Raw genomic sequence first — 576,716 nt, forward strand, 5'->3', positions numbered from 1 at the left:
CAAAAGTCGATTGGAAATTTATTACTGGATTTTCAGAGCAGGAATTCTCTCCAGCTGCAACTGGAGGTGTTTTGGTCGAGTTTCGTACTCTTTCTTTCCTGAAAATGTGGCGAGTTCCCTGTTTTCTTGCTTCTTTTCCTTCTTTCTCCATTCGTTCATTTACTACTATTTAATCTCCATCTCTCGGACTGGTTCTTCCATTGATATTTGAGCTTAAGCTGCAACTTCATCCCAATATGTATTCTGGATCGTTGTCACTGTCACATATTTCATCAACAAAGTCTGCATTGTCTTCAGCAGTATCATCTGAACTTTCATCCATAATTCGCATAACATTGTCAGGATCATCACCTAAGTTTTTATCCTTTGTTGCTGTGTTAGATAAAATACACTTACAAGAAAATAAATAAACTGCACTGAGAAAATATTTTCTCTTAATATAATTGATACTTAAATTTGACGTACACCTCCAAATACATCTTGTAATAACTTGGCTAAGTGTGTAAGTTGCAATCTGCAGTCACGACTGCTAGTCAGCAACTGACAGATGGGGGCATAGCTAGAAGCAGGAGGGGCTCGTTTGGTGTAAAATGTAGTGAGGATGAATTGATGACCCATTGATACGTCAAAATTACGTTGGATAACATTCTAGGGTTAATGTAGGTATATATTAAAGGAATTAAATAGTTACAAAATGCTTAACACGTGTCCTTTTACGAAATTGACCTCCATCAATATTCCTTTGCAAAGACATTATATAATTGGCAGATGAGATAACTGGTTTGAATAATATTTATAATATAATGTTATCTGAAGTCTATGCGGAAATAATATATGTTGAATAAAGCAGAAATTTTTGGACGTCAGAATCGGTGAGTGATCTTTATTGTATTGTATTTATTGCTCTCCTTGACATTCGTACATCATTTGAAAGCTAGAATATGGAACATGTCAAAAAATACAACTTAATAGTACTACAAAGTCTTAATTTTTAATCACAATCCAGTTGGAATATATACAGTAGGGTTTTACAGTATACCAGAACAGCACACGGGGTTAGTATTGATACTTATTGCAAGTAAATATCCATGCATAAAATGCATATACAGATTAGAAGACGTGAGAAATTAGACCTATGTACTCACTGATTCACTTTACAACTTTTTTGCAGTGTTATTTTTTAGGAAATTAGGCAGTCCTTTAATTTTGCACTACACAGAACACAGGAGGAGCAAAAAGTCTCACAAAGGAAGTTGAAAAAATTTAATTGGATACCGTTAGAATATCGCCTGAAGAAAGTGAATGCCTGGAGATGGATCGCATAAGGATGTCGTCAGAGGCAGAGCTCGGAAGACTTGCAGGTGAAGTGTAGAAGAGATGCGAGAGACTAGAAAATGTTAGACAGCTTAAACTTACTGGATAAAAATAGAGAAAAGTGGAGAAGATTTGTTGCGGCCTTTTACTCCAGTGGGATAAACGGTATTTAATAGATTAAAATTGGATTTTTTTTCATATTTCCATTATTTTAGCTATGATAAAGCAAATCTTTCGCATTATAAATTGTGAAGAGTATTGCGTATGGGGTACTGGTAACATAAAATCGAAACGAATAGTCAAGGTATAGGTTTATTCGGACATAAGGTGTGCCTCGCATACCGATATCTTTTGGTATATTTATTTTGTTGATAGCGTATTTTCATAATGTCGAGGATCAGTGACATGGTAGGTTTCTTTCGTTCAGGTTTCGCAATGCGTTGTACCAGTATATAGATAGGTAGATAGTGAGTTTTAATAATTCAAGGTCAGTGACATATTAGGTATGGTTTCTTCAGAATTTTCATATGATATAGTTTTCTATAGATACGTACAAATATTTACCATGGATTGAAAAAAGTATAGGTATGGTACCTACAAAGATTTACCCTAGATTGAAAAAAATAACGCTTTTCCACGTTGTGCAACATTCTGGCGGTCCCAATATGAAGCTTCGCCCCCGGTCTTAACCAATCAAAAATCAAAGTCAAAACACGTAATACACTGCTCGCTCCTTGTACGCGAAAGGTAGCTGAGCTATAATGGAAGAAAATAAACAAGTTATCTAAAAGAGAAAGTAAGACAGAAAATGGAGAAAAGATAAAAGCCATCAATGAAGAGTGAGGTAAACTAAATCTACAACGAAATATCAAGAATGGAAAGGAGGAAAGAAAAGAAAGTAATGTGCCGAAATCAAACGGCACAACAGTATTGAAGAAGTAGGCCTACCGGTACAGGGAAAATTTTTTACTTCCTAAATTTGAACCATATAAACAAATAAACTACTAAACAATCAATAACTTTTTTTATAACGAGTCATTCCTAAAAGCTCAAAATGCTTCCAACGACACTGGCATCTTTCGTGCGCATACTCGATATTTCGCAAGCAATTTCGGAATGAGGTGTGAGTTCTGGAACCAGTTTATTTGGACAATCTTGAATATTATAAGTTACACTGAGGAGAACACCGTGGTAAGCCAGTACAACTTATGTTACACAAGATTTTTTTTTACTTTGTTTATACAAAATTTGGACATCATATGAGACTGCCTGACATTTGTTAAACCACCAGTAGGCCTAATACTGTATTAGTTCTTCAAAGACAGCTTACATTGCGCGTTGTCCTTCATATCTTAAATTAATCTCTGTATATGGGTACATAACCTAAATTCGGCAATAGAGTCATTACTCATGTGAAGCCATTTTCTCCATTCTGTTAACCATTCATCTTGACCATTATATCTACCTAACTTCTTGTTACAAATTCCTGTCTGGTCAGAAAACGAAGGAAATGCCGGTCTAGCTGTCTTTGACATTGATATACAAGATTAGCTAGTAGTATCAAAGGAAGAGTAGCTGTTTTCCCGATCAATGAGTTGAATGACATAACAGGCTTAAGTTATATGTCGTTACGTATATCCTGAGATTACATTGCAGAACAAAAAACTGTTTTAGAGAAAATTGGCAATTTTACTTACTTCAATGAGATTAGATGAGTACTGAAGTGAGTAGGATAGTGTAGTGAATCGATTTAATATATGTATAGTGACAATTAGTAATGGATAAATATAGTAATGCCATCATATTTGTTCTTTGTGCAATATTAAGTTACCGGTAATTAATTAGTGATCAATTTGTCATATTAACTGTAATAAGTTTACCGGTAATATGAAACCTTGAATTCAGTTCTACTATATAATAATAATGTCATATGTTAAAACCTTTGGAAGTAATTGATGTTAATTGTGCGTAAATATAATGTTTAAGGGTTTGTTCATCTATGAATTCGTAGGGTAATGGCTATGATAGTGGTTCACTAAACGAAAGGTTGTAGGATCGAATCATGGCGTATTTAAAAGTACCGGTAAGTTAGATATTCCAATTTAACAGAAAGCTGATTCTTGGATGACCGATTAGCTATCATTAATTAGTATTAATAAGTAATATTAGAAGAAAATTAATAATGCTAAAAATAAATACAATGAGGAATACAACATTGAATTACAGCTTTCTGAACCTCATTCATCTCTCTGAACACGGCCGTCTTGAAAATATTTCGTAAAGGATTTAGTGAGCCCTGACCTTCCTTTTATCATAACGACGAGGGAGGTACTGCATGCAAAAATTTGACGACGGAGTTGCTATACATAGACCTACGCAAAGATGTCTTATTACTCCGAAGAATGTGTGGAGGAGGGACATGTTCTCACGTCTGAGGTGAAAGTACATGAAGATCCGATGCCAATTTCATTCCGTATGGTGAAACATGAACCAGAGGTGAGTGGAGCGCAAGGAATGCACTGGTGTTCTTCCAGAGTTTAGATTTTAAAAACATAAAATTTACTTTGTCATACGTTAAAAGTGTTAAAATTGTTAAAAAAAAAGATATTTACCTTCGACAGACGGCCCGTTTCGACGCTATGTGTCCTCTTCAGTGTCTCTTGAACCACTCTATTTAGATTTTATTTTAATTACCACAGACACAACCTCTATTTTGTTGCAGTGCTTTTTAGTGTATGTTAGATAACTATGTATTTATTATTTAGTTCATGTTGTAGCGAAGTCTAATGTTGAACTGTTATCTGGTTTTATACTGTAGATCAAATTTGAAAACGAAATTGTAGGTTACAGCTTATTCTTAATGGTTGCCCAGCTACACATTCCCGCAGTATAGGTATGTGATATTATGCTTAAGGATACGAATTCATTTTTTGGTCAATGTAGAGTATCCACCGCCCACTGATCGAATATTGGTTAAAGGAGCGTTGAGCGACTTCCGCCGATTTTGGAATAGACACCGACGCACTTAGGTTAGGTTTTTTTTTTTTTTTTTTTTTCCTTTTTGTCTGTGTAAAACTCTCTTCTCTATCATTGTGCGGTTTCAATTGACAAGTCAAACATAGAAAAGGAGAATAGGGGTATTAGAGCCAGGGAGGTAGCGATGTTTGAGATTATTTTCTTTAGTGGAGTACATCAATGAAAGAAACGTAGACAGTGGTGGTTTTTTCACAGTTTTCCATCATCATATACATAAAATTTCTAGCCAATGAATGCGTCAACCAAAATATATTATATGCTGACAACAGAACAATCGAGAGTCTTGTCATTTTGTATAGAAACTACGCAAATATTGTTGCTAATGAAGAATGTATGCTACAATATAATGCTGAGTAGTATATTGTATGCATTAATAACCAAAATATTAAAAAAAGTTAGCACAGTTAACTTTGCGTATTCATCATCACAGACATTAATAATATGTATAACAAATGTTTTTGCATGAAAATATGCATTTGCATATAAATCCTGACCTTATTCATCATAATGGAAAGCACATGCTGTGGGGTGTGATCAGGCTGTGACATACGGACACATACAGACCAACTTGTAAAGCTAAAAGTTGTCTTCCAACACCCTGTAATAAATTGCTCATTTATGACGTCTCTTTGTACTGCAGGAACAGAATGCCTTGGGTCAGCATGTGACTGGTATAAAAGAGGAATATGTGAACCACAGCCAAGATCTCATATCAGAGATAAAATTAGAGGAAGACCCGGTGCCAGTTTCGTTCCCTGTGGTGAAACGTGAACCAGAGGTGAGTGGAGCATTGTGTTCTACTTCCAATGTTTATGTTGTATTTTGATTGTCACAGACACTACCTCTTGACAACAGTGTCTGCAGTGCTTTTCACTTTATGATAGAGACAGAAACACTTCTCATTATTAATTGTTACAAGATATGTAATGTTACACAGAAGTAATGCTCGATTTCTTTTTTTCAGCTTTTTGTTTTAAGTATTTACGTATTTGCAATATATCTTTAGTAGAATATTATCTTATACATGAGGGAAGATATTTTGTAACTTCACTGTAAATTATATAGCTGATTTTGAGTGTATTGTAAAATCGTTTCTAAATTTTGCAAAATGTTGTGATATATACCTGCAGATGCGGGATGCATGAAAGTATTGTATATTTTTTTACTCTTATTCTGACAGTGAAGTGCATTTAATATTAATATAGTTAGAGAAACGTAAAATTAGAAACATCATTTTGCCAATTTTAAAATTAGTGGGAATAAATAATGTATTTGAATTTATATTAATTCTTATGACTAGACTCCAACTTAGTTAAAATTCTCGGGAGAGTTACGATGTTCACAAAATTGTTCAACTAATTATCTAACTAATTTTTTCTCTACGCTATAATGATCAATATTGTCATAGCAAAGGAATCCTTGTGTACTGGAGCTTTAGTATAATTGTATACTTAATGATTTTGGCTGACAAAAAGTATGGAGCTAAACTGGGAGAAAATATAATGAGCACAGAATTACTGTCGAAAGCAAACTCAACCGGATCATTATATGCCTGGTAATGTAAAAATCTGAGGTCATACAATGACTTAATATTAGACATTATCAGAAAAATAGGGATTGTACCAATTTCGTACAAAGTTGTGGAGTTACAATTAGTATGTCTGATAGTGAAATTAGCAAAACGGTGCTCAGATACTGGTTGGGACTAGTTACCTGTTTGAAGTTTTTCAGATGTTATCCCTTAACCCATTGACAGCAAATGCTGGTTAACTTTCGGTGCTGAAACATAGACACATTTTGCTGACTTCACTGGGACACTGAATAGCCATTGCAGTTGTTAAAATGTTGTAAGATAAATCACTTACAAAATCCACCAAATTCGTAACTAGAAATTGAATTATTCGTTCATAGATAATTTCTGCTATTATATGTAATTAATTAGTTACTTTGTAAATGCCATTTTCCATTGGTGTGCGGCAGAATATAAAACATGGCACAAGTCAACATTCAGTAAACAAAGTGTAAGGTTTGGGTCTATATGACTATAGGATATCGGTAATGTGTTTACGAGAATATATTGTGACAGCGACGTGAGATTCGAACTCACAACCAGCGTCCCGCGAGAGAGAGCATATCGCGCGGGCTTCATGAAGCATGAGGGACGGCGCGACGTGGGGAAAGGGAAAGACCCACGCGACGAGGGGAGAGTGCACGCGCAACTGCTGCATGCGGAGTAAGGGGGAATGGACCTTCCCGACCCTTCCAGAAATGCGTCGAAGTGGAGATATCCAGATAATTCTCTACACACCTGTAGAAGGTTCTCGCAACTATGATTTTGCTATAAAAGAAGAAGCGCCAGCGAACTCGAGCAGAGTTTTTCAGTTATTCAGTCAGTGAGTAAGCCAGAGCAAGCAAGCCAGCCGGAGTTCGACTCGAGTGTGCGTCCGCATCTGCGTCAGCATCCGAAGGCCTGAGTTCGAGTGCAGTGGACCGCAGTTGGAGGGACCTGAGTTCGAGTGCAGTGGCCGCAGTTGGAGGGACCCGAGTTCGAGTACAGTGAACTGTCTCTGAAGGTCTGTGGTTCGAGATACTGTGAACTCGAGTGACTGAGATAGAAGAACTGTGAACTGAGAACTGATAGTTCTGATTTGTAAATAGTGCTTTGTAAATATTAGTTAAGATTAACAGTTCATTGTTGTTCGTACTAGTCCAAGTAAATTGTCATTGTCGTCGGTGGAGTGCTATAACAAATACTGTGTTGAGTGAAAATCCAATTGTTGACGAGAGCGTTTAAGGCGAATTGTAGAAAGGAATTATTGTTGTGACGAATAAATTACATTGTTGTTACTAATAAAATTCACACTGGTGTCAGAATCGGGACATTATCGACAATGGAGAACCTACAGCAGATCCTGCAAGCCATCGCAGAAATGAAAGCAGAAATGAACATGCACATTAGTGAAGTAAAAGATAACATGAACAAGCACATCAGTGAGGTTAAGAACGACATAAGTGAAGTGAAAACGGAGATGAAAAGAGACATAAGTGGAGTGAAAGGCGACATAAGCGGAGTGAAAGATGACGTCACTACGCAAATTGAAAGCGTTTCAGCCCACGTAGATGGAATTGTCGCCATCGTGAAAGACGAACTCAAAGCCGATCTTGACAACCTAAACAAGAATTTTACAACTATAAACGAGACAGTAACCGAATTGAGTCAGGAGGTAGACCATTTCGACGGCAAAATCCGCGATCTCGAGCGTCGTCAAGAGCAGACGAGCGAGTTGCTGGACAAGACGAGTGAGGTGATGGACAGACATGCTGAAGAAAACAAGCACATACTCACGTTGATGGACCGACATGCTGAAGAAAACAAGCACATTCTCGCGTTGGTGGATCGCCAGGCTAGAGAACAAAAACAGATAGTTGCCGAGGAGGTTCGACGTGCCATGCAAGAAGCGGCCACAGAGTTGAGGACTCCATATAGTGGCCCTGCGGAATCATCGCCTTCAGCCAGACATCACAACGTCAAGACGCCGAAGTTCGACGGTACGACGTCTTGGGCGATATTCCGTCGCCAGTTCGAGGCCACCGCAGCACATAATGGGTGGACCCCAACGGAGAAGACTACTCAGCTGCTGACCGCGCTTCAGGGACAGGCGTCGGAGATTTTTCACAGCGTTCCAGAAGATGGGACAGCCGCTGAGATAATGGCGGCCTTGGAGGGACGTTATGGTGACCATCAACTTGCTGCAGCATTCAGGACCCAACTGAAAACGAGGGTCCAACAGTCAGGCGAGTCCCTGCAAGAATTCGTGATGGCGGTGGAACAACTGGCCCATAAGGCGCTCAGGGGCCTACCTAATGACTTCATCGCTGGAGAGGCGGCCTACACCTTCGGCAGCGGAGTTCGAGACCCGGAAATAAAGCAACAGCTACTCCTGGCAGAGCATCGCACCATCAATGCAGCTCTGGCGGCGGCCCTCAGGATGGAGGCAGCCAAGTTGACGGCGAACGTCTCGGCATCGCACCGGATTAGGAGCGTCGCGGCGGCCGACGTCGAGGAACGTCAACCGAAATCACCCGAGCGACGAAGACGAGGAGTGCCCACCTGCTGGTCCTGCGGCGAGCCTGGACACCTGAGGAGGGACTGTGACCGATCTGGTCACAAACAGGAAAACTAAAAGGGGCCGATGCGACGAGGGGCACGTCGGCGCCGTCATCACCATCCCCTCGGCTGATCTTGAAGACGGTTAACAGAAGATGCGACGATGGGCTGATTGCTGACGGATGGATAAGAGGCCGCCCATGCAGAGTACTGGTAGACACCGGGGCGTCGCTCACTATCGCCAGACCGGAAGTCGTGCGTGGCCTACCTGGGAGGACGCCGCTGCGCCGGTATTAGCTAAGTACTGCCTCAGGCGAGAACCTGCCCATCCAAAAGGAGGTTTTCCTGGATCTGACATTGGGAAAGAGGAGACTGGAGATGTGGGTGTTCGTCGCCAACATCACTGAAGACGTCATCCTGGGACTCGACGCCATGCGGATCTTCGATGAAACGGTGGACGTCAGGCGCCGTATCCTGCGTTTTGGTCAGGACGAAGTGTTCCTGAGGGACGTCGAAGACCAACCCATGGCCAGCAGACTCACCCTGGAGAATCATGTGACAATCCCGGCAGGCTGCGAGATGGTGGTGACGGCAAGACTGGACGGACAACCTAAGAGAAACCTGCTCCTCGATTCGCAAACAACTCCGATAGATGGGGTTTATGTGGCCAGATCCCTACTCCCGAATCAGAAGGTGGTACCGGTGAGGGTCCTGAATGTCACCAATCGGGACAAGGAGGTGCCTAGCGGAACTGTACTAGGTAACGTCGAGCCGGTGGTGTCTGTGACGTCTCTGGCAGATAACGAGGAGTGCCACCGACCACGTCCAGATCTACACCCATAACTGAAAGAGCTGGCTCGAGAATTGGCGGAGAATTTAAGCAAAAGAGAAAGAAGACAAGTCCACGATCTACTGACAGAATTTCAAGACGTGTTCAGTCTGTCTGAAAACGACTACGGGAGAACGGAGAAAGTTCAGCACCGCATCGACACCGGAAATGCTCGCCCAATCAGACAACCTCCTCGACGCGTCCCTCTAGCTAAACAGAGGGAGATTGACAACCAACTGGAGGGCATGAAAGCAAGAGGGATCATCGAGGAATCCGACAGCCCTTGGTCATCACCTGTAGTACTGGTAAAGAAGAAGAATGGGGACCTGCGTTTCTGCGTGGACTACAGAAGACTGAATGACGTCACTAAGAAGGACTGCTTTCCGCTTCCACGAATTGACGACACCTTGGACACCCTGGCCGGAGCAGAGTGGTTCTCGACGTTGGATCTCAAGTCAGGATACTGGCAGGTGGCGCTACGTCCTGAGGACAAGGAGAAAACGGCATTCTCTACAGGCCAGGGACTATGGCAGTTCACCGTTATGCCGTTCGGCCTCTGCAACGCCCCGGCTACATTCCAGAGACTAATGGAGTCCGTAATGAGAGGCCTCTCATACGACACCTGTTTGCTGTACCTTGATGACGTCATCGTGGTGGGCAAGACTTTCGGCGAACAGCTGTTGAATCTGAGGAAAGTGTTCGAAAGACTGCTACAAGCCAGACTGAAGTTGAACCCGAAGAAATGTCATCTATTCCAGAAGAAGGTCAACTACATGGGACACGTAGTAGGGACCAACGGAGTGGCCACGGACCCGGAGAAGCTACAAGCCGTCAGTGGATGGCCGAGACCGAGGGACAAGCAGGAGCTGCGCCGCTTTCTCGGCCTCTGCACTTATTACAGAAGGTTCGTAGCTGGGTACGCCAACATCGCTAAGCCTCTAACCCAGCTGACCGAGGAGAAACGACAATTCCAGTGGACAGACGAGGCGGAGTCATCCTTCCAGTCGCTGAAAGAGGCGCTCTGCACTGCTCCTGTACTGGGATATCCCATCCCTGGAAGGAAGTTCACGCTCGACACTGACGCTAGCAACGTAGGCATCGGCGGAGTACTCTCTCAGGAACAGGACGGACAAGAGAGGGTGATTGCCTACTTCAGCCGAACACTATCCAAGGCTGAGAGAAACTACTGTGTGACGCGTAGAGAACTTCTTGCCATTGTGGAAGCCCTGAAGCACCTCCACAAATATTTGTATGGCCAGGAATTCCATCTGAGGACAGACCATTCTGCACTCACCTGGCTATTGGGCTTCAAGAATCTGGAGGGGCAGACCGCCCGTTGGGTTCAACGTCTGCAGGAGTACAACTTCACCTCTGAACACCGACAAGGGAAGAAACATTCCTACGCTGATGCCCTGTCACGACGTCCGTGCCCGGATGGCTGCAAACACTGCCTGAAAGTAGAAGAGCGGGATGGCGCCCACGCAGTCCGAGCATTTGCCGCCCAGCCGAGCCCAGGATGGGATAACGCCGCCATAAGGAAGGAGCAGCTGGAGGACCCAAACATTGGACAGATACTACGTGATGTGGAGTCCGGCCAGAGACCAGTATGGGCCGATATCGCCAACCGTAGCACCAATTACAAGAGCTACTGGGCCCAGTGGGAATCCTTCACTGTCAAGGACGGTATCCTGAAGAGGATTTGGGAGTCGGCCGATGGAAGGACCCACATAGAACAACTTGTCCTGCCCAGGAGCAAGGTGAAGGAAGTGCTGGAGGAGACTCATGCTGGAGTGACTGGAGGCCACCTGGGAGCCAACAGGACGCTGGACAAGTTAAGGCAGAGGTTCTATTGGTTGCATCAGAGAACCGACACGGAACAATGGTGCCGAAGATGCGACACCTGTGCAGCCAGTCGCGGACCAAGGACCCGCAGCAGGGGAGCCATGCAGCAGTACAACGTGGGAGCTCCTTTTGAGAGGATCGCCATTGATGTTGCTGGACCGTTCCCGGTCACGGATCGCGGGAACCGCTACCTGCTAGTCGCCATGGATTACTTCACAAAATGGCCAGAGGTGTACGCGATTCCCAACCAAGAGGCTTCGACGGTGGCCGACGCGCTGCTTGACAACTTCATCTGCCGATTCGGGGTGCCCCGGGAATTGCATAGCGATCAGGGGCGCAACTTCGAATCCAACCTGATGGGAGAATTGTTCGAACGTCTGGGGGTGCATAAAACCAGGACCACTCCCCTCCACCCACAGTCCGACGGCATGGTGGAACGATACATCAAAACCGTGGAGGAGCACCTGCGGAAGGTGGTGTCCAACCATCAGCGAGACTGGGATGCCAGAGTTTCACTGTTCCTCTTGGCCTACAGAGCTTCGGTCCACGATACAACAGGGATGACACCGGCAAACATGGTCTTCGGGAGAGAGCTGCGCCTGCCCTGTGATCTGCTGTTTGGCACGCCACCCAGCGCCGACCAGCCAGCGACTGACTATGTGGCAGAACTCACCGAGAAGTTGAATGGAGTTCACCAACTGGCCAGAGAGCACCTCAAGATGGCCAGCGACAGGATGAAGGTGCGCTACGACAGATTAGCCAACTCTGCAGGATTCCAGGAGGGCGACCTGGTGTGGCTGTATCGACCTACCAGGACCAAAGGGAAATCACCAAAGCTGCAGCGTGCCTGGGATGGACCATACCGCGTGGTGACCCGGATCAACGACGTGGTGTACCGCATCCAGCGACAACCTCGAGGGAAGATGATGGTGGTGCATCTGGACCGATTAGCAGCCTACCAAGGTACTGCCCGGGACGTGCAGCCCTAAGGAGGGAGCAATGTGACAGCGACGTGAGATTCGAACTCACGACCAGCGTCCCGCGAGAGAGAGCATATCGCGCGGGCTTCATGAAGCATGAGGGACGGCGCGACGAGGGGAAAGGGAAAGGCCCACGCGACGAGGGGAGAGTGCACGCGCAACTGCTGCATGCGGAGTAAGGGGGAATGGACCTTCCCGACCCTTCCAGAAATGCGTCGAAGTGGAGATATCCAGATAATTCTCTACACACCTGTAGAAGGTTCTCGCAACTATGATTTTGCTATAAAAGAAGAAGCGCCAGCGAACTCGAGCAGAGTTTTTCAGTTATTCAGTCAGTGAGTAAGCCAGAGCAAGCAAGCCAGCCGGAGTTCGACTCGAGTGTGCGTCCGCATCTGCGTCAGCATCCGAAGGCCTGAGTTCGAGTGCAGTGGACCGCAGTTGGAGGGACCTGAGTTCGAGTGCAGTGGCCGCAGTTGGAGGGACCCGAGTTCGAGTACAGTGAACTGTCTCTGAAGGTCTGTGGTTCGAGATACTGTGAACTCGAGTGACTGCGATAGAAGAACTGTGAACTGAGAACTGATAGTTCTGATTTGTAAATAGTGCTTTGTAAATATTAGTTAAGATTAACAGTTCATTGTTGTTCGTACTAGTCCAAGTAAATTGTCATTGTCGTCGGTGGAGTGCTATAACAAATACTGTGTTGAGTGAAAATCCAATTGTTGACGAGAGCGTTTAAGGCGAATTGTAGAAAGGAATTATTGTTGTGACGAATAAATTACATTGTTGTTACTAATAAAATTCACAATATGTTGGCTAGATTGGAGAATGGGGTGTTGTCATGTAGTCTACGTATGTGAGAAGGTTAGTGGGGTAGTTGAGGTGATATCTCAGTGACATGAAGTCAACTTACGTGAGATGGTTAGTAAGTTAGTTGAGGTGATATCTCACAAGGAGAGGACACGCTCTGTATATCACCGAATTAAATGAGATTATGTGAGATGAAAGTACAAGACGTACTGTTTAAAGTCATACCTGGTATGGGTGGCCAGTGACCCCTCGTTTTGGAAATATTGGCAGAATATTCACTTCGGAACACTGTAATGAAGTAATGCGCTCTAGCGGTAAATTACAATACAATTTGATGATTCATTCGGTAATGCGGACAAGTGAGCGATACTATAATAAAAGTCCGAATGCAGCGACCAAATTATTTCCTGTAAGTGACCGCCTATCTTTATTGTCTGCTTCCCGTTAATTACACATTGAATTTTTCTTACCTATGATACAAATGCTACAAGTAATAACCAGGTATTGGCAATATGGAAGCAGAGTGCAACCAGTGAAAATTGAAATCCTATTCATAACTGCAAATAGGTATAAATACACATATTGTTATGTGTTTGCGACTTCCAGGAAGTTAATTTATTTGAACTACTCTTGAATGAGGTAATGATAGAATGCATTTTTATTTTTCTTTTCTAATGATGCAATGCTCTCTATGATTTCCCTCTATAAATAAGGATTTGTTTTTGTGTTGGAACTTCATTCCAGATTCTTCTCCTGTCTACTGATAGTAGTATGTATGATACACGTGGCCATAGGAATAAAACTAAGTTCCATTGGAAGATAAAATCGATCTGGGTTCATTTCCCCCACTATTAACGTTTCCTGACAACCAATTATATAAGAGAAGTGTAATATGTGAGGAATTAACAAATGCGAAACTGTTAATGTACATTCATGGAAAAAATATGCCCAGCTTAGCAATGCAGTACAGTGTATACCAAAATTTTGCATTATAACATTTTTATGATTCTGGATACTGATTTCTCTCTCACACGTCTAAATGCAACATAACCCTGTTGTGCCGTAGTCTGTTTCTAATTTAGATAGTGGTAAAATTCACGAATTTGGCAGTGAATAATTTCCATGTCCCACAATGTTCCCCACTCATACTTGTCCAAAGGACATTGCCAAAAACTTCTTGTCGAATTGTGTGGTAGCTCAATGGTATAATGTTTTGAGTACTTGTCGGTACGAAGCAAAATACCTCTAGTGTAACAACTCCGAGTAAGTGAAACATAGGAAAGGAGGGTAGAGGTGATAGAATCAGGGAGGTAGGGATATTTGAGAATTTTTCCTTTTCTGCAGCACTTCAATGGAACAAAAGTGGGCAGTGGTGGTTTTTCAACAGTTTCCCTTCTTACACAAGGAATTTATAGCCATCGTGTACTGTCGTCCAAAAAATATTATGTGCTGGCAACAGAGCAATCCAGTATTTGTATGGTTTTTACAAAACTATGGAAATATTGTTGTAAATCTAACACAGTGTTGAAGATATGGTACAATATAATGCACAGTAGTATATTATGTGGGATAATGGCCTAAATATTAAAAAACTGTGAACAGTTAGCTTTGCGTATTCATCATCACAGACGTTAATAGCATGTATAATAAATGTTTTTAATGAAAATATGCATTTGCGTATGAATCCTGGCCTTACTCATCATAATGTAAACCACTTGCTGTGGGTTGTGATCAGGCTGTGACATGCGGTCACATAGAGAACAACTTGTAAAGTTAGAAGTCGTCTTCTAACACTGTAATAAATTGCTCATTTTAGTCGTCTCTTTGTGTTGCAGGAACGAAATTTTTTGGATCATAATGTGGCTGGTATAAAGGAGGAATATGAGGACCACAGCCACGATCTCACAACTGAGATAAAATTTGAGGAAGATCCGGTGCCAATTTCGTTTCCTGTGGTGAAACGTGAACCTGAGGTGAGTGCAGAACAAAGAATGCATGTTCTTATTCATCAGGATAGATAGAGCTTACATCGAAGTATTGTATAGTTCACGTCCTTTTTTCTGTCAGTGAAGTTCATTCAGTTTTAATATAGGAGGAAATGAAGAATGGGAAAGCAACAGGTGTTGATGGAGTCCCCACAGAATTACTGAAATCCTCGGGTGAACATAAGAAGCAAATTCTGACATTATGCAACGAAATATATAAGAAAGGCGAGGGGCTTGAAGATTTTACGGAGACAGTGTTGATTCCAGTACCGAAGAAAATAATGCTAGCAAATGTAAGGGGTTCAAGGCTATAAGTCTAATATCGCACTCTGCGAAATTTCTCTTGTAAATACTTAGTAGACGTTTATATTACATTCTACCAAGGCAGAATAGTTGGAAGGAGAGCAGTTTGGCTTTGGGAAAGGAAAAGTTCCGAGAGATGCAATTGCACTGCTAAGAACAATCGGTCAATGATACCTGGAGAAGAATATAGAAGTGTTCATACTATTTGTAGACCTAGAAAATCCTCTTAACAGAATCAACTGATGGGGATCCTTAAGAAAATTGGCATGGATTAGAAAGAGAGATCTAAGATGTTGGTAAAGCGTCGTAAAATAACCTACTAAAAAGAAAGAGAGTTAAGACTGTTCAGTAATGTTTATATGAAGCGATTGATAGGAGAAGAAATGTCAGAAGGAAGTCAAATAGGGAGTGGAGTACGTTAAGGATGTCCTTACCACCTAACCTGTTCAGCATCTACTTAGCTCTACGTGATATCGTGTGTCTTCTGTTTACAAGCAGTTCTACAGAGTCCACTTTCACATCTTTTGTGATTCAGTCATTGAGCAGTACACGATGAGACAGACGATATCAGAGGACTGCAGATGTCGTCCTCAGCCCAGTTTGTTTGTGTACCGTGAAGAGGTAGATTTTAAATCGAATCGATCTTCAAACTTATTTTGCATCTAAACGATACATTTCTGGACATGGGTTCCCAATCAAAACTTTATCTACATAGCCCCTCTACAATCCCTAGAAGGTTGTAATAGGAATTCTGAAATACTCTTTATTGATGATCTGTGACAGTTTTGGAAATTAACCATTTGTTGTGAGCAAAGATGTAATATTTTAGTCTATTCTGGTAATTAATGTAGCCAATGTTCAAAATATTGAGCAACAACACATATTCAACGGTTTTTATATTTTTTTTCACGGGAAATAGATGTCGCATAGGATTGAAATTTACTGGAAATCTTAGACTTATTCTATTTAACCACGTATATTTATTACGGGTTCAAAGTATGAAGTAATAGTAGCTGTGGGTGTGTGCCAGCTAATCTATGGAGAATCCTCGGCCTCATCTCGCCAAATACCATCTTGCTATCATCCGTCTCAACGACGCTAAATAACCTCGTAGTTGATATAGCGTCGTTAAATAACCAACTAAAATAAAAAAAAAAAATAGTAGCTGTGTTGTTCCTGAAAGTTTACTTTCATGGACGTGTTGGGATTCTCAATATTCCCATTACGTTACACACTTACATTTAATTGTAATTATTTTGTATCAATAAATTTTACATTTCTATCATAAACCTCAATACAGATACAAAAATTCTGTTACTTCAACTAGTGAATAATATGTAATTTGTTTCTCTCCTCAATCTTCTTGCAACATGCGCCATTTCACCATTCATCAAGTTATCTTTCCCCCATTTGTTGACCAAATATAATGCACTTAAATTTTTTAATATTTTACTTTATATATTAATGCATATACATTAATTTCATTTTATTTGTATATTATAGTACTAGTTCCCTCCTAAAATATCCCGTGCTCTTTGGGAACTACACCTTTCGGTTATACGATTGTGTCGTTGTAGTTTAGATTACACTTTTATTTTGCCACATGTTGAAAAAAGCTTCAATAACGCTGTTATATAAGGAAAATAATTACCCCATGAAATATCTGCCCCAAGAATAGTTATCTGTTAACTAAACTTCTACTGGCCTAATTTGACTTACATGCACTTTTGTGGCATATAGATTGTTCGTACTTTTGCAAATGTAAATTGTGCTACCTTTCTGTTTTATTGGTTCTATATTAGGAAGAGCAGAGTGATTTGGACGCAGTGAATGAGGAGCCAAGGGCAGAAGGAACAGCAGAGGACAACGAGATTTTCACGGAACGGTGAGTGTGGTGTGCGAGTTTATGTAGATTGTTTATTGCGTTTGAAACTTATTTTTCGGTAACTGGCTAGAAGCACCTTCAGAAGGGCTGTATCTCTGAACTAGCACCAACACATAGCATGCGTGTACGTGCATCGATGCGCTTGGCGTGTGCATTTGTTTTCCAGTGTATAAACATTGAGGATTTACGTATTGTATTGGTATTTTAAATGCTCTTAAAATAGCTTTATGTGCCAAATTTTTCTTGTATTCGACTATGTAATAACTGGGGAAAGCTTTATGACTTTAATCAGTGTCCGAAAGATGCTTACAGCTAGCTCAAGCCTGGTGAGGTGTCAGTATTGTTGTGTAGTGCGATGTCTCTAGATGTCGCTATCGAACAGATGTTATCGACGGACCTTGGTGTAGTGCTTTGACAAAGTTATTGGTATTAGTAATAGAACCTTGCTGTCACATGTTCTTTTGTTCATTCTTCTCCACTACATTAAAAAATTAATCAAAATATTTAAACCATATTAATTAGAGCAATATGGAAATGTATCAATGAAACGTGTATAGGTATTCGAATTACATTATGCTCGTCTGGACTAAAAACTGCCGACGTTCCAGACTTCCAATCCATTGGTAGCAGTCAGTAATTTAATTCTTAAGTAATGGTGAATTTCTTTGTGCAATGTAACGATGTACATTCACAGTTCATGCGTGTTGTATAGTTTTGATATTACACAGTTTTTATTTGCTTCGCAGCATAGTTGTGTAGCAGGTTTCGTTGGTATCAGTGAATTATATTATCTCTGTTTGGGGACGTTTTATTATATACAAAGAGTGCAAAAGGACCATTAATTGGGGCCAGGAAACAGCGAGTTGAAAGAAAAACAAGAGAAATTTGCGAAAGTACCATAATTAGCACATATTTTCATTCTGGCTCTCAAAACTAGCAACATACTTTGAAGAACTGACGTCCACATCATCCGAAACTATCCGAAACTATCCGAAACTATCCGAAACTAATGTGTCGCCAGTGCAATCTAGTAAAAGAATTATCGAAGAGCAGGATAATATAAAACCGAAATGTCAAAACGAAGGGACAACGATATAAAAAGGCACATTCACAGATGATGAGTTCCGCGAGAATGGCTAGTGTATTCCGAAAGCAGCGCCTTGTAGGCTAGTCGGTGAAAACAATCCTCAGTTTTCAAATTCCGGGTTGTTTGAATGGAAGACTGCAAATGTGCGTGTTAATCAGCACGAAAACTCATCTCAACATAGAACTGCCCTAATTCCACTTATATCTAGAACGAATCCACACCTGTGGAGTAATGGTTAGCCCGTGTGGACCCGAAACCAGGTGGCCCGGGTTCGATTCCCGGTCGGAAGAAGTTACCTGGTTGAGTTTTTTTGAGATATCCCTTAACTCAATATGAGCAAATGATGGACAACTTTCGGTGCTGGACCTCGGATTCATTTCACCAGCATTATGACTTTTTACCTCATTCAGACCCTAAATAACCTAAGATGTTAATAAAGCGTCGTAAAATAACTTTCAAACAAAAAAAAATCTAGAGTGGAAACTGTAGAAACGGTGGAGAGCAAACTGCTTAAATATTTTCAGTCACGTAAAAATATTGGCGGTATATTCTTCAAAGAATTGTCGCCATAGTGCAATGTCGCGTAGTTCAAATAACTTTCACTGTGTGCGTCTGATGAAAAATTTCATTCAACAAATATTGGTAATGTCATACATTCTTTGGAAATAATTGCGGAGTTTGATGGTTTTTAGCTACACGTATTTTACTGCATGGCAACAATAGAAAAATTAACCTAATTTGAAAGTGAGAAAATAAACTAAATATTAACGTTTTATATAGAATAAGAATAACCGCAACAGAAGTTATACACCATTGAAATCCGAATTGGGAAGCAATTGCACAAACTAGCACATTCATGTCCGAAAACAATAAAGCACAGGTAAATGATTTTTCTTTGTAGGATACTATTCGATTAATGGCAATACTCATAACATACATACATACGTTTCAATTGAGAATGTAAGTGTAACATGAAACATAATTTCACTTGCTTTTAATGACATGGAAACATTTATTTCTTACGTTTAATTATATGTAGAGTAATATAGTGTAACACAGAGGGTTTGGAATTGAACGGGTTACATCAGCTTCTTGTCTATGCGGATGACGTGAATATGTTAGGAGAAAATACACAAACGATTAGGGAAAACACGGAAATTTTACATGAAGCAAGTAGAGCGATCGGTTTGGAAGTAAATCCCGAAAAGACAAAGTATATGATTATGTCTCGTGACCAGAATTTTGTACAAAATGGAAATATAAAAATTGGAGATTTTTCCTTCGAAGAGGTGGAAAAATTCAAATATCTTGGAGCAACAGTAACAAATATAAATGACAGTCGGGAGGAAATTAAACGCAGAATACATATGGGAAATGCGTGTTATTATTCGGTTGAGAAGCTCTTATCATCCAGTCTGCTGTCCAAAAATCTGAAAGTTAGAATTTATAAAACAGTTATATTACCGGTTCTTCTGTATGGTTGTGAAACTTGGACTCTCACTCTGAGAGAGGAACATAGGTTAAGGGTGTTTGAGAATAAGGTTCTTAGGAAAATATTTGGGGCTAAGCAGGATGAAGTTACAGGAGAATGGAGAAAGTTACACAACGCAGAACTGCACGCATTGTATTCTTCACCTGACATAATTAGGAACATTAAATCCAGACGTTTGAGTTGGGCAGGGCATGTAGCACGTATGGGCGAATCCAGAAATGCATATAGAGTGTTAGTTGGGAGACCGGAGGGAAAAAGACCTTTAGGGAGGCCGAGACGTAGATGGGAGGATAATATTAAAATGGATTTGAGGGAGGTGGGGTATGATGATAGAGACTGGATTAATCTTGCACAGGATAGGGACCGATGGCGGGCTTATGTGAGGGCGGCAATGAACCTTCGGGTTCCTTAAAAGCCATTTGTAAGTAATATAGTGTTTTAAAACAATAATTGAGGCACTCAGAAGCAAAGTGATAAAAGTGAAATTTTTATTAAAAGTGAGATAAGTGTATATTCTAAATCTTTAACGTCACTTCTGTTCAGAGAAAAAGTAATATAAGTGCAGCTCCAGTTAGTGCTGCTCCATGTTGGCCTTACTCTTGTATTACATTGCATACGGACTTTTGACTGAGAGGCAAACTAATACAAGTGCGTTGTTTACATAGTGTTGTTGCGTTTCTTCTGTTTATGGCTAATTCATTTGCCATAATGGCGAGAGGTAATATATTACATATGAATAGTTTGCGGGAAAAACGATGAATGTCACAGTTTTCTTAAGGTTGATGTCATTATCTAATTCAATGGATTACTGCGAAATTTAATGTTGTTCTTATGAATAATGGTAAAAAGGAGAATTATCACCACGAATACAGTAATTCTTTCCTTTATTTTCTATAGAAACAGTACTACATCTTGCAGTTATAGACTCAATTAGATCATTATGTAATCCTTAATAGAAATGTCACATTCATCGTTTTTCCCGCAAGCTCTTCATATTCGAAACATCTTTGTGGAAGGCCTCCACACATTGAGCTGGACCAACTAAACAATAGGGATAGCTTTTGCTACGTGGAGCAACTTCCAATAGCTAAAGAAATTCATCCCACCCATACACTACTCTTTATTTGATGACATGAAGCATGAGTATGGCCCTATAATAAGGACTGCAGGACGTGGGAGAGTGCATGGAAGAGAAAGTTCAAGGAATACTCGCGGTAGGCGTCCTACAGATGCACTTCATGACAGAAACATAGATGTTGCAGTAGAGAGAGTTGTGTGACTTCTTCAGATGAGGCTAGTGACGTAATGAACATCGACTAAGGATGAATTTAATTTAAAAATAAAAAGTTTTTTTAACCTTCTTCTTTCGGATTACTAAAAACCACATCAACTGTTGCCCTAGAAATTGAATGTAATATTCAACCATTCAGACACAATGTATTAAAAAGCATCTAAAGTACATTTAAAATTGCAAGCCTCATCCAGATCTCTGATGTTATTCAAACTTTCAGATAATATCCTGTGTAATTTGTACAAAATAAACAAAGAAGAAATATCAGTCTATATCGCAGACATACTCATTGTTAAAATTCCAGTTGTGAACGAAATTCCTCCATGGAAATGGGTAATTCCTTAACATAGCATACAAATTCCAGGAAATCATTCGAAAAATGATCCTCCATACATTCTTAATTAGATGCCATGTAACTAATCTGCAGCACATATATGGATCATCTTCATATTTATACAGATGGATCTCTAAATCCTGATGATGGGACATCAGGAGCAGGATATTATATTCCAAAATATCAAGAAAGTACTTCATACCATGTTCATCCTCCTCCAGTCTTGACACTGAACAGATAGCTATTGATGCTGCTCTTCAGTGTGTCACTCAAATTTCTGAAAAATCTATTTGCATACTTACCAACTCCAAGGGCTATCTATACTATTAATAAGTCTGTAGCCAAAATTATTCTGGTAATTTTCGATTTTCCAAAAATAATTGGTGTTAACATGTATAATTAACCATCCTAAAACAGTTTTCGCTTTTATGAAATCTTTGTTTGTTTGACTGTCTGTCTGTCTGGATGTATGTTTGTTACCTTTTCACGCGATAATGGCTGAACCGATTTATATGAGAATTGTAATATAAATTATGTTCGTTGTAACTTAGATTTTAGGCTATATGGCATTCAATATACTTTATTTAAAAGGGAGGTTATAAGAGGGCTTGAATTAAATCGAAATATCTCCCTTATTATTAATTTTCTTAAAAAATGTTATATAACAAAAGTTTTTTTTTAATGACTTCCGGTAAGTTTCAGTCTATGCAAAATTTTGATAGTACTGATATTTAAGAGATAAATGAGTTTTAAAATTTAAATAACGCCATCTAAGGCGCTACAATTAAATAAAAACAAATGACTTGGTCTAAAAGGGGTCTTGATAACAACAATCGAAAGCTATTAAACATTGCCTCCAGAGAATGTTTCTGTGTTTGTATAAAGTAATATCTTAAGCCAAATTATCCGATTTGTATAATTAATTATTATTTGACTAATGGAAAGTGTAGTTTCTCTAGATGGACACAATGCTATAATGTTATTACAGTAACTTCTGAGTGAATCGAGAACAGGTAAGATTAAAATATCTTCTTATGCACAGAAAACTTGATAGGCTATTCATTTCCTGTATTTCTTAAAATAATGTTCATGAAGACATTCATTTTCATCTCAGAGAATTGACGAACAACAAGAGTGTATTGATGGAGTATGCAGTAATAGTACGTTAGCTTAGCATTCCATTATTTTATAATTCAAATTTTAACAATGCTCAATTGAATCGTGTTAAAATACATAAAATACATATGCAATAAATGCAATGCAAAAAATTGGATAATGAGCCAAGCAGATTATGTTGCGCTGTTGTAAAAGTTGTTCGTCCTGAGATTCAAGAGCCCCCACAAAAAAATTAAAAACTTACTTATCGGAGTACATCTGTTATCAACACACTTTTTATATGATATGATATGATATGATATAATATAATATAATATAATTTAATAATAATATAATATAATATAATATAGTATAGTATAATGTAATATAATATATAAAAATGGTAAAGGTATCCCCGTAACATGCCATGAAGGCACTTGGGGGGCATGGAGGTAGAGCCCCATGCTTTCCATGACCTCGGCACTAGAATGCCATGACCTCGGCACTAGAATGAGGTGGTGTGGTCGGCACCACGCTCTGACCGCCTTTTATCCCCGGGAAAGACCCGGTACTCAATTTTATAGGAGGTTGAGTGAACCTCGGGGCCTTTCTATACTAATAAAGAATCTGTAATCGAAATTTTTGTGATAATTTTCGCTTTTCCAAAAATATTTGGTGTTAACATGTGTAATTATTCATCCTGAGACCGGAAATCGGTTTTTGAAATTTTTGTTTGAATATCTGTCTGTCTGTCTGGATGTTTTTACCTTTTCACGCGATAATTGCTGAACGGATTTCGATGAAAATTGGATATAAATTAAGTTCGTTGTAAGTTGGATTTTAGGCTATATGGCATTCAAAATACTTTATTTAAAAGGGGGGTTATAAGGCTACCTGAATTAAATAAACCGAAATATCTCGCTTATTATTGTTTTTTTTTGTGAAAAATGTTACATAACAAAAGTTTCTTTAAAAATGATTTCCGATAAGTTTCATTTCAAGCAAAATGTTGGTGGGATCAAATTGCACCAAAGACGGATGTTCTCTGAACCAAATGATCATATTTTAATTATTTGCATGTAATAACAATTAAGAAACATGCGAAAGGAATTATCATAGCACTAAATGAGTGGTCTCTGGACAAAAATGATCGCATTTTAATTATTTAAATACAATTTAAATTAAGTGACATATTAAACGATTTATCCTTCTATGAAACAGGAATTTTCCCTGGATCAGATGTCCTATATTAATTATGTAATTAGTATATATTTAATTCTAACAAGTGCAGCGGAGCGCACGGGTACAGCTAGTATTTAATATAATCAAATATGTACCAAACCTATACGCACATAGAATTATTCCAATTCAGAACTAAGTAAAACTAAAGAACTCCATAAAGAAATAACATTTCAATGGATACCTAGTAATTGTGGTATACCTGGAAACGAGAAAGTCAATAACGTTGTGAAATAGGCAACATATTTGCAACCAAGACCTCTTCAAGTGATACCTCTATCCAATGCCTTGTCGACCCGGTTGGCGAGTTGGTATAGCGCTGGCCTTCTATGCCCAAGGTTGCGGGTTCGATCCCGGGCCAGGTCGATGGCATTTAAGTGTGCTTAAATGCGACATGTTCATGTCAGTAGATTTACTGGCATGTAAAAGAACTCCTGCGGGACAAAATTCTGGCACATCCGGTGATGCTAATATAACCTCTGCAGTTGCGAGCGTCGTTAAATAAAACATAACATTTTTTTTAACATTCCAATGCCTTTGCTTCAGTAAAGTCTCATTTTATAAACTTATGGATCAACAACTTGTTTTCTTCTGAAACAAGAAAAATTTTACAGTCCGTTCAAAAGAAACCAAGTGACCTGGAAATGTACAAAAACTTGCACAGACATGTTCAAACATTTTTAACAAACAGGTCACATTGTCACACAATTGTACCTATACCGATTTGACCTTTCTGATAATCCTACTTGTCTGTGGTGTAATAATCATGATGAAGATCAGGAACACATTCTTGTATACTGTCCATACATAAACCACAAAAGGAGTAAATTAAAATCATCAGTATCAGTTGCAGAAGACACAGCCTTGCAGTATATATTGACTACACCCCAACTCTGGCTACTAGCAACAGGCATCTATAATGACCACCGTTCATAATACCCTCATTTCTCATGAAAAACAAAAATTGAATAGACAATAGTGGACTTTATGTTGTCATCAAACGGCTGGATACATTAAGAAGATTGTTTGGATGATTCTTTCTATTATACAGACGGATTTTGTGTTATAATATGATAATCAGAAAGCTGAAATGCTCTTACGACAGAAATATTTCAATGTAGTAAGCAATGTTCTTGTTCTTCTCTTAAATAATATACAAATACTGAAAACCGTTGCACTTATATTTCTTCTCCACAAAAATATTTTCGTGGAAAAATAATACAAGTGTCTTCAGGATCCTAATTTACTTAAACTCTTTAGAATAGATAATTTCTATTTAGAAGTTAAAAAATATAGGTACCAACATATACAACTGTAAATTTACAGCAAAATAGTCCTGTAACAGATTTTTTAATTTCCTTTTCAACTTCAAAGTCATTTATCTCGATACTTACTAAATGTCACTCGTATCACTTTGCTCCTGAGTGCCTAAATTGTGTCCAAAGTAACCCTAAGTAGCAGGCGAATTTCGATAGAGAGATTTCTCAATAGAAATGGCAACCAAGCAAGAGTTGGCAACCATAGCGTTTTCCACGTAAAATTTGTTGTATAGGTTAATACTAGAACGTTGAGACAATTCTGATATTTCCAACATAATTAATAATTTCTTTATAGCATTGTATCTCTAGTGGTAAAATAGGTTCGTTTAGATTTGAAGTTCATTACTTTAATGTATGTGTGTTGCGACTATTCTATTTACTTGTAGTATATTTTCGTCAGGATTCCAGCTGCCAAAAAGGTGTCTGTATCATCAGAATCCGACGGTATTGCACATGAAGATAACGAGACTGTGTGCGAGATATCCAAGAATCCAGATTCCTCACGAAAGTATACCCGAACTCGTGAAGATAAGAAGCATTTGCAATTCGAAATGTCTAAAGAATGTGTCTCCAATCCGGCAAAATCGACGATGCATATACGTGAGCGTGTAGTCAAGAATGCTTACAAATGCGATATTTGTGGTACAAGTTTTCCGAAGCCGAGTATTTTAAAAAGACATGAACTCCGGCACACAGGAGAGAAACCATTCGGATGTGATGTTTGCGGTAAGTGTTTCTCGCAGTCGGGCACTTTAAGAAGACATGAACTGCTGCACACAGGCGATAAAAATTTCAACTGTGGTGTTTGTGGCAAATGTTTCTCGGTGTCGAGTCATCTACGAAGCCATGAACGAGTTCACACGGGCGAGAAGACTTTGAAATGTGATGTTGCTGGTAAGTGTTTCTCGGCATCCAATTGTCTTAGAAGACATGATCGCTTGCATATTTGTGAGAAACCTTTCAGATGTAATGTCTGTGGCAAGTGTTTTTCGCAGTCGCGTTACCTAAAAAGCCATGAACGTTTTCACACATGTGAGAAAATTTTCAAATGTGATGTTTGTGGTAAGTGTTTCTCGATGTCGAGTAGTCTTATGAGGCATAAACTCGTGCACAATGGTGAGAAACCATTCAAATGCGATGTTTGTGGCAAGTGTTTTTCGCAGTCGAGTAATCTTAGAAGGCATGAACGTCTTCACAAAGGCGAGAAAACTTTCAAATGTGATGTATGTGGTAAGTGTTTCTCGGTGTCGAGTACTCTTAGGCGGCATAAACTCGTGCACAATGGTGAGAAACCATTCAAATGCGATGTTTGTGGCAAGTGTTTTTCGCAGTCGAGTAATCTAAGAAGCCATGAATATATTCACAAAGGCGAGAAAACTTTCAAATGTGATGTTTGTGGCATGTGTTTCTCGGTTTCGATGAGTCTTAGAAGGCATAAACTCGTGCACAATGGTGTGAAACCATTCAAATGCAATATTTGTGGCAAGTGTTTCTTGGTGTCGGGTAATCTAAGAAGCCATGAACGTCTTCACAAAGGCGACAAACCTTTCAAATGTGATATTTGTGGTAAGTGTTTCTCGGTGTCGAGTAGTCTTAGAAGGCATTCACTCGTTCACAATGGTGAGAAACCATTCAAATGCGATGTTTGTGGCAGGTGTTTTTCGCAGTCGACTCATCTAAGATGCCATGAACATCTTCACAAAGGCGAGAAATCTTTCAAATGTGATGTCTGTGGCAAGTGTTTCTCGGTGCCAAGGAGTCTTAGAAGGCATAAACTCTTGCACCTTTGTTAGAAACGATTCTAATGCAGTGTTTGTGGCAAGTGTTTTTCGCAGTCGAGTCATCTAAGAAGCCACGAACTTCTTCACACAGGCAAGAAAACTTTCTAATATGATGTATGTGCTAAGTGTTTTTCGCAGTCGAGTTACCTAAGCCGGCATGAACATATTCACAAAGGCGAGAAAACTTTCAAATGTGATGTATGTGGCAAGTGTTTTTCGCAGTCGAGTCACCTAAGACGCCATGAACATCTTCAAAAAGGCGAGAAATCTTTCAAATAAGATGTATGTGGCAAGTATTTTTCGTAGTCGATTCATCTAAGACTTCATGAACATCTTCACAAAGGCAAGAAAACTTTGTAATAAGATGTATGTGCTAAGTGTTTTTCGCAGTCGAGTCACCTAAGCCGGCATGAACATATTCTCAAAGGCGAGAAAACTTTCAAATGTGATGTATGTGGCAAGTGTTTTTCGCAGTCGAGTCACCTAAGACACCATGAACATCTTCACAAAAGCAAGAAAACTTTCAAATGTGATGTATGTGGCATGTGTTTTTCGCAGTCGGGTCACCTAAGACGCCATGAACATCTTCACAAAAGCAAGAAAACTTTCAAATGTGATGTATGTGGCATGTGTTTTTCGCAGTCGGGTCACCTAAGACGCCATGAACATCTTCACAAAGGCGAGAAAACTTCAAATGTGATGTTTGTGGCAAGTGTTTTCGCAGTCGAGTCATCTAAGAAGCCATGAACATCTTCACAAAGGCGAGAAATCTTTCAAATGTGATGTCTGTGGCAAGTGTTTCTCGGTGTCAAGGAGTCTTAGAAGGCATAAACTCATGCACCATTGTGACAAACGATTCTAATGGAATGTTTGTCGCAAGTGTGTTTCGCAGTCGAGTTATCTAAGACGCCATGAACATCTTCACTAAGGCGAGAAAGCTTTCAAATGTGATGTATGTGGGAAATGTTTTTCGCAGTCGATTCATCTAAGACTCCATGAACTCTTCACAAAGGCAAGTAAACTTTCTAATATGATGTATGTGCTAAGTGTTTTTCGCTTTCGAGTCACCTAAGACGGCATGAACATGTTCCCAAAGGCGAGAAAACTTTCAAATGTGATGTATGTGGCAAGTGTTTTTCGCAGTCGAGTCACCTAAGACGCCATGAACATGTTCACAAAGGCGAGAAATCTTTCAAATGTGATGTATGTGGCAAGTGTTTTTCGCAGTCGATTCATCTAAGACTCCATGAACATCTTCACAAAGGCAAGAAAACTTTCAAATGTCATGTATGTGGCATGTGTTTTTCGCAGTCGGGTCACCTAAGACGCCATGAACACATTCACAAAGGCGAGAAAACTTTCAAATGTGGCGTATGTGGCAAGTGTTTTTCGCAGTCGATTCATCTAAGACTCCATGAACATCTTCACAAAAGCAAGAAAACTTTCAAATGTGATGTATGTGGCATGTGTTTTTCGCAGTCGGGTCACCTAAGACGCCATGAACATCTTCACAAAGGCGAGAAAACTTCAAATGTGATGTTTGTGGCAAGTGTTTTCGCAGTCGAGTCATCTAAGAAGCCATGAACATCTTCACAAAGGCGTCGACGTGGTTGGCGAGTTGGTATAGCGCTGGTCTTCTATGCCCAAGGTTGCGGTTCGATCCCGGGCCAGGTCGATGGCATTTAAGTGTGCTTAAATGCGACAGGCTCATGTTAGTAGATTTACTGGCATGTAAAAGAACTCCTGCGGGACAAAATTTCGGCAAATCCGGCGACGCTGATACAACCTCTGCAGTTGCGAGCGTCGTTAAATAAATCATAGCATTCTTCACAAAGGCGAGAAAACTTTGAAATGTGATGTTTGTGGCAAGTGTTTTTCGCAGTCGATTCATCTAAAACTCCATGAACATCTTCACAAAGGCGAGAAAACTTTCAAATGGCATGTATGTGGCAAGTGTTTTTCGCAGTCGAGTCATCTAAGACGCCATGAACATCTTCACAAAGGCGAGGAAACGTTCATTTGTGATGTTTGTGGCAAATGTTTTCGCAATCGAGTCATCTAAGAAGTCATGAACATCTTCACAAAGGTCGCCCTGGTTGGCAAGTTGGTATAGCGCTGGCCTTCTATGCCCAAGGTTGCGGGTTCGATCCCGGGCCAGGTCGATGGCATTTAAGTGTGCTTAAATGTGACAGGCTCATGTCAGTAGATTTACTGGCATGTAAAAGAACTCCTGCGGGACAAAATTCCGGCACATCCGGCGACGCTGATATAACCTCTGCAGTTGCGAGCGTCGTTAAATAAAACATAACATTTTTTTTCTTCACAAATGCGAGAAAACTCTTAAATGTGATGTTTGTGGCAATTGTTTTTCGCAGTCGAGTCATCTAAGACGCCATGAACATCTCCACAAAGGCGAGAAAGCTTAACATGTGACGTTTGTGACAAATGTTTCTCGCAGTCGAGTCATCTAAGACGCCATGAACATCTTCACAAAGGCGAGAAAGCTTAACATGTGACGTTTGTGACAAATGTTTCTCGCAGTCGAGTCATCTAAGACGCCATGAACATCTTCACAAAGGCGAGAAAGCTTAACATGTGACGTTTGTGACAAATGTTTCTCGCAGTCGAGTCGAGTCATCTAAGACGCCATGAACATCTTCACAAAGGCAAGAAAACTTTCAAATGTGATGTTTGTGGCAAGTGTTTTTCTCAGTCAAGTCATCTAAGACGACATGAACATCTTCACAAAGGCGACAAAACTTTCAAATGTGATATTTATGGTAAGTGTTTCTCGGTGTCGAGTAGTCTTAGAAGGCATAAACTCGTGAACAAAGGTGAGAAAACATTCAAATGCCATTTTTATGGCATGTGTTTGTTGCTTTCGAGTAGTCTTAGAAGGCATAATCTCGTGCAAATTCGTGGGAAACGTTTCAAATGCGGTGATATTTATGTTTCTCAAAATCGAGTAGCCTAGAAAGACATGAAGAACCGGACACGGCCGCGAAACCATTTGAATTGCTGTGTATGTGGCAAATGATCTCAGATGCCAGATCCCTAAAATGCCTGAATCCTTCACACATGGGAAAATCCGAAGTCTGTTGGATTTGTTTCTCGCATTCGAATGGCGTCAGAGGGCACGAACTCGTGCTCAGAGGTGAGTTTCTCACCTTTGAAATCTGGTTACAGAAGCGAGAAAACTGTCATACATGAAGTGTTTCTTTCAATCGAGTGGCCTGAAAAACAAACCTCTGCACACATGAGTAACCTTTCTGATGTAATTATTCTGGTCTTTCTCGGCGATGGGTAACGTAAAGAGTCATCAACACCTGCACAAAATCGACGTATCTTTGAATTGTGATTACTATGGGAAGTGTTTCTCGATGTGAGCTATATAAGAAAGCGTGAACAACTCCACGCAGGCTGTCTAATTTATTTACTCGTATACAGAGCGGGATGAATTGAGACAAGATTAATTGCAGTTTCATCAATTATTTGTGAGTAATAGCCAAATGCACGATTTTTGTAGCAGTATTCTATTATCATTCGTTTCTTTTCTAAATTAACGACGATAATTTTTGTGAATTGAAGCCAAATTAATGCAGAGCAATGAACATCAATGCAGATCACTGCGGCCAGTGCTCAACTGTGACTGGATTACAGTTATTAATAGTATAACTTATTAGAAGTAAAGCTTTCATGAATGCAGCATTATTTTGCCATATTTGAAATAATGACTCGGGTAATTCATCATATATCGCAAGCCCACTTCTTTCCAGCTCGAAGTCTGTTGATGCCACTAAACGCTGCAGGAGGAAATATCGTTCAAGTTCACTTTCTTCAAGAAAACAGCACTCCTTGTCCAATATTCAAAATCGTCGATGGTTGTGAAAATCATTTCTACGGATTTATCCTTTGTTAGTCTGAAACACTGAGCTTTCGAGATCTGAAGTTCATTTGTTGCAAGAATGTCTTGAGAAGGAGTTTTACAGTTTTAGAACTGACATGAATCAGATACTTCCAACATTAGGATCGTCAGTTTTTTGTTAATTAATCATTACTTTTATTGCGAAACCAGATATTTTTGGTCATCTTCATCAGTAAATCCCATAGCTGTGAGGTAGAACTATAAGAACAGTAACATCCTATTTTTTTTATACATTTTGATTACTTATGTTTAATGTCACTAACGATTTGGTAAATTTCTTATATGAAAAATATCCTGTATTACATGAAATCACTATGGTATTGTATCTTATTTACTAGCATGTGTTATTCGAAATCTGAACGAAATTAATATTTTGTGTATTTTTTCATTGAACCACGTTTCTTTTTCCCGGCATACGTCATAAAATCTTTTCCTTTGTCTTTTTTTTTATTGCTTATGTACACTATGATTGGTGTTGTAAGGAAATCGTCCACACCTGTTAATTAACGGTCAGCACGTCTGCCGCGAAACCAGGTGGCCAGGGTTCGATTCCCTGTAGGGGAAAGTTACCTGGTTGAGGTTTTTCCGGTGTTTTCCCTCAACCCAATAGGAGCAAATGCTGGGTAACTTTCTGTGCTGGACTCCTGACTCATTCCACCGGCATTATCACCTTCATCTCATTCAGACGCTAAATAATCAAAGCTGTTGATAAAGCGTCGTAAAATAACGTACTGAAAAAAAAAAATTACAAAATCACGATACCGGTACAAAATAAGTTGTAATGGTTAGAATAATCGTGAAAGTGAATAAGATACTGTAAATAGTACAGACACTCACTGGTGTTAAAACTGAAAGCATTGCTTCCTAATAGCACTTTATTATATCTGAAAACATTGATGTTCCTAGCCATGTCTTTTGATACAATTCGGAAATAATCCCACGTCCCGTGTTACTTGGCCCATTGCCTATTTAAATAACGGTTGTTTCGTTTACTTACACTGACTCGTAAAATTGTTAATTATTAATAAATGTTGATATATTTTTTTTATATCTTTATTGTAAACTGTTTCCGTACTGTAAATTACTTGAAGTTTTGAAAGAAGTAAATATTACACACTTTATTTCTTGTGTAATCCTGCATTATTTTTTGTTATGCAAAATAGATGGCCGGACTTTATTGTTGACGTCTCGAATGTTTCTGTAATCTGTACGATGGTTATGTTTGATTAATGTAATGTAGTCCCCATTCCCTAAAGAAATTTTATGAAAACCACACTCTTTTTTTTCTGTCATGTATAGTTTTTTATATATGTTGTGATATATGATGTATGGAAGTTTTCTTGATTAAGTAATACTTTGGGACTTGGTGGGCCTAGCCCCCTAAAATAATGTAAATTTGTATTGATATATTATATCATTTGACTTCCATAAAATTTCTTACAAAAATTGCGATTTCATTTGGATTAGCTTAAAAAAACCGTCAATGACATCACGGTCCTAACAATGATTGTTTAAAATTAACTAACTTTCATTGCTATGTGTGTATCTCATTATTTCCATTATTATCAGTCAATAAGATACCGTAACAAATCTTCATATCAACCAGTCCTTTTATAAGGCATTTAAGATATAGAAAGGAGCAGAGGGCTATAGATTGCTATTAACTCCTCATTTGTACAAAATAAATACTTTGCTACTGCATACATATGTTAAACTCAGTGGTGTAAAGACCAATTCGAACACTTCTAAAGCAGCAAACGCTACCTTTCTGTCATAGTTCTTCTAGTTGTAATGGATGTGATGAGATGGAGTTCAGTTTGACTTATTAGCTATAGGCTATAATCATGTGGTAACGCTCACACAATGGAGGTAAGGCTTCCAACAGATGTAAGTATGGAGAGACCATCGGTCAGGTTCAGTATCAGCATATATGTTCCGTTTCATCTTTTATTTCTAGTGGGCAGTGGCTAAGTTATACTCTTTTCATACTAATACAATGTTAATGAATCTCTCGTATTTTGAAACCCACACTTCGTCTATAAAAAGCAACAAGACTCGTCTTCTTTGTACAGCAATTACTATAACATTGTTATCACTATCAGAGGTCAGCCTAGTAACTTTATTCATAATACAAGTCGTTGAATTCTGCTGTACTGTGTGCATCTTCTATATATGAATGTTTGTATATAGCGTATTATAGGTAAGAATACATATAGTTACAGACTCGTGTGGTAATTGTTTCTTCCCTCTTAAAGTATTTAATTCTCGCTTTATCTAGAATGAAACAACGACCAAGTACAGTACTGCTATGAGAAGTGATTTCTTCATGGTCACCCATGCAATGTAGAAGAAAATGATTGTTTTCTATATTGTGTACAAGAGGAATGTACGCATTGTAACTGCAGTAAGTATTCTTATTTCACTAAATTAAAATTGTAACAACTAAAAGCATTACCACTATACATCAAATGTTAAAAGAGCCGAAGTCCAGAAAGACAAATTTTACAGGAGAAACAAATAACTATTTCATGCTTATTCATTTAAGGTTATTAATATTCTGAATAATTGAAATTGAGAAGTTGCAGTATACTTAACTCACATTCGTGAGAAGTGTATTTGGAAATATAATCAATCATGCCCTTAGTAGGGGCACTAATATTAGCTGGACATATGCCTTTTTAACAAGTAATGTATTTTAACAGGGATTATATATAATAAAAACGACTTTTGTGTGAAAGACAAGATTTATTAAGTAATACTGTATACAAAACATTTTATCACAGTCTAGTATATAGAGTCACGAAGCTTGAGTTGTGAGGGTGCTAGAAACAATAGACTGTGATGGTACTATTTCGCATTGTCTGTAATTAGGTGATATTAGCGATCCTGATGGTTAGCAACTATCTATGGATGCATATTTACTACGTATTGAGCTTCGTGACTTATATACTAGACTGTGGTATCTTCACTATTTACTATTACAGGTTAAGTTTTGTTGCAGAGAAGTCTAATGTTGAACTATTATCTCACTTTATGTTTTTAATTTCCAAACAAAATTGCTTGCTAACTTCCCCTTAATGCTCCACATTCCCGCAGTTTGTTTGGTGGTATGTTGGCTTAAGGACACGACTTCTTTTTGCTGTCTCTGTGTCTTTTTCTAAAATTCTAAATACTTTTACTGTTTCACATAAGTAATTTTGTTTTATTTGTAGCTCTACATAAAGATATTAGCGCCATTACTTAAATAGCTTACTTTTGAACATTTTCATATATTACACTACCTAAAACAGCGACCTTAATAGAATGCTCAGAATATTTCATAATACGTACATGTTCCTATTAAATAATACTTTTCCTGTAAAACTCTTCATTAAGCTGAAGTACATAAGAAAATTAACGCAGAGGTTAACTCCAGATAACTGAAGTCATGGCTACAGATTCCTCGGGTAAGAAGGGGTTACTGTACATTACTGGTGAAAAAAAGAAAGCATCAATGATATTCCATTAGGCCTGCCGTGAATTGTATTTCTGTTACCATACATTGTAAAGCTGTTAGATAACTAAGAAATGTTAAAAAAAAAAATTCTTTGAAGCAGTAAATATCACTGTCAGTGTAACAATTCAAAATATGACATTTCTTTTACCCACCTAACATCAGTTGTTGACTCTAAATTGGGAACGAAATGTGTTTTAGATGAAAGAAATAGTGTTTCCATTTTACAAAGCTATAATTTGATAAAAGTTTAAGAAAATATACACACAAAATTTTATTATTGTGTGTTTTCTAAGGTATACCATAGTGAATACATTATCAACAAAGAGAATGGTTTTATTTTGTTGGTATTATAGGTAATAGCTACATTAATTGCTTACATTGTGTTTGTAAGAAGAACATTAACTTTGTAATATGATGTAATTTTTGTTTGAAAACGCAGGATAATTAAAACAAAATAAAAAAAAACAGAACTTTTATGCAAAACTACATGTTCTATATTCATAGACATTTTTAGCGCGGGTTTTCGGTGGATTATCAGCGTTTTTCGTATTGATAAACCAGTGTTAGCGATAGGATATGATTTGAATTCTGTACTAGTAACCAGTGGATAGCCGGGGCTAGCTTAGTACGCTCGTAGCGCGTGCTGCGAAATGTCAATGTGTATATGTTCAGGTTTAGCCTGGACTAAATTTATAACGAAAATAAAAATTGTAATTTTTCCTATGTTCGTTAACATTCTCATACCTACTGTGTATCAAAATAAAAGAACACGAATTTCAGAGGAACAATAAATTAATGAAAACGCTGATGTCCGATACAGAAACTTGCATTTTATGTTACAGTGAAACAATTTTGATATGTTCACCTCCAGTGCTATGGCAGATGTCCAACTTGTAATCAACCTCCTATCAGGGACCTGTTGTATAAAAGTTACTAGTCACAAGTGACAATTTACCAGTATATGGATGACAAACGACAGGTCTTAGTAATTTCTGTTGCATAACACAATTTTACTAATTTGTCGTGACTGGCATATTTTAGAAATGAATTGCAGCCATATTGACAAATGCTGTTTTAGAATATAGCGAAAAAAGTAGTGTCAAAAATAAATCATATATAAGTATAATTTAATTTCATTTATTTAATAAAGAAAGAAGAGAGACAATAGTACTCAGTGATGTAATGTTTCTTTTTGTGCAGCAGATCAATGGAAGAAAAGCAGGCAGTGGTGGTTTTTCCACAGTTCCCTTCATACGCCAGGAATTTCTAAGCATTGAGTACAGTCAACCAAAAAATATGTGATGACTACAGAACAATATAGTTTTTTATTGTTTTTTTTTACAAAACTACGCAAATATTGTTGTTAATCTAACAAAATGTTCAATATATGCTCAATATAATGCACAACAGTATATTATGTGCTGTAATGGCCGGAATATTAAAAAACTATAGCCAGTTAACTTCACATATTCATCATCACAGACGTTAATAACTTATATAACAAATGTTTTTGCATGAAAATATGCATTTGCATATGATTCCTGGCCTTACTCATCATAATGTAAAGCACATGCTGTGAGTTGTGATCAGACTGTGGCATACGGACACATAGAGAACAACTAGTGAAGTTAGAAGTTGTCTTCTAACACTGTAATAAATTGCTCATTTAAGATGTGTCTGTACTGCAGGAACGGAATTTTTCGGATCATCATGTGACTGGTATAAAGGAGGAATATGAGGACCATAGCCAAGATCTCACATCTCAGATAAAATTTGAGGAACATCCAGTGCCAATTTCATTCCCTGTAGAGAAACGTGAACCGGAGGTGAGTACAGCACAAAAAATGCACTGTTTGTTGTTCTTCTTTTTCTCCCACTGTTTATCTTGTATTTTCACTGTAATGGACATTGCCTCTTTACAACAGTACTTGGAGTGCCTTGCAGTGTGTGACAGCGGCAGAAAAATCTCATTCAGAATTGAATCAGATTCAGTAGAAAATGTTCACGATTCAATAGAAAAGGTTGAACGCAGGGCAGCAAAATATGTCAAAATGGGGAAGGGACATGGTGAAGAGATAGTAAAAGACTTAGGGTGGAAATTTCTCAAATCAAGGCGACGAAAAACCGGACTCACGGCATTGTTTAAGTTACAAGTGGGATACAAAGCATGGACCGACATCTATGCTAGATTAGCAACGCCATCATACTTAGGCAGGGCTGATCATATTCGGAAGTTCAAATGCAGAAAACAAAGAACGGACGTGGCAAAATTTTTCTTTGTTAACCACACAATAGTAGACTGGAACAGCTTGCCTGCGGCAGTCTTTCAGGGTGGTCCTCTCAAAAGCAATACATTTAAGGACACGTTGAGAAGATTGGACTGAAAATTTAATTGTAGGTGCAGTGTAATTATGTAAGTTTTCTCGTGTAATTAATTAAGTTGATATGTAATTAATTCAAAATTAATGTGATATGTAATTAATAAAGATGACATGTAATTAAGTTGAAATGTAATTAATTAAGGTGATATGTAATTACTTAAATTGGTAATAGTTGGATGAAATAGAAGTACTTATAAGTTAGGTTTACTTTTGCTTAGTGTAGGCATTATTATAGAATAGTTTTTATTTATAGTCGTAGGTTTATTGCATCCATTTATAGATAGAAATAAAATTATGTTTATTTTATTTTATATTTTTATTGCTTTATTATTGTATTATTGTAATGGTATAATTGTATATTATATATCACTGCCACCGGGTGTATACCCAATTGTAGTGTTAATAAATAAATACATACATACATACATCTGTATTCATTATTATGTATGTCTTGTTGCATTGTTATCTCGTTTTTGTTTTAAATTTGAAAACGAAATTGCTCGATATACTCACTTGTAATGGTTGCCATAGCTACACATTCCCACAGTGTATTATTTTGATAATGTGTTGTACTTGACTTTATTTCCTTTTGTTTTCTGTATGTCTTTGTCTAAAATTCTCGATGCCTTTTGCCGTTCGAAATGATTTTAGATTTTCCTTTAGACGTATGCAGAAATAGTATCACCTGTCTCTATTTCTTTTTCACACATTATTCAAAAAAATTTTATTTGCAATATGTTCTTTGCAGAACATTATGTTGTCCGTGGAGAAAAGATATGCCGTAACTTTACGATAAATTAAGGGACTTACTGTACTTTGAGTGGATTCCAGAAGAGTTTCCAAATTTTGAAAAATGTTCTGATTCATCTGGATAGATACGGCATACATCAAGGTATTCTACATTTTACTTACTTTTTTGCTGTCAGTGAAGTGCAGTCAATTTTAATATAGGTAGAGAAACGTAAAGTTGAGAACTTCATGCGGCAAGTCTTGAAATTATTAGAAATAGAAATAGAACTTTTGAATTTTCTTGAATTGATTGTGGGCGGATTCCAACTTAGTTACAAAACTCGGGAAACTTGACTAAATGTTTGAACAAAATTTCTAACCATTTTCTTGTGTGAGATATAGGTGTTATATTCATAGGAAAGGAAAACCTAAGCACTGAAAAATGATGAAATTATATCGAAAGTAGCTATGAAAATCGAGGGTATTAAAAATGATAATGCATTTTTCTTTCTCCTGCAAAATCTCTTTAAATGTGCACAGAGAATTTTGGAGGCGCATCGACGATATGTAACATTTTGTCACTGGCAAAAAAAAAAAAAAAAAGAGTCTTCAAATCGTTTTAGAACTAAACATTGTTTTTTTGATCTCCTCGTCACTAAGTTTGAATGAATCAGAAATATCTTGAAGTTCTTCTCCTACAAAGTGCAATAAAATAGCCACCTGTTTTTCCTTCAGCTCTTTTTTCATAATAAGTATCAATAAATGCACTAAATTGTTTCTTATATCTTTCCCAATTTAAGGTCATAGCGCAGTTGTGCAGATTATTTATGCATTTATGTTAATTCATATACATTTCCCTCCTAAATCCCCCAAATTCCCCTCCTGCTTGGGAACAACAGCTTTAGATTATGATTATCAAATAAATCAGTGTTTTGTTTGATAATTTTACAACACTTATCTGACATTCAATATGACCTTTAAATTTTTAGATTATGAGTCTGCCACAGGATTTGAAATTACACTTTTAGTGTGTCACATGTTGAAAAAGGTTGAAAAAGCTGCTCTATAAGGAAAAGAATCCCACGAAAAATCTAACCCACGAATTGTCTCCTATTAACTAAAAATTCTACTGCACCTAATACGATTTAAATGCAGTCCTGTGGAATCTGAAATCGATGTGCTTCTGTTTTATTTGTTCCGTATTTTTAGGAAGAGCAGAGTAACTTGGACACAGTGAATGAGGAGGCAAGGGTGGAAGTAGCGGCAGAGGGCAACGAGGTTTCTACCGAAAGGTGAGTGTGATGTGCGACTCTTCACGTAGAGAGTTCATTGTGTTTGAAGTTTCATTTCTCTTGACTGTCCAGAAGCAGCTTCAGAAGAACTGTCTGTCTGAATCATCCAGCAATAATCAGTCATCACAATGACATTCCACTTCCACTGGTTTCCTTAATATACTGTTAAAACTTTTCTTCATGTTCTTCACTAAAAGCACCTAGATTTTGAAGAAAATAATGTCGATGGTCATGCTAGAAGTGGACCTTTACACTCGTATTGCAGGCCAGAGTCGTGAAACTCCCCAACATAATTTCTACAGTTTCTTTATACTTCACTTTCTAATTCCCAAGGAAATAATGAACTTCCATTTTGAGGCCATTCCAAATGTTTTTCTGCAAACTGCTCCTCAGATTCTTAGATCGTTAAAAATACACTTTTAGGCACCTAAAATAGGCTCTACACATTGTCAATTAGGCACTAAATATATGCTTTTCGGCACCTAAAATAGGTTCTACAAATTGTGAATTAGGCACTAAATATACACTTTTCGGCACTAAAATTGCAAATTTGGGCACCTAAAATACAAATTAACACAACTCAGAATAGAGTTTTTTACACCTAAAATGTGTATCTACCTACTGAAAATGCAACAACAACTTTAATAATTAATATTAGGCATTGCGATGTATTAATTATAGTTACAAGAACAGAAAAATTATTTTGGTTGGTTTATGGTTTTATTAAAATCTAAAATAATTGTGTTTAATTATATCAGTAATTATTATGTATTTGTCTAGTTCTGCAGTAGTTATTAGTGGTATTAGTCTGGGCAGCTTTCGCTTTATCATCGGAGCCATTAACATGCTGACTGATGTGATTTTTTCTCTCGCGACACCTCAACACCAGAAAACAATAGTTATAATTACTGCATAATATTCATTATTGATATTAGAAGGTCAATTATTGAAATGCACATCACTGGTACCAATATTTTAAATTAAGTCTACCAGAAGAACAATTTCCTTATAAATCCGTCCATTTTATCTCTGGCTGTTATGTTAAAATCTTGGTTTCCCAAACTACTATTTCAAGTGTTTGAAGAAACTGATCAGAAAGAAGCCAAAACGAATTGAAGTCGGTCTAATATATTATGAGACAAGGTTGGGAAGTGCTTTTCACAAAATCGAACAAAAGTTTGAAAAACGATTACAGCGAGTTTTTCAATTTCAGAGATTGTGCAATCCACTTCACAAACGTGAATTGTACAACATTTTTAAAATTGCAAGTACAATGTATTTTGCATTGAAAATTCAGAGTAATATTATTCCAAAGCTTTCGCAAAACTGCACTTTAATAGTAATTTATTTAATCTGGCAGAGCTAAGGCTATTAGGACTTCTAACTAAGTAACAATAAGTGCACTGTAATGGGTCTATTTCAGTATAGTTTTATGTTATGAAGAATGGTTTCCAAAGCAACAAATTTCTGTGTGAGAATTCTAACTATCAAAGATTAACAACAGTAGCTGTAAATAAGGCAAAAAAATAGCTTTGCATATTGCAATTTCTAGTTTTGCAGGTATCGATGAAAGATAAGTAGTTGGGTGGTATCTACTGATTTTGAGTAAAATTATCCATATTCACGATCTTACAGGCATTTGTATTTTTCGAATGGGGTTAATTAGTGGTATGGTAATGGAGGGGTTGCTTAATATCTCACCCAAAAGTGAGAACCACTTCCTTAAGGAATGGAGTAGGCAGTTGCAATGACGAGAATTTGCAACGGTAAATGATGAAGGGTAACAGGAAGTGTTATGATGAGGTAAACTAAAAGTGCCGGTGATCTGAGATCGAGTATTTAGGGTATGGTTGGAACATAAATTCACAAGATGAGATAACAGATAAGTTGGCGTTGAGGTGTGCTGAATTTTAAATAGCAGAAAAGACAGTGTGAAGTCCTGTGGTCATAGCATTGTAATATGCAAAAAGAACATACGAAAATAGTGAAACAACCAGGTAGGTTGCTCATAGTTTATATTACTTATAAAACTGTTCAAAACCTACAACGATATAATATGTATTAACGGCAAATAACAACAATTTGATGATCAATTAGGAAACTAATATCCGAACGCACGAAAAAATTGTTTCTGGTCAGCGAGTGCCTACCCTCAGCTTAAGGCTGCGGTGCTTCCCTTTGAGTCGTCCACCGAAAAAAAATTCAACAATGTTTGCACAGTATCCATAATGCACAAATTGTCAATTGAAAATGTGGTGTAAATGAACAAACAGTACAACATAATCTGTCTACGTTCCCCTTAAATTATCTTGAAAGCTATTTTCGTGCCTAAACGAAAATAGTATTGAAAATTTCAAGCCGTTTATTATACCCTTTCCAATAACTACAATTGAGGGGTTTGCCGGAATATGGGTGTATACGTCGATATGGTGAAATGTGATACAGGCAATCTCAGATTTTAAAACGCACCTGAATAAAATGTTATACGGATAGTGAACAAAATTATAAATTAAATTTAAAATCCTAGTGAATATAAATGTTTTGTAGCACTTAAGCAATTTATATTATTAAATTTCCTTATATTTGTACCATATAAAACTTCGGTCTATACGCCCTTGTTCCATATAATGATTTGCTTAGGGGATTTAATGTAGATTTCAGATTTAAATTTCACACGGAATTGAAACAAAGATATATTTTATGACATTTATTATCTACTTCTAAAGTAATTCACATTATTTCAGATATACTGAGTAGACATTAAGTACGCAAAGCAAAATCTCTGAATATAGGCTAACAGAAAAAGAAAATCTCCATTTTGTGTGAACATAAATAAATAAAATTTACTGTTTGTATAATCCTGATAACAATAAGCCCAAAAATTTGAATATTGTAACAAATCTCTTTATATAACATAACATTTCCGTCTGAATCTACGAGTTTCATAAATTTGTTTACTCTTAAAGCAAGGACAATAATGAACATAAAACCTGTCAAACGAAACAACTGGAGTGAATAATTTGAACTATACAGGGTGTTTAAAAAATACGGGGCATAATTTCAGGTATGTATTTCCCACATGTAGACAATCAAAATAGTTCATTACAACATGTGTCCGGAAATGCTTTATTTCCGAGTTATGGCCTTCACAACATTGAAATTCACCGGAACCATACCTCATGTTTTAGAAGACACTCCACTGATCAATCGTCAACACATTCACTTCTTGCATGATGGCGCTCCTGCACACTTCAGTCGTACGGCTCGCCGGTACTTGGATCGAAGGTTTCCTGATCGATGGATAGATAGAGGTGGACCAATTGCTTGGCCTCCACGCTCACCTGATCTGAACCCTCTCGATTTATACTTGTGGGGCCATTTAAAATCATTGGTTTATTCGTCTCCGGTGCCTGATTTGGAATACCTTCGGAATCGAATTGTGGCATGTTCTGAGGACATACGCAATACTCCTGGGGTTTGGGATCGTGTTCGCAGGTCAATGAGACATCGATGTGAGGCCTGTATTCAAGCAGGAGGTGGACATTTTGAACATCTTCTGTAATGACAACGACTTGCTAAAAGAAAAACGTTCCGGTGAATTTCAATGTTGTGAAGGCCATAACTCGGAAATGAAGCATTTCCGGACACATGTTGTAATGAACTATTTTGATTGTCTACATGTGGGAAATACATACCTGAAATTATGCCCCGTATTTTTAAACACCCTGTATATATTTTCTTAGTCTCTACAAAGAGAAAACACACACAGTACATTATGCGGTAACGCACAGCACTAGCTCTACTTGTAGACTGACTGACTAAATCGCGCACGCACGCAGCCCTGTCCTGCAGGTATGTACAGTACAATCAGAACAAAATTTCGCTACTATAATTAGCGAATTATTCACTACAATTTAAACCGTTTTCCCGAAGAAGGGCGTAGAGGTCTATCCGCCTTTCTTCCAGCAAACCCCTCAATTACAATCACTTTCTGTCCTTCGTAGATAACGTAGTCTATTTCCCAATCTTTAATATTTTATTCTCTCTTTCCTACATAAATTATGTATGAGATGTGTTTTGTTTTATATTTTATAATTTGTTTTTGGCTGTATATTATAGTATAATGTTAATTTCAAAAGCGTCCATTGTCTCCTATAACTAAAATGATAATTCACGACGATCTATCTCCAACGCAGATGAACATCATGGTCAAGTGGGTTTCATCTCATTTGGGTATTTAATAATTAAAATATATATATATATATATAATTGTTGTAAATATTTTAAAGACTGATAGAATATTTTCTGCCTAGGATTGGAATGCCCACAAAGAGGAAATCATCAGAATCCGTCGGTATTGTACATGTAGAGAAGACGATTGTGTGTCAGATTTTAAATAGTTCAGGTTCCTCGGAAAAACCTGTGGGGATTCATGAAGATGAGAAGCAACTTGAAATCAAAGCATCTGAACCTTGTTTCTCGAAATCGTCAACTGAGATGTATTTCCAGAACGGCCTGAATATTGTGTGGCCTACTTCAGTTTCGATCTGCCATTCTGAACTGACAGTCCTGGAGCTACAGGCTACTTGTAAGTCTATGGAGACCATAACCCTAATGTTCTCTATGAGATGGCGCTAATGCTTGTAATCACAGGTGGAAATTAAAATCTCTCCGATTTCCTAAGTGCAGTAAATGAATAAGTCTGTCGCCTGCCATTGTAAGTGCTAGGGTAAGTTACCTACAAAGAATACAATTATATCTGAAAAATAAAAATGTATGCTGTGTAATCTACGAAATAGGTTATAATAATATTAGGATGTTGAAACAACATATGTATAATAAGAGTATTCCTTCAACTTCACGGAATTCACCTGGGGAGGAATATGATTAACTTTTATATTGCCTACATAAAAACATGTTACAGTAGAGTATCGATTAACCGGCCTTCTGTGTTACCCGGTTAGTTTTTTTTCTTTTACAGTAGTGTAGTACGTAAATTCAGTACTGAACAATAACAAAGTCTTTTTAAGTAAATTACATTAGGTACTATGCTGAATTATGAATAAAAAACAGTTTATTATGTACATGTGAGTATAGTGTGATTTACATTACTGGGTTCGACCTCTGAACCTTTAATTTTACAGGATCAAAAACCACATAGCGCTCTCAACCTCCGTATAATCCGGATTCTTTGTTATCCCGATTGCCCTTGGCTTACATAGTCCAAGATGCACTGGTGACATTAAAAAAGTTTAACAAGCAGTTCTCTAATGCTTACGTATGTTAAACATATACGATATACGTCCATTGTAATTGTAAATGTTACCTAGAATTAATATAATAAGTTCGTCCGAACCGGCCGAAAATCATCACTGCCAAGATGCATTTAACCATTTTACGATTTTTTCAGCTGTGTAGCTGTTGTAGTTCATATTCGATAACTGAAAATATTTCCATCGTTTTTACGACGGTTAAATACGCCGCAAATGTAAGTTTGAAAAAATTGTCCAAAAGTAGTCAAACTCAATAAATATCCCACACTGAAAGCCCTCATAATCCGGTACAATTTGCTCAGAACTCGCATCGTTTCTGATGAGTGGTTATCCTATTGAAATGTGGGCAGAAATTAGAATGGAATGCAGGCTTACATTCATTCAGTTATCATCTGTAAACATAATTTTGTTGTTCCAAATGATCCACAAATTCACACGCGAAATATTAAAAAATCTATGGATGCATGCAAAATGCAAGTTAAAACATAAATTTGAAACATCACGGCAATTGTTTCCGCCTTACAGGAATTCTGTGCGCGGACAAAAATGCAGGAATGTTTGAAACATTTGTTATTACATTGCATGCAAACTACGCTTTGTAGAAATCAAGTAAAATTGTAAGTACAAGCATTACTATCAATAAAGTGTCATTGTATTATCATTATAATTTAAAGTTCTTTATTCTCCTTTGAGAACAACTGAACAATAGAGATGGGTAAAAAATAACACAACAGTTATTTTGTAACTGTCCCGGTCTCGGAACTGTTGCAAACATGAACAGTAGGTCGGAACCTCCTGTTCCGAAATAACATTATTTCGACTCCGAGATGCTCACTTGTCCAGCTGTGGCGGACCCGCAGTATGCGTTGCGCAAGGCATGTTCCGACTCCGAGACAACAGAGAACAGTCGGAACACATTCCGTTGAACTGACAGCTCCGGCTACACTGTTCTCGTCGTTCTTTATGTTGTACTTGGAACAAGTTGGAACTTGAAACTCTCATGTGGATGGATGGGGAAGCATGGAAATTCAAATGCTTGGAGTGTGGTCATGATTAATGACACAGAGCGAGGTGCGATGCGAAGTTTAAATTCTTACATTGGTACAGATACGTTTCTAACATTTTACTAAGCCAGTGGGGAGGTTTCAGGTTTCACTACTGCAAATATATAAATATGTCTTTTTATTATTTATGAAATTATAATGTAATTATTATTATAACTAAGCATTAAGAAGAGTAAAAATAAGTATTAATGATTTGTTTTGTTTTTCTTTTACTACTTAACACGGAGAACAAAAATTACATGCTACACGTTTTACATATCATGTTAAATTTTTGAGTTGGCTACCGTGTCATTATGACTATGTACCAAAACCGTTGCTTACGAGATTACACAAGCTGGCGCATAGAGCTTGAAAAACGAGTCTGAAGTGGTTCCCTCGTAATGCCAATTCCGCCGCTCGGAGCGCTGTTCTGCCCTATATATTCATAGCAGAAGACTTAAAAGACATTGACATTTGGGACATTTAAAGGAGAAGACTTAAAAGACATTGACATTTGGGACATTTAAAGGACTCACCATTGCTTATTAAATGCTTCGTACAATATTTTATGGACAATAGACGTAATTTGCAAACTTCTACTCCTCAATTATATTACAATAAAAGGCTGTCATTCTTGATATTAAAACATATTACATATAAACTGAGGGACTGTCTGCTCTGTACTTCAGTTCATACACCAAACATTTCATGAAATAAATTAACTTGACATCTTACATATACGCACTATAGCCTACCCTTTTCACCTAATATTATTAATATTGTTATTAAATAAGATATTGCAACTAATTAAGGTACTGCATTATCTTTAATTTCCTTGAATTCATAATTAAGCATTTGCAAGAAGGCGTAACTTTTCCCTCTCTTTTAAAAAAATACGAACGTCACAATAATTGAGAAGTATAATTATTACGCGATTTTTTCTTGCAGTGGTGAAAACATTTCTATAGGCCTACTGATTAATCTATTGAGCAGAGTAATAGTAAACGCTGTAGTATTCTTTTCTGAAGCCAAGATTTTCGCAAGAACTGAAGTGCGACACATGTAAAGATGAGGAAATGTCCCTCTTTCTTTTGGGAAAACTTGTGAAGCCACTACTGGACAATATTGCCAAAGATATTTCCAGTAAATACGAAGTGATTAGGAAACTTAATCAGAAGCCCCTAAATATAAAAGTGCTGAAAGTGCAATAAACTGGGACATTTCTTAATTACATATAGAACACTGGAACTGACTATCTACAAGGACCCTCGTGTTATAAATATTATGATTATTTCAGATTGTGATACAGTTATAAGCGTACATTCCTAAAATTTAAAAGTAACAATGAGGATGCCCTATGTTATAGGAAAGTTTTAAACGTGTACATTTAACTTTTTTATGAATGATTTCCTGATCAAGATTTTCATTACCTATGTGCAAACTTTTGAAGTGAAGAGTGCAGTAAGAAACTGTTGGACATCTGATCAGTATTTTAATCATGTACTGGTTACAGTACATTAGATGTCTTCTTGAATATACCTGATGAGGTATATATATGAAGTTTGTATCGTCAGTAATCAAGTAGCCTACTTATGTATGTAATTTTTATTATCTGTACAGAAAAAAAAATAGCTTACGTGATAGTATGAAGTAATCTCTCACGAAATAATAAGGAAGAGAAAGGTGCTTAAATTTAAATATTGAAAACAGGATGATAAGAAGAAAATAATTTTTACTTCCTTTCAATTATTAATGAAACCTGGCCACTCACCATTCGCAGTTGATTTCTATGGTTACAGGTCTATTCTTCATATTCTGTAGCTTTCAAATAATTTCTAAAATAAATATTACGCCTACTTAGCTCTTGTAAAACGAAATTTTCACTTTTACTTTCAACGGAACACTCACTTATATTCAGTTCTTGTATCTTGCAGTAAATTATCCATTTGTGATCATCTTTCCAATATAACCTCCCATATAACCACTTAAAATCATGAGCTAGAATTTATTATTTTAAAAACATTTCCACGTACATACTGTTATAATTGTTATGAACCACAATACAAAAGACAACACTGTGAAATTGGATTAATTTACCAAGATCAACATCAATACTGGTAGTATAAAATCAATATAGGCCTAGGCTATATTATTTCATTATTTTATGGTATTAATTAGAAGAATTAATTTTGAAGAATTTACAAATATGCTGAAATAATTTATGACACCTCTTATAGAAATGTAAAAATATGTATGTACATTTTGAAACAATGGGTATAGCACCACTTGAAAATGTTGAGCACTTTAACAGTAACTTGTAAATTGTTCCATCACGTTGTCTATAGTGTTCATTTAATGTAGCACTTTTAGAATGAACGTGGTTCACATACATAAGAAGAAATGACGATGGAATGAGTCGAGACATACAGTTTTCTTTAATTTTTAGTAAATGATGAAGTTGAATATATACTGTTACTTCATATCCTAACATAAGTAGAGTTGCCACCATAGATGTAACACCTGAAATGAATATAAAATAAATTAATGTATTGGTAATGTACAAGAATAAAAAGAAATTAGGCTAGACATAACCTCACAAAATTACAAACACATGCTAAAACAAAAAAAAAAAAACTTTACGTATCCGTATATAATAAAACTAGATATTCTAGATATAATTTAATTCACACGATAACCACCTCAGCCTATTTCGCAGCAGCCATTAGTTACCAGTTTGAGGTGCATTACCTAATCTCATACTAACCTTGTTAAGTTCTCGTACCTAATTCACTGATAATTACGTAACAATACACAGGTCTAAAATACAGACAAATACACATTAATTACCGAATAAGTACAGCATGAAAATAATTAATTACTTTTGTCGGTATTTTCTAAAAGAGAAAGGGAAAACAGTAACAACATTATCTTCAACGTTTACATCACGTCGTTCACATTTTCATTAGGCCTATATCAGTAATGCTTGGTAAGTGAAACAATGCATGAAATTATTTTACATTTCGGGTCACATCATTCGAGAGTCGGAAAATGCAATTCGCCACTTTTAACATAGCATTGCTTGTTATATGAGAGAACTTTGACATTTACCTTAACCTATAAATATACGACCTGTTGGTACAGAGTTCTTCACATAGCAAAACACAGACAATTTTCGAATATAACTTAGCTGAACAAACTTCAAATAACATTGTAATATGCTTGGCATATTTGTAATATTCGTACTCAATGAGTAATGCACAGTTAATCGAACTATTTTCACGATGCACAATGCTTTGTAATGGTACTATTCATCATTTCATAGGGCAGAGAGGCGAACCTAGCGCCAGAAATTGTCATGACTCACAGAGACCTACTCTCGATCGTGCTATGCGCCAGCTTGTGTAATCACGTAAGCAACGACCAAAACTATAAGTGTTGCATTCTGACCTTGTATTCATCAGCTGTTTAGTTACTGAACATGAAGCTTCTGCTGGCATACACAGCAAGTTTCCAAAACCGATTCGAATGTGCATTGGAATGTCATCTTTTGAGAAGCATGTGTGCTATGTCATGCCGATAACGTATTTCAAAAGGAGTCCGAGCGATGAATGCTCCAACGCTATGTGGAAGCTGCTTGGTGAAGAGGGAGGGTAGTCTTTTGAACTCCTCAAAAGGAGCGAGAGTCGATAAACGATTCCGACTCATCTCTATAGACTACTTGTAAAGTTGTAACTGTTATTTCGGAACTGTTGTTTGGAACAGTATTTTCCGGAACCGGAACTGTTCCGAGAAAAGAACAACTTTGCCCATCTCTACTGAACAATGTATGTCTATCGTGTGTAATCTCGTAAGCAACGATGTCTATGCACCGCTTCCTTGTATGTATCACTGTCACTTAGATCTATGTGAACACGCAACTCGACTCAGCATCTTAATTTGGAATGCTGATATACATTTCTTGGAAGTGTATAATTATATTGTAAGTAAACATGGCTCTGATCATGAATATTTTATTATTATTATAGATTGATTATGATATATATATTACTTCAGTATAAGTGGTTTCTGATTACAGCGGTACATATTTTCCGCGAGAGTATCATTATTCATATGTGCACCATATTCGCCATATGCCTATACACTGTTTGCTTGATAGTGTCACTGCCCTTTAGATCTCAGTGATCACGCGAACTCGTCTCTGCATCATCCTTCATTTGGGACGTTGAAATACGACATTTCCTGGAAGTATATATTGTAAGTAAACATGAGCTTTAATCTTGAATATATTATCATTCTAGATTGATTACGGTCTATGTATTACTTCAGTATAAGTTATTTCTGATTGCAGCGCACATAATTTCCCCGTAAGTATCAATATTCATATGGATCATAACATAGTGCTCCATATTCGCCGTAAAAATCACAGTTTGTAACAACGAGTAAAGACGTTTTCCTAACAGCTTACGATCTGCAAATGGATGTCAGTTTCTTAATTCTTTCAGTAACTATGGATGTGATCAAGGCGGAACTCAAGGTCGACGCACTGTCTCCAGCAACAAGTGAATACACAGATGAGGATGAGAAGAAACCTATTTTAGAGGTATATTATAAGCTATTACTATCTCCCTGTTTTGTACATGCGACATTTATATAAATATAAATTTACATAGAACATAAAGTGTTCATCTCTGATATATTCATTGGGCTTATTGAAACAAAAAACTAAACAAATCTAGCAGATCCTCGTCTTTTTTTGTCACCATAGCACATCTTTTATATATTTTACACGTAAGCCATTTGGGAATTGATCCGAGCTCTTAAGGCTGGTTAACAATAAACCGGAAACGAGAATCGGAACGAAAACGGTAAAATTGTCAAAATGTAGAGGCTACATTTAAATGTGAGCATTCACAATAAACGAAAAAGCTTGCCGGAACCCGAGATCAGGAACGGAGATTTGGCCAAGTGTCAACTTTGGCGTTCACGTTTCCGATCACAGCCCACTAGATTCATTCTATTGCCATCTAAATGCTATTTTGTCGTCGTGTATTTTTGTAGCAAGAAGACTGTGACTTAACCTATACATCATTTTGTTCTGTGCTGTGCATCATGGAACAAGTTTTATATGTTGAGATTCTAATATTGAAATCCTCACATTTACGATAAGCGGCGCGCCTCGTACAAAGATGAGAAAATGAAGGAGAATATGTGGCTTACAATAGCTGCATCTTTGAACACCGATCGGCAAGGAATCATATTTTATTACTGTATTGGTTGTATTACACACTACATATTCACGGTTCAATTCAATAACTGCACTTGTGTTCATTTTTGTTCTATTACAAATGTTTCTCCTCTAATTATTTTACGTTATGGCAGACTTAAAATAGGTTGTGATAATAAAGATGCATGGGCATATTTATATTACCGTGCCTAATGAAATGTTTCAGTTGAAATTTCGAAGTTGGTTAACTTGTGTTTATGTTGACTGCCTTGTACTCATGAGAGAACGCCATTGGTCAGTTATACACAATAACATCAGAATGCTTAATATCGACTTTACATATCGTTATTGACATACATATCGATATGCATAGTCGTCTACGTTCTCGGTTTATTGTGAATAAAAAATTTTCATATTCACGTCCTGTGCTTCTCGTTTTCATTCTGGTTCTCGTTCCTGGTTTATTGTGAACCAACCTTTAATTTAGGATAAAGTTTACAGGAAGCTTTATTCAAATTTTCTTTCATTAGCCATTCTCACTTTTTAATATTTTACAACATGTCTAATGCAACACTTGTTATAAACTAAGCCATATTGACATCTGTAGCGTGACTATGGTGTAGCAGATATGCCTTCAACTTCTACTTGCGACCTCTTTAGTTACGTAACATACGAGCATGTATAATTTTTTTCCTTATGGTTGTTCTAAAATAAATCGTATGTTGTAAACTATGTACAGGATCGACACTTAATATGCTGGTTTGCAATGTAACTTATAAGATTTAGGGTCGTATTCATAGACGAGACTTTGGACCAAAGTTGACTTTGGAAAGTACAAAGTCACCATTTTCCTATTCACACTGGACACTTTGAGGAAAATAAACTTCAATCGTGACTTTACTTCGAAGTCGCCGAAAATCTAGACTTTGACTTCGATTTTTGTTCTTGGACAAAAGGAAAATGGCTGATATTTGGGAAATTGTTGAATTTACCGAGAATATTCAAGAAAACTAGGAGATTATTAAAGCTGCTCATGTTCCTTGGCGTATTATTATAGATTATAAATCCAAATCAAGGTACAGATTTGATAGTATTAAATATCCTTGTCATGTTTCAACTTTCATTGATGAACAATCAAAGAGGATAATCTGTTCCAACAGTAAATAATACAACTTATTTCATCGCGATTTTACGCTATAGGCAAGGATTAATTGCTTAATATACAGTTGGAAATGCAGTTAATTTATAATCCTTGCTTCGTCATAATGCTTTCTGCATATTCATTTCAGATAATTTTAAGTAGTTTCTGCAGACATGCAGGGAATAATTCTGCCAACTGTCATCAGGATAATATGTCTCTTTCATAGTCTGTCATTGGTGGAATCTTATCTTCCATGTCTTCACAACAAAATTATTTTACAATGAAATATTTTCAGGGCTTAATATGTAACTAACGTAACTGCAATTAATAGGTGTTTTATTCATAACAAAATTCTTAACAGACAATACTATTTCAGATAAACTATAACATCATGTTTTGTAGTTAGGAATTGTGTTATATATAAGACTGTTCGAACTGAGTTACGATTTTTTGTGGCCAAGTAGAAGAACAAATCATTATCGATTCGTATAAAGACCTAAAAGTGTCCATTTTTGTACTTATGTTATTTTTACAATAAGCCTCGAATAATATTATTCTTATGTAAAGCTTGAAGAACTGTTAACAATTCCTTAACACGTACCAATGTTCAATCATTTAATTCATTCGTCACTGAAAAGTTGGCTTTGATTGTGGCAATGCCAACTCTATTTCAACAATCTATTAATTTAATTCGTTTAGAAGGCAGTGATTTTGATTGCCAACATTAGAACAAGATCGTCAAATCTCGATTTACCAAAGTCGAAGTCAAAGTCTCAGAAGTATTGTCTATGAATAGAACTTTTAACAAAGTTAAACTTTACTACGAAAGTCGACTTTGAGAAGTCTTCATTCAAAGTCTTGTTTATGAATACGCCCTAAAATGTGATTACCAGGGTTGATCTTTGATTTTGCGGTTGATCATTTGCGATGCGTATGTAAAATATTGTGAATTTTATTTCCAACTCAACAATAGGATTTTATTCTTCCAACAATAATTCCTTTCTACAATTCACCTTAAACGCTCTCGTCAACAATAGGATTTTCACTCAACTCAGTATTCGTTATAGCACTCCACTGACGGCAATGACAATTTACTTGGACTATTACGAACAACAATGAACTGTTAATCTCAACTAATATTTACAAAGCACTATTTACAAATCAGAACTATCAGTTCACAGTTCACAGTTCTTCTAGCTCAGTCACTCGAGTTCACAGTATCTCGAACCACAGTCCTTCAGAGACAGTTCACTGTACTCGAACTCAGGTCCCTCCAACTGCGGTCCAATGCACTCGAACTCAGGTCCCTCCAACTGCGGTCCACTGCACTCGGACTCAGGCCTTCGGATGCTGTCACAGTTGCCGACGCACACTCGAGCCGAACTCCGGTACACAAGACTGGCTTGCTTGCTCTGGCTTACTCACTGACTGGCTGACTAATCAACTGAAACACTGCCCAAGTTCGCGCGCCTTTCTTCTTTTATAGCAAAATCATAGTTGCGAGAAATTTCTATGGCTGTGCAGAGATAGCTCTCTCGCATTATCTGGATATCCCCACTTCGACGGACTTCTGGAAGAGTCGGGATGGTCCGTCCCCCCTACTCCGCACGCAGCAGTTGCGCGCGCACTCTCTCCTCGTCGCATTGGCCCTTTCCCCTCTTCTCTCTGCCGCGCGCCGTACCTCAGTGCTCCGTGAAGCCTGTGTCGGCTCACGCGCGGTCCGCTCTCTTGCGGAACGCTGGTCGTGAGTTCGAATCTCACGTCGCTGTCACAATATAATTAAATGTTTCACCACGCATTTAGTTTTCTCAACTAGTTGCAGTAGGATAGATTAGATTAGATTAGATTAGATTAGATTTATTTATTTAACCTGGTAGATATAAGGCCGTCAGGCCTTCTCTGCCCCTCTACCAGGGGATTACAACTATAACATGAACAATAAGATTACAATTAATATTAAATTTACAATTACAATTACAATAAAAATTAAAGTACGACAAGAATACCTGATTAATGAAAGCTAGACATTTTATCATAGAAGTTAAGAACAAAGAATATTTTTGTATTTACTAAATTACAAATTAAACCTACAATAACAAAATTCTATAGTGATGAAATTACCGGATATTGAGATATTTTGTGGTAGATTAAAAGAACTATTTACAAGAAACCATGTCTGAACGAGTCTCAATTACTGACCAAGTGCCTAGTAAGTTGGCGTTTGAATTGAATTTTATTTCGACAGTCCCTGATGCTAGCAGGTAGCGAATTCCAGAGTCTTGGCAGGGCTATTGTGAAAGAGGATGAGTATGAGGAGGTGCGATGGGATGGTATTGTTAGTATTGTTTCATGGCGAGAGCGTGTGTTCAGTTTGTGCTGGGAAGAAAGGATAGTATAGAAGGTGCAGTAGCTTAGCAGTATATTAATTATTAGCTATTATTATTATTATTATTATTATTATTATTATTATTATTATTATTATTATTATTTCTTACCACCGTTTATTACTGTCTCACTAATATTACTTATCTAATTTTCATTATTTACTTTTACTTTCATTATTCACTTTCTTGTTTTTTGCGGTCTAAATATTAAAGTAATAACTATAACTATGTTATCCAGTTGTATTCAGTTATAATTAGAGTCTCGCTCGACGGAAAAAAAAGGCTACTGGCCTTACCTCTGCTAGATTAAATGAATTATTATTATTACTTATTTTATTATGTGTTTCTGTTGTCCGAGAACCATAACGTAATCCGTGTCGAGTCCTCTGCCTCATGTCGCCAAATCCCGTCTCTCTATCACCAATTCCATCGACGCTAACTAATCTACTAGTTGTTACACCGTCATCAAATAATCAAGTAAAATCTCTTAGTTTATTTAAACTGCACTTGGCTAGTGTTTTTGCATAGATAATATACGTTTTCATATGAATCGTGATCCTATTCGTCACAGTGTAAAGCAAGTTCTGTGCGTTGTGATCAGGCTGAGGCATATCAACAAATAGAGAGCAGCTGATACCAATGGAAGTCGTGTTCTAACCCCCTTTAATAAATTGTTCATTTAAGATATCTCTTTGTACTGCAGGAACGGAATCTTGTGGATCAGCTTGTGACTGGTATAAAGGAGGAATATGAGGACTACAGCCACGATCTCACAACTGAGACAAAATTTGAGGAACTTCCGGTGCCAATTTCGTTCCCTGTGGTGAAACGTGAACCTGAGGTGAGTGGAGCACAAGGAATGCATTGTGTGTTCTTCGTCGAGTGTTTATGTTGAATTTTGTTTATAACGGACACTACCTCTTTACAACAGTACTTGTAGTGCATCATATAAAATTGAAAATATATTTAATATATTTATGCATGTGCCTAATTTATTTGTATTTTTATTATACTTATTTGTTCACACTTGTGCAGTAAAGGTTAGCGCATGTGGCTGCGAGACCAGGTGGCCCAGGTTCGATTCGTGGCAATTTACGTGGTTGAGGTTTTTCCGTGGTTTACCTTCTACTAATATGAGCAATTGCTGGGTAACTTTCTTTGCTGACCCCGCATTGTTGTCACTGGTATTATCACCTTCATCTCATTGAGACCCTAAATAAACTGACATGTTGATAAAGTATCGTAAAATAGCCTATTTAAAAAAAAAACTGTAGTCATTTTCTCGTAAAACCGTCTTAACAACAGATTATAAGCGTGTGTCACAGCATTTTAAATTACTGGTACACCTTTAGTGTGCCACATGTTGAAAAAGGTTAAAAAAACTGTTCAACAAGAAAAAGATGTGCCGCCTGAAATATATGCCCCAAGAATTGTCTGTTATTAGCTAAGATTCTAGTACGTTTATTAAGACTTAAATGCGATTGTGTGGCAACTAAAATCGATGGACTTTTGTTCACGTAAATTTATGTTCTAATTGCTTTGTATTTGTAGCAAGAGGAGAGTGACTTCAATGAGGAGCCAAGGATGGGAGTGACGGAAGAGGGCAACGAGGTTTTTGTCGAAAGGTGAGTGTAGTGTACTAGTCTTCACGTAGGGATTTCATTGTGTTCGAAGTGACCGTTTTCGTCACTCTTCAGAAGCAGCTTCTGAAGAACTTCACATTCACACTCCACTTCTCTTGATATCTTGTTTTCATAAATACTGTTCAAGCCTTTCTTCATATTCTTTACTAAGAGTTCTATATTTTCAAGAAAATAATCTAGATGGACGTGCAATCACTTATATTGCATCCTAGGGTCTTGAAATCTTTAACTTAATTTCTACAGTTCTTTTATAATTGAAGTCTTTCTAATTCCCTAGTAAATGATAAACTACCATTTTGAGTCCATTCCAAGAGTTTTTCTCCGAACAGCTCATCACGTTTAGGAAGTCTAATTTCCCTATTTTATTTGTTTATCCATTTGTTTGTTTGTTCGTCTGTTAGTTCAAGCATTCTAATGCAGTTAAGGACGTCAATCTTTCACATCACTGGAATTACAACTGCAATAATATATACAGTGGTTTTAAAAATGTTCCACCAGGTGCTGATTTCTTTCTGTTTGGCCACTGTTTCCCCTTCCACTGCATATACCTAGCCCTACTGTCCGTCTCACACAAGACACTTGTCGGTGATGTCATTAATCCAGAGTTCTTACCAATAGAGCCATTATCTCTCTTATTCTTCAATACTTCTCACACATAGAGAATTTAGAGCATTGGTATCACGAAATCTTAACGGAAACTTATGATTTTGAAGTTAGGGGATAGCTACGTGCTTCTCTGTAAAAGACTGCATATAACTGTATGACTACTCAGTGTTCAGGCACCGATGTAGAAAATGTTGCAGCAAGTAATGTTTTGTGGTTGTAGTGAATTCATTATCATATAAATGCGACAATTTATATTATTCGACCTGAGATGCGTCATGCACAATAATAATCAGCAGTAAAAAAAGGTGAAATAAATTTAGAAAAATTTCACAAAACACGAACAAGAAAGACAAACGTTATTTGAAAATGGAGATATTTGTGATATATAATTATGATTCTATGACTTTTGTTATAAATTAACAATACTTCTCGTTAAATAATATATACTAAAAGCCAGGTTATGAACCGACTGTTGCTCTCTTTCTTAGCTCTGTTGCCACATAGTGGCGCGAGATTCAAAGCGTGTTCAGCATTTGTCACCGATATCTTTAAAATAACTGTCGTAGCTGTGGTTTCAATTATTAATTTAATAAAGAAGTGCAGTATATAACGAATTCAAACATTTCAATTAAACGAACGAACATCGATTCGATTCAAATACTTATGATTATGATAATAATAATGATAATAATATAGTGTTATCTAATTTATATCAACATGTATTATAGCAATTTTTTTTTTGAGTCGTCGTTATAAATCGAATTAACTATTTAGCTATTTTTGTACATCAATAATAATAATTTAATGGATACGATTCTAATTTTATATTTATACTGATTGAGTCACATATATTCAATTATCATCATGATGATGATTATTATTATTATTATTATTATTATTAATATTATTATTATTATTATTATTATTATTATTAGTCCACACCTGTAGAGTAACGGTCAGCGCGTCTGGCCGCGAAATCAGATGGCCCGGGTTCGAATCCCGGTCGGGGCAAGTTACCTGGTTGAGGTTTTTTCCGGGGTTTTCCCTCAACCCAATATGAGCAAATGCTGGGTAACTTTCGATGCTGGACCCCGGATTCATTTCACCAGCATTATCACCTTCATTTCATTCAGACGCTAAATAACCTGAGATGTTGATAAAGCGTCGTAAAATAACACAATAAAAAAATTATTATTATTATTATTATTATTATTATTTTTAATTTCCATAGTCCACACCTGTGGAGTAACGGTCAGCGCGTCCGGCTGCGAAACCAGGTGGCCCGGGTTCGAGTCCCGGTTGGGCAAGTTACCTGGTTGAGGTTTTTCCGGGGTTTTCCCTCAACCCAATACGAGCAAATGTTGGGTAGCTTTCGGAGCTCCCAGGACTCATTTCACTGGCATTATCACCTTCATCTCATACAAACGCTAAATAACTTGAGATGTTGATACAGCGTCGTAAAATAACCCAATAGAAAAAAAGAACCATATCTTGGTACGTAAAAACATGCACAAACTGAACAACAAAGAAAGATAGTTATTTCCTAAGCTTTTATGTCATTAATTATTGGTTGGAATTGCAATGTGTACTAACAATGTTGACATACATTTTCATATATCATAGGAGTTCATTCTTCACACTTCAAGGACACTTCTTGTTTAGATGTAACATTCTCTATATCGGTAATATTATGTTAGCAGGTGCAGTTCTCAAAACTGAACATAAATTATTGTCTGTCAGTCGACTCCTTAGATTAGGTTTGTTAATTTTCATGGAAGGGAAAAACTGGTTACACCTACTGTCGAACACTGATATTATTCTTATAACAAATTGTTATATTATTATTTAAAATAAAAAGTAAATACTAAAGTAATTGAGGATATTGTAATGATGCGTACAATGCTCTATACTGCAGGTAAGAGAGGTATATCAGGTGGTAAAGTTTGCATGAGAGATTAGCTGGAGCAAAGTGGGGTAGTATTCGGCAGACTTTGAACATAACGTACAAAACATTCATCAAGCCAATACTTCTCTACAATGCAGAGGTATTAATTACGGCAAATAATTTCAACCTGAATCGACTAGAAGTATGTCAAAATCAGGCCCTGTGACTAATAACTGGTGCAGCAAAATCAACCCCAATCACGACAATGCAAGCCCTAACCCAGAAACCTCCAATATATCTCACTCTAGAGGAGCAGGCACTAACACATCATGAAAAAATGCTACGGTTAACAACAACAAAATGGGAAAAAAGACTGTTACAACCAACCAAGTTGCAAACACAAACAAGTTTTCTGTCCAAAGTCACGGAAATAAAAACAGAATTGAATCTCCCTAAATCTAAAGACAACATTTTAAGCGAGAAAACCCTCTAACCTTCGAACCAATTAACATTAAACTAGATTTAGAACAACCAGTTACAAAATCTGAAAATTCCAAACGTCTACTAAAAGCACTGGCATTAGAAGCTGTGAATAATAGATACCGACCAGAAAAATGGTTACATATCTACACAGATGGGTCTACTATCGATAACAACTCAGGATCAGGAATTACGTGCGCGTTATTATCATTTTATCAACCAGCAGGACATCATACAACAAATTTTGGTGCGGAAATAATGGCTGTTCATATCTCACTCTAACACCTACTATACAGAATAGATAAATTTCAAAATCCTGTCATTCTCTCTGATTTTAAAGCAGCATTATATGCAATAAATTCATATAAAATGATGTCAATCCAATTTAAAGAATGTCACAAAATGATCCAACAACTTCAAAAACTACAGAAAAGATTTCAATTGCAATGGATACCTGCACATTGTGGAATTGCTGGAAATGAAACCGCAGACTTTCTTGGCAAAAAAGGATCCAATTTAACTCAGAATACAAGGAGAAGCCTACCTTCTACATCCATCAAAAGACTAATTAAAAATAAATATAAAATCAAGCAAAACCAAGCACTATGAACCAGAGCCAAAGATAAGAAATGGAGGATTTTAATAAAAAAAAAAAAACAGAAATTATTCCAGAAATCCCACGTAAATCTGCAGTAGCAAAATTCAGACTGCTTACAGAACACGATTATTTGGCTAAAAACTTTAATAAAATAGGAATTTACACAAATACAAATTGCCTCCTATGCAACAAAGAAGAAGAAATGACTGAAGATAAACTACAAACCTGTGAAGTTCTACCTGATGGATCCACCACAGAGAAATATTGGACAGCAAGAACGCTAATGGCTTCATTGCCAAAGCCCGGCATTAGGTAACAACAACAACAACAACAGTTTGCAGGCGTGCTGTGCTGGAACGAAATTGAGGAACAGCATGAGAGAGAATGGGATACCGACTTTGGTTTAGAGGAAAGGGCTTGACATTGCTGTAAATGATTCTGATGTACTTCTTCCTAAAGAATGCACATAGGAAAAAATGGTGAAGGAATAATTCCAATTTTGTTGAAGTGTTTCATACTATTTCTATACCACATACAAACATGAATGGAATTATCATTAAATATTTAGACTTTTTTGTTTATATATTTGTTTTTGTATCTTTATATTCGGTGTATTTCTCATTACTCTAGGAAGTGAAACAAATATTAATTTTGTTTGTAGAGGCCAGTTGTCATTTATTAATAGGCTACAGGTTATGTGCAATAATATATTACAAAACAAGCGTACCAAATTTTATTTACAAACGTCATTACCTTTTCAAATAAATTATCTTTAACTGGAATAAAGGATAATTTTACACTAATGGGAAGCCAAATCACAATTTATTGCACGAAGAGTGGACCTCTTATCTTTACGTCACATACACCACTTAAGTTTGACTACGTTGTAGACGGACGAGTTTCAGTGAACAAACAGAACTCCAATAGCTTCATATGCAGTTCTTTGTTATACAGGTGAAATCCTAATTGTTTAAAATTCTGATACCTTCAACTTTACTCATAAATTATTTACAAGATTGAATCTCCAATGATAATGTAGCTGCTGCTGAAATGGATTTGTTTTGATTTGAATATTCAATAATTGACTGTATATTTTTTGTGGCTATTTAATAGATTAATCGTATATTTACTTCAGGATTGCAGCTACTAATGACGAGATTGTGTCATCAAATTTCGACAGTCTTGCACCTGAAGAGAACGAGACTGTGTGTGAGATTCCCAAGATATCAGGTTCCTCGGGAAAACCTGCGCGGACTCGTGACGATGAAAAGCAATTGGAATTTGAATTGAGTAAAGTATGTTTCTGGAATTCGGCACAACTGCAGAAGAAACCTTTCACATGCGATATTTGTCGTAAGTCTTTTTCAAACACAAGTGACTTAAAAACTCATGAACGTGTGCACACAGACGAAAAACCTTTTAAATGCAATGTTTGTAGTAAGGGATTCTCTCAGTCGTCTAGCCTAAAAAGTCATGCACGTCTACACAAAGGTGACAAGGTTTTCAAATGTGATGTTTGCGGCAGGTGTTTCTCGCATTACAGATCTCTCTGTAACCATAAACTTATCCATACCGGCGAAAAATCTTTGAAGTGTGGTGTTTGCGGTAAGAGTTTCTGGGAGTCGCGCAGCCTAAGAAAACATGAACGTCAGCACATGGAGGGGAGACCATTAACGTGTGAAGTTTGTGGTAAGTCTTTCTCATATTCGAGTACCCTAAGAAAACATGATTGCGTGAACGCTTGTGAGAAGCCTTTCAAATGTGATATTTGTTGTAAGAGTTTCTTCGAGTCGTGTAAACTAAGACTGCATGAACGCGTGCACACGCGCGAGAAACCTTTCAAATGTGGTGATTGTGGTAAGTGTTTCTCGTATTCCAGTAGCCTGACAAAACATAAACTGGTTCACACAGGCGAGAAACGTTTTAAGTGTGATATTTGTGGTAAGTGTTTCTCGGTGTCGGGTAGCTTAAAAAAGCATGAACTCCGCCACGCAGGCGAGAAGCCTTACAAATGTAACGTTTGTGGTAAGTGTTTCTCGGATTCCGGTAGCCTGATAAAACATAAACTGGGTCACAGAGGCGAGAAACGTTTCAAGTGTGATGTTTGTGGTAAGTGTTTCTCGGCGTCGGGTAGCTTAAAAAAGCATGAACGCCGACACACAGGCGAGAAGCCGTACAAATGTAACGTTTGTGGTAAGTGTTTCTCGGATTCAAGTAATCTCAGAAAACATGAACGCGCGCACACTTGCGAGAAACCTTTCAAATGTCGTGATTGTGGTATGTGTTTCCCGTTTTCCAGTAGCTTGATAAAGCATAACCGGAGGCACACAGGCGAGAAGCGTTACAAGTGTGATGTTTGTGATGAGTGTTTCTTGTATTCCAGTAGCTTGAGAAAACATAAACAGGGCCACACAGGTGGCAAGCCTTTCATGTGTGATGTTTGCGGTAAGTGTTTCTCGGTGTCAGGTGGCTTAAAAAAGCATGAACGCCGACACACAGGCGAGAAGCCTTTCAAATGTAATTTTTGTGGTATGTGTTTTGCGGATTCGAGTAATCGGAGAAGACATCTACGCCGGCACACGGGCGAGGAACCTTTGAAATGCGCCTAAAATTCAGTGCTCTCCGACAAAGAGGTGGGGAAATTTTGAGTGACTTTCAGAGCCGAATAGTCTGACAAGCCATGATTTCTAGCACATAGCCGAGACACTTAAATCTGTTTCGGTGGTAGGTATAACTTAAGTACTCATATACTGCAGGATTAGAGCAACAAACCTTTGTAATGCGGATTTTGTGCTAAGTGTTCTCGCGGTCGTGTAGCTTAAAATCCCACGATCGCCTATACGCGAGGAGACTTCCAATGCTGATATCTATGATACGAGTTTCTTTTTAAAGACGATTTAAGATATGTTTTCAAAATTACTAACGAAAAAATTTAGTAATGTGATGAATTTGGGTTGTGTTTCTCTTACTCTTGTAACCTAAACCTTCATGTACGCAAGCACAGACTCGAAAACTTTTGGGCTAGGTCGACAATAAACCTGGAACGGAAACAAAAACGAGAAGGATTATACAGTTAAAATACATACATTAAAGTTGCGCATTCACAACTACGTGGAAGTTTGATTCAATCTGTAGCCATCATAAAACTATTTTGTGCGAGATCGTGCATATTTGCTACGTTTCCGCACAAAACCAATACGTGGAAAGTGTAAAATTCCACATTCAGTTTTCCCAACCTAACACACATAACAATTTCCCTCTTCCTACCGCTTAAGTAACATATTGATTTTACTGCTTTAGGCTTTTAACATATTATTTTTCGAGACATTCAATATAGTAATAATTATGAATAGGAAACTCACCACTGCAATATCACCTAAATTGCACTGTTAATTATTGTTTTTAAATATTTGCAAAAATTAAGTAAACTCTACAACTCCACTAAAGTTACTGCATTCGTGATGCAAGTAACATTAAGGAAGCCGTGAAAAAATCAACATAATTCCAGACTCATCATGGCGGCTACTTAGAACGAAGGAGATGTTATTACTGCAATATGTTATTTAAATAATATTGTTTAAATATTAAAATAAAAAATAAATCATTACATAACCTTGCCGTTTGTTTTAAGTTCGCATTTATAGACTGAAGAAAAAAAAAGACAGACGTATATCACGGCCTGCTGGAGTATATTAAACACAAAACGTTTTAAAGAAACAATGTTGAAGATAGATATTTTTGTTTTGCAAATTTGCCGTCACTGAACAGAAACCAAGAAATTCCTCTTTCTGGTATGTAATAAACGATCTTCGCACAAAAGAATGTACGATACACGAGCCGTAAGTTTTCTTTCAATTCTCGGAAATTAAAAAAGGTCAACTACGTTTCACTTTTTCAAACTTTTCCTCCAACATGAAAACTTCAACATACCGCTCTTGTAACGCATATTACTATTCTCACCGTATTTTTATGGCTTAGAGGCCGTAACATTTCTTGATCATATCCAACTAATTCAGTAGAATCACTTTCAGTATTAGTCTACGTGTATCTGAGTAGACTACCACGTGATTTGAATTCTTAAATATTCTGTGTCATAAATTGTTTAGTTGATTAACCAAACTTTGTTTATGTTAACTGGCTTGTACTCGTGACAGAACGCCATTATACACAAGTAACATCAGAATAGGTAGTACTGACTTTACTTATCGTTATTGACATGCATTGTATTTTCTGCTCTTAGTTTATTGTAAATAAAAATGGACTTTTGTAATCATACAATGTAGTTGTAAAAATTTTATTAAAGCAACCACAATTTTACATGTTTTTCATATTATTTCTTATATTGTGTACTAATTCATGACCACGAGGATTGTAACGAATTATCAGAGTGAAATGAGTTTTTGCACTACAAGACTACGAAATATAACGGGATTTGTGAAACATAGTGTACTAAATATGAGTGTAACAAAATTAATCAATATGAATATGGAAACATTTCCTTCATCTCTTACGTACAAAAATTAAGCCTATATTATTCAATGAATGTTTCGTATGATAATAAAAATTATAAATTCCTTATAGTAATATTTTTATGACAGTTATTCTGTCAAATGTCTCATGTTTGAAATAATATCGCATGATGTTTTTGTAAAAAGGTTTATTTTTATCCGTCAGATAAATAATCCCTCATATCTCAAAAATCCCTCTCTTTCCAGCTGCAAGATCTATTCGTACCTAGCAGTTGCACTTAAGCTTGGCATTTTCGTTTACTGCAAAATACGGTCGTGCCTTGAGAGATCTGAAACAAGGTATTTTTGGCCATCGTCATGAATAAATCTCATAGCTATGAGCTAAACCTATAAAAACAGTAGCAACCTATTTCTTATATCTTGATTATACATCAACTTTATTAACGATTTGTTAAATCTGTTAAATGTACAATTTCTTGTATGAAAGGAAACTATTCTGGAATAGTACCTTATTCTCTCGAGATTGTTAATTCTAACTTGACCGGAATGAATAATTTTTTGTATTATATAAGAAACATACTAATTTCTTTCCAAGGAGAGTGCATAGAACCTTGTCCTGTCTTCCTCTTTTTTCATTGCATTACAAGCATTATCACTCATGGTGTACCATTATCATGATACAAAGAAACTAATTTTTTACAAAATCATGAGACATTCGATGAAACCTTTGCTTTGTAATGGCACATATTCCATTATATCAGGAATCGATGATGTTCGTAGCTACGTCTTTGGATTCGTTTTAAGATTACTTTTAGTTCCCGTTTTATTTCGCCATTCTGTAATAAAATGACTTTTGTTTTATAAGCTAATTTAAGGCAAAAGAAGAAACCAATTTGTTTGTCACTTTGCATATTACCGGTATATATTTAGGCTCTTGAAGTGATCCTATTTGACAAGTCTTGTTTGTTAGACAATCATTTCCGATATTTTCTTTCAACTACAAGAAAATAGGCCACTGTACTCAAATAGGTCACTGTGGCAAATCATTCTTAATTGCAGTCTCTTCGACATTAGATAGGAATCAAGAGTTTATATATAATAGTTTCCTTCTAAGACAGCGTTAACGTATTGGAAAATATTTCCTATTAGCTCCCTATCGGTTTGGTGTTGTTTTTTTATTTTGTAAAGCATTTATAGATTCATATATTACTCGTACAGATTTGAATCCTGTAATAATCGGTTTCAAATATTCATGTAGCGAGATATTACATACGTTCCACACTTTATTTTCACTGAATCTTTAAATTGTTGAGATTCTTAATTTTCATATAACCTTATTTGTAATATATTTCGTATTATCAAATAAATTATTATTATTGTAAACCTCTTTTTGGGAAATAGACGTCAGTTTCCTTTCCAAATCATTTTCATTTATAACATACCGGTAATAAAATTTTAATGGTACAAATATCTTCATACAATCCATCAACATCAATGTTGAGATGAAGATCATTAACAAATATTTCAAAGAGCCGTCCAAGTAGGCGGAGTTTTCAAAGACAAAAAGGTCTTTTTTTTTCTTTTAAACTTAAAATTCAAAATTTGTCTTTTGTTTCCTTTGTATAGTATGAGTATGTCGTCTACCTATCTGTCCCAGTATATTATGTTATCTGCATATTTGTTGTGTTCATTGTTGAGTATGTATGTTTGTTCTATGTTGTGTAAAAATATCTCTGCTAGTATGCTGGATATGGGTGATCCCATCGGCAATCCTTCTGTTTCGGTGAAGTATTTGTTGTTATGTGTGAAATAGTTTTGCTTTGTTATGATGTCTGTGATTTCGATGATTTCTTCGATGTAACAAACACAAAAACACGCAAAACATAAGAACACAAGAAATACATCACACTAACATATGAAAACAAAAGCACACATAAGATCGCATCTTCATTCAGAAAGCAGAAATACAACATAGTATACAGAACACAAAACACACTACAAATAGATCTCCACACACAAGAAACACAAACAAATATATACGTTCACACAGGTGTATACAAACTCACATGTAATAGTTGCGACAAGTTCTACATTGGACAGACAGACAGATCATTTCAAACGCGCTACAAAGAACACATCAAAGCAATAACCAGAGGACACAATACATCTACATATGCCGATCACATAACCAATGCTAACCATACATACAATAACATAAATGCAGACATGGAAATCCTACACATATAACCCAAGAACCTAAAACTCAACACACTATAACAATACGAAATATACAAACACACTAAAACACACCCCGATCAAATTCTCAACACAAAGATCAATTTCAGTACACACACACAATTTGACTCCACTATTCAACAACTTTCAACAATCAAACGCACCCACACAACAGGCAGAGATATTCGAGATGACGCCGAGATCTAGTAGCCTCTGAGGATGGTGTGATAAGCACCGAAACAGCTGTAAGCCGCACAAACTTACATAATTAACACGAGTAGGTCCGCTGGTTAATTAATTACTTAGTGTTTTATACTTCATGTCAACAAAGTAAAAACATTTTTTAATTCGTTTGTTTTTGCAGAAGATGAAAATTCATTATATATCTTCATGATCTTCATGACAAATGCCTCCATGTAAAAACTGTGAAAACTGTTACAGCAGATATCAAACAATTATTTAAAATACGGCAGATGGAATTTGCCATTAGTATGTTCTGGTTCACTGCCAACAACTTCTGATACACAGAGACATTTTTTTTTCCATAATTAAATGCAGGAATAACAACTGTAATATATCCTGCGACTTGTGATAATTCTAAGCCCTTTGTATTTAAAATTGTTGAGATGTATTCGGTGATTACTTCACTGGACTCATTTTCGTCTTGATTGATGAATAAAACGCCAGGACTAACCCCAGTTTTGAGGTTACAGTAACAGGCACAGGTAAAATTATTTATTTCCTATATTTGAACTATATACTCTAATACTCTACTAAAAGAAACTATAACAGTTTCTTTTATATCTTAAATGAGTCATTCCTCAGTATGTGGCCCCAAAACACTCCCAACGACACTGACATCTTTCGTGCGCACATTCGATATTTCGCTAGGAATTTCGGAATGTGGTATGAGTTCAGGAATCATTTTATTTTCACAATCTTGAATATCATTGAGGAGAACACCATGGTAAGCCGGTACAACTTATGCTACACAAAATATATATATTTTTTTACTTGTTTTATACAAAATTTGGACATCAAATGAGATTCCTAACATTTGTTAAACCATCTGTAGACCTAACATTAGTTCTTCAAAGACAGTTGACACTGCACGTTGTCCTTCACATCTTACATTAATCTTCGTATATCGGTACATAACCTAAATTCGGCAATTGCGTCATCACTACTCTGAAGCCATTTTCTCCATTCTATTAACCATTCATCTTGAAAAACGCAGTATCTACCTAATAACTTCTCCTTGTTACAAGTTCCTGTCTGGTCAGCAAGCGAAGCTAATGCCGGTCTAGCTGGTTTTGACATTGATATAAATGATTAGATGGCATTATCCAAGGGAAATATCGCTGTTTTCCCCATCAATAATTTGGATGACATAACAGGGTTAAGTTTAATGACGTCACGTATAACCGCAGATTACATTGCAGAACAAAATACTGTTTTAAAGAAAATGTGGCAATTTGACTTACCTCAATGAGATTAAAAGAATAATAAAGAGAGTAGACTAGTGTAGTGAATCGATTTAATATATGTATAGTGACAACTAGTAGTGGATAAATATAGTAATGCCATCATATTTGTTTTTTGTGCAATATTAAGTTACCGGTACCGGTAATTAATTAATGATCAATTTGGCATATTAACTGTAATAAGGTTACCGGTAATATAAAACCAATGAATTCAATTCTACTATATAACAATAAAATCATATGTTTAATACCTTTAGAAGTATTTGATGTTAATTGTGCGTAAATTTAATTTTGAAGGGTTTATTCATCTATGAATTCGTAGGGTAATGGATATGATACTGGTTCACTAAACTGAAGGTTCTAGGATCGAATTATGGCCTATTTAAAGTTACCGGTAAGTTAGATATTCCACTTTAACATACGAGTATAGTAGTCAGTTGAATAAAGTAAGCAGAGGCAAATGAAAGAAGTAGGAATATGTGAGGACGAAAGAGCAGTGAAATTGTGTACAGTGGGAGAAAGGAAATATGCGGTATGTACCCGAAATTAAATTCATATTTAGACGTATTGCCATGGCACTGATTCTTGGATGTTACCGATTAGCTACCATTAATTAGTATTAATAAGTAATACTAGAAGAAAATTAATAATGGTAAGAATAATGACAATGAGGTATACAACATTGAATTACAGCGTTCTGAACCTCAAGCATCTGTCAGAACACGGCCGCCTTGAAAATATTTTGTAAAGGATTTAGTGAGCCCTGACTTTCCTTTTATCGTAACGAAGAAGGCGCTACTACATTGTAAAATATAACGACCTCTTTTTATCCTCTCAGATAACGACAGAGTTGCCATACGTAGGTCTATGCAAAGATGTCTTATTACTCCGAACAATGTGTAGACCAGGGACGTGCTCAAACGTCTGAAGTGAAACTTGGTGAAGTTCCGATTCCAATTTCATTCCGTATGGTGAAACATGAACCCGAGGTGAGTGGAGCGCAAGGAATGCGCTCATGTTTTTTTTTTTTTTCCGGAGTTTATATTTTATTTTTATTGACACAGGCACTATATCTTATGTGCTTTTACTGTATGTTGGAGATAGAAAAAATTGGGATAACTATGTATTCATTATATATATCCTGTTGTAGGGAAGACTACTTTTCAACTGTAACCTGGTTTTATAGGTCAGATTTTAAAAACGAAATTCTAGTTTACACCTTATTCTTAATGGTTGCCAAGCTACATATTCCGCAGTGTAGGTCTTTCATATTATGCCTAACGACAAGAATTCATTTTTTTTTCTTTTTGTCTGTCTGAAACTCTCAATCATTTTGCGGTTTCAATTGATAAGTCAAATACACAAAATGAGGATAGAGGTGTTAGAATCAGGGAAGTAGGGTTGTTTGGGATTATTTTCTTTTGTGCAGTTGATCAACGAAACAAAAGCGAGCAGTGGTGATTTTTTCACAGTTCCCCTTCATATACAAGGAATTTCTAGCCATTGAATGCAGTCTACCATAACATTTTATGTTCTGACAACACAACAATCCAGAGTATTGGTTTTTTATACAACTACGCAAATATTATTGCTAATTTAACACTATGCAAAAAAATATATGCTACAATATACTGCACAGTGGTACTTATGTACTGTTAACTTTGCGTATTCTTCATCAAGGAAGTTCATAACATGTATAAGAAACGTTTTTGCATGAAAATATGCATTTGTATATAAATCTGCCGTTATCCACCATAATGTAAAGTACAGGCTGTGGCATACAGACACATACAGAACAACTTGTAAAGTTAGAAGTTGTCTCCTAACCCCCTGTAATAAATTGCTCATTCAAGGCGTCTCTTTGTTCTGTAGGAATGGAATCCTGTGTATCAGCCTTTGACAGGTATAAAGGAGGAATATGAGGACCACAGCCACGATCTCACATCTGAAGTAAAATTTGAGAAGGATCCGGAGACAATATCGTTTCCTGTGCTGAAACGTGAACGAGAGGTGAGTGCAACACAAAGAATGTACTGTGTGTTCTTCTTCCAGTGTTTATCTTGTGTGTTCATCGTAACGGACACTGCCTTTTTACAACAGTACTTCAGCGCTTTAAAGTCTGTGATAGTGGCAGGATGAAATTGCTCGTTATACTTACTCGTAATGGTTGCCATAGCTACACATTCCCACAGTGTATTATCACAGTTTATTATATAGTCACGAATCTCAATATGTAATAAATATGCATCCATTGATTGTTTCTAACCACTAGGATCGCTACTATCGCCCCATTACAGGCAATGTGAGATATTACCTGCACAGTCTATTGTTCCTAGCATCGTCACAACTCAAGCTTCGTGATTGTATATACTAGACTGTGGGATTATTTTGATAATGTGTTGTACTTGAATTGATTTATTTTGTTTTCTCTATGTTTTTGTGTAAATTTTAGAATGCGTTTTATAGTTTTCAAATGGTTATTCATTATTCCGTACATATATGCATAAATATTATCACCCTCTCTTCATTTATCTTTTCTCCCATTGTTTTTAAATATTTACATGTCTGGGATATGTCTTATCTAGTACATTATGCTGCCAGTGTATATGGAAAAATATGTTGTAACTTTAGAGTAAATTGTGGGTCTTATTTGGTTGAATTGGAGAAGGTACTCTAAATTTTTCAAAATGTTCTGATGCATACAGACACGTACATATATATCAGTGTATTGTTTATTTTACGTACGTTTTTCTGGCAATGAAGTGCAATCAATTTTACTATAGATAGAGAAACTTAAAGTTAAAGACTTCAGTTGCCAAATCTTGAAACTATTAGAAATATAATTAGAGGTTTTTAATTTTCCCCACTCTTACATGTCGAAATGATATTGTGAAATGCTTGTTGTCGAAGTGTGTGGTAGCTCAGTGGTATAATGTTTGAGTACTTGCAGGTACGAAACAAAATGCAGCTAGTGTGCTAACTCAGAATCAGTGAAACTTATAAAAGGAAGGTAGACATGTTAGAAACATGGAGGTAGGGATGTTAGGGAATGTGTCTTAGTGTGCACCAGTTCAATGGACCAAAAGCAGGCAGTGATGTTTTATCATAGTTTCCCTTCTTAGATAAATATTTTCCATCCATCGAGTACAGTTAACAAAATTCCTATTGTTTTATTTTATTTTTCTGCAAAAGAATTCTAATTTTGGGTTTAATCCAACACAATGTTTAAAATATGCTACAATATATGCGCAATAGTATATTATATGTTGCAATGGCCGAAACATGCACGATTGGCTTTTTGTATTATTACAGATCTTCATAACAAGTCTAAAAAGTCTTTCAGCATCAAAAATTTGCATTTGTACATGAATTCTCGTCCCATTGCTTATACTGTTAACCTGTTTCATGCAGATATATAGAGAGTAAGCTTGTAATGTTAGTAGTCGTCTTCTAACGCCTAGTAATAAATTGCCCATTTGAGACTTCTTTTTATACTACAGGAACGGAATTCCTTGGATCAGCATGTGACTGGTATAAAAGAGGAATATGTGAACCAGAGCTCTATTCTCATATCAGAGATAAAATTTGAGGAAGATCCGGTGCCAATTTCTTTCCCTGAGTTGAAACGTGAATCAGAGGTTAGTGGAGCATAAGGAATGCACTGTATTCTACTTCCAATATTTGTCTCTTATTTTGATTGTCATAGACAATACCTCTTTGCAACATTATTTGCTGTGGCTTTTATTTTATGATAGAGAAAAAACACTTATCACTGTTAGTATTGCTAGATATATCATTTTGCAGAGAACTTATGCTCCCTTTCAGTTTTTCACCTATTTTTTTTAAGTATTTACGTATTTGCAATGTATCTTTTGTAGAATATTATGTTATGCATGAGAGAAGACATTTTGTAACTTTTATTATAAATTATAAAGCTGATTTTGAGTGTATTGTAGAATAGGTTCTAAATTTTGCAAAATGTGATATATACATGCAGGAAACTGTTGTTTATTTTATTTACTCTTAGTTTGTCAGAATAGTGCATTTAATTTTAATACAGGTATGGAAACGTAAAATTACAAAAATCATTTTGCCAATTTTAAAAACACTAGAAATATACAATGTATTTCAATTTCCTTTAGTTCTTATGACTAGACCCCAACTTAGATAAAAATCTCGGGATATTTATGAAGTTTACAAATTTGTTGAACGAATTTTCTAACCAATTTTTTCTGTACAATGCAATGATCAGTTTTGCCATAGCAAAGGATCTATGTGTACTGGATTGTACACTTCAAGATTTTGCATGACAAATATTATGGAGGAGATATGGAAAAAAATATAATGAGCACAGACGTACTATCAGAAGCGAATTGAACTGGATCAATATATACCTGGCAATGTAAAAGTTTGAGATCATATGTTGACTTAGTATTAGACATGGCCAGAGAAATGGGGATAGTACCAATTCGTTCAAAAGTGTGCAGTGACAATTACCATGACTGATAGTGAAAGTAGCAAATCGGTGTCGAGGCACTGGTTGGGACTAGCTACCTGTTTGAGGGTTTTTCAGGTTTTATCCCATAATCCATTCACAGAAAATGCTGGTTAACTTCCGGTGCTGAACCCTAGACACATTTTTCTCTCTTCACTGGGACACTGGATAACAATTGAAGTTGTTAAAATGTTGTGAGATAAACCACTAAAAAATTCACCAAATTCGTGACTAGATATTGAATTATTCGCTCATACATAATTTCTGCTATTATAAGTATTTAAATAGTTACTCTATAACAGCCATGTTCCACCAGTGTGCCATGGCATACTCAAACGACCCACTGGTGTGCGTCAGAATATGAAACATAAGGCATAAGTCAAAGTATAGGCAAAGAGTTGCGCTATGATAAATCTGCCCTCTGAATTGTCTTCTATTATGTAATTCTGCAAGGCCTAATACGAATTTCGGTGTGCTTTTGTTGATGTAGATTGTGCTATCTTTTTCTTTTGTTTCTTCTGTATTTTTAGGAAGAGCAGAGTCACTTGGACACAGTGAATGAGGAGCCAAGGATGGAACTAACGGCAGGGGGCAACGAGAGTTTAACAGAAACGTGAGTATGGTGATTATAACAGGAAAAAAGAACTCTAACGTGAAATCTATTACCGTACCATTGAGCAGATGTCGCAACATTTGGCATTTGTCATATCGATCGCTAAGCACGCGTGTGGGTGTCTGGTATGAGCGCGTGACTTAATACACTGCACGCGACATTGATCCTTAATGGCAACATTTGCAATTCTGCTGTATTTAATATTTTCCAAAGTATTAGAGATCCCATCATAAAATTTTTGTAAAATTTAAGACATTCTCTATCTCACCGTAAAAAAAGAGCATAGTAAAAAAAATAATCGATTTGAAAATATTAACATTTCTTTATTTTATTGTAAGTTTTAATACATGCTCCACGTAAAATTCCATAATAACTCAGAAGTAAGTTTAAATATATAGAGTCATCATTGTATTGACACAATTTTTACGTTGATAATAGAAGCATGCCATTTTACTAATATTTTTAACAATAGTCTACATTTCTACTCCCCAAGTATTTTACCCTTCATTACTTTTCAACCATTGGTGAGATGAATTTTATATTAGGCCATTTAATTAGTTATTTTATGACATTCATTTATTAGAATATTGAAAAAAATCCAGAACTTGGCGTTACAAATTTTAAAATTGGAATGACCCATAGATATTCAACTAATAATGGCCGTTCTGTTCAAATGTATTGGTGAAGCTAACATTAGTGAAATTGAATTTTAGGAATCTAATTAATATCTTGTTGTTAGTAGGGTACTTTATTGTTTCTAATATTTATATACTTTCTCCTAGACGTGTAATAGTCAATTAAATCCTACTCGAATTTTAAATTTCTCTAGACAAACCAAACCTCTCGTGAGATTACTGTTGATAATACTTACAACGAACTGGACTCAGAATCCTTCCAGTGCCAAATTTTGAAGTGACTAACTTAATAAAGTATAAACGTTTTATATGTCAGAATAATAATGGATAGACAAAGTTGTAGCTCATTTCCAAACCCAATTTCAAAATAATCGCAGAAATTAGTGCGCTTGTGTCGTAAAAAAAACTAAATGTAAAGCAGGTGACTTTGTGCACAGATGTTTGTTAAAAATAAATGCAACCCAAGATTTGACAAACGTGTAATCCTTATGATATTTGTTGTACAGATGAAGACCAAATTGTTGAGAATTTTTATACTTTGAACATTACTCATAAATTATTTTCAAGAATGAATCTGAAATGGTAATGTACCTACTCGTGAAATGGGTTTGTTTTGAATTGAATATTCAGTAATTGGATGTATATATATGTTGTGACTATTTAATAGACTGATAATGTATTTACTTCAGGATTGCAGCTACCAATGAGGGAACTGTGTCATCAGGATTCGACAGTGTTGCACTTCAAGAGAACGGGACTTCGTGTGAGATTCCTAAGAATTCAGGTTACCCGGGAAAGCCTGTGTGGACTGACGACGATGAAAACCAATTGGAATTTGAATTGCATAAAATATCTTCATCGAATTCGGCAAAACTGAAGAAGAACCCTTTCAAATGCGAATTTTGTGGTAAGTGTTTCACGGATTCGGTCAACCTAAGAATACATAATCTCGTGCACACAGGCGAGAAGCCTTTCAATTGCGATGATTGTGGAAAAAGTTTCTCGTATTCTCGGAATTTAAGAACACATATGCAACTGCACAATGATCGGAAACCTTTTAAATGTGAAGTTTGCGGTAAGTGTTTCTCGGTAACGGGGAGTCTGAAAAAGCATAAGCACCGACACACAGGCGAGAAGCTTCTCATGTGCGATTTTTGTGGAAAAAGTTTCTTCTATTCCAGTGAACTAACAAGACATGAACGCTCGCACACAAGCGAGAAACCGTTCAAATGTGATGTTTGCGGTAAGTGTTTCTCGGTATCGGGAAACCTGAAATACCATAAGCGTCAACACACAGGGGAGAAGCCGTTCAAATGTGATGTTTGCGGTAAGTCTTTCTCGGTATCGCGTTGCCTAAATATTCATAAACGCCGACATACAGGCGAGAAGCCTTTCATGTGCGATGTTTGTGGAAAAAGTTTCCCGTGTTTGAGTAACCTAACAAGACATGAACGCATGCACACGGGCGTGAAACCGTTCAAATGCGATGTTTGTGGTAAGTGTTTCACGACTTCGACTAGCCTAAGAAGACATGAACACGGGCACACAGGCGAGGAAACTTTCAAGTGCGATGTTTGTGGAAAAAGTTTCTTCTATTCCAATGACCTGACAAGACATGAACGCTTTCACACAAGCGAGAAACCATTCGAATGTGATGTTTGCGGTATGTGTTTCTCGGTATCGGGGGACCTGAAAAAGCATAAGCGTCGACACACAGGGGAGAAGCCGTTCAAATGTGATATTTGCGGTGAGTCTTTCTCGGTATCGTTTGCCCTTAATATGCATAAGCGTCGACATACAGGCGAGAAGCCTTTCATGTGCGATGTTTGTGGTAAGTGTTTCTCGGTTTCGAGTAGCCTAAGAAGACATGAACGCATGCACACAGCCGTGAAACCGTTGAAGTGCGATGTTTGTGGTAAGTGTTTCTCGGTTTCGAGTGGGCTAAGAAGACATGAACAACGGCACACTGGCGAGGAAACTTTCAAATGCGCGTAAAATTCAATCTTATCAGCCAAAAAAATTGGAAATGTTTTTAATGCCATGTTCATGTTGAGTGACTCTCTGAGGCGAATAGTCTGAGTAGCCATGATCTCTTGTACATAGCCGAGACACTTTCTAAATCTGTTTCGCTGGTAGGCATAACTTACGTATTCGTGTACTGGAGGAGGATAAACACCAGATCACGGAACGCTACTTTCCCCTCTACCCCACTGCTCCTACATTGCAACTTGCTTCTTTCCTTGCAGACTCCTCCCTCTCTCGCGTTCTGACGCTGCATTTCGCTCCATTCTAGACACGCGCAACCTGCAAACATCATGGCAGCCACTGACGATCTCCGTGAACATCGAGGACAAGTACATGATGTAAAAAAGAGGGGTATTGGGGCTTGTAGCCCCGATGATGATCCGACGTGTAGTACATGATGTAAAATGCGGGGTGTCGGTCACTGAGAAGTGCCTTTTCGAAAACATCATGATGGGCATTTGACAAATGCTGACTGCTCTTTTCTGATTATTTGTATGCACTGAGAAGTATCTTTCGGTGAGATACCGATTCTTGTTAGCAGGGGAATTTTTAGCAAATATCCTGGCTTGGTCCTGCCTGTTCGGAATTTACATCGACCACCACATTTAGGGCAAGTGTACGTACTTGCTAATAACCCTGTCTGTTGCAAAAACCGTATCAACTTACCGATATCATTCCTAAAGTTATGCGGGCGAATATATCGATAATAACAACATAGTCGCACATCCAACCCTATCGCACATCGGCACAAAACTGTCGGCAGGCCAACATGTGCAGCGTCACCTGTTAATTTCGCCACCCCTTCTTTCTCTGATTCGCCTGTCGTGGCTTAAGTACCGTTAACTCAACGCTCCTTCACACCCCCGCCACCTAGTCGCATGAATTTTCAATAATTTATGCACTTAAAATACAACATAAAATCGCTTTATTATAACATACAATACCTCAATATTATATGGAGACAAATGTTAATTTCACGATAATTTATCTCTAACACCATCACGTCTACACAGTAATTTCTTATTCATGATTGACAATTGCATTCCGGAAGTTGCCCTTTTTTTTTTCTACTGGGCAATATACCTGTATACGAGTACCAAAATTTTTAGCCAAGAACACGTCTTCTCCAGAGAGGCTGCTGAGGATTCAACAAAGAAAATGAACAATATGAAGACAGAAGACAAATAACAACATATACTACAAAGACATGGAAGAAAAGAATATCGCCACATGAAGAAATGAAGAGAGAAGGCAGGAGGGAATGGAAGCGGGAAATTTTTTTTCCCTCACATCGCCGTTCCCGCCACCCATATTACCCATAGTTCCAACCTACCCCTAGTGACTTAGGGTGGGGATGGCGAAGGGGAGTCCGTGTTCTAACATTTTCCCCTGCAGGATATGAGCAACAAACATTTCTAATACGGTTTTTGTGGTAAGTGTTCTCGAGGTCTTGTATGTTAAGAACCCATGAATGCGTGGTGTCTTTCAATTCCCATATCTGTGATACGAGTTTCTTTTTAAAGATTATTTAAAGAATGTTTTCTGAATAATTGACGAAAATATTTGGTAATGCGATGAATGTGGCATGTGTTCCTTTCACTCTTGTAACTTGAAACTTCATGGACGCTAGAACACAGTAGGGAAATTTTACGCGTGGACCACAATAGACCTGGAACGGAAACAAAAACGAGAATGTTTATACAGTTAAAATACATACATTGAAGTTGAGCATTCACCACAAAGGATTAAGTTGATTCATACGTTGAAATTGATTCTATCTGTAGCCATCCTGAAGCTATTTTCTCGTATTTATTGTGGCATATGGGGCCGTGACATTACATCTACTTCATCGTGTATGACTAATTCAGGAGGTCAGTAGAATCATTTTCATTATAATTCTACGTGTGTCAGACCAGACTACCACGTGATTTGAATTCTTAAGTATTCTGTGTCATAAATATTGTAGCTGATTAACAAACCTTTGTTTATGTTAACTGACTTGTATTCGAGAAAGAACGCCATTGGTGAATTATGCACATGTAACATCAAAATAGGTTATATCGACTTTACATATCGTTATTGATATGCATTGTCTTTTGTGTACTTCGTTTATGTTAAATGAACTAGCACTTTTGTAGTCATACACTGTAGTTGTAAAAATGTTATTAAGGTAACCAAAATTTTATATATTTTTAATGTTATTCCTTATGTGTACTCATTCATTATCATGTAAATTGTGAAGAAATATCAGTCAGGGTGAAATGAGGCTTTGTGCCAAAAGATTATGAAATGTCACTGGTTATGTAAACTATACTGTACTATGTGTAATGAATGGAAGAAAGTGAATAAACATCAATATGGAAACAGACTATTTCCATCAACGCTTACATACGAAAATTAATCCTACATTATTCTATGAATAATAAATGTTTCGTAAAATAATGAAAATTATAAATCACTTCTAACTTTTTATGACAATCAATATTCTGTCAAATGCCTTATGTTTGAAGTAATAATGTATCATTGTTTTGTAAAAGGTCCTATTTTCATCTTTTATATAAATAATCCACCATATCTAACAAGACCCTCTCTTTCCAGCTGCAGTTACACTTAAGCTTGCGGTTTTCGTTTTCTACAAAATACGGTCATGACTTAAGGAAGAAAGATCCCAAAGAAGGTAGTTTTGGCCATCTTTACCAATACATCTCTTAGCTGTGAGGTAAACCCATAAGAACAATAGCAACCTATTCCATATATTTTGATTAGACGCCAACTTTATTAACGATTTGTGAAATCTATCAAATGTACAATTTCCTGTTTCTAAGGAAACTGTTTTGGTATAGTACCTTATTCACTCGGCAGTCTTAATTTTAATATGAACGGAATGAATTTTTTGTTTGTATTCTTTAACTGACATACGACTTTATTTTCCGAGGAGACTCCATGGAAACTTCTCCTGTCTTCCTCTTTTTTCATTGCATTACAAGCAACTGTAATGTTTACAAAATCATGAGGCATTCAATGAAAGCATTGATTGGTAGCGGCATAATCCATTATATCTGGAAACAGTGATGTTTGTAGCTACGTCTTTGGATTAGATTTTAAGATTACTTTTAGTTGCTGTTTTATTTCGCCTTTCTGTATTACAAATAACTTGTTTTATAGCACTCGTTAAGACAGAAGGAGAAATCAATTTTTTTGTCATTTTGTGCATAACATACTTAAGCTATAGAAGTGTTCCTATCTGACAAGTCTTGTTATGTTAGGAAGCAATAAATTTACGATATTTTCTTCCAAATACACGAAAATAGGCCACTGTACTCAAATATGCCAATGTGACAAATCATTCTTAATTGCAGTCTCTTTGATATTAGATAGGAACCAGGAGTTTATGTATATTAGTACTGCTAATTGTGTTTTTAAGAATGCTATTACCTCCATATCGGTGTGGTGCTGGTTTGTTTTTTATTTTGTAAAGCATATATACATTAATGTATTACTCGTACTCATTTGAATCCAGTAATAAGCAGTTCCAAATGTTGATGTAGCCGAGATATTACATACATACCTTCGTTTATTTTCTCTGAAACTTTATATTGTTAAGGTTCTTAATTTTCATATTACTGTACCTGATTTTTAACAGAGTTCGTATTATAAATTTTCTAAGTTTTGAAAGAACCAAATATTATACAGTTTTATTGTAAACCTTTTTTCGAAAATAGACCTCAGTTTTGTTTCCAAATCATTTTCATTTAGGAACATAATAAAATTTTAATGGTACAAATCTCTTCATACAATCTATCAACATGAATGATGAGATGAAGATCAGCAACATTTATTTCAAAGAGCCGTCCAAGTGAACGGAGTTTCCAAACACAAAAGAGGCCTTAAATACTTTATTGGCTTCACTCCCATGAAATTTATCAACTAGCTCATTCTCAAGCTGAGATTTGAAGTTTTACATCACAGCATGCAACTCAGTCGATGTAAATGTCTTGTGTCCGAGCTTTTAAATAATTCTGTGATGCTCTTTGTAGATTGTGAAGGAACCAGAAAATGCACAAATGAACTGAATAATCGCCATCGCCATTTTTACTAAAATCACACCACAACAAACTGCTGCACTCTTCTTCCCTTTGATATAAGAAGTACGACTTCATAGCCTTTCAGTAGAAAAAGACGCGTTCATCAATCACGGGGTATAATTAAATACATGGCGTTGGTACCTGCCTGAAAAGTGTTTTATAAGTTACTTCATGTGAACAAAGTCGAAAAGATGTTTTAATTTGTTTGTTTTTGCAGAACATTGTTTTTATAGTAGGTTATTTTACGACGCTTTATCAACAGCTTTGGTTATTTAGCGTCTGAATGAGATGAAGGTGATAATGCAGGTGAAATGAGTCCGGGGTCCAACACCGTAAGTTACCCAGCATTTGCTCATATTGGATTGAGGGAAAACCCCGGAGAAAACCTCAACCAGGTAACTTGTCCCAACCGGGAATCGAACCCGGGCCAACTGGTTTCGCGGCTAGACGTGCTAACCGTTACTCCACAGGCGTGGACTTTGCAGAAGATGAAAATTCATTACATACCTTTATGACAAATTCCTCTGAATGAAAAAATGTGAAAACTGATACAGAAGGTATCAAACGATTATTTAAAATGCGGCAGATGAAATTTGCCATTAATATGTTCTGGTAAACTGGCAATAACTTCTGATACATAGAAACATTTTTTCCATAATTAAATGCATGATTAAGAACCGTATATACTGAGACTTGAGATAATTCTAAACCTTTTCTATTTAAAATTGTTGAGATGTATTTGGAGATTACTTCAATGGACTCATATTCGTCTTGACAGAAGAATAAAACACCGCGACTAATCCCAGTTTTGGGGTTACAGTATTGAATAGATACCGCTACGGGGAAAATGTCTTATTTCCTAAATTTGTTCATATAAACTAATAAACTACTAAAGGAACGATAACTGTTTTTTGTTTGCTGAATGATTCACTCCCAAATATGTGGTCCAAAACATTTTCAACGACACTGGCATATTTCTTGCGCACACTCGATATTTCCCAAGCAATTTTGCAATGAGGTGTGAGTTCTGGATTATTTGGACAATCTTGAGTATTGTATCTTACAATGAGGACAAGACCATGGTAAGCAGATACAACTTATTTTACACAAGATTTCTTTCGACTCTTTCTTTATACAAAATTTGAACGTCATATGAGACTGCCTAATATTTGTGAAACCACCTGTAGGCCTAATATTTTTTCTTCAACGACACCTTACATTGCGCGTTGTCCTTCGTATCTTACACTAATCTTTGTATATGGGTACATAACCTAAATTCGGCAATAGAATCATCACTCATCCGAAGCCATTTTCTCCATTCTGTTAACCACTCATCCTGAAAATCATAGTATATGCCTAACTTCTTCTTGTTACAAGTTCCTGTCTGGTCAGCTAGCGAAGCTAATGCTGGTCTAGCTGGCCTTGACATTGATATACATGATTAGCTGGTATTATCCAAGGAAGAGTCGCTGTTTTCCCGATCAATAAGTTGGATTGCATACTAGGCCTATATGACGTCACGTATAACCACAGTTTACACTGCAGTACAAAAAACTGTTTTAAAGAAACTTGAAAATTTGACTTATGTAATGAGATTTAAAGGAATACTAAAGGTGGGATGATGTAGTGAATCGATTTATTATGTGTGGGCTGTAGCGACATAATTAGTAATGGATAAATGTAGTAGTGCTATCATATTGGTTCCTTGTACAATATTAACATAATTAATTAGTGATCAATTTGGCATATTAACTGTAATAATAGAATTCCAATGAAATCAGTTTTACTATATAATAATAAAGTCATATGTTTAATACCTTTGGATGTATTTGATGTTAATTGTACGTAAATATAATTTTTAAGGGTTTGTTCGTCAACGAATTCGTAGGGTAAAGGCTATGATATTGGTTCACTAAACGAATGGTTATAGGATCGAATCATGGCGTATTTAAAGGTACCGGTAAGTTACATATTCTTATTTAACATAAAGTAGTCTGTAGAATTAAGTAATTGATGGGCAAAGTGAGTATTAGGAATATGTAAGGAAGAATGAGCAGTGAAATTGTGTACAGTGGGAGAAAGGAAATATCCGATACCCCAACTTAAATTCATAGATAGAAGAATTGCCATGGCACTGATTCTTGGATGACCGATTAGCTACCATTAATTAGTATTAATAAGTAATATTAGAAGAAAATTAATAATGCTAAGAATAATTACAATGAGGAATACAACATCAAATTACAGCGTTGTGAACCTCAATTATATCTCTGAACACGGCCGTCTTGAAAATATTTCGTAAAGGATTTAGTGAGCACTGACTTTCTTTGTATTGTAACGACGAAGGAGGTACTGCATACAAAAATTTAAGGACAGAGTTGCTATACGTAGGCCTACGCAAAGATGTCTTGTTACTCCGAACAATGTGTAGACCAGGGACATACTGTCACGTCTGAGTTGAAAGTTGATGAAGATCCGATGCCAATTTCATTCCGAATGGTGAAAGTGGAACCAGAGGTGAGTGAAGCACAAGGAAAGCACTCGTGTTCTTCCGGAGTTTATATTTTATTTTGATTACCATAGGCACTTCATCCTTTCAACATTTTTGTTGCAGTGCTTGTTACTGTATGTTAGAGATAGAAAAAAATCTCATAACTATGTATTTATTATATATGTCCTGTTGTACCGAAGTCTGTTGTTGAACTGTTACCTGGTTTTATAGGTCAGATTTTAAAAACAAAATTGTAGGCTACACCTTATTGTTAATGGTTGCCAAGCTACATATTCCGCAGTGGAGGTCTTTCATATTATTTTAAGCGACACGAATTCATTTTTTTTTCTTTTGTCTGTCTGAAACTCTCAATCATTTTGCGGATTCAATTGATGAGTCAAATACACAAAATGAGGATAGAGGTGTTAGAGTCAGGGAAGTAGGGTTTTTTTTTGGGATTTTTTTTTTCTTATGTGCAGTAGGTCAACGAAACAAAAGCGAGCAGTGGTGGATTTTTCACAGCTTCGCTTCATATACAAGGCATTTCTAGCCATTGAATGCAGTCTATCATAACATTTTATGTTCTGCCAACACAACAATCCAGAGTATTGTTTTTTTTAGATAAAACTACGCAAATAATGTTGCTAATCTTACACTGTGAAGAATATAGAGTATGCTACAATATAATGCACAGTAGTATAATATATGCATTAATGGCCGAAATATTAAAAAACTAATGCACAGTTAATTTTGCGTATTCATCATCACGGAAGTTAACAACATGCATAACAAACGGTTTTTAATGAAAATATGCATTTGGATATAAATCTGCCGTTATCCACTATAATGTAAAGCACAGGCTGTGGTATACGGACACATACAGAACAACTTGTAAAGTTGTCTTCTAACACCCTGTAATAAATTGCTCATTTAAGGCGTCTCTTTGTACTGTAGGAACGGAATCCTGTGCATCAGCTTTTGACAGGTATAAAGGAGGAATATGAGGACCTCAGCCACGTTCTCACATCTGAAGTAAAATTTGAGAAGGCTCCGGAGATAACTTCGTTTCCTGTGGTGAAACGTGAACGAGAGGTGAGTGCAACACAAGGAATGTACTGTCTGTGGTAGTGGCAGAATGAAATTGCTCTTTATACTTACTCGTAATGGTTGCCATAGGTACACATTCCCACATTGTATTATCACAGTCTATTATATAGTCACGAATCTCAATATGTAATAAATATGCATCCATAGATTGTTTCTAACCACTAGGATCGCTACTATCGTCTCATTACAGACAATGCGAAATATTACCTGCACAGTCTATTGTTCATAGCAACGTCACAACTCAAGCTTCGTGACTGTATATACTAGACTGTGGGATTATTTTGATGTGTTACACTTGAATTGATTTATTTTGTTGTCACTATGTTTTTGTGTAAAATTCTGGATGCGTTTTATGGTTTTCAAATGAGTATTCATTATTCTGTACATATATGCATGAATATTAACACCCGGTCTTCATTTATCTTTTCTCCCATTGCTTGTAAGTATTTACATGTCTGGGATATGTGTTATCTAGTACATTATGCTGCCAGAGTATGTGAAAAAATAAATTGTAACTTTAGAGTAAATTGTGGGGCTTATTTTGTTGAATTGCAGAAGGTACTCTAATTTTTTCAAAATGTTCTGATGCATACAGACACGTACATTTATCAGTGTATTATTTATTACGTTCGTTTTTCTGGAAATGAAGTGGATTCAGTTTTACTATAGATAGAGAAACTTAAAGTTAAAGACTTCAGTTGGCAAATCTTGAAACTATTAGAAATAGAATTAGAGGTTTTTTTTTTTTTTAATTTTGCCGCTCATACATGTCTAAAGGATAAGGCGAAATACTTGTTGTCGATGTGTGTGGTAGCTCAGTGGTATAATGTTTGAGTACTTGCAGGTAGGAAACAAAATGCTGCTAGTGTGCTAACTCTGAATAAGCGAACCTTATTAAAGGAGGTTAGGGGTGTTAGAGTCAGGTAGGTAGGGATGTTGGGGAATGTGTCTTTTTGTGCTGGACCAAATATGGACCAAAAGCAGGCAGTGATGTTTTATCATAGTTTTCCTTCATAGATAAGTATTTTCTATCTATCCAGTACATTTAACAAAATTCTTATTGTTTTATTTTATTTTTCTGCAAAAGAATACTAATTTTGGGTTTAATGCAACACAATCTTTAAAATATGCTATAATATATGCGCAATAGTATATTATATGTAGGAATGACCTATATATGCACGATTTGCTTTTTGTATTATTACGGACCTTCATCACATGTCTAAAAAATCTTTCAACATCAAAAATTTGCTTTTGTTCATGATTTTTTGCCCCATTGCTCATACTGTTAACCTGTTTCATGCAGATATATAGAGAGTAAGTTAAGCGTGTAATGTTAGTAGTCGTCTTCTAACGCCTAGTAATAAATTGCCCATTTGAGACTTCTTTTTATACTACAGGAACGGAATTCCTTGGATCAGCATGTGACTGGTATAAAAGAGGAATATGTGAACCAGAGCTCTAATCTCATATCAGAGATAAAATTTGAGGAAGATCCGGTGCCAATTTCTTTCCCTGAGTTGAAACGTGAATCAGAGGTTAGTGGAGCATAAGGAATGCACTGTATTCTACTTCCAATATTTGTCTCTTATTTTGATTGTCATAGACAATACCTCTTTGCAACATTATTTGCTGTGGCTTTTATTTTATGATAGAGAAAAAACACTTATCACTGTTAGTGTTGCAAGATATATCATTTTGCAGAGAACTAATGCTCCCTTTCAGTTTTTCATCTTTTTGTTTTTAAGTATTTACGTATTTGCAATGTACCTTTTGTAGAATATTATGTTATGCATGAGAGAAGACATTCTGTAAGTTTTATTATAAATTATATAGCTGATTTTGAGTATATTGTAGAATAGGTTCTAAATTTTGCAAAATGTTGTGATATATACATGCAGGTACAGCATGCTGGAAACTGTTGTTTATTTCATTTACTCTTATATTGTCAGAGTAGTGCATTTAATTTTAATATGGTTAGGGAAACATTAAATTACAAACTTCATTTTGCCAATTTTAAAATCAGTAGAAATAAACAATGTATTGAATTTCTTTTAGCTCTTATGACTAGACCCCAACTTAGTCAAAATTGTCGGGATATTTATGAAGTTTACAAAATTGTTCAGCGAATTTTCTAACCAATTTTTTCTGTACAATGTAATGATCAGTATTGTCATAGCGAAGGATCTTTGAGTACTGGATTGTATACTTCATGATTTTGCCTGTCAAATATTATGGAGCGAAAGTGGGAAAAAAATATAATGAGCACAGAAGTATTATCGAAAGCAAATTGAACTGGATCAATATATACCTGGAATGTAAAAGTTTAAGACATATATTGACTTAGTATTAGACATTGCCAGAGAAATGAGGATTGTACCAATTCGTTCAAAAGAGTGGAGTTACAATTACCATGCCTGATAGTGAAAGTAGCAAATCGGTGTCCAGGCACAGGTTGGGACTAGTTACCTGTTTGAAGGTTTTTCAGGTGTTATATTTTAATCCATAGAGAGAAAAATGCTTGTTAAGTTGCGGTGCTGAACCCTAGACACATTTTGCTGTCTTCACTGGGACACTGGATAACCATTGAAGTTGTTAAAATGTTGTCAGATAAACCACTTAAAAATTCACCAAATTCGTGACTAGATATTGAATTATTCGCTCATAGATAATTTCTGATATTATAAGTAATTAAATAGTTACTCTATAACAGCCATGTCCCATCAGTGTGCCATGGCATACTCAAATGACCCACTGGTGTGCGGCAGAATATGAAACATGGCATAAGTCGAAGTATAGGGAAAGAGTTACACCATGAAAAATCTGCCCTCAGAATTGTCTTCAATTATCTAATTCTACAAGGCCTAATACGAATTTCGAATCACGTAAATTGTGCTATCTTTTTCTTTTGTTTCTTCTGTATTTTTAGGAAGAGCAGAGTGACTTGAATACAGTGAATGAGGAGCCAAGGTTGGAACTAACGGCAGAGAACAACGAGAGTTTAACAGAAACGTGAGTATGGTGATTATAACATGAAAAAAAAAACAAACTCTCAAGTGAAATCTATTACTGTACCGTTGAGCGGATGTCGCAACATCTGTCATTTGTCATATCGAGCGCTAAGCACGCGTGTGAGTGTCTGGTATGAGCGCGTGACGTAATACACTGCACGCGACATTGATCCTTAATGGCAACATTTGCAATTCTGGTTTATTTAATATTTTCCAAAGTATTAGAGATCCCGTCATAAATTTTTTGTAATAGATGAAGACATTGTATATCTCACCGTAAAGAAAGAGCATAGTAAAAAAAAAATTAATCGATTTGAAAATATTAACATTTCTTTATTTTACTGTACGTTTTAATACATGCTTTAAGTAAAGATCTATAACTCAGAAGGAAGTTTAAATAAATGGAGTCATCATTGTATCGGCACAATTTTTACGTTGATATAATGAAGCATGCCATTTTAATAATATTTTTAACAATAGTCTACATTTCTACTCCCCGAGTATTTCACCCTTCATTACTTTTCAACAATTTGGTGAGATGAAGTTCATATCAGAGCATTTAAGTATTTATTATTATGACATTCATTTATTAGAAAATTGAAAAAAAATCCTGAATTTGGCGTTACAAATTTTAAAATTGGAATGACCCATAGATATTCAACTAATAATGGCGGTTCTGTTCAAATGTTTTGGTGAAGCTAATATCGTGCGTCGGCCTCCGTAGACGTCCCTCTGCTGAAGACTGCTGTCCCAGGTGTTGAGAGGGGAAGCGGGAGTGACGTGACAAGGGGAGCTGAAGTGTGTGGGGAAGGTTGACGTTACGGTATAGTTGTTGTGCTTCGATCTACTTTGACGTTCTACTGCTGTGGTCCCAGGTGATGATGGGGGAAACGGGAGTGAAGGACAGGTGGTGACGAACTTCGTGGGGGTGGGCGGTTATACGATGATGTAGGAAGAAAATACGTTGATACAAATATAGTAGTTTATTTGAAATAAGCAGTGTCCTCCTCCTCTTCGTGGACAGGGGAAACGAGAGTGTCGTTAAGAAACTCTAGAATATTGCCGTTTTTGTCCCTGTGAGTCTGGCTGAAGCTAACTTGAGGGCGTGCTGTTGTCATGACTGAGAATAGTGGAGATGAGTAACGGGAGTGCCTGGGGAGAGACGAAGACAAGATGAGGGAGAGAGAGTAGCGAGGAGCTGGTGTGAAGGGAACGGGCTAGCAACATAGAAAGGGGTAGAGAGCAGAAACGGGAGTGCCTGGGGAAAACTGAAGAGAGAGTTTGCTCGAAAAAGGGGCGCGAATACGGTGGGTATGAGAACCGAGAGACGGGAAGCAGGGGTGCTGGAGATTCTCGCCTATTCGAAGCTCTGCCCCCAAAGGGTCCGCGATTCGTCGACCGACGAGAGATGGAGGGGTTACTCTCTGCTAACGAGCTCCGCTGACAAATGGCCGGCGATGGGCGTCCACAGAGAGGGAAGTCAAAGACAGGAAAGACAGTGTTTTCTAAAAGGGTTAGAGCACGTGGAATCTAGACAAGGTGATAGAGGGGGGGATTAGTAGAGGAGAGCGATACTAGGATAGCTTGGTTAGGGAGATCGGAGCGGGGAGGCGGAGAAAGAGCCAGCGATGCGTTTCTGTTCCGTGGGTAAGTGCCGGCCGTGAAAACCCGGTCCGACGAAGTACAGCACGCTGGATCAGAGAAATGTTGTCGATGGCAGAGGGAGCATTGTGGCTGCCCCCCCAGCCGGCGACGAATGTCCCTATGCCATTTTGGGCCCGCCTTATATACACCTCGGGCTTCCCGCCATTTCTCTCCTTGTTGGCGTGGCTTGGAACGTTATGACGCTATGTGACGACACAAATTCCCGCCACAACATTGTGGCCTTTAGTGGGACTCTTCTCTCTCTTGGCTTGGTCACGTGGTCGGGGGGCCCCTCGGCGACGTGAGCAAGTTGCTAGAGGCAGGGGTGTGGGTGGACATCTGGCTCCTAATACGAGGGGAGAAAAAAATAGCGAGTCCCGTATTCTGAAGGACTGTGTCTTCCAGCGAGGCCATCTCTCACCGGGCCGGGCCGGGCCATGTGGTGAGGAGAGCTGTCGGCACCAGGAGGGAGTTGCTAGGGGCGGGGTGTGAGTGGACATCCGGCCCGTAATACAAGGGGAAAATCGCACCAGCTCTCGTCTTCTGAAGGAACACGCAGGCAGTTATGTGAACTTTACAACACTAACATTAATGAAATAGAATTTTAGGAAGTCAATTAATATCTTATTGTTATTAGGGTACTTTATTTTTTCTAATATTTATATACTTTCTCCTAGTGGTGTAATAGTCCCACTCGAATTTCAAATTTCTCTAGTCAATCCAAACCTCTCGTGAGATTAATGTTGGTAATACTTTAACGAACTGGACTCAGAATTCTTCCAGTGCCAAATTTTGAAGTGACTAACTTCACAAAGTATAAATAATTTATATATGAGAATAAAAATGTATAGACAGAGTTATAGCTAATTTCCAAACCCAATTTTAAAATAATCACAACAATTAGTACGCTTGTGTCGTAAAAAAAATAAACGTAAAGCAGGTAACTTTGTTAAAAATAAATGCTACCCAATATTTCACAAACGTTGTGTAATCCCTATGAAATTTGTTGTACAGATGAAGGCCAAATTGTTGGGAATTTTTATACTCATAAATTATTTACAAGAATGAATCTGAAATAGTAATGTACCTTCTGGTGAAATGGGTTTGTTTTGAATTGAATGTTCAGTAATTGGATGTATATTTGTTCTGACTATTTAATAGACTGATACTGTATTTACTTCAGGATTGCAGCTGCCAATGAGTGGACTGTGTCATCAGAATTCGACAGTGTTGCACTTCAAGAGAACGGGACAGTATGTGAGATTCGCAATAATTCAGGTTGCCCGGGAAAACCTGTGCGGACTCACGACGGTGTAAAGCAATTGGAATTTGAATTGCCTAAAGTATCTTACTCGAATTCGGCAAAACTGAAGAAGAAACCTTTCAAATGCGAATTTTGTGGTAAGTGCTTCTGGGATTCGAGCAGCCTAAGAATACATGATCGCGTGCACAGAGGCGGGAAGCCTTTCAAGTGTGATATTTGTTGTAAAAGTTTCTCGTATTCTAGAAACCTAAGAAGACATGAACACCTGCACAGAGGCGAGAAAGCTTTCAAATGTGGTAATTGTGGTAAGTGTTTCTTGCATTCAAGTAGCGTGACAAAGCTTAAACTCATGCACAGTGACGACATTTCTTTCAACTGTGATGTGTGCGGTAAGAGTTTCTCGGAATTTGGGCACCCGAAACAGCATATTCGCCGACACAGTGGCGAGAAGCCTTTCATTTGTGATGTTTGTGGGAAACGTTTCTCGTATTCCAGTGACCTAAGAAGACATGAACGCATGCACACAGGCGAGAAACCGTTCAAATGTGATGTGTGTGGTAAGTCTTTCTCATATTCGAGTGACCTAAGAAGACATGAACGCATGCACGCAGGCGAGAAAGCGTTCAAATGTGATGTCTGTGGTAAATGTTTCTCGTTTTCGAATAACCTAACAAGACATGAACGCATGCACACAAGCGAGAAACTGTTCAAATGTGATGTTTGCAGTAAGTGTTTCTCGATATCTGGGCACCTGAATAAGCATAAGCGCCGACACACAGGCGAAAAGCCTTTCATGTGTGATGTTTGTAGAAAAAGTTTCTCTTGTTCAAGTAAACTAACAAGACATGAACGCGTGCACACAGGCGAGAAACCGTTCAAATGTGATGTTTGTGGAAAGTGTTTCACGTGTTCGAGTAGCCGAAGAACTCATGAATACGTGCACTCAAGCAAGAAGCCGTTCAAATGTGGTGTGTGTGGTGAGTGTTTCTCCGCGGCGACGGACCTAAAAAGGCATGAACGCCAACACACAGCTGATGAGAAGCGTTTGAAGTGTGATGTTCGTGGTGTTTCTCGAGTGCGGGTAACCAAGAAATACTTGAACGCATGCACCCAGGTGAGAAACAATTGAAGTGTGATGTTTGTTATGTATCATTCGAGTCACCTAAGAAGACATGAACAGCGGCACATAGGCGAGAGAACCTTTCAAATGTGGTAATTGTGTTTCTTGCATTCGAGAAGCCTGACAAGCGACAAAATTCTTGCACACTGACGACATTTCTTTCAACTGTCATGTGTGTGGTGTTTCTATGTATTGGGGGACATGAACAAGAATAAGCACCGACACACACACAGGCGAGATGTGTGATATTTGTGGAAAAAGTTTTAGTGTTCGAGTAACCTAACAAGACATCAACGCATGCACACACGCGAGAAACCGTTCAAATGCGACTAAAATGCAATGATCTCCGCCAAAGGGACGGGAAACGTTTCTAATGCCATGATGTTGAGTGACTCGACGAGCCGAATAGTCTGAAAAGCCACGATCTCTTGCACATATACGAGACAGCTTCTAAATCTGTTTCGCTGGTAGGTATAAGTTAAGTTCTCTTGAAGTGCAGGATATGAGCAACAAACGTTTCTAATGCGGTTTTTGTGCTAACTTCTCAAGGTCTTGTAGGTTAAAAACCCGTGAACGCTTATACGCGAGATGACATTTATTTCTCAAAATTGTGATACGAGTTTCTTGTTAAAAACTATTCAAAGTATATTTTAAAAATACCAAAATATGTGGTAATCCGATGAATATGGGATGTGTTTCTCTCACTCTTGTAACTTAATTCTTCAAGGATGCTAGAAAACAGTAGGATACTTTTAGGCGTGCCCACAATGAACCTGGAACGGAAACAAAAGCGAGAAAGTTTATACAGTTAAAATACATACATTGAAGTTGAGAATTCACAACTAAGGATTAAGTTGCTTCATATGTTGAAGTTGATTCAATCTTTTGCTATCGTCAAACTTTTCTCGTATTTCTTGTGTCATATGGTGCCGTAACATTATATCTTCTTCATCGTGTCTAACTAATTAAGAAATTCAGTAGAATTAGTATAATAATTCTGCGTGTGTCTGACCAGACTACCAAGTGATTAGAATTCTTAAATATTCTGTGCCATACATTTTGTAGTTGATTAACCAACCTTTGTTTATGTTAACAGGCTTGAACTCGTGAAAGAACGCCGATGGTGGATAATGCACAATTAACATCAGAAGATGTAGTATCGACTTTACATATCGTTATTGACATGCATTGTCTTTTCTGCTGTTATTTTAATGTAAATCAAAAATTGCTTTTTAAATCATACAATATAGTTGTAAAAATTTTATTAAAGCAACCATAATTTTACATATTCTTCATGTTTTTTCTTATGTGTACTCATTAATGTCCATGAAAAGTATAACGAAATATCAAACAGAGTGAAATGAGGTTTTGCGCTACAAGACTACGAAATATAACGGGCTTTGTGAACTATAGTGTACTAAGTATAATGAGTGGAACAAAATGAATAAATATGAATATGGAAACATTATTTCCCTTAACTCTTACATACAAAAATTAATCCTATATTATTCAGTGAATAAATGTTTTGGTAAAATAATAAAAATTATAAAATCCTTGTACTAATCTTTTTATGACTGAACCATTATTCTGTCAAATGCTTATGTTTGAAGTAATATCGTATGATGATTTTGTAAAAAGGTTTATTTTTATCCACCAGATAAATAATCCATAAATAGTCCCTCTCTTTCCGCCTGCAAGACCTAGTGGTACCTCAGAATTGCACTTAAGCTTGTAGTTTTCGTTCTCTGCAAAATACGGCCAGGGCTTAAGAAATTAAGACCTGAAACAAGATATTTTTGGCCATCAACAATAAATCTCTTAGCAATGTGCTAAACATAACAAGGTTTTTTTTAAAAGCATTTATTGAGTCATTTATAAATCGTACATATTTCAATCCTGTAATAATCAGTTTTAAATATTCATGTAGCCGAGATATTACATGTACCTTTGTTTGCTTTCAAATAAATTATGGTTGCACAAATCAAAATATTACAGACTTTCATTGTACACCTTTTTGGAATTTCCTTTCCAAATTAATTTCATTTAGGAACATAATAAAATTTTAATGGTACAAATACCTACATACAATCTATCAACATCGATGTTGAGATGAAAATCACTGACATGTATTTCAAAGAGCCCTCCAAGTGAGCGGAGTTTCCAAACGCAAAAGAGGATCTTTTTTCTTTTAAACTGACTATTCCAGATCATTTCATTTACAAGAAATTGCAGAGCTTTGTCAAAGAAAACCGATGCACTATACTGAAACTTGTGTTTATCTCAATCACCCATGTGCTTCAATACTTTATTAGCTTCACTCCCATAAAATTTATCACCTCGCTCATTCTCAAGCTCAGATTTCAAGTTTTACATCACAGCATGCAACTCAGTCGCTGTCAATGTCTTGTGCTCGAGTTGTTAAATGATTTCTGTGGAACAGTTAGTACATTGTGAAGGAACCAGAAAATCCACAAATCAACTGAAAAATCGCTTTCGCCACCTTCACTAAAATGAGACCACAACAAACTGCTGCACTCTTCTTCCCTTTGAAATAAGAAGTATGACTTCACAGTCTTCCAGTTGAAAAACAGGCGTTCGTCAACCACAGGGTACAATGAAAGAATTTGCGTTGGTACCTGCTTCAAAAGTGTTTTATCCGTCATGTCAACAAAGACGAAAAGACGTTTTAATTCGTTTTGATTTTGCACAAGATGAAAATTCATTACATAACTTTATGACAAATGCCTCCGTATGAGGAAATGTGAGAAGTGTTGCTGCTGATATCAAACAATTATTTAAAATACGGCACTTGGAATTTGCCATTAGTATGTTCTGGTTCACTGCCAACAACTTTTGTGACAGAGAAACATTTTTTCCATAATTTAATGCAGCACTAATAGCTGCATATAGTGCGACGTGAGGTAATTCCGAACCTTTTCTGTTTAAAATTGTTGAGATGTATTCGGTGATTACTTCACTGGACTCAATTTGGTCTTGATAGAAGAATAAAACGTCCAGAATAACCCCTGTTTTGGGGTTACACTATTTAATAAATACTGGTACATTGAAAATTTTTTATTTCCTAAATTTGGACCATGTAAATTAATAATAAATCTTAAATGAGTCATTCCTGAGTAGCCTATGTGGCCCCAAAACAATCCCAACGACAGTGGCATCTTTCGTGCGCACGCTTGATATTTCGCAAGCTATCTCGGAATGAGGTGTGAGTTCTGGGACCAATTTATTTGCACAACCGTGAGTATTGTAACTTACTCTGAGGACAACACCTTGGTAAGCCAGTACAACTTATGCTGCACATTTTTTTTTTTTTTTTTTTTTACAAAATTTGGACATGATATGAGACTGCCTAACATTTGTCGAAGCGTACGATGAAAGAGTAATGGAACAGAGAAAAACTCTCTCTGGCACCGGGATTTAAATCCGGGCTTTCAGCTCTACGTGCTGATGCTTTATCCACTAAGCCACTCCGGATACCCATCCCGGCATCGGACAGAATCGTATCAGTGGATAAAGCATCAGCACATAGAGCTGAAAACCCGGGATCAAATCCCAGCGCCGGAGAGAATTTTTTCTCCATTCCATTACTCTTTCATCGTATGTTGACGCAGAATATCTGCGTGGAAATATCATATGTTCTTCGGTACATTAAAATAATATATATGATATGCGTAAATCACTTCGTGATTTAAGACGGCGTTTATTCCATCGGATCCTGGCCAACTAGTCACTCATAACGACTGCACCTCAGCACATGTGTGGACTTCAGGCCTACGTTGATAGACATCTATGACGTAGTGCAGAGGTCGGCCACTAGAGGGAACCCAAGAGTTGGAACTTAATCTGAGACGATTCTGACTGATGCCGGGGTGGGTATCCGGTGTGGCTTAGTGGATAAAGCATCAGCACGTAGAGCTGAAAACCCGGATTCAAATCCCGGTGCCAGAGAGAATTTTTCTCCGTTCCATTACTCTTTCATCGTATGATGACGCATAATATCTGCATGGAAATATCATAAGTACTTCGGTACATTAAAATAATATATTTGTCAAACCACATATAGGCCTAAAAGTTTTGCTTCATAAACAGCTTACACTGCCCGTTGTCCTTCATATCTTACATTAATCTTCGTATATTGGTACATAACCTAAATTAGGCAATAGAATCTTCACTCATCTGTTGCCATTTTCTCAATTCTGTTAATCACTCATCCTGAAGCACATAGTATCTGCCTAACTTCTTCTTGTTACAAGTTCCTGTCTGGTCAGAAAACGATGGTAATGCCGGTCTAGCTGGCTTTGACATTGTTATAAATGTTTAGCTGGTATTATCCAAGGAAGAGTCGCTGCTTACCCCATCATTATGTTGGATGACATACTAGGCGTATGTGACGTCACGTACAGTCTATCCGCAGGTTACATTGCAGGTACAAAAATCTGTTTTAATGAAAATGTGGCAATTTGACATACCTAAATGAGAATAAAAGAATGCTAAGGGGAGGGAGTACGCCAATGTAGTGACAAAATTAGTAGTGGATAAATGTAGTAAAGCTGTTATATTGTTTCCTTGTACAATTTAAGTTAATTAATCAATGATAAATTTGGCATATTAATTGTAATAAGGTTAATAGAAAACCAATTAATTCAGTTCTACATTATAATAATGTTTTAATATCTTCGGAAGTATTTGATGTTAATTGTGCGTAATTATAATTTTTAAGAGTTTGTTCATGAACGACTTCATAGCGTAATGGCTGTGAGAGTTGCCTACACTATAGCAAGCAACACTATGATAGTGCTTTACTAAACGTAAAGTTTTAGGATCCAATCATGGCGTATTTAAAGGTAGAGCTAAGTTAGATATTCCTATTTACAATAAAGTAGTCAGTAGAATCAACTAAGTAGAGGTAAAAGAGAGTTGTAGGAAAATATGTGGTAGAAAGAGCAGTAAAATTAAGTAAGCTGGGAGAAAGGAAAATTGCGGTATCCCAAATTAAATATATATATAGAAGTATCACCATCGCACTGATTCTTGGATGTCACCGATTAGCTACTACTAATTAGGGTTAATAAGTAATATTAGAAGAAAATTAATAATGGTAAAAATAATTACAATGAGGAATACAACATTGAATTACAGCGTTCTGAACCTCAATCATCTGACAGAACACGGCCGCCTTGAAAATATATCGTAATGGATTCAGTGAGCCCTGACCTTCCTTTTATCGCAACGTTGAAGGAGCTACTGCATGCAGAAATATAAGGACAGAGTTGCTATACGTAGGCCTACGCAACGATGTCACATTACTCCGAAGAATGTGTGGACCAGGGATATGCTCTCACGTCTGAGGTGAAAGTACATGAAGATCCGATGCCAATTTCAGTCCGAATGGTGAAAGTGGAACCAGAGGTGAGTGAAGCACAAGGAAAGCACTCGTGTTTTTCCGGAGTTTATATTTTATTTTGATTACCATAGGCACTTCATCCTTTCAACATTTTTGTTGCAGTGATTGTTACTTGTTTTTTAGAGATAGAAAAAATCGGATAACTATGTATTTATTAATTATGTTCCGTTGCAGGGAAGTCTAATTTTGAACTCTTATCTGGTTTTTATAGGTCAGATTTTAAAAACGAAATTGTAGGTTACACTTTATTCCTAATGGTTGCCAAGCTACATATTCCGAAGTGTAGGTCTTTGCTATTATGCTAAAGTACACGATTTCATTTTTTTTTCTTTTTGTCTGTGTAAAACTCTCAATCATCTTGCGGTTTCAATTGATAAGTCAACCACAGAATAGGAGAATAGGGGTGTTAGAGTCAGAGAGGTAGTGATGTTTGAGATTATTTTCTTTTTTGCGGTAGTTCAATGAAAGAAAAGTAGGCAGTGTTGGTTTTTTCACAGTTTCCTATCATATAGAACGAATTTATAGCAATCGAATGCTGTCAACTGAAGCATATCATGTGCTGACAAGCGAACAGTCCAGATTCTTGTATTTAAAAAAAAAAAACAATGCAAATATTTTTGCTAATATAACACTATGAAAATTATATGCTACAAAATAATGCACAGTAGTATCACAGTCTACTATATACAGTCACGAAGCTTGGGATGATTTTTTTTTTGCAAATCTCGCTATAGTTGCTAGCCGCTTGGAGCGTTTGAACCATATAAATAACAGAGTCCGTGGATATACAGAGTAGCGCAATCACCGAGTCGGCCGCCATTGTTAGTCCTTTTCAACACGCTAAGGATGGCAATATTTGAAGTAAAACTCAGATATTTTTTATTTGAAGGGCAAAAACGTCTAAAGGATCTTCTCACATTATAGAAAATTATTGTCAGTCAACATACTAATGTAAAAAAACTTCATTTGATAATTATAATAGTATAAATATACATTTAAGTGTTCAATACACTCCTTCATAAACGTCACAGTAGTAGATATTACAGCAACAAGAACTTAATAAATTATAAGTAACAAATTAAAACAACAATGTTTCAAATAAAATAACAATAAATCTAAACATTTGCAACTACATTCCTCGTGCGAACTCTCCGGCTTCCACATATAAGGGGACACTATACTGAAACTTCGCGAAGTTCATTAGTTTTAAGAGTTCACAACAGTGAAATCAGTAACTACCATACTTACGAAGCTAGATTCATCAAACTTTTATCACTGATATATCTGCTTAATAGTGACAAGTGTACAAAATTGCATCCGCCTACAATACGTGGTTTGCATTTTATTAATTATTTTATTAAAATATTGAACCGCTTTATATAAAAAGTCGCTTGCACTACAATTGACATTATTCTTAAGTGATTTTCACTTATATGGATCCTTACATACATGGAATCAAAGCTTACTATAAGGTTTTACTGTAAAATTAATCAGTAAATTACTAGAATTTTTTATTATAAAAAAATAAAAAATTAATAGCCATAAAATTCCCTAATAATTTAACCATTCGCTGTACAAAAAATTCCTATAGTAATGTTTGTTCCAATGTATATAAAGAATCATATAAGTGAATATCAATTAAAAATAATGTAAATTGTGACGCAAGGAACTTTTTATATAAAGCAATACAATATTATTCTATTAAGTTATTAATAAAATGCAAACCACTTATTAAAGAGAGACGAAATTTTGTACATGTGTTATTATCAACCAGATATAGTACTGATAAATATTTTGTGAATTTAGCTTTAAAAATATAGAAGTTAGTAATTTCAGTATAATAACTTGACGTGAGGTTTTGTCATTTTTGGTCAAAAAATCGTTTGTTTGTTTTTACCTTTAAAAATTCATTTTTGGTCTAAAGATGCCCTCTGCCAATTTTCATGACCATACGACCGGTCTATCAGCTATTTAGGATCACATTTTTAAAAGGCTGCGGGCTCTCACTGTTAATTTAAATGCTCCGTCCACGACCTCCACTCTGAATTCTGCGACCATTTTGGAAATTACGCTCTATATCATAAATTATTTATTATATTAGATTTCCGATTGAGCCAGTGTAGCTTCTCGACTTCTCGAAATATTTCTTCATAGAATCCAACAGGTGTTAGGCCTACTTTAAAGGCTGCTTTACTTTAAAAGATATTCAGTTACAAAGGAGAGCACAACTCTTGTCTAAAGGAAAATTCCGCTTGTTGCTAATAGCCATAACAACGTGTTTTCCATGCTTGGTTTTTGTTTGTGACACAAGAAATATTTGCAAGTTTCTAATAGTTTTATTGTTAGTGTTATAATAGTGTCTACAGTCTATAGTGATTTGTAAATAATATTTATCTATTATAGTGTTTTCATAAGGTTACATAGTTTTTTTAGTCACCTTTATTTACTAGTGTAGGTTAGGTGTGCACAGCGTGGTAGTGTATATAAGGGTAAGTTCTGTATATAATATACTAGGTCTATATGTTTCAAAATGCCTAGAAAATAAAAAAAGACAGAGACCTGGTTCATTATTATCATCCAAAACTTTGAAGTGAATTGTCTCCACTTTAATTTACTGTAAATTTTGCATTGCTAAAAATTCTACTCTTTCTACGGATTTTGTACTACGTGCATGATTTTTTGTAGAGTTTTTTTTTTTAATTTATTTAATTTATGTCGTCTTAGCTTAGGAAGTCATATCGCAAAAATACATAAACAATTCTTACAGTTACATAGAGTTTACTGTATTACAACAATCATTAGAGGAATTTTTGAACATGTTCTTAACAAAACTTACTATCAAGATTATACCTAACACTCATATTTTTTGTTGTTGCTGTTACTTAGTTAAATGTCCGAACTAAAACGTTAATTTTAAGAAGAATGGGAGGAACAATTATTCTTTCGTGTTGATGGCGAAAATATGACATCCTTAATTTGTTGTAAAATGTTCAATTGAGAATAAAAGAATGACGTACGATGTCATTATTCTTGTTATAAAGATTACCATCTGTAAGTTTAATATTTCTTATAAACAAACAATAAAAAGTATCAGCATAAATGTTTTGGACTTTTATTACGTCTATTATAGCGTAATTTGTAACTTCATGATTAGTCTGGTACATTTTTCTAAATCGAAATTATGTATGTATGTATGTATGTATGTATGTATGTATGTATGTATGTATGTATGTGTGTATGCATGCATGTATGTATGTATTTATTTATTCACACTGCAATGGGTATATACCCAGTGGCAGTGGTCACTAATTACACTCAATAATGACACTTATAAACTTGTTAATTAAAAATGCAGTTAATAATAATACCAATAATTAATACTAACAATAATTTATAATAAAAATAATAATAATAATAATAATAATAATAATAATAATAATAATAATAATAATAATAATAATAATAATAATAATAACAGGGAATATCCTAAATTAAATGAAGCACAATCACTTAAAATAACATTTAAAATAAATCTAATTTGTATCTTAAACCTAAGTTCGAACTACAACCCACGAGTATGATATGTTCATATCTGCACAAGTACCTTTCCACATTACACTCATTTCGCTGTCAACTCACTCACTGCACTGGAACTACGACACATTTCACTGATTCGATCCTCATTTCACTAACACTTCAAAAACATTTCACTGTTCAAATACTTTGCACTGCCACTATAAACTATAAAGCTTACCTGACAGGAACACATTTCACTGACACAACACACTTCACTGACACAACATAATTCTTCACTGATACAACACTTCAATAACAAAATATCATTTACATCCTTTACGTACTGTGTATAATTATCGTCTATTAGTAAAGTCCTTAAGCCTATTTTTAAATACGTTTTTGGTTGTTGGTAAAGCCTTTAGTAAGTCTGCAGGTAAAGCATACCAGTCCCTGATAGTACGATTGAGAAAAGAAAACTTTCCAGTGTCCGTCCTCTACCTTCTTTCCCTCAGTTTATATGACTGTCGTTCCTTGAAGAGTAATTTGGCGGCTGCAACCTATTTTTTATTTTCTGCTGTGTAAAGTACGTGTCTTGTGTCTTTGTGAATAAGAACGTAGATATATTTTTTTTTGTTAATAATACAATAATGATAAATAGTAGGGGAAAACTTAAAAGGAGTAAACTGTATCTGGCCAATAATTAGAAGAATATTTTTTTTCGGTCACAGCCGTCTCTGAACTGTCATTCACAGCACTACCTGAGGAAATACCCACTCCACCTTGCGATAGTGGTGTTGTGCGGGTTGCATTTCTGTTACGTCACGATTTTGTGGCGTTTGGCAACGATTGCCTTCAAGTTTAACATCAGGCTGTTGTGAGTTGTTTCTGTTATAGTCTACGATATTTCCCGCGTATTTAACAGTTATCATGTCGTAGCTTGGCCTGTTTGTTTAGTCAGTTGTCCGAAAACAGATCTGAACTTCACAAGTAAAGGTTCATTCACAATGAAAATTAAACATAACGTAAGCGTTAACTTAACGTTACAGTAAAATCAAGAAGTCATACCATCATTCACAATTGGAACATAAACATAACAGCAAACATACTTGGTAACCATGGAAACATAACGACGACGCCATTTCCTCATATTCTGTCGTATACTTCAGCGCTCCACGATTGTGTTCTGTTTGCAAATCACGTAAGCGTAAGCATGAAAGTTTGGAGTTTGCAAACTTTCATGTTAACGTCTTACGGTAATGTTTATGTCAATGCTTATGTGAATCATTCTGAATGATCCCATTTAGTAGCCTGCACGCAAACTTCTGTGTTTATGTTACGGTTATGTTTAATTTTCATTGTGAATGAGCCTTAATACCAAAAAGCACCACTTATAAGGCAACTAGACCAGGAGATAATGGGATAGGGTGGCCAGTTCCTTATACTTCGCCGATTAGCTACATATTACACTAATCAGACTTCAGATGCATATCGTCAAGTGATGTACTGCCTGATAATAGATGTACATATCAGCCAGAACCTCATTCAGAGGTAACGTGTTTGAATTCAGAGCTGAATAACCAAAGAAGGTACAGACAAAAATTCTAAATTAAAATCATTTTGAAAAGTAAGCAAAAACATACTGTCTGCGATGTATTCATAATAGACATCTAAACTTTCAAAAGTTGATGAATGGTAAATGTTTTCTATTTCAGGTTAGATGAGGGTCGAAAAATATTAAGAAACAATGGAAATTAGTTTTCAAAGTGGTCGCTGTTCAAAATCTTTTTGTCCACACCTGTGGAGTAACTGTGAGCCCGTCTGGCCGCGAAACCAGGCGGCCCGGGTTCGATTCTCCATCGGGGCAAGTTACCTGGTTGAGGTTTTTTCCGGGGTTTTCCCTCAACCCAGTATGAGCAAATGGTGGGTAACTTTCCGTGCCGGACTCATTTCACTGGCATTATCACCTTTGTCTCATTCAGACGCTAAATAACCAACGATGTTGAAAAGCGTCGTAAAATAACCTACTAAATTAAGAAATCAGAACGTTTACTGATTTTCGAGTTATGGCTAGTTAGAGTGGCACAATACTCAAGAATCATAATTTTTCTCAATTGGAATCTCAACGAAGAATAATCTTCTGAGCTTTTCTGTACTTCCACGTAATAATTTATCAATCTCGACCTGTTCTAAGTAGAGGAATATCGTCCATAGTGGCAAATCTCAAACGAGATGTCATGTTTTTACACCGAATTAGACCTACGGTAAATTTCATTCGCGTCGACGTTATTCAATTACAGATAGAGGGTTCCGCTATTGAAATAAAGTAAGGTGAATGGCTGTGATTGGTTCTTTCATCAATGACGTCAACATAGCGCTAACGTGCGAGGGTATGAAAACTAATAGCGAGTTTGTCACAGTGTGATTTTTGTGTTCGGATGACTCTTGGCGTTTTCAAATGTCTCTCGTCACGAGTCGATAGTTGTTTCTGTTTATCGCTTTCACCGAATTCAATTGTTACATCAACGCTGTAACTTGTATCAACAATAGTGATTAGCATGGTGACTATACTCAAAACAAAACACGCCCTTAGCCGTTTTGTTGCGTTGTGTGGGTCCTATATTTGCGCAAAAATGTTAATTAATGATTATGTGAATTATTCATGGAAGAATGTCGTAAGTGCATTTTAACTTTAGTATCAAGGATTTGTCGACGTTAACATGTTGACAGGGAAGAAAATTAGTTAAATCTCAGTTATGTTGTCTTCAAGTCAATCTTCCGACTTGCAGTTGCCTGGACTCTGGAGTCCTCTTATACCTGGTATTGCAGACCAACCGTATATGATACTAGTTGTTCATAATAGTACATTATGCAACGAGCCTATAATGATAGTATTTAAGAAGCGAGTATGGATGTTTATGAAACGAGCACAAGCGAGTTTCATAATTTTCATACGAGCTTCTTAATTACCGTTATAGGCGAGTTTCATACAACTTTTTATGCTCGACCATATTTCTAACTTTAAATTATTCAGATGTATACATTTTATTTGTATCTGACAAGATCGGAAGTGACCTTGTTCTAGGTCGTGAATTGTGAGATGTGCGCAGACGCGAAAGTATTGATTTTTTCCGAGGAACAATAATGTCATTGACCTTGATGTAATCCCGTTAAACTTGATATAACCTTGATTATTGAATTCGACATTGAAAAACGAGATGACAAATTGAATTTATTTGAATATTATTTACAATTAACGCTAGTTATTATAGTAACAGAACATAACCTTTTGCGACAGTATTGGATTTCCAGCCTGCGTGACTTTTCGCTAATTCTCTTTCGATTGCATATCCGAGAATAATCGATTCTTGCGGTTTTATAACGGTACAAAGTTGACTTGTCATTGGCTGAACACCTATAAGCTGAGTGTAGTCATTGGCTGAAAACCTGTACTTTAATGAGTAGGTGTACTTTAATGACATGCATTAAAGGACTACTACCAGGTGTATAATTACTACATTTCGGCATGGTCGAGCATAAAAAAATGTTCATAACCAAAACCTATGTGAAGAATCGATTGGAAGTACAGGTAATACCATTTCCCATAATAAACTGGAATTAGGGGTACCTGTGCTCAACTTGGAAATTTCAAATGATATCATGCGTCTTTTAAGCTACCATTGGAAAGTACTTTTAAAAAGAAGCAACTTGTACTCAAATTTTTTTTCTCTAAGTTTTATTGTTTTCTCACAAAGCAACAAAAATGATATCTCTTGAGAAATACTGTATGTTGTTTATGTACGTACACTCTTCATAGTAAGTGTTCAAAATGTACGCCAACCTGTGCTAAACAATGTTCTAATTACCTCCTAACTTTCGTGATTCCACTTCAGTACAGCTGAGAGACCCACAGGCTTCTCTAATTCTTTGTTTTCCCTGGTCTCTAGTTGTTGAACGCACCTGGTAGACCATGTCTTTAATTCTCCCCCACAAGAAGACTTGCCATTTGACTCAGGGTTGCACCATAATACGTACAGTGTTTACAATTCCGATGGACAAACTTCATTCATACCATATTCATCTCAATCAGGAACTCGGGGGACTTGACTTCCAGACTCGTGTTGATTTCTGGAACTGGTTTCTAAACACTGATCGTGATTTCGAGCTCAGAATGCTGTAGACTGATGAGGTAACTTTCAAAACTAATGGTCAGCTGAATCTCTATAATGTCCATTACTAATCTCCGGTTAATCCACACTGGCTACGTGAAGTGGATTACCAGCACGTGTGGAGCCTCAACACATGGTGTGATCTCCTCGAACACCGAGTCATAGGACCATACTTTTTTGAGGAGAACGCACGCTTCCTCCGAAACATGCACCAGTTGCTTCCTGACGTTCCCCTTCCGCTTCGGTTAAGGATGTGGCTTCAGCAGGACGGCTGTATGGCTCACTTTTCACGTAGCCATTTCCCTTACGATGGATTGGACGAGGAGGACCAGTAGCTTGGCCAGCCCGATCTCCTGACTTCGTACTTATGGGAGAGAATTAAAGACATGTGCTACCAGGTGCGTCAAACAACTAGAGAAGACATAAAACAAAGAATTAAAGAAGCTTGTGGGTCTCCCAGCTGTGCTGAAGTGGAATCACGGAAGTTAGGAAGTGATCACAACATTGGTTAGCACAAGGTGGCGTACATTTTGAACACTTACTATGAAGAGTGTACATATCGTAAAAGTGGGTAAAGTCAATCAGTGAGTGTAAAATCGATCATTTGCGATTTTTATTGAAAATTATATATTTTCTCATTTACATGTTAAAATGTTGTTATGCTGACTTCATTGCCTGACATTGCAAATGTAAGCGAGAGGGACAACAAAAAGCCTGCGAATGCCAACAATGGGAACACTGTGTAATTACCGTTGAAGTGGAAATTGTTATTCTCAACTTTTTCTCTTAAATGAAAACAAAGTCTTACAAACTCTAAATTATAGTCAGCAGTGAAAGGAGACAGGAAGTATACGTAAGTACTTTTCGTTGAGATTACATCCTGAAATAATAGTTTTGCAGTTCGTAAATGTTAGTATTGAAACTTATTATTTTAAGAAAACTTGTACCTTTGTAGGGTTAAGTCGATCATGCCATCGACCTACTCGAAGCAGATAGGACCAGCAGGAAGAATAAATTGTTCACCGAAATACCTCCAACTAACACTTATAAACAGAAAAGTGTCATAGTAGAGCTTATATTGATGGGATAGTGGGGAAAGAGGAAGACGAAATTATGGTGAATTTCTTGCGTAAGAGAAGCACTGCCAAAGGAACATATCTTGTACACCCCCTCTGTACCTGACTATGGAAACAACCTAGTTTCTAAAGTGACATGAGGAGGGGAAGATTTCAAATAACGTCATAAGTTGGCAGTCATAGTCACGATTGTACAGTGGAGACCTATAGGCCTAATTGTATCGAATAGTATGATCACAGTAACAAAATATACACTATATAATGCTATACGCATATATTGAAGATTATTATTGTTTTTACACCCCTTATAACAAATAAATATTTGTAATACACTGAATTTGTTTTTTAAAAACATAAACAGTGATCGACTTTACTCCGCAATATTTTAAAATGGATCTTAAATTAAAAATTCAACGGTGATCGACTTTACCCTGTTTAAGCAGGTAACTTCGATCACAAGTCAAATAAAAAAACAGTCTTTTATAGATTGTAATTCAGTTATTTAACGTGTCTTCATAAGTGAAAGATATGACGACAAAATGCTATTTTCTGAGGAACTTCGCTCTATTGCATAACCGCAATATGAATAAAAAATTGCAAAATTTTGATCGACTTTACCCTCTTCTACGGTACTTAAACAACTTACTGCTTTTCTCAGAAGATACCACTTTTGCTTTGCGAGTAAACAATAAAAGTTAGAAAAGAAAGTTTTTTCTTTTTAAAAGTAGTTTTCAATGATACCTTCAATGACCCATGTTCTCATTTGAAATTTCGAAGTTGACCACAGGTACCCCTACTTTCTGTCTGTTACGGTAAATGGTACTACCACAATCGATTCTTCACATAAGTTTTGGTTATCAAATTTTTTATGAACATAGTTTTCGAGAAAAAAGGCTGATAAGAGTGGTCTGAAACACCTGTTTTTTATTTTATTTTAGTAGGTTATTTTACGACGCTTTATCAACAGCTTAGGTTATTTAGCGTCTGAATGAGATGAAGGTGATAATGCCGGTGAAATGAGTACGGGGTCCAGCACCGAAAGTTACCCAGCATTTGCTCATATTGGGTTGAGGGAAAACCCCGGAAAGAACCTCAACCAGGTAACTTGCCCCGACCAGGAATCGAACCCGGGCCACCTGGTTTCGCGGCTAGACGCGCTGACCGTTACTCCACAGATGTAGACCGAAACAGCTGGTATACGCACATAAACAACCATCGTTTTCAATCACATATCGATCATAGAGCTGTGATTTTAGAACTATAAATATATATTGTTTCTGCATAACACCACACAGCCTATGCACGCAAGTTTAGAATCTCCTGTTTGGAAAAAGTCTATTTTTACAGCGCCACTACGGCTATTGCGCGCACTACAACATTACCACATCAAGTTCTGCTTCTCGTCTTTGCGGGATCATAGCTATACAATTTGAAATTTAAAACTTACAGGCTTTCAGACCGTTGTAGTCTCATTGTGCACAGGTTGTAGTTTAAATATCCCTGATTTATTATCTTTTATTAATTACTAGCCGTACCCGTGCGCTCCGCTGCACCCGTTAGAAATAAATATAAAGTAATTACATGATTAAAACAGAACGTTTGATCCAGGGAACATTCGTGTTTGACAGAAGGATAAATCGTTTAGTATGTTACTTAATTTTAATTGTATTTAAAATAATTAAAATGCGATCATTTTGGTCCAGAGACACTCATTTGGTGCCATGACAGTTCTCTAACATGTTTCTTAATTGTTATTACATGCAACCATAGTTTAATGAAGATTGACATATAATTTAGTTTTAATGTGTATACTTTATATTACTTGCTATATGTTTCCATTGAATTATGGTAATAACTTAATTTTAACCCTTGTTTTTTACGTCTTCAGTAAATGGCGCTTGGCCCACTATGGTTCTGAACCCTTCAAATAACTTAAATAGTGATACAGCATATATAGTGATATCTAACTATATTTCTTTCTTTCGAAAATGTAAGAATTCACGATCTCCTATGTACCATTGCTATGGAATGAATAAATGTGTTTTTTCATCGTACTCAAAATTTTTATATTTTGCACATAGGAGTTACCGCAGGAACAACAACGCTATAATCTGAGGTGGTGCTGAAAATGTGTTGTATTGTTATTTTAAAAGTCTTGTATATCCTTAAATATCAGTCTTATGAAAATTTTGCATAGAATATAACTTATCGGAAATCATTTTTAAAGAAACATTTTTTCTGTAATAGTTTACGATGAAAGTGTAATGGAACAGAGAAAAATTCTCTCCGGCGCCGGGATTTGAACCCGGGTTTTCAGCTCTACGTGCTGATGCTTTATCCACTAAGGCACACCGGATACCACCCCGGCGTCGGATAGAATCGTCTCAGATTAAGTTCCAACTCTTGGGTTCCCTCTAGTGGCCGCCCTCTGCACTACGTCATAGATGTCTATGAACGTAGGACCGAAGTCCACACATGTGCTGAGGTGGACTCGTTATGAGTGACTAGTTGGCCGGGATCCGACGGAATAAGTGCCGTCTTAAATCACGCATATCTTATATTATATTATTTTAATATACCGAAGTACATATGATATTTCCATGCAGATATTCTGCGTCATCTCCATTCCATTTCATTAAAATAATATATATGTAACATTTGTCACGAAACTCAATAATATGGCAGGTATTTCGATTTATTTAATTCAAGCCCCCTTATAACATCCCTTTTAAATAACGCATTTTGAATGTCATATAGCTTAAAATCTAAGTTGCAACGAACTTAATTTATATTACAATTTTCATATACATCGGACAGAGTTATTTCCTTGAAGGTATATGAGACGAGCACATAGAACAGAGATCCTACTGCTACTAATACTTTCGCATATACAAAGAAACACTATTCACTTCAATTTTTGCTTAACAATACCCTTGGAATTAGAAATTAACGCCAAAACCGCACCTGTTTAGCGGTTACTAGACCGACATAACAAACCAAATGGTTGCATACAGAGAGCAAGCTCGCACGCTCCATAAGCCAACTTCAGAGTTGTGGACGCCCTTTTGTGTTTAAGGCATGCTAGGACCCACAACTTTGAATTTTACTATCTGCGTAGAATTAGAAGTTGAGACGTAGGTAGCAATATTAACAACAATTAAATTGATCATAGAGTGTATACATGAATCTAGATGTCATGGAAAAAATCACACCTTTTCTTGTTTGGGACAATTCTTTCCACATCTAGTTCAATATTTGCTAATTTTAGCCTTAAATCAGATTCAACATCGAGCCAATTTCTATGTTTGTTTTTCAGGAAACAAAATATTGAAAATGTTTGTTCACAGAGATACAGTACGTGCTACAAAATGGAACTATGTGTTTCGATGTATTTTCACCTATTTTATTATACTCAGAAAATACCTTGACCTCAAGTGATCAAGTGTACATTCTTTGAAAAATATTTTAAATGAACCATTACAAGGAACATCAACAAGTTCATCTTGCTCCTCCTTAGACAAAGTTTTTAATTGCATTACACCATACTCGAAAGGATTTCTTATTCACGAGTTTTCAGAATGGATGGAAGCTAGTTGCTAAATCATTCAGATGGCATGTTTCCATGCTTTCACTATCAATGCAACTATTTTTTTAACGTTACGACAATACTATAGCTAAATACACAACAAACTGAGCATTATAGTCCCGTCGCTCTAATTTCCGGCAGCGAATCGCGTTCCAGGTCGGCTACATTTAAACGTGTGCGTCTTGTGATTAGCTGATTCATTTTTTCAGGCTCTATAAATACTTAATATAATCGCACGCCATTTTAGCTCTTTCGTTGGCGTTCGCAGAAATCACACGAAGATGTTATTTGCCACTCAATTATTTGCTTAATTACATTGCGTTTGATTTATTATCATAAGAACTACGACATGATAATGTTTAACGGTGTGGCAAATAGATTCCTCGTATGGTAGCTCGGCAACGTAAGAACAAAAATGGCTAACGATACTACCTACCTAGACTTAATAGAGCCTTCAGTTTCTAAGACTTAAGCAAAGAGGCGGACTCACGCCGGAAATAATAGCATCGGGACTATAACACTGCTTATCATTGTAACCTAAATGCATTGTTCCAATGTTACTATGGAAACAATTTTCAAAATGAAATAGAGCAACTACACGTTTCCAATATTCGTTGCATAGATGTGTTCTTCATAGGACTATATTTATTTCGCTGTTGCAATTTAAGTATTAATAAATTAAGAAGACTAATAATTAAGTAAACATAAATAAAAGCAATATCAAATAGACATATATAACCCAGAGCTTGCAAACACAATCCAGCAAATTACCAACACGCTCTGAAAAAAACAGACCGATGTTATTTGTAGGCCTATTTCTCTTACAGCTATATTGCTATGTATAGAAGAGTGAGAAAATAATCTTTGTGATTACTTTATATTGTATTATTTTTCTACCTGATAGTTTGTTTTTAGTGCGAACAACAACTTCAACAGCAAATTTGTTTTAGACTTCGCGTCCTGATTAGATTCACCTACCGGAAATATGTGAATCGCTTATGTAGATGTTGGTTGGGCATAAATTTCATAAGTATGCATAGGTGGAGACGGGTTACGGTTTGATTTACAGTGATCTGCTCTCTAAAGTGAAATATATTCTTAACACTCTGAATACAAGCCACTTTCTTGCGCACAACGAACTCAGGGATAAGTTACGCGTGTTCCTGACAAATGTTGTGATTCACTCAATTCGTTTCAACAAACTTGATCCATTCCGAATTTAATGTTTTTAGTATTAACCAAATATATAAATATTCCTAAATGAAATGTCTGTGATGGAAACCTAATTAATTTTGTAGCTCAAACCCATGACATAAAATTGTTACTTTAATTGAACCTTAAATCTACACATCGAATTGTTTACTACAGGGACATCATTTTATTTTTACTTCAATTTTTATTGCACCTGAGTTTTCGAATATACTTCACTCCCACCCCTTCTACTAATGAAGTTCAACCGTCCTCCACACAGTTCCAAGACCGCCTTATATAATTAATTATATGTTATATAATATCTTATATAAATTAAACAAACCGATATTTACCATTTATATTGTTATCGTTCTTTAGTGATCCTGTATAAATAATATTGAAGTTATCATTCATATTCTCTTATCGTTCTTAAGCGACATATATAACATACATTTAATATTAAGTTTGGAACAATACAGTTGCATAATACTGGTGTTAGTTTTTTTTCTTTTTATATTATTATATTATACTATCTTCAAACACAATAACATGAAAAGCATTGACGAGGAATTGAAACTCAGACGTTTACATCTAAATTCCGACGTTTTTCCGACTGAACTGCGAGGGCACAAGTAAAGAAACGTTTGCGGAAAAAGTGGCCCAATCCCCCTCCAAGATTTTCAGACGATTTGTACAAGTTCGTCCAGGATGGTGGGGACAAAGGCTAATTGGGATATCCCGGTTCTGATCAGGTGAAAAATCCTGATAGAACTAATATTTAACCCTTGCGGTGAATTTCGGTGAAGTCCGGAGGGCCCAATTAGTCAAATCCACTCTCTCACCGCCACGCTTGGGCCCCTGTGATCTGTTAAGATTCGAAAGAGACAGTGGTGTGCGGAAAGAAATGGGAAGTTAGCGCATTTATCCTTCCCAAGAAAAATCGCAAAGATGAGCAAAGGAAGCTTTTAACAGAAAAAGGAGCAACTTCTGGGGACCTCTGGAAAAAGAACTAAGGAATAGACTAGTGAAGTGTTTTGTGTGGAGTGTGGCACTGTGTGAGGAAAAAACGTGGACATTACGATGGAATGAAGAGAAACGAATAGAAGCATTTGAAGTGTGGATGTGGAGAAAAATGGAACGTGTGAAGTGAACAGACAGAATAAGAAATGCAGTTGTGTTGGAAAAAGTGGATGAAGAAAGAATGATGGTGAACCTGATTAGAAAGAGAAAAAGGAATTGGTTGGGTCACTGGTTGAGAAGAAACTGCCTACTGAGGGATGCACTGGAAGGAACGGTGAACGGGAGAAGGGTTCGGGCAGAAGAAATCAAATAATAGACGACATTAAGATATGTGGATTATGTGCGGAGACTAAGAGGAAGGCAGAAAATAGAAAATATTAGAGAATGCTGGGTTTGCATTGAAAGACCTGCCCATGGGCAGAACACTTATGTATGTCCCATGGTGGAAGAATACTTGCGAGGCGTTGCGCAGCCATCGTCCCCTCTCACCTGCACAGATGACGTCACGCTGGGACCAATATCCAACCTTGCCTTGAGTAAAGCATTACATTGAGGCGGTTCTGATCTTGATTATGTTACTCGAAGGCATCGTTGATGAAAATAAATATTTGTTACGGTACATTATAATTATGAACAATGATAATATGCTGACGATACAGCAACGACTCTGTGCACTTACTTCCTTACAAATGTCTTTTAAGGAACCCGGATGTTCATTGCCGCCCTCACATAAGCCTGCCATCGGTCCCTATCCTGAGCAAAATTAATCCAGTCTCTATCCTCATATCCCACCTCCCTCAAATCCATTTTAATATTATCCTCCCATCTACGTCTCGGCCTCCCCAAAAGTCTTTTTCCCTCCGGTCTCCCAACTAACACTCTATATGCATTTCTGGATTCGCCCATACGTGCTACATGCCCTGCCCATCTCAAACGTCTGGATTTAATGTTCCTAATTATGTCAGGTGCAGAATACAATGCGTGCAGTTCTGCGTTGTGTAACTTTCTCCATTCTCCTGTTACTTCATCCTGCTTAGCCCCAAATATTTTCCTAAGCATCTTATTCTCAAACACCCTTAACCTATGTTCCTATCTCAGAGTGAGAGTCCAAGTTTAACAACCATACAGAACAACCAGTAATATAACTGTTTTATAAATTCTAACTCTCAGATTTTTTGACAGCAGACTAGAAGATAGAAGGTTCTCAACCTAATAATAACACGCATTTTCCATATTTATTCTGCGTTTAATTTCCTCCCGAGTGTCATTTATATTTGTTACTGTTGCTCCAAGATATTTGAATTTTTCCACCTCTTCGAAGGATAAATCTCCAATTTGTATATTTCCATTTCGTACAATATTCTGGTCACGAGACATAATCATATACTTTGTCTTTTCGGGATTTACTTCTAAACCGATCGCTTTACTTGCTTCAAGTAAAATTTCCGTGTTTTCCCTAATCGTTTGTGGATTTTCTCCTAACATATTCACGTCATCCGCATAGACAAGAAGCTGATGTAACCCGTTCAATTCCAAACCCTGCCTGTAATCCTGAACTTTCCTAATGGCATATTCTAAAGCGAAGTTAAAAAGTAAAAGTGATAGTGCATCTCCCAGTTTTAGCCCACAGTGAATTGGAAAAGCATCAGATAGGAACTGACCTATACGGCCTCTGTGCACTGAAGGTGAAAATAAATTAATGGGCAAGCACAATAATAATAATAATAATAATAATAATAATAATAATAATAATAATAATAATAATAATATAATAATAATAATATTAATATAATAATCCATCTCCATTCTCAACATAATCTTTTCGTAATTCTGAAATTATTATATAACTTATCTCAAATTATAACATATATTTTTTTTCATCTTTATGTATCCTATTTGTTAAATATCTTATTATGGTGTTTAAATGTTAGTCTACAAAGTATGTATACTCGTATTGTGACTTTTCTATGTTTTTGTCTATCTATTCCTCGCTAGAATTTGATCCTGGTAATTACAATTTTCAATTTCATTTTACAAACAACAGAGACTTGTGTATGTGAATTATGTAAAATTAGTTTTTAATACCGGTACAATTTGAAAATACATACATACAAAATTATTGACGTTGTAGCATGTCTTTGCTGTGAAAAGTAACACCAGGTTTTTAGATTACCTACTTGAGCCGATACTTTGCAATGAATGGCTAAATTGTAGATACTCCAGTCGCAACATTGAATTCACCTTAAGTTTACTTATAGCCAAAATTTTGTTTTGCAATAAAAAACAAAGTAGGAAATGTAGGGTAAATGTGCGTACTGTCTTTGTCAGATGCTTATACTGCCTGCTCATTCAATGATGAAACATGTAACATGACCTATATACTTACTTACGGCTTTTAAGGAACCCGGAGGTTCATTGTCGCACTGAAATAAGCCCGCTATCTGTCCCTCTCCTGTGCGAGATTAATCCAGTCTCTGTTATATTCCACCTCCCTCAAATCAATTTTAATATTATCCTTCCATCTACGTCTCGGCATTCCCGAATGTCTTTTTCTCTGCGCCCTCCCACTAACACTCTATATGCATTTCTGGATTCGCCCATACGTGCTACATGACCTTTACTATGCCTAAAGCTGACATTAGAGACTATTTTCCAGTCTTTCTGCATCCTATCTCGAATAGGGATCACTTCAAACTACAGATTTTTATTTCTCAACTTGGAGTTTTAAAGCAGAACAAGCTTGCATTGAATGAGAGGACACTGGATAAAATCTACTGGTCGTTTCTCGTCACAATAGAAATGTGTATTAGAATAGTACCAACTAAATATAAATATCTCTAATATTTATATACGGAGAGCTATGAAAATGAGGACACACAAAGTAGAAGAGGGGATAAGCAAAGTGAAGTAGTCGGTGTGGATGGCGCAGTCGGTCGAGTGCTGTTCTCTTTATGACTCTTAATACACATAAAAAAATGTTACACTTTGAAAAATTTAAATTGTTTAATTAAACTCAATTTTTCAGTCTCATTGTAACTGTATACTCGTTACTACCGCTTGTTATATTGTAGCCTATGCAATGCAATTCCTCCCATGTGAAGTAGAGGAACATGTAATCTCCTATGTGAATATTAAGCATATATTTTTGAAGTTGTGAGACGCTGGCTTATTAAGCGTAGATTATTGTTATCAATTATGTAGTCTGACTGCACATAGATGTTATTTAATTTGTAGAGTAAATAAATGAACAAAATCCCACTAATAAATGTGTTTATTCTTCCTACTGAAAAAAAATATATATTGCACATAGGAGATATTGTAGGAACAACGACGATAATGTTTTTGTTACATTCATCTTAAGCCAGAGCACGGCGATTACAGGGTGTGAGGGCGATCTCCTCGTGACTGTCATCTGTGCTGCAGGGAAGAGTGTTGCCGTCTTTTGGCAACTGCTACTGAATTCACTGCGATATAGCGACCTTTCCTAGAAACAAAATCGATTTCTTACTAAATAAAAATAAAGAAATGGAGAAGGAAGCTTCTGTTATTTAATCTTAAGCATTTAGTGCGTGAACTTACTGTTATCGAACATCTTCCACCCTGTATGAATTTTTGTACCACCTTTCACAGTTGAGATGCAGCTCTTCGCTTGTTTCATTCCGTATGAACTGAAACAACCCAGAACTCACCACGTGGAGGTGGCTGCATGTCGAGTTCCGCCCTGCCCTTCCCAACCTCCCTACCATTGGGCAGTGCATAAAATTTTTGTGGTTTGCAATTTTTTAATTTTTTTATATTTTTTATTTATTTATTATTTTTTTTTTTGTTTTAGAAAATTTGGCTTTATTTAACGACGCTCGCAAAAGCAGGGGTTATATCAGCGTCGCCGGTGTGCCGGAATTTTGTCCCGCAGGAGTTCTTTTACATGCCAGTAAATCTACTGACATGAGCCTGTCGCATTTAAGCACACTTAAATGCCATCGACCTGGCCGGGGATCGAACCCGCAACCTTGGGCTTAGAAGGCCAGCGCTATACCAACTCGCCACCAGGTCGACTATATATAGGCCTAAATGTTATGTATTTTTATTTAACGACGCTCGCAAAAGCAGGGGATATCAGCGTCGCCGGTGTGCCGGAATTTTGTCCCGCAGGAGTTCTTTTACATGCCAGTAAATCTACTGAAATGAGCCTGTCGCATTTAAGCACACTTAAATGCCATCGACCTGGCCCGGGATCTAATCCGCAACCTTGGGCAGAGAAGGCCAGCGCTATACCAACTCGCCAACCAGGTCGACTGTATAAAATGTTATGTTTTTTATTTAGCGACTCTCGCAACTGCAGAGGTTATATCAGCGTCGCCGGTGTGCCGGAATTTTGTCCCGCAGGAGTTCTTTTACATGCCAGTAAATCTACTGACATGAGCCTGTCGCATTTAAGCACACTTAAATGCCATCGACCTGGCCCGGGATCGAACCCGCAAACTTGGGCAGAGAAGGCCAGCGCTATACCAACTCGCCAACCAGGTCGACCAGAATTTGGATCCAGGACCGCAGCCGCGGAAGTGTTCCCCTACTTCCGTCCAGATTGTTTTCTAACCGAGTCCAAAAATCTTTCCAAAGCTTCCTCAGCCGGGATAGGTTTCCAAAGTCGAAAGGGTTCAAAGGGTCTCTGTTCCTCCGACATCCTGCCTGAGTCAGAGTCCTCACTGTCCGTACTGGACTCATCCTGCCGACTTGACTGGGGAGGACTGTCGTCTGTATTGTGTGGGGGGGGGTAGTGTCAGTGCCTAGGCCGCCCGCTGTAGAAGGTCCCGCCATCGCTTCCCCCTGAGGTTCCTCAGGAGGAAGGTCAAACGTGACCCTCGGGCGCGGACGGTCGGCCCCCTGGTCTTTCTCAGTACCCCTGAGAATACCATGGGGGGTGGCGGGGGTAGTGGCGGTACTGGTGTAGGTGGCGAAGATGGCGGTGGGTGTGTGCGGCGTGAGCGGCGTGATCGTCGTCTCACTTGTTCTGGGTGTATTTCAGTGCGGGGGGGAGCATAAAAGTATTTGAATTTTGTACAGTACCGGGGGTGTGTTGGGGAAGGCTGAGGCGATGAAGGCGGAGGGACAGGCTCAGGGGGCGTGGAGGCACCCCTCGTGTCCCCTGGACTGCCACTACTCCAGAGGTAGTAGCCCCCCAACCCTATCGCCCCAACGATCCCCACAATTTAGACGAAATCGGGCTTACCGAACGAAAATCGGGGTCCGCCTTCCGCACCCGCAGGTCCTTCCTTCCGCGGTCCAACCGCATACGCAGGTCTTCCCGCCGTCTGGAAGGCTCCCGTACGAGAGCCCCCAGCAAATGCAGCTGCCGCCGTGAAGGGATAGCCTCCCTTCTTCATCAAAAGAAACGCAGTTCGCATTCCCGACATACCGAACTATTCTTCCGAGAAAAGCAAACCACAGTGTTTCCATGGAAACGATCCGTCTTGTCGTTTCTGTCGGCCATTGTTGATGACGCCGGCACGACAATACCCAGGCGCGTGAGTACGTTAAAATACCGATACAATAAAAGATGCGAACGTTTTCACATCTTCTATATTTAAGATATTATTATGCCTTATGTTTATATTAGAAAAGGAGATTAGGCCTATTATTTTATATCTTGACGAGTATTAAATACTGACAAATAGAAATTGAATAATATTTATTAGAATTCAGCTTGCTTACTAATACAGAAATAATATACCAAGATGTGTTGCTACTCTTTCTTCTCTTCATGCAGTGATACATGTAACAGGACTTCTGTCTTGTTTAAGCATTTCATGATCTAGCGTGTTATTTTGTTTATTTATTTACTCATTTTTGTTTTATTAATTATTTAACAACTTATTTTTATTTACTTAGTTATTAATTCGTTTTAATTATTTACTTATTTATTTATTCATTTATTCGCTAATTTATCTATTTAATTATTCATTTATTCACTCCTTCATTAATTTTTTGATTTATTTAATCTGGCGGATTAGCCATCAGGCCTTCTCTACCACTACATCTCAAGAATACAAATAGACATATACAAAAAACAAATGCAGAAAGATGAGGCAAATAAAAAATTGAAATAAAATTACAGATACTTATACAAAAAGCACAAGTGCAAGAAAAATGAGAGAAATATCACAATCTTCACAAAACGTACTAATGCAGTATATATTAGTGATTAAGAAAAATGATTAAATATCTAGAAGTAGTCGACGTAGCTGACTGTGCAAATGTAAATCGGAACAAAACGGTTACAATTTGCAGGAATTTAGAGTACTCAGTTCACTGCATTGCACTCTACACCGTGGGGTGATGGACAGCGAAATGAACGGATCCTGCGATGTTCATTTGCGATGTCTGTTGAAAACACTTGTCGCTAGTGGAGAATCTGAGAAGACATACGAACGTGCACACGGGCCAGAGGCCATTCAGTTGCGTTGTGTGTGGAAAAAAATTTTACGAATCGGGATATCTCGAAGAGCACACAAGAAGACATACAGGCGAGAAGCCATTCAATTGCAGTATTTGTTTAAAAAGCTTCTCTTTTTCGCAAAGCCTGAGAGGGCATAAATGCACGGAAGCCGTTGAAAAGCGATGCAGTTGTAGTGTGTGTGGAAAATACTATTCGAATTCCGTCCTTCTCAAAAGGCATGTTCACGCACACACGCCGTCGATAAAACGTTCAACTGTTATGTTTGTGGTAAACGTTATTCTTATTTGGAAAGTCTAAACGCCATGTTCTCTCACACACGGGGGAGAAGCCGTTCGTATGCCATGTTTGTGGAAAATCCTTCGTTGTCTCAGCGTCACTAAAAATACATTTGCACGTACATACAGGCGAGAAGCCATACAAGTGCAATTTATGTGGTAAGAGTTCCGGAACTCTGTCTAATCTTAAAAGGCATTTATGTTTGTGCGAGATCGTGCGTATTTGCTTGTTTTCCGCACAGAACCAATACGCGGTAAGTGTGAAATACCACATTCAGTATTCCCAACGTAACACACACAACAATTTCCCTCTTCTTACCGCTTAAGCGCGACATTCATTTTACTGCTTTAGGCTTTTAAATATTATTTTTAGAGACGTTTAACTTAGTAATAATTATAAATTGGAAACTTACCACTGCAATTTCACCTAAATTGCAATGTTAATTATTGTTTATAAATATTTGCAAAAATTAAGTAAAATCTACTATTCCACGAAACTTATTGCATTCCTGATACACATAACATTAAGGAAGCCGTGAAAAAAATCAAGATTCCAGATGCCGATGTTATTACTGCAATATGTTATATAAATAATATTGTTAAAATATTAAAATGAAAAATAAATCATTACATAACCTTACCGTTTGTTTTAAGTTCGCATTTATACACTGGGGAAAAAAAAGACAGACGTATATCACGGCCTGCTGGAGTATAGTTAATACAGAAAACATTTTATAGCAACAGTGTTGAAGATAGATATTTTGGTGTTCCGAAGTTGCCGTCATTAAACAGAAACCATGATGGAGATTTCATTGCAAATAATTAGAAATTCGTCTCTCAGGTATGTAATAAACTATCTTCGCACAAAATAATGTATGATACACGAACGGTATGTTTGTTTTCATGTTCTCGGAAATTAAAAAAGCTCAAGTACGTTTCGCTTTTTCAATCTTTTCCTCGACCATGAAAACGTCAACATACCGCTCTTGTAACGCATATTACTATTACGTACAGGTGAGAAGGCGATGTCGATGGGAAGTGATAATGTTCCCGAATAGGTTTAAGGTACGCTGCATACCACCATACATTTTTTTTTGTTTTATTGGGTTTTTTACGACGCTGTATCAACATCTAGGTTATTTAGCGTCTGAATGATATGAAGGTGATAATGCCGGTGAAATGAGTCCGGGGTCCAGCACCGAAAGTTACTCAGCATTTGCTCGTGTTTGGTTGAGGGAAAACCCCGGAAAAAGCCTCAACCAGGTAACTTGTCCCAACAGGGATTCGAACCCGGGCCACCTTGTTTCGCAGCCAAACGCGCTGACCGTTACTCCACGGGTGTGGACACCACCATACAGAAAACAAGAAATTCAAATGCGGTATGTCGACGATAAAATGTATGTCAGACATTGGGTCCCTATTTCACTAATTTACAAATTAGGTTCATAAGATCCGTAACTCACTACAGAGAGAGCTATGAACTGCGTAATGTGTGCACACAGCTTAGCTTAGCTTACAAGAGACTCTACTACTCAAGCAGAAGAACGTCCGTCCTTGGTACATCCATTACGCTGAATACCGAAGTTGTGTTACGCACTATAAATGAGTGAGTTAGAACATCTGTGCCACAAAGCAGCGGCAAGAAAACCATCTTTTAATACTAATCAACAGAGGTCAGAAACAACTCGAAACATTTTCTTGTACCAATCAGGGTCACACATAGCAGCACATAAGTCAAATTATGGGGGAGTGTTGCACCGATTCATTCAAATAAGCGTTAAATTTGTGGATACGTGTAAATGCTCTGAAATATAAGCGTTTATTGTTTGATGTGTGTTATTATTCATAGTACAGATGCAACGAGATACTGGAGGCGGTTGGAGAAGCTCCGCATTAACACTGCTTATCATTGTAACCTAAACGCATTGTTCTTATGTTACTATGGAAACAATTTTCGAAATAAAATAGACCAACTACACGTTTCCAATATTCGTTTCATAGATGTGTTCTTCATAGGACTATATTTATTTCGCTGTTGCATTTTAAGTATTAATAAAGTAAGAAGACTAATAATTAAGTAAACATAAATAAAAGCAATATCAAATAGACAATCCAGCAAATTACACACACGCTCTGAAAAATACAGACCGATGCTAGTTGTAGGCCTATTTCTCTTACAGCTATATTGCTATGTATAGGAGAGTGAGAGAATAATCTTTGTCATTACTTTACATTGTATTATTTTTCTACCTGATAGTTTCTTCTTAGTGCGAACAACAACTTCAACAGCAGATTTGTTTTAGACTTCGCGTCCTGATTAGATTCACCTACCCGGATATATGTGAATCGCTTATGTAGATGGTGGTTGGGCATAAATTTCATAAGTAGCGTAGGTGGAGACGGGTTACGGTTTGATTCACAGCGATCTGCTCTCTAAAGAGAAATAGATTCTTAACACTCTGAATACAAGCCACTTTCTTGCGCACAACCAACTCAGGAATAAGTTACGCGTGATCCTGATAAATGTTGTGATTCACTCAATTCGTTTCAACAAACTTGATCCATTAGTATTAACCAAATATATAAATATTCTTAAATGAAATATCTGTGATGAAAACCTAATTAATTTTGTAGCTCAAACCCATGAAATAAAATTGTTACTTTAATTGAACCTTAAATGTACACATCGAATGATTTACTACTGGGAGATCATTGTATTTTACTTCAATTTTTATTGCACCTGAGTTTTCGAATATACTTCACTCCCACCCCTTCTACTAATGAAGTTCAACCGTCCTCCACACAGATCCAAGATCGCCTTAAATAATTAATTATATATTGTATAATATCTTATATTAATTAAACAAACCGATATTTACCATTTATATTGTTATCGTTCTTTAGTGATCCTGTATAAATAGTATTGAAGTTATTTATATTCTGTTATCGTTGTTAGCCATATAAATAATATTCAAGTTATCATTTATATTCTGTTATTGTTCTTAAGCGACATAAATAATATAAATTTAATATTAGACTTGGAACAATACAGTTGCATATACTGGTGTTAGTTTTTTTTTCTTTTTATATTATTATATTATACTATCTTCAAACACAATAACATGAAAAGCAGTGACGAGGAAATGAAACTGAGACGTTTACTTCTAAATTCCGACGTTTTTCCGACTGAACTACGAGGGCACAATAAAGAAGCATTTGCAGAAAAAGTGGCCCAATCCCCCCCTCCAAGATTTTCTGACGATTTGTACAAGTTCGTCCAGGATGCGGGGGGCAAAGGCTAATTGGGATTTCCCGGTTCTGATCAGGTCAAAAATCCTGATAGAACTAATATTTAACCCTTGCGGTGAGTTTCGGTGAAGTCTGGAGGGCCCAATTAGTCAAATCCACTCTCTCACCGCCACGCTTGGGCCCCTGGGATCTACTAAGATTCAAAAGAGACAGTGGTGTGCGGAAAGCAATGGGAAGTTAGCGCATTTATCCTTCCCAAGAAAAATCGCAAAGATGAGTAAAGGAAGCTTTTAACAGGGAAAGGAGCAACTTCTGGGGACCTCTGGAAAAAGAACTAAGGAATAGACTAGTGAAGTGTTTTGTGTGGAGTGTGACACTGTGTGAGAGGAAAAAACGTGGACATTACGATGAAATGAAGAGAAACGAATAGAAGCATTTGAAATGTGGATGTGGAGAAAAATGGATCGTGTGAAGTGAACAGACAGAATAAGAAATTCAGTTGTGTTGGAAAAAGTGGATGAAGAAAGAATGATGGTGAAACTGATTAGAAAGAGAAAAAGGAATTGGTTGGGTCACTGGTTAAGAAGAAAGTGCCTACTGAGGGATGCACTGGAAGGAATGGTGAACGGAAGTAGGGTTCGTGCAGAAGAAGATATCAAATAATAGACGACATTAAGATATGTGGATTATGTGCGGAGACTAAGAGGAAGGCAGAAAATAGAAAAGATTGGAGAATGCTGGGTTTGCATTGAAAGACCTGACCATGGGCACAACACTTATGTATGTCCCATGGTGGAAGAATACTGGCGAGGCGGTGCGCAGCTATCGTCCCCTCTCACCTAAACAGATGACGTCACGCTGGGACCAATATCCAGCCTTGCCTTCAGTAAAGCATTACATTGAGGAGGTTCTGATCTTGATTGTGTTACTCGAAGGCATCGTTGATGAAAATAAATATTTGTTACGGGACATTATAATTATGAACAATGATAATATGCTGACGATACAGCAAGAAATCTGTGCACTTACTTACCTACAAATGGCTTTTAAGGAACCCGGAGGTTCATTGCCGCCCTCACATAAGCCCGCCATTGGTCCCTATCCTGAGCAAAATTAATCCAGTCTCTATCATCATATCCCACCTCCCTCAAATCCATTTTTAATATTATCCTCCCATCTACGTCTCGGTCTCCCCAAAGGTCTTTTTCCTTCCGGTCTCCCAACTAACACTCTATATGCATTTCTGGATTCGCCCATACGTGCTACATGCCCTGCCCATCTCAAACGTCTGGATTTAATGTTCCTAATTATGTCAGGTGCAGAATACAATGCGTGCAGTTCTGCGTTGTGTAACTTTCTCCATTCTCCTGTAACTTCATCTCTCTTAGCCCCAAATATTTTCCTAAGCACCTTATTCTCAAACACCCTTAACCTATGGCTCTATAAAGTCTAGATAGGTAGTATCGTTCGCCATTTTTGTTCTTTCGGTCCCGAGCTACCATACGAGGAATCTATTTGGTACACCGTTAAACATTATCATGTCGTAGCTCCTATGATAATAAATCAAACGCACTGTAATTGAGCAAATAATTGAGCGGCAAATAACGTCTTCCTGTGCTTTCCGCGAACGCCAACGAAAGAGCCAAAATGGCGGGCGATTATATTAAGTATTTATCGAGTCTTAAGAATTGAATAACGTCTTCATAAGCGAATCACAAGACGCACACGTTAAATGTAGCCGACCTGCAACGCGATTGGCTGCCGGAAATTAGAGCGACGAGACTATAGTGAATTATTGTGATTTTCTAGTTTGAAGGTTGAATTTTCTTTTGCCAACTTCGTTTCGAATTTCGATAATGAAACATACTACAACTGGTAGTGATTTTTAACAGTTATGTTGGCAGCAGGAACAGCTGTTGTCGGTAGTGCAAATTCTGAAAATTCAAATTGTTCTGGATTTCTGCGCTGATTGCTGGCAGCTAGTAACATTTGAGCACACTAATAATTAATTAATATCAGTATTATATTAATATACATTATTTCATGTGTTGCATTGCGTTGTGGTTATAAATCAAGATTGCAGTAAGATAACTGTAAATATAACATGGTGTGATACATGCACTTGGGTGATCGATAGAAAATGTGTACAGAGACAGCAATGATAACTAAATACAAAATTATTAGGCGATGTAAGTGTTCTTAAGTATACATATCAAAGTGGGATTCGGTTTTCGGACTTTGTACTAATCATTTCACATGATCAAACCATATATATCTATATATCTGTGGATCAAACAAAGTACATTTCTAGGTTAGGTCTCGTGAATCGTAAACTGTTTCGTCAAAGCAATGAATTGCATGTTGTCAGACAAAATACATTTTAATATTAAATCATACTAATCTACTAATTACCAACAAAATGTGCGAGAGGTCCAGGAGGAAAATAAGTGCCTACTCTTTCACAAATTATTGAATCATTTAGAAAACATCTCCCAACATGTGCCCAACATAAAGATGAGATGTAGTAAATAATAAATAAGATCGTTATTGTTAATTTTCGGTTACGTGAGGCACTCGTTCTGAAATAGTTTGTTTACTAGGATTGGAGACTGCAGAGTAGGATGTGAAATATAAACTGCTGTGACCTGCGTCACCTTATCATAATCGCTAAGGCGGCCAGTGGCGAATTATTAGGAAAGTGCTTGGTTAACGAGAGACTCGAAAACTTTTATTCAATTTGGAAAATTAATTCGGCAGCTTTAATCATAAACCTCTTTATTTTTTCTCCATCATTGAATTGATTTAAATCAGAGGCGAGAAAATGCGTTACTAGCCAATAATATTCCATAACGTTGTCTACGTTTGTTTTCTTGAATATTCTGGCGTTTATCAAGATTACTTAATAGATTTGCACGTTCTCGACCTAAAATAATTTGAGAAAATCATATTTCGTTTTCTACGCACATTTGATATATATTTTTTTATAAATTTCTTTTGGAACGTACAAACAACATTTAATTCCTCGTACCTTTTAATGCATCGTGTTTAAGGTATAATATCGTATTTAGTATACTATGCAAATGTTAAGATCATAAATGTTCTTCGGAATAGTACGAAAAATAACATTTAATTTGTCTTATCTTCTAATTCAGCATGTTCTTTATGACATAAGGAGTAATGTCGTTGTATATTAAATTTATTCGTGCCTAATAGGATTTTCGAGCATAACATACATCTTATGTTCTCCCCTTCTAAACAGAAAAAAACTCTTCCTCCCATTTCTCAAGAAATAATCGTTTTCTAACGCGTACACACTGCTTTGATAATGCCATTGTGCCACTACTGATATTGCTTATGAAACTGACATAGAACCTGCCCACGCCTAGGACCTGCGTGAGGGAGGAACGGGGACTGTGAAGATGATGCCACTCAGAGCGATAAGCTCTATGAAAGTCAGTGAGGCATTATTTTTGAATTGAGGCACGAGCCCATCTCTGCACTAGATTATAAAGGAAAGTTTTATTTTTATCGGTAGAAGTTGTTGAAAATCCCTACTTTAGCGACAGAAAAGTTTAAGCAAATTGCCACCGAAAATCTGTTAGAACCTGCAGAGTTCCAACGTTAACGACATGGAACGGTATAAAATTGTAAAATGTGTGAATCCAATGCCCACCCACTTCACTTGCGTGATTCGGGTTCCGCATATTGCGGATAGATGGCAGAATTGTGACCATTTTCTAGTTGTACACGCTGTACATGATGAGTATCTTTGGAGAGTTATGTCGTGTACTGGGGTGAGTGTATGTGGAAGTCTGGAGATGAGTGATGATGATGAAGGTGAGGAAGGGAGAAGGGGAAACCCATGCCGGCACGTAGCCTACTCCTGTCCAATAGCACCAAGGAGGCCGCCAGGCTTAACGTCCCCATCCGAGGGACGAATTGCTATCAACAGTGACATATGCCTTCCCTTCATATGCACTGCGAAGATTTTGGATTTAACCAGGTATATTGGTGCACAATAAGGTGATTAAAATTTCTGATCCCGCCGGGAATCGAATCCGGGCCGGCTAGTCTGGAGGCAGGCACGCTACCACAGAGCAAACTCTAAATTCTAAAATGGTTTGGAAGATTAGAACTGCATCGTTCTTATGTAATATATGTGCATCATGATGTAAGCAGTTGGCAGCAGTGTTGCCAACATACAAATTGTATCCCCGTCGTATAACACCTGGAAATTCGTCAGAATCCCTCAAAATAAAAAAAAAACAATAAGACCATATATATATATATATATATATATATATATATATATATATATATATATATATATATATACTGGCTTTTAAGGAACCTGGAGGTTCATTGCTGCCCTCACATAAGCCCGCTATCGGTCCCTTTTCTGAGCAAGATTATTCCAGTCTCTATCATCATATCCCACCTCCCCAAATCCATTTGAATATTATCTTCCCATCTACGTTTCGGCCTCCCTAAAGGTCTTTTCCTCTCTGGCCTCCCAACTAACACTCCATATGCATTTCTGGATTCGCCCATACGTGCTACATGCCCTGCCCATCTCAAACGTCTGGATTTAATGTTCCTAATTATGTCAGGTGAAGAATACAATGCGTGCAGTTCTGCGTTGTGTAACTTTCTCCATTCTCCTGTAACGTCATCCCTCTTAGCCCCAGATATTTTCCTAAGAACCTTATTCTCAAAAATCCTCAATCTCTGTTCCTCTCTCAAAGTGAGAGTCCAAGTTTCACAGCCATACAGAACAACCGGTAATATAACTGTTTTATAAATTCTAACTTTCAGATTTTTTGACAGCAGACTAGATGACAAAAGCTTCTCAACGGAATAATAACAGGCATTTCCCATATTTATTCTGCGTTTAATTTCCTCGCGAGTGTCATTTATATTTTACTGTTGCTCCAAGATATTTGAATTTTTCCACCCCTTCGAAGTATAAGTCTCCAATTTTTATATTTCCATTTCGTACAATATTCTGATCACGAGACCTAATCATATACTTAGTCTTTTCGGGATTTACTTCCAACCTATCTCTTTACTTGCTTCAAGTAGATTAATTTGTCAACATCTAACTTGATTACAAGGAAATTTGAAAAAAGGGATTCTTGAACATAGTTCGGATCAGGCAGGACTGTTCAAGTAAAAAGTAAAATCTCCCATCCATTAAACAATTAAAATTGATAGTAGCTAAAAATGCCTTAAGACGATGTAAATCGTAATTTCCGCCAGAAAATCCGTCACCCGTCAAAGCACTTTTTCCCGTCCGCTACGTTGAAAATCCGTCTGTTTTAACGGAATTCCCATCCAGTTGGCAACTCTGGTTGCAGCATAATCCAGAAAGCTGTGCGTCACACCGTCACGGTCTTCTACGTGAACTGAACAGTGATCACGGCAATACGGCATTCCTTATTATTGCTGAAAAATACATAAATTTGCTGGATTAAGTCTAATTATATTGTTTTATAATGGACACGAGTAAAGCTTAGGAGTGGCAGCAAAACAGGTATAAAAATATTATTTTTTCATTCACATACAGCAGCATATTCTAACTTTGCATTGCACAGAAATTTACGAGTAGGCTAACGAAACGGCATCCACACAGTTCTACGTGGCTTTCTATCCAACTCGCCATTGTGCTGTACATCGGCTTATACTGTAGTAAAGGAATTGATTTCACCCATTGCACATTTTTGTATAATGGCTTGGTACAGAACATATATTTAGGCCTACATTTAAGTAATACGAAATGTTTATTTTCAGTCAATGACTTTACTTTCTATATGTGTAAGGTACAAGTCCTTATATTACATAATTTAATACTGTATTAACGCTTTCGTCGGTCATCCCGACATCATCAGATCAACTTTTTATGCAGCAATATCATCCCTAATAGGTACGTATGTCTCTACAATCAAAATACAGTATACATTAATGAGCATAAAACATAATAAAAAACAACATAATTTGGGACATCAGTATCTCTTTTCTTGTGTAAATATATCCTTACTGTTGATTGATTAAAATAACACGTATGATTACAATGCATGTACATATATGGAAGTGCAAGTCTTCACTAATAAATTAATAAAATTGAAATCTATATGATATATAATGTGAAGAGATGGTGGTCAATGTTACTTATGTCCCGCCCACTATAGGGACATAGGCCAATTTTACACATATTTAGTATAACTTGTTGCTTTGACAGGTTAGGTTTGGTTAGTTTAGGTTTTTGTTATAGCCTACCTTGCATATACGATTACAGCGCAACATTGGGAATGATAAAAGTGAAATATTCGTTCAGTGGGCGTTGGATACTCTACATTCACCAAAGTTGTTGTGGTTGTCGTTTATGACATGATATGTTTCTATGTTAGGTTGTCTTTTGATGTTAATTAACGGCATAAGTTTGAACGTACATTATGACCGGTGATGCTCTTCAATCTAAGATAGAAGTAATAAAGTTAAATAATTAAATTAAATAGGCTAGAATCGAAAATTTATTGTGAAATACGTGTTTGTTAAAGATGAAAATCGTTACATTGTGACTATATTACATTAAGAAGATATGACATTAAATATGTGTATTATTAGATCAATTTAAGTATATATATATATATATATATATATATATATATATATATATATAATTAAGTTAATGACTTAACTTTAATGAAGAGATATTAAAGATTTTTATAAAATGAATTCAATTTCGTATGACGTGTTACGTGGATGGAAACTTACATTTAAGACTTCAATTATTGCATAAGATAAATAATTTTTATAATTTGCTCTTATTAATTTGTGTTTATTGCATGCTCGCCGGTTTGCAATTTCCATTTTATGGATGTTTTATTATTTTTTGTCTGAAAATCATTAAGAACGATGAACCTTCGTCTATTTCTTAAAATCTTCATTAGCCATATCGTTTTTCATTCTTTTATCTTTTTCTTACGTAACGACGATGCCCAGTGGGGGCAAAAGATATGTAGGCTTATAGCATATATTCGTATACAACTTACTCTCAATTTACATTGGTTTTTAATGATTTACTGAGTTATTCAGAAACATCTTAAACGCATATCCCTGTATGAAATTATCGTATATTTTAGTTATTTACATATACGACCAATTGAACAAGTTAAGGGAATTATGTTTGCACCAAAGTGTATGCATCCTGGACCAAAATTATTGGGTTTTCGTGATTTAAATACAGTTGCAATGAAGAAACGTATTCAACTAATTATGCTTGCGCCAAATATAGATGCTCCTGGACCAAATAATTTTATTTCAAGTTCTTAAATATTCTATTTAACTTAGTAGTTTCAACTGGTATTTTATGAGGTTATCATGACTAGGGTAACGGTACCTATTGTTAGTTGTTTTTATTTATATTATTAGAAAGTAAATGACGAAGTTAAACGACTAGCGCTCTAGCGACAAAGGATAGTATCTTGGAACGCCCCACAAGTTGTTCTGAAGATATTACTTCCAAAAGAAATCAATATTGATGGAGTGTTGTGTAGTAGGCTATACGAAACTGTTGGGTAACTCTCTGCACAAAATAACTTATACTATCATAATATATTGTAGGTTGTTAGATGTTTAGGCTACACATTTCTCGGCTAATGCCTAGTTCACGGACACCATTTTGAAATGATCACCTGATGTGATTCATGAAACTCCAGGGAACAATTCCCAGAATGGAGTAATTGACGTAATAATGAATATGCATTGGCAAAGATGCGATGAATTAAGCTATCTTTGGAACTATATAAAAACAGTGTATAGTATATAATCATAACAAAGCACATTTTTCTCAGAGATGTGCTACGTGTTCATGAAGTATTCAAATCGATTTCGATACATTTACCGTACCGGTATTGAATATGATTGTGCCATCCCTGTTTTCATGCAGTATTCGATACGCATTGAAAACGAATTGACTACGGAAGCTGAAGTTTCGAAAATAGTTATATTGGTTAACTAGCCGTATCCATGCACTCCGCTGCACCTGTTAGAAATAAATATAAAGTAATTGCATAATTAAAATAGTAGGTTTGATCCAGGGAACATTCGTGTTTGATAGAAGGATAAATCGTTTAATATCTTACTTAATTTAAATTGTATTTAAATAATTAAAGTGATACCACTTTGTTCCAGAGACCATTCATTTGGTGCAATGACAATTCCTTTAATATGTTTCTTAATTGTTATTACATGCAACCATAGTTTAATGAAGATTGACATATTTAGTTTTAATGTGTATACTTTATATTACTTGCTATATGTTTCCATTGAATTAAGGTAATTAACTTAATTTTAAGCATAGTTTTCTACGTCTTCAGTAAATGGCGCTTGGCCCGCTATGGTTCTGAACCCTTCAAATAACTTAAATGGTGATACAGCATATATAGTGATATGTAATTATATATATTTCTTTCGAAAATGTAAGAATTCACGACCTCCTTTGTACCATTGCCATGAAATGAATAAATGTGTTTTTTCTTCCTACTCAAAAATTTTATATTTTGCACATAGGAGTTACTGCAGGAACAACAATGCTATAATCTGAGGCAGCGGTGAAAATATATTCTATTGTAATTTTAAAACTCATTTATCTCATTAAATATCAGTGCTATCAAAATTTTGCAAAGAATAAAACTTATCGGAAATCATTTTTAAAGATACTTGTGTTATGTAACATATTTGACAAAAATCAATAATAAGCGAGGTATTTCGATTTATTTAATTCAGGCTCCCATATAACCCCCTTTTAAATAAAAAAGTTTGAATGTCATATAGCCTAAAATCTAAGTTACAATGAACTTAATTTATATTCCAATTTTCATCGAAATCCGTTCAGCTGTTATTGCGTGAAAAGGTAACAAAGATCCGACAGACAGACAGACAGACATAGAAACAAAAATTTCAAAAAAGCGATTTTCGGTTTCAGGATGGTTAATTATACATGTTAACACCAATTATTTTTGGAAAATCGAAAATTACCAGAAAAATTTTGGCTACTGATTTATTTTTAGCATAGATGACTTGTTAGGATGTTGGCCACTGCAGGCTTTAGCTATAAAGAATGTTGCGTTTTCTTAATGAGGCGCTTGAAAACTTAATATTCTGGCGTTAATGAAGAATGGGAATATTGGTTTTCAGGAAAAAACACAATATTATGTATTACAACATACCTTTTCAAGATACAAAATTTCTCTCTCTGTTTGTAAAACAGCTGACAGATCAAACAAATGACAAACGTTCACGCGTTTAACGTATTGAGATCGTATTGAATGCGATATCCGTTTTCATGCAACTCAATACGTATTGAATATCTACCGATCCCACGTTTTAGACGCGTCGACCTTGAGATTCAGATCGTTTCATGGATGTTCAATATGGTAACAAATATACGATTTGAATACTCCATGAAAACGTAGTATATCGCATTGCAACATTGCCTGTGATATTGTTATGGACCTGAGCAACTTGAAATGTCTGCCCAAAAGGAACTACATGTTTCCGCAAAAAAACTGGAAAGAGACGTCCATAAATTGCAATAGTGTAAGAATATAATAGAAATTTTCTGTTATGAGTAGTATACGTAAAGTAGACAATTACGCATTTATTTATTTAAATATTACATATTTTTTCCGGATTTTCAAATTTTTGTATAGTATTACCAATTATATTCTCTTCAATATAAACAGAACTTAGAGAAAAGAGATCAACACTTTTTTAAGTAAACTTAAAGGTTTATTTCTTGGCATAAATGATATTGGGGCATAGAATGGAAGCGATTATGAAGTTTCCTGTGGAATTGAAATGGGTAATTATGTGTAGAGTATCGCAAAAACTAGGTATAATAATTTCATCTGAGTAAGGTTATTGACGTTAACAAATTAAAAATTAAGGTAATTATGGAGTTCGATTATTTTTGACAATTTTTTTCCAAATTCCATTTTTGCCGTATTTTAGCGTCGTAAAAACGATAGAAATATTTTCATTTTTCGGAAATTTACTACAACCCAAACTACCTAACCTAAGAACACATTATTATAGGTGCTTACGACGGTAAAATAAGGCGAAAATGAAAGTTAAAAAAAATAGTCTAAAATCCATAATTACCAGCGAATATAATAAGCTCTGCAACTTACCAATTAGACGTGAAGTGGTGAATATAGAGTCTCCCAATCTGCTTTGAAAATGTCCACACTATTTTCACACGCACAACTATCACATGATTAATTAAGAACTCACGCATTTCTTAGTAGAACTTGGTTAATAAAAAACCTACTCTAACCAAATCGAACGTTCGTATCTGCGAGATGTACAACCACCACATCAGACGTCTATCCACTGCCATCCTAGATCAAAATAAAAAAAAAAGCAAATGACAGAGCCTCGAATATTGCAATCGATCGATCAATCGAACTCTACCATCCAGGAACCAATCACCCCATTGAAACCATTAATCAATGTTTGACACCTAAAACACTTTCTCTTCCAATCTGCTTTCAAAATATCCCCAACTACCAGATAACTCAGCATAATTAATTAAGTACTCGCACACAAGACACGATCCAGTTCGACTGAAGTCGAGACAAAAGACAGAACCTTCAATACTGCTGTCGATCGATCAATCGAACTCCTCCACCCACCAACCAATCACAACAACCCCCACTGAAAAACAGCCACCAATCTTCACAACGCCCGCCGAATTCAAACGTATAAATTATAATAAATTATCTAATTTTAATAAAAAAGCCACCCTAAATAAGGGTTCGAATAGATCGGCCTACTAATCAATTCATAAGGAATAATTATGAAAACCATTGTGTGACAATTTGAAAGGAAAAAGAAAACATTAAGATAAATGATACGAAAACGTAGGAAATCATTTACAATAAAAGTTTGTTGGGTACAAATGATTACTAATTATAGGTAACGATGAGATCCTATGGCATCAATCGTTGCATCAGAAAGTTGGAATTGTTTCAGTTGATTTAAAGTTTCTCGTGGGATCGCGCCACGGGCACCGAACATGAGCCCAGAAAATCTCCAATGTGTGATGAGGTATTGTGGTCCGAGATGCTGACAACACACCTCTTGTGGCTGTTGCTCATGCATCTCAAAACGGATTGTGGGATCAAGAATGACACCCTTATCCTTATGTCGATCAATTATGATGATATCAGCACGTCTAGTAGAGCCATCAGAAGACACGCAACCAACCTCCTCATAAACCTCATAGGAAGCATTCTGACAGATTGAAGATGCGATGAGAGAACGAACCGTATTATGTCTGTTGATTCGGAGCAATTCTCCATGTTTCCTTCACTTCCTACAAATAAAAAGCGAAGCACTGTGTTCTTATAAAACTACCCTATAACCAAGAGCCCTTATTTAAAAAACCGCGCTGTAGTCAAACTCCATAATTACTTACTTACGGCTTTTAACGGACCCGGAGGTTCATCCCCGCCCTCACATAAGCCTACCATTGGTCCCTGTCCTGAGCAAGATTAATCCAGTCTCTACCATCTTATCCCACCTCCCTCAAATCCATTTTAATATTATCCTCCCTTCTACGTCTCGGCATTCCCTAAGGTCTTTTTCCCTGCTGGTCTCCCAACTAACACTCTATATGCATTTCTGGATTCGCTCATACATGCTACATCCCCTGCCCATCTCAAACGTCTGGATTTAATATTCCTAATTATGTTATGTGAAGAATAAAATTAATAATAATAATAATAATAATAATAATAATAATAATAATAATAATAATAATAATGGCTTTATTTAACCTGGCAGAGTTAAGGCCGTAAGGCGTTCTCTTACACTCATTCAGGTTTAAAACCTGCTTACATAGTTGAAAATAAAACTGGATCAGAATTAAGTAATTACATACTGATACAATTTAGGTACATAATGAGATCAAAAGAGGTAGTTACATAAAAATTTACCTCATAAAGTAAAAATAAACATAGTCGAATACATATTAATGTTGTTGGGATCAAATACGAATCACATAAAAACAGAAGCCGATAATTCAATAAAAATAATGTACACAGTAAAAATAAAAATAAAGACATTAATATATATATATATATTAGATTACAATTAAGTAGGATTTACATAATTAAACCAGAAACCGACAATTGAATAAAATGTACACAAAAATAGATTAATAATAAAAAAACAACACAGTGGGATGCATATTGCCGTTAAGTGTGATAAATAAACACGATTTACATGATTACACAATAAAAATAACAAAAAAATGAATTAAAAAATAAAAATAAATACAGTTGAACACATTCCATTAAATATTTGCAACGTGTTAAGTCTGGCAACTTATCATAAGATATATTTATAATGTACATTTAAAGGAAATTAAAGTTCGGCAGTCCTTGACTTCAGGCGGCAGAGAATTCCAGTGACGAGAAGTAGCAACAGTGAAAGATGAAGAATAAAGAGATGATGTGTGGAGTGGTATTTCTAGCGTGTTATCATATTGTGACCGAGTAATGCAGTTCTGCATTGTGTAACTTTCTCCATTCTCCTGTACCTTCATCCCTCTTAGCCCCAAATATTTTCCTATGCACCTTATTCTCAAACATCCTTGGTGTGTGTTCGCACGTGCGCACAGAAATGCACATACAACGCAGATGCCGAATTATTTATCAAGCTAGTAAGTCTATCCAGATAGCTGGCATTCTGGATGTAAATTTAAGTTTCTTAATTTTCTTTTTCAGTCGTAATGGACGTGATCAAGATGGAACCTGAGTGCGACCCACTGGCTATACAGACAAGTGGTATCGCGGATGTAGAAGATAAGAAGCCTTCATCTGAGGTATATTGAGAGCAATTGTATTTATTTTCTTAATGGCTCGTTTTTAACAAAATAGCTTATGATGCAAAAACTATCGTATAACAATCCTGGGTGCCACTCTTTGCACAGAGCCAAAACCGACTAGACGATTGCTGTCCTCGCGTCACATGCCTCAACAGAGGTGCACGATTATCCTACCTGTACAGGGGTTTAGTATGGTTATCATTATCTCACTAGCCTTGATAGCTGATCCGTGGAAGCAGTTTTCACTACATATTGTATGTCCTCTAATTCCTCAGAATGTTGTGTATCGTACACTGGCCGATATGGTTTGAAATAATTTCTTCTCCCATCAAGACTCAAACCAGCTGTCATTAGATAAGACTAGTCGAGACATAATGGGTAGTGAAAGTAAAACTCAGGTACTTTCTCAAGTTTTGTACTTTGGAGTATGAGCGCTTTCTGTGACTATATAATCCTACCCGCTAGAACATAGTCATTTTTGTAAGAATAAAAGCATTCTACCTAACGCGAATATATACTCATTTCAACAGCCTTCTTAATCATTTAAACGTTAGTATATACTCGTGTTATATATCCCCTTTGACCACATTGCAATATTAAAGCTGCAAGTAATTGCATTTTGCAATTCATATTTTGCAAAATAAACTGTAATTGTTAATTATAATTAACAATGCAATCTAACCTTATCATTTCATAGTCATTCATATTTTTATAGATCTTTTTTTACGAAGAACATTTTCGTGTTTAACCAATTTACATTTCCTTTTGTGAAAAGTTAAAGGTTTATGAAGTTCTTTGGATCCACATGGTCACGTATTTTTCTATATTTTTCCATGAGGCACTACAACGTTAAAAAATTCTGAAATTTCTTCAGACTTAACTTTAAACTGAATAAAAATCAACAGATACTCAGAACTGAGCCTGCTACACACCATACTCATTATAGCACGAGAAAGAATTTATAAAATGTGAATATACTAGCTTTTATTCTTAACAAATATGAGTATGTATTCTGTACAAGATGGGCACTTGAGTATATTCTACGTATTCAAATGTTTTTATTCTTACTAACGAGAGTATTTACTAAATAAGTCTAATAGCCTGTATACTATATACTCATTTTTTTTATCACCCAATGGGTAGTAAGAATAAAACTAAAGTACTTTGTCAAGGTTTGTACTTATCAGTATAAGTTCTTCCTGTGACTATATAGTCATAACCACTAGAACATACTCATTTTCGTAAGAATAGAAACATTCTACTTAATTCTCATCTCTACAGCCTTCTTGATCCTTTAAAAGTCAGTATATCCTTAGTTATAGCTTTTAAGTAACCCGGAGGTTCATTGCTGCCTTCACATAAGCCCGCCATCGGTTCATGTCCTTAGCACGATCATTCTAATCTCTAGCATTATATCCCATCTCCCTCAAATCCATTTAATATTATCGTCCCATCTACGTCTCGGCCTCCCCAAAGGTCTTATTCCCTCCCGTCTCCCAACGAACACTGTATATTTAAATTCAGTGTCGGAATGTTGGTAAGAAACGATGTTATAGTTTTGAGTGGAGGCTGCTTAGAGTTGAAAGCGATTAATAGGAAAAAGATTGGATTGGATCGCTCTCGCCTGTTATAGCCCTCTGGACTGCATTCTGTGTTCTCAAAGTCTGCAGCGAAAAACTCAGTAGTCTGCTCAGAGGAAATTTATACTCTCAAATCTGCCGTAGAAATTCTCGAGTGTTTTCCTTTTCATTGGTTGAGTACTTCTTTGGAAAAGGGTTGGATGTAACATGTTGTGCAAGTGTTACATCCAACCTCATTGAACAGAGGTATTCAGTTGATTTATTTATATTTGAGTCCAATTGTTCCCACGAATATGGAGGGTTGAAACCTTCCACACTGACTGGATACTGTGAGAGGTCGTCCTATTTCTTGGAGTGCCTGTGAACATCTTTATATGATACATTCCCTAATTATTTTGCTCTCTATTTTGCAGGAAGGAAATTCATTACATTTGCACGTTAGTGCAATAAAGACAGAATGCATGGACGACAGGTACGAAGTGAAATCAGAGATGCCATTTGACTTGCCTATCGTGAAGAGTGAAGCTGAGGTGAGTGCAGTTTATGAAGTGTGTTGGTGGGTAGTTCTCTGTGTGTTATTTACTGGCTGATACGGCTGCTACATTCAGGGACCAGGGAATAGAATTGTTGCTCTCATTCTTTCAATTTCTTCATCCTGTAGTCATTCGTAAATCATTTCCACCGTGTTTATTGTCGTTGAGATTGCAGTCCTGAATGTTAACTAAATTATATTAACTTTAATTTTTACATCACCACTGATAATTTTTGCCTTATCATCTTTTAGTTCATTTTCTGCCCAACATAAATTGTTGTTACTATAATTTACTGCATAGTAAGTGCTTACACTTGTTAGATGCGTTGGCATAGAATTTACAGGCAAACAGTTATTTTAACTTAAATTATTTCTTTCTTTATTTACTTAAAGATTTATTGGTTTAAATGTGTACTTATTTAAATATTTATTTATTTAAATGTTTCTTTATTTAAATACTTACCTCTTTAAATAGTTACCTATTTACTTTCTTAATTAATGCTAGTTTATACTACGACACACTTGGCCAGTTTGTCCAAGTAATGTTTAATTTTGCTTAACGAATGTTAAATTAACAGTCTTTATTTTTAACGCTTTGCTAATGTTTTTTCCATTTGTTCAACATAATTTTGTTTAAGATAACCAACATTTAACTATAACGTCTGTTAGCACTATTTTAACTACTCAACAGCAGTTGGTAATGATTCTACACATGTTAGAGAATTTTTGATCGGCTAAAATTAATATTTAAATTCTATATTATAGAGTGAGTCATGAAACTTGCATAAAATGACAACCTGTTATAGTAGGCCATGCTCCATAAACAAACAGTTGACAAATGAAAGTTATAGGTGACGAGCTGAATAATAATTGACGGCTTTGCCAGAAGAAAGGCGGATAGACCTATATGCCCTTCTTCGGGAAAACGGTTTAAAATGTAGTGAATAATTCGTAGCGAAATTTTGTTTTGATTGTACTGTACATACCTGCAGGACAGGGCTGCGTGCGTGTATAACATTTTATTCTGGTGCGTTTTAAAGTCTTAGATTGCATGTATCTCAATTCGTCATATTGACGTATACGCCCTTTTTCCCGCAAACCCCTCAATTACATAGTAAGGTTATATTTCCTCATTCCTATTATGGATACGAAATACGAAAGAAATAAAATAACACTGAACAGTTCAAAGTATTTTTTAAATGTTATATTACCAGTCATATGCTAAACATTCCCTACAGAAAGACACAAAATATTAATTTCGCAACTTCTGTTCGAACAGCTGTGGAGACATCGGCCATATTTAACTAACTGTTCAACGAGTTAATTGCCCGAAATCCTATATTTAAAATTAACAAACTGTTATCAATCTGTTAAACCAAACTGTTGTTGAAAACATACAATTTTATTAATTAACAAACTGTTTAGAGTTTAACAGTCGTTAAATTTTCTAACAAAACTTGGAAAACCGGCCATAGGTTTTGTAACTTGTTCTTATTTGAATGCGGATGCGTGAATGTAATGGCGACACTGAGTTACAACACTGTAAAGTTTCAGCTGCTTGCAACTTTTCGTGAAATGAAACTGTAGTTTCGAGGTTAAACACGTCCTGATCTGTGGATTGATTTACGAAATGAAGTGAGTTATATATACGTAAACGTGTTTGTGGCATTTAAATGACACAGACTTTAAAAATAAGCAGAAAAATAGAACTGTTCCAAAGTCATTATTAAATGATTGTGATCACTTTTGGGATCTTCTGCAACTATCTCTTTCAGTAAGTTTGCAGAACATCCTAATTAATGCGATCTTCTCTTTAGCCATGCTGTAGTTTAGACTCCATATTTTCTATTTTCCTTCCTTTTTAAGGTCAGTAGTATGTATCTCTGCTACTGCTCTCGCATTTAGACAAATATCACTGAAGCAAAATACAAATGTTGTCATAAAACTACAGTACACACAAGTGTCTCCATATAAACAACTTTCCACTTCCGTGCTTTCATGAAATTAGTTGTGAGACTCAGTGTCGTCGTGTAAATTAGCCTTTACATACTTACTTAATTTCTAACTTATATAGTTACTATTTATTTATTTATATCTTTGTTTGTTTGTTTATTTATTTATTTATTCATTTGTTTATTTATTCATTCCTTTATTTATTCATTTATTTATATATTTATTTATTCATTTATTTATGTATTTATTTATTCATTTATTTATTCATTTATTTATTCATTCATTTATTCATTTACTTATTCATTCATTTGTTCATTTATTCACTTATTTATTTAGTCATTTATTTATTTATTCTTTTATTTATTTATTCATTTATTGATTTATTTATTAATTTATTTATTCGTTTATTTATTTATTTATTTATTCGTTTATTTATTTATTTATTCATTTATTTATTTATTCATTTATTTATCTATTGATTGATTGATTTATGTATTTATTTATTCATTTATTTATTAATTTATTTATTCATTTATTTAATAATTTATTGATTCATTCATTTATTTATTCATTCATTTATTCATTTATTTATATATTCATTCATTTATTCATTCAATTATTTATTTATTTATTCATTCATTTATTCATTTATTTATGTATGTATTTATTTATTCATTTATTTATTCATTCATTTATTCACTTATTCATTTATTTATTTATTCATTTATTTATTTATTCATTCATTCATTTATTCATTCAATTATTTATTTATTTTTTCATTTATTTATTTTTTCATTTATTTATTTATTCATTTATTTATCTATTGATTGATTGATTTATGTATTTATTTATTCATTTATTTAATAATTTATTGATTCATTCATTTATTTATTCATTCATTTATTTATATATTCATTCATTTATTCATTCAATTATTTATTCATTCAATTATTTATTTATTTATTCATTCATTTATTTATGTATGTATTTATTTATTCATTTATTTATTCATTCATTTATTCACTTATTCATTTATTTATTTATTCATTTATTTATTTATTCATTCATTTATTCATTCAATTATTTATTTATTTTTTCATTTATTTATTTATTCATTTATTCATTCATTTATTAATTAATTAATTAATTTATTTATTTATCTAGTTATTTGTTTATTTATTTATTCATTTATTTATTCTTTCATTTATTCATTTATTTATTCATTCATTTATTTATACATTTATTCATTCATTTATTCATTTATTTATTTATTTATTCATTTATTTATCTATTGATTTATTTATTTATTTATTCATTCATTCATTCATTCATTCATTTATTTATTCATTTATTTATTTATCATGCCAGAGAATCAGTCCCATTCCAAGGCTTATTGTATGGTTTCGTAACAAGCTGTTTTTAACGGTGATGGGTTGTTAGCCCTTATCTTAATAGATGTAATGATAGATATATCTAAAAATGGCCAACCTTCGCATCCTAAATGAGAGTTGAATGTTTTTATTTCTTTAGACATAAAGAATTTGATGAATGGCATAGTGCAAGTCATACATAACTACGTTATTCATGTTGTTAAACAATTTTAGTGACATAAGAATAACATTCAGCTTGCATCTCGACTGGCATTCTCGTAGGTGATAATTATAAAAAAAAAAAAGAACAAAGACAAAAAAGAAAAACCGTTGTCATTGGGTCACACATATTTCCTAGAGGTCATCAATTTCACTGAAGTGTAATGGAAAACTTATGAATTTGAAACATTTGAAATCAGTAGACATTCTGAATAAGAAACAATCCATAAGATATGGGACCACCAAACACAGAGTGGCCGATATCCATTTAAGGGGTTAGGTATAGGTTACAGCAGTAAAATTCTGAAAATATTGAACATTTTTTTGCTCCATTGCTGTAACTTGTACCATAATGAATATTAGTAGGTGTAAGACATTGTCGTTCTGCTATATGAACAAAATGTAGTATACAATTTTTTTCAAAAACAAAAATGATGACAATTCAGTGTGCAGTGATGAAGCATTTCCCTCATATCTCAGACACTGTTCAACTCTTTAATGCTCTCTCTCTCTTTTTTAATTTATTTCTGAAATGTTTGCAGATAATGCTCTTTCAACTACGTTCCTTAATAAACAATATTTTTATTTTATGTAAAGCAATATTTGACCATTTTTTGTAATGAACTTATTTTTTATCAGAGAATCTATGCAAATAGAGAAGTGATTTTGCATCATTTAATACTATGACATGAATATATACACAAATAATATCGTCACAGAGTGTTGGATAGTTTTTGAGTTATTAGGGAAACATTTCTTGCAAATGTAATTTACGGGAATTTAGCGTTAAAAAATCTTTTATGTATTTTGTACATGTCTTGAAACCAAAAATCACGTTCTTGTGTTTACAAAAAAAGCAACCATTATTAGGATTGCTACCAGTATGAGAAATTTGATCTCCAAACTCATGCTTATGAGCTGGTATGAGAAGTAACATTTCAAACAAAAAAACTTTTTTTTTTTTTTTTTCAGTAAATCATACTGGAATAATTTGTGCATTAAACAAAAAATATTTTGAACAATCAATTTTTTTTAAAGTCTTTAGTTAAAATCAGTACTGATGACAAAAGTCGTTTTACTTCGTTTAAAGATTTCAACATTGCTTTCCTTTAATCCGTTTTGTCAGTCTGTAAATCAGTACTCTAGACAAAAATCCTTTTACTTCATTTAAAGACACTCGTAGGAAGTTCAATATGGAACAGATTTCAATGTTACTCTCCATTAATGTGTTTTGTCAGACTGTAAATCAGTACTCTAGACGAAAATCGTTTTACTTCACTTAAAGACACTCATAGGAAGTTCAATATGGAACAGATTTCAACGTTACTTTCCTTTAATCTGTTTTGTCAGTCTGTAAATCAGTACTCAAGACAAAAATCCTTTTACTTCATTTAAAGACACTCATACGAAGTTCAATATGGAACAGATTTCAACGTTACTTCCCTTTAATCTGTTTTGTCAGACTGTAAATCAGTACTCAAGACGGAAATCGTTTTACTTCACTTAAAGACACTCATAGGAAGTTTAATATGGAACAGATTTCAACATTACTCTCTATTAATCTGTTTTGTCAGACTGTAAATCAGTACTCAAGACAAAAATCGTTTTACTTCATTTAAAGACACTCGTATCAAGTTTAATATGGAACAGATTTCAACGTTAATCTCCTTTGGTTTGTTCTGCGACTCTGTGACAATTAAATTAAACCTATTGAAGTTTGCTCAGCATCCACACTATTGGTAGGTGGCCAGATGCACAGAATAGCTGCATAGGCAAAGGATGGATATTTTAATTTCTATTATTAATAAGACTTGCAGGCAGTCAACCACTGATTTGTCACAAATGTAGGTTATTAAATATTTATAAAAATAATCATAGCCACATAAAAGTCTGAGTAATAGGGATATCTTATGCAAAGTTTTACCGTCAGTTGGCAGGAGTGTTCCACGCGGCGCAACATGTTGTAGGGCTATGCTTTGTCATATGCTACAGTTGATCATGTTTTTCCACTTGTTGGTTTTCTGTGCGTGTCAAAATTATATTTACAATTATTTTGCATAACCTAATATAATTTAATATAATTCAGTATTTTCTTACGTCATAATTTAATTTAATTTACAATAAATAATAACGTAAATCTGTATAATATTGAGCGATTTCCCGAGATGGGTGGGGAAATTGCAGTATGCAGAATATAAATACGAGTAAATTGAATGTTCATGAACATAAACGAGAACTTTGAGAACAATATGTACGAATAAAAAGATAGGGAATATGTCGAAAGTGTTATTGCCCTCTTTAATCATTAGTATTTAAGAACCGTACGCTAAAACAGGATACGCAGCCACCAATGTGTTTTTTTTTTATAGGGAAGAGATTGTCGATATTGAATTCCTTGTATTTTTTCTGTAGTTGCAGAAAGATCAAATGCAATTTAGTATAGGATGATATAAAATGATCGCAATAGTATCACGATTAGTAGTATGTTTTGTAGGTTAAGGATATGCAGTTTTGAATACTGTGTGGGATGATTTGAAAATTTGAAGTTAAAACATGGCTTTAATAATTAGGGTACAGTACATTAAAAACATTATTCACGAAATGGATTTCACTAGAGATCTTCCTGGATAATAAACATTCCAGTTTATCGAGAGTTCACTGCAGGCGTAAACTTCGGAGACTCCTACAACTACTGCTTATAATTTAAGCTGACATGGCTCGCTGTCGAGGTTGCGTATGTTTTTATTAATTTTTCTTTTTCCTCTTCCAAACTGAAACTATGGTCAACATTTCCTTACTTGAAGTAGTTACTTTTATTTAATAGCTAGCACTTTCGAGGCCCAATTTTATTACTTATATTTTTTAAGGTTTAAAGCATATATTCAGAATATTTCGGGACCTGACTGAAGACAAAAAGCTTTCCCTGGTTTTTACATATAGGAACATAGCAAAAATTTGTCATTTTTAGTTGTTTTAAGAGTGTTTAATATACTAATACACTACGTATATCCTCAATGTTCACATACCGAAAAACAAATGCACACGCAAAGTGCATCCCTCATAGTACACGTGCGCTATCTGTTGGTGCTAGTTCAGGATATCCCTACTAGTATCCTACATGTGTAGAAATTCGAAGCTCTCGTGACAGAATTGACTAATCTTTCCAACACTTTAAAGATTCCCAGGAATTTGAAATTCTTTTGTTTTATTAATGCTAGTGTGTTTAATTGAATCATATAAAGTACTTCCTGGTGATTCACAAATGTCTAAAATAGGTCCTCACATCCTTCATCAAATTTATCCATTAGTGACTTTACCATAAGGATTGGATCAGTTGCAAATTTATACTCCCTGACATGTCTGGTTCTCACTTGTGAGCATCTTAGAAAATGGTGCGAGAATCTTTGTTATTTTGTTTGAATTAACTCATTGTGGTACAAAATGTACTTAACGCACGATATTTGCTACAAAATTCCAGTATTTTTTAATTTCCTTTTTGTATTTAATTCCATATCATATTTTTGCCAACAATGCTTATATTTTCTACTGCTTTCGGTAAGATTTACATTCAAATCTGAGGTATATAAACTACAATCGATTGATAGTTCCTGTATTATTGTCCTGTGTGTCTATTTTACATAATCTTCTCCCACAGGAAGTGTTTTGTGGGTTGGATCAAGTGAAGGAGGAGGTCAAACTGGAAGTAACAGCAGAAGAGAATGAAATTTTAGCTGAGAGGTGAGTGAAATATATGAGTCTGTACTTTGTCGTTGGTTTCACTGCTTTATTTAAACCATAAATATATTTGTACTTTCAGCGTGATTATTGTTCGTATGAAAACTTCAGTATACCTTGCAGACATAAATGCCATGAATTATAAGATATCCTATCACTATCACGAAACCTGACCTACCATTACTAAAACTACTGGAGCTGATGTTGCTGGCGTCAAAGAAAATACCTATGCATAGACCTGCTTCACCTTATCACGTTTATTGCAGGACAATTTACTGATCTCTTTCATAGACCAATGGCATGTTCTCAGGAAATTTGGTTTCCATTTTTTTCTGACACTTGATCATGCATTTCTAATATACTTTTGTTTATAACGTTGAACGAAATGAGTTTTACTTCCTTCAGTCATTCTTCTCTGCTACAGAACCCACACTGATCCTAAGTTCAAACAAAGAAATTAATAAATCTGAAAGGATTTGAATTTTTGGATTTATTAAATGCATAATTTTCTTTTCTGTCTCCTCTTCCCATTAAACGTGGAGTTTGTTGCGTCCATTTATGAATGTGTGCAAACTAAATTTGGTTTCCAATCTCTCTTCACCAATCAGTTTTCCTCCATGTAATCGAGATGTTAATGCAATTTAATTTTCTCTATGCATTATCCAGTTATTCACAGGTTTAATTTTGCATTCATCCGTAATTATTTGACTTTTGATTATATGCCTTTGTGATATTTGTGTGCTTCTTAAAATCTTCATTTCTGTTCCTTCATTTAACTCTTTAGGTTTTTGTGATATATCTCCGGTTTTACATCAATAACTATGTACAAGTTTAACAAGTTTTGATGTCCTTAAAATTCTTATTACCTAATGTCGCAGTACTGGGGCAATTTCCAATTTTTGTTAGTATTTTCTTGCTGTGACGGATAGATGGATGGAAAGATAGAGGCAGGCAGGCAAACAGGCAAAAGCAGACAATGCTGGAAACATTAAAAGAGTGTATAACAACGTCAAAACGAAATATACTGCTAATTATTAATAAAATATTCCTCAAGATCATAAAGAGGATTTGCCTTCAATTTAGTTCTGAGCTACCTTTTAGAAGATTCGTTTAGACAGGGTGATTCAGACCACCCGTAAGTCATTTATTTCGGAAACTAGTGCATTAAAATTTTCGAGACTAAAATATTTATGACTAAAGCACATGTGAACTTTCACTTGAGCTTGATTTCATCAATCAATCTTAACAGGAAGTAGGGTCAGTGGCGTATCACTTTAAAATTTCAAATGGGAGTCGGGGTCAAATAGGGTACCATTTGATAGAGCTCTTCAAAACAAACAACTTTCATAGGAAACGTTTTTATTATTTCCTATACTTTCAATGAGAAAACGTACGAAAAGATAATGCCATTAATACTGAGAAATGTTACGAGACAAAAATGTATTTTAGTCACTGACAGTGTTAGAAGAAGAGTACGGGTGTGTGCTGCTCAGAACGGCAGACAGTTTGAACATTTGTAAACATTAATGACATTGTCCAGTTTCCAGTGACATCTGTCAACATTGTCTTGTTTACATTTTCGTATTGTAACATTTCTCAATATTGATGGCATTATCTTTTCGTACCTTTTCTCATTGAAAGATTAGGAATTAATAAAAACGTTTCCTGTGAAAGTTGTTTGTTTTGAAGTGCTCTATCAAATGGTATCATATTTGATCACTACTCCGATTTGAAATTTTAAAGGGATACGCCACTGACCCTACTTCCTGTTAAGATTGATTGATGAAATCAAGCTCAAGTGAAAGTTCACATGTGCTTTAGTTAAAAATATTTTTGTCTCGAAAATTTTAATGCTTTAGTGTCCGAAATAAACGACTTAACAGTGGTCCGAATCACCCATTGCTTTTTTGTACGTTTTCTCATTGAAAGATTAGGAATTAATAAAAACGTTTCCTGTGAAAGTTGTTTGTTTTGAAGAGCTCTATCAAATGGTATCATATTTGATCACTACTCCGATTTGAAATTTTAAAGTGATACGCCACTGACCCTACTTCCTGTTAAGATTGATTGATGAAATGAAGCTCAAGTGAAAGATCACATGTGCTTTAGTCATCAATATTTTTGTCTCGAAAATTTTAATGCACTAGTTTCCGGAATAAATTACTGTTACGGATGGTCTGAATCACTCTGTATAAGAAGGTAATCTACTTTAAAGTCTTATTGCTCCCGTATCAAAGCTGTTTTGAGTGATACTATATTTATTCTTATTAGGATAGCTATTATTTCTGTTATGGTTGGAACAATCATGAAGGTAACAATTTGCTGATGAATTTAGAATTTTTTTCGTCATATAAATGAGACAGGTCAACACATATATCAATGGCAAAGTAAATACTATACGCAACTTGATAAAAAGTGGTTTACAATGCGATCTTAATGATGTTACTTCTCATTTAATGTGTTCAGGTAAAGTCAATGCCTAGATATTTAAATTAGTTGCTCTGTTATGTTAAGATATTTCTAATTTTCGTGTTGTAGGTTATTTTCACGGTACTAACGCCTTAGTTCTATTTCCTGAAATTTCCATCGTATATTCGCTTGGTCTTTGTCAAAAATTGCAGGAGTAGTATTCGTAAATTATCTTCAGAATGTGCTAAAAGTGCTATGTCGTCTGCACACTTGAATTAAAATTGTTATTACTTATCTCAGTTCCATTTTTTACTAATTTATTTGACTTTACTGTATTGAGAAATGCTGTGGTCAGTAATTGTACAGTGATAAATAATTTAATTTTATAATAATGCATGAAATCAATAATGCTCTTGTATGATCACGATATATTAAAATTTATTAAGAGATTAAAAAGCAACAGATATGTTTAGGGGCTACTGCCACCCCATCTTCGGTGTTGAAAATAATTGTTTAATTTTCTTGTAATTTCAACTGTACCGAGATTGAACAAGGTACGTCATATGGACTATCCATGTCTGATTCCATTCTTGCCTAAAATTTCTTTAGATAAATTGTTTATTGCCTTACTTACTGTCATATTTGTATATATTTCTTTCATAACCTTTTTTTTTTTTCATTTCATTTATTCTATTTCATAGATCTTGAAGGTGTAAGATGTTGGAACAAGTTAATATTTATACAATTTTTAGCGAGTTGAAGTAATTTATTATTGTTATTATTATTATTATTATTTTTATTTTCCTCGCTGTTATTTATATTCGCTTTACCATCTTTGGTCATATCGCGACTTAATCTTTGTTTCAAATCCGAAGGCCTGTATACTATTGTTGAGATTAGTTCTATTGTTGTGATCTAGATGGCGACTGTATATATGTTACTGATTTATTATGAATATGATTTCGTCGGTGATGAATGTGGCCGGTGATTCCAGAGATGTGGCCCGAATTTCCTGGCACATGCCTAACGGTTGAGGAAAAACCCTGAAAAACCTCAACCAGGTAATTCAACCCGACCGGGAATCGAACCCGGGCCCTCTGCGTAAGAGACCAGCATGCTGGTTGTTATTATTACTGCATTATTTTTATTTTTTGTTATAAACATTGCTATTATTACTCTTTTTTGTTATTATTATAATGATTAATATTGTTATTACAATCATAATTATTAATAATTTTATTATTATTATTATTATTATTATCATTATTGTTGTTATTATTATTATTATTATTATTATTATTATTATTATTATTGTTGTTGTTATTATACTTCAGTAATGAGGTTATTGACAGTCCTGTTGAACCCTATCTCCAAACAAGAGTGTCTAGAGTGCTTTACAGACCTCCGGACTCGTGGCACTTTATTTCCACAACACATAAATTAGAACTGAGAAGAGAACTTGATTAAATTACATTGGTGGAATTCGAAATGGTATTGACAAAAATTACGTACAAATAAATCAGAAGAAGTTATACTAAATTTAGAACTTTGAAGTACAGAAGACAAAAATTCTCTCATAGATTTCTTTCATTACTCAACGAAATATGTTAATACAAAAAATGATTAATAAAGTCCTTCAATAACTGTCATAGTTTATTAGACTAATGAATTATACAAATAAAAACATTAGGTCATAGATATAATTGAAATGTGGCTAGTGCTTTCGCCGTGTATGGCATCATCAGGTGTAAAGGAATAACATATCAATATTATGAACATAATAGTACATTATGCAACGAGCCTATAATGATGGTAATTAAGATGCGAGGATGTTTATGAAACGAGCGCAAGCGTGTTTCATAATTTTCACACGAGCGTCTTAATTACCATTATAGGCAAGTTTCATACGCCTTTTTATACTCTACTATATTTCTAACTTGAAATTATTCATAAGTATTCATGTTATTCTTATGTGAATGGGAAGGGAACTGACCTTGTGCAATCTCGTAAATTGTGAGGTGTGCGCAGACGCGACAGTATTGATTTTTTCCCTGTAACGAATGTCGGCGACCTTGATATAATCTCGTTAAACTTGATATAACCTTGAAATTGAATTCGACATTGAAAAACGAGATGACAAATTGAATTTATTTGAATATTATTGACATTTAACGCTAATTATTATAGTAACAGAACATAACCTTCTCCGACAGTATTGGATTTCCAGCCTGCGTGACGTTTTGCTCGTTGTCTTTCGATTGCATATCCGACAATAATCGAAAACCTGAACTTTAATGATTAGGTGTACTTTAATGACATGCATTAAAGGACTGCTACCACGTGTATAATTACTACATTTCGGCATGGTCGAGCATAAAAACATTAACAGTGTGAAAATATATTATAGCCTTGCAAAATACATGAAGATTTATAAAATGATTGGTTAAAACAATGTCATATGGCTAACAGCGAAACACAGAATTGCGAGCAAAACCAAATATTTGCATGTGTAATTATTTACAAAATTAGTTTTCAATATTTTGAATGTAAGTAATGAATATTCTTAGAAAGTCAATGTATTAAAACTCAAATTAAAATATATAGTGTATCATAATGTCCATGTAGTATTCCTTGTGATTTAGACATTCCTTCCGCTAATGGCACATATAATTGTCAGCGTTGCAGCTGCCCATACAACAATCTGCGAAAATATTCCACAAGAGGATCTGCATACAGACGACAAGAAATACGATTGTGGCGTTTGCGGAAAGTGTTTTCCAGACTCTGCAAGTCTCAAAAGCCATGGCCTATTACACGCAGGGAACAAGCGATTCAGTTGCGATGTGTGTGGAAAGTGTTTTTCGCGCTCGGCAAATCTCAATATGCATTCACGCGTGCACACAGTGAAGAAAAGTTTTTAGTTGTGACATGTGTGGAAAGTGTTTTTCTCACTCGGGAGATTTCAAGAAGCATTTAAGCGTACACACAGGCGAGAAGCCATTCAGTTGTGATTTGTGTGGAAAGTTTTTTTCGCGCCTGACAAATCTGAATACGCATTCACGCGTACACACAGGCCTCAAGCCGTTCAGTTGTGATGTGTGCGGCAAATGTTTTTCGCACTCTGGTTGCCTCAAAAGGCATTCACGCTTACACACAGGTGAAAAACCCTTTAATTGTGACATTTGTGGCAGAAGTTTTTCGTATCCGGGGAGTCTGAAACTACATTTACGCATACACACGGGTGAGAGACCATACAAGTGCGATGTTTGTGGGAAGTGCTACACTGAATCGAGTCATTTAAAGACTCATGCACGCGTGCATACTGGTGAAAAACCATACAAGTGCAATGACTGTGGGAAGAACTTTACGGAGTCCGGTCATCTGAAAAGACACGCACGCTTGCACAAGCGACAAACCTTGCAAGAGGCATATCTTTGGCAACATTTACGTGGAATAGAGTCCCCTCTAAGCGCATGTGTGGAATATAGGAGCTGTGATTTCGGAACTAGTGACAAACCTGTCTCAGGGCTTCAAATCACGCCCCATCTGTGAAGTGTGTGGATCAGTGATACTGTGTGGAAATCTTTTGCCGTCAGAGCGTCCCAGAAATTGTTGACATATAATAGATGGTTTTGGAGTTCTTCTGGTACATTAAACTGTTAATGTTATGTTGACGCCAGTTCTGACCAACGAGCTAGATACTATAGAGAGGCTTAAGACTTCTGGAAGTTGAAGACAATTGAACATTTGTCCGCCATATTTTGGTTACTCAAAACAAAGGGGCGTGGCTTGGATGTTGTAGGAAATGACTGTGATGAGTATTGTGAATTGAGTTACATATTAAGACTATGTTAATAAGTAAAAAGTAAAATACACACAAAACTTTACGTTTTATAACGGCTGTAGGCTTATATTTTTTGTTACTTTCACTAAATATAGCCCAGATATTAAATGACAAGCTATACTCTATGTAACCAAAGCAAAGCACCTAAAGACGGATGAATGTATTCAGCAGAAGAAGAATAAATAATTTTTTGACTTCGTCACAAATTTAATGACCTTACAGCTAATCTAACCTAATATGAAACCATGTAATTCAGTGCTTACCAGGTGATTTCAAGAGAGACGACGTATGTAACTAATAGGAGTAAAATATACGAAACGTAGTGGCGAAAATTTAAAAAACAAAAATCCAATAATTAAGTTATTGAGAAAAATTCATTTGAAATTGGAATTAACACAGAGAACTTTTGAAAACTGAAATTATTAAAACTACAAATAACCTCTTAGCATGCAACATAATAATTAAAGAATGACACTAATAGAAAGTTACTCGTGATCATAACTCACCACATTTATTGAAACGATAAGATACTTACGATTAACATTGTTATCAGAAACAACAGGAGCCACAGCTAGCTACACTTCTTTTCGCGTGATGGAGACATCGTGTAGTCTAATATAATTTGAAACAAATATTGATCTCACACGTGTCTCGCAACTAAGCAGAGGCTTTTTCAGAATAAAACTGTTCGTACATTATTTTGAACAATAATGACAAATTGTGTGTGATGCAAGTGCTAACTTTCCTCTTTATTAACAAAAAGAGGACTACGCATTAATAAAAAGAAAATTGGAGTAGGTCCTATAAACACAATAAATACTAAACTCTTGATGGTACAAACTTATTAATACAGATATTTCCCTTATGCTCAGTCCGTCTTATCTTATAATTCTCTGCGGCAATGGTACTTGTATTGAGAGGGGTTAATTATCCAGCAACGAATATTATGATTTACGGTACATTTTATTTAAATCCGAGGGAATGAGACATTTTTGAAATTTTAAAGTCTTAATTATTACTCTTTCATTTATAAATCACCTTTTTACAAAACCTATAGCAAAATGTTTAAATTAAATATTGATGTAGCCGAAAAATATAATTTATTTTATTTTACCTGTGCAGAGTTAAAGCCTGCTCTTCCACTGACCCAAGTCTACAATTAATACAAATAATAATAATAATAATAATAATAATAATAATAATAATAATAATAATAATAGATATGTCGTGAAATATTATTATTGAAAGTATCATACAAGAATATGAAATAAAGCATTCATTGGAAACTACGGGACAAATTATTCAAAGAGGCAGTGTACCTTTGATAAGCACTCCTTGCGGAGGCTGGTGGTACTATAGACCGCCATGTTTTGTAGGGAACGAACCATAGTACTGTTGGCCTCTGCAGGGAGCGATTATCAGAGGTCTTCAGCCTCTCTATAGTATCTAACTCGTTGGTTCAGACATGTTAATGGTCGAAGAAGTTCGAAAACAATTGAAAGTTATCGGAGTATGTATTCCTTTAAGCAGTGATCGCCAAAACCCGTGTCACGACATATGATTTTCTCCTACAAACCAGAAATACACTAAAACGTTAATTTTAAGAAGAAAGGGAGGAACAATTATTCTTTCGTGTTGATGGCGAAAATATGACATCCTTAATTTGTTGTAAAATGTTCAATTGAGAATAAAAGAATGACGTACGGTGTCATTATTCTTGTTATAAAGATTGCCATCTGTAAGTTTAATATTTCTTATAAACAAACAATAAAAAGTATCAGCGTAAATGTTTTGGACTTTTATTACGTCTATTATAGTGTAATTTGTAACTTCATGATTAGTCTGGTACATTTTTCTAAATCGAAATTATGTATGTATGTATGTATGTATGTATGTATGTATGTATGTATGTATGTATGTATGTATGTATGTATGTATGTATGTGTGTGTGTGTGTGTGTGTGTGTATGCATGCATGTATGTATGTATTTATTTATTCACACTGCAATGGGTATATACCCAGTGGCAGTGGTCACTAATTACACTCAATAATGACACTTATAAACTTGTTAATTAAAAATGCAGTTAATAATAATACCAATAATTAATACTAACAATAATTTATAATAAAAATAGTAATAATAATAACAGGGAATATCCCTAAATTAAATGAAGCACAATCACTTAAAATAACATTTAAAATAAATCTAATTTGTATCTTAAACCTAAGTTCGAACTACAACCCACGAGTATGATAAGTTCATATCTGCACAAGTACCTTTCCACATTACACTCATTTCGCTGTCAACTCACTCACTGCACTGGAACTACGACACATTTCACTGATTCGATCCTCATTTCACTAACACTTCAAAAACATTTCACTGTTCAAATACTTTGCACTGCCACTATAAACTATAAAGCTTACCTGACAGGAACACATTTCACTGACACAACATAATTCTTCACTGATACAACACTTCAATAACAAAATATCATTTACATCCTTTACGTACTGTGTATAATTATCGTCTATTAGTAAAGTCCTTAAGCCTATTTTTAAATACGTTTTTGGTTGTTGGTAAAGCCTTTAGTAAGTCTGCAGGTAAAGCATTCTAGTCCCTGATAGTACGATTGAGAAAAGAAAACTTTCCAGTGTCCGTCCTCTGCCTTCTTTCCCTCAGTTTATATGAGTGTCGTTCCTTGAAGAGTAATTTGGCGGCTGCAACCTATTTTTTATTTTCTGCTGTGTAAAGTACGTGTCTTGTGTCTTTGTGAATAAGAACGTAGATATATTTTTTTTGTTAATAATACAATAATGATAAATAGTAGGGGAAAACTTAAAAGGAGTAAACTGTATCTGGCCAATAATTAGAAGAATATTTTTTTTCGGTCACAGCCGTCTCTGAACTGTCATTCACAGCACTACCTGAGGAAATACCCACTCCACCTTGCGATAGTGGTGTTGTGCGGGTTGCATTTCTGTTACGTCACGATTTTGTGGCGTTTGGCAACGATTGCCTTCAAGTTTAACATCAGGCTGATGTGAGTTGTTTCTGTTATAGTCTACGATATTTCCCGCGTATTTAACAGTTATCATGTCGTAGCTTGGCCTGTTTGTTTAGTCAGTTGTCCGAAAACAGATCTGAACTTCACAAGTAAAGGCTCATTCACAATGAAAATTAAACATAACGTAAGCGTTAACTTAACGTTACAGTAAAATCAAGAAGTCATACCATCATTCACAATTGGAACATAAACATAACAGCAAACATACTTGGTAACCATGGAAACATAACGACGACGCCATTTACTCATATTCTGTCCTATACTTCAGCGCTCCACGATTGTGTTCTGTTTGCAAATCACGTAAGCGTAAGCATGAAACTTTGGAGTTTGCAAACTTTCATGTTAACGTCTTACGGTAATGTTTATGTCAATGCTTATGTGAATCATTCTGAATGATCCCATTTAGTAGCCTGCACGCAAACTTCTGTGTTTATGTTGCGGTTATGTTTAATTTTCATTGTGAATGAGCCTTAATACCAAAAGCACCACTTATAAGGCAACTAGACCAGGAGATAATGGGGTAGGGTGGCCAGTTCCTTTCCCTCCCCATTGCATACTTCGCCGATTAGCTACATATAACACTAATCAGACTTCAGATGCATATCGTCACGTGATGTACTGCCTGATAATAGATGTACATATCAGCCAGAACCTCATTCAGAGGTAACGTGTTTGAATTCAGAGCTTAATAACCAGAGAAGGTATAGACAAAAATTCTAAATTAAAATCATTTTGAAAAGTAAGCAAAAACATTCTGTCTTCGATGTGATCTATTCAGAATAGACATCTAAACTTTCAAAAGTTGATGAACGGTAAATGTTTTCTTTTTCTGGTTAGATGAGGGTCCAAAAATATTAGGAAGCAATGGAAATTAGTTTTCAAAATGGTCGCTGTTGAAAAGCTTTTTGTCCACACCTGTGGAGTAACGGTCAGCGCGTCTGGCCGCGAAACCAGGCGGCCCGGGTTCGATTCCCGATCGGGGCAAGTTGCCTGGTTGAGGTTTTTTCCGGGGTTTTCCCTCAACCCAATATGAGCAAATGCTGGGTAACTTTCCGTGACGGACTCATTTCACCGGCATTATCACCTTCGTCTCATTCAGACGCTAAATAACCTACGATGTTGAAAAGCGTCGTAAAATAACCTACTAAATTAAGAAATCAGAACGTTTACTGATTTTCGAGTTATGGCTAGTTAAACAAAGGAGCACAATACTCACGAATCATAATTTGTCTCTGTTGGAATCTCAACGAAAAATAATCTTCTGAGCTTTTCTGTACTTCCACGTAATAATTTATCCATCTCGAGCTGTTGTAAGTAGAGGAATATCGTCCATAGTGGCAAATCTCAAACGAGATATCATGTTTTTACACGAAATTAGGCCTATGGTAAATTTAATTCGCGTCCACGTTATTCGACTAGATGCTATTGAAATACATAAGGTGAATGGCTGTGATTGGTTCTTTCATCAATGACTTCAACATACCGATGACATACGAGGAGGGTGAGAAAACTAATAGCGAGTTTGTCACAGTGTGATTTTTGTATTTGGATGACTCTTGGCGCTTTCAAATGTCTCTCGTCACGAGTCGGAAGATGTTTCTGTTTATCGCTTGTTCTGAATTCAATTGTTACATCAATGCTGTAACTTGTATCAATAATAGTGATTGTCCTGGCGACTATACTGAAAACACAAGACGCCCTTAGCCGTTTTATCGCGTTGTGTGGGTCCTATATTTGCGCAAAAAGTTAATTAATGATTATGTTAATTATTCATGGAAGAATGTCGTAAGTGCATTTTAACTTTAGTATCAAGGAGTTGTGGACGTTAACATGTTGACAGGGAAGAAAATTAGTTAAATCTCAGTTATGTTGTCTTCAAGTCAATCTTCCGACTTGCAGTTGCTGGACTCTGGAGTCCTCTTATACCAGGTATTGCAGACCACCCTTATCAGCCTTTTTTTCTCGAAAACTATATGATACTAGTTGTTCATAATGCAACGAGCCTATAATGATAGTAATTAAGAAGCGAGTATGGATGTTTATGAAACGAGCACAAGCGAGTTTCATAATTTTCATACGAGCTTCTTAATTACCGTTATAGGTGAGTTTCATACGACTTTTTATGCTCGTCCATATTTCTAACTTGAAATTATTCAGATGTATACATTTTATTTGTATCTGACAAGATCGGAAGTGACCTTGTTGACAGAGACGACAATTACTAGCAGTTGCCTGGCCTCCGGTGTTGCAGATCACCCGTATCAGCCTTTTTTCTCGAAAACTATATGATACTGGCTGTTCATAATAAATTTTGATAACTCAAACCTATGTGAAGAATCGATTGGTGGTACAGATAGTACCATTTCCCATAATAAGCCGGAGGTAGGGGTACCTGGGCTCAACTTCGAAATTTCAAGTGAGACCAAGGGTCATTGAAGGTACCATTGGAAACTGCTTTCAAAAAGAAACAACTTTAACTCAAACTTTTTTTTCTAACTTTTATTGCTTACCCGCAAAGCAACAAGAATGGTATCTTTTGAGAAATACTGTGTGTTGTTTATTTATTTTTTATTTTATTGGGTTATTTTACGACGCTGTATCAACATCTCTGGTTATTTAGCGTCTGAATAAGATGAAAGTGATAATGGCGGTGAAATGAGTCCGGGGTCCAGCACCGAAAGTTATCCAGCATTTGCTCATATTGGGTTGAGGAAAAACCCCGGAAAAAACCTAAACCAGGTAACTTTCCCCGACCGGGAATCGAACCCGGGCCACCTGGTTTCGCGGCCAGACGCGCTGACCGTTACTCCACAGGTGCGGACTATGTTGTTTATGTACGTACACTTTTCATAGTAAGTGTTCAAAATGTACGCCAATCTGTGCTGAGCAATGTTCTGATCACCTCCTAACATTCGTGATTCCACTTCAGTACAGCTGAGAGACCACAGGCTTATCTAATTCTTTGTTTTCCCTGGTCTCTAGATGTTGAACGCACCTGGTAGACCATGTCTTTAATTCTCCCCCACAAGAAGACTTGCAATTTGACTCAAGGTAGCACCATAATACGTACAGTGTTTACAATTCCAATAGACAAAACCTTATTCATACCATATTCATCTCAATCAGGAACTTGGGTGACAAGACTTCCAGACTCGTGTTGGTTTCTGCAACTGATTTCTAAACACTGATTGTGATTTCGAGCTCAGAATTCTGTGGACTGATGAGGTAACTTTCAAAAGTAATGGTCAGGTGAATCTCTACAAGGCCCATTACTAATCTCCGGTTAATCCACACTGGCTACGCGAAGTGGATTACCAGCACGTGTGGAGCCTCAACACATGGTGTGGTCTCCTCCAATAACGAGTCATAGGACCATACTTTTTTGAGGACAACGCACACTTCCTCCGAAACATGCACCAGTTGCTTCCTGACGTTCCTCTCGCGCTTCAGTTGAGGATGTGGCTTCAGCAGGACGGCTGTATAGCTCACTTTTCACGTAGTCATTTCCCTAACGATGGATTGGACGAGGAGGACCAGTAGCTTGGCCAGCCCGATCTCCTGACTTCGTACTTCTTACGGGAGAGAATTAAAGACATGTGCTACCAGGTGCGTCAAACAACTAGAGAAGACATAAAACAAAGAATTAAAGAAGCTTGTGGGTCTCCCAGCTTCGCTGAAGTGGAATCACGGAAGTTAGGAAGTGATCAGAACATTGATTAGCACAGGGTGGCGTTCATTTTGAACATTTACTGTGAAGAGTGTACATGCCGTAAAAGTGGGTAAAGTCATTCAGTGAGTGTAAAATCGATCATTTGCGATTTTTATTGAAAATTATATATTTTCTCATTTACTTGTTAAAATGTTGTTATGCTGACTTCATTGCCTGACATTGCAAATGTAAGCGAGAGGGACAACAAAAAGCCTGCGAATGCCAACAATGGGAACACTGTGTAATTACCGTTGAAGTGAAAATTGTTATTTTCAACTTTTTCTCTTAAATGAAAACAAAGTCTTACAAACTCTAAATTATCGTCAGCAGTGAAAGGAGACAGGAAGTATACGTAAGTACTTTTCATTGAAATTGTATCCTGCAATAATAGTTTTACAGTTAGTAAATGTTAGTATTGAAACTTATTATTTTAAGAAAACTTGTACCTTTGTAGGGTTAAGTCGATCATGCCATCGACCTACTCGAAACAGATAGGACCAGCAGGAAGAATAAATTGTTCACCGAAATACCTCCAACTAACACTTATAAACAGAAAAGTGTCATAGTATAGCTTATATTGATGGGATAGTGGGGAAAGAGGAAGACGAAATTATGGTGAATTTCTTGCGTAAGAGAAGCACTGCCAAAGGAACATATTTTGTACACCCCTCTGTACCTGACTATGCGAACAACGTAGTTTCTAAAGTGACATGAGGAGGGGAAGATTTCAAATAACATCTGATATAAACCTAAGCAACGTTGAATTGCATTTTAGGTTATAATTGAAGTGTGGTATTACAATGTAAATTTTGAATTCTTAAATCTTTGTTGGTATGTGAAGTATTATAATGTGTTGTAATGTAATGGCAATCATAGTCACGATTGTACAGTGGAGACCTATAGGCCTAATTGTATCGAATAGTATGATCACAGTAACAAAAGATACACTATATAAAGCTATAGACATATGTTGAAAATTATTATTGTTTTTTACACCCCTTATAACAAATAAAATATATGTAATACACTTAATTTGTTTTTTAAAAACATAATCAGTGAACGACTTTACTCCGCAATATTTTAAAATCGATCTTAAAATAAAAATTCAATGGTGATCGATTTTACCCTATTTAAGCAGGTAACTTCGATCACAAGTAAAAAAAAAAACAGTTTTTTATAGATTGTAATTCAATTCTTGTAACGTGTCTTCTTAAGTGAAAGATTTGAAGACAAAATGCTATTTTCTGAGGAACTTCGCTCCATTGCATAACCCCAATATCAATAAAATGTTGCAAAATTTTGATTGACTTCACCCTTTTCTACGGTACATAAACAACATACTGCGTTTCTCAGAAGAAATCACTTTTGTTGCTTTGCGAGTAAAGAATAAAAGTTAGAAGAGAAAGTTCTTTCTTTTTAAAAGTAGTTTCAATGACCCATGTTCTCATTTGAAATTTCGAAGTTGACCACAGGTACCCCTACTTTCTGTCTGTTACTGTAAATGGTACTACCACAATCGATTCTTCACATAAGTTTTGGTTATCAAATTTTTTATGAACGTAGTTTTCGAGAAAAAAGGCTGATAAGAGTGGTCTGAAACACCTGTTTTTTTATTTTATTTTAGTAGGTTATTTTACGACGCTTTATCAACAGCTTAGGTTATTAGCGTCTGAATGAGATGAAGGTGATAATGCCGGTGAAATGAGTCCGGTGTCCAGCACCGAAAGTTACCCAGCATTTGCTCATATTGGGTTGAGGGAAAACCCCGGAAAGAACCTGAACCAGGTAACTTGCCCCGACCAGGAATCGAACCCGGGCCACCTGGTTTCGCGGCTAGACGCGCTGACTGTTACTCCACAGGTGTAGACCGAAACAGCTGGTATACGCACATGAACAACCACCGTTTTCAATCACATATCGACCATAGAGCTGTGATTTTAGAACTATATATATTTTGTTTCTGCATAACACCACACAGCCTATGCACGCAAGTTTAGAATCTCCTTTGTAGAAACATTCTATTTTTGCAGCGCCACTACGGCTATTGCGCGCACTACAACTTTACTTTACTTTGTATTCTTGCAAATCTAGTCTTTCAGGTAAGGCTCCCTGTAAAGCAGATGTGAATAATTTCAAGGGAAAAATTGTTCCGGGGCCGGCTATCGATCCCGGGACCTCTGGTTGAACGTACCAGCGCTCTGCCAACTGGGCTACCCAGGATCTCCACTCGACACCGTCTCAACTTTTCCCTTTATATCCACGCAACTCACGTGGCCTGACGAAGCGCCAGAGACCCACATCGATATTTGCATAATATATACGTCACTGTGTACGTGAACAGAAAACCACAATTCCAAGTCACACAGAGTTGTGTGCATTCGATGTGGGTCTCTGGCGTCTCGTCAGCCCATTCGAGTTGTGTGGATATAAGTGCAAAATTGAGACGGTGTCGGGTGGAGTTCCTGGGTAGCTCAGTCGGTAGAGCGCTGGTACGTTCAATCAGAGATTACGGGATCGATACCCAGTCCCGGAACATTTTCCCCCTTGAAATTGTTCAAGTAGTACGTTGTTGGTTAAAAAGAGCTAGTTAATCTCCTTGGTTATTGTTCAACATTTATCAGAGCGGGCACGATTTTCAATCCTAGTCGGGATAAGTTGTCTGGTTGAGGTATTTTCCGGGGTTTTCCCTCAACTTGTGGAGGGAAAATGCTGGATAACCCTCAGCTTTGGACTCTGGACATCATTATTACCTTCATCTCATTCGGACGCTAGATAACCATAGCAGTTGTTAAAGCGTCGTAAAATAACCGATTAAGAACCAGTTTTATCATTCATAACTTATTTTAACCAAGGCTGAATTCCACGTAATGTGATAATGGCTATTTGCAATGTAAGTCCGCTTTCTGACAGATCTTACATGACGTGTTCTCTTATGCTACGTACAGTTGGGCTGCTTCAGGACTGCTGGCCATCATGCACTGCTTTTAGAGGAAGGGTTTATGGGAGAATAATATTGATATTTAGTGCATTCTTTTACTTGTGAAAAGACTCATTTTCAGAAAGAGAAACTTGAATTTGCTTTTCGCTATTCCATTCACGTGTACACAATGTTGACCGAATGCAAAAATAAAAATATCACGTGTTCGCAATATGGCTGCTATACTCTTTTAAAAAACTTTTTCCTTAACTTAATGTGTGCAATAAGGTGCTATGTACAAGGTGCAACGGAGTATACAGACACATGTGCTTACGGAAGAATATATAACAGACAGAGAACTTTTCAGAAAGAATATAAAACAATCTTAATAGACGTTACTTTCAAAATTTGTACTTTGTTTGAAAATTATTCTGTTTTCTTTTAATCGAAGAAAACCTCAGCAGTGAGGAAACTACCAAATAAATAAAAACTGTCAAATAATGCCAATATCCACGTTGCCAGAGATTTGTGTTCATCTCCGCTCCCAGCGCAGAGTTCAGCTCGTAGGGACATTTTCGACGTGCTGACACTGGCTCTTATTTGAATTTTACAAACTTTACAATCTGCTTTATTGCTGTAGTCCTTCACATCCTGAAGCCAGTTTGAGAATGAAATACGATTTAACCACTGCCTATTAAACGTTTCGGTATACTTCTCCCACTATCCCATTTTCAGCAATTACAAAACGAAATAATAAATATTTCCATTTTCAGTATAATCACAAAACAAAATAAATGTATAAAAAAGTTATTCACTATCACAATTTAAAAATGTTACTGTATATCACTTCTATAACAAACACAGATCTCTTAAAATTATTTCACTATAGGACTCAGAATTGAATAATTAACTTCCATTATAATTAGGGTACAAAAATGTCAAAAAATTAATTCTCTAATATAACTTAAAAATTGTATATCACTTTTACAAAAAATCCTAGTTCCTAATTTAAGATTAATGTAATAAACTACATCGGCATTCACGAAAATACTAACGCTTGAATTGGAGGAAAAACAGCAACTGATTTTTATCTTCGCCAATGCATTTCTGCTGACACTGGTCATGGTGAAACGAGAAAATCCCCTTACACGGACTAGGTCATGTGACATTGTGCAATATACTGTATATATATATATATATTTTTTTTTTTCGCATAGGTAGGCCTATTTCGTTTCTCGTAGTTAAAGTGGTGGTGGTGGTGGTGGTGGTGTAATAAGGTTTTTTTCACGGAGAGGAATACTATTACTACATCTATTGCTATTAATTTTCCACAATTTCAAATCAGAAAAAATACCCCAAAAATAGCCCCGAAAATTTTTCAGTAGCCCAAAATGTCGCAAGTAGCCCAATGGTAAAAGTCAATAGCCAATTCATATTTCAAGTAGCCCAATTGGCTACTTGTAGCCCAATCTGGCAACCCTGGCAAGATAACGAAACCAACGCTTCACACTATGTTCGCTTTCTAGTTGCCTGTTGGCTGCATGTCAGTTTTTTAATTTTTTAGCTTTGAAACTATAGCGACAATTTATTATGGATTCAGGAAGGGACTATAATCTACCACTTGCAAATTTATTTGTGAAGCCGCAGGCGTGGCTCGGGCAGAAGCGCGTTTGGCTGCTGATCCGGAGTTGTGCTCGGGCGTGGATTCGAGTCCCTGTTGCGCTGATTACCTGGTTGTGTTTTTTCCGAGGTTTTCTCGAACCGTAAGGAGAATGTCAGGTAATCTATTTCGAATCCTCGGTTTCATCACGCTTAATACCATCTATCACCAACACCATCGACGCTAAATGACCTAGTAGTTGATACATTCTCGTTAAATAACGAAGTACTCCCGTTGTCCCATAATAATTGTCCTGTACGCCGAAATGGTATTACAATAATTACATACGATGCACAGTGGTCTAAAATCCATATTTAGGAGGACAAATGCAGAAAAATGACATGTGAAAAAATGGAATTAAACCCTTAAATTATTTTTCCTATATAACTGAGTAACACTCAATTGATTATCTTAATCAGCGGAGGTGGCTGCATAGCGAGATAAGAAGCCGGTAACATGCCACATTTCGCCACCAAGCATTCTTACTCAGCAAGCGCCGCGAGGCTGCCGTTTTTCTTGTGCTGTAACTCTGTTGTAAGTGGTCGATTCCATTCATATTTGGTACCAACATGTCAAGTAGTTCTTTGGGTATGTAACACTGTTTGATTTTGTTACATTTAATGTTATTATAGCATGTCAAATTAGCATGAATGGACACGGGACAAAATATAAATATAACCATTGAGTGCAGACTTTGCTAAGGTAGAGAAAAAAAACCCTTTGGTTCTTCCAAAAATAATTTTTTTTTTTCACTTCCTCCACTGTTTACCTCTATTTTAAATCTAGTCTTAAGGTGCGCAGATTTGCAGAAATAATAATTTATGAGCACTATTCTTTCGAGGTGCAGTAGTGCAATTTTTCTCGGTTGCAGTTATTTCAATATCTGTGAACCGAATCTGCTTCCACAGTATAATTCAGGGAATTCAAGATGACAGCTTGTTAATTATGTACCAAATAAGCTTTCCGAGTGTCCAAAAGGTGTAATAGTAACTAAAATGTTACATTTCCCCCCCCCCATAAGATTTTGTCTAAATGCATCCCCCTGTAAGGTGCACTTCTGCTCATACCAACGTAAACAGAGTTTGTACACAAAACAAATGTACTAAGTGTAACTACTGTATAAAATTTCATAAAAATCTGTTAGATAGGACAAAAGTTACTAATTTTGTCTAATTGCGCCCCCCTATAAGGGGTAGTTACACTTAGACCAGCGTAATGAGAGCTTGTATATAAAACATGCATGCTACCTGTAACTACTTTGTAAAATTTCATAAAAATCTGTTAAATAGGAGAAAAGTCACTAATTTTGTCTAATTGCGCGCCCTATAAGGGGTAGTTCCCTATATACGAACGTAATCAGAGCTTGTATACAAAACATGTATGCTACTTGTAACTGCTTTGTAAAATTTCATAAAAATCTGTTAAATAGGAGAAAAGTTACTAACTTTGTCTAATTGCGCCCCCTATAAGGGGTAGTTCCCTATATACGAACGTAATCAGAGCTTGTATACAAAACATGTATGCTACTTGTAACTGCTTTGTAAAATTTCATAAAAATCTGTTAAATAGGAGAAAAGTTACTAATTTTGTCTAATTGCGTCCCCCCTATAAGGGGTAGTTCCCCTTATACCAACGTAATGAGAGCTTGTATACAAAACATACATGCTACCTGTAACTGCTGTGTAAAATTTCATAAAATGTGTTAAATAGGAGAAAAGTAACTAATTTTGTCTAATTGCGCCCCCCTATAAGGGGTAGTTCCCCTTATACCAACGTAATGAGAGCTTGTATACAAAACATGTATGCTACTTGTAACTGCTTTGTAAAATTTCATAAAAATCTGTTAAATAGGAGAAAAGTTACTAACTTTGTCTAATTGCGCCCCCTATAAGGGGTAGTTCCCTATATACGAACGTAATCAGAGCTTGTATACAAAACATGTATGCTACTTGTAACTGCTTTGTAAAATTTCATAAAAATCTGTTAAATAGGAGAAAAGTTACTAATTTTGTCTAATTGCGTCCCCCCTATAAGGGGTAGTTCCCCTTATATCAACGTAACGAGAGCTTGCATACAAAACATATATGCTACCTGTAACTACTGTGTAAAATTTCATGAGAATCTGTTAAGTAGTTGAAAAGATATTAATGTGTCCCGCAAATGAGAAGTGCACGCATGAGGAGAAGCGCAGTAGATCAGTGCGCAAGGTTATGCAGGGCAATGACGTGATCTTATGGAGACAAGCAACTCACACCACCCAGAAGATTACCGAAAGTGGGTATTGGTGTTCAACTCACCGGTGTGGCACTTATACAAACCAGTGTAGCAAAGCAAGCTGGAAATCGTTAGTGGAGCATACTCCTGCAGTGAATACGTACGTTTGAACAGACATGGACATCCTGGGAACACAACTGGCGGTAGTGAGTGTCAGAAGTAGCAAGAACCTTACAGACAGTGAACGGCAGGCGGTATAGGAGTTTTTGTTGAAAAACACTACGGCTGACGTAGTGAAGAAAGGTGCATAACAGGTGCGGCCGAGAAATTTCATGTCAGTAAAAGAATAGCACGCTGCATTTGGCAATGGGGGCTGCAATCTTTGGAAAGTGGATCCATGCTCATCACCAAATTAATCCCAGCAATAAATACAAAATGGTCTTCAGGTGTCGTTGAGCAGGACAATGCGCGTCCGCATATCGCTCCAATGACCGCACCTGGATGGACGCTGCAGCAGCCAGTGGAATCACTTTGGAACTCGTGTGCCAACCGCCAAACAGTCCGGATATGAATGTTTTAGATCCGGGTTACTTCCGGGCAATTCAGTCTCAGGCAGCTCCAGAAACTATCGATGAGTTGATCGCCGCCATTGAAACAGTTTCTCTCAGCTGACACGCGACAAGCTCAACAACGTCTTCCTCACTTTGTAGTTCAATTTTATTGAAATAATGAAAGTCAATGACGGGAAGAACAACAAGATTCCCCATATGCAGAAGGGGCACCTGGACCTCCTCAACGTCCTGCCATCTCGCTAGGAGTGTCCTCGGAACATTTACGACGAGGCTACATTTGCACTGCAGCAGTAGATCTGTGGCAAGCTGTTAGAATGACAACCTTCCAGGTCTAACAGGCAGTTCTTTCGTCTTTACTCGTAGGAGAATGTTTTTCTTTGTTTCACTTCTTGGTCAATGTGTACTATTCCTGGAGTTAATAAAGTTGCACTCCTAGGAGTATTTATTTCGGCTCAGTGACTAGCCAATTTGTACTGATCCTGGATTCATAAAGTTGTGCAAGTAGTATTCATGTTCTTTATTTGGCTCAATGATAGGCCAATTTATACAGATCCCGGACTAATAATTTTTTTCTTTTGCTAATTGTGTGACAATTTTGTACGGATTCTGGAGTAATACAGTTGTATTACTCATTCATGTGTTTTATTTTGCTCCTATGTAAACGTCAGTGTAAAATTATGGATATCGGACAATTATTATGGGACAAGATATAAAAGCGTACCGGACAATTATTATGGGACAGAGGGAGTAAAAAGTATTTATGATAAATAATTTCATGTGAGGTACGCACTAAAATCGAGGTTCAGTGCTGTGATGCAAGCTGGAAGACTGCAGGTTCGACTACAGTTATGGAGTTTCACCATTAATCTAATTCTAATCCACCTGGTGACACCAGAGTTATTTGCTTGAAGGTATATGAGACGAGCACATAGAACAGAGATCCTACTGCTATTAATACTTTCGCATATATATAGTCGGAGGCACCGATTTTGGCAGATGACCTCGATGACATTTCCAGTAGGCGAGTCAATATTGTTTGTGTAAGCTGCGAGAATGAGATGCGATAACATTCTGAGTCGTTCATATTTTCATAACAGCAGCTCATATCAATTATCCTTATTATGAAACACACCACGGTACAGTCCTACTCAAAGAATACCTTTAATAAATGTGAATGACTTCTGCTCGCAATGATTTTACAATACGTCTCCTACATTTTCTAAATTAAATTAATTCTTAATTAAAAGGAAAAAGCATTGCATTGCGCATACACACACACACACACACACACACACACACACACACATATATATATATATATATATATATATATATATATATATATAATCCTACCGTTAGCAGATCAATATACAAAATTTGTCCAGTAATAATCTAGGGATCGTCTGCTGGTGGTGCGACAATTCAAGTTAATAAAATTACGATTCACCCTAATAATCAAAATATAATTTGGTTAATTGGGTAAAATTGCATGCTGCGGAAGTTAGATTTATATAAGTGTATAATAAATAGGATTGTGTTGGATATTACACGGGCAATAATTTCTTCACACGCACATTGTGAATAGAACAGAGAAGAAAGCATTTTAAAATATTCGAAATCGTACAAAATATCGGAGAAACCATTTTCCCTGCACAAATTGCACCAATTGAAAAATATAATTACCATTCACAATAAATACTGTATTTTATGGATTCTAAAAAGTTGTTTATTATTCTAGAGGTATTGGCTGATGACTATGTTAAATTCCAGCACAACATTCATTCAGAATATGTAGAAATTACACTTTGGATTTTACTAAATGTATAGGCCTACTATCAAAAGGTGTTACATACCCCCTTAAATACTGTACATGTGTTACCTGTGCGATATCCGATGTTTAATTTTTTAAAATATAATTCATAGTACTGAGACTGCCATATTGAATTCGCACAAATTGTATTATTCTTAATTTTCGTCTCGAAAACCCCTAAGATATCTAATTTAATTTTTCACCTATATTTGTCCCACTCCACCACTTTAGGGACAAAGTCGGACTAAATAATACCTTATTCGTATTCTGTGATCGCAAAGATCCCCAGATATCGACTTTCATCGAGATCGGATGACATGAGATTTCTCACTCCCTTCTGCCTTTTCATCAGTACCTTAGCATATGGTATTTAAAAAAAATCTAAGAATGTTTAACCAATATTGTAGAGAGTAACCTTCATTTTAAATTTTACGTCTCTAGTTAAATATAGTTTAGTGAATTTTTAAAATCGTCGACTTCTTTCTCTCTCCTCTCTGCTCGGAAGTGAAGTAAAAAAAAAAAAACTGAAGTTATTTCAAGGGAGTAGCCTACATGAAATTGAATTTTTTTTTTACTTTCCTTATACATTTTAGAAACAATTCTGAGAGATGAGATGAATAGTCTAACCCAATTTTATGAGTGAATCTTTGTTTTAAATTTAAAGACTGCACGTCTGCTGGTTAAAAAAATAAATTGGTATAATTATTTTGATCATTACTGCCTCCCATTTCCATCCCTTAATGTTCGTAATTCGTAAAACTCAGTCTTATCTATTGACTAAGGATTAACTTATTTCCATATATATATATATATATATATATATATATATATATATATATATATATATATATATATATATATATATATATATAACAGATTATATTTCCATTTCGTACAATATTCTGGTCACGAGACATAATCATATACTTTGTCTTTTCGGGATTTACTGCCAAACCTATCGCTTTATTTGCTTCAAGTAAAATTTCCGTGTTTTCCCTAATCGTTTGTGGAGTTTTTCCTAACATATTCACGTCATCCGCATAGACAAAAAGCTGATGTAACCCGTTCCATTCCAAACCCTGCCTGTTATCCTGAACTTTCCTAATGGCATATTCTAGAGCGAAGTTAAAAAGTAAAGGTGATAGTGCATCTCCCTGCTTTAGCCCGCAGTGAATTGGAAAAGCGTCAGATAGAAACTGACCTATACGGACTGTGCTGTAAGTTTCATTGAGACACATTTTAATTAATCGAACAAGTTTCTTGGGAATACCAAAGACACATATAGACTACTGTAATATTTGTTTAGTTTTTGGAGGTGACTGTCCAGAGTGCACAAATACTCGGGCTTGCATGTTTACTCTTATGTCCTACCCATTCCACTGCGACAGATATAACAGCCCATCTTGCAGCGGTGAGAACTCGCTCTCTAGTTCGCATTAAGAAAATCCATCTGCCAAATTCCCTGGCGCGACCTATACAAAGAAACACTATTCACTTCTATTTTTGCGTACCAATACTCTTGGAATTAGAAATTAACGCCAAAAACGCACCTGTTTAGCGGTTACTAGACCGACATAACAAACCAAATGGTTGCATACAGAGAGCAAGCCCGCACGCTCCATAAGCCAACTTCAGAGTTGTGGACCCCCTTTTGTGTTTAAGGCATGCTAGGACCCACAACTTTAAATTCTAGTACCTGCGTATAATTAGAAGTTGAGACGTAGGTAGCAATATTAACAACAATTTAATTGAACTAGAGTAAATACCTGAATCTAGATGTCATGGAAAAAATCACATCTTTTCTTATTTGGGACAATTCTTTCCACATCTGAAATCTGATTCAACATCGAGCCAATTTCTATGTTTGTTTTTCAGGAAACAAAATATTGAAAATGTTTGTTCACAGAGATACAGTATGTGTTACAAAATGGAACTAGGCGTTCAATGTATTTTCGCATATTTTATTATACTAAGAAAATACCTTGACCACAAGTGAACAAGTGTACATTCTTTGAAAAATATTTTAAATGAACCATTACAGGAACATCAACAAGTTCATCTTGCTCCTCCTTAGAAAAAGTTTTTAATTGCATTGCACCATACTCGAAAGGATTTCTTATCCACGAGTTTTCAGAATGGATGGAATCTAGTCGCTAAATCATTCAGATGACATGTTTCCATGCTTCCACTAACAATGCAACTATTTTTTTAACGTTACGACAATTCTATAGCTAAATACACAACAAACTGAGCATTATAGTCCCGTCGCTCTAATTTCCGGCAGCGTATCGCGTTGCAGGTCGGCTACATTTAAACGTGTGCGTCTTGTGATTAGCTGATTCATTTCTTGAGGCTCTATAAATACTTAATATAATCGCATGCCATTTTAGCTCTTTCGTTGGCGTTCGCAGAAAGCACACGAAGACGTTATTTGCCGATCATTTATTTGCTGAATTACATTGCGTTTGATTTATTATCATAGGAGCTACGACATGATAATGTTTAACGGTGTACCAAATAGATTACTCGTATGGTAGCTCGGCAACGTAAGAACAAAAATGGCTAACGATACTACCTACCTAGACTTTATAGAGCCTTCACTTTCTAAGACGTAAGCAAAGAGGCGGAGTCACGCCGGAAATAACAGCGTCGGGACTATAACACTGCTTATCATTGTAACCTAAACGCATTGTTCTGATGTTACTATGGAAACAATTTTCGAAATGAAATAGAGCAACTACGCGTTTCCAATATTCCTTGCATAGATGTGTTCTTCATAGGAGTATATTTATTTCGCTGTTGCAATTTAAGTATTAATAAAGTAAGAAGACTAATAATTAAATAAACATAAATAAAAGCAATATCAAATAGACGTATATAACCCACCGCTTGCGAACACAATTCAGCAAATTACCAACACGCTCGGAAAAAAAACAGACCGATGTTAGTTGTAGGCCTATTTCTCTTACAGCTATATTGCTATGTATAGAAGAGTGAGAAAATAATCTTTGTCATTACTTTACATTGTATTATTTTTCTACCTGATAGTTTGCTCTTAGTGCGAACAACATCTTCAACAGCAAATTTGTTTTTAGACTTCGCGTCCTGATTAGATTCACCTACCCGGATATATGTGAATCGCTTATGTAGTTGGTGGTTGGGCATAAATTTCATAAGTAGCGTAGGTGGAGACGGGTTACGGTTTGATTGACAGCGATCTGCTCTCTAAAGAGAAATAGATTCTTAACACTCTGAATACAAGCCACTTTCTTGCGCACAACGAACTCAGGAATAAGTTACGCGTGTTCCTGATAAATTTTGTGATTCAATTCGTTTCAACAAACTTGATCCATTAGTATTAACCAAATATATAAATATTCTTAAATGAAATATCTGTGATGAAAACCTAATTAATTTTGTAGCTCAAACCCATGAAATAAAATTGTTACTTTAATTGAACCTTAAATGTACACATCGAATGATTTACTACTGGGTGATCATTTTATTTTACTTCAATTTTTATTGCACCTGAGTTTTCGAATATACTTCACTCCCACCCCTTCTACTAATGAAGTTCAACCGTCCTCCACACAGATCCAAGAACGCCTTAAATAATTAATTATATATTGTATAATATCTTATATTAATTAAACAAACCGATATTTACCATTTATATTGTTATCGTTCTTTAGTGATCCTGTATAAATAGTATTGAAGTTATTTATATTCTGTTATCGTTGTTAGCCATATAAATAATATTCAAGTTATCATTTATATTCTGTTATCGTTCTTAAGCGACATAAATAATATAAATTTAATATTAGACTTGGAACAATACAGTTGCATAATACTGGTGTTAGTTTTTTTTTCTTTTTATATTATTATATAATACTATCTTCAAACACAATAACATGAAAAGCAGTGACGAGGAAATGAAACTGAGACGTTTACTTCTAAATTCCGACGTTTTTCCGACTGAACTACGAGGGCACAATAAAGAAGCATTTGCAGAAAAAGTGGCCCAATCCCCCCCTCCAAGATTTTCTGACGATTTGTACAAGTTCGTCCAGGATGCGGGGGGCAAAGGCTAATTGGGATTTCCCGGTTCTGATCAGGTCAAAAATCCTGATAGAACTAATATTTAACCCTTGCGGTGAGTTTCGGTGAAGTCTGGAGGGCCCAATTAGTCAAATCCACTCTCTCACCGCCACGCTTGGGCCCCTGGGATCTATTAAGATTCAAAAGAGACAGTGGTGTGCGGAAAGCAATGGGAAGTTAGCGCATTTATCCTTCCCAAGAAAAATCGCAAAGATGAGTAAAGGAAGCCTTTAACAGAGAAAGGAGCAACTTCTGGGGACCTCTGGAAAAAGAACTAAGGAATAGACTAGTGAAGTGTTTTGTGTTGAGTGTGGCACTGTGTGAGGAAAAAACGTGGACATTACGATGAAATGAAGAGAAACGAATAGAAGCATTTGAAATGTGGATGTGGAGAAAAATGGAACGTGTGAAGTGAACAGACAGAATAAGAAATTCAGTTGTGTTGGAAAAAGTGGATGAAGAAAGAAAGATGGTGAAACTGATTAGAAAGAGAAAAATGAATTGGTTGGGTCACTGGTTAAGAAGAAAGTGCCTACTGAGGGATGCACTGGAAGGAATGGTGAACGGGAGTAGGGTTCGTGCAGAAGAAGATATCAAATAATAGACGACATTAAGATATGTGGATTATGTGCGGAGACTAAGAGGAAGGCAGAAAATAGAAAAGATTGGAGAATGCTGGGTTTGCATTGAAAGACCTGACCATGGGCAGAACACTTATGTATGTCCCATGGTGGAAGAATACTGGCGAGGCGGTGCGCAGCTATCGTCCCCTCTCACCTAAACAGATGACGTCACGCTGGGACCAATATCCAGCCTTGCCTTCAGTAAAGCATTACATTGAGGAGGTTCTGATCTTGATTATGTTACTCGAAGGCATCGTTGATGAAAATAAATATTTATTACGGGACATTATAATTATGAACAATGATAATATGCTGACGATACAGCAAGAAATCTGTGCACTTACTTACCTACAAATGGCTTTTAAGGAACCCGGAGGTTCATTGCCGCCCTCACATAAGCCCGCCATTGGTCCCTATCCTGAGCAAAATTAATCCAGTCTCTATCATCATATCCCACCTCCCTCAAATCAATTTTTAATATTATCCTCCCATCTACGTCTCGGTCTCCCCAAAGGTCTTTTTCCTTCCGGTCTCCCAACTAACACTCTATGTGCATTTCTGGATTCGCCCATACGTGCTACATGCCCTGCCCATTTCAAACCTCTGGATTTAATGTTCCTAATTATTTCAGGTGAAGAATACAATGCGTGCTGTTCTGCGTTGTGTAACTTTCTCCATTCTCCTGTAACTTCATCTCTCTTAGCCCCAAATATTTTCCTAAGCACCTTATTCTCAAACACCCTTAACCTATGGTTCTCTCTCAGAGTGAGAGTCCAATTTTCACAACCATACAGAACAACCGGTAATATAACTGTGTTATAAATTCTAACTTTCTGATTTTTTGACAGCAGACTAGATGATAAAAGCTTCTCAACCGAATAATAACACGCATTTCCCATATTTATTCTGCGTTTAATTTGCTCCCGAGTGTCATTTATATTTGTTACTGTTGCTCCAAGATATTTGAATTTTTCCACCCCTTCGAAGGATAAATCTCCAATTTGTATATTTCCATTTCGTACAATATTCTGTTCACGAGACATAATCATATACTTTGTCTTTTCGGGAAATTACTTCTAAACCGATCGCTTTACTTGCTTCAAGTAAAATTTCCGTGTTTTCCCTAATCGTTTGTGGATTTTCTCCTAACATATTCACGTCATACGCAAAGACAAGAAGCTGATGTAACCCGTTCAATTCCAAACCCTGCCTGTAATCCTGAACTTTCCTAATGGCATATTCTAAAGCGAAGTTAGCCCGCAATAAATTGGAAAAGCATCAGATAGAAACTGACCAATACGGACTCTGTGCACTGAAGGTGAAAATAAATTAATGACCAAGCACAACAAAATATCATTCTAATAATAATAATAATAATAATAATAATAATAATAATTATTATTATTATTATTATTATTATTATTATTATTAATTCCACATCCATAATATGCAATATATTTGTAAGTGCTTACATTCAAATGTTTCTACTGCCGTGAGAAAAACTTTAACAAGTGTGTTACTTTTATGAAGTTATTGTAATGTCACAACAAACATCCTTGTTTTAAAAATCGTAATTTAGCGTCTTATAAATTGAACTTGTCCGCCCTTCGACAGTGATCCACGAGTTCGCTAGTCGCTACGTCCTTGTCCTTCGGAAATCCGTAGTATCTTATGTTGGTTCATTTCGTTTTCTTCGAGTGGCTGTTGTAGCCATACATAACACAGCCCGGCATTCTATTGCATATTTCTTTCCCGTAGATTAAAAAAATTCGCGCAATCTTTGCCACCAAAACTAAGTTTAAAGCGACTGCTGTGCTCGATTGCCAGCTCTGACCTCCCTGTGTGACGTCACATTTGCAGCCATAATGTCATAATAAATAATGATAAAGTCATGACATAACACATTCATGAACCTGATGTTAATTACTAAAATAATCATAAAACAGAAAGGAGCAATTAAGTATGTTTTGTATCTCTGTCTTAAAAACAATAGAAAAAAGAACATAAAAAGCACTTGGTTGTATTCGAACGCAGGACCTCACGGATAAGAGGCAGGAACGCTACCATTACGCTATTAAGTAGGTAACACAAAGAATACTTGAATTATAACTGTAGATATCAGGTAACGTGGTACAACAACATGTAACATCGCCTGTCTCCGAATTGTAGCGAAGATACCCGAAGGGAAATTTGCTTCTGGAGAGCGGCCACTTTTTCTTTTGACAACAGTACATGCCTGTAGTGCAAATAATGGCCCATGTCTAAATAATTCGATAATAAAAACTTCAGCTAGAATTGCCGTCTTGTAGTAATGAAATTTTCGATTCCAGATTCAAATAGTCATAGGACAGAGTTCCCTAGTTTATATTATGTATAATTAATTTCAAACAAATTTATTTGTTCTCTAAGTACATTATATCATTTCTGTCAATGTTATATTTTCGTTAATATATCTATATGATTTGCTGCTAATGACACTAATAATAATAATAATAATAATAATAATAATAATAATAATAATAATAATAAATTTAAAGGTATCCCCGTAACATGACATGAAAGCACTTGGGGGGGCATGGAGGTAGATCCACATGCTTTCCATGACCTTGGCACTAGAATGAGGTGGTGTGGTCGGCACCACGCTCTGACCGCCTTTTACTCCCGGCAAAGACCCGGTACTCTATTTTATAGGAGGCAGAGTGAACCTCGGGGACGCTCTGAAAGTTTGGCAACGAGAAAAAATCCTGTCACCACCTGGGATCGAACCCCGGACCTTTCAGTCCGTAGCCAGCTGCTCTACCAACGGAGCTAATAATAATAATAATAATAATAATAATAATAATAATAATAATAAAAATAATAATAATAATAATCCATCTCCATTCTCAACATAATCTTTTCTTAATTCTGAAATTATTATATAACTTATCTTAAATTATAACATATTATTTTTTTCATCTTTATATATCCTATTTGTTAAATATCTTATTATGGTGTTTAAATGTTAGTCTACAAAGTATGTATATTGTGAGTTTTCTATGTTTTTGTCTGTCTATTCCTCGCTAGAATTTGATCCAGGTATTACAATTTTTAATTTCATTTTATAAACAACAGAGAGATTTGTGTGTATGCGAATTATGTAAAATTAGTTTTTAATACCGGTATAATTTGAAAATACATACATACAAAATTATTGGCGTTGTAGCATGTCTTTGCTGTGAAAAATAACACCAGGTTTTTAGATTACCTACTTGAGCCGATAATTTGCAATGAATGGCTAATTTGTAGATACTCCAGTCGCAACATTGAATTCACCTTAAGTTTACTTATAGCCAAAATTTTGTTTTGCAATAAAAAAACAAAGTACGAAATGTAGGGTAAATGTGCGAACTGTCTTTGTCAGATGCTTGTACTGCCTGCTCATTCAATGATCAAACATGTAACATCACCTATACACTTACTTACGGCTTCTAAGGAACCCGGAGGTTCATTGTCGCCCTCAAATAAGCCCGCTATCTGTCCCTCTCCTGTGCGAGATTAATCCAGTCTCTGTTATATTCCACCTCCCTCAAATCCATTTTAATATTATCCTTCCATCTACGTTTCGGCATTCCCGAATGTCTTTTTCTCTGCGCCCTCCCACTAACACTCTATATGCATTTCTGGATTCGCCCATACGTGCTACATGCCTTTTACTATGCCTAAAGCCGACATTAGAGACTATTTTCCAGTCTTTCTGCACCCTACCTCGAATGGGGATCACTTCAAAGTACAGATTTTAATTTCTCAACTAGGAGTTTTAAAGCAGAACAAGCTTACATTGAATGAGAGGACACTGGATAAAATCTACTGGTCGTTTCTCGTCACAATAGAAATGTGTATTAGAATAGTACCAACTAAATATAAATATCTCTAATATTTATATACGGAGAGCTATGAAAATGAGGACACAAGTAGAAGAGGGGATAAGCAAAGTGAAGTAGTCGGTGTGGATGGCGCAGTCGGTCGAGTGCTGTTCTCTTTATGACTCTTAATACACATCAAAAAATGTTACACTTTGCAAAATTTAAATTGTTTAATTAAACTCAATTTGTGAGTCTCATTGTAACTGTATACTCGTTACTACCGCTTGTTATATTGTAGCCTATGGAATGCAATTCCTCCCATGTGAAGTAGAGGAACATGTAATCTCCTATGTGAATATTAAGCATATATTTTTGAAGTTGTGAGACGCTGGCTTATTAAGCGTAGATTATTTTTTTATCAATTATGTAGTCTGACTGCACATAGATGTTATTTAATTTGTAGAGTAAATAAATGAACAAAATCCCACTAATAAATGTGTTTATTCTTCCTACTGAAAAAAATTATATTTTGCACATAGGAGATATTGTAGGAACAAAGACGATAATGTTTTTGTTACATTCATCTTAAGCCAGAGCACGGCGAGTACAGGGTGTGAGGGCGATCTCCTCGTGACTGCCATCTGTGCTGCAGGGAAGAGTGTTGCCGTCTGTTGGCAACTGCTACTGAATTCACTGCGATATATCGACCTTTCCTAGAAACAAAATCGATTTCTTACTAAATAAAAATAAAGAAATGGAGAAGGAAGCTTCTGTTATTTAATCTTAAGCATTTAGTGCGTGAACTTACTGTTATCGAACATCTTCCACCCTGTATGAATTTTTGTACCACCTTTCACAGTTGAGATGCAGCTCTTCGCTTGTTTCATTCCGTATGAACTGAAACAACCCAGAACTCACCACGTGGAGGTGGCTGCATGTCGAGTTCCGCCCTGCCCTTCCCAACCTCCCTACCATTGGGCAGTGCATTAAGTTTTTGTGGTTTGCAATTTTTTAATTTTTTTTTATATTTTATTCATTTATTATTTTTTTTTTTTGTTTTAGAAAATTTGGTTTTATTTAACGACGCTCGCAAAAGCAGGGGTTATATCAGCGTCGCCGGTGTGCCGGAATTTTGTCCCGCAGGAGTTCTTTTACATGCCAGTAAATGTACTGAAATGAGCCTGTCGCATTTAAGCACACTTAAATGCCATCGACCTGGCCCGGGATCGAATCCGCAACTTTGGGCAGAGAAGGCCAGCGCTATACCAACTCGCCAACCAGGTCGACTGTATAAAATGTTATGTTTTTTATTTAACGACGCTCGCAACTGCAGAGGTTATATCAGCGTCGCCGGTGTGCCGGAATTTTGTCCCGCAGGAGTTCTTTTACATGCCAGTAAACGTACTGACATGAGGCTGTCGCATTTAAGCACACTTAAATGCCATCGACCTGGCCCGGGATCGAACCCGCAACCTTGGGCAGAGAAGGCCAGCGCTATACCAACTCGCCAACCAGGTCGACCAGAATTTGGATCCAGGACCGCAGCCGCGGAAGTGTTCCCCTACTTCCGTCCAGATTGTTTTCTAACCGAGTCCAAAAATCTTTCCAAAGCTTCCTCAGCCGGGATAGGTTTCCTAAGTCGAAAGGGTTCAAAGGGTCTCTGTTCCTCCGACATCCTGCCTGAGTCAGAGTCCTCATTGTCCGTACTGGACTCATCCTGCCGACTTGACTGGGGAGGACTGTCGTCTGTATTGTGTGGGGGGGTAGTGTCAGTGCCTAGGCCGCCCGCTGTAGAAGGTCCCGCCATCGCTTCCCCCTGAGGTTCCTCAGGAGGAAGGTCAAACGTGACCCTCGGGCGCGGACGGTCGGCCCCCTGGTCTTTCTCAGTACCCCTGAGAATACCATGGGGGGGAGGCGGGGGTAGTGGCGGTACTGGTGTAGGTGGCGAAGATGGCGGTGGGTGTGCTCGGCGTGAGCGGCGTGATCGTCGTCTCACTTGTTGTGGGTGTATTTCAGTGCAGGGGGGAGCATAAAAGTATTTGAATTTTGTACAGTACCGGGGGTGTGTTGGGGAAGGCTGAGGCGATGAAGGCGGAGGGACAGGCTCAGGGGGCGTGGAGGCACCCCTCGTGTCCCCTGGACTGCCACTACTCCAGAGGTAGTAGCCCCCCAACCCTATCGCCCCAAAGATCCCCACAATTTTGAAGAAATCGGGCTTACCGAACGAAAATCGGGGCCCCCCTTCCGCACCCGCAGGTCCTTCTTTCCGCGGTCCAACCGCATACGCAGGTCTTCCCGCCGTCTGGAAGGCTCCCGTACGAGAGCCCCCAGCAAATGCAGCTGCCCCCGTGAAGGGATAGCCTCCCTTCTTCAGCAAAAGAAACGCCGTTCGCATTCCAGACATACCGAACTATTCTTCCGAGAAAAGCAAACCACAGTGTTTCCATGGAAACGATCCGTCTTGTCGTTTCTGTCGGCCATTGTTGATGACGTCGGCACGACAATACCCAGGCGCGTGAGTACATTGAAATACCGATACAATAAAAGATGCGAACGTTTTCACATGTTCTATCTTTAAGATATTATTATTCCTTACATTTATATTAGAAAAGGAGATTAGGCCTATTATTTTATATCTTGACGAGTATTAAATACTGACAAATAAAAATTGAATAATATTTATTATAATGCAGTTAGCTTACTTATAAATAAATAGTATACCAAGATGTGCTGCTACTCTTTCTTTACTTCAGACAGTGATACATGTAACAGGACTTCTGTCTTGTTTAAGCATTTCATGTTCTAGCGCGTTATTTTGTTTATTTATTTACTTATTTATGTGTTTATTAATTATTTAACAACTTATTTTTGTTTACTTAGTTATTTCTTCGTTTTAATTATTTACTTATTTATTTATTCATTTATTCACTAATTTATCTATTTACTTATTCATTTATTCATTCCTTCATTTACTTTTTGATTTATTTAATCTGCGGATTTGCCATCAGGCCATCTCTACCACTACATCTCAAGAATACAAATAGACATATACAAGAAACAAATGCAGAAAGAAGAGGCAAATAAAAAATTGAAGCAGTATATATTAATGATTAAGAAAAAAGATTAAATATCTAGAAGTAGTCTACGTAGCTGACTGTGCAAATGTAAAGCGGAACAAAACGGTTACAATTTGCAGGAAGTTAGAGTACTCAGTTCACTGCATTGCACTCTACACCGTGGGGTGACGGACAGCGTAATGAACGGATCCTGGTTCAAATCCTGGTTGGGCATTTTCCAGGGTCTTCCCTCAGTCATAAGAAGCAGAATTCAGCGTAGGACCTCGAACTCCTTTGGCCAAATTGTTGGGTCACGCCTGCTATATCAATAAAGATATGCCGTTGATTTTCAAGTTCATTGTAAACATCTGTTTTGCGATCCCGTAAATGATTCAGTTACATTGAAGATTCGGAATGTCTGCTACAGTATAATTTGTACGTGCATACACTCACCTTGTTGGTTTTCAATTTTTGTTTATTAATATTATTTCATTTGTAATAAATTAGTTATAAACATGTTTCTTTTCACTTCGTATGTACAGGATTTAAAGTTTACTGAGTTAGGCTGATTGGCACATATTTAATGGATAATGATGTGTTTTGTTACGTATTATGTTGAAGGTATGTTTCTGCATTTTTCATAGAGTTACTGTATGAACAACAACGCTATAATCTGAGGCGTTGGTGAAAATGTGTTGCATTGATATTTTAAAAGTCTTGTACAGGGACATTATTTCATTTTTACTAACATTTTTAATATTAACCTGTCTATACCTTTGGATCAAGATTGAGAACCGCAAATACCGTTTGCCTACCCACTTCCACAACTAGAGTTCGATGATACTGGCGTAAAATACAAACATATCACTTTACAAGGTATAGGAGGGAAGAAAAGTAGTTCATCCATTTACCTAAACTAGGAAATATCACGCTTTTGACTTTGATAATTTTCATTAAGTTTTTATTTAATCAAAATACAGTACAGTATTAACAATGAGTGTTTTTACTCATGAACTGAGCTAGCCATGTGGATGTATTCATTATGCATCGTATATTATACTGTCTAGAGCACATTAGCGTACACTATAGAGAATGAAGTTAAATTGAAAAATATTCATAATATGGATATTTAAGCACATTTTTTTAATTGGTGGCTGTTCATTTCGATACAGGCTTCAGTTCTAATGTGCATATTATCGCACTATAGACTATTGTACCTAATTCCAATTACCAGTTTCGTCCTTCGTACTAGTAACTCATGTTGAAATAATTCTGTACCAACTCTATAAAAGAGTACTTTACGTACTGTAAATTCAATCTTAATTTCTGGCCGATCCGAAAAGTTAAAATTACTCAAACATGCTATCTACTGTCCGTCCCAAGTGGTTGTATCGCAGGGTCGTAGAACAGGAGGAAATCACGTGACATTTAATTACTTAACGAGGCTCTTTTATTTAAGTTATTTTAAACAATTGTATGGGTATAATATTACGTAGACGTCCAATTCCTAACAGAAATTAATGTTCTCAGAAAAGAGCTAAGATAGCCCAGCCACTAGCCTTTACAGAAAGGCGAATAGAAGCAGGTAGGGGAAACCGGGATGCGACGTAGTAAATTGGACGACAGTACCTGTGCGAAAATGATTCAATATTGAAAGCTCTTTCGTCACTGGAAAACGCGAACATATGTTTGGAACATACTGTTTACTCTGAACGTAAAGCTACTATGAGTGTATATGCGGTCTTGGATCTGTGTGGAGGGTGATTGAACTTGATTAGTAGAAGGGGTGGGAGTGAAGTACATTAAAAAACACAGGTACAATAAAAATTGAAGTAAAAATAAAATGATGTCCCTGTATATCCTTAAATATCAGTCCTATCAAAATTTTGCCTGGAATAAAACTTATCGGAAATCATTTTTAAAGAAATTTTTGTGATGTAATAGTTTTCACAAAAATCAATAATAAGCGAGATATTTCGGTTTATTTAATTCAGGCCCCCTTATAAACCCCCTTTTAAATAAGTATTTTGAATGCCATATAGCCTAAAATCTAAGTTACGACGAACTTAATTTATGTTCTAATTTTCATCGAAATCCGTTCAGCCGTTATCACGTGAAAAGGTAACAAACATACAGACAGACAGAAAAACAAAAATTAAAAAAGGAAGCGATTTTCTGTTTCAGGATGATTAATTATACATGTTAACACCAATTATTTTTAGAAAAGCGAAAATTACCAGAAATATTTCGCTTACAGATTTATTATTAGTATAGATAGTAGCGTGTACCTGTCTAAGACATTAACACATTATTATTAGGTACTGTAAACGCTAAGTTAAACTGGTTTGCCACACACCACTGCTTCGATCAGGTCAGGACTTGAGAGTCTATCTGGATTGCTACGGAGAACGCCATGACGTCACAGAGCATTGAGTTGGAAGTGACTGCTGTAATAATTAAAGTACTGATATTGCTACTACTGTCTCTACCACAATTAAATTTGAACCGTATTCTATCAGGGAGTAAAAAGGGATATTTGTAAAAGCCTGGTGATCTTATAGAAACGTTGAGGTTTTATATTGGTTGAAGATCTTATACCGATACTTTAACTTTGAAACAAAATATTATGCAATATTTACGTTGAGTGTTACAAATTAATGGAATCATATCAATGCATTACTTCAGATTTACGCAGAGCGTCTTGAGATAGTTTCTTAATTTTTGTTTCGGGCTGTAGTTGCCTGAAGTGCAAATACATCTCTGGCTTACTTTTGTAGGCCTGTATGAATGTTGATTCTATTGCAAGTGACAAATTTATCCGAGTTCGGTAACTTAAAACCAATATTAATATTTTCGCAAATATTTGCCGGAATTCTCTTGTGGTTTCACTTTCCTTCACACCACTTACGACAGTGCCCCGGGAAGAGGACATTAATGGTAACATCACAATCTAAATATAACGTATGTGCCTACTTTATTGGCTTTGATATTTATGGTAGTTGATCTATCAAAGGTTCTGCAGATTCTGTTCAATATTTGTTGTATCTCTTGCCGCGTTGGTCACTACGCGAAGCTGTGCCGCCATCTTTAATCTGCTTCCGGATAGTCTACATTCCGTTACAGCTGGGATGTAGTCTTTGAAGAAGCGAACATGCGTTTTCATACGTTTGTTTGACTCCTTTTACTTTCACCGTATGCATAAAGAACACAATTCGTCGCGATTTCCTTTTCTTCACGTACTTGTATTGGAAGATACAATAGTAATATGCGTTACAACAGCGGTATGTTGACGTTTTCATGGTCGAGGAAAAGATTGAAAAAGCGAAACGTAGTTGATCTTTTTTAATTTCCGAGAACATGAAAACAAACATACCGCTCGTGTATCGTACATTATTTTGTGCGAAGATCGTTTATTACATACCTGAAAGAGGAATTTCAAATTAGTTGCAATGAAATCTCCATGTTGGTTTCTGTTTAATGACGGCAAATTCGGAAAACCAAAATAATTTTCTTCAGCATTGTTGCTATAAAATTTTTTTCTGTGTTTACTGTATTCCAGCAGGCTATGATATACGACTGTCTTTTTTTTCCCCAGTCTGTAAATGCGAACTTAAAACAAACGGTAATGTTATGTAATTATTTTTTTTTCATTTTAATATTTTAACAATATTATTTATATAACATATTGCAGTAATAACATCCGCATCTGGAATCTTGCTGATTTTTTCACGGCTTCCTTAATGTTACTTGTTTCAGGAATGCAATAATTTTCGTGGAGTAGTAGACTTTGCTTAATTTTTACAAATATTGAAAAACAATAATTAACACTGTAATTTAGGTCAAATTGCAGTGGTAAGTTTCCAATTTATAATTATTACTATGTTAAACGTCTCTAAAACTAATATGTTAAAAGCCTAAAGCAGTAAAATGAATGTCGCGCTTAAGCGGTAAGAAGAGGGAAATTGTTGTGTGTGTTACGTTGGGAATATTGAATGTGGAATTTCACACTTACCGCGTATTGGTTCTGTGCGGAAACAAACAAATATGCACGATCTCGCACAAAAATAATAGAATAGTCATAGAAATTTCTAAGACCACAGTATTAGAACTAACCCTACACGTAAGTCTCTACAATGTTTGCTTACGATTTGTTTTTGCTTACATTTTTATTGCCTGAAACAAGTATGTGTTGTGGACAAGATGGCTTTCCATATCCCAAAAAAAATTCAGCCTCTGATTTAACGTATTCCAGTACTGGTTTTTTTGACTCGCATGGTGGCCGAAGTTGCGCATTTTCTCTGTGAGCTCTCTTATGTTGAAGGCCTAAATTCACTTTTCAGTTTCTTTTATTTCTATTATTTTCATTTCTTTCTTTCTCTCTCTCTCTCTCTCTCTCTCTCTCTCTCTCTCTCTCTCTCTCTCGTCTCCTGTCTCGTTTTTCAGGCTAGAGTTCCACTCCTCTTGAAAGACTTAATCCTGAAATCTGAAAGAGAGGAGGCTTATGTGTTTCTACTTTATGCACACACATTCCATGATGCACAACACACGATGTTTACTAATCACATACTAATTAAAACATACCTGTCCATCGCCGTTCGTAACTTCCACACCAGTGGAGTATTTGTTGGCGCGTCTGGCCGCGAAACCAGGTTGCCCGGGTTCGATTTCCGGTCGGGGTAAGTTACCTGGTTGAGGTTTTTCCGGCGTTTTCCCTCAACCCAATATGAGCAAATGCTGGGTAACTATCGGTGCTGGACCCCGAATCATTTCACCGGCTTTATCGTCATCTCATTCAGACGCTAAATAACCTAAGATGTTGATAAAGCTAATAAAACATAGCCTGTATCTGGGTCATGATCAGGGTCATCTATAGAGCCGTTCGGGAACATATAAATAAAATTTCGAAATCTCACCACGAGACTTTACTATTTAAGCAGAAGAACGTCATCCTTGGTACATCCATTAATCTGAATACCGAAGTTGTGTTACGCACTATAAATGAGTGAGTTAGAACATCTGTGCCACAAAGCAGCGGCAAGAAAACCATCTTTATAATACTAACCAACGGAGATCAGAAACAACTCGAAACATATTTTCTTGCAACCAATCAGGGTCACACGTAGCAGCACATAAATCAAATTATGGGCGAGTGTTGCACCGATTCATTCAAATAAGCGTTAAATTTGTGGATACGTGTAAATGCTCTGAGATATAAGCCTTTATTGTTTGATGTGTGTTATTATTCTTACTACAGATGCAGCGAGACAGTGGTCTAAAATCCATATTTAGGAGGACAAATGGAGAAATATGACATGTAAAAAAATCAAATTAAACCCTTAAATTATTTTTCCTATACAACTGAGTAACACTAAATTGATAATCTTAATCAGCGGAGGTGGCTGCATAGCGAGATAAGAAGCCGGTAACATGCCACATTTCGCCACCAAGCATTCTTACTCAGCAAGCGCCGCGAGGCTGCCGTTTTCCTTGTGCTGTAACTCTGTTGTAAGTGGTAGATTCCATTCATATTTGGTACCAACATGTCAAGTAGTTCTTTAGGTATGTAACACTGTTTGTGTTACATTTAATGGTATTATAGCATGTCAAATTAGCATGAATGGACACGGGATAAATATAAATATAACAATTGAGTGCAGACTTTGCTAAGGTGGAGGAAAAAAAAAACCCTTTGGTTCGTCCAAAAAAAAATATATTTTTTTTCACTTCCTCCACTGTTTACCTCTATTTTAAATCTAGTCTTAAGGTGCGCAGATTTGCAGAAGTAATAATTTATGAGCACTATTCTTTCGAGGTGCAGTAGTGCAATTTTTCTCGGTTGCAGTTATTTCAATATCTGTGAACCGAATGCACTTCCGCAGTATAATTCAGGGAATTCAAGGTGAGAGCTTGTTAATTATGTACCAAATAAGCTTTCCGAGTGTCCAAAATGTGGCTATAGTACCTAAAATGTTATATTTCCCTCCCCCATAAGATTTTGTCTAAATGCATCCCCTGTAAGGCGCACTTCCGTTCATACCAACGTAACCAGAGTTTGTACACAAAACAAATGTACTAAGTGTAACTACTGTATAAAATTTCATAAAAATCTGTTAGATAGGACAAAAGTTACTAATTTTGTCTAATTGCGCCCCCCTATAAGGGGTAGTTACACTTAGACCAACGTAATGCGAGCTTGTATACAAAACATACATGCTACCTGTAACTACTTTGTAAAATTTCATAAAAATCTGTAAATTAGGAGAAAAGTTACTAATTTTGTCTAATTGTGCCCCCTAAAAGGGGTAGATCACCTTATACGAACGTAATCAGAGCTTGTATACAAACATATATGTTCCTTGTAACTGTTTTGTAAAATCTCATACAAATCTATCACACAGGAGAGAAGTTACTAATTGTGTTTAATTGCGCCCCCCTATAAGTGGTAGTTCCCCTTATACCAACGTAACGAGAGGTTGTATACAAAACATACATGCTACCTGTAACTACTTTGTAAAATTTCATAGATATCTGTTAAATAGGAGAAAAGTTACTAATTTTGTCTAATTGCGCCCTCTATAAGGGGTAGTTCCCCTTATAAGAACGTAATCAGAGCTTCTATACAAAACATATATGTTCCTTGTAACTGTTTTGTAAAATCTCATACAAATCTATGAAATAGGAGAGAAGTTACTAATTTTGTCTAAATGCGCCCCCCTATAAGGGGTGGTTCCCCTTATATCAACGTAACGAGTGCTTGTATACAAAACATATATGCTACTTGTAACTGCTGTGTAAAATTTTATAAAAATCTGTTAAATATGAGAAAAGTTACTAATTTTGTCTAATTGCGCCCCCTATAAGGGGTAGTTCCCCTTATACGAACGTAATGAGAGCTTGTATACAAAACATATATGCTACTTGTAACTGCTCTGTAAAATTTCATAAACATCTGTTAAATATGAGAAAAGTTACTAATTTTGTCTAATTGCGCCCCCTATAAGGCGTAGTTCCCCTTATACGAACGTAATGAGAGCTTGTATACAAAACATATATGCTACTTGTAACTGCTGTGTAAAATTTTATAAAAATCTGTTAAATATGAGAAAAGTTACTAATTTTGTCTAATTGCGCCCCCTATAAGGGGTAGTTCCCCTTATACGAACGTAATGAGAGCTTGTATACAAAACATATATGCTACTTGTAACTGCTCTGTAAAATTTTCATAAAAATCTGTTAAATATGAGAAAAGTTACTAATTTTGTCTAATTGCGCCCCCTATAAGGGGTAGTTCCCCTTATACGAACGTAATGAGAGCTTGTATACAAAACATATATGCTACTTGTAACTTCTCTGTAAAATTTCATAAAAATCTGATAAATATGAGAAAAGTTACTAATTTTGTCTAATTGCGCCCCCTATAAGGCGTAGTTCCCCTTATACGAACGTAACGAGAGCTTGTATACAAAACATATATGCTACTTGTAACTTCTCTGTAAAATTTCATAAAAATCTGATAAATATGAGAAAAGTTACTAATTTTGTCTAATTGCGCCCCCTAAAATGGGTAGTTCCCCTTATACGAATGTAATCAGAGCTTGTGTACAAAACATATATGCTACTTGTAACTGCTTTGTAAAATTTCATAAAAATATGTCAGATAGGAGAAAAGTTTCTAATTTTGTCTAAATGCGCCACCCTATAAGGGGTAGTTCCCCTTATACCAATTAACGAGAGCTTGCATAGAAAACATATATTCTACCAGTAACTACTGTGTAAAATTTCATAAAAATCTGTTAGGTTGCTGAATAATTATTAACATGTCCCACTAAATTTGCATTCTAGACCAATGTGGGGCCGTTGGAGAAGCTCCGCATTAACACTGCTTATCATTGTAACCTAAACGCATTGTTCTGATGTTACTATGGAAACAATTTTCGAAATGAAATAGACCAACTATACTTTTCCAATATACATTGCATAGATGTGTTCTTCATAGGAGTATATTTATTTCGCTGTTGCAATTTAAGTATTAATAAAGTAAGAAGACTAATAATTAAGTAAACATAAATAAAAGCAATATCAAATAGACGTATATAACCCAGCGCTTGCAAACACAATGCAGCAAATTACCAACACTCTCTGAAAAAAAAAACAGACCGATGCTAGTTGTAGGCCTATTTCTCTTACAGCTATATTGCTATGTATAGAAGAGTGAGAAAATAATCTTTGTCATTACTTTACATTGCATTATTTTTCTACCTGATAGTTTGTTCTTAGTGCCAACAACAACTTCAACAGCAGATTTGTTTTTAGACTTCGCGTCCTGATTAGATTCACCTACCCGGAAATATGTGAATCGCTTGTGTAGATGGTGGTTGGGCATAAATTTCATAAGTAGCGTAGGTGGAGACGGGTTACGGTTTGATTCACAGTAATCTGCTCTCTAAAGAGAAATAGATTCTGAACACTCTGAATACAAGCCACTTTCTTGCGCACAACGAACTCAGGAATAAGGTACGCGTGTTCCTGATGAATTTTGTGATTTACTCAATTCGTTTCAACAAACTTGATCTATTCCGAATTTAATGTTTTTAGTATTAACCAAATATATAAATATTCTTAAATGAAATGTCTTTGATGAAAACCTAATTAATTTTGTAGCTCAAACCCATGAAATAAAATTGTTACATTAATTGAACCTTAAATCTACACATCGAATGGTTTGCTACAGGGACATCATTTTATTTTTACTTCAATTTTTATTGCACCTGAGTTTTCGAATATACTTCACTCCCACCCCTTCTACTAATGAAGTTCAACCGTCCTACACACAGATCCAAGACCGCCTTAAATAATTAGTTATATATTGTATAATATCTTATATTAATTAAACAAACCGATATTTACCATTTGTATTGTTATCGTTCTTTAGTGATCCTGTATAAATAATATTGAAGTTATTTATATACTGTTATCGTTGTTAGCGATATAAATAATATTCAAGTTATCATTTATATTCTGTTATTGTTCTTAAGCGACATAAATAAGATACATTCAATATTAGGTTTGGAACAATACAGTTGCATAATACTGGTGTTAGTTTTTTCTATTTATATTATTATATTATACTATCTTCAAACACAATAACATGAAAAGCAGTGACGAGGAATTGAAACTCAGACGTTTACATGTAAATGCCGACGTTTTTCCCCCTGAACTACGAGGGCACAAGTAAAGAAACATTTTCTGACGATTTGTACAAGTTCATCCAGGATGCAGGGGGCAAAGGCTAATTGGGATTTCCCTGTTCTGATCAGGGCAAAAATCCTGATAGAACTAATTTTTAACCCTTGCGGTGAATTTCGGTGAATTCCGGAGGGCCCAATTAGTCAAATGCACTCTCTCACCGCCACGCTTGGGCCCCTGGGCTCTATTAAGATTCGAAGGAGACAGTGGTGTGCGGAAAGCAACGGGAAGTTAGCGCATTTATCCTTCGCAAGAAAAATCGCAAAGATGAGCAAAGGAAGCTTTTAACAGAAAAAGGAGCAACTTCCGGGGACTTCTGGAAAAAGAACTAAGGAATAGACTAGTCAAGTGTTTTGTGTGGAGTGTGGCACTGTATGAGGAAAAAACGTGGACATTAAGATGAAATGAAGAGAAACGAATAGAAGCATTTGAAATGTGGATGTGGAGATAAATGAAACGTGTGAAGTGAACAGACAGAATAAGAAATGCAGCTGTGTTGGAAAAAGTGGATGAAGAAAGAATGATGGTGAAACTGGTTAGAAAGAGAAAAAGGAATTGGTTGGGTCACTGGTTGAGAAGAAACTGCCTACTGAGGGATGCACTGGAAGGAATGGTGAACGGGAGAAGGGTTCGGGCAGAAGAAGATATCAAATAATAGACGACATTAAGATATGTGGATTATGTGCGGAGACTAAGAGGAAGGCAGAAAATAGAAAAGATTGGAGAATGCTGGGTTTGCATTGAAAGACCTGCCCATGGGCAGAACACTTATGTGTGTCCCATGGTGGAAGAATACTGGCGAGGCGGTGCGCTGCTGTCCCCCTCCCCTCTCACCTAAACAGATGACGTCACGCTGGGACCAATATCCAGCCTTGCCTTCAGTAAAGCATTACATTGACGCGGTTCTGATCTTGAATATGTTACTCGAAGGCATCGTTGATGAAAATAAATATTTGTTATAGGACATTATAATTATGAACAATGATAATATGCTGACGATACAGCAAGAACTCTGTGCACTTACTGACTTACAAATGGCTTTTAAGGAACCCGGAGGTTCATTGCAGCCCTCACACAAGCCTGCCATTGGTCCCTATCCTGAGCAAAATTAATCCAGTCTCTATCATCATATCCCACCTCCCTCAAATCCATTTTTAATATTATCCTCCCACATACGTCTTGGTCTCCCCAAAGGTCTTTTTCCTTCCGGTCTCCCAACTAACACTCTATATGCATTTCTGGATTTGCCCATACGTGCTACATGCCCTGCCCATCTCAAACGTCTGGATTTAATGTTCCTAATTATGTCAGGTGAAGAATACAATGCGTGCAGTTCTGCGTTGTGTAACTTTCTCCATTCTCCTGTAACTTCATCCCTCTTAGCCCCAAATATTTTCCTAAGCACCTTATTCTCAAACACCCTTAATCTATGGTTCTCTCTGTCAGAGTGAGAGTCCAATTTTCACAACCATACAGAACAACCGGTAATATAACTGTTTTATAAATTCTAACTTTCTGATTTTTTGACAGCAGACTAGATGATAAAAGCTTCTCAACCGAATAATAACACGCATTTCCCATATTTATTCTGCGTTTAATTTCCTCCCGAGTGTCATTTATATTTGTTACTCTTGCTCCAAGATATTTGAATTTTTCCACCCCTTCGAAGGATAAATCTCCAATTGTTATATTTCCATTTCGTACAATATTCTGGTCACGAGACATAATCATATACATTGTTGTTTCGAGATTTACTTCCCAACCGATCGCTTTACTTGCTTCAAGTAAAATTTCCGTGTTTTCCTCAAACGTTTGTTTTATTTTCTCCTATCATATTCACGTCATCCGCATAGACAAGAAGCTGATGTAACCCGTTCAATTCCAAACCCTTACTGTAATCCTGAACTTTCCTAATGGCATATTCTAAAGCGAAGTTAAACAGTAAAGCTGATGGTGCATCTCCCTGTTTTAGCCCGCAGTGAATTGGAAAAGCATCAGATAGAAACTGACCTACACGGACTCTGTGCACTGAATGTGAAAATAAATTAATGGACAAGCACAAAAAAAATAAAATAATAATAATAATAGGAGTTCTTTTACATGCCAGTAAATCTACTGACATGAGCCTGTCGCATTTAAGCACACTTAAATGCCATCGACCTGGCCGGGGATCGAACCCGCAACCTTGGGCGTAGAAGGCCAGCGCTATACCAACTCGCCACCAAGTCGACTATATATAGGCCTAAATGTTATGTTGTTTTTATTTAACGACGCTCGCAAAAGCAGGGGATATCAGCGTCGCCGGTGTGCCGGAATTTTGTCCCGCAGGAGTTCTTTTACATGCCAGTAAATCTACTGACATGAGGCTGTCGCATTTAAGCACACTTAAATGCCATCGACCTGGCCCGGGATCGAATCCGCAACCTTGGGCAGAGAAGGCCAGCGCTATACCAACTCGCCAACCAGGTCGACTGTATAAAATGTTATGTTTTTTATTTAACGACGCTCGCAACTGCAGAGGTTATATCAGCGTCGCCGGTGTGCCGGAATTTTGTCCCGCAGGAGTTCTTTTACATGCCAGTAAATCTACTGACATGAGGCTGTCGCATTTAAGCACACTTAAATGCCATCGACCTGGCCCGGGATCGAACCCGCAAACTTGGGCAGAGAAGGCCAGCGCTATACCAACTCGCCAACCAGGTCGACCAGAATTTGGATCCAGGACCGCAGCGGCGGAAGTGTTCCCCTACTTCCGTCCAGATTGTTTTCTAACCGAGTCCAAAAATCTTTCCAAAGCTTCCTCAGCCGGGATAGGTTTCCAAAGTCGAAAGGGTTCAAAGGGTCTCTGTTCCTCCGACATCCTGCCTGAGTCAGAGTCCTCACTGTCCGTACTGGACTCATCCTGCCGACTTGACTGGGGAGGACTGTCGTCTGTATTGTGTGGGGGGGTAGTGTCAGTGCCTAGGCCGCCCGCTGTAGAAGGTCCCGCCATCGCTTCCCCCTGAGGTTCCTCAGGAGGAAGGTCAAATGTGACCCTCGGGCGCGGACGGTCGGCTTCCTGGTCTTTCTCAGTACCCCTGAGAATACCATGGGGGGGAGGCGGGGGTAGTGGCGGTACTGGTGTAGGTGGCGAAGATGGCGGTGGGTGTGTGCGGCGTGAGCGGCGTGATCGTCGTCTCACTTGTTGTGGGTGTATTTCAGTGCAGGGGGGAGCATAAAAGTATTTGAATTTTGTACAGTACCGGGGGTGTGTTGGGGAAGGCTGAGGCGATGAAGGCGGAGGGACAGGCTCAGGGGGCGTGGAGGCACCCCTCGTGTCCCCTGGACTGCCACTACTCCAGAGGTAGTAGCCCCCCAACCCTATCGCCCCAACGATCCCCACAATTTTGACGAAATCGGGCTTACCGAACGAAAATCGGGGTCCGCCTTCCGCACCCGCAGGTCCTTCCTTCCGCGGTCCAACCGCATACGCAGGTCTTCCCGCCGTCTGGAAGGCTCCCGTACGAGAGCCCCCAACAAATGCAGCTGCCGCCGTGAAGGGATAGCCTCCCTTCTTCATCAAAAGAAACGCAGTTCGCATTCCCGACATACCGAACTATTCTTCCGAGAAAAGCAAACCACAGTGTTTCCATGGAAACGATCCGTCTTGTCGTTTCTGTCGGCCATTCTTGATGACGTCGGCACGACAATACCCAGGCGCGTGAGTACGTTAAAATACCGATACAATAAAAGATGCGAACGTTTTCACATCTTCTATCTTTAAGATATTATTATTCCTTACGTTTACATTAGAAAAGGAGATTAGGCCTATTATTTTATATCTTGACGAGTATTAAATACTGACAAATAGAAATTGAATAATATTTATTAGAATTCAGTTTGCTTACTAATACATAAATAGTATACCAAGATGTGTTGCTACTCTTTCTTCACTTCAGACAGTGATACATGTAACAGGACTTCTGTCTTGTTTAAGCATTTCATGTTCTAGCGCGTTATTTTGTTTATTTATTTACTTATTTATGTGTTTATTAATTATTTAACAACTTATTTTTATTTACTTAGTTATTAATTCGTTTTAATTATTTACTTATTTATTTATTCATTTATTCGCTAATTTATCTATTTAATTATTCATATATTGACTCCTTCATTTACTTTTTGATTTATTTAATCTGGCGGATTAGCTATCAGGCCTTCTCTACCACTACATCTCAAGAATACAAATAGGCATATACAAAAAACAAATGTAGAAAGAAGAGGCAAATAAAAAATTGAAATAAAATTACAGATACTTATACAAAAAGCACAAGTGCAAGAAGAATGAGAGAAATATCACAATCTTCACAAAACGTACTAATGCAGTATATATTAGTGATTAAGAAAAATGATTAAATATCTAGAAGTAGTCGACGTAGCTGACTGTGCAAATGTAAAACGGAACAAAACGGTTACAATTTGCAGGAATTTAGAGTACTCAGTTCACTGCATTGCACTCTACACCGTGGGGTGATGGACAGCGTAATGAACGGATCCTGGTTCAAATCCTGGTTGGGCTTTTTCCGTGATTTTCCCTCAGCCATAAGAAGCAGAATTCAGCATAGGATCTCGAACTCCTTTGGCCAAATTGTTGGTCTCGCCTGCTATATCAATAAAGATATGCCGTTGATTTTCAAGTTCATTGTAAACAGCTGTTTTGCGATCTCATAAATGTTGCAGTTCCGTTGAAGATTCGGAATGTCTGCTACAGTATAATTTGTACGTGCATACACTCACCTTGTTGGTTTTCAAGGTTTATTTATTAATATTACTTATTTTGTAATAAATTAGTTATAAACAGGTTTATTTCACTTCGTATTTACAGAATTTGAAGTTTACTGAATTTAGGCTGATTGGCACATATTTAATGGGTAAAGATGTGTTTTGTTACGTATTATGTTGAAGGTATGTTTCTGCTTTTTTGATAGAGTTACTGTATGAACAACAACGCTATAATCTGAGGCGTTGGTGAAAATGTGTTGCATTGTAATTTTAAAAGTCTTGTATATCCTTATATATCAGTCCTATCAAAATTTTGCATGGAATAAAACTTATCGGAAATCATTTTTAAAGAAACTTTTGTGATGTAACATTTTTCACAAAAATCAATAATAAGCGAGATATTTCGATTTATTTAATTCAGGCCCACATATAACCCCACTTTTAAATAAAGTTCTTTGATTGCCATATAGCCTAAAATCTAAGCTACAACGTACTTAATTTATATATGAATTTTCATCGAAATCCGTTCAGCCATTATCACGTGAAAAGGTAACAAACATCCAGAGAGACAGATAGACAAACAAAAATTCCAAAAAATCGATTTTCGGTTTCAGGATGGTTTATTACACGTGTTAGGTGCAATTATTTTTGGTAAAGCGTAAATTATCAGAAAAATTTCGGTTACAGATTTATTATTGGTATAGAATAGATAGCTTATATTAAAACCTCGTCTTATGCACAGCATTGCAGTTATTGGTGAGAATCTAGTGCCGGGTTGCTGCGACAATATCGCGCAAGATGAGCAGCAGCCTGCTGACATGGAGCTGCACAGATGCGATGATTTTGGAAAGTGTTTCTCAGGACCAGTGCAGCTCAAAAGGCACGCAAGTGTTCACACGGGCGAAAGGCCTTTCATTTGCGATGTCTGTGGAAAACACTTCTCGCTAGTGGAGAATCTGAGAAGGCATACAAACGTGCACACGGGCCAGAGGCCATTCAGTTGCGTTGTGTGTGGAAAAAAATTTAACGAATCGGGATATATCAAAGAGCATACAAGGAGACATACAGGCGAGAAGCCATTCAATTGCAATTTTTGTTTAAAAAGCTTATCTTTTTCGCAAAGTCTGAGAGGGCATTAATGCACGGAAACCGTTGAAAAGCGATGCAGTTGTAATGTGTGTGGAAAATACTACTCGAGTTCCGTCCCTCTCAAAAGGTATGTTTCACGCACACACACCGTCGATAAAACGTTCAGTTGTTATGTTTGTGGTAAACATTCTTATTTGGAAAGTCTAAACGCCATGTTCGCTCACACACGGGGGAGAAGCCGTCCGTATGCCATGTTTGTGGAAAATCCTTCGTTGTATCAACGTCACTAAAAATACATTTACACGTACATGTAGGCGAGAAGCCATACAAGTGCAATCTCTGTGGTAAGAGTTCCGGAACTCTGTCTAATCTTAAAAGGCATTTTTGTTTGTGCGAGATCGTGCGTATTTGTTTGTTTTCCGCACAGAACCAATACGCGGTAAGTGTGAAATACCACATTCAGTATTCCCAACGTAACACACACAACAATTTCCCTCTTCTTACCGCTTAAGCGCGACATTCATTTTACTGCTTTAGGCTTTTAACATATTATTTTTAGAGACGTTTAACTTAGTAATAATTATAAATTGGAAACTTACCACTGCAATTTCACCTAAATTGCAACGTTAATTATTGTTTTTAAATATTTGCAAAAATTAAGTGAAATCTACTATTCCACGAAACTTATTGCATTCCTGATACACATAACATTAAGGAAGCCGTGAAAAAATCAAGATTCCAGATGCCGATGTTATTACTGCAATATGTTATATAAATAATATTGTTAAAATGAGAAATAAATCATTACATAACCTTACCGTTTGTTTTAAGTTCGCATTTATACACTGGGTGGTCCAGACCTGTGGAGTAACGGTTAGCACATCTAGCCGCGAAACCAGGTGGCCCGGGTTCGATACCCGGTCGGGGCAAGTTACCTGGTTGAGGTTTTTTCCGGTATTTTCCCTCAACCCTATATGATCTAATGCTGGGTAACTTTCGGTGTTGGACCCCGGACTCATTTCACCGGCATTATCTCCTTCATCTCATTCAGACTCTAAATAACCTAAGCTGTTGATAAAGCGTCGTAAAATAACCTACTAAAAAAATACACTGGGGAAAAAAAAGACTGACGTATATCACGGCCTGCTGGAGTATAGTAAATACAGAAAACATTTTATAGCAACAGTGTTGAAGATAGATATTTTGGTGTTCCGAAGTTGCCGTCATTAAACAGAAACCATCATAGAGATTTCATTGCAACTAATTAGAAATTCGTCTTTCAGGTATGTAATAAACGATCTTCGCACAAATTAATGTATCATACACGAACTTTATGTTTGTTTTCATGTTCTCGGAAATTAAAAAAACTCAACTACGTTTCGCTTTTTCAATCTTTCCCTCGACCATGAAAACATCAACATACCGCTCTTGTAACGTATATTACTATTACGTAAAGGTGAGAAGGCGATGACGATGGGAAGTGATAATGTTCCCGAATAGGTTTAAGGCACGATGCATACCACCATACATTTTTTTTTGTTTTATTGGGTTATTTTACGACGCTGTATCAACATCTAGGTTATTTAGCGTCTGAATGATATGAAGGTGATAATGCCGGTGAAATGAGTACGGGGTCCAGCACCGAAAGTTACCCAGCATTTGCTTGTATTTGGTAGAGGGAAAACCCCGGAAAAAGCCTCAACCAGGTAACTTGCGCCAACAGGGATTCGAACCCGGGCCACTTTGTTTCGCAGCCAGACGCGCTCACCGTTACTCCACAGGTGTGGACACCACCATACAGAAAACAAGAAATTCAAATGCGGTATGTCGACAATAAAATGTATGGCAGACATTGGGTCCCTATTTCACTAATTTACAAAGTAGGTCCATAAGATCCGTAACTCACTACAGCGAGAGCTACGAACTGCGTAATGTGTGCACACAGCTTGGCTTACAAGGAGAGGACACGCTCTGTATATCACCGAATGAAATAAGATTGTGTGAGGTGAAATTACAAGAAGTACTGTTTAAAGTCATACCTGGTATGGGTGGCCAATGACCCCTCGTTAGGAAATATTGGCTATTGTTTGTAACATACTTCCGTTAGGTGCCTAATAGGGAAGCGTTAGACTCTGTGAAAGCGTACCTCATGTGGTTGGGTGATGAGTGGTTATCCAGGTAACCTAATTTCGAATCTTACCTGGACCTATATTTTTCTTCTTTTAATAACGTTTAATAGTGTGATCACAGTTATCTATTTACATATATCATATTTCTCAATGTATTGAACGCTTCATCATGTTTTAAACAAATTACTAATTAACTAACATTGTGTTGTAAAGGATAAACAAGGAATTATTGCTCACGTAGGCAGATCACTGGTGTCTGCTCTGTTTCTATTCCACTTCATTTTGTACATGATTTGTTATTATAAATGTCATAAAAACACAAAACATACATATTTCCTGCACCATGCACAGCAAATGAAAGAAGGTTGTCCAGTCACACGAAACAGATATCCTTCACATTCACAAACACTTCTCGTTCGTTTATTAATTTTGATGCATACCACGCATATTTCAACATGGCTTTGAATATAGGAGCTGACACTGAAAGTGAATTAAGGAGTGAATTTTGAGGGCATCCTGCCTTGAAGCAATTTGTCGTCCAGTTTATAAAACGAAAGAGCTATTTCGCAAATATTTGATAAAAAATCTTCACCTGTCTAAAAGAATAAACATCGCAGGACTGGCATAATGCAGTATATTTGGGTGAAATCACTTTAAGGTTGCACGTTACTCCATTTTCTTCATTTGTAAATATTTCATCATACAAAGAAGGCGTTACTTGCCCTTTCCACGAGTCCAGATTTAGAAGAAATGGCTGCTCTTTCACATATGTCTTTATTAGTTTCTCCAGGTATTGCTTATGGTGTTGAGATGTCAGCTTGCCTGATGAAGAACGTGTTAAAAATAAGTCTACATGAACTTAGGTACATTAAATATATCAGAAAGATACCAAAATTATTTAAGTACTAGCTGTACCCGTGCACTTCACTGCACTTATTAGAAATAAATATGAAGTAATTACATATTTAAATTTGAACATTGGGTCCAGGGAACATTCGTGTTTTCACAGAAGAATAAATCCTCTAATCTCCTACTTAATTTAAATTCTGTTTAAATAAATAAAATGCTATCATTTTGGTCCAGAGACCACTCATTTAGTGTAAATATAATTCGTTTAACATTTTTCTAAATCAGTCTTGTATGCATCCTTTAATAAATCACTCCAAAGTAATAGAGTTGATTCTGTACGAAGATAATTTTATGTTAACCAAACTGTGCATCTTTTTTTCTTGTTGTTAAGATTATTTAATTCACGCCTTAACATCTGTGGTCATGTCGCGTGTTTAGAATGTGTGGGTATATCAGCAGACCGCGTTTACTCTTGTTGAGTTCCTGTTTCTATTGTGTGTTGGGATGGCTTGTGTTCATGTAACTGATTATAGACTTTGATAAATGTTTTTTGTATTGGTAATTGAGGCGGTGATGAATAATGGCATGTATCTTTCCAGTCCGGCATTTGGCTTTATCTACTAAGGGAAATCATGAAAAACCCCAGTCAGATTGATCGGCCACGTTGTTTGAACTTGGGACTCCCGAATGTGTGTCTCAAATGCTACCATCTGAGCCAACTCGCTTTGTTGTATATCATTGTTTATGCAAATAAAAAAATTAGATACCCCACATAAATATTATTTTAAGAAACACAGGAAACAAATATGGGTAAATTATGAGCGCAGGAACGCCATTTCATGACATCTTTTAAAATAATTCAGTTCCAGTGATCTCTATGGTAAAATGAATGTATAAAATTAGAGTATTTTATGTGGATAAAATTAGAGTATTTTATGAGGACCAAATAAAATTGCAATGATCAAGTTGCACAATATTTCGACAGAATATCAAGTTTTCTGTGCGTACAGATTTCTTTGCATCTTACCTCAGTCCTCATTTGTAGCATTACAGCCATCTAGAGAAACTACAAATTTCGAATAGTGAATGTTAAATAGATTCCGAGTTTACTTCATACAAACACAAAATATTCTCTATATATTAATATTGATAAACGTCAAGGCCGCCTTAAATAGACGCAGTCATTTGTTTTGATTTCATTGTATCCATTGTCGTCGTTCCTGCAATAACTCCTATGTCACATATCGATTTTCATTAACTTAAATAGTGATGCAGCAAATAATGCAATCTACTATATATAACTTAATTATATTTCTTTCTTTCGAAAATATAAGAATTCACGATCTCCTATGCACTACTGCCATAGAATGAATAAATTTGTTTTTCTTCCTACTAAAAAATATAATATTTTGCACATAGAAGTTACGGAACAACGACACTATAATCTGAGGCGGCGGTGGAAATGTATTGTATTGTTATTTTAAAACTCTTGTATATCCTTAAATATCAGACCTATCAAAATTTTGCCTTGCATAACACTTATCGAAAATCATTTTTAAAGAAACTTTTTTTATGTAACATTTTTCACAAAAATCAATAATAAGCGAGATATTTCAGTTTATTTAATTCATTCCCCCATATAATTCCCCTTTTAAATAAAGTATTTTGAATGCCATATAGCCTAAAATCTAAGTTACGACGAACTTAATTTATGTTCCAATTTTCATCGAAATCCGTTCAGCCGTTATCACGTGAAAAGGTAACAAACAGACAGACAGACAGACAAAAATTAAAAAAAAAGCGATTTTCGGTTTCAGGATGATTAATTATACATGTTAACACCAATTATTTTTAGAAAAGCGAAAATTACCAGAAATATTTCGCTTACAGATTTATTATTAGTATAGATAGTAGCGTGTACCTGTCTAAGACATTAACACATTATTATTAGGTACTGTAAACGCTAAGTTAAACTGGTTTGCCACACACCACTGCTTCGATCAGGTCAGGACTTGAGAGTCTATCTGGATTGCTACGGAGAACGCCATGACGTCACAGAGCATTGAGTTGGAAGTGACTGCTGTAATAATTAAAGTACTGATATTGCTACTACTGTCTCTACCACTATTAAATTTGAACCGTATTCTATCAGGGAGTAAAAAGGGATATTTGTAAAAGCCTGGTGATCTTATAGAAACGTTGAGGTTTTATATTGGTTGAAGATCTTATACCGATACTTTTACTTTGAAACAAAATATTATGCAATATTTACGTTGAGTGTTACAAATTAATGGAATCATATCAATGCATTATTTCAGATTTACGCAGAGCGTCTTGAGATAGTTTCTTAATTTTTGTTTCGGGCTGTAGTTGCCTTTTATAGATGTACTTGTCTGTGTGTCTGAAGTGCAAATACATCTCTGGCTTACTTTTTGTAGGCCTGTATGAATGTTGATTCTATTGCAAGTGACAAATTTATCTGAGTTCGGTAACTTAAAACCAATATTAAAATTTTCGCAAATATTTGCCGGAATTCTCTTGTGGTTTCACTTTCCTTCACACCACTTACGACAGTGCCCCGGGAAGAGGGCCTTAATGGTAACATCACAATCTAAATATAATGTATGTGCCTACTTTAGTGGCTTTGATATTTATGATAGTTGATCTATCAAAGGTTCTGCAGATTCTGTTCAATATTTGTTGTATCTCTTGCCGCGTTGGTCACTACGCGAAGCTGTGCTGCCATCTTTAATCTGCTTCCGGATAGTCTACATTCCGTTACAGCTGGGATGTAGTCTTTGAAGTAGCGAACATGCGTTTTCTTACGTTTTTTTGACTCCTTTTACTTTCACCGTATGCATAAAGAACACAATTCGTCGCGATTTCCTTTTCTTCACGTACTTGTATTGGAAGATACAATAGTAATATACGTTACAACAGCGGTATGTTGACGTTTTCATGGTCGAGGAAAAGATTGAAAAAGCGAAACGTACTTGAGCTTTTTTAATTTCCGAGAACATGAAAACAAACATACCGCTCGTGTATCGTACATTATTTTGTGCGAAGATGGTTTATTACATACCTGAAAGAGGAATTTCAAATTAGTTGCAATGAAATCTCCATGTTGGTTTCTGTTTAATGACGGCAACTTCGGAAAACCAAAATAATTTTCTTCAGCATTGTTGCTATAAAATTTTTTTCTGTGTTTACTTTATTCCAGCAGGCTATGATATACGACTGTCTTTTTTTTCCCCAGTCTGTAAATGCGAACTTAAAACAAACGGTAAGGTTATGTAATTATTTATTTTTCATTTTAATATTTTAACAATATTATTTATATAACATATTGCAGTAATAACATCCGCATCTGGAATCTTGTTGATTTTTTCACGGCTTCCTTAATGTTACTTGTTTCAGGAATGCAATAATTTTCGTGGAGTAGTAGACTTTGCTTAATTTTTAATTTAGGTGAAATTGCAGTGGTAAGTTTCCAATTTATAATTATTACTATGTTAAACGTCTCTAAAACTAATATGTTAAAAGCCTAAAGCAGTAAAATGAATGTCGCGCTTAAGCGGTAAGAAGAGGGAAATTGTTGTGTGTGTTACGTTGGGAATATTGAATGTGGAATTTCACACTTACCGCGTATTGGTTCTGTGCGGAAACAAACAAATATGCACGATCTCGCACAAAAATAATAGAATAGTCATAGAAATTTCTAAGACCACAGTATTAGAACTAACCCTACACGTAAGTCACTACAATGTTTGCTTACGATTTGTTTTTGCTTACATTTTTATTGCCTGATACAAGTATGTGTTGTTGACAAGATGGCTTTCCATATCCCAAAAAAAATTCTGCCTCTGATTTAACGTATTCCAGTACTGGTTTAGGGACTCGCATGGTGGCCGAAGTTGTATTCTTGGAATCGCATTTTCTCTGTGAGCTCTCTTATGTTGAAGGCCTAAATTCACTTTTCAGTTTCTTTTATTTCTATTATTTTCATTTCTTTCTTTCTCTCTCTCTCACTCTCTCTCTCTCTCTCTCTCTCTCTTTCGACTCCTGTCTCGTTTTTCAGGCTAGAGTTCCACTCCTCTTGAAAGACTTAATCCAGAAATCTGAAAGAGAGGAAGCTTATGTGTTTCTACTTTATGCACACACATTCCATGATGCACAACACACGATGTTTCCTAATCACATACTAATTAAAACATACCTGTCCATCGCCGTTCGTAACATCCACACCAGTGGAGTATTTGTTGGCGCGTCTGGCCGCGAAACCAGGTGGCCCGGGTTCGATTTCCGGTCGGGGTAAGTTACCTGGTTGAGGTTTTTCCGGCGTTTTCCCTCAACCCAATATGAGCAAATGCTGGGTAACTATCGGTGCTGGACCCCGAATCATTTCACCGGCATTATCATCGTCATCTCATTCAGACGCTAAATAACCTAAGATGTTGATAAAGCTAATAAAACATAGCCTGTATCTGGGTCATGATCAGGGTCATCTATAGAGCCGTTCGGGAACATATAAATAAAATTTCGAAATCTCACCACGAGACTTTACTACTTAAGCAGAAGAACGTCATCCTTGGTACATCCATTAATCTGAATACCGAAGTTGTGTTACGCACTATAAATGAGTGAGTTAGAACATCTGTGCCACAAAGCAGCGGCAAGAAAACCATCTTTATAATACTAACCAACGGAGATCAGAAACAACTCGAAACATATTTTCTTGCAACCAATCAGGGTCACACGTAGCAGCACATAAATCAAATTATGGGCGAGTGTTGCACCGATTCATTCAAATAAGCGTTAAATTTGTGGATACGTGTAAATGCTCTGAGATATAAGCCTTTATTGTTTGATGTGTGTTATTATTCTTACTACAGATGCAGCGAGACAGTGGTCTAAAATCCATATTTAGGAGGACAAATGGAGAAATATGACATGTAAAAAAATCAAATTAAACCCTTAAATTATTTTTCCTATACAACCGAGTAACACTAAATTGATAATCTTAATCAGCGGAGGTGGCTGCATAGCGAGATAAGAAGCCGGTAACATGCCACATTTCGCCACCAAGCATTCTTACTCAGCAAGCGCCGCGAGGCTGCCGTTTTCCTTGTGCTGTAACTCTGTTGTAAGTGGTAGATTCCATTCATATTTGGTACCAACATGTCAAGTAGTTCTTTAGGTATGTAACACTGTTTGTGTTACATTTAATGGTATTATAGCATGTCAAATTAGCATGAATGGACACGGGATAAATATAAATATAACAATTGAGTGCAGACTTTGCTAAGGTGGAGGAAAAAAAAAACCCTTTGGTTCGTCCAAAAAAATATATATTTTTTTTTCACTTCCTCCACTGTTTACCTCTATTTTAAATCTAGTCTTAAGGTGCGCAGATTTGCAGAAGTAATAATTTATGAGCACTATTCTTTCGAGGTGCAGTAGTGCAATTTTTCTCGGTTGCAGTTATTTCAATATCTGTGAACCGAATGCACTTCCGCAGTATAATTCAGGGAATTCAAGGTGAGAGCTTGTTAATTATGTACCAAATAAGCTTTCCGAGTGTCCAAAATGTGGCTATAGTACCTAAAATGTTATATTTCCCTCCTCCATAAGATTTTGTCTAAATGCATCCCCTGTAAGGCGCACTTCCGTTCATACCAACGTAACCAGAGTTTGTACACAAAACAAATGTACTAAGTGTAACTACTGTATAAAATTTCATAAAAATCTGTTAGATAGGACAAAAGTTACTAATTTTGTCTAATTGCGCCCCCCTATAAGGGGTAGTTACACTTAGACCAACGTAATGCGAGCTTGTATACAAAACATACATGCTACCTGTAACTACTTTGTAAAATTTCATAAAAATCTGTAAATTAGGAGAAAAGTTACTAATTTTGTCTAATTGTGCCCCCTAAAAGGGGTAGATCACCTTATACGAACGTAATCAGACCTTGTATACAAAACATATATGTTCCTTGTAACTGTTTTGTAAAATCTCATACAAATCTATCACACAGGAGAGAAGTTACTAATTGTGTTTAATTGCGCCCCCCTATAAGTGGTAGTTCCCCTTATACCAACGTAACGAGAGGTTGTATACAAAACATACATGCTACCTGTAACTACTTTGTAAAATTTCATAGATATCTGTTAAATAGGAGAAAAGTTACTAATTTTGTCTAATTGCGCCCTCTATAAGGGGTAGTTCCCCTTATAAGAACGTAATCAGAGCTTCTATACAAAACATATATGTTCCTTGTAACTGTTTTGTAAAATCTCATACAAATCTATCAAATAGGAGAGAAGTTACTAATTTTGTCTAAATGCGCCCCCCTATAAGGGGTGGTTCCCCTTATATCAACGTAACGAGTGCTTGTATACAAAACATATATGCTACTTGTAACTGCTGTGTAAAATTTTATAAAAATCTGTTAAATATGAGAAAAGTTACTAATTTTGTCTAATTGCGCCCCCTATAAGGGGTAGTTCCCCTTATACGAACGTAATGAGAGCTTGTATACAAAACATATATGCTACTTGTAACTGCTCTGTAAAATTTCATAAACATCTGTTAAATATGAGAAAAGTTACTAATTTTGTCTAATTGCGCCCCCTATAAGGCGTAGTTCCCCTTATACGAACGTAATGAGAGCTTGTATACAAAACATATATGCTACTTGTAACTGCTGTGTAAAATTTTATAAAAATCTGTTAAATATGAGAAAAGTTACTAATTTTGTCTAATTGCGCCCCCTATAAGGGGTAGTTCCCCTTATACGAACGTAATGAAAGCTTGTATACAAAACATATATGCTACTTGTAACTGCTCTGTAAAATTTTCATAAAAATCTGTTAAATATGAGAAAAGTTACTAATTTTGTCTAATTGCGCCCCCTATAAGGGGTAGTTCCCCTTATACGAACGTAATGAGAGCTTGTATACAAAACATATATGCTACTTGTAACTTCTCTGTAAAATTTCATAAAAATCTGATAAATATGAGAAAAGTTACTAATTTTGTCTAATTGCGCCCCCTATAAGGCGTAGTTCCCCTTATACGAACGTAACGAGAGCTTGTATACAAAACATATATGCTACTTGTAACTTCTCTGTAAAATTTCATAAAAATCTGATAAATATGAGAAAAGTTACTAATTTTGTCTAATTGCGCCCCCTAAAATGGGTAGTTCCCCTTATACGAATGTAATCAGAGCTTGTGTACAAAACATATATGCTACTTGTAACTGCTTTGTAAAATTTCATAAAAATATGTCAGATAGGAGAAAAGTTTCTAATTTTGTCTAAATGCGCCACCCTATAAGGGGTAGTTCCCCTTATACCAATTAACGAGAGCTTGCATAGAAAACATATATTCTACCAGTAACTACTGTGTAAAATTTCATAAAAATCTGTTAGGTTGCTGAATAATTATTAACATGTCCCACTAAATTTGCATTCTAGACCAATGTGGGGCCGTTGGAGAAGCTCCGCATTAACACTGCTTATCATTGTAACCTAAACGCATTGTTCTGATGTTACTATGGAAACAATTTTCGAAATGAAATAGACCAACTATACTTTTCCAATATACATTGCATAGATGTGTTCTTCATAGGAGTATATTTATTTCGCTGTTGCAATTTAAGTATTAATAAAGTAAGAAGACTAATAATTAAGTAAACATAAATAAAAGCAATATCAAATAGACGTATATAACCCAGCGCTTGCAAACACAATGCAGCAAATTACCAACACTCTCTGAAAAAAAAAAACAGACCGATGCTAGTTGTAGGCCTATTTCTCTTACAGCTATATTGCTATGTATAGAAGAGTGAGAAAATAATCTTTGTCATTACTTAACATTGCATTATTTTTCTACCTGATAGTTTGTTCTTAGTGCCAACAACAACTTCAACAGCAGATTTGTTTTTAGACTTCGCGTCCTGATTAGATTCACCTACCCGGAAATATGTGAATCGCTTGTGTAGATGGTGGTTGGGCATAAATTTCATAAGTAGCGTAGGTGGAGACGGGTTACGGTTTGATTCACAGTAATCTGCTCTCTAAAGAGAAATAGATTCTGAACACTCTGAATACAAGCCACTTTCTTGCGCACAACGAACTCAGGAATAAGGTACGCGTGTTCCTGATGAATTTTGTGATTTACTCAATTCGTTTCAACAAACTTGATCTATTCCGAATTTAATGTTTTTAGTATTAACCAAATATATAAATATTCTTAAATGAAATGTCTTTGATGAAAACCTAATTAATTTTGTAGCTCAAACCCATGAAATAAAATTGTTACATTAATTGAACCTTAAATCTACACATCTAATGGTTTGCTACAGGGACATCATTTTATTTTTACTTCAATTTTTATTGCACCTGAGTTTTCGAATATACTTCACTCCCACCCCTTCTACTAATGAAGTTCAACCGTCCTACACACAGATCCAAGACCGCCTTAAATAATTAGTTATATATTGTATAATATCTTATATTAATTAAACAAACCGATATTTACCATTTGTATTGTTATCGTTCTTTAGTGATCCTGTATAAATAATATTGAAGTTATTTATATTCTGTTATCGTTGTTAGCGATATAAATAATATTCAAGTTATCATTTATATTCTGTTATTGTTCTTAAGCGACATAAATAAGATACATTCAATATTAGGTTTGGAACAATACAGTTGCATAATACTGGTGTTAGTTTTTTCTATTTATATTATTATATTATACTATCTTCAAACACAATAACATGAAAAGCAGTGACGATGAATTGAAACTCAGACGTTTACATGTAAATGCCGACGTTTTTCCCCCTGAACTACGAGGGCACAAGTAAAGAAACATTTTCTGACGATTTGTACAAGTTCATCCAGGATGCAGGGGGCAAAGGCTAATTGGGATTTCCCTGTTCTGATCAGGGCAAAAATCCTGATAGAACTAATTTTTAACCCTTGCGGTGAATTTCGGTGAATTCCGGAGGGCCCAATTAGTCAAATGCACTCTCTCACCGCCACGCTTGGGCCCCTGGGCTCTATTAAGATTCGAAAGAGACAGTGGTGTGCGGAAAGCAACGGGAAGTTAGCGCATTTATCCTTCGCAAGAAAAATCGCAAAGATGAGCAAAGGAAGCTTTTAACAGAAAAAGGAGCAACTTCCGGGGACTTCTGGAAAAAGAACTAAGGAATAGACTAGTCAAGTGTTTTGTGTGGAGTGTGGCACTGTATGAGGAAAAAACGTGGACATTACGATGAAATGAAGAGAAACGAATAGAAGCATTTGAAATGTGGATGTGGAGATAAATGAAACGTGTGAAGTGAACAGACAGAATAAGAAATGCAGCTGTGTTGGAAAAAGTGGATGAAGAAAGAATGATGGTGAAACTGATTAGAAAGAGAAAAAGGAATTGGTTGGTTCACTGGTTGAGAAGAAACTGCCCACTGAGGGATGCACTGGAAGGAATGGTGAACGGGAGAAGGGTTCGGGCAGAAGAAGATATCAAATAATAGACGACATTAAGATATGTGGATTATGTGCGGAGACTAAGAGGAAGGCAGAAAATAGAAAAGATTGGAGAATGCTGGGTTTGCATTGAAAGACCTGCCCATGGGCAGAACACTTATGTGTGTCCCATGGTGGAAGAATACTGGCGAGGCGGTGCGCTGCTGTCCCCCCCCTCTCACCTAAACAGATGACGTCACGCTGGGACCAATATCCAGCCTTGCCTTCAGTAAAGCATTACATTGACGCGGTTCTGATCTTGAATATGTTACTCGAAGGCATCGTTGATGAAAATAAATATTTGTTACAGGACATTATAATTATGAACAATGATAATATGCTGACGATACAGCAAGAACTCTGTGCACTTACTGACTTACAAATGGCTTTTAAGGAACCCGGAGGTTCATTGCAGCCCTCACACAAGCCTGCCATTGGTCCCTATCCTGAGCAAAATTAATCCAGTCTCTATCATCATATCCCACCTCCCTCAAATCCATTTTTAATATTATCCTCCCACATACGTCTTGGTCTCCCCAAAGGTCTTTTTCCTTCCGGTCTCCCAACTAACACTCTATATGCATTTCTGGATTTGCCCATACGTGCTACATGCCCTGCCCATCTCAAACGTCTGGATTTAATGTTCCTAATTATGTCAGGTGAAGAATACAATGCGTGCAGTTCTGCGTTGTGTAACTTTCTCCATTCTCCTGTAACTTCATCCCTCTTAGCCCCAAATATTTTCCTAAGCACCTTATTCTCAAACACCCTTAATCTATGGTTCTCTCTGTCAGAGTGAGAGTCCAATTTTCACAACCATACAGAACAACCGGTAATATAACTGTTTTATAAATTCTAACTTTCTGATTTTTTGACAGCAGACTAGATGATAAAAGCTTCTCAACCGAATAATAACACGCATTTCCCATATTTATTCTGCGTTTAATTTCCTCCCGAGTGTCATTTATATTTGTTACTGTTGCTCCAAGATATTTGAATTTTTCCACCCCTTCGAAGGATAAATCTCCAATTGTTATATTTCCATTTCGTACAATATTCTGGTCACGAGACATAATCATATACATTGTTGTTTCGAGATTTACTTCCCAACCGATCGCTTTACTTGCTTCAAGTAAAATTTCCGTGTTTTCCTCAAACGTTTGTGTATTTTCTCCTATCATATTCACGTCATCCGCATAGACAAGAAGCTGATGTAACCCGTTCAATTCCAAACCCTTACTGTAATCCTGAACTTTCCTAATGGCATATTCTAAAGCGAAGTTAAACAGTAAAGCTGATGGTGCATCTCCCTGTTTTAGCCCGCAGTGAATTGGAAAAGCATCAGATAGAAACTGACCTACACGGACTCTGTGCACTGAATGTGAAAATAAATTAATGGACAAGCACAAAAAAAAATAAAATAATAATAATAATAATAATAATAATAATAATAATTATTATTATTATTATTATTACTATTATTATTATTATTTCCACATCAATAATATTTAATATATTTGTAAATGCATACATTCAAATGGTTCTACTGCCGTGAGAAAGACTTTAACAAGTGTATTACTTTTATGAAGTTATTGTAATGTCAGAACAAACATCCGTGTTTTAAAAATCGTAATTTAGCGTCTTATAAATTGAACTTGTCCGCCCTTTCGACAGTGATCCACGAGCTCGCTAGTCGCTACGTCTTTGTCCTTCGGAAATCCGTAGTATCTTATGTTGGTTCATTTCGTTTTCTTCGAGTGGCTGTTGTAGCCATACATAACAGAGCCCGGCATTCTATTGCATATTTCTTTCCCGTAGATTTAAAAAATTCGCGCAATCTTTGTCACCATAACTAAGTTTAAAGCGACTGCTGTGCTCGATTGCCAGCTCAGACCTCCCTGTGTGACGTCACATTTGCAGCCATAATGTCATAATAAATAATGATAAAGTCATGACATAACACATTCTTGAACCTGATGTTAATTACTAAAATAATCATAAAAGAAAAAGGAGCAATTATGTATGTTTTGTATCTCTGTCTTAAAAACAATAGAAAAAAGAACATAAAAAGCACTTGGTTGTATTCGAACGCAGGACCTCGCGGATAAGAGGCAGGAACGCTACCATTACGCTATTAAGTAACACAAATAATACTTGAATTATAACTGTAGATGTCAGGTAACGTGGTACAACAAAATGTAACATCGCCTGTCTCCGAATTGTAGCGAAGATACCCGAAGGGAACTTTGCTTCTGGAGAGCGGCCACTTTTTCTTTTGACAACAGTACATACCTGTAGTGCAAATAATGGCCCATGTCTATATTATTCGATAATAAAACTTCAGCTAGAATTGCCGTCTTGTAGTAATGAAATTTTCGATTCCAGATTCAAATAGTCATAGGACAGAGTTCCCTAGTTTATATTATGTATCATGTATTTTAAAACAAGTTTATTTCTTCTCTAAGTACATTATATCATTTCTGTCAATTTTATATTTTCGTTAAAATATCTATATGATTTGCTGCTAATGACGCTAATAATAAATAATAATAATAATAATAATAATAATAATAATAATACAGGTAAAGGAATGCCCCTAATATGCCATGAAGGCAATTGGGGGGCATGGAGGTAGAGCCCCATGCTTTCCATGACCTCGACACTAGAATGAGGTGGTGTGGTCGGCACCACGCTCTGACCGCCTTTTACCCCCGGGAAAGATCCGGTACTCTATTTTATAGGAGGCAGAGTGAACCTCGGGGCCGTTCTGAAAGTTTGGCAACGAGAAAAACTCCTGTCACCACCTGGGATCGAACCACGGACCTTTCAGTCCGTAGCCTGCTGCTCTACCAACTGAGCTAATAATAATAATAATAATAATAATAATAATAATAATAATATAATCCATCTTCATTCTCAACATAATCTTTTCTTCATTCTGAAAGTATTATATAAGTTATCTCAAATTATAACATATATTATTTTTTTCAACTTTATGTATCCTACTTTATAAATATCTTATAATGGTGTTTAAATGTTAGTCTACAAAGGATGTATATTGTGACTTTTCTATGTTTTTGTCTATCTTTTCCTCGCTAGAATTTGATCCAGGTATTAAAATTTTTAATTTCATTTTATAAACAACAGAGATATTTGTGTATGCGAATTATGTAAAATTCGTTTTTAATACCGGTATAATTTGAAAATACATACATACAAAATTATTGACGTTGTAGCATGTCTTTGCTGTGAAAAATAACACCAGGTTTTTAGATTACCTACTTGAGCCGATACTTTGCAATGAATGGCTAAATTGTAGATACTCCAGTCGCAACATTGAATTCACCTTAAGTTTACTTATAGCCAAAATTTTGTTTTGCAATGAAAAACAAAGTAGGAAATGTAGGGTAAATGTGCGTACTGTCTTTGTCAGATGCTTGTACTGCCTGCTCATTCAATGATCAAACATGTAACATCACCTATATACTTACTTACGGCTTTTAAGGAACCCGGAGGCTCATTGTCGCACTGAAATAAGCCCGCTATCTGTCCCTCTCCTGTGCGAGATTAATCCAGTCTCTGTTATATTCCACCTCCCTCAAATCAATTTTAATATTATCCTTCCCTCTACGTCTCGGCATTCCCGAATGTCTTTTTCTCTGCGCCCTCCCACTAACACTCTATATGCATTTCTGGATTCGCCCATACGTGCTACATGACCTTTACTATGCCTAAAGCTGACATTAGAGAATATTTTCCAGTCTTTCTGCACCCTACCTCGAATGGGGATCACTTCAAAGTACAGATTTTAATTTCTCAACTAGGAGTTTTAAAGCAGAACAAGCTTACATTGAATGAGAGGACACTGGATAAAATCTACTGGTCGTTTCTCGTCACAATAGAAATGTGTATTAGAATAGTACCAACTAAATATAAATATCTCTAATATTTATATACGGAGAGCTATGAAAATGAGGACACACAAAGTAGAAGAGGGGATAAGCAGAGTGAAGTAGTCGGTGTGGATGGCGCAGTCGGTCGAGTGCTGTTTCACTTTATGACTCTTAATACACATCAAACAATGTTACACTTTGAAAAATTTAAATTGTTTAATTAAACTCAATTTTTCAGTCTCATTGTAACTGTATACTCGTTACTACCGCTTGTTATATTGTAGCCTATGCAATGCAATTCCTCCCATGTGAAGTAGAGGAACATGTAATCTCCTATGTGAATATTAAGCATATAATTTTGTAGTTGTGAGACGCTGGCTTATTAAGCGTAGATTATTGTTATCAATTATGTAGTCTGACTGCACATAGATGTTATTTAATTTGTAGAGTAAATAAATGAACAAAATCCCACTAATAAATGTGTTTATTCTTCCTACTGAAAAAAAATATATTTTGCACATAGGAGATATTGTAGGAACAACGACGATAATGTTTTTGTTACATTCATCTTAAGCCTGAGCACGGCGAGTACAGGGTGTGAGGGCGATCTCCTCGTGACTGTCATCTGTGCTGCAGGGAAGAGTGTTGCCGTCTGTTGGCAACTGCTACTGAATTCACTGCGATATAGCGACCTTTCCTAGAAACAAAATCGATTTCTTACTAAATAAAAATAAAGAAATGGAGAAGGAAGCTTCTGTTATTTAATCTTAAGCATTTAGTGCGTGAACTTACTGTTATCGAACATCTTCCACCCTGTATGAATTTTTGTACCACCTTTCACAGTTGAGATGCAGCTCTTCGCTTGTTTCATTCCGTATGAACTGAAACAACCCAGAACTCACCACGTGGAGGTGGCTGCATGTCGAGTTCCGCCCTGCCCTTCCCAACCTCCCTACCATTGGGCAGTGCATAAAATTTTTGTGGTTTGCAATTTTTTAATTTTTTTTATATTTTTTATTTATTTATTATTTTTTTTTTGTTTTAGAAAATTTGGCTTTATTTAACGACGCTCGCAAAAGCAGGGGTTATATCAGCGTCGCCGGTGTGCCGGAATTTTGTCCCGCAGGAGTTCTTTTACATGCCAGTAAATCTACTGACATGAGCCTGTCGCATTTAAGCACACTTAAATGCCATCGACCTGGCCGGGGATCGAACCCGCAACCTTGGGCGTAGAAAGCCAGCGCTATACCAACTCGCCACCAGGTCGACTATATATATGCCTAAATGTTATGTTTTTATTTAACGACGCTCGCAAAAGCAGGGGATATCAGCGTCGCCGGTGTGCCGGAATTTTGTCCCGCAGGAGTTCTTTTACATGCCAGTAAATCTACTGAAATGAGCCTGTCGCATTTAAGCACACTTAAATGCCATCGACCTGGCCCGGGATCTAATCCGCAACCTTGGGCAGAGAAGGCCAGCGCTATACCAACTCGCCAACCAGGTCGACTGTAAAAAATGTTATGTTTTTTAATTAACGACGCTCGCAACTGCAGAGGTTATATCAGCGTCGCCGGTGTGCCGGAATTTTGTCCCGCAGGAGTTCTTTTACATGCCAGTAAATCTACTGACATGAGGCTGTCGCATTTAAGCACACTTAAATGCCATCGACCTGGCCCGGGATCGAACCCGCAAACTTGGGCAGAGAAGGCCAGCGCTATACCAACTCGCCAACCAGAATTTGGATCCAGGACCGCAGCGGCGGAAGTGTTCCCCTACTTCCGTCCAGATTGTTTTCTAACCGAGTCCAAAAATCTTTCCAAAGCTTCCTCAGCCGGGATAGGTTTCCAAAGTCGAAAGGGTTCAAATGGTCTCTGTTCCTCCGACATCCTGCCTGAGTCAGAGTCCTCACTGTCCGTATTGGACTCATCCTGCCGACTTGACTGGGGAGGACTGTCGTCTGTATTGTGTGGGGGGGTAGTGTCAGTGCCTAGGCCGCCCGCTGTAGAAGGTCCCGCCATCGCTTCCCCCTGAGGTTCCTCAGGAGGAAGGTCAAATGTGACCCTCGGGCGCGGACGGTCGGCTTCCTGGTCTTTCTCAGTACCCCTGAGAATACCATGGGGGGGAGGCGGGGGTAGTGGCGGTACTGGTGTAGGTGGCGAAGATGGCGGTGGGTGTGTGCGGCGTGAGCGGCGTGATCGTCGTCTCACTTGTTGTGGGTGTATTTCAGTGCAGGGGGGAGCATAAAAGTATTTGAATTTTGTACAGTACCGGGGGTGTGTTGGGGAAGGCTGAGGCGATGAAGGCGGAGGGACAGGCTCAGGGGGCGTGGAGGCACCCCTCGTGTCCCCTGGACTGCCACTACTCCAGAGGTAGTAGCCCCCCAACCCTATCGCCCCAACGATCCCCACAATTTTGACGAAAACGGGCTTACCGAACGAAAATCGGGGTCCGCCTTCCGCACCCGCAGGTCCTTCCTTCCGCGGTCCAACCGCATACGCAGGTCTTCCCGCCGTCTGGAAGGCTCCCGTACGAGAGCCCCCAGCAAATGCAGCTGCCGCCGTGAAGGGATAGCCTCCCTTCTTCATCAAAAGAAACGCAGTTCGCATTCCCGACATACCGAACTATTCTTCCGAGAAAAGCAAACCACAGTGTTTCCATGGAAACGATCCGTCTTGTCGTTTCTGTCGGCCATTGTTGATGACGTCGGCACGACAATACCCAGGCGCGTGAGTACGTTAAAATACCGATACAATAAAAGATGCGAACGTTTTCACATCTTCTATCTTTAAGATATTATTATTCCTTACGTTTACATTAGAAAAGGAGATTAGGCCTATTATTTTATATCTTGACGAGTATTAAATACTGACAAATAGAAATTGAATAATATTTATTAGAATTCAGTTTGCTTACTAATACATAAATAGTATACCAAGATGTGTTGCTACTCTTTCTTCACTTCAGACAGTGATACATGTAACAGGACTTCTGTCTTGTTTAAGCATTTCATGTTCTAGCGCGTTATTTTGTTTATTTATTTACTTATTTATGTGTTTATTAATTATTTAACAACTTATTTTTATTTACTTAGTTATTAATTCGTTTTAATTATTTACTTATTTATTTATTCATTTATTCGCTAATTTATCTATTTAATTATTCATTTATTGACTCCTTCATTTACTTTTTGATTTATTTAATCTGGCGGATTAGCTATCAGGCCTTCTCTACCACTACATCTCAAGAATACAAATAGACATATACAAAAAACAAATGTAGAAAGAAGAGGCAAATAAAAAATTGAAATAAAATTACAGATACTTATACAAAAAGCACAAGTGCAAGAAGAATGAGAGAAATATCACAATCTTCACAAAACGTACTAATGCAGTATATATTAGTGATTAAGAAAAATGATTAAATATCTAGAAGTAGTCGACGTAGCTGACTGTGCAAATGTAAAACGGAACAAAACGGTTACAATTTGCAGGAATTTAGAGTACTCAGTTCACTGCATTGCACTCTACACCGTGGGGTGATGGACAGCGTAATGAACGGATCCTGGTTCAAAACCTGGTTGGGCTTTTTTCGTGATTTTCCCTCAGCCATAAGAAGCAGAATTCAGCATAGGATCTCGAACTCCTTTGGCCAAATTGTTGGTCTCGCCTGCTATATCAATAAAGATATGCCGTTGATTTTCAAGTTCATTGTAAACAGCTGTTTTGCGATCTCATAAATGTTGCAGTTCCGTTGAAGATTCGGAATGTCTGCTACAGTATAATTTGTACGTGCATACACTCACCTTGTTGGTTTTCAAGGTTTATTTATTAATATTACTTATTTTGTAATAAATTAGTTATAAACAGGTTTATTTCACTTCGTATTTACAGAATTTGAAGTTTACTGAATTTAGGCTGATTGGCACATATTTAATGGGTAAAGATGTGTTTTGTTACGTATTATGTTGAAGGTATGTTTCTGCTTTTTTGATAGAGTTACTGTATGAACAACAACGCTATAATCTGAGGCGTTGGTGAAAATGTGTTGCATTGTAATTTTAAAAGTCTTGTATATCCTTATATATCAGTCCTCTCAAAATTTTGCATGGAATAAAACTTATCGGAAATCATTTTTAAAGAAACTTTTGTGATGTAACATTTTTCACAAAAATCAATAATAAGCGACATATTTCGATTTATTTAATTCAGGCCCACTTATAACCCCACTTTTAAATAAAGTTCTTTGATTGCCATATAGCCTAAAATCTAAGCTACAACGTACTTAATTTATATATGAATTTTCATCGAAATCCGTTCAGCCATTATCACGTGAAAAGGTAACAAACATCCAGAGAGACAGATAGACAAACAAAAATTCCAAAAAATCGATTTTCGGTTTCAGGATGGTTTATTACACGTGTTAGGTGCAATTATTTTTGGTAAAGCGTAAATTATCAGAAAAATTTCGGTTACAGATTTATTATTGGTATAGAATAGATAGCTTATATTAAAACCTCGTCTTATGCACAGCATTGCAGTTATTGGTGAGAATCTAGTGCCGGGTTGCTGCGACAATATCGCGCAAGATGAGCAGCAGCCTGCTGACATGGAGCTGCACAGATGCGATGATTTTGGAAAGTGTTTCTCAGGACCAGTGCAGCTCAAAAGGCACGCAAGTGTTCACACGGGCGAAAGGCCTTTCATTTGCGATGTCTGTGGAAAACACTTCTCGCTAGTGGAGAATCTGAGAAGACATACGAACGTGCACACGGGCCAGAGGCCATTCAGTTGCGTTGTGTGTGGAAAAAAATTTTACGAATCGGGATATCTCAAAGAGCATACAAGGAGACATACAGGCGAGAAGCCATTCAATTGCAATTTTTGTTTAAAAAGCTTATCTTTTTCGCAAAGTCTGAGAGGGCATTAATGCACGGAAACCGTTGAAAAGCGATGCAGTAGTAATGTGTGTGGAAAATACTACTCGAGTTCCGTCCCTCTCAAAAGGTATGTTTCACGCACACACACCGTCGATAAAACGTTCAGTTGTTATGTTTGTGGTAAACATTCTTATTTGGAAAGTCTAAACGCCATGTTCGCTCACACACGGGGGAGAAGCCGTCCGTATGCCATGTTTGTGGAAAATCCTTCGTTGTATCAACGTCACTAAAAATACATTTACACGTACATGTAGGCGAGAAGCCATACAAGTGCAATCTCTGTGGTAAGAGTTCCGGAACTCTGTCTAATCTTAAAAGGCATTTTTGTTTGTGCGAGATCGTGCGTATTTGTTTGTTTTCCGCACAGAACCAATACGCGGTAAGTGTGAAATACCACATTCAGTATTCCCAACGTAACACACACAACAATTTCCCTCTTCTTACCGCTTAAGCGCGACATTCATTTTACTGCTTTAGGCTTTTAACATATTATTTTTAGAGACGTTTAACTTAGTAATAATTATAAATTGGAAACTTACCACTGCAATTTCACCTAAATTGCAATGTTAATTATTGTTTTTAAATATTTGCAAAAATTAAGTGAAATCTACTATTCCACGAAACTTATTGCATTCCTGATACACATAACATTAAGGAAGCCGTGAAAAAATCAAGATTCCAGATGCCGATGTTATTACTGCAATATGTTATATAAATAATATTGTTAAAATGAGAAATAAATCATTACATAACCTTACCGTTTGTTTTAAGTTCGCATTTATACACTGGGTGGTCCAGACCTGTGGAGTAACGGTTAGCACATCTAGCCGCGAAACCAGGTGGCCCGGGTTCGATTCCCGGTCGGGGCAAGTTACCTGGTTGAGGTTTTTTCCGGTATTTTCCCTCAACCCTATATGATCTAATGCTGGGTAACTTTCGGTGTTGGACCCCGGACTCATTTCACCGGCATTATCTCCTTCATCTCATTCAGACGCTAAATAACCTAAGCTGTTGATAAAGCGTCGTAAAATAACCTACTAAAAAAATACACTGGGGAAAAAAAAAGACTGACGTATATCACGGCCTGCTGGAGTATAGTAAATACAGAAAACATTTTATAGCAACAGTGTTGAAGATAGATATTTTGGTGTTCCGAAGTTGCCGTCATTAAACAGAAACCATCATAGAGATTTCATTGCAACTAATTAGAAATTCGTCTTTCAGGTATGTAATAAACGATCTTCGCACAAATTAATGTATCATACACGAACTTTATGTTTGTTTTCATGTTCTCGGAAATTAAAAAAACTCAACTACGTTTCGCTTTTTCAATCTTTCCCTCGACCATGAAAACATCAACATACCGCTCTTGTAACGTATATTACTATTACGTAAAGGTGAGAAGGCGATGACGATGGGAAGTGATAATGTTCCCGAATAGGTTTAAGGAACGATGCATACCACCATACATTTTTTTTGTTTTATTGGGTTATTTTACGACGCTGTATCAACATCTAGGTTATTTAGCGTCTGAATGATATGAAGGTGATAATGCCGGTGAAATGAGTACGGGGTCCAGCACCGAAAGTTACCCAGCATTTGCTCGTATTTGGTTGAGGGAAAACCCCGGAAAAATCCTCAACCAGGTAACTTGCGCCAACAGGGATTCGAACCCGGGCCACCTTGTTTCGCAGCCAGACGCGCTCACCGTTACTCCACAGGTGTGGACACCACCATACAGAAAACAAGACATTCAAATGCGGTATGTCGAAGATAAAATGTATGGCAGACATTGGGTCCCTATTTCACTAATTTACAAAGTAGGTCCATAAGATCCGTAACTCACTACAGCGAGAGCTACGAACAGCGTAATGTGTGCACACAGCTTAGCTTACAAGGACAGGACACGCTCTGTATATCACCGAATGAAATAAGATTGTGTGAGGTGAAATTACAAGAAGTACTGTTTAAAGTCATACCTGGTATGGGTGGCCAATGACCCCTCGTTAGGAAATATTGGCTATTGTTTGTAACGTACTTCCGTTAGGTGCCTAATAGGGAAACGTTAGACTCTGTGAAAGCGTACCTCATGTGGTTGGGTGATGAGTGGTTATCCAGGTAACCTAATTTCGAATCTTACCTGGACCTATATTTTTCTTCTTTTAATAACGATTAATAGTGTGATCACAGTTATCTATTTACATATATCATATTTCTCAATGTATTGAACGCTTCATCATGTTTTAAACAAATTACTAATTAACTAACATTGTATTGTAAAGGATAAACAAGGAATTATTGCTCACGTAGGCAGATCACTGGTGTCTGCTCTGTTTCTATTCCACTTCATTTTTTACATGATTTGTTATTATCAGGGAACGGATTTATATGGACTAAAAATATATGAAATATGTAAATATATATGTAGTTATTTTTACCAAAATATGGAATTAAATATGGATTTTTACCAAAATATGGAATTAAATATGGACTTAAAATTATAAAAAAATGACTATGTACGTTAAATATTGGTACATTTTAATCAAACTAAACAAAAAATATAATGGACGTACCTTATCTTCCAATGTAGTTTCAACAAAACACAATTTTTATTGTCTGTTACCATAACAATAGGTTACAAACATTTCTTTCAAGTGCTGAAAAGTGAATCTTCTTCTATTGTCTCTGAGGATAGATTTATACTGACTAAAAGAGCGTTCGACGTCACAAGAAGTAACTGGTACATAATTCAATTTCACAATGTCTGCTGGGGATAAGTCCAAGTTAATCTTCACTGTTGATTCACCACTCATCACAGCAACAACCTTTTGTAGTTCTTCATATCCAGGGTTTTTTGAAAGTACAGTGTCCACCTTAGCTCTTACTGCATCTGCAACTTTACCTCTACCACGATTCAGTTGTTCCACAGTACTATTTATAATTTCAAAACTTTCAGATAGTGAAAGGTGCCTATTTTGGAGACTTTTGAGCGTTTTTATGATGCATGAAAATGTATGCTGAATGTGAGCTAAGTCATTCTTCACACTTATGTCACAGGTAACTGTTTTCGCAGTATCAATTGAGACTGCATCTTCAGAGTCCAATGCAAGGAGAACATTGTTAATAGAGTCTATATGTTCGGCATAATATTCAACTGCTTCTAGCCATGTACCCCATCTAGTTAAAATTGGCTTTGGTGGCAATGGAATTTCAGGGTACATTTCTTTCAACACGTTAACTCTACTGGGAGCTTTGAGAAATACTTTTTTCACTGATGAAATCAACAAATCTACTTTAGGGAAATTGTCTCTGACCACTTCTGCCACACGATGAAATGCATGCGCCACACAAGTAAAATGAGTCAATTTAGGATATACAACAGATAATGCTTGTCCAGCTTTGACCATATAAGGGGCAGCATCGCTAATAAAGAATAACACATTATCGTACATAATACCCTTTGGCCACAGGATACCCATAGCTTCGTTGAACAGTTTAACTATAGTTTTGTTATTGCACTTTTCTAGAACATCACAATGTAAAAGAATTCGTTCAGAATATTGTTCACTTAACAAACCGATAACTACATTACCAACAAGTCTACCTTCTTTGTCGGGAGTCTCATCAATGGAAACCCAAATTGAACTATCTTTAATTTCATCTCTTATCTTCTGTATTGTCTCATCGTAGATGGATGGAGCATACGTCTTCCTAAGTGTTGACTCATCCGGGATTGTATGTTGAGTATATTTTTCAAGGAATTCCCTGAAGACCTTATTCTTTAGTTTGTAGAGAGGAATATCAGCAGAGATGAGAGAACGGCACAGGTCGATGTTAAACTCAGATCTTACATTCGATGTTGTTGGTTGTGTTAAAAACAATTGTCTCTGCTTGGAATTTAGTTGTTTGTTGGCCTGATGTTTACTAGTTGTAATGTGTTGTTGCACCAGGAACTTTTGTGTAGATGATACTGCACACTGACACAAATTACAAAATAATATTTTATTGTCAGTTGATAAACCATCTTCTTTAAATTCTGAAATGTAACTTGTTAGTTTTGATTTTAAATTGACTGAATGACGTACTTTTGGCATATTTACCGTCTTTATAGTATGATTTACAAAACTGAACCTATGTGTACTCTGACTGGCATTTAACTGTTGAGCTGCACAACTGAAGTCTGTTAAAAATTTTAAATTAAATTAATACAGTTTTGTAACTTACTTTCCCATTGTTGATAGGACTGCTAATTTTCAAATAACTCTGATGTTAAAGGGATTACTGAACATGTGTTTAAATCTCTATTGTTGAAATGTATTTTTAAAAGTTAATGGAATTTTGTTTTGTTTTATTGTTAAACCTAATATAATATGGACTGTTTTATATGAAATATGGAAAATATATGGAAATTAACGAAAATATGTACTAAACTCTAAAATATGGAAAAATATGGAAAATAAAAGTAGGATTTTTCAACCCTACACATTGCGAAACATAAAGATAATGCAAAATATAAATTATATTAGCTTTATAAGTAAATATGTATTTACATATAAATCCTTTCCCTGGTTATTATAAATGTCATAAAAACACAAAACATACATATTTCCTTCACCATGCACAGCAAATGAAAGAAGGTTGTCCAGTCACACGAAACAGATATCCTTCACATTCACAAACACTTCTCGTTCGTTTATTAATTTTGATGCATACCACGCATATTTCAACATGGCTTTGAATATAGGAGCTGACACTGAAAGTGAATTAAGGAGTGAATTTTGAGGGCATCCTGCCTTGAAGCAATTTGTCGTCCAGTTTATAAAACGAAAGAGCTATTTCGCAAATATTTGATAAAAAATCTTCACCTGTCTAAAAGAATAAACATCGCAGGACTGGCATAATGCAGTATATTTGGGTGAAATCACTTTAAGGTTGCACGGTACTCCATTTTCTTCATTTGTAAATATTTCATCATACAAAGAAGGCGTTACTTGCCCTTTCCACGAGTCCAGATTTAGAAAAAATGGCTGCTCTTTCACATATGTCTTTATTAGTTTCTCCAGGTATTGCTTATGGAGTTGAGATGTCAGCTTTCCTGATGAAGAACGTGTTAAAAATAAGTCTACATTAACTTGGGTACATTAAATATATCAGAAAGATACCAAAATTATTTAAGTACTAGCTGTACCCGTGCGCTGCACTGCACTTACTAGAAATAAATATGAAGTAATTACATAATTAAAATTGAACATTGGGTCCAGGGAACTTTCGTGTTTTCACAGAAGAATAAATCCTCTAATCTGCTACTTAATTTAAATTCTGTTTAAATAAATAAAATGCTATCATTTTGGTCCAGAGACCACTCATTTAGTGCAAATATAATTCGTTTAACATTTTTCTAAATTAGTCTTGAATGCATCCTTTAATAAATCACTCCAAAGTAATAGAGTTGATTGTGTACGAAGATAATTTTTATGTTAACCTTACTGTGCATCTTTTTTTCTTGTTGTTAAGATTATTTAATTCACGCCTTAACATCTGCGGTCATGTCGCATGTTTAGAATGTGTGGGTATATCATCAGACCGTGTTTACTCTTGATGAGTTCCTGTTTCTATTGTGTGTTGGGATGGCTTGTGTTCATGTAACTGATTATAGACTTTGATAAATGTTTTTGGTATTGGTAATTGAGGCGGTGATGAATAATGGCATGTATCTTTCCAGTCCGGCATTTGGCTTTATCTACTAAGGGAAATCATGAAAAACCCCAGTCAGATTGATCGGCCACGGGGTTTGAACTTGGGACTCCCGAATGTGTGTCTCAAATGCTACCATCTGAGCCAAATCGCTCGGTTGTATATCATTGTTTATGCAAATAAAAAAGTTAGATACCCTGCATAAATATTATTTTAAGAAACACAGGAAACGAATATGGGTAAATTATGAGCGCAGGAACGCCATTTCATGACATCTTTTAAAATAATTCAGTTCCAGTGATCTCTATGGTAAAATGAATGTATAAAATTAGAGTATTTTATGTGGATAAAATTAGAGTATTTTATGTGGACCAAATAAAATTGCAATGATCAAGTTGCACAATATTTCGACAGAATATCAAGTTTTCTGTGCGTACAGATTTCTTTTCATCTTACCTCAGTCCTCATTTGTAGCATTACATCCATCTAGAGAAACTACAAATTTCAAATAGTGAATGTTAAATAGATTCCGAGTTTACTTCATACAAACACAAAATATTCTCTATATATTAATATTGATAAACGTCAAGGCCGCCTTAAATAGACGCAGTCATTTGTTTTGATTTCATTGTATCCATTGTCGTCGTTCCTGCAATAACTCCTATGTCACATATCGATTTTCATTAACTTAAATAGTGATGCAGCAAATAATGCAATCTACTATATATAATTTAATTATATTTCTTTCTTTCGAAAATGTAAGAATTCACGATCTCCTATGCACTACTGCCATAGAATGAATAAATTTGTTTTTCTTCCTACTAAAAAATATAATATTTTGCACATAGAAGTTACGGAACAACGACACTATAATCTGAGGCGGCGGTAGAAATGTATTGTATTGTTATTTTAAAACTCTTGTATATCCTTAAATATCAGCCCTATCAAAATTTTGCCGTGCATAACACTTATCGGAAATCATTTTTAAAGAAACTTTTGTTATGTGACTATTTTCACAAAAATCAATAATAAGCGAGATATTTCGGTTTATTTAATTCATTCCCCCATATAATCCCCCGTTTAAATAAAGTATTTTGAATGCCATATAGCCTAAAATCTAAGTTACGACGAACTTAATTTATGTTCTAATTTTCATCGAAATCCGTTCAGCCGTTATCACGTGAAAAGGTAACAAACAGACAGACAGACAAACAAAAATTAAAAAAAAGCGATTTTCGGTTTCAGGATGATTAATTATACATGTTAACACCAATTATTTTTAGAAAAGCGAAAATTACCAGAAATATTTCGCTTACAGATTTATTATTAGTATAGATAGTAGCGTGTACCTGTCTAAGACATTAACACATTATTATTAGGTACTGTAAACGCTAAGTTAAACTGGTTTGCCACACACCACTGCTTCGATCAGGTCAGGACTTGAGAGTCTATCTGGATTGCTACGGAGAACGCCATGACGTCACAGAGCATTGAGTTGGAAGTGACTGCTGTAATAATTAAAGTACTGATATTGCTACTACTGTCTCTACCACTATTAAATTTGAACCGTATTCTATCAGGGAGTAAAAAGGGATATTTGTAAAAGCCTGGTGATCTTATAGAAACGTTGAGGTTTTATATTGGTTGAAGATCTTATACCGATACTTTTACTTTGAAACAAAATATTATGCAATATTTACATTGAGTGTTACAAATAAATGGGATCATATCAATGCATTACTTCAGATTTACGCAGAGCGTCTTGAGATAGTTTCTTAATTTTTGTTTCGGGCTGTAGTTGCCTTTTATAGATGTACTTGTCTGTGTGTCTGAAGTGCAAATACATTTCTGGCTTACATTTTTGTAGGCCTGTATGAATGTTGATTCTATTGCAAGTGACAAATTTATCTGAGTTCGGTAACTTAAAACCAATATTAATATTTTCGCAAATATTTGCCGGAATTCTCTTGTGGTTTCACTTTCCTTCACACCACTTACGACAGTGCCCCTGGAAGAGGACCTTGATGGTAACATCACAATCTAAATATAATGTATGTGCCTACTTTAGTGGCTTTGATATTTATGATAGTTGATCTATCAAAGGTTCTGCAGATTCTGTTCAATATTTGTTGTATCTCTTGCCGCGTTGGTCACTACGCGAAGCTGTGCTGCCATCTTTAATCTGCTTCCGGCTAGTCTACATTCCGTTACAGCTGGGATGTAGTCTTTGAAGAAGCGAACATGCGTTTTCATACGTTTGTTTGACTCCTTTTACTTTCACCGTATGCATAAAGAACACAATTCGTCGCGATTTCCTTTTCTTCACGTACTTGTATTGGAAGATACAATAGTAATATACGTTACAACAGCGGTATGTTGACGTTTTCATGGTCGAGGAAAAGATTGAAAAAGCGAAACGTAGTTGATCTTTTTTAATTTCCGAGAACATGAAAACAAACATACCGCTCGTGTATCGTACATTATTTTGTGCGAAGATCGTTTATTACATACCTGAAAGAGGAATTTCAAATTAGTTGCAATGAAATCTCCATGTTGGTTTCTGTTTAATGACGGCAACTTCGGAAAACCTAAATATCTATCTTCAACATTGTTGCTATAAAATGTTTTCTGTGTTTACTATACTCCAGCAGGCCGTGATATACGTCTGTCTTCCCCCCCCCCCCCGTCTATAAATGCGAACTTAAAACAAACGGTAAGGTTATGTAATGATTTATTTTTCATTTTAATATTTTAAGAATATTATTTATATAACATATTGCAGTAATAACATCCGCGTCAGGAATCTTGTTGATTTTTTCACGGCTTCCTTAATGTTACTTGTATCAGGAATGCAGTAAATTTCGTGGTGTAGTAGACTTTACATAATTTTTGCAAATATTTAAAAGCAATAATTAACATTGCAATTTAGGTGAAATTGCAGTGGTAAGTTTCCAATTTATAATTATTACTATGTTAAACGTCTCTAAAAATAATAAAAGCCTAAAGCAGTAAAATGAAAGTTGCGCTTAAGCGGTAAGAAGAGGGAAATTGTTATGTGTGTTACGTTGGGGATACTGAATGTGGTATTTCACACTTACCGCGTATTGGTTCTGTGCGGAAAACAAGCAAATACGCACGATCTCGCACAAAAATAATAGAATAGTCATATAAATTTCTAAGACCACTGTATTAGAACTAACCCTACACGTAAGTCTGTACAATGTTTGCTTACGATTTCTTTATTGCTTACATTTTTATTGCCCGAAACAAGTACGTGTGGTGGACAAGATGGCTTCCCATATCCCAGAAAGAATTCAGCCTCAGATTTAACGTATTCCAGTACTGGTTTTGGGACTCGCATGGTGGCCGAAGTTGTATTCTTGGAATCGCATTTTCTCTGTGAGCTCCCTTATGTTCAAGGCCTAAATTCACTTTTCAGTTTCTTTTATTTCTATTATTTTCATTTCTTTCTTTCTCTCTCTCTCTCTCTCTCTCTCTCTCTCTCTCGACTCCTGTCCTTTTTTCAGGCGAGAGTTCCACTCCTCGTGAAAGACTTAATCCTGAAAACTGAAAGAGAGGAGGCTTATGTGTTTCTACTTTATGCACACACATTCCATGATGCACAACACACGATGTTTCCTAATCACATACTAATTAAAACATACCTGTCGATCGCCGTTCGTAACATCCACACCTGTGGAGTATTTGTTAGCGCGTCTGGCCGCGAAACCAGGTGGCCCGGGTTCGATTTCCGGTCGGGGTAAGTTACCTGGTTGAGGTTTTTCCGGCGTTTTCCCTCAACCCAATATGAGCAAATGCTGGGTAACTATCGGTGCTGGACCCCGAATCATTTCACCGGCATTATCATCGTCATCTCATTCAGACGCTAAATAACCTAAGATGTTGATAAAGCTAATAAAACATAGCCTGTATCTGGGCTATGATCAGGGTCATCTATAGAGCCGTTCGGGAACATATAAATAAAATTTCCAAATCACACCACGAGACTTTACTACTTAAGCAGAAGAACGTCAGTCCTTGGTACATCCATTACGCTGAATACCGAAGTTGTGTTACGCACTATAAATGAGTGAGTTAGAACATCTGTGCCACAAAGCAGCGACAAGATAACCATCTTTTAATACTAACCAACAGAGGTCAGAAACAACTCGAAACATATTTTCTTGCACTAATCAGGGTCACACGTAGCAGCACATAAATCAAATTATGGGGGAGTGTTGCACCGGTTCATTCAAGTAAGCGTTAAATTTGTGGATACGTGTAAATGGTCTCAAATATAAGCGTTTATTGTTTGATGAGTGTAATTATTCTTAGTACAGATGCAGCGAGACAGTGGTCTAAAATGCATAATTAGGAGGACAAATGGAGAAATATGACATGTAAAAAATGAAATTAAACCCTTAAATTATTTTTCCTATACAACTGAGTAACACTGAATTGATAATCTTAATCAGCGGAGGTGGCTGCATAGCGAGATAAGAAGCCGGTAACATGCCACATTTCGCCACCCAGCATTCTTACTCAGCAAGCGCCGCGAGTCTGCCGTTTTCCTTGTGCTGTAACTCTGTTGTAAGTGGTCGATTCCATTCATATTTGGTACCAACATGTCAAGTAGTTCTTTGGGTATGTAACACTGTTTGTGTTACATTTAATGGTATTATAGCATGTCAAATTAGCATGAATGGACACGGGACAAAATATAAATATAACCATTGAGTGCAGACTTTGCTAAGGTGGAGAAAAAAAAAACCCTTTGGTTCGTCCAAAAATATTTTTTTTTTTCACTTCCTCCACTGTTTACCTCTATTTTAAATCTAGTCTTAAGGTGCGCAGATTTGCAGAAGTAATAATTTATGAGCACTATTCTTTCGAGGTGCAGTAGTGCAATTTTTCTCGGTTGCAGTTATTTCAATATCTGTAAACCGAATGTACTTCCGCAGTACAATTCAGGGAATTCAAGGTGACAGCTTGTTAATTATGTACCAAATAAGCTTCCCGAGTGTCCAAAAGGTGCAATAGTACCTAAAATGTTATATTTCCCCCCCCCCATAAGATTTTGTTTAAATGCATCCCCCTGTAAGGGGCAGTTCTGCTCATACCAACGCAAACAGAGTTTCTACATAAAACAAATGTACTAAGTGTAACTACTGTATAAAATTTCAGAAAAATTTGTTAGATAGGACAAAAGTTACTAATTTTGTCTAATTGCGCACCCCTATAAGGTGTAGTTACACTTAGACCAACGTAATGCGAGCTTGTATACAAAACATACATGCTACCTGTAACTACTTTGTAAAATTTCATAAAACTCTGTTAAGTAGGAGTAAAGTCACTAATTTTGTCTAATTGTGCCCCCTAAAAGGGGTAGTTCTCCTTATTCCAACGTAATCAGAGCTTGTATACAAAACATATATGTTCCTTGTAACTGTTTTGTAAAATCTCATACAAATCTATCAACTAGGAGAGAAGTTACTAATTGAGTTTAATTGCGCCCCCCTATAAGGGGTAGTTCCCCTTATACCAACGTGACGAGAGGTTGTATAGAAAACTTACATCCTACCTGTAACTACTTTGTAAAATTACATAAAAATCTGTTAAATGGGAGAAAAGTCACTAATTTTGTCTAATTGCGCGCCCTATAAGGGGTAGTTCTCCTTATTCCAACGTAATCAGAGCTTGTATACAAAACATATATGTTCCTTGTAACTGTTTTGTAAAATCTCATACAAATCTATCAACTAGGAGAGAAGTTACTAATTGAGTTTAATTGCGCCCCCCTATAAGGGGTAGTTCCCCTTATACCAACGTGACGAGAGGTTGTATAGAAAACTTACATCCTACCTGTAACTACTTTGTAAAATTACATAAAAATCTGTTAAATGGGAGAAAAGTCACTAATTTTGTCTAATTGCGCGCCCTATAAGGGGTAGTTCCCCTTATACCAACGTGACGAGAGGTTGTATACGAAACATACATGCTCCCTGTAACTACTTTGGAAAATTTCATAAAAATCTGTTAAATGGGAGAAAAGTCACTAATTTTGTCTAATTGCGCCCCCCTATAAGGGGTAGTTCCCCTTATACCAACGTGACGAGAGGTTGTATACAAAACATACATGCTACCTGTAACTACTTTGTAAAATTTCATGAAAATCTGTTAAATGGGAGAAAAGTCACTAATTTTGTCTAATTGCGCGCCCTATAAGGGGTAGTTCCCCTTATACCAACGTAACGAGAGGTTGTATACAAAACATACATGCAACCTGTAACTACTTTGTAAAATTTCGTAAAAATCTGTTAAATGGGAGAAAAGTCACTAATTTTGTCTAATTGAGCCACCCTATAAGGGGTAGTTCCCCTTATACCAACGTGACAAGAGGTTGTATACAAAACATACATGCTACCTGTAACTACTTTGTAAAATTTCATAAAAATCTATTAAATGGGAGAAAAGTCACTAATTTTGTCTCATTGCGCCCCCCTATAAGGGGTAGTTCCCCTTATACCAACGTGACGAGAGGTTGTATACAAAACATACATCCTACCTGTAACTACTTTGTAAAATTTCATAAAAATCTGTTAAATGGGAGAAAAGTCACTAATTTTGTCTAATTGCGAGCCCTATAAGGGGTAGTTCCCCTTAAACCAACGTGACGAGAGCTTGTATACAAAACATACATGCTACCTGTAACTACTTTGTAAAATTTCATAAAAATCTGTTAAATGGGAGAAGAGTCACTAATTTTGTCTAATTGCGCGCCCTATAAGGGGTAGTTCCCCTTATACCAACGTGACAAGAGGTTGTATACAAAACATACATGCTACCTGTAACTACTTTGTAAAATTTCATAAAAATCTGTTAAATGGGAGAAAAGTCACTAATTTTGTCTAATTGCGCCCCCCTATAAGGGGTAGTTCCCCTTATACCAACGTGGCAAGAGGTTGTATACAAAACATACATGCTACCTGTAACTACTTTGTAAAATTTCATAAAAATCTGTTAAATGGGAGAAAAGTCAATAATTTTGTCTATTGCGCCCCCCTATAAGGGGTAGTTCCCCTTATACCAACGTGACGAGAGGTTGTATACAAAACATACATACTACCTGTAACTACTTTGTAAATTTTCATAAAAATCTGTTAAATGGGAGAAAAGTCACTAAATTTGTCTAATTGCGCGCCCTATAAGGGGTAGTTCCCCTTATACCAACGTAACGAGAGGTTGTATACAAAACATACATGCTACCTGTAACTACTTTGTAAAATTTCATAAAAATCTGTTAAATGGGAGAAAAGTCACTAATTTTGTCTAATTGCTCGCCCTATAAGGGGTAGTTCCCCTTATACCAACGTAACGAGAGGTTGTATACAAAACATACATGCTACCTGTAACTACTTTGTAAAATTTCATAAAAATCTGTTAAATGGGAGAAAAGTCAATAATTTTGTCTATTGCGCCCCCCTATAAGGGGTAGTTCCCCTTATACCAACGTGACGAGAGGTTGTATACAAAACATACATACAACCTGTAACTACTTTGTAAATTTTCATAAAAATCTGTTAAATGGGAGAAAAGTCACTAAATTTGTCTAATTGCGCGCCCTATAAGGGGTAGTTCCCCTTATTCCAACGTAACGAGAGGTTGTATACAAAACATACATGCTACCTGTAACTACTTTGTAAAATTTCATAAAAATCTGTTAAATGGGAGAAAAGTCACTAATTTTGTCTAATTGCGCGCCCTATAAGAGGTAGTTCCCCTTATACCAATGTGACGAGAGGTTGTATACAAAACATACATGCTACCTGTAACTACTTTGTAAAATTTCATGAAAATCTGTTAAATGGGAGAAAAGTCACTAATTTTGTCTAATTGCGCGCCCTATAAGTGGTAGTTCCCCTTATACCAACGTAACGAGAGGTTGTATACAAAACATACATGCTACCTGTAACTACTTTGTAAAATTTCGTAAAAATCTGTTAAATGGGAGAAAAGTTACTCATTTTGTCAAATTGCGCCCCCTATAAGGGGTAGTTCCCCTTATACCAACGTAACGAGAGGTTGTATACAAAACATATATGCTACCTGTAACAACTTTGTAAAATTTCATAAAAATCTGTTAAATGGGAGAAAAGTCACTAATTTTGTCTAATTGCGCGCCGTATAAGGGGTAGTTCCCCTTATACCAACGTGACAAGAGGTTGTATACGAAACATACATGCTACCTGTAAGTACATTGTAAAATTTCATAAAAATCTGTTAAATGGGAGAAAAGTCACTAATTTTGTTTAATTGCGCGCCCTATAAGTGGTAGTTTCCCCTTATATCAACGTAATCAGAGCTTGTATACAAAACATATCTGCTGCCTGTAACTACTTTGTAAAATTTCATAAAAATCTGTTAAATGGGAGAAAAGTCACTAATTTTGTCTAATTGCGCCCCCCTATAAGGGGTAGTTGCCCTTATACCAACGTGAAGAGAGGTTGTATTCAAAACATACATGCTACCTGTAACTACTTTGTAAAATTTCATGAAAATCTGTTAAATGGGAGAAAAGTCACTAATTTTGTCTAACTGCGCGCCCTATAAGGGGTAGTTCCCCTTATACCAACGTAACGAGAGGTTGTATACAAAACATACATGCAACCTGTAACTACTTTGTAAAATTTCGTAAAAATCTGTTAAATGGGAGAAAAGTCACTAATTTTGTCTAATTGCGCCCCCCTATAAGGGGTAGTTCCCCTTAAACCAACGTGACAAGAGGTTGTATGCAATACATACATGCTACCTGTAACTACTTTGTAAAATTTCATAAAAATCTGTTAAATGGGAGAAAAGTCACTAATTTTGGCTAATTGCGCCCCCCTATAAGGGGTAGTTCCCCTTATACCAACGTGACGAGAGGTTGTATACAAAACATACATGCTACCTGTAACTACTTTGTAAAATTTCATAAAAATCTGTTAAATGGGAGAAAAGTCACTAATTTTGTCTAATTGCGCGCCCTATAAGGGGTAGTTCCCCTTATACCAACGTGACGAGAGCTTGTATACAAAACATACATGCTACCTGTAACTACTTTGTAAAATTTCATAAAAATCTGTTAAATGGGAGAAAAGTCACTAATTTTGTCTAATTCCGCGCCCTATAAGGGGTAGTTCCCCTTATACCAACGTAACGAGAGGTTGTATACAAAACACACATGCTACCTGTAACTACTTTGTAAAATTTCATAAAAATCTGTTAAATGGGAGAAAAGTCACTAATTTTGTCTAATTGCGCGCCCTATAAGGGGTAGTTCCCCTTATACCAACGTAACGAGAGGTTGTATACAAAACATACATGCTACCTGTAACTACTTTGTAAAATTTCATAAAAATCTGTTAAATGGGAGAAAAGTCACTAATTTTGTCTAATTGCGCCCCCCTATAAGGGGTAGTTCCCCTTATACCAACGTGACAAGAGGTTGTATACAAAACATACATGCTACCTGTAACTACTTTGTAAAATTTCATAAAAATCTGTTAAATGGGAGAAAAGTCACTAATTTTGTCTAATTGCGCCCCCCTATAAGGGGTAGTTCCCCTTATACCAACGTGGCAAGAGGTTGTATACAAAACATACATGCTACCTGTAACTACTTTGTAAAATTTCATAAAAATCTGTTAAATGGGAGAAAAGTCAATAATTTTGTCTATTGCGCCCCCCTATAAGGGGTAGTTCCCCTTATACCAACGTGACGAGAGGTTGTATACAAAACATACATACTACCTGTAACTACTTTGTAAAATTTCATAAAAATCTGTTAAATGGGAGAAAAGTCACTAATTTTGTTTAATTGCGCGCCCTATAAGGGGTAGTTCCCTTATACCAACGTAACGAGTGGTTGTATACAAAACATACTTGCTACCTGTAACTACTTTGTAAAATATCATAAAAATCTTTTAAATGGGAGAAAAGTCACTAATTTTGTCTAATTGCGCGCCCTATAAGGGGTAGTTCCCCTTATACCAACGTAACGAGAGGTTGTATACAAAACATACATGCTACCTGTAACTACTTTGTAAAATTTCATAAAAATCTGTTAAATGGGAGAAAAGTCACTAATTTTGTCTAATTGCGCGCCCTATAAGGGGTAGTTCCCCTTATACCAACGTGACAAGAGGTTGTATACAAAACATACATGCTACCTGTAACTACTTTGTAAAATTTCATAAAAACCTGTTAAATGGGAGAAAAGTCACTAATTTTGTCTAATTGCGCGCCCTATAAGGGGTAGTTCCCCTTATACCAACGTAACGAGAGGTTGTATACAAAACATACATGCTACCTGTAACTACTTTGTAAAATTTCATAAAAATCTGTTAAATGGGAGAAAAGTCACTAATTTTGTCTAATTGCGCCCCCCTATAAGGGGTAGTTCCCCTTATACCAACGTGACAAGAGGTTGTATACAAAACATACATGCTACCTGTAACTACTTTGTAAAATTTCATAAAAATCTGTTAAATGGGAGAAAAGTCACTAATTTTGTCTAATTGCGCCCCCCTATAAGGGGTAGTTCCCCTTATACCAATGTGGCAAGAGGTTGTATACAAAACATACATGCTACCTGTAACTACTTTGTAAAATTTCATAAAAATCTGTTAAATGGGAGAAAAGTCAATAATTTTGTCTATTGCGCCCCCCTATAAGGGGTAGTTCCCCTTATACCAACGTGACGAGAGGTTGTATACAAAACATACATACTACCTTGTAACTACTTTGTAAAATTTCATAAAAATCTGTTAAATGGGAGAAAAGTCACTAATTTTGTTTAATTGCGCGCCCTATAAGGGGTAGTTCCCCTTATACCAACGTAACGAGTGGTTGTATACAAAACATACTTGCTACCTGTAACTACTTTGTAAAATATCATAAAAATCTTTTAAATGGGAGAAAAGTCACTAATTTTGTCTAATTGCGCGCCCTATAAGGGGTAGTTCCCCTTATACCAACGTAACGAGAGGTTGTATACAAAACATACATGCTACCTGTAACTACTTTGTAAAATTTCATAAAAATCTGTTAAATGGGAGAAAAGTCACTAATTTTGTCTAATTGCGCGCCCTATAAGGGGTAGTTCCCCTTATACCAACGTGACAAGAGGTTGTATACAAAACATACATGCTACCTGTAACTACTTTGTAAAATTTCATAAAAACCTGTTAAATGGGAGAAAAGTCACTAATTTTGTCTAATTGCGCGCCCTATAAGGGGTAGTTCCCCTTATACCAACGTGACAAGAGGTTGTATACGAAACATACATGCTACCTGTAACTACTTTGTAAAATTTCATAAAAACCTGTTAAATGGGAGAAAAGTCACTAATTTTGTCTAATTGCGCGCCCTATAAGGGGTAGTTCCCCTTATACCAACGTAACGAGAGGTTGTATACAAAACATACATGCTACCTGTAACTACTTTGTAAAATTTCATAAAAATCTGTTAAATGGGAGAAAAGTCACTAATTTTGTCTAATTGCGCGCCCTATAAGGGGTAGTTCCCCTTATACCAACGTGACAAGAGGTTGTATACAAAACATACATGCTACCTGTAACTACTTTGTAAAATTTCATAAAAACCTGTTAAATGGGAGAAAAGTCACTAATTTTGTCTAATTGCGCGCCCTATAAGGGGTAGTTCCCCTTATACCAACGTGACAAGAGGTTGTATACGAAACATACATGCTACCTGTAACTACTTTGTAAAATTTCATAAAAACCTGTTAAATGGGAGAAAAGTCACTAATTTTGTCTAATTGCGCGCCCTATAAGGGGTAGTTCCCCTTATACCAACGTGACGAGAGGTTGTATTCAAAACATACATGCTACCTGTAACTACTTTGTAAAATTTCATAAAAATCTGTTAAATGGGAGAAAAGTCACTAATTTTGTCTAATTGCGCGCCCTATAAGGGGTAGTTCCCCTTATACCAACGTGACAAGAGGTTGTATACGAAACATACATGCTACCTGTAACTACTTTGTAAAATTTCATAAAAACCTGTTAAATGGGAGAAAAGTCACTAATTTTGTCTAATTGCGCGCCCTATAAGGGGTAGTTCCCCTTATACCAACGTGACGAGAGGTTGTATTCAAAACATACATGCTACCTGTAACTACTTTGTAAAATTTCATAAAAATCTGTTAAATGGGAGAAAAGTCACTAATTTTGTCTAATTGCGCGCCCTATAAGGGGTAGTTCCCCTTATACCAACGTGACAAGAGGTTGTATACGAAACATACATGCTACCTGTAACTACTTTGTAAAATTTCATAAAAACCTGTTAAATGGGAGAAAAGTCACTAATTTTGTCTAATTGCGCGCCCTATAAGGGGTAGTTCCCCTTATACCAACGTGACGAGAGGTTGTATTCAAAACATACATGCTACCTGTAACTACTTTGTAAAATTTCATAAAAATCTGTTAAATGGGAGAAAAGTCACTAATTTTGTTTAATTGCGTCCCCCTATAAGGGGTAGTTCCCCTTATACCAACGTGACGAGAGGTTGTATTCAAAACATACATGCTACCTGTAACTACTTTGTAAAATTTCATAAAAATCCGTTAAATGGGAGAAAAGTCACTAATTTTGTTTAATTGCGCGCCCTATAAGTGGTAGTTCCCCTTTTATCAACGTAATCAGAGCTTGTATACAAAACATATATGCTGCCTGTAACTGCTCTGTAAAATTTCATAAAAATCTGTTAAATAGGAGAAAAGTTACTCATTTTGTCTAATTGCGCCCCCTATAAGGGGTAGTTCCCCTTATGCCAACGTAACGAGAGGTTGTATACAAAACATACATGCTACCTGTAACTACTTTGTAAAATTTCATAAAAATCTGTTAAATGGAGAAAAGTCACTAATTTTGTCTAATTGCGCGCCCTATAAGGGGTAGTTCCCCTTATACCAATGTGACGATAGGTTGTATACAAAACATACATGCTACCTGTAACTACTTTGTAAAATTTCATGAAAATCTGTTAAATGGGAGAAAAGTCACTAATTTTGTCTAATTGCGCGCCCTATAAGTGGTATTTCCCCTTATACCAACGTAACGAGAGGTTGTATACAAAACATACATGCTACCTGTAACTACTTTGTAAAATTTCGTAAAAATCTGTTAAATGGGAGAAAAGTCACTAATTTTGTCTAATTGCGCCCCCCCTATAAGGGGTAGTTCCCCTTATACCAACGTGACAAGAGGTTGTATACAAAACATACATGCTACCTGTAACTACTTTGTAAAATTTCATAAAAATCTGTTAAATGGGAGAAAAGTCACTAATTTTGTCTAATTGCGCCCCCCTATAAGGGGTAGTTCCCCTTATACCAACGTGACGATAGGTTGTATACAAAACATACATGCTACCTGTAACTACTTTGTAAAATTTCATAAAAATCTGTTAAATGGGAGAAAAGTCACTAATTTTGTCTAATTGCGCGCCCTATAAAGGGTAGTTCCCCTTATACCAACGTGACGAGAGGTTGTATACAAAACATACATGCTACCTGTAACTACTTTGTAAAATTTCATAAAAATCTGTTAAATGGGAGAAAAGTCACTAATTTTGTCTAATTGCGCGCCCTATAAGGGGTAGTTCCCCTTATACCAACGTAACGAGAGGTTGTATACAAAACATACATGCTACCTGTAACTACTTTGTAAAATTTCATAAAAATCTGTTAAATAGGAGAAAAGTCACTAATTTTGTCTAATTGCGCGCCCTATAAGGGGTAGTTCCCCTTATACGAAAGTAATCAGAACATGTATATAAAACATATATGCTACTTGTAACTGCTCTGTAAAATTTCATAAAAATCTGTTAAATACGAGAAAAGTTACTAATTTTGTCTAATTGTGCCCCCTAAAAGGGGTAGTTCTCCTTATACCAACGTAATCAGAGCTTGTATACAAAACATATATGTTCCTTGTAACTGTTTTGTAAAATCTCATACAAATCTATCAAATAGGAGAGAAGTTACTAATTGAGTTTAATTGCCCCCCCCCCTATAAGGGGTAGTTCCCCTTATACCAACCACACAGATCCAAGACCGCCTTAAATAATTAATTATATATTGTATAATATCTTATATTAATTAAACAAACCGATATTTACCATTTATATTGTTATCGTTCTTTAGTGATCATGTATAAATAATATTGAAATTATTTATATTCTGTTATCGTTGTTAGCGATATAAATAATATTCAAGTTATCATTTGTATTCTGTTATCGTTCTTAAGCGACATAAATAAGATACATTTAATATTAGGTTTGGAACAATACACATGCATAATACTGGTGTTAGTTTTTTCTTTTTATATTATTATATTATACTATCTTCAAACACAATAACGTGAAAAGCAGTGACGAGGAATTGAAACTCAGACGTTCACATGTAAATGCCGACGTTTTTCCGCCTGAACTACGAGGGCACAAGTAAAGAAACATTTGCAGAAAAAGTGGCCCAATCCCCCTCCAAGATTTTCCGACGATTTGTACAAGTTCGTCCAGGATGCGGGGGGCAAAGGCTAATTGGGATTTCCCGGTTCTGATCAGGTCAGAAATCCTGATAGAACCAATATATAACCCTTGCGGTGAATTTCGGTGAAGTCCGGAGGGCGCAATTAGTCAAATCCACTCTCTCACCGCCACGCTTGGGCCCCTGGGATCTATTAAGATTCGAAAGAGACAGTGGTGTGCGGAAAGCAACGGAAAGTTAGCGCATTTATCCTTCCCAAGAAAAATCGCAAAGATGAGCAAAGGAAGCTTTTAACAGAAAAAGGAGCAACTTCTGGGAACCGCAGGAAAAAGAACTAAGGAATAGACTAGTGAAGTGTGTTGTGTGGAGTGTGGCACTGAATGAGGAAAAAAGTGGACATTACGATGAAATGAAGAGAAACGAATTGAAGCATTTGAAATGTGGATGTGGGGAAAATGGAACGTGTGAAGTGAACAGCCAGAATAAGAAATGCAGCTGTGTTGAAAAAGTGGATGAAGAAAGAATGATGGTGAAACTGATTAGAAAGAGAAAAGGAATTGGTTGGGTCACTGGTTGAGAAGAAACTGCCTACTGAGGGATGCACTGGAAGGAATGGTGAACGGGAGAAGAGTTCGGGGCAGAAGAAGATATCAAATAATAGACGACATTAAGATATGTGGATTATGTGCGGAGACTAAGAGGAAGGCAGAAAATAGAAAGGATTGGAGAATGTTGGGTTTGCATTGAAGGACCTGCCCATTTATGTATGTCCCATGGCGGAAGAATACTGGCGAGGCGGTGCGCAGCTATCGTTCCCTCTCACTTGCACAGATGACGTCACGCTGGGACCTATATCCAGCCTTGCCTTCAGTAAAGCATTACATTTAGGCGATTCTTATCGTGATTGTTACTCGAAGGCATCGTTGATGAAAACAAATATTTGTTGCGGGACATTATAATTATGAACAATGATAATATGCTGAGGATATAGCAATAACTCTGTGCACTGGAGGTGAAAATGAATTAATGGACAATCGCAAAAAAGAATAATAATAATAATAATAATTATTATTATTATTATTATTATTATTATTATTATTATTATTTCCACATCAATAATATTTAATATATTTGTAAATGCATACATTCAAATGTTTCTACTGCCGTGAGAAAGACTATAACAATTACATTACTTTTATGAAGATATTGTAATGTCAGAACAAACATTCTTGTTTTAAAAGTCGTAATTTAGCGTCTTATAAATTGAACTTGTCCGCCCTTGGACAGTGATCCACGAGCTCGCTAGTCGCTACGTCTTTGTCCTTCGGAGATCCGTAGTATCTTATGTTGGTTCATTTCGTTTTCTTCGAGTGGCTGTTGTAGCCATGCATATCACAGCCCGGCATTCTATTGCATATTTTTTTCGCATAGATTAAAAAAATTCGCGCAATCTTTGTCACCATAACTAAGTTTAAAGCGACTGCTGTGCTCGATCCCCAGATCTGACCTCCCAGTGTGACGTCACATTTGCAGCCATAATGTCATTATAAATAATGATAAAGTCATGACATAATATATTTATGAACCTGATGTTAATTACTAAAATAATCATTAAAAGAAAAAGGAGCAATTATCTATGTTATGTATCTCTGTCTTAAAAACAATGCAAAAAAGAACACGAAAAGCACTTGGTTGAATTCGAACGCAGGACCTCACGCATAAGAGGCAGGAACGCTACCATTTCGCTATTATGTAGGTAACACAAAGAATAATTGAATTATAACTGTAGATATCAGGTAACGTGGTACAACAACATGTAACATCGCCTGTCTCCGAATTGTTGCGAAGATACCCGAAGGGAACTTTGCTTCTGGAGAGCGGCCACTTTTTCTTTTCACAACTGTACATACCTGTAGTGCAAATAATGGCCCATGTCTATATAATTCGATAATAAAACTTCAGCTAGAATTGCCGTCTTGTAGTAATGAAATTTTCGATTCCAGATACAAATAGTCATAGGACAGAGTTCCCTAGTTTATGTTATGTATAATGTATTTTAAAACAAGTTTATTTGTTCTCTAAGTACATTGTATCATTTCTGTCAATTTTACATTTTCGTTAATATGTCTAGGCCTATATGATTTGCTGCTAATGACACTATTAATAATAATAATAATAATAATAATAATAATAATAATAATAATAAAGGTAAAGGTATCCCCGTAACATGTCATGAAGGCACTTAGGGGCATTGAGCTAGAGCCCCATGCTTTCCATGACCTCGGCACTAGAATGAGGTGGTGTGGTCGGCACCACGCTCTGACCGCCTTTTACCCCCGGGAAAGACCCGGTACTCAATTTTATAGGAGGCTGAGTGAACGTCGGGGCCGTTCTGAAAGTTTGGCAACGAAAAATATCCTGTCACCACCTGGGATCAAATCCCGGACCTTTCAGTCCGCAGCCAGCAGCTCTACCAACTGAGCTAATAATAATAATAATAATAATAATAATAATAATAATAATAATAATATAATAATCCATCTTCATTCTCAACATAATCTTTTCTTCATTCTGAAATTATTATATAAGTTATCTCAAATTATAACATATATTATTCTTATCAACTTTATAATAATCATCTTTATGTATCCTACTTGTTAAATATCTTATTATGGTGTTTAAATGTTAGTCTACAAAGTATGTATATTGTGACTTTTCTATGTTTTTGTCTGTCTATTCCTGGCTAGAATTTGATCCTGGTATTACAATTTTTAATTTCATTTTATAAACAACAGAGAGATTTGTGTATGCGAATTATGTAAAATTAGTTTTTAATACCGGTATAATTTGAAAATACATACATACAAAATTATTGACGTTGTAGCATGTCTTTGCTGTGAAAAATAACACCAGGTTTTTGGATTACCTACTTGAGCCGATACTTTGCAATGAATGGCTAAATTGTAGATACTCCAGTCGCAACATTGAATTCACCTTAAGTTTACTTATAGCCAAAATTTTGTTTTGCAATAAAAAAACAAAGTACGAAATGTAGGGTAAATGTGCGTACTGTCTTTGTCAGATGCTTGTACTGCCTGCTCATTCAATGATCAAACATGTAACATCACCTATATACTTACTTATGGCTTCTAAGGAACCCGGAGGTTCATTGTCGCCCTCAAATAAGCCCGCTATCTGTCCCTCTCCTGTGCGAGATTAATCCAGTCTCTGTTATATTCCACCTCCCTCAAGTCCATTTTAATATTATCCTTCCATCTACGTTTCGGCATTCCCGAATGTCTTTTTCTCTGCGCCCTCCCACTAACACTCTATATGCATTTCTGGATTCGCCCATACGTGCTACATGCCCTTTACTATGCCTAAAGCCGACATTAGAGACTATTTTCCAGTCTTTCTGCACCCTACCTCGAATGGGGATCACTTCAAACTACAGATTTTAATTTCTCAACTAGGAGTTTTAAAGCAGAACAAGCTTACATTGAATGAGAGGACACTGGATAAAATCTACTGGTCGTTTCTCGTCACAATAGAAATGTGTATTAGAATAGTACCAGCTAAATATAAATATCTCTAATATTTATATACGGAGAGCTATGAAAATGAGGACACACAAAGTAGAAGAGGGGATAAGCAAAGTGAAGTAGTCGGTGTGGATGGCGCAGTCGGTCGAGTGCTGTTCTCTTTATGACTCTTAATACACATCAAAAAATGTTACACTTTGCAAAATTTAAATTGTTTAATTAAACTCATTTTTTCAGTCTCATTGTAACTGTATACTCGTTACTACCGCTTGTTATATTGTAGCCTATGCAATGCAATTCCTCCCATGTGAAGTAGAGGAACATGTAATCTCCTATGTGAATATTAAGCATATATTTTTGAAGTTGTGAGACGCTGGCTTATTAAGCGTAGATTATTGTTATCAATTATGTAGTCTGACTGCACATAGATGTTATTTAATTTGTAGAGTAAATAAATGAACAAAATCCCACTAATAAATGTGTTTATTCTTCCTACTGAAAAAAATTATATTTTGCACATAGGAGATATTGTAGGAACAACGACGATAATGTTTTTGTTACATTCATCTTAAGCCAGAGCACGGCGAGTACAGGGTGTGAGGGCGATCTCCTTGTGACTGCCATCTGTGCTGCAGGGAAGAGTGTTGCCGTCTGTTGGCAACTGCTACTGAATTCACTGCGATATATCGACCTTTCCTAGAAACAAAATCGATTTCTTACTAAATAAAAATAAAGAAATGGAGAAGGAAGCTTCTGTTATTTAATCTTAAGCATTTAGTGCGTGAACTTACTGTTATCGAACATCTTCCACCCTGTATGAATTTTTGTACCACCTTTCACAGTTGAGATGCAGCTCTTCGCTTGTTTCATTCCGTATGAACTGAAACAACCCAGAACTCACCACGTGGAGGTGGCTGCATGTCGAGTTCCGCCCTGCCCTTCCCAACCTCCCTACCATTGGGCAGTGCATTAGGTTTTTGTGGTTTGCAATTTTTTAATTTTTTTTTATTTTTTATTCATTTATTAATTTTTTTTTTGTTTTAGAAAATTTGGTTTTATTTAACGACGCTCGCAAAAGCAGGGGTTATATCAGCGTCGCCGGTGTGCCGGAATTTTGTCCCGCAGGAGTTCTTTTACATGCCAGTAAATCTACTGACATGAGCCTGTCGCATTTAAGCACACTTAAATGCCATCGACCTGGCCCGGGATCGAATCCGCAACCTTGGGCAGAGAAGGCCAGCGCTATACCAACTCGCCAACCAGGTCGACTGTATAAAATGTTATGTTTTTTATTTAACGACGCTCGCAACTGCAGAGGTTATATCAGCGTCGCCGGTGTGCCGGAATTTTGTCCCGCAGGAGTTCTTTTACATGCCAGTAAATCTACTGACATGAGGCTGTCGCATTTAAGCACACTTATGTGCCATCGACCTGGCCCGGGATCGAACCCGCAACCTTGGGCAGAGAAGGCCAGCGCTATACCAACTCGCCAACCCGGTCGACCAGAATTTGGATCCAGGACCGCAGCCGCGGAAGTGTTCCCCTACTTCCGTCCAGATTGTTTTCTAACCGAGTCCAAAAATCTTTCCAAAGCTTCCTCAGCCGGGATAGGTTTCCAAAGTCGAAAGGGTTCAAAGGGTCTCTGTTCCTCCGACATCCTGCCTGAGTCAGAGTCCTCACTGTCCGTACTGGACTCATCCTGCCGACTTGACTGGGGAGGACTGTCGTCTGTATTGTGTGGGGGGGTAGTGTCAGTGCCTAGGCCGCCCGCTGTAGAAGGTCCCGCCATCGCTTCCCCCTGAGGTTCCTCAGGAGGAAGGTCAAACGTGACCCTCGGGCGCGGACGGTCGGCCCCCTGGTCTTTCTCAGTACCCCTGAGAATACCATGGGGGGGAGGCAGGGGTAGTGGCGGTACTGGTGTAGGTGGCGAAGATGGCGGTGGGTGTGTGCGGCGTGAGCGGCGTGATCGTCGTCTCACTTGTTGTGGGTGTATTTCAGTGCAGGGGGGAGCATAAAAGTATTTGAATTTTGTACAGTACCGGGGGTGTGTTGGGGAAGGCTGAGGCGATGAAGGCGGAGGGACAGGCTCAGGGGGCGTGGAGGCACCCCTCGTGTCCCCTGGACTGCCACTACTCCAGAGGTAGTAGCCCCCCAACCCTATCGCCCCAACGATCCCCACAATTTTGAAGAAATCGGGCTTACCGAACGAAAATCGGGGCCCGCCTTCCGCACCCGCAGGTCCTTCCTTCCGCGGTCCAACCGCATACGCAGGTCTTCCCGCCGTCTGGAAGGCTCCCGTACGAGAGCCCCCAGCAAATGCAGCTGCCCCCGCGAAGGGATAGCCTCCCTTCTTCAGCAAAAGAAACGCAGTTCGCATTCCAGACATACCGAACTATTCTTCAGAGAAAAGCAAACCACAGTGTTTCCATGGAAACGATCCGTCTTGTCGTTTCTGTCGGCCATTGTTGATGACGTCGGCACGACAATACCCAGGCGCGTGAGTACGTTGAAATACCGATACAATAAAAGATGCGAACGTTTTGACATCTTCTATTTTTAAGATATTATTATTCCTTACATTTATATCAGAAAAGGAGATTAGGCCCATTATTTTATATCTTGACGAGTATTAAATACTGACAAATAGAAATTGAATAATATGTATTATAATTCAGTTTGCTTACTTATACATAAATAATATACCAAGATGTGTTGCTACTCTTTCTTCACTTCAGACAGTGAAACATGTAACAGGACTGTCTTGTTTAAGCATTTCATGTTCTAGCGCGTTATTTTGTATATTTATTTACTTATTTATATGTTTATTAATTATTTAACAACTTATTTTTGTTTACTTAGTTATTTCTTCGTTTTAATTATTTACTTATTTATTTATTCGTTTATTCACTAATTTATCTATTTATTTATTCATTTATTCATTCCTTCATTTACATTTTGATTTATTTAATCTGGCGGATTTGCCATCAGGCCTTCTCTACCACTACATCTCAAGAATACAAATAGACATATACAAGAAACAAATGCAGAAAGAAGAGGCAAATAAAAAATTGAAGCAGTATATATATATATATATATTTTACTCCTTTTTCTGTTTCTCTTTTTCTGTTTTCTGTTTTTTCGTTTCTTAAAGTAGTACGTGCATAACACCCATGCCCAAGGCGGGACTCGAACCCACAACCTTTCGGGCCAAGCGATAGAGACATGCCGTGCCTCTACCGCTTGAGCCATCCAGGTCGGCAAGTATTAGTGATTAAGAAAAATGATTAAATATCTAGAAGTAGTCTACGTAGCTGACTGTGCAAATGTAAAGCGGAACTAAACGGTTACAATTTGCAGGAAGTTAGAGTACTCGGTTCACTTCAATGCACTCTACACCGTGGGGTGACGGACAGCGTAATGAACGAATCCTGGTTCAAATCGTGGTTGGGCTTTTTCCGGGGTTTCCCTCAGCCATAAGAAGCAGAATTCAGCGTAGGACCTCGAACTCCTTTGGCCAAATTGTTGGGTCACGCCTGCTATATCAATAAAGATATGCCGTTGATTTTCAAGTTCATTGTAAACATCTGTTTTGCGATCCCGTAAATGATTCAGTTACATCGAAGATTCGGAATGTCTGCTACAGTATAATTTGTACGTGCATACACTCACCTTGTTGGTTTTCAATTTTTGTTTATTAATATTATTTCATTTGTAATAAATTAGTTATAAACATGTTTCTTTTCACTTCGTATGTACAGGATTTAAAGTTCACTGAGTTTAGGCTGATTGGCACATATTTAATGGGTAATGATGTGTTTTGTTACGTATTATGTTGATGGTATGTTTCTGCATTTTTCATAGAGTTACTGTATGAACAACAACGCTATAATCTCAGGCGTTGGTGAAAATGTGTTGCATTGATATTTTAAAAGTCTTGTACAGGGACATCATTTCATTTTTACTAACATTTTTAATATTAACATGTCTATACCTTTGGATCAAGATTGAGAACCGCAAATACCGTTTGCCTACCCCCTTCCACAACTAGATTCCGATGATACTGGCGTAAAATACAAACATATCACTTTACAAGGTATAGGAGGGAAGAAAAGTAGTTCATCCATTTACCAAAACTAGGAAATATCACGCTTTTATTTAATCAAAATTCAGTACAGTATTACCAATGAGTGTTTTTACTCACGAACTGAGCTAGCCATGTGGATGTATTCATTATGCAACGTATATTATACTGTCTAGAGCACATTAGCGTACACTATAGAGAATGAAGTTAAATTGAAAAATAATCATAATATGGATATTTAAGCACATTTTTTAAATTGGTGGCCGTTCATTTCGATACAGGCTTCAGTTCTAATGTGCATATTATCGCACTATAGACTATTGTACCTAATTCCAATTACCAGTTTCGTCCTTCGTACTAGTAACTCATGTTGAAATAATTCTGTACCTACTCTATAAAAGAGTACTTTACGTACTGTAAATTCAATCTTAATTTCTGGCCGATCCGAAAAGTTAAAATTACTCAAACATGCTATCTACTGTCCGTCCAAGTGGTTGTATCGCAGGGTCGTAGAAAAAGGAGGAAATCACGTGACATTTAATTACTTAACGAGGCTCTTTTATTTAAGTTATTTTAAACAATTGTATGGGTATAATATTACGTAGACGTCCAATTCCTAACAGTAATTAATGTTCTCAGAAAAGAGCTAAGATAGCCCAGCCACTAGCCTTTACAGAAAGGCGAATAGAAGCAGGTAGGGGAAACCGGGATGCGACGTAGTAAATTGGACGACAGTACCTGTGCGAAAATGATTCAATATTGAAAGCTCTTTCGTCAGTGGAAAACGCGAACATATTTTTGGAACATACTGTTTACTCTGAACGTAAAGCTACTATGAGTGTATATGCGGTCTTGGATCTGTGTGGAGGGTGATTGAACTTGATTAGTGGAAGGGGTGGGAGTGAAGTACATTAAAAAACACAGGTACAATAAAAATTGAAGTAAAAATAAAATGATGTCCCTGTATATCCTTAAATATCAGTCCTATCAAAATTTTGCCTTTAATAAAACTTATCGGAAATCATTTTTAAAGAAATTTTTTGTGATGTAATAGTTTTGACAAAAATCAATAATAAGCGAGATATTTCGGTTTATTTAATTCAGGCCCCCTTGTAAACCCCCTTTTAAATAAAGTATTTTGAATGCCATATAGCCTAAAATCTAAGCTACAACGAACTTAATTTATATTTGAATTTTCATCGAAATCCGTTCAGCCATTATCACGTGAAAAGGTAACAAACATCCAGACAGACAGACATACAAACAAAAATAAAAAAAGCGATTTTCGGTTTCAGGATGGTTAATTACACGTGTTAGGGCCAATTATTTTTGGTAAAGCGTAAATTACCAGAAAAATTTCGGTTACAGATTTATTATTTGTATAGAATAGATCGGTTATTTTAAGACCTCGTCTTCTGCACAGCATTGCAGTTAGTGGTGAGAATCTAGTGCCGGGTTGCTGCGACAATATCGCACAACATGAGCAGCAGCCTGCTGACAAGGAGCTGCACAGATGCGTTGTTTGTGGAAAGTGTTTCTCAGGACCAGTGCAGCTCAAAAGGCACGCAAGTGTTCACACGGGCGAAGCGCCTTTCATTTGTGATGCCTGTGGAAAACAATTCTCTCTAGTGGAGAATCTAAGAAGACATACGAACGTTCACACGGGCCAGAGGCCATTCTGTTGCATCGTGTGTGGAAAAAATTTTACGAATTGGGATATCTCAAAGAGCATACATGAAGACATACCGGCGAGAAGCCATTCAATTGCAACATTTGTTCAAAAAGTTTCTCTTTTTCGCAAAGTCTGAGAAGGCATAAATGCACTGAAGCCGTTGAAAAGCAATGCAGTCGTAGTGTGTGTGTGTGTGGAAAATACTATTCGAATTCCGTTCTCCTCAAAAGGCATGTTGCACGCACACACGCCGTCGATAAAACGTTCAATTGTTATGTTTGTGGTAAACTTTATTCTTAATTGTAAAGTCTAATACGCCATGTTCGCTCACACACGGGGGAGGAGCCGTTCGTATGCGATGTTTGTGCGTCACTAAAAATACATTTGCTGGTACACACAGGCGAGAAGCCATACAAGTGCAATCTCTGTGGTAAGAGTTCCGGAACTCTGTCTAATCTCCAAAGGCATGTATGTCTACGTACAGGTGAGAAGGCGATGTCGATGGGCAGTGATAATGTTCCCGAATAGGTTTAAGGTACGATGCATACCACCATACTTTTTTTTGTTTTATTGGGTTATTTTACGACGCTGTATCAACATCTAGGTTATTTAGCGTCTGAATGATATGAAGGTGATAATGCCGGTGAAATGAGTCCGGGGTCCAGCACCGAAAGTTACTCAGCATTTGCTCGTGTTTGGTTGAGGGAAAACCCCTGAAAAAGCCTCAACCAGGTAACTTGTCCCAACAGGGATTCGAACCCGGGCCACCTTGTTTCGCAGCCAAACGCGCTGACCGTTACTCCACGGGTGTGGACACCACCATACAGAAAACAAGAAATTCAAATGCGGTATGTCGACGATAAAATGTATGTCAGACATTGGGTTCCTATTTCACTAATTTACAAATTAGGTTCATAAGATCCGTAACTCACTACAGAGAGAGCTATGAACTGCGTAATGTGTGCACACAGCTTAGCTTAGCTTACAAGAGACTCTACTACTCAAGCAGAAGAACGTCCGTCCTTGGTACATCCATTACGCTGAATACCGAAGTTGTGTTACGCACTATAAATGAGTGAGTTAGAACATCTGTGCCACAAAGCGGCGGCAAGAAAACCATCTTTTAATACTAACCAACAGAGGTCAGAAACAACTCGAAACATATTTTCTTGCACTAATCAGGGTCACACGTAGCAGCACATAAATCAAATTATGGGGAGTGTTGCACCGGTTCATTCAAATAAGCGTTAAATTTGTGGATACGTGTAAATGGTCTCAAATATAAGCGTTTATTGTTTGATGAGTGTAATTATTCTTAGTACAGATGCAGCGAGACAGTGGTCTAAAATGCATATTTAGGAGGACAAATGGAGAAATATGACATGTAAAAGAATGAAGTTAAACCCTTAAATTATTTTTCCTATATAACTGAGTAACACTGAATTGATAATCTTAATCAGCGGAGGTGGCTGCATAGGGAGATAAGAAGCCGGTAACATACCACATTTCGCCACCCAGCATTGTTACTCAGTAAGCGCCGCGAGTCTGCCGTTTTCCTTGTGCAGTATCTCTGTTGTAAGTGGTCGATTCCATTCATATTTGGTACCAACATGTCAATTAGTTCTTTGGGTATGTTACTAATTTTGTCTAATTGCGCCCCCCTATTAGGGGTAGTTCTCCTTATACGAACGTAATCAGAGCTTTTATACAAAACATATATGTTCCTTGTAACTGTTTTGTAAAATCTCATACAAATCTATCAAATAGGAGAGAAGTTACTAATTGTGTTTAATTGCGCCCCCCTGTAATGGCTAGTTCCCCTTATACCAACGTAACGAGAGGTTGTATACAAAACATACATGCTACCTGTAACTACTTTGTAAAATTTCATAAAAATCTGTTAAATAGGAGAAAAGTTACTAATTTTGTCTAATTGCGCCCCCTATAAGGGGTAGTTCCCCTTATACCAACGTAACGAGAGCTTGCATACAAAACATATATGCGACCAGTAACTACTGTGTAAAATTTCATAAAAATCTGTTAGGTAGCTGAAAAGTTATTAACATATCCCGCTAAATTTGCATTCTAGACCACTTTGGCGGTTGGAGAAGCTCCGCTTTAACACTGCTTATCATTGTAACCTAAACGCATTGTTCTCATGTTACTATGGAAACAATTTTCGAAATGAAATAGAGCAACTACACGTTTCCAATATTCGTTGCATAGATGTGTTCTTCATAGGAGTATATTTATTTCGCTGTAGCAATTTAAGTATTAAACAATTAAGAAGACTAATAATTAAGTAAACATAAATAAAAGCAATATCAAATAGACGTATATAACCCAGCGCTTGCAAACACAATCCAGCAAATTACCAACACGCTCTGAAAAAAAAAAGAAAAAAAAAACAGACCGATGCTAGTTGTAGGCCTATTTCTCTTACAGCTATATTGCTATGTATAGGAGAGTGAGAAAATAATCTTTGTCATTACTTTACATTGTACTATTTTTCTAGTGATAGTTTCTTCATATTGCGAACAATGACTTCAAATGCAGATTTGTTTTTAGACTTCGCGTCCTGATTAGATTCACCTAACGGATATATGTGAATCGCTTATGTAGATGATGGTTGGGCATAAATTTCGTAAGTAGCGTAGGTGGAGACGGGTTACGGTTTGATTTACAGCGATCTGCTCTCTAAAGAGAAATAGATTCTTAACACTCTGAATACAAGCCAGTTTCTTGCGCACAACGAACTCAGGAATAAGTTACGCGTGTTCCAGATAAATGTTGTGATTCACTCAATTCGTTTCAACAAACTTGATCCATTCCGAATTTAATGTTTTTAGTATTAACCAAATATATAAATATTCTTAAATGAAATGTCTTTGATGAAAACCTAATTAATTTTGTAGCTCAAACCCTTGAAATAAAATTGTTACATTAATTGAACCTTAAATCTACACATCGAATGGTTTACTACAGGGACATCATTTTATTTTTACTTCAATTTTTATTGCACCTGAGTTTTCGAATATACTTCACTCCCACCCCTTCTACTAATGAAGTTCAACCATCCTCCACACAGATCCAAGACCGCCTTAAATAATTAATTATATATTTTATAATATCTTATATTAATTAAACAAACCTATATTTACCATTTATATCGTTATCGTTCTTTAGTGATCCTGTATAAATAATATTGAAGTTATTTATATTCTGTTATCGTTGTTAGCGATATAAATAATATTCAAGTTATCATTTATATTCTTTTATCGTTCTTAAGCGACATAAATAAGATACATTTAATATTAGGTTTGGAACAATACAGTTGCATAATACTGGTGTTAGTTTTATCTATTTATATTATTATATTATACTATCTTCAAACACAATAACATGACGAGGAATTGAAACTCAGACGTTTACATGTAAATGCCGACGTTTTTCCGCCTGAACTACGAGGGCACAAGTAAAGAAACATTTTCTGACGATTTGTACAAGTTCGTCCAGGATGCGGGGGGCAAAGGCTAATTGGGATTTCCCGGTTCTGATCAGGTCAAAAATCCTGGATGTGTTGTGTATGTATATAATGTTGTTGTTGTGGGTTTTCTGTATACTTTGAATGTGTGTTTGTTGTCTACTTTTGTTATTGTGATTTCTAGAAAATTTATGGATTTTTTGTTTTCAATTTCTAATGTGTAGTGTAGTTTTGGGTGTATTTTGTTTATGTGTTGATATATGATAAGAACTTTCTTGTGTTAAATTTTTAACTTACCTTTTATCTATACAACTATATGAAATACTTTAATACTATCACAATGGTACAATTTATGTACAGTAATGGTAATATTTCAGTATTGCTTCTCATGTAATATTTGAACGTCTATTCACTCCAAATCATAATTTACTTTTTATCTTCCTTTCCAGAGCACTTTCTTTATTTTTCTGTGCTCATAGTCACTACTTAACATTATTATTAATATTATTATTATTATTATTATTATTATTATTATTATTATTATTATTATTATTATTTGTTTCAGTAGTAAATTTAGTTTAGTCACTGTCACTATTTACAATAGTAAATAGTGTTTGAGACACTCCACAACACAATCCATTATTATTGCGAATATGCGAATTCTGATTTGAAACATGTTTTTTGTATTGTATTTATTAACATTCCATGGTATTCATACATTGCTTCACAGTTATGATATCGAAAAAGTAAAAAGACTTAATACTACTATCAAGTCTTAATTTATAGTCACATGTAGTTTAAATATATACAGAAGAGATTTACAATATAGTTTACTAGTACAACACAAAGTTTTAGTATCAATTTCATGAAGCGTTGTTGAATGTCATGAATTCACCTACAGAATAGAAGGCGTGAGAAATTAGGTACCGGTACCGGTACTTCTTCAATTTGGCCCTAAATAATCTTATCTTTTGAGTTTCATTTTTTATATCTCTATAAAGGCTATTAAAAATTTTTACTGGCATATAACGCACTCCTTTTTGATAGTACAATAGACTTTCTGATGGAGTATGAAAGTCAATTTTGACGTGTATTTATGCTGTGAACTGTTGAATTAATTACAAAGTTTTTACGATTACATACGAGGAAGATTATTAATGAAAAGATATACTGACAAGCCTTGGGCATTATTTGTAATTTTTTAAAAATAGTCCTACACGATTCCCTAGATTTGACACCTACTGTTATTCTAATTACTCTTTTTTTGTAGTAGGAATATACTGTTTCTATCTGTGGAATTTCCCCAGAAAATTATTCCAAAACACATTACTGAGTGGAGGTATGCAAAGTTTATTTTAAATTGATTTATTTAATGTACAAGGTTTACACTACATTAGCCATTGCACCCCGAAATAAATAAATAAAAATTAAAAATGACATATTAGAAAAAATATATATATTTTAGGAAAGCTTATAATCTGTTTAATAATAGTTTCAAAGTCGCCAGATTGTATAGAGGAAGTTTCATTGTTGTTGCTAGGGTAAAGGAAAAGTCGCTAAATCTCTTCTTTAGGAGGGATTAAAGTTTTAAAGAAATTTTCACCGGAAAAAGATAGAAGCCTTACGATTTAGAGCTAAAATCTCTGCATTGGCAACACTGCTACGTTTTCAGTTTTATATTAAATGTTCAGACAACCGGAATAAAGTTCTACAATGGGTTAGGCCTAGTTCAACCAGAAATCGTTCTTTTTTTTTTTTTTTTTTTTTTTTTAAGTAAGACGTAAAGTGCTGCACCAAGACCGTTCCTTTATTACCTTTGCTTCACCGTGCAGCAAATCAAAACACCGCTTTACGAGGTTGCTGCACGATCCATGATGACGGAATGCATGTTTTGGTCTTTTGCAACGTTTATTATTGTTAAAATCGTCTAGTAATAATAATTCTATGTCATTATCATGGAAGTCGAAACTATTTAACATGTTCGGTTCTTTTAAGGTTAAATTTATTACTGCTGTAATAGATGTCAATATTAATTGTCCACCATTTTGACCTAATTGCGTTTTTCTTCGACCCTCATTTTGCTGCGCATAGGCAAGAAGCGTTGCAAAAAAAACGCACGGCAACCCGTGTGTCACGGCCTTCTATGTGAACAGATATCAAGATCTCTTAACTGCACTGTATGTTGAAAATACACTTATATAAATTTGGTCTCCGTTATTTATCCCGTAAGATACCGGTACGTATATTTTTTCATTATTTATTGCACGCTCACCATTTTGTGATTTATATTTTATGTAGGTTTTATTGATATTGCGATCATTAAGAACATGCAGTATTAGGCCTGTTCATGTTTCCTGATTGTTTTGTTAAAATAATGTAATGAGCCGTGTTGATTGTCATTTGGGTAATTCTACAAAACTGTACCAAAGGAGGCGTCATTTTTCCCTTCAGGAATATTGCATTCTACGAAGAGTACACTGTAGAATACAAAGCATGTACTTTCCACAGAACAACCTGAAACTATTGTTACATTGTACTTTAGGTAATTCTGAAGGATGACCACTCCACGATTTTCGAACTTTTTTTTTTAATTAATTTCAGAACACGTATTCCTTCCTTTCCCTCTCACTTCAAAATTCAAAATGCACACAAAATAAATTATTGCCACTGACAGTGCCTTTTCGTAAGCATGATGATGCGCTTTCGACATACACAGACAAATCTGTTCTTTTTATTATTTCAAGATATAATTGTCAATGAGGAATCTGTATACTGAAACTATTATAAAATAAACTAACCTGATTTGACCTTAACTAACGCTAACTAACCCAATGAAACTAAGCTAACGTGTTAACGTTTTGTTACCTTTATTGTAACGAAGAAACTTGAACTCTACCAAGGTGAGTCACATGATAGATTCTGATTAACATAATAGTTGATAACCCTTTTGAGTTTGTTTGAGACAAGGATTCAATCGTCAAGTTTAATTTCAGTTCCAAGCTGACTCTTTTCATGAACACTTATCTCATGCTAAACCATGTTTCAATCTTTTTAAATAGTGGACCAGGAATTCATCATCTTTGGAGTAATTGGATATTAACCAATGTATGGCGCAACACATTTTAGGCCCGTAACACACTTGAAGAGTTTTTCGCTAGCGAGAAATCTGTTGCGCGAAAGAGGCGAAGAGCCTTTCTCCACATACTTGGCGAGTTCTCGCTATCACAGACCACACCTGGCTAAGATCATCTATGCACTGCCTTCATGCAGAAAGCATTTTTCTGAATATAGTAATGACTCGTTGGGGGAAATATTATAGGTTTTGTATTTACGTATATTGTCGTACTTAAATATATAACCTGTAAGTATATTGTCCTATTACAAATTACGTACGAATGCTATGTTGAATCTGAGTATTCAGATGATGAGGAAATGCAGTTACATGAACATATTTTGTTCATGAAAAGAAGTAGGCCTAAAATTCAAGCCAGAAATATCTGAAAATCACATTGTATCTTACGAAAATAAGGGCGAGTTTTGGACACTGGTTTCGATTTGAATAATTATACGTTTAGGCGTTATTTCAGGTTGAATGGATGGACCTCAGTTTTTTTTTTTTTATTTATTTATTTTTTTTTTTTTTGCCATTCATGTTATGATAGAGAATTCTTTGCTATATTCTGGTTAAAATTACGTAAACTGTTAAGACATATAGATACATTATTTCAAATGTTTAATCAATACTATTAAATCTCATCAAAATAAAATATAGCCCTATTGATTTTCAGATAATCTGATATTTGTCTCCAGATTTCTTCTTTAAATTTCGTGTTTTTATAGTTTTCATCCTGTGTATCATATAAATAGGCCTACGGGTGACATCGTACAAGTTCGATAAGTTTCTGACTGCAATTATCAGCCATCTTTCCTCATTTTCGAATAAAAACAATACAATTCATCGCCACCTGTGATATCTTTTTCTACATTCAATCATCATAAATAGTATAAATGTCAAACATCTTTGATAAATGTATCAAGATAATTCGCTGAGCTACCGATTCCAGCGAGAAACTCGCACGAGGTTTTTGCACATACCATACTCGTGGGTTTTAGTTCGATCTTACTTTTAAGACGCTAATTAGAATATTTCAAATGTTATTTTAAGTGATCGTTTCATTTAATTTAGTATATTCCCTGTTGTTGTTCTTCTTCTTCTTATTATTATTATTATTATTATTATTATTATTATTATTATTATTATTATTATTATTATTAATTATTGTTAGTATTAATTATTAGTATTATTATTCATTTATTTTTAATTAATAAGTTTATTATTGTCATTATTGAGTGTAATTAGTTACCACTGCCACCGAGTATATACCCATTGCAGTGTAAATAAATACATACATACATACATACATACATACATACATACATACATACATACATACAAGACAAACTTTGTCGAAATTTGTAAGCAGAAATGCCACATTGATTTACACTCTCGAGTAACTATTGTGAGACTTTCTAATCTACTCTGTCACATTCTAATTCTGTTTTGTATTTTTATTTGTTCTGTTCTAGATTTTGGAAGCTTTCTTTCGATCTGCTTTTCGTCTTTCTTTGTCCAGTATTTGGACTTGGTTCATGCTTACTCTGCTTCGATGTAATCAGGTTATCTCTGCTCATGAGTTTGCATACCAGCACTGTATAGGCAGTAATGAAGCCGTTTTAAGCCCGTAACACACCTGAAGAGTTTTCGCCAGCGAGAAATGTGTTGCGAGAAAGAGGCGAAGAGCCTTCCTCCACACACTTGGCGAGTTCTCGCTATCAGAGATCACACCTCGCTATGATCATCTATGCACTGCCTTCATGCAGAAAGCATTTATCTTATTATAGTAATGACTGATTGGGGGAAATATTATAGGTTATGTATTTATGAATATTGTCGTACTTAAATATATAACCTGTAAGTATATTGTCGTACTTTACAAATTACGTACGAACGCTATGTTGAATCTGAGTATTCAGATGATGAGGAAATTGAGTTACTTACTTACAAATGGCTTTTAAGGAACCCGAAGGTTCATTGCCGCCCTCACATAAGCCCGCCAGCGGTCCCTATCCTGTGCAAGATTAATCCAGTCTCTATCATCATACCCCACCTCCCTCAAATCCATTTTAATATTATCCTCCCATCTACGTCTCGGCCTCCCTAAAGGTCTTTTTCCCTCCGGTCTCCCAACTAACACTCTATATGCATTTCTGGATTCGCCCATGCGTGCTACATGCCCTGCCCATCTCAAATGTCTGGATTTAATGTTCCTAATTATGTCAGGTGAAGAATACATTGCGTGTAGTTCTGTGTTGTGTAACTTTCTCCATTGTCCTGTAACTTCATCCTGCTTAGCCCCAAATATTTTCCTAAGAACCTTATTCTCAAACACCCTTAACGTATGTTCCTCTCTCAGAGTGAGAGTCCAAGTTTCACAACCATACAGAAGAACGGGTAATATAACTGTTTTATAAATTCTATCTTTCAGATTTTTGGACAGCAGACTGGATGATAAGAGCTTCTCAACCGAATAATAACACGCATTTCCCATAGAAAATTGAGTTACATGAACATATTTTGTTCATGAAAAGAAGTAGGCATAAAATTAAAGCCAGAAATATCTGAAAATCAAATTGTATCTTATGAAAGTAAGGGCGAGTTTTGGACACTGGTTTCGATTTGAATGATGATACGTTTAGGCGTTATTTCAGGTTCAGTGGACCACATTTTTATTTTGCCATTCATGATATGTTAGAGAATTCTTTGCTATATTCTGATTAAAATTACGTAAACTGTTAAGAGATATAGATACATTATTTCAAATTTTAATCAATACTATTAAATCTCATCAAAATAAAATATAGCCCTATTTATTTTCAGAAAATCTGATATTTGTCTCCAGATATCTTCGTTAAGTTTCGTGTTTTTATAATTTTCATCCTGTGTATCATATAAATAGGCCTACGGGTGACATCGTACAAGTTTGATAAGTTTCTTACTGCAATTTTCATCCATCTTTCCACATTTTCGAATAAAAAGATACAATTTTATTCACCGTCACCTGTGATATCTTTTTCTACATTCAGTCGTTATAAAGAATATATATGTCAAACATCTTTGATAAATGTGAGCTACCGATTACAGCTAGAAACTCGCGCGAGGTTTTTACCTCGAACGAGAATGTCTTCCAGTGTGTGGACGTCCATTTGAATCCATGTTATCAGTTTTTTACTTTTCTCGCAACACATTTCTCGCTGGCGAAAACTGTGCAAGTGTGTTCCGGGCCTTAGTGACGCTAACAAGTGCGTGTCTGTGACGGCTATAGAATAAATTGTATTTCATTTAATTGAGTTACAATCGCGACGTTTAAAGACTCATGTATAGACATTTTTCACGATAGAAATATAATTGTAACTACTGAGAGAAACTCCAGGATATTCATGCATTAATGATATCCAATAGGTTGTTATATCGGAGTGTAAAAATTTAATTTTAATGTCAGAATCACAGATGATATCACACAGCTGTTCTCTTAGTTTCACTGACAACAAATGCAAAATGAATGTCATCAGAATGTGCCGTTTGTTGTGGTGCCCTATTCATCTTGTGCATTAACTTTCACAAAACGAAAGACGACTGATGTCCGTACACGTCGTGTGTTGTGTGCTTGCTGCTTTAACATGTAAACAAACCACAACAACTGTCGATGCCACAATTCACGTACAGTGACCTGTACGTTCTCCGGACCTGTCGCCACTCGACTTCTTCCTGTGGGGAACTGTAGAGGACAGTGTGTACCAGAACATTCTGACAACACCAGACGACATGCAACAACGCATTGGACAGGCTTGTGTGTCCATTCAGCCAGCAACATGCCGGGCAGTCATAGAGTCTTTCGGGGAATGCCTTCGAATGTGCATTAATGTGAATGGTTACCCTTTGAAATATCTTCTGTGACTCTCAAAGCATAACGTTATGACATTGGGAGTACATTTTTGTTTCGTTTTGTTGTTATTAATTAGGAAGGTGACATTGTGATACATTTTGAACTCGTCTTAATATGTGTAATCAATGTAGCATGATTAAAGTATGTAGTGCTATTTGAAAAATTGAAGACGTCACGTGTATCTTGTACCATAATATAGTTACATGCACCAAATCTCCACAATCATGTTAGCCCCTCGTTCTTACATAACGCTAAAAAACAAAAATTCCAATACTTATCCAAACAAAAAAGTTATAATAGCTACATCTTGATTACACATCTTGATTACACAACGTTTAAGGCTGTATCACTTCGGAATATGTATGATAAGACTTTCTTGTGTTAGATTTTAACGTACCTTGTTAACATGTTTTGACCTATTTTCGGTCATCTTCGGAACTGATCGTTGTTGCTCTTGGCGCCTCTTGTTTCCCGTGTGGGTGTGTTCGTAGTGTAGAGTCAGAGAGTGTATGTGTTTTGAAATTGAGTTGTGTGTTGAGAATATCGTTGGGATTTGTTTATTTCATATTGTTCTAGTGTGTTGAGTTTTCTGACTTTTTGGTTGGATGTGTAATATTTCCATGTCTGGGTTGATGTCTCTGTAGGTGTGGTTGGCATTTGTGATGTGTTCTGCATATGTGGAGGTGTTTTGTAATTTTGTTATGGCTGTGATGTGTACTTCGTAACGTGTTTGAAATGATCTGCTTGTCTGTCCTATGTAGAAGTTGTTGCAAGTGTTACATTTGAGTTTGTATACGCCTGTGTGGTTGTATTTGTTTGTGTGTTCAGATGTTTTTGTAGAGTGTTATTTGTTCTGTATGCGATGTTGTAGTTTAATTTCTTGAATGAGGTTGCAATTTTATGGGTGTTTTTGTTTTCGTATGTTAGTGTGATGTATTTTTTGTGTTCTTGTGTTTGTGTTGTATTCTTCTGTTTTTTGTGGTTTTGTTTTGTCTTACGTATTATGTTGTCTATTATGTTGGGGTTGTATCCGTTTTCTTGTGCTATGTATTTGATTGTGTTTAGCTCTTTGTTGTAATCCTGTTGGTTCATTGGTATGTTGAGTATTGTTCGGAATGCAGCTTGTTTGTGTTGTGTGGGGTGGTTGGATGTGTTGTGTATGTGTGTTGTTGTTGTTGTGGGTTTTCTGTATACTTCGAATGTGTGTTTGTTGTGTACTGTTGTTATTGTGATGTCTAGAAAATTTATGGATTTGTTGTTTTCAATTTCTAATCTGTAGTGTAGCTTTGGGTGTATTTTGTTTATGTGTTGATATAGTTTTAGGATCTGTTTTTTCTTTCCTTTGTATAATATTATAATAGTTGTACAAGATAAATCAGACAGCCTGTATATTATTCCAGGGATATGTTATCCTCCTATACATATACCCAGATATATTAACCCCACTGTCCACACCTAAGGAATAACGGTTAGCGCGTTTAACCGCGAAACCAGGTGCCCAGGCTGGAATCCCTGTCGAGGCAAGTTACCTGGTTGAGGATTTTTCCGGGATTTTCCCTCTACCCAATATGAGCAAATGCTGGGTAACTTTCGGTGATGGACCTCGAACTCATTTCACCAGTATTATTACCTTCTCAATCAGACGCTAAATAACCTGAGATGTTGATGAAGCGTCAGAAAATAACCTATAAAAATTAACCCAACTAGCATCTAGAATTACATGCTCAGCTGTCCCCGTGTACACATTGGTTTGTATTTGTGGTAATTGTTTGTTTTCTGGCGCATCCCCACAGAAATATACACACTACACAGATATCCAGTTATTATTGCGAAGCTAGTAAGTCTATCTGAATATCTCACTTTCTGCATATTAATATAATATTCTTTATTTCCTTTTTCAGTCGTAATGGACGTGATCAAGATGGAACCTGAGTGTGACCCATTGGCTGTACAAACAAGTAACGCAGATATAGAAGAGAAGAAGCCTTTATCTGAGGCACTATATTGAGAGCAATTACTTCTTATTCTCTAAATGTATCATTTAAAGCCAGGGCGCAGATACATTTGTAATTAAATATTTTTCTTGCACGTGATGAAACACAATAAGAAAAGTTAAAAATTTTGAATGTGACGTTTCAAGCGTAAAAGCAAAATTTTATATCAGATAAAACATATTCTTACAAAACATATAACTACGTATTTTCTGCAAATCTATATATATAATTTGAACTGGTAATGGAAATTACGGGAAAACGGCTGAACGCATTTTAATAAATGACCCTTCATTTTGAAGCCTGGAACTCAGAGTTTTTTATCAGAAAAATATAGTAGTTTTCAGTGAAATGTCACTTTTCCTACATCACTTTCCTATTTTCCAAAATCCATCTGTCGTCAGTTTTGAGAACTAACTGCATTTTAGAATAAAACAAAACACACACTTCAATAAATAATATTACTCGTAGGCTATGATCTACAAGAATGCTGACATATTTAGAGCTCAAATTCAATTGGTTATTAAAAACTTCAGAAGTTACTAAAAATAATTTACAGGCTGATTCTGTGATGTATCTTTTCTGAGTACAGCTGTGTATTGGATATAAAAAACTACAAAACTTGAGGTGGTTTGATGACATTATTACCCTTAGAAATGAAATATTATTATAGCTAGTGCCATGCTGTGACTATTTTTCATTAATTATACATATTAGTGCTATATTGATGACATGAAAGTGAAACGTTTTGGGGTTATATAAGTACATGTAGAGAATATCTTAAATTAGATCTTGATTTCTATAATTTACTGAGTTGCGGCTATTTATTATAATAGTTCATATTACTGAAAACTATAAAACTTACGTAAGATTGTAATATTTTTATTAAAAATCAAATATTTATATAGTTATTAATCAAGTGGGGTTGGATCTTTTTCATATATTCAATGGCGGTGTGGCGTAGGTATTTATATGCGTGATTATCGTCAGGATTGGTAGAGAGAGCGCAAAAAGTAGAGTTCCTAAGGAAAGACCAAAAGTATTACTTACTGATAAAATAAGAGGCCTACAAGATTTCGTAGTCTCCCGATCATTTCAGCAAGATCTCTCAGCAAGATAAAATGATTTTACCCTCTAGATTTCAAGGTAGTTCATGAAACGTGCAGCATCTATACCAAAATGCTATGTCTATTGTTCGAAAGCATAACAAACCTGACATTTTTTTAGCTTTCACCTACAATCCACACTGACCTGAAATAGCTATTGCTTTACTCCTACATGAAAAACCCACTGATCGTCCTCCTGGCATTGATACTTGCGTTTTCGCGTTAAAACTCAAAAACTGAAGGTGTATAGGTTCAAGAAAAAGTATTTGGCATAAAAAACCTTTCAGAGGGATTATGTTTCATTATTATGGAAGCAAGTAACTTTCCGAATGTCTGGCATTCTTCATTGAAAATAAATCTGGAAAATGGTTATTTGAACGTCTAATGAACATAGTTTGCAGCATTTGCTGCACAAGCCACTAGTCTATTATAAACATAAATCTTGGACTTTTTCTTACTTGCATTGATTTTTAGGTGAACTATCAAATAATTTAAAACTGAATCAGTAATAACCTATTTAGAATAACATTAACCTTTATGTTGTATTTTGAATCCTAGTCATCATTCCGCCAACGAAATATCATGCAATAAATCTATTCTTTTACTCTTATGTACTGTGTTACGACGTTTTTCATATGTAGTATGGGTTTTGGAATAGGCACACGTGCTTTCGTTGACATCACTATTAATAATAGTGTGGACGGGCTTTATAAATAGTCTCGGGATTTTCGAGTGCAACTTTGTGTGATGTATTGTTTAATTATTTTCCTTTTTATTTGCAGGAAGGGAATTTATTAGATTTGGACGTCACTAAAATAAAAACTGAAAGTATAGACCACAGATATGACGTGAAATCACAGATACAATTTGAGGAAACTTCAGCGTCAGTTGACTTTCCCATGCTGAAGAGTGAAGCTGAGGTGAGTGGGGTGCATGAAGTGTGTTGGTCGGTAGTTCTCTCTCTCATTTAGAAACAACAACAACCAAATTTCTTGGCTTAAAAATCGATAATGTGTTAAATTGGAAAAATCATATTAAAGAAATTACCCCCAAACTAAATGCAGCTTGTTTTGCGATCAGATCTATGCGAAAGATAGTAAATATCAATACCTTAAAAACAGTATACTTTGCATACTTCCACTCGGTAATGAGTTTTGGAATAATATTCTGGGGAAATTCCACAGATAGTAACAATATATTTCTATTACAAAAAAGATTAATTAGAATAATGGTAAGTGCCAAATCTAGGGAATCGAGTAGGACTATTTTAAAAAAACTACAAATAACGCCCATGACTTGTCAGTATATCATTTCATTAATTATCTTCCTCGTATGTAATCGTGAAAACTTTGTAACTAATTCAACAGTTCATAGCATAGATACTCGTCAAAAAATGACTCTCATACCCCATTGGGAAGTGTATCGTGCTATCAAAAAGGAGTGCGTTATATGGCAGTAAAGTTTTTTAATAGCCTCCCTATCGATATAAAAATGAAACTCAAAACATTAGGTTATGGCCAAATTAAAGAAGTACCTAATTTCTCACGCCTTCTATTCTGTAGGTGAATTCATGACATTCAATAACACTTCATGAAATTGATACTAAAACTTTGTGTTGTACTAGTAGACTATATTGTAAATCTCGTTTGTATATATTTCATCTACACTGTGACTATAAACTGAGACTTTATAATAGTATTAAGTTTTTTGACTTGTTCCATATTCTAGCTGTAAGCAATGTATGAATACCATGGAATGTTAATAAATACAATACAATACAGGTTGCTACAGTCAGGTGATCAGCGAATGTATTGGTTGCTCTCATTCAATTTCTTCGTCCTGTTGTCACTCGTGATTCCTTTTTCACCTCACTTTTGTCATAGAGACTGCTATGCTGAGTGTTCTTTAAATCATGTTAATTATCTTGTTTGCATCGAAAGAGATGTCCAATTTTGAACTTAATTATTTTACTAATCCTGTTAGTTTATTTGAATCATATGCTGTACGTGCTGGTAATTCACTAGTATCTGATATGTCCTCATATCCTTCACAGAATGTTTCCATTACTGACTTTACGCTAAAGATTGGATGAGTTGTATATTTTTACTCTCTGACAGCAGTTCACTCAGTGTGGCGCAAAATGTACCAGATTCACAATATTTAGTACAAAATGTAATGACTTCTGTTTTTAATTTTTTGTACTTATTTCCATATCATATTTTTGGTAATAATTCTAATAATTATAGAATTTATATTCAAATCTGTGAATTGTATAAACTACCATGCATTGTTGTTGATTTAGTATTGTGTCTGTTTTACTTATTCTTCTCCTACAGGAAGAGTTTTGTGAAAGGGATCAAGCGAAGGAGGAGATCAAACTGGAAGTAACAACAGAAGAAAATGACGTTTTACCCGACAGGTTAGTGAAATATATCAAGCTTATTTCGGTTTTCGTTTCATTGCTTGTTTAAAACATGACAAAGTGAATATATTTGCAATTTCAGCGTGATAATTGTTTATATCAAAATTTGAGTACACCTTTCAGACATAAACAGTATGAATTATAAAATTTCCTATCACTATCACGAATAAGTGACCTACCACTAGTATACAATTACTACAACTACTGGAGCTGATGTTGCTCTGTCAAAGAAAATACCAAGGTGCTAGATCTACCTTCAGCTTATCACATGTAATTGAAAATACTTCACAGACATTTTTCCTTTGACTAATGGTATGTATGTATGTATGTATGTATGTATGTATGTATGTATGTATGTATGTATCTGTCTATGTATGTATGTATGTATGCATGCATGCATGCATGCATGTATGTATCTGTCTATGTATGTATTTATTCACACTGCAAATGGGTATATACCCTGTGGCAGTGGTAACTAATTACACTCAATAATAACAATTAATAATAAACACAGCTAATAAAAAATAATTAATAATAATGATAATATAATAATAATAACAAGGAGCATCCTAAATAAAATGAAGCACGATCACTTAAAATAACATTTGAAGTAAATCAAATTTGTATCTTAAATCTAAGTTCGAACTAAGACCCACGAGTGTGACAGGTTCATACCTGCACAAGTACCTTTCGGCACTACACTTATTTCGCTGTCAACTCACTCACTGCACTGATTCTACCTGATTTCACTAACGCTTCTAACCATTTCACTGTTCGAGTACTGTGCACAGCCACTTCACTGACACCAACACACTTCACTTACAAAATAGACTTCACTGACACTTCACACTTCTCTGATACAACACACTTCCTCACTGATAGAACACTTCAAATAACAAGATATCAATTACACCCTTTAAATAGTGTGTATAATATACTACCGTCTATTAGTAAAGTCCTTAAGCCTATTTTTAAATACGTTTTTGGTTGTTGGTAAAGCCTTTAGTAAGTCTGCAGGTAAAGCATTCCAGTCCCTGATAGTACGATTGAGAAAAGAAAACTTTCCAGTGTCCGTCCTCTGTCAATTTATATGAGTGGTCGTTCCTTGAAGAGTAATTTGTCGGCTGCAACCTATTTTTTATTTCTCTCCAGGCAGGCTCACCTCTGTATGTTTTGAACATTGCGCATAATCGAATTCGCGTTCTCCTGTCCGTGAGTGTGTCCCATTTTAATTTTGAATTATTACGGCAATACTTGAGAGCCCGTTTTTGAATCTTTTGCCATGTCTTTATATGTTCTGATCTGTAAGGATCCCAACATGCAGCACCATATTCCATTACTGTATGTACTCAGGAAATATGTTTCTTAATGTTTTCTTCGGTCTTATCCAACAGTTCTAATAGTCTTTGAAGGGAGTGAGTCCTGATCCTCTGCAGCAGGACCAACACAGATCCTGATTCCTAACAAAGAAATTAATAAATATTTCAGATTTTGAATTTTTTCGATTTACTGATTTCTTAATATAATTATTATTATAATGAATATTGTTATTAATAGAGCCTGGATGTTAAGTAAAATGCCTTTTTTTAAACTGAGTGTATTTATGAAAGGCATATAAGAGATAAACACGCTTCCACACATTTGGGGACGATAGGCCCAATTTTTATTTTGCCTTTTTTTCCTATTTATCTCCCATTGCCTATTTTAAGGTTAAATATTTTTTTAGCATTTTTGCGTCTTTATTGTACATTTTCAATATTTTTAATGCATTTAAAATAAACCACACATAAGTTATAAAAAAAAAGAACAATTGTATAAATTAAAATTAAAATGGAACTCTCTGCATCATAATCCACAGTTGATTCCCGATTTACCACGAAAATCGTCTGTAGCTGCATTTAGATTGGCAACAGGCCATGACTGTTTGGCCAAACACCTGCATAGAATTGGAATATATCAGTCCCCTAACTGCCCATTGTGCAACTGAAACCAAGAAATGGATTCGGAACACCTCAAAATCTGTGCTTCAGTGGCTGACCATGATAATATCTTTGAAAAATATTGGAGTGCAAGAGGTCAAATGACTTTATTGTCAAACGCCTGCCATTAGAAAACAACAACAAATTAAGATTATATATTCACTTCAAAAACATATTTGCTGAGAATCTTGCAATACATGCATTTCCAAGAAGTCGTAAAGTTTTCTCCCCTACCGATTCAATCTTTTATGTCACGTAAAAAAGATGTTTGAACAGTATTACCATAGTCTAGTGAATAGTCACGAAGCTCAGTACGTAGTAAATAAGCATCCATAGATAGTTGCTAACCACTAGTATCACTAATATCGCCTCGTTACAGACAATGTAAAATAGTAATGGCACAGTCTATTGTTCCTAGCACCCTCTCAACTCAAACTTCGTGACTATATACTAGACTATGGAATGAAAGGGGGTGAAGGAAGTATTAAAGCAAGTCTCCAGGTCCCATTACTGTTGTTGCTTGCACGCTCAAGTCACGCATTTAATGAAGTTTCTAATCTTTTCTCACACTACTCTTTTTGAGGCAACGCACAGTCAATATATCCTGACCTCTGATAGAAAGTAGAGACAGTCCTTCTGAAATAAGTTGTTTTAAGTTTGTTCCAATCACTTTAGGAGAAGCAGAAGATCTTTTTCCACCATGAACAACGTTCTCTCTCACAGGCGGCTCACTATGACAGTTGACAACTTAAAAAAGGATCTTGTTGTGACATACAACCAAGGAAAGTGAGTTCCGTATGGGATAGTTTATCAAGTGTATATCTAGTGTTTGTCTGTTTCCATGAATAATAAATGCCTATTTCACTACCTAGAAGAAGAAAAAAGAAGAAAGTTAGCTTCCCTTATCAAAAGGTTGCCAGATTTGACAAAGTGTGTCACATATAATTTGGAAACACACCTTAAAGGTAAAATGATATGCATTTGAAACAATGAGGAAATCGAATATACAAAATGTCAGAAAAATTTACACCTAAGTAGCGTTTGTGCCATTTACAGTTAAGAAAAGGGGGGGGGGGGAATATCATCAGATAGGTTAGAATGATATGAATGCCATATACATCGAGAAAAATAATAGTACGGATTTATTGGCATTGATATCTAAACGAATCAAGAGCCCTCGGTTAAGATAACTTGAAATTTCCATTATCGCTCCCATACAAATGATTTCTCAATATCTGAACCGATCCTTTGAGGGCACTAATGGCTATTTCCTTCACAATGCTGTGTGTTAGCCCCAGCTTTTTACATTTGTTGGCAAAGAAGGAAGGTATGGTACCTCGTACTCCCACCATCAGACCTATTACATCAATGTGGGACAGGCTATATTTATCTTTATAGAACGGGATTGTTGGTTCATAGATCCGTTTCTTTTCACTGTTTTTAGTGCCTATATGCCTGCCTATTATAATCATAATAAATGCCTAATCATCCGGGCTCTTGATTATATATTAATTATTACATTTTTTTAAGGTTATCGTTATACAATTAAACCCACCAATAATGTCGCCTATTTCGGTTTGCTTATGACATACAGGGTGTAACAACTTTAATGTTTAGAATTTCTGGAACATGTTCCCTGACACGTTCTACGTTGATTAAACCTAACATATCTATATCCGAAATTGAGAGGTTACAGAGATAACAGAGCTGGAAGAAATAGAACTTCTTGCAGCTCCAAGCATTATACCGTTTATACAAGGCCTATTTTATGGCATTACTAAGTAGAGATACATAAGAAACATTTGAAAAGCAGTGAATGAAGGAAATTTTACTTTTAAGAGAAATGAAATTAAAATTGTTTAGGTTGCTAAGGAAACGAAACAGACAACAGTTTAAAATAACAGTTGTGAGAAAAATAAACCGTATTGTGACTAGTCTTTTTATTGAGTTTGGACCATTAAAACATGCCTTTTGTGTACACACATCAGGAATACGCCGACATAGTTCATGTGTATGGACTGTGTGATGGCAATGCAACAGCAGCTGTTTTGGCATATGAAGCTCGGTTCCCAAATCGTAGGATTCCTAGTGCACAGGCATTTTCACGTGCCTATTGGCAAATTTCAAGAAGTACAGTGTTTGGAATCTTAAGGACATTTTTTTCAACTTTGCACTGCTTCTTTCATACTCTCAAGTAGTTGATATTAAAATGTAATATGGTAATAGTAAAAATAATCACATAGACATGTCACTTTCGGAAATTGGTGTTACTTCTTTCAGTATTCAGCGATAAAATTAAACTCAGATATTTAACTTTGGGGTACAAATACTCCAAACCTATAGAGCTTTGGATATAGGTATGTTAGGTTTAATCGACATAGAATGTGTCAGCGAACATGTTCCAGAAATTCTAAACATTAAAGTTGTTACACCCTGTATAATGTCCATATTGCTGATTTGTTGTGATTTAGACATCTTTCCACTAATGGAACATACAATTGTTAGTGTTGCAGTTACCTCTAATCCTGGAGTTGCAACATTCAGCGAAGATGAAGATCTGCATACCGACGAGAAGAGAAGCCTGGGCGTGGTTCACAAAGTCGACAAGCTAATGAGCTGCGATGTGTGTGGAAAGTGTTTTTCCCACAAGGGAAACTTCAATAAGCATTTACGCGTACATACAGGAGAAAAACCATTCAGTTGTGACGTGTGTGGAAAGTGTTTTTCTAATTTAGGCGACTTAAAAATACATGTACGTATACACACAGGCGAGAAGCCATTCAGTTGTGATGTGTGTGAAAAGAACTTTTCCTGTTTGGGTTATTTAAATAGGCATTTACGCGTACACACCGGCGAAAAACCATTCAGTTGTGACGTGTGTGGAAAATGTTTTCCAGACACTTTGCATCTCAATAGGCATTTACGCGTGCATACAGGCGAAAAGCCGTTCTGTTGTGATGTGTGTGTGGAAAGGCGTTTTCGTGCTCTGCACATCTAGCTAGGCATTCACCTCTGCATACAGGCGAGAAGCCATTCTGCTGTGACGTTTGTGGAAGGCGTTTTCCCGGTATGGAATATCTGAAGAGGCATTCACGCTTACACACCGGGGAAAACCCTTTGAATTGTAAAGTTTGCGGCAAACGTTTCTCGTTTGAGGGAAGTCTCAAAAGTCATATACGTGATATTTGTGGGAAGACTTCCGCTGAACCAAGTAGGTTAAAGACAGAAGAAAGCTTACACACAGGCAAAAAACCTTAGTAGTGCAATGACTGGCGAAACCTTTGCTGTTTACAGTCATTTCAAAAGTTTCGCAGGCGAACCGACGCGAGAAATCTTTCACGACCCATATCTGGCGGAATACGGTACTCTATTAAGGCCCGTTACACACTTGCAGAGTTTTCGCTAGCGAGAAAGAGGCGAAGAGCCTTCCTCCACACACTTGGCGAGTTCTCGCTATCACAGATCACACCTCGCTATGATCATCTATGCACTGCCTTCATGCAGAAAGCATTTTTCTGATTATACTAATGCATCGTTGGGGGAAATATTATAGGTTATGTATTTACGTATATTCTCGTACTTAAATATATAACCTGTAAACTTTACAAATTACGCACGAACGCTATGTTGAATCTGAGTATTCAGATGATGAGGAAATGGAGTTACATGAACATATTTTGTTAATGAAAAGAAGTAGGCCTAAAATTAAAGCCAGAAATATCAGAAATCCACATTCTGTCTTACGAACATATTGGCGAGTTTTGGACACTCGTTTCGATTTGAATGATGATACGTTTAGGCGTTATTTCAGGTTCAATGGACCACAGTTTTTTTGCCATTCATGATATGATAGAGAATTCTTTACTATATCCTGATTAAAATTACGTAAACTGTTAAGACATAAGCTATACATACATTATTTCAAATGTGTAATTAGTACTATTAAATCTCATCAAATAAAATATAGCCCTATTTATTTTCAGATAATCTGATATTTGTCTCCAGAATTCTTCTTTAAGTTTCGTGTTTTTATAGTTTTCATCCCGTGTATCATATAAATACGCCTACGGGTGACATCGTACAAGTTCGATAAGTTTCTGGCTGCAATTATCAGCCATCTTTCCTCATTTTCAATTAAAAACAATACAATTCATCGCCACCTGTGATATCTTTTTCTACATTCAATCGTCATAAAGAGTATAAATGTCAAACATCTTTGAGAAATGTGTCAAGAAAATTCGCTGAGCTACAGATTCCAGCGAGAAACTCGCGCGAGATTTTTGCCTCAAGCGAGAATCTCTTCCAGTGTGTGGACGTCCATTTGAATCAATGTTATCAATTTTTTTTATTTTCTCGCAACACATTTCTCGCTCGCGAAAAATCTGCAAGTGTGTTACGGGCCTAATGCATGCACGTGTACACATCCAGAAGCCATTCAATTGTGACGTGTGACTAGCAGGCCTGGAGTATATGAGCGTTTTGATGTCAGATTTCTGAACTGTGATAGTTCCGTGAAATCACTGTGGCTCCTGCTATCGATTTTGTCCCTAAGTTATTTTCTGTGTTCGTTGCCTCTTAGGTATTGCAAATGTTTCTGATCACATTCCGAAACTTTTCTTTGTTTATTTCCCTTTTGAAAATAGAATTTATACACCAGCGCCATGTTTTATACCAACAATACTGAAAACTACATGGCATGACCTCTGTTCTCGCGATGTATGAGACAGTATATTCGTCCAATTTTATTTGCGAATGATCAGGGAAATCATTCGTCGAATATATCAATTGCTTGCCTATTAAAGACATGCTAACAATTACCATTTAATTAGGACGAAAATGAATTAGGTACCAGTTATTTTGTCGCCCTGGTTGGCTCAGTTGGTAATGCGCTGGCCTTCTATGCCCGAGGTTGCGTGTTCGATCCCGGGCCAGGTCGATAGTATACTACAGGCTCATGTCTGTGGATAGACTGGCGTGTAAAAGAGCTGCGGGACAAAAATTCCGGCTCATCGACGACGCTGATATAACCTCGGCAGTTGCGAGAGTCGTTAAATAAAACGTAACGTTCAAGTATTGACTTGAAATTGTCTAGACTCTGGAACTGTCACGTACGTAGATAAGTCACCATCGCTACGAATTTCATATCACTCAGACATGCGCAGCTGTGATTTTGGAACGATAGTCACAACCTGTCAGAAGTGACAAAACTTTCATTCCAACAAATTCGCAAGTCTTCATATCACAATCCAGCAGTAGTGTGTAACTTTTCTGTTGATCGAGGTCACTTTAAAAAGCACGCAAGTTTACATATCGTAGAGAAGCTCTTCACTACAAGCACGTCGTTATCAAAACTTTCCTATTTTATCCCTGTCCACACCTGTGGAGTAACGGTCAGCCCGTCTGGCCGCGAAACAGGTGGCCCGGGTTCGAATCCCGGTCGGGGCGAGTTACCTGGTTCAGGTTTTTTTTCCGGGGTTTTCCCTCAACCCAATACGAGCAAATGCTGTGTAACTTTCGGTGCTGGACCCCGGACTCATTTCACTGGCATTATCACCTTGATTTCATTCAGACGCTAAATAACGTAGATGTTGATACAGCGTTGTAAAATAACCCAATAAAATAAAAAAATAAAATAAAAAATTGTCTACCTTCCTCTTAGTATCTGCATCTGATACAAATTCTAGATTGCGTTGTGATCCGGAGAAATTCCGAACCAAGGCAAAACAGGGATGATTTTCTGACAGGAAGGTTTTTTTTTTTTTTTTTTTTTTCCGCGAGACAGATTCAATTCAACTTCTTATTTGCAAATGTAAATATTTGTCTTAATATAGTTTATATAATATAGTTGTACATGTATATTTACAATTGCAGTAAATTTACAATTGCAGTAAATTTACAATTAATATCAAGAATTTGAATGTAGTTGGTCAATCTGTTATTGTAGTGATATTTTGTAATTAGTCTATTTTGATTTGTAAGCTGTGTATTTTGTAATTATTTTCGAAGTTGTATTTAAAACAATGTAACTGTTGTTACAACCTGTAGTTTCTGCAGTTGTCCCGTCGATTCTATTTTCGAAAGTGGTACTGTATGAGACCTAACAGACAATAGGTCAGTATCTGAAGCAAAATATATTTGTAAGTACAGAGAGTGGTTAGCCTCAACTTTAAGAAGATTTTAATTAAATTATAAGCCTCTTCTTGTACTTTAAGTGGTAGCATATTTTGCATATATAGTGAGTTATTCTGGACTATTTCAATCTATTGGATATGGACTGCGAATTCTGTAAACATCGACATAAACCTCATAAACGGAATTAACTATGTAATATGCTCTACATTACTTCTAAATTAAAAATACGTGTCAATATACTTACATATTGGCTTTTAAGGAATCCGGAGGTTCATTGCCGCCCTCACATAAGCCCGCCATTGTTCCTTATCCTGAACAAGATTAATCCATTCTCTATCATCATATCCCACCTCTCTCAAATCCATTTTAATATTATCTTCCCATCTACGTCTCAGCCTCCCCAAAGGTCTTTTCCCCTCCGGCCTCCCAACCAACACTCTATATGCATTTCTGGACTCGCCCATACGTGCTACATGCCCTGTCCATCTCAAACGTCTGGATTTAATGTTCCTAATTATGTCAGGTGAAGAATACAATGCGTGCAGTTCTGTGTTGTGTAACTTTCTCCATTCTCCTGTAACGTCAACCCTCGTAGCCCCAAATATTTTCCCAAGAACCTTATTCTCAAAAACCCTTAATCTCTGTTCCTCTCAATGTGAGAGTCCAAGTTTCACAACCATACAGAACAACCGGTAATATAACTTTTATAAATTCTAACCTTCAGATTTTTCGACAGCAGACTGGATGATAAAAGTTTCTGAACCGAATAATAACAGGCATATCCCATATTTATTCTGTGTTTAATTTCCTCTTGAGTATCAATTATATTTGTTACTGTTTCTCCCAGATATTTGAACTTCTCCACCTCTTCAAAAGATAAATTTCCAATTTTTATATTTCCATTTCGTACAATATTCTGGTCACGAGACATAATCATATACTTTGTCTTTTCGGGATTTACTTCCAAACCTATCTCTGTAGTTACTTCCAGTAAATTTCCCGTGTTTTCCCTAATCGTTTGTGGATTTTCTCCTAACACATTCACGTCATTTGCATAGACAAGCAGTTGGTGTAACCCATTCCATTCCAAACCCGCTCTGTTATCCTGGACTTTCCTAATGGCATACTCTAGAGCAAAGTTAAAAATTAAAGGTGATAGTGCATCTCCTTGCTTTAGCCCACAGTGAATTGGAAACGCATCTGACAGAAACTGACCCATACGGACTCTGCTGTACATTTCACTGAGACACATTTTAATTAATCAAACTAGTTTCTTGGGAATACCAAATACGTATCAATATAAACATATGAAAATAAAAGACAGATGTAAGTAAGAAATGCCTTACCTATTCTAAGACACGTATTTACATGCACTAACCCCGATCATATGGATAAATATGTGTTGGGAATGGTAAAGATTATGTTAATATGAAAGTTAAGTACTGTTCAAGAGAAAAACAACTTTATCCACACAATTCGTATTATACCAGGTCTGTAGAGATTAATCGAACGTTATATATTGAATTATAAAGAATTATTCGCCATTGAAATTTATAATATTTGCCTTCGTCAGAATTTAATTCCTTTACGTGTAATTTAAAAAATATATATATATATATACTTTCTTACAATACGGCACTAAAAACTTATATTTAATTGTATCTGGTATAAGAGGTGAGTTTGATCTATTGTTCACAAAAGCACATTAGGAAGAAAAAGCCAGATAAAAAAGTAATATATAGTAAATTATGGTATGCAAACACAAGAAGAAGAAAAAAATTATATATATTGCACTCAAAGGTCAATAGTTAAATAAACTTCAACAATATGAAACATAGAAATATATGAGGAAAAAATGAAGTGGTCCTACTTAATAACCTGAATATAGTCACTTGTTTGTTTTGTCAGTCACTAAGAAACTGTCAGGAACAGTTGGGTTGTACTACTTAAAAGTATGTAGAGTTTCTTTGGATTAAAATCTGAATTATTAATGTGTTATATATTTTCATTACAACTTAACCATCAAAATAACTGTATTCATTCTGGATAAATATCCTAGGCCAAACCTCACTTCATCTCGCCAAAAAATTGTAATCTCGAAAAATTTTGACTAGTTCCACACCTTGAGCTTGAGCGCTAATGTAAAATCTATGGAATACAATAAATGCAATAAAAAATCTCAGATCAGATGCTGATCCTCGTTCTGATTCAATTAGCAAAGAGTGGACTCATTGGCTGAAGAATTTTGATAATTTTTTTTATCTGCACTTTCATTAGGCTTAAAGATTCAAATCATTTAAATCTGATTAATTATGTGTCTCATTCTGTTTATGATTTCTTAAGTGAAACTTATACATAATTATGAAATTGCTCTGCATATAGCAACGTATTGATATATATACTAGATATTTACCTGCTGTTAGAAGACATGAATGTGGAAAATCTGTAGGTAATATAGGCAGGGGAGGTATTTATGGAGATTAATTTTATCATTTGTTTTTCTTTATATTGGTTTCGGCAGAGATTGTTGGTGATTGTTTTGTACTCTTGGCAGAGATTAATGGACATTTTCGAAAATACAGTTATTTTGGAATTTAAGTATTGCCTCAGTATGATATTACTTTTCAAATAATTAACATTTATGGTTCGTTGGATTCTGGTAAAGGTGTGGCATGGCCAATACACAATATTAGTTGGATGGAGACTTTATTGTATTGTATTGTATTTATTAACATTCCATGGTATTCATACATTACCTACAGCTAGAATATGGAACAAGTCAAAAAACTTAATACTGTTATAAAGTCCTAATTTATAGTAACAGCCTAAATGAAATATATACAGACGAGATTTACAATATAGTCAACTAGTACAACATAAAAGTTTTAGTATCAATTTCATGAAGTGTTATTGAATGTCATGAATTCACCTACAGAATAGAAGGCGTGAGAAATTAGGTACTTCTTTAATTTGGCCCTAAATAATTTTATGTTTTGATTTTAATTTTTTACATCGATGGGGAGGCTATTAAAAATATTTACTGCCATATAACGCAATCATTTTTGACAGCAAGATAGACCTGCCAATGGAGTATGAAAGTCATTTTTTACGGGTATTTATGCTATGAACTGTTGCATTAGTTACAAAGTTTTCACGATTACATACGAGGAAGATTATTAATGAAAAGATATACTGACAAGCCATGGCCATTATTTGTAGTTTTTTGAAAATAGTCCTACACGATTCCCTAGATTTGGCACCTACTATTATTCTAATTACTCTTTTTTGTAATAGAAATATATTGTTACTATCTGTGGAATTTTCCCCAGAATATTATACCAAAACTCATTACCGAGTAGAAGTATGCAAAGTATATTGTTTTTAAGGTATTGATATTTACTATCTTTTGCACAGATCTAATTGCAAAACAAGCTGAATTTAGTTTGGGGGTAATTTCTTTAATGTGATTTTTCCAATTTAACACATTGTCGAATTTTAAGCCAAGAAATTTGATTGTTGTTGTTTCTAATAGGAATCTATTTTTAATTATTGCGCTAGAAATTTGCGACGTTGAATTTGGACAGGAGTTAAATTGCATTGTATCAGTTTTGTTACAATTTAATATCAATTTATTGACTGAGAATCAGTCAGATACTTTGAAGAGAATTTCCGCTGTTGAAGATTGGAAAGTGTTTGAGTTATTGGCTGTAATTACTATACTTGTGCCATCTGCAAATAATATGTGATGACCTTCTGTATTTAAAACACATTCATTAAAAAGGGAAAATATTTGCAGCCCTCAAATTAACACTATGAAAAAGTTAGTGAAATGTTGAATTCTACGTCTTTTGAGTTCACTAATGTAATCAGAACACGTGAAATACCATGTAATGTAGCCTAATTGGATATATATAACAAAATTCAAGTGAAAAAACTCAGAATATGAAATTCGCTATAAAACGACGCAATAGAAATAATTCGTGAATGTGTTCACATTTATCTATTTCGCGATTGTTTTTTCCGCATGTTACTAATCAGAATCACTTAATTCGTAAATATTAGTCAAAATCTATTGTATATCTATTATGTCGTGATTTTCGCGATTTCCCTAATTACCCGGCCCTTCACTATAGCCCTATTCAGACACTTGTAACACTCACCAGAAAGTGATTTGAAGTCATAGATCTGCCTCAAAATCATTATGTTGGTGATATTTTTTCTTGGACTGTCTTCTGAAATATGTCAGAGGCATTTAGAAAATAATACTCCGACATTACAGCAAGCTATGCAGCAAGTTTAAACGATGGAGCTTGCTAAAAAGAAAAACACAAACTGTCAAATTCGTACCGCAATGCACTATTCTCTGCTTCCACAGTTAATGATAAATCTAAACTTGCAGTCAGAAGAAACTCCTTCAGTATTTGCGCCCGCTTTCGCTTTACAGCCTTATGCAGTACAGAATTCCACCATGATAACGGTAAAATTAACAATACATTGTAAAAATAAAAGTTCTTTCTCCTAACCATCTATTTGCCTTGTGATTTAGAAAGAGAGAGATGAGATTCAAGTGCGGCAAAATTACGGAACTATCACGTCAAGTTTCCTGTAGCATTTGTATACAGGCGTGGAACAATTGAATTCAAAGAGAAGGAAATGGGAGATAAATTTTGTAAGGTACCTACGCCAAAACCAGTACTTGCAAAGGAATTTGCGCCCTAGAAAAACTGAATGTGTGAGCTCCAAACCTGGTAGACACGTGTATCACTGTGGCTTGCGCTTCGCCCTGGAAGGCGTTCTGGAAAATTTTGAAGAGGAAAAAGCCCAAAATGGACGAAACGTAACAGCTACCATATAAAAGTGTTAGAGAAGCCGACTTAAGGATAAGAAGAAGAAACACCGGAAGGTGTATGTCTGCAAATTGAAAGTTGCTTTGTCCTTTTGCAATGCGAGTGGAATCTAGTAAAATCTATCATGTAATAGGGTAATGTATGAAGGTAAGCCAGGCATCTATTTACGTTTGACAAATTAGCGGAATTTCATGGGTAAGAAGATGTCGGTCCATGGACCATTTCATTTAGGTGTCATCCAGAGTTCTGTCTTACCGCCATTGGAAAACCACAAAAAAAAACTTAGCATGAATTTAATACATGAATGGTGTATCCAGTTTATAATGTTTAGATCACTGAGCCTAACAATCCAGAAACCTATGTTTCACGGCCTTCTATGTGAATTACTATCAAGCTTTCTAAATTATACTTTATGCTGAAATCTGAGTAAAATAAATTCGCTATATTGCGTCTTATATTTCTGTGCTGCTTTTGGGTTTGACCAATGCTTAAGAGTGACAGCTGAAAACAGGTATGTAGTAAATCTAATTTTTTCAACGAACATTGGGCAATATACTGTTCCTTTGTAATCCACAAAATGGTAGGAGTAAAACTCTCCAGCATGGCTTTCATTCGATTGCCGCTTATAATAGCGGCATGTACCTCATTCTTTGTATATTAGTATATAAAATTTGGGTACATTTAAAAGTTGTAATTAATTATTTCTTAATGTAATGCACATGTTTTAATTCGCATAGGATTTTCTTTATATTACACGCTCTCCTGTTAGTAATTTTTATTTTATGTTGGTGTTGTTGTATTTTCTATCTTTCACTAAGAACCATGAGTGTTCATGTTTTTTCCTCTATTCTTAAGATTATGGTTATGAACCATGTCGATATTTACCTGTGTAATCCTACAACACTAGACTAAAGGATGCACCATTTTCTTTAACATTTGTGTACTGTGATTAGTATGCTATAAGTGCTTTTAGTAGCTATTAGAATAATGAAAGTTCTGCGTTATTCAAATTATATCGCATCGTACGTTCCATATCCCTACGTTCGTTTTTTTTAGTAAAAACCACATCGATTCCACTTGCATTACGACGGACGTCTCATTTCACAGGTAATTTACTAGAGATTTGTACAATTTTATTCACTTAAAATAATTACCAATAGATTCCTTAACTTTTAAAACACAACTCTAAAAAAAAAAAAAAAAAAAAAAAAAAAGAGAGAAGAAAGAAAAAAAATTCTTAGAAATTCGAACAATTTGACTTCCAGAATCACTGGCAGTAGCTCAACCCTCGTTCCCCCTCCCCCAAAATCCACTCTTTATTCACAGAGCTTTGGAGTTATTTGTTGAATCCTAATGTGGATGCCATAATAAATGTTATGTTTTATTTAACGACGCTCGCAACTGCAGAGGTTATATCAGTGTCGCCTGCCATAATAAGTAAACATGTTAGAAGAATAATGTTTACACGAAACTGAATACTCTCTGGACTATAAAATATGTAAATACACTCGCTAATTACAAACTTATTATTACATGAATCATCCAGAAAATGGATGCTCCCTGGACTAAATGATTGTATTTTACTTTTTCATTTAGTCCACATATTCATCTGGTAATGTTATAGCTAAGATAGGCCTATCTGGTTCAATACCCGGCCCTGGAACAATTTTTCCCTCGAAATTATTCAAATCAACTTTACAGGGAGTTATACCTGAAAGCTTGATTTGCATAATACACGTCACTGTTCGTAAACAGAAAACCACAATTTAAGTCACACAGTGTTAGTGTGCACTCACTGTTGGTTGCTTGACGGTTGTCAGCCCACTTTGAGGTCTGTGGATGTAGAGGGAAAAATTGTATCAGTGTCTGGTAGAGTTCCCTGGTAGCTCAGTTGGTAGAGCGTTGGTACATTTAACCAAAGGTCCCGGGTTCGATACCCGGCCCCGGAACAATTTTTCCCTCGAAATTATTCAAATCAACTTTACAGGGAGTTACACCTGAAAGCTTGATTTGCATAATACACGTCATTGTTCGTAAACAGAAAACCACAATTTAAGTCACACAGAGTTAGTGTGCACTCAGTGTTGGTTGCTTGACGGTTGTCAGCCCACTTTGAGGTCTGTGGATGTAGAGGGAAAAATTGGACCGGTGTCTGGTAGAGTTCCCTGGTAGCTCAGTTGGTAGAGCGTTGGTACGTTTAACCAAAGGTCCCGTGTTCGATATCCGGCCCCGGAAAAATTTTTCCCTCGAAATTATTCAAATCAACTTTACAGGGAATTATATCTGAAAGCTTGATTTGCAAAAATCTAAGGATTAGGTATTGTAGATGTGAGAGTATTTGGAATCAAGATGATAATCATGATTTACGGATAACTGTAATTTAAGGAATATAATAGATAAGAATTCTTACTAACTCACGACCCACGGCGATGTAAAATTGAATATCAAATTTGTCGTCAATTCTCTAGCTTTGTAAAACAACTGCTGTAACTAATCCCTAGAATCACATGCTCGTGTATGGTCATGCACACCTTCGTTTGTATTTGTGTTCATTAGTAAGTGTTCGCGCTCGCATATGCACAGAAATTCTCACTCTATGCGGATGTCGATTTGTTATTTTATTTACCAAGCTAGTAGTCTATCTGTATCGCTCATGTTCTCCATGTTAGGATTCTTAATTTCTTTTTCAGTCGTAATGGATGACGTGATCAAGATGGAACCTGAGGTCGACCCACTTTCTATACAAACAAGTGATGACGCAGATATAGAAGAGAAGAAGCCTTTATCTGAGGTATAATGAGAGTAATTTCTTTTCTTTGCTAAATATATCATAGCCAGAGAGCATATACCTGTGTAATTAAATATTTTTCTTGAACTCAATGCAACACGATTAAGAAAGTTAAAACTTGTGATTGCATTGTACCAATCGTGAAAACCTAATTTTATATCACATAAGAACACGTATTTCACAACAAATATTGTTAATGTATTTTGGAGTATTTTCGGGGGCATGTTTCTTACAAAGTTACATCCATAATGGCTATTCATATCTCACTCCAACACCTACTGTACAGAATAGATAAATTTCAAAATGCTGTCATTCTCTCTGATTCTAAAGCAGCATTATATGCAATAAATTCAATAAAATGATGTCAATCCAAATTAAAGAATGTCACAAAATGATCCAACAACTTCAAAAACTACAGAAAAGAATTCAATTGCAATGGATACCTGCACATTGCGGAATTGCTGGAAATGAAACTGCTGACTTTGTTGCCAAAAAAGGATGCAATTTAATTCAGAATACAAATACAAGCCTACCTTTTACATCCATCAAAAGACTAATTAAAAATAAATATAAAATCAAGCAAAACCAAGCACTATGTACCAAAGCCAAAGATAAAAAATTGAGCATTTTAATAAAAAAAAAAAAAAAAACAAATTATTCCAGAAATCCCACGTAAATCTGCAGTAGCAAAATTCAGACTGCTTACAGAACACGATTATTTGGCCAAACATTTGGAAACAATAGGAATTTACACAAATCCTAATTGCCCTCTATGCAACAAAGAAGAAGAACTGACTGAAGATCATCTCATAACCTTTGAAGTTCTACGTGATGGATCCACCTCAGAGAAATATTGGAGAGAAAGAATGCTAATGGCTTCGTTGCCAAAGCCCGACATTAGATAACAACAACAACAACATGTTACATCCATATCCGCGATGTTTCGGATCGAGTTGTATAGGGCTCAACTGTAGGTCTACTACAAATTATAATATGGACTAACTTAAATCAATCTCCCTATTTTTCTCTCTTGTACAGTAACACATGCATACATCAATAAAACAAGATAACCATACTAACAGAAACTTTTTTATATTAAGCTTTCCTGAAGATATCATATGAAATGTAAACTCTAATTATTTTATTTAATCTCGTCTTGCAGTTTACACATTATACCGGGATCACTTCTTTTTTGTGCATTGTTGTGCAGTATGTGATCGGTTTCGAAGTAAATCCCGAAAAGACAAAGTATATGATTATGTCTCGTGACCAGAATATTGTACGAAATGGAAATATAAAAATTGGAGATTTATCCTTCGAAGAAGTGGGAAAATTCAAATATCTTGGAGCAACAGTAACAAATATAAATGACACCCGGGAGGAAATTATACACAGAATAAATATGGGAAATGCGTGCTATTATTCGGTTGAGAAGCTCTTATCATCCAGTCTGCTGTCAAAAAATCTGAAAGTTAGAATTTATAAAACAATTATATTACTGGTTCTTCTTTATGGTTGTGAAACTTGGACTCTCACTCTGAGAGAGGAACATAGGTTAAGGGTGTTTGAGAACAAGGCGCTTAGGAAAATATTTGGAGGTAAGAGGGATGAAGTTACAGGAGAATGGAGAAAGTTACACAACACAGAACTGCACGCATTGTATTCTTCACCTGACATAATTAGTAACATTAAATCCAGATGTTTGAGATGGGCAAGACATGTAGTACATATGGGCGAATCCAGAAATGCATATAGAGTGTTAATTGGGAGACCAGAGGGAAAAAGACCTTTAGGGAGACCGAGACGTAGATGGAAGGATAATATTAAAATGGATTTGAGTGAGGTGGGATGTGATGATAGAGACTGGATTAATCTTGCACAGGATAGGGACCGATGGCGGGCTTATGTGAGGGTGGCAATGAACCTTCGTGTTCCTTAAAATCCAAGTGGCTGCCTGAACACCTGCAGACTTCTAACACATGAGTACAGGCTGTTACAAAAGAAACATTACAGTGCTTCCAATCCTCAAATGAGGTATAGAAACTCATATATTCAGAAAATTAAAATAAATATTATAATCCAGACACATTATATGAAGACATTAATTCGTCAATTTATGCACAGAAACTTAAACATAAACAAAAGCGAAAAGTATGTGTTGAATTCAATATTCCCTAACGTTAATAGAAGAAAAAAAGTTCAGACAAGTTTGGGGGGGGGGGGGCAGTTACTCTACGAATTTAGTGTGCAAAGTTCTGTAATTGTATCTACCGTTACGTGTAATTTCTACAACATTTCAACGCACAGCAACTAGATAAGTGTTTGTGGTTTTTGTTGAAATTGCCGATGTCCCCTGTTGGACCATAAAAAACGTGGTCATGCTAAGTATTGGTCCCTGGCAATCCACCATCTCCCGACATGTCTTGTACCTGCTAAAGATTGGACCTTCAGTGCTTTGTGTATCTTTTATTAACATCATGTCAGGCACCCGTCAGCCCAGCAACAAAATATCAGACAATAAATGTATACATGTATATGCTGTGTTGCAAGGTTTCTCACGGAAATTATTTTACTGATGGTTTTGGAATAGGTACACGTGCATTCGTTGACATCTGTATTAATAATGCCGTCTACAGAGATTATAAATAGTCACACGACTTTCGTGAACAACCTTATATCATATTTTACCCTGTTACTTTTTTCTTTATCTTGCAGGAAGGAAATTTATTAGATTTGCACGTCACCGAAATAAAAACAGAATTTATTGACCACAAGTGCGACCTGAAATCAGAGATGACATATGAGGAAGCTGCAGTGTCAGTAGACTTTCCCATGCGGAAGAGTGAAGCTGAGGTGAGAGGAGTCTATGAAGTGTGTTGGTCGGTAGTTCTGTCTCTGTTACTTTCTGGTTGATATGGCTGCTATAGGCAGGTGACCAGGGGATACAATGTTTGCTCTCATTCTTTCAGTTTCTTCATCGTGTAATTCCTGAATCATTTGCATCTCATTTTTCTCGTGGACACTAAAATTTTCAGTGTTCAGTAAATCATATTAAGTTTTATGTTTGCATCGCCGCTGATAATTTTTTTAGTTGGTTATTTAACGACGCTGTATCATCTACGAGGTTATGTAGCGTTGATGAATTTGGTGATAGCAAGATGGTATTTGGCGAGATGAGGCCGAAGATTCGCCATAGATATCCGGTGTTCACCTTACGGTTGGAGGAAACCTCGTAAAAAGCCCAATTAGGTAATCAGCCCAAGCAGGGATCGAACCCGCCCCTGATGGCAACTTCTCGATCGGCCGGCAAGCGCCTTAACCGACTGAGCCATGCCGATGGCGCCACTGATGATATTTACCCCGACCACATTTAGTTCAATTTCATACACAGATGTCTAAATAAAAGGCAAGTCGAAATGATGGATCCAATTTAAGTAATTTATTGTGTGAAATCCAAAGAACATATCGTATTCACAAACTCCACATGAAGAAATCACATGGGGTCAAATCGGGAGAACGTGGTGGCCAACGAAATAGATTCGCATCTCTCACACTTACACGGCCTATCCATCGTTGTTGTAGTGACCCATTGAGAATCGTGCTGAATGCTGTCACGGTAATGGGGAAAGGCACCATCCAGTTGAAGAATGAAGTCTGCATTGTCCTCTTCAAGCTGTGGGAGGAGCCATCCATGCATCATATCAAGAAAAACATATTCTGTCACATTTCGTTTATCTGATACTTAATTTGGATATGCCACTGGACACCTATCACAGAGTTGTTTACGTGATAATCAAGCACGCAGAAAGATTTATGTTCTCCAGTCAACGTCATTATCCTTCATTGCCCTGCTGCTTATTCCTAGCGAGCGAAAGTGGAAACAATGCCGGGAAACTAAACTTTAAAAATTTCGGTATATGTATGATAAGAATTATCTTGTGTTCAATTTTAACGTACCTTGTTAACATGTTTCGACCTATATTGGACCATCTTCAGAACTGGTCGTTGTTGGTCTTGGCGCCTCGTTTCCTGTGAGGGTGCGTTCGTAGTGTAGAGTCAAAGAGTGTTTGTGTTTTGAAATTGAGTTGTGTGTTGAGAATATCGTTGGGGTGTGTTTTCGTGTGTCTGTATATTTCATATTGTTCTAGTGTGTTTTGTTTCTGGCTTTTTGGTTGGATGTTTAGTATTTCCATGTCTGTGTTGATGTCTCTGTAGGTGTGGTTAGCATTTGTGATGTGTTCTGCATATGTGGAGGTGTTTTGTAATTTTTTATGGCTGTGATGTGTTCTTTTTTAACGTGTTTGAAATGATCTGCCTGTCTGACCTATGTAGAAGTTGTTGCAGGTGTTACATTTGAGTCTGTATATGGCTGTGTGGTTGTATTTGTTTCTTTGTGTTGTTTGTGTGTTGAGATGTTTTTGTAGAGTGTTATTTGTTCTGTATGCGATGTTGTAATTTAATTTCTTGAATGTTAAAAAATTTACCTTTCGAAGCACTCAGCTCACAAAACAATGCGTTCGTTAGATTTCACACAATAAGTTACTGAAATCAGTCCCATCATTTTGAGTTGTCCTACAGCTCCTCACAATTTTCTAAACATTTTTCCATTACTGACTTTACTGTAAACTGTTACTTCCACATGGCTGTCTGGTTCTGACTTGTGAGCATCTCAGAATGTGGTGCGAGATTCATTGTCATTTCCACTTTCAATTAACTCTGTGTTTGTGCAAAATTTACGTAATACAGGTCCGTATCTCTGGAGTACGGTTAGCGCGTCTGGCCGCGAAACCAGGTAGCATCGGTTCGATTCCCGGTTCGGGTAAGTTAACTGGTTGATGTTCTTTCCGGAGTTTTTCCTGAACCCAATATGAGCAAATGCTAGGTAACTATTGGTGCTGGACCCCGGACTCATTTCACTGGCATTATCATCTTCACCACATTCAGACGATAAATATCCTAAGATCTTGATAAATCGTCGTAAAAAACCTAGTAAATAAAAACGTAATACAAGATATTTCCTACAAAATGCACTAATCTTTTGCATTTAATTGTATATGTATATGTTTCTATATCATTTTTTATTTTATTGGGTTATTTTACGACGCTGTATCAACATCTAGCTTATTTAGCGTCTGAATGAAATGAAGGTGATAATGCCAGTGAAATGAGTCCGGTGTCCGAAATATACCCAGCATTTGCTCATATTGGGTTGAGGTAAAACCCCGGAAAAAACCTCAACCAGGTAACTTTCCCCTACCGGGATTCGAACCCGGGCCTCCTGGTTTCTATATAATGTTTTGCCAACAATGCTTATATTGTATACTGCATTGGATAGAATTTATATTCAAATGTGTTTGATTATATGAACTACATTACATTGACTGTTCATCTGTTGTTGTCCCATGTGTCTGTTTTACATAATCCTGATTTACAGAACAATTCACGTGAAGTAGATGGAGTGAAGGAGGAGGTCAAACTGGAAGTAACATCAGAAGAGAATGAAGTCTTAACTGAGAGGTGAGTGAAATGTGTAAGTCTGTTACTTGGTCGTTGGTTTCACTGCTTTATTTACATCATAACAAAGTAAATATATTTGTAGTTTCAACATGATTATTGTTCAGATTAAAATTTCTGTATAGTTTATGTAATCAAATAGCATAAATTATAATATTTCGTATTACTATCACCAATACATGTCGTAGCACTACTAAACATTACTACTATGCTAATGTTGCGGCTGTGCAAGAAAATACCTAGACATTCACCTGTTTTCATGTTATCACATTTAATACAGGCGAAATATTTGAATTCTTTCATTTTCCAATTGTATGTACCCAGGAAAAATGACTTCGATTTTTTTTCTCTGGTTTGATGTCGAATTTCTAATACGCATTTGTTTATAACGTAGAAGGAACTGAGTCCTACTGCTTTCAGATCTGCTTCTCTCCTAGCGATCCTGTGTCCAAAGAAGGAAATTAGTCAATCTGGATTGATTTGAATGTCTGTATTTACAAGTTTCATAATTTTATTATTATTATTATTATTATTATTATTATTATTATTATTATTATTACTTATTGGCTTTTAACGAACCAGGAGGTTCATTGTTCCGTCACATAAGCCCAACATAGGTCCTTATCCTGAGGAAGATTAATCTTGTCTCTATTGCCATATCCCACCTCCCTCAAATCCATTTTAATCTTATCTTCCCATCTACGTCTCGGCCTCACCAAAGGTCTTTTTCCCTCCGGCCTCCCAACTAACACTCTATATGCATTTCTAGATTCGCCCATACATGCTACATGGCCTGCCCATCTCAAACGTCTGGATTTAATGTTCCTAATTAGGTGAGATGAAGAATACAATGCGTGCAGTTCTGTGTTGTATTAGTTTCCCCATTCTCCTGTAACTTCATTCCTCTTAGCCCCAAATATTTTCCTAAGCATCTTATTGTCAAACACCCTTAACCTATGTTCCTCTCTCAAAGTGAGAGTCCAAGTTTCACAACCATAAAGAACAACTGGTAATATAACTGTTTCATAAATTCTAACTTTCAGATATTTTGACAGCAAACTAGATGATAAAAGCTTCTCAACCGAATAATAACAGGCATTTCCCATATTTATTCTGTGTTTAATTTCCTTCCGAGTATCTTTTATATTTGTTATTGTTGCTCCCAGGTATTTGAATTTTTCCGCCTCTTCAAAGGATAAATTTCCAATTTTTATATTTCCATTTCGTACAAAATATCCGTCACGACACATAATCATATAGTTTATCTTTTCTGGATATACTTCTAAACTTATCTATTTACTTGCTTCAAGTAAAATTCCCGTGTTTTCCCTAATCGTTTGTGTATGTTCTCCTAACATATTCACGTCATCCGCATAGACAAGCAGCTGATGTAACCCGTTCAATTCCAAACCCTCTCTGTTATCGTGGACTTTCCTAACGGTAGACTCTAGAGCAAAGTTAAAAAGTAAAGGTGATAGTGCATCTCTTTGCAATATTATTATTATTATTATTATTATTATTATTATTTTTTTTTTATTACTATTATTATTTTTATTATTATTACTGTTACTTCTATTGCTAATACCACTCTTATTACTACAGTTATTAATAATTTTATGACGATTATTATTATTATTATTATTATTATTATTATTTTTATTATTATTATTATTATTATTATTATTATTATTATTATTATTTATTTTTTTAAGATCATCGGTAGAGAGTAACTTTCCACATTGCTGAATTAGGCATTCTTTCAGCTAATGGCACTTATAATATTGTCAGTGTTGCAGTTAGCCATAGTAGTGGAGTTGCAACATTCAGCGAAAATATTCCACAAGAAGAAGACGTGTATACCGATGACAAGAAATATGATTGTGACTCAAGACTCAAATGCCATGGCCTCGAACACAATGGCGACACGGGATTCAGTTGTGACGTATGTGGAAAAAGTTTGTCGTGCTTGGCAAATCTCAAGAGGCATTTACTCGTGCACACAGGCGCGAAACCATTCAGATGTCACGAGTGTGGGAAATGTTTTTCATGTTCTTCACAACTTATGAGACATTCACGCGTGCATACATTCGAAAAGCCATTCAGTTGTGACGTATGTGGAAAGTGTTTTTCGCGCTTGGAATATCTCAACACTCATTCACGCGTTCACACAGGCGTGAAGTCATTCAGTTGTGACGTATGCGGAAAGTGTTTTTTGCGTTCGGGTAATCTAAAGATGCATTCACTCGTACACACCGCCGTCAAACCATTCACTTGCGATGTGTGTGGACAATGTTTTTCTGATTTGGAAGACTTTACTAAGCATTCTCGCGTACACACAGGGGCGATGCCATTTTGTTGTGATATCTGTGGAAAAGGTTTTGCACGGGCATATAATCTCAATATGCATTCACTTGTTCACACAGGCGAGAAGCCACTCACTTGTGACGTGTGTGGAAAGTGTTTTTCTCGCTCTGACAATCTTAAGAGGCATTCACGCGTGCACTCAGGTGAGAAACCGTTCAGTTGCAACGTGTGTGGAAGTCGTTTTACCGCTATGAGAAGTCTCAAATGGCATTCACGCTTACATACTGGCGAGAAGTGATGGAATTGTCAAGTTTGCGGCGTAATTTTTGTGCGAAATGTACGCGATGGTTTAGGGAGGATCTACATAGTTTTAAGTACTCTAAAACTTCGAGAATGCATATTCATAAGCAAAAAGCGGTGCTAGTGCAATGCCTGGAAAGAACGTTTCGCACTGCAGTCATTTCAAAAGACGTACACGCTGACACAAGCGAGAAAGCTTTCAAGAGCCATATCTGGCAACACTACGACGAATTCGAAATGAATTCACGCGTGCAAATACTCGAGAGTGATGTGTGTGGAACAGAGGTTGAGTATGGCTTCGTTTTGTAGCTATATCAGAACTTACCAGTTCTGGAAAAGTCTCTCTGACTATTAATAGCGATTTGGTCTGTTAATTTGTATCGCGATCTGTGGATGAATGTTTCCTTTCAATAATATTTACGGACGATAAGGGTAATCAATCTTGAAAGAATATAGTGATGTAGCTAATGGAGCTTTAGAATCAAAGACTTAACCTTATGACTGGCACGTGAACTTATTAGATACCGCTGTTGTTTTGCAAGTTAGTCTTTCGACTTTAGTCGTTTCGGCCCTAGGGTTGAAATTTGTTGTTTTGATGTTGGACATTGTAACTTGAAAATGGCGGCAAGTACGATCTCGTTTATTAAAGATCATTGCAAACATTAGTTCTCATTTAATTGAAAAATGAAAGCATACACGATTGAAAAGGAATTAGAAAATAAGTATGCCTTAGACACCAAACACGGACATATTTAAAGGTTTAGGCCTACAATACACTGTTTCCTTAAGGAGTACGTAAAGTCTGTTTATTTTAAAGCTACAATATCATATGGTCTGATCTCACTATTAGCGAAATTTGAGTGCAAATTTTGTTAATTAAAATTATTGCATTTTCTCTTCCTTCCATACTTATCTTCTCTCTTCATCTCCTGTCTTTCTTTTGCCTCGTTTTCTCTTTCTTGTCATCCATATTTTTCATATCAACAACTACACTCCCTATGTTACATTTCATTTACTCGTCACTTCGAACATCTGTATTCGAACCAAAATCTCTTACATCTTCCCAGATCTCCGATACATTAAACATTAAACCAAGGAGACGAGTTACAAATCCACCGTCAAACTCATCTAACTGTAGAATTATATCGACTATTTCGTTTATATGACGTCATTCCATTTTCGACCAATGAAGTTTAATGAAATTTTGAATTCCAACCAATCACAGTCAGACTTTGCGATAATTTCTGCAGCTAGATTTATCGCTATCAATTTATCGCATGGTCGTTGTTTTGTTTAGTCGTTGTCGCCAACTGTTTCCCCGTAAATTGATGATCATGGATACATTAAGATGCACCTACACGGTTAAACTATTCTTTCAACTTTAAAGCAATTAATGCAAGATTGTTATTTAATATTAATTAATATATTTACGCAGTGAAGACCACGTTCAAAACGGCGCACCATGTAGACACAAAATATTTATGCATTTTAATTGAATGTACCTTTTAAACTTTATTCTATTCTTCCCAGATTGCACGCATACGCGATTGGAATATTGAACTGTGTAGATGCAGCGTTAGTTCCCTTACACACTACAGCGAGAATGCGTTTGTCGAGCTATAAAAAATTCTTTCGTGTAGCACTCATTGTAAGTAACGGTCGAAACAAGGCACAGCTGACATTGGTCCTGCTTCCACAGGTAACGTAACCTATAAAATTGTAGCCTATAACATTTGTATTGGAATTAAACAATTAATAGACGTTCAAATTTATGTAACATCATCGCATATCAAACTCAAATACCTTGCATAGTAATAATGTCTTCCATCAAACTGCCTTTCGTATGGCGTAATAAAATTCGTGTTTTAATTAGGCCTATCTATACAGGGATAGCTTCACTGTGTGGCAACATGTCTCGCTGTGGATACGTAAGCATTGGTATATAGCTGTCCCCACTGTTACTGTTAAATTAAATTATGATTTCAGCAGATAATGAAAATGTATTTGTTATAATAATAAGAGAAAAGTGCAGTACATGTAATTGACAATGTTAAACCTGTATTTCGCTTTTCGCAATTGGCATTACTGAATAATAACATCGAATTTCTTTATTGCTATAATCGATATTCATCTACGAGTATTTCAACTTCACAATGTCTGAATAGGTTAAGTACTCGTTAATATACAATTATTAATATTTTGTGATCGAATTTTAGGGATATATTATTTAAATTTTTATTTTATTCACGAAATAGTCCTAATAAATGTCACTCGAGGTCTGAGATTTCCCAGATAAATCCACTCGCTTCGCTCGTGGATTTATCGGCAGATCTCAGACCTCTCGTGACATTACTACACATTATTTCTAGGTAGTATTCCATAAACGAAAGAATAGATGGCAGTATTCGAACTATGAAATAGGCGTACAAATTTCTATTATAGTATCGCTCATTGCCCGTATTTCGGAATGAATAATCAAATAGTGTTGTACTTTACCGCTAGAGCACATTATTTCATTGTAGTTTTCTGAACTGAATCTGGAAATAAATTGAACAGCTCTGTAACCTAAATAAACTATGAAGGACCATACCTGGTTAATTTAGTATTTTCCCAATCCCTTCGAATGTGTTCTTTCACCATATTACATTGCTTTAATTCTAATTTTATACTGTTGAACTTATTAAAATAATATTAACTTCAATATTACCGCGATTGGAGGCCTTGTAATCGATTTAATTTGCCATAACATTCAATATTTCGATTTTGAACCGTACGAAAATCAGTTTTAATTCCCTGGCAAGTATTTTGATCGGAATCATCCCGTGTGGACAAACGCAGTACGCCCAACTGGGCAATGCTCCATTTAAAATAATACATAGGAAAAAAAATCCGGACACGGCATTCAGATTAATTCCCGTAAGTGAGAAGTTACGTTTAATATATTATAACTATGTACCGAAGTATATATTTACCGGTTAGTGTTATACATCCACATTATTAACATCTCAATTTTACTTACTTATAATTTTTGTGTTATTATTATTCTGAATTTTAATTCTGTTCAAATTTTAATTCCATAATATTCTTGTATAAAGTGTGCTGAGCTATTATTGGTCCATGTCTTTTTTACGAGCACAATAATATTACAAGAAAAAGAATAGGAGTAGCCTGTTATGTCCCATAAAGGCGAATCCTTCCCGAGGGTGTAGATCTTTAGTAACTCATGGGGTGAGATATTCTGCATAGGGGTACGTCTAAGAATATGGCAGTTGCTTCGCCACAATTCGTAAAGTTTTTGTACACTCATAAATTTTCTTCCTAATGTCTGCGCACGCACACTCATAGACCTATATAGGCCTATTTTGGTTTAGTATTGCTATTTTGTGAATCACCTGACCAGCACACTGGATGCTTTTATGCATATTTACGATGCTTGGACACTGATTGTATAATTAATATTTAGTTCATAAAAATGGAAATAAATACACTATTTTATTATTATTATTATTATTATTATTATTATTATTATTATTATTATTAGTACTACCTATTATTATTATTATTATTATTATTATTATTATTATTATTATTATTGAAATTATTAGTACTCTGTTCCAAAATATGGTGTAGAAAGATGTAATTAATTCTCTTCCAGAACATGATATATGTGAGTTAGGTTCTCAGTGATATAATGTAACTTTATGCTCGACCATGCCGAAATGTACTAATTATACACCCGGTAGCAGTCTTTTAATGCATGTCATTAAAGTACACCTACTCATTAAAGTACAGGTCTTCAGCCAATGATTACTCAGCTTACATGTGTTCAGCCAATGACAAGTCAGCTTTGTACCGTTATAAAACCGCAAGTATAGATTATTCTCGGTTATGCAATCGAAAGAGAATTAGCGAAAAATCACGGAGGCTGGAAATCCAATACTGTCGCAGAAGGTTATGTTCTGTTACTATAATAATTAGCGTTAATTGTAAATAATATTCAAATAAATTCAATTTGTCATCTCGTTTTTCAATGTCGAGTTCAATAATCTAGGTTATAATATTATAATATTATCAAGTTTAACGGGACTACGTCAAGGGCAATGAGATTATTGTTCCTCGGAAAAAATCAATACTTTCGCGTCTGCGCACATCTCACAATTCACGACCTAGAACAAGGTCACTTCCGATCTTGTCAGATACCTACAAATAAAATGTATACATCTGAATACCGGTAATTTCAAGTTAGAAATATGGTCGAGCATAAAAAGTCGTATGAAACTCGCCTATAACAGTAATTAAGAAGCTCGTATGAAAATTATGAAACTCGCTTGCGCTCGTTTCATAAATATCCATACTCGATTCTTAATTACCTTCATTATAGGCTCATTGCATAATGTACTATTAATACATCTTCCAGGCACTTATTTCATTGATAAATTAACATAAGAAAAGCATAAAAATTAGGTACATTTCATTCTGTGTGATGTAAAATGAATTTAAGGAGAAACAAAAATTGTTTTGAGTGAAGCAAATTATCATAAAACCAGCAATGAATTACAACCCGTTTTTGTAGGACTGTTGAGCCTTAGATATTCTCTTCAAAACTCACTGTGTTAGTGTTACGTTTTCTGCATCAGGAACACCTCAGCATGTGTCCATTTGATTTCTGTTCATAATGAACTGTTTAAATGTTGTAGTTTGATGCTCTACAGAAGATTAGAAACATTCAAAACTGCTCTGTCTGATAATTCTTCCACTATTGTACAGAATACCACACCGCGAAACATTTCATCCACGCATGCACAATAATCATACTTCTTTTCTTTGGTATGCAGGGAGTATTATTATTTTTATTATTATAACAAATATTATTATTATTATTATTATTAAACTCTTAATATTATTATTATTGTTATTATTATTATTATTATTATTATTATTATTATTATTATTATTATTATTATTACTATTATTATTGCTACCATCATTATTATTACTATTATTATTATTATTATTATTATTATTATTATTATTATTATTATTGTGTTATTATTCAATTGAGAAGCTTTTATCATCTAGTATGCTGTCAAAAAATCTGAAAGTTTGAATTCATAAAAGAGTTATATTTCCGGTTGTTCTTTATGGTTGTGAAACTTGGACTCTCATTTTGAAAGAGGAACATAGGTTAAGGGTGTTAGAGAGTAAGGTGCTGAGGAAAATATTTGGGGATAAGTGGGATGAAGTTACAGGAGAATGGAGAAAGTTACACAACACAGAACTGCACGCATTGTATTCTTCACCTGACATAATTAGGAACATTAAATCCAGACGTTTGAGATGGGCAGGGCATGTAGCACGTATGGGCGAATCCAGAAATGCATATAGAGTGTTAGTTGGGAGGCCGGAGGGAAAAAGACCTTTAGGGAGGCCGAGACGTATTTGGGAAGATAATATTAAAATGGATTTGAGGGAGGTGGGATATGATGGTAGAGAATGGATTAATCCTGCTCAGGATAGGGACAAATGGCGGGCTTATGTGAGGGCGGCAATGAACCTCCGGGTTTCTTAAAAGCCAGCAAGTATTATTATTATTATTATTATTATTATTATTATTATTACTATATTATTATTATTACTAGCATTATTATTGTTGTTATTATGACTTATTATTTTATTATTATTATTACTATTATTTTATTATTATTATTATTTTATTAGTATTTTATTATTGTTATTATTATTATTATTATTATTATTATTATTATTATTATTATTATTATAGTGGCGAGGACATTCAATAGGAGTCAGTCTGGATTTAATGTTCCTAATTATGTCAGGTGAAGAATACAATTCATGCAGTTCTGCGCTGTGTAACTTTCTCCATTCTCCTCTAACTTCATCCGTTTATCCCAAAATGTTTTTCTAAGAACCTTATTCTCAATCATACTTAATCTCTGTTCCTCTCTCAAAGTGAGTGTCCAAGTTTCACAACCATACACAACAACCGGTAATATAATTGTTTTATATATTCTAACTTCTAGATTTATTCGCAGCAGACTAGATAGCGAAAGCTTCTCTACCGAATAATAACCACTATTACTTTGACTATGATGATGATTATTAATATTATTACCTTAATTTTTTAAGACTATCCTTGCAGAAGTAACTGAAGTTGGAAATCCACTATTAATTCCTTCTATATTACTTTGCTTAAGAAGCATATATTTCCATATTACTTCGACATATTCTTTTCACTAATGGAAAATATAATTATCAGTGTTCCAGTTAGCCATAATAGTGGAATTTCAACATTGAGTGAAAATCTTCCACAAGGAGAGGAAGTGCATACCGTTGAGAAGAAATACGATTGTGACGTTTGCGGAAGGTTCTTTCCTGACTCTGCAAGACTCAAAAGACATGGCCTCGTACACAAATATGAGAAGAAATTCAGTTGCGAGGTGTGTGGAAAGTGCTTTTTCCAATCGGAAGTTTTCGAAAAGCATTCAATCAAACACAAAAGCGAGAAGCGTTTTATTTGTCGCGCGTGTGGAATGTGTTTTTCAAAGTCGAAATATCTCAAGAGCCATTTACGCGTTCATACAGACGAGAAAACATTCAGTTGTGACGTTTGTGGAAAGGGTTTTTCGTTCTCGGCTAACCTCGAGAGGCATTCACGCGTGCACAGAGACTCGAAACCATTCAGATGTGACGTGTGTGGCAAGTGTTTTGCGTGGTCAAACAATCTTGCGAGGCATTCAAGCTTGCACAGAGACGAGAAGAAGTCCTTCAGTTGTGACGGTTGTGGAATATTTCGATATGCAGTCACGCGTACATACAGACGAGAAGCCATTCAGTTGTGACGAATGTGGAAAGTGTTTTTCGCGTTCGGTTCATCTGAGTATGATTTCACCCAAATACAAGGACGTGAAGCCCTTCCGTTGTGATGTGTGTGGAAAGATTTTTGTACGCCAGGATAATCTCGATGTCCATTCACGCGTTCACACAGGTGAGAAGCCATTCACTTGTGGTGAGTGTGGAAAGGGTTTTTCACAGCGTGATCATCTTACTGCGCATATACGTGTTCACACTGGCGAGAAGCCGTTCAGTTGTGAAGTGTGTGGAAAGAGTTTTTCGCGCTTGGATAATTTCAATGTCCATTCACGTATTCACCAGTAAGAAGCCATTCAGTTCAAGTGTGTTTGTTTTTTTATTCCTCCCTCCCCATTTGGGAAACTTTAACACAGTATAATATATACAGTCACGAAGCTCAATACTTACTAAATATACAAACATAGTTGCTCACACCAGGATCGCTACTATCGCCTCATCACAGACCCCTTCCCCAGCAGACTTCAGATTTCGTATTCTTTTGAAAAAATTAACACCTTCCTACCATATTGACATGTGAAATGCTAAGGTTTATATATATTGTTTTCATAAAGTATATATATTATATTTTATAAACTCACCTTCCTGGATCTTTCGGAAGAAGGATAACTCTGACTTCTTTTTCTTACAATATTTATAGTACCACGAACGTCTCCTTGTCCCATATTATATTCAAATTATTGTATTTTAGCCATTTACAGTTGCTACAACCGATAACGAACATTTCACAGTTTACACAACTTTTCACAACAAAGCGAAATACGGCACAGTCAAGCCTTTTCGATCTAGACGACGCCGTAATGTATGTTCGGGTTTTCTATTTCAGTGTGTGGAGCTCAGTGAAATATTATAACTTTATTGCGTATCATTGCTAAGTTTTATTTTGTGCAATTTGTCCATAAGTTCCGTTTACTTCTTCTTGCATAATATGTTGTAGAAATAATTACAGAACTGTGTTATTTTAATGTGAAGAGAATTTTACGTGTTAACATAATCTGTTCGCATCAACATTTTAAGTTTAGAATGGAAGCTATTTTGATGTTCAATAAAACGAATTTATATTGTGATCTTAATTTAGCACATCTACGTTCCTTAATTGTAGACAGAAAATTTACCATTCCACTCCTATGAAATTAGTGTACGTACCATTGTTACTTCGTCTCTTATCTAGTAGATAAATATACTAATTCAGTACTCAATTGTAGTATTGAAATACAGACAAACAGAATGTGACGGATGACATACATAACATTATGTTTAATTATAATGTATAATTGCGAATATAGGAATATAAGTTAAATACAGTAATCATAACCTATAATATCCATATGACATAACATACATATGTAGTGGCAGGGCATTGGAGACCACTAAAATTAGAGAGTAAGGGGCAACTGGTACAGTAAACATAACCTATAATTTCAACATACCTAAATATTCGTGCGGTGCAACTGAAAATTATTGAATCGTGTATAAATGAGTGTACAAGTATTTCGCAATATTTAAACGAAATAAAGGCAGGTATTACACATACGAACAACGAAATTTTCACACCTAAAATAATATCACACCTTAACTCGCAAGGAATTTTGTCTGAAGTGTTCCCTACTCATTGTTTTAAATTTTAATAATGTAATTATACTACATTTTAGAGAAATATATGTTATCTTTATGCATTCCTATTAATTTATATGTTGAAACGCCGCCGTTTGTGATCGGGTTAAGCGAGTCACATGGTCAGCCTTACGGCCTGTATTGGATCACGATAGCAGTGACACAGTATATTGTTCCTAGTACTCGCAGCGCTCCAAGCGGCTAGCAAATATCGCGAGAAATGCAACTCATAGCAAAAATCATCCCAAGCTTCGTTACTGTATATAGTAGACTGTGACTTTAACGAGTATTTATATGTACACACAGACATGAACCCATTCTGATGTGATCTCTGTGGAAAGGATTTTGCATGCGCGCCTAACTCAAATTGCATTTCTGTGTTCATATAGGCAAGAAACCTTTGAGCTATTACGTGTTTCGAATGGCTTTCGGCGCTAGGAAAATCTTAATATGCAGTTTTGGTCTAATTGGAATCCATTTTTTATGGTCTGCACATCTCTGTATACATTCATGCGTGTAAATAGGTGAGATGCCATTCAGTTTCAGGGGGAGATGGGTTTTGGCTGTTAGAAATCTCAAAAGGGTGTACACGCTTCCTGGCGTGAAGCCAAGTTTGTGGGTTACGTTTCTTGAATGAGGGAGGGAAGTCAGAAATGCTACGTTTGTGGGAAGAACTATAAAGAATAATTATTGTGTATTCTAAGAACTCAGGAATTCATTCACACAAGCAAAAAACCGTACTAGTGCAACGACTGGAAAAAAAAAATATCTTGACTATAGACATTTGAAACACGCCAGAAACCATTCCATTCTGATACGTGTAGAACTGAGGTAGGTTATGACTTTATTTTGTACTCAAAGCTCTGAACTGTGAGAGATCCGAAAAATCATGGTGATTGGTAATAGCGATTTTATCTGAGAATTTTTACTCGTTCAATAATATTTACCAAAGATAAGGCGATTTATTCTTGGAAGAATACAATGAGTGCATTGCAGCTTTAGTATCAAACGCTAACAAAAACCTTGTGATAGGCAAGGAAATCCTTAGATCCCCGTTTTGTTGTCCTTCAAGTTAATCTTCCGTTCTGCACTCCTTTCCACTCCACAGCTGTCACATATACGTACCTACGTCACATCCGCTATTAATCACGTATCGGTCAGAGATGGCGCTTTCTCGGTCCTCGACTTTGGAACTATTGAGAGTTGGAACCAGTGACAAACATCTGACGGTAACAAGATCACAGGTTTATAAATTACACCTCAGCGCTATTATGGAAAGAATTGTCTGAATCTCGATTACCTAAAATGGCATGCACGCATACATACTGAAAAGAAATAATTTATTTGCTATGATTATTATTATTATTATTATTATTATTATTATTATTATTATTATTACTATTACTATTACACTGATGTTAATTAAAAAAATATTCTCCAACAATTACTGATTCTAGTTAATTAAAGTGCCCTGAATCCGAATTTGTGTTCATGTGTTCATAATCATGTTAGATTTTTCTGTAGTTTTGAAAAGAAAAAAGTAAAAAAAATGTGAAAATTGACAAATTTCATGATTAAAAAATAAATTTAATACTATAATCTAAGTTGTATTATTGCTTTTAAGTACTGAAGATTGCTGATTCTAGGCCTCTATTCTGTTTTTCTTTGTCACGCCAGGATTTTCTGTAAATTTTGGAAATAATGACGAAAAAATTCAAAATTTAAATAAGAGTATCAAAAAAATCATATAACGTACTGTATACAATTTTAAAATATATTTTATCGCCGTATATAGGCGTAAAATTGGAGATTATAAAATAAAATTTCATTGTGGAAAACGTTTTACCTGCGTGTTTCTTAATTTCCTTTACTATGGTTGTTTCTGTGTGCATAACTAGTGCTGTGGTAGGCTACCTTGATTGTTTCTCTTATGAGTCTTAATATATTATTTTGTGTTTGATCTAATTTTGTTACTCTCTTTTTGTTAGCTGTAACAATTTCATCACTCCCATATCTGTTGTAAACAATGCAGAAATTTTGAATTTATATTTCTTAAATAAAGTAAAATTCTCGTACAAATCTCTGCTGTCAAGTTTCTATATTTCTAGTGAATATGTAAATGTCCTATTTATGTATATTGTATTTCGGTGAATCTTGAATTTGGTATTGCCAATGTAGGGAATTAAAAACAAACACTGAATATCTCTTTGTCGTTGATTGGTGGCTCACTTCACCGGCGCAGAACTTAAACGTATCGGAGTCTTGTTGCTACAGAAACCATAGGAGGCGAAATAGAAAGTCGCATTGCAAGAAGTGGATTCACCTACGCTATGTTTGTTAATTCCTCAGCCCGGCGCGATTTTTGAACGTACATAAATATAAATACCATAAAATCAGCCACACTGTGATGTATAGTAAAAGTAAAGTGAATTTTTCAACAGTAATCTCACTAGACGTTTTGATTTATCTAGAGAAAATCAAAACTCGAGTGGGATTTAATTGACTATTACACGATTAGAAGAAAGTATATAACGATTAGAAGTAACGAAGCACTCCAATACAATAAAATATTAATTTTCTTACGAAAATACAACTGTCTTCAAATGTATTATTGTACCATCTCAACATTACAAATATTACGCTAGATGCATGCTAGATGGCAGTAGTGAGCAATGCCTTCTCGTCGAGAAGTTCTCGATCTATTATACACGATGGCAATGTTACTAGTCAAGAAGGCTTTGTTGATTCAGTTTCATTTTTTATTAAAATGCAACATTCCACTTCAATTATCCGAATCCCAGTAATCAACGTCACTTGACAGATGATTTTCAATAAATCTTAATATTAAACAATCTCTGATACGGGACTATCCATAATATCATATAGCAGAAGCTATAACATAACCTAACTAATATGCTGTACACAAGTGTTAGAAAAGTTTTAATTAACGACGATGACATAAAAAATAAACATGAATAATTTTAAAAGGAATAATTATTGAATGTACAATTTTCAAATTTGAATGTGGTTGGTGGTTCAATTGATGTTATATTGGACGTGTGCGTAATAGAAGTGGAACTCGTTGATTTAGGCCTACATGGTGTATTCCAGTTATTCAGGATTTCCGAATGGTGCTCTTCATTTATTTGTAAATCTGATTTCAGAAGATGCATAGGTATGATAAGTGATTTTTTTTTTCAATTCTTGTTCTTGAATGCCAATGCGAGTCATATTTGAAACTGCTGTGCATCGACTGGAGTGGTTTGTAATTATATATATATATATATATATTTTTTTTTTTTTTTTTTTTTTTTTTGACGTTCAGACCAGCGCAGTTTCAAATGTTGGCAAACAAAGAAACAAATGCTAGGGACGCGATAAAATTGTGCGATAAGCAGCCATGATTGGTTGAAATACGTCCTTTCGTACCGTTTTATTGGTCAAAAGTAGTATGACGTAGTTAGAGTGTAATAGTCAATTAAAAAAAAAATACTATGGTGAAGTTGTGCTTCACATGGTTCACCTGAAAAGCCGCCTCTGGTTGATTGTCCAGACTCACTAACTATTACTGTCACATGTAACTCTTACCACAATTTGCAACTACTTCACGGCTGTCAGTTTCTGATGTATTGATGTTTTTAATCGGTTGTTTTTGTGTCGCTTTGTCAACTACTATGCATATCTAGCGTCCGAATGAGATGAAAGTGATAACATCAGCGAATTGAGTCCAGGGTCCAGCGCTGAAAGTTAGGCCTACCCAGCATTTGCTCTTACTGGATTGAGGGAAACTTATGGAGAAACCTAAACCAAATAACTTGTACAACCAGGATTTGAACCCGGCTCGCTCGTCACATGGTCAAGCATGCCGTTACTCCACAGAATTGGACGCGTATTGATTTCACTGACATTGGAATCAGCCCTTAAAGACACGCTTCCTTTCTCTGTCTGGCAGCACGTGGAGAGGAAGATATAGGAAGGGAATACAGTGGGAACAGCTCCTTCTCTCAGTCTCGTGGTATGTCCCATATAATCCATGTTTTCGGGATGGAAATATTGAGAATAGCCCACACTCTCGAAACTGTAGTGGGCTGCCAATTTTCCCTGTTGATTGTCGTTACCCACGCTCCTCGTATGTATGCCTTCTTGAAAATTCTATAACGAACATATATAGGCCTACTGTGTTTGAAATATACAAGCGGATACGTAAAGTAATTCATTAGACACATTGGACATTATACATATTTTCCACCATAGGGTCGACCTGGTTGGCAAGTTGGTATAGCGCTGGCTATAGTGTGCTTAAATGCGACAGTCTCAGGTCTGCAGATTTACTGGCATGTAAAAGAACTCCTGCGGGACAAAATTCCGGCACATCCGGCGACGCTGATATAACCTCTGCAGTTACGAGCGTCGTTAAATAAAACATAATATTTTTTTTTATTCACCATAGGCTACAGATACTTTTGACCTAAAACTACTTATGAAAGTATTGAAATGTCTTATTTTCCTTGTTTTTTCTGTTACAGTAAGAAAAATTATACCCGAATACCACGCAGAAATTCATCATTTCAAAAAATAATAATAATCCAGACTCCAGTTAGAATTAGACTTTAAATATATATATATATATATATATATATAAAACAGTAAATAGTAGAGTTGGGCAACACGATTCATTTTCAGAAGTCGATTCCAACGATTCAATCGTACATTACGAATCGATTCTAACGATTCGTTCACGATTCTTCTCAGTCTGCGATTCCAACTATTCTTTTGAATCGTCGCAAGACACTTTCCTTTGCAAACCACGCGTAGAACAAAAACGTTCTACATCTCTCGCATAGATGGCATAAGAGGCGAGACATTGGATTGTCTCTTTCTCATTGGCTGGAACCATTCAGCACAACGAGTTAGAAAGAGAGTTCTATCTCGTTGATTCAGCATAACCTCCATTAGTCTACAAAATTACCCAAGATAATGTTTCTAAATTATAATTTATCAACTGAACCTTATTACGAAGTACATTTTTTGTAAATTTCAGGTTTGTGTTCATTATTTTTCACATTTAATCAAATGCAGTATTTAGATTTCACTCTCGCTCGGGAGTATTCGGCACGGTTCGGAAATGTCCGCTGACAGGTTACATCAAACAAGTAAATAGAATCGTGGGTTACGATCAACGAGCACAGAATACAATAGAGTAGACACTAGCATCTTAATACCATTGGACGGAGTGAAGCCGGTTTGATGGACCTGACGCCATCTTGTTGCTACCAAAACATTGCAAAATAGCTATTACGTTATAGAAGATCTTATGATAATAAGAATTCCATATGTCCCTAATTTCTTGTAGGACTCACACTTTCTTGTTTGTTTCGTAATACAGAATCGCTATGCACGTATTTTTAGCAAAAATTACGAAACTGTCATCGATAAATCACATATATACAGGTTATTTAAATTGGCAGCTCTTCAAATTGCAGTATGGTATTTAATAGATAATCTGGAAGGTTAAACAAACAATAATGATAAAAAAGGAAAATAACAGTTTGACCTTATTTTGCTACTAGTCCAATAAAAATGCTACCCTATAATAATTACTTTTATAGGTTGATCCATTTGCTTCGATTTAATAATGAAACTTGCTTCTTAACGCAAATTATCATTCTCTTCCTTTTGCCAGTATTTCGTATAGATGTCCCGATTTTGTTTAGAGAAAAAATGGAATGCTCTTAACCATATAATATTTGATAGGCTCTTCGTTTATAGTATATAATTAGATTATAACGGCGAACAAAAGTGAAGTTTTATCACCAAATGGGTCAAGTCAGTTCACGACCGAGTTAATGAAGCTACTAAGTCTGTAAAGCATAAGTCTGATTTCGTGATTATAAAAATTAATTACAATAATATTAATACACTATTTCTTTTTCTTCATCAAACGAATACGTGCATTCGGTTTAAGATAAATCCTTTCTCTTAATCAAACAAATACGTGAACAATACGAATCTAACCGACTAACTTAGGCTAAATCATTCATTACCGTATCTAGCCTACCGGTGATAAGTACATTTCACACATGCATATTTACCCGTGAAAAGTTATTCCAGGAATTTTTTTTGGAAACCTGTTTGTGCAGCCATACGCAGAACATGTAGGCATATTGAAATTAGTTAATTCATTAATTAAAACAACGATGCAACATCACAATCAACTGCCCATGTGCTAACCGGGAGCGCAATGTTTTGGTAGCATCATAATGGCGACTGTCCACAAAAGCGGCTTCACCTCCAAGCTGTTTATATCTACTCTATGCATTCTGTGCTCGTTGGTTACGATACCATGTCAATTCGTTACTATTCTTTTGAACGACGATTCGTTGATGCCACGAATCGATTCTTACGATTCTTTATTATTAAGACGTTCGAATGAACGTTTCGTTCACGAATCGACCCAACTCTAGTAAATAGTATCTGTTCACATGAACTAGCATAGTGAAGCAATATGGCTGACCGCGCATCAACACTGCAATTACTCGCCTTCACGATAGACAATGATGTTACATAGAGCACTGCTGTCCTATTCTATTATAATTACATCTGTGGTATGAAGCTAAACCAGGGCAACGAGGTCGAAAATTTGTTTGCAAAAGTTAACGGAATCTTTATGGGGAAAGGAATGTAGCTCCGTGACCCATTTCTTTTAGGGCTCATACAGATATCTGCCTTAGAATTTTAGGAAAATATTAGGCAGAATGAATTTGTATACTGAAATTGTGTATCCGTTTATTATGCTGGAATCATTAGCATACCTAATCCAGAAACCTTTTTGTCACGGCCTTCTATGTTAGTAGCTATTCAACTATCTTAATTATACTTTCCAGAAAATTAATTTATATAAATTTGCTGTATAGAGCTAATTATTCTGTGCTAAGTTAGGCCTTAACTAGTGCTTCAGATTTACGGCCCAAAGCAGGTACGTAAATGTAAATATTTCAATGCACAATGGGCACTATACTGTTGCATTGTATTGCTCACAGAAATACACATACTAGGCAGATGTGGACTTACTATTGCCAAGCTAGTTAGTATATCCGAATAATTCACATTCTGCGTATTAACTTATGTTACTTAATTTCCATTTTCAGTCGTAATGGACGCGATCAAGATGGAACCTGGGTCCGACCCAATGGGTATACACACAAGTGGTATCGCAGATATAGAAGAGAAGAAGCCTTTATCTGAGGTATATTGAGAGCAGTGACTATTTATTATCTAAATGCGTCATTTATAACTAGGAAGTGCATTCCTTTGTAATTAATTCTTCTTTTTCCACGAGATGAAACACAACTGAAAAAGTTGAAATTTGTGAATGTGAAGTTCCAAACGGAATTTTATTTCACATAAAACACACATACTCAAAATTGTGTGAATAGTTGCTTTCAGGAAATATATATTAAAACCACAAAAATGTTGAAGTTTTTCTTGCTTCCATGGATTTTTAGAAGAACTTTTAAATAATTTAAAACTGAATCAACACCGGTAATAACTTATTTAGAATAACATTAACCTTTATGTTTTACTATGGGTCTTTCTGATCATATTGCAACAAAATATCATACACTAAATATATTCTATTACACGTATGTGTATCGTTACAACGTTTCTTAGATAAATTAATTTACTATTGGTTTTGGAATAGGTACATATACATTTGTTGACATCAGTATTAATAATAATGTGGAGGGTCTTTATAAATAGTTACGGGTTTTCGTGAACAACTTTTATGCTGTTTTGTCTAATTATTTTGTTCTTTATGTTGCAGGAAGGAAATTTATTAGATTTGGACATCACTAAAATAAAAACTGAATGTATAGAACACAGGTATCACATGAAACCGGAGATAGTATTTGAGGAATCTGCAGTGCCAATTGACTTTCCCATGCTGAAGAGTGAAGCTGAGGTGAGTGCAGTCTATGAAGTGTGTTGGGCTGTAGTTCCCTCCCTGTTACTTTCTGGCTGATGTAGCTGCTACAGTCATCCCAGTGATAACTTTTACCCTATCCAATTTTTGAGTTAATTGTGTTACTAGCACTGTTTAGATTATTTCAATCATATACCGTACTTGCTGGTAATCCATTTGTGGCACAATGGATGCCCACATCCTTCACAAAATATTTCCATTACTGACTTTACTTTAAAGATTGGATGAGTTGCACATTTTTACTGCCTGATTTTCATGTATTATTGTGCTCTCTATCTGTTTTACGTAATCTTCTGCTACAGGAAGAGTTTTGTGAGTTGGATCAAGTGAAGGAGGTCAAACTGGAAGTAACAGCAGAGGAGAATGAAGTCTTGACTGAGAGGTGAGTGTAATATACGAGTGCCTAGTTTGCTGTTGGTTTTACTGCTTTATTTAAATAATGACAACATAAACATATTTATAATCTCAAACTGGTTATTGTTTATATGAAAACTCCAGTACCACCATTAGTACTACATTTATTATTATTATTATTGTTATTATTATTATTATTAATTATTATTATTATTATTATTGTTATTATTATTATTAATTATTATTATTATTATTATTATAATTATTGTTATTATTATTAATTATTATTATTATTATTATTATTGTTATTATTATTATTAATTATTATTATTATTATTATTATTATTATTATTATTATTATTATTATTATTATTATTATTATTATTAAATTTGTACCATAGTTGTTTATTTCATCGTATCACTGTCTTGGACTTCTATTGTCCAATGTCTGTTGTCCAGCACATAAACATTAATAATTAAATGAATAATTGAGGGGTTTGCGAATTGAGATACACATAATCTAAGATTTTAAAACGCAGCTGAATAAAATGTTATACACGCACGCAGCCCTGTCCTGCAGATATGTAAATACAGTCCAAATAAAATTTCGCTACTATAATTATTCACTACATTTTAAACCGTTTTCCCGAAGAAGGGCGTATAGGTCTGTACGCCTTTCTTCCGGCAAAGCCCTCATTTATTGTTATTACTATCAATATTGCTGTTATGATTATTATAATTACTATTATTACTTAATTTTTTAATATGGTCTGTACAGAAGTAACTGAAGATGAAAGACCATTGTCAGTTTCTCCTATATTACTTTGCTTATGGTGGATATATCTCTTCATTGAAAGTCTAGACATTCTTTCCACTAATGACACTTATAATTGTTAGTGTTGCAGTTAGCCATAATAGTGGAGTTCCAAATTTCTGCGAAAATATTCCAGAAGAGTACGACGGCAAGAAATACGTTTCTGATATTAGCGGAATGTCTTTTCCCAACTTTTCAAAACTCAAATCGGGGGATTTCGAAAAGCATTCACGCGTGCTCACAGGCGGGAAACCGTTCAGTTGTGATGTGTGTGGAAAGAGTTTTTCCCAATTGGCACATCTCAGGGCGCATTCACTCGTGCACTTGGGAGTGAAACCATTCTGTTGCGGCGTGTGTGAGAAGTGTTTCTTAAGGTCTGGACATCTTAAAGCGCATTCAATGGTACACAGTGGCGACAAGCCATTCAGCTGTGACGTCTGTGGAAAGAACTTTTCTAAGTCCTACGACCTCAAGAGGCATTCACTCGTGCACTCAAACGACAAGCCATTCAGTTGTGACGTGTGAGGAAAGTGCTTTTCAAACTCGGACTATCTCAAGAAGCATTCACGCGTGCACACAAACGAGAGCCCATTCAGTTGTGATGTGTGTGGAAGGAGATTTTTGCAATTGGCACAGCTTGAGAGGCATTCTCGCACGCACAAAAACGAGAGACCATTCAGTTGTGATGTGTGTGGAAAAAGTTTTTCGCAATTGGCACGTCTCGAGACGCATTCATACGTCCAATCAGGCGTGAAACCATTCAGTTGTGACGTATGTGGGAAGTGCTTTTCAAGGTCCTACGATCTCAAGAGGCATTCAGTCGTGCACACAAACGTGAAGCCATTCATTTGTGATGAGTGTGGAAAGAGTTTTTCAAACTCGGATTATCTCAAGAAGCATTCACGCGTGCATACGAGCGAGAGCCTATTCTGTTGTGATGTGTGTGGAAAGAGTTTTTCGCAGTTGGCACACCTTGAGAGACATTCACGCTCTCACATTGGCGCGAAACCATTCTGTTGTGATGTGTGTGAGAAGTGTTTAACAAGTTCTTCAAACCTTAAAACACATTTAATTATGCATACCGGCGAGAAACCATTCATTTGTGACGTTTGTGGAAAGTGTTTTTCGCTCTCGAAATACCGCGATATGCATTCACGCGTTCACTCGGGCGTGAAACCATTCTCTTGTGACGTCTGTGGAATGAGTTTCTCGCGCTCCATACGTTTGAAAAAGCATTCGCGTGTTCATACAGGTGAAAAGCCATACAGTTGTGACGTATGTGGAAAAAGTTTTTCGCAATTCGCACATCTCAAGATGCATTCACGCGTGCACACAGGCGCGAAACCATTTTGTTGTGATGTGTGTGGGAAGTGTTTTGCAAGATCTTCAAACCTTAAAAGACATTTAATGTTGCACACTGGGTAGAAGCCATTGGGACATATTAATAAAAGTGAGAAACTCCTAGTAAGGCCTGATGAGCACTAGCATATCCTCGCTAGTTTGTATTAATAAAAACATCCTCAAATGGCGGAGCAAAAGATCAGCGACATGAGCATTTGCTCTGTATTTGTTCATCTTTTGTTTTTGCTTTATTTACTTCCTTCCACACTTACGACTCTATTTCATATCACAGGGTTGACAATAGTAGATAGGCTATCTTAACAAACACAACGTGTTCGGTCTGAGGTGTGGATTAAAAATTTAATTAACGTTCCGCAATGGAGGAAAGCACAAAAGCGTTTTGAGCAAATTATTGAAGTCCATAAGAAAGTGCTTCAGAAATCACAACTCCCTGACAGCAAGGGCATAAAACATGTAGGGAACGTCCATGGAATTTGGACCACTTGACTTAAATAGCATATAACTTCATCCACTGCAATGATATCTCTATGATTTTTATAAACAAAAATTAGTGTAGTGCAGTGACTGCTTTGGTGAAACTAAACAATAATACCGGTATAATTTACATAAATTGTTTAAAAACAATGTTTATCAGAAAATGTGTTTCCATGTAATTTGGACCGGGAATTCGTGTAATTTGGACTGGTATACTGTATATCTCCAGTACTTACTTAAGTTATTCTAAACAATAAAATGGAACATTATGATACATTGTACGTACCTTTGCACACGTGGAATAATAATAATAATAATAATAATAATAATAATAATAATAATAATACAGTTCATCCCGAATTTCGGCACAGTCTTCATGGGCTTGCCTTTCGCAACTACTGCACTGCTAAGTCCACAGCCAGACTTTCAAAACAAATTAAAAGTGGGCGAAAGTTTTATACATTCGTGTTTATTAGAGGCTATTTCAATATAAGAAACTTACTGTAGCTAAGTTTGTGAATATAAACCAGAATTATGGGGTTATTGTATATGTCTTTATGTAATATTTATCTCTCTGTCAAATTTCAAAAGCTTTTATTCAATATCGTCCTTAGAATCACAGGTAAAACCACCCACAAGCGCAGAAATTAAAATATTGCTTCAGTGGTCCAAATTACACATTCATGGTCAGTTCAAATTATACACCGTGCAAATATTTCATATATAAACAAATATTACAAAAAATATTGTAAATAGACGAATGCAACTATGGTATAAGTTATCTTTATATTTTTGCAATACTTGAACAAGCAAAACATCCAAATAGTAACTACACAGCACTCAATCTCGACAGAGTGCAAGGTTTTAAGGATTGAGAGTAAAAAACTTATTTTCTTCTCACCCCTCACCTTTGAATGTAACAGCAAAATAACTTGCATATACCAAAATTGAAATCAATTCAAATTACACGCCGGTCCAAGTTACACGGCCTTCCCCTAGCTGTCGAATCCATCAGGAAGCAATAAAGCAGGAATTTGGCATGGAAATGATAGTAAACAAGATTATGAAAAATATTAATAATATGAGAAGCCGATTGAAATCAAAAACAGACCTAAAAGGACTGGAAACAAGCAAATCATTTTAAAGAATTTCTTCATATACGGGAATAATGCACGGAACCAGGCCACTTGACGTTAACGCTAGTTTAATCTCTCATGTCCATTGCACGTAGCCTGCACGTTAATACTGGGGACTGCTTTTCTATTTATATATTCATCCCCATGTATAGTTTTTTTTATTAACACGTGGGTACAGTCCACTGCCCCTGTAATATCAGGGAATGTGTCGACCTCGGTAGCGCACTGGGTATAGTGCTGGCCTTCTGCGCTCGAGGTTGCGGGTTCGATCCCGGCCCAGGTGTGCTTAAATGCGACAGGCTTATGTCTGTAGATTTACTGGCACGTAAAAGAACTTCTGAGGGACAAAATTCCGGCACACCGGCGACGCTGAAACAACCTCTGCAGTTGTGAGCGTCGTTAAAGAAACCATAATTTAAAAAATTATCAGGGAATGTACACTTGTTTGACCGTTAAATTTTAGCTGCCTCAAGAGCAGCATTGGTAATTGTATCCAGTTGTCTACTTTTTCCTTAATTGCACAGATAATTTCCCAGAATGCTGAGGACACAGTCCCTTGTGAAATACCAATATCTTCTACTACACCAACCTGAAAACTAAGGGCTCCTACGCACCTTAGAAATATTCTCTTTTTTTCTTCATTGCTTGGTGTTCCATCCCTTGTTTCGTTCGATTCGGGTAAGAAATGTTCCGTAAGCCACTACACGTCATTTTCCCGTTCAAATCTGTACAAATCTTAGTAACTATACACATTAGACACCCTATGTATTTTATAAATCTTTCTTCTTCGATCAGGAATCACATTCATGAATGCTGCCATCATGTTTATAAACCTCTCTCGAGTACGTTGAGTCTCCTAATAAGCTACCTCAGGATATCGTAATCATTTGCTCGTAACAATGAGCATGACCTCTGCTTTATTTATATCAAAACGTGAGCACTTGCTCTGCGGCAGAGGTGATTGAGCACGACCTCGGCGAGTAACATGAGCAAGATCTTATTATTAATATCAAACAGAGACAATGCTCAGATTCTTAAGTAACTTCCTTTTATTAATATCTCCTATTGAGTTGTCATGTTTGTTGAAAGTGTTTTTCGCTCTCAAAATATCTCGATAGGCATTCACGCGTACACTAAGGTGTAAAACTATTACCACAGCGTACTATATACAGTCACGAAGCTTGAGTTTTGAGGGTGCTAGAAACAATAGACTGTGACGGTATTATTTTGCACTTCCTGTAATGAGGCGATATTAGCGATCCTAGTGGTGAGCAACTACCTAATGTTTGCATAATTACTACATATTCAGCTTCGCGACTGTGTATACTAGACTTTGCTATTACGCTGTGACGTCTTTGGGAAGACCTTTTTCGCTCTCCGTACATTTGAATAATCATTCACGCGTACGCACTAGTCAGAAACCATTCGTTTGTGAAGTGACTGGGAACTCTTATAGAAGCTCTTCAAATCTATATAAGGCATTCTTTCGTCCTTACTGTCATAGAGCCATTCAATACAGACGTCAATGCAAAGTGTTCTTCTCGCGCGGAATCTCTCTCTTTGCATTCACGTGTTCATACAGATCTCAATGTGCATTCACGTATCCACAATTGAGTAGCCATTCAGTTGTGATGTGTGTGGGAATCTCCAGATGCCTTTTCGTGAAAAACCGTTCGGTTGTGATGTGTTTGGACTGGATTTTTCACGCTCGAAAGACCTTAATCTGTATTCACGTATGCATACGTAAGAGAAAGTCTTCAGCTGCGTGTGTGTGAAATGCGTTTTTATGGCCCGCACATCTTAATATACATACATGCGTGTACATAATTATATTTTATAATAAATGTTTAAATATCCTGTACTTTAATCACTATATGGTTTTATTATGTTAGCTTTAATTTGTACTTCGGCAAGATAATCTTTCTTTGTTATTAACGTCTATAATAAATTGTCTAGGATTTTTAATCAGGTAATGTTTTATTCCTTTGACTTTTATTCTAATTGTAACTTTAACACTAATTGTAATTATAATTTTATTTTTATTCATAATACTGTAGTTATAATTCTCAGCTAGGGGTTAAGATTAGGCTTGATGGGATTAGTTCTACCAGGTTAAATAAATCAATATATAGTATACTATACTGTTCATATGCCAAAAGCCATATGATGGATCTTGCGTGGAAGGTCTTTTTGTGCTAAGAGGTACCTCAAATGGTGTTTACACTTACTTCCTGGCGAGAAATGACTGAATTGCCTAGTTTTGGCTTAACTTTGTTCAATAGGGGAAATATGAAATGCGAAGCTGCAGAAGCTCGACATCTTCCTCACTTATGGAATCAGTTCGAAGCAGCTAGGTCAAGTGAACCACGCACATTAACACAGAAGCATGGCACAATCGCTTCCAGAACATTGCTTGTAAGAATCATCCCACTGTTTACGAACTCACACGTTATTTAAAGAATGAGCAATCCGATGTAGACAGAATGATCCAGGGCTTGGAACTGGGACGAAGAGTGAAAAAAGCACTAAAACGAAAATATAAGGCTGCAAAATATTTCACAAAGGTATGATGAATTCAAAGACAAAGGACGTGTAGTTGAATATTTACGTGCATTCAATTTTTGCGTTACAACATTCAAATCTGAATAAATCCATACAAAACTCGGTTTCTGCAATAAAATTGGACCAAAGTTTTTCAGGAAATATGTAAACATTTCAAAACTTCGTTCCAACTAATTATTGCAATATCATTTTAAAAAATATATAAAATAATAAATACTGTATATGTGAATTTGGTTTGTTCTAATTTTCTCTTGGGTCAATTCGTTTGGGTGAATTCTCCTTTGCGTCAATCATCCATGCGTCAAATTTCATTTCAGTGAATATTTTCGTGTGAACTAGCACCGATATAAATATACTTGAACAATACGAAATGTACAAACATGTATGGGAAAAATGAGCAGCAGTATACTGATTATATGCAATTGTTCATTACTCCGTTATTAAGATACTCTTTGGAAAGTTTGGTTAAACTATTTCAAATGTATGTACGCCTAAAGTGTTTGTTGACCAGCGTTTCAACAAATATATTACGTATTTTCATTACAATGTAATCAACAAAATAACTATATTCGTTATAGATAAATATTTCAGACCAGCTGCTGCTCCTCATTTTGATTTGGCTCACAAAATATGGACTCATTCGCTTTAGATTTTTGATTTTGATGTTGACTACTCTTTCAGATTCAAACAAGTTAAATCTCATCAATTATATATCTCATTCTGTTTATGGATGTATATGTGAAATTAGTAGCCTACATAATTATGAGTTTGCTTCAGCTATTCTCAATGCCCCACATATAGCCCTGCAGGAACGTAATGAAATATATACTAGACATCTACCTGCCACTAGGAGACAGGATTGCGGTCCTATTCAGACACTCCTAGCTCTATGTAATACAGGAAACTATTTTAAAGTCGTAAATCGACCTGATAATTATATTCGTGACTTTTTTTTTCCCTAGACTCTCTTCTTCTCAAATACGTCAGAAGGTTTTGGAAGGTAATACTCTCACACAGGCTTTAAACTAGAAAATAAATAATTGTCGCAGAAATCCACAAATGAAAAATTATATTTGTTTTAAAATACGAAAATCTTGTAAAATATTCTAAATAATTGTGCAAAAAAGGATTAAATTAATAAGGTTTGTAGAAACAAAAAGATAAGTAATTTTTTCTTGGAGTTTTATTGCTTTAAGTCCATCTACCACAATCTAGATGAGATTATGCATGTAAATCGTTAGACGTATCCAGTAGAGATGGGTAAAAAATAACACAACAGTTATTTTGGAACTGTTCCGGTCTCGGAACTGTTGCAAAAATGAACAGTAGGTCGGAACCTCCTGTTCCGAAATAACAGTGTTCCGACTCCGAGCTGCTCACTTGCCCAGCTGTTGCGGGCTCGCAGTACCGCGTTGCACAGGGTATGTTCCGACTCTCTCGGAACTGTTGCAAAAATGAACAGTAGGTCGGGACCTCCTGTTCCGAAATAACAGTGTTCCGACTCCGAGCTGCTCACTTGCCCAGCTGTTGCGGGCTCGCAGTACCGCGTTGCACAAGGTATGTTCCGACTCCGAGATAACAGTCGGAACGTCGGAGCTTGTTCCGATGAACCGACAGCTGCAGTTACACTGTTCTCGTTGTTCTTTATGTTATACTTGGAACTTCGTTGGATGAAGTTGGTACTTGAAACTCTCACGTGGTTGGAGGGGGGCGCATGGAAATTGAAATCCTTGCGGTGGCGCGAACTTTAATATCAACATTTGTAAGACTGGCCAATCATCTGTAATGTTATAGTAAGTATTTAATAATCTGTAATATTCATTCCCGCTTTATGGTTTATTTCACCATTAGTTGACTAATTCTGTTTTATAAACATTCTACAAAGTCATAAAGTACGCATACTATTATTAATTCATTGATCAGCTGATTCTATACAAAGGTTAAAGTCGTAAATGGTAATGAGTGGTTTAGTTACAATGCGTGTATGTCGTTTGTTGAGGTTAAGTCTGACAAGCACAAGTTTTTGTGCTATCTTCTCTGTTATCAAAGAACGACAAAAATATTGTAGCATTATTTGTTGGAAACTACCCATATAAGCACTGATTTGGAGAGCGAGGTTTAATGCGAAGTTTAAATTACACTTTGGTAAAGATGCGATTCCAACATTTTACTAACCCACTGCGGGGTTTCCAGGTTTCAGTACTGCCAATATATATCTTTTTTATTTATGAAATTGTAATATTTATTATTATTATTATTATTATTATTATTATTATTATTATAACTGCATTAAGAAAAGTAAAAATAAAAATTAATGATTTGTTTTTTTTTATTATGTAATAGAGAGAAGAGAAATTACATACCATATGTTTTAAATGTTATGTTATTTTTTTTAGTTGGCTACCATGTCTTTATAACTTTATGTACGAAAACAAAGTGTTGTATTCTGTCCTTGTAGTCAACAGCTGTTTAATTACTAACATTAAGCTTTTGAGTTCTGCCCGTATGCACAGCAATTTTCCAAAATCGATTCGAATGTGCATTGCAGTGCCATCTATAGATAAGAATGTGTACTATGTCATGCCTATGAGTGCTCCAGTGTGAGCAGCATGGTAAAGAGGGAGGGTACTGTACCGTTCGTTTGAACGACTCAACGACTCCGACTCATCACCACTGGTGACTGTTATTTCGGAACTGTTATTTGGAACATAGTATTTTTTCGGAACCGGAACAGTCGGAACTGTTCCGGGAAAAGAACAACTTCGCCCATCACTAGTATCCAGTTTATAACGTTCACATTACTGGGCATGTGTAATCCAGAAACCTACGTCTCACGGTCTTCTATGTGAATTGCTATGCAGCTAGAATAGTTATCCTTTCTAGAAGTTTCTTTTAGGTCTGTGTATATTTGCTGTATAGAGTCAATTATTCTGCGCTAATTTTGGTCTTACCTAGTGCTTAAGATTTACGGCACAAACAGGTATGTAAATGTAAATATTTCAGTGCACAGTGGACAATTTACTGTTGCATTGTATTCCGCAAAAGATTGGAGTAAACGACATCTACAAACTTTCTTCATGACTTTCAATCCGTTGTGCTTTATATCGGCTTGTACTACAGACAAGTATTTCTTTCTTTGCGTGGTAATATGTATAATGTGTTTCGGCAAATGTTTTCACTTCTCTCGTATGACATACAGTTGATTCTTGCTTACCGATTGTACGTTGTATTGTCACATTATTTCTACAATATTTGTATATGGAACTTGGGTCTTGTGAATACTATTCTCCACATTAATAATTATACGCAGTATATGAATATTGATATAGAATGTTTTACTCTGATTACGCAGGAAGGAACAATTGCACAATACCGAAGGAGCGAATATTTCGTATACCGCTACTCATGACGTCATCCTATTTTCTCGAAAATAAAAACGAAATTACACTCCTGATATCCTTATTCGAACCTATTTTGTCTACTCATACCTTTTTTACTATTTATTCTCTCTCTACTTTTATGATACATTCTTTTCATTACCGTTACTATCTCTTATTTGTTATACTTACCGTACCCGTGCGCTCCGTTTCACCTGTTAGAATTAAATATAAAGTAATTACATAATTAAAATAGGACGTTTGAGCCAGGGAACAACTTTTACAACAGCGCAACATAATCTGCTTCGCTCTTTACCCAATTTTCTTTATTTGCATTTATTGCATATATATTTTATGTATTTTAACACGATTCAACTGAGCATAGTTAAAATTTGAATTATAAAATAATGGATTGCTAAGCTAACGTACTATTACTGCATACTAAATCAATACACTCTCGTTGTTCGTTAATGCTCTGAGATTAAAATGAGTGTACATCAATATTATTTTAAGAAATACAGAAAACGAATGTACAAAATAGCCTATCAAACTTTCTGTGCATAAGAAGCTATTTTAATCTTACCTGTCCTCGATTTACTCAGACGTTACTGTAATAACATTATAGCATTATGTCCATCTAGAGAAACTACACTTTCCAATGGTGAAATAATAATTAATTATACAAATCGGTTAATTTAGCTTCTGATATTACTTCATACAAACACAGAAACATTCTCTGTAGGCTATGTTTAATAGCTTTCGATTGTTGATGTCCAAGGCCCCTGTTTCGATTGTTATTGTCCAAGGCACCTTATAGACGAAGTCATTCGTTCTTAATTCTTTGCACTATCTTAGATGGCTTTATTTTAATTTTAAAACTCATTTATCTCATTAAATATCAGTCCTATCAAAGTTTTGTGATGGATTAAACTTATCGGAAATCATTTTTAAAGAAACTCTTCATATGTAACATTTTTCACAAAAATCAATAATAAGCGAGATATTTCGATTTATTTAATTCAGCCCCCCTTACAACCCCCCTTTTAAATAAAGTATTTTGAATGCCATATAGCCTAAAATCTAAGTTACAACGAACTTAATTTATATTCCAATTTTCATATAAATCGGTTCAGCCATTATCGCGTGAAAAGGTAACAAACATACAGACAGACATAGAAACAAAAATTTCAAAAATGCGATTTTCGGTTTCAGGGTGGTTAATTATATATGTTAGGACCAATTATTTTTGGAAAATCGAAAATTACCAGAAAAATTTCGGCTACAGATTTATTATTAGTATAGATATATCCTAATCTCTATCCCACCTGATGCTATATTCCTAACTCTCCTAATTCTTAGTCCTTATTGACATGTAAGATGACTAATTCATACACCTCTCTCACTTTGCTATTTACATCACTTCACTATTTAATTTAATACCTTTACACTATAATCTGACACTTTACATAATTTAAGCGACTCATACACTTATCTTCCATTGTTCTACACTGTGTCTTTCATGTCTTTTGTTTTCTTTTTTCACTTCGTCTATTTCCTACTTTACTCGTCCGACACTATTTAGTAGACATCTGCATTTTGTTGAAAATGCCCGATCGAATCCAGTGGAACAAATCATATGTAGAACATTGAGAGAAATAATATCGTGAAATAATCGAACTTATTTTTTAGACAACGACTGTATCATGTCCCTAGTATCACCAGCGAATAGGGATTGTAAAGAATGGACACTGAGCGAATTGTCCTGTGTTTTGTTTCTCTGTGCGCCAGCGGCTAGTTCCACTTTCAAGCGCTAGAGGTAGTGTAATCGAGCATACGCTAAGATAATAATTGAGAATAGTATTAAGGCACAGGATCCAAACATCGCCTACCTTATTGCATATTCCAGTAACGCTTTGCTTCAAATAAATTCAAGTTAGCAGCTTTTCCTCATTTCTCAGTGACAAACTAGTTGTAATAATAATATTTTATATTTCAGATATAATACATTACCGGTATATTATAAAATAATATAGTACATTATAAAATTAAGTATCGAATTCGTTTAATATTTGTATATAATATAATATAGGTATATGGTTTTACTTCTCGTAAGAGTTTTGTTTTTCCATTTTGAGCGCTATCAAATCATTACATATTTTAATTGTTGTTGGGGTCAACGTCTCAACTCTCATTATAAAGGAAGTCCAGACATTGCATTTAATGGAGGATTTATTATTTTATGGATCCAATTTATTTTATTTGAGTACATAATGTACCTAGATGTATTAATTGTATGTGTTATATTTCCGCTGTGTCGACTGCTAGCTGGTGTGATGTCAGCGCCAACTCTAGGCAGAAAGCAGAATGTCTCGTTCTAGCTGGCTTGAAGGTCATTGAAATCAGTCCGGCTACATCAAAGGTACCGACGCGAAGTGTCCATTCTTTATAATCCCTATTCGCTGGTATCACATGCTCATCTGTGCTGATGTACACATTCGTTTGTATTTTTTTGGTAACTTTTGTGTGTTGTGGCGTGCACAGAAATACACACACTGCGCAGATGTGGACTTATTATTAAAAGCTAGTAAGTCTGTCTGAGTATTTCACATTCTGCATATTAACTTATGTCACTTAATTTCATTTTTCAGTCGTAATGGACGTGATCAAGATGGAACCTGGGTCCGACCCAATGGGTATACAGACAAGTGGTATCGCAGATGTAGAAGAGAAGAAGCCTTTATCTGAGGTATATTGAGAGCAATTACTTTTCTTTTCATTTTCTAAATGCGTCATTTATAACTAGGAAACGCATTCCTTTGTAATTAACTGTTTTTTCTTCCGCGACATGAAACACAACTAAAAAAAGTTGAATATTGTGAATGTGAAGTTCCAAACGGAAATTTCTTTCACATTAAACAAACATACTCACAAAATGGTGTGAATATTTAAATTCAGATTATATATTTCAAACAAACAAACCTTTTTTTTTTTATTCCATAAATTTTTAGAAGAGCATTTATGTAATTTAAAGCTGAATCAATAATAGGTTATTTAGAATAATATTAACCTTTATATTTCATGCTGGATCCTTCTGATCATACTATCAGCATATTATCATCCAATAAATATATTCTTTTACTCGTATATGCTGTGCTAGGACGCTTTTCACATAAATTATTTCACTCTTGGTTTTGGAATAGCCAGATGTGCATTTGTTGACATCGGTATTAATAAAAATGTGGACGGACTTTATAAATAGTCACGGGTTTTCTTGAACAAATTTTATGCTGTTTTGTCTAATTATTTTGTAATTTTTGTTACAGGAAGGAAATTTATTAGATGTCGACGTCACTAAAATAAAAACTGAATGTATAGACCACAGGTATGACATTAAATCGGAGATAGTATTTGAGGAATCTGCAGTGCCAATTGACTTTCCCATGCTGAAGAGTGAAGCTGAGGTGAGTGCAGTCTATGAAGTGTGCTGGTCGCTAGTTCTCTCTCTGTTATTTACTAGCTGATGTAGCTGCTACAGTCATCCCTGTGATAACTTTTACTGTCCAATTTTTAAGTTTTACTAGCACTGTTTAGTTTATTTGAATCATATACCGTACTTGCTGGTAATCCATTAGTGACAAAATGGATGCTCACAATCTTCACAATATGTTTATGTTACTGACTTTGCTTTAAAGATTGGATGAGTTGTACAATTTTGCTGTCTGATTTTCTTTTATTATTGTGCTCTGTGTCTGTTTTGCGTAATCTTCTGCTACAGGAAGAGTTTTGTGAGTTGGATCAAGTGAAGGAAGTCAAACTGGAAGTAACAGCAGAGGAGAATGAAGTCTTGACTGAGAGGTGAGTGTAATATACGAGCCACTATTTTGTTGTTGGTCTTACTGCTTTATTTAAATAATGACAACATAAACATATTTGTAATTTGAACGTGAATATTTTATATATGAATATTCCAGTTTATCGTGCGGACATAAATGACATGATTGATATAATATCCTATCTCTATCACGAACACCTGCCCTACCACTACTTTACCACTCCTACAACTGCCAACTAGTGGAGCTGATGTTGCTGCTGTCGGAAAAAATACCAAGGCATAGACCTGCCTTCAACTTTTCCCATTTAATGCAGAACAGTTCACCAACCATTTTCATTGACTAATGGAATGTAGCCAGGATATATAGTTCCTGTTGTTTTCTCAGGTCTGATCCGGCAGTTGTAGTAGGTTTTGTGTATAGCTTTGAAGGAAGTGGGTCCTACTTCTCTGCAGCATATCTTTCACAGATCCTGAGTTCTAACATATAAATTAGAAAATCTGTGTCCATTTCAATTTTTGGATATAGTATTATTATTATTATTATTATTATTATTATTATTATTATTATTATTATTATTATTTAATTTGTACCATAGTTATTTATTTAATTGTATTAATTGTATGACCGCGTTAGACTTCTATTGTCCAGTGTCTGTTGTCGAGCACATAAATATTAATAATTAAATAAATAATTATTATTATTACTATCATTATTGCTGTTATGATTATTATAATTACTATTATTAATTTTTGAAAGATAATCTATACAGAAGTAACTCAAGCTCATTGTCAATTGCTAATGGCATATGGGGTTCCAAATCTAGTAGTGGACACAATTAACCATTTTTTTTATTTAAATAAATTGTGAGTGGTTGATGTTTTAAGTGATTTATTTTTAAAAATATTCATCATATATTTAAACACATGTACATTCACTTAGGTATGTTTGATTATGGATGAATTTTTTGGCAAAATTGTATATCACTTTTTGTATAGTGAAGACAAATCTTAGTATTGGACACTCAAATTTTAGTAGTGGACATAAAAAAATTCAGTAGTGGACACCCAGTTAAAAATAACAAATGATCTGGAAAAAATGTAGTTCACCAGTAAACAACAAATAGACTGCCTTGTATTATACAGGGTGTATCAAAAATACGTGTACAAACTTCAGGCATGGGTTCCTTACACCAAAAGAAGGAAAAAAGTTCATATGAACATATGTCCCATAATCCTTTGTTTCCCCGTTATTCATTTATTACTAAAAGTTTGCGTTCAACGGCCTTCGAGGTCCAACCTCAAAACTTCATTTCTTTATGCACTCATTCATACAAGGCTGTGACTCGTTGTATCAGAAATGGACTGCAGATGGCGAAGTGTTGCCATGGAGACTTGTTTACATTTGTCATTTGTCATTAGTCTGTCTTCAACGTTGCAATTGTGAACGTGGAGTGAGTTAACGTGTTTCGTTCAACCATGGCAGGACGATATTCATTTCGTGAGCAGGCTGACATCATTTTTATGTATGGTCGCGCGAATGGTAATGGACGCGAGGCTGTACGGCTGTATCAGATGGCGTTTCCAGACCGAAGACAACCGAATCATCAAACCTTTGTTGCTGTGTATCGTCGCGTTGCTGAGACAGGAACCGTTGCACCACAGACTGGTGATCGAGGAAGACCAAGAATTGTTCGTATGCCGAATCTCGAAGAAGACATTTTACACTGTGCTGAAGACGATCCAGGTATCAGTACAAGACAATTGGCTGTGACAACTGGTACATCACACAGTACAGCATGGAGGGTACTTCACGAGCAGCTCTTGTATCCGTATCATATGCAACGTGTGCAGGACCTTTCGCCTGCCGATTATCCACCACGGGAGAACTTTTGTCGATGGTTTCTAGCACAAATAGCCAAGCCATTGTTTGTCTCATCAGTTTTGTTTACAGATGAGGCAACGTTTGGGAGAGATGGAATTACCAATTTCCACAATGAACACGTATGGGCAGATCGTAATCCTCGTGCTGTATTTCAGGCTAGACATCAGCAACAATTTAGGATTAATGTGTGGGCTAGAATTGTAGGTGACTGTCTGGTAGGTCCATACGTTCTACCAGCACGTCTTACAAGTGCTATCTACAGGGACTTTATCCAAAACACTCTTCCAGAATTACTGCACGAAGATGTGCCTCTGAACATAAGACAAAACATGTGGTTCATGCATGATGGGGCTCCAGCACATTTTAGTCGCCTCGTTCGAGATACACTGACTGGTGTCTACCATGACAGATGGATAGGCAGAGGAGGACCAGTTCAATGGCCAGCACGTTCTCCCGACCTCAATCCTTTGGATTTTTATCTTTGGGAGCACCTTAAACAATTGGTTTATGGAGCAGACATCCCGGATCAAGAAACTCTTCATCGACATGTCATGGAAGCCTGTGAAACCATTCGACATCATCCCGGAGTATTTGAAAGGGTGCGACAGTCCATTATTCGACGAGTGCATGCATGTCTAGAAGCAAGAGGAAGACATTTCAAGCATTGGTTATGAGTTTTGTGTGTTGGCACATTATGAGTGTACCAATGTGTTGAACAGTTCTAAACGGGGAAACAATGGATTATGGGACATATGTTCATATGAACTTTTTTCCTTCTTTTGGTGTAAGGAACCCATGCCTGAAGTTTGTACACGTATTTTTGATACACCCTGTATATATGAAGGAAATAATGTGGTAGATAATTAAGATTGTTTAACCACTAGCCTTAAATCTAGAAAAACATAACTTGAAATTTTACAAAAATAACATTCAGACAAGAAAAAATCACACTAGGCCTAGGCCATAGTTTCACTTATATTAATTTAATAGTCATTATGCATCGAGCCTATAATGGTAGTAATTAAGACGCGAGTATGTTTATGAAACGAGCGCAAGCGAGTTTCGTAGTTTTCATACAAGCGTCTTAATTACCGTTATAGGCAAGTTTCATACGACTTTTTATGCTCGACCATATTTCTAACTTGAAGTTATTCATAAGTATTCATGTTATCGTTATCTGACTGGGGAGCGGAACTGACCTTGTGCAATATCTCATAAATTGTGAGATGTGCGCAGACGCGAAAGTATTGATTTTTTTCGTAGAAACAAATGTCATTGACCTTGATATAATTTAGTGAGTAAAATATAGATTAATCTTGATATAACCTTGAAATTGATTTAGACATTGAAAAACGAGATGACAAATTGAATTTATTTGTATATTAGTTACAATTAACGCTAATTAATATAGTAACAGAACATAACCATCTGCGACAGTATTGGATTTCCAGCCTCCGCGATGTTTCGCTATTTGTCTGTCGATTGCATATCCGAGAATAATCGATACTTGCGCTCTCAAATTGCTACAATGATGTTTTCTGATTGGTGGAACACCTGAACTCTAATGGATAAGTGTACTTTAATGAGGTCCAGTAAAGGGCTGCTACCAGGTGTATAATTACTACATTTCGGCATGGTCGAGCATAAAAAAAGTTCTACAAGGTATGAAAACGACTCCCCCAGCAGGCCTATGTACTTAGAAAAACTATCTTGATCTTCACTGAGTGTAGCACAGTTGTGACAGTGAAAGATGACGCAGTCTTCCTCCATATCCTCTTCATCCAAGCCAAGTGTATTTACACGTGACTTTGGGATGCATTTAATGTGATGTGTATCTTTGCATTTGTCATATTCAACCCATGGTCGCTTCAGTTTCTTCAGGTTTAAACTCTTACCACATTTCTTGCAAAGCCAATCGTTCGGATCTTCGATTAATCTTCTTCTGCTCTTTGGCATTTTTTTTTCTTCTGTCAAAATGGGCCACTTTTTTTTTCTGGGATCTTTGGATAAAAGAGGGATCTTTTAAAGGGGCTGCTAACAGTACCCCCTTTCTTTGAGGGATAGGATGGTGATGAACATGTTTTAACTTCAAATGTTCAAAATCATCCTACATATTATTCAAAACTGCATGTTCTTAAGCTACAAAACGCACGACTAATCGTGATACTATTGCGATCATATTATACCATCCTATTATAAATTGCGTTTGATCTTTCTGCAACTACAGAAAAAAATACAAGGAATTCAATATCGATAATCCCTTCCCTATAAAAAAACACATTAGTGGCTGCATATCCTGTTTTTAGCGTATGGTACTTAAATACAAATGATTAAAGAGGGCAATATTCACCTTCGACATAGTTCCTATTTTTTTATTCGTGCATATTGTTCTCAAAGTTCTCGTTTAGGTTCATGAACATTCAATTTACTCGTATCTATATTCTGCATACTGCAGATTTCTCCACCCATCTCGGGGAATCGCTATTATACAGGTTTACGTTATTATTTATTGTAAATTAAATTAAGTTATGATGTAAGAAAATATTGAATTATATTAAATTATACTAGGTTATACAAAATAATTTTGAATATAATTTTGACACTCACAGAAAACCAACAAGAGGAAAAACGTAATCAACTGTAGCATATGACATAACATAGCCCTACAACATGTTGCACTGTATGGAACGCTCCTGCCATCTAGCGGTAAAACTTCCCATAACATATCCCTACTGAGTTCACCACCTCCCCTATCTTGCAGTCACGCCAAATCCTTAGGAGATTCTTCAGGTGACCACTGCTCACCATCTCGAACCTCCTTGAACCTGCCAAAGTGACAGGATTAATTTTGTCCTCCTGCATTTCAATGAAGGTCTTGGTCTGGGATACGGAAGCTCCTCTGCCAGAGGATCAATCGGCTCTCTACTCTGGATACATTTGTCAAAATTGACAATTTGACTTTTGAATGTATTAAGCCCAGTGCGTAGAAACCCATTCTTTATTACCTCTTCAATAGCTTTGGTTGCAAAGACAGATTGCAAAAGACCACAAAATGTTTTCTTCGTTACATCCTTTGCGTAGTTCTCAAATTTCCACTGTCGTACAACATCCTTCCAGCCAACCTTGAAAAACTGACATCAGCTGGCTGCAAGAGATGTGTGCAATTAGTACAGGGCTGGGCACATTACGTGATTCTGAGAAATGAGCGCTGTGTGCTTTAAAGAGCGTGTCTTGCGAGCATTGTGACGTATGCATACTGTACGTCATTCAGTGTCGGTGCAGTGGTGACTCTGCAGTATGATGGCGAACTTTGAAGACTGAGTTTCCGCTCATACACTAAAGCGTCCCGCTATTCCCAATGTTTTTAATGTATCATGGGAGGAGGAGTTCTTTTTGGTAGAGAGTAGTGGATTAGCAAAGTGTTTAATTTGGTATAAAACACTCCAACTGGTTAACAAGTTCAATATCCAACGACAATATTCTTTACAGCATGCTACTGAATATGACAAATATGTTGGTAATGAACGCCATAAATTAATACAACAACTTAAAGGAAATGTTTCTCTGGTACATTATATTAGAGTATCTGTTTCATATTTATATTGCATTATAAGTTATTATACATTTAGTAATATATAATTTTATATTATACAAGTAAGTATCATGATATATCATAGTATAGTATATTACAGTTCATGATATATCATATATCATATTATGTACATGAACTGTAATATATTACACTATGATGTATCATAATACTTGTATAATTTAAAATTATATATTACTAAATGTATAATAACTTATAATGCAATATAAATATCGAATGGATACTCTAATATAATGTACCTGAGAAACATTTTATGCACGTTGTATTAATTTATGGTCATATCATATCATATCATATATTACATTACATCATATTTTATTACATTACATTACATTACATTATATTATATTATATTATTATATATTATTCTACATTACATTATATTATATTATATTATATTACATTACATTACAATACAATACATTACATTACATTATATTATATTATATTACATTTTATTATATTATATGACATTATATTATATTACATTACATTATATTATATGACATTACATTATATTATATTATATTACATTACATTATATTATATTATATTACATTACATTATATTATATTATATTACATTACATTTTATATTATATTACATTACATTATATTATATTATATTACATTATATTATATTACATTATATTATATTATATTATATTACATTACATTATATTATATTACATTATATTATATTACATTACATTATATTATATTACATTACATTACATATATTATATTATATTATGTGACATTACATTACATTATATTATATTATATTACATTGCATTATATTATATTATATTATATTATATGACATTACATTACATTATATTATATTATATTATATTACATTACATTATATTATATCATATTATATTACATTATATTATATTATGTTATATTATATTACAGTACATTACATTACATTATATTATATTATATTATATTAAATTACATTATATTATATGATATTACATTATTTTATATTATATGACATTACATTACATTATATTATATTATATTATATTATATTATATTATATTACATTACATTACATTATATTATATTATATTACATTATATTATATTACATTACATTACATTACATTACATTACATTATATTATATTATATTACATTATATTATATTATATTATATGACATTACATTACATTATATTGTATTATATTATATTATATTATATGACATTACATTACATTATATTGTATTATATTATATTATATTATATTACATTTTTTTTCTTTATTGTGCTAAAACAGCAAGTTCCATTGCATACAATATTTGCAATTCTACATGCTATGTTTATGCTACATATTTTTCAGTTCATAGTTGATATTCATATAGCAGTACATTATTGCAATACTCGTATACAGAGTCGGTTAAAATAGATATTACAATCCAAAAATTAAAATAAATAAAAATTATCTACTCTACACAATATATGATCAACTAGCAATTATAAATCTTATGCTTAATTAATACATAACAAATACGCATTACACATCCACAATTAAATTATCTATGTACTATATACAATCAATCCGCTCGCCAGTTACAAAGCTTATGCCTAAATGCATTATACGTAAATTTTGTACAAGTGTTGCAATATTACATGCTATGTTTATATTATCAATCGAATTGATATATGTAGAATAGTTCACAGTTCATAGTTATTTAGCAATACACTATTGTAATAGATATAGTCAAATTAAATTATACCTTACAAATCCAAAGTTTAAAATATGTATTACAAATCCACAATTATATTGTACCTTACAAATTCACAATTTAAAATATTATACATTATAAATCCGAAATTTAAAATATGCATTACAAATCCACAATTTAAATTGTATCTTACAATTCACAATTTAAAATATTATACATTATAAATCCGAAATTTAAAATATGCATTACAAATCCGCAATTTAAATTGTATCTTACAATTCACAATTTAAAATATTATACATTACAAATGCACAATTTAAATTGCAGCTTACAAATTTACAATTAAAATATTATACATTACAAGTTCACAAATTTAAATAAAATTTTCTACTCTATACAATGGATGATAAGCTAGCCAATTATAAAGCTTATGCTTAAATACATTATAAGACAACGTTGTACAAGTGTTTGAATATTATATGCTATTTTTACATTTCATACATGTTCACAGTCATTTAACAATACACTATTGCAATAGACTGAGTCATATTTGAATTGTACATCACAGATCCACAGTTTAAAATCTTATAATTGTATGCTTATTTGGATTCATGTTTACAATGCGTTGTACTTATTTTTATTCATGTTTATAATGTGTTAAAGTCTATTGATTGTATGAATGTTTTGAATTGTTTGTAGTGTTTCAAAATGAGTTGATCTTGAGCAACTGGCCACTTTCCATGATTCGTTACTATTTGATGTCTAAAGATGTCCCTCTGCTGCTGAAGTTTTCTAAACCTGTATTTTAGATGATCCACAATTTTTTATATTATATTACATTATATTATATTATATTATATTACATTACATTACATTACATTATATTATATTATATTACATTACATTACATTACATTACATTATATTATATTACATTATATTATATTATATTATATTATATTATATTATATTATATTATATTATATTATATTATATTATATTATATATTAACAGGATGACAATAATGCACTTCGTGAATCGGCTATGAGAATTAGCTACAAAATTTGCCACGAAATTGCAAAGGAATTGAAAACATTCAACGGAGGTGAATTCATCAAGCGATGTTTAATTACATTGGCAGATGAACTCTGTCCAAAGCAAGTAGGGAAGTGGAAGCCATACGCCTTCTCGTAGAACCGTGGTGAGGAGATTGCAGTCTGTGCGTATGGGTTATGTAAATAAGCCTAATGATTTGTGTGTGTGCATAGAGCGAAGTTTATTTCATTAAATTAATAAGAGTGTTATAAAGTCTGTACAGTACAATGGATTGATGTAATATCCTTATAAACTATTATATACTGACAGACTGAATGACTAGAACAACCATGGCTCTTGTTACATTAATGCAGGGAAGGTAGCTGTAATGCGAGTCTGCCACTGCGTGAGCGTTCTGCTCTGGCTTGGAATCGAAGTAGCTTTCGGAGCGAGAGGAGCTCTGGCACGATGTCATTTGAGCGGTGGCCATCTACAAACATTATCACAGGTCGTGCAATGTTTTCATTCTTCAAAAATTCCATGTAATGATTCGAAATGTATTCGAAGAACACTTCGCTGTTCATCCAGCCACTCTCCAATAGACCAATTGCCCATAAATCTGGCACAGAATCTGCAACATCTCGTGGCAATCTCTTGTACGGAAAAATGACGATAGGTGGCACAGTTTCTCTTCCTGCCGAGAAGCAACCCATTACTATTAACTGTTCCTTCTCATTGTTGATAAAAGTCCCCTCCACCCCGTGGTCCAAGGACTTTACCACTTTTTGGGCACAACATGAAGCCAGACTCGTCTGCGTTAAATACCCGCCTTGGATGGTTTAGAACGTTCCTGAAGCCATCTGCAGTTAAAGTTAATTCAACTTCTTGAAACCACTTCTCGATAATCTTCTTTGACACTGATGCACGTGATCGATTTAAACTCTCTGCATGTTTCTCGGTAATTACAGGATTGCCTTTCATAAATGCATGAAACCACGTCATTCCCGGGACGTTATTCGTGAAGGGATTGTGTCGTTTATCTGCATCAAGCACCCTCTTCACCTCATTGCATAACAAGTGCCTGGCAATTGGAAAACCCTTCCTAGCCAATGCTAAAACCCATTGTGCAAGGAGGTTTTCTTCAGCTGCTGTCAACGTACGTGCTGGGCCCATTCTTCTTTCTCCAGGAATAGTGCCACTACGCTTCCTGATTAGTGTTGATCTAGGGACACCGAAAGTGCTCGCAGCTTCCTTCTTTGTCATACCACTTCGTAATCCTGCTACAACGTCATTCATCTTCTACTCAGGATACTGGAGTGTAGGACGTTTAAGCCCTTGCAACTAATGTAGGTCGCAGTCTTGTATTTGAAAAACCAAATCTATAAGAATATACAGAACCTTATTTAGTCCTACACAGTAAGAAGCATCTCTAACAGAAATGAAAACACCCAAGAAGTGGGTTAAATCAACTAATAGTATTGGAAAATATTAAGCTGTCCATCATTAATTACTGTGTCCCCACCATTAAGACCGCTATTTTAATAGAGGACCCCCATGTGTCCAGTACTTACTTACGTACTTGCTGGCTTTTAAGGAACCCGGAGGTTCATTGCCGCCCTCACATAAGCTCGCCATTGGTCCCTATCCTGAGCAAGATTAATCCAGTCTCTACCATCATATCCCACCTCCCTCAAATCCATTTTAATATTATCCTCCCCTCTACGTCTCGACCTCCCCAAAGGTCCTTTCCCCTCTAGCCTCCCAACTAACACTCTATATGCATTTCTGGATTCGCCATACGTGCTAAATGTCCTGCCCATCTCAAACGTCTGGATTTTATGTTCCTAATTATGTCAGGTGAAGAATACAATGCGTGCAGCTCTGCGTTATGTAACTTTCTCCATTCTCCTGTAACTTCATACCTCTTAGCCCCAAATATTTTCCTAAGCACCTTATTCTCAAACATCCTTAATCTCTGTTCGTCTCTCAAAGTGAGAGTCCAAGTTTCACAACCATACAGAACAACCGGTACTATAACTGTTTTATAAATTCTAACTTTCAGATTTTTTGACAGAAGACTAGATGACAAAAGCTTCTCAACCGAATAATAACAGGCATTTCCCATATTTATTCTGCGTTTAATTTCCTCCCGAGTGTCATTTATATTTGTTACTGTTGCTCCAAGATATTTGAATTTTTCCACCTCTTCGAAAGATACCCGATCGCTTTACTTGCTTCAACTAGAATTTCCGCGTTTTCCCTAATCGTTTGTGCATTTTCTCCTAACATATTCACGTCATCCGCATAGACAAGAAGCTGATGTAACCCATTCAACTCCAATCCTGTCTATCATCCTGAACTTAGCTAATGGCATATTCTTGAGCGAAGTTAAAAAGTAGAGGTGATAGTGCATCTCCCTGCTTTAGCCCACAGTGAATTGGAAAAGCATCAGATAGAAACTGGCCTATACGGACTCTGCTGTAAGTTTCACTAAGACACATTTTGATTAATCGAACTAGTGTCTTGGGAATACCAAATTCAATAAGAATATTATATAAAACTTCTCTCTTAACGGAGTCATACGCCTTTCTGAAATCTATGAATAGCTGATGTACTGTACCCTTATATTCCCATTTTTTCTCCAATATGTGTCGAATACAATAAATCTGATCAATAGTCGATCTATTACGCCTAATTCCACTCTGATGATTCCCAATAATTTCATATGGAGTAAATCTTCTCAAAAGAGTATTCGACAAAATTTTGTACGACGTCAACAAAAGTGATATTCATCGAAAGTTACTACAGTTAGTCTTATCCCCCTTCTTAAAAATAGGTACGATTATGGAGTTCTTCCATTGTTCTGGTACAATTTCCTTTTCCCAAATTGCAAGTAAAAGTTTATAAATTTCGCTAGATAATGCACTTCCACCCTCTTGTATTAATTCTGCTGGAATTTGATCAATAACTGGAGACTTGTACTTTTTCAGATTTTCTATCGCAATTTCGACTTCAGAAAGTGTGGGTTCGGTATGAATGGCTCAGCAGTTTGTATTTGAATTTCGTCCCGTACTAAAATATATAACAAAAGCATGCTTCAGTATTGGACACCCCTACTGTACATATTAAATATTTTTAGATAACTTTTATTGTTGTTTTAAATGAAAGCTTACTATAAAACATGATACATTATATGTATTTAACTTAATATAATCACATAAATTACCAGATGCTTACCGATTCAAAACCATGCATCCACTATTTACAAGCAGCAGGAACTGAAACTATTTCCGGCTATCTCTGACTCCATGATTGGCCCAAACTAAGAGCCAATAGCAATCCACCTTACAAAAAATGACCAGTTTAAAAGCCTGAATGCAACTGTAAATAGATATACCATTGGTTGTGAGTGTTCTTAATAAAATATGTTCGGAACGTGTACACTACTAAATTATGTTCATTACTAGAATTGGTAGCCTGTGTTACCTTATTGGAAATTTAGACATTCTTTCCACTAATGACACTTATAATTGTCAGTGTTGCAGTTAGCCATAATAGTGGAGTTGCAACATTCTGCGAGAATATTCCTGAAGAGGAGGACGGCAAGAAATACGATTGTGACATTTGCGGAATGTCTTTTCTCGACCTTGCAAGACTCGAAGGCCATTACCTCGAAGACAAATGTCACAAGGAATTCAATTGCGATGTGTGTGGAAAGTGTTTTTCCCGATCGGGGGATTTCGAAAAGCATTCACGTGTTCACTCAAGCGAGAAACAATTCAGCTGTGACGTTTGTGGAAAGAGTTTTTCTCGCTTGGCTCATCTACAGAGGCATTCACTCGTGCACACAGGCGCGAAACCATTCAGTTGTAACGAGTGTGGGAAGTGCTTTTCAAATTCCGACAATCTCAAGACACATTCACGCGTGCACACAGGCGCTAAACCTTTCAGTTGTAACGTGTGTGGGAAGTGCTTTTCAAAGTCCGACTCTCTCAGGAATCATTCACATGTGCACACGGGCGCGAAACCATTCTGTTGTAACGAGTGTGGGAAGTGCTTTTCAAACTCCAACAATCTCAAGCGACATTCACGCGTGCACACAGGCGCGAAACCTTTCAGGTGTGACGTCTGTGGGAAGTGTTTATCAAGCTCTTCAATTCTTAAAAGGCATTCAGTGCTTCACACCAGCAAGAAGCCATTGAGTTGTGACGTTTGTGGAAAGTGTTTTTCCCGATTGTGGGATTTCGAAAATCATTCACGCGTTCACTCGAGCGACAATCAATTCCGTTGTGACGTTTGTGGAAAGTGCTTTACAAGGTCCATAAATTTCAAGAAACATTCACGCGTGCACGCAGACGCAAAAACATTCAGTTGTGATGTGTGTGGAAAGAGATTTTCGCGCTTGGCTCATCTAGAGAGGCATTCACTCGTGCACACAGGCGCGAAACCATTCAGTTGTAACGTGTGTGGGAAGTGCTTTTCAAACTCCGACAGTCTCAAGAGGCATTCACTCGTGCACACAGGCGCGAAACCTTTCAAGTGTGACGTGTGTGGGAAGTGTGTATCAAGCTCTTCAGATCTGAAAAACCATTCAGTGGTTCACACCAGCGAGAAGCCATTCGTTTGTGACGTTTGTGGAAAGTGTTTTTCGCACTCGAACTATCTCTATAAGCATAAATTTCTACACTCAGGCGTGAAACCATTCAGTTGTGACGTGTGCGGAATGAGTTTTTCGCGCTCCGCATATTTGAATACGCATTCACTCGTACACACAGGGGAGAAGCCATTCGTTTGTGACGTGTGTGGCAAATGCTATAAGACGTCTTCACAACTGAAGAAGCATTCCCGCCTGCACATTCTATGAAGTCATTCAACTGTGACGTCTGTGCGAAGTGTTCTTCTCGCGCGGAATATCTCTTAATGGATTCATGTGTTCACACAAGCGAGAAGCCTTTCATTTGTGAAGTTTGTGGAATGGAAGCATGCTGTTGAAATATATCCAGCGAATAGAGAATATAAAGAATGGACACTGAGCGAATTTTCCTGTGTTTTGTTTCTCTTTGCGCCAGCATTTAGCTAGAGGTTAATGTAACCGAGCATACGCTAAGATAATAATTGAGAATAGAGTTGAGACACAGGATTCCAACATCGCCTACCTTATTGCATAATCAAGTAACGCTTTGCTTCAAATAAATTCAAGTTAACAGCTTTTCCTTATTTCTCAGTGGCGAACTAGTTCTCATAATATTTTTTTATATTTCAGATATAATAAATTATATCATTAAATAATTTAATACATTATAAAATTATGTATCAGATTCGTTTAATATTTGTATATAATATAATATAATATAATATAGGTATATGGTTTTACTTCTCATAAGGGTTTTGTTTTTCAATTTTCAGCGCTATCAAATCATTACATATTTTAATTGTTGGGGTCAACGTCTCAACTCTTCATTATAAAGGAACTCTAGAATCTAGACATTGCAGTTAATGACAGATTTATTATTTTATGGATCCAGTTTTTTTTATTTGAGTACATAATGTACCTATATGTATAAATTATATGTGTTATATTTCCGCTGTGTCGACTGCTAGCTGGTGTGATGTCAGCGCCAACTATAGGGAGAAAGCAGAATTTCACGCTCTAGCTGGCTTGAAGGTAATTGGAATCAGTCCGGCTACATCAAAGGTACCGACTCGAAGTGTCCATTCTTTATAATCCCTATTCGCTGAGATATCAATGTGAATTCACGTATATACAGTTGAGAAGCCATTCAGTTGTGATATGAGTGTTAAGTGTTTTGCAATTCCGGTTAATCTCCAGATGCTCTTTTCTGTAAAACCGTTCTGTTGTGGTTTGTTTGGAATGGATTTTTCGCGCTCGGAAAATCTTAATGTGTATTTACGTTTCTACACATAACAGAAACTGTTCAGTTGTGATATCTGTGGAATGCGTTCATTATGACTCAAACATCTTTATATACAATCTTTCGTGTACATAATTATACGTGGTGTGTCTAAAAAGTTCGGTGAATGATGTCATATCTGAACGGCAACTTGGCGCACGTGCTTGCGCATGCGTATGGTTCTTCAGAGACTTGGAGAGAATCGATACACAGCATGCAATGCATGTGACTGGCAGTGTAAACAGACTGCGACCAGTTGAACATAGTGTGAGAGGAAGTGTCACAGCGCAATGGAGCAACGTGTAAACATCAAGTTCTGCTACAAATTGGGTAAGACTGCAACGGAGACACACGGAATGTTGGTGCAGGTGTACAGGAGGGAAGCCGTGAGCAGTAAATGTGTTTACGAATGGTTTAAACGCTTCCGTGAAGGGAAGGAAACAATTGAGGATGAGCCACGTTCAGGTCGGCCATCGACATGCAGAACCCCAGAAATGATCGAGAAAGTGCGACAAATGCTGGCACAAGATCGGCGACTGACTCTAAGATCGATTGCGTAGGAATTGGACATTAGCAAGGACACGGTGCACACCATCGTCCGCGATGATTTGGGTAAGCAGAAGATCTGCTCCCGATTTGTGCCGCACAAGCTCACAGACGAGCAGAAAGCAAAACAAATGGAAACTTCTGGTGATTTCATTTCCATGTGTGATCAGGATCCATTGCTTCTGAAAATCATCGTCACGGGAGATGAGATCTTGTGCTACCATTTCGATCCGGAATCAAAACGGCATTCGATGTCATGGTGTTCACCGACTTCCCCGCGACCAAAAAAAAAAAGCCGTCTGCAAAAATCCAAGGTGAAAACACTGTGATCGCCGTCTTCGACAACAACGGCATCATCCACAAGGAATTTGTTCCTACAGGTCAAACCATTAATGCTGCATTTTACCAGTCCCTTTTGAACCGATTGCTACAGCGTATCCGGCGGGTTCGGCCAGAGTTCCACAAGACTGGAAAATGGCTGCTGCTCCATGACAATGCCCCTGCACACTGAGCGATCCGTGTTCGCCAATTCCTGGCTCAGAAGATGGTAACTGTTCTTGAACACTCTCCATACTCCTCTGATCTCGCCGCCTTCAAGCGGGGAAACAGTAAAAAGTCCGCAGGAGCCAGATCAGGGGAGTACGGAGGATGTTCAAGAACAGTTATCTTCTGAGCCAGGAATTGGAAAAGTTCGGTGAATGGTATCAGAAAGCAAAAAAAACAAAGTTACAAACAAATTTTCTTTATTGCCCTTCAAAATAGTCGCCACCCGCTACAACACACTTTTGACAACGTTCGTACAACTTCTGGAAACTATCAGCAAAAGCCTCCTGTGGAATCGATCGCAGAACGGCTGTCACACGATCTTTGATGGCATTCACATCCGCAAAACGTTCACCTTTCATGGCCGCCTTCAAGCGGGGAAACAGGAAGAAGTCCGCAGGAGCCAGATCAGGGGAGTACGGAGGGTCATTGTCATGGAGCAGCATCCATTTGCCAGTCCTGTGCAACTCAGGCCGAACCCGCCGGGTACGCTGTAGCTTTTATTTTATTTTTAGTAGGTTATTTTACGACGCTTTATCAACAGCTTTGGTTATTTAGCGTCTGAATGATATGAAGGTGATAATGCCGGTGAAATGAGTCCGGGCTCCAACACCGAAAGTTACCCAGCATTTGCTCATATTGGATTCAGGGAAAACCCCAGAAAAACCTCAACCAGGTAACTTGCCCCGACCGCGAATCGAACCCGGTCCACCTTTTTTGGCGGCTAGACGTGCTGTTACTCCACAGGCGTGGACTGTACGCTGTAGCAATCGGTTCTAAACGGACTGGTAAAATGCAGCATTAATGGTTTGACCTGCAGGAACAAGTTCCTTGTGGATGATACCGTTGTTGTCGAAGAAGGCGATCAACAGTGTTTTCACCTTGGATTTTTGCATACGGCTTTTTTTTTTTTGGTCGCGGGGAAGTCGGTGAACACCATGACATCGATTGCCGTTACAAATATAGAAATGAAGTGACTTTTATTTTCTCAGTTTTTCCTGGTACCGGTAATATTAAACAGAAAAAGTAAAATTTAGCTTTTCTTTTTTCATTACTTTCAATTATATTGTTTAATAACGTTTTACTGATTCTATTATGTCTAAATTACCAGCTTTAACGTAGTCATAATAATAATAATAATAATAATAATAATAATAATAATATAATAATAATATTAATAATATTAATAATAATAATAATAACCTACAGAAATACATACAAAATCGGAGGTCACATGTCATCAGAATGACTCGTTCTAGAATTCCACGCCAAATTTAATTTTAAATTACCATCGTGTGGGCAACAGATTCTTTGGCAGTCTGTTCAACCATTGGCAAGAGACCGTAACAGGCCACTACGCCCAATATATGCAAGGATGATGATGATGATGATGATGATGATTATGATGATAATATTTTGACATTTTTATAAGTTTCGAAAAATGAATGTATATTTAGTAAATTGGACTTGATGAATCGAAACCACTTATGGTCTTTGTAAATATCCATTGTGTGAAACTAAGAACTATAAACAGATTCTCTGTAGCAAAATAGTTGCACTCCAGCGTTATTTTTCTTGTACTCCAACCTAGCTAGTCCACACAATTGAAGTTGCCCAAAATATTGATCCAGGAATATTCGCCCAAATTGATTTCACCCAACTATTTTCATTCTCACCCTCACTCACGGGAAATTCACCCACTGCGATGAAGTTTAGTTCATTTCATAGTTAATACATTTTAGAGCAATTCGCTTCCGTGGTAAATTTTGTATTCAGAAATGTTTAAATGTATATATTAATATTTTGAAGTTCTTTCTTAACAATTCAAAATTTCTTTCCCTGGTTGTACTTGTATTACAGATTTCTTAAATCTAGATTACTGTTTTGAATGTTTACATTTTCAATTGATATCCACGGAGAAATTATTCCAAGTGTATTACTGATTCATAAAGTTTATATGTACAACCTTCACTCCAGAAATGCCAATCGAACCAAGGGATATGGGTTTGCAGAAGGAAACCTCATAGCGCAAAATGTGCGACCACAGGAGCACCAAATGGATCCTATGTAGAAGTGCAGTATATAAAGTAGAAGAAGATGTCCGTCCTCCACCACATGAAGAGGTGGAAACAGTGCGTCGATGTACGGCACTAAATCAAGCAGCTCCAGCTCAGATTATTGAACGTGAATGCAGCGGGTGCCATCAGACATGCTTCAGGTTTTCCTCTGAGGAAATCCTTAAAAAGAAGTATAAACCAAAGGCCAAAGGAACTTTTCTGTCAACCCAATATCTATCCGAGATCTTCGAGTTATACCACCAGAATTGCTGTCTTAGCATTTGTTTCTGTTGAAGATGTACCAGCGTGGTTTCATACAGTTCCCGAGACCATGCCCAAAATGATGACATTTCGTCAAATATGTCAAGGCCACCTGCGTTGGGATTACTGCAGGAGGGCGTCGGTCTGCTACAGAAGCTCGATATCCTCCTCACTTGTGGAATCAGTTCGAAGCAGCTAGGTCAAGTGAACCACGCACATTAACACAGAAGCATGGCACAACCACTTCCAGAACATTGCTTGTAAGAACCATCCCAATGTATACAAACTCATACATTATTTAAAAAATGAGCAATCCGATGTAGACAGGATGATCCAGGAGTTGGATCTAGGACGAAGAGTACAATAAACACAAAAAAGAAAATATAAAAGCTTAAATATAAGGCTGCAAAATATTTCACAAAAGTATGATGAATTCAAAGACGAAGGACGTGTAGTTGAATATTTGCGTGCCTGTGGTTACAACATTCAAATCTGAATAAATCCAGCGGAGACTCTGTTTCTGCAATAAAATAGGCCTGAATTTTTTCAGGAGATATGTAAACCATTCAAAACTTCGTTCCACCTAAATTATTGCAATATCAATTTTTAAAATATTATAAAAAAATAAATGCTTTATATATGAATTTGTTTTTGTTCTAAATTTCTCTTGAGTTAATTTGTTTTGTCGTATTCACCGGTGCGTCAATTGTGCTTGGGTCAAGTTTTATTTGGGTGAATATTCTTTGTGTGAACTAGCACCGATATAATATACTTTAACAATACGAAATGTAAAATCATGTGGGAAAAATGATATCTTACTTAGGAACCTGCTTATGTTCACTTGTTTGTTACTCGGTTACTATCATACTGTTAGGAACAGTTTGGTTATACTGCTTAAAACGTATGTAGGCCTAGAGCTCTTGTTGACCAAATCATGAACAAATATTTTACAGTACAGTATGTATTTTCATTCAGTGGCGGTTCCTCGGGGGAGGGAAGGGAGGAACGTCCTCCTCACATTTTCTTCTTTTGAAAGTAAATACCAAATAAAATATGTGCCTTGAAATTCGAGGAAGATTCGATAATTTTTAAGTTCACAGCTATAAGAAAACCTCGGTTGATCGAGTTTTAAACGACGCGCGCTCATGTGGTGCTAGAAAACTGTGAGAAAGATGCGAGATTGTTTGTGTAGAGGAAAGGCACTCCATTCCTCCTTTACTGTAGTTAACACACATAGACAACAGCGCACTAGCGGCCAGAGAAAGAAGCAGAGTTTTAAAGCGAGTAAATGAACGGAGAGGGAGGAGATCCTCCCCTGAATTAGTTATGGGCGGGAAATAGAAACTGACTGGTCGTGCAGCAAGCTCGCTACCGCTGCCACCTAACGATGCTGCATTCAACCAGACTATAACACATCTAGGAGGAGACACAACAAAAACAGTTTTAACGCAACGCTATGAAAGACACCATGTAAACTTTTTTTAAAATTATAAATCAAAAATATTATTCATTGCACTTTATATAGGCTACTATTCATGGTATGAAACTTTCGTGGATATTTGAAAGTTAAAGTCAGGTTTATGTAAAACAAAGAGGAAGTAGTTTTACGTAGTTGGCTCCTGAAATTCACTTCTATTCATTGTTTACTAGACAGGGCAACAGCCAAGTAGTCAGTTTTGTACAAATATATTTGAAACTGAAAGTAGGTACTCCAAACTACATCATTTTTAACATAAAAAAAATTAATCGGCCACCGGCAGTTTTGAACAATAATAAAAGTAGCCTATGACTTTACAAGAACTGACATTCTTCAAAAGTATGTGATACTCAACTTGTAAAATGTACATGTGGCAATACAGACCACGTGGGTGGGTGCAGTGTTCTCGCTTTCCTCAGATTATTTCCCATTCCCATTTCAATTTTTCCGTAAAACGGTTCCGGTTACGAGTTAGTAGCTAGACTCTTCCAACACGTGTGATGCTGTAGTGTGCTCGAAAAATGCTACGAGGTTGTGAATTTCCTTGTAATTGTTAATTTGCGCAATTATTCAACAATGAATGGAAGTGAAATCATAATATATTTTGGACAATTTAGGAAACTCAGTTTACAAGAACAGATTATTGCTATACAGAAGGGAAGGCCAACCCCAACTCTACCTGGTCTTACATGTATGCATGTAGGCTAATTTGTAGCATGTTTCATTCAAGAAGGTGTCATTTAGTGCTGTTAATTTCTTTCCTCCTCTTAAGAAATATGCAGGAGCCGCCACTGTTTTCATTACAATTTAAACTATAAATAACTACATTCATTATGGATAAATATTTCACACCAGATGACGCTGATCCTCTTTCTAATTCACCTAATGAAGTATGGATACATGGGCTGAAGACTTTTGATAATTTCTTATCAACACTGTTATTTACTCTTCGAGATTCAAAAAGTTAAATCTGATTAATTATTTGTCTCATTCTGTTTGTAGTTTTATAATTGTAATTGACACGTGATAAGAAATTGCTTTAGAATATGTATGATAAGTACTTTCTTGTGTTAAATTTTAACGTACCTCGTTAACATTTTTCGACCTATTTTCGGTCGTTCCGACCAGTTCCGAAGATGACCGCAAATAGGTCGGAACATGCTAACAAGGTACGTTAAAATTTAACACCATTAAGTACTTTTCATACGTATTCCGAAGTGATATAGTGTTAAAAGTTGTGAAATAAAAGATGTATAAATTGCTTTATCTATTGTCAATGCTCTCCATATAGCCCTAGAGCAACGTAATCGAATATATACCAGACATTTACCTGCCGCTACAAGACGGCAATGTGGAGGATTTGTAGCTCATCATAGGCGTATTCAGACACTCCTATCTCTAAGTAATAATTGTTATTTTAAAGTCTTATACCGACCTCAAAATGATTATATTCGTTACCATTTTTTTTCCTGGACTCTCTTCTTCTGAAATACGTCAAAAGATTTTAGAAAATGATACTGTGAACTTACAGTCAGAAGAATTTCCTTCTTCAGAAGTTGCATTCACTCCTGATTTACAGCCGATTGCAGCACACTATTTCGCCATAATAAAAGTAAATTTAACAGAATTTTTATTAAAGGAAGGTTTTCTTTCGTGTAAACGTCCATTTGCCATGTTAATTACAAGAGAGAGATGCGATTCATGAGTGGGAATACTATGGAAGTAACACGTCACGTTTCTTTCTTTCTTTTTTTTTTTAATATATAGCTGTGGACGAAAGAGAGAGACAGGTGGAAAAACTTAAAAAATCAAGGGAGTTTGGGGCTGAGAAAAACTGAATATGTGAACTCCAAGCCTGTTCGCCACTTGTCTCAGTGTGGTTTCGCTGCTCCACTGAAAAAAAAATATTGAAGGGGAAACAGTCGAAAATACACGTGACGCAATAGCTACCACATAACAGCAGTGTTGCCAACTGGACGGAAATTCCGTCAAAACTGACGGATTTTCAATGTAGCGGAAGGGAAAAAAATGGCTCTGACGGGTGACGGATTTTCTGGCGGAAATTACGATTTACATCGTCTTATAACATTTTTTTTGCTGCTGTCAGTTATAATTGTTTAATTGTTGGGATATTTTACTTTTTATTTGAATTGTCCTGCCTGTTCCGTACTATGTTTAAGATTCCCCTTTTTCAAATTTCCTCGTACTCAAGTTAGATGTTGACGAATTATTATTTTAAACAGGATTGGTAAGTAAGTTGTGTTAAAATGTATTTTATATTTATTTATATACTTATTTATTTACTTATTTATTTATTTATTTGGTCTTATTTTTTTATCTTGACGGATTTTGGCGGATTTCCAGGTGTTACACAGACGGGGATACAATTTATGTGTTGGCAACAATGGTCGTTAGAGGAGCTGACTTAGGGATCACAAAAAGAAACGCCGGCAGATGTAAGTCTGCACATTGGAAAGGTACTTTGTCCCTTCATAGTGCCAGTGGAGTCCAGTAAACTCGCTCATATGACAAGTGTGAAGTTCGAAGACTGAGCGAAGACCGCCAGAAAGAACACCTGGATTTGTAAGACTGAACTGTAAAAGTCCCCTGTGCGAATAAAGTCGAGGAACTCGTCCAAGTAGCAGGGTAATATATGAAGCTAAGCCAGTCCATCTATGTCGAAATTTGTTTGCAAAATCAACGGAATATTTAGGGTTAAAGGAATGTAGGTTCGTGGCCCATTTCTTTTAAGGTTCGTCCCGATATTTGTTTTAGAGGTTTAGGAAAACCTTAGGCGGGATGAATTTGTATAGAGGTATTGTGTATCCAGTTTACAATGTTGACGTGTACTTACTTACTTACAAATGGCTTTTAAGGAACCCGAAGGTTCATTGCCGCCCTCACATAAGCCCGCCATCGGTCCCTATTCTGTGCAAGATTAATCCAGTCTCTATCATCATATCCCACCTCCCTCAAATCCATTTTAATAGTATCCTCCCATCTACGTCTCGGCCTCCCCAAAGGTCTTTTTCCCTCCGGTCTCCCAACTAACACTCTGTATGCATTTCTGGATTCGCCCATACCTGCTACATGCCCTGCCCATCTCAAACGTCTGGATTTAATGTTCCTAATTATGTCAGGTGAAGAATACAATGCGTGCTGTTCTGCGTTGTGTAACTTTCTCCATTCTCCTGTAACTTCATCCCGCTTAGCCCCAAATATTTTCCTAAGCACCTTATTCTCAAACACCCTTAACCTATGTTCCTCTCTCAGAGTGAGAGTCCAAGTTTCACAACCATAAAGAACAACCGGTAATATAACTGTTTTATAAATTCTAACTTTCAGATTTTTTGACAGCAGACTAGATGATAAAAGCTTCTCAACCCAATAATAACACGCATGTCCCATATTTATTCTGTGTTTAATTTCCTCCCGAGTGTCATTTATATTTGTTACTGTTGCTCCAAGATATTTGAATTTTTGCACCCCTTCGAAGGATAAATCTCCAATTTGTAATTTCCATTTCGTACTATATTCTGGTCACGAAACATAAACATATACTTTGTCTTTTCGGGATTTACTTCCAAACCGATCGCTTTACTTGCTTCAAGTAAAATTTCCGTGTTTTCCCTAATTGCTTGTGGATTTTCTCCTAACACATTCACGTCATCCGCATAGACAAGAAGCTGATGTAACCCGTTCAATTCTAAACCCTGCCTGTTATCCTGAACTTTCCTAATGGCATATTCTAAAGCGAAGTTAAAAAGTAAAGGTGATAGTGTATCTCCCTGCTTTAGCCCGCATTGAATTGGAAAAGCATCAGATAGAAACTGACTTATACGGACTCTGCTGTATGTTTCACTGAGACACATTTTAATTAATCGAACTAGTTTCTTGGGAACACCATATTCAATAAGAATATCATATATTACTTCCCTCTTAACCGAGTCATATGCCTTTTTACAATGTTGACATTACTGGACATAAGTAATCCAGAAACTTATGTGTCACGGTCTTCTATGTGGATTGCCGTCAAGCTAGCTTAATCACTTTTTGTGAGAAAATATACTAATATAAATTTGCTGTATAGATCTGGTCTTATGTTTCTATACTAATCGTCTCCTTCTCCAGTCACAGCTGAAAACAGGTATATAAATGTGATTGTTTCAATGAGCAGTGGGCAATATACTGCATTTTTTTTTTCACAAAAATGTAGGAGAAAACGACCAATTTTATCGAATGCGTGATCGTCCACGGAACAATTCGCTGAAGTTGAGAAACTGACGTAATAATGAATGTACGATTGGAAAGATAGAATGTAGGTTATTATTTTCTAATGTTCTGATGGATTATAGTCGAACAGAATAGTGGGAGAAAAGTATAACCAATGTTTCGCAACGAATTGGCTCTTAATTAAGATGTATTTACATCTATACACCTGTCCAAATAGATAGATATACATCACAAAGAATATTTTGCTCAGTTATCCTATTTTACTGCATGTGGTGTGGTTATGAGCCTACGTATATGGCTAGAATTGTCTACTTTAAACTTCCGCCCACATTTTCCGAGCACCTGGTCAAACTGGAAATGGATCTCCACAAAATGTAATAGCCAAAATAATCATCTCTGTAGAAAAAAATATCAGTTACGATTAGTGTAACTAATTTAGACAATTACGCATTTCTGTTTTTAAATATTAAATTTTGTGCCCGCAAATTGAAATTCCTAATCTAACTATTAATATTTGTGTTATTCTTTAGTATAAACAGAATTTTGAGAAAGGGAATTGACACTTTTTTTTAAATAAATTGAAGGGCAAGATTTGATTTCTTCTCGTAGATGGTAATATGGAGGCACAGTATGTAAGAGATTTCAAGTTCCCTGTGTAATCGAAATCGGTAATCACTTATATTGTATCTCAATAACTATGTAGAGCGATCGGTAATTTCATAGAAACTATATTATCTTCACTTCAGTTATTTTCTACTATCGATATGCGAAGTCCACTTAGTTTTTGGTTCGTAAGATGAATCGATAAATCGAATTGCTATTAGACTATTTTGATATTTTGACGTTTTAGAGAATTGTACGTCGAGCATTTTGCTGGTTTAAATTTGGATATAAATTGTGAATTATAAACTTATTGGATGACCCATGTACTTTTCTTTCTTTATTCAATGCTATGTCTTTCGTGTCCAATCTTTTAGTTATTACTACCTCTGTTTCGTACTTTAGTCATCTGACAATATATATCGTTCTAAAGCCTTTCCGAAACTAATTTGTCTATTCCTACCTTTTTTTTTGTTACTTTTTATTGTCTCTATTTTCGCGACACATACTTTTCATTGCCACTTCTATCTCTTACTTCTTATACTCATATCACATATATATATTTTTTTTTTCGTAATATCTATCCCACCTGATGCTATATTCCTTACTAATTCTTAGTCCTTACTGATATGTAACATGGCTGACATACTTCTCGATGATTTTGCCAACATGTAACATGGCTAACATACTTCTCGATCATTTTGCTAATTACCTCACTTCACTAATTAATTTACCAACTTTACATTATATTATTACACTTTACATAATTTAAGCGACTCATACACTTATCTTCCATTATTCTATACTGTGTCTTTTCATGTCTTTTGTTTTCTCTTTTCACTTCGTCTATTTCGTACTTTACTCGTCCGAAACTACGTAATATAGACATCTGCATTTTGTTGAAAATGGCGGAACGAATCCATTTGACTAAATCATATACAGAACTTAGTGACAAAAACTATCGTGAAATCATTGATTTTTTTTGTTAGGCAACTACTGTAACTTATTCCTAGTATCACATGCTCATAATTATGTACTGTCGTACACATTCGTTTGTATTTTTGTGGTAACTTTTGTGTGTTGTGGCGCGTACACAGAAATACGCACACTACGCAGATGTGGACTTATCATTGCCAAGCTAGTAAGTCTATCTGCGTATTTCACATACTTCATATTAACTTATGTTACTTAATTTTCTTTTTCAGTCGTAATGGACGTGATCAAGATGGAACCTGCGTCCGACCCACTGGATATACAGACAAGTGGTATCGCAGATATAGAAGAGAAGAAGCCTTTATCTGAGGTATATTGAGAGCAATTACTATTTATTATCTAAATGCGTCATTTATAACTAGGGAGCGCATTCCTTTGTAATTACTTCTTCTTTTTTCCACCACACGAAAGTTGAAAATTGTGAATGTGAAGTTACAAACGGAATTTTATTTCACATAAAACACACATACTCACAAAATGGTGTGAATACATAAATTCACGACACAAAAAACTTGAAGTCTTCCTCATTTGCATGGATTTTTAGAACAACATTTAAATAATTTAAAACTGAATCAATAATAGGTTATTTTGAATAACATTAACCTTTATATTTTGTTGTGGATCCTTCTGATCATACCGGTAACAAATATACAATAAATATATTCTTTTACTCGTATATGCTGCACTACAACACTTTTCAGATAAATTATTTTACTATTTATTTTGCAATAGATACATGCGCGTTTGTTGACATCAGTATTAATAAAAATGTGGACGGACTTTATAAATAGTCACGATTTTTCGTGAACAACTTTTATACTGTTTTGTCTAATTATTTTGTTCTTTATGTTGCAGGAAGAAAATTTATTAGATTTGGACGTCACAAAAATAAAAACAGAATGTATTGACCACAGATATGACATGAAATCGGAGATAGTATTTGAGGAATCTGCAGTGCCAATTGACTTTCCCATGCTGAAGAGTGAAGCTGAGGTGAGTGCAGTCTATGAAGTGTGCTGGTCGGTAGTTCTCTCTCTGATACTTTCTGGCTGACGTAGCTGCTACAGTCATCCCAGTGGTAACTTTTACCCTATTCAATTTTTTAGTTAATTGTTTTACTAGCACTGTTTAGATTATTTGAATCATGTACCGTACTTGCTGGTAATCCGTTAGCGTCAAAATGGATGCCCACATCTTTCACAACATGTTTCCATTACTGACTTTACGTTAAAGATTGGATGAGTTGTACATTTTTACTGCCTGATCTTCATGTATTATTGTGCTCTGTGTCTGTTTTGCGTAATCTTCTGCTACAGGAAGAGTTTTGTGAGTTGGATCAAGTGAAGGAGGTCAAAGTGGAAGTAACAGCAGAGGAGAATGAAGTCTTGACTGAGAGGTGAGTGTAATATACGAGTCCCTAGTTTGTTGTTGGTTTTACTGCTTTATTTAAATAATGACGACATAAACATATTTTTAATTTCAACGTGATTATTTTATATATGAAAACTCCAGTTCACGTTGCGTATATAAATGGCATGAATGGTAATATATTCTATAACTATCACGAACACCTGCCCTACCGCGACGGTCAGCGTGTCTGGCCGCGAAACCAGGTGGCCCGGGTTCGAATCCCGGTCGGGGCAAGTTACCTGGTTGAGGTTTTTTCCGGGGTGTTCCCTTAACCCAATACGAGCAAATGCTGGGTAACTTTCGGTGCTGGACCCCAGACTCATTTCACCGGCATTATCGCCTTCATTTCATTCAGACGCTAAATAAACTAGATGTTGATACAGCGTCGTAAAATAACCCAGTAAAATAATAAAAATAAAAATAATCCATCACAGATCCCGAGTTTTAACAAAGAAATTAGAAAATCTACGTGGATTTCAATTTTTGTATTTAGAAATTTCATATTATTATTATTACTGCTACTATTATTATTTTTATATTATTATTATTATTATTACTATTATTATTTTTATATTATTATTACTACTAATATTATTATTCTTATTTTTATTATTATTATTATTATTATTACTGCTAAAATTATTATTATTATTATTTTTATATTAATATTATTATTATTATTACTACTACTACTACTACTACTACTACTACTACTACTACTACTACTACTACTACTACTAAAACTGGTACTATTATTATTATTACTATTTCAATTCTCATTGTACTAATTTTATAATTTTATAATTATTATTTGATCAATGATTGATGTAGACCATTATATTGTTTGTATTTCATCTCATTGCCATTTTCTATCATTCATTCTCATCATCATTTGTTGTTTTGTTCTGTTTTGTATCGTGCAAAACTGTAATTGGCCTTGTGCTGTTGTTTTTGCACGTTAATATTCTAAATAAATAAATAAATAAATAAATAAATAAATAAATAAATAAAATTACTATTATTTTTATTATTATTATTAATATTATTATTATTTCTTATTTTAATATTTTTATTATTACTATTATTATTTTTATATTATTATTATTACTAATACTACTATTATTGCTAATACTATTAGTATTATAATGATATTATTATTATTGTTATTATTCTTATTATTATTATTATTATTATTATTATTATTATTATTATTATTATTACTGCTACTATTATTATTTTATATTAATATTATTTTATATTAATATTATTATTATTACTATTATTATTTTTATATTATTATTATTATTATTCTTACTACTATTATTATTATTATTATTATTATTGCTACTATTATTATTTTTATATTGATATTATTATTACTATTATTTTTTATATTATTATTATTATTATTACTACTATTATTGCTAATACTATTAGTATTATAAGGATAGTATTATTATTGTTATTATTATTATTATTATTATTACTATTATTAGTATTATTATAATAATAATAATAATAATAATAACTATTAGTGTTACAATTATATTATTAGTATTATTATTATTATTATTATTATTATTCTTGTAAATTTTAATTCTATTCAATTTCTAATTCCGTAATACTCTCGTGTGTATTGTGCTGGGCTATGATTGGTCCGTGACTCTTGATGAGCACATTAAAGTAATAAGAATAAGAATAGCCTGTTACGTCCTGTTAAAAGCAGAGTTCTTCCCTATGAGTTAGGTCTTTAGTAACTCATGTTGTGAGTTATTCCGTGTAAGGGATAAATAAATGCTGTAATTGACATTTGAAACAGAAAAAATGTAGCAAAATGTTCCAAGGATGTATTATTAATATCGTGTATTGTATAAACTAAAATAATAGCAGGAAATGAAACCCTTAAGCAGAAATCTGTAAGTTGATCTTCGTATCATATTTCCAGTAGCTCCATCTATCTGACAGCATGCTCTTCGCCATGTGATAACTCTTACGTGTTTTCTCCCGGCTCAATGACTGGACCAAGACTTCCTTACCAAGTTTATATTCAATCTACTTCCCAAGAATTTGGCAGTGGTTATGGATCAGTTGCAAAGGGGTTATTTTTGCCGTGTGATTTGTCCTGATGGAGGTTGTGTTCATAGATATATATTTCTATAGAAGCAGGACGAATAGTATTAGTGATTGAGTGGATAGCGGTTTCTGGGTCTGAGATGCCTACAGAATTTCTGAATTAATTTTGTTAAATGTGCTTCCCCCTTTGGAAATGTAAAACGTCAAGCATCTGTACTATTATTATTATTATTATTATTATTATTATTATTATTATTATTATTATTATTATTATTATTATTTAATTTGTACGATACTGTCGGTAGATGTTTATTTTATTGTATTAATTTTATCTCTCTCTTGGATTTCTATTGTCCAGTGTCTGTTGTCCAGCACATAATTATTAATAAATAAATGAATAATTATTGTTATTACTATCATTATTGCCCTTATGATTATTATAATTACTATTACTACTTAATTTTTTTTTAAATAATCTGTACAAAAAGTAACTGAAGGTGAAAGTCCATTATCAATTTCTCCTATATTACTCTGCTTATGGGGCATATATTTCATCGTTTGAAGTCTAGACATTCTAACCACTAATGACACTTATAATTGTTAGTGTTGCAGTCAGCCATAATAGTGGTGTTGCAAAATTCTACGGAAATAGTCGTGAAGAGGACGACGGCAAGAAATACGATTGTGACATTTGCGGAATGTCTTTTCTCGACTCTGCAAGACTCAAAAGCCATTACCTCGTAAACAAATGTCACAAGGAATTCAATGGAGATGTGCGTGGAAAGTGTTTTTCACGATCGGGGGATTTCGAAGAGCATTCACGCGTTGACTCAAGCGAGAAACCATTCAGCTGTGGCGTGTGTGGCAGGTTGTTTTCTAAATCCCACCATCGCAACCAGCATTCACGCGTGCACACAGACGAGAGACCATTCAGTTGTGATGTGTGTGGAAAGAGTTTTTTGCAATCGTCACATCTGCAGACCCATTCACGCGTGCACACTGGCGTGAAACAATTGAGTTGTGACATGTGTGGAAAGTGTTTTTCAAAGTCCTACGATCTCAAGAGGCATTCACTTGTGCACACAAACGAGAGGTCATTCAGTTGTGATGTGTGTAGCAAGAGATTTTCGCTTTTGGATTATCTCAAGAGGCATTCAAGCGTGCACACAGGCGGGAAACCATTCTGTTGTGATGTCTGTGGAAAGTGCTTTTCAAAGTCCTACGATCTCAAGAGGCATTCACTTTTGCACACAAACGAGAGGTCATTCAATTGTGATGTGTGTGGCAAGAGATTTTCGCGTTTGGATTATCTCAAGAGGCATTCACGCGTGCACACAGGCGCGTAACCATTCTGTTGTGACGTATGTGGAAAGTGCTTTTCAAACTCCGGCTATCTCAAGAATCATTCACTCGTGCACACGGCCGCAAAAACATTCAGTTGTGAAGTGTGTAGAAAGAATTTTTCGCGCTTGGCTAATCTCGAGAGGCATTCACTCGTGCACTCAGGCGCGAAACCATTCTGTTGTGACGTATGTGGGAAGTGCTTTTCAAAGTCCGAGTCTCTCAAGAGGCATTCACTTGTGCACACAGGCGCGAAACCTTTCAAGTGTGACGTGTGTGAGAAGTGTTTTTCAACGTCTTCAATTCTTAAAACTCATTCAGTGGTTCACACCAGTGAGAAGCCATTCAGTTGTGACCTTTGTGGAAAGTGTTTTTCGCACTGGAACTATCTTTATAAGCATACAATTCTACACTCTGGCGTGAAACCATTCAGTTGTGACGTCTGCGGAATGAGTTTTTCGCGCTCCGCATATTTGAATATCCATTCACGCGTCCACACAGGGGAGAAGCCATTCGTTTCTGACGTGTGTGGAAAGTATTTTTCAAAGTCGAGTGATCTGAAGAGGCATTCACTTGTGCACACAAACGAGGGGTCATTCAGTTGTGATGTGTGTGGCAAGAGATTTTCGCGTTTGGATTATCTCAAGAGGCATTCACGCGTGCACACAGGCTCGTAACCATTCTGTTGTGACGTATGTGGAAAGTGCTTTTCAAACTCCGACTACCTCAAGAATCATTCACTCGTGCACACGGCCGCAAAAACATTCATTTGTGAAGTGTGTAGAAAGAATTTTTCGCGCTTGGCTAATCTCGAGAGGCATTCACTCGTGCACTCAGGCGCGAAACCATTCTGTTGTGACGTATGTGGGAAGTGCTTTTCAAAGTCCGAGTCTCTCAAGAGGCATTCACTTGTGCACACAGGCGCGAAACCTTTCAAGTGTGACGTGTGTGAGAAGTGTTTTTCAACGTCTTCAATTCTTAAAACTCATTCAGTGGTTCACACCAGCGAGAAGCCATTCAGTTGTGACGATTGTGGAAAGTGTTTTTCGCACTCGAACTATCTCTATAAGCATACAATTCTACACTCTGGCGTGAAACCATTCAGTTGTGACGTCTGCGGAATGAGTTTTTCGCGCTCCGCATATTTGAATATGCATTCACGCGTCCACACAGGGGAGAACCCATTCGTTTGTGACGTGTGTGGAAAGAGTTTTTTGCAATCGGCACATCTCCAGACCCATTCACGCGTGCACACAGACGTGAAACAATTGAGTTGTGACGTGTGTGGAAAGTGTTTTGCAAAGTCCTACGATCTGAAGAGGCATTCACTTGTGCACACAAACGAGAGGTCATTCAGTTGTGATGTGTGTGGCAAGAGATTTTCGCGTTTGGATGATCTCAAGAGGCATTCACGCGTGCACACAGGCGGGAAACCATTCTGTTGAGACGTCTTTGGAAAGAGTATTTCGCTCTTCGTACATTTACATGAGCATTCACGTGTTCACACAGGCGAGAAGCTCTTTTGCTTTGATGTGTGTAGGAAGGATTTGCACTCCCGAATAATCTCTGTCTGCATTCTCGTGTTCACGCAAGCGGGAAGCCGTTTAGTTCTAAAGCTTGTGGAAAGGGATTTTTGCGTTAAAAATATCTCGATGTGCATTCACGTATATACAGCTGAGAAGCCATTCAGTTGTGATGTGTGTGGGAAGTGTTCTGGAGGTCCGGTTAATCTCCAGATGCTTTTTCGTGAAGAACCTGTCGTGAACTGCACATCTTACTATTCATCCATGCGTGTACATAGTTATATTTCATAATCCTCTGCTTTAATCACTGTATGGGTTTATTATGTTAGCTTTAATTTGTACTTCTGCAAAATAATCTTTGTTTGTTCTTAGCCTCTATAATAAATGGCTTTTTTTTAATTAAGCTGGTAATCTTTCATTACTTTGACTTTTATTGTAATTGTAAATTGAAGATTAATTTTAATTATAATTATTAATGTATTGTTAATATTGTAGTTGTAATTCCCTGGTAGGGGGGAAGAGTAGGCCCCATTCCATTATCTCTACCAGGTTAAATAAATATATAGTATAGTATACTTTTCGTAAGCCTGAAGCCATATAGTTCGATCTTGTGTGGAAAGTTTTTTTCTGCTAAGGGGTACCTCAAATGGTGTTTACGCTTACTTCCTCGCGAGAAGTGATTGAATTGCCAAGTTTTGGCTTAACTTTGTTGAATAGGGGAAGTTTGAAATGTGATGCTTGTGGGAAAACCTGTACACAGTTGAGTAGTCTAGAAACTCAGCAATCCATTCTCATAAGGAATAAACCGTACTAGTGGAATGACTGGTAAAACTTGCGTACTATAATCTTTTCACAATGTGGGTAGTAGTATTAGTATTTATTTATTTAACCTGGTAGAGATAAGGCCGTCAGGCCTTCTCTGCCCCTCTACCAGGGGGTACGTTTACACAAGCGAGAAACATTTCAATAGCTTTGCAAACGCTTGCTCTGTTACAAGCACTCCAGAATCCATTTCGTATGAAGGATATGGCATTTTTCTTCTACTCACAGGTATGAACTGTTACAATTCCGGAAATTCACTGTAACTGGTAGTAGCGATTTTATCAGAGAATTTTTGCGCGTTCAATAATATTTACGTATGATAAGGACAAAAAAAAAACTACAGTGGCTTCATTGCAGCTTTAGTATCAAAGACTTATGGACGATAACCTTTTGATAGACACGAAAATCTTCAGATCACCGTTTTGTTGTCCTTCAAGTTAATCTTCTGATCTGCAGCCATTCCACTCCAGAGCTGTCACATGTACGTACCTACGTCACATCCGCTATGAATCACGTATCGGTCAGAGATGGCGCTTTCTCGCAGCTTCGACTTTGGAACTATTGAGAGTTGGATCCAGTGACAAAAATCTGACGGTAACAAGATCACAGGTTTATAAGTGACACCTCAGCGCTATTGTGGAAAGAATTGTCTGGATCCAGGTTACTTACAATGACATGCATGCATACATACCGGGGAGTTGTAATCCATTGGAGATATTATTGTTATTATTATTACACTGATTTGCATTTAATAAACATTTCTGCTACAGTTACTTGTTCTAGTTAACTGAAGTGCCCTGAATCCGAATCTGTATTCATATTTTCATTACCACACTATATTTATCTGTAATTTTGAAAATGAAAGTTAAAAAATGTGGAAGTTGATAAATATCATGAGTAAAAAATAAATTCAATACGTTAATTTAAGTTGTATGATTGCGTTTAGGTACTGATGGTTGTTGGTTCCGGTCCTATATTCAGATTTTCTTTGTCACGCCAGGATTTTCTGTAAATTTTGGAAATAAGGAAAAACAATGCAAGATATAAACAAGGATATCAAAAGAGTCAAATAATATTTTTAAAACATATTGTAATGCCATAATATAACATTGCAGATTATAAAATTATTTATGAACCCCTAGATTATTAATAAAAATAGTTTCCAGTAATAAAAATTATTTTATATATTTAATGTAATAATATGTTATATTAAGTCCTATATATTATTATTAATAATTCTATGGTAAAAAAATGAATTTTTCAAAAGTTATTTTTTTTTTTTTTTTTACTTTACTCTTAACTAAATATAAGTATTAGAATGAAATTCATCTATGTTGATCAAAGTAATACCATTTTCGATGTAACATACAAGAAAATTTATCATTTCAAATATTATAAAAAATTCTTGATTTATGTTATCAGGTGCTTTTTTAACGTAGGTGGTTTATCCTGACGACCAAAGAATTTTATACCCATTCAGACGTTCAAAATATCCGTCGAAACGCACCGTTTTGATGCCCTTCGGGGAATCCCTCTTTATGCATCAGCAATAATTCGCCAATATTTCTTCATTTCATTTGCCCTGGTACCATATTTCCATGTTTATCAAATCCTGATGAAAGCAGAATGCATTAATGAGGTAATCAATACACCTCTGTGATTGAATCCCGGATTCATTATATACTTTTGGAAATCTTCTTGGTGGTCACTTCAACAGGAAATCATTATATTGCACACATTTAGGGCTTATACCTACCAGTTTCAGGAAGTTCCACACTAATAAATATAGAAAAGTAGTGACTTTTTTTTTTTTTTTCAATTTTTCGTAGTAATATTAAACAAAAAAGTGAAAATTTAGGTTTTTCTTTGTTCATAACTTTTAATTTATATTCTTTTGTAACATTTTAGTGATGCCATTATGTCTAAATTATCAGCTTTAACTTAATAATAATTATAATAATCATAATAATATAATTTATCTAAGGGTATATACTAATTTCAGTATTTAGACGGTTTTATGAGCACGAAGAATATATTAATTAACTACTTTGCCCTGTATTTTACAGAATGTTTACTTTAACCCTTATTACCCATTTTTAACTTGCACCACTTCCACTTCTAACAGCTGAATTATGAAATTGCTTTAGCTACGGTACTGTCAATGCTCTGGATATAGCAACGTAATCAAATATGAAGGGTACAAAGAAAAAAGAACAGAGTCACAATTCTCATAAGGTTGACGACATCATTTAATTTAGTATATTATTGCAAAATTTATGTGTTTTTCTTATCAAAACTGGTGAAGGAGAATTATCACTACGTATGCAATCATCCTTTCCTACTTTTTCATTAGACACAGCAATTAATTTTGCAGTAATATACTGAATTAGATGATATCACCCTTAAGAAAATTTTGACTTTGTTCGTTTTTTCTCTGTGCCCTTCATATATACTAGACATTTACCTGCCGCTACAAGACAGCAATGTGGAGCATCTGTAGCTCTTCATAGGCGTATTCTGACACTCCTAACTCTAAGTAAATCGACCTCAAAATGATTTATTGCGTACCTTTTTTTTTTCCTTTTTTCGTCTGATATACGTCAAAGGATTTTAGAAAGTAACACTGTGAACTTTCCTATCAGAATTGGCAGAAACTGTGTATTTCGTCCCCCAATGCACTATGCTTTGCTCCTCCTTGAAGTCAGAAGAAATTCCTTCCTCAGAAGTTGCATCCACTCCTGATTTACAGCCGAATGCAGCACACTGTTTCGCTGTAATAACGGTAAAATTAAACAGACATTTTATTAAAAGAAGGTTTTCTCTCGCCTAAACGCCCAATTGCAATGTTAACTAGAAGATAGAGAAATGCGATTCATGAGTGGAAGTAAAACGTCACTTTTTTTTTTGCAAGATTTGTATATAGCCGTGGACGAATTGGGTTAAAAGAGAGAGAAAGGGAGGAAAAACTTATAACAGCCGAAAATAGACGTGACGCAATAGCTACCACATAACAGAGGGTGAGGGAGTCGTTACAGAAGCTGACGTAAGGATCACAAGAAGACACGACGGAAGATTGTCTGCACATTGAAAAGGTACTTAGTCCCTTCACAGTGCCAGTGGAGGACAGTAAACTCGCTCATATGACAAGTGTGATGTTCGATGACTGAGCGAAGACCGCCAGAAGAAACACCTGGATTTGTAAGTCTGAACTGTAAAAGTCCCCTGTGCGAATAAAGTGGGGTAACGTCGCTCATATAACAGGGTAATGTACGAATCTAACGCAGTGCATCTTTGTCGAAAATTTGTTTGCAAAATTAACGGAATCTCAATGGGCAAAGGAATGTAGGTCCGTGGCCCATTTCTTTCAGGGCTCATCCCGATAAGCGTCTTAGAGGCTTAGGAAGTCGTTTGGCAGGATGAATTCTGTGGTGTTTGGGTAAAGGGAGATAAGTCATAAAAATGAGTTCGGAGATAAATGAAAATTAAACTTGGAACCCTTATTACAAATAATTTTCTACACAAAAAAAAAAACACACATCAACTGCTTGTATGCTTTGATTTTTTCACACCCACTTGTATAATTTAACTTATGTGTTCATCTCGGGAACAAAATTCCACCTGGACAAAAAAATGACTTATACCCCTTTACCCGAACACCACAGAATTTATATACAGGTATTGTGTGTCCGGTTTATAATGTTCACACATACTGGGCATAGGTAATCCAGAAACCTTCGTGTCACGGTCTTCTATGTGAATTGCTATCGAGCTAGAATAGTTATCCTTTCTAGAACATTATTTTAGGTCTCTATAATTATATTTGCTGTGTAGAGTTAATTATTCTGTGCTACTTTTGGTTTTATCTAGTGCTTAAGATTTACGGGCCAAGGCAGGTATGTAAATGTAAATATTTCAGTGCACAGTGGACAATATACTGTTGCATTATATTCCGCAAAAGACAGGAGTAAACGACATCCACAAACTTTCTTCATGTCTTTCTATATCGGCTTGCACTAGAGACATGTATTTCTTTCTTTGCGTGGTATTATGTATAATGTATTTCGGCAAATGTTTTCACTTATCTCGTATGACATACAGTTGATTCTTGCTTACCGATTGTATGTTGTATTGTCATATTATTTTTACAGTATTTATATATGGAACTTGGGTCTTATGAATACTACTCTCCTCATTAATAAATATAAGCAGTATTTTAATGTTGATAGAGAATGTTTTACTCTGATTACAAAGGAAGGAACAAGTGCACAATACCGGAGGAGCGAATATTTCTTATACCGGTACTCATGACGTCATCTTATTTACTCGGAAATTAAAACGAAATCGCACTCCTGATCTCCTGACCTCCAACTCTCCTTCACTTCCTCTTCTAACTGTCTCATCTTATATATTTTATAGTTTATATGACTCAAAATATCACTTATTTCACTCATTACTTACATTTTATCAACATTAAATCGACTGCAATGCATATTATATGTTCAAATTACTTACTCAGGTAGGCCTAAATTGTTTTCGTGAATTATTGTCCCAGTCACATGTTGCTAAGGTGTGTGATTTGAGTGGAAGCTGTGGTGCGTGTCGTAGGAGAGTTGGTCAGGGAGTATTTTGTGACAGTTGTAAAATGTGATTTAATTATGGAAGTAGTAACACTGCTAGTGATGAGGTTAGTCTATGTGATAACTGGTCATGTGAACTCTCTCACTATAAAACATTAGTTGTGAAACAGGAGGAAACCATCACCAATCTACAATATGAGCGGAAACTTTTTAAAATTCAATTGGGAAATTACACATTGTATATCGTTCTGAAACTTATCCGAAACTAATTTGTCTGCTCCTACCATGTTTTTTTACTAGTTATTCTCTCTCTGTCTTCATGATACATTCTTTTCATTACATTTCTATCTCTTACTTGTTCTCTGTCCCTCCTGATGCTATATTTTCCTAACTCTCCTAATTCTCAGTCCTTACTGTCATGTAACATGACTAATTCATACACCTCGCTCTCTTTGCTATTTACATCACTTGACTAATTAATATAATACCTTTACACTCTAATCTTACACTTTACATAATTTAAGCGACTCATAGACTTATCTTCCATTGCTCCACACTGTGTCTTTCATGTCTTTTGTTTTCTTTTTTCACTTCGTCTATTTCCTACTCCACTCGTCCGATACTATTTAGTAGGCATCTCCATTTTGTTGAAAACGCCCGAACGAATCCAGTGGAACGAATCATTTATAGAACTTAGAGACAAACACTACCATGAAATAATCGACTTTATTTGTTAGACAACTACTGTATCTTATCCCTAGTATCACATGCTCATCTGTGCTGATGTACACATTCGTTTGTATTTTTGTGGTAACTTTTGTGTGTTGTGGCGTGCACAGAAATACACACACCGCGCAGATGTGGACTTATTATTGCCAAGCTAGTAAGTCTGTCTGAGTATTTCACATTCTGCATATTAACTTATGTTACTTAATGTTCTCCTTCAGTCGTAATGGACGTGATCAAGATGGAACCTGGGTCCGACCCAATGGGTATACATTCAAGTGGTATCGCAGATGTAGAAGAGAAGAAGCCTTTATCTGAGGTATATTGAGAGCATTTACTATTTATTATCTAAATGCCCCATTTATAACTATGGAGCACATTCCTTTGTAATTAATTGTTTTTCTTGCACGAGGTGAAGCACAACTGAAAAAAATGTTGCTGAAAAATGTTCAAAATTATGTACGTGAAGTTCCAAACGGAATTTTATATCAAATTAAACATGTATTGTCACAAATTCATATGAGTACTTACATTCAGGAAATATATTACAAACACAAAAGTCTTGAAGTTTTCTTACTCGCATTGATTTTTGGAAGAGCTTTTAATTAATTCAAAACTAAATCAATATTAGCTTACTTAAAATAACATTAACCTTTATATTGCATTGTGGTTGCTTATGATCATACAGACAACATAATATCACACAGTAAAATATATTCTTTTACTAGTATCTGCTGTGTTACGAGAGTTTTCAGATAAACTGTTTTACTTCTTTTTTTTCGAATAGGTACACGTGAGTTCGAAGACATCAGTGCCAATGAAAATGTGGACGGACGTTATAAAAATTCACGGAGTTTTTGTGAACAAATTTTATACTATTTTGTTTAATTATTTTGTTCTTTATTTGCAGGAAGGGAATTTATTAGATTTGGACGTCACGAAAATAAAAACTGAATGTATAGACCACGGATATGACGTGAAATCAGAGGTGACATTTGAGGAAACTGCAGTGCCAATTGTCTTTCCGGTGCTGAAGAGTGAAGCTGAGGTGAGAGCAGTCTATGAAGTGTGTTGGTCGCTAGTTCTCTCTATCTTATTTACTGGCTGGTGTGGCTGTGCAGTAAAGTGACCAGCGAATGTATTAGTTGCTCTCATTCTTTGAATTTCTTCATGCTGTAGACATTACTAAATCTTTTCCGCCTCATTTTTGGCGTAGTGCCTGCGAACTGAGTGTTCGGTGATTCATATTAATCTTCATGTTTTCATGGCCAGTGATAATTTTTACCTTGCCAATTTGTGACTTAATAATTTTACTAATCCTGTTTAGTTTATTTGAATCATATACGTATTTGCTGGTAATACACTAGAGTGAAAATGGAAGCTCACCTCCTTCATAAAATGTACCCACTACTGACTTCACTCTAAAGTTTGGATGAGTTGTGGTAATTTTTACTCCCTGACAGCTGTGAGCATCTCAGAACATCGTGCGAGACTCGTCATTTGCACTTTCACTTGTCACAGTTTAGTGCAAATGTATTAAGTACGCGATATATCATACAAAATGCAATCAATTCCGTTTTTAATATTTTGCACTTATTTCCAAATCAAGTTTCTGCCAACAATTCTTATATTGTATACTGCATTGGTAGAATCTATATTCTAATCTCTGGAGTATATAAACTGCCACGCATTTATTTTCATGTATTACTGTTGTCCTATGTGTCTGTTTTACATAATCTTCTGCTACAGGAAGAGTTTTGTGAGTTGGATCAAGTGAAAGAGGTCAAACTGGAAGTGACAGCAGAAGAGAATGAAGTCTTGACTGAGAGGTGAGTATAATATACGAGGCCCTGGTTTGTTGTTGGTTTTACTGCTTTATTTAAATAATGACAACATAAAAAATATTTATAGTTTCTTCGTGACTATTACACTCTTACTACGTCATACTACTTTTGACCAATGAAACGGTACGAAAGGACGTATTTCAACCAATCATGGCTGCTTATCGCACAATTTTATCGCGTCCCTAGCATTTGTTTAATTTTATCGCGTCCCTAGCATTTGTTTCTTTGTTTGCCAACATTTGAAACTGCGCTGGTCTGGACGTCAAAAATATATATAAAATTACAAACCACTCCAGTCAATGCACAGCAGTTTCAAATATGACTCGCATTGGCATTCAAGAACAAGAATTAATAAAAATCACTTATCATACCTATGCATCTTCTGAAATCCGATTTACAAATAAATGAAGAGCACCATTCGGAAATCCTGAATAGGTTGAATACACCATGTAGGCCTAAATCAACGAGTTCCACTTCTATTATGCACACTTCCAATATAACATCAATTGAACCACCAACCACAATCAAATTTGAAAATTGTACATTCAGTAATTATTCCTTTTAAAATTATTCATTCGGAAATTCTGAATAAGTTGTATACACCATGTAGGCTTAAATCAACGAGTTGCACTTCTATTACGCACACGTCCAATATAACATCAATTGAACCACCAACCACATTCACATTTGAAAATTGTACATTCAATAATTATTCCTTTTAAAATTATTCATTCGGAAATTCTGAATAAGTTGAATACACCATGTAGGCTTAAATCAACGAGTTCCACTTCTATTACGCACACGTCCAATATAACATCAATTGAACCACCAACCACATTCACATTTGAAAATTGTACATTCAATAATTATTCCTTTTAAAATTATTCATGTTTATTTTTTATGTCATCGTCGTTAATTAAAACTTTTCTAACGCTTGTGTATATTAGTTAGGTTATGTTATAGCTTCTGCTCTGAGAGAATAAAAATTACTTCTGCTATATGATATTATGGATAGTCATGTATCAGAGATTGTTTAATATTAAGATTTATTGAATAGTAATCATTACAGTGTCTGCATAAAGACACTACTGCCATCTAGCATGCATCTAGCGTAATATTTGTAATGTTGAGATGGTACAATAATACATTTGAAGGCCGTTGTATTTTCGTAAGTCAATTAATATTTTATAGTATTGGAGTACTTCGTTACTTCTAATCTTTATATACTTTCTTCTAATCGTGTAATAGTCAATTAAATCCCACTCGAGTTTTGATTTTCTCTAGATAAATCAAAAGTCTAGTGAGATTACTGTTGATTATTTTTTATATGAAAACTTCAGTTTACGTTGCAGGTATAAATGGCATGAATGATATCATATTCTGTCACTATCACGAACATGTTTATTAAATTATATCATAAATTTTTTGTTTCTCGATTTTGAAGGACATAATTAATTATTTTACTGTCCTACCGCTACATTGCCACTCCTACAACTGCCAACTAGTGGAGCTGATGTTGCTGCTGTCAGAGAAAATATCAAGGCATAGACCTGCCTTCAACTTTTCACCTTTAATGGAGAACAGTTCACTGACCATTTTCATTGACTAATGGAATGTACTCAGGAAACAAGTTCCCGTTGTTTTCTCTGGTTTGATCTGGCAGTTCTAGTAGGCTTTTCTGTATAGCTTTGAAGGAAGTGAGTCCTACTTCTCTGCAGGATGTCCATCACAGATCCTGAATTCTAAAAAAAGTAAAAATAAAATCTACGTGGATTTCAAATTTTGGATTTAGAAAATTAATATTATTACTATTATTATTATTATTATTATTATTATTATTATGTTCAATTTTTAATTCCGTAATACTTTTGTGTGTATAGTGCTCTACTATTATTGGTCCGTGTCTGTTGATGAGGTTATTAACATAATAAGAATAAGAATAGCCTATTACATCCTATTAAAAGTAAGGTCTTCCCTAGGGGGTAAGTCTTTAGTAACTCATGTGGTGAGTTATTCCGTGTAAGGGATATGTCTCAGAATACGGCAGTTGCTTCACCTCAATCCTTAAGTTTTGCTTCACCAACAAACTGTCTTCGTAATACCTGCACACGCAGAATGGTAGGCCTAAATATTTTGTTTTAGTTTTGACACTTTGTGAATCATTTCACCAACACATGGACGCTTCTATGACTTAATGTCTTAATAAGTACAAAAATGAAGATAAATACGTTATTATTATTATTATTATTATTATTATTATTATTATTATTATTATTATTATTATTTTTATTACTGCTACTGGTACAATTATTTTTATTGTTATTATAATTACGATCTTTTTATTATTACCATTAATCTGATGGCGAGAACATTGCTTAGGATTCATTGTCCCATTGCACCCATCATCTTTTTAATCATCTCTTTCTAGTATGTCAGCTCCTTTGTTGGTCTTGGCATGTATGCAGATGTAGATGTTGTCTGTCCATGTCTTCTTTGGAATTGCATAAGATGCAGGTTGGTGCTGGCAGTATTCCAAAGTGGTGAAGATATTTCCCGATTCAAAGATGATCAGTGTTGAGGCAGAAAGTTGCAACTCATGTTCTCTCTGAAAACTCCGCTGTGTTCAGGACTACAGTCGTCCGACGGTTATGCTGCATTCCTTGTTCCTCTACGTTATTATTTGTGTTTACTGTTTCTTTTTTTGAACAATGTGGTGTTTTTTTAATGATTAAACCAGAGAAGGTGCATAGCAGGGAAAAGACCGCACTTTGTTTTAAATCTGCACGACTTTAACGGCATAATTAGTGCCTTGTTTGTGCACCTGAAATAATCAAAGTTGTGCTTTATTTCCAACAGATGCTTGTTCGTTTTTTAGCGCCGTGTTTTTTACCTCGAGCATTCTGTATGTTTCTGCATGAATATACATTCCCCTGTATCCCAGTAAGGCGTGCGTTGCACTAAGCTGCCAACTTTGTGATGTGTGACTTCCCCACTCGATCATAACCTTAAATAGAGCATTGTTGACATTTTGTGTGCTTGCAACACTCACAGCTGTACACGTGTGTGGGAAATGCTTTTCATACTCCGGCAATCTCAAGGAACATTCACGCGTACACACAAACGAGAGGCCATTCGGTTGTGACGTGTGTGGAAAGAGTTTTTCGCAATTGGGAAGTCTCGAGACACATTCACGCGTGCACACGGGCGCGAAACCATTCAGGTGTGATGTGTGTGGTAAGTGCTTTTCAAACCCATACTCTCTCAAGAGGCATTCACTCGTGCACACAAACGAGAGGTCATGACGTGTGTGGAAAGTGTTTCTCAACTTCATCAAACTTGAAAACACATTTAGTGATACACAGTTGAGAAGCAATTCAGTTGTGATTTGTTTGGGAAGTGTTTTGGACGTCCGGTTAATCTCCAGATGCTTTGTCGTGAAAAACCGTTCAGATGTGATGTGTTTGCAATGGATTTTTCCGGGCTCGGGAAACCTTAATGTGTATTCACGTATACATACATAAGAGATACTCTTCAACTCTCGTTTGTGTTGAATGCGTTTTTATGGCCCGCACATCTTAATATACTCTCATTTGTGTACTTAATTATATTTTATAATAAATATTTAATCTGCTTTATTCACTGTATTGTTTTATTATGTTAGCTTTGATTTCTACTTCAGCAAGATAATCTTTCTTTGTTCTTAACGTTCATAATAGATTGTCTAGGTTTTTTAATCAGGTAATCTTTTATTACTTTGACTTATATAGTAATTGTAAATTTAACATAAATTGTAATTATAATTTTAATTGTATTGTTAATACTATAGTTGTAATCCTCAGGTAGTGGTGAAGATTAGGCTTGATGGCATTATTACTACCAGGTAAATAAAGCATTATATAGTATACTATACTGTTCATAAGCCAAAAGCCTTATGTTGGATCTTGTGTGGAAGGTCTTTTTATGCTAAGTCGTATCTCAAATGGTGTTTACGCTTACTGCCTGGCGAGAAGTGATTGAATTGCCAAGTTTTGGCTTAACTTTGTTGAATAGGGGAAGTGTGAAATGCTAAGTTGCAGAAGCTCGATATCCTCCTCACTTATGGAATCAGTTCGAAGCAGCTAGGTCAAGTGAACCACGCACATTAACACAGAAGCATGGCACAACCCCTTCCAGAATTTAGCTTGTAATAGACATCGCACTGTATACAGACGGGTTGGGGACAACTCGCCTCAGAAAATTGGCCACAGAGGAAACTAGCCACATAAATGAAATCTGTATCAAAGACAATTACCCTAACATTAAAATTCGTAACAACGGGAATTGGCCATATGCTAAAATTCGCTACAACTTGTAATATATGAAGACAATACTCAAATTCGCAACAATTTATCTGTAGTAATGTCACGAGAGGTCTGAGATCAGACCTCGAGTGACATTTATTAGGACTATTTCGTGAATAAAATAAAAATTTAAATAATATATCCCTAAAATTCGATCACAAAATGTTAATAATTGTATATTAACAAATACTTAACCTATTCAGACATTGTAAAGTTGAAACACTCGTAGATGAATATCGATTATTGCAAAAAAGAAATTCGATGTTATTATTCAGTTATGCCAATTGCGAAAAGCGAAATACTGGTTTAACAATGTTAATTACATGTACTGCACTTTTCTGTTATTATTATAGCAAATATATTTTCTTTATCTGCTGAAATCATAATTTAATTTAACAGTAACAGTGGGGACAGCTATATACCAATGCTTATGCATTCACAGCGAGACATGTTGCTACACATTGAACCCATGTCTGTATAGATAGGCCTAATTAAAACACGAATTTTATTACGCCATACGAATGGCAGTTTGATCAAAGACATTATTACTATGCAAGTTCTTTGGGTTTGATATGCGATGATGTTACATAAATTTGAACGTCTATTAATTGTTTAATTTCAATACAAATGTTATAGGCTACAATTTAATAGGTTACGTTACGCCTACCTGTGGAAGCAGGACCAATATCATCTGTGCCTTGTTTCGACCGTTACTTACAATCAGTGCTACACGAAAGCATTTTTATAGCTCGACAAACGCATTTTCGCTGTAGCGTGTAATGGAACTAAAGCTGCATCTACACAGTTCAATATTCCAATCGCGTATGCGTGCAATCTGGGAAGAATATTGAAAGAATCAAGTTTGAAAGATATGTTCAATTAAGATGCATAAAGATTTTGTATATCTACATGGTGCGCCGTTTTGAAAGTGGTCTTCACTGCGTAAATATATTAATTAATATTAAATACCAATCTTGCATTCATTGCTTCAAAGTTGAAAGAAAAGTTTAACCGTGTAGTTGCAGCTTAATGTATTTATGATCATCAATTTAAGGCTAAACAGTTGGCGACAACGACTAAACAAAAGAACGACCATGCGATAAATTGATAGCGATAAATCTAGCTGCAGAAATTATCGCAAAGTCTGACCTTGATTGGTTGGAATTCAAAATTTCACTTCATTGATCGAAAATGCAATGACGTCATATAAACGAAATAGTCATATATATTTCTGTGGTAACACAAGACAAATCTAGAAGCTGTAAACTAATTCTGAATTATGCCGAAAGAAATTCGCTTCATAAAATTTGAAATAGGTTCTGACGAATTAATATATCTTGGCTACATGTACATGAGACTTAGAGAAACTAAGAATGGAGTTGTTTGGTGCTGTGACATACGTGGCGGGTGTAATGCAACAGTCGTTATCAGAAGATGGAAGCAGTGTCGTCAAAGAACCGTCTGAACACAAGAATCATTCTGCAGACTGTGGAAGGATTGAGGCAAAGGAATGTGTAGAGTACATGAAGGCAAGGGCGGGGACTTCCCGAGAATCAAACCATCTATTAGAAAAACTGTGCGCCGTGTCAGGAAGCTGTACCTACCACCTGAACCAAGGATTATTGGCGAACTGAACGTTATAGCCGACACATACACTAAGACCGTACAAGGTGGTTGTTGTATTTAGAACCGGGGAACAACGTGAAAATGATCATATTTGCCACTAATTCACATTTAGATAAATTGTTACGGTCGCATTTTTGATTAATGAACGGACCTTTATGTCCGCTCCTTCAATCATGCTGCAAACTTTACACTATACATGTCAATGTACAAGAGGAATGGATGCCTGTAGTAATGACGCTGATGGAACGGAAAACCGGGGAGGCGTATGACACACTCTTTCGAGTATTGAAATGAGAATTAGGGCGACGTTTTCAAAATCAATTAAACCCAACATTCATATCTATTGATTACCAAGTAACTGTTATAAACGTAATCAAAAGTGAATTTGACGGAGTTCCGTTAGCCGGTTGTCTTTTTCACTTAGTCCAGTTTTTCTGGAGACGGCTTCAGCCCGAAGGATTGGTGCAGCAATATAATGTGAAGAAAATTTAGAATTGAGGCACAGTTGCACTCTCTCATGGCGAATTGTCTATTTGTGGCGAATTGTCCCTATTACCAATTTTCTATGGCCAATTTGGTATACACCAAATTATCTAGTTCAGTGAATGGTTGAACAAATTTTCTGAACCAGACCAATATATGCCTGGTAATGTAAAAATTTCAAGCCATACAATGACATAGTTTAGTCAGTGTTACAAAAAGAGGAAGTGTACGAATTTTTGTCCAAAAATGTGGTCTTATAATTACGATGTCTGACCATAAAATTGTTGCACTGATGTCCGTATACTGGTGGGGACGATTTACCTGTTTGAAGTTTTTTTTCTGGGATTATTTCTTACACCATTCAAAGCAAATGCTGGGTATCTTTTGGCACTGGACACTGAAATTATAGTGGTGGCATTATCACCTTCACTGCACTAAGATATTAGATAGCCATTGCAGTTGGTAAAGTGTCGTAACATAAACAATTTACCAAATCCACCAAATTCGTCACTTAAAATTGAATTATTCGTCCATAAATAATTTCTGCTATTATACAGTAGTTAAATAGTTGTTCTTTTGCAATCATTTTCCTCCAGTTTGCCATGGCACACTTGAAAGATCCGCTGGTGTACGGAAGAATACCGATTGCAGCTCAACTCATCCTTCAGTAAACACAGTGTAGGTGTTCGAGCAGCAGAGAAGAGAACGAGTGACTCGCGTCTAGGGTAGCCAGATCAGTAAATTAGGATATCGTGCAAACTTGAAAATCATCTTATTTTACGTAGCTTTATGAAACAAAATATTCCTTGCATTATATGCTATTAGAAACACATGTAATGATATTGTATGTTTTCAAATTTCCTAAATATCAAGTTAATTATCACACTAATATTACATTTTAATATTTTTCTGTTATTAAATTTTGTGTTTCTATTATAAGATTTCAAAAAGGCATATGACTCGGTTAAGAGTCAAGTTTTATATGATATTCTTATTGCATTTTGTATTCCCAAGAAACTAATTCGATTAATTAAAATGTGTCTCAGTGAAACATACAGCAGAGTTCGTATAGGTCAGTTTCTATCAGATGCGTTCCCAATTCACTGCGGGCTAAAGAAGGAGATGCACTATCACCTTTACTTTTTAACTTTGCTCTAGAGTATGCCATTAGGAAAGTCCAGGACAACAGAGAGGGCTTGGAATTGAACTGGTTACATCAGCTGCTTGTCTATGCGGATGATGTGAATATGTTAGGAGAAAATCCACAAACAATTAGGGAAAACACGGGAATTTTAGTGGAAGCAAGTAAAGACATAGGTTTGGAACTAAATCCCGAAAAGACAAAGTTTATGATTATGTCTCGTGACCAGAATATTGTACGAAATGGAAATATAAAAATTGGAAATTTATCTTTTGAAGAAGTGGAGAAGTTCAAATATCTTGGAGCAACAGTAACAAATATTAATGATATTCGGGAGGAAATTAAACACAGAATAAATATGGGAAATGCCTGTTATTATTCGGTTGAGAAGCTTTTATCAACCAGTCTGCTGTCAAAAAATCAGAAAGTTAGAATTCATAAAACACTTATATTACCGGTTGTCCTTTATGGTTGTAAACTCACTTTCAGAGAGAAACATAGGTTAAGGGTGTTTGAAAATGCGGTGCTTAGGAAAATATTTGGGGCTAAGAGGGATGAAGTTACAGGAGAATGGAGAAAGTTACATGTCACAGAACTGCACGCATTGTATTCTTCACCTGACATAATTAGGAACATTAAATCCAGATGTTTGAGATGGGCAGGGCATGTAGCACGTATTGGCGAATCCAGAAATGCATATAGAGTGTTAGTTGGAAGATCGGAGGGAAAAAGACCTTTGGGGAGGCCGAGACGTAGGTGGAAGGATAATATTAAAATGGATATGAGGGACGTGGGATATGATGATACAGAATGGATTAATCTTTGCTCAGGATAGGGACCGATGGCGGGCTTATGTGAGGGCGGCAATGAACCTCCTGGTTCCTTAAAAGCCAGTAAGTAAGTAAGTAAGTAAATGAGTATTATAAACATTAAATAAAAATACAAACATTGTGTTGTTTCTCTTTGTGAATAATATGTATTTTCTCAATGTGCTTCGCATCATGTGCCTTTTTACCATACATCATATTATCATTCCCCGGTATGTTGACTCGTAAATCATTCATATAAAATTCAAGATATTATATTTAATATATTAAGGCATATACATACCTCATTTATTTGTATTTTATAGTACACTCATTTATTCACACTTGTGCAATAACGGTTAGCACGTCTGGCTGCGATCACAGGTTGTCCGGGTTCGATTCCCGTTTGGGGCAAGTTACGTGGTTGAGGTCTTTCCGTGGTTTTCCCTCAACCCAATATGAGGAAATGCTGGGTAACTTTCAGTGCTGGACCCCGGACTCATTTCACTGGCATTATCACCTTCATCTCATTCAGACCCTAAATAACCTGACATTTTGATAAAGCATCGTAAATTAAACTACTTAAAAAAAATGTAGGCTGCGCATTTTCTCGTAAAACCGTCTTAACAACAGATTATGAGATTGTGTCACAGCATTTTAAATTGCTGGTACACCTTTAGTGTGCCACATGTTGAAAAAGGTTACAGAAACTGTTCTACAAGAAAAAGATGTGCCGCCTGAAATATATGCCCCCAAGAATTGTTTTTTATTACCTCAGATTGTACACGCTTATTAAGACTTAAATGCAGTTGTGTGGCAACTAAAATCGATGCGTTTTGTTCACGTAAATTGAGCTAACGTTTTGTTCTATTTGCTCTGTATTTGTAGGAAGAGCAGAGTGACTTCAATGAGGAGCCAAGGGTGGAAGTAACGGCAGAGGACAACGAGGTTTTTGCCGAAAGGTGAGTGTAGTATACTAGTCTTGACGTAGAGAGAGTTCATTGTGTTTGAAGTGACCGTTTTCTTGACTATTCAGAAGCAGCTTCAGAAGAACTTCACATTCACATTCCACTTCTCTTGATATCTGGTTTTTATAAGTACCTTTCAAACCTTTCTTCATTTTCTTCACTAAAAGTGCCTAGATTTTCAAGAAAATAATCTAGATGGACATGCAATCACTTATATTGTATCCTAGGGTCTTGAAATCTTTAACTTATTTCTACAGATTCTTTATAATTGAAGTTTTTCTAATTCCCTAGTAAATAATAAACTAGCATTTTGAGTCCATTCCAACAGTTTTCTGCGATGTGCTGATCAAATTTAAGAAGTCTAATTTCCCTAATTTATTTGTTTATTCATTAATTTGTTTGTTCGTCCTTTAGTTCATGCATTTTAATGCAGTTATGGACATCAATCTTTCACATCACTGGAATTACAACTGCATTAATACATACAATGGTTTTAAAAATGTTCCACCAGGTTCTGATTTCTTTCTGTTTGGCCAGTGTTTCCCCTTCCACTGCATAGACCTAGCCCTACTGTCCCACACACACGCAAGACACTTTTTCGGTGATGTTATTAATCCAGAGTTCTCAGAAAAAAAACTATTATCTCTCTCGTTCTTCAACACCGTCATTTCCAATAGATATGGTCCAAGCGCCCAACTATGGTCCAAAACGCATTTTGTATTACTTAGTCCCTCAAGAGTTCGGTGTTTGCCATTTGAGGCGCCACTGTGATGGAATTATATTCCCCATAGTGTGCTTCCATCTACCATTACACAAGGCAATGATATGGAAGCTTACCAAAGTCAATGTGCATCGTTGTATTGAATGTGTCAAGACGCGAAATCAATCTGTTTGTATTTGTCTGTTTTGTTAAGCTCTCCTCTGTAGAATTGGTAAGTTATAGATATATGATTCTTTGTACAATTAAACCTGGATATGTAGTGTTTACTTTCACGTAATAATTAGACTGGCAGAGGTTAAGGACTCTGCGTGAAAAATGTTTAACCTCATGGATAGAAATCTGCCCTGAACTACATACCACAATTGTTCGTGGACCACAGTTGTATTTCATTTTGAAATATTTGTTTCAATAAAATTTGATCAATGTGATTATTTACTTCTGCAAATACGGTATCTCAGTATATCTAAAACACCATTTTGTCCACACCTGTGGAGTAACGGTCAGCGCGTCTAGCCGCGAAACCAGGTGGCCCGGGTTCGAATCCCGGATCGGGGCAAGATACCTGGTTGAGGTTTTTTCCGGGGTTTTGCCTCAACCCAATACGAGCAAATGCTGGGTAACTTTCGGCATTATCACCTTCACTTCATTCAGACGCTAAATAACCTAGATGTTGATACAGCGTCGTAAAATAACCCAATAAAATTTAAAAAAATAAAAAAACACCATTTAACATTATACTCCAGTAAATAGTGAAACAGGCTGTTCTAGCATCAATGGTAGTAGCATGAATGATGTTCCGGTAAAACGAAAACTTCAGGGTAGAAGGAAAACAACCTTCCCTGCAAGTGGCTATGAGAGCGATGAAATTGAATTGAGTACAATTCGTGATGTTTCCAGTGTTGTCTTCATATTTACAGACAGTGAGGCAGATGTGTTAAATTAATACTAAAGGCACATAGTTATGTGGTGGTTACTTATGAGAAGGAATTGTTGCCAAGGAAAGTTCTGAAAGTGAAGACTAATGGAGCTGTTGTTCCATGTATGGTAAGAAGCGGCAATTACTCAGGTGGCGAGCAGTGGAAGACGTTTTAACGTTCGCAAAGCAACAAATACCAAGCTAGAGATAATACAAATACAAATTCTCTCTTGACTATTACACTCTTACTACGTCATAATCCTTTTGACCTATAAAACGATACAAAAGGACGTCTTTGAACCAATCATGTCTGGTTATCGCTACAACCTTATCACTTCCCTAGGATTTGTTTCTCTTTTATCAGTTACCTAGAATTCGTTTCTTTGTGTGCCGACATTTCAAACTGCAGATTCTTTAGCTACTGCACTATAAATTATGTTTTGCGATCGATACCCGCATAGATAGTCAACTGAAAATGGCGCCTCTATTCAAACGTTTTAGTGAAAGTAACATTAGTGAAATAGAATTTTACTAAGTCAATTAATGCCTGTTTAATTTTATTCGAGGTCTTTATTTCTTCTAATCTTTATACACTTTCTTCTGATTTTATCACTGCTCTACCATTTGTTCTTTGTTTTGCAACATTTCAAACTGTAAATTCTTTACAGTCAAGAAAACATGTTTTGCGATGGTCATTTTTTACCGCATAGATAGTCAACTAGAAATGGTGGCTCTGTTCAAAACTTTTCCTCAATCTAACATTAGTGAAATAGATTTTTCCTAAATCAGTTAATATCTTATTGTTATTAGAGTACTTTATTTTTCCTAATCTTTATATACTTTCTCCTAATCGTGTAATAGTCAATTAAATCCCACTCAAGTATTAATATTCTCTACAGAAATCAAAACCTCTCGTGAGATTACTGTTGACAGTACTTACTACGAACTGGATTTTATTGCTCCACTGCCAAATTTTGAAGTGACTAACTTAACATGGTATAAACAATTTATATATCGCAATAATAATGGCTAGACAAAGTTATAGCTCATTTCGAATCCTCAATTTCAAAATAATCGCAGAAAATATCACATTTGTGCCGTAAAAAATATATTGCGACTTTTAATTCAACAATAATGTTACTTCTATTCACAACGATAATGGCTTTCTATTTCAGAATTTAAACATTCCCGTCAACAATGGATATTCTACTCCACACAGCAACACAGTATTCGTTATTCCACTCCACAGACGACAATGACAATTCACTAGGGTTATTGAGAACACCAATCTACTCCTAATCTCAACTAATGTTCACAAAGCACTATTTACAAATCAAAACTCTCAGTTCACAGTTCGTTTGCCTTGGCTAGTTGTCGAGCTCATGCACTTGAATTCACAGTATATCGAACCCAAGACTTCCAGAGACAGTCAACTGCACTTCGAACTCAAGAATTTCGGATGCGTTGCTTCCACCTGAGCGTTTCCACAAGGTACCCAAGTTCGCTGCGTGTCGAACCCGAGACTCCGGGACGCGTTGCTTCTGCCTGGGCGCTGCCACAGTCACTCAAGTTGACTCACGTCGAACCCCGGTCACGAAAGCTGGCTTCCTTGCTCGCTCACGGCTTCTTCACAAAAACTGACTTTGTTCGGAAGTGCTCGTGCTTTACTTGTGTTAGGTCACACATTCTCGTACCTTCGATTTTCTGGATGTTTCGTTGCAACAATCTGTCTCGAGAAGTTTCTTCACTCTCCACCGCAGTTGGACTCCTTCCTTTCTCGGAATCCAGACTTTCCCCTTACGTCCGTCCCTTCCAATCCGGCCGGCTTCAGTGTTCTTTCCCTTCACCGCGCCGCGCCCCAGGTCCCTCTGACTTGAGTTTTCCCTCTCTGCCGCCTTCCTTCCGCGCGCACTCCCTTCTGCCGGACGCGTGTTCGACTCCATAGGCAGCGAGAACTTTCCAGCATGGTTGCACAATATAAACGAAAAGCACATGATTTTGAGAAGGGATGTTTGATAAAAATAAATGCTACTTAAGACTTGACAAATGTTGTGTATTCCTTATGAAATTTGTTATAGAGGTGAAGACCAAATTGTTGAGAATTTTGATACTTTCAACATTACTCATGAATTATTTACGAGAATGAATCTCTAATGGCACTGTACGTCCTGGTGAAATGGATTGTTTTGATTTAAATATTAAGTAATTGAATGTGCATTACAATAGTTTTGACTTTTTAATAGACTGATAGTATATTTTATTTAGGATTGCAGCTACCATTGAGGGAACTGTGTCATCAGAATTCGACAGTCTTGAACTTGAATTGAACGGGACTTCGTGTGAGATTCCTAAGAAGTCAGGTTGCCCGGGAAAACCTGTGCGGACTCACGACGATGAAAAGCAATTGGAATTTGAATTGCCTAAAATATGTTCCTCGAATTCGGCGAAACTGAAGAAGAAACCTTTCAAATGCCAATTTTGTTGTAAGTGTTTCACGGATTCGGTCAACCTAAGTATACATGACTGCGTGCACACAGGCGAGAAACTTTTCTAGTGTGATATTTGTTGTAAGAGTTTCTGGTATTCTGGTAACGTAGGAAGACATAAACACCTGCTCAGTGGTGAGAAAGCTTTCAAATGTGAGAGTTGTGATAAGTTTTTCTTGAATTCCAGTAGCCTGACAAAGCATAAACTCTTGCACACTGACATTTCTTACAACTGTGATGTGTGCGGTATGTGTTTCTCGGTATCAGGGGCCCTGAAGAAGCATAATCGCCGACACACTGGCGACAAGTCTTTCATATGTGATGTTTGTGGAAAAAGTTTCTCGTGTTCGAGTAACCTAACAAAACATGAACGCATGCACACAGGCGAGAAACCGTTCAAATGTGATGTTTGTGGTAAGTGTCTCTCGTCTTCGAGTAACCTAAGAACTCATGAATACTTGCACACAAACGAGAAACCGTTGAAATGTGATGTTTGTGGTAAGTGTTTTTCGGTATCGAGGGCCCTGAAAAAGCATAATCGCCGGCACACAGGCGAGAAGCCTTTCATGTGTGATGTTTGTGGAAAAAGTTTCTCGTGTTCGAGTAATCTAGGAAGACATGAACGCATGCACACAAGCGACAAACCGTTCAAATGTGATGTTTGTGGAAAGTGTTTCGCGAGTAGGGGTGACCAAAGAAGACATAAACGTCTGCACACAGGCGAGAAACCATTCAAGTGCGATGTTTGTGGTAAGTGTTTCTCGGATTCGAGTGACCTAAGAAGACATAAACGTCGGCACACAGGCGAGAAACCGTTCAAGTGCGATGTTTGTAGTAAGTGTTTCTCGGATTCGAGTGACCTAAGAAAACATAAACGCCGGCACACAGGCGAGGAACCTTTCAAATGCGCCTAAAATTCAATGATTACCGCCAAATGCCGTGTCCGTGTTGAGTGACTTTGAACCGAATACTCTGAATAGCCACGATCTCTTGCACATAGCCCAGACTCTTTCTAGATCTGTTTCGCTGGTAGGCATAACTTAAGTACTCTTGTACTGCAGGATATTAACAACAAACATTTCTAATGCGGTTTTTGTGGTAAGTGTTCTCGAGGTCTTGTAGGTTAACAACTTATGAACGCGAAGTAACGTTCAATTCCGATATCTGTGATACGAGTTTCTTTTTAAAGACTATTTAAAGAATGTTTTCGAAAATATTGACGAAAATATGTGGTAATGCGATGAATGTGGCATGTGTTCCTCTCACTCTCGTAACTTGAAACTTCATGGACGCTAGAACACAGTAGGAAACTTTTTGTCCTGGTCCACAATAAACCTGGTACGGAAACAAAAACGAGAAAGTTTATACAGTTAAAATACATATCTTGAAGTTGAGCATTCACAACTAAGGATTAAGTTGAATCATACGTTGAAATTGATTCTATCTGTTGCCATCCTAAAACTATATTCTCGTATTTCTTGTCGCATATGGGGCCGTGACATATCTTTTTCATCGTGCCTAACTTTCTCAGGAGTTCATTAGAATCACTTTCATTATTGTTGTACGTGTGTCAGAGCAGACTATCACGTGATTTGAATTCTTAAGTATTCTGTGTGATTAATTTTGTAGCTGATTAACCAACCTTTGTTTATGTTAACTGTCTTGTATTGGTGGAAGAACGCCATTGGTGAATTATGAACAAGTAACATCACAATAGGTTATATCGACTTTACATATCGTTATTGATATGCATTGTCTTTTGTGTGCTTGGTTTATGTTTAAATGAACTAGCACTTTTGTAGTCATACACTGTAGTTGTAAAAATGTTATTAAGGTACTCATAATTTTACATATTTTTAATGTTATTCCTTATGTGTACTCATTCATGACCATGTAAATTGTGATGAAATATCAAACGGTTAAATGAGGCTTTGTGCCATAAGATTAGGAAATTTCACAGGTTATGCAAACTATACTGTACTATGTGTAATGAATGGAAGAATATGATTAAACATCAATATGGAAACAGATTATTTCCTTCAACGCTTACATACAAAATTTAATCGTACATTATTCTATGAAGAATAAATTTTTCGTAAAATAATGAAAATTATAAATCACTTCTAAATTTTCATGACAATCATTATTCTGTCAAATGCCTTATGTTTGAAATAATAATGTATCATTGTTTTGTAAAAAGTCCTATTTTCATCTTTTATATAAATAATCCATCATATCTAACAAGACCCTGTGTTTCCAGCTGCAGTTACACTTAAGCTTGTGGTTTTCGTTTTCTAAAAATACGGTTATGACTTAGGGAAGAAATATCCGAAAGAAGGTAGTTTTGGCCATCTTTACCAATAAATCTCTTAGCTATGAGGTAAACCCATACGAACAATAGCTACCTATTCCGTATATTTTGATTACACATCAACTTTATTAACGATTTGTGAAATCTATCAAATGTACAATTTCCTGTTTCAAAGGAAACTGTTTTGGTATAGTACCTTAGTCACTCGGCAGTCTTAATTTTAATATGAACGGAATGAATAATTTGTTTGTATTCTTTAACTGACATACGAATTTATTTTCCGAGGAGACTCCTTGGATACTTCTCCTGTCTTGCTCTTTTTTCATTGCATTACAAGCATTATCGCTCATGGTGTCACATTATCACGAGACAAAGAAACCGTAATGTTTACAAAATCATGAGGCATTCAATGAAAGCATTGATTGGTAATGGTATAATCCATTATATCTGAAAACAGTCATGTTTGTAGCTACGTCTTTGGACTAGATATTAAGATTACTTTTAGTTGCTGTTTTATTTCGCCTTTCTGTATTAAACTCGTTTTATAGCACTCGTTATGGCAAAAGGAGAAATCAATTTTTTTGTCACATTGTGCATTACATACTTAAGCTATTCAAGTGATCCTATTTGACAAGACTTGTTATGTTAGGCAAGCAACATATTTACGATATTTTCTTCCAAATACACGAAAATAGGCCACTGTACTCAAATATGCCAGTGTGACAAATCATTCTTAATTGCAGTCTCTTTGATATTAGATAGGAACCAAGAGTTTATGTATATTAGGTTCCTAGTGAGATGGGGTTAAACGTACTGCAAATTGTATTTTTAAGAATGCTATTACCTCCATATCGGCGTGGTGCTGCTTTATTTTATTTTATTTTTTTTTTTTTGTTTGTAAAGCATATATACATTAATTTATTACTCGTACACATTTGAATCCTACAATAAGCAGTTCCAAATGTTGATGTAGCCGAGATATGTCATACATACCTTCGTTTATTTTCTCTGAAACTTTAAATTGTTAAGGTTCTTAAATTTCATATAATCTTATTTTTAACAGATTTCGTATTATAAATTTTTTAAGGTTTGAAAGAACCAAATATTATACACTTTTATTGTAAACCTTTTTTCGAAAATAGACCTCAGTTTTGTTTCCAAATCATTTTCATTTAGGAACATAATAAAATTTTAATGGTACAAATCTCTTCATACAATCTATCAACATGAATGATGAGATGAAGATCAGCAACAATTATTTCAAAGAGCCGTCCAAGTGAACGCAATTTCCAAACACAAAAAAGGCCTATTTTTAAACTGGCAATTCAAGATCATATCATTTTCAAGATATTGCAGAGCTTTGTCAAAGAAAAGCGATGCACTACACTGAAACTTGTGTTTATCTCAATCACCCATGTGCTTAAATACTTTATTGGCTTCACTCCCATAAAATTTATCAACTTGCTCATTCTCAAGCTCAGATTTCAAGTTTTACATCACAGCATGCAACTCAGTCGATGTAAATGTCTTGTGTTCGAGCTTTTAAATAATTCTGTGATGCACTTTGTAGATTGTGAAGGAACCAGAAAATGCACAAATGAACTGAATAATCGCCATCGCCATTTTCACTAAAATCACTCCCCAACAAACTGCTGCACTCTTCTTCCTTTTGAGATAAGAAGTACGACTTCATAGCCTTTCAGTTGAAAAAGACGCGTTCATCAATCACAGGGTTCAATTAAAGACGTCGCATTGGTACCTGCCCCACAAGTGTTTTATTACTTACTTCATGTGAACAAAGTCGAAAATATGTTTTAATTCGTTTGTTTTTGCAGAAGATGAAAATTCATTACATACCTTTATGACAAATGCCTCTGAATGAAAATATGTGACAACTGTTACAGAAGATATCAAACAATTATTTAAAATACGGCAGATGGAAATTGCCATTAATATGTTCTGGTTAACTGGCAACAACTTCTGATATACAGAAACATTTTATCCATAATTAAATGCAGGATTAAGAACCGTATATATTGCGACTTAAGGTAATTCTAAAGCTTTACTATTTAAAATTGTTGAGATGTATTTTCGTCGATTACTTCGCTGGACTCATTTTCGTCTTGGTAGAAGAATAAAACGCCGCGACTTATCCCAGTTTTGGGGTTACAGTATTGAATACATAACGATACAGTGAAAATGTTTTATTTCCTAAATTTGTTCATATAAACTAATAACTACTAAAGGAACGTTAACTGTTTTTTGTTTCCTGAATGAGTCATTCTCAAATATGTGTCCCCAACACAGTCCCAACGACACTGGCATCTTTCTTACGCACACTCGATATTTTCCAAGCAATATTAGAATGAGGTATGATTTCTGGAAGCAGTTTATTTGGACATTCTTGAGTAATGTAACTTACACTGAGGACAAGACCATGGCAAGCCAATACATCTTATGTTACAGAAGATTTCTTTCGACCCTTTCTTTATACAAAATTTGAACATCATATGAGACTGCCTAATATTTGTGAAACCACCTGTAGGCCTAATATTTTTTCTTCAACGACACCTTAAACTGCCCGTTGTCCTTTGTAACTTACATTAATCTTTGTATATCGGTACATAACTTAAATTCGGCAGTAGAGTCATCACTCATCTGAAGCCATTTTCTCCATTCTGTTAACCATTCATCTTGAAAAACATGGTATCTGACTAATTTCTTCGTGTTACAAGTTCCTGTCTGGTCAGAGAACGAAGCTAATGCCGGTCTAGCTGGCTTTGACATTGATATACATGATTAGCTGGTATTATCCAAGAAAGAGTCGCTGTTTTCCCGATCTATAAGTTGGATGACATACTAGGCCTATATGACGTCACGTATAACCACAGATTACATTGCTGTACAGAAAACTGTTTTAAAGAAACTTGAAAATTTGACTCATCTCGATGAGATTAAAAGAATACTAAAGGTAGGCTAGTGCAGTGAATCGATTTATTATTTTAGCTATAGTTACACATTTAGTAGCGGATAAATGTAGTAGTGCTATCATTTGTTTCCTTGTACAATATTAAGACAATTAATTAGTCAGCAATTTGGCATATTAACTGTAATAATAGAAATCCAATGAAATCAGTTTTACTATATAATAATAAAGTCATATATTTAATACCTTTGGAAGTATTTGATGTTAATTGTACGTAAATATAATTTTTAAGGGTTTGTTCGTCAACGAATTCGTAGGGTAAAGGCTATGATATTGGTTCACTAGACGAATGGTTATAGGATCGAATCATGGCGTATTTAAAGGTACCGGTAAGTTACATATTCTTATTTTACATAAAGTAGTCTGTAGAATTAAGGGTTAGAAGAGCGTTGAGCGGATTGCGCCAATTTTGCAATTGACACCGACGCACTTAGGTTAGGTTAATTTAGGCTTTTATTATCCCGTCGAGATGAAGGTAAAAGCGATTGAGTGTGATTTTTTTGTTTTCTATGTTGGCAGTACAAGTATGTCGGTGTATATTCCAAAATCGGCGGAATCACTGCCATCGTTATCTAGATCACGATGGCAGTGGCGGAATCCGCCCAACGCTCGATTAGAGAGTAGTAGGAATATGTGAGGAAGAAAGAGCAGTGAAATTCTGTATAGTGGGAGAAAAGAAATACGCGATACCCCAAATTAAATTCATATTTAGACATATTGCCATGGCACTCATTCTTGAATGTTACTAATTAGCTACAATTAATTATTATTATTAATAAGTAATATTAGAAGAAAGTTAATAATGCTAAGAATAATTACAATGGGAAATACAACATTGAATTAAGCGTTGTGAACCTCAATTATGTCTCTGAACACGGCCGTCTTGAAAATATTTCGTAAAGGATTTAGTGAGCCCTGACTTTCTTTGTATCGTATAGACGAAGGCTACTGCATGCATAAATTTGTGGACAGAGTTGCTATACGTAGGCCTATGCAAAGATGTCTTATTACTCCGAAGAATGTGTGGACCAGGCACGTGCTATCATGCCTGAGGTTAAAGTTGAAGATCCGATACCAATTTCAGACCGTATGGTGAAAGAGGAACCAGAGGTGAGTTAAGCACAAGGAAAGGACTCGTGTTTTTCCGGAGTTTATAATTTATTTTGATTACCACAGGCTCTACATCCTTTCAAAATTTTTGTTTCATTGCTTGTTACTCTATGTTAGAGATAGAAAAAATCGGATAACCATGTATTTATTATTTATGTCCTGTTGTAACGGAGTTTAATTTTGAACTCTTATCTGGTTTTATAGGTCAGATTTTAAAAACGAAATTGTAGGTTACACCTTATTCCTAATGGTTGCCAAGCTACATATTCCGAAGCGTAGGTCTTTGATATTATGATTAAGTACACGATTTCATTTTTTTTTTTTTTTTTTGTCAGTGTAAAACTCTCAATCATCCTGCGGTTTCAATTGATAAGTCAAACACAGAATAGGAAAATGGGGGTGTTAGAATCAGGGAGGTAGTGATGTTTGAGATTATTTTCTTTTGTGCGGTAGTTCATTGAAAGAAAAGTAGGCAGTTTGGTTTTTTCACAGTTTCCCATCATATAGAACGAATGCAGTCAACTAAAACATATTATGTGCTGACAAGCGAACAGTCCAGATTCTTGTATTTTTAAAAATAAACAATGCAAATATTTTTGCTAATATAACACTATGAAAATTATATGCTACTAAATAATGCACAGTAGTATCACAGTCTACTATATACAGTCACGAAGCTTGGGATGATTTTTTTTGCAAATCTCGCTATAGTTGCTAGCCGCTTGGAGAGTTGTAAGTACTAGGAACAATAGACTGTCCCACAGCCATCGTGATCTAATGCAGGCCGTAAGACAGACCATGTAACTCGCTTAACCCGATCACGAAGGGCGGCGTATCAACCATATAAATTAGTTGGAATGCATAAACAGTAACATATGTTTCTCTAAAATGTAGTGTAATTCCATTAATAAAATTTAAAACAATGATTATGAGACACTTCAGTCATAATTTACTTGCGAGTTAAGATGTAATATTATTTATGGTGTGAAAATTACGTTGTTCGTTTGTGTAATGCGTGCCTTTATTTCGATTAAATATTGCGAAATTCTTGTATATTCATTTATGCACAATTCAATAATTTTCAATTGCACCGTACGGATATTTAGATAAGTTAAAATTACAGGTTATGTTTACTGTACCAGGTGCCCCTTTAGTGATCTCCAGTGCCTTGCCATTCATGTGAAAATTATATGTTATATTTGCTATATTTAACTTATATTCCTAAATTCGCATTCATACTTTATAATTAATAATAATATCATGTATGATACCCCGTACATTCAATTTGTCTGCATTTCAATACTAAAATTGAGTACTGAATTATTGTATTTATATATGTAACACAATTATATGTACACTAATTTCATAGGAATGGTATGGTAAATGTTTTGTCTAAAATTAAGGAAGGTTGATGTGCTAAATTGAAATCACAATATAAATTCTTTTTTATTCAACCTCAAAATAGCTTCCATTCTAAACTTGAAATTTTGACGCGAATGGATTATGTTAACATGTAAAATTCTCTTCACATTAAAATAACACAGTTTTGTAATTATTTCTGCAACATATATTTTGCAACGTAACTTATGGACACAGTACACTAAATAAAACTTAGCAATGATAAGCAATAAAGTTATAATATAATATATCACTGAGCTCCATACACTGAAATAGAAAACCCGAACAAATATTGCGGCCTGGTCTAGATCGAAAAGGCATTGACTGTGCCGTATTTCGCAGTTTTGTGAAAAGCTATGTAAACTGTGAAATGTTCGTTATCGGTTTTGATAACTGTAAATGGCTAAAATACAATAATTTGAATAATACCATATGGGACAAGGAGACGTTTGCAGTACGATAAATTGTAAGAAAAATAGGTTAGAGTTATCCTTCTTCTGAAAGATCCAGGAAGGTGAGTATATAGAATGGCCTAATTTCTATTTTATGAAAATGATATATAAACCTTATGTATTTCATATATCAATAGCGGAAGGAAAGTTTTAATTTTTTCAAAAGAACACCATATCGAAATTACAATACATTTCATCATATGCTAGGGAAAGAGTCTGTGATTAGGCGATAGTAGCGATCCTGGTGGTGAGCAACTATCTATGGATGCATATTTCAACTGTCTATGTTTGCATATTTATTAAGTATTAAGCTTCGTGACTGTATATACTAGACTGTGGTAGTATATTATATGCATTAATGGCCGAAATATTCAAAATCTTATGCACAGTTAACTCTGGGTATTCATCATCACAGAAGTTAATAACATGAATAACAAACTTTTTGCATGAAAATATGCATTTGCATATGAATTCTGACCTTAATTCATAATAATGGAAATCACATGCTGTGGGTTGTGATCAGGCTGTGGCATACAGACACATAGAGAGCAACTTGTAAAGTTAGAAGTTGTCTTGTAACACCCTGTAATAAATTTCTCATTTAAGATGTCTCTTCGTACTGCAGGCACGGGATGTTTTGGATCACGATGTGACTGATAAAAAGGAGGAATATGAGGACCAGAGCCAAGATCTCACTTCTGAGATAAAATTTGAGGAAGATCCTGTGCTGAAACGTGAACCAGAGGTGAGTGCAACACAAAGAATGCACTGTGTGTTCTTCTTCCTGTGTTTATATTGTGTTCATTGTAACGAACTCTGCCTCTTTACAACTACTTGCAGCGCCTTTTAGTTTGTGATACTGGCAGAACAATCTTAACTAGTTTTTTTTGTTTATATCTTGTTGCATTGTTATCTCGTTTTTGTTTTAAATTTGAAAAGAAATTGGTTGTTATAGTTACTTGTAATGACTGCCATAGCTGCACATTTCCACAGTGTATTATCACAGTTTAGTATATACAGTAACGAAACGAAATATGTAATAAATATGATTCCATAGATAGTTGCTAATCACTAGGATCGCTACTATCACCTCATTACAGACAATGCAAAATAGTACTTGTACAGTCTATTGTTCCTAGCAACATCACTACTCAAGCTTCGTGACTGTATTTACTAGAATGTGGGATTATTTGGTAATGTGTTGACCTTGACTTCATTTCTTTTTGTTTGTCTATGTTTTTGTGTAAAATCCTGGATGCGATTTACGGTTTTCAAACGATTATTTATTATGCGGTACATATATGCATAAATATTATTACCCTCTCTTCATTTGTCATTTCACCCATTGTTTTTAAGTATTTACATGTCTGGGATATTTCTTTTCTAGTACACTATGCTGCCAGTATATATAGAAAAAATATTTTGCAACTGTAGTGTAAATTGTGGGGCCTATTTGGTTGAATTCCGGAAGGTTCTCTAAATTTTTCAAAATGTTCTGATGCATATAGACACGTACATATATCAGTGTATTGTTTATTTTACTTTCGTTTTTCTGGCAATGAAGTGCATTCAATTTTACTATAGATAGAGAAACTTAAAGACTTCAATTGGAAATTCTTGAAACTATTAGAAATAGAATTAGAAGTTTTTAATTTTCCCCCACTCATACATGTCGAAAGGATATTGTGAAATGCTTGTTGTCGAAGTGTGTGGTAGCTCAGTGGTATAATGTTTGAGTACTTGCAGGTACGAAACAAAATGCAGCTAGTGTGCTAACTCAGAATAAGTGAACCTTATTAAAGCAGGGTAAGGGTGTTAGAGTCAGGTAGGTAGGGATGTTTGGGAATGTGTGTTTTTGTATACCAGTTCAATGGACCAAAAGCAGGCATTGATGTTTTATCATAGTTTCCCTTCATAGATAAGTATTTTCTATCCAACGAGTACAGTTAACAAAATTCTTGTTGTTTTATTTTATTTTTCTGCAAATGAATTCTAATTTAGGGTTTAATCCAACACAATATTGAAATTATGCTAAGATATATGCGCAATAGTATATTATATGCAGGAATGGCCAATATATGCACGATATTCTTTTCATAATATGTCTAAAAAATCTTTCAGCATGAAAAATTTGCATTTGTGTATGAATCCTTACCCCATTCCTCATAATGTCAAGCTGTTTGATGTAGATATATAGAGAGCAGCTTGTAATGTTAGTAGTCGTCTTCTAACACCGTGTAATAAATTGCTCATTTGAAACTTCTCTTTGTACTGCAGGAACGGAATTTCTTGGATCACCATGTGAGTGATATAAAAGAGGAATATATGAACCAGAGCCCTGATCTCATATCAGAGATAAAATTTGAGGAAGATCCGGTTCCTATTTCATTCCCTGTGGTGAAGTGTAAACCAGAGGTGAGTGGAACATAAGCAATGCACTGTGTTCTACTTGCAATGTTTATCTTGTATTGTTATTGCCACAGACTGTACCTCTTTGCAACATTTTTTGCAGTACCTTTTATTTTATGATAGAGAAAAAACACTTATCACTGTTTAGTGTTGCAAGATATGTCATTTTGCAGAGATCTAATGTTGCCTTTCATTTCTTCACCTTTTTGTTTTTTAATTTTTACGTATTTGCAATGTATCTTTTGTCGAATATTATCTTATCCATGAGGGAAGATATTTTGTAACTTTTACTATAAATTATATAGCTGTTTTTGGGTGTACTGTAGAATAGGTTCTAAATTTTGCAAAATGTTGTGATATATACATGCAGGTACAGCATGCATGAAACTGTTGTTTCTTTTATTTACTCTTATTTTGTCAGTAGAGTGCATTTAGTTTTAATACAGGTACAGAAACGTGAAATTACAAACTTCATTTTGCCAATTTTAAAGTCACTAGAAATAAACAATATATTTGAATTTCCTTTAGTTCTTATGACTAGACCCCAACTTAGTTGAAATGCTCGGGATATTTATGAAGTTTTCAAAATTGTTCAACGAATTTTCTAATCTATTTTTTTTGTACAATGTAATCATCAGATTTCCCGTAGCAAAGGATCTTCGAGTACTGGATTGTATACTTCATGATTTTGCCTGACAAATATAATGGAGCGAAAGTGGGGAAAAAATATAATCACAGAAGTACTATCGAAAGCAATTTGAACTGGATCAATATATACCTGGTAATGTAAAATTTTAAGACATATATTGACTTAGTATTAGACATAGCCAGAGAAATGAGGATTGTACCAATTCGTTCAAAAGTGTGGAGTTACAATTACCATGCGTGATAGTGAAAGTAACAAATCGGTGTCGAAGCACTGCTTGGGACTAGTTACCTGTTTGAAGTTCTTTTTTCAGTTTTTATCCCTTACTCCATTGAGAGAAAATGCTGGTTAAGTTTCGGTGCTGAACCCTAGACACATTTTTCTCTCTTCACTGGGACACTGGATAACCATTGAAGTTCTTAAAATATTGTAAAATAAACCACTTAAAAATTTCAACAAATTCGTGACTACATATTGAATTATTCGCTCATACATAATTCCTGCTATTATAAGTAATTAAATAGTTACTCTATAACAGCCATGTTCCACCAGTGTGCCATGGCATACTCAAACGACCCACTGGTGTGCGTCAGAATATGAAACACGGCACAAGCCAAAGTATAGGCAATGAGTTACACCATGAAAATCTGCCCTCAGAATTGTCTTCTTTTATGTAATTCCACAAGGCCTGATACGAATTTCGGTGTGCTTTTGTTGATGTAAATTGTGGTATCTTTTTCCTCTGTTTTTTCTGTATTTGTAGGAAGAGCAGAGTGACTTGGACACAGTGAATGAGGACCCAAGAATGGATCTAACGGCAGAGAACAACGAGAGTTTAACAGAAACGTGAGTATGGTGATTATAAGAGGAAAAAAAAACTTTGACGTGAAATGTATTAGCATTCCGTTGAGCGGATGTCGCAACATCTGTCATTTGTCATATCGATCGCTAAGCATGCGTGTGGGTGTCTGGTATGAGCGCGTGACTTAATACACTGCACGCGACATTGATCCTTAATGGCAACATTTGCAATTCTGCTTTATTTAATATTTTCCAAAGTATTAGATATCCCATCTTAAATTTTTTGTAAAAATTAAGATATTGTATATCTCACCGTAAAAAACGAGCATAGTAAAAAAATAATCGATTTGAAAATATTAACATTTCCTTATTTTATTCTAAGTTTTAATACATGCTCCACGTAAAATTCCATAATAACTCAGAAGTAAGTTTAAATATATAGTGTCATCAATGTATTGACACAATTTTTACGTTCATATAATGAAGCAAGCCATTTTAATAATATTTTTAACAATAGTCTACATTTCTACTCCCCAAGTATTTTACCCTTCATTACTTATCAACCATTGGTGAGATGAATTTCATATTAGGCCATTTAATTATTTATTTTATGACATTCATTTATTAGAATATTGAAAAAAATCTAGAACTTGGCGTTACAAATTTTAAAATTGGAATGACCCATAGATATTCAACTTTTAATGGCCGTTCTGTTCAAATGTTTTGGTGAAGCTAACATTAGTTAATAGAATTTTAGGATTCCAATTAATATCTTATTGTTACTAGGGTACTTTATTTTTTCTACTATTTATATACCTTCTCCTAGTCGTGTAATAGTCAATTAAATCCCACTCGAATTTTAAATTTCTCTAGACAAACCAAACCTCTCGTGAGATTACTGTTGATAATACTTACGACGAACTGGACTCAGAATTCTTTCAGTGCCAAATTTTGAAGTGACTAACTTAATAAAGTATAAACATTTTATATGAGAATAATAATGGATAGACAAAGCTGTAGCTCATTTCGAAACCCAATTTCAAAATAATCGCAGAAATTAGTACGCTTGTGTCGTAAAAAAAATAAACGTAAAGCATGTGACTTTGAGCACAGATGTTTGTTAAAAATAAATGCTCCCAAGATTTGACAAACGTAGTGTAATCCTTACGAAATTTGTTGTACAGTTGAAGACCAAATTGTTGGGAATTTTTATACTTTGAAAATTTCTCATAAATTATTTACAAGAATGAATATGAAATCGTAATGTACCTACTGGTGAAATAGGTTTCTTTTGAATTGAATATTCAATAATTGGATGTTTATATATGTTGTGACTATTTAATAGACTGATACTGTATTTACTTCAGGATTGCAGCTACCAATGAGGGAAATGTGTCATCAGAATTCGACAGTGTTGCACTTCAAGAAAACGGGACTTCGTGTGAGATTCCTAAGAATTCAGGTTGCCCGGGAAAACCTGTGTGGACTGACGACGATGAAAAGCAATTGGAATTTGAATTGCATAAAATATCTTCATCGAATTCGGCAAAACTGAAGAAGAAACCTTTCAAATGCGAATTTTGTGGTAAGTGTTTCACGGATTCGGTCAACTTCAGAATCCATAATCTCATGCACACAGGCGAGAAGCCTTTCAAGTGCGATGATTGTGGAAAACTTTTCTCAAATTCTAAGAATTTAAGATCACATATGCACCTGCACAATGGTCAGAAAGCTTTTAAATGTGATGTTTGCGGTGTTTCTCGGTATCGGGGAGCCTGAAAAAGCATAAGCACCGACACACTGGCGAGAAACCTTTCATGTGCAAAGTTTGTGGAAAAAGTTTCTTCAAATCCAGTGACTTAACAAGACATGAACGCTTGCACACAAGCGAGAAACCGTTCAAATGTGATGTTTGCGGTAAGTGTTTCTCGGCATCGGGAAACCTGAAAGACCATAAGCGTCGACACGCAGGGGAGAAGCCGTTCAAATGTGATGTTTGCGGTAAATCTTTTTCGGTATCGCGTGGCCTGAATATACATAAGCGCCGACATACAGGCCAAAAGCCTTTCATGTGTGATGTTTGTGGTAAGTGTTTCACGGATTCGAGTAGCCTAAGAAGACATGAACGCATGCACACTGGCGTGAAACCGTTCAAATGCGATGTTTGTGGTAAGTTTTTCACGGATTCGAGCAGCCTAAGAAGACATGAACACCAGCACACAGGCGAGGAAACTTTCAAGTGCGATGTTTGTGGAAAAAGTTTCTTGTATTCCAGTGACCTAACAAGACATGAACGCTTTCACACAAGCGAGAAACCATTCAAATGTGATTCTTGCGGTAAGTGTTTCTCGGTATCGGGGGCCCTGAAAAATCATAAGCGTCGACACACAGGGGAGAAGCCGTTCAAATGTGATGTTTGTGGTGAGTCTTTCTCGGTATCGTTTGCCCTTAATATGCATAAGCGCCGACATACAGGCGAGAAGCCTTTCATGTGCGATGTTTGTGGTAAGTGTTTCTCGGTTTCGAGTAGCCTAAGAAGACATGAAAGCATACACACAGGCGTGAAACCGTTCAAGTGCGATGTTTGTGGTAAGTGTTTCTCGGTTTCGAGTAAACTAAGAAGACATGAACACGTTCACACAGGCGAGGAATCTTTGAAATGCGCCTAAAATTCAAAGTTATCGGCCAAAGAGATGGAAATGTTTTTAATGCCATGTTCATGGTGAGTGACTCTATGAGGTGAATAGTCTGAGTATCCATGATCTCTTGTACATAGCCGAGACACTTTCTAAATCTGTTTCGCTGGTGGGCATAACTTAAGAACTCTTGTACTGGAGGAGGATAAACTCCAGATCACGGAACGCTACTTTCCCCTCTAACCCACTGCTCCTACATTGCAACTTTCTTCTTTCCTTGCAGACTCCTCCCTCTCTCGCGTTCTGACGCTGTATTTCGCTCCATTCTAGACACGCGCAACCTCCAAACATCATGGCGGCCACTGACGATCTCCGTGAACATCGAGGACAAGTACATGATGTAAAAAAGAGGGGTATCGGGGCTTGTAGCCCCGATGAAGATCCGACTTGCGACGTGTAGTACATGATGTCAAGCACGGGGTGTCGGGGCTGCAAGCCCTGACGAGGGGTGTCGGTCACTGAAAAGTGCCTTTTCGAAAATTCCATGATGCGCATTTGACAAATGCTGACTCTGCTCTTTTCTGACTATCTGTATGCACTGAGAAGTATCTTTCGGTGAGATACCGATTCTTGTTAGCAGGGGAATTATTATCAAGTATCGTCGCTTGGTCCTGCCTGTTCGGAAATTACATCGATCACCACATATAGGGCAAGTGTACGTACTTGCTAATAACCCTGTCTGTTGCAAAAACCGTATCAACTTATCGATATTACTCCTAAAGTTATGCGGGCGTATATATCGATAATAACAGCATAGTCGCACATCCAACTCTATCGCACATTGGCACAAAACTGTCGGCAGGCCAACATGTGCAGCGTCACCTGTTAATTTCGCCACCCCTTCTTCCCCTGATTCGTCTGTCGTGGCTTAAGTTCCGTAAACTCAACGCTCATTCACACCCCCGCCACCTAGTCGCATGAATTTTCAATAATTTATGCACTTAAAATACAACATAAAATCGCTTAATTATAACATACAATAGCTCAATATTATATGGAGACAAAAGTTAATTTCACGATAATTTATCTCTAACACCATCACGTCTACACAGTAATTTCTTATTCATGATTGACAATTGCATTCCGCAAGTTGCCCTTTTTTTTCTACTGGGTAATACACCTATATACGAGTACCAAAATTTTTAGTCAAGAACACGTCTTCTCCAGAGAGGCTGCTGAGGATTCAACAAAGAACATGAACAATATGAAGACAGAAGACAAATAACTACGTATACAACAAAGACATAGAAGAACAGAATATCACCACATGAAGAAATGAAGAGAGAAGGCAGGAGGGAATGGAAGCGGGAAATTTTTTTTCCCTCACATCACCGTTCCCCCCACCCATATTACCCATAGTTCCAACCTACCCCTAGTGACTTAGGGTGGGGATGGCGAAGGGGAGTCCGTGTTCTAACATTTTCCCCTGCAGGATATGAGCAACAAACATTTCTAATACGGTTTTTGTGGTAAGTGTTCTCGAGGTCTTGTATGTTAAGAACCCATGAATGGTAGGTGTCTTTCAATTGCCATATCTGTGATACGAGTTTCTTTTTAAAGATTATTTAAAGAATGTTTTCTAAAATATTGACGAAAATATTTGGTAATGCGATGAATGTGGCATGTGTTCCTTTCACTCTTGTAACTTGAATCTTCATGGACGCTAGAATACACTAGGAAAATTTTACGCGTGGTCCACAATAGACCTTGGAACGGAAACAAAAACGAGAATTCTTATAGAGTTAAAATACATACATTGAAGTTGAGCATTCACCACAAAGGATTAAATTGATTCATACGTTGAAATTGATTCTATGTGTAGCCATACTAAAGCTATTTTCTCGCATTCCTTGTGGCATATGGGGCCGTGACATTACATCTACTTCATCGTGTATAACTAATTCAGGAGGTTAGCAGAATCACTTTCATTATAATTCTACGTGTGTCAGACCAGATTACCACCTGATTTGAATTCTTAAGTATTCTGTGTCGTAAATTTTGTAGCTGATTAACCAACCTTTGTTTATGTTAACTGACTTGTATTCGTGAGAGAACGCCATTGGTGAAGTATACACAAGTAAATCAGAATAGGTTATATCGACTTTACATATCGTTATTGATATCCATTGTCTTTTGTGCGCTTGGTTTATGGTAAATGAACTAGCAGTTTTGTAGTCATACAGTGTAGTTGTAAATATGTTATTAAGGTAACCATAATTTTACATATTTTTAATGTTATTCCTTATGTGTACTCAATCATGACCATTAAGGGGAGTTGGTCATCGCATGCAAAGTAATTTTAAAATTAGCCTATCTTATGGCAGTCATAAATATAATAGTCTACTATTTATCAGTGGTTTTTCATTTTTGTTAGCTATGTGTGTATACATATTAAGCTTTAAAATGAAAAAGAATGGTGACTCTAGAGTAAATCTGTATCCTTAAATTAATTTTTTTAATTAAGCACAACTTTTTTTTATAAATTCACTACATGTCTGTGATTAGGTACACTCTATTCACTTATTATAGTACATATTGAATTGAAAATTTGACCACTTTTTGCTAATAGATACTAAAACATACGCTACTAAATTTATTCATATATCTCTGTAATATTATGGGTGTAGGGCTTACAGTAATCATCACCGTCAATAAATTTAAAAAAAATTGATTATTATAAGCCCTATGCCTATAATATTACAGATATTTTAATAATTTTAGTAGGGTATGTTTTAGTATCTATTAGCAGTAAGTGGCCAAAATCTTAATTAAATGTGTGCTATGATAAGTGAATAGAGTGTACCTAATCACAGGTATGTAGTGAATTTATATAAAAAATATGTTTAAATTCAAAAATTAATTTAAGGGTAAGATTTACACTAGATTAACCATTCTTTTTTCATTTTAAAGTTTAATGTGTATACATATATCCCTAAAAAATTGAAATAGCTGTGATAAATAGTATTATGTTTATGACTGCTTGAAGATAGGCTATTTTTAAAATTACTTTGCATGCGATAACGTCCAATTCCCCTTAAAATTGTGATGAAATATCAAACAGGGTGAAATGAGGCTCTGTGCCATTAGATTACGAAATGTCACTGGTTATGTAAACTATACTGTACTAAGTGTAATGAATGGAAGAAAATGAATAAACATCAATATGGAAACAGATTATTTCCTTCAACACTTACATACATAAATTAAACGTACATTATTCTATGAAGAATAAATTTTTCGTAAAATAATGTAAATTATAAATCACTTCTAACTTTTTATGAAAAATCATTATTCTGTCAAATGCCTTATGTTTGAAATAATAATGTATCATTCTTTTGTAAATAGTCCTATTTTCATCTTTTATATAAATAATCCATCATATCTAACAAGACCCTCTCTTTACAGCTGCAGTTACACTTAAGCTTGCGGTTTTCGTTTTCTACAAAATACGGTCATGGCTTAAGAAAGAAAGATCTGAAAGAAGGTATTTTTGGCCATATTCACCAATAAATCTCTTACCTGTGAGGTAAACCCATACGAACAATAGCAACCTATTCCATACATTTAGATTAAACACCAACATTATTAACGATTTCTGAAATTTATCATATGTACAATTTCCTGTTTTAAAAGAAACCTTATTTATTCGGGATTGTTAATTATAATATGAACGGAATGAATAATTTGTTTGTAGTCTTTAACTGACATACGAATTTATTTTCCGAGGAGACTCCATAGAAACTTCTTCTGTCTCCCTATTTTGTTCGTTCACTACAAGCATTAACACTCATGGTGTAACATCATCATGATACAAAGAAACTTTTATGTTTACAAAATCATCAGGTATTCAATGAAAGCATTGATTGGTAATGGCATAATCCATTATATCTGGAAACAGTGATGTTTGTAGCTACGTTTTTGGATTACATTTAAGATAACTTTTAGTTGCTGTTTTATTTCGCCATTCTTGTATTAAACTAACTTGTTTTATAGCACTCGTTAAGGCAAAAGGAGAAATCAATTTTTTTTTGTCATTTTGTGCATTACATACTTTAGCTATTGAAGCGATACTATTTGACAAGTCTTGTTATGTTAGGGAAAGAAACAAATTTACGATATTTTCTTTCAAATACACGAAAATAGGCCACTGTACTCAAATAAGCCAGTGTGACAAATCATTCTTAATTGCAGTTTCTTTGACATTAGATAGGAATCAAGAGTTTATGTATATTAGTTTCCTAGTAAGACGGGGTTAAACGTACTGGAAATTGTGTTTTTAAGAATGCTATTACCTCCATATCGGTGTGGTGCTGGTTTTTTTTTTTATTTTGTAAAGCATATATACATTAATTTATTACTCGTACACGTTTGAATCCTGTAATAAGCAGTTCCAAATGTTGATGTAGCCGAGTTATTACATACGTACCCTCGTTTATTTTCACCAAATCTTTAAATTGTTGAGGTTTGTTTTTTTTATATAACCTTATTTTTCACAGATTTCGTATTATCAAATAAATTAAGGTTTGAAAGAACAAAATAATATACACTTTTATTGTAAACCTTTTTTGGAAAGTGGACCTCAGTTTTGTTTCCAAATCATTTTCATTTAGGAGCATAATAAAATTTTAATGGTACAAATCTCTTCATACAATCCATCAACATCAATGATGAGATGAAGATCATTAACAAATATTTCAAAGAGCCGTCCGAGTGAACGGAGTTTCCAAATACAAAAGAGTCCTATTTCTAAACTGACAATTCAAAATCATATCATTTACAAGATATTGCAAAGCTTTGTCAAAGAAAAGCGATGCACTACACTGAAACTTGTGTTTATCTCAATCACCCATGTGCTTAAATACTTTATTGGCTTCACTCCCATAAAATTTATCACCTTGCTCATTCTCAAGCTCAGATTTCAAGTTTTACATCACAGCATGCAACTCAGTCGATGTAAATGTCTTGTGTTCGATCTTTTAAATAATTCTGTGATGCACTTTGTAGCAGGGGCGTATTTTGCGGGCTACCGGGGCTACCGGTGGTAGCCCAAGGAAATTACAAAAGAAAAAGTTTATAATATAACATAATGTAATAATTTTGTATTATTAGTTTTACCATAGTAATTAAAATTAAAGTAACTGTTAGATATATTTTGTGTAATAATAGGTTCAGCGGTAGCCCAAACCCTTTAACCAGTATACGCCACTTATTTGTAGATTGTGAAGGAACTAGAAAATGCACAAATGAACTGAATAATCGCCATCGCCATTTTTACTATAATCACACCATAACAAACTGCTGCACTCTTCTACCGTTTGAGATAAGAAGTACGACTTCATAGCCTTTAAGTTGAAAAAGACGCGTTCATCAATCACAGGGTACAATTAAATACATGGCGTTGGTACCTGCCTCAAAAGTGATTTATAACTTACTTCATGTGAACAAAGTCGAAAAGATGTTTTAATTTGTTTGTTTTTGCAGAAGATGAAAATTCATTACATAACTTAATGACAAATGCTTCAGAATGAGAAAATGTGAAACTGTTACAGAAAATATCAAACAATTATTTAAAATACGGCAGATGGAATTTGCCATTAGTATGTTCTGGTTAACTGGCAATAACTTCTGATATACAGAAACATTTTTTCCATAATTAAGTGCAGGATTAAGAACCGTATATACTGCGACTTGAGATAATTCTAAACCTTTTCTATTTAAAATTGTTGAGATGTATTTGGAGATTACTTCACTGGACTCATTTTCGTCTTGACAGTAGAATAAAACGCCGCGACTAACGCCAGCTTTGTGGTTACAGTATTGAATAGATACCGCTACACGGAAAATGTTTTATTTCCTAAATTTGTTCATATAAACTAATATACTATTAAAGGAACGATAACTGTTTTTTGTTTCCAGAAAGAATCATTCCAAAGTATGTGGCCCCAAAACAGTCCCAACAACACTGCCATCTTTCTTGCACACACTCGATATTTTCCAAGCAATTTTGGAATGAGGTGTGAGTTCTGGATTATTTTGACAGTCTTGAGTATTGTAACTTACACATGATAAGCCGATACAACTTATGCTACACAAGATTTCTTTCGATTCTTTCTTTGTACAACATTTGAACATCATATGAGACTGCCTAATATTTGTGAAACCACCTGTAGGCCTAATATATTTTCTTGAACGACACCTTACACTGCGCGTTGTCCTTCGTACCTTACATTAATCTTTGTACATCGGTACATAACCTAAATTCGGCAATTGAGTCATAAAGCCATTTTCTCCATTCTGTTAACCATTCATCTTGAAAACCGTAGTATCTACGTAATAACTTCTTCTTGTTACAAGTTCCTGTCTGGTCAGAAAGCGAAGCTAATGCCGGACTAGCTGGCTTTGACATTGATATAAATGATTAGCTGGAAGTATCCAAGGAAGAGTCGCTGTTTTCCCCATCAATAAGTTGGATGACATAACAGGCTTAAGTTTAATGACGTCACGTATAACTACAGATTACATTGTAGAACAAAATACTGTTTTAAAGAAAATGTGGCAATATGGCTCAAAGAGATTAAAAGAATACTAAAGGGAGTAGACTAGTGTAGTGAATCGATTTAATATATGTATAGTGACAACCAGTAGTGGATAAATATAGTAATGCCATCATATTGGTTCTTTGTGCAATATTAAGTTACCGGTACCGGTAATTAATTAGTGATCAATTTGGCATGTTAACTGTAATAAAGTTACCGGTAATATAGAACCAATGAATTCAGTTCTACTTTATAATAATAAAGCCATATATTTAATACCTTTAGAAGTATTTGATGTTAATTGTGCGTATATATAATTTTAAGGGTTTGTTCATCTATGAATTCATAGGGTAATAATGGCTGTGATACTGGATCACTAAACGGAAGGTTCTAGGATCGAATTATGGCGTATTTAAAGGTACCAGTAAGTTAGATATACCGCTTTAACATAAAGTAGTCAGTTCAATAAAGTAAGTAAAGGCAAATGAGAGAAGTCTGGTGTCTGAGAAGTCTGAGAAATCTGGAGTTTAGTTGCTGCGAGTGTCTTGTGAAGCACTTTTGAAGTCATAGAGCTCAGATGAGTGAGATATTTGCATGATATGTAATATCTAATTTTTGTGAAACACTAATTACATTCATTAGATCTAATGGTGCTTGACACTTGCACATAATCGTGAGATTTTCATTTTGTGCAAAATTAGGTCAAGACTTAATGAAGTGGCATCTGCAACAAGATATATTTGGCCATTTTCATTAATAAATCCCTTATCTATGAGGTAAAACCATAAGTAGCCTACATTAACATCCTATTTTTTATACATACTGATTGTAGAACTTGAGCTGTACTAACGATTTGCCAACTCCGCTAAATGTACAATTTCCTGTATTAAAGAAAATTTTTATGGTATGTATTCATTTACTGACACATGAATTTCTTTCCGACGAGACTGCAAAGGACCTTATTCTTTCTTCCTATTTTTTTATTGCATTACAGCACTATAACTCATTTTATAACATTACTTACTTACTTACTGGCTTACAAGGAACCCGGAGGTTCATTGCCGCCCTCACATAAGCCCGCCATTGGTCCCTATCCTGAGCAAGATTAATCCATTCTCCATCATCATATCCCACCTCCCTCAAATCCATTTTAATATTATCTTCCCATCTACGTCTCGGACTCCCTAAAGGTCTTTTTCCCTCCGGCCTCCCAACTAACACTTTAAATGCATTAATGGAGTCGCCCATACGTGCTACATGCCCTATCCATCTCAAACGTCTGGATTTAATGTTCCTAATTATGTCAGGTGAAGAATACAATGCGTGCAGTTCTGTGTTGCGTAACTTTCTCCATTCTCCTGTAACTTCATCACTCTTAGCCCCAAATATTTTCCTAAACACCCTTAACCTATGTTCCTCTCTCAAAGTGAGAGACCAAGTTTCACAACCATAAATAACAACCGGTAATATAACTGTTTTATAAATTCTAACTTTCTGATTTTTTGACAGCAGACTGGATGATAAAAGCTTGTCAACCGAATAATAACAGGCATTTCCCATATTTATTCTGTGTTTTATTACCTTCCGAGTGTCGTTTATATTTGTTACCGTTGCTCCAAGGTATGTGAATTTTTCCATCTCTTTAAAAGATAAATTTCCAATTTTTATATTTCCATTTCGTACAATATTCTCGTCATGGGACATAATGATACACTTTGTCTTTGCGGGATTTACTTCCAAACCTATCTCTTTACTTGCTTCCAGTAAAATTCCTGTGTTTTCCCTAATCGTTTGTGGATTTTCTCCTAACATATTCACGTCATCCGCATAGACAAGCAGCTCATGTAACCTGTTTAGTTCCAAACCATCTCTGTTATCCTGGACTTTCCTAATGGCATACTCCAGAGCAAAGTTAAAAAGTAAAGGTGATAGTGCATCTCCTTGCTTTAGCCCACAGTGAATTGGAAACGCATCTGACAGAAACTGACCTCATATTATGACATTATCACGATGAAAATCAAATTATTTTACAAAAATCCTGAGACATTCAATGAAGCATTCTTTGGTAACAGCACATAATCAATTGTATGTGGAAACAGTGATGATCCTAGCTACGTCTCTGGATGCGATTCAGGATTGAAACAAGCAGCAACTTGAGTGGCGATAGAAAACAACACAGGTATGTGTCAAAAATTCACAACTTATCTCTGTGGATGTCCGATAAAAATTTGTATTATAATTTTTGAAAACTCATGTAATTGAATTAATGTGAAGTCTGCGCTTTGTGGATTGTTGTTATGAGGTGTATGTTGTTTTGTAAATAAAACATTAAATATCTTGTTGTTTGCAAGAGAATCCATGATCACCTCAGCAACGGATTCTTACCTGCCTGCTGCAATGTACAGCAGACACCAGGGATATTTAAGAGAGTGGAGCAAAATGTCATGCATTGTTCTGGATGCATCAAAGCTGGTGATCATCACTTTGAACATTTGCTCTGAGATGTAAGTTCTTTATGTCTGTAAAATATTGAAGCACCTTGCAAAAATGTTCTTCAAACATATTACTTGTTCAAGACCTTATAGCTCCTGAAATATGCATTTTCAATCACTGGTTCCTGATGTTGAAATACTCAGTTTAGAGTCCTCTACCATCTGTATATTTTAACCGTATTGGTTGGAGACACTCTGTATATAAAATGACATTTTTCTGGAATGATTTTTCCAAGTGCTTGTGGAGAGATTACTGCAGAAAATTCAAATCTTCAAATGATCATCCAGTTGTTAAATATCTTAAAGTCACTACTAATCCTTCACGCACACTCATTGCACTTCTTATTATTGTATTTTTTCTCTGAATATAAGAATTGATTATTTTCTATAATTTTTCGAAACATTATTCATCCATTCTGAAATAATCTTTTTCAAATATTCACTGCTAGTATTTTGCAGACATTTCAGAAACTTCAATTGTGATTAATTTTCACACTTTAACAACCGCTCTTTCCTCCGCAGCCATTTTCGATATTCTTTTGACCTTAAGGGCAGCACCATTACAAACAATGCAGTTTTCATTCTGTTTTCTTTTTGTGATCGTACGCACCATTTTCTCAATGGATATTGAACTCGAACTTTTCAAGTAGAAATCTGATTGCTAGAGTGTGTGCGTGCGTGCGTGTGTGAACAGACTGCTGAACTGCAGTCCTGGGAATGTTCGATCAGATCGTCAGTTCACACTTTCAGCACGGACTGAATAATGTGTGGCCTGCTACAGTTTTGCTGAACTGAGAGTCCCTGAACTGCAGGCGGATTGCAAGAGTATGGAGACCATAACTCTAATGTTCTCTGAGAGATGGCGCTAATGCTTTAATTACAGGTGGAAGTTAAAATCTCACAGCTTTCTCACCTGCAGTAAAGAAAATAAATTGTTGCCTGCCATTGTAACTGCTATTGTACATAATAAGAATATAATTATATCTCAAAAATAAAAACGTATGGTTTGAAACCTACAAAATAGGTTAGAATAATATTAGGATGTCGAACCAACATTTATGTATGATAAGATAGGCTATTCCTTCAACTTCACAGGAATCACCTGGGGAGGAATATGATTATCTTTTATATTGCCTACATAAAAACATGTTACAGTAGAGCATCGATTATCCGGCATTCCGTGTTACATGGTTAGTTTTTTCTTTTATGAATTACTGTAATGTAGTACGTATATACAGTATTGAACAATAACAAAGTTTTTTAAGTATATTACATTAGGTACTATACTGAATTATGAATAAAAAACAGTTTATTATATAGAGTACATGTGAGTATAGCGTCTTTATACATTACTGGATTCGACCTCTGTCCCTCAAATTTTACAGGATCAAAAACCACATAGCGCTCTCAACCTCCGTATTATCCGTATTTATTCCTATCCCGATTGTCCTTGGCTCACATAGTCCAAGATACATTTGTGACATTAAAAAAGTTTAACAACCAGTTCTCTCATGTTTACATGTGTTAAACATATACGATATACGTCCATGGTAATTGCAAATGTTACCTAGAATTAATATAAAAACAGGTTCGTCCGAACTTGTGCGAACCGGCCGAATATCACCACTGCCAAGATGCATAACCGTATTACGATTTTTTCAGCTTAGTAGCTGTTGTAGTTCATTTCCGAGAAATGAAAATATTTCCATCGTTTTTACGACGGTTAAATACGCCGCAAATGTAAGTTTGAAAAAATTTGTCCAAAAGTGTCAAACACCATAACTCTCCCACATTGGAAGCTCTCATAATGCGGAACAATTTGCCCAGAACTCGCATCGTTCCTGATGGGTGGCTATCCTGTTGAAATGTGGACAGAAATTAGAATGGAATGTAGGCTTACATTCATTCAGTTATCATCCATGAACATAATTTTGTTGTTCCAAGTGATCCACAAATTCACACGAGAAATATTGAAAATCTATGGATGCATGCAAAATGCAAGTTAAAACGTAAATTTGGAACATCACGACAATTGTTTCCGTCTTACAGGAATTATGTGCGCGGACAAAATGCAGGCATGATTGAAACATTTCTTATTACATTGCATGCAAACTACCCTTTGTAGAAACCAAGTAAATTTGTAAGTACAAGAATTACTATCAATAAAATGGCATTATACTAGCATTATTAATTAAACTTATTTTATTCTCCTTTGTGGACATAATGTATGCCTATACCGTTGCTTATACACTGTTTGCTTGATAGTGTCACTGCCCTTTACATCTCAGTGATCACGCGAACTCGTCTCTGCATCTTACTTCATTTGGGACGCTGAAATACGACATTTCATGGAAGTATATATTGTAAGTAAACATGAGCTTTAATCTTGAATATATTATCATTCTAGATTGATTACGGTCTTTGTATTACTTCAATATAAATTGTTTCTGATTGCAGCGCACATAATTTCCCCGTAAGTATCAATATTCATATGGATCATAACATAATGCTCCATATTCGCCGTAAAAATCACAGTTTGTAACAACGAGTAAAGACGTTTTCCCAACAGCTTACGAGCTGCAAACGGATGTCTTTTGCTTAATTCTTTCAGTTACCATGGATGTGATAAAGGCGGAACTCGAGGTCGACCCACTGTCTCTAGAAACAAGTGACGACACAGATGAGGATGAGAAGAAACCTATATTTGAGGTATATTATAAGCGATTACTATCTGTTTTGTATATGTGACATTTATATAAATCTGTGGCCGGGAGGAAAAAGATCTTAAGTCATTTTTCGTAAAAATGAGATTTTTATATATTCTGACAGCGAAAAGAATTCTCTACAGTCTGGTAAAACGGCTAAAGGCAAATAAGACTCCTGACTGGATTTATAGAGCGTTACCAAATGTCCTAAGTACTTTTTGAATCCAGCACACACAGAATAAAGGACTTAAGAATATTTAATACTTTATTTCTTACAAACCATCACATGTTTTCTTTCCTTGCTTCCCTATTAAAAAGGTCTAACTTGTATTTTAGCCATTTATCACATACTGATGCCCTTTCCTTTTAAAACTTCAAGCACCAGGGTAAACAGTCCTATAATTGCTTTAGAACCATTTTAGATTCCTAATAATTTATATGTCTCATTTACTTTGACATGAAAAAGGTCTTATGTTTAATAATCCGTTCTAGTCAGTTTGGCTTCTAGTCTTAAAAGGGCTTAAGTTTGGAAATAATAAAGAAATTTGTTAAATGAGCAAAATTACCTATTTTAGAAGAAATATAAACAAATAATATCCAGGAAAAACCTCTTAATTTAAAAAAAAACTCTATAATTGACACGAATTTAAATTTTTCTACTACTCTCCTGAAAAATATAAAATTTTTACTAAAGACCTTTTTCCTTCCGGTCACAGCAATATAAATTTACCTTACGACATAAAGTGTTCAGCTCTCAAATTATATTCACTGGACTTAATGAAACAAAAAACAATCTTGCACGTCCTCGTCTTATTTGTCACCGTAACACATTATGTACATAAATTATCTACCATGGAAAACCATTTTCAAGTTGATCAGAGTTCTTAATTTAATATATAGTGTACAGGAAGCTTTATTGGAACTTCCTTTCATAAACGATTCTCACTTTTTAATATTTTACAATATGTCTAATGCTACACTTGTTATAAATTAAGCCATATTGATATCCATACCATGCATATGGTGCAGCAAATATGCCTTCAACTACAACTTGCGACCTCTTTAGTTACCTAACATGTGTGTAATTTTTTTTCTTTGTAATTTTTCTAAATTAAAACGTATTTTGTAAACTATGTACAGGATCGACACTTAATACGCTGGCTTGCAATGTAACTTATGAGATTAAATTGTGATTACCAAGGTTGATCTATGATGTGGTTCATCATTTCTGATGCGTATATAAAATATAATTACATGTTTTACCACACATTTATTTGCAGTAGGATAGTATAGGAGGTCGAGCAGCTTAACAGTTTATTAATTATTAGCGATTATTATTAATTTTCAAGCCAACTGAATTGTCTGTTATGTTTATTATTTTTTTTCTGTGTTAATACTAAACGATGTTTAAGACGATATCATCAAAACATGTCGTTGTTGTTGTTTTTTAAGATATTTCATACAAGTTTCTCTCATGCTCTGATTGTTTTATTTTATCCTAATTGTTTTCTATGCAAAATCATGTTCGCCTTCTATTCGGGCCCTTATAAAATTAACAGTAGTGCTCCTGACTTTATGAAGCCAAGCATTGACTCTTCTAAAAGAAACCTCATTATTAACAAGCATTTTAATGGATATACAGAACAAACAATTTAATGCTCATATCTGCATACAGGCCTACTGTCTAAAGCAGGTTTTATCATGTTTATAAGAAATCCACTCAAAATAATCATAAGAAGCTTTTATAAAATATACTAGTTTTTTTTTTCTTCTGGAAGCTTAGCTTAAAATTTCAAAATGAGAAACTGAGCTTTAAAAGAAAAAGCTCAACACACAGAATATCAATTTTTTTCTGTTGTACCACTGGGTCATTAAAAAAACAGAGATAAAACTATTTTCATATTTATTGTACGTCCTTTGTAATGTGTTGTTTTAGAAGATGACTCCAATCACGCGCGTATATAATGAAAAGGCAGGTAATTCATAATTTCGAGGGAAAAATTGGGTGAAACGAGCGTTGAGCGGATTCCGCCGATTTTGGAATAGACACCGACGTACTTGAACTGCCAACATAGAAAACAAAAAAATCACACTCAATCGCTTTCACCTTCATCTTGACGGGATAATAAAAGCCTAAACTAACCTAACCTAACCTAAGTGCGTCGGTGACTATTCCAAAATCGGCAGAATCCGCTCAACGCTCGTTTAACCAAAAATTGTTCCGGGGCCAGGCATCGGACCCGGGACCTTTGGTTTAACCTATACCAACGCTCTACCAAATGAGCTACCCGGGAACTCAACCATACACTGATCCAATTTTCCCCTCTATATTCACAGACCTCTAAGTGGACTGACATCAGTCAAGCAACCAACGTTGGGTGCACACTAACTCTGTGTGACTTAAATTGTGGTTTTGTGTTAACGAACAGTGACGTGTATTATGCAAATCAAGCTTTCAGGTATAACTCCCTGTAAAGTTGATTTGAATAATTTCGAGGCCAGGCATCGAACCCGGGACCATTGGTTTAACATACCAACGCTCTACCAACTGGTACGTTCACGCTTTGGCTGATTCCTTGGTTGGGTTTTTCCGAGATTTTTCCGAACCATAATGTGAATGTTACGTAATCTGTTTCGAATCCTCGGCCTCATGTCCCCAAATACCATCTCTCTACCACAAATCCCATCGACGCTAAATAATCTAGTAGTTGTTGCACCGTCATTAACTAATCAAGTAAAATCTCATAATTTATTAAAACTGCACTTGAAAAATGTTTTTGCACAGATAATGTACATTTTCATATGAATCCTGAACCTGTTTGTCATAGTGCAAAGCACGTGCTGTGGGTTGTGATCAGGCTGAGGCATGTCAACTAATAGAGAGGAGCTGATAACAATAGAAGTCGTCTTCTAACACTGTGTAATAAATTGTTGATTTAAGATATCTGTTTGTACTGCAGGAACGGAATCTTGTGGATCAGCTTGTGACTGGTATAAAGGAGGAATATGAGGACCAGAGCCATGATCTAACATCTGAGATAAAATTTGAGGAAGGTCCAGTGCCTATTTCGTTCCCTGTGGTGAAACTTGAACCAGAGGTGAGTGGAGCACAAGGAATGCACTGTGTGTTCTTCCATTGTTTGTCTTGCATTTTGATTGTAACGGACACTACCTCTTAACAACAGTACTTGTAGTGCCTTTTCCTCTATGATCGAGTCAAGGAACTTACCACTATTTTTATTGCAAGTAATGTCATGTTGTAGAGACTAGTGTTGGAATTTTGTCACAAATTATGTTTTAAATACGAAAGGAAATTCCTTGTTACGCTCACTCTTAATTGTTACCAAGCAGCACCTTTCCACAGCGGGTTTGAAAAAATTTTCTTAAGGACACGACTTTTTGTGTCTTCTCTGTGTCTTTGTCTGAAATTCGTAATACTTCTTACAGTTTCCGGATAATTGAGTTTGCTTTAGATTTATGTATAAACATTATCTCCTGGCTTCGTCTCTTTATCACCTTCTGTTTTTAAATATTTACGTATTTGCAATTTATCCTTTGTAAAACATTATCTTACCTGTAAAGAAAATATATTTGATAATTTTACGATAAAATATGTAGCTGATTTTGAGTGAAAACAGAAAGAGCGTCATAAATCATTTGAGTAAAGTAGCAATATTCGCACAGTGTAACACCCGTTACAAGTCATGTAACACCCGTTACAGAAGTTTTTCTTGAAAAAAATTAAATCTTTTAAGCAGAAAGAAAAACTGAGAACATATTTGATTTTGTCAATGTTTAATAGATATCCATACAAAAGGATGTTCATTTGTGTTCATTAAACTCGCAGAATTTTACAACTACCAATAACCATGCAAAGGTTCATGTCTGAATTCTGTAACACCGGTTACACCATGTTTTTTACTTGTTATTCAATTTTGTTAAAATAAACTTTGGATTATATTATATCAAAACGTTCAGAAAATGTAGGGGAAATAGTTTTACTAAATAAATTTTGATTCTATTAAGACTGCATTGAAAGTGTTCAGTTTTTAGCTTTGTGGATGTAACACCCATTACAATGGAACGACCCCTATTTAAACTGTGAAATGTCCGTTATCGGTTTTAATAACTGTAAATGGCTAAAATACAATAATTTGAATAATAATATTGGACAAGGAGACGTTTACATTACGATAAATTGTAAGAAAAATAGGTTAGAGTAATCCTTCTTCTGAAAATCCAGGAAGGTGAGTATATAGAATGGCCTAATTTATATTTTATGAAAATAATATATAAACCTTATGTATTTCATATATCAATAGTGGAAGGAAAGTGTTAATTTTTTCAAAAGAAACGATATCGAAATTACAATACATTTTATCGTATGCTAGGGAAAGAGTCTGTGATTAGATGATAGTAGCGATCCTGGTGGTGAGCAACTATCTATGGATGCATATTTCAACTGTCTATGTTTGCATATTTACTAAGTATTAAGCTTAGTGACTGTATATACTAGACTGTGGTAGTATATTATATGCATTAATGGCCGAAATATTCAAGAGCTTATGCACAGTTAACTCTGGGTATTCATCATCACAGAAGTTAATAACTTGAATAACAAACGTTTTTGCATGAAAATATGCATTTGCATATAAATTCTGACCTTAATTCATAATAATGGAAATCACATGCTGTGGGTTGTGATCAGGCTGTGGCATACAGACACATAGAGAGCAACTTGTAAAGTTAGAAGTTGTCTTGTAACACCCTGTAATAAATTTCTCATTTAAGATGTCTCTTCGTACTGCAGGCACGGGATGTTTTGGATCACGATGTGACTGATACAAAGGAGGAATATGAGGACCAGAGCCAAGATCTCACTTCTGAGATAAAATTTGAGGAAGATCCTGTGCTGAAACGTGAACCAGAGGTGAGTGCAACACAAAGCATGCACTGTGTGTTCTTCTCCCAGTGTTTATCTTGTGTGTTCATTGTAACGGACTCTGCCTCTTAACAACAGTTCTTGCAGCGCCTTTTAGTTTGTGATACTAGCAGAACAATCTTAACTAGTTTTTTTTGTTTATATCTTGTTGCATTGTTATCTCGTTTTTGTTTTAAATTTGAAAAGAAATTGGTTGTTATAGTTACTTGTAATGACTGCCATAGCTGCACATTCCCACAGTGTATTATCACAGTTTAGTATATACAGTAATGAAACGAAATATGTAATAATTATGATTCCATAGATAGTTGCTAACCACTAGGATCGCTACTATCGCCTCATTACAGACAATGCAAAATAGTACCTGTACAGTCTATTGTTCCTAGCAACATCACTACTCAAGCTTCGTGACTGTATTTACTAGAATGTGGGATTATTTGGTAATGTGTTGACCTTGACTTCATTTCTTTTTGTTTGTCTATGTTTTTGTGTAAAATTCTGGATGCGTTTTACGGTTTTCAAACGATTATTTATTATGCGGTACATATATGCATAAATATTATCACCCTCTCTTCATTTGTCTTTTCACCCATTGTCTTTAAGTATTTACATGTCTGGGATATTTCTTTTCTAGTACACTATGCTGCCAGTATATATAGAAAAAATATTTTGCAACTGTAGTGTAAATTGTGGGGCTTATTTGGCTCTAAATTTTGCAAAGATGTTCTGATGCATACAGACACGTACATATATCAATGTATTATTTATTTTACGTACGTTATTCTGTCAATGAAGTGCGTTCAATTTTGTTATAGATAGAGAAACATAAAGTTAAAATCTTCAATAGGCAAATCTTGAAATTATTATAAATAGAAATAGAGGTTTTTAATTTTCCCCACTCATACGTGTCGAAAGGATATTTCGAAATGCTTGTTGTCGAAGTGTGTGGTAGTTCCGTGGTGGATGGCCGAGACCAACAGAGTGGCAACGGACCCGGAGAAGCTACAAGCCGTCAGAGGATGGCCGAGACTGAAAGATAAGCAGGGGTTGCGCCGCTTTCTCGGCCTCTGCACTCATTACAGAACGTTCGTAGCTGGGTATGCCAACATAGCTAAGTATCTAACCCAGCTGACCGAGGGGAAACGACAATGCCAGTGGACGGACGAGACGGAATCATCCTTCCAATCGCTGAAAGAGGCTCTCTGCACACTCCTGTACTGGGATATCCCATCTCTGGAAGGAAGTTCACGCTCGACACGGACGCTAGCAACGTAGGCGTCGGCGGAGTACTCTCTCAGGAACAGGACGGGCAAGAGAGGGTGATTGCCTACTTCAGCCGAACATTATCCAAGGCTGAGAGAAACTACTGTGTGACACGTAGAGAACTTCTTGTCATTGTGGAAGCCCTGAAGCATATCCACAAATATTTGTATGGCCAGGAATTCCATCTGAGGACAGACTATTCTGCACTCACCTGGATATTGGGCTTCAAGAATCTGGAGGGGCAGACCTCCCGTTGGGTTCAACGTCTGCAGGAGTACAACTTCACATCTTAAATCCGACAAGGGAAGAAACATTCCAATGCTGATGCCCTATCACGACGCCCGTGCCCGGATGGCTGCAAACACTGCCTGAAAGTTGAAGAACGAGACGGCGCCCACGCAATCAGAGCAATTGCCGCCCAGCCGAGCCCAGGATGGGATAACGCCGTCATAAGGAGGGAGCATCTGGAGGACCCAAACATAGGACAGCTTCTTCGTGATGTGGAGTCCGGCCAGAGACCAGTATGGGCCGATATTGCCAACCGTAGCACCACTTACAAGAGCTACTGGGCCCAGTGGGAATCCTTCACTGTCAAGGACGGTATCCTGAAGAGGATTTTGGAGACGGCCGATGGAAGGACCCGCATAGAACAACTTGTCATGCCCAGGAGCAAGGTGAAGGCAGTGCTGGAGGAGACTCATGCTGGAGTGACTGGAGGCCACCTGGGAGCCAACAAGACATTGGACAAGTTAAGGCAGAGGTTCTACTGGTTGCATCAGAGAATCGACACGGAACAATGGTGCCGAAGATGCGACACCTCTGCAGCCAATCGCGGACCTAGGACACGCAGCAGGGGAGCCATGCAGCAGTACAACGTGGGAGCTCCTTTTGAGAGGATCGCCATCGACGTTGCTGGACCGTTCCCGGTCACGGATCGCGGGAACCGCTACCTTCTAGTCGCCATAGATTACTTCACAAAATGGCCAGCAGTGTACGCGATTCCCAACCAAGAGGCTTCGACGGTGGCCGACGCGCTGCTTGACAACTTCATCTGCCGATTCGGGATGCCCCGGGAATTGCATAGCGATCAGAGGCGCAACTTCGAATCCAACCTGGTGGGAGAATTGCTCGAGCGTCTGAGGGTGCATAAAACCAAGACCACTCCCCTCCACCCACAGTCCGACGGCATGGTGGAATGCTACATCAAAACCGTGGAAGAGCACCTGCGGAAGGTGGTGTCCAACCATCAACGAGACTGGGATGCCAGAGTCCCACTGTTCCTCTTGGCCTACAGAGCTTCGGTCCACGATACAATATGGATGACACCGGCCAACATGGTCTTCGGGAGAGAGCTGCGCCTGCCCTGTGATCTGCTGTTTGGCACGCCACCCAGCGCCGACTAGCCAGCGACTATGTGGCGGAATTGACCGAGAAGTTGAATGGAGTCCACCAACTGGCTAGAGAGCACCTCAAGATGGCCAGAGACAGGATGAAAGTGCGCTATGACAGATTAGCCAACTCTGCAGGATTCCAGGAGGGCGACCTGGTGTGGCTGTATCGACCTACCAGGACCAAAGGAAAATCACCGAAGCTGCAGCTTGCCTGAGATGGATCATACCGCGTGGTGACTCGGATCAACGACGTGGTGTACCGCATCCAGCGACAACCCCGAGGGTGGTGGTGCATATGGACCGAATAGCAGCCTACCAAGGGACTGCCCGAGACGAGCAGTCCTAAGGAGGGAGCAATGTGACGGCCACGTGAGATTCGATCTCACGACCGACGGAGAAGAGGCATCTGCTTCCTGGGACATGTACTATGGCGGAGAGAAGAGAGGGGAAAGGGCGACGCGGCGAGGGGAGGTTGCGCGCGCATCTTCTGCTTGCCTAGAGAGGCCGAGAAGTCCGTCGAAGTGGAAAAATCGCGAACTCGAACTTTCTCGGTTACGTCGCTGTGGTTATAAATTACGGACGCGAATGAACGACAGATTCATTCATGATTAGTTCAGTCAGTAAGCCAGTGAACAGAGCAAGCCAGCCAGTCTTGTGTACCGGAGCATTAGAAGGCCTGAGTTCGAGTGCAGTGGACCGCAGTTGGAGGGACCTGAGTTCGAGATACTGTGAACTTGAGTGACTGAGCTAGAAGAACTGAGAACTGACAGTTCTGTGTTGTAAATAGTGCTTTGTGAATATTAGTTAAGATTAACAGTTCATTGTTGTTCGTAATAGTCCAAGTAAATTGACATTGTCGTTTGTGGAGTGCAATAACGAACGCTGTGTTGCTGTGCGGAGAGCAAATCCCATTGTTGAGATAATAAAATTACATTGTTTCTAGTAATAAAATTTACAATATAATAATAACGTCATATGTTTAATACCTTTGGAAGTATTTGATGTTACTTGTGCGTAAATATAATTTTTAAGGGTTTGTTCGTCAACGAATTCGTAGGGTAATGGCTATGATAGTTGTTCACTAAACGTAAGGTTCTAGGATCGAATCATTGCGTATTTAAAGGTACCGGTAAGTTAGATATTCCTATTTAACATAAAGTAGTCAGTGGAATAAAGTAATTAGAAGGAAAATAGAGAAATAGTAATATGTAGGGAAGAAAACGCAGTGAAATGGTATAGGATGGGAGATGGGAAAAATGTGGTATCCCAATTAAATTCATATGTAGAAGTATTGCCATCGCACTGATTCTTGGATGTTATCGATTAGTTACTATTAATTAGTATTAATAAGTAATATTAGAAGAATATTAATAATGCTAAAAATAATTACAATGAGGATTAATCTTTGAATTGCAATCGTTCTTAACCTCAATCTATCTGAACACGGCCGCCTTGAAAATAGTTCGTAAAGGATTCTGTGAGCCCTGACTTTCCTTTTATCGTTATGATGAAGGACGTACCGGTACTGCATGCAAAAATATAACGACAGAGTTGCTACACATAGGGCTACACAGAGATGTCTTATTACGCCGAAAAATATGTGGACCAGGGACATGCTCTCGCGTCAGAGGTGAAAGTTGATGAAGATCCGATGCCAATTTCATTCAGTATGGTGAAAAATGAACCAGAGGTGAGTGGAGCGCAAGAGATGCACTGATGTTCTTCCAGAGTTTATATTTTATTTTGATTACCACAGGCACTATATCCGATCAACATTTTAGTTGCAGTGCTTTTTACTGTATGTTAGAGATAGAAGAAATTAGATAACTATGTATTTATAATTTATGTCATGTTGTAGCGAAGTCTAATGTTGAACTTACCTGGTTTTATAGGTCACAATTTAAAACGAAATTGCAGATTACGCCTTATTCTTGATGGTTGCCAAGCTACACATTCCCGCAGTGTAGGTCTTTGATATTATGCTTAAGTACATGAATTCATTTGTTTTTCTTTTTGTCTGTGTAAAACTCTCAGTCATTTTGCGGTTTCAATTCATAAGTCAAATATAGAAGAGGAGAATAGGGGTGTTAGAACCAGGGAGGTAGCGATGTTTGAGATTATTTTCTTTTGTACAGTAGTTCAATGAAAGAAAAGTTAGCAGTGTTGGTTTTTTTTACAGTTTCCCATCTTATAGAAGGAATTTGTAGCCATCGAATGCAGTCAACCAAAACATATGTGCTGACAAGAGAACAGTCCAGATTCTTGTATTTTTTAAATAAACAATGCATATATGTTTGCTAATATAACACTATGAAAAATATATGCTACAATATAATGCACAGTAGTATATTATATGCATTAATGACCGAAATATTCAAAAGCTTATGCACAGTTAACTTTGCGTATTCATAATCACAGAAGTTAATAACATGAATAACAAATATTTTTGCATGAAAATATGCATTTGCATATAAATCTGCCGTTATCGACCATAATGTAAATCACATGCTGTTGGGTGTGATCAGGCTGCGGCCTACGGACACATACAGAAGAACTTGTAAAGTTAAAAGTTGTCTTCTAACACCCTGTAATAAATTGCTCATTTAAGACGTGTCTTTTACTGCAGGACTGCAGTCTTGTGTATCAGCCTGTGACAGGTATAAAGGAGGACTATGAGGACCACAGCCAAGATGTCACATCTGAGGTGAAATTTGAGAAGGATCCGGAGACAATATCGTTTCCTGTGGTGAAACGTGAACCAGAGGTGAGTGCAACACAAAGAATACACTATGTCTTCTTCCTCCTGTGTTTATCTTGTGTGTTCATCATAACGGACACTGCCTTTTTACAATAGTACTTCAGCGCCTTAAAGTCTGTGATAGTGGCAGAACGAAATTGCTCGTTATACTTGCTCGTAATCGTTGCCATAGTTACACATTCCCACAGTATATTGTCACAGTCTAGTATATACAGTCACGAAGTTCAATATGTAATAAATATGCATCCATAGATAGTTCCTAACCACTAGGATCGCTACTATCGCCTCATTACATACAATGCAAAATATCACCTGCACAGTCTAGTGTTCCTAGCAACCTCACAACTCAAGCTTCGTGAGTGTATATACAAGACTGTGGTATTATTTTGATAATGTGTTGTACTTGACTTGATTTATTTTTGTTTGTCTAGGTTTTTGTGTAAAATTCTGGATGCAATTTACGGTTTTCAAATGATTATTTATTATGCGGTACATATATGCATAACTATTATCACCCTGTCTTCATTTGTCTTTTCACCCATTGTCTTTAAGTATTTACAAGTCTGGGATATCTCTTTTCTAGTACATTATGCTGCCAGTATATGTATAGAAAAAATATTTTGTAACCGTAGTGTAAATTGTGGGGATTATTTGGTTGAATTCCAGAAGGTACTCTAAATTTTTCAAAATGTTCTGATGCATACAGACACGTACATATATCAGTGTATTCGTTGTTTTACGTACGTTTTTCTGGCAATGAAGTGCATTCAATTTTACCTTAGATAGAGAAACTTAAAGTTAAGGACTGCAGTTGGAAAATCTTGAAACTATTAGAAATAGAATTAGAGGTTTTTAATTTTGCCCACTCTTACATGTCGAAATGATATTGTGAAATGCTTGTTGTCGAAGTGTGTGGTAGCTCAGTGGTATAATGTTTGAGTACTTGCAGGTACGAAACAAAATGCAGCTAGTGTGATAACTCAGAATAAGCGAACCTTATAAAAGGAGGTTATGGGTGTTAGAGTCAGGAAGGTAGGGATGTTTGGGAATGTGTCTTTTTGTGCACCAGTACAATGGACCAAAAACAGGCAGTGATGTTTTATCATAGTTTCCCTTCATAGATAAGTATGTTCTATCCATCCAGTACAGTTAACAAATTTCTTATTGTTCTATTTTATTTTTCTGCAAAAGAATTCTAATTTTGGTTTTAATCCAACACAATCTTTAAAATATGCTACAATATATGCGCAATAGTATATCATATGGAGGAATGGCCGAAATATCCACGATTTGCTTTTTGTATTATTAGAGACCTTCATAACAAGTCTAAAAAATCTTTCAGCATAAAAAATTTGCATTTGTACATGAATTCTCGCCCCATTGCTCATACTGTTAACCTGTTTCATGCAGATATATAGAGAGAAAGCGTGTAATGTTAGTAATCGTCTTCTAATGCCTTGTAATAAATTTCTCATTTGAGACTTCTTTTTATACTACAGGAACGGAATTCCTTGGATCAGGATGTGACTGGTATAAAAGAGGAATATATGAACCAGAGCCCTGATCTCATATCCGAGATAAAATTTGAGGAAGATCCGGTGCCAATTCTTTTCCCTGTGGTGAAACGTGAATCAGAGGTGAGTGGAGCATAAGGAATGCGCTGTGTTCTTCCAATGTTTATTGTGTATTTTCATTGTCACAGACACTGCCTCTTTACAACAGTTTTTGCAGTGCCTTTCACTTTATGATAGAGACAAAACACACTTCTCATTATTTATTGTTACCAGATATGTAATGTTGCTGAGAACTAATGCTGGACTTCATATTTTCTAGATTTGTTTATAAGTATTTACGTATTTTCTCTCCATAGAGAGAAGATGTTTTTTAACTTTTGAATAAATTATATTGCTGATTTTCAGTTTATTGCAGAATAGGTTCTAAATTTTGCAAAATGTTGTGATACATACGTGGAGATACAGCATGTAGGAAACTATTATCTATTTTATTTACTCTTATTCTGTCAGTGAAGTGCATTTAATTTTAATACAGGTAGAGAAACGTAAATTAGAAACTTCATTTTGCCAATTATAAAATTACTAGAAATAAATCATATATTTGAATTTCCATTACTTCTTTTGACTAGACTCCAATTTAGTTACAATTCTCGGGAGAGTTATGATGTTCACAAAATATGTTCAAGGAATTTTCTAACCAATTTTCGCTCACAAAGAAATCTTTGTGTACTGGAGGTTTAGTATAATTGTATACTTCATGAGTTTGCCTGACAGAAATTATGTAGCTAAACTGAAAGAATATTTAATGAACACAGAAGTACTATCGAAAGCAAACTGAACCGGATCATTATGTATCTGGTAATGAAAAAATTTGAGGCCATACAATGACTTCGTATTAGACATTGTCAGCAAAATGAGGATTGTACCAATTTCGTTCAAAGATGTAGACTTACAATTAGCATGTCTGGCCATAAAAATAGCAAATCGGTGTCCAGATACTGGTTGGGACAAAAATACCAGTTTGAAATTTTTTCAGTTGTAATCTATTAACCCATTGAGAGTGAATGCTGGTTTAACTTTTGGTGCTGAACCGTAGAATATTTTTCTGACTTCACTGGGACACTGTTGTATGATAAACTACTTACAAAGTTCACCAAATTCGTGACTAGAAATTGAATTATTCGTTGATAGATAATTTCTGTTATTATAAGTAATGAAATAGTTACTCTATAGCAGCCATTTTCCATCAGTGTGCCATGGCATACTCAAACGACCTACTAGTATGCGGCAGAATATGAAAAATGGCACAAGTAAAAGTGTAGGTGTGCGAGCAGCAGAGAAGAGAATGACTGATGCCCATCTAGAGTAACCAGATTAGGGAAGTGACAACCTCAAAAAATATCGTATTTTACTTGCTTTTCTGAAATAAAATGTTTCCTGCATTAGATATCTTATCAAAACATGTAATACTATTGTATCTTTTCGTATTCCCTAAATATAAAATTAAGAAAACATGCATAATACCCTATGTTTGACACTGGTATTGCATTGGAATAATTTCTGTCATTAAATTTTGGATTTCTATGATAAACGTCAAATAATAATACAAAAGTTGGTCCGCACCTGTGGAGTAAAGGTTAGCGCGTCTGGCCTTGAAACCAGGTGGCTCGGGTTCGAATCCTGGTCGGGGAAAGTTACTTGGTTGAGGTTTTTTTCTGGGGTTTTCCCTCAACCCAATTTTAGCAAATGATGTGTAACTTTCGTTGCTGGACCCTGGACTGATTTCACCAGCATTATCATCTTCACCTCATTCAGATGCTAAATAACCTAAGATGTGAATACAGCGTCGTAAAATAACGTACTTAAATAAAAAATAACAAAAGTTGTGTTAGTTTAGTTTCTGATTAACATATATTTTGTTTTTGTTCTCAACGTCTTTTGTACCATGTGCCTTTTCACCATTCAGCAAATTATCATTCCTCGTATGTTACTAAAAATAAGTCATATAAAGTTTAAAATATTTTATCTTATATATAAAAGTCAATGTTTCTATGTATGTATGTATGTATGTATGTATGTATGTATTTATGTACTCAATACAAATCTACACGCTTTCACCGATATTTGCCAAAGTTTGCACATTTAACCTTCATAACCCGGAGAAGATCATAGGCTACATTAAAATTGGATAGATGGACGTTAAATAATTGAAAACAATAAAAATTAGAAAGAAATAAGGCATATTGTATGATATTGAAATGGCCTCCTATTCTACAGTCAACTGTCTTTTATTGACGTCATCCAATCATGTCTTCTTCCGTTGTGAAAGCGGCCATATTGCTATTGAAATATGAAATAAAATAACATTAAATTAATATTACAAAAATTGAGGGACAATTTCTTGATTGAATGTGCCATGGGCAATAATATACAATACAAAATGACATAAAATACATATTTGTTTAGTTTTTATAAATTCAAAATCAAATATATTAGACAGCAAATGTGAAACATTCATAATAATTAAATTCAAGCACTTAAATACGTAGCTCTCTGTAGCGTTGTGGTAAGATGAATGACTTAGATGTATGGGAACCCAAGTTCGAACCTGAGCTTAAGTCCTCTTTTTTTTTATTATTTTGTTAATTTATTTACATTATTTTAGATACGTTATTTTATTTTAACCCGCCATAAAGAGAGTTTCACTACAAAAATAATATATCCGTAGTATTTTATTTATGCTATCTCAGACAAAGTTACCGTACAATAATTATACTGAAGTCTTTATATATAAAAGTGAATGTGAGTATGTATTTTCTCTATACAAATCTACACGTTTTGACCTATATGTGCCAAGTTTGCACATTTAACCTTTATAACCAGGAGAAAAACATAGGCTACATTAAAATTGTACGAATGGACGTTAAATTAATTAAAGAATAGAAATAAATACGATCAAACATTCATGTGTAATATAAAAATGCTGTCTTCTATAGTCAATTGTTTTTTATTATTGTCATTTGTATTCAACTTCGACTTTCACGAGGCCATGGATATTATAACATTGTTGGTACACATCATGAAGGCTAAAACCAGATAATTCGTACAATAAATATCTTTACGCAGTCCAGGACCGTATTATGAATTTCTCGATGCGGTTGTAGATAGTGAGCGGGCTGTTTTTTATCAACTGAATTCTAGAATTCTTTCAAACTACAAGGATTGCTACCACATACTTTACTTAATATTGAATAACCAGAAGTAGTATTACGAAATATTAACCCACCAAAATTATGCACCAACATGAATTGGTGTGAAGAACTCATGCGAAATGTAATAGAAGTCGCAATATTAACTGGAAAACAAAAGGAGAAGATGTTTTTATCTCACGTATTGCTATGATACCCATTCTATTTAATGCAATTGCTCATTTCAGTGCTACTAGCATTTGTAATGACCATAGTAAAATGAAGCTCAAGGACAGAACCTCAAAGTTGCAGACTTTGACTTAAAAACTGCGTGTTTTTCACACCCTCGACTCGACTATATTTTGTACAAAGGAGTGGGGGGGGGGGAAATTTACACATATCAAAAAGCAATTCAATGATACTTCTGTCATGTTGCTAATGTAGTACGTGCATGTACGTAAGGTGACTGAAAATAGCATTGTATTAATTCTAAAATATATGTCTCTCAAAATATTGAAATATTGTTGTTCACGTCCGAAAATATGTTGCTGCGAAATTCTATGTTTATAATCACGTTGCAAATGTAGTATGTTATGCGTTGTGGAAATAACAATCTCTTAATTTCTAAAATACCGTTAAGCCTATAAGTCTCTCAGAATATTAGTCTTTATGTCAAAAAATGACTTATTGCAAGTTTATATTGTATCTGTATTCTGTGTATGAAATAAGAATTAATATATGTTCCGATTTTGTAAGATATAGTTTTCCAAGTCATATTTAGAAAAAACTGCGTATGATATAAGTGGATGTACAGTGGTCGAGGGGTAAAAAAATCTTCCAATATAAATTAAATGATATATGTACATATTGATGCGATGCTGAAACTGATCAGAAAGAGGAAAAGAAGCCATATTTTCGTAGGGTTTTACTTTGTTCGTAGTTTGATTTTTCTATTATTTTATTTGTATTTCTGGCAGTGTGGAAGAGACGGCCTAATGGCCTTAACTACCCAGAATAGATAAATAAAAACAAATAAATATATAAATTAAAAAAAGAAACCATGAACGTCAGGCACATGATGACATGTTTTCTTTTCGGTGCCTGATTTACAACTGTTTTAAATTGAGTTTTCGTTTCGGTGCCTGATTTACATCTGTTTTAAATTGAGTTAAAGCTGGCAGGCATTTCAGTAAGGAGTTCATCAATTCATGTAAATGACGTTAAGTAAAGATTAATCTTAGCTTAGCAAAGACATTTCGTTTTGTTTGTCTATAGTTAGGTTTCCGAGATTTCCGAAAATGTAATATGCGGTTTAATTAAAAAACAGAAGCAGGAAGGAACACCCGTGCAACACCGGGTGCTTTTAGCTAGTTTTATATATTAATGCATATACATTTATCTGATTTAATTGTATTTTATAGTACTTTTTTTTCCTTCCAAAACTGTCAAAATTGCCCTGCTGTTTCGGAACAACAGATTTAGATTACATGAATGTGCTGCTGGATTTTAAATAACACCTTTGTGTATCACATATTGGAAAAGGTTCAAAATCGCAGATCTATAAGGAAAAGAGTTACGCCACGAAAAATCTGCCCCAAGAATTGCGTTCTATTATCTAATTCTACTAGGCCTAATACGAATTTCTGTGTGCTTTTGTTAATGTAAATTGTGCTATCTTTTTCTTTTGATTCTTCTGTATTTTTAGGAAGAGCAGAGTGACTTGGACACAGTGAATGAGGAGCCAAAGATGGAACTAACGGCAGAGGACAACGAAAATTTATCCGACAGGTCAGTGTGGTGTGCGAGTCTTCACTTAGATAGTTCATTATGTTTGAAGTTTCCGTTTACTTGACTGTCTAGAAGCACCTTCAGAATAACTGTCTCTCTGAATCATCCAGCAATAATCAGTCATCACATTCACACTCCACTTCCCTTGGTATCTCACTTCCATAAGTACTGTTCAAGCTCTTCTTTAAGTTGTTCACTAAAGGGCCTAGATTTTCAGGAAAATATATAGATGGACATACAAGAAGTGATCCCTCACACTCATATTGCAGCCGAAGGTCTTGAAACTCTTTATCTTAATTAATACAATTTATTTAAAATTGGGATCTTCGTAATTCCCACGGAAATAATGAACTACCTTTTTGAGTCCAGTCAGGTGTTTTTCTGCGAAGCTCTCATCACTTTTACAAAGTCATTGGGTAATATTAATCTGGATATTTTATTTATATCTGCTTCTTCTTGTTCTTCTCCTTATCCCATATTAACCCTAGTGGCCTGTTACGTTCTCACTCCGTCGTTTCAGCAGATGGCCCTACTGTCTCACTCACACAAACATTTTGTTGTTGTTATTAAATAATGCAGAGTTTTTAGCTATAAAGTCATTAACTCTCTTGCTCTCCAATATTTCTCACACATAGTGAGTTTAGAGTAGAGCTGTCACGAAATCAGCACGGCAATTTATGATTTTCAAGTTATGGAATAGTCGCATGCTTCTCTGTAAAAGACTGCTTATAACTCTACGACTACCCAGCGTTCAGGCACCGATGTAGAAAATGTTGCAGTAAGTAAGGAATCGCACTCATATAAATAAGACAGTTCATGTTATTAATATCTGAGATGCGTCGTGCAAAAAAGTAATCAGTACTAAAAATGTGTAATGAAGTTAGAAAAATTCTACGAAAGACAAACATATAAATAAGGCATAAAGATTATTTAAACATTGATGTATTTTAGATATTATATAATTATGATTTTATGACTATTTCTTTATAAATTAACAGTAATTCTCATTAATTGATATAGACGAAATTAGTACTCGAGTTATTTTCTGTCACGAAACATTGGGAGAAAGAACCACACTCTGGTATGTACATACATGCTCATTCTGATTAGTTAATAAAGGTAGTTATTTCCTAAGTTTTATTTCATTTTTTTATTTGTTGCAATTCCAGTGCCTACTTGTAATGTGGAAAAACATTTTCTCATATTACAAGCTTTTATTTTCCTCTCTTGAATGACCTGCAGCACACACTTGATGATTAACGTTTATTTTTAGATCTAACTAGTCTTTATAGAACAGGAGGGGTAACATTAGTAGCAAAAGAACTAGCTAGATCCAGAGTAGACTTCGTGGGAGTACAAGAGGTTAGGTTAGATGGGAATGGCATATCACACATACGAGATTACTTGTTGTATAATGGGGTAAGAAACAGGGGCGTATTTTGCGGGCTACCGGCGGTAGCCCAAGGAAATTACAAAAGAAAAAGTTTATAATATAACATAATGTAATAATTTTGTATTATTAGTTTTACCATAGTAATTAAAATTAAAGTAATTGTTAGATATATTTTGTGTAATAATAGGGTCAGCGGTAGCCCAAACCCTTTAACCAGTATACGCCTCTGGTAAGAAACAATAATCATCAATTAGGAACAGCATTCTTTGTTCATAAGAGAATAAAATCACCAGTGAAAAGTTCGAATTTATCAGTGACAGGTTATTATATTTAGTACTTAAGCGTAGATGGCGCGATATCATAGTTATAAATGCTCACGCCCCTACAGAAGAGAAAGACGACGATATAAAGGTAGCTTCTATGAGGAATTGGAACATACTTTTGATCAGTTATCTAGATATCACATGAAAATAGTGTTGGGTGATTTCAACGCTAAAGTGGACGGGAGGATATTTTTAAACCAAGTATTGGAAAAGAGAGCCTACACCTAACTAGTAATGACAATGGAGTTAGGTTAATCAACTTTGCGACATCAAAAAATTTAATTGTCAAAAGTACAACATTCCCCCATTAGGATATACATAAATATACTTGGACTTCTCCAGATGGATTGATACACAACCAAATAGATCACATCTTTATAGATAAACGGAGACATACTAGTATAGTAGACATTGGAACTTTCAGGGGGGCAGACTGTAATTCTGACAATTATTTGGTAATTGGAGAATTAAGAGAAAGACTATCAGTGGCCAAGCGAGTAGAGCAACAAGTTAATATTAATAAATTCAATATTCTGAACTTAAAAGACGAGGAAACTAAACAACATTATCAGATTGAAATTTCGAATACGTTTGCCACTTTAGGAAGTTCCGACGAAGTTGAGAAAGAGTTAGATGTTAATAGTGTGTGTGAGGAAATATCAGAGATAGTATGAAAATTGCAGCTGAGCAGAGCATAGGTTTTTATGAAACTAAGAAAAAGAAACCGGGGTTAATGTTTGTTGCATTTTAGTAGAAAGGAGGAAACAGACAAAATTGTAATTCTTAAGAATTCAGTTGAAGAGAATAGAGATAAATATTTCAATGAAAGACGGGAAGCATGTCGTACACTTAGCAATAAAAAGAGAGGTTACTTGAAGAAAAAACTGAAAGAGGTAGAAAGAAATGGTAGGAATAAAAACATTCAAGATTTATATAAGGGTATAAAGGAATTTAAGAATGGATATCAGGCAAGGGTAAACGTGATCAAGGATGAGAATGGTGATTTGCTTGCAGACTCTGTCATTCAATCCCGGACAACTACTAAATGTACATAGGCCAAATAAAAATGATCGGGATGAAATTCAAATACAAACTGCTGAGCCATTTATATCCGAACCCACACTTTCAGAAGTTGCAATTGCGATAGAAAATGTTAAAAATTTCAAGTCTGCAGGTGTGGATCAAATTTCAGCAAAATTAAAACAAGAGAGTGAAAGAGCATTATCTATCGAAATTTATAAACTTGTACTTGCTATTTGGGAAAAGGAAATTGTACCAGAACAATGAAAGGAGTTCATAATTGTACCTATTTTAAGGAGGACAAGACTGGCTGTGGTAAATTTCGAGGAATATCACTTTTGCTGATCTCGTACAAAAGTTTTATCCAATAGTCTTTTGGGAAGATTAACTCCGGATATACATGAAATTATTGGGGATCACCTTTGCGGTTTTAGGCATAATAGATCGATTATTGATCAAATTTTTATATTCGACAGATATTGAACAAAATATGGGAGTATAAGGGTACAGTACATCAGTTATTCATATATTTCAAAAAGGCATATGACTCAGTTAAGAGAAACGTTTTGTATAATATTCTTATTGAATTTAGTATTCCCAAGAAACTAGTTCGATTAATTAAAATGTGTCTCAATGAAACTCAGTTTCTATCTGATACTTTTCCAATTCACTGCGGGCTAAAGCAAGGAGATGCACTATCACCTTTACTTATTAACTTCACTCTAGAATATGCCACGAGGCATAACAGATAGGGTTTTGTAATTGAACAGGTTAAATCAGCTTCATGTCTATGTGGATGACATGAATATGTTAGAAGAAAACGCACAAACGATTAGAAGAAACATGGAAATTTTAATAAAATAAATAAAGAGATATGTTTGGAAGTAAATCCCAAAAAGACAAAGTATATGATTATGCCTCGTGACCAGAATATTGTACGAAATGAAAACATAAAAATTGGAGATTTATCATTCGAAAAGGTGGAAAAATTCAAATATCTTGGAGTAACAGTAACAAATATAAATGACACTGTTTAGTTGCTTCGTACAAACGTCTTTTCCTATTTTTAACTAGAAAATTACATTATTATTAGACTCTTATCACAACAATTATTACAAAACACACCACTTCCACCGACTTAATTATTAGCAGTTCAATTTTCGTACTAATTTACAGTCTTGGAGAGTTCACAACACATTTAGAAAAATGTCGTCGTCCGCTTGAGTACACTTGGCCGCACGCTTGTGAACGGTACTCATCGCTCTATGTAACTCCACACAGCTATCTTTGTATTCCGTAGCGCTCGCGCTGGCTGCTGACTGCACGCTGACGAAGAACACCCTTTTACAGCAATGCGTTCCAATAACGAAACGTAACTCTGTAAATAATGAGAATAGGACTAATGTTGATATGACATTTTTTTTTTTTTTTTTTTGCTCAGAATGTCTTCAGAATTAAGTATGTGGAGGACAGTAAATCCTCGTAAATCACTCTGTATATCACAAGAATAAGGGATAGAAAAAGTTATAGCACATTTGCAATACCGAATTTCAAAATAATCGCAGAATATAGCACGCTCGTGTCGAGAAAAAGATGAAGCAAAGGCAGGTGATTCTGGACAGAAATGTTTATTAAAACTAAAAACCAACTAAGAATTGACTAACGTTGTGTAATCCTTATAGAATTTATTGTACAGGTCAAGTCCAAATTATTGAGGATTTTCATAGGTCTCCTTGCAACATTAGTCCTAAATTATTTTATGCTCGACCATGCCGAAATGTAGTAATTATACACCTGGTAGTAGCCCTTTAATTCATATCATTAAAGTACACCTATTCATTAAAGTACAGGTGCACACCCAATGACAAATCACCTTTGTGGCATTATAAAACTGCAAGTATCGATTGTTCTCGGATATGCAATCGAATGACAATTAGCGAAAAGTCACGGAGGCTGGAAGTCCAATACTGTCGCAGAAGGTAATTTACTGTTACTATAATAATTAGCGTTAATTGTAAATAATATTCAAATAAATTCAGTTTGTCATCTCGTTTTCCAATTCTAAATCAATTTCCAGGTTATTTCAAGCCTAATGGTCATCTTATTCTCTACGTTATATCAAGGTCAATGACATTCGGCCTCGGAAAAAGTCAATACCTTCGCGTGTGCGCACATCTCACAAATTACGTCAGTTCGCTACTCACATAACCATAACATGACCTACTTTTCAATAATTTCATGTTAGAAATATGGTCGAGCATAAAAAGTCGAATGAAACTTGCCTATAATGGTAATTAAGACGCTCGTATGAAAATTATGAAACTCGCTTGCGCTCGTTTAATAAACAAACATACTTTCGTCTTAATTACTACCTTTATAGCCTCGTTGCATAATGTACTATACAAGGATGCATCTCTCATGACAATATACCTGCTGGTGAAATGCGTTTGTTTTGATATGAATATGCTATAATTCTATGTATATATGTTGCAACTATTATATAGACTGATAGCATATTTCCTTCAGGATTGCAGCTACAATTGAGAGGACTGTTTCAACAGTATTGGACGGTACTGCACTTGAAGAGAATGACACTGCGTGTGAGATTTCCAAGAATTCAGGTTCCTCAGGCAAACCTTTGCGGACTCGTGAAGGTGAGGAGCAGATGGAATTTAAATTGCCTAAATCATGTTTCTCGAAATTGGCAAAACTGAAGAAGAAAACTTTCAAATGCGATGTTTGTGGTAAGTGTTTCTTTGTATTCAGTACTTTAAAAATCCATCTAATCCGGCATACAGGCGAGAAACCTTTCAAGTGTGGTTTTTGTGGTAAGTGTTTCTCGTATTCGAGTAGTCTAAGAAATCATAAACGCGTACACACAAGCGAAAAACCTTTCAAATGTAATGTTTGTGGTAAGTGTTTCGTAGTGTCGACTAGCCTAAAAATCCATGAACGCCGGCACACTGGCGAGAAACCTTTCAAGTGTGTTGTTTGTGGTAAGTGCTTCTCGATTTCGAGTAATCTAAGAAACCATGAACGACGGCACACAGGCGAGAAACGATTCAAATGTAAGGATTGTGGGAAGTGCTTCACGGTGTCGAGTAACCTAAAAAGACATGAACGCATTCACACAGGCGACAGGCCTTTCAAATGTGGTTTTTGTGGTAAATGCTTCTCGATTTCGAGTAGCCTAAAAAACCATGAACGGCAGCACACAAGCGAGAAACCTTACGCGTGTGATGTTTGTGGTAAGAGCTTCTCGGTATCTGGTAGCCTAAAGAACCATGAACGCCGTCACACAGGCGAGAGACCTTTTAAGTGTTGTTTTTGTGGTAAGTGTTTCTCGTATTCGAGTAGCTTAAGGAATCATAAACGCCTACACAGAGGCGACTAGCATTTCAAACGTGATGTTTGTGGTGTTATCTGGATTTGAGGTGGTTAAGGAAACACGAACCCCGGCATACAGACGAGAAACATTTCAAATATGCTGACTGTGGTGTTTCTCGGATTTAGGAACCTAAGGATTCATGAACGCCGGCTTACAGGCGAGATACCTTTAATAATGATAAAAAGAAAAGCGCACAATGTGCAACATTTATCGTGTAGGGACAAGACAGTCCGATTCTGTCACCGTTGCAAAATTTTGTCAATGACACAACTCTGCGTTTGCACGTCATTACGTGATATCGGTCACACAATTCGCTGCAAAGTTCACACTCACAGCCGGCGTCTGTTTGGTGGAATTTCTTGTTCTGGCAAATCATGTACTGCTAGCCGGGTCATTATATGACGCAGATCGTATCATCCCTGCATCCATTCTGTTGTAGACATGGCGTCAGTAAAATCACAGCCTAAAGCTTAATACTTACTAAATCTGCAAACATAGACAGTTGAAATGTGCATCCATAGATAGTTACTCACCACCAGGATCGCTACTACCGCCTCATCACAGACTCTTTCCCTAGCAGACCATAAAATGTATTGTACTTTCGATATCGTGTTCTTTTGAAAATATTAACACCTTCCTTCCACTATTGTAATATGAAATACATAAGGTTTATATATTATTTTCATAAAATATATATTATATTCTATAAACTCACCTTTCTGGATCTTTCAGAAGAAGGATAATTCTAACCTATTTTTCTTACAACTTATAGTACTAAAAACGTCTCCTTGGCCCATATTATTATTCAGATTATTGTATTTTAGCCATTTACAGTTATTACAAACGATAACGAACATTTCACAGTTTACATAGCTTTTCACAAAATTGCGAAATACGGCACAGTCAATGCTTTTTCGATCTAGACCAGGCCGTAATGTTTGTTCGTGTTTTCTATTTAAGTCTATTTATTTATTTTTTGGGTTATTTTACGACGCTGTATCAACATCTATTTAGCGTCTCAATGATATGAAGGTGATAATGCCGGTGAAATGAGTCCGGGGTCCAGCACCGAAAGTTACCCAGCATTTGCTCCTATTGGGTTGAGGGAAAACTCCGGAGAAAACCTCAACCAGGTAACTTGCCCCGACCGGGATTCGAACCCGGGCCACCTCTATTTCAGTGTATGGAGCTCAGTGAAATATTATATTATAACTTTATTGCTTATCATTGCTAAGCTTTATTTAGTATAATGTGTCCGTAAGTTCCGTTTACTTCTTGTTGCATAATATGTTGCAGAAATAATTACAATACTGTGTTATTTTAATGTGAAGAGAATGTTACATGTTAACATAATCTGTTCGCGTCAACATTTCAAGTTTAGAATGGAAGCTATTTTGAGGTTTAATAAAAAAGAATTTATATTGTGATTTCAATTTAGCACATGTATCTTCCTTAATTTTAGACGAAACTTTTACTGTACCACTCCTATGGAATTAGTGTACGTACAATATTGCATTACTTCGTCTCTTAAGTAGTAGATAAATACAATAATTCAGTACTCAATTGTAGTATTGACATATTGACATATTGATTTATTGATATAGTTCACAAGTACAAAACTTAATAATATAACAAAAGATCTATAAACAAATGTAGTTCTACATACTAAATATACAATTTCCTAGACTCATTATTTTATTGCAAATCTCAATAATTTATTGGTTCAAACTTGCACTTACGTCTGGTTTTAGTGCCAATTGTAGTATTAAAATACAGAAAAATTGAATGTCCGGGGTATCATACATGACATTATGCATAATTATAATGTATGATTGCGAATTTAGGAATATAAGTTAAATATAGTAAACATAACCTATAATTTTCGTATGAATGGCAAGGCATTGGATATCACTAAATTTAGACAGAAATGGACGACTGGCACAGTAAACATAATCAGTAATTTCAACATATCTAAATATCCGTGCGGTGCAATTGAAAATTATTGAATCATGCATAAATGAATGTATAAGAATTTCGCAAAATTTAATCGAAATTACATATACGAACAACGTAATTTTCACACATTAAACAATATTACACCTTAAGTCGCAAGTGAATTATGTCTGAAGTGTCTCATAATCACTGTTTTAAATTTTATTAATGGAATTACAATACATGTTAGAGAAACATATGTTACTGTATATGCATTCCAACTAATTTATATGGTTGAAACGCCGCCCTTCGTGATCGGGTTAAGTGAGTTACATGGTCTGCCTTACGACCTGTATTAGATCACGATGGCTGTGGCACAGTCTATTGTTCCTAGTACTCACAGCGCTCCAAGCGGCTAGCAACTATCGCGAGATTTGCAAAAAATCATCCCAAGCTTCGTGACTATATAATAGACTGTGGTAGAATAGAAGCCGCTCCATATGTGCCTCTTCTTGTCTCTCAGCTCCACTACATGTTGTAGTGGGCTGTGGATGGCAGCACCAGTTGATGTCTGAGATCTTCTATATAGATGGTCTGTTTGGCAAGCTCGTATACCAACCGCGATAAAGTATATTTTGAGAGACGTGGCTTTCTTTAGGAACATCGATTTTATTCTCTCTAGCTCCATAAGGTCTCATTTTTTTAAATGCTCCCATATTATCCCTATGCCGTAAGTGGCGATGGGGGTGATTTTCAGCCTGAGGAGGTCTATTAATGTTTGCATAGCCATCGTGTTCAGGAGCTTGATGTCGTTCATTGCGATGATAGCTGCTGACGACTTTTCTTTGACATGTTCCATATATATGTTTCCTTTAGTTTGGAGGGTCACCCCTAGGTATTTGAAGCTGTTTACTACTTTTAAGGTGGTGGTGTTGTATGTTATGCCAGTGTTACTTGGTAATCTTCCGCCCTTTCGAAACACCATCATGACCGTTTCCTTGTCATTTAACTGTAGGTCATTTTCATTAGCCCATTCCGTCAGACGGTCGAAAGCAATTTGAAGTTCTTCTTGTGATCTGGATGTCAGCACCGCGTACATATATATCTGGTTGGCTGCTCTGACTACGTCCATCGTTGCTATGTTAAAGAGGAGTGGGCTCAGGGGATCCCCTTGGAGTACCCCATTTGTTTGCGCCAGCGGTCAGGAATGCATTTCCGATCACAGGTTCCTGATGTCAAAATACTCAGTTTAAAGTCTTCTATCATCTGTATAATTTAAACGCTAAAGGTTGGAGACACTCTGTATATAAAATGACATGTTTCTGGAATGATTTTTCCAATGCATATGGAGAGATGACTGCAGAAAATTTTAAATGTTCCAATGGACGGCCAGTTGCTAAATATCTTAACGTCACTACTAATCCTTCACGCACATTGATTGCATTTCTTATTATTGTATTTTTTCTCTCAATATAAGATTTGATCATTTTCAATAATTTTCCAAAACATTATTTATCCATTCTTAAATATTTTCTTCAAATCTCCACTGCTAGTATTTTGCAGACATTCCAGAATCCATATGTGATGAACTTTCACGATTTAACAACCACTCTTTTCTCCACAGCCGTTTTCGATTTACTTTTGAGGTTAAGAGCGGCAACATTAGAAACAATGCAGTCTTCATTCTGGTCTTTTGTGATCGTACGCGCCATTTTCACAATGGAATGGAACTCCAACTTTTCACTTTCACGTGCTTTCGTGTGAACCGACAGTCGAACTAAACTCCTAGGACTGTTCGATCACACTGTCAGTTGACAACTGTCAGCACGGATTGAATAATGTGTGGCTTGCTTCAGTTTTGATCTGCCGTGCTGAACTGACAGTCCCAGAGTTACAGGCCACTTGTAAGTGTATGGAGACCATAACTCTAATGTTTTCTGAGAGATGGCGCTAATGCTTGTAATCAGAGGTACAAATTAAAATCTCACAGCTTTCCAACTGCAGCAAAGAAATAAGATTGTCGCATACTATTGTAAGTGCTAGGGTACCTACTGAAAATATAATTATATCTGAAAAATAAAAATGTATGGTTTAAACCTACAAAATAGGTTATAGGTAATAATATTAGGATGTTGAACCAACATATGTATGATAAGACTATATCTTCCACTTCAAGGGATTCACCTGGGGAGGATTATGATTAACTTTAATATTGCCTGCATAAAAACATGTTACAGTGGAGTATCGATTATCGGGCCTTCAGTGTTACCCGGTTAGTTTTTTCTTTTATTAATTACAGTAGTGTGGTACGTATATACAGTACTGAACAATAACAAAGTCTTTTTAAGTAAATTGCATAAGGTAATGTACTGTATCATGAATAAAAACACTTTAATATGTGCATGTGAGTATAGTGTCTTTTTACATTACTGAGTTCGATCTTTGTCCCTTTAATTTTACAGGATCAAAAACCACATAACGCTCTCATCCTCCGTATTACCCGGATTTTTTCTTATCCCGATTCCCCTTGGCTCACATAGTCCAAGATGCACTGATGACATTAAAAAAGTTTTAACAACCAGTTCTCTCATGTTTACATGTGTTAAACATATACGATATAATTATGTACATGGTAAATGCAAGTCCGAATATCACCACTGCCAAGATCCATAACCTTATTACGATTGTTTCAGCTGTGTAGCTGTTTCAGTTCATATCCGAGAACTGACAATATTTCTATCGCTTTTACGACGGTTAAATACGCCGCAAATGTAAGTATGAAAAAAATTGTCCAAAAGTAGTCAAACTCCATAAATATCCCACATTGGAAGCCCTCATAATGCGGTATAATTTGCCCAGAACTCGTATCGTTTCTGATGGGTGGTTAGCCTATTGAAATGTGGACAGAAATTAGAATGGAATGTAGGCTTACATTCATTCAGTTATGATCCATGAACATAATTTTGTTGTTCCAAGTGATCCACAAATTCACACACGAAATATTCAAAATGTATGGATGCATGCAAAGTGCAAGTTAAAACGTAAATTTGGAACATCACGACAATTGTTTCCGTCTTATAGGAATTCTGTGCGCGGACAAAATGCAGGCATGTTTGAAACATTTCTTATTACATTGCATGCAAACTACCCTTTGTAGAAACTAAGTAAATTTGTAAGTAAAAGCATTACTATTAATAAAGTATCATTGTATTAGCATTATTAATTAAAGTTATTTTATTCTCCTTTAAGGACAACTGAACATAATATATGTCTATGCCGTTGCTTACGAGATTACACAAGCTGGAGCATAGCGCTTGAAAAACGAGTCTGAAGTGGTTACCTCGTAATACCAATTCCGCCGCTCGGAGCGCTGTTCTGCCCTAAATATTCATAGCAGAACACTTAAATGACATTGGCATTTGGGACATTTAAAGGAATCACCATTGCTTATTAAATGCTTCATACAATATTTTATGGACAATAGATGTAATTTCCAAACTTCTACTCCCCTATTATATTACAATAAAGGGCTGTCATTCTTGATATTAAAACATAATACACATAAACTGAGGGAATGTCTGCCCTGTACTTCAGTTCATACACCAAACATTACCGGAAATAAATTAACTTGACATCTTACATATACGCACTATAGCCTACCCTTTTCACCTAATATTATTAATATTGTTATTAAATAAGATATTGCAACTAATTAAGATACTGCATTATCTTTAATTTCCTTGAATTCATAATTAAGCATTTGCAAGAAGCCCTAACCTTTCCCTCTCTTTTTTTAAAAAAATACGAACGTTACAATAACTGAGAAGTATAATTATTGCGCGATTTTTTCTTGCAGTGGTGAAAACATTTCTATAGGCCTACTGATTAATCTATTGAGCATAGTAATAGTAAACGCTGTAGTATTTTAGTGCGTGTAAATATATTTTGAATTAGCATTTATTAAATTAGGAAGTTAGCCTGTAATTTGTGTGATTGAAATGGTTTACTGCTGTGTGCCATTGTGCAAATCGAACCAGAATAAAGAACCAGAATGTGATTTTTCGTTTCATTGTTTTCCACAAGATGAAGGACTAATAAAGAAGTGGTGTGTAGCCATTTCTCGAGAAGGGGACAAACCAAGGACTCTTTGGACGCCAAACAAGAAATCGCGTGTTTGCAGGAGACATTTCAAAGAAGCTGATTTCAGCATTAGCACAACATTAAAACGTTTGCTTCCTAATGTGGTACCATCCGTCTTTGATGATTTTCCAAAACATAAACAAAATGTTTCAAACATAAGTAGACGCAACAAAAGAAGGATAACAGAAGTGGTGAATAACATCCATCCTGCTAATAAAAATAAACCCAATGTTGAACATAGTACATCAGCTTTCAATGAAGCAAATGTTTCAATTGAAGAAATCTATGAAGCACATAAAAAAACTATAGCCACACAGTGCTTAATTGAAAGTAAAAACAACGTAAAAAAAATACTAGGACAATTCGGAAACAAAATCAGCTTATTGGAAAACTAAGACAGACAATATGTAATTTAAAAAGCAAATTATAAAGATAGCTTAACAAACTTCAAATAACACTGTAATATGCTTGGCATATTTATATTACTCGTACTCAATCAGTAATGCACAATTAATCGAACTATTTTCACGATACACAATGCTTTGTAATGATACTATTCATCATTTCTTAGGGCAGCGAGGCGAACCTAGCGGCAGAAATTGTCATGACTCACAGAGACCTACTCTCGATCGTGCTATGCGCCAGCTTGTGTAATCTCGTAAGCAACGGTCTATTCCAACGAGTTAGAAAGAGAAGACTACTTTCTCTTTCTAACTCGTTGGCCTATGGACTGCTTTTTCTTGTTAGTGTCACTGCCACTTAGATCTGAGTGAACACTCCAACTCGACTGTGTATCTTAATTTGGAACGCTGATATACATTTCCTGGAAGTGTATAATTATATTGTAAGTAAACAAGGGCTTTGATCATGAATATATTATTATTCTAGATTGAATAAGGTAAATGTATTACTTCAGTATAAGTGGTTTCTGATTACAGCGGGACATACTTTCCGCGAGAGTATCAATATTCATAGCCTATGTGGTCCATATTCGGGGTAAAAAATCTCAGATTGTAACAACGAGTAAAGACGTTTTCCCAACAGATAAGATCTGCAAATGGATGTCAGTTTGTTAATTCTTTCAGTTACGATGGATGTGATCAAGGCGGAACTCGAGGTCGACCCACTGTCTCTAGAAACAGGTGACGACACAGATGAGGATGAGAAGAAACCTTTATTAGAGGTATATTATAAGCCATTACTATCTGCTTTTTTATATGCGACATTTATATAAATATAAATTTACTTTACAACATAAAGTGTTCATCTCTGAAATTATATTCAATGGACTTAATAAAAAAAATCTTGCAGATTCTCGTTTTCCTTGTCACCATAGCACATCTTGTACATATTTTTACGGGTAAACCATTTGAGAATTGATCAGAGTTCTTAATTTAGAATAAAGTTTACAGGAAGCTTTATTGAAACTTTTTTTCATAAACCATTCTCACTTTTTAATATTTTACAACATGTCTGATGCAACACTTGTTATAAACTAGGCCATATTGACATCTGTAGCATCCATATGTTGCAGCACATATGCCTTCAACTTCTACTTGCGACCTCTTTAGTTACCTAACATACGAGTATGTATAATCTTTTTCTTTATAGTTTTTCTAAAATAAATCGTATTTTGTAAACTATGTATAGGATCGGCACTTAATACGCTGGCTTGCAATGTAACTTATGAGATTAAAATGTGATTACCTGGGTTGATTTTTTTTTTTTTTTTTTTTTGTGGTTGATCATTTGCGATGCATGTGTAAAATATAATTAAATGTTTCACAACGCATTTAGTTTTCAAGTAGTTGCAGAAGGATAGTATAGAAGGTCCAGCAGCTTAGCAGTGTATTAATTATTAGCGATTATTATTATTATTATTATTATTATTATTATTATTATTATTATTTCCTACCAATTTTTGTTATTGTCTAAGTAACATTTAACTAACTTCCATTATTCACTTTCATGCTTTTTACGGTCTAAATATTAATGTAATAACTATAACAATGTAAGCCAGTTGTATTCATTAACTTAGTGAGCATGATGAAAATTGTTCACATTGTCAATTAATATAGATAAATACAATATAATATTTGTTACTCAGTCAAATGACAAATCAATGTAAATAATGACTTATATTATATGATCATTAAGTTTTATACACATAAATTACATATTGCAAACGTTTTCGCCCATTCAGGCATCTTCAGGTACAATTATACAATATCTCAATATCAAACTGTATAGTCATTACATTGGTGGTAGGTAAACTATTTAAAATTGATGATGTACAACATCTCCATAATTAAAATTTAATGTTACAGGTCATAAAATTAAAATAATATTAAAATTAGAAACAACGTAGTGTTATGATTTAAACTTCATAATATTCTGTGGAACTGTTGTTCAGTAGAGTTCAATGATTGATGGGTTATTCTGAAATATATAAATATAAAATAGAGGTGGCAAATTATCAAATTTAAAAGTACGATTGGAATGGATAAAGAAAGTACTCACGTCGTTTGAACGTGGCAACTGAAACATCCTACATTTGAAGTAGTTATCTGTAAAGAAATAATAAATCAAAATTTTGAAGAATTTGAAAATGATTATAAATGTTAATTTATAAGCGTACTTACGAAGATGTGAGACGTCCTGCTGCTATCGGACCTGTAGCTAATATGACGTGGGCGAAGTGAGTGTTCGTGTAAACAACTATAGCGGAAGGATATTGCGTTGTCATTTGACTGAGTAACAAATATTATAGGCCTATTGTATTTATCTACAGTTGTATTCAGTTAGAATATTAGACTCTCGCTGGGCGGAAAGAAGGCCTATTGGCCTTAGCTCTGCCAGATGAAGTAAATAAATTATTATTATTACTTACTTCATCATATGTTTCTGTTCTTCGAGAAGTTCATTGAAGCCACTCGCATGCCTCAGTTGGCTAAGACGCTTGCCTGCCAATCCAGAGTTGCGCGGGTTCGATTCACGCTTGGCCTGATTCCCTGGTTTGATTTGTCCGTGGCTTTCCCGAACCATAATGTGAGTGTTACATAATCTGTGTCGAGAGCTCTGCCTCATGTCTCCAAATACCATCTCTCTATCACCAATCCCATCGACGGAAAATAATCTAGTAGTTGTTGCACCATCATTAAATAATCAAGTAAAAACATTTAATTCATTAAAACTGCATATGAGTAATGTTTTTGCACAGGTTATATACATTTTCATATGAATCCTGACCCTATTCGTCATAGTGTAAGGCCAGTAACTCACTTGTAGAGTTTTCGCCAGTGAGAAATGTATTCCGAGAAATTAAAAAAATTGATAGCATGGATTCAAATGGACGTCTACACACTGGAAGAGATTCTCGCTCAAGGCAAAAACCTCGCGCGAGTTTCTCGCTGGAATCGGCAGCTCAGCTAATTGTCTTGACTCATTTATCAAAGATGTTTTACATTTATACTCTTTATGACGATTGAATGTAGAAAAAGATATCATAGGTGGCGATAAATTGCATTGTTTTTATTTCAAAATGAGGAAAGATGGCTGATAATTGCAGTCAAACAATTATAGAACTTGTACGATGTCACCCATAGGCCTATTTATATGATACACGGGATGAAAACTATAAAAACACGAAACTTAAAGAAGAAATCTGGAGACAAATATCAGATATTCTCAAAATAAATAGGGCTATATTTTATTTTGATGAGATTTAATAGTATTGATTAAACATTTGAAATAATGCATCTGTGTATCTTAACAGTTTACGTAATTTTAAGTAATCAGAATATAGCAAAGATTTCTCTATCATATCATGAATGGCAACAAAAAAAAAACTGTGTTCAATTGAACCTGAAATAACGCCCAAACTTATCATCATTCAAATGGAAACCATTGTCCAAAACTCGCCCTTATTTTCGTAAGATACAATGTGATTTTCAGATATTTCTGTGTTTAATTTTAGGCCTACTTCATCTTTTCAAGAACAAAATATTTTCATGTAACTCCATTTCATCATCATCTGAATACTCAGATTCAACTTAGCGTTCGTACGTAATTTGTAAAGTACGGCAATATACTTACAGGTTATATATTTAAGTACGACAATATACGTAGATACATAACGTATAATATTTCCCCCGAGTGATTACTATAATCAGATAATTGCTTTGTGCATGAAGGCAGTGCATAGATGATCATAGCGAGATGTGATCTGTGATAGCGAGAACTCGCCAAGTGTGTGGAGGAGGCTCTTCGCCTCTTTCTCGCAACACATTTCTCGCTGGCGAAAACTCTGCAAGTGTGTTACGGGCCTAAAGCACGTGTTTTGGTTTTTATTGAGGCTGAGGCGTATCAACAAATAGGGAGCAGCTTATAACAATAGTAGTCGTCTTCTAACACCCTGTAATAAATTGTTCATTCTATATATCTGTTTGTACTGCAGGAACGGAATCTTTTGCATCAGCCTATGACAGATATAAAGGAGGAATATGAGGACCAGTGCCATGATCTCACATCTGAGATAAAATTTGAGGAAGATCCGGTGCCAGTTTCGTTCCCTGTGGTGAAAGATGAACCTGAGGTGAGTGGAGCACAAGGAATGCACTGTGCGTTCTACTTCCAGTTTTTATCTTGCATTTTGATTCTAACAGACACTACCTATTTACAACAGTACTTGTAGTGCCTTTTACTCTATGCTACAGACAAAAAACTTAAAACAATTTTTTATTACAAGTGATGTCATGTTGCAGAGAACTAATGTTGGAATTTTATCACTGTTTATGTTTCAAATACGAAAAAGAAATTGCTTGTCACGCTAACTCTTCATTGTTGAAAAGCAAGACATTCCCACAGCGTGTTTGAAAAAATGTTGTTATTAAGGGCATGACTTCTTCTTGTCTTCTCTGTGTCTTTGTCCAAAATTCTTAATACTTTTTACCATTTCCAAATAATTGATTTTGCTTAAATTTATCTACAAACATTATCTTCTGGCTTAGTCTGTTTATGACCTCTTGTTTTTAAACATTTTTTTTTTTTTTTTTGCAGTTTATATTCTTTGTAGAACATGATGTTATCCGTAGAGAAAAGATATTTTAAAACTTTACGATAAAATATGTAGCTGATTTTGAGTGAATTCCAGAATACGTTCTAAATTCTGCAATATGTTCTGATACATACGTGCAGGTACAGCATGCAAGGAACTGTTTACTCTTATTCTGTCAGTGAATTGCGTTTATTTTTAATACAAGTGGACAAACGTAAAATTAGAAACATCAATTTACCAATTTTAAAATGACTAGAAATAAAATATGAATTTCAATTTTCTTGTTCTTCTTATGAGTAGACACCAAATTAGTTGAAATTCTCGGGAAAGTTATCAATTGTATTGTTTTGTATTGTATTTATTAACAGTCCATGGAATTCATACATTGCTTTACAGCTAGGATATGGAACAAGTAAAAAAACTTAATACTATTATAAAGTCTTACTTTATAGTCACAGTCTAGATAAAATATATACGGACGAGATTTACAATATAGTCTACTAGTACAACACAAAAGTTTTAGTATCAATATCAGGAAGTGTTATTGAATGTCATGAATTCACCTACAGATTAGAAGGTGTGAGAAATTAGATACTTCTTTAATTTGGCCCTAAATAATCTTATGTTTTGAGTTTCATTTTGTATATCGATATGGAGGCTATTAAAAATTTTTACTGCCATCTAACGCACTCCTTTTTGATAGCATGATAGTCTTGCCGATGGAGTATGAAAGTAATTTTTTGACGTGTATTTATGCTGTGAACTGTTGAATTAGTTACAAAGTTTTCACGATTACATACGAGGAAGATTATTAATGAAAAGATATACTGACAAGCCATTGGCATTATTTGTAGTTTTTTAAAATAGTCCTACACGATTCCCTAGACTTGGCACATACATTATCCTAATTACTCTTTTTTGTAATAGAAATTATTGTTACTATCTGTGGAATTTCCCCAGAATATTATTCCTAAACTCATTATCGAGTGGATGTATGCAAAGTATATTGTTTTTAAGGTATTGATATTTACTGTCTTTTGCATAGATCTAATAGCAAAACAAGCTGAATTTAGTTTGGGGTAATTTCTTTAATATGATTTTTCCAATTTAACACATTATCGATTTTTAAGCCAAGAAATTTGGTTGTTGTTGTTTCTAATAGGGATCTATTGTTAATTATTGCGCAATAAATTTGCGAGGTTGAATTTGGACAGTATTTAAATTGAATTATGTTAGTTTTGTTACAATTTAATACCAATTTATTGACTGAGAACCAGTCATTACAGTCATTAAATGGTTGAACTTTTTTTTTTTACCTTGGGATTTCATTGAAGTGGATTTTTATGGCAGGCAGAGTAACTATCTCATGCCTCCATGTTTAAATTGCTTTCAGTGCACTTCATTAGAATCAGGTACCCAGCTTCGAAGCCGTTAGCCCTGTGAACTTACAGTATATTTATTTTCCCCTATTATCATAGTACAGGTTATCTAAGAAATTAACAAGTTCTTTGTGATAGTACAAGAGAAAGAGTGGGGAAGTGGTCCGTGGCCCATTTCTTTTAGGGCTCATCCCGACATTTGTCTATTGCTCAAGGGAAACCACGGAAGAACCTTGAGCAGGATGAGGTGTCGTGCTGACGACAAGCCAGTTGGCTACAATGGGGTTATGAATATTGTGTGGTGGGAGGGTGTCATTTAATCATCATTTAAAGTGCTGCAACATTAAAATACATATTAATTATTTACAAAGAATAAAAAGCATCTATGCAGCCAATAGCGTGATGACCCTGAAACAGAGAAATTACATTATTAGTGCATTTATAGATTATGTCTGTCCATAGAGTCAAGTGGTTGTCTAGTGTTCAAGTTGCTATTCGTCTTGTACGTTGTCGTTCCAAGCTAAATGGTGGAGTACGTTCTTAGGTCGTTTGTGCTTATCTAAAGCAGGGTTGTAGTTACCGAGGGAGGAAACTAGTGGGTTGTTGCTGCTGTACGACTTGGTGTACGTGCAGAAGGCTTGATGTGAGATAAATTCTTGAATTGTACAAATTTCTAGTTCCGTATGAATCAATCTAACTGGTGTAACTCTAGGTAGGCCTGTAACGAATCTTAAAAGTTTGTTTTGGAAAACCTGTAATTTTTTAAGAACTGTAATAAATGCGTGTCCCCAAGTGGCACAAGCATATAATATTACTGATCTGATTAAAGTTTTATACAAAATCAAGGCTGTATGTATGTTTAAATGTCTGCTTTTATTTAAAATTGGGTACAGCTCCACCATTCTAGAATTGGCAAGTCTGAGTTTCTGTTGTACGTGTTCAAGAAACGTAAGCCGTCTGTCCAGTGTCACTCCGAGATATTTTACTGAAGTTTTCCATTGGATTTGTGATCCATTTTGTGTGATTTATTCCCGGTCTATTGAATTTATTTCTTCTGGTTGAATTTCTTTTCTGAACCAGACCAGTATATACCTGGTAATGTAAAAATGTTAAGCAATACAAAGACATAGTTTAGACAATGTTACAAAAAGGGGAGTTCTACGAATTTCTTGTCCAAAGGTGTGGTGTTATGATTACCATGTCTGACCGCAAAATTGGTGCACCTGTGTCCAGATACTGGTGGGAACAAGTTACCTATTTCAAATTTTTTCTGAGGTTATTTCTTATACTTTTCAGAGCAAATGCTGGGTAACTTGCGGCAATGGACAATGAAATCGTTGTGCTGGCATTATGACTTTAATTTCACTAAGACATTAGATAGCTAAAGTGTCGTAAAATAAAGCTTTTACAAAATCCACCAAATTCGTCACTTGAAATTGAATCATTCGTCCATAAATAACTTCTGCTATTATACAGTAGTTAAAATAGTTATTCTAGAACAATCATTATCCTCCAGTTTGCCACGGCACACGTGAAAGTTCCGCTGGTGTGCGGAAGACTTCCGAATGCGGCTCAACTCAGCCTCCAGTAAACACAGTGTAGGTGTGTGAGCAGCAGAGAAGGAATGACTGACACACATCTAGGGTAGCCAGATTAGTAAAATTGGGATGTCGTGCCAATCTTTAAAAATATCGTCTTCTACTTGGCTTTATGAAAGACAATGTCTCGTGGATTAAATGCCTTAGGAACACATGTAATGGTATTGTATGTTCTCAAATTTCCCAAATAAAGAAATTTCCACGCTGATATTGAGTTGTAATAATTTTCTGTCATTCAGGTTTGCGTTTCTATCATGGACATTAAATAAAGTTACAAAAATTGTGTTATTTTTATTTGTGAATAATATGTTTTTTTTTTCTTTCTTTTGCACCAGGCACCTTTTCACCATTCTCGATCTGTTGACTTATAAATAAATCATATGAAATCGAAAATGTATTTAATATATTAATGCATATACATATACCTCATTTATTTGTATTTTATAGTATATTCATTTGTCCACACATATGGAGTAACGGTTAGGTCATCTGGCTGCGAATCCAGATGGCACAGGTTCGATTCCCAGCCGGGACAAGTTACCTGGTTGAAGTTTTTCTGGGGTTTTCCCTCAACCCAATAAGTGCTAATGCTGTGTAACTTTCCGTGCTGGACTCCAGAATCGTTTCACCGGCATTATCACCTTCATCTCATTCAGAGGCGAAATATCTTAAGATGTTGATAAAGCGTCCTAAAATAACCTACTTAAAATGAAGTATACTCATTTCCTCGCAAAACCCTCGACATTCCGCTTGGTAACAACCGATTATATAAGTGTGTTACAGCATTTTAAACTAGTAGTACATCTTTAGTGTGGAACATGTTAAAAGATGTAAGAAAAAAAAGAAAGCTGTTCTACAAGAAAAAGATGTGCCCCATGAATTGTATGTCCCAAGAATTGTCTTTTATTAGCTAGATTCTACTAGGCCTAATAAGACTTAAGTGCAGTTGTGTGGCAACTAAAATCGATGCGCTTTTATTGATGCAATCTTTTTGTTTTTTTGCTCTGTATTTGTAGGAAGAGCAGAGGGACTTCAATGAGGAGCCAGGGGTGGAAGTGACGGCAGAGAAAACCGAAGTTTACGCTGTAACGTGAGTGTTTTATATTAGTCCTCACGTAGTGAGTTCATTGTGTCTGAAATGTCCGTTTTCTTGACTGTTCATAAACACCATAATACATTCAATAGGAGCTTATGCAAGTCCTAAATCTCCTACAGACATATGAAATACTTCTCTCATTTGAGTCACTGAATGCTTTAATGTCGTTGAGTACGACTGTACTTACGTGTAAAGCAAAGAAAAAGAAGTTTGGTAAGGCCATATACTTTTATAGTTGTAAATTACATTCTTGCAGATCTTTGAAAGCATTATTACTGGTTTAACCTTTGCAAAACAACAACATACCAAGTTAGAGATAATACAAATACAAATTCTCCCTTGACTGTTAGACTTTAAAAAAGGAATAGCTATGTTAAACTCGAAGTTAAATATGCATTTATATATGGATTTGTTCAATGTTGGCCATAGCCATAGCCATAGCCTATCTTTCTCGTTGACCAATTAAACGATACGAAAGGACGTGTTTCAACCAATCATGTCTGATTATCGCTACAATTTTACCACTTTCCTAGAGTTTGTTTCTTTTTATCAGGTCCCTAGCATTCCTTTCTTTGTTTGCCAACATTTCAAACTGCAGATTCTTTACGGCACTATAAAACATACTTCGCAATCGTTTACCGGTAGACAATCAATTGAAAATGGCAGCTTTCTTCAAACGTTTTGGTGAAACTAACATTAGTGTACCAGTAATATAATTTTACTAAGTCAGTTAATATCTATTTAATTGTATTAGAGTACTTTATTTCTTCTAATCTTTATACACTTTCTTCTGTTTTTGATACCTCCCTACCATTTGTTTCTTTGGTTGCCAACATTTCAAACTGCAATTACTTTACGGTACTATAAAACATACTTTGTGATCGTTATTTATTTACCGCATACATAGTCAACTGAAAATGGCGACTCTGTTTAAACATTTTAGTGAAGCTGGCATTAGTCAAATAGAATTTTAGAAGTCAATTAATATCTTATTGTATTAGAGTTCTGTATTTCTTCTAATCTTCATATACTTTCACGTAGTCGTGTAATAGTCAATTAAATCTCACTCAAGTTTTTCTTTTCTCTACATAAATCAAAAATTTCTGTGAGATTACTGTTGATAATACTTAATACAAACGGGACTCAGAAATGTTCCAGTGCCAAATTTTAAAGTGACCAACTTAACAATATATAAACAATTTGTATATCACAATAATAAGGGATAGAAAAGTTATGACATATTTGCAATACCGAATATCAAAACAATAGCAAAAAATAACATGCTTATGTCGTAATAAAAAAGTAAAGCAAGCCAGGTGACTTTGGGCAGAGATGTTTGTTAAAAATAAGTCCTACCTAAGAGTTCAGTAACGTTCTGTAATCCTTACGAAATTTGTTATACAAGTGAAGTCCAAATTGTTGAGAATTTTGATACTTGGAACATTAGTCTTATATTATTTCTTCTTTTTCTTCTTATTCTTCTTAAGGCACTACAGCTTCATTGAAGTTTAGGTCTTCTCAACTATCTGATTCCGTTTCTCTCTATCTTGTACAATTTTGGGCTAATTCTGAATCCTTAATAATTTTATATGTTTCCATCTATTTTTTGGTCTTCCTGTTGCTCTTGTTGTTAGAGGTTGCCACTGGTAGATCTTATTCACCAATCTATCATTTTGCATTCGGTTTACATGTCCAAACTATCCTAGCCTCTGAGTTTTTATAAAATGTATTACTTTTTTATTTTTAATTGTCTTATTTAATTCCATGTAGGTTTGGATCCTCTGTGTCCCATCTTTTTCTTTGATTGGTCGCATTATCCTACGCAAAATTTTCCTTTCAAAAATCAAAAGCTTTTGTTTTATCGTTTCCTTGAACACCTAGGTTTGCATGAATACGTCACAATTGGTCTTATAGTTGTTTTATATAGTTTGAATTTTGCTGATTTCGATATTAATTTACTTTTGAACAACATTTTGTTCTCAAATTATGCTTTATTGCCCGGGCAATTCTCTCATTTATTTCTTCTTCTATACTATTATTTTGGTATATAATGGAATCTAAATATTTAAACGAATGTACTCTGTCATAACTATTATTTTATATTTTTAAGATCTTTTGTTGCTCTGTTTTTTGTGTTATTGTTTAAATATTTAGTTCTAGCAATACAGGATTACAAAATGTTTATTGCAAGCAAAAGTTACATACATTAACAAAGATTTTACAATATTATTGTAATACTGGTATATGAATATTCTTCAAAATTCGAAATTGATTACAAATATCATAGTCAAATAGTCTACATATTACAAATTATTGTATAAATAATTTATTATGTGTTATTAACTGTCAATCCTTATTTGCCTGATTTTTCTTTCAATAATTTGAAAGTTTCAACTAGTGCTGACATATTTCTTGTTCTTATTACTATACCATCTGCGTATGCCATGCATTCTTTTAGTCTGGTACTTACGTTACCTTTTAGTTCTACTTGCTTTATTATTTACTCAATTACAATGCTAAATAAACTTGTTGCTAATGGATCACCTTGTTTGACGCCAATGTTTATTTCAAATTCTTCACTGAATTTATAGTTTATTTTAATTTTGACTCTAGTATTTTGAACTGTCAGTGTTACTAATCTTATTAATTTGTCTGGTATTTGATAGTGTGTTAAACATTCTATAATCTTCTTTCTAGTTACTCAGTCAAAAGCTCGTTCATAGTCAATGATTATATTATGTAATTCAATTTTATATTCATGACATTTTTCGAATATTTGTCTTATTATAAATGTATTAATAATAGTCGATCTGTTCGAACGAAAGCCCATTTGACAGACGTCCAGAATTTCTTCAGTTTTCTCTGTTAATCTTTGATTTAAAATAGCGGCAAATATTTTATATGCAATATTTAGTAAAGTAATTGGTCTATAATTATCACAATTTAATTTAACACCCTTATATATATATTAGAGTTATTATACCTTCATTCCATTGTTTTGGTAACTGTTCTTCATTCCATATTTCAACCATTAGACTAAATAACTCTTGTTGTAATGTTCTTCATCCATATTTAATTAATTCAGGATATATGTTATCTGACCCTCTGCCTTATTTCTTTTGAGATTGTTAATTATATAACAAATTTCATTAAAAGATGGGATTGCGCCTTTCTCCATATTAGTGGTGTTTGGTATTTCACTTGGAGGTCTCTTTTGATTTGCTAGTTCAATTGAATTTAATAATTTGCAGAAGTAATTTTTCCATTCATTTAGTACTTGTCCTATTTGCGTGACTAGGTTTCCTTCTTTGTCTCTACACATGATAAGAAAAGTTGTTGGTTACGTTTTTTTTCAATATCTTTAAAAAAATATTCTTCACTCATTCTTTTTCTGCATAAATTATTTACAAGAATGAATCCCTAATGGTAATATATGGATTAGTTTTGATTTGAATATTCAATAATTGAATGTATATTTGTTGTGACTATTTAATAGATTTATACTATATTTACTTCAGGATTGAAGCTACCGATGACAGGAAAGTGTCATCAGATTTCGACAGTTTTTCAGTTGAAGAGAACGAGACTGTGTGTCAGATTCCCAAGAATTCAGGTTCCTCGGGAAAACCTGTGCGGTCTCGTGACGATGAAAAGCAACTGGAATTTGAATTGCCTAATATTTGTTTCTCTAAGTCGGCAAAACTGAAGAAGAAACCTTTCACATGCGATATTTGTCATAAGTGTTTTTCAAACACAAGAAACTTAAAAGCTCATGAACGTGTGCACACACACGAAAAACCTTTTAAATGCAATGTTTGTAATAAGTGTTTCTCTCAGTTGTCTAGCCTAAGAAGTCATGAACGACTGCACACAGGCGAGAAACCTTTTAAATGTGATGTTTGTGGCAAGTGTTTCCGTCGTTCCAATACCCTCAATAACCACAAACTTACCCATTCAGGCGAAAAACCTTTCATGTGCGCGTTTTGTGGTAAGTTTTTTTCGTTATTGGACACTTTAAGAAACCATGAACGCATACACACGGGCGACAAACGCTTCAAATGTGACGTTTGTGGCATGCATTTCTCGCAATTGAGTAAATTAAGATCCCATCAACGTTGCCGTCACACAAACGAGAAACCTTTCAAATGCGAATTTTGTGATTTGTGTTTCTTCGAGTCTAGGAACCTAAAAATCCATATTCGACGCCACACAGGTGAGAAACCTTTCGTGTGTGATGTTTGCGGTAAGTGTTTTCATGAGTCGCGCAATTTAAGAATACACGGACGTATCCACACGGCCGACAAGCCATTCAGGTGTGATGTTTGCGGTAAGTGTTTTCATGAGTCGCGCAATTTAAAAATACACGAACGTTCGCACACGGCCGAGAAACCTTTCAGGTGTGATGTTTGTGGTAAATGTTTCTCGGACCCTAGTTACGTAAGAACACATGAACGCTCGCACACTGGCGAGAAGCTGTTTAAATGCGATATCTGTGGTGTGAGATTTTCCGTCTTATCCAGCTTGAAAAGACATCTTATCCGGCACACTGGTGAGAAACCTTTCAAGTGTGGTCTATGTGGTAAGTGTTTCACATTTTCTCGTAGCCTAAGAAATCATGACCGCGTGCATACAGGCGAGAAAGCTTTCAAGTGTGATGAGTGTGGTAAGTGTTTGTCGAATCCGAGGAAGTTGAGGGACCATCAACGCGTGCACACAGGAGAGAAACCCTTCAAATGTGGTGTTTGTGGTAAGTGTTTCTCGCATTGGGATAGCCTGAAGAGCCATAAAAACTTGCACTCTGAAAACAAATCTTTCAAATGTGATATTTGTGGGAAGTGTCTCTCGGATTCCAGGTGCCTCAGGAACCATAAACTCCAACACACAGGCGAGAAACCTTTCAAGTGTGATGTTTGTGGTAAGTGCTTCTCGGTTGCAAAGGTGCTAAGAGACCATAAACGCCAACACGAGAGGGCTTTCAAATGTGAAGTTTGTGGTAAGTGCCTCTCGGATTCTAGGAGCCTGAAAGACCATGAAGGCCAGCACACAGGTGAAAAACCTTTCAAGTGTGATGTGTGTGGTAAGTGTTTCTCGGTGCCAAGAGGCCTTAAAAAGCACGAACGCAGACACTCAAGCGGAAAGCCTTTCAAGTGTGATGTTTGTGGTAAGTGTTTCTCGGAATCTTCGAGCCTAGGATTGCATCAGCGCCGACACTCAGGGGAGAAGCCTTTCTTGTGTGATGTTTGTGGTAAGTCTTTCTCGGTTTCGGCAAACCTTAGAAACCATGAACGCCAACACACAGGTGAGAAGCCTTTTACGTGTGATGTGTGTGGTAAGTGTTTCTCGCAGTCGAGGGGCCTAAAAAAACATGCAAGACTGCACACAGGCGAAAAGCCTTTCAAGTGTAATGTATGTGGTAGGTGTTTTTCGGATCCGAGTAGCCGAAGAAGACATGAACTCCGGCACACGGGCGAGAAACCTTTGAAATGCACCTAAAATTCCGTGAACTCAACTCAAAACCGAATAGTCTCAAAAACCTTGATCTTTGTGATACGAGTTTCTTTTTAAAGGCTATGTAAAGTATGTTTTCAAAAATGCTGACGAAAATTTTTGGTAATGCGGTGAAAGTGGGCTGTCTTCCTCTCACTCTTGTAACTTAAAACTTCATGGACGCTAGAACACAGTAGGAAACTTTTAGGCTTGGTGCACAATAAACCTGGAATGCAAAAAAAAAAAAAAAAAAAAATGAGAACGCCTATATAGTTAAAATACATACTTTGAAGTTGAGCATTCACAACTAACAAGAAACTTGCTCGGTAGGAAGTTGATTCTGTGTGTTGCCATCATAAAACTCTTTTCTCATCGTATTTTTTGTGGCATAAAGGCCGTAACGTGATATCTCTTCATCATGTCTAATACAGAAATTCAATACAATTGCTTTCACTATTATTCTACGTATGTCTGACCAGTCTACCTCGTCACTTCAATTCTTAAATATTCTGTGTCATAAATTTTGTAGTTTATTAACCAACTGTTGTTTGTGTTAACTGGCTTGCACTCTTGAAAGTACGCAATTCTTCAAATATGCACAAGTAACATCAGAATAGGTAGTATCTACTTCACATATCGTTATTCACATGCATTGTCTTTTCTTCTCTTAGTTTATTGTAAATAAAAAAGGACTTGTATTCATACAATGTAGTTGTCAAATTTTTACATGTTTGTCATCTTACTTATGTGTACTCATTCATGACTATAAAAATATGTAAAGAAATATCTAACAGGGTGAAATGAAGTTTTGCGCTACTAAAACTATGAAATATAACGGGATTTATGAATTATAGTGTACTAGAGTCCACGACAAATCGGAAGGCGGGTTGTCTGCTAGCGTTTGCGTCGAGAGAGACAGATGGAGAGAGCAAGGTAGCGTACAACATTCCCACATCGTACTTCACGCACGTGCAATACAAATAGCGCAGGAGAGAATTTAAATTATCAAAAGACAATAATGACCTTAGCCGTTGATTACTGTAAGCATGACACCAAACAAACCCTCTTTCCTTCACTAACAATATTCTTTGCACGTTTCTCAATCCCACACCACATGCTTCTGCAGTCGTTTCTTGCACGTTGGCAACGTTGCTGCCAGCATCAAGATGGCCGGCAGCGTTCTGCTCGTTAACGTTTTTATAATAATCATACACCTTAAACACTATTTTCCGCGCCTGCTTGTGTAATACTTGTGTTTTTACAGTCTCTTGTTCCATTTATTTACCTTACATACACATAGTAAATGTTAGTTTTACTTATTCAATGTATTGAAACACTCGCACGTGAACAAACGAACTCAGGAACTGCTTGTTATAGACTGATTCTGATTGGTTCTACTGTACAAGCTTGTGACGTCACATACCAGAAATGCTACGGCGCATATAGGAGCTAACCGCCTTCCGAAATGACGTCTAGTCTAACTATATTGAGTAGAATAAAGTGAATCATTATGAATATGGAGACATTACTTCTTTCAACTATTACATACAAAAATTAGTCCTGTAATATTCAATGAAGAATAAATTTTTCGTAAAATAATAATAATCATTAATTACTTGTTGTAAAGTTTTTATGATGATCCATTATTCTGTCAAATATCTTACGTTTGAAATAATATCGTATGATCATTTTGTAAAAAGGTTTATTTTCATCCTATATATAAATAATCCATCATATCTCACAAGCCCCTCTCTTTCTGGCTAGAAGATCTAATGGTACCTGACAGTTGCACTTAAGCTTGCGGATCTCGTTTTCTACAAAATACGGTTCTGAAACAAGGTATTTTTGGCCATCTTCATCAATAACTCTCTAAGCTATGAGATAACCCATAAGAATAATAGCAACCCACTTCATTCATCTTGCTTACACAATTTCAACTATATTAACGTTTGTCAAGTCTGTTAAATGTACAATTTCTTCTATTAAAGGAAACTATTATGGTATAGTAACTTATTCACTCCAGATTGTTAATTCAAGTTTGAACGGAATGAATAATATCTTTGTATTCTTTAACTGACATACAATTTTTTTTTTCGGAGGAGATTGCATAGAACCTTGTCCTATCTTCCTCTTGTTTCATTACAATATAACCATTATCGTTTATGTTGTAACAATGTCATGATAAAAAAAGAAGCGTTCACACCTGTGGAGTAACGGTTAACGCGTCTGGCCGCGAAACCAGGTGGTCCCGGTTCGATTCCCGGTCGGAGCAAGTTACATGGTTGAGTTTTTTCCGGGATTTTCCCTCAACCCAAGATGAGAAAATGCTGAGTAACTTTCGATGCTGGACCCCGGACTCATTTCACCGGCATTATCTCCTTCATTTCATTCTGACGGTAAATAATCTAAGATGTAAGCGTCGTAAAATAACCTACTAAAGAAATAGAAAATGAGCTGTAATGTTGACAAAAATCATGAGACTGTCAATGAAAACATTGCTTGGTAACAGCACATAGATCAATATATCTGGAAACAGGTAAGTTCCTTTCTATGGCTTGGGATGAGATTTAGGATTACTTTCAGGTCCCGTTTTGTTTCGCCTTGCTGTATTAAAATAGCTCTTGTTTCAAAAAATTAACTTACTTCATGGCAAAGAGACTCAAGGTTTTTGTAACTTGGCCCATTATATATACTGGTAACTTATATATTTAAACTCAAGTGATCCCATTGGAAGAGTCCACTGCATGAATGATGGATGTCACATTCTTGTCGAAAATGAACCAAGGCTGTAAATGCATAGCTTAAGACATATAAAATGTACATAGAGAGTTAAATGGCATTAACACTGATAGAGTCGACCTGGTTGGCAAGTTGGTATAGCGCTGGCCTTCTATGCCCAGCGTTGCGGGTTCGATCCCGGGCCAGGTCGATGGCATATAAGTGTGCTTAAATGCGACAGGCTCATGTCAGTAGAATTACTGGCATGTGAAAGAACTCCTGCGGGACAAAATTCCGGCACATCCGGCGACGCTGATATAACCTCTGCAGTTGCGAGCGTCGTTAAATAAAACATAAGAAAAAAAAACACTGATAGTCATTGGCCAATGAACAATGGAAGGAGTCCATAATTGTACCCATTTTTAAGAAGGGGGACAAAACTAACTGTGGTAACTTTAGACGAATATCACTTTTGTTGACGTCGTACAAAATTTTGTCCAATATTCTTTTGAGAAGATTAACTCCGTACGTACATGAAATTATTGGGGATCATCAATGCGGTTTTAGGCGTAATAGATCCACTATTGATCAGATTTTTTGTATTCGACAGATAATGGAGAAAAAATGGGAGTATTAGGGTTACAGTACATCAGTTATTCATGGATTTCAAAAAGGCATATGACTCGGTGAAGAGGGAAGTATTATATGATATTCTTATTGAATTTGGTATTCCCAAGAAACTAGTTCGATTAATTAAAATGTGTCTCAGTGAAACATACAGCAGAGTCCGTATAGGTCAGTTTCTATCTGATGCTTTTCCAATTCACTGCGGGCTAAAGCAGGGAGATGCACTATCATCTTTACTTTTTAACTTCTGTTTAGAATATGCCATTAGGAAAGTTCAGGATAACAGGCAGGGTTTGGAATTGAACGGGTTACATCAGCTTCTTGTCTATGCGGATGCCGTGAATATATTAGGAGAAAATCCACAAACGATTAGGGAAAACACGGAAATTTTACTTGAAGCAAGATAAGCGATCGATTTGGAAGTAAATCCCGAAAAGACAAAGTATATGATTATGTCTCGTGACCAGAATACTGTACGAAATGGAAATATAAAAATTGGAAATTTATCCTTCGAAGGGGTAGAAAAATTCAAATATCTTGGAGCAACAGTAACAAACATAAATGACATTTGGGAGGAAATTAAACGCAGAATAAATATGGGAAATGCGTGTTATTATTCGGTTGAGAAGGTTTATCATCTAGTCTGATGTCAAAAAATCTTAAAGTTAGAATTTATAACACATTTATATTACTGGTTGTTCTGTATGGTTGTGAAACTTGAACTCTCACTCTGAGAGAGGAACGTAGGCTAAGGGTGTTTGAGAATAAGGTGCTTAGGAAAATATTTGGGGCTAAGCGGGATGAAGTTACAGGAGAATGGAGAAAGTTCACGACGCAGAACTGCACGCATTGTATTCTTCACCTGACATAATTAGGAACATTAAATCCAGACGTGTGAGATGGGCAGGGCATGTAGCACGCATGGGCGAATCCAGAAATGCATATAGAGTGTTAGTTGGGAGACCAGAGGGGAAAAAGACCTTTGGGGTGGCCGAGACGTAGATGGAAGGATAATATTAAAATGGATTTGAGGGAGGTGGGATATGATGATAGAGACTGGATTAATCTTGCACAGGATAGCGACCAATGGCGGGCTTATGTGAGGGCGGCAATGAACCTTCGGGTTCCTTAAAAGCCATTTGTAAGTAAGTAAGTAAGTCATTGTCCAGTAATGATCGGAAAATCACAGTTAAGCTTTGAGCGCTAAGCATTTCAAATTTTCAATTGCTTCTCCTGCAAAATGTATTCCAAATGACATCCATCATTCTTGCATTTGGAAAGTCTTGTCATGCCAGGCAAACATCAAATTTGCACTTTTTTCTTTCAACTACACGAAAATAGTCTGGTTCACAAACATGCCAAAGTGACAAATCATTTTTAAATGCATTCTCTTCGACACTAGACAATAATCAAAATTGTATGTATATTAGTTACAGTACCCTGTAAGGCACGTAACACACTTGAAGAGTTTTCGCTAGCGAGAAATGTGTTGCGAGAAAGAGGCGAAGGGCCTCCTCCACACACATGGCGAGTTCTCGCTATCACAGATCACATCTCGCTATGATCATCTATGCACCGCCTTCATGCAGAAAGCATTTTGCTGATTATAGTAATCACTTGTTGGGGGAAATATTATAGGTTATGTATTTACGTATATTGCCGTACTTAAATATATAACCTATATAAGTATATTGTCGTACTGTACTTTACAAAGTACGTATGAACGTTATGTTGAATCTGAGAATTCAGATGATGAAATGGAGTTACATGAACATATTTTGTTCATGAAAAAAAAAGTAGGCCTAAAATTAAAGCCAGAAATCTCTGAAAATCACAGGCCGAATTTTTGGACACAGGTTTCGATATGAATGATGATACGTCTAGCATTATTTCAGGTTCAATGGACCACAGTTTTTTGCCATTCATGATACGATACACGATTCTTTACTATGCATATGGTCTGATTAAAATTATGTAAACTGATAAAACATACAGATACATTATTTCAAATGTTTAATTAATACTATTAAGTCTCATCAAAATAAAATATAGCCCTATTTATTTTCAGATAATCTGATATTTGTCTCCAGATTTCTTCTTTAAGTGTCGTGTTTTTATAGTTTTCATCCCGTGTATCATATAAATAGGCCTATGGGTGATATCGTACAAGTTCGATAAGTTTCTGACTGCAATTATCAGCCATCTTACCTCATTTTCAAATAAAAGCAATACAATTCATCGCCACCTGTGATATCTTTTTTACATTCAATCGTCATAAAGAGTATAAATGTCAAACATCTTTGATAAATGTGTCAAGAAAATTCGCTGAGCTACCGGTCCCAGCGAGAAACTCGCGCGAGTTTTTTGCCTCGAACGAGAATCTCTTCCAGTGTGTGGACGTCCATTTGAATCCATGTTATCAATTTTTTAATTTTCTCGCAACATATTTCTCCCTAGCGAATAATCTGCAAGTGTGTTACGGGCCTAAGACGGTGTTACACGTTTCGGACAATATATTTTTTTTTTAAGAAAGCCATGAACTTCCTATCGATATGGCGATAGTTTGTTTTTTTCATAAAGCATTTACTAGATCCATTTAATCATCGTACATATTTCAATCTTTTAATACTCTGTTTCAATTCGTTGGGATGTGAAGAATGTTTATGTAGCTGAGTTAATACATATTACGCTTTGCTTACTCCCACTCATTCTTGAAATTGAGGATTACTAAATGTTCTTAAATGTTATATAGGCTAATTGTTAACTATTTTTAGTTACAGAGCATCTGCAGTTAATAGGTTGACGGATAAGCGCGGGAAAAAAATTCAACCAGTAGCTGTCCCAACTAGTAAATAGTTGAAACCAGGTCCATTCATTTACCGTGAGACATCACTGTGACGGATGAATTTGCTGACATTCACTTTATTTTGATAACGTCTAATACTGTTTCATTGAATGGATAGAAATTTTAACATTACCATGTATTTAATAACCCAGTCTGCCAGGCAAAATTATAACTTACGCTATGACTAAAGCTACAGAGCATAGAGATTCCTTTCTCTTTCAGGATAATGATAATAATTAATATTTCTTTCTTTCCAATTGTGAACGGTCTGTAAATGTCAGCTTTGTTTTCCTGATAGTTTCAGTGAGAGGTTTTGAGTTAAGAGTTTCTCTGTAAAATTACAGATAATATCAATACAGATTTTGTCATGATAATGCTTACCAGATACCCCGATTTTCATATAAAATACCCGAGACCCGCTTCGATTAGAGGCGGAACGTAAAAAGTCCCTCTTTTGGAAAATTAACGTCACTTCTATAATTATATAGTTACCTAGTAACTTTTTTGTCCTAGGCCTAAATAATTACATAAAAATTTAAATTACTTTTCTTAACAATTTAGGTTTTCATAAAAAAAAATGAATATTTTGGCAAGTGTAAGGTTTGTAACAGCTAATTCACTGGTGAATATGATATTTCTAAACCTTTAAAAAGAGACGTTCATCCGAAATGCATGCCAAAGAGAATGGAAAGAAGCTTGTTGAAAATGCTGAAGTCCAGTAATAAATGTGTAGGAAGCTCTGAAAATGTATATTACACAGTAGGTTAAATTATGCGTTTCGGGCAGTAATATGGTAAGTCCAAAGACGTTGTAGTTATATATCTAGACACACAATTGGCGCTGGTGTCGTGTACAAATTTGAAACCTCTCGCGCAGGTTCGCGCGACGCCATGTTTGGGGAGTACGAATGATTGTTTCTATAAAGCATTCGGAATTTAGAAAATACAATTGAGTATATAGGCGTTTTCGTAGTGGATTTCCTCCTTCACTGTAATATACAGTAACTAAACTTATTTACATATTTTCTAACGTATAATATAAAATAACAGAAGTAAATCTAAATATTGTAACTAAGCATTGTTTTAAATACAAACGCCTTATATTGCTCATAAATAGACTACTTATTAGTTTATTTCTATTTCCTATGACCGAATACATGGAATATTTTTACTTATGTTATTTTATATACGTTAGAAAATACGCAAATAATTTATTTAAATTGTATTACAAAGAGAGGGATGTCCGTTAAAAATGTCTATATACCCAATGGTATTTTCCAAACACCTAACTCACTGTAATAATAATCCTCAGTGTTTTGAGAATCAGAGGCGATATGACTCTTCTACTGCAGACATTGATTGCAATTCCCCCATTCTTACATCATTCTCAATAACACAGTATTGTCAAAATGTGATTGTATGCATTGCTGCCTTAGTTGTTAAATCATTAATAAAAATATGGTGTAATAAATCTAAAGACTCAATTTAGGGTACGTAGCCTACCAGCAGTAAACAAAATCTCTCTCTCTTTTTTTTTTTAACGAAAGAATAATGGGAGTCTTGTCATACCATCATCTGAGATTATAGAAATATGCCGCTTAAGTGAAAGAGCGATTATACAGATGTTGACAGTTCAATGGCATATTACCACCCACTCTTACATCGTATGAAAACAATGTGATCTAACAATAGAACACTTGTATAATCTTTCTACACTTATAGGGACATATTTTAAAAAATGGATCCCGGATTCCTTCCGAGAATCATATTTTAAACTTGTTAAACTGACACAGAAGTACATAAAGAGCTACTGGCGTAGCTCAATGGGCTGAGGCCTGTCGATAAGGAGTCGCGCTCGGGCGCGGGTTCGATTCCAGCTTGGGCTTATTATCTGGTTGGGCTTTTTCCGATATCCCCAACCGTAAGGGAAATGTCAGGATAATCTATGGCGAATCCTTGGCCTCGTGTCGCCAAATACCATCTCTCTATCATCAATACCATCGATGTTAAATAATATAGTAGTTGATACAGCGTCGTTAAATAATCAACTAAAAAAAAGTATTACATAAAGAGCAGATGTCAGCACACAACTTAAAGTTACCAGTACAACACGACTTTACATAAAAATGTTGTAAGACAATATTTAACGGAGTCAACAACAACAAGAATAATAATAATAATAATAATAATAATAAAAATAATAATGAATCAATAAGCAAGATGTTCTGTACACTAGGCCTGAGTTCTATTATATGACTAATTCATGCATGTGACGTTTATTTCATACTACAGCTGTGATAATAAGCTAATTCATGGTAGGCCTACTTATACAGTAGAACCCCGATTATCCGTCACCCTATTAACCGATTGTTGGATTATCAGTCTGTCATTCTCTCCTCTTTTTTTGGTACAGAAAAAATATTGAGTTCTGTACAATACATTAGTACGTATTTTTTTTTTATAGAGAGTGATATTACAAGCCTTTACCCTAACACATTATGATCTACTGTTCGAGTGACCTGTTTAATTTCTCTGCAAAACATCTTCCAGAAGTGCCAAAAGAATACATGTTGAGCTAAGTATCGAAGAGAAGTGCATATAATTGAGTGGTTTTGGAAAAGAGGAACTGTGGTTCATCTCACATGGGAATACGAGATTGGTGTTACAACTGTGCAAGATTTAATAAAAAACAAGGATAAAGTGTATAAATTACTTAAATCTATAACATGAGACCTATATTTTTCCTATCTTTCCACAGAAATCCATCATAGAAAGTTTCCTTGGCTCTTAGAAACCCTCATTGACATTCATTCATTCATTCATTCATTCATTCATTCATAGTGTTATGTTACTACAAACCCAGCATTCTCCAGTCTTTCCTATTTTCTGCCTTCTTCTTAGTCTCCTCATATGATCCATATATCTTAATGCAGTCTATTATTTGATATCTTCTTCTCCCGTTCACCATTCCTTCCACTGCATCCTTCAGTAGGCAGTTTCTTCTCAGTCAGTGACCCAGTCAATTCCTTTTTCTCTTCCTGATCAGTTCTACCATTATTCTTTCTTCAACTACTCTTTCCAATAGACCTATTATACTTAAAAGTTATGATCCAGTACCTAATGTGTTAAAACAAGACCACAGAGAAAATTACGAAACTGCATTATGCAACACTTAATTTATGAACGTCTTCTATGGTACGGATTATCCGATTTTTTCGATTAACTGTTCAGCCCATCCCTTCACTACCACGGATAATAGAGGTTCTACTGTATTTCAAACTAAAACATTAGGTACTTTACGTGTTTTTATTTTACTGGTGTATATTACGTGATATGGAAGCGAATAAATAATAATTGTTCGTTTCTTGTCCACATCAAAGCAAACGTGTGTTTACAATATGGACCTAATGTAATGCCTTACACAGCAGGCAGTGTTTTTTTAATAATGGTTAATACTAATGATTTTCTCTTCATCTGAATTATTACTACAATATGCATTTGTATTCCTGATCGCTCTATATGTTGTCAATTAACTACACAACGTCTTTGGTTACGGTATAAAATTATTCCAGTCTTCTTTTATTTCGTGTCAAACTAACGGTACCTAAGCTTGATTATGTCCGTAACGTGGTCGCATTAAATGTTAATAAGATTTTTTTCATTTATCCATTCAGATTGATTTATAAGAGACATCAAACATATATATTAAACATTCAGAATTGTATAGTACAGCCGTCTTCTAGCCTGTGCTTCTCCCAAAGCATGGCGGCGGACGCAAGCTTCAATTTGTCCCTACTCTGAACTTCTGCGCAGCCTTGGCTGTAGAGGCTCGGGTAAAAGGTAAAGGTGTGCCCGTAACATCGGGTAAGTCATATAATAAATATGAATTCAGGTTTCAGTAAATTTTATGTTAAGGCCTAATGTTATCAATTAATAAACATTGAAATTTAAATATTTTGTCACATCTGGTGCCATCTTTTAGAATTTGTGCTTTAGAATTAATAATAACTAGACATAGGATTTTTAGGCACTAAAAATTGCAGTTTTAGGCGCCTAAAATAAGCTCAAAATTTGTAAAATTAGGCTCTATTTTAATGAAAATAGGCATTTTAGGCACATCAAGGTATCATACTTATTTCTTTCACTGAAATTTTTAGTTATACACTAAAATACGCACAAAAAAGTATGTTTAAACATTAAAAAGGAATACTATATTATATTTATAAACAGAGCTGCACAAATTTAATATATTGAAACTAATGAAATAATGATTATTGATATCAAGATTACTCATTTTAAGTTATTGAAATTCAGTTCCATGCTCAGACTTTATTATAATTATCTGCACAGTACACCACCAGAATTTTTTCTAAATTCTCCACAGTTAACCTCTGCCTTTTGTCACCGAGAATCATTTTGAAAGCAGGCGCAAAAATACAAAGTTCCACTTATTGTTGCATTTCCTGGTAGTGTTAACACTAGGAGGGCCATTCTTTTAAATATTTTGTAACGGTTTACCCTACTAATTCGCAGTTTTACGACTTTTCATAAATATTTCAAAAACACTCTTTCTCCAAAAATTGTGATTTTATGACACTCTGAAGGGCAGTACAGCTAATCGGTTTCAGACCGAAAACAGTCATTTTTATAGTATAGTATATCTCTGAATCGGTAGCAGCACATGTTGTGATTGTTGCCTGCTTCAAAACTAAGGTTGGTTCTTTGTCGGCATTTATGCCTCCAAACATGTTAAATTCGGTGAAATCTATTGCGAGTGTCGTGAGATTCAAAACATTTTGTTTCCTTTATCAATGGTTTCATGGCCGGTGTGAAGCAAACTTTCCACTTTTTAAATGCCTTAAATTTCGCAGTGAATGCATGTATAAATTATAAAAAGTAAGAGTAAAATGCGAAACTTTACAGTGAGTTAGGCGTTTTTAGGCGAATATTAACAAATTAGGCTCTAATAACCATTTTAGGGCACTATAAAACTCTTTGAATACCTTTCAATTTCCATGAAACACAAATATTAATAATTATTTTTACTTTTCTCCTAAAGAAACAAAATAGGCATTTGCCCTAGAATCCGATGTCTGATAATAACCAGCTGGTTATATCTATATGAGTATAGCTCCTTGCTGTGATCATAGCCTCGACATGTCAGAGCCCTCCTTTTCACGGCCCTTTTGATACCTGCGCTTGGCCGTTGTCTTGGGGCGTTTATCTTTTGGTTAATTGTCTCGTTCGCTGAAGTGTTATCGGTACTTTCTTGCGAAGGTGAGTTGCAACTTCTTACATATAGTAATAGAATAGAGATATCAGATCGAGATATACAATTTCGGGATAATTCAGTAATACAGATTGCTCATTGACACTTATACCCTAAAATACTAAAAAGAACAGATTCCTCTGCGTTTGTCGAATCCGCATCATCGTGCTTACGAAAGGCACTTTTAAGTGCCAATAATTTATTGTGCATACCACTGCCATCTTGTAAATAATTTTGTCGCCGAACGACCGCGCTCTTGTACGAATACAGCATTAATGTTTTTCATTCGAGTCGCATTGCTGGCAAGACTTGTGGTATAAAAAGGGTGATCATGTTAAGGGTGGGTGAGTTAATGTCTAAAGCATTGAGGAACGTATCTAGAATCTAGGTAATTAACTAAAACCGGAGTCGTAATTTTGCAAGAAATCAAGATCAACTGTACAGATAAATTTGTGAAGAATTTGTTCCAGAAAAATACTTCCTTTTTTGGGGGGTATGGAGTTGGTTCTATATGCAAAAATAACAACAGCCTAAACTAACCAAATGTAACTTGTCACAGATGCCTATATGCAATGTGTATATGCGGACTACGAAGGAAACTATCGCCAGATTAGTCGGAATATATTGAATAGCCATCTATACTGATGTTATACGTGGTTTTCCTCTCCTTTGGTTCGAGGCTTGTCACGGCACGGTTTCTAAAGCTAGAAGTATTCCCTTACCTGTATTCTAAGGGTTTAGCAAGCAGGAGTTCCCACAGTTTTTGCAGGCGCGACTCACTTAAGGGTGAGACTTTTGTTTGTGCCCCCCACCCTCATTGCCATACTGGTACTTTACCCCATTAGAAAAATACAAAACTTTATATACTCGTAATGAGACAGTTTTACTCAAGAACAATTAAGGAAGGTAGATGTGCTAAATTAAAATCACAATGAAATAGCTTCCATTCTACTGTAAACTTAACAGATTCTGTTAACACGTAAAGTTCTCTTCACATTAAAATAACAGTTTTGTAATTATTTCTGCAACATATTATGCAACAAGACGTAAACGGAAGTTATGGACACATTACACTATATAAAACTTAGCAATGATGTGCAATAAAGTTATAATACACTGAAATTGAAAATCCGAACATACATTACGGCCTGGTCTAGATCGAAAAGGCATTCACTGTGCTCTATTTCTCTTTGTTGTGACATGTTGTGTAAACTGTGAAATGTTCGTTATCGGTTGTAATAACTGTAAATGGCTAAAATACAATAATTTGAATAATAATGTGGGACAAGGAGATGTTTTTGGTGCTATAAATATTGTAAGAAAAAGAGGTCAGAGTTATCCTTCTTCCGAAAGATCCAGGAAGGTGAGTTTATAAAATATAATATATATGTACTTTACGAAAATAATATATAAACCTTTTGTATTTCATATTTCAATAGCGGAAGGACAGTGTTAATTTTTTCAAAAGAACACGATATCGAAAGTACAATGCATTTTATCGTCTGCTTGGGAGAGGGTCTCTGATGAGGCGATCCTGGTGGTTAGCAACTATCTATGAATGCATATTTTAACTGTCTATGTATGCATATTTAGTAAGTATTGAGCTTCGTCACTGTACATACTAGACTGTGATTATACGTTTTCCGAACGTTCTGCAAATGAATGTCAATTTCTTAATTCTTTCAGTTACGATGGATGTGATCAAGGCGGAACTCGAAGTCGATCCACTGGCTCTAGAAACAAGTGACGACTCAGATGAGAAGGAGAAGAAATGTATATTAGAGGTATATTATAAGCTATTCTATCTATTTTGTTCATGCGACATGTGTCATTTAGCTACCTTATGACAGAAGATATACACCTATCAAATTATAATTAACAGACTTAGCCAGACTGAAAAAAAAAAATGGCCTGGAGATCCTATTCTCCTTTGTCATCATATCGCATAGTTTTCTATATGTTTGACGTATATAAGCAATTGAGAGTTGATCAAATCGTGTAATTTAACGTACAGTTAACAGTTAGATTTATTGTATGTTTATTTTATAAACCATACATACTTTCTAATTTTTCACATGTCTAATGGAATATGTTAGTAATAAACTAGGTCATCTTTTAAGTAAAAGTTCACACTTACGAGTACATATGTAGTAGAATGCATAAGGTGCAGCAGATGCGGCGTGAACTTCAAGTTGAGACTGTTTAGCTCAGACCTGCAGAACTGTAGCTCCTCAGAGCGACCGCCTTACTACCCATTCTGCCCTACCAACCTTTTCTAGCAGTGTAATCATAGTGTTCTAGTTATGCTCGGCTGCATCAACATTCTCATGGCGGCAGGTACACAGTACACTATCTAGAATTATAAATGAACAGATAATAAAATCCTTGGTAACATACCTTTGGAAAGTAAGAGACAAACGAATGAGGGAAATATATGAGTTAAAAGACATGTAAATTAAATTTTAAGGTGTATGTGTGCACATATAGTGAGAAGGTCTTACATACTTACTTACTTACTTACTTACTTAGAAATGGCTTTTAAGGAACCCGAAGGTTCATTGCCGCCCTCACATAAGCCCGCCATCAGTCCCTATCCTGTGCAAAATTAATCCAGTCTCTATCATCACTCCCCACCTCCCTCAAATCCATTTTAATATTATCCTCCCTTCTACGTCTCGGCCTCCCCAAAGGTCTTTTTCCCCTCCGGTCTCCCAACTAACACTCTATATGCATTTCTGGATTCGCCCATACGTGCTACATGTCCTGCCCATCTCACACGTCTGGATTTAATGTTCCTAATTATGTTAGGTGAAGAATACAATGCATGCAGTTCTGTGTTGTGTAACTTTCTCCATTCTCCTGTAACTTCATCCCTCTTAGCCCCAAATATTTTCCCAAGAACCTTATTCTCAAACACCTTTAACCTATGTTCCTCTCTCAGAGTCAGAGTCCAAGTTTCACAACCATACAGAAGAACCGGTAATATAACTGTTTTATAAATTCTAACTTTCAGATTTTTGGACAGCAAACTGGATGATAAGAGCTTCTCAACCGAATAATAACACGCATTTCCCATATTTATTCAGCGTTTAATTTCCTCCCGAGTGTCATTTATATTTGTTACTGTTGCTCCAAGATATTTGAATTTTTCCACCTCTTCGAAGGATAAATCTCCAATTTTTATATTTCCATTTCGTACAATATTCTGATCACGAGACATAATCATATACTTTGTCTTTTCGGGATTTACTTACAAACCAATCGCTTTACTTGCTTCAAGTAAAATTTCCGTGTTTTCCCTAATCGTTTGTGTATTTTCTCCTAACATATTCACGTCATCTGCATAGACAAGAAGCTGATGTAACCCGTTCAATTCCAAACCCTGCCTGTTATCCTGAACTTTCCTAATGGCATATTCTAGAGCGAAGTTAAAAAGTAAAGGTGATAGTGCATCTCCCTGCTTTAGCCCGCAGTGAATTGGAAAAGCAATCAGATAGAAACTGACCTATACAGACTCTGCTGTATGTTTCACTGAGACACATTTTAATTAATCGAACTAGTTTCTTGGGAATACCAAATTCAGTAAGAATGTCTACTATGTATATATCGCCCTATTTCTAGTAAAATCGATTAAGTCCACTTTTTGTGTAAAATAGGTTAAGCACAGTCCCTGACTTGTCTTTCCGTGCATTAATATAAAGTTTTAGTTCCTGCTTTTACAAAATTTGCATTACTGGACTTAACTGGTTTTACTAGTAATTGGACGATATATAAATTGTATGTTGATAAGTGAGTGATAGCTATATGACTGGAGGTCAGTGCTGTCATTAAAAATTGTAACGCATTGCAGCCAAATAGATAAATAAATAAGTACACAATAGGCGTACTGCAGTTTGAAGAGAACTGGAAAATGGCAAAATATAAACCCGTGAAGAAGTGATACCTTCAAAGGAAAGGGGATTATGATTATTTTGTTGTTGAAGAAGATGAAAGAATTGCTTGTTTACTGTGTATCATCCAATTTATTTCTACTCGTCATTTCAATATTAAACAACATTTCAACAAAGCCCATATTATGGAATGGACGAACTTTCGGGTAAGTTCAGTATTAGGAACTGTATATTGATTATTTATTTATATAGCGTTAAATTAAGGACATCATGCGGTGTGTTCATTTTGAATTGAAATTAATAGTAACTTTCAAGGTTCATTACTTAAAATACTATAAATTTATGTTTCCGTAGGTGATGATAGGAGGAAAGTTTTCAAAAATCTAAAGCAGGCTGAGTGCAAAGAAATCATGAAGAAACTGCCGGCAGGAAATCTAGAATAATTGTAAACCTTGAAACGACATAACGCATTATAAATACAATAACTTTATTACAATCCTTTTTGAAAATTACAATGCCGCCACTGATAGAGCTTGCACGCGCAAAGAATGTAAACAACCTACGCAGAAGTCGATCATCCCCAGTACAAGTGGAGTGAGGATAACGTCATATTTCCCCTACTTACGATTTCTGCAAGCCTGGTTCAGCTACTAAATGTATTTTCTTTTGCTCTTGTTACACCAAATGAATTTTGTAAACTGTTTACAGGATGGACACTGCAACTTAAAACATTATTATGTGATTGAATACCTGACTATTCTATGAATGTCTGTGATTTTATTGACGATCATTTCTAGTGTGTGTGGAAAATTTAATTACACGTTTGACTGCAGATTTACATTTTAAGTAATTGCAACAGTGTAATATATAAGCAATATAGGAGTAGGCCTATATTAATTATAGGTGGTAACTTCTGCTTGTGGTGTTCCTGAATTCGTGTGGACTACCATGCCGTTGTCTTGGTAAGGCCCATAACACACTTGAAGAGTTTTCACTAGCAAGAAATGTGTTGCAAGAAAGAGGCGAAGAGCCTTCCTCCACACACTTGGCGAGTTCTCGCTATCACAGATCACACCTCGCTATAATCATCTATGCACTGCCTTCAGGCAGAAAGCATTTATCTGATTATAGTAATGACTCGTTCGGGGAAATATTATAGGTTATGTATTTTCGTATATTGTCGTACTTAAATATATAACCTGTAAGTATATTGTCGTATTTTACAAATTATGTACGAACGCTATGTTGAATTCTTAGAATTCAGATGATGAGGAAATGGAGTTACTTGAACATATTTTGTTCATGAAAAGAAGAAGTAGGCGTAAAATTAAAGCCAGAAATATCTGAAAATCACATTGTATCTTACGAAAATAAGGGCGAGTTTTGGACACTGGTTTCGATTTGAATGATGATACGTTTAGGCGTTATTTCAAGTTCATTGGACCACAGTTTTTTTTTTTTTTTTTTTTTTTCCATTCGTGATATGATAGAGAATTCTTTGCTATATTCTGATTAAAATTACGTAAACTGTTAAGACATATAGATACATTATTTCAAATGTTTACTCAATACTATTAAATCTCATGAAAATAAATAAATATAGCCCTATTTATTTTCAGATAATCTGATATTTGTCTCCATATTTCTTCTTTAAGTGTCGTGTTTTTATAGTTTTCATCCCATGTATCATATGAATAGGCCTACGGGTGACATCGTACAAGTTTGGTAAGTTTCTGACTGCAATTATAAGCCATCTTTCCTCATTTTTCAAAATAAAAACAATGCAATTCATCGCCACCTGTGATATCTTTTTCTACATTCAATCGTCATAAAGAGTATAAATGTCAAACGTCTTTGATAAAAAAGTCGACCTGGTTGGCGAGTTGGTATAGCGCTGGCCTTCTATGCCCAAGGTTGCGGGTTCGATCCCGGGCCAGGTCGATGGCGTTTAAGTGTGCTTAAATGCGACAGGCTCATGTCAGTAGATTTACTGGCATGTAAAAGAACCCCAGTGGGACAAAATTCCGGCACATCCGGCGATGCTGATATAACCTCTGCAGTTGCGAGCGTCGTTAAATAAATCATAATATTCTTTGATAAATGTGTCAAGAAAATTCGCTGAGCTACCGATTCCAGCGAGAAACTCGCGCGAAGTTTTTGCCTCGAACGAGAATCTCTTCCAGTGTGTGGACGTCATTTGAATCCATGTTATCAATTTTTAATTTTCTCGCAACATATTTCTCACTGGCGAAAACTCTTCAAGAGTGTTACGGGCCTAAGGCATGAGATCTTGGCTGGGTTGAATTTCGTAATGTTTTGTGTTCAGTGCTTTTCTCTTTAGGCCGGTTACACACTACAGTGAGAGGTATGAACTATGTAATGTGAGGAAACGGCTTAGCTTAGCCTAAGTCTCTATTTACACTAGCTCAGGGCCGTATTCATAAAGGGGACTTTGGATGAAGACTTCCCAAAGTCGACTTTCGTAGTAAAGTTTAACTTTGTGAAAAGTCCTATTCATAGACAATACTTCTGAGACTTTGAATTTGACTTCGCTAAGTCGAGATTCGACGATCTTGTTCTAATGTTGGCAATCAAAATCACTGCCCTCTAAACGAATTAAATTAATAGACATTTGAAATAGAGTAGGCATTGCCACAATCAAAGCCATCTTTTGAGTCACAAATCAATGAAACAATTGAACATCAGTACATGTTAAATAATTGTTAATAGTTCTTGCAGCTTTACATAATAAAAATAATATTACTCGAGGGTTTATTGTGAAACTAACGTAAGTACAAAAATTGACATTTTTAAGTCTTTACACCAATCGATAATAATTTGTTTTTCTACTTGGCCACAAAAAATCGTAACTCAGTTCGAACAGTCTTGTATATAACACAATTCATAACTACAAAACATGATGGTATAGTTTATCTGAAATAGTATTGCCTGTTAAGAATTTTGTTGTGAAAATATGAAAGATAAGATTCCACCAATGACAGACTATGAAAGAGACATATTATCCTGCTGACAGTTGGCAGAGTTATTCCCTGCATGTCTGCAGAATCTACTTAAAAACTATCTGAAATCAATATGCAGAAAACATTATTAAGACGACCGCAGGATTATAAATGAACTGCATTTCCAACTGTATAACCTATCCTCTATAGAATTAAATAGTAAGAATCAATATTAAGCTATTAATCCCTACCTACAGCGTAAAATCGCGATGAAATAAGTTGTATTTTTTATTAGTGGAACAGATAATCCTCTTTGATTATTCATCAATGAAAGTTGAAACATGACGAGGATATTTAATACTGTCTATCAAGTCTGTACCTTGATTTGAATTTATAACATATAATAATACGCTAAGGAACTTGAGCAGCTTTAGTAATCTCCTAGATGTCTTCAATATTCTCGGAAAACTTACACTATGTGTGTAAAAAGCTTTTCACAATCATTGTATACAGCTGTTAAGATCCTGGACTCCCTGTAATCCGCATTCTTTTTATAATTTCTCTCCTGTGCGTGACATTATGGCCAAACACTGATCTGGAGAACAGTTAAAATCAAGTTAAAAGTGGGTACCTACTAAAAATTACTCATTTATGATATCTCTTTCCTCCCCAGAGTGTGCAAATATCCACTCAGATAAAGATTGAAGGCGAAGACAACATCTATGATCTCTCATCAGAGATGAAATATGAGTCTCAGGTGAGTGGAGCTTATTGGTTATAGTCCGGGTCAGCTTACTTCATACCCAAATAGCCGTGTGCACCATTCTCGATCTTTTAGCCCATTTATCTACAATCACGGAAACATGGTTAATTCTTGACAATGATCAGGTTACAGGTGCGGTGCACCGACATTTTCCCTCGATCAACTCAGTACCGTCTGCTGAAGGTACGCTTGCTTGAGAAGAATCATCTGAGCGCTAGGTTACCGCGTATAAAACAGCGAACGGACACACTCTGTCAATTATCGCTTCGTTTTTGTTTGTCGGACTGTTTCAAACATCCTCGCAGTTTTCAAATAACAAGTTTCAATAATCATGGAAGAAAAAAAGAAAAGAGCACCGAACTTCTCACACTTCGAATTGGGAATTCTTTTAGAACTCTTCAGCAATTCTGTTCTGCATCCATATTAGAGAATAAAAGTACTGACGGAAGTTCTCTAAGAGAAAACCTGACTACCTGGTTGGATTTAACCTCACAATTCAACATGAGTTATACGTGTTTACATAATTCCACATAATTTGTAACGTAATTTATACAGTGGTTATTTCATATTATTGATAATAATTGGAAAATTTTCAGTATACAGATACCTCACTGACAATTATCTTGAAATATGCTACTAAAAAGAGCAGATTTGTATGTGTTTGTCGAATGCTCATCATCTTGCTTACGAAAAGACACATTTCGGTGCCAATAATTTATTTGGGAAAATTTCAGTATACGGATACCTCGCTAACAATTATTAGAAAAAAAAAACAATTCGTCTGTGTATGTCGAATACGCATCATCATGCATACGAAAAGGAAGTTTTTAGTGCCAATTTATTTTGTATGCACATGGTTGGAATTTTGGAGTAAGAGGGAAAGGAAAGTACAGTATCCTTGTTCTGAAATTTATCCATTTATTTTGTGTTCACAAGGTTGGAATTTTGGAGTAAGAGGGAAAGGAAGGTATCCGTGTCATTTCTCTTAATTCAAGCGTAAATAGCCTAATTGTCCAAAACGTCATGTCGGTCCTAATAGTTTCAAACGACAAATCTATAGCTAATAACTGATAATCTCGCATTCTACAAAATGGTAATTTAGTTTTACTATATTATTACCGGCATAGAATAACTACTTTATCATTATATTAACAAAATTGGACAGTTAGCCCTAAATAATATTTTGTCCTCAAGTAAAGTCCCGATCTTCGAAAGCAGAAACATATAAAAAAAACATTAGTCCATTTTGAGAAAAAAAAAAACATTTTTATTATTCATCTGCAAACTTACTCTTTCTACAATAACACAATTTCTGTTATTTCCGCAGTGATTTGCGTGTTAAAAATACATCATTTCATCTTCAATTCCACCAAGTACGTTAAATCGTGCCGCCATTTTGGTTTTCTCGACTTGACCATGTTCAATTCAAGATAATCGGTCCCACACCCATGATCAAATTTGATCATCATCAACTCGCTTGTTTAACTTTGATTGAGATTGATACTCCGCAAATTGGGGTTGAAGATGGTCAAGTGCCGACTTAACCTTGGTCAAATTTTAATCGAGAATGGTGCACACGGACATAAGGGTAAAAGCTAACCATTTTTCCCCCATTACTACATATGCTACTGGATTGTGGTGACTTTCTAGTTTGCAGGTTGAATTCCCTTTTGCAAACTTCGTTTCGAATTCCAAACATGATGTAGAATATAAATCAGATTCTGTTACACATATTACAGTATGCAAATTGTTTTCAGATGGAACACCTGGTCTATTATTTCTGCTTTAAGATCTCAATTCTATTCTGCCTTAAATTTTCTTCTCTAATTTGTTGCCTGATTTGAGGGAGTTAGCCAATGACTGTCGCTTTTACACATGAAGTCAACTTTAAAATAGCTAAATAGATGTATTCACGATGTCTTTATGTTCTGTAGGAAGGGAATTTATCGCATCTGGAAGTGACGGACATGAAGACAGAATGCAGGGACAACAATCATGTTATAAAAACAGAGATAAAAGTTGAAGACACTACTCCAGTGCGTACTAGCTTTCCTATGGTGAAATCTGAAGTTGATGTAAGTGGTTCTTTATCATTTTATATATTTATAGCAGCAGCGCATTCTACTTATATCGGATCTATTAAGGGGTTACAGGAGTAAAATTTTTGGAAATATTCACCATTTTTTCCCTCCATTATTGTATGTTGTATAATAATGAAAATTGGTAGATATAAAATACTGTCTTTCTAATATATGAAATAATAGTACATTATGCAACGAGCCTATAATGAAGGTAATTAAGAAGCGAGTATGGATATTTATGAAACGAACGCAAGCGAGTTTCATAATTTTCATAAGAGCTTCTTCATTACCATTATAGGCGAGTTTCATACGACTTTTTATGCTCGACCATATTTCTAACTTGATATTATTAATTTTCTTTGTATCTGACCTTGGCCAATGTCCCGTATGTTGTGAGATGTGCGCAGACGCGAAAGTATTGATTTTTTCCGAGGATCAGATGTTCACAATGACCTTGCTAGGCCATAAGAACCTACAGAGATAACATTAAAAATAAATTAGACATTGAAGAACGAGATGACAAATTGAATTTATTTGAATATTAATTACAATTAACGCTAATTATTATAGTAACAGTACATAACCTTCTGCGACAGTTGGATTTCCAGCCTCCATGACTTTTCGCTAATTCTCTTTCGATTGCATATCCGAGAATAATCGATACTTGCGGTTTTATAACGGTACAAAGCTGACCTGTCATTGGCTGAACAGTTGTAACCTGAGTCGTCATTGGCTGAAAGAACTGACCTTTAATGAGTAGGTGTACTTTAATGAGGTCCATTAAAAGTCTGCTACCAGGTGTATAATTCCTACATTTCGGCATGGTCGAGCATAAATATTTTTACGATTTGTTTTTTCAAAATTGTGACATTTCACCGTGCAGTGATGAAGCATTTCCCTCATAACTCATAAACTTATTAACTTTTTGATGTTCTCTTTTATTTTATTGTTGAGACGCATGTTTACAACATCATTTTCTTTGAAATACATTGCTTAATAAATAGTATTTTCTTTTATTTTGTATTAGAAGGAAATACTGATATTTGATAATTTTTTAAAAAGAATTTATTTTTTATCAGACAATCTATCAAAGATAATATTGTAGATTTGACATGCATTAATACAAACAAAAAATTTTATCATATAATGTTGGATAGTTTTTAGTTATGAGGGAAACGCTTCATCACTGCACAGTGAATTTGGAAAAAAAAAATATATATGTAAATAGTTTTTTTTAATCGCCAAAATATTTTTTTCATATACAGAAGAACAGTGTTTTACACATACTAATTTTCATTATTGTACAAGATACAGCAATGAAGGAAAAAATGTTGAATATTTCCAAATATTTATTGCTGTAAGCTGTACCTAACACCTTAACAATCTTGACTATGTTTAACTGTTACCTCTTTTTTTCAGTATTCTTTAAACTAAAAGGCCCATTCACAATGAAAATTAAACATAACCGTAACATAAACACAGAAGTTTGCTCCCAGGCTACCAAATGGGATCATTCACAATGATTCACATAAGCATTGACATTAACATTACCGTAAGATGTTAACATGAAAGTTTGCGAAATCCAAACTTTCATGCTTATGCTTACATGATTTGCAAACAGAACACAATCATGGAGTGCTGAAGTATACGACAGAATATGAGGAAATGGCGTCGTTGTTATGTTTCCATGGTTACCAAGTATGTTTGCGGTTATGTTTTGTGTTCCCATCGTGAATGATGATATGATTTCTTGATTTGACCGTAACGTTTATATTCTTAAGTTAACGCTTATGTTATGTTTATTTTTCATTGTGAATGAGCCTTTAAGATCCATTCACAATGAAAATTAAACATAACCTTAACATAAACACAGAAGTTTGCGCCCAGGCTACCAAATGGGATCATTCACAATGATGCTTGCATGATTTTCAAACAGAACACAATCGTGGAGCGCTGAAGTATACGACAGAATATGAGGAATTGGCGTCGTTATCTTTCCATGGTTACCAAGTATGTTTGCGGTTATGTTTATGTTCCCATCTTGAAGGATGGTATGAATTCTTGATTTTACCGTAACATTTATATTCTTAAGTTAACGCTTACGTTATGTTCAATTGTCATTGTGAATGAGCTTTTACACTCCTTTAATTTTTAGATCTGAAATGCAATAAATATAATAACAATAATAATAATAATAATAATAATTCACAGACATACGTATCTGGTAGTTAACAGAATTATCTCGAATCCCTGGAGGAAATTCTTGTGCCTAGAACAGAATTTAAATTTAACTTCACAAAATTTATGTTTTGTTGTTATTGGTCCAGCAATTACATTTCTAGCCACTGAAGAACATGTTCAAACTGATATAAAGGTTTTTTTCAAAACTTACGAAAAATTTTTAAATCGTCCAGATTTGTTGAGAAGTAAGTTTATAGAAATAAGTGATGATTAACTTTTGTTTATAAAAATTGTTTTTGCTGTTATAAACTAATCCGTGAATTATGCCACTATGTTGAGTAGCTCATCTGCTGCTCCCGGCTTTTTTTTTTTTTTAATTCCTTGAATTTCAGTTACAAAATCAGCATTTACACTGTTTCCTATAGACTTTCATCTGCTGTAACTTTTCTTATCTGCCATGTAACCTGTCTCTTCATATGCTTTACATGATTTCACAAAGACGACAAATTTCAGGTTCTATACCTCAGCCCGTTTGGAGTTATGTATCTCAACATTCTGTGTTACATATAATTTTGTAGTAACACTCAATTAGGCCAATTTGGATATGTGGAGGTAAAACCTTTGAAATGAAACCTTCAACAATAGCATATACAAGGAAATGTATTAATGCTTCAATATACGAGGGTGGACCCAAAAGTAACAGGAACCGAGCTGTTGCGCAAGCATGCTTTGTAGTTACGAGTTGTGCTGTTAGGTGGTGTTAGTTTGGGGTCTCCCGCGACCGTTAATGAGCTGCAATCTGCCTGAGTTAAGTGGTTTGTTTGTGGTGCTGTGTTGTTTGCGTTCCTGTTTCAACCGTTTGGCGATTAGTGAGATCGCCGACCACAAGGAACAAAGAGTGTGTGTGAAATTTTGTTTTCTGTTTGGGAAAACTGCAGCCGAGACCGTTAATGATGGTGCCTTGGGCAATGACAGGTCTACGAGTGGTTTTCCCGTTTCAAATCGGGCAACATACCAACTGAAGACATGCCACGCCCCGGGCATCTTTCGACAGGAAGAAATGACGAAAACATTGCCAAAATCAAACGTGCAATTGATGAAAATCGTCTAAAGACCATTGACGAACTTTCTGAGCAAACGAACCTGTCATGGAGCATGGTCCAGCGAATTTTAACCAAAGATTTGTACATGAGACGGGTGTCTGCAAAATTTGCTCTTCGCTTGCTCACAGATGACCAAAGAGAAAACCTCGTGAGAGTTTACCGTAACTTGAACAATGAAGTGCAGAACGATCCAAATTTCCTTAAAAGAATTGTTACTGGGGATGAGTCTTGGTGCTATGGGTACGATCCAGAATCAAAGCAAGCATCGAGCCAGATGAAAATTCCAAATTCACCATGACTCAAGAAAGCGCGTCAAGTGCGATCCAATGTGATTTGTTTTTTTGATTGGAATGGCATAATCCACAAAGAGTTCGTTCCGCCAGGAGAAACAGTGAACCAACATTACTATTTGGATGGTTTACGAAGATTACGAGAGAGTGTGCGACGAAAACGGCCCGAAATGTGGAGAAATGGGAACTGGTTGCTACACCACGACAATGCTCCAGCCCACACAGCTCTGACGGTCCGACAGTTTTTGACACACAACAACATGGTGCTTGTGCCTCACCCACCCTACTCACCCGATCTGGCTCCGTCGGATATTTTTTGTTTCCACGGATGAAGAAATGTCTGAAAGGAAAGCGATTCAGTGATGTGGATGACTTCAAAGAAAACACGCTAACGGCTTTGATTAGTATCCTGCCTCAATAGTTCCAGCACTGTTTTCAGCAGTGGCAAAAGCGTTGGTACAAGTGCATTAATGCACATGGACAGTACTTTGAAGGGGACTAAAGTACTGTGAATGTAGGGTTCAGTAAAAATGCAAACAAACCGAAAAAAAAAAAAGCATCCCGGTTATTTTTGTGTCCCGCATCGTATAACCTTTTACTATTTCTTTGCACGAAATATTGTATTAAATTCTATTTAGTATTTTTGAGGACCTATATACATCACATGCAGATATTTTCAAGGCTGAAACTTGATTACAAATGTTCATCTAAATCCCTATTCATTATCTACTCACTTTTGCAGGAAGATTCGTCCGATCTGGACAGAGTTCACCAGGAACAGAAAATGGAAGCGTCTACAGAGGACAATGAAATGTTCTCTGAGAGGTGAGTGTACTGTGCTGGTTTTAGTTTATCCACTCTGATATCCTGGTTGGGATATAATAATAGTAATAATAACCAAGTATTATTCGAAATTTTGGTACAGATATTGACAAGTTAACCACCACTAATTTACTAAAACCTGATAAAAACTGAATATTATGAATCAGTATATATGGCCTAAGATCATTTTTTCGCTCCAAAGTTGTTGTTGTTGTTGTTGATGTTGTTGTTTTCTAATGCCAGGTGTTTGACAAGAAAGTCATTTGACCTCTTGCACTCCAATATTTTTCAAAGATATTATAATGGCCAGCCAATGAAGCACAGATTTTCAGGTGTTCCGAATCCATTTCTTGGTTTGAGTTGCACAATGGACAGTAAGGGGACTGATATATTCCAATTCTATGCAGGTGTTTGGCCAAACAATCATGGCCTGTTGCCAATCTAAATGCAGCTACAGACGATTTTTGTGGTAAATCGGGAATTAACTGTGTATTTTGGTGCAAACAGTTCCATTTTTTCCCTTGAGATTCTGTTATCAAATTTTGTTTGTTGAAGTCTAAGTATGTAGATTTAATAAATCTTTTCACAGAGTAATACATAGATTTAGTAACAGGTCTGTAAGTAGCAGTGCTGCCCTTCTTTGCTAAAGCATCCGCATTCTCGTTTCCCAGGATTCCACAATGGGATGGTATCCATTGGAATACAATTCTTTTATTGAGTGATATTAATTGAGAGAGCATTTTAGTTATTTCTGCTTTTTGAGATGAAGGTGTGTGTTTAGAGACTATTGATAGAATAGCTGCTTTGGAGTCTGAAAATATAACTGCATTCTTAAATTTATTGTTGTGGCATAGAAGATTCCTGAGACTTTCACTTATTGCAATGATTTCACCATCAAAACTTGTTGTTCCATATCCAAGAGATCTATAGAGTGAGAAGAGACAGCACGTAACACCTGCACCGGCACCTTGTTCTCTGGAGATGAAGGATCCGTCGGTGTATTAATGAAGCCAGTTTTGTGGAGGGTACCTAATATTAATTGTCTCTAAAGACAATTGTTTCAGTATTTTATTGTTTACTTTTGATTTCAGTATTTCTTCTGTTAAATTTAGATTATATTCTATATTTAATAGAGTTACAGGGTTTGGCTTAATTTGTAAGTTTTCTTTTAAATTCGGGATATTGATTTTCTGTTTTAATTCTTGAACCATGGATATGAAGCTTTTTTGAGTTTTCAATCTACAGAGAGGACTGTATGAATGCCAATTGTTTCCTGGTAATCTCATAAGTTTTTCATATTGAATCAGTGCTTTTTCTTCTATTGTCATTTTGATGATGTTAATATTAGTGAGGAATCTCATAGAATCTATTGGAGTTGTACACCACTGAATAAGATTTCAAAATCTTTCTTACACGATATTGATGAAATTGTCCGGACAGGTGCTAAGGAAATTGTGGGTTTACCGCACGATTGTCGGAATGACATGCTGTATGCTCCGAATAATCTTCGTGGCCTTGGTTTATTTAATGCTAAATGGGAAGTAGACCTCCAACACTATAACATTGACAGAAGTCTTTTAAAAATAAATGACGAACATCTCCATTGCTGCAGGAATCTTGAAACTGAAAAACAAGAAGCTCTTTCACAATTAAACCTTCCCAACAATGCAGAAGCACATTCAATGACAAGCCGAAGTTTAAAATCTGAGTTACGGCAGAAGTCGTTTAATAATTGGTGTCGTCTTCAACAAAAAGACAAAGGAGTGGTAACTTACAGTGAAGATCAAAAAACAACTCTTGGATTAGTAATAGAAGAGGGTTATCATCCTCAGAGTGGACCAATGCCTTAAAGATATCCACAAACGTTGCAGCAGTACGAACAGTGCCAGGTCGTTCCTTTCAAGATCAAAACTGTCGTCATCCAGGATGCAGTGAAGTAGAAACTCTTGGTCTTGTTTTGGGTTATGCCCTAAAGGAGGACTACTGAGGAATAATCGCCACCATAAAGTGAGAAGCTCCATAGCAACCACTCTTTGGAAACCAATGTGGGAGATTTACGAAGAAGTGCTTGGCTGAGAATGGGTCAACGAGAAGAGCAGACATTATAGCCATCGATCGCCGGAATCAAAGAAGCCTCATTCTTGACCCCACAGTCTGCTTTGAGAGGGATGATCAACAAGCAATTAATGTTAACGATGAAAAGAAGTCTATTTATATCCCATGTATTTCTCACTTAAGTGAGAGATACAAAATGAATATTAATACATGGGAAGTGAAAGGAATTCTTTTTCGCGCTAGAGGAACTTCATATAAGTTAACCAAAACCATTCTCGTTTCTCTTAAATTTTCTAATGAGGACATTAACACAATTGATCTAATGGTGTTCAGAGATTCATTATCCATTTTATGCAATCACTTGTATAATACGATGTAATTGTTTTTTACTTCATTTCATTACTCTTCTATGTATTTTCATCTCACGTTTCTCCGAAATCAAATTGTACTTTATCTTTAAATTTATCATTGATCCGTATTCTCTCCGCAATCTTATTGTATTTTTCATTTAACCTCTGCTTTTTATTCTCGAGCCTAGTGGTCAGCCGTAGATGTCGGCCAGATGTCCCAAATTGTGGAATTTGTTGTTGTAACATCTAATCTTCCTCAACTTGTTGAGGTGCCAAAGGCAAAGAATGTGAAACAATAACATTTAAGGTCTTACAAGAAATTTTTGGAACAAAAAATTGAAATTTACAGTAGATAATGTTTTAGAATAATTAAAATTTGCAGTAAAACAAATATAGACAATAAATGAAATAGAGGAGAAAATTAAACTGTAATTACTATTGAAGGAAAAGTGTCGCCGTCAAATCTGTAGAGAGTCCTTCAAAGCCATCATAGAAATTTCTTTTATTCTTGTTGTAGGAAAGTATTGTAAATATTTATTGTTTGAAGAATTTTCCGGTGTTCTCCCTTAACTCATTAAGAGCAAATACTGGATAACTTTAGGTGCTAGACCCTGTATTCATCTTACTAGTATCATCTTTATATCACTCAGATGTTAGAAATCCATAGCTCTTGAAAGAGCGACGTAAAATAGATAACTAAAGAACTTACTTACTTACTGGCTTTTAAGGAACCCGGAGGTTCATTGCCGCCCTCACATAAGCCTGCCATTGATTCCTATCCTGAGCAAGATTAATCCAGTCTCTACCGTCATATCCTACCTCCCTCAAATCCATTTTAATATTATCTTCCCATCTACGTCTCGGTCTCCCCAAAGGTCTTTTTCCCGCCGGCCTCCCAACAGTCTATATAGATTTCTGGATTCGCCGATACGTGCTACATGCCCTGTCCATCTCAAACGTATGGATTTAATGTTCCTAATTATGTCAGGTGAAGAATACAATTCGTCCAGTTCTGCGTTGTGTAACTTTCTCCATTCTCCTGTAACTTCATCCCTCTTAGCCCCAAATATTTTCCTAAGAAACTTATTCTCAAACACCCTTAATCTCTGTTCCTCTCTCAAAGTGAGAGTCCAAGTTTCACAACCATACAGAACAACTGGTAATATAACTGTTTTATAAATTCTAACTTTCAGATTTTTTGACAGCAGACAGGATGACAAAACTTTTTCAACTGAATAGTAACAGGCATTTCCCATATTTATTCTGCGTTTAATTTACTCCCGAGTGTCATTTATATTTGTTACTGTCGCTAATTTTTATAGTTCAATTTCGTACAATATTCTGGTCACGAGACATAATCATATACTTAGTCTTTTCAGGATTTACTTCCAACCCTATCACTTTACTTGCTTCAAGTAGAATTCCCGTGTTTTCCCTAATCGTTTGTGAATTTTTCTGCTAACATATTCACGTCATCCGCATAGACAAGAACCTGATGTAACCTGTTCATTTCCAAACCCTCTGTGTTATCCTGAACTTTCCTAATGGCATATTCTAAAACGGAATTAAAAAGTAGAGGTGACAATGCATCTCCCTGCTTTAGCCCACAGTGAATTGCAAACACAACAGATAGAAACTGGCCAATATGAACTCTGCTGTAAGTTTCACTAAGACACATTTTAATTAATCGAACTATTTTCTTGGGAATACCAAATTCAATAAGAATATTAAATAAAACGTCTCTCTTTTCCGAATCATACGCCTTTTTCAAATCTATGAGTAACTGATGTACTGTACCCTTATACTCCCATTTTTTCTCCAATAACTGTCGAATACAAAAAAATCTGATCAATAGTCAATCTATTATGCCTAAAACCACACAGATGATCCCCAATAATTAACTAAAGAACAATTTATGAAAATTAATTTCAGTAGAATTTTATACTTCGAAATATTTTTGTCATTACTTAGTATTTACTAAGTTTCATGTATGTGTTTTGGATATAGTTTTTTTTTTCATGATTTGTTCGGATTTAGTGTTTATTGCATGATCTAAGAGCACATTTTTTTACAGCATTGGAGTGAATTCATGCGACAGTATTACAAAAGAAGATGAATGCCTGGAGTTAGGTGAGAAGACATACAAATGTGATGTTTGTGGAAAGTGGTTTTTAAACTCGAGAACACTCAAAAGCCATGCTGTTCTGCACGAGCACAAGAGCCCGCAGAAATCCTCAAGTTCTGATTTATTTAGAAATAAATTTTCTAAATCGAACGATCTAGATAATCATTCGCGTTTACATACAACCGAGAAGCCATTCGATTGTGATACATGTGGAAAGAAATTTTCAAGATTTCGTAGTCTCAAAATACACTCACTGATTCATACAGGGGAAAAACCATTCAGTTGTAAAAAATGTGGAAAAAATTTTGCGGATCCTAGTGCCTTGAGAAGACATGCACTCGTACACAAAGGTGACAAGCCATTTATTTGTGAAATATGTGGAGAGACATTTTCGCTCTCTACTACTCTAAAAACTCATGTACTCTTACACACAGAGGCGAACGTATTTGGTTGTGAATCATGTGGAAAAAAATTTATGCAATCTTGGACTTTGAAAGAGCATGCAAGGGTACACACAGGAGAGAAGCCATTCAGTTGTAATATATGTGGAAAGAAAGTTTCTTCTTCTGGTTCTCTAAAAAGACATGCAGTGCTACACACAAGGGAGAAGGCATTCAGTTGCGATATATGTGGAAAAATTTTTTCGGCATTTCATATTATGAAAGAGCATGCAAGGATACATACAGGGTAGAAGCCATTCATTTGTGTCTTATGTGCAAAGAAATTTTCGCAATCTCGTACTCTGAAAAGACATGCAGTCATGCACACAATGTAGAAGGCATTCAGTTGCAATATTTGTGGGAAGAAATTTTCGGAATCTGATAGTCTAAATAATCATGCATTCATACACACAGGCGATAAACTAAAAAATCACGTACTCTTACACACAGGAGCCCAGGCATTTAGTTGTGAATTATGTGGAATCTCGTACCTTAATATAGCATGGAAGAGTACACCAAGGCGAGAAGCCATTCAGGTGTGATGTATGTGGAAAGAAATTTTCTCATTGCGGTTCTCTAAAATAACATACAGTCGTACACACAGGAGAGAAGGCATTCAGTTGTGATATATGTGGAAATAAATTTTCTGATCCTAGTACTTTAAGAAAACATGCATTCGTACACAAAGGTGAGAAAGCATTTATTTGTGAAATATGTGGAAACAAATTTTCGGATGCTGCTAGTCTAAAAACACATACACTTACGGGAGAAGGCATTCAGTTGTGATGTAAGTGCAAAAACGTTTTCTGAATCTCATATTGTAGAAAAGCATACTTTGCTACACACAGAAGTGAACGCATTGACTTGTCATATATGAGGTAAAAAAATTACCTGATTGTCTTAATCTAAAAAAGCATGGTTTTTTACACACAGGAGACAAGGTTATTCAGTTGTTACTTATACGAAAAATGAATCGGTATCTCGTAGTCTCAAAAAATATGTACTCATACACACACATGGGAGTAGGTTTAATGTTGTGTTATAAATGGAAAAAAATGTTCGCAAACCGGTAATTGTAAAAGGGTAGTTCTGATATATGTTCATAGAAATTTTCAGAATCTGGTAATCTAAAAAAATTCATGTACTGGGTCAATCTAGGGGGGGGGGAGGAATTGAAATATGCCATATCCGGAATAGAACATGATGCAACGAGCCTACAATGGTAGTAATTAAAACGCGAGTATGTTTCATAATTTTCATACTAGCGTCTTAATTACCATTATAGGCAAGTTTCATACGACTTTTTATGCTCGAACATATTTCTAACTTGAAATTATTCATAAGTATTCATGTTATTCCTTCCTGAGTTTGGAGTGGAACTGACCTTGTGCAATATCTCGTAAATTGTGAGATGTGCGCAGACGCGAAAGTATTGATTTTTTCCGTGAAACAAATGAGGGGCTTAGAACAAAAAGCAGGTAAGTGACGGAAACATAGTTGTGAGAAAATTACAGTTAAAGTTCTACATGCAATGAAATATTATACACTAGTTTGGTGAAATGATTCCCATACAGCAGCACTGCACAGTGTGATCACCAGGGAACGGATTTATATGGACTAAAAATATATGAAATATGTAAATATATATGTAGTTATTTTTACCAAAATATGGAATTAAATATGGATTTTTACCAAAATATGGAATTAAATATGGACTTAAAATTATAAAAAAAATGACTATGTACGTTAAATATTGGTACATTTTAATCAAACTAAACAAAAAATATAATGGACGTACCTTATCTTCCAATGTAGTTTCAACAAAACACAATTTTTATTGTCTGTTACCATAACAATAGGTTACAAACATTTCTTTCAAGTGCTGAAAAGTGAATCTTCTTCTATTGTCTCTGAGGATAGATTTATACTGACTAAAAGAGCGTTCGACGTCACAAGAAGTAACTGGTACATAATTCAATTTCACAATGTCTGCTGGGGATAAGTCCAAGTTAATCTTCACTGTTGATTCACCACTCATCACAGCAACAACCTTTTGTAGTTCTTCATATCCAGGGTTTTTTGAAAGTACAGTGTCCACCTTAGCTCTTACTGCATCTGCAACTTTACCTCTACCACGATTCAGTTGTTCCACAGTACTATTTATAATTTCAAAACTTTCAGATAGTGAAAGGTGCCTATTTTGGAGACTTTTGAGCGTTTTTATGATGCATGAAAATGTATGCTGAATGTGAGCTAAGTCATTCTTCACACTTATGTCACAGGTAACTGTTTTCGCAGTATCAATTGAGACTGCATCTTCAGAGTCCAATGCAAGGAGAACATTGTTAATAGAGTCTATATGTTCGGCATAATATTCAACTGCTTCTAGCCATGTACCCCATCTAGTTAAAATTGGCTTTGGTGGCAATGGAATTTCAGGGTACATTTCTTTCAACACGTTAACTCTACTGGGAGCTTTGAGAAATACTTTTTTCACTGATGAAATCAACAAATCTACTTTAGGGAAATTGTCTCTGACCACTTCTGCCACACGATGAAATGCATGCGCCACACAAGTAAAATGAGTCAATTTAGGATATACAACAGATAATGCTTGTCCAGCTTTGACCATATAAGGGGCAGCATCGCTAATAAAGAATAACACATTATCGTACATAATACCCTTTGGCCACAGGATACCCATAGCTTCGTTGAACAGTTTAACTATAGTTTTGTTATTGCACTTTTCTAGAACATCACAATGTAAAAGAATTCGTTCAGAATATTGTTCACTTAACAAACCGATAACTACATTACCAACAAGTCTACCTTCTTTGTCGGGAGTCTCATCAATGGAAACCCAAATTGAACTATCTTTAATTTCATCTCTTATCTTCTGTATTGTCTCATCGTAGATGGATGGAGCATACGTCTTCCTAAGTGTTGACTCATCCGGGATTGTATGTTGAGTATATTTTTCAAGGAATTCCCTGAAGACCTTATTCTTTAGTTTGTAGAGAGGAATATCAGCAGAGATGAGAGAACGGCACAGGTCGATGTTAAACTCAGATCTTACATTCGATGTTGTTGGTTGTGTTAAAAACAATTGTCTCTGCTTGGAATTTAGTTGTTTGTTGGCCTGATGTTTACTAGTTGTAATGTGTTGTTGCACCAGGAACTTTTGTGTAGATGATACTGCACACTGACACAAATTACAAAATAATATTTTATTGTCAGTTGATAAACCATCTTCTTTAAATTCTGAAATGTAACTTGTTAGTTTTGATTTTAAATTGACTGAATGACGTACTTTTGGCATATTTACCGTCTTTATAGTATGATTTACAAAACTGAACCTATGTGTACTCTGACTGGCATTTAACTGTTGAGCTGCACAACTGAAGTCTGTTAAAAATTTTAAATTAAATTAATACAGTTTTGTAACTTACTTTCCCATTGTTGATAGGACTGCTAATTTTCAAATAACTCTGATGTTAAAGGGATTACTGAACATGTGTTTAAATCTCTATTGTTGAAATGTATTTTTAAAAGTTAATGGAATTTTGTTTTGTTTTATTGTTAAACCTAATATAATATGGACTGTTTTATATGAAATATGGAAAATATATGGAAATTAACGAAAATATGTACTAAACTCTAAAATATGGAAAAATATGGAAAATAAAAGTAGGATTTTTCAACCCTGCACATTGTGAAACATAAAGATAATGCAAAATATAAATTATATTAGCTTTATAAGTAAATATGTATTTACATATAAATCCTTTCCCTGGTGATCACTTACCTGATTTTATCCCAAAGAAACATCCTTTTGGGCTATCACAACACGCAGTTATCTCAATTTTTTAATAATGTCACTTACCTCCTTTTTGTTCCAAGTCCCTTAAATGTCATTGACCTTTATATAATCTAGAGAGTAAAATAAAAATTAATCTTGATATAACCTTGAAATTAATTTAGACATTGAAAAACTAGATAACAAATTGAATTTATTTGAATATTATTTGCAATTAACGCTAATTATTATAGCAACAGAACATAATCTTGTGCGACAGTATTGGATATCCAGCCTCCGGGACGTTTCGCTAGTTGGCTTTCGATTGCATATCCGAGAATAATCGATACTTGCGCTTTTGATACTTGGTGTTTTCTGATTGGTGGAACACCTGAACTTTAATGAATAGGTGTACTTTAATGAGGTCCATTAAAGGGCTGCTACCAGGTGTATAATTACTACATTTCGGCATGGTCGAGCATAAAGATATTTCCGTTATCTATCCATAAGAAAAAATATGAAGTCTACACGTGAGAAGAAGGCAATTTAGTTGAGATACGTATGAAAATAAATTTTGGTAATGGAGTATTATTTAGGGCTTGGACGAGTGCATACGCGACAATCTACTTCGATGAGAAATATGTGAAAAAGAGTTCTCACAATCTAATAATCAATAAAATTATGAACGCACACAACCTGAATGCATATTACTGCTGTTTGTGTGATACAAAGGGTTGGGGTTCATGAAGTCTGATATTTCAAACAAACATCTTAAACCTGGCACACACAATCATGCTTCTCGATAATTTTGCTTCTAAAATCGTAAGTTGTGATGCAATATGAAACCCGATTGAGATCCCAGACATTCAGTTTATGACTTACGGTGAGTTATAAAAGTTAAACATGGCTGAATCACAGAAATGATCGCTGCTGGATTGATTTTGCTTATAATATAATGAAGAGGATGTGGAAGTAAATTGTTAGAAAAACTGTTGTAACAGCGGTTGTTGAAGGGAACGGTGCTAGTAACATTAAAATGGTGACTCCACATATTGAAAGGCATGAAACTGGAATGAGTGAACCAGTAACACCGTATGAATATCTTAGTGCTACAGTACGGTTTTTATATAATGAAACATGTTACAAGATTAAAAATATTGAGTTACATTCTAGATCATATATGTAACATATGTCGGGGTTATAGGCTTTGAGGTTAACAACTTTTGTCAGGTTTACTACGCTGCCATCTAGTTGTTATATAAGGAGTCACGTCATAATACCTATTTGAATTGCATTAGCGACTGTGCTGCCATCTCGTGTTCGTTTACGGCGGACGGGTGGCGATCCTGGCGGTTGTTCTCTTCAAAATGCTGCCGATTTTGGAGTTATCTGTTACATATATGATCTAGGGTTACATCCGCCCTACCTTTGGTAGAAGTTATACCAGACATTTTTGCCTCTGATTCAGATTCTGACTGATATGTACATGTATTATCAGGCTGTACATGTGACTTGATGATAGATGGAAAGGAATTGTTTGTATAGGGTCTATATTTGAAGTCTGATTAGTCAAATATGTTACTACACCAGATGGCATTTCGGAAGGCGGTTAGCTTTTATATGCGCCGTAGCATTTCTGGTATGTGACATCTCAAGCTTGTACAGTAGAACCAATCAGAATCAGTCTATAACAAGCACTTCCTGAGTTAGTTTGTTCACGTGCGAGTGTTTCAATACATTGAATAAGTAAAACTCACAATTACTGTGTGTATGTAAGGTAAATAAATGGAAGAAGAGACTGTAATAAGACAAGTATTACGCAAGCATTCGCGGAAAATAGTGTTTAAGGTGTATAATTATTTTAAAAACGTTAACGAGCAGAACGCTGCCGGCCATCTTGATGCTGGCCGCAACGTTGCCAACATGCAAGAAACGACTGCAGAAGCATGTGGTGTGGGATTGAGAACCGTGCAAAGAATATTGTTATTGAAGGAAAGAGGGTTTGTTTGGGCTAAGGTCTTTATTGTCTTTTGATAATTTAAATTCTCTCCTGCGCTATTTGTATTGCACGTGCTCGTGAAGTACGATTTGGCAATGTTGTACGCTGCCTTGCTCTCTCTATCTGTCTCCCTCGACGCAAACGCTAGCATATAACCGCCCTCCGAATTGCCGTCGACTCTAGGCAGTGATGTATGTAATGGATTAGGAAAGGAATTGCCCACTCTGATTATGGAAATAAATATAAAAGTTGTAAGAAAATCATTTTGCCGTTTCATGTGTAATAAAAGGGGTAAAAAACTGATAGAAGCAGAAGTTGACAACAGTAGTGAATATATTGGGAAATTAATAGCAACAACGAAATGTATCGAAACACCAAGGATCAGTTTGCTGTATAAATAGCGTTGGCGATGTCTGGCGCAAACCTACAAAAGTTGAAGACAAAGGTATACTAATTTTAAACTAGACAGAAGAGCAGAAGTGGATATATGTTCTTTTACGTGTAAGTAGTAAAAATAATTTGAAGAAATCTATTATTATCTCTAGAATATGTGGAAATTTCAGGCTTATAATTTTGTAACAATAATATAAAAATGGTAAGAATTTGTAATTGTAACTACTAAAACAAAGCTGGTACTTTTTTTTGGTTCATGAATTCAATTGTAGTTGATGGTTTGTGTGTTCTTCATGAAAAATATCTTTCAGATGAAAAGGAAAATTGTATTAAAACAAAGACGTATATTTAAGATTCGGTAATTTCAAAGATAAAGTAAATATGCATTAAAGGAATGGTCATTCCAGTGGCTAGACAATCTACAAGAGTTTCATTGCCAATTAGAACACATTCTGAGCTGTTTCTTTGCGGGGCGAGATGCAGAAAGGGAAAGTGGGCTGTCCTGGGTACCGCATGTGCCTACTACCCTATGTTCAAAACATCGACCTTCTCAGGATTGCTTTCGTCAGCTATGGAGCAAGATCAGCCATGGACAAGCGAATTTATAGGCTGTCCCCTCACAAGACAAATTATGTCCTCATCAATTCCTGTAACTAAACACTGATACCAGTGGTAGACTACAGTCTCTGCTTGAGATTATCGACCTAATCGCGATTACGGTTATCACGTGTACACATCAATAAACTCTTTTCTCTATGGCAGTGTTTCTCAAACTTTTTCCACTGCGAAACCCCTTTTAATCTAAAGTATAACTGCGGAATCCTTGTAATATTTTGTTAGTAATTAATAATTAATAGACAAGTGAAAGCTAGTATCTCAATAATTGTTCAGTGGGACGAATGTATTTGCTTTTTAAGCCTGCAATCTGGTTTTATGGCGGAGAGTTGTAGTCTCATTTCTACTGTACTTCTGCATTTTGTCTTTTCGGTATTTTGTTTTAGTCAAGAGGGCTTAGATCTAAGCCCTCTTGGTTTTAGTGAACATACATGCAGAGAATCCAGTGATGAAAGTGATAAGTATTATGGGTATTTTCCGTTTTAGATGTTCATCAAACATATTGTCATTAGGCATATTATTGGAATATTATTATTATTATTATTATTATTATTATTATTATTATTATCATCATCATCATCATCATCATCATCATCATCATTATCGGTGGTTTCATGATATTATGGATTCATACTTTCGTAATATTTATATATTTTTATGGTAACCACTAACGGTAGTATAAAATAGAGTTGGGCAACACGATTCTTTTTCAGAAGTCGATTCCAACGATTCAATCACACATTACGAATCGATTCTAACGATTCGTTCACGATTCTTCTCAGTCTGCGATTCCAACTATTCTTTTGAATCGTCAACGAGTTCACGATTCTTCCCAGTCTGCGATTCCAACTATTCTTTTGAATCGTCGCAAGACACTTTCCTTTGCAAACCACGCGTAGAACAAAAACGTTCTACATCTCTCTCATAGATGGCATAAGAGGCGAGACATTGGATTGTCTCTTTCTCATTGGCTGGAACCATTCAGTATGGACTCCATTAGTCTACAAAATTACCCAAGATAATGTCTCTAAATTATAATTTATCAACTGAACCTTATTATGAAGTACATTTTTTGCATTACATCTCTATTTAACTATGCAAATTTCAGGTTTGTGTTCATTATCTTCCATACTTAACAAATGCAGTACATATTTTGATTTCACTCTCGCTCGGGAGCATTCGACACGGTTCGGAAATGTCCGTTGACAGGTTACATCAAACAACGAATAGAATCGTGGGTTACGATACCATGCCGATTCCTTCATATTCTTTTGAATGACGATTCGTTACGATTCGTTTGAACGACGATTCGTTACGATTCTTTTGAACGACGATTCGTTGATACCACGAATCGATTCTTACGATTCTTTATTATTAGTCGTTCGAATGAACGATTCGTTCACGAATCGACCCAACTCTAGTATAAAATAGCCACCGGAGCAGCTCAGTTGGCTAAGGCGCTTGCCTATCGATCCAGGGTTGCGCTTGGGCACGGGTTCGATTCCCGCTAGGCTGATTACCTAGTTGGATTTCTTCCCGAGGTTTTCCCCAACCGTAAGGCAAATGTCATGTAATGTTTGGCGAATCCCTGACCTCATCTCGCCAAATACCATTTCGCTATCATCAATCCCATCGATGCAAAATAACGTAGTAGTTGATACAATGTTGTTAAATAACCAAGTAAAAAAACGTATGGAATGAAATTTAAAATCATACCGGGATCACGGAACCCCGGAACATACTTTGAGAAATACTGCTCTATGGTAATTCAGCAGTTGTCCAGACTGAACGAAGAGTGGCCTTGTGTGTACATACATTTTCGGAAATCGTCATCAGAGATAATAGCGATAGTGGTAACCACGATTAGAGTATCCAGTATTATAAAGAGTAAAAACCCCTGTACTGGCATAGGATAATGTTTTCAGCACATGTAATATGCTGCCGTGCCGCTCCGAGCAGACCTAAGAGGCGTGGTTATAAGCACTAGGGAGCTCTCGGTTCAGGACGTGAGACACGGGCAGTACATCTAACTTGATGATAGATGGAAAGCAATTGTTTGTATAGGGTCTACATTTGGAGTCTGATTAGTGAAATATGTTACTAGGCAGTGATGGATGTAATGGATTAGGAAAGGAATTTGCCACACTGCTTATGAAAATAAATATAGAAGTTGTAAGAAAATCATTTTCGGGTTCTTGTGTGATAAAAGGGTTAAAAAAAACTGATGGAAGCAGGATGTGGTGACAACAGTAGTGAAAATACTGGAGAATTAGTAGCAACAGCGAAATGTATCGAAATACAAAGGAGCAGTTGTGCTGTATAAATAGCGTTGGAGATGTCTGGCGCAAGACTACAAAAGTTCAAAACAAAGATACTAATTTTATACTAGACAGAAGAGTAGAAGTGAATATATGTTCTTTTACGTGTAAGTAGTAAAAATAATTTGAAGAAATCTATTATCTCTAGAATATGTGGAAATTTCAGGCTCTTGTGAGTTGGTTTTATCAGCTTATAATTTTATAAAAATAATATAAAAATGGTAAGAATTTGTAATTGTAACTACTAAAACAAAGCTGGTACTGTGGATTGGTTCATGAATTGAATTGCAGCTGATGGTTTGTGTGTTCTTCATGAGAAATATATCTTTGAGATGAAAAGCAAAATTGTATTAAAACAATAACGTATATTTAAAATTCGATCATTTCAAAGATAAAGTAAATATGCATTAAAGGAATGATCATTCCAGTGGCTAGACAATCTGCAAAAGTTCCGTTGCCTATTAGAACACATTCTAACAAAAACTCTGTGAAATATGAATAATAGAAAATCTTAACGATCCGTCAGATTGGGTTGGCATGTTCGTAAATGTAGACAAATGTGATAAATTGCTGTCATATTGATGCCTTACTGACACTCTGTAACTATAATTACTACTATTATATTCTAAAACAATGATGAGGAATAAAATACGAACATAACCAGCTGCTAGGTTAGTGTGGAGTTTGTTCTTCTTCTGTTAAGTCATTAACTTTTTCAAATCCTACAATATTTTCCCTTATTGTATTTTTTATTTTATTGGGTTATTTTACGACGCTGTATCAACATCTAGGTTATTTAGCGTCTGAATGAAATGAAGGTGATAATGCCGGTGAAATGAGTCCGGGGTCCAGCACCGAAAGTTGCTCGTATTGGGTTGAGGCAAAACCCCGGAAAAAACCTCAACCAGGTAACTTGCCCCGACCGAGATTCGAACTCGGGCCACTTGGTTTTGCGGCCAGACGCGCTGACCGTTACTCCACAGGTGTGGACCCCTTATTGTATTTACATTGCATAGCTAAATACCCAATACACAATATCATTTGCTTACATGTGCTTTCGTAAGATGTCTCATCCTCTATTATTGTAAAGTAGTGACTAGATTTTACACGGCTACAATTTTATGAAAATGAAGGAGGGTTGGGGACAAATTGTTGCAGATATCATTGCAAGTATGCATTGCAATATGTTGTATAACGACGTCTTCTAGAATTGGATACTTTAAAGTAGAAGGGTGCAAAGTGCCAAAATAAAACATTTGAGATAAGATAAAAAAACCTAGCTATAAGAGTAATTGTACACATATTTGTGTCATTTTTTTTTTACTGATAGAAAACAGCAATAGTACAGTGTTTACACAGTCTACTATATACAGTCGCGAAGCTCAATATGTAGTAAAAATGCAAACATGGGTAGTTGCCTACCACTAGGATCGCTACTATCGTCTCATCATCGCAGATCTCTCTCGTACCAGACGACAAAATATGTTACACTTTTGTTGTCGTGTTTTTTTGGAAAAATTAACACCTTCCTTCCATTATTGAAATATTAAATGCATAAAGTTAATTTATTATTTTAATGAAGTATATTAAATTCCACCATAAACTCGAAGATACCTGCAAGAAATAGGTTAATATTTTTTTTGTTTGTGCAAAACGAACTGAAATTTACTATAATCGCTTCACTCATTCAAGATTATAGCGATATTTAACTATGAAACCAATAAATATTAATTTGCATTTCCCTTTACAGCAATAATAATGGAAATATGAATTAATGGAATAACTTACGTGTACCGGTACTTGTAGTGTAGGCTTACGTAGTTGACAAAGTGGGATGAGGTTAAGCAATAATAATCACACCAGAATTGGAAATAAAACGTGATCAATAAATTTTATTGTAACAGACTTTTTCTACGTCTCTAGTAAAGTAACAAATAAAAATGACAACAAAATTAACAGCTATAATTAAAAACATATCCTTTGAAAAAAAAAGTAGGCCTAAGCAATAATAATCCCACCAGAATTGAAAATAAAACGTGATCAATAAATTTCATTAAAACAAACTTAATTTTTCTACGTCTCTAGTATAATATTATTGTTCCAATTATTGTATTTTAGCCATTAACATTTTCATTACAACCAATAACGAACATTTCACAAGCATCAATGTGAAATACGCAACGAGCTAGCACTCGATGGAAATACGACACAGTCCAAAGTCGACCATGGATAGTCTATTGTTTCTAGTTGCTAGCTGCTTGGAGCGCTTTATCACGAGATTTGCAAAAAATCACCTCAAGCTTCGCGACTGAATATAGTAGACTGTGGTGTTTACTCATTAATAATAGTGGTATGTACAAATATTATTTCTCCATATTTAATTACATAACACAGATTGTGAAAAGGGTTAAGTAATGGGTACAGTTGCAGTCGAATGGTGCAAAGTCCTATACCTATTTTTTCCTATTCTGGAGAAATTTTTACTCCCATATCTGCCTGTAGAACTGCCTATGCTCCTCATTTGGAAGATAGGATGTCATTGCTAGTAGATCCCCCTTCTTTTCTTCAGTAATTTGCCTATTTTATGCTTTAACTTGAAACAATGCTCACTGCACATCTTTCATGTTTTTTTTTTTTCATTTTTTAAGCACTTTAATGGTATGTACTCCTTCATTATCATGGGACTGTTTCACACAAACACTACCTGCTTTACTAACATCACACTGAATGCAACATGCCTTAAAAATATTAAAGTTCTTGATGGAGATTAGTTGATCGGCAACATCTTGCATATTAAGGAAATATGACTCTAGCATTGAAACGGTTTGAAATGGTTTTACAACTTTAGAGTCTTGTACGATTTTAAGCAGGTCACTAGGACTGAAGGCTTTTGTCACGTTCTGTCGTTTTTCAATCAAAGCGAAATCAGAATCACATTGCAAGAAACTGTGACCACTGGGAAGGAAACGTTGTTCTATGTGCTCAAATAAACCAATGGCAACTAAAAAGAGACACATGAAAACCATTACACGATTTTTGTTTTCAGCTGCACAGTTATCAGATTCTTCTTCTTTGTTATGTCCATGTTCATCAGTTTTAGTACACATGAGGCAGTCTCATTGGCACCTCCACTCGCGATGCTTTCAGCCCACATACATGTAAGACTGCATTGTATCACATGCACAAACTCCAAAGTTATAACGTGAAAGCTGACATCTGTAAAACATTTCGCTGTGTGTAAGTTTGGGCACAAACATGACCTGTTGAAGATCCATTGCATTCTATGATGCAGCTCAATAGGGCGCTTAACGTCTGAAACTGCATAGTGCTGGCAACGTAACATCTAAATATCTCGCTTAAGAAACACAATAATACATCATCCTCCTTGGCACATTGCACTTTTCTGTACAATAATTTCGTTTTCTATGATTTTGGCACTTTGCACCTTTCTACTTTAAAGCATCCAATTAACCTCACAAATAAATTATAAATTTGTTAACTTGTATTATACAATGCTGGGTAACTTTCGGTGCTGGACCCCGGACTCATTTCACCGGCATTATCACCTTCATTTCATCCAGACGCCAAATAACCTACATGTTGATACAGCGTCGTAAAATAACCCAATAAAAATTCTTAATTGCATTCTCTTCAACACTAGACAGTACTCAAGAATGTGTGTATATTAGTTACCCTGTAAGACGTTGTTATACGTTTCGGACAATATTTTTAAGAAAGCTATGAGCTTCCTATCGATATGGCGATAGTTTTTTTTTATAAAGCATTTAGTAGATCCATTTAATCTTGTAATCTGTAATACTCAGTTTCAATTCGTTGGGACGTGAAGGATGTTCATGTAGCCGAGTTATGACATATTACTCTTCGCTTACTTGCACTCATTCTTGAAATTGCCGATTAATAAACGTTCTTAAATTTTATATAAGCTAATTGTTAACTATTTTAACTTACTAGGTTGAGGGATAACCGAAGGAAAAGAATTAAACAAGTAAATGTCCAGAGCCTTCTTCAGTTACAAGCCGGAGCCATTCGTCGGCAACACTGTAATTAACTGTCAACCGGAAGTCTACTTTCCATAACACGTGTTTGTGCTAATGCCGATTTTCAATGTAAATTAATGTTACAATATAAGTGTGTGTCGATGGAATTATGTTTGCGGTCGTACCAAACAAGACAATAAATGAAAATATGGCTGCAGTCGTTAGCAATTTTTACGGTTATTATTAATGACAAAGTGATAGACAATTCTTCTAAATATTAAATATTGTAAAAACTACATTCTTATAGTCTTACTTGTGGTTTGTGGTGTATCAAAATTCTGGTCAAATTTTTGGGTCTCGCCTGCTATATCAATAAAGTTACGCCTTGATTTTCAAGTTCATTGTAAACAGCTGTTTTGTGATCTCATAAATGTTACAGTTTTGTTGAAGATTCTGAATGCCTGCTATACGTCAGAACTACCTATAATTTGTAGGTGCGTAAACTGAATTTGTTCGTTTTCAAGGTTTGTTTATTAATATTACTTCTTTTGCAATAAATTAGTTATAAACATGTTTCTTTTCACTTTAGTATTTACAAGATTTATAGTCACTGTGTTTACTCTAATTGGCACATTCTTAATAGATGATGTGTTTTGTTACGTATTATGTTTAAGGTATGTTTCTTAATTTTTACATATATGTTTATGCTTGGCCTAACTGTATTTACATCCTCATACTTCATTATAATATGTCAGAAGTTTCCTCTGTTTACATTTTTATTTTATTTGCATAATTTACATTCTTAGCTTGTTTTCTGGAGTTGTATTTATTTAAAATTATATTTTAAAAAGTTTATAACAAATAATTAAGGATAACGGTATTGTTATAGTGAGTGGCCAGGTGTAAGCTAAAACTGGCTTCCTGGACATCTGAAATATTTATAGAAAAACATGAGAGATAATCACATGAAATTAAAATTGTGTGATATCCCAGACCTTTACGTGAGATGCAAAACAACATCAAGTGGCAAAACATTGTCAATTTACTAGCCACATAATGGTTAATTGATTGGAATAGGGTATTGCGAAAGTACGTCGTTATTTGATTTATTTCTGATACAAGTAACATTTCTTTAAGTATTTATTTATTTTGTCTTGTACCATGAATAAAATACACGTATGCTTTTAATTTTGTTAAATTATAAGTGGCTGTACTTACACGGTATTCTGAAACTCAAATAAAATACCATTTCGGATTCCGTAATAAATTACGTACATCAATACACTGAATCTTGATCATATGCACTTAGTTTCGTATCACTTAATGTCGAAAATGTACATGTGAGAACGAAATCAAAGCACTAAAACGTCAAAGGTCATGCCTTTATTTCGCCTCCATCCGCCTCCACTCAGCGTTGCCAAACCTACCCATGCTCCGGCTTGTAACTGAAGAAGGCTCTGAAGTCTCCCAACCAGTAAATAGATGAAACCAGTCCCACTCATTTACGGTCAGACATGCTAACTGTTACATCACTGAGGCGGATGAATTTGCTGAAATTCTATATTCTGACAACATCTAATACTGTTTCATTGAATGGATAGAAATTTTAATCTTGCCGTGTATTTAATAACCCAGTCTGCCAGGCAAAATTATAACTTACGCTATGACTAAAGCTACAGAGCATAGAGATTCCTTTCTCTTTCAGGATAATGATAATAATTAATATTTCTTTCTTTCCAATATTGTGAACGATTTGGAAATGTCAGCTTTGTTTTCCTGATAGTTTCAGTGCGAGGTTTTGAGGTAAGGGTTTCTCTGTAAAATTACAGATAATACCAATATAGATTTTGTCATGATAATGCTTACTATTAAGTGCAGGGTTGCCAGATGTCCCCATATGACGGGACATATCCCGATTTTCATATAAAATTCCCGAGTTCTGCTTCGATTCTGTGTGGGACGCAAGAAGTCCCTCCTTTAAAAAATTAACGTCACTTGTATAATTGTATCGTTACCTAGTAACTATTTTGTCCTAGGCATGAATAATTACATCAAATTGAAATTAATTTTCTTAACAATTTAGGTTTTCATATTGGAAAAAACGAATATTTTGGCAAGTGTAAGGTTTGTAACAGCTAATTCAGTGGTGAATATGATATTTCTAAACCTTTAAAAAAAGAGACGTTCATCCCAAATGCAGGCCAAAGAGAATGGAAAAAAGCTTGTTGAAAGCGTTGAAGTCCAGTAATATATATGGAGGAAGCTCTGAAAATGTATACCGCACGGTACTGTATGTTAAATTATGGGTTTCGAGGAGTAATATGGTACCGGTAAGTCACAAAATAAATATGAATTCAGGTTTCAATAAATTTTATGTTAGGGCCTAATGTTATCAATTAATAAACATTGAAATTTAAATACAGTATTTTGTCACATCTGGTGCCATCTTTTGGAATTTGTGCTTTAGAATTAATAATAACCAGCTGGGGAAATCTATGAGTCTAGCCAGAGCCTTAACTAAAGAAGGTTCTGGTCTACTCGTTGCTGTGATCATAGCCTCGTCATCAGTGTTGCCAACACATAAATTGTATTCCCGTCAGTATAACACCTAGAAATCCGTCAGAATCCGTCAAAATTAAAAATATAACACCCAATAAATAAATAAATGAATAAATAAATATATAAAGCAAATTTTAACACAACTTACTTACAAATCCTGATTAAAATAGGCTAATAATTCGTCAACATCTTACTTGATTACGAGGAAATCTGAAACGGGATTTTAAACATAGTACGGAACAGGCAGGGCTGTTCAAATAAAAAGCAAAATCTTCCAAAAATTAAACAATTAAAAATGACAACAGCTAAAAATGTCAAAAGACGATGTAAATCGTAATTTCCGCCAGAAAATCCGTCACCCGTCAAAGCCATTTTTTTCCCGTCCGCTACATTGAAATTCCGTCAATTTTGACGGAATTTCCGTCCAGTTGGCAACACTGCTCGTCATGTTAGAGCCCTCCCTTTCACGGCCCTTTTGATACCTGCGCTTGGCCGTTGTTTTGGGGCGTTTATCTTTGTCTCGATTGCTGAAGTGTTACTTTCTTGAGAAGGTGTGTTGCAACTTCTTACATTTAGTAATACAATAGAGATATGAGATCGAGATATGCAATTTCGGGATAATTCAGTATACAGATTCCTCACTGACACTTATACTCTAAAATACTAAAAAGAGCAGATTACTCTGCGTTTGTCGAATCCGCAGCATCGTGCTTACGAAAGGCACTTTTAAGTGCCAATAATTTATTGTGCATAGCACTTCCATTTTGTGAATAATTGGTAATTTCATAGAAGACGGGCACTTGGTTGAATATAGTAAGTATCACCAACTTCTTTATTTCAGAGTTAAATGTTAGTGATCTTTTAGTAACTTTTACATGTTCTAGGTTTTTTATACTAGGTGTCGCCGTGATTTTCTTTTAATTTTATTGGTAATAGTCATTTGTTCTAGAATTTTCGTTAATTTTGAGTGGATAATGACGTTATCAATTGTTCTTGCTTGTTTCATGTAAGTGGTGTTATGTTTTGTCTGATAGCTAAAGCTATTGAAAGTTTCTCATTTTATGATTTTTGTGATTTTCTTTCGATTTGATTGGTTACAATTGTCATTTATTCTAGAATTTTCATTAATTTTGAATGGATAATGACGTCAGTTGTTCTTGGTTATTTGACGTGAGTGGTGTTACATTGTAGATTTGTCTGCATTTGTCGAATGCGCATCATCATGCTTACGAAAAGGGACTTTTCTGTGCCAATAATTTATTTTGTGTGCACAAAGTTGGAATTTTGAAGTAAGAGGGAAAGGAAGGAATCCGTGTTCTGAAATTTATCTATTATATTTTGTGTTGATTTTGGTTTAGTTCTTTCGGTGGTGAATAAGGATTGTGTTGAATGTTGAGGAGAAAACTGTTTTTCTGTGGTTTAAAGGAATTGTTTACTGAATTTTCTGTAGAAATTAAGGTGTAATAAGTGTTCGAAGAGAATTTCATTTAGTGTAAACAAGTGGTTTATTTATGCAAAGTTGACTGTACGACAAAGTGTTGGTTATTTCTTTGCTATCTGCATGGTTTGGTTAGATTGCTTTAAAGCCTGTGTCATTTATACTGGAAGTGAAGAGGTTGTCGTTGAAGACGTCGATGAGAATAGAATTTTATTTGATAAGGTGATACATTATTATGTTTTGTTTTGTGTTTTAGTGATTTTTGGGGGTAAAGTGCGAACGAAAACTGCCAGAAAAGTACTACCAACTATGAAGTTTGAATGCCACGAAACGCCAAAAAAATCAAAGGAAAAAAATGAAATATATTTTCATTTTTTTTTCAGGGCTTGTTCTTCTTTAAAAATTTTAATACATATTTGATTTTTTATCTTTGATTTTGCGATGTTTGGTGAGATTTGGACTTCATAGTTGGCAGAACGTTTTTGGTAGTTTTCGTCAACCATGTTGGATTTTGCCCGTCTTCTAGGAAATTACTTAATAATTTTGTCGCTGAACGACCGCGCTCTTGTACGAATACAGCATTAATATTTTTCATTAGATTCGCATTGCTGGCAAGACGTGTGGTATAAAAAGGGTGATCATGTTAAGGGCGGGTGAGTTAATGTCTAAAGCATTGAGGAAGGTCTCTAGAACACAGGTAAAAAACTAAAACTTGCGTCGTAATTTTGCAAGAAATCAAGATCAACTGTACAGATAAGTTTGTAAAGTATTCATTCGAGCAAAATACTTCCCTATTTTTGTGGGTATAGAGTTGGTTCTATATGCAAAAATAAGGAACGCCTTAAATATCCAAACTTAACTTGTCACAGATGCCCATAATCTTTTCGCTGTAAGAAAAATCCTAATATAAACAATAGCACGTGACTGAAGTGAAGCTTCATTGGCCGCTGTTTGGCGCCATGGATTCTCAGTAAGTGTTCCCGCCTACTGTTGTACATTCTGTTTCATGTTAAACATTTCCCGTTACTCGTCAAGTAGGCCTAATCTCATTACTATGCATTCGTTTGCTTAGGAAACATTTACTTTATAATTACTGTAATTAAAACTCACATAACTTATTATATACATTTAAGACTACTTGTTTTTCTCCGCTTTTGAGAGGGTTTAATAACCAAACACACCGAGGATGCAGAAGCCATACTTCAGTATCACGTGCTTTTTCAATTATCATTTATTTTTTATTTTATGTTTCAAGATATTGGTTACAATGTGAGTTTATAAAGTAATATTTTAATATTATATTATATATTATACATATTATATTTATATTATATTATATATTGTATTGTATTGTATTATATTATATCATATCGTATCATATATCATATATCATATCATATCATATATCATATCATATCATATCATATCATATCATATCATATCATATCATATATCATATCATATCATATCATATCATATCATATGTCATATCATATGTCATATCATATCATATCATATCATATCATATGTCATATCATATATCATATCATATCATATCATATCATATCATATCATATCATATCATATCATATCATATCATATCATATCATATACTTTATGAAAATAATATAGCCTATAAACCTTTTGTATTTCATATTTCAATAGTGAAAGGAAGGTGTTAATTTTTCAAAAGAACACGATATCGAAAGAACAATACATTTTATCGTCTGCTAGGGAAAGGGTCTGTGATGAGGCGATAGTAGCGATCCTGGTGGTTAGCAACTATCTATGGATGCATATTTTAACTGTCTATGTATGCATATTTAGTAAGTATTGAGCTTCGTCACTGTATATACTAGACTGTGATTATACGTTTTCCGAACAGCTCACGTTCTGCAAATGAATGTCAATTTCTTAATTCTTTCAGTTACGATGAACGTGATCAAGGCGGAACTCGAAGTCGACCCTCTGGCTCTAGAAACAAGTGACGACTCCGATGAGAAGGAGAAAAAATGTGTATTAAAGGTATATTACAAGCTATTGTATCTGTTTTGTTCTTGCGACATTTGTCATTTAGCTACCTTATGACAGAAGGTATACACCTATCAAATTATAGTTAACAGAGTTAGCCAGACTGAAAAAAAAAATGGCCTGGAGATCCTATTCTCTTTTGTCATCATATCGCATAGTTTTCTGTATGTTTCACGTATATATAAGCAATTGAGAGTTGATCAAATCGTGTAATTTAACGTACAGTTTACAGTTAGATTTATTGTATGTTTATTTTATAAACCATACATACTTTCTAATTTTTCACATGTCCAATGCAATATGTTAGTAATAAACTAGGTCATCTTTTAAGTAAAAGTTCACAATTACAAGTACATATGTAGAATGCATAAGGTGCAGCAGATGTGGCGTGAACTTCAAGTTGAGACTGTTTATATATATTATTTTAATGTACCGAAGTACATATGATATTTCCATGCAGATATTCTGCGTCATCATGCAATGAAAGAGTAATGGAACAGAGAAAAATTCTCTCCGGCGCCGGGATTTGAACCCAGGTTTTCAGCTGTACGTGCTGATGCTTTATCCACTAAGGTCCACACCTGTGGAGTAACGGTCAGCGCGTCTGGCTGCGAAACCAGGTGGCCTGGGTTCGAATCCCGGTCGGGGCAAGTTACCTGGTTGAGGTTTTTTCCGGGGTTTTCCCTCAACCCAACAGAATTGTCTCAGATTAAGTTCCAACTCTTGGGTTTCCTCTAGTGGCCGCCCACTGCACTACGTCATAGATGTCTATGAACGTAGGACTGAAGTCCACACATGTTCTGAGGTGCACTCGTTATGAGTGACTAAGTTGGCTGGGATCCAACGGAATAAGCGCCGTCTTATATCACGAAGTGATTTACGCATATCATATATATTATTTTAATGTACCGAAGTATATATGATATTTCCATGCAGATATTCTGCGTCATCTTACAATGAAAGAGTAATGGAACAGAGAAAAATTCTCTCCGGCGCCTGGATTTGAACCTGGGTTTTCAGCTCTATGTGCTGATGCTTTATCCACTAAGCCCCACCGGATACCCACCCCGGCATCGGACAGAATCATCTCAGATTAAAATGTTAATATCAATGTAAAGAATTAATTTCTTATATTGCAATTTTTTTTGCATTTTTCGACATTTTGAACTAATTAGTAATTTTTTTTTTTCGGCATTTTTTGGTCATTTTTAATACTCTGAAGAACTTCTAGATCATTTGAAATGCATTTTACTTTTCTTCTTTACCGATAGGTCTGTTAAATCTTTTTCTAACCAAATAGGTCAGTAGTGATTACCTAGTGAATAAGTTAATAACAGTGAAGTTTGAGTTTTATAGTTTGGAACAGACTGTAGAGTCCATCTCTCATTCCACTGAGGGCTTCACCTCACACAATAGCTTAGTTTAAGAGACGGCTTTGAATGCTGCTGTTCTTTTGTCGGTACGAGGGTGTCCTTAGAATTTGTTTGGAAGGGGGGAAACTTTCACCATGTCCTGGACAGGACATGGTTCGGAAGGGATGTCTACTGTAGTACACAGTATTTTTAACACAAAGATTGTAAGAATGCACGCTGCACCCAAAATTTGTTTTGTCTTTCACACTCCCCCATCTGTAAGATCTGATAACAAAAGTGAACAACGAAAAGAGGAAGAGACGGAGAATGAAGGCGGTGACATGGACCATCACCGATTGAAACACATTGTAAACTCACATTAAAATCTATTTTTTTCCCTTAAAACTTGCATTTTTTTTTTGCATGCCTTTTCCTTTACTTAACCAAATTCCAGGAAGTTGCCTTCTCTCTCCGAGATTTGCAGGGCAGTCATTGAAACAAGGTGACTGATTTTTAAGATGTTGTTGTACGAGTACTTTGAATAATATTTAAATGTTATCTTCTTTTAATTTGATGCCATTTTTCCACTAGTTTAAGGGCATTTTAATGATCATTTTAAGTAGATTTTTAGGTCATCAACATCCACTCCCTACGCTTCCACCGTGTATAGTCCATACTACGGAAGGTCCATATGATAAAACGTCCATAAAGTCCAAATGTCCATATTGTCAAAATGTCCATACATTGAAAATGTCCATGTACTAAATGTCCATACGACAGAAAGACAATATGATAAAACGTCAGTTAGGTCAAAATGTCCATAGTGTCACACGTCCATAATGTCCAAGTTCAAAGGAAAATTCTGCTTGAATAGAACATAATAAGGGCGCGCTTCTGAAAAGGGTAGCAGCATTTCCCCTAAGGTTAGAGCTCAGTTTAGGTGTGTGTGTATTAATAGAAAATTAGTGGCTAGAAAATAGTGAGAATAGGACGCATGTTTATATGACATTTTTTTCGATTAATACACACATACCTTAACTGAGCTCTAACCTTAGGGGAAATGCCGCTGCCCCTGTTCGGAAGCGCACCCCATAATAAATTTTATTCCATAACTCGTACAAATAAGTTATTAATCTTCGGGAACCGGAGCCCCACTTTTAAGATGGTAACTAATACTTTTAAGATTTAAGAGAATTTCTCCCTTTTCTTTGTACCTGTTGTAGTTTCTCACAATCTGGAGAATTTGTCTCTGTTTCGTCAAATACGTTTCATTCCCGTCTCTTTAATTTGTGTATGCCTCACTCTTGCTTGCAATATTTGTGTCCAAATTCCATTTTCTTCGCGCTTTAGTCACTGTATAAATCGCCAAGTGGATGGATGTACAGCCATCATGCGTTGAAGAAGATTGTTCCAGTCTTCTACCGCGTTGTTTGTGTGCTGCATGCCTTTCAGCTTGGGAGGTTCATGTTCCTGTATCGCCAATATATTTTTGTCCTATCTCTATTAAAGTCATGATGTTGGTATAGGTATGCACGAAGAGAAAGAAGTGGCTTACCCTTCTATGATGGCACTAACTGAGGATTTCGTTCCGTCTTTAAGAAATTCAGTTCTGATTAGTTCTGCATTTGAAAATTTATACATAGGTTACTTTAACTACCATAAACAATGGATATAGTGTACATTATAGAGCTATGGACATTATGACTCTGGACATCAGAGTGAAGTGGACATTATACAACTATGGACATTTTGACCCTGGACATCAGAGTGAAGTGGACATTATACTACTATGGACATTTTGACTCGGACATCAGAGTGAAGTGGACATTATACTACTATGGACATTTTGACTCTGGACATCAGAGTGAAGTGGACATTACACTACTATGGACATTATGACTCTGGACATCAAAGAGAAGTGGACATTATACTACTATGGACATTTTGACTCTGGACATCAGAGTGAAGTGGACATTATACTACTATGGACATTTTGACTCTGGACATCAGTGTGAAGTGGACATTATACTACTATGGACATTTTGACTCTGGACATCAGAGTGAAGTGGACATTATACTACTATGGACATTTTGACTCTGGACATCAGAGTGAAGTGGACATTATACTACTATGGACATTTTGACTCTGGACATCATTGTGAAGTGGACATTATACTACTATGGACATTTTGACTCTGGATATCAGAGTGAAGTGGACATTATACTACTATGGACATTATGACTCTGGACATCAGAGTGAAGTGGACATTATACAACTATGGACATTTTGACCCTGGACATCAGAGTGAAGTGGACATTATACTACTATGGACATTTTGACTCTGGACATCAGAGTGAAGTGGACATTATACTACTATGGACATTTTGACTCTGGACATCAGAGTGAAGTGGACATTATACTACTATGGACATTATGACTCTGGACATCAAAGAGAAGTGGACATTATACTACTATGGACATTTTGACTCTGGACATCAGAGTGAAGTGGACATTATACTACTATGGACATTTTGACTCTGGACATCAGTGTGAAGTGGACATTATACTACTAAGGACATTTTGACTCTGGACATCAGAGTGAAGTGGACATTATACTACTATGGACATTTTGACTCTGGACATCAGAGTGAAGTGGACATTATACTACTATGGACATTTTGACTCTGGACATCAGTGTGAAGTGGACATTATACTACTATGGACATTTTGACTCTGGATATCAGAGTGAAGTGGACATTATACTACTATGGACATTTTGACTCTAGACATCAGAGTGAAGTGGACATTATACTACTATGGACATTTTGACTCTGGACATCAGAGTGAAGTGGACATTATACTACTATGGACATTATGACTGGACATCAAAGAGAAGTGGACATTATACTACTATGGACATTTTGACTCTGGACATCAGTGTGAAGTGGACATTATACTACTATGGACATTTTGACTCTGGACATCAGAGTGAAGTGGACATTATACTACTATGGACATTTTGACTCTGGACATCAGAGTGATGTGGACATTATACTACTATGGACATTTTGACTCTGGACATCAGTGTGAAGTGGACATTATACTACTATGGACATTTTGACTCTAGACATCAGAGTGAAGTGGACATTATACTACTATGGACATTTTGACTCTGGACATCAGAGTGAAGTGGACATTATACTACTATGGACATTATGACTGGACATCAAAGAGAAGTGGACATTATACTACTATGGACATTTTGACTCTGGACATCAGTGTGAAGTGGACATTATACTACTATGGACATTTTGACTCTGGATATCAGAGTGAAGTGGACATTATACTACTATGGACATTTTGACTCTGGACATCAGTGTGAAGTGGACATTATACTACTATGGACATTTTGACTCTGGACATCAGAGTGATGTGGACATTATACTACTATGGACATTTTGACTCTGGACATCAGTGTGAAGTGGACATTATACTACTATGGACATTTTGACTCTAGACATCAGAGTGAAGTGGACATTATACTACTATGGACATTTTGACTCTGGACATCAGAGTGAAGTGGACATTATACTACTATGGACATTATGACTGGACATCAAAGAGAAGTGGACATTATACTACTATGGACATTTTGACTCTGGACATCAGAGTGAAGTGGGCATTATACTACTATGGACATTTTGACTCTGGACATCAGAGTGAAGTGGACATTATACTACTATGGACATTTTGACTCTGGACATCAGAGTGAAGTGGACATTATACTACTATGGACATTTTGACTCTGGACATCAGAGTGAAGTGGACATTATACTACTATGGACATTTTGACCCTGGACATCAGAGTGAAGTGGACATTATACTACTATGGACATTTTGACTCTGGACATCAGAGTGAAGTGGACATTATACTACTATGGACATTTTGACTCTGGACATCAGAGTGAAGTGGACATTATACTACTATGGACATTTTGACCCTGGACATCAGAGTGAAGTGGACATTATACTACTATGGACATTTTGACTCTGGACATCAGAGTGAAGTGGACATTATACTACTATGGACATTTTGACTCTGGACATCAGAGAGAAGTGGACATTATACTACTATGGACATTTTGACTCTGGACATCAGAGTGAAGTGGACATTATACTACTATGGATATTTTGACTCTGGACATCAGAGTGAAGTGGACATTATACTACTATGGACATTTTGACTCTGGACATCAGTGTGAAGTGGACATTATACTACTATGGACATTTTGACTCTGGACATCAGTGTGAAGTGGACATTATACTACTATGGACATTTTGACTCTGGACATCAGAGTGAAGAGGACATTATAGAACTATGGACATTTTGACTCTGGACGATTTAACATGGACATTATTCCATGGACATTTTGACATATGGACATTATAATCCTGGACTTAATGTCTGGTAACTGCCCCCTACTTATGAGTAACGACTCTGTCCCCATAAATCCACCTGATAGAAATTAGCTTGAAATTGACATACGAAACAGAAAAGATAACGTTAGAGACTGAAGAATATAAGGGTGTGTGTATGAGCATGCTCATTCTCTCACTGAAGTTCTGGTGTTAGAATATGTTACGCTGTTATTCCTTCGTGCTGACCCAGCGAGAGAGCTTGGTTGAATGTGACAGTAATGATCTGCTATTCTCTCTCAGTTTGTAGTAGAATTTTCCTGCTTTCTGTACATTCTGTAAGATTATAGTCCTGTTGTTTTTGCAGTTAAAAGAATGTATTCATTCTGCATCTTGTACCTATATATGTATGTATGGGGTTGGGGACAACTGGCCACAGAGGTAACTCGCAGCATAATTGAAACTCGTATCAAAGACAATTAGCCACACATTAAAATTCAAGGCAATACTCAAATTCGCAACAATTCATAATACATTTCTATGGTAACACAAGACAAATCCAGAAGCTGTAAACTAATTCGCAACTATGGCGGAAGAAATTCGCTTCACAAAATCAGAAAGAGGCTCTGACAAATTAATATATCTTGGCTACATGTAGCCTACACGAGACTAAGAGAAAATAAGAATGGAGTTGTTTGGCGCTGTGACATGCGTGGCGGGTGTAATGCAACAGTCACGTTATCAGAAGATGGCAGCAGTGTCGTCAAAGAACCGTCTGAACACAAGAATCATTCTGCAGACTGGGGAAGGCTTAAGGCAAAGGAATGTGTAGAGAATGTGAAGGCAAGGGCGGGGACTTCCCGAGAACCAATGTCTGTCATTGTTCAAAATGAGTTACAGCGTATTGCAAGCGAGCCAATGTGAATCTACCGAAGAAACTATCTATTAAAAAAAGTGTGTGCCTTGACAGGAAGCTGCACCTACCACCTGAACCAAGGAATATTGACCAACTGAACGTTATAGCCGACAGATACACTAAGACCGTACAAGGAGAAAGGTGGTTGTTGTATTTCGAACCAGAGGACAACATGAAAGTTATCATACATTGCCACTAATTCACATTTAAATAAATTGTTATGGTCCCATTTTTCGATAATGGACGGTGTGGCAAATTGTCTATTTGTGGCAAATTGTCTATCTCTGGCAAATTGTCTATCTGTGGCGAATTGTCCCTATTACCAATTTTCTGTGGCCAATTGTCCCAGTTACCAATTTTCTGTGGCCAATTGTCCAGAACCGGTATGTATGTATACCGGCATACAGTTTTGTGTGTGTATGTATGTATGTGTACTATGTGTGTAAAAAGCTTTTCACAATCATTGTATACAGCTGTTAAGATCCTGGACTCCCTGTAATCCGCATTGCTTTTTATAATTTCTCTCCTGTGCGTGACATAATAGCCAAGCACTGATCTGGAGAACAGTTAAAATCAAGTTAAAAGTGGGTACCTAATAAAAATTACTCATTTATGATACCTCTTTCCTCCCCAGAGTGTGCAAAAATCCACTCAGATAAAGATTGAAGGCGAAGACAACATCTATGATCTCGCATCAGAGATGAAATATGAGTCTCAGGTGAGTGGAGCTTATTGGTTATAGTCCGGGTCAGCTTACTTCATACCCTAATGCACCATTCTCGATCATTTAGCCAGTTTATCAGCAATCACGGAAACATGGTTAATTCTTGACATTGATCAAGTTACAGGTGCGGTGCACCGATATTTTCCCTCGATCAACTCAGTCAGCTGACGGTACGCTCGCTTGAGGAGAATCATCTGAGCGCTAGGTTACCGCGTATAAAACAGCGAACGAACGCACTCTGTCAATTATTGCTTCGTTTTTGTTTGTCGGACTGTTTCAAACATCCTCGCAGTTTTCAAATAACAAGTTTCAATAATCATGGAAGAAAAAAAGAAAAGAGCACCGAACTTCTCACACTTCGAATTGGGAATTCTTTTAGAACTCGTCAGCAATTCTGCATCCATATTAGAGAATAAAAGTACTGACGGAAGTTCTCTAAGAGAAAAGCTGGCTCCCTGGTTGGATTTAACCTCACAGTTCAACATGAGTTATACATAATTCCACATAATTTGTAACGTAATTTATAGAGTGATTATTTCATATTATTGATAATAATTGGGAAATTTTCAGTATACGGATACCTCACTGACCATTATCTCGATATATGCTACTAAAAAGAGCAGATTTGTATGTGTTTGTCGAATGCTCATCATCTTGCTTACGGAAAGACATCTCAGTGCCAATAATTTAGTTGGGAAAATTTCAGTATACGGATACCTCGCTAACCATTATTTTAAAATTAAAAAAAAAAGAAACAATTCGTCTTTATATGTTGAATACGCATCATTATGCATACGAAAAGGAAGTTTTTAGTGGCAATTTATTTTGTGTGCAGAAGGTTGGAATTTTTGAGTAAGAGGGAAAGGAAAGTATCCTTGTTCTGAAATTTATCCATTTATTTTGTGTTCACAAGGTTGGAATTTTGGAGTAAGAGAGAAGTGAAGGTATCCGTGTAATTTCTCTTAATTCAAGCATAAATAGCCTAATTGTTCAAAAAGTCATGTAGGTCCTAATAGTTTCAAACGGCAAATCTATAGCTAATAAGTGATAATCTCGTATTCTACAAAATGATCATTTAGTTTTACTGTATTATTACCGGCATAGAATAGCTACTTTATTATTATGTTAACAAAATTGGACAGTTAGGCCTAAATAATATTTTGTGCTCAAGTATAGTCCCGATCCTCCAAAGCAGAAACACATAAAAAAACATTTTTATTATTCATCTACAAACTTACTCTTTCTACAATAACACAAATTCTGTTGTTTCCGCAGTGATTTGCGTGTTCAAGATACATAATTTCATCTTCAATTCCATCAAGTACGTCAGATCATGCCGCCATTTTGGTATTCTCGCCTTGACCATGTTCAATTCAAGATAATCGGTCCCACACCCGTGATCAAATTTGATCATTATCATCTCGCTTGTTTAACTTATTATTGAGATTGATACTCCGCAAATTGGGGTTGAAGATGGTCAAGTGTCGACTTAACCTTGATCAAATTTTAATCGAGAATGGTGCACACGGGCATAAGGGTGAAAGCTAACCATTTTTCCCCCAATACTACATATGCTACTGGATTGTGGTGATTTTCTAGTTTGCAGGTTGAATTCCCTTTTGCAAACTTCGTTTCGAATTCCAAACATGATGTAGAATATAAATCAGATTTTGTTGCACATAGTACAGTATGCAAATTGTTTTCAGATGGAACACCTGGTCTATTATTTCTACTTTAAGTTCTCGATTCTATTCTGTCTTAAATTTTCTTCTCTAATTTGTTGCCTGATTTGAGGGAGTTAGCCAATGACTGTCGGCTCTTACACATGAAGTCAACTTTAAAATAGCTAAATAAATGTATTCACGATGTCTTTATGTTTTGTAGGAAGGGAATTTATCGCATCTGGAAGTGACGGACATGAAGGCAGAATGTGGGGACAATAATTATGTTATAAAAACAGAGATAAAAGTTGAAAACACCACTCCAGTGCCTACTAGCTTTCCTGTGGTGAAATCTGAAGTTGATGTAAGTGGTTCTTTATCATTTTATATATTTATAGCAGCAGTGCATTTTACTTATATCGGATCTATTAAGGGGTTACAGGAGTAAAATTTTTAGGAAATATTCACCATTTTTTTCCTCCATTACTGTATCTTGTATAATAATGAAAATTGGTAAATATAAAATACTGTCTTTCTACTATATGAAATAAATATCTTTACGATTTTTTTTTTTTTTTTCAAAATTGTGACAGGTCACTGTGCAGTGATGAAGCCTTTCCCTCATAACTCATAAACTTGTTAACTTTTTCATGATCTCGTTTATTCTATTGTTGAAACGCATGTTTACAACATCATTCTCTTTGAAATACATTTCTTAATAAATAATATTTTCTTTTATTTTGTATTAGAAGGAAATAATGATATTTGATCATTTTTTAAAAAGAATGTATTTTTTATCAGACAATCTATCAAAGATAGAGAAATGATTTAGCATAATATTGTAGATATGACATGCATCAATACAAGCAAAAAATTTTATCATAGAATGTTGGATAATTTTTAGTTACGAGGGAAATGCTTCATCACTGCACAGAGAATTTTGAAAAAAAAATATATGTGTGTGTGTGTGTGTAAATTTTTTTTTTAATCGTAAAAAATATTTTTTCATATACAGAATGAGAGTGTTTTACACATACTAATTTTCATTATTGTAAAAGATACAATAATGGAGGAAAAAAATGTTGAATATTTCCAAAAATTTATTGCTATAAGGTGTACCTAACACCTTAACAGTCTTGAATATGTTTAACTGTTGTCTCTCTTTTCAGTATTCTCTAAACTTACACTCCTTTAATTTTTAGATATGAAGTGCAATAATAATAATAATAATAATAATAATAATAATTATTATTATTATTATTATTATTATTATTATTATTATTATTATTATTCTCAGACAGACGCATCTGGTAGTTAAGAGAATTATCTCGAATGCCTGGAGGAAATTCTTGTGCCTAGAACAGATTTTAAATTTAACTTCACAAAATTTGTGTTTTGTTGTTATTGGTCCCACAATTACATTTCTAGCCATTGAAGGACATGGTCAAACTGATTTTTTTCAAAAGTCACGAAAAATTTTTAAGTCGTCCAGATTTGTTAACCCTTTCCACTCAAAATATTTTTAGCCTTTCCTTCTTATACACTTGTATTTATTTATGTGCAAAATCTAACATAACACAACACTTTTTGAATGCTGTAACAGAAATAAAAATCATACAAATAAAATCATACAAATGACACTTTCACATTATTTATCACATTTTTCACTGTTTTCTTTACAGGAAGTGTTCTGATTAGTTTTACTTCTTGATGGTGTGATACTTTTCGAAACATTCACCTGGTTGCAGTCCTGGTTTTCTTGTCCAAGTCTTGCAAAATCTAACATAACAGAAGACTTTTTGAATGCTGTAACAGAAATAAAAACATATAAAAGACACTTTCACATTATTTATCACATTTTTCACTGTTTTCTCTACAGGAAATGTTCTGATTATTTTTACTTCTTGACGGTGTGATACTTTTCGAAACATTCACCCGGTTGCAGTCCTGGTTTTCTTGTGCAAGTCTTGCAAAATCTAACATAACACAACATTTTTTGAATGCTGTAACAGAAATAAAAATCATACAAATAAAATCATACAAAAGACATATTCACATTATTTATCACATTTTTCACTGTTTTCTCTATAGGAAGTGTTCTGATTATTTTTACTTCTTCACGGTGTGATACTGTTCGAAACATTCACCCGGTTGCAGTCCTGGTTTTCTTGTGCAAGTCTTGCAAATTCTAACATAACACAACACTTTTTGAATGCTGTAACAGAAATAAAAATCATACAAAAGACACATTCACATTATTTATCACATTTTTCACTGTTTTCTCTACAGGAAGTGTTCTGATTATTTATACTTCTTGACGGTACTTTTCGAAACATTCAACTGGATGCAGTCCTGGTTTTCCTGTGCAAGTCTTGGAAATTCTAACATAACACAACACTTTTTGAATGCTGTTACAGAAATAAAAATCATACAAAAAACACTTTCACATTATTTATCACATTTTTCACTGTTTTCTCTCCAGGAAGTGTTGTGATTATTTATACCTCTTGACGGTGTGATACTTTTCGAAACATTCACCCGGATGCAGTCCTGGTTTTCTTGTGCAAGTCTTGCAGTAGAAGACAGTTTCTCTTCTTCCACCTTCTACCTTCTTGTTGCTACTTACAGCACAGTCCTTGCTGTTACTCTTCTCATTTGCATATATGAAGTGTGGTTTCCTATTCAGTCTTTCTTCTTGTTCAGACGTGGATGGTCTTCCTCTCTTCCTCCCCTCTCTGTTTCGGACATCACCAACCAAGGATCTGATGCGTTGCAGCTTGTATTTTTTGTGTGTGAACTTGGGTTTCTGATTTGCTACAGCATTCAAGTTGTATAGTATGAGCTGTTCACTTCCGCCACCTCCAGCAACCAGAAGAACATCTTACGCCACCACTTCTTTGATTTTCGGATGAAACTGTAGGATGATATGTACTGGTCAGATACATCGGCCCCTCCCACGTGATTGTTGTAGTCACATATGACTGCAGGCTTTTCTATCTGCTTTTCTACGTTATTTTTTGCTTTCCTTTTCAATTGCTGGGTACTATTGTTATGCCACGTACTCAGCATCACAACATTTCGCTTGTCTTCCCATGCGAGAGCAAGCATTTTATCGTCTTTCCTGTATGCTGCTATTTCCTCTTTCTTTAGTTTCAGTTTCTTTTTAGAAAGTGCATCAGGCAAACCTTTCCTATTTGCTGAATAGTACCTGTGAGATGGTACCCCATATTCCATAACTCTACCGCAAGATCACATCCTGTATAAAATCTATCAACGTAGCGATGGTAACCTCTAGCATTTGCAGTAGCATTTACTAGTTTGTCACACAAATGCAAAACTATTCTAGCCGTAAATGGCTTTTGGGGTCTTGTGAATGCCTGTGTAGTCTGTGAACCAAAATAAGGTTGAATACCCACTATATAAAATGAGACACTGTCAGCCTATATGTAGATTCTCATGCCCCACTTTGTGGGATTCATTGGACTGAAACATTTGAAATAAATTCTGCCTTTGAATCCAGTTGTACTCTCATCAATACAAATGTTCTGCCCTGGAATGTAATACTCCCTAAATTTACTATCTAGATACTGGGTCATATCCTTCATTGTTGAACCCCTTGTATTTACAGTAGCAGACTTCCTGGTTATTGGTCCGGCATGAAACATCCAAAAAATCTGAAAAAATCTCTCTCTCTTATAGACGTCCTTATAAAATGAACAATTCTGAATCCAGTCTTCAGTGAAATAATCCTGAATTGCAGGTTTGGGTTCATGCCCATATTCAATATGACACCTAAAAATGCCCATACTTCTTCGTCTGTAACATCCACCCAATTTCTCCAAACAGATCTTTCCCTCAGTGGTGTGTTTTTCTGTATTTGCTCCTTGGCATATTCATTGGTATTTTTCGTAAATTCATTGATCAAGTTGGGAATGAAAAATAGCATAAAAAATTCTCTTTCCTCATTAGGAGCAGGGTTAGGTGGTTTATATCCACTCTACGCCGTATAATTGAATTTTACAAAGTCCGGTTGCAGTCTGTATTTATCCCAACCATCTGCAGAAGGGAGGCCATCGTCTGTATCATCACTTCCTTCGTCGTCGTTCGTGTTGTTAGAGTCATCACTATCTACATCTTCTACCTCACTATCTCGATCATGATTATTATTATCTCCATTGTAAATACTTTCAGTATCTCTCTCACTACTGTCAACAATAATATCTTATATAGTCTTCTTGTTGTTCGCCAGGTTCGCCATCTTACTTGTTGACATAAACACAGCATGCACGATCAGATAAAAACCCGAAAGACTTGAAGAATAGAACGGAAAAATAATACTGACGTAGTTCCATTCGTTCCCGAAAGATAGCAACAGGTGCTAGCATAAGAAAAATTGCGGTGCGAGCCCCGACAAACGAGTTACAACAAAATAAAAGTTTGGCGGGGCACGCCCGACATGCTAGCTAAACATCATTTTTTTTAATGTCGGGACTGTCTTGCCTGTCGAGTGGAAAGGGTTAAGTAAGTTCATACAAATAAGTGATGATTAACTTTTGTTTATAAAAATTGATTTTTGCTGTTATAAACAAATCCGTGAATTATGCCACTATGATGAGTAGCTCATCTGCTGTTCCCAGCTATTTTTTTTTTTAATTCCTTGAATTTCAGTTACAGAATCAGCATTTACACTGTTTACTATAGACTTTCATCTGCCGTAACTTTTCTTATCTGCCATGTAACCAGTCTCTTCATATATTTTACAAGCTTTCACAAAGACGACAAATTTCAGGTTCTATACCTCAGCCCGTTTGGAGTTATGTATCTCAACAATCCGTGTTACATATAATTTTGTAGTAACACTCAATTAGGCCAATTTGGATATGTGGAGGTAAAACCTTTGAAATGAACCGTCAACAATAGCATATAAAAGGAAATGTATTAATGCTTCAATGTACTGGGGTGGACTCAAAAGTAACCGGAAGCGAACTGTTGCGCGCGCAAGCTTTGTAGTTACGAGTTGTGCTGTTAGGTGGTGTTAGTTTTGGGTCTCCTGCGACCGTTAATGAGCTGGAATCAGTCTGAGGTAAGTGGTTTGTCTGTGGTGCTGTGTTATTTGCGTTCCTGTTTCAACCATTGTGGCAATTAGTGAGATGGCCGACCACAGGGAACAAAGACAGGCAATGACAGGTCTACGAGTGGTTTTCCCGTTTCAAATCTGGCAACATGTCAACTGAAGACATGCCTCGCCCTGGGCATCCTTCGACAGGAAGAAATGACGAAAACATTGCCAAAATCAAACGTGCAATTGATGAAGATCGTCGAAAAACCATTGACAAAGTTTCTGAGCAAACGAACCTGTCATGGAGCATGGTCCAGCGAATTTTAACCGAAGATTTGCACATGAGACGGGTGTCTGCAAAATTTGTTCCTCGCTTGCTCACAGGTGACCAAAGAGAAAACCTCGTGAGAGTTTACCGTAACTTGAAGAGTGAAGTGCAGAACGATCCAAATTTTCTTAAAAGTATTGTGACTGGGGATGAGTCCTGGTGCTATGGGTACGATCCAGAATCAAAGCAAGCATCGAGCCAGTGGAAAACTCCAAATTTACCACGACCCAAGAAAGCACGTCAAATGCGATCCAATGTGAAAACAAAGTTGATTTGTTTTTTTTTTTATTTGAATGGCATAGTCCACAAAGAGTTCGTTCCGCCATTACAAACAGTGAACCAACATTTCTATTTGGATGGTTTACGAAGATTACGAGAGAGTGTGCGACGAAAACGACCCGAATTGTGGAGAAATGGGAACTGGTTCCTTCATCACGACAATGCTCCACCACACAGCTCTGACGGTCCGACAGTTTTTCACAAACAACAACATGGTGCTTGTGCCTCAACCACCCTACTCACCCGATCTAGCTCCGTCGGACTTTTTTTTGTTTCCACGGATGAAGAAATGTCTGAAAGGAAAGCGATTCAGTGATGTGGATGACTTCAAAGAAAATACGCTAACGGCTTTCATCAGTATCCTGCCTCAAGAGTTCTAGCACTGTTTTCAGTAGTGGCAAAAGCGTTGGGACAAGTGCATTAATGCACATGGACAATACTGTGAAGGGAAGTAAAGTACTGTGAATGTAGGGTTCAGTAAAAATGCAAACAAAAAGAAAACATTCCGGTTATTTTTGGGTCCCCCCTCATATAACCTTTTACTATTTTTATGCACGAAATATTGTAATAAATTCAGTTTAGTATTTTTGAGGACCTATGTACATCACATGCAGATATTTTCAAGGCTGAAACTTGATTACAAATGTTCATCTAATTCTCTATTCATTATTTACTCATTTTTGCAGGAAGATTCGTCCGATCTGGACAGACTTCAGCAGGAACAGAAAATAGAAGCGTTTCCAGAGGAGGATGAAGTGTTCTGTGAGAGGTGAGTGTACTGTGCTGGTTTTAGTTTATCTACTGTGATATCCTGGTTGGAATATAATAATAGTAATAATATCCAAATATAATTCGAACTTTTGGTACAGATATTCACAAGTTAACCACCACTAATTTACTAAAACCTGATCACAAACTGAATATTATGAATCAGTATATATGGCCTAAGATCATTTATTCGCTCCAAAGTACACCACTGAATAAGATTTCAAAATCTTTCTTACACGATATTGATAAAATTGTCTGGACAGGTGCTAAGGAAATTGTGGGTTTACCGCATGATTGTCCGAATGACATTCTATATGCTCCGAAGAATCTTCATGGCCTTGGTTTATTTAATGCTGAATGGGAAGTACACCTCCAACACTATAACACTGCCAGAAGTCTTTCAAAAATAAATGACCAACATCTCCATTTCTGCAGGAATCTTGAAACTGAAAAACAAGAAGCTCTTTCACAATTAAACCTTCCCAACAATGCAGAAGCGCATTTGATGACAGGCCGAAGTTTAAGATCTGAGTTATGGTGGAAGTCGATTAATAATTGGTGTCGTCTTCCACAAGAAGGCAAAAGAGTGGTAACTTAGAGTGAAGACCCAAAAAAACAACTCTTGGATTAGTAATAGAAGAGGGATATCATCCTCAAAGTGGACCAATGCCATAAAGATGTCCACAAACATCGCACCAGTACAATCAGTGCCAGGTCGTTCCTTTCAAGATCAAAACTGTCGTCATCCAGGATGCAGCGAAGTAGAAACCCTTGGGCATGTTTTGGGTTATTGCCCTAAAGGAGAACTACTGAGGAAGAATCGCCACCATAAAGTGAGAAGCTCCATCGTAACCACTCTTCGGAAAGCAAAGTGGGAGGTTTACAAAGAAGGCACTGCTTGGCTGAGAATGGGTCAGTGGGAAGAGCAGACATTATAGCCATCGATCGCCGGAATCAAAGAAGCCTCATTCATGACCCTACTGTCCGTTTTGAGAGGGATGATCAACAAGCAATTAACGTTAATGATGAAAAGAAGTCTATTTACATCCCATGTATTCCTCACTTCAGTTCAGTTCACATGGGAGTGAAAGGACTTCTTTTTGGCGCTAGGGGAACTTCTTATAAGTTAACCAAAACCATTCTCCTTTCTCTTAAATTTTTCTAATGAGGACATTAAGAAAATTTGTCTAATGGTGTTCAGAGATTCATTATCCATTTTACGCAATCAGTTGTATAATACGATGTAATTTTTTTTTACCTTATTTGATTACTCTTCAATGTATTTTCATCTCACGTTTCTCCGAAATCAAATTGTACTTTATCTTTAAATTTATCATTGTTCCATATTCTCTCCGCAATCATATTGTATTTTTCATTTAACCTCTGGATCCTAGTGGTCAGCCATAGATTTCGACCAGATGTTCCAAATTGTGGAATTTGTTGTTGTTGTAACATCTAATCTTCCTCAACTTGGTGAGGTTGCCAAAGGCAAAGAATGTGAAACAATAACAATTAAGGTCTTACAAGAAATTTTTGGTACAAAAAATTGAAATTTACAGTAGATAATGTTTTAAAATAATTAAAATTTGCAATAAAAAAAATACAGACAATAAATGAAATAGAGTGAGAAAATTGAACTGTAATTACAATTGAAGGAAAAGTGTCGCCGTCAAATTTGCAGAGAGGCCTTCAAAGCCATCATAGAAATTTCTTTTATTCTTGTTGTTGGAAAGTATTGTAAATATTTATTGTTTGAAGAATTTTCCGGTCTTCTCCCTTACCTCGTTAAGAGCAAATACTGTGTATCTTCAGGTGCTGGACCCTGTACTCATCTCACTAGTATCATCTTTATCTCACTCAGATGTTAGAAATCCATAGCTGTTGATATAGCGACGTAAAATAGATAACGAAGGAACTATTTATGAAAATTAATTTCAGTAGAATTTTATACTTCGAAATATTTTTGTCATTACTTAGTATTTACTTCCATCCGACACTCCAGACAATATGCTTTGTTCACCTAAGAAATACAAAGGACTTGGTCTTTATAAAGGAAGCTGGGAAGTTTTTCTACAGTTTATCAACGCCTGCAAATTGCTTGCAAAGACAAACAACATATATGTTTCAAATACACATAATTTGACCAATAAAATACAAGCAAGTCTGGATAAACGTGGATTGGCAAATATGGACTCCTCTGATCAGATAAACGTATCATCTTTACGAAAACTCCTACGAGACAAAGAATTTGATTCCTGGTGTATGTTGCCTCAGAAAGGAAAGGGGGTCATTCTATATAAAGAAAACACGCCTGGTAATAAATAGCTATCTAAACCGAATGGATTGACCAGCAGCGAATGGAAGGACGCTATTAAGATGACTGCCAATGTATGTCCAGTACGTGCTCTACCAGGTAGATCTCAGAATGGAGTGCCGACATTGTCGGAGTGAGAAAGAAACACTTGCTCACATTCTGGAAGCCTGTTCTCATGGAGAACTACTGAGGAATAGTCGTCACCACAAGATTCGATCCCTCCTAGCATTGGCCCTACGAGGAAAAAACTAGCAAGTAGAAGAGAAGGTCCATGGTTTGTCCACAAATGGGTCTTCAAGGTGCATTGACATCATTGCTATCCCGACAAGATCAACAAGCGGATTCATAATTGATCCAACTGTAAGAATGGAAATGTACGAATATCAACCTGCTGAGTTACATCAGGAAAAATGCGACATATGCGACCCCACTATACGACATTATAAGGAAAAATATCATCTAACGTCGATTGAAGTTGTTGGATTATTGATTGGGGCTAGAGGAACCATTACAAAAAGATTCGCGCATTTTTGTAAGCAGTTTGGTGTAGGACAAACTCTTGTCACTGAAGTATCTATGTCTGCAGTGAAAGGATCTATAAAAATCCTAAGAAACCATCTCTACAGTTATATAGATTGATCTCTTTGCTGTGGTGATCTGCTCACTTAAGTTGGGTCTTGCAAATAGACGACTGTGATCACCCAATAGCTAATAGATACTAGGAAATTTTATGTTTCTTCTGGAATTAATGATGTTTTGTTTAGTCTTTTCCAATTATTTCTAATTGTGATATTTCTTATTCTTTTTCTTCTCCATTGTTTCCTTTTTTTTTCATTATAACAACAATTTTATGGTAAGCTTTGTCTTCTAGGCAGACTTCACTTGGAGGAAGCTGAATAAAATTCAGTCGAAATAAAAAAAAACATGTATTTGTTTTGGATATAGCTTGTTTTTCGTGATTTGTTTGGATTTCGTCTTTATTGCATGATCTAACAGCACATTTTTTTTACAGCATTGAAGTGCCAGCACCCTGCAACAGTATTACAGAAGAAGATGATTGCCTAGAGTCAGCTGAGAAGACATACAAATGTGATGTTTGTGGAAAGTGGTTTTTGAACTCGGAAAACCTCAAAAGCCATGCTGTTCTGCACAAGCCCAAGAGCCCGCAGAAATCCTTAAGTTCTGATTTATTTAGAAAGAAATTTTCTAAATCGAATGATCTGGATGAATATTTACGTTTACATAAAACCGAGAAGCCATTCGATTTTGATATATGTGAAAAGAAAATTTTGTTATCCCATAGTCTTAAAGAGCACGCTCTCATACACAAAGGGCAGAAACGATTGAATTGCGATATATATAGAACGAATTTCTCGGAATCTGGTAATATTATGAACCATGCAGTTGTCCATTCTGGAGATAAGGCATTCAGTTGCGATATATGTGGAAAGAAATTTTCAAGATTTGGTAGTCTAAAAATACATTCACTGATTCATACAGGGGAAAAACCATTCAGTTGTAAAATATGTGGAAAAAAATTTTCGGATCCTAGTGCCTTGAGAAAACATGCACTCGTACACAATGGTGACAAGCCATTTATTTGTGAAATATGTGGAGAGACATTTTCGCTCTCTACTACTCTAAAAACTCATGTACTATTACACACAGGGCCGAAGGTATTTGGTTGTGAATCATGTGGAAAAAAATTTACGCAATCTTGGACTTTAAAGGAGCATGTAAGGGTACACACAGGAGAGAAGCCATTCAGTTGTAATATATGTGGAAAGAAATTTTCTCATTCTAGTTCTCTAAAAAGACATGCTGTGCTACACACAGGGGAGAAGGCATTCAGTTGTGATATATGTGGAAAAATTGTTTCGGCGTTTCATATTATGAAAGAGCATGCAAGGATACATACAGGGGAGAAGCCATTCAGTTGTGTTGTATGTGCAAAGAAATTTTCGCAATCTGGTACTCTGAAAAGACATGCAGTCATACACACAAGGAAGGAGGCATTCAGTTGCAATATATGTGGAAAGAAATTTTTGGAATCGGGTAGTCTAAATAATCATGCATTCATACACACAGGGGAGAAACTATTCAGTTGTCATATATGTGAAAAGAAATTTTCGCATTCTCGTACCCTAAAAAACCACGTACTCTTACACACAGGAGCCCAGGCATTTAGTTGTGAATTATGTGGAAAAAAATTTGCCGAGTCTCGTACTTTAAAATTGCATGCAAGAGTACACACAGGCGAGAAGCCATTCAGGTGTGATATATGTGGAAAGAAATTTTCTCAGTGCGGTTCTCTAAAAAAACATACAGTCGTACACACAGGAGAGAAGGCATTTAGTTGTGATATATGTGGAAATAAATTTTCGGAATCTGGTAATCTAAAAAAACATTCACTGATTCATGCAGGGGAGAAACCATTCGGTTGTAAAATGTGTGGAAAAAAATTTTCGGATCCTAGTACTTTAAGAAAACATACACTGGTACACAAAAAGGTATTTATTTGTGAAATATGTGGAGAGACATTTTCGCACTCTACTGCTCTAAAACCTCATGTACTCTTACACACAGGGCCGAAGGTATTTGTTTGTGAATTATGTGGAAAAAAATTTACACAATCTTGGACTTTAAAAGAGCATGCAAGGGTACATACAGGAGAGAAGCCATTCAGTTGTGATATATGTGGAAAGAAATTTTCTCAATCTAGTTCTCTAAAAAGACATGCAATCGTACACTCAGGAGAGAAGGCATTTAGTTGTGGTATATGTGAAAATAAAATTTCGGAATCTGGGGCTCTAAAAAAACATTTACTGATTCATACAGGGGAGAAACCATTCCGTTGTGATATATGTGGAAAAAAATTTTCGGACCGTAGTACTTTAAGAAAACATGCATTCGTACACAAAGGTGAGAAGGCATTTATTTGTGAAATATGTGGAAACAAATTTTCGGACCCAGCTAGTATAAAAGCACATACACTTACACATAGGGGAGAAGGCATTCAGTTGTGATATAAGTGCAAAGACGTTTTCTGAATCTCATAGTGTAGAAAAGCATACCTAGCTACACACAGAAGTGAACGCATTCACTTGTCATATATGTGGTAAAAAAATTACCGGATTGTCGTAATCAAAAAAAGCTTGGTTTGTTACACACAGGAGACAAGGTTATTCAGTTTTGACTTATATGAAAAATGAATTGGTATCTCGTAGTCTCAAAAAACATGTACTCATACACACATGGGAGAAGGTTTTCTGTTGTGATATATGTGGAAAAAAATTTTCGCAATCTGGTAATTTTAAAAGGGTAGAAAAACCGTTAAGTTTTGATATATGTGGATAGAAATTTTCGGAATCTGGTAATCTAAATAATCATGTATTCGTACAGTTGGGGGGTGGGGGAGGTTGGAAGAATTCAAAAATGCTATATCCGGAAACACATTTTCGTTATCTATCCATAAGAAATAATTTCAAAGTCTCCACATGGAGAGAAAAGCATTTAGTTGCGATACATATGAAAACCAATTTCCGTAATGGATTAATTTTAAAGCAAATGGACGAGTACACACGTGACAATCTATTTCGATGAGAAATATGTGAAAAACAGGTCTTGTAATCTAATAATCATTAAAATTATGAACGCACACACTCTGAATGCATATAACTGCTCTTTGTGGGACACAAATTGTTGTTGGTTCATGAATTCTGACATTCCAAACAAACACCTTAAGCCAGGCACACAGAATCACCCTTTTCTATAATTTTGTAAAATCATAAGTTGTGATACAATATGAAACCTGATTGAGGTTGTAGACATTCAGTTTATGACTTACGGTGAGTCATAAAAGGTAAACATGGCTGACTTACAGAAATTATCACTGCTGGATTGATTTTCCTTATATATGATCGAGAGAATGGGGAAGTAAACAATTAGAAAAACTGTTGTAAGAGAGGTTGTTGAAGAGAAAGGTGCTAGTAACATTAAAATGGTGACTCCACATATTGAAACGCATGAAACTGGAAAGAGTGTATCAGTAACACCGTATGAATATCTTACAAGGAGAGGACACGCTCTGTATATCACCGCATTAAATAAGATTGTGTAAGATGAAAGTACAAGACGTACTGTTTAAAATCATACCTGATATGGGTGGCCAATGACCCCTCCTTTTGGAAATATTGGTTACTGTTTGTGACATACTTCCGTTACGTGCCTAATAGGGAAATATTATATTATGTAACAGCGTAGCTCATATTGTTGGATGCTGAGTTGTCATCCAGGCAACCCCAGTTTGAATCCTAATGCCATTTCATTTTTAAAACTTGATATATTATTATTATTATTATTATTATTATTATTATTATTATTATAACCAAAAGGACAATTTGGCCCAAGAGTGCAACGTCAAGTAGATGAACTCGCTTCTAAATTCGGAAATATATGTGTAACACGTTCTTCATCAGGAAAGCTGACATCTCAATTCCATAAGCAATACCTGGAGAAAGTAATAAAGACATATGTGAAAGAGCAGCCATTTCTTCTAATTCTGGACTCGTGGGAATTGCAGGTAAATCCTTCTTTGTATAATGAAATATTTACAAATGAAGAAAATGAAGTAACATGCGACCTTAAAGTGATTTCACCCAAATGTGCTTGATGATGCCAGTCCTGTGATGTTTATCTTTTTAGACAGGTGAAGATTTTTATCAAATATTTGCAAAATAGCTCTTTCCTTTTACAAACTGGACGACAAATTGCTTCAAGGGAGGATGCCCTCAAAATTCACTCCTTAATTCACTTCCAGTTGTCAGCTCCTATATTCAAAGCCATGTTGAAGTGTGCGTGGTATGGATCAAAATTAATAAACGAACTAGAAGTGTTTGTGAATGTGAAAGATGTCTGTTTCGCAGCAGAAGTGCGGAAAAATGTGTGTGACTGTGGACAACCTTCTTTCATTTGCTGTGCATGGTGCAGGAAATATGTATGTTTTATGTGTTTTTATGATATTTATCATAATGAAACATGTACAAAATGATGGGGAATAGAAACAGAACAGACACCAGTGACCTGCCTACGTGAGCAATATTTCCTTGTTTATCTTTTACAGTGCAATGCTAGTTAATTAGTAATTAGTTTAAAACTTGAAGCGTTCAATACATTGAGAAATATGATATATGTAAATAGATTACTGTGATGACACTATTAATCTTTATTAAAAGAAAAAAAAATATAGGACCAGTTAAGATTCGAACTCAGGTTCCCTGAATAACAACTCAGCACCAAACCATATGAGCTACTCTTTTACACAGTCCAATGCTTCCCTATTAGGCACCTAACGGAAGTATGTCACAAATAATAGCCAATATTTCCAAAATGAGGGGTCATTGGCCACCCATACCAGGTATGACTTTAAACAGTACTTCTTGTACTTTCATCTCACACAATCTTATTTCATTCGGTGATATACAGAGCGTGTCCTCTCCTTGTTAATGCTACAGTACGGTTTTAAATAATGAAACATGTTACAAGATTAAAAATATTGAGTTACATCCACCCAACCTTTGGTAGAAATTATACGAGACACTTATGCCTCTGATCGAGATTCTGACTGTTATGTACATGTATTATTAGGCTGTACATCTGACTTGATTATAGATGTTAGATGGAAAGCAATTGTTTGTATAGGGTCTACATCTGATGTCTGATTAGTGAAATATGTTACTAGGCAGTGATGTGTGTAATGGATTAGGAAAGGAATTGGCCACACTGCTTATGGAAATAAATATAAATGTTGTAAGAAAATCATTTTGCGGTTTCATGTGTGATAAAAGGGGGAAAAAAAACTGATGGAAGCAGGATGTGGTGACAACAGTAGTGAAAATATTGGGGAATTAGTAGCAACAGTGAAATGTATCGAAACATCAAGGATCAGTTGTGCGGTATAAATAGCGTAGGCGATGTCTGGCGCAAGACTACAAAAGTTGAAAACAAAGGTATACTAATTTTAAACTAGACAGAAGAGCAGAAGTGAATATAATATGTTCTTTTACGTGTAAGTAGTAAAAATAATTTGAAGAAATCTATTATTATGTCTAGAATATGTGGAAATTTCAGGCCCTTGTGAGTTGGTTTTGTCAGATTATAATTTTGTAAAAATAATACAAAAATGTTAAGAATTTGTAATTGTAACTATAAAAGAAATCTGTTACTGTGGTTTGGTTCATGAATTGAATTGTAGCTGATGGTTTGTGTGTTCTTCATGAAAATTATCTTTCAGATGAAAAGGAAAGCTGTATTAAAACAAAGACGTATATTTAAGATTCGGTAATTTCAAAGATAAAGTAAATATGCATTAAAGGAATGGTTATTCCAGTAGCTAGACAAACTGCATGAGTTCCGTTGCCTATTAGAACACATTCTAACAAAAACTCTGTGAAATAACAATAGAAAATCTCAACGATCCTCAAACTGGGTTGGCATGTTCGTAAATGTAGACAAATGTGATAAATTGCTGTCATATTGGTGCCTTACTGACACTCTGTAACTATAATTACTACTATTAAATTCTAAAACAATGACGATGAAAAAAATACGAACATAACCAGCTGATAGGTTAGTGTGGAGTCTGTTCTTCTTCTGTTAAGTCATTAACAGTTACAAATTCTACATTATCTTTTCTTATTGTATTTACATTGCATAGCTAAATACCTAATGCACAATATCATTAGCTTACATGTGCTTTCGTAATATTTCTCATCGCCTATTATTGTAAAGTAGTGACCACGTTTTACATGGCCTACAATTTTATGGAAATGAAGGAGGGTTGGGAACAAATTGTTGCAGATATCATTGCAAGTATGCATTGCAATATGTTATATAACGACGTCTTGTAGAATCATGCGCGTGTACTCCTAAAGTTAATAATAACAATTATGCTATTACATAAATCTTCAGGGCAATAATAAAGTCCCAGCCCAATCCAAAAGTGTTATTATGTAATTTATGGCAGGTAAACTGATGTCGAGCACTCTCTCATCTGTAACTTCAGCCACGTTGCTTTCAAGTGATAAGGTCTGATGTCCATTTATGAGTATGAAAATATATAGTGTTGGACTAAGATATGTGGAATAGATGATTTAAATATTGTCCGTGCTTCACTTGGATGTTTGTTGTGTGAATTATTCTTCCACTAACTGTAAGAACGGAGGCTCATTGATCAAATTATCGAAATTTAATTACTACTTAAATATACGTAATTGCATATAAGAAACATGTCAGAATAAATATTGTTGCACCAAAAACTGATCCTCCCTGGACCTTTGAAATATTTGAACATAATAACAAATAATCGATTTAAATACTTTATGGAAAGTTTTTCTCGTAAAGTTGCAATTGTAAGTGCGAATTTCTCAAAGATCTTATGATCTAATGGTTACGATGAGAGACTATTAAGCAGAAGGATTCTTGGATCGATTCCCGTTGATTCCAAGATGGAATATGGTAAGTTATAACAAATATATAGCTACTTACAGTACGTGTTAATATAAAAGTATACAGTGAAGCTAGTATAGAGTAGTAGAAAGTGAGAAGAAATGGAGGAAAAGGAAGAATAGGGTAAGGAAATGAGAAAAGTTTTCTTCTAGCGCTTTACTAACACAATCCCGTAAGACACGTGAGTTAATGTAGAACTTGCAAATGTAAAAATGTGGTGGCTGCTGTATTGTACACCTGTCAGAGTTTCGTATATGCCAGACAGCGTGAGTCTATACTTGTATGGAACTTTTGTCATGTTCCCTTACGACTGGTAACATAGTTGAAGGTGTATAAGCGGGAGTAGAATGTGATCTAACTCAGTGCTAGGTAAACCGAAAATCTAATGTTACGAGAGTTGTATAAAAATCTAAACAAAAAATAGCAGGCCAAGATGAAACTGTAGGAATAAAATTTTATTCGAAGAAACTAAGACATATATATAGTAAAGGGGATTTGCTAAGTCTACTGTCATTTATGATACAATATATAATATATATATTTTTTGTAATGTATGTCACACTTTCAAAACTTGTTTCCGTATCACGGCACACTTAATCGTAGTGTAACACCCAACGAGCCTAACTCGTTGGTAACACCGGAACAGTTTATTCAACAATGCATATACATTGCGACGGACAGACGGGAGAGAGAGATCATCACTAATAAAAGTGTGGTTAATTTTCATTTTAATATTTCTTAGTGGTAAGTTCGTCATTTTGTGTTTGGTGTAATTATTATTGGACTCTTATTTACCTATCTTGTTATTGTGCAGTTAAGGCACTCATTAATTTTATTTTCATGCTAGGTACTTTGTAAAATGGATGTCTTATTTGTAGGTTATAAGCTTACACTAGTTGAGGGTACTGGTATAAATGACAAAATGAAAGTGTGCATAAATTATACTTCAGCTTACGCTTTGCTTTCTGAATGCCATACAGCACTTTATATAATCTACACAAAATGTAAGCAACAGAAAATGATTGTGATTTTTCTTCTTGAACCAATGTACCAGTAAAATGGTCGCTAACAATGGCGGATTGTTGAGACGTTTTCAATGTCATCGTTGTGCTAGGTCACGAACATAAGTCTCTTTCAGCAGTTTACGTTCTGCAGATATCTCAACACTTAAATATCTGTTACAGTCGCGATGGATGTAATCAAGAAGGAACCTGAGTTTGTCCCTTTGGCTGTGCAGTGCAGTGATGAGACTAATGCAGCTGAGCAGATGCTCATACCAGAGGTAAACTGAGAATTACTGGTTGTAATTTCTATGTAAAACATGTATAACATTGTAGAACATTACATGACGTTTTAGCAGCATATTTCCCAGTTTATAGTTAGCTTACTTTCAATATAGTGCAAGAAATTTCAAATCCAATGTGTTTTTTTGTCGTGTTTGACTTCATGTCACATGTTACTTGTTTCTTTTATACTCTTTCATAGTATTTTAAAATTTGATAATTGGCGCAGTTTTAAGCTCAGTTCTAAAATAACCTTAAATGAATGTTGTATTAATATAGCCTATCCTCTTATTTAGAGTCTTCTATTTTTAATGAATATAATATTATTATTTTATTATATACTAGTCTTTATAGAACAGGAGGGGTAACATTAGTAGCAAAAGAACTCGCTAGATATAGAATAGACTTAGTGGGAGTACAAGAAGTTAGGTTAGATGGGAATGGCATATCACAAATAGGCGATTACTTATTATGTTATGGGGAAGGAAATGATAATCACCAATTAGGAACAAGATTCTTTGTACATAAAATAATAAAGTCAGCAGTAAAAAAGGTCGAGTTTATCAGTGACAGGTTATCGTATTTAGTACTTAAGGGTAGATGGTGCGATATCGTAGTTATAAATGCTAACTCCCCTACAGAAGAGAAAGACGACCATATAAAAGATAGCTTCTATGAGGAATTGGAACACACTTTTGATCAGTTAACTAGATATCACATGAAAGTTTTATTGGGGGATTTCAATGCTAAAGTAGGACGGGAGGATATTTTTAAACCAACAATTGGAAAAGAGAGCCTGTACGTAAGTAGTAATGACAATGGAGTTAGGTTAGTCAACTTTGCCACATCAAAAAATTTAATTGTCAAGAGTACAACATTCCCCCATAAGGATATACATAAATATACGCGGACTTCTCCAGACGGAATGAGACATAACCAGATAGATCACATCTTCATAGATAAAAGAAGGCACAATAGTATAGTAGACATTCCAACTTTCAGGGGGGCAGACTGTAATTCTGACCATTATTTGGTAATTGGAGAATTAAGAGAAAGACTGTCAGTAGCCAAGCGAGTAGAGCAACAGACTAATATTAGTAGATTCAATATTCTGAAATTAAAGGACGAGGAAACTAAGCAACGTTATCAGGTTGAAATTTCAAATAGGTTTGCTGCTTTAGCAATTGCTGACGAAGCTGAGGATGAGTTAGATGTTAATAGCGTGAGGGAAAATATCCGAGATAATATCAAAATTGCAGCTGAGCAGAGCATAGGTTATCATGAAACTAAGAAAAAGAAACCATGGTTGGATGAAGATTGTTCCATTGTGTAGATAGAAGGAAACAGGCAAAATTGAAATTCTTACAGGATCCAATCGTGGAGAATAGAGATAATTATTTCAATGAAAGACGGAAGCAAGTCGTACACTTATTAATAAAAAGAGAGATTACTTGAAGGAAAAACTGAATGAGATAGAAACAAATAGTAAGAATAAAAACATTCGAGATTTATATAAGGGTATAAAGGAATTTTTTTTATTGGGTTATTTTACGACGCTGTATCAACATCTAGGTTATTTAGCGTCTGAATGATATGAAGGTGATAATGCCGGTGAAATGAGTCCGGAGTCCAGCACCGAAAGTTACCCAGCATTTGCTCGTATTGGGTTGAGGGAAAACCCCGGAAAAAACCTCAACCAGGTAACTTGCCCCGACCGGGATTCGAACCCGGGCCACCTGGTTTCGCAGCCAGACGCGCTGACCGTTACTCCACAGGTGTGGACTAAAGGAATTTAAAAACGGATATCAGGCAAGGGTAAACGTGATCAAGGATGAGAATGATGACTTGCTTGCAGACTCTCATTCGATCCTGAACAGATGGAAAAACTATTTTGAGCAACTACTAAATATACATAGCCAAATAGAAATGATCGGGACGAAATTCAAATACAAACTGCTGAGCCATTTATACGGAACCCACAATTTATGAAGTCGAAATTGCGATAGAAAATCTGAAAAATTACAAGTCTCCAGGTATTGATCAAATTCCAGCTGAATTAATACAAGAGGGTGGAAGGGCATTATCTAGCGAAATTTATAAACTTGTACTTGCAATTTGGGAAAAGGAAATTGTACCAGAACAATGGAAGGAGTCCATAATCGTACCTATTTTTAAGAAGGGGGACAAGACTAACTGTAGTAACTTTCGAGGAATATCACTTTTGTTGATGTTGTAAAAAATTTTGTCGAATATCCTTTTGAGAAGATTAACTCCATATGTAGATGAAATTATTGGGGATCATCAGTGTGGTTTTAGGCGTAATAGATCGACTATTGATAAGATTTTTTGTATTCGACAGATATTGGAGAAAAAATGGGAGTATAAAGGTACAGTACATCAGTTATTCATAGATTTCAAAAAGGCGCATGACTCGGTTAAGAGAGAAGTTTTATATAATATTCTTATTGAATTTGGTATTCCCAAGAAACTAGTTCGATTAATTAAAATGTGTCTTAGGGAAACTTACAGCAGAGTCCGTATAGGCCAGTTTCTATCTGATGCTTTTCCAATTCACTGTGGACTAAAGCAGGGAGGTGCACTATCACCTTTACTTTTTAACTTCGCTCTAGAATATGCCATTATGAAAGTTCAAGATAACAGGCAGGGTTTGGAATTGAACGGGTTACATCAGCTTCTTGTCTGTGCAGATGACGTGAATATGTTAGGAGAAAATCCACAAACAATTAGGGGAAACGCGGAAATTGTAGTTGAAGCAAGTAAAGCGATTGGGTTGGAAATAAATCCCGAAAAGACTAAGTATATGATTATGTCTCGTGACCAGAATATAGTACGAAGTGGAACTATAAAAATTGGAGATTTATCCTTTGAAGAGGTGGAAAAATTAAAATATCTGGGAGCAACAGTAACAAACATAAATGACACTCGGGAGGAAATTAAACGCAGAATAAATATGGGAAATGCCTGTTATTATTCGGTTGAGAAGTTTTTGTCATCTAGTCTTCTGTCAAAAAATCTGAAAGTTAGAATTTATAAAACAGTTATATTACCGGTTGTTCTGTATGGTTGTGAAACTTGGACTCTCACTTTGAGAGAGGAACAGAGATTAAGGGTGTTTGAGAATAAGGTTCTTAGGAAAATATTTGGGACTAAGCGGGATGAAGTTACAGGAGAATGGAGAAAGTTACACAACACAGAACTGCACGCATTGTATACTTCACCTGACATAATTAGGACTATAAAATCCAGACGTTTGAGATGGGCAGGGCATGTAGCACGTATGGGCGAATCCAGAAATGCAAATAGAGTGTTAGCTGGGAGGCTGGAGGGCAAAAGACCTTTGGGGAGGCCGAGACGTAGAAGGGAAGATAATATTAAAATGGATTTGAGGGAGGTGGGATATGATGGTAGAGACTGGATTAATCTTGCTCAGGATAGGGACCAATGGCGGGCTTATGTGAGGGTGGCAATGAACCTCCGGGTTCCTTAAATCCAGTAAGTAAGTATCTTGCTTCTGGACTATATTAGAAAGGAACCTATCATGTTATCATTGATTCTTTGTGAAGCATTGTCCTCCTATTGATGCGCAGGTTTGTGACCTTTTACATTAAAATATATTGGCCATAATTATAGCGAAATTTTTATGGGAAGATGCTATATTGTATATATTTGTGATATAGAACACATTATTGCACAAGACACTACGACTCATATTGATCTTCAAATATTGAGTCCTGTGAGGGAAAAAGAACGAAGTCAGATAAATGTGCTTCATATTTACAAAAGTGCATATATTCATACATTAATATTTTTAAGTACACATAAACATACATATTACTGAGAACATATGAATGCTGCTAAGCGCTGTAGCTCTTCCATCGTATTTGCGTACTTGTATAGGTACTAGCTGGTATCGAGGAGAGGGAAGTAACTGTAACTTAAGTACCATCTGCGTCAATGTTCGATATCCGATACAGCATAAAACACTGACAAATGATCTGGTTGGAAGGCAACTGATATTTCCTGCATAGTATATTGTGTCACTATGGACATAATACAGTAGTTTGTAAACTTTATCCCGGCAATGATATTATTTGTCCTGGTAACACATACCTGCGTACATAGAGGATCATAATGAAATTATCGAAATATTTTCATTTAATATAGGGTGATACCAAACACAAATTTTAGATATGGAACCTAAGTTCTCACGTGAAATGTCTGTAGTACAGGACATTAAAATCATAGCAGTTTGGTTCTTATTAACTAAGTGCAGGTAGTTTTATTGATGCTGTTGCCAATTGCACTCAATTCCTGGCTAATACTGCTATAGATATTCCTTTTGGGCTGAAAAACCCTAAAAAAATACGAACTAGGGAAATATAATAAAATGTTAAGAGGACACTTATGTGAGTTTTAAATCTTTCACAATTTTCATCCAAAATTTATAAATTTTAAACTACATAAACATGCCTACAATGCTATCATCTTTACAAAATTTGGTGCCATTAGGGCTAATAGTTTTGAAATAATATTTTTAAATTATTCTATTTTATATTTACGTCACTAAAAAGGGTCCTTGCACCACAATTTTCACAATTTTTAGTTCATATTAGCTCAAAAGCTTCAAAATAGTAATGGGAACATAAATTAATTCGATTTTTGAGCTCGATGTAAATAGAGAGTTACGATAAATTTGTAAGTCGATTTTCTTAATTTTTCGCCGTTATTTCACCATAGTGTCCTCTTAATATTCAACAACAATAATCGCAATCCACTAATCCCGAAAGAGAAATAAAGCATGATAGAACTAAAAAACAATTCAAAATACTTTACCAAATGACACACTTTCAATCTGATAATCAGTGACCTGAGGCTGACGATCACATACTTGGTAATAAGGAACTGCAATGTAATATTTCAACTTCGGAATTATAATTTATTTCACAGCTTGTTCTAATCTACGTAGGAAGGACTCCGTCAGAAATAACTATCCTAATGCTCTATCGGATTGCAATAGGCTCGTACTTTAAGATTCCTATCTATTCATCATTTCAAAACTGGAAATGTTACTGGCTATTTGTACCTTTGACGCATCTACACTTCTTGTTCACGTCTTAATGAGAGTCGGTAAAGACTTCGTTGTGGATGGTGAATAATTCTGTAACTCATATTGAACTAGAATACTTAGGTTACCAGTGTCAGTAACACCACTTTTTTTCCACTTTTTCCTTCTTTCTATAGGAATGTGTTGTCTTAATTTATCTTGAGGTATTTCGTCCCAAAGAAAATATGTGCGAACAAAGTACAGTGAAACTTCCCTTAACGGACACTTCCCAATAGCGGACTCCTCTCAATAGCGAACATTTTAAAATTCCCCTGCCAAATAACATTGGCCCTTACAATAAAATTCTTCCAAATAGTGGACATTCTCAATAACGGACGCGGAGACTGAAATGTATCTCCCAACAACAATTAAAACTTCCAAATAACGGACAGAGTGAAAGAAAAAAAAAAAAAAAAAAAGAAACAGTTGGTTGTAAATGAAGCGGAATTCTAACGGAATTCTTTGAAACAATCATTGTCGTGCATTTGAACGTTCTTGTACTTTATTGAAGGTAAGCAGCACAGTTGTTAGTTGTTATATTATAGTTTGTCAGGTTGAGTGTTCGGAAGTGCAATCACATTAAAAATGCCACAAAAACGTAAACGTTTGTCACTAAAGGAGAAAGTAGATATTATAAAGCATAGTCAGAAGGAGAAATTAAGTGTTTGTGAGCTGGCCACAGGGTTTAATGTGGGAAAAACTCACGTTAGTGAAATTTTGAAAAACGAGGATGTTATTTTGAAATCATACACTGAGAATGCAGATGAGAACACTAAAAGAGCTTTTCCTAAAACTGAGGGGCTTGCCATTGACAATTTAACATATGAATGGTTCTGCCGTGCTAGAGCAAGATGCCTTTATCTGGGACCTTGATTAGAGAGAAAGCCTTAGAAATTGCAAAAGAGTTGGGTTATTCTAATTTTAAAGCTTCGGGTGGTTGGCTAGACAAGTTTCGATCACGACACAATATTTCCTACAAAATTGTATGTGGTGAATCCGCTTCTCCTCATCCAGAAATTGGATCTGACTGGAAAAGTAAACTTACTGATAGGCCTATTTGTACTTTGATGTACTGTGTACATACGATTTTCTAAATAGTGGACACTTTTCAATAATGGACATTTATCATATATATTATTTTAATGTACCGAAGTACATATGATATTTCCATGCAGATATTCTGCGTCATCATACGATGAAAGAGTAATGGAACGGAGAAAAATTCTCTCCGGCGCCGGGATTTGAACCCGGGTTTTCAGCTCTATGATATGCGTAAATCACTTCGTGATTTAAGACGGCGCTTATTCCGTCGGATCCCGGCCAACTAGTCACTCATATCGAGTGCACCTCAGCACATGTGTGGACTTCGGTCCTGCGTTCATAGACATCTATGACGTAGTGCAGAGGGCGGCCACTAGAGGGAACCCAAGAGTTGGAGCTTAATCTGAGACGATTCTAACCGGCGTCGGAGTTGTATCCGGTGTGGCTTAGTGGATAAAGCATCAGCACGTAGAGCTGAAAACCCGGGTTCAAATCCCGGCGCCAGAGAGAATTTTTCTCCGTTCCATTACTCTTTCATCGTAATGGACATTTAATTTTCCCCCGGCGGTGTCTGCTATTGGGAAGTTTCACTGTACTATGATTTTTTACTCTTCTTTTTCCTCACTCATAGGAGTAAATATTTTCTTTTTCTATCGTATAAATCAGGGATTGCAGAAACTGCACTTGTCAGTATTTGTGGCGAAATGAGTTTATTCGAGTTTCATGGACTGTTGATATAGGGCTAGCACTCCATGCAGAAACCACATATATGTCAGTATAGCCGTCTCACATTTGGAGACCTGTGAAATGCTGGAAGCGCGCATGTGCTGACACATTGGTTCCGATTCCAGACGGCAGACATCTACGACACAAGGATACAAAAATTGATCCCACTGAATGACAAATGTCTCAATTCTGATGGTGAATACGTTGAAAAATAACTCAACAATTGCTATATCTTTTCGAATAAAACAGTACATGAAATTTTGTTCGTCTTTCTGTAAACGGCCCCAGGGAAACTTATTTTTTACGGCCTTCGTAATTGTGCTCGAGTGGCCAAAATTTGTGTAACCACTTCTTTTGACATTTATTAAAATGATGGAAGAAAAAACATTAATTTTTTATCTGCTCCCATGAGAATGTTTATTGGCAAGTTCAAAAGAGAATACCATATTTACCATTTACCTTCTTCATTGGCATATATAGACCAAATCGTGCCGATTCAAAGAGAGAAGTTTATTTATTTATTTATTTGTTTATTTGTTTGTTTGTTTGCTTGTTTGCTTGTTTGTTTATTTATTTATTTATTTATTTATTTATTTAATTATTTATTTATTTATTTATTTATTTATTTATTTATTTATTTATTTATTTATTTATTTATTTATTTGTTTGTTTGTTTGTTTGTTTGTTTGTTTGTTTGTTTGCTTGTTTATTTATTTATTTATTTATTTATTTATTTAACAGGGCAAAGCCCCAATTACAATAGACAGTACAGATATTTGTTAAAAAAAACATAGAATTGCATATAACATGAAAAAAGAGATGAAACAGATACAAGTGTAAATACAAATTAAAATGGAAAATGAGAAAAGGAAAAAAAAAAAGAACAGACAAATAGATGCTACCTAAATAAAAGACACAGATATAGATATAAATGAAAAATACAAAATAAAATTAATGAAAAATAGTTAAGTATAGATATCATAGCCAAAAATGTAAAATGTAGCTGTAATTGGCAAATTACGAGTAACAAATAGCAATATTATATAAAATCAACTACTTTCAGTATATTAATAAGAAAATTTTTGTATTACATGTAAGAAATTCAGAAATCTATATCCCATGTTTTACATATTTCATTGAAATTTGAACACATTTTTAACCTTGGTTAATTTTTATGTGATGAATTGTTTGGTTTTTTTATAATATAACAATTGACGATTTCTTAAATGTGATGTTCTAGCATTAATCTGGATTTGTGATAATATTTCGCTGTTATCCAGTAGACCGTTGAATATTTTATACAATAAAAGTTGCTCAGCAAGTAATCTACGACTTCCAAGAGACATTAAATTAAATTCAGCAAGTAGATTGTTTGACGATAAAAGCAAAGTAATGCGTTACATACCACACGGACATGAAAAATTTTACAATAATACTCTTCAGTGGCGTATTGTGGGAAAATAAGTTCAGTTATATCCTGTACTTATGTAGTAAGTACACAGTAGGCCTATGCATATATTATATCCCTAATTTGACAAATAAACTTTAGTTGAACTGAAATTATTATACTACAATTTTGTCAAGCTAATATATATTGATTTATTTCATTAACAATTCATTAGATTCCAATAAATTTGGTATAAAACGACACATCTATTAGGCTTCTGTCTGAAGAAGCCAGTACTATAATCAGTTCTGTGTTCTACCACCAATAATACCGTTTTTTGCGTTTACTGAAAAATTTAGCTTTCATGGCATGTGCCGTTTCTGCAATCCCCGATTCGTATGTACAGTAGATGTTAATGTGTTGTTCTCATTTTACTATCCATTAATTTTTTTATACGTATTTCGCATACGTCTTACTTAGCAATCAACCCAATATGAGGACCAAAGTGCAGCATGTAGCATTTGGTATCACGTCCATACAAGCCGTCATATTTTACATGTTCATTATATCTGTCTTCTGCAGAAAGGGAATTTATTGGATCTCCACGTGGCTGGAATAAAGACGGAAATGTTGGACCACAGCTATTATGATCCCACATGAGATATGAAAGTTGAGGAAACTGCAGTGCCAACTAATTTTGTTACGGCAAAGTGTAAACCTGAGGTATGTTGATCTCATAGGTTTTTCTGGCTGTTCTTTCGATTTCAAGTTTATATCCTTTTTCTTACAATTATATCAATGAGCCCTCAGGGATTTTAGCATGTGAAAAAGTCATTAATATTTTCTGTAGTAATGTCACGGAAGATCTGAGATTTATCTGGGAAATCTCACACCTCGCGTGACATTTATTAGGACTATTTCGAGACATTGTGAACTTGAAATACTCGTAGATGAATATCGATTACTGCAATAAAGAAATTCGATGTTATTATTCAGTAATGCCAATTGCGAAAAGCGAAATACAGGTTTAACAATGTTAATTACATGTACTGCACTTTTCTCTTATTATTATAACATAAATACATTTTCATTATCTGCTGAAATCATAATTTAATTTAACAGTAACAGTGGGGACAGCTATATACCAATACTTATGTATTCACAGCGAGACATGTTACTACACAGTGAAGCCATCTCTGTGTAGATAGGCCTAATTAAAACACGAATTTTATTACGCCGTATGGAAGGCAGTTTGATTAAAGACCTTATTATTACTATGCAAGGTCTTTGGGTTTGATATGCGATGTTACATAAATTTGAACATCTGACTTTCTATTAATTGTTTAATTTCATTCACAAAATACAAATTTTATAGGCTACAATTATAGGTTGAGTTACCTATGGGAGCAGGACCAATGTCAGCTGTGCCTTATTTCGACCGTACTCACAATCAGTGCTACACGAAAGCATTTTTTATAGCTCGACAAACGCATTCTCGCTGTAGTGTGTAACGGAACTAAAGCTGCATCTACACAGTTCAATATGCCAATCGCGTATGCGTGCAATCTGGGAAGACTATTGAAAGAATCAAGTTAAAAAGGCACGTTCAATTAAGATGCATGAAGATTTTGTGTCTACATGGTGCACCGTTTTGAACGTCGTCTTCACTGCGTAAATATATTAATTAATATTAAATATCAATCTTGCATTCATTGCTTTAAAGTTGAAAGAAACGTTTAACCGTGTGGTTGCATCTTAATGTATTCATGATCATCAATTTATGGGGAAACAGTTGGCGACAACGACTAAACAAAAGAACGACCATGCGATAAATTGATAGCGATAAATCTAGCTGCAAAAATGATCGCAAAGTGTGACTGTGATTGGTTGGAATTCAAAATTTAATTACACTTCATTGGTCGAAAATGGAATGACGTCATTTAAACGAAATAGTCTATGTAAAATTATTTAATCCTTTATTCAGTGTACTCTAAATTTAAACTACGCACACTGTAGGATGATTCAAGAACATCGCGCGATATACTAGGATCTCATTTCTAACCTCATTCTGATCAAGAAAGGTTTATATAAACATAATTATATCATACTGTTAAAATTGAGTGAGCTACACCTGAATATCATAGGTTAAGGGTGTTTGAGAATAAGGTGCTTAGAAAAATATTTGGGGCTAAGCAGGATGAAGTTACAGGAGAATGGAGAAAGTTACACAACGCAGAACTGCACGCATTGTATTCTTCACCTGACATAATTAGGAACATCAAATCCAGACGTTTGAGATGGGCAGGGCATGTAGCACGTATGGGCGAATCCAGAAATGCATATAGTGTGTTAGTTGGGAGACCGGAGGGGAAAAAGACCTTTGGGGAGGCCGAGACGTAGACGGGAGGATAATATTAAAATGGATTTGAGGGATGTGGGATATGATAGAGACTGGATTAATCTTGCACAGGATAGGGACCGATGGCAGGCTTATGTGAGGGCGGCAATGAACCTTCGGGTTCCTTAAAAGCAATTTGTAAGTAACTAACACCTGAATATAATTATAAACATGAAAGCTTTTAAGGTTTAAGTATTTCAGCGATCTACGAAAATTGTAACTTCGTTTATTATCATTGCACAACATTCACGTTATTATTCACCTAAGGAATCTGTATTAAAACCGGTTTTGAAAGCATCCATTTTCTGCAGCAATATACACAGTTGTCCGAGTGCAAATTGCACTCACTATCCTATGTTGTAGATCAGAAATTTCCTCAGCTGCCAGGCAGATACGTTGTGCCAACTCTTGTTTGGTGTTCACTCCCGTACTATACACGGTGGGTCATGTGGATAAAGTGAGATGCAAAGAGTGAAATTGAAGTTTTGAGCTATTGGAGATTCAAGCCGCCTTTGAGATCTTTTCGAAATGGACGTGGATAAAAAAAGTATTCCCCGAATGAGATGCATTTTTATAACTAGAGATGTAACTAAATCCAGCTCAGTTAAAACATCTCGTGTTTTTAATACAACTTAATTATTGCGTCGCTGTTCTGAAATAATAGTACATTATGCAACGAGCCTATAATGATAGTAATTAAATAGACGCAATCATTTGTTTTGATTTCATTGTAGCCATTGTCGTCGTTCCTGCAATAACTCCTATGTTACATATCGATTTTCAATAAGTTAAATAGTGATGCAGGAAATAATAAATCTACTACATATAACTTAATTATATTTCTTTCTTTCGAAAATGTAAGAATTCACGATCTCCTATGCACTACTGCCATAGAATGAATAAATTTGTTTTTCTTCCTACTAAAAAATTTAATATTTTGCACATAGAAGTTACGGAACAACGACACTTTAATCTGAGGCAGCAGTGGAAATGTATTGTATTGTTATTTTAAAACTCTTGTATATCCTTAAATATCAGCCCTATCAAAATTTTGCCTGGAATAAAACTTATCGGAAATCATTTTTAAAGAAACTTTTGTTATATAACATTTTCCACAAAAATCATTAATAATTATTTAATTCAGGCCCCCCTTATAACCCCCCTTTTAAATAAAGTATTTTGAATGCCATATAGCCTAAAATCTAAGTTACAACGAACTTAATTTATGTTCTAATTTTCATCGAAATCCGTTCAGCAATTATCACGTGAAAAGGTAACAAACAGACAGACAGACAAACAAAAATTAAAAAAAAAGCGATTTTCGGTTTCAGGATGATTAATTATACATATTAACACCAATTATTTTTAGAAAAGCGAAAAGTACCAGAAATATTTCGCTTACAGATTTATTATTAGTATAGATAGTAGCGTGTACCTGTCACATTATTATTAGGTACTGTAAACGCTAAGTTAAACAGGTTTGCCACACACCACTGCTTCGATCAGGTCAGGACTTGAGAGTCTATCTGGATTGCTACGGAGAACGCCATGACGTCACAGAGCATTGAGTTGGAAGTGACTGCTGTAATAATTAAAGTACTGATATTGCTACTACTGTCTCTACCACTATTACATTTGAACCGTATTCTATCAGGAAGTAAAAAGGGATATTTGTAAAAGACTTGTGATTTTACAGAAACGTTGAGGATTTATATTGGTTGAAGATCTTATACCGATACTTTTACTTTCAAACAAAATATTATGCAATATTTACATTGAGTGTTACAAATTAATGGAATCATATCAATGCATTACTTCATATTTTTCAGATTAATGCAGAGCGTATTGAGATCGTTTCTTAATTTTTGTTTCAGGCTGTAGTTGTCTTTTATAGATGTACTTTTCTTTGTGTCTGAAGTGCAAATAGAACTGATACATCTCTGGCTTACTTTTTATAGGCCTGTATGAATGTTAATTCTATTGCAAGTGACAAATTTATCTGAGTTCGGTAACTTAAAACCAATATTAAAATTTTCGCAAAAATTTGCCGGAATTCTCTTGTGATTTCACTTTCCTTCACACTACTTACGACAGTGCCCCGAGAAGAGGGCCTTAATGGTAACATCACAATCTAAATATAATGTATGTGCCTACTTTATTGGCTTTGATATTTATGGTAGTTGATCTATCAAAGTTTCTACAGATTCTGTTCAATATTTGTTGTATCTTTTGCCGCGAAGCTGTGCTGCCATCTTTAATCTGCTTCCGGATAGTCTATATCCACTACAGCTGGGATGCAGTCTTTGAGGAAGCGAACATGCGTTTTCATAGATTTGTTTGAACTCCTTTTATTTTCACCGTATGCATAAAGAACACTATTCGACGCGATTTCCTTTTCTTCACGTACCTGTATTGGAAGATACAAATATAATAAAATAGTCATAGAAATATCTAAGACCACAGTATTGGAACTAATCCTACATGTAAGTCTGTACAATGTTTACTTACGATTTCTTTATTGCTTACATTTTTATTGCCTGAAACAAGTACGTGTGGTGGACAAGATGTCTTCCCATATCGCAAAATGAATTCAGCCTCCGATTTAACGTATTCCAGTACTGGTTTTGGCGCTCAAATGGTGGCCAAAGTTGTATTCTTGGAATCGCATTTTCTCTATGAGCTCTCTTATGTTGAAGGCCTAAATTCACTTTTCATTTTCTTTTATTTCTATTATTTTCATTTCTCTCTTTCTCTCAACCCACCCCCCTCTCTCTCTCTCTCTCTCTCTCTCTCTTTCGACTCCTTTCTCGTTTTTCAGGCGAGAGTTCAACTCCTCGTGAAAGACTTAATCCAGAAAACTGAAAGAGAGGAGGCTTATGTGTTTCTACTTTATGCACACACATTCCATGATGCACAACACACGATGTTTCATAATCACATACTAATTAAAACATACCTGCCGATCGCTGTTCGTAACATCTACACCTGAGGAGTAATTGTTAGCGCGTCTGGCCGCGAAACCAAGTGGCCCGGGTTCGATTTCCTGTCGGGGTAAGTTACCTGCTTGAGGTTTTTCCGGCGTTTTCCCTCAACCCAATATGAGCAAATGCTGGGTAACTATCGGTGCTGGACCCCGAATCATTTCACCGGCATTATCATCATCATCTCATTCAGACGCTAAATAACCTAAAATGTCGTTAAAGCAAAAAAAAAAAAAAACATAGCCTGTATCTGGGTTATGATCAGGATCATCTATAGAGCCGTTCGGGTACATATAAATAAAATTTACAAATCACACCACGAGACTTTACTACTTAAGCAGAAGAACGTCAGTCCTCGGTACACCCATTACGCTGAATTCCGAAGTTGTGTTACGCAATATAAATGAGTGAGTTAGAACTTCTGTGCCACAAAGCAGCGGCAAGAAAACCATCTTTTTAATGTGTTATTATTCTCAGTACAGATGCAGTGAGATACTGGAGGGCGGTTGGAGAAGCTCCACATGAGGTCGAAGACATTCAAATTAGAGTCGCTCACAACCAGTTACGAAACGTAGGAATGATATATTGCTGCTGAACGCCTGACGCTATAGACAGTACGCGAAGCTCTTCCGTCTCGCAGAGTAGTCCAATGTTCGGTTTAATAATGTCCGATTCTTTCTCGGATGGACGATTCTGGATCATGAAAGACAGATAACATTGAGTTGCAAGAATTGTTGGAAGGACGCGATTATCATCGTGTACGTTTCAGTTGATATTTCCGAATCTCTCCGCATTGGTTGGTTGATTGATTGCATTAATTTATTAATTAATCCATCCATCCAAAATATTATGTTTTATTTAACCACGCTCGCAAAAGCCGAGGTTATATCAGCGTCGCTGGTGTGCCGGAACTTTGTCCCGCAAGAGATCTTTTACAAGCCACCTGGCCCGCGATCGAACCCAAAACCTCGGGCATAGAATGGCATCGCTATAGCAGCTGAGCCAACCAGGCCGACTTCATTAATTAATTAATTCATTCATTCATTCATTAATCCAGGAATTGAACAGCACTCATCATGAAGCTGCAATCATTAGAGCTTGAGGGTGCTTTTATTTTTATTAACAACTTTATCTCCTTACAAATAATTTATTAGTAAAATAATAATACTCCACTTAAAAATCTAATTAAAAGACTATATATTGGCTATATTAACACCTACTCTTCCAGAGGTAGCCAATGCGTTTTGAGTTTAAAGTATGAACGTTAAAATAGTGAGTACTTATTTGCTCCTCTATTTTGTAAGTGACTGCAATTTATTTTATTCTTGTATTTGTTTACATGTGAGATTTTATCTAAGCTTTATGCTTATTTCCTTTGTTACCATGTCCATTAGTTGATTTATATATTAGTTATGAAGATAAATGTGCCAAAGTGTCCAATCAATGATGATCTTATTCCAATCTAACACTTTTTAATTAGGAAAAGTATATTTCCTTCAATTTTTACTCCATTAGTGTAGTTTGAAAATGTCATCAGTGTTCCTGTAAGATGAAGTGCACTTGGTGTTCTGTCCTATATATCTGTGGTTCTGTCTAGCCAGCAAGACATCAGGCGCAACCTCTTGAAAGGCGGATATTCGGTGGGATGCTCAACCTCGCCGGTTGTTGTGTGACCGGTCAAATATAAACCGGTTTTAAGCGCTGTTCTGTAGCTCTCTAATTCAAATACAGCAGTGATGTTAACGTTCCTGCCACTTTCAGTTTCTTGATTCATTTTGATTTTACTGTGACCTTGAAGTCGGGATGAATACATATTATTAGCAACAGATATACGAAAAATGTTTCTCAGATTGTCACTCATCCTCAATCTTGTTGATTTTTTAGAAGTTTCGTAACAGAAAATGTCTGTTCACAGCATACAGTATGTACTTCCAAACATGGCTATTATTCTTGCAGAATTTTGCTTCAGGTTTACGAATTGTGAGTCCGGAAGTGCTCTGTAAAATTCTATTAGATCGGTACTTCAGGTACTAATGAACTTTTCAGGAAGCCTACAGTCGTATCTTAGGTCGGTCAATTCCATTTGTAATGTTTCATCCCGATTACTCTTAAAACCTGTTGTGAATGACGTATCAAAGACAGTGAAACCAGATTTAATTTAACTGTATATCTTCTTGATGGTTGAGTTTTTTTTAGTGTATTTTTAGTAAATTATCTTGATGAATGTTGATATTAGCACCCGCCCTTCTCTCTGGTAATGTTCGTTACTTATATTTTTATATTCTTTCAGTTTTATTTTTACTGCATAAGATTCGTTCAACTATTTCTTCGATCTCTTATGGCTGATTTTTTCATTCCTTTGCCACTACATTCATGCTATAAATCATTATTTCTTCTGTGTTATGGAAGTTTCATTTCGTTATATATATATATATATATATATATATATATATATATATTAGCAGTCTTTTAACTGTGAATTTTCAAGACCATTTGCACTCTTTTTCTAAACATTTTTAAAGCCAATATTGTTGGGAATCCAGGATAAAATACTGGTTGCTAAGATTCAATTTTTCAGTATGTGAGGTTTTACAGAAGACATTAGAATTTCATTTAGTACTGGTTAGGAATTTTTCTTTATGAGGGTTTTTCTCCTTTATGATTGATTGAGTTTCTAGAAACCGTTTTTTAGACTGTCTTCATTCATATTTGAGTTTGCCTTCGTCAATCTTGCACTATTTACTCTGAAATAATAGTATTACTTCGGAGGAAAGCTTACATCTTTCCTTTCCAAGCACTATTCTTAAAAGAAGGTAGCAAAATTATAGATTTGTCCTACTCCTAAATATACAGTAGCTTTACAGTGTTGATCTTGGTAGCCCAAACTTCTTAGCAGAAGTTTCAATCTTGTGAACATCCTGTACTGGTGCAACTGGTAACATCAATTGATCTATGTTTTTGATTAATTTTTCCAACATTGTGCGTTTTGAGATTGCAAGGAAAATAGACCTCAAGAGTTCGACTTCCGCTGTAACCTGCGATAAATAATAGACTAATCATGAAGGACTAGTTACGAATGACTGTCAGTTTAATATCATTGAACTAATAATGGGCACTTAGAAATATTTAGTAATGGGAGCTGTCCATCACTGTATATCACACGAATTTTAGTACATAGTGATGGGTATGGGCCATTAAGACACAATAAATCGTTATTTCATTATTAAAACCACTTGTCTCTACTGAGACAAACTAAACGGTGTTAAAAATCAAGCTTTGAACAAAATACAGAAAAAAACAAAACTTCCAATACTATTTATGACAGCAACGAACACTAAAAAATAATTAATATTAAGTGATGATAAACATGGACATGCAAATGGACACAATGAATTTTAAACTGAAGTTTCCCATACACTCTCAGGACATAGATTATGCGCGGGGATGTAGGCTACAATTTTTACAATATTTTAAAATTTTTACAGTTGTACAATTTATTAATTTTCTACAATTTTTACAATTTTCTGCAATGATTTACAATATTTTGGCGAGATGTAGTGAGATGTGGTGAGGTCCGAGGATTCGCCAAATATTACCCGGCATTTGCCTATTGGTTGGAGAAAACCTCGGAAAAACCCAACCAGGTAATCAGATCAAATAGGTGAAATGAAGTGATGCCGAGGACTCGCCATAGACCATCCGGCTTCAGTCCCACGGCTGGGGAAAACCTCGGAAGAAACCATTCAATGAGACCAAAGGGGGATCCAACCCAAGCCCGAACGCAGCTCCGGATCAGCAGCCCAGCGAGTCTGCCGACTGAGCTACATCGATGGCTCTACTAAAAGTATACAATACATAGCCAATCAAATTATTAAATTTACAAACTCAAACGATCATTCATCAGTTGAGCTATATGTATAATACAAAACAAGTAAGTTAATTAAATTTAAGGCATAAACAATTCAATCAGTTGTGATATACAGAAATTGATAATACTTATCATGCAAACTACTTCAAATTACAAACACAAACAATTTATCAATAGAGCTATACATATTACTATTCCATTTAAAGCATACACAATTCATCGGCTAAAACTATACAAACATATAGCCTACAATATAAATTAATCAGATTAATTCAATTTACAAGCATACTTTCATTAAACTATACAAATTTGTGCAATTAATATCAAGTAGATTAATTCAATTTATAATCGTAAACAATTAAATCAGTTGAGTTATACAGACTACTAGCCTATTCAAATTACAGCATATACAATTCATCGGCAGAGCTATACAGACTAGTATTCATTTTAAAAATGGTGCCACTACCCTATTCGGATTTATGCGGATCTAACCATAGGTATTCAACGTATGTACAGTTACCCTTAAAAGGAATGAGACGACTCTTGGTCGTCGGAAGTTTCTACAGCGCGGTTCACTCGATATCGACGTATAACGATACATAACATGAGAAATACAGCAAGAATTGTTACGAGGACCACAACAAGGACAAGGACCAAAATAAGAATCACGAAGACGACAGCCATTTAAGGCCACGATTTCACAACATAGCTCGGGTCACAAACTATCATTGCTTCTCTGTACCGAATGGCAAATGCCTGCTATGGGATCTACATTCTAGACTGCGGTTGTCACTGTCTTGTCTCGGTAGCTCATATAGTAGCGTGTCGGTTCCACTGCTTAACCGAAACGTCTCGTGTTCGATCCCAGGTAAAACTTTTTTTTATTGAGGTGTAATTAATTTCTTCAGAGTCCCTAGACTATCTAATTTGTCGAAAAATATGAATAATTTATGCCCAATTTCTGGGTCTTACAAGTGGGCTGAACCTCTTAAAAAAAATAAATCTTATTTGAAAGTTAAGAGTATTTTTCCTCAAACAAAAATCACAAGAAACAAAAAGAGACCTGTCAACTTAAAATCTTGTCCACATGCCATCAGCTTCTATTACAGCTCTAAGTCGGTCCGGCATGGATGTCACGAGATTGTGGAATAAATTCTAATCCCCGGCGAGATCTTCCCAGGTTTCAACAACTTGATCCCACAATTCGTCTCGATTTCGAGAGCGTCGGTGGGCATAGGTGGCTATCCTTCTCTTTTTCAATTCCGCCCATAAATTTTTGATGACATTCAAATCGGGTGACTTCGGAGGCCAATTAATGATTTCGATCTCGAGTCTACTTTGAAACCATCTTTGAATGCTTGTGGCATAGTGCACGGGATGGTTATCCTGTTGGAACAGCAATGTTCCTTCGGGAAAACGTTCTAGGGGCGGAAGGAAGGAATATATTTTCCAGAATGTGCTCGTAAGTTCCCGTATTAAACCGGCCATCGATGCGTTCTATAACGCCAGGTCCATCGTAAGACATCCACCCCAACACGATATCACAGTCTACTATATACAGTCACGAAGCTTGAGTTTTGAGGGTGCTAGAAACAATAGACTATGACGGTACTATTTTGCATTGCCTGTAATGAGGCGATATTAGCGATCCTACTGGTGAGCAACAATCTAATGTTTGCATATTTACTACGTATTGAGCTTCGCGACTGTATATACTACACTGTGACAATATGCTAAAGTGCCCCGATCTTTCACGTCGGTGCACATAGCGCTGATCATGTGGGAGACCATCCTCACGATAGACACGGACAGGACTTTAGTAATCACTCGAGATGGTTGTTTCGTCGGAGAAAATTACATTTCTCTAATCGAAATCCACTCGATTGGTAACGAAGGCAAGACGGTTGACAGCTTGTGGTTCCCGCAATATTTCCATTTGCGCAACCCTCCGGCTCCTAATACCGCGGTTCCTCAACCTGCTGATCACAGTCTGAGAAGAACCGGGAAAGTTAGATGCTGCTCTTATTTCGTTAGCAGTCCGAAAGGGGTCCTGTCGAACTTCCTCGAATAAGAGAGCATCCTCTTCCAATGAAGAAATCCGGAGACGCCCAGGAATAGGGCGATTTTCGACCTCCCCTGAATTTTGGTAACGTTGAACCCACCTCTCGGCTGTACTTCCAGGAACACCGACCAAACGGCCAGCAGATCTAGCCCCATATCCAGCCTGAACTAGAGCTATAACTCGCTGTCTCATGTCACGTCGGTTCGCCATTAAGATGAGAAATGAGGGATGATGATAATACTTTAGTGTAGACAATGACTATTTAACGTGATATAGAATTATTGAAATAAGGGTCATCTTGCACAGTAAGAGTTAATAAATCAACTCTAACTTAAATATTTAAATAACAGGATATAACAGGAAGTCCAATTGTTGCGAAGCTAATCAAATTAAATCTAATTACATTAAGTAAACAGACCCCAAGTTATGACACCACATTGCTACAGCTAAATTGTAGGTTATTAACATAAGCATTGAATAGGTCTGTGCTTATGTGTTGGACGACAAAACCAAACATCAAAAAGTTCGAATCTTGCCGAGGAATGTAACTTCTTACTTTTTATAATGTAAATCAGACTTCTAACTACAATCATTCATATTTATTAATATTTATAGCCGACATTGAATTTGTAAAGAAAAGACTTTAGAAATCTCATATGGAAGTTGTGATCTGTAGTGACATAGACATAGATTATCTCTCGGAACTTTTCCGCAAAAGTAAATTAAATTCACTCCTTGAAACTGGAAATCTTAGTCCCCACCAGCATACAAGCTGAAGTGGCACAGCCATTGATAAAAGTTTTGTACACTGAATTAGACTGAATTCCTATTCGGCAGCACATATAATCAATGGCTTGTATGAACATGATAAACAAATCCTGTTTCCAATGTTACTGAACAATGCCAAAATATTAATTTAAAAACTAAAAAAGGGTCGTAAATGCTGTATCTAGTGATTATTTACATTTATGTCTACAAAATGAATATTGGAAAAACGTATAGTGAGGATCACGTAAGTTCAGTTCCCAAACAGCAAATATTTCCGCCTTGTCAGTGTTGCCAACTGTTACCAGATATCACCACATGTAGTAAAATCACGATCCTATGTACTGAATGATTTCTTTACTCACCGTACTTTACCTTAATGTTGGAAGGTTATTCTAAATAGTTTCAATAATAATGAGAAATGTATTGCTATGTTCTATTCTTTTATTCCTTTACATTATTATTAGTATTAGCATTAATAGGTTACTAGACGTAAATATACAACAAAGTATAGTATATAATATTCAAGAATCAAATCTGTTCCAAGACCAATTAAATTATTGTCACTTCACTTTAAAGATTCCAGCGTACATATACTGTACTTCCTAAAGGTAGATAAATTAATAACCAATTGACTTTTGGTTGGAATTCGAATGACCTTCTGATTATCTTTTGAAATTAGTAAGGAAATGGATAATACAACTAGGCTAAAACTGAAATAATAATAAATCAACTTACAAAAATAATTTTGGTCCTTAAAAGCCATAAGTAATTTCACTTCTAGATACCTTTTTAAAGATTTCATTTGTTTGTAAATTGCTTAATAATGTTACACTTACACTTATTATTTCTGGAACTCCACGTCTGTCATTGAAAAAATGTATGATACATAACTGTGAAGTCTCTTTTTGGCTCTTGTGTCCTAAATTTAAATAAGAAAAAACAAATGATTCAAGAAATGTGAGCTGGTGAAAATTAAATACTCAATTAATAAAATAATTACTACCAAAAGAGTATTTTATTAATTCTATACAAAAGATGGATTACACAGAACAGATGGCCAGAAATCATAGATTTATACACAACATACAGCATGAAACGATCATCAAAAAATGCTTTTTGTACACAATAACATCTTTCAAACGAAGTGAAATAGCCAATAAGTTCAATAAATATTATGCTAATAAGTAATAACTATAATTAATAATTATCTACAAGCTGTAAAAGGGAATAAAATAGTATATTGTTGAAATTAGGGGGTATGGTTTATTACGTGTATTTATAATTTTAATTACTTTTTCTACATTTAATTATATTTTAATTTCTATTAGATTAGTTGGTGGTGTGGGTGTTAGTTTTATCTGTGTACGTCAGACTATTAAGGAAAAACTGAAAGAAATATTAAATCTACAATCTACTTTATATAACAATATTTAATCAAGAACTGAATATTACTATTAATTTAATAACATAAGACCCAAAACATCTCCAAGTCCAGACAATACACATGCTGATTTTCTTAAATATGTTGGCAAACAAGCAAACTCACTACTTTTATCTTGTAATCTCATCTAAAATACAATATCTGTCTGGAGAAAATCTATCATAACATTAATTTTGAAAAGCAATTATTCAACTAATATCTTTTCGAGTTATCGACAGATACCACTTACCAGTATGATAGCCAAAATTATGGAAGAGATGATTTCATAGATTGAATTGGTTCCTGGAATCTAGTAACTAACTTTCATCTTATTGAGTTGACTTTAGAAAATTACATTCAACAAACGGACAGATTTTAAATTTTAGTCAAGATATTAAAGATATTTTAAACAGAAAACAAAACACCTTAGCAATTTTAATTTATTTTCAAGGATCATATGGCTCTGTAAATATAAATCACTTAAGAAATTGCAAACTTAGGGTGTCCATGATAAAGTGTTACACTGGGTCAGTGACTTGATTATTTGATTCATTGTCACAAATATGTAAATAGAGACAGATTCATCTGGGCTTCCCACATTGTTGTTTTCAGGAATACATTTTCCAATATTAATGTCGATGGTCTAACTAGAGAAATAGATCTTATGATAATCTCATCATTTGCAGATAATATGGTTGTCTAGAACAAAAAATCACAGTCCACAAATATTAATAAACTGAGCCAAAATCCCAACAGACTTTTTGACTCTACTTGGAGAACTCAAACTTGCTCAATCAAGGGAAACTTTACTAATAAAACACAATCCCAAGTTATTTCAAAATGAATAGTATATAAGTTAACTTTAACAGATGATGTTAAGAAATGTGATACTTCTCCAGACATTTTAAAAATCATTAGAAACGATAAATGATCTGGTCAGTGAGTGACTACATACAGTATTTTTTATAGATGGATCCTGTTTACCAAGCCATAGATGTAGTGGTGTTGTAGTACAATACCAGTATATTCACTTTTACAGGGAATTATATTCAAACACTTGTTTGCCCCATTTTAACCGTGACAACGCTTTTTAGTTTTTTAAACTTTCTGGTTATTGTATTGTGTTTGTGTTTAGTGAAAGATTTTAGATAAGGGCGCAAATAGCCATAGTAGCTGACGCGCCCTTTTTAAACGCCACTAACTAACAAACTAACTAACTAACTTCAAACACTGACTAATTTTGATAGTGAAAATTTAGATACACTTTTAAGCTTACAAAATCTCCAGTATCAGCTTCATAAATCTGAGAAGGCTGTCATACTATCAGATTCAAAATCAGATATTCTTGCTGCAGTATTGGACGTAACAGCATGAAATCTCAATATTTTACAGTGTTTTAATATTTTAAGCAAAATGGTCGAATTACATCGACGACTGGTACTTCCGTGGATCCATGAACTTTATGGAGTGGGAGGTAATGAGGTAGTTGAAAGGTAGCAAAATTACTGTAAGGTTATCTATACCTGCATCTTACCACACTGTTAAAAGAATAACAAGATCAGAACATGACAATATGGTAACATAAATCGGAATGATTCTAAAGCAAATGAAAAAATTGCAATAGGCCATCCGGCATCCGCTCCACGATGGAGGAAAATCCTCAGAAGAAACCAACTAATCAGACCAAATGGGGGATCCAAACTACCCTCGAGTGCAGCTCTGAATTTGCAGGCCAACGAGTCTACCGACTAAGCTACATTGGTGACTCCACTAAAAATATGAAGTACATGGCACTCAGATTATTAAATTGACAAACCTAAACAATTATTCATCAGTTAAGCTATAAAATATAATACATAGCAAGCAAGTTAATTCAATTTAAAAGTATAAACAAATCAATCAGTTGAAATATACAGAAATTGATAATAAATATCATGCAAATTACTTCACATTACAAGCATAAACAATTCATCACTTGTGGTATACAGCCTACTATTTAATTTATAGCACATACAATTCATCAGTTAAGCTATAGGCCTACAGTCTACTATTGAATTTATAGCATATATAATTCATCAATTAAGCGAAACAAAAATATAGTACAATACATAGTAAAAATAATACACCTAATTTAATAACTGAACTTCTATGAAAATCTACAGTGGCAGTACTCATATTATTACAGGCCATGATTGTCTCAAATATTTACAAAGAACTGATATTTCAGAATCTCCCCATGCCATTTCTGAAATCTCAATGAAGATATGGATCATTGTCTTGACTGTTTAACTTTACACAGCTTTCAATCATCTGGTTAAATATTGGAGTGCAAGATAACAAATGACATCAACTGCTGAACACTTGGTATCAATCAACCAACAACTTCATTAGATTAAAGGGGGGAAAAAAAAACTGAAAGAATTAATTGTATATAGACACAACACATAAGACAAGGCCGCTTCAGAACAGTAATTGGCAAGGCTCTGTTGTTTTAGGATTCTTATGTAGATTCAATTTCACCTGAAAGAAAAAAGTAGCATCTATAAGTATGCCTAATTATGAGAAATAAGAGAAACGATTGCAATAGTAGTAGTAGTAGTAGTAGTAGTAATGATAATAATAATAATAATAATAATAATAATAATAATAATAACTGCAAAGTATGGAAATTAATATTGAAATATAATATCAAAAGGTGATTTCACACCATCAACTCTTATCATTTAGTACAACAAATCTATTATATTCAGTTGCAATCACCAGTAGCTGTTCTTTCCTCCATTTTGTTGTTGGCTGATTTTTCACAAGTCTGCTATGATATGCAGCACTATCCATGACAATAACGCATTGCCCTAATGTTCTCAGGTCAACAACTGTGTTTGCACCCACTTCTCAACTACAGGGCACTATGGTAGTCCTGACTTTTCTTTCAATTGCATGAAAAAATTAAATCAGCACCTGCAATAAAAATTATACCTGGGCATATAATTACGTCACATGAATTCACAGCATTTAAATAAAGAAAATAAAACATAACATAACATAACATGACATGAGATCCTCTTTGGTGAAAGGCTTTCCCACGTTTTTATTTAGTCACCAATTTTTATATTTTTGTACCCTGATTTAAAAAATTACTCTTGCCAAATTTATGTAAAATATAAATCAATATAACTTACCGAGTATAAATCCACCTTTCGTTCCGGCATCTAATCTTCCACCCTCATTTGTTGGTCTATGAATAACACCATTCATGTCACTGGAAACTTCACCTGGTTTATTTCATGAATAAGTGGGTGATCCTACTTAAAAAAACAGAGAGAGAAAAGCAATTCACATTGACACTCTAAGAGACACAAAAATTTTAAAGACAGGAAAACCGTTCAAGAATTTTATAACTAACCTCTAGTTATAATATGAAACTATTAATTGCAAAACATGTTGTTCCCACCTGAATTCATTACTAGTAGCCTATATTAATTGCAATTTCATATTCCACATAAGTGTTAACCTATTTGTTAGTAAAAAATTCAATCACTCAATGTCTCACAATACATTGAAATTTACCATTCATAAAAATCCAAGTCTCATCCAAGAATACTACCGGTTTAGGGTTCTCACGCTCCACATTTCTTATATATTCTCTTAAAAACGAATAACATCACTTTCTCGTACATGTGTATAAGGATCCCCTTTGCTCCATAGAAATTTCATCTCTTTCAAAATTTTTTTCACCGATGATAAGGATACTCTAAATAAATATGTTTCATAATCATCATTCATATGTTCCAGAACTTTTGCTGCTGTTAGTACTTCCCCTGTAACAGTAAATTAAAATTATGCCATATTTTTATACATATGACTAATATCAGAATTACATTGCATAAATCAACACAATAATTCCTGTAACTTCCCTACCTTTATGTAACTTGTCATAAATAAATCTCGCAATTGCATCTTTCGTAAAATCATCAGCATCAGTCACTGGATGTTTACGTAGTCTATGTTTTCCTGGTGTCACAAGTGGGTTCCCCTTCTGTGAATTTATCACATTCGTGGCTGTAGTGAAGCCAAGCTGTAATAACAAACAATAACATAACACTTCTAAAAATTGTTATATCATAAAATTCATGCATGATACCAACATTTGCAGCTATATGAATAGAAAATGATCAACATATTAGGTTGGGTCTACGATAGGTTTAAGTAGGCTAATATTTAGGTAATTCTCCAGAAAAGCTACATCAAAGAAGGCATAATTTTATTTTGTTTAATTGATTTCTGTGATATTTACATAGTGATGAACACGTGGTTTTAGTGCACAGCCACAAATACATTCAGCACAAAAATCCTTTGACACTTACCTGTATATTCTAATGCATTGTTGTAGTCCCTCCCTCAAACTTGTTACTAATTACCAATATAACATGCGAGAGGTCCATGACTAAGAGAAATGGTTAGTTTCCCAGTAGTGCGTCCTCGTCCTCTCGAGTGTTATATCTTAACAAGTACTTTGGGTGGGGTAGCTTTTCTGAAGAAACACCATATTTAATATTACTTAGACCAGTCATGAATAAATTATTCAGCCAGAGTCAACGTTCCTATGCTTTATAGAGTATGTTATATAGTTATTATATAAAACTGAATTATTTTTAAGCACCATAACAGGCCAACATTCATGTAATATTTGCTGCAATATCAAGTTAATAATTACAATGACTTGTATTTTCTTCGGCCGATGTGGCATGTAAATTGTGATCTGAACGGTTAATTTAATACTAAAAGAGAAAACTTTCGTGCTGTTTGATTATTTGTTCGTCTAATTTGTAAATGTATTTAAGCTATCACCTACTGCAGTATTACAGTATCTTAAATGTATTTAGTTTGGCAATATGAAAATCACTGACTTGATTAAACATCTAGGCCTAACTTAAAAATTTGTTTTGTTTGACCACAATCATGAAATTATTAGTGCAAACTCCTAAAACTGAATACCACTTTGAAATGTATGCTTAAGAATACTTACTCCTAATAATTTTCCTATTCTGGTTGTAATTGCTGTCTCCGTTAGCATAATTCCTTCTTCATTATCTTCTTTCTTCAACTCATTATACACGTGAACTACAGATTTCTGAAGCGTACTCTGAATGCCACACATTTTCTTCCTTGGAGGAGTCACTGCAACACTATTTCATTTTTTTGACATAGTAATAAAAATCTAAACACGAAAGAAATTCATTAAAATTTGAAATAATATTTCTATCCATTACCCACGTGCATTATCACGCCCAAGTATATTATATTTATTCGTACTTATCTGACTATTCTTGAATTATAACCACAACGCAACACATAAAATAACTATTATGTATAAATATTAATACTAATATTAATTAATTATTAATAAGTTCGAATTTCACTATCTTCCAGTAACCGGCTGAGAAATCGAGTACAATTTTAATTTCATGGAACTCCAGTACCGGCAAATATTGTCGATATTTGCCTCAGCTGCCAACATACCAGTTACAAAATCACTACCATTTATAGTATTTGTCAGTATCGAAATTCGAAACGAAGTTGGCAAAAGAAAATTCAACCTTCAAACTAGAAAATCACCATAATCCACTAGCATTTGTAGTAATGGGGGAAAAATGGTTAGGTTTCACCCTTAGGGTATCAAGTTACCTGGTCTTCCCTATATATGTTACTGGTACTACTGATATTAAGAGTAAATGTACCGTATTGTATTTTTCACTTCATTTCAGAATCATTTCGGTGGATATTCTCCACTCAATGTTGTGAAAAAATTTAAAAGTAAAAACATGTAGATAACGCAGGGACTTAAAAATCTCATGTATTAAAAAGAAGAATCTATATGTAATGAGCTCCAATATAACTATCCTCATATTCTTAAATACTACAAGAAGTACAGTGTAATTTATCAAAATTTATGAAAGAGGGAAATAGAACACATTTGAATAGAAAAGCACAAAATCCAGATAATGCAATTAAAGCTATTCGGAATATTATTAAAGTTAAACTTGTAGATATCCTAAGAAAGAAAATATTTTTTCATTAAAATTAGTGATTATAAAGTAGAGGATCCCAAATCTATTGCAAATTCTTTTAACGTCTTATAGTATATAGTACAGAAATATTATTGACATCTTAAACATTCAAGATTTTGCAAAAGATACTGCAATTAGTTACTTAACACATGCATTTAATAGTTAGTATTAATATATGTAATTAATCAATAACTGCAACAGTGCTTATACATTCAATCATGACATGAATTAAATTGAATGCACATTAAATTAAACACGTAGATAAAATAGTTAAAATCAACTGAAGGGGTGAGAATGAAATAATCGAAAGCCACACTTTTAACAAAAATTGTTTTGTGCGAGTGCATTTATTACACATATGGGAAAGCTACTAATAAAATATTGTAATAATTACTCAACAAATGACATGGCCTAAGGACTCTAAACCTTTGTAATCGTTTATCAGTGTGGCTTAGGAGTATATTTTTAATTTCATTTTAATTGTTAGTTTTTAATATATATATATATATATATATATATATATATATATATATATATATATATATATATATATGCATTTACATTGTATGTGTGTGTGTAATATTCTGAGCAAACACGCGATTGGCTCACTGGCCGGTAGTCTTCTGAGCAAACACGTCTCGGTTCAAGTGCCGGTAATATTCTCCGGACGCACACGATCGGCTCACGGCCGGTAGTATTCTGGGGCCGCGTCTCGGTACGCCGTCCTTTTAAATACTAGCTATGGTGACGCGCTCACCAGACGCTACTATTGTTTGCTAGCCTCAGACAACGCTACAAGCGCGTTCCTAGACAAGGAAAAACCCCCGCTTCTGAAGCCTATGCTATGCTAAAGTTCAATATCCTACCTCGTGGGGTTTTCCAAACTGTGTGGGTGCTCTCGATGGAAAACATATTCGAATCAAACGGCCCAATAATTCGCAAAACAATGTATGGGAACTACAAAGGTTTTTATTCAACAAACTTGTTGACTGTGACTGATGCACATTACAAGTTTGTTGTAGTTGATATTGGTGGTCATGGCAAAGACAGCGATGGTGGAATGTTTGCTGCCTCGGCCTTAAGTGAACAACTTGAATCAAAAACATTAAATCTTCCGCGCCCACAAAAACTGCCAAACTCAGAAACTGAAGCACCATTCGTTATAATTGCAGACGAAGGCTTTCCTCTACGACCATATCTCTTACGACCTTTCCCAAGAAACCAATTAGTAGAGGGTGGTGAGAAAGATGTTTTCAATTATCGATTGGCCAGGGCTCGAATGGTTGTTGAGTGTTCTTATGGAAGTCTCCTATCAAAATTCAATATCTTATCATTCCCTATTGCAACCGATATTCACAACACTATACATATAGTCCAAGCCATGACCCTTCTTCACAACATTATCAGAGACCGAAATGGGTTTACGGATGAAGAAATTTCTACATTCATTAATGTTGAACGTGATCCACAAACTGCAATGGCAACTTCAAGAAAACACAATAGCATGAAGAAACGTGCTAAGGAGATTCGAGAGCTGTTTTCCTCATACTTCATCAAAAATCTCCTCCCTCATCAACAGCCAGCGTGAGAATTACACTAGTGGATGACTGTTGGGTAAACATTAAACATTCAGTGACTGTTGTGTGCGCAATGTGAGCAAAGACCCTGGTTTCAAATATTGTAATGCAGAATTGTTGTAAATAAAACCATATAAGATTAACCATATTTGCAGTATTTATTAAGTTTCCGGTAAAATTGTACATGACTGTTATACTACGACAACCAAAGTAAACATAAACTTGTACTAACTTAACCTTACTTTTGTAAGACAATAATTAAACGTTACTTACTGGATTCATGAACTTCTTCTGCTACTTTATTCCACAATCGTTCATTCATCAACTTATTATGTTAAAGCATATTCCACAATGATGGATACTTTTGCACCATTGAAATAATTTCTTCAACAGACATAATGATTACTCATGAAGTCACACAGACCGGAACTGTACTACACTGTTTTCTCAAGTCCCATCTACCGGCCAACAGCTGACATCGGTGGCGCCGTCAGCATCGCTGGCGCATCACCGTACTACGTGGGCGACACGAACGACAGGAGCGACGCGACTCGAGCGGACGAAGCGACCAAAGACAAACTGATTTGAATTTTCAAAATACGCTCGCATCGCCCGCTCATGTCGTGTCGCTATGTTCGGTCACATTGAACGCTCCCATGCATTGCCATTGGTTTGTAATTTCGTCGCTCATGTCGCGTAGCTGCGGTCGCCCACGTAGGAACCGGCGTTAGGGAGGCCGAGACGTAGATGAGAGAATAATATTAAAATGGATTTGAGGGAGGTGGGATATGATGATAGAGAATGGATTAATCTTGCTCAGGATAGGGACTAATGGCGGGCTTATGTGAGGGCGGCAATGAACCTCCGGGTTCCTTAAAAGCCAGTAAGTAAGTATTTGTTAGTCCCGCGCCGTGACGTCGTGGTCTAAGGCATCCTGCCTAGGACTCGCGTTACGGAATGCGCGCTGGTTCGAATCCTCAGGGGGGGAAGAAATTTTCTCATGGAATTTCGGCCAGTGTATGGGACCGGTGCCCACCCAGCATCGTGATACACTTGGGGAGCTACGATGGGTAGCGAAATCCGGTTGCGAATGCCAGCTATAACGCCTGGGGGGGATCATCGTGCTAACCACACGATACCTCCATTCTGGTTGGATGATCGTCCACCTCTGCTTCGGCATGTGGGCGTGAGGCCAGCAGCCGGCTGGTCGGTCCAGGCTCTTCACGGGCTGTAGCACCACGGATTTTATTTATTTGTTAACAGTCTTTACCGCACATTTACGCTGAATTCTTTTCCCTGGCACTAGTTCTAACTACTAAGGGACGACATACAACTGCACATTGTCTCCTTTCTGGGACTATACGACAGAACGTTTTTTCTAAGACAGTACCTGCTACATCATTTGCATGCAGGCCAACAATGAAGCGGTTACAAAATAATAGTGAATGGAGAAAAAAGTACTATTATTATTATTATTATTATTATTATTATTATTATTATTATTTTCGCCATAATTATAGCTTTGTAATCATTGCATTCCTGATTACAGTGGTGACTCATTTGAGGCAGGATGATATTTTGTATACAATAACTACAGGGTTGGGCAGATAAAACCGGCCCGTGTTATGACATTGATAGGTACTAATGATTTGAAACAAACTTCAAATGGAATGAAAATAAAACGCATTTACCTTAATAATAAATGTTGGAAGTGCCCTCCATCTGCATCTAGACACGTCTGTGCACGTTTTAACAGGTTCATGAAAACACGTGTCAATTCCTCATGGGTGATAAATTCATTAATTCGCGCCATAAGGTGAGGAGTCCAGACAGAAGGAGTTCTGTTCCTTGTTACATTTTTTATGGATCCAGTCGTACGCCAGTTTCGCACCAAATCTTGAATGCTGCTTTTCGCTGGTACTGAGCGAAGCGGATATTTGTCTCTGAATAATTGTTGTGTTTCCTTAATAGAGCTGGTCTGTAGGCCTACGTACGCTATTCGCTCTGGTATTGAATAAGTCATGCTTATTTAAAAAACAACTCTTTACATGTGTTTAGAACGTCTGACTTTTAAACAGCAACCAGAAGAGGTTATAAGCAACAATGGCGTAACAACAATGACACAAAACACGCGAAAGGTACAGTATAGCCAACATAATTACATTTTCAAGAAAAAAGAAAGAAAAGAAAACAATACTCTATATAATTTATTTTCCAAATCATATGACATGAGATGGGGCCGGTTTTATCTGCCCAACCCTGTACAATTTAGGTATTTTAATATACAGAGTTAGATCAAGTCCCGCACCACCTAAATAACTTTTGAAGCATACGGTTTAGTGACATGAAACTTGGTATGTGAGGATAACCATATACTAAGAACTCAATAATGGTATTACCGAGTTTATTCTACTTCCGGTTTAACCGGGAGTAACTCCAACTCTCTTATTTTAAATGGAACACCCAATATATTATTTTATTTTTGAATAGTACTCATTAAGAGATTTTCAAGAATTACCCACACTTGATACTTTTGTACAAATTCAGTGTTGCTAAGTCAAGAAAACAGAAAAGTGTATCAAATATTAAAATAATAAATGCACTACCTAAATAACTTTTGAAGCATACGGTTCAGTGATATGAAACTTGGTATGTGAGGATAAGCATATACGAGTACTAAGAACTTAATAATGGTATTACCGAGTTTTTTCTAAGTAACTCCAACTCTCCTATTTTAAATGGAACACCCAAAATATATTTTTTTATTTTTGAATAGTGCTCATTAAGAGCATTTCAAAAAGTACCCACACTCGATACTTCAGTACAAATTCAGTGTTGCTAAGCAACTTCAATTTCAGTGCGTCTAGCATTTGTAATGGTCATCTTAATATATAAAATCGAATGTGGGTATGTATGTGTGTGTGTGTGTGTGTGTGTGTGTGTGTTCTCTATACAAATCTACACGCTTCGACCGACATGTGCCAAAGTTTGCACATTTTTTAATCTTCATAACCAGGAGAAGAACATAGGCTACATTAAAATTGTGCAAATGGAAGTTAAATTCATTAAAATTATAAAAAAATAAAAATAAATAGATCAAATCTTCATGTATAATATTAAAACGCAAAATCTGCTACAGTCAATTGTTCTTTATTATTGTCTGATATATTCAACATCGCCTTTCACGAGGCCATGGAAATTTTAACACGAAATTAAATTACATTGTTGTTGCAGATCATGAAGGCTAAAACTAGATAATTCATTCAATAAATATCTTTACGCAGTCCAGGACCGTATTATGAATTCCTCGAAGCAGTTTTGTAGATAGTGAGCAAATTGTTTTATACAACTGAATTCTAGAATTCTTTGAAACTACAAGGATTGCTACCACATCATTTACTTAATATTGAATAACCAATAGTACTATTGTGAAATATTGACCCAGCAAAATTATGCACGAATAAGAATTGGTGTGAAAAACTCATAAGAAACGTAATAGAATTGGCAATATTAACTGCAAAAATAAAAGGAGATGTTTTTATTCCACGTATTGCTAGGATACTCATTCAACTGCAATTTCAATGCCACAAGCATTTGTAATGGCCATATTAAAATGAAGCTCAAGGACAGTTGCTCAAAGTTGCAGACATTAACTTAAAAACTGCGTGTTTTTCACATCCTCAACTATATATTATACAAAGAAGTGAAAAAAAAAAAAAGATTTTACACATATCAATAAGCAATTCAATGATACTTTTGCCATGTTGCTAATGTGGTATGTGAATGTACATAAGCCTACTGAAAATACATTGCATTAATTCCCAAATATTGTTATTCACGTTGAAAATTTAGTATGTTAAGTGTTGTGGAAATAAAAATCTCTTAATTTCTAAAATACCGGTAGGCCTATACTTTTCTCAGAATATTAGTCTTTATGTTAAAAAATGACTTATTGCGAGTTTATATTGTATCTGTATTCTGTGTGTAAAATTAGAATTAATATAATATGAATAATTTCAAGGGAAAAATTGTTCCGGGGCCGGGTATTGATCCCGGGACCTCTGGTTGAACGTACCAGCGCTCTACCAACTGAGCTACCCGGGAACTCCACCTGACACAGTCTCAACTTTTCCCTTTATATCCACATAACTCGCGTGGGCTGACGAAACGCCAGAGACCCGATGCACTCCATTTTACAGTAAATTAACTCGACGATCCTCTTTCTTCGCAAACCGATCAAGTTTAAACACTCCTCTAACCAGCTATCTTATTGGTTGAACTGCTGTTGTCATGGTTACCGGGGAGTAGCGTCATGTAGCCGACTCCTCTCTCCCGCTCTCGCATAGACACTGCAGGCTGCTAGATGTCGACTGTACAGGTTACAGCGCTATCTGTTATTTTTCAGTACGAATTATTTGTACTATCTACAGTATAGCGAGCGGGCATCACCAACTGGATGTGGTCGACTTTACGTAACTTACAGTACATCTTAGTCGTGCTGAACAGTAATATTAATATAAAAGGAAAAATGTTCGTAATTTGCTGTAACTTGTCTGTGATCTTAATCCTGCTGAAATTATTACTGTCATATTGTGTTCTGGTAAAATATTAGGGGAGGCACGGCCTCCCTTGCCTCCCCCGAAAATCCGCCGCTGCACCTCTGCAAACCACAGATCTGGATCGTCCTTGTAGAATGGAGATGGCTTCTCAACACATTGTGCACACACAACCACTACCAGTTGATATAGAACTTTGCTCTGTATCTTTATGAATGTTCGCTGTTTCCATCACGTCGGGTTCACCAATATAGTAGTGTGAATACAATATAATAAGTAAATCAAACTCAGGAACAGTTTTATTTCTAGTAAGAAAGATTCAAATCAATTAACATTTAACAACAAAGCGTTGTCAAGGAGAGCTAAAATTTTCATGGCCCACTCCGTTGTGTAATGAACACAGACGTAGGCCAGTCATGAATTCATAACTCACAGCCCCACACTGTTAAAAACCATCAGGGAAAATGATTGTGTAGATTAAGCACAAATTATTCTTATAATTGACAATACTATTACCTTTGCCGCCTATACATAGGAATAATAACTAAAGACAACACACTTACACCAATAAATTATCGATCGCAATAATTGTGATGCACTTATGCAATATGGAACCAACCACCATTTTATGAATATCTGGATTTCTATTGCAAAATGTGTCGTAACGTCTATAGTATCTGATACAAAATAGAACCAACTCCTATCTGTAACATGCTGCCCCATAGAGAGATCTGAACCAACCACCAAAAACAGAATCCATAGTGCAGTGTTTTGCAATTTAGAACCAACTCCAAGCTCTCAGTTCCCATGTTTGTTTTGTGTAAATATGGGAGTTTGAATACAATTTTTTGCTAATAGGAGTGATATATTATATTATATTATATTATATTATATTATATTATATTATATTATATTATATTATATTATATTATATTATATTATATTATATTACAGCAACAAGAGTTATGTTAATGTATCAAAGAAAGTTATAGAAGCGGAGATGTTTAGGTATCAAATATGTAACTGCAGAAGAAAATGCAATGAAAAAATGGCTATAGATAATAGAAAAGAATAGTATGAAAGGTTCTGGAACACTGGTGATTACAACATCCAATCATCATTGTTATGTACTATGGTTCAACAACATCAAATAAAACGCCATAGAGGCAATGACAATATCAAACTGAGTTACAGAAGAGTTTACATGCTTGGTGATGTTGAAGTTTGTAGTGACCTTTTCTGTCAAACATTACGAGGGCAAAATACAAAATAATTGGTTTTGATGCTGAAGACTGGTTTACAGGAACATGGAAGTCTGAATACAATTGCCATGAAGTTTCTGATTTCTGGCCACTCGTTTTTGCCAAATGACAGTGACTTTAGTGACATAGAGTCCGCGCTAAAAATGCAGCAAAGGCTCTATACCCTAGAAGATTATGTCAGTGTCATGCAAAAATGCAGGAAGAAAAACCAGCTTCGTGTCCATAGGATGACAAAGGATCATTTCTTCGGCACTTCAGAAATATAAAAGGCCATAGTCAACCGAAAACATGACACAGACAACACCAAAATAAACTGGTTGCAACTCCGTCAATTAAGAATTATAAAGGACAAGCCTTATTCAATATTTATGGACATAGACTTTGATGTAAACTTTGTTGAAGTAAATATCAACAAACGTCGTCCAAAGTCTTCTCCAGACCTAGCAGCGCTCCAGGTACCTTTATGGCCAAATGGTAAACCTGTGTCACTGCCAAAATTGCAAGAAATAACGTCAAAAATGCATCTCATACCAGGTGATGCTAAACAGTTTTATTTAAACCTGATTTCAGATCCTAACATTGAGGGTGATGTTGATGGAATCGATGGTCCCCTTGACTTCACCTTTGAATGATAAGTCAATGTATGAACAAATGCTAATGAATATATATTTTTTAAATTTTATTTTTAATTCCACAATTAGTGTCTTGGATGTTTAGTTTTCCAATAATAAAGTGTTAAACATGGATTTGAACTACAGGGACATCATTTTATTTTTACTAACATTTTTAATATTAACCTGGCTATACCTTTAGAGAACCGGAAACACAGTTTGCTATCCCCTTCCACGACTGTAGTTCGATGATACTGGCGTAAAACACAAACAAATCACTCTACTAGGTATAGGAGGGAAGAAAAGTAGTTCATCCATTTACGTAAACTAGGAAATATCGCGATTTTGAGTTCGATAATTTTCATTAGGTTTTTGTTTAATCAAAATACAGTACTATATTAAGAATAAGTATTTTTACTCACGAACTGAGCTATCAATGCGAACGTATTTATTATGCAGTGTATATTATACTGTTTACAGCACATTAGCATACAATATAGAGAAAGAACTTAAATTGAAAAATAATCATAATACGGATATTTAAACACATTTTTGAAAACGGTGGCCGTTCATTTCGATACAGGCTTCAGTTCTTTTGTGCATGTTATAACACTATAGACTATTGTACCTAACCCCAATTGTCAGTTTCGTCCTTCGTACTAGTAACTCATGTTGAAATAATTCTGTTCCTACTCTATAAAAGAGTACCTTACGTACTGTAAATTCAATCTTCACTTCTGCCCGACCCGCACAGATAAAATTACTCAGACATGCTATCTACTGTCCGTCCAAGTGGTTATGCAGCAGGATCGTAGAAAGGGAGGAAATCACGTGACAGTTAATTACTTAACGAGGCCTTTCTATTCAAGTTATTTTAAACAGTTGTATAATATTATGTAAACTTGCAATTCCTAACAGAAATTAATGTTTTCAGAAAAGAGCTAAGACAGCCCAGTTTTTACATTTTGGCGAACAGAAGCAGGTGGGAGAAATCGGGATGCGATGTAGTCAAACGGACGACAGTACCTGTGCGAAAATATGATTCAATATTGAAAGCTCTTTCGTCACTGGAAAACGCGAACATATTTCTGGAACGTACTACACTCACTAACTCAGTGCTGTTTACTGTGTGGAGGACAGTTGGAACTTCATTAGTAGAAGGGGTGGGAGTGAAGTACATTCAAAAACTCAGGTACAATAAAAATAGAAGTAAAAATAAAATGATGTCCCTGTAGAATGTTGCCTCATCTCTCTCTCTCATTTGAATCACACAAGTAGGAACAAAGTGCCAATACCCATTTTTTCAATAAGCAATATGGAACCAACTCCAATGTTGGCCTTCTACTCTGTGTGAGTCAAAAACTGATGCGAGCTACACCACTGATCTGAAAGAGCATTTCAGAATGTTAATAATGTAATCATTACTTTCGTAATAGTATTGATGTTGAATTTTATTTGTAACGATTTGCTAAACAGCTGTAGCTCAAAAGCTGTATTTTGGACTTGGTTCCATATTGCATAAGTGCATCCTAAAGATTAGTAGAGTCAGAACTTCGGTACAACATTGGGTGAAATCTAGGAACATTCAAACAGTTTCTTGTTTCTCATTTTCAGATTTTATTGCTTCCGGGATTTAAATGAAAGTACAAGATTTGTTTCTACATTTACTTATAGGCAGAACTTCACTTTTGTATAAAAAATCGCTTTAATTTTATGGCTTAGCCCACGAGACAGACTGCCTCGACTCTCGTCCTGGTATTGCCCTTGCATAGCCTAGTTGGTCGCCACATCGTGTGGCGTGCTTTTCTAACAGATGTAGGGGCGGCAGCATGAGGAGCGTAGATGGCTGGAGCGGCGGCAACCAAGAGGGCGGCAACAGGGGCGGCGAGGGCGTGGCTGATGGAGTGCACGCTTTAGGATGTTCAGAAGGGGGCGACGGTGCCACTCCGGTCGTGGTGGTACTGACCAGCACCAGGAGGGCGGTGAGGGCGTGGCTGATGGAATGCACGCTGTAGGATGTTCAGAAGGGCGTGGCTGATGGAGTGCACGCTATAGGATGTTCAGAAGGGCGTGGCTGATGGAGTGCACGCTATAGGATGTTCAGAAGGGCGTGGCTGATGGAGTGCACGCTGTAGGATGTTCATAAGGGCGTGGCTGATGGAGTGCACGCTGTAGGATGTTCAGAAGGGCGTGGTTGATGGAGTGCACGCTGTAGGATGTTTAGAAGGGCGTGGTTGATGGAGTGCACGCTGTAGGATTTTCAGAAGGGGGCGACGGTGCCACTCTGGTCGTGGTGGTACTGACCAGCACCAGGTGGGCGGCGAGGGCGTGGCAGATGGAGTTCACGCTGTAGGATGTTCAGAAGGGGGCGACGGTGCCACTCTGGTCGTGGTGGTACTGACCAGCACCAGGTGGGCGGCGAGGGCGTGGTTGATGGAGTGCACGCCATAGGATGTTCAGAAGGGCGTGGCTGATGGAATGCACGCTATATGATGTTCAGAAGGGCGTGGCTCATGGAGTGCACGCTATAGGATGTTCAGAAGGGCGTGGCTGATGGAGTGCACGCTGTAGGATGTTCAGAAGGGGGCGAGGTGCCACTACAGTCGTGGTGGTACTGACCAGCACCAGGTGGGCGGCGAGGGCGTGGTTGATGGAGTGCACGCTGTAGGATGTTCAGAAGGGGGCGAGGTGCCACTACAGTCGTGGTGGTACTGACCAGCACCAGGTGGGCGGCAAGAGCGTGGTTGATGGAGTGCACGCTGTAGGATGTTCAGAAAGGGGCGACGGTGCCACTCCAGTCGTGGTGGTACTGACCAGCACCAGGTGGGCGGCGAGGGCGTGGTTGATGGAGTGCACGCTGTAGGATGTTCAGAAAGGGGCGACGGTGCCACTCCGGTCGTGGTGGTACTAACCAGCACCAGTTGGGCGGCGAGGGCGTGGTTGATGGAGTGCACGCTGTAGGATGTTCAGAAAGGGGCGACGGTGCCACTCCAGTCGTGGTGGTACTGACCAGCACCAGGTGGGCGGCGAGGGCGTGGTTGATGGAGTGCACGCTGTAGGATGTTCAGAAAGGGGCGACGGTGCCACTCCGGTCGTAGTGGTACTAACCAGCACCAGTTGGGCGGCGAGGGCGTGGTTGATGGAGTGCACGCTGTAGGATGTTCAGAAAGGGGCGACGGTGCCACTCCGGTCGTAGTGGTACTAACCAGCACCAGTTGGGCGGCGAGGGCGTGGTTGATGGAGTGCACGCTGTAGGATGTTCCGAAGGGGGTGACGGTGCCAATCCGGTCGTGGTGGTACTGACCAGCACCAGGAGGGCGGCGAGGACGAGGATCTGGAAAATAATGCAGTAGGGTCAATTGCGATATTATTGCACAGGCTTGAAGTCTTTTGACATACCAGATACTGTTAACACCATGGTGAGAACACATTAAAATTATCACGTGGTTTATATTAAGTATTTCATATTAGCATATTTGGTATTACTTTGTTTTAACATAATATGTTACCATTAACTACAAAGCAATATAGTACTATGATATTTTCGGTGCTTAAACTTAATGATATGATCAAGTAGAACAAGATTTGAAATATCTCAATTCATAAGTTTTATATGTAGGTACTTGCAGTGGAAGTAAATAATTGCCATTAAGATATTCGTCCTTCTGTTGACTGGCTTCGTGTAGTTAAAAATTTGAGAAGTGTTTTGAGAAGCAGCATGGGACTACATTAAACAAGTTCAAAAACCTAGCACAAACATTTGCTAATATACTGAACGAAAAGATATCTAGTAGGCCTATAGATCCATTCGTTATTGAATGTTACTCCACAACTCGATCATCATGAAAGCCCTCAACAAACGCCGGCAAGGGCAGAAAAGTACAACTAGCCATAAAACAGCGAAGAAAATTAAGAAAATCGTCAAGTATGTAATATGAACACAATAACATAATATTCTTCTTAGAGAGTCATTCTGTATTATTTTCATATCCTCACATAAAGTGTTTAACGAAGTCTAAAGAGTCCACAATGCTTGAAAAATTGTTTGCGTTCACAATGGTATTTTTGTGAGTGTCATAAATATCTTCGGTGCATTGCTTTCCATAGTACTACGAGGCATGTTAAAAGTCCAGCCTTGACGGCAAATGACGTCACGAGGGGTGTGATGGCCCCTACATTCTATTCTATTTTCCTTATTGGAGGAGGCTAGCTAGGATAGCGAAGTATAATATGTAGAAAATGAGTGAGATCTGAAAATGAAATGTACACAAGAAACAGACATAATAACGAAGATATTGGACAATGGACCAGTATGTTTTAGTAACAAGTATTATTAGAAACAGTGTGTGTTCGATATGAGTGAACTGAAATGCAAGAACAGAGTCCTAAAATTGTCAATTTTGAATGTTCTAAATTAACATGTATAATTAACTACCCTGAGACCAAAAATTGCATTTTTCACATTTTTGTGTGTATGTCTGTCTGGCTGGTTGTTTGTTACCTTTTCACGCGATAATGGCTGAACAGATTTATATGAAAATTGGAATATAAATTAAGTTCGTTCTAATTTAGATTTTAGGCTATAAGACATTAAAAATACTTTATTCAAAACAGGGTTATAAGGTGGCCTGAATTATATAAAGCGAAATAAGTATATCCAATTTTACTGAATGAAAAATGTTACACAACAAAAGTCTCTTTAAAAACTATGTCCGATAAGTTTCATTCTATGCAAAATTTTGATAGAACTGATATTTAAAGAGATATGAGTTTTAAAATAAAAATACGTTTTATCAGTGGCGCCTGAGACAAATAGGCTATAATGAAATGAAAACAAATGACTCCGCCTATTTAAGTCGAACTTGCATACAAAAAGCGGGGAATATTATTCATTTAACATTATTCCTATATGGATACATTTTTATTCTATGATAAATGTTTTTTCAATATTAATATATAGAGTATGTTTGTGTGTTTTTATGAAGTAATCTCAGTAGCTACTTTCCCGATTTGGATAATTCCTTCACTATTTGAAAGTGTAATTTCTCTAGATGGAGATAATACTATATGAGGACTGAGTTAAGATTAACATAGATACTTATGCACAGAAAACTTGATATTCTGTCGAAACATTGCATAGCTTGACTATACAAACTTCATTAGGTTCACGTAAAATAGGCCTACTCTTAATTTTATACACTTCAGTTTCTTTTTGTCCAGAGAACATAATGGTACTTTTAAAGAGTTTTGTCGCAAAGGTGAATAATTTTACTGAACCAAAAATATGCACATATGAAGTAAAAATTAGTATTTTACCGCTGAGCTCCCTGCAGCTGAGTTACTTTAAAAAGTGTCACGAAATTGCATTCCTGCGCTAATAATTTACCCATATTCGTTTCCTGTGTTTCTTAAAATAATATTTATGTGCCACATTCATTTCAATTTTTAAATTCACATAAACAATGATGCACAACCAAACAAGTTGGTTCAGACGGCAGAGTTTGAGACTCGCATTCGAGAGATCATGGGTTCAAACTCTGTTTCCGACCAATTTGACTGCGGTTTTTCATGGTTTCTCTTAGTTATAAAGGCAAATGCCAGATTGGAAATTTACTTGCCGTGATTCATCCCCGCCTCAATTATTATCAATATAGGCCTAATAAACACATTAATCAAAATCTATGATCAGTTACATGTACACAAGCCATCTACAACACACAATACAAATAGGAACTCAACAAGAGTAAAAACGGCCTGCTGATATACCCACACATTCTAAACACGCGACATGACCACAGATGGCTGATGTCAAAGCGTGTATAAATAAACTTAAATTATAAAAGATACACATTGCGGGCAACATAAAAAATTAACTTCATACACAATCCACGCTATATTGAAATTAATTTGGAGTGATTTATTAAAGGATGCATTGAAGACTAATTTAGAAAAATGTCAAACCAATTATGCTTCATCAAAAGCGGATATTCTCTGAACCAAATTATCCTATTTTAGTTATTTTAAAATAATAATAATAATAATAATAATAATAATAATAATAATAATAATTAAGAAACATGTGAAAGGAATATTATCCTTGCATCAAATGAGTGCTCTCTGGACCAGATGATCGTATTAAATTATTGAAATATAATTTCAATGAAGTGACATATTAAACGATTTATCCATCTCTCTGGACCAAATATCCTATTTTAATTGTGTAGTTACTTTATATTTATTTCTAACAAGTGCGTCGAAGCACATGGGCATGGCTAGTATATAAATTAGATGGATGGATATATAGCAAATTTACAATGAGTAATAAATCATCACGAGTTTAGAAATATACACTAATTTGTATAACTAGTCAATACAAAATAAAATATTTCGGAATATGTATGATAAGACTTCCTTGTGTTAAATTCTAAAGTACCTTGTTTACATGTTTCGACCTATTTATGAGTCATCCTCAGAATTGGTCGCTGTTGGTCTTGATTTGTCTGTATATACAGACACACGAAAAAACACACCCCAACGAAATTCTCAACACACAACTCAATTTCAGAACACACACACACTGTTTGACTCTACGTTATACCACACGAACACACCCTCACAGGAAACAAAACAAGAGGCGCCAAGACCAACAACGACCAGTTCTGAGGATGACCCATAAATAGGTCGAAACATGTAAAGAATGTGCGTTAGAATTTAACACAATAAAGTCTTATCATACATATTCCGAAGTGATACAGTGTTAAAAGTTGTGTAATCAAGATGTATAAAATATTTATTAATTAGAGTTATTTCTCTTGAATCAACCATTCATTGTATAACCGCGGATGCTGGCATAAATTTTACAATTAATAAATCAAAATTACCAAATCAAACTTCCATTCACAATAAATTAAATTATCATTAAGATAAGCATAATTATTATAAACCACGTTCTGCCCCTACCACCCATCACACTGTGCTGGTGGTTCAGCCTCAGCTGCTGCCACACAATGCACAGTGTAGCAGACTGGGGCGTCTTCTTATTTATAGCTGAATATAAATTAAGACATTAATAACAATTCGTAACCCAGAAACTGTTGATGTCAGACAGACGTGATCAACCATCCATCAGGTACAGGAGTAACGTGTGATCCAATGCAATGCAGAACTGTTGACCTCACGGCCACATTTCAGGCAGACGTGATCAACCATCCATCAGGTACAGGAGTAACGTGTGATCCAATGCAATACAGAACTGTTGACCTCACGGCCACATTTCAGGCAGACGTGATCAACCATCCATAGGTACAGGAGTAACGTGTGATCCAATGCAATACAGAACTGTTGACCTCACGGCCACATTTCAGGCAGACGTGATCAACCATCCATAGGTACAGGAGTAACGTGTGATCCAATGCAATACAGAACTGTTGACCTCACGGCCACATTTCAGGCAGACGTGATCAACCATCCATCAGGTACAGGAGTAACGTGTGATCCAATGCAATGCAGAACTGTTGACCTCACGGCCACATTTCAGGCAGACGTGATCAACCATCCATAGGTACAGGAGTAACGTGTGATCCAATGCAATACAGAACTGTTGACCTCACGGCCACATTTCAGGCAGACGTGATCAACCATCCATCAGGTACAGGAGTAATGTGTGATCCAATGCAATGCAGAACTGTTGACCTCACGGCCACATTTCAGGCAGACGTGATCAACCATCCATCAGGTACAGGAGTAATGTGTGATCCAATGCAATGCAGAACTGTTGACCTCACGGCCACATTTCAGGCAGACGTGATCAACCATCCATCAGGTACAGGAGTAACGTGTGATCCAATGCAATACAGAACTGTTGACCTCACGGCCACATTTCAGGCAGACGTGATCAACCATCCATCAGGTACAGGAGTAACGTGTGATCCAATGCAATACAGAACTGTTGACCTCACGGCCACATTTCAGGCAGACGTGATCAACCATCCATAGGTACAGGAGTAACGTGTGATCCAATGCAATACAGAACTGTTGACCTCACGGCCACATTTCAGGCAGACGTGATCAACCATCAGGTACAGGAGTAACGTATGATCCAATGCAATACAGAACTGTCTTCCTCTGCAAATGACTTGCTTATATACACGAACAAATGTTGGAAAAGCTTCGATAACACCAATCGATTACAAATTCCGCGAGTATACACGCGTATTTGCTTTCCAATTATTTGAAACATTGAACATTAACATACAGGCCTACGAGAATATTGTCACATTTCCAAAGTATACTTGAATTGTACCAACTCTGAAATCTACTCCTCGACATCTACATACTTATATACTTTCTTGAACATTACACATTGCATTCCATTAACATTTCATTACAATTTAGAACGTCCAGGATTAATAAAATTATTGCATACCGTACATCTCTTTGATTTCATTTCCTTCATAACAATATTTTTTTTTCTCTCAATTTTTTTCAAGCTCATTGTGGTTGTCGCATTTTTGCACATAGGCTACACATTCAATATCAAGAAATTCCAAAACAAAATGTGACAAATGCGACTGTAGCTTAAACATTAGTTTGAAAAAATATTAATTGTAAAATTGAGTGTAATATTCTAAATGTAAAAAAAAAAAAAAATGTGGCCATAACTTTGTGAAACCCAAACGATCTCATAAAGGGAGCGGATGTTTTTAAGTTGGTTATTTAACGACGCTGTATCAACTGCTAGGTTATCTTGCGTCGATGAGATTGGTGATAGCGAGATGGTATTTGGCGAGATGAGGCCGAGGATTCGCCACAGATTACCTGGCATTCACCTTACGGTTGGGGAAAACCCAACCAGGTAATCAGCCCGAGCACAACTTCAGACCGGCAGGCAAGCGCCTTAACCGCGCCGGTCAGGGTGGATGTTGGTGATAATTAAGATGCCCTTAAAGTAATGGAAAAATGACATGAAATGAAAAGCAAAGACATTTAAATATTATACAATCAGGGGTGGTCCATGTCAGTGCCTTCATTCTCAGTCTCTTCCTCCCGCTCTTTACTTTTGTCACCAATCCTTCTAGATGAGGGAGTATGAATGACATAACAAAAGCGGGAGCAGCGTGCATTCTTGCAATCTTTGTGTTAAAAATACTGTCTACTACAGTACATCCCTTCCGAACCATAATGGGGACACAACGTCTTGTTGTGCAGGAAACGGTAAAATTTTCTCCCTTTTCAAACATAAATTCTAAAGACATCGGAGTACCGACACAAGAACAATAGCGGTCAAAGTCCTTGCTGCCTAGCAGTTGTATTACTTCTGTTGTGTTAGATGAAGCCTTTAGGGGAATGAGGGGTGGACTCAGAATTTGTTCCAAACTAAAAAACTCAAACTTCACTGTTGTTCACTTAGTCAGTAGGTAATTACTACTGACCTATTTGCTTAGAAAAAAGTAAAATGCTTTCCTAATGATCCAAACGTTCTTCGAACTATTAAAAGTTAACAAAAAAAGCCGAAAAAAAATATAAAAATGACCTATTAGTTAAAAAACGTCAAAATGCAAAAAAAAAAATGCAATATAACAAATTAATTGTTACATTGATATTAACATAGAAAGGATTTCTATATTAACAGACATAGGCCTACTACCAGTGTGAAAAATAAGATGACTTGTCATCAACATCCGCCCCTACGTCATTACGTTCAGCTGTAATTTTCTGAAATCCAGATCAGCTGATATATGGTCACAACTTTTAATAAGGAATTTATTAGTTTTGAGCACTATGATAAATATTGTGTTCTCTGCTAATACAGTACGACGCTCTCTGTATACAGCATGAGGCCACGACTACACAACAGCAACGACATTAATGAAATGAGTGTTTGCAAATAAAGAGCGGCACACGCAGGGGGGAGGGAGGAGAAGTGGGCTCCATTTAATACAATGAGTGTTTGCAAATAAAGAGTGGCACACGCAGGGGGGAGGGAGGAGAAGTGGGCTCCATTTAATACAATGAGTGTTTGCAAATAAAGAGCGGCACACGCAGGGGGGAGGGAGGAGAAGTGGGCTCCATTTAATACAATGAGTGTTTGCAAATAAAGAATGGCACACGCAGGGGGGAGGGAGGAGAAGTGGGCTCCATTTAATACAATGAGTGTTTGCAAATAAAGAGCGGCACACGCAGGGGGGAGGGAGGAGAAGTGGGCTCCATTTAATACAATGAGTGTTTGCAAATAAAGAGTGGCACACGCAGGGGGGAGGGAGGAGAAGTGGGCTCCATTTAATACAATGAGTGTTTGCAAATAAAGAGCGGCACACGCAGGGGGGAGGGAGGAGAAGTGGGCTCCATTTAATACAATGAGTGTTTGCAAATAAAGAGCGGCACACGCAGGGGGGAGGGAGGAGAAGTGGGCTCCATTTAATACAATGAGTGTTTGCAAATAAAGAGCGGCACACGCAGGGGGAGGGAGGAGAAGTGGGCTCCATTTAATACAATGAGTGTTTGCAAATAAAGAGCAGCACACGCAGGGGGGAGGGAGGAGAAGTGGGCTCCATTTAATACAATGAGTGTTTGCAAATAAAGAGCGGCACACGCAGGAGGGAGGGAGGAGAAGTGGGCTCCATTTAATACAATGAGTGTTTGCAAATAAAGAATGGCACACGCAGGGGGGAGGGAGGAGAAGTGGGCTCCATTTAATACAATGAGTGTTTGCAAATAAAGAGTGGCACACGCAGGGGGGAGGGAGGAGAAGTGGGCTCCATTTAATGCAATGAGTGTTTGCAAATAAAGAGCGGCACACGCAGGGGGGAGGGAGGAGAAGTGGGCTCCATTTAATACAATGAGTGTTTGCAAATAAAGAGCGGCACACGCAGGGGGGAGGGAGGAGAAGTGGGCTCCATTTAATACAATGAGTGTTTGCAAATAAAGAATGGCACACGCAGGGGGGAGGGAGGAGAAGTGGGCTCCATTTAATACAATGAGTGTTTGCAAATAAAGAGCGGCACACGCGGGGGGAGGGAGGAGAAGTGGGCTCCATTTAATACAATGAGTGTTTGCAAATAAAGAATGGCACACGCAGGGGGGAGGGAGGAGAAGTGGGCTCCATTTAATACAATGAGTGTTTGCAAATAAAGAGTGGCACACGCAGGGGGGAGGGAGGAGAAGTGGGCTCCATTTAATACAATGAGTGTTTGCAAATAAAGAGTGGCACACGCAGGGGGGAGGGAGGAGAAGTGGGCTCCATTTAATACAATGAGTGTTTGCAAATAAAGAGCGGCACACGCAGGGGGGAGGGAGGAGAAGTGGGCTCCATTTAATACAATGAGTGTTTGCAAATAAAGAGCGGCACACGCAGGGGGGAGGGAGGAGAAGTGGGCTCCATTTAATACAATGAGTGTTTGCAAATAAAGAATGGCACACGCAGGGGGGAGGGAGGAGAAGTAAGCTCCATTTAATACAATGAGTGTTTGCAAATAAAGAGCTGCACACGGAGGGGGAGGGAGGAGAAGTGGGCTCCATTTAATACAATGAGTGTTTGCAAATAAAGAGCGGCACACGCAGGGGGGAGGGAGGAGAAGTGGGCTCCATTTAATACAATGAGTGTTTGCAAATAAAGAATGGCACACGCAGGGGGGAGGGAGGAGAAGTGGGCTCCATTTAATACAATGACTGTTTGCAAATAAAGAGCGGCACACGCAGGGGGAGGGAGGAGAAGTGGGCTCCATTTAATACAATGAGTGTTTGCAAATAAAGAGTGGCACACGCAGGGGGGAGGGAGGAGAAGTGGGCTCCATTTAATACAATGAGTGTTTGCAAATAAAGAGCGGCACACGCAGGGGGGAGGGAGGAGAAGTGGGCTCCATTTAATACAATGAGTGTTTGCAAATAAAGAGCGGCACACGCAGGGGGGAGGGAGGAGAAGTGGGCTCCATTTAATACAATGAGTGTTTTGCAAATAAAGAGTGGCACACGCAGGGGGGAGGGAGGAGAAGTGGGCTCCATTTAATACAATGAGTGTTTGCAAATAAAGAGTGGCACACGCAGGGGGGAGGGAGGAGAAGTGGGCTCCATTTAATACAATGAGTGTTTGCAAATAAAGAATGGCACACGCAGGGGGGAGGGAGGAGAAGTGGGCTCCATTTAATACAATGAGTGTTTGCAAATAAAGAGCGGCACACGCAGGGGGGAGGGAGGAGAAGTGGGCTCCATTTAATACAATGAGTGTTTGCAAATAAAGAGCGGCACACGCAGGGGGGAGGGAGGAGAAGTGGGCTCCATTTAATACAATGAGTGTTTGCAAATAAAGAGCGGCACACGCAGGGGGGAGGGAGGAGAAGTGGGCTCCATTTAATACAATGAGTGTTTGCAAATAAAGAGTGGCACACGCAGGGGGGAGGGAGGAGAAGTGGGCTCCATTTAATACAATGACTGTTTGCAAATAAAGAGCGGCACACGCAGGGGGAGGGAGGAGAAGTGGGCTCCATTTAATACAATGAGTGTTTGCAAATAAAGAGTGGCACACGCAGGGGGGAGGGAGGAGAAGTGGGCTCCATTTAATACAATGAGTGTTTGCAAATAAAGAGCGGCACACGCAGGGGGGAGGGAGGAGAAGTGGGCTCCATTTAATACAATGAGTGTTTGCAAATAAAGAGCGGCACACGCAGGGGGGAGGGAGGAGAAGTGGGCTCCATTTAATACAATGAGTGTTTTGCAAATAAAGAGTGGCACACGCAGGGGGGAGGGAGGAGAAGTGGGCTCCATTTAATACAATGAGTGTTTGCAAATAAAGAGTGGCACACGCAGGGGGGAGGGAGGAGAAGTGGGCTCCATTTAATACAATGAGTGTTTGCAAATAAAGAATGGCACACGCAGGGGGGAGGGAGGAGAAGTGGGCTCCATTTAATACAATGAGTGTTTGCAAATAAAGAGCGGCACACGCAGGGGGGAGGGAGGAGAAGTGGGCTCCATTTAATACAATGAGTGTTTGCAAATAAAGAGCGGCACACGCAGGGGGGAGGGAGGAGAAGTGGGCTCCATTTAATACAATGAGTGTTTGCAAATAAAGAGCGGCACACGCAGGGGGGAGGGAGGAGAAGTGGGCTCCATTTAATACAATGAGTGTTTGCAAATAAAGAATGGCACACGCAGGGGGGAGGGAGGAGAAGTGGGCTCCATTTAATACAATGAGTGTTTGCAAATAAAGAGTGGCACACGCAGGGTGGAGGGAGGAGAAGTGGGCTCCATTTAATAAAATGAGTGTTTTGCAAATAAAGAGTGGCACACGTAAGAGGGAGGGAGGCCAAGTGGGCTCCATTTAATAAAATGAGTGTTTTGCAAATAAAGAGTGGCACACGGAGGGGGGAGGGAGGCCAAGTGGGCTCCATTTAATAAAATGAATGTTTTTCAAATAAAGAGTGGCACACGGAGGGGGGAGGGAGGAGAAGTGGGCTCCATTTAATAAAATGAGTGTTTTGCAAATAAAGAGTGGCACACGGAGGGGGGAGGGAGGCCAAGTGGGCTCCATTTAATAAAATGAATGTTTTTCAAATAAAGAGTGGCACACGGAGGGGGGAGGGAGGAGAAGTGGGCTCCATTTAATAAAATGAGTGTTTTGCAAATAAAGAGTGGCACACGCAGGGGGGAGGAAGGAGAAGTGGGCTCATGCATTCACAAAAAAGAAAAGATAATAGAAAGAAAAGGAAATGTTTGTAATATTGGATTGACGTGTATAATTGCGGGAATTGTGTGATGATTAAAGCATTGAATTTTAAATAGGCATCAATGTGAATCGATCTTCACGATTTGTAACGTTTATTTGGACTGTGTTTAATAGCCCCAACCATTCCCGCCAGCGAATCGCTTTCAACGCTGTCTGTACGGCTCAGTCGATAGAGATAGTTCTTCAGATTCAGCTGATTGTGGATAGCCCCATCTGCAAACTATGCGGCACTCGAAACAGGGAAAGAAATTAACTCATTTGTTTGCAATGTCCGGGAAAAGCGTTGTTTTGAGTGTTCTAAAGGGAAAAAGTGACAACATATAGGCCTAATAGAATTCTAATCATTAGATAATTAACTAATACTAATTAGGTGGTATATCTTTGTTGAGGTGTTATGTGTTATATCTGGATATGATAACCTCATCTTGCGGTTCTATAAGGAAATGAACTGAATATCTGTAATGCGGGTCAAATGATTAACAATTTCCTTAAAACCTAGTAGGCCTAGGTAAGAGATGCAGCCACATAATATAATATAAATATTACGTTTTTTTGAATTTTCGTTTTTGATACCTGCTTTTGAAGCATTAGAAGTATTTGGCGAAGATCTAGCTACTTAAATAGGCTAACACTAATTAGAAATACTTTTCAGAATCCGAATCGTGCTGAAGATGAAATTAAGAAACGCATACGTAAAAAAAAAGATCTCATCATCACGTAAATAAATAAATGATATGTTTACAATGATTATTAATTGATCACTTGTTTAGAAAATGACTTCGAATTGTATAGCTAGTTAATAAGTAAAGTAGTTAATAATCTGAATTGTTTCTTTTGAATCACTGTACTGCTGCTACATCACTGTCTATGTACTATGTAGCAGAGCTATTTGTATATATTAAGACATTAATAGTAATCTACGCGCGACAGCCCATGTAGTGTCCTCCTGGAAACTCGGCATTCTGTCTATCTGGCTGAGTGTCCACCTAAAAAAAGCGTATTTGCAAGGGTTACGGAAACCCAACAAACCAAACATAACATGTCACTGATCGTTTATTTTTCTGTCAAAATATTGGCAGCACTGCTACACTAATTTCTAAAGCCCTCTGATAGATATCTATCTTAATTAAAACTCACAATATGTAACGGATTGACATTTCTGTCAGTAAAAGGCAAAATGTGACGTCATTTTTGTAGTTTTTCAGGAGCGAAATGTTAGAGATTGAACGACTGCTTAAAATGGTAATAATTATCATGTTTCATAACAAAAACTAATAGAAATACATATGCATGTCATACGTTACCGCAATAAAGATACTATAGGGATACGCCAGATTTGAGGGTTCCCAACTAGCCGAAAGTTTGGCGAGTCTCAACACGAGGCCGTTGGCCGGTATCAAGCTTTAAAGACTCAATTTGTGGCCGGCCGGTAATTTCATCAAGTAAGTTTAAGAACTTACATTAAGAGCTTTTATTGAATAGGCTGAAAGAGATTTTCCTGTATTTCGTGTAACATTTTCCACTCAGAGCAGCTAAAGATAAGGGAATTTCCAGTTTTACTTGATAGTTGCAACTAGATGCAGATACGCCCCGTGCTCATTGAATGCAGTGGCTTCCTCCTTTGTGAAATATGAATATTTGGGGGAACGGTGTAAATATGTTCAGGATAAAATTGCCTCTGAGGAATCTCCACGGATAATAATCGTGTTTCTGAAGCGTGTATTTAGTGTCATGAATAACATAGTATGTAATGATGAAGGGAATCGTTTAAGTGTGGAAATACTAAAACAGACTTGCAGAACTGGGCGATAATTGTGGCAGACGTCACAAGCCGGAATTCTTCCGCCCCACTCGTCATAAACATGGTAGGGTAGAGGGGATTTAGCTATGTTCAGTGTCTGTGCTCCATCCCTCTCTTACTCAGTTCTGCATCCCTGTACTAAGAGCTGAGCATTGTAACATGGAAAACCTTAAATTTAGTTGTACAGAATTCTATCGCTTTATAGCAGAAGAAAAATAAGTTCTTAAAGGTGTGGCAATGAGCTCAAATAGGAATTATAAAAGCGAATTTGAAGCACTGAGGTAAGATTTCTCACATAACATGATAATTAAAAGAAATTTATTCATTAGTTGAAACTGTATTTAGTATATTCATATACTTTTATTCATGGAAACTTGCAGGTGTAAAATGACCGGTATTTTTATTTACCAGAGTCGACAACTCCTAACCACATCGGAGAATTTCAATTTCGCCAAAAATTGACATATAACCTTTTGCTTAGAACTATAGATTTTTATGTGCGAATTGTTTGTTGAGTGGAATTGTGTAAATGCAGTGTGTTAAATGTGACATATTTACTTAATTTGTGACTTGTGTACATTCATAAAGTTATTCCATTTCTAAGTTTCATATGATGAGTTAAACACAAAGAAAATCAGATGCAATAAATGTTGTGAGTAGCAGGATCGAAGAGTCAATTCATCGGGTATTTTATGACTCTATAATGATTGAGACATCACTATTGTTAATTGTTTTTATTCATAGCAGTAAGTGGGCCTTTACTGGCCGAGTATACCCGGTGGAATTGAAATAATCCTGCGAATAGCCCATGTTGTATGTAACAGAAAAGTGTAATAATGTATTGGTGGAGAGTTCATAGTTTTCTCAGAGAATGTTTTTCCCAAATGTTTAACACCTTCTTATTGATAAGTATTGAGACTAGGATAGTGATTTTTATCCATATCGATAGAAAATCTGATAAATAATCATTAATTTTTTTTATTTTATTGGGTTATTTTACGACGCTTTATCAACATCTAGGTTATTTAGCGTCTGAATGAAATGAAGGTGATAATGCCGGTGAAATGAGTCCGAGGTCCAACACCGAAAGTTACCCAGCATTTGCTGGTATTGGGTTGAGGGAAAACCCCGGAAAAAACCTCAACCAGGTAACTTGCCCCGACCGGGATTCGAACCCGGGCCACCTGGTTTCGTGGCCAGACGCGCTGACCATTACTCCACAGGTGTGGACATCATTTATTCCTCTAGCGTATTTCAGTAGCGTGGACGGTTTTCATGTAAGTTTAGTTTTAAAACCACTGGACGATGCGAACAGATTGCAACGTTGTGTCAGAGTGAGGTGGGAGGTAGCTCCCTCGGGACACAGATCTAAGCTCGTTGACCTCTTACATCTGTAGTACGAGAAGAAAGAAGAGCGTGTTAGCGGCGATGTTGCCGAAACTTCCAAATTAATTTTCTAATTAACCGTGCATTTAATCACAAAACGTAATATGTGTTTTCTTTTCATTTCAGTGTACCCTATCGTCTCTTTCAATCTGCAGGATTATTTCAATGCCACCTTGTATAAAGATTGGCGCCCTAAGGAATAGAGGCAGGGGTTCGGGATGACCTACAAGCCACAAGTCGTGCTAAAGATGTTTAGGTTTAGTGTAAAACTGGTCTATGCGAATTATCCGAACATTAAATTGATGTAACAGTAGAGGTATAAGTTCCATGGCAGATGCATCTTCGGATGTATCAAACAATATTCGATACTAGTCAAAGTTGGGATTGTGAATATCCTGTACTATGAGTCTGATACTTCTTCTTCATGCGAGTCATCATTTCCACATACTTCTGAAATTATCACGTATTGCAATTTTCCTTTATTTATAGTCGCTAATTTTCACCTGATTTAATATTTTTATATTTTAATAATTCTGAAAATTATGGTAATATGCAAAGAGAAAGGATTGTTGAAAAGATTACAATGACACCACTGCTAACAGGAGCGGAGCTTTAAACTGGGCTGGGGAGGACATTTTTGTATAGACTACTTGGTTTTTTATGTATGATTTTCTTATTATAATGCGGCATTTCTATTAGACAATAAATTTGAAACTGTTCCAGAAAAAAATTTGTTTTCGCTACTTTATTCATTATACGCATGTACACTACTTACTATTTCTATTAAAACCACGCCAGGCTAGAACCGCCTTTAATGAATTGATGATTAACGTGGTGAACAGCAAATGAAAACATTTAGTTACTTTACTGTTCAAGTAAATTACACATATTTTAATATTTATTGTTTATCAATTTGAGGCTCTTTCATATTATTATGGCCACTGATAGGATATGTCTGGGGTTTGTATAATGTTACGAATGTTAGAATTAAAAAACGCAATCCGGTCGGCTCTTTATAGAAGCATCTATTGTATTCCTTGATCAACAGACTCCTAGTGTTGTAAATCTTTGGTCTCCAGATTTCTTCTAATTGTGATGCAGAGGTGTTTGCACGTGCCTCAGCTTTATTCTGGGGGTTATGTACTGTCTGTTCAAAAAAGGTACACGTTTGGATTATTCTTCAGTGCAATATTTTTGAAGATGCGAGTACAACATAGTTTTATTTTTCATGTTGGCTTGGTCAGTTTTGATAACTAGATATGTTTATGCAATTTCTCGAAGTAGGCTCTCCTAGTCCCGAGGTAGAAATTTTACATGGAAATTTTTTACTCCGCCGGGAATCAAACCCAGGCAGACGCACTGCACAGAGTTAACTCGGCGGACGACTTCATTGAAATAATGATAGAGAAGACGTCCCCTCCTATTTTCTTCTATAAAACATCCTACAACGAAATTAAATAAAAATAAGTACACATTAGGGAGAATCAAAGGTGTTCACAGGCCTTTCTGACTCTCCTATACTGAAGCTCGTCTACCCAAGTTTTCAGCCAGTAAAAAGGACCTCACGTCGCGTTGTGCATACAGAATATGCGTCATTTCTTATATTACAGCTTGCACGCAGAAATTAATACAACTTATTTAAAATGTGCTTACAGTCTGGCTTTGTATGTAGTTTAACTTTTTTAGTGTAAAATGCAACCTGGTTATTTTTTCATTGTTAAGTAAGGAATGAAATGACTGCTGGACATTTTCATCTAAAATCTGTAATATTCGTGTAAATTGTCTATAAATAACATTAAAATAAGCTCTACTATATATAAGCCGAAAACTAAATATCATTTAAATTATTTTGGTAAAATTGCCAGTGCAGAATCACGTCATTTCAAATTGAACTCAATTTACAATTCGCAATAACAAAATTTTAAACTTTTGAAAGGAAGGTAATAATGATAAACTGTTCATTATAACTCAAGAATATCCAATAACTAAAATTTTCTTTGTAATTTTCAAGTTCGTAAACTATAATAAATAATGGTAAACCTTTAAACAGCAATTTCTCAATAATGATTTTCGTACATGTAATAGTTTTACACTAGTACGGTGATCTCTTTCAGTTAATTTTGCACTAATTTCTGTCATTTTGGTGCTTTTTATTATTTAAAATTTCATTTCCTTTGCATAATACAGCAGGCTATTAAATGTGATTATCTATGTTTGTAAGTGTAATTTATTTTTAAATCTACTGCACTATGGAATGTTAAAAACCTGGCAATGTATGGTACTATGTGTCCTAGATAAATTTGTATGTTTTGTAAACTTGTTTTTGAGTTCAATTTCTCACCTCCCTTCGGATGTACCAAAATGTTCTAGCCTAGTTCCATGATCTCGCCTGCTATCTGTATCAATTATTGCGATACCACCAACAATGTTGCAGTTCTGTTGAAGACTCGGAAAGCCTGCTATATGTCAGAACCATCTATAATTTGTAGACGTACACACTCACTCTACTGATTTTCAAAGTTTGTTTATTATTATTATTATTATTATTATTATTATTATTATTATTATTATTATTATCACTCTTAATTATTATAAATGTTTTTCACTTCGTATTTACAAGATTTAAAGTTCGCTGAGTTTAGGCTAATACGCACATGCTTAATAGATGTTGTGTTTTATTACATACTACAAAAAATTATTGTTTATGTACTTTTTCGTAGAACTTTATACTTGGCCCAACCGTATTTACACCCTCATACTTTGTTATATGTCTATAGTTTTATTTGTTTATTTTTTTTTTTGCACAGTTTACATTCTTAACTTGTCTTCTACAGTTATATTTATTTAAAATTATATTCAAAAATGTTAACAACAAATAATTCAGGAGAACAGTAATGTTATGGTGACCGGCAGTTTGAAACCAAAACTGGCTTTCTATGCATCTTAAATATTTATAGAAAAGATAATCGCATGATATTAAAATGTGTACGATATCCTAGATCTTTCACACCATAAAGCGGCAAAACACTGTCGATTGCTATCTACAAATAGACTAATTGAACTCATCAGAATACTGCTGAAGTACGTTGTTATTGGATTAATGGATTATTTATTTTTGTTACAATTGACATCTGCTTTATGTATTTATTTATTTACTTTTATCCCGTAATAAAAACATAAATGCTTTTATAATTATTTTAAGTGGCACAGTCATTGTATATAAGTGCCTACACGGAAGTCTGAAATTCAAATAAAAAAACTTTGAATTCCGTAATAAATTACATACATCAATACGCCTACTCTGAATTTTGATATCCACTTACTTTTGTACAAATTAATATCGAAAAAGTACACGTGACAACCAAACCAAAGCACTATTATGCCAAGTTGTCAATACCGTTTTCAAACATCGTGCTCTATTTCGCATCCGCTTTGACCTCCGCTCAGCGTTGCCAAACGTAAGAAAGCTCCGGCTGTAACTCTGTGTAAGTACGTATTGCCACAGTCTCATACATACAGTCGCGCAACTTCAACACTTTTTTTGCCAACATTCGCGACACTAGCGCCCAAGCGGCAGGCAAGGCACTGGTCATAGGGTTGATACAGCCAGCACATGCTTTAAAGGGATGCGAGATGTTATAATGACGTTTTAATCATGCGTCGGAATAAAGGCAATGTGTGCAATGACGAAAATCGCAGTAACAACAAGTTTAAATCTCCGAATTTGTCGTTCTTGAGATTCCCTAAAGACCAAGAGAAAACCATAACTCAGTCATAACCAATAATCCACGTTGTAGGTAGCCTACGTATTGTGTTCTATAAAACACTATTTTACTACTTATCAGTTACCTATTTGTATGTCAGGAAGGACAGTTTAATTAAAACCAAAGTAAATACCTGTTACAGTATATTATTTTTTGCAGAGATCATATGTAAATGTGTAACCATTCCGATTTTGGATAATGTATCTACAGTTTTTAATGCAAATAATTCCATAATTTTTGCATTCGCGTTTTTTTCTTTATATTTTTCAAAAGTTGAATGTTATATAGCATTCAAGCAGGGGCGTATTTTGCGGGCTACCGGCGGTAGCCCAAGGAAATTACAAAAGAAAAAGTTTATAATATAACATAATGTAATAATTTTGTATTATTAGTTTTACCATAGTAATTAAAATTAAAGTAATTGTTAGATATATTTTGTGTAATAATAGGGTCAGCGGTAGCCCAAACCCTTTAACCAGTATACGCCCCTGCATTCAAGTAGGTATCATGATGTTAATTTTGCAAGAATTCATGGAGTATAGTAATCCTTTTGCAAAATATTCACTTCTTGAATAAATCCAGACTCTGTCGATAAATTTCTGATGTGTTGGTGTACATTCATGTGGCAGACGTATTAAGTTCTCAAGAGCCTTTTTAAATTTAATATAAAAAGCAATTCTTTCTGTAATAATTTGCATGACTGTTATTGGTGTTGATTTTACATTCCCAGTGATTATTTGAGCCGTTCAGTGCAGAAGTGGTGTAAGTCAAAATCAGGTAATGAGGTTTAAAGTAAAAATTCTGTAAAATACAGCGCAAAGTAGCAATTAATATATCCTTCGTGCTATTCACTGACTATTAATAGTTTAAATACATTCAATATTAACTGCCGCTTTGCGCTGTATTTTACAGAATGTTTACTTTAACCCCTCATTACCCATTTTTGACTTACACCACTTCTGCTCTGAAAATAAAATTAGGCCTACATTTTCTGAGTTAATTGAAGTTACAATTTTTCCAACAAAATTGTGTGTTCATTTATTTGTTCTCACCTACGTCATATTAACAGTAAGTGCATGTAAATTACGTATTATATAGGTAGGATATGTTAAAATTAGGCATTATGTGTGAAAACTGGAAATGTAATGTAAAACGCGGTAAACTTGCCATAAAAATTTAAACCATAACATCAGCACTATTTGTGACACAAAATAATAAAGGAAATACCGGTTCTTAAAAAATGGAAAAATAATGAACTTCATATAAATGTTTAAATCCTCCCCTTTTCTTTATTTTCAAGTTTACCTCAGCGGCCGAGTTTACCCCAATTTGCGGTATGCAAAATCGTTAATTTCTCAGGAAATAGGGAGAGGAGTTCACCACGCGATGTACCCTACGAGATATGCCCTACAATTTTAATGCTACTACTTCTTACTCTTCTCACAGGAAATACAAAGTTCCAATGATTCATAAATATATTTAGGAATGAGTTGAATTAATCGACCACGCAACGAACAATTATATTATTTCAAACCATGATACGTGATTAGGGCCATGATTCAGTTGTAAGGAGCAGAAAGAATTACGTTTATTCCCAACTTCTGAAACTTGTAGATTAACTGCGTGTGAAATTCTTCCAGGATTCTAAAGTAGAATTAATAAGAACTATATACAGTTATTGTATAGCATAAAAATATAAAATAAATTACGCAAAACCCGTTTTCTGATGTGTTATCATATGTCGTGTGCACACTTTTAACTTGCCTGCCGCTAGAGGGCTACTGTCGCGCCAGCTGTCAAATGTTGGCATATTTTATACGTATGAGTTGCGTGACTGTATCTATTAGACTGTGGTATTACCACTGTCTACTACACAACTCATATGCCTACATTTGACAGTAGCGCTCCAGCGGCAGGCAAGTTAAATGATAACACAGAAGATAAACGATACCGTATTTCACGCAGTAATGGGGATGCCAAGTAACGCAGATGTAACATTCCACAGAAGTTGCGTGCTGCCAGCACCTACACTTTTCAAAATGCAGTGAACAGAATGTGCTATTATTGTTAACGTACACATAAAATTAATCGAAACTTTTGTTCATTAAATCTAATCTTCTAAAACTTATCAGTATTTTCTACTCCTGAAAGAAAAAAATTAATGCAAGACGTAAGGTGGGCAAGTAGGCCTAAAGGCAAATAACTTGTATTACTTTAAAAATAATATTACATGGATTGTACGTCATTTTCCACGTGTATTTAAACTATTCTTTCTCACATACGAATAGGTAACTGTAGATACAGGAGTTCCTCAGGGATCAGTATTAGGCCACTTGCTCTTCTCTATTTATATAAATGGAATTTCTAAATCATTTAAGCACTGCAGATATCAAATATATGCAGACGACGTTCAATTGTATATTTCAGCGCGTCCTGATGCACTAAATGATAGCATTAATAGTCTTAATGAAGATCTTGATTCCATCTCTTCCTGGTCTCAACAATTTGGGCTTAACCTAAACGCATGTAAATCAGAGGCTATTCTGTTCGCGAACCGTAGATTAATTCCTGAAGTCAACGACCTGAATATTCCACCTGTGAAACTGGATAAAACAATCATCCCGTTTAGCTTTACCGTAAAAAATCTCGGAGTGCATTTCGAATCTAATCTTAGTTGGGATACGCATATTAAATATACATGTAAGAAGGCATTCTCTATTCTCCATTCACTAAAAAGATTGTATCATTATCCGTCTAAATTAAAACAGACGCTGGTACAGACACTCATTCTACCTCACTTCGATTATTGCGACGTTTTGTTCAGTGATCTCAGGATTGATTCCGCCCAGAAACTACAGCGTGTTCATAACGCGTGCGTCCGCTTCATTTGTAATGTTCGATACTATGATCATATCTCACCTTCTTTCGAGAAGTTATCATGGCTTAGGTTACATGAGAGGAGAAATCTGCACTCACTTTCTCTCCTATATCGAATTATGCACACTTCATCCCCCTCTTATTTATTCGCTCGTTTTCATATTCTCTCTCGCTATCATAATATTAATACTCGATCACAACGCGATAACACGCTAGAAATTCCACTTCACACATCATCTCTGTATTCCTCATCTTTCACTGTTGCCACCTCTCGTCACTGGAACTCTCTGCCGCCTGAAGTCAAGGGCTGCCGAACATTGAAATCTTTTAAATCCAAGTTAGAAAATTATCTTATGACGAGTTGCCAAACTAACTTACTATTATGACAAGTGTTGTATTGCATGTTTCCACGTATTCACATTTTTTTTTATGTTCTAGTGATATTTAACTTATTTTATATTTTTGTTTTCATATTTTCCGATAATGGTATATCTCTAATGTGATAACTTGAGCTATATATAAACATAATTTTCCTTACTGTGTATACTTAAAAATATTGTATTCATTGTATGCTTTGTACTGCACTATTGTATTACTACTATTAGTATTATTATTACTATTAGGCCTGTTATTATTATTTTATTTATTATTATTATTATTATTATTATTATTATCATTACTATTCTTATTATTATTATTATTATTATTATTATTATTATTATTATTATTATTATTATTATTATCATCAATAATTTTCTTATTTTTGTATACTTTGTAGGCCTCATTTATTTTTGACCTGCTGTTCACATTTTATTATGCTTTTTTCTTTCTTTCTGTATGTTATATATTATGTCTGATTTCTTCTTACTTGTTGTTTACATTTTTTTATTATTATCTTATTCAGTTTTATGTGTACTTTGTAAATTTGTAGTGTTTCTATAACGCAGTTTTTACTCCTGGTTGAGTGTTAGAGAAGGCCGTATGGCCTTAACTCTGCCAGGTTAAATAAATCATTATTATTATTATTATTATTATTATTATTATTATTATTATTATTATTATAACCAATAAGTGTTTTATAGAGCATAATTACCACAGTCAGGTATATACAGTCACGAAGCTTGAGTTGCGAGGGTACTAGGAACAATAGACTGTGTCGGTACTATTTCGCATTGTGTGTAATGAGGCGATAGTAGCGATCCTAGTGGTTAGCAACTATCTATGGATGCATATTTACTACGTGTTGAGCTTCATGACTATGATAATACTAACGTGTTGGTTATGATTACGTTATAACTTTATGACCTGTCCTGGTATTAGGAATTCTGAATAACTACAGACTCGGAAAGATTTTAGTTTTTTGTTACTACAGTTTACAGCACTGCACACCTTTATTTTATTCAGAGACATTATTAACAACCCACGCCCTTTTCATAAGAACATGCTGGCATTAGCGATATTGGTCTATGCTAGCAATCCTATGATCTATTGTTAAAATTTATTTGTTAATTGAAATTAAAATTTCTTCATGAAACCTGTGTACTCATTTGTTCGCACATACGTCATATTAGCAGTAAGTGCAGGTAAATGTTTCGTATAAGTAGGATAAGTTGAAAGCAGGCCTACGTGTGGAAACTGGAAATGTGTTGCAAACTGCGGTAAACTCACCATAAGAGAACCAAAATACCTCTATTGTGACTTAAAATAATAAAAAATGCCGGTGCTTAAGGAAATAAAAAAGTGAACTTCGAAATATCGTGCATCTCGTATGCGTTAAATATAGTTTTTTGTTATCACGTTTAAATCAGCTGTCGACGTTACCCCAATTTATGGTATGGAAAATAATTATTTTCTAGGAAATAGTGTGGAGTGCGCCACTCGGTAAGATCTGCAACGAAGCAATATTGCTGCAACCGGCTAAGACTGAAATGACGTCCTTGTTTTTGAGGCTACTAATATTGATTTTTTTCACAGAAAATACGTACAGAGTTCAAATATATATTCAGAAATAAACTGAATTTGCCATCGAAAAATTATATATCTCAAACTACGATTCACTTGCAAGTAAGAAGCAGAAGGATTTAAGTTTATTCTCATTTTCTGGAACTTATAACTTTGTTTCTGATTAATTGGGTGAAAAAGTCTTTAGGGTTCTAAAATAGAATTAATAAGAACCATATACAGTTACTGTATGGGATAAAAGTATCAAGTATAATTTCTTTGCTCTGTTATGTATATTCTACAATATTTAACTTGCCTGCCGTTGGAGCGCTACTGTCGCATCAGCAGTCACGAGTTGGCAAAAAAAAGTGTCCAAATTGCGCGACTACATGTGTTAGACTGGCATTGCTGTTGATTAATGGCTGCACTGAATCGTGCCTTGCGCAGTCTCTCTCGGTTTATGGAGTGCAATTCCATTTCTGTCAGGAAACGTCATACAACGTCCCTACTGTAAATATGTAAGTTGTATTTACCTATTCAATTTCACATCACGTTCAAAACTAAAACTAAAATTTAATTTCGCTACAGATTTATTAAGGTTGCTTACTTCACCACATTATAGTGGAACACGTTTGAGGGCCTAAATTATGTAAAACAGTTTAGGCGGTCCGTCAAAATGAAATATGAAACTCAGGGTGTCTGTGACACTCAAAAGGCTGCAGCCTCTGGTCTAGTAACAGAGATGAGATGGAGACAGGAATTCATAAGTCGAATGTGTGAGCTCATACCTTAATTTTGGTGGGGGGGAGGAGGGGGCGAGGACGGCCGCTGCCCCTGTTGTTCGGGGTCTCCCCCCCCTAGCACAGGGGTGTTGGGCACTTCGGCCGGCGGCAGCTCCTCGCACTCTGTGTAGTCAGTCACCTCCATTACCTCCTCTGATGGTGACCTGAGGTTCTCCTCCCTGGGGTGCATGAACTTTCTGCTTCTCTTGAGGAGCACTTCGGTGAGTGTCGACGTCGGCCCTGCTCCCTCCAGGTCGCCGCTGTAGGTCTTGTAGCGGTAGGCGGCGTAGGCCAGGCCCGCCAAGCCCGCCACCCCAAACACCCGCATGCCGTTGGAGAGGAGCCTTCCTGGCCTCACAGACTCCCTCACCCTGGGGTGGTCGCTAATTCGATTGAATAACCCTTTTACTTTAGCAAACATTTTCTTGCTCCTAGTTCAGAATTCACGTAACACAGCAACGCATTGCTATTGTTGGCATGTCTTTTCTCTCTCTCCATAGACATTTCGGTTGTCGTTTCCCTGGATACCATTCATGTAATGTAAACCCTTCCTCTTTTTATAACATCCATACTAGTGTTGATGCAGTCCTATGGTCGACCTGGTATAGCGCTGGCCTTCTCTGCTCGAGGTTGCGGGTTCAATCCCGGCCCAGGTCGATGACATTAAAGTGTGTTTAAATGCGACAGGCTCCTGTCAGTAGATTTACTGGCATGTAAAAGAACTCCTCCGGCACAACGGCAACGCTGATGTAACCTTTGCAGTTGCGAGTGTCGTTAAATAAACCATAATATTTTTATGGGCCTATGTTTTGCCCGTGCTGCAGGCATCACAGAACTTGAATGTTATGAATCCATTAATATATTGTAACGTGTAACGGCTTGGATTCCAGAGCAGGCCGCACATTAATGAGCAGTTTGTTACTCCGCGAAGCTGACTTGTTCAATTCTGTGGATATCGATTCATTTTTTTTATTTACTCATCCACTACTTTATTTATTAATAAGTAATTCATTCAATCATTTCTTTTCTCATTTATATACACATTCATTTACATACGTATCCATATATATGTATGTATTCATTTGCTCATTTATGTATTTAGACATTTAAATATTTATTAAGAAATTTACATATTTACTTATAAATTTACATAATATTTCCTCATTCATTTATATATTTAATCATATTTTTATATTTACTCCTACATTTCGCCTATATACTCGAATTTATTCATCCATTTATTTATTTATTCATCCACTTATATATTTATCCCTCTACTTATATATTTATTCATCCACTTTTATACATATTCATCCACTTATAGGCCTATTTTATTTCATCAAATTATAAATTTATTCTTCCATATATACATTTATATACTTATTTATTCATTCATTGTTATATTTTTCATTCATTTTCTCATTCATACCTTCATTTTTAAATTATTCATTCATGTAGACATTTATTCATTTATGCATATAATGTATTTATTAACTCGGGGGTTTTCCCGGGGTTTTCCCTGAACCAACTGAAGCAGAATTGCTGGGTAACTTTTGGCGTTGGACTTCGGATTTATTTCGCCATCATTAATCCACATACAGTATAACAACAACAACAACTATAATAATAATAATAATAATAATAATAATAATCATCATCATCATCGATACCACAGCCCGGATCAAGTTCACGGTGCGGCGCGCTGTACTTGTACAAGAGCGCGGCCTTTCTGCTACCCAACCAATCACAGAATAAGAGTGGTAAGCTCACTAACACTCAGGCTGCAGTGTAAGCCTTCGGGTCCCTCCCCCGTACAAGAGGAAAAAAGAAGAATCGTTTAGAATTTCCAGTGAATTTAAATTAAATAGCTTACACATTCATCGTTACTCCGATATGAAAACAAAGTAATTTTTTTACGTCTGTAAATTGAATTTCAACAAAACAAAAGTTATGAAACTAGACCTCCTCAGTTTCACGTATTTTTTCAAGTAATAATGAATTGAAAGGGGAGTCGTTACACACTGCCTGTTCACAAAGTTCTCTGCCCTTTATAGGGGACTACATCTGGATTTCACAGTTTTCATTCGTGAGGAGAACTGTTCACAGATACGGCACACGGCGCGATTCACGAGGACTTGCCGCCACGCACAGAGCCTATTTCCGAAGACATTCTGAGCAAAAAATAGCATATAAACATTTGCCCTAATCTCAATACTTTCAAAATTACACATATTTGAAGTTCTTTGTAAAATACCTTTTTTCTTTAGTTTTAAGGGTAACAGAATATTACAAATAGAGAATGAACTAGTCAGAAATATCATTATTTAATTGGCTAGTGTTCTGAAGCAAAAATGTGTTCTCAGTTGCTTTGCACAAATTTTGTTTTTCAATTTTTAACTAAAAATGACATCATTCTCACGCACTTATCACAAAAACTGTTACAAATCATACGACTTTAGGAACTTAATTCTTTACAGTTTAATTATGGATCCTAATCTACAGTGTTGAAGAATTTACTGGAGTGGCGTGATTTGTAACAATTCTTGTGAGAAATGCGTAAGAAAGTGTAATTTTATAGTTAAAAATCGAACAAAAAATTTGTACGATCCAACTATGGAATTCACAACATACTTTTAGCTTCAGAATATTAGCTACTGGTAATTAAAGAAATATCTTGTAGTAGGTGGAAACGGAAGAGACATCTCCTTACACCAAGGAACTATTAGAGCTGTTCAAAAATTTAAATATTTGGGGTCATATATTGATGATTTAGGGAGTTGTAACTCCGAAATAGATAGTAGATTGGTGCAAGCAAGAAAAGCCATAAGGATGCTGAATGGAGTACTGTGGAGCAGGACGATATTGAATGACACCAAGAAGAGGATTTTGACGGCGGTTGTGGAAAGTATAATGACATATGGCGCAGAGGGGTGGACGTTGGTAGAAAGTAAAAAATCTAAGATTTTGGCAGTGGAAATGGACGGAATACGACGTAGTGCCAGAGTTTCCAGATTAGAAAGAAGGAGAAATGAAGAAGTGAGACGGATGATGGATATGGAGGAGACAGTGATGGACAGAATTGAGAGACGAACTCTTCAATGGTATGGACATGTCAGAAGAATGGAGGAAAGTAGGTGGCCTAAAACTCTTTTGGAATGGTCACCTCATGGTAGAAGGAAGCGGGGTAGGCCAAGAACAACCTGGAGAGGACAGATCCATAGATTGATGAGTGACAGGTCTCTGGAAGGAGATGAATGGCTTGACCGGGAAGATTGGCGAATGGGAATACGGGGTAACCGCTAAATAGTGGAGAAACCCTCAAAAGCAAAAGCAAAAGCAAGTAATTAAAGAAATGATACTCCTGAATAGTTCATTGTTTATCTGTAATATTCCTTTACCCTTAAAACTCAAGAATAAGAATAATGGGATTTTGCAAACAACTTCAAACTAGTGTAACTCTGAAAATATTGAGATTAGGACAAATGTTTATATGACAATAAATCTTGTCATAAATTGTTATTTAGTAAACTGTCCGAAAACAGGTTTCAACCTCATAAGTGACACCAATGAGGCATCACCATGAAGCAACTAAGCCAGGAGATAACTGGATACGGTTTCCCCCTCCATTGCATTCATCGATGACTAGTAACATATTTCACTA

General features: G+C 36.0%; 13 protein-coding genes and 1 long non-coding RNA gene across 45 annotated transcripts in view; 13 read left to right on the top strand and 1 right to left on the bottom strand.

Moving 5' to 3' along the window:
- The first annotated feature begins 3,607 nt into the window (after positions 1 to 3,607).
- On the top strand, positions 3,608 to 33,154 carry LOC138691764 (zinc finger protein 737-like). 2 transcript variants are annotated; one of them, XM_069814117.1, is made up of 5 exons: positions 3,608 to 3,810; positions 4,991 to 5,128; positions 14,752 to 14,889; positions 17,007 to 17,089; positions 25,347 to 32,072. In XM_069814117.1, exons 1-5 carry the CDS (start codon positions 3,697 to 3,699, stop codon positions 26,737 to 26,739), a joined length of 1,866 nt encoding a protein of 621 aa, XP_069670218.1. In that variant the 5' UTR covers positions 3,608 to 3,696; the 3' UTR covers positions 26,740 to 32,072. The 2 variants fall into 2 exon arrangements, with proteins under 2 accessions (XP_069670218.1, XP_069670219.1); XM_069814118.1 differs by lacking the exon at positions 25,347 to 32,072 and adding an exon at positions 32,931 to 33,154 and having other exon boundaries at positions 3,609 to 3,810.
- A 925-nt stretch (positions 33,155 to 34,079) lies between these two features.
- Positions 34,080 to 43,634, top strand: LOC138691427 (uncharacterized). The gene is made up of 4 exons (XM_069813353.1): positions 34,080 to 34,098; positions 35,820 to 35,974; positions 38,468 to 38,550; positions 42,864 to 43,634. Exons 1-4 carry the CDS (start codon positions 34,080 to 34,082, stop codon positions 43,186 to 43,188), a joined length of 582 nt encoding a protein of 193 aa, XP_069669454.1. The 3' UTR covers positions 43,189 to 43,634.
- Positions 43,635 to 48,770: 5,136 nt separating this feature from the next.
- On the top strand, positions 48,771 to 63,464 carry LOC138691767 (zinc finger protein 678-like). Of its 3 annotated transcripts, none has more exons than XM_069814121.1 (5): positions 48,771 to 48,845; positions 49,369 to 49,466; positions 54,319 to 54,456; positions 55,167 to 55,240; positions 59,963 to 63,464. In XM_069814121.1, exons 2-5 carry the CDS (start codon positions 49,374 to 49,376, stop codon positions 61,434 to 61,436), a joined length of 1,779 nt encoding a protein of 592 aa, XP_069670222.1. In that variant the 5' UTR covers positions 48,771 to 48,845; positions 49,369 to 49,373; the 3' UTR covers positions 61,437 to 63,464. The 3 variants fall into 3 exon arrangements, with proteins under 3 accessions (XP_069670222.1, XP_069670221.1, XP_069670220.1); XM_069814120.1 differs by lacking the exon at positions 48,771 to 48,845 and adding an exon at positions 48,861 to 49,120; XM_069814119.1 differs by lacking the exon at positions 48,771 to 48,845 and having other exon boundaries at positions 48,861 to 49,466.
- Positions 63,465 to 67,767: 4,303 nt separating this feature from the next.
- LOC138691773 (zinc finger protein 737-like) lies at positions 67,768 to 77,182 on the top strand. Of its 2 annotated transcripts, none has more exons than XM_069814147.1 (5): positions 67,768 to 68,004; positions 68,888 to 69,025; positions 70,516 to 70,653; positions 72,041 to 72,123; positions 73,448 to 77,182. In XM_069814147.1, the coding sequence occupies exons 1-5, from the start codon at positions 67,891 to 67,893 to the stop codon at positions 74,751 to 74,753; spliced, it is 1,779 nt and encodes a 592-aa protein (XP_069670248.1). In that variant the 5' UTR covers positions 67,768 to 67,890; the 3' UTR covers positions 74,754 to 77,182. The 2 variants fall into 2 exon arrangements, with proteins under 2 accessions (XP_069670248.1, XP_069670249.1); XM_069814148.1 differs by having other exon boundaries at positions 73,456 to 73,598.
- A 4,011-nt stretch (positions 77,183 to 81,193) lies between these two features.
- LOC138691768 (zinc finger protein ZFP2-like) lies at positions 81,194 to 91,495 on the top strand. Of its 2 annotated transcripts, XR_011329957.1 has the most exons (6): positions 81,194 to 81,385; positions 82,314 to 82,451; positions 83,867 to 84,004; positions 85,396 to 85,478; positions 88,305 to 89,972; positions 90,602 to 91,495. XR_011329957.1 is itself a non-coding variant. In XM_069814123.1 (5 exons), the coding sequence occupies exons 1-5, from the start codon at positions 81,272 to 81,274 to the stop codon at positions 89,512 to 89,514; spliced, it is 1,683 nt and encodes a 560-aa protein (XP_069670224.1). In that variant the 5' UTR covers positions 81,194 to 81,271; the 3' UTR covers positions 89,515 to 91,495. The 2 variants fall into 2 exon arrangements, 1 of the variants encoding a protein (XP_069670224.1); XM_069814123.1 differs by having other exon boundaries at positions 88,305 to 91,495.
- Positions 91,496 to 124,860: 33,365 nt separating this feature from the next.
- On the top strand, positions 124,861 to 343,414 carry LOC138691769 (gastrula zinc finger protein XlCGF28.1-like). 16 transcript variants are annotated; one of them, XM_069814127.1, is made up of 7 exons: positions 247,188 to 247,273; positions 253,943 to 256,058; positions 257,475 to 257,557; positions 273,209 to 273,309; positions 276,022 to 276,159; positions 278,741 to 278,823; positions 280,609 to 282,569. In XM_069814127.1, exons 3-7 carry the CDS (start codon positions 257,539 to 257,541, stop codon positions 281,420 to 281,422), a joined length of 1,155 nt encoding a protein of 384 aa, XP_069670228.1. In that variant the 5' UTR covers positions 247,188 to 247,273; positions 253,943 to 256,058; positions 257,475 to 257,538; the 3' UTR covers positions 281,423 to 282,569. The 16 variants fall into 16 exon arrangements, with proteins under 16 accessions (XP_069670241.1, XP_069670240.1, XP_069670227.1 ...); XM_069814128.1 differs by lacking the exon at positions 247,188 to 247,273 and having other exon boundaries at positions 249,533 to 254,107; positions 255,921 to 256,058; XM_069814134.1 differs by lacking the exons at positions 247,188 to 247,273; positions 280,609 to 282,569 and adding an exon at positions 287,702 to 288,686 and having other exon boundaries at positions 249,533 to 256,058.
- LOC138691771 (gastrula zinc finger protein XlCGF42.1-like) lies at positions 297,756 to 301,127 on the top strand. Its single transcript, XM_069814141.1, has 3 exons — positions 297,756 to 297,889; positions 298,213 to 298,292; positions 299,162 to 301,127. Exons 1-3 carry the CDS (start codon positions 297,818 to 297,820, stop codon positions 299,601 to 299,603), a joined length of 594 nt encoding a protein of 197 aa, XP_069670242.1. The 5' UTR covers positions 297,756 to 297,817; the 3' UTR covers positions 299,604 to 301,127.
- A 2,678-nt stretch (positions 343,415 to 346,092) lies between the features above and the next one.
- LOC138691772 (uncharacterized) lies at positions 346,093 to 366,497 on the top strand. 4 transcript variants are annotated; one of them, XM_069814143.1, is made up of 6 exons: positions 346,106 to 347,726; positions 349,358 to 349,455; positions 350,047 to 350,184; positions 350,886 to 350,965; positions 360,265 to 360,338; positions 364,247 to 366,497. In XM_069814143.1, exons 2-5 carry the CDS (start codon positions 349,363 to 349,365, stop codon positions 360,305 to 360,307), a joined length of 354 nt encoding a protein of 117 aa, XP_069670244.1. In that variant the 5' UTR covers positions 346,106 to 347,726; positions 349,358 to 349,362; the 3' UTR covers positions 360,308 to 360,338; positions 364,247 to 366,497. The 4 variants fall into 4 exon arrangements, with proteins under 4 accessions (XP_069670243.1, XP_069670246.1, XP_069670245.1 ...); XM_069814142.1 differs by lacking the exons at positions 360,265 to 360,338; positions 364,247 to 366,497 and adding an exon at positions 353,489 to 355,774 and having other exon boundaries at positions 346,093 to 347,726; XM_069814145.1 differs by lacking the exons at positions 360,265 to 360,338; positions 364,247 to 366,497 and adding an exon at positions 353,837 to 355,780 and having other exon boundaries at positions 346,096 to 347,726.
- Positions 366,498 to 370,360: 3,863 nt separating this feature from the next.
- LOC138691775 (uncharacterized) lies at positions 370,361 to 378,854 on the top strand. Its single transcript, XM_069814151.1, has 5 exons — positions 370,361 to 370,874; positions 373,350 to 373,469; positions 375,002 to 375,139; positions 376,543 to 376,625; positions 377,948 to 378,854. Exons 1-5 carry the CDS (start codon positions 370,764 to 370,766, stop codon positions 378,357 to 378,359), a joined length of 864 nt encoding a protein of 287 aa, XP_069670252.1. The 5' UTR covers positions 370,361 to 370,763; the 3' UTR covers positions 378,360 to 378,854.
- Positions 378,855 to 390,916: 12,062 nt separating this feature from the next.
- LOC138691774 (zinc finger protein 723-like) lies at positions 390,917 to 417,011 on the top strand. 2 transcript variants are annotated; one of them, XM_069814149.1, is made up of 7 exons: positions 390,917 to 391,013; positions 393,970 to 394,107; positions 395,820 to 395,939; positions 401,232 to 401,369; positions 402,863 to 403,000; positions 407,771 to 407,853; positions 413,116 to 417,011. In XM_069814149.1, the coding sequence occupies exons 1-7, from the start codon at positions 390,921 to 390,923 to the stop codon at positions 413,981 to 413,983; spliced, it is 1,578 nt and encodes a 525-aa protein (XP_069670250.1). In that variant the 5' UTR covers positions 390,917 to 390,920; the 3' UTR covers positions 413,984 to 417,011. The 2 variants fall into 2 exon arrangements, with proteins under 2 accessions (XP_069670250.1, XP_069670251.1); XM_069814150.1 differs by lacking the exons at positions 390,917 to 391,013; positions 393,970 to 394,107; positions 395,820 to 395,939 and adding an exon at positions 399,667 to 400,295.
- A 3,808-nt stretch (positions 417,012 to 420,819) lies between these two features.
- Positions 420,820 to 463,014, top strand: LOC138691776 (zinc finger protein 91-like). Of its 2 annotated transcripts, XM_069814153.1 has the most exons (7): positions 424,579 to 424,643; positions 429,099 to 429,172; positions 447,810 to 447,907; positions 453,647 to 453,730; positions 455,671 to 455,811; positions 460,134 to 460,216; positions 461,826 to 463,014. In XM_069814153.1, exons 3-7 carry the CDS (start codon positions 447,815 to 447,817, stop codon positions 462,061 to 462,063), a joined length of 639 nt encoding a protein of 212 aa, XP_069670254.1. In that variant the 5' UTR covers positions 424,579 to 424,643; positions 429,099 to 429,172; positions 447,810 to 447,814; the 3' UTR covers positions 462,064 to 463,014. The 2 variants fall into 2 exon arrangements, with proteins under 2 accessions (XP_069670253.1, XP_069670254.1); XM_069814152.1 differs by lacking the exons at positions 447,810 to 447,907; positions 453,647 to 453,730; positions 455,671 to 455,811; positions 460,134 to 460,216; positions 461,826 to 463,014 and adding exons at positions 420,820 to 420,893; positions 421,135 to 421,232; positions 432,697 to 436,586 and having other exon boundaries at positions 424,506 to 424,643.
- An 18,337-nt stretch (positions 463,015 to 481,351) lies between these two features.
- LOC138691777 (zinc finger protein 493-like) lies at positions 481,352 to 509,493 on the top strand. Of its 3 annotated transcripts, XM_069814155.1 has the most exons (6): positions 481,352 to 481,674; positions 484,227 to 484,324; positions 491,650 to 491,733; positions 493,624 to 493,764; positions 499,753 to 499,835; positions 503,161 to 509,493. In XM_069814155.1, the coding sequence occupies exons 2-6, from the start codon at positions 484,232 to 484,234 to the stop codon at positions 505,172 to 505,174; spliced, it is 2,415 nt and encodes an 804-aa protein (XP_069670256.1). In that variant the 5' UTR covers positions 481,352 to 481,674; positions 484,227 to 484,231; the 3' UTR covers positions 505,175 to 509,493. The 3 variants fall into 3 exon arrangements, with proteins under 3 accessions (XP_069670256.1, XP_069670255.1, XP_069670257.1); XM_069814154.1 differs by lacking the exon at positions 481,352 to 481,674 and having other exon boundaries at positions 484,049 to 484,324; XM_069814156.1 differs by lacking the exons at positions 481,352 to 481,674; positions 503,161 to 509,493 and having other exon boundaries at positions 484,049 to 484,324; positions 499,757 to 499,816.
- Positions 509,494 to 510,278: 785 nt separating this feature from the next.
- Positions 510,279 to 576,716, top strand: part of LOC138691780 (zinc finger protein 235-like) — a 187,164-nt gene continuing 120,726 nt past the window's right edge. For all 4 annotated transcript variants that reach the window (XR_011329960.1, XM_069814161.1, XM_069814160.1 and 1 more), the window contains exons 1-2: positions 510,279 to 510,398; positions 510,839 to 510,936. The gene's annotated coding sequence lies outside the window, so the exon portion shown is untranslated. The remainder of the gene's footprint in view (positions 510,399 to 510,838; positions 510,937 to 576,716) is intronic.
- Positions 531,948 to 538,094, bottom strand: LOC138691779 (uncharacterized). 2 transcript variants are annotated; one of them, XR_011329959.1, is made up of 6 exons: positions 537,740 to 538,094; positions 536,632 to 536,788; positions 536,281 to 536,531; positions 535,893 to 536,015; positions 535,474 to 535,671; positions 531,948 to 535,233 (listed from the first exon to the last, which is right to left on the bottom strand). It is a non-coding gene; the product is annotated as an uncharacterized lncRNA (long non-coding RNA). The 2 variants fall into 2 exon arrangements; XR_011329958.1 differs by having other exon boundaries at positions 531,949 to 535,233; positions 535,893 to 536,018; positions 537,740 to 538,093.

The sequence above is a fragment of the Periplaneta americana genome, chromosome 16 (assembly GCF_040183065.1).
Source record: "Periplaneta americana isolate PAMFEO1 chromosome 16, P.americana_PAMFEO1_priV1, whole genome shotgun sequence".
NCBI classification, from domain to species: Eukaryota; Metazoa; Arthropoda; class Insecta; order Blattodea; family Blattidae; genus Periplaneta; species Periplaneta americana.

What these genes read in the sequence shown, in the direction of transcription:
- LOC138691764 (XM_069814117.1), top strand. Translation starts at nt 3,697, where the DNA reads ATGTCTTATTACTCCGAAGAATGTGTGGAGGAGGGACATGTTCTCACG. An exon ending in TGGTGAAACGTGAACCAGAG is followed by an intron (nt 5,129 to 14,751) that starts GTGAGTGGAGCA and finishes TTTGTGTTGCAG; the next exon opens with GAACGAAATTTTTTGGATCA. An exon ending in TGGTGAAACGTGAACCTGAG is followed by an intron (nt 14,890 to 17,006) that starts GTGAGTGCAGAA and finishes GTTCTATATTAG; the next exon opens with GAAGAGCAGAGTGATTTGGA.
- LOC138691427 (XM_069813353.1), top strand. An exon ending in TAGAGAAACGTGAACCGGAG is followed by an intron (nt 35,975 to 38,467) that starts GTGAGTACAGCA and finishes CCGTATTTTTAG; the next exon opens with GAAGAGCAGAGTAACTTGGA. An exon ending in AACGAGGTTTCTACCGAAAG is followed by an intron (nt 38,551 to 42,863) that starts GTGAGTGTGATG and finishes TTTTCTGCCTAG; the next exon opens with GATTGGAATGCCCACAAAGA.
- LOC138691767 (XM_069814119.1), top strand. Translation starts at nt 49,341, where the DNA reads ATGGATGTCAGTTTCTTAATTCTTTCAGTAACTATGGATGTGATCAAG. An exon ending in TGGTGAAACGTGAACCTGAG is followed by an intron (nt 54,457 to 55,166) that starts GTGAGTGGAGCA and finishes TTGTATTTGTAG; the next exon opens with CAAGAGGAGAGTGACTTCAA. An exon ending in AACGAGGTTTTTGTCGAAAG is followed by an intron (nt 55,241 to 59,962) that starts GTGAGTGTAGTG and finishes TATTTACTTCAG; the next exon opens with GATTGCAGCTACTAATGACG.
- LOC138691773 (XM_069814147.1), top strand. Translation starts at nt 67,891, where the DNA reads ATGTCTTATTACTCCGAACAATGTGTAGACCAGGGACGTGCTCAAACG. An exon ending in TGGTGAAACATGAACCCGAG is followed by an intron (nt 68,005 to 68,887) that starts GTGAGTGGAGCG and finishes TTTGTTCTGTAG; the next exon opens with GAATGGAATCCTGTGTATCA. An exon ending in AACGAGAGTTTAACAGAAAC is followed by an intron (nt 72,124 to 73,447) that starts GTGAGTATGGTG and finishes TATTTACTTCAG; the next exon opens with GATTGCAGCTACCAATGAGG.
- LOC138691768 (XM_069814123.1), top strand. Translation starts at nt 81,272, where the DNA reads ATGTCTTGTTACTCCGAACAATGTGTAGACCAGGGACATACTGTCACG. An exon ending in TGGTGAAACGTGAACGAGAG is followed by an intron (nt 82,452 to 83,866) that starts GTGAGTGCAACA and finishes TTTATACTACAG; the next exon opens with GAACGGAATTCCTTGGATCA. An exon ending in AACGAGAGTTTAACAGAAAC is followed by an intron (nt 85,479 to 88,304) that starts GTGAGTATGGTG and finishes TATTTACTTCAG; the next exon opens with GATTGCAGCTGCCAATGAGT.
- LOC138691771 (XM_069814141.1), top strand. Translation starts at nt 297,818, where the DNA reads ATGAAACCGGAGATAGTATTTGAGGAATCTGCAGTGCCAATTGACTTT. An exon ending in TGCTGAAGAGTGAAGCTGAG is followed by an intron (nt 297,890 to 298,212) that starts GTGAGTGCAGTC and finishes CTTCTGCTACAG; the next exon opens with GAAGAGTTTTGTGAGTTGGA. An exon ending in AATGAAGTCTTGACTGAGAG is followed by an intron (nt 298,293 to 299,161) that starts GTGAGTGTAATA and finishes TATAATTGTTAG; the next exon opens with TGTTGCAGTTAGCCATAATA.
- LOC138691769 (XM_069814126.1), top strand. Translation starts at nt 310,643, where the DNA reads ATGGACGTGATCAAGATGGAACCTGGGTCCGACCCAATGGGTATACAG. An exon ending in AGAAGAAGCCTTTATCTGAG is followed by an intron (nt 310,736 to 311,312) that starts GTATATTGAGAG and finishes TTTTTGTTACAG; the next exon opens with GAAGGAAATTTATTAGATGT. An exon ending in TGCTGAAGAGTGAAGCTGAG is followed by an intron (nt 311,451 to 311,764) that starts GTGAGTGCAGTC and finishes CTTCTGCTACAG; the next exon opens with GAAGAGTTTTGTGAGTTGGA.
- LOC138691772 (XM_069814142.1), top strand. Translation starts at nt 349,363, where the DNA reads ATGGACGTGATCAAGATGGAACCTGGGTCCGACCCAATGGGTATACAT. An exon ending in AGAAGAAGCCTTTATCTGAG is followed by an intron (nt 349,456 to 350,046) that starts GTATATTGAGAG and finishes CTTTATTTGCAG; the next exon opens with GAAGGGAATTTATTAGATTT. An exon ending in AATGAAGTCTTGACTGAGAG is followed by an intron (nt 350,966 to 353,488) that starts GTGAGTATAATA and finishes GAATTGCATAAG; the next exon opens with ATGCAGGTTGGTGCTGGCAG.
- LOC138691775 (XM_069814151.1), top strand. Translation starts at nt 370,764, where the DNA reads ATGTCTTATTACTCCGAAGAATGTGTGGACCAGGCACGTGCTATCATG. An exon ending in TGCTGAAACGTGAACCAGAG is followed by an intron (nt 373,470 to 375,001) that starts GTGAGTGCAACA and finishes TTTGTACTGCAG; the next exon opens with GAACGGAATTTCTTGGATCA. An exon ending in TGGTGAAGTGTAAACCAGAG is followed by an intron (nt 375,140 to 376,542) that starts GTGAGTGGAACA and finishes CTGTATTTGTAG; the next exon opens with GAAGAGCAGAGTGACTTGGA.
- LOC138691774 (XM_069814149.1), top strand. Translation starts at nt 390,921, where the DNA reads ATGGATGTGATAAAGGCGGAACTCGAGGTCGACCCACTGTCTCTAGAA. An exon ending in TGGTGAAACGTGAACCAGAG is followed by an intron (nt 401,370 to 402,862) that starts GTGAGTGCAACA and finishes TTTATACTACAG; the next exon opens with GAACGGAATTCCTTGGATCA. An exon ending in TGGTGAAACGTGAATCAGAG is followed by an intron (nt 403,001 to 407,770) that starts GTGAGTGGAGCA and finishes CTGTATTTTTAG; the next exon opens with GAAGAGCAGAGTGACTTGGA.
- LOC138691776 (XM_069814152.1), top strand. Translation starts at nt 421,140, where the DNA reads ATGGATGTGATCAAGGCGGAACTCGAGGTCGACCCACTGTCTCTAGAA. An exon ending in TGGTGAAAGATGAACCTGAG is followed by an intron (nt 424,644 to 429,098) that starts GTGAGTGGAGCA and finishes CTGTATTTGTAG; the next exon opens with GAAGAGCAGAGGGACTTCAA. An exon ending in ACCGAAGTTTACGCTGTAAC is followed by an intron (nt 429,173 to 432,696) that starts GTGAGTGTTTTA and finishes TATTTACTTCAG; the next exon opens with GATTGAAGCTACCGATGACA.
- LOC138691777 (XM_069814154.1), top strand. Translation starts at nt 484,199, where the DNA reads ATGAATGTCAATTTCTTAATTCTTTCAGTTACGATGAACGTGATCAAG. An exon ending in AGAAAAAATGTGTATTAAAG is followed by an intron (nt 484,325 to 491,649) that starts GTATATTACAAG and finishes TTTCCTCCCCAG; the next exon opens with AGTGTGCAAAAATCCACTCA. An exon ending in TGGTGAAATCTGAAGTTGAT is followed by an intron (nt 493,765 to 499,752) that starts GTAAGTGGTTCT and finishes TCATTTTTGCAG; the next exon opens with GAAGATTCGTCCGATCTGGA.